General features: G+C 45.0%; 4 protein-coding genes across 6 annotated transcripts; 2 read left to right on the forward strand and 2 right to left on the reverse strand.

Annotated features, from left to right (window-relative positions):
• Positions 1–1,700: 1,700 nt before the first annotated feature.
• Positions 1,701–86,922, reverse strand: AGT (angiotensinogen). 2 transcript variants are annotated; one of them, XM_029594189.1, is made up of 5 exons: positions 86,731–86,922; positions 65,271–66,091; positions 39,446–39,713; positions 17,414–17,558; positions 1,701–2,195 (listed from the first exon to the last, which is right to left on the reverse strand). In XM_029594189.1, exons 2-5 carry the CDS (start codon positions 66,058–66,060, stop codon positions 1,998–2,000), a joined length of 1,401 nt encoding a protein of 466 aa, XP_029450049.1. In that variant the 5' UTR covers positions 66,061–66,091; positions 86,731–86,922; the 3' UTR covers positions 1,701–1,997. The 2 variants fall into 2 exon arrangements, with proteins under 2 accessions (XP_029450049.1, XP_029450048.1); XM_029594188.1 differs by having other exon boundaries at positions 65,271–66,094; positions 86,731–86,921.
• A 29,567-nt stretch (positions 86,923–116,489) lies between these two features.
• CAPN9 (calpain 9) lies at positions 116,490–423,234 on the forward strand. The gene is made up of 20 exons (XM_029594190.1): positions 116,490–116,769; positions 164,696–164,765; positions 165,559–165,677; positions 174,356–174,489; positions 190,667–190,835; positions 204,951–205,034; positions 216,370–216,455; positions 220,941–221,018; positions 239,015–239,175; positions 251,662–251,822; positions 270,057–270,265; positions 297,918–297,954; positions 313,674–313,754; positions 337,474–337,531; positions 352,996–353,060; positions 357,185–357,253; positions 375,769–375,847; positions 397,439–397,555; positions 408,855–408,913; positions 419,848–423,234. The coding sequence occupies exons 1-20, from the start codon at positions 116,557–116,559 to the stop codon at positions 419,872–419,874; spliced, it is 2,076 nt and encodes a 691-aa protein (XP_029450050.1). The 5' UTR covers positions 116,490–116,556; the 3' UTR covers positions 419,875–423,234.
• Positions 423,235–437,242: 14,008 nt separating this feature from the next.
• On the reverse strand, positions 437,243–471,648 carry C3H1orf198 (chromosome 3 C1orf198 homolog). Its single transcript, XM_029594192.1, has 4 exons — positions 471,114–471,648; positions 460,717–460,767; positions 439,456–440,037; positions 437,243–438,061 (listed from the first exon to the last, which is right to left on the reverse strand). Exons 1-4 carry the CDS (start codon positions 471,456–471,458, stop codon positions 438,005–438,007), a joined length of 1,035 nt encoding a protein of 344 aa, XP_029450052.1. The 5' UTR covers positions 471,459–471,648; the 3' UTR covers positions 437,243–438,004.
• A 22,668-nt stretch (positions 471,649–494,316) lies between these two features.
• On the forward strand, positions 494,317–570,916 carry ARV1 (ARV1 homolog, fatty acid homeostasis modulator). 2 transcript variants are annotated; one of them, XM_029594193.1, is made up of 5 exons: positions 494,321–494,544; positions 499,252–499,371; positions 512,939–513,092; positions 540,805–541,029; positions 570,114–570,916. In XM_029594193.1, exons 1-5 carry the CDS (start codon positions 494,440–494,442, stop codon positions 570,218–570,220), a joined length of 711 nt encoding a protein of 236 aa, XP_029450053.1. In that variant the 5' UTR covers positions 494,321–494,439; the 3' UTR covers positions 570,221–570,916. The 2 variants fall into 2 exon arrangements, with proteins under 2 accessions (XP_029450055.1, XP_029450053.1); XM_029594195.1 differs by lacking the exon at positions 499,252–499,371 and having other exon boundaries at positions 494,317–494,544.
• The last annotated feature ends 5,800 nt before the right edge of the window (positions 570,917–576,716 follow it).

Consider the following 576,716-nt stretch of genomic DNA (forward strand, 5'->3'; position numbering starts at 1 on the left):
TATGAGTGGCATCACTTACTATGTTTCTGTATTTTTATATTTTAGTAGGGTTTATTTTTCCTGTTATGTGTTCATTTAATCTCTAATTTTTTTTAATTATTTATTTAATTAAAATATTTTCACCCATCCTTCCATGGTTGAGGCCTAAGTCAGGAGCTATCACTGGCAAAGTATGACTACTATAACAGTCACTCTGCTGTCATTTATAGTATTTAAGCTGCTGACACTCAAGAATTGTCTCCCTATAGTATTTACACTTTATATTCTTTTAATTACAGATCATAACAGACTCCATATTCAGCTGCCGTGTGACTCAGCTAGTTAACCAGATAAACTTATCTGGCTAACTAGTACGAAATACTCAGTGGCACTGCCGCACCACTGAATATATCCAGCCATCTTAAAGTTCTCCAGATAAGTCTATCTGCCTAACTTTAGGACAGCTCTATGGGATGACCAGTTTTAGCCAGATAACTTATCCAGTTAACTCTGAATTTTGGAATTAGCAGGATAACTTATCCAGTGAAATTCTAGCTGGAGAAATAATTATCTGGCTAGAACTTAACTAAATAAGTGGACAAATTTATAACTTCTTAGTTATCCCACTAAACTCATTTGAATATGGTCCTCACCATTTTTATTGAGGAAGCTCTATATATGTTAAAGGACAGTAGCTAATGTTTATGAGAAAACACTCATGCACTTCTTTTCCTTTTTATTTGTGTTGACTGAAGCCATCTGTGAATGTTTGAGACTGCGACAGAATCATAGCCAGGCAATTGGGTAACCATGGCCAAATGAAAAAGAATGCCGCCACCTTGTGCCCAACACATGATACCATGAGCTTAGAGACTCTTGCATTTTTTAAAATTTGAAACATAACACTGTTGTTATTCATAATCTAAAAGATATGAGTGTCATCTTGATTCTAAAAGTATGACCCTTAGTTCTGTGTGGATTTGATTCTTAACCTTTACATAACTGATTAGTAGTGCAGTTTGGTTTGAAAAGGAGTATGTGCTTTTAGGCCAAGATATTTTCCACAGACAGATCCTCAACCAGTACAGAACAAGTGGCCACAAATTGGGGCAGATTTTCAAAGCCCTACGTGCGTAGGGCCTATTTTCAAAAGGCCCGGCGGAGCGCGTATGTCCCGGGGCTTTTCTGAATGGGCGGGCACGGGACAGGGGCATGGCTGGGCAGTCCGGGAGTGTGACTGGACAGTCCGGGAGGCTTGGACAAGGACTCCGGCACAGCATGCTGGCACTCGGCTGGTGCATGCAAGTTACGCCTGCCTCTGGCAGGCGTATCTTCCACAACAAAGGTATGTGGTTTGGGTTTTTTTGGGCTGGGGGAGCGGGACAGGTAGGGGAAGGGAGGGGAAGATGAGGGGGAGGGAACAGGGAAAGCCAGATGGTCTCCCCGAGGGCTTGGCGCGCGCATGTTGCACTAGTGTGCACCCCCTTGCATGCGCCGACCCCTGATTTTATAACATGTGCACAGCTGTTATCTCAGAACATTTTTGGTAAACAAAACAGAACTTTAGAACACATAATTGGATTAAGTAAGGGAAAAAAGTGAACACTTCTATTATTTTTTTAGTTGTTTATTTTTTAATGAGTCCTGGTTTTATATATTGCATTTACTTGCCATTGTCTGTAACCAAATAATTAATGTATGGGGTAAATAATATTCATTTGCTTGATGCCAGAGTTTATGCATTTTTACTTTGTGTCATCATTCAAATTTCCCAAAATGTAAGGTTTTGTTTTTTTCTAGATGGATGGGTTTACTAGAAGGAAAAGAAGATTTTGTAGTCATAAATATTCATGGCATGAAGTATTAGTATATTGTAATATTGTTTTGTTTCTGATGCAGTTAAAAGCTGTGCACATAGCAGATGAGTGTGGTCTTATATAATGCAGCAGAGCAACATAATAACATTAATAAGAGGAGGCTAGAAACTGGAGCACAATTCAATATTCATTTGCCTTTCCTTAAAGAGCATTTAGAGGATAGATTACTCGACCGAAGAAGAGAAGTGCTTTGGAGATTCCTTCAAAAACAGCCATAAGGAATGCTCTGTCCATTTTTATTTCCAGAGGCACCAAGCCAGCATTCTGTTGAGAGTCATCCTGTGGCTGCTCGTTTTCTGTTCTGCTGCCATCAAGCTCAAAATGAATCTTATTTATAACCTAGAAGGAAATACAAAATTGGCATTAATATGGAAGAATTGTATGGTTGTTCATTGTATCCCACTGTGTGTATATTTACCAAGAAACAAAGAAGGGCTTTGAAAATCTGCAAAACATGAACTCCTTGTAAACATTTAAAGGTCAATACTGAGCAAGCTGGAAAGCAGGAAGGTTATCAAGGTAACTTTAGCTTGATATTCAGTGGAACTAAGTATTTCATTGAATATAGACAGCTAAAGTTACCCAGACAACTCTAAGATAGTGTTTTATCCAATTAGCACTGAATAACCTTTAACCATGCCCTAGTCTGCCTCTTTTAATCTAGCAAACTTTTAGCCGAGAATGTGCTACTGAGAGGGGCAAGATATTTAAAACTCAGTGTTCATCTGGGTAGCTCAGATGTTATGCAGACACACCCTGTTAGAAGAAATCATCCAGCTGTTCATAAATAACCTTGCCTGTTGCTACTGTACTATACAAAAATATGAATATGACCAGCATATTGTTGGGCAGCCAGTACTCTGGGCAATCCAGGGGACAAGGCTGTTCATAGGTGAAAGGTGGATCCTCCTCCAGTAATGTGGCCAGCAGAGGTCTGCCCTCAATAACATGGCCACAGCTGCATAAGGATTTAAAGGGCTCCCACTGCTGCTGTTGCAGCAACATGGAGCTCTTGAACACCACCCCAAGACCAGGGATGTCGGTGTCCCCGGATCTCATAACTTAGATGTTTGCCCACCTTTGCAAAAGCCCAGAGTATGATTGAACTAGACTGATGGATTTCTGGCTTGTGAAAGAATCAGACTTTAGAAGGTTTACCTATTTTATTATTTGCTACTTAGCTGGCACTACAACGTAAGTAATGTAAAATGTTTGAAAGATTTCAAAATCACTGGCTATTGTTCTGGATTCCGATTGCTAGAAAGTGTCCAACCAGATTGTTTTCTCACCTCCTTACAATGATTGTTGCTTCTTTTTACAGGATAATTGCTCAGCTTAAACACTTACACTTTTATTTCAATAGTTATAAAACAGTAAAAAAAAAAAAATGTTGTAGTATTAAGCACGTATAAAGCTTTAAAAGTGAATTTTAAAAGCCCTTCATGTGCTAAAGCTGGGAGATATATGCACATGTCTCAGGCCGGTGTGCGCCACACGGATTTTAAGAAGTGCCCGAGTCCATGAGTATGTCCCAGTACACGCACAAATCAAAAAGTGGAAACAAAGGGGTGGGGTATAGGTGTGGTCTGGGAGGAACATGGACGGGATATGGGCACTCCAGGATGGTCACTTAAAATGCGTGCAAACGTATTTACGCACCCAAGCATAAATTTACTTCTGCTATAGATAGTGTGTAAGTTTTAGAATAAAAAACATCAGGGCTAGTCAGCAGGGTTTGAAGGGTTAGGTCTAATAGGGTAAAAGGGAGGAAGGTTAATTAGGGGGAAACTGCTAATTGCATTGGCATGCATATCTAAAAAATCCCCCTACATACACAGTACAGCCAGCATTGGCACACACAAGTGTGCATCCATACAAAATTGTGCGCACATGTACGCATATACAGCTGATTTTATATCATATGCAAATGTGTTATAAAATGGCTGTGTCTATTAATGCGAGCTGCTATACATGTGTACATGTGCATCTACATGGTTGTTTAAAAGTTACTGTTTTCATGTCTGGTGACTTTGCTAACTGGAGGATTTATAAGTGGGTAAAAAACAGTTGAAAAACAGTTTTGCCTTTTATCTCTGAGCCTCCAAATTAACTAAAATTTCTGGTAAATTTCCAGAATTCACACTTTGCCCTGAGCCGGAAAAAAAAATTTTGTTCATTTGAAACAAACAAAAAGGAGCTCATTTGTCACATTTTTCATTTTTGTTTCAAATGAATGCACATTTCTATAGTCTAAGTCTACTAGTCAAACATTGCTAGATATGAGATAAATGCGATGTGCCACACTAGGTTGAACCAAAGGGTCCATTCAGCCCAGAATTTGTCTCCAAAAGAGGCCATTCTGTCATTAGAAAGTATCCAATTCCTTGTTCACTAGCATGGGTATGTGGTGGATTTCTCTACCTGGCTAATGTTTGTTTATGGACATTTTCTCCAGGAACTTGTCCATACTTTTTCTAAGCCTAGGCCATGTCCTTCATCAACATATTCCTCAATTTAATTTTGCATTACATGAAAAAATACTTTTGTCAATTTATTTTAAAGCTGCTAGTTTCATGGAATGTGCCCTAGTACTATTTAAAGGGATTAATAAGCTTTCCCTAGTTACCTGTTCCACCCCACTCATGATTTTATAAACCTCTGTCATATCCCTTCTGTCATTTCTTCTCCAAGATGAACAGCTTAAGAGCCTGTCTTCATAAAGGAGACATTCCATTCCCCTTATCATTTTTGTTGCCCTTCTCTATAACATTTCTAGTTCTTTAAATCTTTCATGAAATGGGTTGACCACTGCCCACAGGAGGCAAGATGTGGTCACACCATAGATCTATACAGACCTATGATATTCTCAGTTTATTCTCTATTCCTGTCCAAATAATTCCTAATGTATTTGATTTTTTGACCACCATCACACACCAGATAGAGGATTTCAGCATATTGTCAATAATCACTCCAAGATCCTTTTTCTGTGTTTTGAATCCTAGGAATGTGCTTTCATTTGAAATTTTGTTTTGAAAAAGAAACAATTTACACACCCATCTCACTCATTTACTCTATCTGCAGATCTAAGGGGCAGGAGTGCTCTCCAGTAGCTCCTACCCTGCTGGGCCTGTGTTTCAAAATAGCACCTGAAACCGGTGACATCTCTACAACAAAATGGTGCCAGTCTGAGGGCCTACCAACATCATTTTGAAACAGACCTAGTGGGAGAAGAGTGACCTGTGGATGGGATAAATTATTGCAGACAGGAGAAGAGTCCAGAGGAGGGTGCTGTGGGGTCTTTGGTGGTAGTACCTAGTCCCTGAGGCACCCCACTATTCACTTTACTCCATTTGGAAAACTGATCATGCTCTGTTTCCTATCCAACTAATTAGGGGGCTGGGCTACACAGAATAATGACATTGGTTAGCAGAGAAACATAAGGAAGCAACTTACAGCAATTTAGGCATTTATGTGAAAACATAATGTAACACCCCCTCTTCAGTTTATGGACCAGGAGGGCAGGAGCACATGTGGGTCCTGTGCCACACAGGCCCAGAGCCCTGGGGCAGAGTTTTTGACCTGATTGTGGAGAGGTCTAAAACCTCCAAAGCCTAAAGTGGCAGATAAGGCTCTCGGTAATGATACCCTGGGGGAGGGGGGAAGGTATCAGTTCATTTTCACCTTTAAGGGATGTGAGTGCCAACAAAATACTCTTGAGGCTCAAGTTGAGTGCCCAAAAGTAAATCTTTTAATGTAAAAGTTCTTAAATGACAAAATGGCACTGTTCACATTACTTCATGGCAAAAGATGTTTTTTCAGGTCTCAAATCTTTTTCTTTATCTGTGCAAGGGTCTATTAATATCCAAGCAAGAGAAATTCTCTCCCTCCAGGGCTTTGAAAAGTAAGGTCCCCAGGTGGCCAGAGATATCCTTTGTCAAGCAGAAAAATTCTCCTCCAAACTTGATGGGAAAAAAAATTAAGTTCAGTCTTTGCACAGTTTCCTCAAAATCTCTCTCCCATGTTGAAGACTCTGTTGGGTGTCCTCAGTTTTCCTCTTCTGTTGAAACAATCAGGTCTTTCTTAGGAAAATTCCAGTAACAGGGAAAATAGCAACACTCTACATATGTCCCCTCTTCAGGAAAGAAGGGGGGTTAAAAAACTTCCTTCTGTGAACTCAGGCAAAAATCTTCACAAAAATGGGAAAACTGGAATCCTCCTGCTGTGGGTCTGGCCCTCTCTGTGAGAGTGAGAGCAGTGTAGTCTTCCATACACCTTGATCTAATCTAGCTGAAATCCTCTAGCCAGGGGTACCAGGTAGGGATGTGAATCATTTTTTGACGATTTAAAATATCGTCCGATATATTTTAAATCGTCAAAAATCGTTAGAGCCGTGATACAATAACAATTCCCCCGATTTATTGTCAAAAAATCGTAAATCGGGGGAAGGGGGAGGGCGAAAAAACCGGCACACTAAAAAAACCCTAAAACTCACCCCGACCCTTTAAAATAAATCCCCCACCCTCCCGAACCCCCCCCAAAATGCCTTAAATTACCTGGGGTCCAGAGGAAGGGTCCCGCTGTGATCTTCCACTCTCGGACCTCCGGTGCTTGTAGAAATGGCGCCGGCGCTACCTTTGGTTTTTCCGTACGGAAAAACGATTCGCGGCAGGAGATCGCTCCCGGACCCCCGCTGGACCCCCAGGGACTTTTGGCCAGCTTGGGGGGGCCTCCTGACCCCCACAAGACTTGCCAAAAGTCCAGCGGGGGTCCGGAACGACCTCCTGCAGTCGAATCGTGTTGTCTACGGCCGGCGCCATTTTGCGCAAAATGGCGGCGCAAAATGGCGCCGGCCGTAGACCACACGATTCGACTGCAGGAGGTCGTTCTGGACCCCCACTGGACTTTTGGCAAGTCTTGTGGGGGTCAGGAGGCCCCCCCCCACGCTGGCCAAAAGTCCCTGGGGGTCCAGCGGGGGTCCAGGAGCGATCTCCTACGCTCCTGACCTCGGGGGACAAAAAACAAAATGGCGCCAGCGCTACCTTTGACCTGTCATATGACAAGGCAAAGGTAGCCTTGTCATGTCATATGACAAGGCAAAGGTAGCGCCGGCGCCATTTCTACAAGCACCGGAGGTCCGAGAGTAAAAGATCACACCGGGACCCTTCCTCTGGACCCCAGGTAATTTAAGGCATTTTGGGGGGGGTTCGGGAGGGTGGGGGATTTATTTTAAAGGGTCGGGGTGGGTTTTAGGGATGTTTTAGTGTGCCGGTTTTCGATTTTCACAATTTTCACGATTTTTAAAAAACCCAAATGGCAACAATCCGATTCCCTCCCCCTCCCAGCCGAAATCGATCGTTAAGACGATCGATCACACGATTCACATCTCTAGTACCAGGGCTCTTAAAGAAGGAAACCTCAAAAAAGTGAAAACATCCAAAAATCTCCAATGGAACATATGAAACTAGCAGCCAGAAAGCACTGGTCCCCTTTCCACTAGTGTATTGGCCCAGGCTGTGAAACCCAGTACCCAGGCAGGGGAACAAACTCAGAAAAAAAAAACCCATTCCTACTCCCTCAAACTCCTAACCAAAATGCCACACAAAGCTATGCTGCAAGCTGCTTTTATAAGCACCAGGGGGGGTCTAGCCATTCCAGCCACCTCAGTGGAGAAGCTGTTCAGAAATGGAGGATTCCCCTCCCTCCCCCTGTTACCTAACCCTAACTCCAATAATGTTACCACTAAGGCCAAATCTTGTAATGAATTTTCAAAAAGGCATTCCAATAACATTTAAATTAAGTCCTGAGGGAGCTTAATTAGTAATACCAAAGTTCATCCTTTAGGTAATTTTTAATTGTCTATTCTTTAGTAGCCAAGACAACAGGATTCTTTATAGAATGTAAGCGTCATAGATACAAAAACACATTTTATAAACTAAAAGGGGGTTTTGGATAATTGTGGATGTAAAGGTGTGCACATTCCAAGATACAGATCCCTTCTGCAAAGGACTTTGACCTTCCCCTGTGCTTACAAAGAACCCCTGTTGGCATCCCCTTATGAACAGGAAAAATGGGGGCATGCACCTAAAAGGGAAGAGGAGGCTGATTTCAAACTGTTTCAGCACCTCATGCCACTAAATACTGAAAATACCAGCTTTGCAAGCATTGTAGTTTCTACCTGCATTGGTGTCTTATGCAAGACACACACAAAGCAAGCACACACAAAGTTAAATGATAAAGCTGGTAAGACACTTCCTGAGTCACTTCTAAGCTCTTACTTCCTTATGTTTCTCTGCCAAGCAATATCATTGTTCTGTGAAGCCCACCCCCCTAATTAGTGCACTAGGAAATAGAGAGCAGGGTTAAATAATAGGGATGTGAATCGAGTGATCGATCGTCTTAACGATCAATTTTGGCTGGGGGGGGGAGGGAAATCTGATCGTCATGTTTTGTTTTTTTTAAAAATCGTAAATCGGGGGAGGGTGGGAAAACCGGCACACCAAAACAACCCTAAACCCACCCCGACCCTTTAAAACAAATCCCCCACCCTCCCGAACTCCCCCAAAATGTTTTAAATTACCTGGGGTCCAGTGGGGGGTCCCGGCGCGATCTCCCGCTCTCGGGCCACGGCTGTGTTAATAGAAATGGCGCCGGTGGCCCTTTGCCATATGACAGGGCAAAGGTAGCGCTGGCCCTATTTTGGTTCCTGTCACCCGAAGTCACGAGTGCAAGAGATCGCTCCCGGACCCCCGCTGGACCCCCAGGGACTTTTGGCCAGCTTGGGGGGGGGCCTCCTGACCCCCACAAGACTTGCCAAAAGTCCAGCGGGGGTCCGGGAGCGACCTCCTGCACTCGCATCGTATTGCCAATATTCAAAATGGCGCCAGCGTATGACATAGTGAGGGCAAAAGTAGCGCCGGCGCCATTTTGAATATTGGCAATACGATGCGAGTGCAGGAGGTCGCTCCCGGACCCCCGCTGGACTTTTGGCAAGTCTTGTGGGGGTCAGGAGGCCCCCCCAAGCTGGCCAAAGGTCCCTGGGGGTCCAGCGGGGGTCCGGGAGCGATCTCCTGCACTCGTGACGTCGGGTGACAGGAACCAAAATGGGGCCAGCGCTACCTTTGCCCTGTCATATGGCAAAGGGCCACCGGCGCCATTTCTATTAACGCAGCCGTGGCCCGAGAGCGAGAGATCGCGGGAGATCGTGCCGGGACCCCCCCCCCACTGGACCCCAGGTAATTTAAAACATTTTGGGGGGGTTCGGGAGGGTGGGGGATTTGTTTTAAAGGGTCGGGGTGGGTTTTAGGGTTGTCTTGGTGTGCCGGTTTTCCCGCCCTCCCCCGATTTATGATTTTTTGACAATAAATCGGGGGAATTGTTATTGTATCGCGGCTCTAACGATTTTTGATGATTTAAAATATATCTGACGATTGTTTTAAATCAAAAAACGATTCACATCCCTATTAAATAATCAGTTTTCCCAATGAAGTTCAGGAGGAGCTTCATTAGTAAAACCAAAGTAAATCCTTCATGTAATTTTTAATGAAGTTTTGCATTCTCTCTGGTCTATGGAAATATTGGAGCTTGAAAAAAAAATTACCCAAGGTAGACAGGTTTTTTTTTTCTTAAAGCAGAGAGGTTATTGAAGGAGCCAGGGCAGCTGCCTGAATTAAGGACAGAGCCTGGGTGTGGTATCTTCTGCAAGACCCAGAAGTTCCTAATCTAGAAAAACAGAGACCGTATTTCAGCTTCAAGGAAAAAAAATACATATGTAGACTGGGAGCTGCTGGAAGCTGTTCCAAGAATTGCGCTGCGGTTTAGATTCGCAGTGAAGGAAAATCTGGTCACATGGGACTAGGATGGATTTAATTTATGAAAGTGGGTGATTATAAAAATTGGATGTACAAAATAGAAAAGAGGATTTTTTTTTAAAATGAGATCTCCAGCATTTATTATTCTATTCATCTTTTGGGGAAACAATTACATGCTGGACAGTTATGCCAAGGGAGAGTTATATATCAAAAACCTGCCTTTGAAAGGGGTTGCATTTCCACTACTCTACTATTGGCTATTTGAACTGTGTTTTCCTGAGCTGGGTATAAACATTTTTTTCTCTCTCATCTATGCTTTATGCAGTGAGGTAAGAGGTGTATGATTCGTTTCTAGGGTATCAAGTTACTGAAACTATGATTCATTGTTATATATGATATGTTAGCACTTGCCATTGATTCTTTGCAAATTGCTTATTTTCTTCTGGTTCCCCTGCCCTTACTTTTCCTTTCTCATTCTCACTTTTAAATAAACTGTTTAAGAAATTGTTGCTACTGTGGGCCAGTGTGATTTGACTGATATGGGGTTGAGGCACCTGGGATCCTGGAAATTCATGAGGTGTGACCTGGACATGGTATTTAGGGGGTTAGGAATACTGTTTTACCCCCATTCAGGCTTGAAAACCCAGACTGTGAATAGAATTGTTTAAATAATGTTGACCTCCCCTCCCTTGGCACTGGGGAGGGGAGGATGTCCCATATATAACTATATATATTAGTGACCTTATACACATAAGTACAACATTAACCCTAAAAGGTCTGTTGGAGATCATAGGTAAATAGATAAAGATCATAGAATATGATAAAATACTAGTCATCAACTGGAGAAATTACTGCTTTGTACCAGGAAGGCAAGTGTGATACATTGCCCCTAGTGTTCGCTTATTTACCTGTGCAGGACGAGGTTAGATGCCTGGTCTACCTTAAATGTCTTAAGGAGAGCATGCTCTATGGGTAGGATCCTGCACGATAGGTGGGGCTCAGAGGGAGTAACCAGAGATTGGGGAATAAGAGCTGGGATCCAGGTTTGGATAACCAGACCAGGCTAGATCTCCAGGAGGAATTTGAACAACATGATCATTTTGGGAGATTTTAATATTCAGGTTAATTGTTATCCTATTCCTTCACAATGTTCCATATTTCTTGATATAATTTCTTCACTTGGATGGGAACAGTTGATTCTCACAGGACAAGCAGGATGGTAGTCCTCACATATGGGTGACATCACAAGATGGAGCCCAATCACGGAACACTTTTGTCAAAGTTTCCAGAACTTTGACTGGCCCCTACTGGGCATGCCCAGCATGGTACTAACCCTGCAGCCAGCAGGGGTCCCCCCCTCAGTCTTCTTTTTTCCGCGCAGCAGTAGCCTTGCGGTAAAGGAGCTCTGCAGAGATTCCTGACAGGAATTTTCCTCACGGAATTGCTAAAAGTTAATTTGCCCCATAGGGGTCTCTCCTTTAACTTTTTTCAGACTGCGGTACTCCGGTAAGTTTTTACCCGTTTTCCGTCGATTACTGTAGAGTTTGGCCCTTGCGGCCTACTGGCCGTCGACCGTACTGTGGCTCGATTTTTTTTCCATGGCCATGTCCTTGGGGTTCCGTCGGTGCCCGGACTGTAATCGCACCATGTCCATCACAGACCTCCATAAAGTCTGTGTTATGTGTCTAGGACACGAGCACGATGTCTTGACCTGCACCAAATGTGCTCTGATGACACCAAAAGGTCGCAAGGCCAGAATGGAGAAGAAGGAACTTCTCTTCCGTGCTCAAACCCTGCCTCCATCCATTGCATCGATGTCGTCGGAACCGGCACCGTCAACTTCGCGCCAGCAATTCCCCTGTCATCCCCTCCCTGGCCATCCACTCAGTATCATGCCAAGTAATCAGACCTAAGTCCCAAAGTGAACAGGGGTACCCAGCCTATAGACCGCTGCTCCGATCCTGGGGGCGATCAAGTTCCCCTTGTTCTGTGGTACTATCCGTCTCAGTGGTGGGTTTTTTTTTTGGATCGGGACAGGCTATCTGCCTCAGACTCCGGATTGGGGGCCACGTCCTATGCGCGCCTTTTCGTCTACGGATACATAGGGCATAGCCGCTCCCACCCCTATATGCTCAGCATCAGGTCCCCCTTTTTTAATCTGAACATGCCTCCACACACCCCCCCAATCCCCCCATTCTTGTTGCCAGGCGGCTGAAAAGACCAATGCTGGCACTCCAGCTGCTAATTCCCTGCCTGCCCAAAGAGGTGGGCTCCTAGCCACGTGCCCTCTGATGCCCATGCAAGCATCGAATTCCCCTCTCTCCGCTCCAATACCCATTTTGCTGCGGCGACCACGCTAATTTGCTTCTCTGTGCACCGGGTTCTACGCTGCCCCGAGCGCCTCCCAGCCCGCCGCGAGGCCTGCGAGATGCCCCCAGGCTTGGAATCCACTCACCTCCCTATTGAACACCTTTTAGGCTGTTTGGGACGGAAGGAGCGCCTTTCATAGCCTGCCTCTCCCACTTGGGGCAAACCATCCCACCGGGTCCCTCCTGACCGCCGGCGCTCCCAGCACCTGTGTACCCAGGCAAGGGAACCTGTGCCCCCCCCCCCCCCCGCTCCTAATATGGATTGGGGGAATCCCAGCACTGTCCCTTTCATCTCTCTCTTCTGCTGTGGATCAGGTAGATCCTAGCGCTGTCCCTCCCCTCCTGCTGCTGATCGGGTTGGCAGACAAAGGCCTGCGATCCATCTATGGCCCTACCGATCCCGCAGCGTCAACTCCCCCTCCCCCCCCCCCCACACTCCTAATATGGATCAGGGAGATCCCGGCGCTGTTCCTCTCCTCCCCCTCACTCCTAATGTGTATCGGGGTGGGGGGGGGGGAGCATCTGTGCTGCCTACCCCAAAAGGTGGGTTCCCTGACTGCGTGCCTTCCGATGCCCACGCAAGCCACAAATTCCCCTTTCTCCCCTCCAATACAATTGTGCTGCAGTGGGTTCACTGTAGTTGCTGCTCTGTGCATCGGGGCCTTCACTGCCACGGGTGCCTCCCAGTGCACCACGTGGCCTGCAGGCTGCCATCTGACTGGGAATTTGCTCCCCTCCCTTCCAAACTCCCTCTCAGGCGGAAGGATACCCTCCAAAAGCCTGCCTTCACCTCTCCTCCTCTTCTGCCTGGGATGAGCCCCCCTCCCCCCCCCTCCGGGTCCATCCCTCTCTAGGCCATCGGCACTCTCTGCAAGTGTGTGCCCGGGCGAGGGAAACTGCAAGCCATCCCGCAGTGCCAGCCAACCCCTCACAGCTTCCCTCCAACATCCTCCACTGTCCCAACGCTCCCGATATGAATTGGGCTCTCCCCAGCAGCTGTCCCTCCCCTCCCGATGCTGATCGGGTTGGATTGCCGCAACCCACGATCCCACTTCACCAGGCTGCCGGCCTGGTTCTTCCCGTTGGCTGCTGGGGTGGATTGTTTTTTTTGCGCGCTCTGGACCCGAGGCAATTTTCCGGTGCGCGCCTGGGAGAAAAGGGGTTCCTGGGCCGATGACGTCTTCGTCCTTTGCCACAGGTCCCCTCCAATTTTATTACCCCAGGGGCAAGTCCATTTTAGGGGGAAAAGCAGATGCTTGTGGCCAGGTGGTGGGGTGACTCCCTTTCTTGTGTGCAGCTGTGCAGTGTAGTGCTGGTGCTGGCTGGGACAAAGACTGCAGGACACAGGTCTGGGTGTTCAAAAATAACATTTACTGATTTCTTTAAAAGTAATCAATGGCCAGGTGAGATAAATGGATGTACAGAGGAGTGTAAAGTGTTCCTGGGGATTCCTAACTCTCTGGAAATGAGGGCTTTATGGTTCCCTACTCTGGATGGCTTCTTTCTAAACCACAGGGAATCTTCTTAAAGGGTTTCACAGTCCTGTCACCGTTACCCAGCCTAGGCCTGTGTCCCAAGAGGGGGAATATCCTGTGTACAGACTTCTCTGCTCCTCTTTTGTTTCTTTAGTTGCTTTGTTGAGCCTCTCTGCAGGAAAAGCCTGCACAGGCACACTGTCCAAGCTTCAGACTGAGAGGGGAGGTGACAAAAAAAACTCCTCTCCACCAAAATAGCAGAATTCACTAAATTCCAAATATATTCTGGAGCCGACTGTCCCTGCAACTTTTCTCTGACTCTCGAAGAGAAATAGCAGGGCTTGGTGACCTGGCCTCTGGATCTAGGGGGTAATCTTTATCCAGAGCACCAAGCTGTCACCCAGCCAAAATAATTCTTAATGCAGTCAAAATCCTAATGAAGCTTTACCTATATTGGCACCCAACCTGGCAGTAGGGTTGCCATCCAGCTTCATATTTTCAGGACAGGTTGATCGTCCTGGTTTTATGCCATTGCATGCTGGGACTTATTCTAATTTACCTATTGTATTCCCTCAGAAAATCAAGACTACAAGTACCTGCATGCAGAGGAGTAATACTACAATTGGATCAACCTGCCCTGAAAATCTGGAGCCAGTTGGCAACCCTGCATGGCAGGGGGTGTACAGGAATCCCAAAAGTATACTGGGTGAGGCTGTAGGTCTCAACAAAAGGAACCCACTCAAACGAGGGCTCCTCACTTCCCAAACCCTGAACTCAAATGCCATTCTGGTGCTAGTCCTAGACCCTAGTTATAAGCAGGGTCCACCCACTCAGCTGCCTTTAGAGGAGGAGCTACAAAAATGGTATTTCCTCTAGCTGGTTGTTATCTGTAGGGACTAGGTAACATCTAGTGGCCAACCCGTAGGGGCGCCACATGTAACTATCTCCCCAAATCCTCCACAATAATGACTGTAGTAAAAAATGTTTTTAGTTTTTCTGCTATGGCCTTATGTTTTTTGAGTGTTCCTTTTATTCCCTGGTCACTGAATGACTCCCTCATAGGTTTTTTATTTTTAATGTACTTGAAAAAGTTTTAATTATTACCTTATGTCTCTGGCATTTTCCCCTCCAATTCTTTCTTGGCCTACTTTATTAATGTTTTGCATATAATTTGGCAGTGCTTATATGCTTTCCCATTTTCCTCAATAGGTCCTGCTTTACATTTTTTATAATGTAAAGCAGGACCTAATGGCTTTAAAATCCTCTCACAGTACCATTTATCCATGGTGGCAGTTACTTTTTCTTTAAACTTTAAAAATTATTTATGGGGTCCGAGGAGAAAGAGAGAGAGTGGGACTCTGGAGTTGCCCCAGCACTGAGAGACTAACCTTGCCCTGCAATTTGGAGGTGAGAGACCCCGGAACATCTCGAATCCAGCTGAGAGGTTCAGCGGGGGGTGGAGTCCCAGTGACGTCATCGGCCAGCGTCTGCCGATAAAATCGGATGGCAGACACTGTGAAACCGGGAGTCCGAGGAGAAAGAGAGAGAGTGGGACTCTGGAGTTGCCCCAACACTGGGAGACTAACCTTGTCCTGCAATTTGGAGGTGAGAGACCCCGGAACATCTCGAATCCAGCTGAGAGGTTCGGCGGGGGTGGAGTCCCAGTGACGTCATCGACCACCGTCTGCCGATAAAATCGGACGGCAGACGGTGCATCGTAAGGGGCGCTCCGTAAGGGGCGCGTGGCTTGGTCCGGCTTAGGCCGGCGGAGGCTGGGAGGCTGGCCCAACTCATTGCCCCTCTATCTCTATATTTCTTTTAGTATATTGTAGATTTATGAGAGTAATGTGAAATCTTTATAGTTGTTGTTTGTACTTTTTTTTGGTTTAGTATGCCTCATACAAAAAGAAAAGGTGAGGTCAGACAGGAAGCCTCGACCCCTGTAAGACCTTCCTTAATGCAAACAACTATGACAGGTTTTTTTTCACCAGCAGAATTAAATTCCCCGGAGAGTCCCGTTAAAGGAGGAGATGTAAAGCAAGTCCCCTCTCTTCTGGGAGAAGTCAGTCTGAGTCCCGGGGCTCCACTTACATCTACTCCACCTTGGTTTACTGCAACCACCACTGATCTAGGCTCAGATCCCCGATGGGATTCGTCAGAGGCTCTGAGCCTGTTTGGGGGAGATCATGGTTTAGGTATGGCAGTAAAGGAAAAGGAAGGATTTTCAATCCTTTCTTCTAGCAAGGTGGGAATTAGTGAAGGGGTTTTCCCTTCTAGAGGAACAGATCTTACCCCCCCCTTTGGGGAATCAAAGCAGTCAGGAATTCTGTTTAGTTCAAACGTTGAGTCCTTTGCCTACTACATTGGAAATCCACAAAGAGTAACAATGGATATGATATGGCAGGCTGTAGTAGCATTACAAACAAATATTTCAAACTTGAACAGTAGTATAAAAGATATGCAAACTGCTTTGCTTAATTTGAATCCTATAGTTACAAGTCATATGGGGTCCTTGGCAAAAGTTGAGGAAGAGATAAAACAAATTAAAAATGTTCAGTCATCTATAGTTCAGGGAGAGATGAATTTGACTAGGAAAGTTGAAAATATAGAGAACTCTATAAGATATACCAATTTAAGAATTGTCAACTTTCCTAAATGCAAATTGATATCCCCTAGAGAACAATTGAGGAATTACTTTCTGAAGGTTTTGTCTTTAACCCCAGAAAGTATTCCATTGATATTAAATGTTTATTTTATTAGTTGGAAAACTGAGGAAAATTTAGATCAGGGAGTAGGTGATACTTCATTAAATGTAACAGAACTTATAGAAACTTCCTTAAGTTCTCAGGTTGAAAAAAGAGGTACTCTTATGGTTAAATTTAACCTTTCATCTGAAAGGGATAACATTTTAAAATTGTTTCTTGTGAAAAGAACCTCTTTATACCTGGGTCAAAAGGTTTGGATATATCCAGACTTAGCCAAAGAAACTCAAATAAGAAGGAAAAAATTCTTGTTGTTGGCAAATCAAGCTAGAACATTTGGTATACATGTTATTGTAAGATTTCATTGCAAATGTATAATGCGCACAGGAGGAGAAAGATTTGTGTATTATGAACCGGAACATCTGGAGAGATTCCTGGAAGCTAGACATAACCAAGGGGAGGAAGCTGGGTCCTAAATACAATTGGATATAAAATTAAGTTTTCTGCTTTACTCTCATCTATTTGGTAAAATTTGCTTTATTTTATTGTTTGGATAGGATTCCCTTATAGTTTTGTAATAGGGAAAGGATATTAAAATGTTGTAAAAAGTAGTTATATAAATGGAATTTATGAATCCTGTTTTCCCGATTTGGTATTAAAGAAAGAAAAAAAAATTATTTATTCGTTTGTATTCCATTGTATGCAGCATGATTGTAATTTGTGTCTACATGCCAGTCCTCTGGTATGAAGGCATATTTGATTGATAGGTTATAGATTACCACTACTATTTCTGCTATTTCGTATTTGAACTCTGGGGTGATCCTGGTGATTTGCTATTATTTAATTTGTCTATCACTTCTTCCATGTTCATATTAAGGGCATGCAGTATTTTTTGTTTTCATTTCATTTCATTTCATTGGTGTATCTCATTTTTTGTGCACCAAATGTGTTTTTTATATTATAACATTTGATAAGCACTAAAACAGAAAAATAAAATTACATTTCATTTATTTAAAAAAAAAAAAAAAATACATTGAAACAAATACCATTTTCAAACCAAAGTGTAGCCCTAGTACACCCAACATGCTACGTTAGTGTCCATGCACTATTTAATGATAGGTGGTTTATGTGTAGATTTTTCCTTTGCTATAAACTTGATGAAAGACCTTGCACTGCATGCTTTCAATGGCTTGACGTCCTTACCTTTCCAATGTTAAGATGTGCATCACTTATTTTACTGTAATCTGCATTTTCCCCCAGCAAGGTGGAGACATTCATGTTCCTGAGGATTTCTTGAAAGTTATAGCAGCTCTCAATCCTGAGCTTTGGTAAAGTTAAATTAAGATATCTGTGGAGGAAAACATGATGTTAAAGAAGTAAATTGTTTTTGCAATGCAAATAAAAACAGGATATTCACAGAAGTAGTTCCAAAGTAGCTCCCTTAGCAACGCTAAAAGTGCAAAACCTGGGTCATGTTAGGCTGCTACCTCAATCTGGGCTAAAGATCTTTCAGTTTTAAGCTACTGTGTTGGGATGGGAGGCATCCCAACCCAGTAGCTTAAAATGCCTTTCCACTGTATCAGTTGGAGTTGAATTTAGAAGAGAGAAAGGAAAGAGTTGTGACTTCTTGTTGACTATAGCATGGTAAAAAAAACCCACGTATACATTAAAAAAGCACCCTAGCTTTTAATTTTGGCAGGACTGGGAAGCAAGCAGGAGGCTAGCATGGCCCTTTAACTTAACTTTTTAAATATGTGTAGCCAGATCCCCCGAGTGGGTAATGAGCCTCAATCAGTGCTACCCGACACTAAACTAGGGGGCCGATGCAATACAGTGTGCTTAACCCAGTGCACTGTATAACCTGCAGTTGGATGCGGATTGTATAGGCGCTGACTAATCCCCTTATGCGATGAGGGGATTAGCACCTCTACAACACATGTCCAACATGGAGTGAAACTAATAGTGCTCTTCACATGCAAATGCATATCAATGAGGCTATTAGCTATTCACTCCCTATGCCAAAAAAAAAAATATATATATATATATGCGTCTAGGATGTACATTTTAGCGTTCAGAAATTAATGCCTGCCCGGAGCAGGCATTAATTGCTGAGCGCTACTAAAACTAGTACAGAAAAGCAGAAAAAACTACTTTTCTGTACTGCCCCCCAACACTTCAATATTGATTTATACATGCCTTCAGGTTGGGAGAATGGACGCTGAATTTATCAGCATCCATTTTCCTACCCCTGCATGTGCGCTGGTTAGGAAAATGGGACACTGATAAATTCAGCATTTGTTTTCTTAACCGGCGGACAGTCACCGACAGCGGACCTCTCTCCGGCTCGCGCTGTCAAGGAGGTGCTAGGGGCGCACAATTGCCCTTAGCGCCTCCTCGACAGCGCGAGCCCTAATTTAAATACTGCATCTCGCCCCCAGGAGAGGTGCCTGGGGGTGCGTTATGAAAGCGGATGCTAAACACACAGCGCTGCTTTCAGCACATTTTTTGCATCGGCTCCTAGGCCTGGCCACTGCCAACTCCATCATTGCGGTGGCTGAAGAAGAGGGCCCCACCGAAGCAAAGCCACCATATACACAAGTAACATACCTACGTTCGTTGCTTTTGCAGGATAAAAAAGAACAGCATATATATATAAAAGTTGGCCCCAGCTCAGAATGCCCCTGGCCTGCCCCTTTTTTATACAAGAAAATGTAGTTGTGCACCATTACTTGCACTTGTATGTTTGAGATTTATAAAATAGCATTTATGCAAATATGTATTATTTACACACACATTTGCTAATTTGCTTGCACACAACCTTTTGAAAATTCACCTTTATCTGGCCAAGCAAGATGAGACAACTGTAAACCTAACCAGCAATATTCAAAAGATATCCAGTTAATTTTAAAGTAACCTGGCTAAAAGGAGTAGGATGATCATCCCACTGAATATGTGGGACAAGTTATCTGGCTACCTGTAGCCAGATAACTTGTCCACTCACTGGCTTACTGAATATTATGTAGTCGGGGTCCTTCATTTTCAATTTAAACTGATTTTCACCCATAAATTCCAGTATTTTTCGAAAGGTGATTAAAAAGGATGATTTAAAAGCTTCTCCAGAGCTGTAGATGCAGTGTTTCAAGGCCTCCAGCCACTGCTGGAAGCTACTGTGGGGCAAATTTCAAGTATTCCCCCCCACCCCACCATCAGTTAAAGCACTTACTCTCTAGTGCCATCCATGCTGTTTCCAGTCCCTCCTCCTCCTCCTCCCCAAAGCAGCCAAAGTTCCTGCTGTCTGGTACTGCAAACGTGTTTGAAGCAGGCCCTGTCCACCTGACGTTCTTCATTGCAGGCTCCCTTGCCTTGCACAATAACAGAACTGCAGTGCAGAAGTATAGTGCATACTAATGAAGGAAGGAGAAGACTGGAGCCTCCACTGGTAAGGATTAATGCTACTGCAATGCAGGGGGGTTGAGGAGAGAGAGACATGCTAGGCAGGGAATGGGTGGTTGGGACGGCCAATCTACTTCATATTGTTTTAGTGTCCTGGCTTCTGTCCACCAAAATAAACTACAGTATTTACCCGAAAAGAAGAGTCATTTTTTTAGCTGATTTTCTCCTGTTTTTGTTCTTGCTCTAATAAACCCTGATAAGTTCTAGGGAAAAATAAAGAACAATAAAAACCGAAAATGAAGGTCCCTATATATAGTTTAAAGCTAGAGTCCTCCAACTATCAGCTTGCTAATTTCTAGGTTCTCTACTTCCTCTTTTCTCTTATTCTCGTCACAAGCCCACAGATAAGTAAAACATTAAACATTTGTAAACAATTAGAAAACAAGGGTAACATCTGGAAGTTATGTATGCTAATGCACAAAGGGGTAGATTTTAAAAGCCCTGAGCGCGTAAATCCTGCCAGATTTACGCACGCAGGGCACTCACGCGCCGGCGCGCCTAAGTCCCGGGGCTTAGTAAAAGGGGCGGGAGGGGGCGTGTCGGCAGGCCCGGTGTTTGTCCGGGGGCGTGGCGATGGTTCGGGGGTGGGCAGGGAGTGCGGTCCCGAGTCCCCCCGCAATGCAGCCTGTGCGGCTACGCGCATATCTTATAAAATCCGGCGTACTTTTGTTTGCGCCGGTTGCGCAAACTTTTTTAAGATCTACCTCAGCGTATAAGAAATAAAGACCTAGATCTAAAGGCAGTCATGGACTTGGACAGAGTAGCTTTCATGTGATAAATTGGAGACATGATACGTAGAAAGCCACAACTGAGATATTGTAATTCTGGGCTACAATCTACTCAGAAAAGACAGAGTAAGAATTAAAGGAGGAGGAGTGGTGCTATATATAAAAAAGTAATATTAAAACAGAAGTGCAGTGCCTATGAGGTAAGGAGAAGGCACAGTGGGTTAATCTGAAAAGAGAGAATGGAATATCCATTGGTGAAATATATAGACTCCTTTTGCAGGCAGAAGAAATAGATAGAGGATATTCACATAATTTCTATGAAAGGAGAGGTGTGGATGCTAGGTGATTTAGCCAAGGTAATGGAAAAACTAGTTAACTCCAGACTTTCAGACTACCTCGAAGAACACAAAATTCTGTTCCCGACCCAATATGGTTTCCGAAAATCTTTAAGTACTGAATCACTACTCATATCCCTGACTGGCTACCTTATCATGGTCCTGGATAAAGGTCATGCTTACTTACTGATCCTCCTGGACCTCTCAGCTGCTTTTGATACGGTTAACCACTCCACTCTACTAAATCAATTAGCGAACATTGGAATAACAGGAACAGCATTGTCTTGGTTCAAATCGTTCCTGGGGAACAGAGGCTACAAGGTCAAATTACACAACAAAGAATCTCAGCATTATCCTTCCTCTTTGGGAGTTCCGCAGGGCTCCTCCCTCTCACCCATGCTCTTTAATATTTACCTGCTCCCCCGCTGCCAACTGCTAACCAAATTAAACCTTAAAAACTTTCTATACGCAGATGATGTCCAGATCGTCATCCCCCTCAAAGAATCCTACACAAAAACTCTAGAATTCTGGGAAACTTGTTTTCAAAAAATCGATGGACTCCTCTCCAGTCTAAACCTAATACTAAATTCTTCAAAAAGCAAACTCCGCGAACTTCGCTTTTTGAAGCGAACTTCAAAAAGCCCCCCCCCCCAGCAGCAAGAGGGGGGCTTCCCAGTCTTTTGCATTTGAGTGTCACATGTATGATTTTTTACCCACCGGTGAGAAGTTGTACATGTGCATGCGATGCAAAGAGCTCCTGGCTCTCAGAGAACGAGTCCAATCTCTGGAGGCTAGAGTGGCAGACCTGGAGGAGCTGAGGCAGACAGAGAGGTATATAGATGAGACCTTCAGGGACATGGTAGTCAAGTCCCAACTTCAGACTGGCAGCCCTGGTGCTGCCTTGGAGGAAGAAGGTCTCATGATGGGAGAGCACCAACCAGGTACAGCAGGAAAGGATCCTGTAGCAAGGACCTGCTCTCCAGGTGATGCATTGTCCTTTCACACTGAGGATATCTCCCCAAGGCCTACTGCCCAGGAGGGAAGGGTTAGGTCGGCCGTCATAGTTGATGATTTGATTATTAGGAATGTAGATAGCTGGGTGGCTGGTGGGCGTGAGGATCGCCTGGTAACATGCCTACCTGGTGCGAAGGTGGCGGACCTCACGTATCACCTAGATAGGATTTCAGACAGTGCTGGGGAGGAGCCGGCTGTCGTGGTACATGTGGGCACCAATGAAATAGGAAAATGTGGGAGGGAGGTTCTGGAAGCCAAATTTAGGCTCTTAGGTAGAAAGCTTAAATCCAGAACCTCCCAGGGTAGCATTCTCTGAAATGCTCCCTGTTCCACGCGCAGGTCACCAGAGGCAGGCAGAGCTCCGGAGTCTCAATGTGTGGATGAGACGATGGTGTAAGGAAGAGGGATTCAGTTTTGTTAGGAACTGGGGAACCTTTTGGGGAAGGGGGAGTCTCTTCCGAAGGGATGGGCTCCACCTTAATCAGAGTGGAACCAGACTGCTGGCGCCAACCTTTAAAAAGGAGATAGAGCAGTTTTTAAACTAGAACAAAGGGGAAAGCCGACAGTCACTCAGCAGTGCATGGTTCGGAGAGAGGTATCTTCAAAGGATACTAATGATGCATTAGAATTAGGGCATCCCAACAGTGAGGTTCCAATAATAAGAAAAGTAGTCCAAGTGCCTGTAAATAAAAACTCACCTGAGCTAAAAAAATTCTAACTTATCCCTATCAATTAAAAAGCAGAATGAAAATACAAACAAATACAAACTTTGAAATGTTTGTATGCTAATGCCAGAAGTCTAAGAAGTAAGATGGGAGAATTAGAATGTATAGCAGTGAATGATGAAATAGACTTAATTGGCATCTCAGAGACAATGGGACAGTGCTATACCGGGGTACAAATTATATCGCAATGACAGAGAGGAGCACTCAGGAGGAGGTGTGGCGCTTTATGTCCGGGATGGTATAGAGTCCAACAGGATAAACATCCTGCATGAGACTAAATACAAAATTGAATCTTTATGGGTAGAAATCCCTTGTGTGTCGGGGAAGATTATAGTGATAGGGGTATACTACCGTCCATCTGGTCAAGATGGTGAGACTGACAGTGAAATGCTAATAGAAATTAGGGAAGCTAACCAAATTGGTAGTGCAGTAATAATGGGAGACTTCAATTACCCCAATATTGACTGGGTAAATGTATCATCGGGTCACGTTAGAGAGATAACGTTCCTGGATGGAATAAATGATAGCTTTATGGAGCAATTGGTTCACGAACCGACGAGAGAGAGGAGCAATTTTAGATCTAATTCTCAGTGGAGCACAGGACTTGGTGAGAGAGGTAACAGTGGTGGGGCCGCTTGGCAATAGTGATCATAATTTGATCAAATTTGATTTAATGACTGGAAGAGGAACAGTGTGCAAATCCAAGGCTCTTGTGCTAAACTTTCAAAAATGAGAAAAATTGTTAGAAAAAAACCGAAAGGAGCAGCTACAAAAGTAAAAAATATCCAAGAGGCGTGGTCATTGTTAAAAAATACCATTCTGGAAGCACAGTCCAGATGTATTCCACCCATTAAGAAAGGTGGAAAGAAGACAAAACGATTACCGGCATGGTTAAAAGGGGAGGTGAAAGAAGCTATTTTAGCCAAAAGATCTTCATTCAAAAATTGGAAGAAGGATCCAACAGAAGAAAATAGGATAAAGCATAAACATTGGCAAGTTAAATGTAAGACATTGATAAGACAGGCTAAGAGAGAATTTGAAAAGAAGTTGGCTGTAGAGGCAAAAACTCACAGTAAAAACTTTTTAAAATATATCCGAAGCAGAAAGCCTGTGAAGGGAGTCAGTTGGACTGTTAGATGATCGAGGGGTTAAAGGGGCACTTAGAGAAGATAAGGCCATTGCGGAAAGATTAAATGATTTCTTTGCTTCGGTGTTTACTGAAGAGGATGTTGGGGAGGTACCTGTAATGGAGAAGGTTTTCATGGGTACTGATTCAGATGGACTGAATCAAATCACGGTAAACCTAGAAGATGTGGTAGGCCTGATTGACAAACTGAAGAGTAGTAAATCACCTGGACCAGATGGTATACACCCCAGAGTTCTGAAGGAACTAAAAAATGAAATTTCAGAACTATTAGTAAACATTTGTAACCTATCATTAAAATCATCCATTGTACCTGAAGACTGGAGGATAGCAAATGTAACCCCAATATTTAAAAAGGGCTCCAGGGGCGATCCGGGAAACTACAGACCGGTTAGCCTGACTTCAGTGCCAGGAAAAATAGTGGAAAGTGTTCTAAACATCAAAATCACAGAACATATAGAAAGACATGGTTTAATGGAACAAAGTAAGCATGGCTTTACCCAGGGCAAGTCTTGCCTCACAAATCTGCTTCACTTTTTTGAAGGAGTTAATAAACATGTGGATAAAGGTGAACCGGTAGATATAGTATACTTGGATTTTCAGAAGGCGTTTGACAGAGTTCCTCATGAGAGGCTTCTAGGAAAAGTAAAAAGTCATGGGATAGGTGGCGATGTCCTTTCGTGGATTGCAAACTGGCTAAAAGACAGGAAACAGAGAGTAGGATTAAATGGACAATTTTCTCAGTGGAAGGGAGTAGACAGTGGAGTGCCTCAGGGATCTGTATTGGGACCCTTACTTTTCAATATATTTATAAATGATCTGGAAAGAAATACGACGAGTGAGATAATCAAATTTGCAGATGACACAAAATTGTTCAGAGTAGTTAAATCACAAGCAGATTGTGATAAATTGCAGGAAGACCTTGTGAGACTGGAAAATTGGGCATCCAAATGGCAGATGAAATTTAATGTGGATAAGTGCAAGGTGATGCATATAGGGAAAAATAACCCATGCTATAATTACACAATGTGGGTTCCATATTAGGTGCTACAACCCAAGAAAGAGAAAATGGCGCCGGCCGTACGGCAACACGATTCGAGTGCAGGAGGTCGTTCCCGGACCCCCGCTGGACTTTTGGCAAGTCTTGTGGGGGTCAGAAGGCCCCCCAAGCTGGCCAAAAGGCCCTGGAGGTCCAGCGGGGGTCCGGGAACGACCTCCTGCACTCGAATCGTGTTGCCGTAATGAAAAATGGCCGGCGCCATGGCCGGCACCATTTTTCATTACGGCAACACGATTCGAGTGCAGGAGGTCGTTCCCGGACCCCCGCTGGACTTTTGGCAAGTCTTGTGGGGGTCAGGAGGCCCCCCCAAGCTGGCCAAAAGTCCCTGGGGGTCCAGCAGGGGTCCGGGAGCGATCTTCTACGCTCGTGACGTCGGGGACAGGAACCAAAATGGCGCCGGCGCTACCTTTGCCCTGTCATATGACAGTATTCAACAATAAATAGTGACATATAAATATATATTTTTCTCAATCTTTATTGATGACAAAAAAATATATAAAACCCTTAAACAATTTTATTCTAAATATACCCCGGATCACCACATTTACCCCGGATCACCACATTTAAAAATATACCAATACCATATTCTTACATACCATCCATTCAACACACTCACACAACAACCTATATAAAAAAATTTTTTTAAACAAACAATTCCTTAGAATTCACATGAGCTGGTTCATATCTTCTATAAGCAGCAAGAGTCCAATTCCACCAAAAATTTTTCTTCTTTGTTCCCAAAAACATCAGATACTTCAATATATCCTTTTATCCTCTCTCTTATCCTCTCGACATGTTTCGCCTCTTGTCAGGCTTCTTCAGGAGAGCTTGTGTAAAGTCTCCTGCTGCTTATATTTTAATCTTCAATCGGTATCCAAAGGAATCAATTTTCTACAAACATTTCACAAATTTAATTAATATTTTATAAAGAATTTCTTTAAATATAACATTTTACAAAATATACTAAAATATTTCATCATTAGCTATATTACCTGAACGTCCTAGCTAATCTCTCCTGGACGTACAGCAGATATCCCCGACTCTTTTTTCACCATTTAAATACATCTTACTTCACCTAGAGACAAGTAATTTAAGAGACTTTAACCTTTCCAAACCCAAAGAGAAAATTCCACACATACTTAGACTATATAAGAGAATCCTACCTTTTCTTAATTTCAGCAAAAACGCCATGACCAAGCCTTCAGAAAACGTCCAAACCGAGTGAGTCAGCGGAAGTGTGACTTACCACATCCTCCAAACTTTTAAAGTCCATCGAACCAATCACAACAGAGAATGTCTCCACACTCCACCCCTCAAATACCCGCGAAAATCAAACCTATCAGTACAATGGTTTGTTTCCACACAACAATTCTCAAAATTCAGAGACACGCCACCCAATCAATTTTATCATTTAATCCCTTTGGCCACATAGTTCCCAAAGAGAAGATCCAACGCTGCTCCGTTTGTAATAATTTCTTATTCAAATTACCTCCACGTCTACTACAGATCTCCTGCAAAACAAAAAACGAAGCTCTTCTACCAAATGCTGTTGTTCCCGCCAATGTTTTACCAAAGGTGCCGTCTCCACTCCATTTCTAATTCTGCTACAGTGTTCGAGTATACGAAGTCTAATTACTCTTGATGTCTTTCCGACATAAAAAAGCCCACAAGGGCACTGTATTATATAAACCACTGACCGTGTCTGACATGTTGTAAAATCTCGTAAAAAATACGGTTTTCCCGAAACCGGGTGAATGAAGGATTGAAGTGATAAAGATAATTTACATACACTACATCTTGAACAGGGAAAATGACCAGCTTCACACCTATCTTCTTTCTTTTCAACACCAATATCCGAGTGTACCAATATATCTTTAAGATTCCTCGATCTTCTAAACGAAAAAAGCGGAGGATCCATCAGTCCTGTAAACCCACTTACAAGATGCCAGTGATCTTTAATCACTTGTATCAAATCACCTACTCTATTTGAATAGGGTAACACGCAAACTAACGAAGGTGTCTTATGTTCTCTTTTAGGGTCCAGTAACAAATCCCTATTCATGTATCGGGCTCTTTTGTATGCCCGATGAATTATACGTTTAGGATACCCCCTTTTATCAAACCTTTCCTGTAAATCTTTCGCATGAGTCTTAAATGTAGTAATATCGGAACAAATCCTCCTAATCCTAAAAAATTGCCCAACTGGGATATTTTCCCTAATATGCCTCGGATGAAAACTACTAAAATGTAATAACCCATTCCTATCTATTTCCTTCCGATACAGCTCAGTTACTAATATCCCATCCTTTTTACCCACTTTCATGTCTAAAAAGGAAACCCATTGTGTCTGAATATCACAGGTAAATTTAAGATTGATATCATATCCGAGATATGATTTTTTTGAAACCCGATTGGCTTTACAAAAATTTTTCAGATTGATGAAATTAAAGATATTTTTCCAGGGACAAGAGAATTTAAATATTGATAGTTCAATTGTTAAAAATCCATCGGTTTGGATACCTCCGGGTCCAGTTCACCCATTGATGGTAGCGTTTGAGGAGGTAGTAGAGCGAGACTTGAAACAAAAAAAGGCGGAACAACGATTTCCTTTTTGGAATTTGCAGAAAGAAGAGTATGAGGCATTGGTTAAATTGAGTCAAGATTCAAATTTGGTGTTTAAACCTGCTGACAAAGGGGGCTCTTTGGTAATTTTAGATAGACAACAGTATATTCAAGAAGTACATCGACAATTGGGGGATAAAAAATTCTATAGACGATTGGACATTGATCCGACTGTAACATTGGCCTCTCAGATCGCTGAGGTGATTACAGAAGCACTCAGTGTGGGATGGGTAACAATAAAAGAAGCAGCGTTTTTGGTTAATCGGAACCCCCAAATTCCTGTCTTTTGTATATTGCCAAAGGTGCACAAATCTTTGCAATCCCCCCCAGGAAGACCTATAGTGGCCGGAATCGGCTCTGTGTTGGAACCTCTATCGATCTATGTAGATCATTTTTTAAGACCTTTTGTCTCTATGGCTAGATCATATATAAGAGATTCTTCTCATTTGATAACGGTATTGAGAAGTCTTTCTGATATATCGGAGTCCACTTTGTTAATATCGATGGATGTTGAATCTTTGTATTCAAATATTCCCCAGAGGGCGACAATTCAGTTAATAGAGAAGGTTTTGGATACAAGGATTGATAAGCGGGTTCCGACGCATTTTCTGGTTGAGTTAGCCACCATTGCACTTACTCAGAATTATTTTTTGTTTCAGGATGATTTTTATCAACAGGTCCATGGAACCGCTATGGGTGCCACAATGGCGCCTGACCTTGCTTGTTTGTATGTGACATCTTTTGAGGAACAGTTTGTTTACTCTTCACAATGGTACAAACAGGTAAGGTTATGGTGTCGATACATCGATGATATCTTTATTGTTTGGTCTGGAACTGAGAGTGAATTTAATAATTTTTTTCAATATTTGAATACTCAAGATATCAATCTTAAATTTACCTGTGATATTCAGACACAATGGGTTTCCTTTTTAGACATGAAAGTGGGTAAAAAGGATGGGATATTAGTAACTGAGCTGTATCGGAAGGAAATAGATAGGAATGGGTTATTACATTTTAGTAGTTTTCATCCGAGGCATATTAGGGAAAATATCCCAGTTGGGCAATTTTTTAGGATTAGGAGGATTTGTTCCGATATTACTACATTTAAGACTCATGCGAAAGATTTACAGGAAAGGTTTGATAAAAGGGGGTATCCTAAACGTATAATTCATCGGGCATACAAAAGAGCCCGATACATGAATAGGGATTTGTTACTGGACCCTAAAAGAGAACATAAGACACCTTCGTTAGTTTGCGTGTTACCCTATTCAAATAGAGTAGGTGATTTGATACAAGTGATTAAAGATCACTGGCATCTTGTAAGTGGGTTTACAGGAATGATGGATCCTCCGCTTTTTTCGTTTAGAAGATCGAGGAATCTTAAAGATATATTGGTACACTCGGATATTGGTGTTGAAAAGAAAGAAGATAGGTGTGAAGCTGGTCATTTTCCCTGTTCAAGATGTAGTGTATGTAAATTATCTTTATCACTTCAATCCTTCATTCACCCGGTTTCGGGAAAACCGTATTTTTTACGAGATTTTACAACATGTCAGACACGGTCAGTGGTTTATATAATACAGTGCCCTTGTGGGCTTTTTTATGTCGGAAAGACATCAAGAGTAATTAGACTTCGTATACTCGAACACTGTAGCAGAATTAGAAATGGAGTGGAGACGGCACCTTTGGTAAAACATTGGCGGGAACAACAGCATTTGGTAGAAGAGCTTCGTTTTTTTGTTTTGCAGGAGATCTGTAGTAGACGTGGAGGTAATTTGAATAAGAAATTATTACAAACGGAGCAGCGTTGGATCTTCTCTTTGGGAACTATGTGGCCAAAGGGATTAAATGATAAAATTGATTGGGTGGCGTGTCTCTGAATTTTGAGAATTGTTGTGTGGAAACAAACCATTGTACTGATAGGTTTGATTTTCGCGGGTATTTGAGGGGTGGAGTGTGGAGACATTCTCTGTTGTGATTGGTTCGATGGACTTTAAAAGTTTGGAGGATGTGGTAAGTCACACTTCCGCTGACTCACTCGGTTTGGACGTTTTCTGAAGGCTTGGTCATGGCGTTTTTGCTGAAATTAAGAAAAGGTAGGATTCTCTTATATAGTCTAAGTATGTGTGGAATTTTCTCTTTGGGGTTTGGAAAGGTTAAAGTCTCTTAAATTACTTGTCTCTAGGTGAAGTAAGATGTATTTAAATGGTGAAAAAAGAGTCGGGGATATCTGCTGTACGTCCAGGAGAGATTAGCTAGGACGTTCAGGTAATATAGCTAATGATGAAATATTTTAGTATATTTTGTAAAATGTTATATTTAAAGAAATTCTTTATAAAATATTAATTAAATTTGTGAAATGTTTGTAGAAAATTGATTCCTTTGGATACCGATTGAAGATTAAAATATAAGCAGCAGGAGACTTTACACAAGCTCTCCTGAAGAAGCCTGACAAGAGGCGAAACATGTCGAGAGGATAAGAGAGAGGATAAAAGGATATATTGAAGTATCTGACGTTTTTGGGAACAAAGAAGAAAAATTTTTGGTGGAATTGGACTCTTTCTGCTTATAGAAGATATGAACCAGCTCATGTGAATTCTAAGGAATTGTTTGTTTAAAAAATTTTTTTTATATAGGTTGTTGTGTGAGTGTGTTGAATGGATGGTATGTAAGAATATGGTATTGGTATATTTTTAAATGTGGTGATCCGGGGTAAATGTGGTGATCCGGGGTATATTTAGAATAAAATTGTTTAAGGGTTTTATATATTTTTTTGTCATCAATAAAGATTGAGAAAAATATATATTTATATGTCACTATTTATTGTTGAATACTATTGTTGTGTGATATATTAGATTAATTGCCAGAAGTATTGTATCCTGTCATATGACAGGGCAAAGGTAGCGCCGGCGCCATTTTCTATCAACGCACTCGTGGCCCGAGAGTGGAAGATCACAACGGGACCCTCCACTGGACCCCAGGTAATTTAAGACATTTTGGGGGGGTTCGGGAGGGTGGGGGATTTATTTTAAAGGGTCAGGGTGGATTTTAGGGATGTTTTAGTGTGCCGGATTTCCCGCCCTCCCCCGATTTACGATTTACATGATATTTTAAAAAACAAAACCGCGACGATCCGATTCCTTCCTCCCCCCAGCCAAAATCGATCGTTAAGACGATCGATCACACGATTCACATCCCTAATAGCAACTTGTCTTGGTGGTTTGTTTTTTTTAGTGTCTACTTTGTATACTATTGTCAATTGCAGCTAATGATATATTTTCACAATGTTGCCTAACTAGGCATAGCTGGCTTCTGTTACTTAATGACCCAGACAGAGGATTGATGACTAAAAGAAAGATGCAGATGTGAAAAGTGAGAAGCACTCTGCTGTGATCTCTTTCATACAATGATAAGGACTAAATGATGACTACCAGGCAAAGTATAACACTTTGCCCAAACTGGTTGTCCAAACTGGTTGCCAGTCCGTGTGGTCTCCCTGGGTTGTGCAGGAGGACATGGCAGATCTTCAGGTAGAGCTGGAACAAAGTCAACTGGGATGACATAATGTAGAGCAATATTATGAAATACACAACAGACAAGCCCTATCTTTGCTACTCTGACTGGGCCATACATTAAAGCTTCCTCCATTTTCTCCAAACAGTGAAATCTACTTTCTAAAACTCCAAAGGTGTGTTCAATGGCACAGTGGGTAGAACATAAAGCCTCTTCTCTGTTGGTGTGTTGGAAATAGTGGCAGGCGTGAGAAGCCAGGTCCTGGAACCATATCCGAAATCTCCTGTGGCAAAGAGATGAATGGCTGCACCACTTACACCACCGTAACTTTGTTAATCACTGATAACCCACAGCATCCTATAACACACTAGAAGCTAAGCTATAGCTTGACATGAGCCTTGAAAGGCTATTTAAAAAACCAAACGTCCATGCTGCCTTTTACAGTAATGCTATATGTCCACTATAGCACTTTGTTATGCTGTGTCAGATCATCATGAATGGAGACCTGCATCTGGGCTTCCTACACAATTTTAACATGTCACTTACATACAACCAAGCAATCTCTACCAATTTCTTTCACTCCTATAACACTGAAGAAGTACATCACAGCTACCTCTCATGTCATTGCAGAAAAACATTAACCTAGTGGTATGACTGTTCATGTCCCTGGCAGTTCTGCAGTATGTCCTCCAGAGAAACATATTTGTGAGACATGTGACAGTGATTAGGATTGGCCCAAAATATACATTCCCAAGCTTCAGTTGAACCCGTGTAACTCCGTGATGGTAAAGGAAAACTGTGGCTCATATCCTGGCTGCCAGAGCACAAGTGCTGCAGACTGAATAGTGATATGGGCATTGTTAGCTGAGAGAGCACTAACAGGGCACACTTGACCCATGAGTCCCTGCACTGTGGACCCTAATAGGTTTTGGTTGACAAGTGACATTTCAACAGCTCCAAGAAAGAGGATTTAAACAGCCACTTGTTTTAAGTAGACAAGTTGAAACACTGTAGTGCTTGGTGATACACTGTCTTTAGTGGAAACTGCATTGTATGGGCATGCTAAAATAGCAGGCCTCTACAGCATTGAGAAGGAAACCTGGGCCCTGCCACTATGGCTTATTTACTAGGGATATGAATCGTTTTTTGATGATTTAAAATATCATCCGATATATTTTAAATCGTCAAAAATCGTTAGGGCCACGATACAATACCAATTCCCCCGATTTATCGTCAAAAAATCGTAAATCGGGGGAAGGGGGAGGGCAGGAAAACCGGCACACTAAAACCCCCTAAAACCCACCCCCGACCCTTTAAATTAAATCCCCCACCCTCACGAACCCCCCCCAAATGCCTTAAATTATCTGGGGGTCCAGCGGCGGTCCGGAACGGCAGCGGTCCGGAATGGCCTCCTGCAATTGAATCGTGTTGTCTTCAGCCGGCGCCATTTTTCAAAATGGCGGCGGCCATAGACCAACACGATTCGACTGCAGGAGGTCGTTCTGGACCCCCGCTGGACTTTTGGCAAGTCTTGTGGGGGTCAGGAGGCCCCCCCAAGCTGGCCAAAAGTCCCTGGGGGTCCAGCGGGGGTCCGGAAAACGATCTCCTGCCGCGAATCGTTTTCCGTACGGAAAATGGCGCCGGCAGGAGATCGACTGCAGGAGGTCGTTCAGTGGGGGTTCCGGACCGCCGCTGAACGACCTCCTGCAGTCGATCTCCTGCCGGCGCCATTTTCCGTACGGAAAACGATTCGCGGCAGGAGATCGTTTTCTGGACCCCCGCTGGACCCCCAGGGACTTTTGGCCAGCTTGGGGGGGCCTCCTGACCCCCACAAGACTTGCCAAAAGTCCAGCGGGGGTCCGGAACGACCTCCTGCAGTCGAATCGTGTTGGTCTATGGCTGCCGCCATTTTGCGCCGCCATTTTGAAAAATGGCGCCAGCTGAAGACAACACGATTCAATTGCAGGAGGCCGTTCCGGACCGCTGCCGTTCCGGACCGCCGCTGGACCCCCAGGTAATTTAAGGCATTTGGGGGGGGGGGGGTTCGGGAGGGTGGGAGATTTAATTTAAAGGGTCGGGGTGGGTTTTAAGGGGTTTTAGTGTGCCGGCTCACGATTTTCACGATTTTCACGATACTTTAAACACCCAAACGGCAACAATACGATTCCCTCCCCCTCCCAGCCGAAATCGATCGTTAAGACGATCGAGGACACGATTCACATCTCTATTATTTACATAAATGTGCAAGATACTTGTCATATAACTGATGCAGTCACATACCTGACAGACCCCCATGTGACTGCCATTTGCTGTAAACATATAGCTTGAGAGAACATAAGAAAATGCCATACTGGGTCAGACCAAGGGTCCATCAAGCCCAGCATCCTGTTTCCAACAGTGGCCAATCCAGGCCATAAGAACCTGGCAAGTACCCAAAAACTAAGTCTATTCCATGTAACCATTGCTAATGGCAGTGGCTATTCTCTAAGTGAACTTAATAGCAGGTAATGGACTTCTCCTCCAAGAACTTATCCAATCCTTTTTTAAACACAGCTATACTAACTGCACGAACCACATTCTCTGGCAACAAATTCCAGAGTTTAATTGTGCGTTGAGTAAAAAAGAACTTTCTCCGATTAGTTTTAAATGTGCCCCATGCTAACTTCATGGAGTGTCCCCTAGTCCTTCTACTATCCGAAAGAGTAAATAACCAATTCACATCTACCCGTTCTAGACCTCTCATGATTTTAAACACCTCTATCATATCCCCCCTCAGTCGTCTCTTCTCCAAGCTGAAAAGTCCTAACCTCTTTAGTCTTTCCTCATAGGGGAGTTGTTCCATTCCCCTTATCATTTTGGTAGCCCTTCTCTGTACCTTCTCCATCGCAATTATATCTTTTTAGAGATGCGGCGACCAGAATTGTACACAGTATTCAAGGTGCGGTCTCACCATGGAGCGATACAGAGGCATTATGACATTTTCCGTTTTATTCATCATTCCTTTTCTAATAATTCCCAACATTCTGTTTGCTTTTTTGACTGCCGCAGCACACTGAACCGACGATTTCAATGTGTTATCCACTATGACACCTAGATCTCTTTCTTGGGTTGTAGCACCTAATATGGAACCCAACATTGTGTAATTATAGCATGGGTTATTTTTCCCTATATGCATCACCTTGCACTTATCCACATTAAATTTCATCTGCCATTTGGATGCCCAATTTTCCAGTCTCACAAGGTCTTCCTGCAATTTATCACAATCTGCTTGTGATTTAACTACTCTGCACAATTTTGTGTCATCTGCAAATTTGATTATCTCACTCGTCGTATTTCTTTCCAGATCATTTATAAATATATTGAACAGTAAGGGTCCCAACACAGAACCCTGAGGTACTCCACTGTCCACTCCCTTCCACTGAGAAAATTGCCCATTTAATCCTACTCTCTGTTTCCTGTCTTTTAGCCAGTTTGCAATCCACGAAAGGACATCGCCACCTATCCCATGACTTTTTACTTTTCCTAGAAGCCTCTCATGAGGAACTTTGTCAAACGCCTTCTGAAAATCCAAGTATACTATATCTACCGGTTCACCTTTATCCACATGTTTATTAACTCCTTCAAAAAGTGAAGCAGATTTGTGAGGCAAGACTTGCCCTGGGTAAAGCCATGCTGACTTTGTTCCATTAAACCATGTCTTTCTATATGTTCTGTGATTTTGATGTTTATAACACTTTCCACTATTTTTCCTGGCACTGAAGTCAGGCTAACCGGTCTGTAGTTTCCCGGATCGCCCCTGGAGCCCTTTTTAAATATTGGGGTTACATTTGCTATCCTCCAGTCTTCAGGTACAATGGATGATTTTAATGATAAGTTACAAATTTTTACTAATAGGTCTGAAATTTCATTTTTTAGTTCCTTCAGAACTCTGGGGTGTATACCATCCGGTCCAGGTGATTTACTACTCTTCAGTTTGTCAATCAGGCCTACCACATCTTCTAGGTTCACCGTGATTTGATTCAGTCCATCTGAATCATTACCCATGAAAACCTTCTCCATTACGGGTACCTCCCCAACATCCTCTTCAGTAAACACCGAAGCAAAGAAATCATTTAATCTTTCCGCGATGGCCTTATCTTCTCTAAGTGCCCCTTTAACCCCTCGATCATCTAACGGTCCAACTGACTCCCTCACAGGCTTTCTGCTTCGGATATATTTAAAAAAGTTTTTACTGTGAGTTTTTGCCTCTACAGCCAACTTCTTTTCAAATGATGATAGAAAGAAGCAATTTTCAAATGATGATAGAAAGAAGCAATTCTCTTACTTATTAGTCGACCATCACCATACAGGCCATCTTCAAACAGTCCAGATTGCCTAAGTAAAAGATTGCCTAAGAAGAAAGGAATCATGTGCAGCTCTCAGGAACCTGGCCACTACATCAAGGATGTGCATTCGAGTGTCACAGATCACTTGCATATTCATGGAGTAGAAGAGCTTTTGGTTGTGGTAGATCTCCTGTCTGTGATGGGGTGGGATGAGGGCTACATGAGTGCAGTCTGTAGCTCCTAGAACATATGTAAAGTTTGCTATGGCATAAAAACCTCTCTTCAAGCCTAGCAAGTCCTGCCTTTCATGAGGGAATCTTATGTAATAATGAATGAGGCTGCGTCAGCTCTTAGGATATGGCACAGACAGTGGTAAAAAGATGTTTGCGACATTCCCATGATGACCCCAACTGTAGTTTGAAATGAGCAGATGCCATAAAATGCAGGGCACACAATAGTTTGGTAAGGCATGGTATAGCATGGGACCTTTCTGTGACTAGATCCAGATCCCCTCTGAGTTCTTGATATAAATCCATGATAGCCTGAGAGTTCAGATGATACCTCTTAACCACATGCTGTTCTGGCATCCCCAGTAATATGGTGTGTGGATAAAAGATGTGTACAGCCTGAATGCCTTCCTGCATGGCAAGCCCAGACAAGGGCCATCCTGCTCCACCAGTGGTGCTTCCAGCTCAGGCTCCAGTGTGGGTACTTCCCTAGGAGGCGATGGAACCTCTCTTACTTATTAGGGTTGTTGTTGTTGAGCTGCCTGAAGCATCGAGTATCCCAATACTAGTACACTGCCACTTAACCTGGCTGTGGAAAGACAGGGCAGGTAACAAAATGTGTTTTTATTGGTTCAGCAGGGCTGCAAAAGAGTATCAGCGAGATGGCCTCATTTTATCGCCTGCGATAACTATTGCTATTGCATGATAAAAACATTTTTCACCTTACCACAAATAAAAAAAAGTGTTATTTCCCACATTAAATCTGTCATTATAATGTAATATTTTATTGTGAAATGTGATAGAAGTCCCTCATTTACATAATTTTCTTGAATTTGCATACTCATTAGCATATTTAAATACTAATGTGTTAAGCAACATGCATTAGTATCATGTTATTGCACACTAGACCAGCTTAGTGTACGATAATGCCCTATTGCAGCTTGATGCATCACCAGTAAACTTGTACCTGAGGCAATGGAGAGAAAAGTGACTTGCCCTAGGTCACAAGAAGTGGCAGTGGGATATGATCTGTGGTTTCCTTGGTTCATAGCCGGTTCCTCTAACCACTAAGCTACTCCTCAACTCTGGTGTTGTATTAGTTCTCTGCTCATACTGAAACCTTTCCCACATTCAGAACATGCAAAAATCTCTTCTGTGCATGTTTTCTGTTGTGCCTGCATTTGTACCTTCCTACTGACGGTTTTGATATAGTGTGTATATTGTCTATCTTCAATATCATTTTTCCCAAGGGAGCCGGTGCTTTGCTAATGAGGCCACAGAATGGTTTAAAATAAGTCAGCCTGTAAGGAACTAGGTGAGCATGAGCCCCTCTTGCTATGGTACAACCTCATGAGCAGGGCCTCAAAGCCAACACCAATGGCGGGTGAGCGTGTCTTAGCATGGGCCAGACTAAGACAGAGTTCAAGAGTCTAAACCAAGGCAAAGCTGAGGCTGAGGATCTGGCTTAGGCAAGGCTGATAGCTTGACCCAAGGCGGCTGGCTTGAGACAAGGCTGACAGCTTGAGACAAAGTTTATGGCTTGCACAGAATGAGGCTGAAGACTGAAGTGAACCTGAAGACTGAACGAGAGCTGAAGACTGAAGCAGGGCTGAAGACTAACAACTGAAGCAAGGCTGACAGCTGAAGTGAAGCTGATGGAGAGCTGAGAGAAGGAATAAGCTGAAGACTGGAACTAACAGACACAAAGCGAGCCCGGAACCAGAAGACCAACTTGCTAAGGCAAAGCTGAGAGTCTGAAGAGCCCTTTTATAGGGTAAGTGGCAAGGACATCATCCAAGGGCATCATGGGCTTTTCCCACCTGCACATGCATATAAGAGGCAGGAGCAGCAGAAGCATCTGCTGCATGAACCAGGAACATCGGGTGAGTAGAGCCACTCATGGGACCTCCCCATGAGCAGTGAACATAACACAAACTCAGAAAAATTGTTAGCCTGGAACATAACCTTGCCCCCAAGGATCCAGATTGATCCTTGGGAGGCTTAAAAGGGATTGCTAGGATAGGGCAAGTATTTAGGCAACTAGATGGCTGAGGGATGCAGGATGTTACAAGACCCCCAAGGTGGTATATCTGGAACATGGAAGGTAGACAGAGTATCAGCAAGACCCCCCAATATAGTGTACTTGGGGTATGGCAGGTAAGCAGAGTCTCAGTAAGACCACTAAGGTGGTACATCTAGGGCATGGCAGCTAGGCAGAGTGGCAGCTATAGTTATCAGTTAAGATCCTGCCTGTACCTGTTGTTTGCTCAGCATTTCCATTCAGTCTTGAATGGAAACATAAATAAATGAGACAAAAATATTTGTTTCATTCGTGGGTATCCTCCATTCATTTTGGGGGTCCATGAATGAAACAAAAATGGACCCATTCATTGCATTTTTACCCATTTGTTTCAAATGAATGTACATCCCTACTTCCAACCACTGAAGTGATATGACCTGATGACCAATAGGAAGAGAATATACAAGCTGTGGATGGCTGCTTTAGATGTATGCGGTGACTCAATTACAGCTCTCCAGTCTTTGAGAAACATGACACTGTTGATGGAGAAAGATATGCCATGGCATAAATTTAATGGTATGGGCTGTCAAGTCCTTTTAATGCTGTCTATATTTGTATCTTTCCATAGATGTTAATATAGCAGTATAAAAGAGAGATTAAAGAGACACAGGAACATGCCACCCCAAGCAGATTTCATTTCAAAACATGGACCCCTGTTGGGGCTCACAGGGGATGACTATTAATGGTTTCAAGCACTGAATTTAAATTGCAAAGAAAGATTTCTCAACAAATTTTGATTCCAATAATTCTATTGTGAAACAATTAACTATAACACATTGGACCAATGATTATAAGCAGAGCTCATTCATAATGGTTCCTTTATGTTTGGCATTACACAACACTGAATATTATAAAACTTGTTGGGAAAATACTTTTACATAGTAAAAGGTATACACCTTTTAGTCCAAAAAATGAGGACATACTGTTTAAAGAAATATATGTGGACAATAAAATGAAATCATAGTAATAAGAAGAAGAGCATAGAATCAAATGTTATTTTAATTTATTTCAAAAACTTGCAATGCCCCCTGGTGCCCCAATGTTGCCTCCTGATCAACCACTGGGGTTTGTATCCTCCTTGGGAACCCAACTTTGCCTCTGGGTGGGTGGGATTTCCTTTGCTTGGGTTTATAGCTCTGGTAGGCTCATGGCTTACTCATTGTTCAGTGATTAAAACTCTCAGTGATTCTAATTTACCCTGAAGGGACTACCTCTTCTCAGCCACAAGGCCAAAACCCTTGGATACTGGGGTTTTCAGAACAGAGAAATGGCCAGGCAGGATGGAAGAATTGCTCTCTTTCCATAATCCTGCCTGGCCATTTCTCTGTTCTGAAAACCCCAGTATCCAAGGGTTCAAACCTTCCTTGTTGTTCATGGTGAGATTTGTTTGATAAGACTGTCTTTCAGTATATTTCTAACACAAATCCCCTTTTTATTCAAAGTTCTACAATTTAGGACTCTGCCATTATTTGTTTGTGAAATATTTCACTGTGAATGAGCAGCAATAGTCAGGAGATTGTCACATGCAAATCCCTAACTTGAAACATAAATTAGACAGCAAAAACATGCATAAGTTATACCACTTTTTAAAACAAACATACATGCATAAATTTGCTTTGCAAATTATCCCACCAAAACCCTACACATAATTATATCTGCTATTATATGCACAGAAATTTTTCATGCATACTTTGAAAATGCAAATAAAGTAGATGCGTATATTTCAACTCCTATCTATCCCTATCCCTGGGAATACCTCTGCTCAGTCTGGGTAAACTTATGTGCATACATGACATACAAGCTTAAGATTTCCTGCATATTAGTCAGGCAATATTATATCAGGTCTTTTTTGTGGGTAAAGTACCAGTTTATCCACAAAAATGCCTTTGAAAATTATCTACCCTATGCATTGAACAATTTATTTCTTATTTGAAAACAATATTGACAGAAAAATTCATACTACTAGCTGGTATATTTCAGGGTGTTTGTGTGAATAGGTTATACTTCACCTGTTTGACATTTTTCCCAACCATATAGGAAAAGAATCTCTGGAAAGAGATGACTCAATTCTGTCCAAGCTGTTCCCATTGGTGGGCTGCACCAACAACAGAAAATCATTCTTGCTGAGGGGAATGTGAATCACTGACAAGTTCTCCTTGTCATCACTTTTGTAGTTGAACATGCCAGTTATGGTGATCATGGGCACGGAAATCTTTTTGTTTGAATCAATCCAAAAATCCTGTGGTTGGTTAACTTGGAAAGCATTCTTCACTGTCACTGAGGAAAGAAGCAATAGAAACAGGAAAAGACTTTTCAGCAGGTGAATGTCAATTATTTCATAGGTTATTTGTGCTGTGATATCCATTTCAAGATATCCAAGTAAGAATGTAGTTATGCTGAATTACTCAGTATTTATTTATTATTTTATTTATTTAATTTTCTATACTGATATTCTGGTACAATCATACCGGTTTACAGCAATATAAAATACATAAAATAACATCACAGTTTAAATTGTAAATAAAAATTGGCAAAACAAAATAGAAAATTAAAAAATTGGAGATAATAAAACAATAAAGGGAAAATATTTATTTATTTTCTCATTTTATATATCGTTGCTCAAAAAATGATGACAACGGTTTGCAAAACCCTCATACATATATTCATGGTCAATGGTCATATACTATGTGTTCAGTATTTACCTTATTGTTTGATTCTGCAGTGTATACATATTCTATTTCATAATCATAGTCTAGTTCATAATCATAAATATTCTAGGAAATTGCACTACATCTGTTACATATTCATGGGTTTTCTAGCTTGACCTATCAGAGATTAAAGGTTCTAGTCCTACTAACAATGCACTTCACATCATTCATTTCATTATTTATTTATTTATTTATTTAAGGCTTTTATATACTGACTTTCTTGATACAGATCAAATCAACTCGGTTTACATCGAACGAAGCAGAAACAATAACCAACCATATAACAAGACAGTTTGAAGGAGCATAAAAGTTACATTCTAACAAGGTTGCCTTAACTGGGAGAAGGAAAAAAAGAGGGGGAGAACGAAGATAAATTACTATATACAATAAACAATAAATTACTATTTACAATGGAGAATGGAAGGGAGGCATGATAATTCTAGGTCAGGCTGTTGAGCTATTAGTAGGGAAGGCTTGGCAGAATAGCCATGTCTTCAATTTCTTTTTAAAAGTTAGTAGACAGGTTTCCTGTCTGAGGTCTGGGGGTATAGTGTTCCAGATGGAGGGTCCTGCGGTAGAAAATGTTCTGTCTCTGATGTTAGCGTGTTGTAGAAATTTGATTGGGGGAACATGTAATGATCCCTTGTAGGCATCTCTTAAGGGTCTGGTCGTCAAGTGTAGTTTGAGAGGGTGTAAAAGGTCTATAGGAGTCTGATGGTGAATGTTTTTGTGGATAATTGTCAGCGATTTATGAAGGATCCTGAAGTTTACAGGGAGCCAGTGGAGGTCCTTTAAGATGGGGGAGATATGCGCTCTCCGATTAGTATTTGTTAAAATTCTCGCTGCTGCATTTCGGAGTAATTGGAGGGGTTTTATAGTGGAATTCGGTAGACCTTGCAAGATGGAATTGCAGTAGTCTATCTTGGAGAAAAGAATAGCTTGCAGGACAGTGCTTTGTTTAACCTGCATGGTGTACTACCGACATTACTCGCACTACTGCACCAGCACTGTACCCTTTCCCTCAGCCAAACTCTCCCTATACCTTAAACCCCGCCCTGTATTGCCCTCCACGCTCTCACTACAGACGCCACCCTGTTTTTTATTCTCTGTTAGTCCCCACCACCCAAGTCCCCTCACTTTTCTAGAACCATGTGCCTACTCCCCATCCCAACACGGCACTGCCCACTACTACGCAAACCCCCAACAACACCCCCCCACCCACCCATACTTCGCAAATCCCTCATACCAATAATGACCCCACCTTTCTCACAACTCCTAGGTTTAACAACAATAGCCATTACTCTCTTCAATGCCCAATCCATACAAAAAAAAGGAACTATACTAAATGATCTGCTTACAGACGACAACCCCGACCTTTGTGCCATTACCGAATCCTGGTTAAAAAATACCGACCAGGTTTTCCTAAACCAGCTCCCCACAAAGTCATACGACCTCCTCTCCATACCAAGGCCGAAAAAGAAAGGAGGTGGTCTACTCTTGGCAGCCAAGAAAAGACTCAACCTCAAACTCCAAACCACTCAACCACCACCCAAAATTGAAATTACACTATTTGCATCCAGATCCCTACAAATCTGCCTAGTCTACGCCCCCCCAGGCCTAATTGAAAAAGATCCCTCACCCATCACTGAATACTTCACCGTCAACCTCAAAACAGACCTTCCTACCATTATTCTAGGGGATTTCAACCTCCATGTAGATACCCGCCCCACCACCCCCGCCTGCGAGACTCTACTGGACACCCTCAAAGCCCTAGATTTCAACCAAATCATTGCCGAACCCACACACAAAGCAGGCCACACACTCAATCTAATATTTGTGAATTCTAAAATAACCATAGCCACTCCACCCGTAGTCACCCCAGTACCATGGTCCGACCATTTCCTCATTAATGCAACCCTTGAAACCAAACCCCTCACACCTTCCACACAAAAACACCATAAAACCATCGCCTTCCGTAAACACTGTAGTACGGAAGAGCTCACCCTAGCTTTCAACAAAATAGCTAACAACATCGATCTCACCAATCCAGACACCGCACTACACTCCTGGAACAATCTCACTACAACCATAGCCAATAAATTATGCCCCATTATTCACAAAGAAATACCCTTTACACAACAGGAGAAAAGGAAACCTTGGTTCTCCGCCAAGTTAAAAACCTTGAAACAAGAGCTAAGAGCCAAAGAACGCGCCTGGCGCAAACAACCATCGGCTTCACTTAAAGCCACATATAACAACACTTTACATGCATACCGTCATGCAATTACCCAAGCCAAGCGTGATTTCCACGCGACAAAGATCCACGACTACCAATTTAATGCAAACGCCTTATTCACATATGTCTCAGAACTCACCAACCCCAATACACCAACACTCAACGATACTGTCTCCAACAAAAAATGCGAAGAACTAGCCCTATACTTCAAGAATAAAATCGACAACATTCTACTCCACTTCCCAGACAACACTACCCCCCTCCCCCCCATCCCCAATGACAAAAAGATCACCCTTAAAACATTTGACCTCACCACCAACATAGAAGTAGAAGCAATACTAAAAAAGATGAAACCATCCACACACTCTTCAGACACCATCCCTTCAAAAACCCTCCTCTCCATCATCCCCGCCATCACCAAACATATTAAGGACTTTATCAACTGCTCTATTACTGCAGGCAGTGTCCCAGACCCACTCAAACTGGCTATAGTCAAGCCCCTTCTAAAGAAACCCACCCTCGACCCCACAGACCCAGCCAATTACCGTCCAATCTCCAATCTCCCTTTCTTATCAAAAGTACTAGAGAGGGCTATTAACAAACAACTAACGGAGTTTTTAGAAGACCACAATGTCCTCCACACTCAACAGTTCGGTTTCCGTAAAGACCGAAGCACCGAAACCTTACTACTAGCCATGACAGACACCATACTTAAAGGTATGGACCACGGAAACTCGTACCTACTCGCCCTACTAGACATCTCAGCTGCCTACGATACTGTCAACCATCAGATACTAATGACCCGCCTAACAGAAATAGGTATCACCGACACAGCCCTCTCATGGCTCTCCTCCTACCTCACACACAGAGAGTATCTAGTAAAATCGACAAGCACGAATCCTCACACATACCTATCACGCAGGGCGTACCCCAGGGATCATCCTTATCCTCCACCCTGTTTAATATTTATCTCATACCCCTATGCCACCTTCTCTCCAAACTGGGCCTGAAATTCTTCCTGTATGCAGATGACGTACAGATTCTCATCCCGTTTCAGGGATCTATAAAAGAACCTCTGCAACGCTGGGAATCCTGCCTCGCCACCATAAGCGCCTCACTATCCGAACTCCATCTAGCTCTAAACTCGTCAAAAACAGAATTACTCGTCATTTCTAAGCAGCCTGAACGTTTCACTCTCCCCATGCGACAGAACACTCCCCAAAATACAACCACAGCCACCCCTCAGACCCAGGTTGTAAGAGATCTGGGCGTCTACATAGACCAACACCTAAGTTTCAAACCCCACATCAAAAACCTATTAAAGGGGGTTTCTATAAACTTAACATCTTAAAAAAACTCAAACCCCTCCTCCACACCCACGATTTCCGCACAGTCGTACAGACCACAATGCTCACAAAACTAGACTATTGCAATTCCCTATTACTAGGACTCCCCGCCACGACCATCAAACCCCTCCAAATTCTGCAAAACTCCATGGCTAGAATCATAACAGGCACACAAAAAAGGGAACACATCACCCCCATACTAAAAGACCTACATTGGTTACCCATCTCCTTCCGCTCACAATACAAAACCCTCACCATCCTTCACAATTCCCTACACAAACATAATCACACCTGGCTCGACGAAATGCCTCGTTACCGGTCATCCGACCGACCCACAAGAACAACCCATGCAGGTACTCTACACACCCCATCCCTAAAGGCAGCACATTCTACTCACACCAGAGAGAGAGCCTTCTCCATCGCTGCCCCCACCCTCTGGAACTCCCTCCCCACCCTCCTACGCCAAGAGACGTCCCTGCAAATTTTCAAGAAAGGAGTCAAAACATGGCTATTCCGACAGGCCTATCCCGACACAAACCAAACTTAATTTCTCCCCACCCCCCTCTGTTCGAATTTCCCCCACCCCATCCTAAGTTTCCCCCCGCCCCTCCCATGGATACCCTAGAAGAAACAACATTCCCCTACGGCTTAATTTAATTTATTTTTTGATCATGATCGGCTAATGTGTACTTTTGTAAGAAATAGTATGTTGTTCCAAGGTTACATTGTTATGGTTTTACTTTATTTTATTCTTCATACATCGTTTTGTTTTAATGTTTTATTGTATCGCCCATCTGAGTTCTTTGTAAACCGGCATGATGTGCTGCACGAATGTCGGTAAATAAAAGTTAATAAATAAATAAATAAATAAATAAATGGTGGAATAGTAGCGGTTTGAGTTTTTTGAGTACTTGTAGAAGCACTCCCTTGTTGTGTGTTTTATGAACTGCTTTAAATTCAAGTGACTATCTATTATAACTCCAAGATCTCGGGCGTGGGATATTTGAATGTTAGAATGCAGTTGGTTATGAAATGGACTGCCTTCTGGGGTTATTAGCAGTAGTTCAGTCTTAGAAGTGTTGAGTACCAGGTTAATACTTGAGAGGTGGTGGTTGATCTTTTGTAAATGAGAGTTCCATAATTTGAGTGTTGAGTCCAGTGACCTGGATATGGGGATTAAAATTTGTACATCATCTCTTTGTACATCATCATCTTTGTACATAATGCTCTCTCTATTCACATTTTTGTCTTTTACTTTACATTGAATGCTTTTCTTTATGTTAAATCGTATGCTTTTCTAAAGAGCCATGTTTTAAGTTCACATTTGAAGTCCTTTCTGTCAGTTATCAGATATATTGACTCTGGAAGTGAGTTCCATAACATGGGGCTCGCCATGGAGAACATTCAGTCTCTTATTTGTGTTAGGTGTGTGGTCCGAGTGGATGGTACCATTAGTAGTCCTTTGTTTTGTGATCTTAGGTCTCTCTATGGTGTGTAGTATTGAGTTGATACTCCTAAGAAACATGGATTAATATTGTTGATGATACTGAATATTAGTGATAGAACTTTATAGTGAATTCTGGCTTGTACAGGAAGCCAGGCAGGGCAATTAGCGAGGGGGTGATGTCAAATTTTCTCGTTCCTAGTAAGAATCTTGCGGAAACATTTTGAAGAAGCTGTAGTGGTTTTAGTAGATTTGAAGATAGGCCTAGTAAAAGAGAGTTGCAGTAGTCTAAGTTTGAAAATATAAGGGTTTGTAAGACAGTGCGGAAGTCCTGTCTTGTTAACAAGAGTTTCAGTGGATGTAATATTCTCAGCTTGGAGTACTCTATTTTGATTAATTTGTTTATTTGCTTTCATCGTGAAGTTCTCATTGATCTGAATTCTGTGATCTTGTACTTGATCTAAGGGAGTAATATTATTGATTCCTAGGTGTACGGTTGGCGGGTTGATTATTGTGATGTCTTTGTTGCAGTTGGACACTGCTGGAGAGATAGTGGACCCTTTGGCCGGCCTACCTAGGGAGGCAGGGTAGGCCGGGAGGTGGAGCCACAGGCCAGAGGAGTTCACCCAGGAACCAGGGACCCCCCGGGAGGAGCCCGTAGGGTCCCGGGTCCTCGGGACTTGGAAGTGAGACAGAAAGTCCAGAGGCTGAGATAGGCGTAGGCCGGGACCAGAGTGAGGAGAAAGGAAAGGAAGTCCAAGGTACCCGGAAGGCAGGGGACCGGCTGCACAGTGCCGAGGGCCGGCTGAAGGCAGGGCAGCGGGCGGCAGCGGAGTCTGTAGCAAACCAGAGTCTGAAGCAGGCTGTAGACTGAAGCGGGGTCTGTAGCAAACCGGAGTCTGAAGCAGGCTGTAGGCTGAAGCGGAGTCTGTAGCAGACCGGAGTCTGAAGCAGGCTGTAGGCTGAAGCGGAGTCGGAAGCAGGCCGGAGTCAGAGGCTGGCTGCAGGCTGAAGCGGAAGTCAGAAGCAAACCGGAGTCGGATGCAGGCAGTAGGCTGAAGCGGAGTCAGAGGCAAACCGGAGTCGGAGGCAGGCAGCAGGCTGAAGCGGGGTCAGAGGCAAACCGGAGTCGGAGGCAGCCAGCAGGCAGAAGCGGAGTCAGAGGCAAACCGGGGTCGGAAGCAGACAACGTAAAGATCACCAGGAACGCAACTAAGAACAACTATGGAGATGTGAACCTCGTTGCAAGGCGATGAGAGAGAGTTTAAGCGCCGGTTATATCGGGACTTGGGCGTGATGTCAGCAGCGCGGGCGGGGCCAGGCTTCCGGGAGCTGAGCGCTCAAGAGGGACGTCCTCGCGCGCGCGTGGCTGACAAGAAGCAGGCACGTAATGGCGGCCGCCATGTGGAGTGAGAGAAGCCCCTGGGGCCCGGAGCGGGCAGAACGCGGTGATCTCTGAAGCGGAGTTAGGCGGGCCTGGGCCCTAACAGAAGGGAAGCGGTGGGGACCGCAACAGTACTCCCCCCTTTACGGCCACTCTTGAGAGGACCGGGTTTCTCCGGGTGGTCACGGTGGAACTGTTGCAACAAGGATTTGTCCAGGATGTTGCGGCTGGGCTCCCAGGTGTTGTCCTCATCGTCGCAACCCTCCCATGCGAGTAGATACTCCCACCTCCGGTTGTAGAAGCGAACATCCAGGACCTCGCGTACCTGGTAAGTGGGATCATCGTCGATGGAAGTGGGTGAAGGATCCGGAGGTTTTCGGTGAAAGCGAGAGAGGACTACCGGCTTTAGCAGGGATACGTGGAAAACATTGTGGACTCGAAGAGAGGACGGCAACCTCAGTCGATAAGAAACAGAGCCCACTCTCTCGGCGATCCGGAAGGGTCCACAGAACCTGGGCGCAACTCTTTGTGAGGGGAGGCGGAGACGGATGTTTTTGGTGCTCAGCCAAACTCGCACTCCTGGCTGATAGGTAAGAGCCGGTCGTCGGTGGCGATCAGCCGCCTGTTTGGTGGAAGAGGCTGAACGGATCAGTTTGTTCTGGGTTTTTTGCCACAAGGTCTGTAGCTGACGAGCCGTTAACTGGGCGGCTGGAGTGGCGCTGGGAGTGGCGATGGGAAGCTGAGGTCTCAGCTGTTTCCCGTAGACTAGCTGGAATGGTGAGAGTCTGGTGGCAGCATGAGCCTGATTGTTATAGGCAAACTCGGCCCAGGGCAGTAGTTCTGACCAGTTGTCCTGTTTTTCATTGGTGAAGGCTCGAAGGTAGGTTTTCAGAGACCGGTTCATTCTTTCGGACTGTCCGTTACTCTGTGGGTGGAAAGCCGTGGAAAAGCTGAGCTTCACCTTGAAGCATTTACAGAGGGCCCTCCAGTAGCGTGCGACAAACTGGGGCCCGCGGTCAGAAACTATGTCTTGCGGGAGGCTGTGTAATCTAAAAATATGCTGGGTAAAGAGGAGAGCTAGTTCGGGTGCAGAGGGTAACTTAGTCAATGGAACAAGGTGCACCATCTTCGAGAAGCGGTTGACGGTAACCCAGATAACCGTTTGGCCGCGAGATGGAGGTAAGTCCACCATAAAGTCCGTAGCAAGATGGGTCCAGGGCTCTGTGGGAACTGGCAGAGGCTGTAGGAGACCGCACGGGGGTCCAGGACTGGGCTTTTGACGAGCGCAGGTAGGGCAGGAGCTAACATAGATGCGAACATCCTGTCGCATGTTGGGCCACCAGTAAAAGCGGTTAAGGAGTTCCAAGGTCATGCGTGCCCTCCAGTGAGGGAGTCATGAGCCCAGCATAGTGTCTTTAAACGGTCTCGTCGGGGAACCACGGTCCTATCTTGGTAGAGGACCGTCAGGGCGGACAGGCGAACTTTACTAGGATCCAGAATGTACTGTGGAGGTTCTTGGTCTTCGGACAAGGAAGTCCGTGAGAGAGCATCAGCTCGGAGATTATTAGCCGCCGGCCGGTACTGTAAGACAAAATCAAAGCGGCTAAAGAACAGAGCCCAGCGGGCTTGGCGAGGGTTCAATCGTTGAGCCTGGGACAAAAACTCTAAGTTCTTGTGATCCTTATATACGGTGGTCGTGTGCCTGGCCCCCTCGAGCCACTGTCTCCATTCTTCAAACGCGAGTTTGATTGCCAACAGCTCTTTGTCAACGATGGAATAATTTGTCTCGGCGGGGGAGAACTTCCTGGAGAAGTAAGAGCATGGCAAAAGTTGTCCGGACTCAGAGTGTTGACTGAGGATCACCCCGACGGCTATGCTGGAGGCGTCGACCTCGACGATGAAAGGTCTGGCTGGATCGGGATGATGGAGACAGGTGTCCGTGAGAAACGCCTCTTTCAGGTCGGTGAAGGCTGCGACTGCAGCGTCTGGCCAGTACTTGGTGTCGGCTCCCTTGCGAGTCAGGGCAGTAAGGGGAGTGACCCGATGCGAGTACTGTGGAATAAAGTGTCTATAAAAGTTAGCGAAGCCCAAGAATCTCTGAAGGGCCTTGAGTCCCTTGGGTTGAGGCCATCTAGTTATGGCAGATACCTTTTCGGGGTCCATCCGGAAGCCTGTGGAGGAGATGATGTACCCCAGGAAGGGCAGGGCCTCAGCTTCGAAAACACATTTTTCTAGCTTGGCGTAGAGGTGATTGTCTCGGAGGCCTGCAGAACTTGAGTGACGTGGAGACGGTGAGTATCCAGATCTCTGGAGAAGATGAGCACGTCATCAAGATAGACAATCACATGAGAGTGGAGCATGTCACGTAGGACCTCGTTCTTGAGATTCTGGAAGATGGCGGGGGCATTGCAGAGTCCAAAGGGCATTACTAGGTACTCGTAATGCCCATCCCTGATATTAAAGGCCATCTTCCACTCATCCCCGGGGCAAATACGGACAAGGTTATAGGCCCCTCGGAGGTCGAGCTTGGTGAAGATGCGTGCTCCCTGAAGGCGATCCAAAAGCTCAGGAATCAGGGGAAGCGGATAGCGGTCTCGCTTAGTGATGGCATTCAAGCCACGATAGTCTATACATGGACAGAGGGAGCCGTCCTTCTTGGCCACAAAGAAGAAGCCGGCTCCGGCAGGTGAACGAGAGGGATGGATGAAACCTTTGGCAAGGTTCTCAGTCACATACTGGGACATGGCAGCAGTCTCTGGCAAGGACAAAGGATACACCCGGCCACGGGGAGGCGTGGTGCCCGGCAGCAGGTCAATCGGGCAATCAAAAGGCCTGTGTTGAGGTAGTATTTCAGCCATTTCTTTGGAGAAGACATCGGCGAAGTCTCGATATGGCTCGGGCAGCAGGAGGGAGGAGCAGAGGCGCAAGGTTTTCAGTGGACGTGGGAGGCGTAAACAATGTTCAAAGCAAAAGGAACTCCATTGGGTTAGCTGAAAGTTATCCCATTGAATAATGGGTGAATGCTGTCGCAGCCACGGTAGTCCAAGAACCAGGGGGTGCACAGCTCGCTCCAAGACTAGCAGGGAGATCTCTTCCGAATGGAACAGTCCTGTCTGGAGTGTCAAAGGGGCTGTGGAGCAGGTGATGGTACCAGGGAGCAGCGTGCCCCAGATAGAGGAAATCCGTAGCGGAGGAACCATCCGTTGCGTGGGGAGAGACAGCTGATTCACCAGATCAGCCACAATGAAATTCCCCTCAGCACCAGAGTCGACGAAAGCCCGGATCTGGAGTTCCCCACCCAGGTATTTAAGTCACCTGCAAGGTACATAGAGGAGCTGATCCTGTAGAGCCTAGGTGTAGCTCCTCGGTATAACCAAGCACGGTCGTTTCCCGGACGTTCCGGGCAATTGGCGAGGAAGTGCCCCTTGCCTCCGCAGTAGAGACAGAGGCCCTGCGAGCGGCGCCTCCTCCTTTCTTCGGGAGTTAGTGGAGATCTTCCCAATTGCATGGGTTCTCCACTGTTGGTAGAGGCTGGAAGGACCTTAGGGGCTGGGGTTCTGGTGGCAGTGGACTACTGCGATGATGTCTTACAATATGAGCGGGTCTCCTTATCCCGCTGCTGAAGACGGCGATCCACCCTGCCAGCGATGTCAATTAAGTCATTTAAGTCCTCCGGGAGGTCCCAGCCTGCTAACTCATCTTTGATGCGGCTGGCAAGCCTCTCCAGGAAGATTCCCCTAAGGCAATCATCCCCCCAGCCAACTTCCATGGCCAGCGTGCGAAAGTCTATGGTGTAATCGGCCACCGAGCGTGTCCCTTGCCTGAGGCGCAAGAGCTCAGAGGCCGCAGTGGTCTGGCGTGCAGGAGCATCAAAAGCAAGGTGAAAGTTGAGGACAAATTCCTGCAGATTCTGTAACAAAGGGTCTTGACGCTCCCACATTGGCGAAGCCCAGTCAAGAGCCTTACCATCCAGTAGCGAGAATATATATGCTACTTTATTTATTTATTTATTTATTTATTTGAAGCTTTTATATACCGAGGTTTAGCGCATTCCTTCACCCCGGTTTACATTGAAACGAAACAATGATACATAGAACAAGTAGTGAAACAAAAGTATATGCATATAACAGGTCATGGAGCAGGTTGTAACAGGAAATAACTAAAATAGTTTAAGCCAAATAACGAAAATGAATATAGAAACAAAAAACGAGGAAGGTATATACAAACTCATGCTCTAAATACAAGAAAGTATGAGTGGGAAATGAAGGAAAGAAGGGGGGGGAATGGGTGGGAGGTAGGGGTCGGGGGGATAGAGGGGGAGGCAGTGGGAGGAGGAAGGGGTAAATATCTGCGGAAAAGAGAAGAGGGGAGAAGGAGGTGGAGGCTTAAGGCATCACAATTGTAATTTGCTTAAGTCATCATTGAAAGTCTGGCTGAAGATCCAGGTTTTCAGTTCTTTTTTGAATGATTTATTATCGATGATATTGGTTAGGTAGTATGGTAGGGCATTCCAGAGTTTTGGCCCAGCTATGGAGAGAGCTCTATTTCTGGTGTTCGTAAGCTTTGCCATGGGATATGTGGGTATTTCGAGAAGTCGTTTGTCAGAAGTTCTGGTGTTCCGTTGAGGTTTGTGGGGGTGGAACATTTTACTGACTGCGGAGTTATCTGTATTGTGTACTGCGTCGTGTTGTGACTGTTGTGACTGCGTCTGAGGGAAACTGCGCAGGCAGAAGGGCGAAACACACGTAGCACTGATTCAAGAAGCCACGGCATGTCTTGATATCCCCGGCATACCGGGTCGGCGTGGGTAGCTGAGTCACTGAAGCTGAACTGGGTGCTGGAGCCGGAGGAGGGGCTGGAGGCGGTTCCAGAGGAGAAGCCTCCAGGCAGGAGACCAGCTGTTCCACGGTAGCAGCAAGCGTGTCGATACAGTGCTGTTGCTGCTGGAGGCGTTGTGCCATCCCCAGGATGGCCTGCAGGCCTGAGGCCTCTGCCGAGTCCATGGCCTTGCAAACTGTTGCAGTTGGACACTGCTGGAGAGATAGTGGACCCTTGGGCCGGCCTACCTAGGGAGGCAGGGTAGGCCGGGAGGCGGAGCCACAGGCCAGAGGAGTTCACCCAGGAACCAGGGACCCCCCCGGGAGGAGCCCGTAGGGTCCCGGGTCCTTGGGACTTGGAAGTGAGACAGAAAGTCCAGAGGCTGAGATAGGCATAGGCCGGGACCAGAGTGAGGAGAAAGGAAAGGAAGTCCAAGGTACCCGGAAGGCAGGGGACCGGCTGCACAGGGCAGAGGGCCGGCTGAAGGCAGGGCAGCGGGCGGCAGCGGAGTCTGTAGCAAACCGGAGTCTGAAGCAGGCTGTAGACTGAAGCGGAGTCTGTAGCAAACCGGAGTCTGAAGCAGGCTGTAGGCTGAAGCGGAGTCTGTAGCAGACCGGAGTCTGAAGCAGGCTGTAGGCTGAAGCGGAGTCGGAAGCAGGCCGGAGTCAGAGGCTGGCTGCAGGCTGAAGCGGAAGTCAGAAGCAAACTGGAGTCGGAGGCAGGCAGCAGGCTGAAGCGGGGTCAGAGGCAAACCGGAGTCGGAGGCAGGCAGCAGGCAGAAGCGGAGTCAGAGGCAAACCGGGGTCGGAAGCAGACAACGTGAAGATCACCAGGAACGCAACTAAGAACAACTATGGAGTTGTGAACCTCGTTGCAAGGCAATGAGAGAGAGTTTGAGCGCCGGTTATATCGGGACTTGGGCGTGACGTCAGCAGCGCGGGCGGGGCCAGGCAACCGGGAGCTGAGCGCTCAAGAGGGACGTCCTCGCGCGCGCGCGGGTTGACGAGAAGCAGGCACGTAATGGCGGCCGCCACGTGGAGTGAGAGAAGCCCCCGGGGCCCGGAGCGGGCAGAACGCGGTGATCCCTGAAGCGGAGGTAGGCGGGCCTGGGCCCTAACAGAAGGGAAGCGGTGGGGACCGCAACAGTCTTTCCTTAACCACACAATTTCAGGGTTTTTGACGTCGACCCCAGTTCAGGTTTCAGAACTCTCCGGGGAGAGAGAGGAGGATGACGGAGAGACTCTGCCGGTGGCGGCTGAAGGAGTTGAGAACAAGGCTGAAGCCGATGGGGCCAGTCAAGGCACGGTGAGGATTAAAAAACCTTCAGTTTGCTTCCAACCTTCAGGAACAATCCCAAAACTACATGCAGTTTCCTCAAAATTGGACTTGGTCACACAAGACCACCAACATATCTTGCAGGAACAAAATATGGGAATTCAAAAACTGAAAGAAGAAGAAGGTGAAATTATTGAAAGATTCATCAGCAGTATTTGCCAGAGAACGGATGGCCTCCGTGAGAAAGATGGAATTTCTAGAAAACGCAATCAGGCATTTGAATCTGCAGATACTAAACTTTCCCAAGGTAAAGGATGACTTGAGTTTGATTACTTTAAAAAAATATATGGGAGAAATTTTGAAAATTCCCACTGATAAATTTCCAGCTTTTAAGAAGATAATCTCTCTTTCTCAAAAGCAAAGCTTAAGAAGTTCTAATCCTGTTGAAAACCTCCTTAACCTGACTCAATATCTGGAAGAATCTGTGATAGAAGTCACCAGTAGAGTAACACTATTAGTGACATTTTATTCAGAATTTGATATTGAATTCGATTATGCGCTCCTATTTCTTGGAGGGCTGGTCAGAATTTATCCTGACCTAGCAAAATCCACACAATTATGCCGAAAGGCATTTCTAGAATTAAAACCCGAAGTTATATCTCTGGGTGCTAGTTTCCTTGTCAAGTATCCTTGTAAATGTGTTGTGAAAATGTTGGGGAATACTTATATTTTCTTTGATACAATGCAGTTAAAGGAATTCCTGAATGCCAGGAGGCAAATATGAGTCATTAATTTAAGCGGTAGTGATCTAAATTGAGATATATGTGGGAACTGTTTAAGGCAACCATTGTTTGCTTTATATATATATATATATAGATAATGGTATAGTAGTCCTGCACTTTCACCGCTCCCCCTAATTTCCTCTATAATGGTGAGAAGTGCAAGATAAGGTATCTCTTTCTATTGTTTATGTTTTTGTAAAACAATTTCTAATCATAGTTAAGATTGTTTGGATATAAGCACTTGTATTTCTTTAAGCAAAGTGAAAAGATTTTGTTTATTTAAATGTAAAATGTAATAAAAAGAAAAAAAAAAGATCCCTGGCCTCTTCTGGCAAGATAGATAATCCCCCCGATTCATACAAAAACACACCCTTATGATCTTTAATTTTAGTGATAAAATTCTGTGCGGCCCTCGCCAGCAGTCTGCTGGCTTTATTACTATGCTCAAAATGCCTATGCTTTAATAAGTCTAGCTGATGCGCTATTTTAGCCATATTAAGTGCCTGCAGTTCCTGCTTTGCTGCCTCCAGCTTGGATCCGGAGATCTTTTGTGACTCGGTTCCAATTTAGTTATTCGTTGCAAAATAAGTAACCTTTTACCAGCCCTTTCTTTTTTAAGATATGTAGCTCAGGAAATCAGTTTACCCTGCACCACCACTTTCAAACAATCCCATATTGTACCTGGGGAGACACCATCTGTCCTGTTATGATCTAAGCATTCCCGTACCATTAAGGGAATCATTAAAAGTTTTATCATCTAATAGACTGTCATTTCAGCGCCAGAAATGCCTGCCAGTACTCCTACTCTTCATTCTCAATGTTAACCAGACTGGAGCACGATCTGACCAAGTTATGTTATCCTCCTCAACCAATGAGATCAACCAAGGATTTATCAATCAAAAAGAAATCCAGCCATGAGTAAGACTGATGCACATGAGAAAAGTAGGTATAATTCCACAGTGTGGGGTTTTGTAATCACCATATATCTACTAGTCGACGCTCAGAGATCAAATTCTTAAATGCCTGTCTATGACTCTTAGCCACCCCTAACCTCGACCCTGTATTATCAAGGTACGAGTATCTTGTGAGACTGAAATCCCCCCAACTTGAATGTGACCCTTAGCCTTCGTCTCCAAAAGATGGGAAATGCGGTTAAAGAAGGGACCCTGATCTACGTTCAGGCCATATAAGTAGAGTAATGTGAACATTTCATTATCCACCAGAGCCTTGACCAAAATAAATCTACCCTCCGAATCTTGCTAAACTGTCTGAACATCCACCACTAATGTGTGAGAAAATAAGATACCCACCCCACAATATTTCTTTTTAAATGGAGCAGATGCTAAATATTTTTGATGATAGGATCTATCCCATAATAAGCGCTCTGTGTGTTTGAGTAAATGGGTTTCTTGACAGAAAATGACATTGGCCCACAAATCCTATGTCTCTTGAAACAGAAGCTTGCACTTGCTTGGGGAGTTCAATCCCTTAGTATTAATAGAAATTACTTTTAGTCCCCTATCTATATGCAAAGATCTTCCTGCCCTCCTTTGATAACATTGTGTTATAGATCACCGCTCCCCACTACTGAAACACTCTTACCCTCCAGACCATGGTAAAGCCTTATCAACCATTCACCGTTTTGATAATGCTTTTTTTTTTTAACAAGTTAAGGGTGTCACAATAGGGTCTTCCATGGCCCCTGATATTGCATACCTTTACGTAGATTACCCCCATAAGACTAATATTGTGTTGTGGAAATGCTATATTGATTATATTATTCTTTTGTGGTCAGGGGAGAGACATGAATTGGAGATTTTTTTCTGAATTGGCTCAATACACAGGATGTTAACTTGCATTTTTCTTATAACATCAGTGCAACACATATTCAGTTCTTGGACATAGCAATTGACTATGATGGCAATGGTTTCCATTTTTAGAAGAGACAGATGAGAACATGCTTCTGCATTATACTAGTTGCCATCCTGAGAGGCTCAGACAGAATTTACCAGCGGGTAAGTTTCTGAGATTGAGGAAGTTATGCTTCACTATGGAGGAATATGAGCGTAGATCTCAAGAAATGTTTTATAGATTCAAACAGCATGGCTATCCATCTAAAATTTGGAAGAGGTCTTACAAGAGGGGAAGATGGGCCAATTGGGAGTTATTGTTACAATCTACCCCTTCTTGTAAAGACTCACGGTTGGCTTGTGCTCTCCCATTCTCTCCAGACACTTGGAGGGTCCAACGCAGTATTAAGCCGCACTGGAACATTTTGAGCTTTCACTCGGTATTCCGAGATGGCCCTACGTTTTGTGTTATCATGGGCCCATAATTTGTGAAACAGATTGGTGCATTCTAATTATGCACAACCTAGTACTGTGGAAACTGATGATCAAAAGGGGCATTTTGCTTGTGGACACTGTAATGTGTGCCCTTTTACTTTTAACAGTTTTTTATCTAACCGTTGTCCATATCATCTGTGTTCTCATACCTGCTGTGAGTCAACAGGGGTTATTTATTTGATGTCCCTGTGATCTAGTTTATGTAGGAAAAACTACTAGGGCAGTGAAATTTAGGATTCAGGAACATTTGAGCTGCATTAAGTAGGGGAGGGTAGAGGCACCCCTCGTTACACATTGGAATGAACAAGGACATAACATTGAGATTTGTAGTTTTAGAGAAGGTTTTGAAATGTGGGAGGGTGGTGATTTTGATAGTTTGCTGATTCAGAAAGAAAAGTCATATATTTTAAATGGAATACGATGGCCCCAAGAGGAATGAATAGGGAAGTCAAATGGAGTGCCTTTTTCTAGTCTGACAGATTTCCATATAGTTCTTTTTCAAGTCTGCAGTTAGATGAGTGTTTCCACATAGAGGTGCTCTATCAGATCCACAGTCAGATGAATGCTTCTACTAAGAGGTTCTCTATCAAGTCTGCAGTTAGATTAGTATTTTCATTTAGACTTCTCCATTAAGTCCACTATTAGATGAGTGCTTCCACTTAGATAGAGGGAGTGTCTCACATGTTCTATTATGTCTGAGAAACAGGCTTTGTGATTGGAGAGTTTACATTTAAATATGTTGATTCTTTGTTATGAGAGGGATATGCATTGCCATTTTGCCATGGTGTTTGACTGAGGAGATGTCTGGTAAGATGTTGTAGGAGCCATAGAGAAGATGCCTTTAGTATGTATTTTTCTAGGGGGGGGGGGTGATAATATTGTTTATATTAAGACTAGGGGGCACTCCATGAAGTTAGCATGTGGCACATTTAAAACTAATCTGAGAAAGTTCTTTTTTACTTAACGCACAATTAAACTCTGGAATTTGTTGCCAGAGGATGTGGTTAGTGCAGTTAGTATAGCTGTGTTTAAAAAAGGATTGGATAAGTTCTTGGAGGAGAAGTCCATTACCTGCTATTAATTGAGTTGACTTAGAAAATAGCCACTGCTATTACTAGCAACAGTAACATGGAATAGACTTAGTTTTTGGGTACTTGCCAGGTTCTTATGGCCTGGATCGGCCACTGTTGGAAACAGGATGCTGGGCTTGATGGACCCTTGGCCTGACCCAGTATGGCATGTTCTTATGTAGAGTACCAGGAGAAATGTGACTATAATAAAACCAGGTTGGGAGCTGCAACACCATTAGTGAAAAGATTCAGCGAAACCGGGAGAGTTGTGATTAGGAGAAAACTGGGCAGTGAACTTAACAGCTACGATTGGATGAATCTAGTAACTTTTGAGATGATTGCTTCTCTGCATTTCGAGGGGAATGAACATTCTTGATACATTTGGATGGAACTCCATAAGTTAAGTACAAGCCCGTGTTCGCTATTTAGTAGTTGTCCTGAAGAATATGAGAAGATTTGATGTCACTTATGCTAACAACATTATATCTGACTGTTTCTTCTATGCAGGTACTAAGAAAATTAATAGAACTGTGTATTATGTTTTGATTTAAGAATATTAGAGAATTTCAATTTAAAGAAGATTATAGATTGGTTGATATGTTGTATTTAATGAATGTGGTGAATGATCTGTGTGATTGTTGGAGAGTGTATATGCCTGTTGGTTTGAGAGAGTTTGTTGAGGAGAGTGTTTTAGATAGGTGAAATATGTTTTATGACATCTTCTCTTTGTACTGTATAATGTATTAAGGTTTTTGTGAATGAAGAATTACTAGACATGTCAATAATTAGAGTTACAATAGTTTTATAAATTAGTACAAATTGATACTGTTCTGGTTGGTATCTTGTTTTGCTTTTTACAGTAAGCCAATAAGATGTGCTGGGTGCAGGCTCTTCGTGCTGGTATTGGGCTTCCTGTACTTCACTGCAGCAGTTGCAGCTTTATCCACAGAAGTGGCAGCAGTATCATTTATTTATTTATTTTAAAGATTTTTATATACTGACAACCGTTTGCACATTGTATCGGTTTACAGAAAACTTAGAACAAACCATATCAAGTAGGTATGGCATTTACAAATAACTGGAAAGCAACAAGAGTGCAATAAGAAACCAAGAATTTATAAATACATTCCAACTGGGGGTAGGATAGATTGTGGGGGGGGGGGGGGGGGAAGCTATGTACAAGGTTCAAAAGTATAATATAATTGTTGCAGATGCTGAGTTTCGGGTGAAACTATAGGGGAAATTCGAAAGGCCTAGAAGGGGTGCTGCTTAGATTTAGAGGAGGAGAAATCAGGAATGGAGGATTTATAAGAGATTGGTTATAGGAAACTAGCTATAAGGAAGAGATTGTAAAGTTTCTGGGGTGCTTTACGTTTTTTCAAGTAAGACAGAGGGGTTAGGATGGGTGGATAAGGTGGGGTAGGCTTGGAGGAAGAGCCATGTTTTAAGTTTTTTTTTTAATTTGGGAGTAGAGGTTTCGGTACGTAGTTCATGGGGCATGGAGTTCCAAAGTGTGGGGCCAGAAAGTGTGAGGGCTCTGTTTTTTGTGGAGATCAGTCTGGTGGATTTTATAGAGGGAGTGCAGAGGGTTCCTTGGAGAGAGGAGCGTGCTGGTCTGGAGGATGTTCGAGGAAGAAATGGGGGATTTATCCAGTGGTAATGGTCATTGGCAATGCTTTTGTGAATGAGTGTAAGAGTTTTGTAGAGGATGCGGGAATGTATCGGTAGCCAGTGAAGATCAATTAGAGTAGGAGTGATGTGATCACTCTTATTGGCATTTGTGAGGAGGCGTGCAGTGGCATTTGGAGGAGTTGTAACGGTTTGATGTAGGTAGCAGGGAGGCCAAGGAGGAGAGAGTTGCAGTAGTCCATTTTAGAAAAAATGATGGACTGGAGAACTGTACGGAAGTCAGAGAAGTATAGAAGAGGTTTGAGTTTTTTAAGTGTTTGTAGTTTGAAATAGCAATTGCTGAGGATAGATTTGATGTATGGTTTGAAGGTGAGTTGGCTGTCAAGGATGACACCCAGGTTTCGTGTGTGAGATGGGAAAGAAGATGAGGAGCAGGCGGGCGGTATAGAAATTGCTGCATGTTTAGAGGAGACGATGAGGAGTTCAGTTTTTTGGGGGTTGAGAGATAGGTTCATGTTGGTGAGGAGCTGATTGATGGCGGCAAGGCAGGTTTCCCAGTTTTGGAGAGTGGTGAGGAGGGAGTTTGTAAAAGGGACAAGGATTTGCACATCATCGGCATAAATGAAGTGCGTGAAGCCAAGATTGGAGAGGAGGGTGGTAAGAGGGAGCATGTAAATGTTAAACAGGATAGAAGAGAGAGAGGAGCCTTGGGGGACACCACACTCAAGGTTTACGGGGTTGGATTCTTTATTGTCAGTGATGACTGTGTAACAACGATTTTGGAGGTATGATTTTATCCAGGATAGGGCAGTTCCAGAGATCCCAATGATGGAGAGAATATTGAAAAGGATGTTGTGGTTGACGGTGTCGAAAGTGGCAGAAATGTCAAGCATAGCGATGAGTTACGAGTTACCAGCGTCCATTCCTTTGACAAGAGTGTCTGTAAGGGATAGGAGGAGGGTTTCCGTGCTGAGGTGTTTCCTAAAACCATATTGTGTAGGTTGGAGGATATTATTTTGTTCTAGTCGGAAAGTCGAGAGTTAACCAGTTTCTCAAGAACTTTGGAAAGGAAAGGGATCATGATGCTTCACTGCAGCAGTAGCAGTAGCAATGGCAGGCTGGTAAGCATGATTGGTGTTACGGAAATCTACATGCGAAACTCGCCCCTAAACCACCACTAACACCTCATCTCGACCTATTAGGTGGCCCTCCTATAGAGATATAAATACTTAACTACTATGAGGGCTTTGTAGATAGTCTCTCTCTCACTCAGTGCAGGATGAGAAAAATAGGGATTATTGCATGGCATACTAAGTTTACTGCACTATGCAAAGTCTTTCCATAAACATGCCCCTTTTTGAGTTTTTTGGATGAATGATGGGGTAAGTTTGTACCTGAGGCAATGGAGGGTAAAACTTGGGTCTTTGTGTGACATCTCTATATCCTATTTGTGATAGCAAACCATACCATCTAATGATCACTGGTGCTCAGCAGGGCATCTGCCCAGACATTAGAGATGACATCTCCCGCAGTAGGTCGAGTATCACACCCTCCCTCATTACATGCACCATGTGCAAAGCCTATTGATAATTCAATGGTATATAGTTTAGCAATTTTCAATAGCTCATTTACATATGCAAAAGTGCATTTATATATGTAAAACCCAGTTTTAAGCATGTAAATGCATTTGAAAATCAGGCCCTTAGAGCAGAGCATCTCAAATTTGTTCTGATAACCCCACAGCTATAGGGGCGGATTTTAAAAGGCGCGCAAATAGCCTACTTTTGTTTGCGCTCCAGGCGCAAACAAAAGTATGCTGGATTTTAGTAGATACGCGCGGAGCCGCGCGTATCTACTAAAAAAACCTGGATCGGCGCGCGCAAGGCTATCATTTTGTATAGCCGGCGCGCGCCGAGCCGCGCAGCCTACCCCCATTCCCTCCGAGGCCGCTCCGAAATCGGAGCGGCCTCGGAGGGAATCCTCTAACACCCTCCCCTCACCTTCCCCTCCCTTCCTCTACCTAACCCACCCGCCCGGCCCTGTCTACACCCCCCCTTACCTTTGTTGGGGGATTTACGCCTCCCGGAGGGAGGCGTAAATCCCCGCGCGCCAGCGGGCCTCCTGCGCGCCGGGCCGCAACCTGGGGACGGGTACGGAGGGCGCGGCCACGCCCCCGGACCGCCCCGGGCCGTAGCCACGCCCCCGTACCCGCCCCCAAAACGCTGCCGACACGCCCCTGAAACGCCGCGACGACTGGGCCCGCCCCCGACACGCCCCCGACACGCCCCCCCTCGGAGAACCCCGGGACTTACGCGAGTCCCGGGGCTCTGCGCGCGTCGGGAGGCCTATGTAAAATAGGCTTCCCGGCGCGCAGGGCCCTGCTCGCGTAAATCCGCCCGGTTTTGGGCGGATTTACGCGAGCAGGGCTCTGAAAATTCGCCCCATAGTGTCAATGTGCCTACAGAAAAGATCCTAGTTCTAAATCTGGTTTTACATACTTCTTGCACAAATAACATTTAAAAGAGTTTCTTGCCTAAGGTTCTTCACCAGTTTATACCTTCACAGCCTACTTAGTATATACAGGATTGTTTCCTATCATAATTTGAAAGGTCAAAGAGAGAAGTTTAAATCTTGCCTGGGAGTAATAGGAATCCAATGCATACTGCAGAGTAAAGGAGCAGTGCTAACCTTTCTAGAGCTCTAAAAATCACTAGCTGCAATATTTTGAATTTCCTGAAGTCTAATGAGAGTTTTGCCTGAAGGCCCACATAAAGTATGTTACATCGGTCGGCCGCAGACGCCGCGACCGACCTTCCTCACCGCCCTGCCGGGGATGGCTCCCGGCTCCGCTGCAGGTCAGGGGAAGCACTTACAGGCTGCTCTCCTCTTTGCAACCCTGTCCGCCAACGAAGAACCTCGAGTCACGGCAAAAACGCTGCTGCCAATCCACGCTCTGACTCTGGGCCTCCCTAGGTGCGTGCACGCGCCAACTGTACTCTATTTAAAGGGCCAATGGCGGGAACTCCTGAGCCGTCCCCGACTGATGACATCATTTCCCTGAGATATTTAAGCACCTCCTCTGGCCTACGCAAACTGACTTGGCAACGAGTTCCCTGACTTCTCTGGTGCTTGTTCCTGTTCTTTGGACTCACAGTTCCTGCCTTGGATCTCCACTCTCTGCTCTGGACTTTGGCTCAGGTACCTGCTCCTCGGGGGCCTGCTAGTGCTTCTCATCTTGAGCTCCTTCTCTGCGCTATCCTGCTCCTCGGAGAAGTACCTGCGCTTTTCCACCAGAGATGCAGTCTGCTTGCTTCCCCGCTCCTTGGGATAGCCGCGGCATTTCCTATCAGAGATCCTGTCTCTACACTTCCCGCTCCTCGGGGCAGCCTCTACTCCACGATACCAGAGACTTCGACTCTACGTTCCCCCTCTCCTCTGGACAGCCGCTGCGTCTCTACACCAGAGACCCTGATTGCCACGCTTCCCCCGCTCCTCGGAGTTGGCTCTACATCACTTCTCCAGAGATTCTGTCTCTACGCTCCCCATTCTTTGGGGCCTGCCCAGTGCACCTCTACACTGAGGGTTTCTCCTCTGGACCACCCTATCTCCAGATCTGCCAAGTACTGCAACTCCTCTGAACTGTGCCTCTCCGTCCTCACTCCTCGGGGCGCCTCGCAGTATATTCAGTACAGGCACCTGCGATCATGAGGCAGTGATGCAGGATGTATCCTTCTCTACTGAACCATAGTTGTGTCCCTGCTGCATCTGTTCCAGCTGGCCTCACCTCCCGATGGTGGGGACCTGTGGGACCCTACCCCTTAGGTAGCATCAACGCCCACCTCGGGCCAAGGTCCCTGAATCCCATGAAACCCATGAAACCCACAAATTTGGAGTGGAGGAGTAGCCTAGTGGTTAGAGCAGTGGGCTACAAACCAGAAGACCAGGGTGTGAGTTCCACTGTCACTCCTTGTGACCTTGGGCAAGTCACTTTACCCTCCATTGCCTCAGGTACATACATAGATTGTAAGCCCCCTGGCAATAGAGAAATACCTATAGTACCTGAATATAATCTACTTTGAAGTGCTGAAAAAAGTGCAAAAAGCAGAATATAAATAAATCCTAACAAAGTAATCTTATTGAGAAATTACTATTTTATGCTTTACAAATTAAGAGGATATGTTGACTACCTGAAAAGGTCAATGGACTGTTATTTCCTGACTATGGAAAAGACCAAACTTTGCTTCAGTGCAAAAATTACTTCAATTTTGTCCTGTCGTTTTTTTCATTGGAAATGCTGGTGTATTTTCACTGATAAATCTAGAGCAATTTTTTTTTTTTTTTTTGCATTAGAAGTGTTGATAAATCTGCTTCTATGAGCAGTACTCATGGATTATATACTTTCCTTCTTTCCTTCTGTCACAGGTACCTAGTGTATACAGTGACTTCACCTGAGAATTATAATTGCATTATATAGACAAAAAGTGACATTAGCAAATGTTTGAAACTCAACAATAATGCCAAGCAAGGATTCAAGCTTGTACTGCTCACAAATTTCAAACTGGTAATAATTCAATTAATTTTTCTGTAATGTGTTACCATGTGCATGTGAAACTGTTTTAATTGTCTAGATAGGTTTTCATGTATTTATTTATATGAATAAACAAGTACTGTATTGAATAATATTTTTAATTCTATATTTTTTCTCTATGAGTGTGCTTTATGTATAATAGGGAAAATTGAAAGAATATACCCTCTGTATTAGTATAAACTGAAATGCAGCAGAATTACCAGATGTCTTATATTTAGTACCCTTCACCCATACCCTATGCCAGGGCTTTCCAAACCTATCCTAATGACCCATCAGCTGGTCAGGTTTTCAGAATATCCACAGTGCATATGCATGAACTGAATCCCAGTATATGGGATTCCTATGTTTTTAAATTTATCTTATGCATATTCATTATGGCTATCCTGAAAATAGGATTTGCTGTGGAGTTATCTGGATAGGTTTTGGAAGCCCTACCCTACAGATCCTTAATGTGTTCCCACATGTCTGTGTCCAATAAAGTACTGCAGCAAGATCTGCAAGTATAGAAACAGAGAACCAAAGCATATGATGACAGATAAGGATCCTAAAGTTCATCTAATATGCCCATTTTCCTTCCTGTTGCAATATCATAGAGCCCAGTTGATCTGATTGTTACCTTCACATTCACAGCTAAGGATTTTCTCGACTTATCCCATGCTTTCTTGAATTTTGTTACTTGTTATGTCATCACTTCCTCCTATGTATTCTACTCTATGTATGTAGCACTCTTTCTGTAAAGCACTATTTCCTAATGTTACTCATGAGTCTATTCCCTTTGCGCCTCTGTTGTGAACTCTGGTTCTAGAACTTCCTTTCCACTAAAACAAAAAATGCTTCCTCCTAGTGCACTATGGGCTGGATTATCAAAAGGTTACGCGCACCAGGCCTATTTTCAAAAGGCCCGGCAACATGCGTAAAGCCCCGGGATGCTTGTAAGTCCTGGGGCTTGCAAAAAGGGGCAGGAAGGGGGTGGGGAAGGGGTGGGGTGGTCCGGGGGCGGGGCAGGGTCAGAGGCTCCTGGCAGAGCGGCCATTTGCTGCTGTGCCGGGGATCGTGCACCGGCAATTGGTTGGCGTGTGCAACTTATTTCAGCCCCAGGGCTGAAGTAAGTTTTACAGCAACAAAAAAGAAAAAGGTAGGGGGGGGAAAGGGCGGGGGAGGTAGGGGAAGGGAAGGTGCGGTTGGGGGGGTAGGGAAGTTCCCTCAGAGGCCGCTCCGATTTCGGAGTGACCTGGGAGGGAACGGGGGAAGGCAGTGTGGCTCGATGCAGGCTCGGCATGCGCAAGGTGCACAATTGTGCACCCCCTTGCGCGCTGACCCCCGACTTTATAACATGCGTGCACGTGCATGTTATAAAATCGGGTGTACATGTGTACGCGCCGGGTAGTGTGCACACATGTACAACCGTGTGCAGGTTTGAAAATATACCCCATGCCTCTGGATTTATGCGCATAGGGCTTTTAAAATCCGCCCTTAATGTGTAAGTCAATCAGAATGCAGTATTCCCACCTTATTTTTGAGGACTTCTGCTATGATTTTATGGTAGATCAACAAGGCATGATAGTACACCCAAGAATATAAACCCTATGAGGCACAAAATCAAAGGCTGAGTGTCTTCAACCACTTCAGAAATGCCCATATTTCACTGCAAAATGCACTCTGGAAAGCCTTTAGTGATAGTCATTTTAAAGTGATTGCATCCAGCTGTACGATTATGTTGTGACAACTGTACTGAGTGGAACCCTCAGCAGCCAGTCAAGTTTCAGAGAATCTTCCTACCATTATTAATATCTTTTATAAACATTTGTGAAATGGTTACAATAGAGATTGTCACATAATGCCTGGGTACTAAAATTGATACAATCATGCCATTATTGTGGTTTGACTGCATGATTACCCATGCTTTGTAGATTTCCAGAAACTGTATTTATTTCTATATCAATGCCCATCCTATTTTATGATATTTTTACATACTTTACATAAACACTTAAAGTCAGAAAATAATAAATATAAAGCTCATGTACTTGTATTAAGGGTACTTGTATTAAGGAATGCTGATAACCTGTATTAAGAAGTCATGATTCAGGCTTTGCCCTGAAGCTCCCTCCAGAGGTAGCCAAGAGCAAAGGTAAATATAAAGATCTCTTCTACACAATTTTTTCACACACCTCCCACTAGAGTGGATTTGGTCAATATTTACTTTCCTTACCTTTGAAATGTATGTAGCTTGCAAAAAGCAGATTGATAGTAGATGGATTGTCAGTGGTAAGTATTGTATTGCTTTTTCTTGCAATTCTGGACTCAAAAAAAGAATTGATCAGTTCCTTAGCACGAGTTGGATTTGTGAAATTGACAGCCTTCACGTATAAGGCATCTGAACTAGGCACTAAGTCTTGAACAAAGGTCTTTGATAAGTGTATACCAGGGGCTGTAAACAAGCAGGTCAGCCTTGAGGCATCAATGTCAGCCTGTTTGGACAGGAGCAAGTCATCAATAGTTTTCAAAACTGAGAGAACTTTGTGGCCATCCACTCTGGAAGTGCATTCAGATGGGGTGGTAAACCCCAAGAATAATTGTAATTCAGTTGATGTCTGCTTTGAAGCCCCCAAATAGAAAGAGACTAAGGTTGCATAAATATTGGTGGGTGACAAGAGAACAGTTTCGGACTTGTGCATATTTGTCAAGACACTAAAATACCGAAATCCTAAATCCTTCATTAATTCCGTTAAATAAGTCACCTTTGGTATGTCCTTAACATCCAGGCTTTGTGTTTCCAAAGAGTTTATGCTTTTCAGGTTTTTCTGTTCAGGAGAGTCATCGGTCTCAACTGAGATAGGAATGAAGACCTTTTCCTCATGGGTGCTTTGATTCTGTTTTTCCATCTCGGTGCAGATGCTCTTATTATAGGCAAAAAAATGGAAAGGATGCACGTATACACGATTGCCTATTGTGAAGATTATGAATGTGGTGAAATAAAGCAACATCACATGTAAGGCCATTTTGAAGCACTGTCTAAGTACCTTCAGATACCTGCTGAAAATTAAAGCAAACATAAAGGTCAGTTATTTGAATCAAGTTAACTATTGAACTCAAAGTTTATTATGTAGTTGTAATTTCACATTTCATTCCCTACAAATATCTCCAACTTAAATTATATTATAAATAAACAAATGGAGTAAGAACATCAGAAGAGCCATTGAGCCCAGCATCCTGTCTATTACAGTGGCCAGTCTGGGTCATAAGTACCAGGTAGATCCCCAATAGTTGATCTATTTCATGTATCTCACTCAGGAATAAGCGCTGACTTTCCCAAATCTACCTAGCTAATAACTACTTATAGACTTTTTCTTCAGGAACTTGTCCATTGTGTCCAATCCTATTTTGAACCCTATTATGGAACTCATTTACTAAGCTGCATTAGGCCATGTACTAAGCAAAAACCAGTGTTTTTGCATGATAAATTAGCATGCTAATGAGCTCATTACTACCCTAAAATATGTAAATCAAATAACACAGTTAGCCAACAATTTCGCAAGCCACATTATTGGACTTGAAATTAATGACAACAGAGTTATCGTTAATTTCCCAAAGATGCCTCAGGATGTTAATGCACATCCTGAGGCATCCACGGCCTAGTCTTAAAGATGCTGCTCAGCTCCATTGATGGCCACACCCTCCTCTACTTAGACCACCATGTCCCACTCCCCCCCAACTGCCATTTGTTTTAAAAGTAAAATAAACTATTTTGTACCATCAGCGAGTGACCCTCCAACCCTTCACCCCAACCCTGCCCCTTTACAATAAAACCCAGCTCCTATAAGCCAACCAAAAACTATCCCTAATGGTCTAGCGACCCACCCCACCTTTCTTCTAGCCCCCTCAGACCCCTTTTACTTCAAAATAATCATTGATGGGGAAGTGAGAGCCAAGAGCATCCCCTAGGCTTTTGGCCAGCTTGGGGGGGCCTCCTGACCCCCCCAAGCTGGCCAAAAGTTCCTTTTGGGCCCAACGAGGGTCCCGGAGGGAACCCGCGGGGAATCACGTGTCGCAGCGTCACTCCGACGTGGCGCCGACGTCACGTGCTCCTCGCAAAGGAGTTCAGGAATGGCGTCCTGACTCCCCGCTGGATCACCAGGGAGTTGTGGTAAGTCTTGGGGGGGGGGGATTAAGGAGGGTGAGGGGTTTAAATTTTTATTTTGGATCAACAATCGCGATTTCCAACGTATTCAACATAGCTATGTTGAATAAGTTGGAAATCCGATCGTTTTCGCCTCATCACTTTTTTAAGTTAAAAAAAAAAAAAGTTGGGTTTTACATTTAAGTTCAAAACGAATGCACACCCCTACTGACCATTTTAGTAACCACCCTCTGGAATGACTCCATCCTGTTTATATCTTTTTGAAGGTGCAGTCTTCAGAATTGTACAAAGTATTCCAAATGAGGTCTTACCAAGGATCTATACATGGCCAGTATCACCTCCCTTTTTTCTGCTGACCATTCCTCTCACTATGCAGCCAAGCATCTTTCCATCACTTTATCCACCTGTTTGGCCATTTTAAGATCGTAAGATATAATCACCCCCAGATCCCGCTCTTCCTTTGTGCTTAGAAGAATTTCACCTCCAACACTGTACCTCTCCCTTGGGTTTTTGCATACTAAATACATTCCTCTGCATTTTTTAGCTTTAAATCTTAACTGCCAGACCCTAGACCATTTCTCAAGCTCCTCATGTTTTCCACTCCTTCCTGGCTGTCCACTTTCTTGCAGATTTTGGTATCATTGGCAAAAAAATAAACATTTCCCGACAATCCTTCCACTAAGTCGTTCATGAAAATGTTGAAAAGAATTATTCTAAGGATCATATCCTTTGGCAACAGATACCATAGCCTGATCATGACCTGAGTGAAGAAATACTTCCTACAATTTGTTTTAAGTCTGCTGGTTGCTCGTTTCATAGCGTGTCCCCTAGTCCTAGTGTTCCAAAATGATAAGAGGAATGGAACAGCTCCCCTATGAGAAAGACTAAAGAGGTTAGGACTTTTCAGCTTGGAGAAGAGACGGCTGAGGGGGAATATGATAGAGGTGTTTAAAATCATGAAAGGTCTAGAACGGGTAGATGTGAATCGGTTATTTACTCTTTCAGATAATAGAAAGACTAGGGGGCACTCCATGGTGTTAGCATATGGCACATTTCAAACTAATCAGAGAAAATTCTTTTTCACTCAACGCACAATTAAACTCTGGAATTTGTTGCCAGAGAATGTGGTTAATGCAGTTAGTATAGCTGCGTTTAAAAAAGAATTGGATAAGTTCTTGGAAGAGAAGTCCATTACCTGCTATTAATTAAGTTGACTTAGAAAATAGCCACTGCTATTACTAGCAACAGTAATATGGAATAGACTTAGTTTTTGGGTACTTGCCAGGTTCTTATGGCCTGGATTGGCCACTGTTGGAAACAGGATGCTGGGCTTGATGGACCCTTGGTCTGACCCAGTATGACATGTTCTAATGTCCTTATGTAAATAACAGTACCCTTCTTATAGTTCAACAGTTTATTAACAGTAAAGAAACCATTACAAAGCCGCCATGCTTAGTGATTCTTATGCACATGGGAGGCTAATGCAAAGATTCAAATTACAATTAGACAGCAGTATTTCCCTCCCACTCATCCCCCTTCCCAAGTAGTGAACAAAGGGTCAGCAAAAGCTTCAGATTATGAAACACAGCAACACAACCATCTCAGACAGCTAGTATTTAGAAATAAACTCAGAGCTTTCTGGGGCAGGGTTTTGATTATATTTCTCCCAAATATTTAGAAAAAGTCTTCTGTGTTTAACAGTGGTATGAGAGGTCAGGCATTCCATTTGCATCATATCATGCAAAAGGTTGTGCCATTGCCTGAACGATGGGAAATTTTCTCCCCTCCAATTTAATAGAATGGTTCATTTACCCAAAACAAATGTTTTTGGGGCAAATAACCTATTCCCCTCTGAATGAAAAAGAAAAGAAGGAAACTGCTCATACAACAGAAATTCAGGGGCTTGTGGAATAGAATATCCACAAACTGTTGACACACAGCTGGAAATGTTTAACATATGAGAAAGCGTACCCTCAATAACACCACAATGCCCACATAACTCCAGAATAGCAATCCCTGCCTTTAAAACAAGTGACTGAGAAATGAAAGCTCTCCTCAGAAATTTATGTTGCAGTTCTCTGATGTTCATGTTTGATGAGAGATTTTTAATGTGCCTAAACCAAGAGTGTACGGTGGCTTCTAAAATTAAAAAAAAAAAAGCCCTCTGCGCAACAAAACAAGGGTCTACAGTCCACTTTAGGCTTCATCTTACTCAATCCTTTACACATTTTGAATAAAGGCAATTTCTTCACCAATTTAGGCTGGAACAATTCCTCCAGGGAATCCAAAAAGGCGAAGTCCAAATCTCTCCTCAGAAAATCAGAAATATAATTTTTCAATAAGACATATTAAAAAAAAACCCTAGAATCAGTCAACGCATATTGTAATTTCAGATCTGAGAATGTTTTCATCTCTCCCTCATCCCCCACAACATGTTGTATCTGCATCACATCTCTCATTCTCCATCTGTGAAAATCCATTGTATTACTATCTGGATAATAAGTTTCCCTGAATAAGTAAAAGCTGGGAACAATAAGGGGACCTCTGGAATATCTTTGTTAAAGAGCTCCAGGCCCATTTCACAGGGGAATCAGTAAAGATTTCAACCATTCTCTTGGAAGTTTACTGTAATGTGCATATAGAATAAATCTTAAATCTAGAGGACCAACCAAGGCTCGTTCCCCCACCAAATTAACATAAATGGATTTGTCATATAGCCAATCCCTTAAGAGGTGGATTAAGCATGCCAAATTGCAGGATTCCAGGTCTGCAATTCCAAGGCCTCCCTCCCTTTTCATACATGATAAGGCAATATGAGCTTTCTTAACCCCCTCCCCCCCCCATGACAGCAAAGGGTTTTCAGATCTCTTGTGAGTATACAAGTGTAAGACTTTGAAGAACATAGAGCCACTTTGGGAAGATCACCATTTTAGAAAGATTTATCCTGCCAACCAAAGAGAGACGTACATTTTTCCAAATTTGGAGCTTTCATTTAGTAAAAGCCAAAAGATGGTAGACGTTAAGCTCATATAACTAGTCCAAATCAGACAAAACCTTTAGCCTCAAATAGCGAATAGGTCCAGCTGCCCACTTCAGTGGAAATACCCCTGACCCATTGTGATTGCACCGAAGCCGGGAAGGCAAAAGCCTATGATTTTTCAGTATTGAACTTTAAGCCCGAAAAGGCACGAAATTGTTCAGATGTCACTTAGGGGCCAATGCAATAAATTAGCGTAGAAAGTGGGCGCTGAACAGTCAGCGCCTGCTTTCTTAATGTGCCTCAGGCACGCCCAAGAGGGGCGCCATGCAATATTTAAATTAGGGGGTCACGTTAGCAAACAGGCGTTAATAGATGACAGTTAAATGTGCGTCTGAGTCACACATTTTTGTTTTCGCATCGGGAGTGAATGCCTAATAGCCTCATTCACATGCATTTGCATGTGATGAGCACTATTAGATTCACTCTACGTTGGATGCGCGTTGAATATGCGCTAATCCCCTTATTGCATTAGGGGATTGATTAGCGCCTATTCAACCCGCGTCCAGCTGCAGGTTAACAGTGCACTCGGCTGAGCGCACTGTATTGCATCGGCACCATAATGAGCTCTTTGGCTTAGTCAGAAACACTAAAATATCGTCCATAAATGCAGCGTATTTAAATTCTTGATGGATGAGTTGGATCCCCTGAACATCTCATGCCTATTGTAGCGACCTTATAAAAGGTTCCAAAAACAATAAAGAGTGCCAGAAGAGCAGACAACCCTGAAGGGTAACCCTTCCAATAGAGAACAGTTCAGATTCTACACCATTAGCCATTACAGAAGCTTTAGGGTCAGCATATACCAGTCTGATGACCTTCTGAAATAAACCTGATAGCCCCATATGGTCCAAAAGAAAAAATAAATACTCCCATTCCACCCTGTCAAAAGCCTTTTCTGCATCAAAACTGACCATCAGAAAAGGCAACTGTCAACTCGTCCCAGTGTCATAGCTGTTAAGAGAAGTCTGGCAATCATGGAAGAATGAAAAAACTCACTTGACCAGTGTCAATAAGTTTGGGTAAAATTACAGCCAACCGATCAGCTAATATCTTAGCAAAGAGCTTCTGATCGAAGTTCAAAAGTGAGATCAGATGGGAGAAGTGGGAGAAGGCCGTTGGAGATGTAGGGTCTTTCCCCTCCTTGGGAATCACTATAATTTGTGCCAAATTCATGCCCCCTGATATAACAAAGCTTGAAAAATCATCTCTAAGGGCATCGTAACATGGTTCAAGAGGGATTTATAAAACTCAGCTGTGAATCCATCAAGACCTGGAGCCTTCAAAGATTTAGCTCCATGAATGCCTCCCTGAACCTCTATCAGATTGCTAGGCCTATTCAACAATGACAGTTGGTCTGTGATGAATTTGGGCACCTCTACCCTCTCCAAAAAAGCTCTACACTTCTCTTGGTCCCAGTTTTCAGAGGTATATAATGTCTCATAGATCTGCCTCAAGATATCAACTATGCCCTTATTAGTATTTACCAGAGACCCATCTGTAGCTTAGAATATTTTATTTATTTATTTAGATTTATATTCTGCTTTTTGCACTTTTTCAGCGCTTCAAAGTAGATTACATTCAGGTACTGTAAGTATTTCCCTATCCCAGAGGGCTTACAATCTAAGGGGGGTCATTTACTAAGCATTTTTTCCATAGACACAAAATGGGAGAAAACCTTTAGTAAATGACCCCCTAAGTTTGTACCTGTATTAATGTAAGGAGAGCCCACATTGGATGTGATAAGATTGGCTAATAATTTGCCCGAGCTATTACTACACTGATATAATTAAAATTTATAGTAAGTTATAGATTTTACTGTTCTTTGATGTATTAGTGAATTCAAAGCCACCTTAATGCTTAGGTTGGCCTCTCTGTTTGGCTAGTGTTGGAGGCAACCAACAATTTTTTAGCCTTAGTCAATTGTTTTTCCAAACAAAAAAGCTGTTTATCTATGTCCCTCCTTTGTTTTTCCAGAAAGGAAATTATGTTACCTTGAAGGACCTTAGCAGTGTACCAAAACAAAATGGGATCGTCCCATATGTTTTCAGTTATGCAGGTCAAAGTTTTTCCATCTCTCTTTCAGATAATCTTGGAACAGACACTCTAACATCAAATAGTATGAAAACCTCCAAGAGAATCTCTTTCCAGTATCAGCACCCCATCCTAGTTTTAATCAACTGGGGCATGATCAGACAGAGTGAGATCTCTATTTCTGGATTCAGTAACCTGAGAAAAATTAACTTGGGAAATTAAAAGATAGTCAAGCCTGGAATATGTGGAATGAACTCTCGAAAGATGAGTAAAATCTTTCTCCATAGGATGTAAAAGCCTCCAGGAATCGACTAGGTTTAGCCCTTCCTCCAAGATATAGAACCCCTTATCCTTTTGGACTCTGTCATGTACAGGTTTTTTAGATTTGTCCTAGGTAAGGTCACGAACATGGTTAAAATACCCCTCTAATACTATTTCCAGTCCCAAGTAAGGAAGCAAAAGCCTATAGATATTATTAAAGAAGAGAGGGTCAAAGTTGTTGGAAGCATAGATGTTACATAGGATTAGAGATTGCAGCACAGCTCAGTGACCAGAATCACATATCATCCCTGTGGAGCTATCATTTCCTTTGTCACTGTCAGAGGCAGAGTCTTATGTATGAAGATAGCTACACCTCTGAGAGGTAGTTGCTGAGGCAAATCTAACATCTCGCACCCACCATTTTTTAAGCTTTTGATGTTCAGTGTCATTGAGGTGGGTCTCTTAGAAGAAGACCACCTCTGCCTTTTTTTTTTTAAGAAGGTAAAGATCTTGGTATGCTTTATTGCTGAGCCTATGCCACAAGCATTCCACAACAGAATATTAACTTCATTGGACATTATAACTTATCCCACAGCTCGCATAGAATACCATATGAAAAAGAAAAAAATAGAAATACAAAAAGTTAAGTGTGTAAGGGCCCTCCCAGCAGAGGCCATTCACAAAATCTGAGCTGTCCTTTCTCTCAAGAAGGCTACCCAAATCCACAGAATTTGTCTGTCCCCTTGTATTATCCAAAGAACAAAAAAAAAAACCAACCCTCTCCCCATCCCCCCAACCCGTTAAAAACTATCCCTGTTACACATGGCACCATCACCTTCTCCCTGAGGATCAAGTTCTATACTTAAGTCTATAGTTCCCCCCATCCACTCATACCCCAAAAACCCCTGTCTGTCCCAAGTTGCAAGTCACATTCTTCAACTTTATTAAAAATTCCAACAAAACATTACCAAACATCATAATAATTTTAACAGTCAGTTTTTATTCCTGTAATACAGTTCAGAAAAACTCAAAAAGCTACACTGTTACGCTCCTGCTCACAGGCCTAGCCGCAAGCAGGCGCTTACCTTCGCAGCTCAGAGCCACCGACATTCCTCCTCTATTCCGCGGCCTGGAGGCTGCGACGCCACTCCCACCTCCACAGCAGGAGGCCGCCGATGCTCCTCAACACGGCTGGAGTCGCTGCTGATGTCAGCTCCGCTCGTGAGCCGGAGGCCACAGTCCCCGGCCTCGCCTCCATGGCAGGAGTCGCCCTCTGCTCACCTCTCGAGCGCAGGACGCCGCTACTCCACATCGGGGCCTGGCCCTGCTCCTACTCCTTCTCAGCGTCTCACAGGACCGCTCTCCATAGTCCTGCACTCCTCTCTGCTTCCTGTTCCTAGGCGCGGGGCCCTGCCTCTCTTCCGGACTTAAAGGGCCAGTGCAGGTGTGGCCTTTCTTGGACTCCTCCCTGGGCATTTCCTGCAGAGCCCTACAAAAGGGCTCAGACTTCATTCACTCTTCGCCTTGGCAAGGAGCTAGTCCTCCTGAGAGCTTCTCCTCTTTGGACTTCTCTGCATCTTGCTCCTGCCCGGCATCTTCGTTCCTGATCATCTCCTCATGTCCGAGTCCTGATGTTCCAGGTCCTGAGCAAGCTGTGTCTCCAGAGGTTCCTTGATTTTAAAGCCCGAGTTCCGGATTCCAAGTTCCATGTTTTAATTCAGAGACTGTTCCTTTTTCGACTCCGGAGGATCCAAGGGGTACACCTCGTTCCTGGCCTGTGTTGTGTCCAGAGCTTGCCCGCTCCTCTCATGGTCCACGACCAGCTGTCCAGCTGTGTAGGGCATGTGGAGGATAGTGTGGTCCGCGACCAGCCTACGGGCTGTGTAGGGCACCTGAGGGACCTTGCTCGCCACCTCTTGCCTTCTCGTCTTCAGTTCCAGTCTTTCCCAGATGAGGATCTGTCACACCGCAAGGGCACACCCCACTCGTTCCGCAATGGGGAGCGCCTCCTAGCGCTCCCTCCTCCGGATCCAGAACATACACAGAAGGAAAATAGTATGCAACTGCGCATAAAAAAAAAAAAGAAAAAGACATAAAACGGAATACCGCAACTATCCCCGCTGAGTTTCTTCACGCTCTAAAGTTCAAATTGAAAGTCAAAGGTTGCACTCCTCTGCAGGTAACATAAATAAAAGTAAAACATATAAGTCTTAGTAATAAATTGCAGAGATTCAAAAAATGAACCAAAATAGCCAGCAGTGATTTCTGCCATAGATAGTAACAGAAAGTTTTATAGTGATTAGAGTTGTACTGCAAACTTCACAAACTGTTGCAACAGAGGAGCAAAAATAGATGTATAACCATCCTCATTGAGTCTAAGAACCATCTCTCTCCAAATCTTCCATAAACCTTTTAGCTTAGGACACAGTATGGCACCATCTCACAGCTCCCGAATGTTGAAAACACAACTTTGCCAGGTAAAGAAGGGCTGACCTCACTCGTGGTGCTGTGTTGAAAGCTTTGCAGAAGACCTGTATTTTTTTTACCCTCGTAGGTCAGCTGCTTACCTGATCTTGATGCCTGCATTATGGCAACTTTGTGGGAGAAGTCAAAGAGCCTCGATATAGCAACCCAAGGCCTATCCACATTTTCCTTATGTGGGCCCAGCTCTGAACCCGCTCATTATGCAGCACCCTATGCTGAAATCCAAGTCCCATCTAACTTCGGAAACCAAATCTCCAGGAACCCTGATAGTTCTCTCTCCTCTAATGATTCAGGCAATCTGATGAATCAGAAGTTGTTACGATGGGACCTGTTTGTAAGGTCCTACAGCCAATCCTTATGCTTCCGAATTGCAGCCGTCAACATGGTTACCTCTGCCTGCGTCAATAACAGGCTATCCTGTACATCAGATATTTGCTGCACCACTTACATGAATCAGTGTTCAAAACCTGTTACCGATGTTGACTTTTCATCCAAATTGTCAATAATTTTCCTTAGCTCTGGTTCAAGTGCCTCCATCACCGCTAGTTTTAAATCAGCAAGCGAGGTAAGTCTTGGGGATTCCTGCTCAGCTTCTAAATTGGCGTCCACCAACTTGGCCTTGGGTACCTTAGGCCTCTCTTTATCTTTGTTTTTTTTCACTGTACGAGTTGACATGACCAACGAGGCATTCCCGGCAGATTTCTTCCCCTGTATATATGAGCCGCCGAGGATACAAATATTAGCAAAATCTGCCCGGAGGGCGCGGATGGGGGAAGATTGGGTCCAAGAGGGAGGAAAATCACATCCTACCCGTCTCACAGTATCACGTGATCTCCAACAATTCCCTAATAGGTGTTCCACCCCACTCATGATTTTAGAAATATCAAGTCATATATCCTCTCTGTCATCTCTTTTCCAGCCTAAAGAACCCTAATCTGTTTAGCCTTTTTCCATAAGGGAGTTTTTCCATCCACCTTTATCATTTTTGTCACCCTTCTTTGTACCTTTTCTATGTCTGCTATGTACCATGGATCTATACAAACGCATTATGATATTCTCAGTTTTGTTTTCTATTCTTTTCCAACTAATTTCCTAAAATTCTACTTGCCTTTTTGACTGTCATCACACACTGAGATAGAAATATCAAAGTATTGTCCACAGGACTCTGAGGTCCTTTTCCTAGGTGGCAAGTCCTAACACATAATCCAGCATTATGTATCTGTAGTTGCGATTATTTTTTTCCCACTTCATTATTTTGCATTTGTCCACATGAAAATGCATCTGCTGTTTATAGTAAATGCTCAGTCTCCTAGTTTCATAAGCGCCTTCTGCAGTTCTTCACAATCTGCTGCTAATTTAATGATGTCATCTGCAAATTTGGACATCTCACGTATTGTTTCTTTTTCCAGATCATTTATGAAGATCATTTATGAATATGCTAAATAGCACAGATCCCAATACAGATCCCTGGAGTACTGCACTAATAACCATATTAAAAATGGACCATTTTGTTCTACCTGCTGTTTTCTTTTATCCAATTACCAATCCACAATAAGACATTGCCTCTGATCTCATGACCTCTCAATTTTCTGGGGAGTCTCTCATGAGGGACTTTGTCAAATGCCTTCTGAAAACCAAATGCACTATATCAACTGGTTCACTTTCATCTGCCTGATTATTTGCACCTTCAAAACAAATCTAGTAAATTAGTAAAGCAAGACTTTTCTTTGCAAAAAGCATGTTGACTCTCCCCCATTAAACTATGCCTATCTATGTGGTTTGTTTTTAATAATTTCTATTATTTTTCCCAGCACTTACATCAGACTCATCAGTCTATAGTTTCCTGGATCATTCCTGGAGCCCTTTTTGGTCACCCTCCAATCTTCTCTACCTTAGCTAATTTAAATGATAGGTTGAAAATCACCAGAAAAAGGTCTGCAATTTTATGTTTGGGTTCTTTTAGAATTCTAGGGTGAATACCATTCAGACTCAGTGATTTGTTATTCTTTAGCCAGTCAATCTGATTTATTATATCCTCCATCTTTCACAGTGATTACATTTAGTCGTGCAGAGACATCAGCGTCAAAAAATGTTTCCAGTGTGGGTATGACTTCGACATCCTCCTCAGTAAGGACAGAGGCAAAGAATTCATTTAGTTTTTCTGCTATTTCCTTGTCCTTCCTGTCCACCCCTTTTCCACCTCTGCCATATAGCAGCCCAACTGACTCCCTCACAGGCTTTTTGCTTCAAATGTACTTTAAAAAGATTTTATTAAGAACATAAGCATAAGATTTGCCATACTGAGTCAGACCAAAGTTCCACCAAGCCCAATGTCCTGTTTCCAGCAGTGGACAATCCAGTTACAAGTACTTGGCAGGATTCAAAAGATCAATAGATTCCATGCTGCTTATCCCAGGAATAAGCAATATCTTTTCCCAAGTCCACCATAATGATGGTTTATGGATATTGTCCAAACCTTTTTGAAACCCAGCTACACTAACAGTTTTCACCACATCCTCAGGCAACAATTTCCAGAGTTTATGCATTTAGTAATAAAATATTTTCTCTTATTTGTCTTAAATGTATTACATACTAAGATGTGTATAGTTTTTATATATTGTATCGGTTCGTACTTCATTTTTCCCATGGTTAACTTCATTTTTTCCACATTTCGGGTTTTTTTTCCCCATATTTCACTAATTTCGTGTTAGTGTGCACTAACTCCCATTAGTGCGCACTACCATTTTCAAATAGTGTGCACTATAGGTGTTAGGACTTGTGGACCCTTGGCCCGAGGTGGGGTTCTTGCTACCTGAAGGGTTGGGCCCCACAGGTCTCCACTGTCGGGAGGTGAAGCTGGCCGGGAACAGAAGCAAGCTAGAACTTCACCTGTGCCGAGCCTCGTTCCCTGCAGGTTTAGCCTTTAGGTGCTGGGGCCAGTAGGACTTAGGAGCGCCCCTGTGTGGCTGGTCCCAGAGAGGGTAGGCAAGTGAGTGCAGAGAGTGTCAGAGACACAGTTCAAGAAAGGAGCACTCTAAGAGGGAGGAGGAGAGTCTCAGGGAATGTAAGGTCACTGGAGCTCTGTAGGGAGTAGAGGTGGACTACGTGGGAGTGGCCTCGAGGAGAGGAAGTGCAGATGTGAACTGTAATACGCTGCATAAAAGCTAGAGCAGGGAACCTGCTGTAGCTGGTGCTTGGAGAGTAGCAGCGCAGGGATTCTGCCTGGGACACGGCAAGCCAGTGACAGGATATTCTGTTGTAGCAGCATAGAGGGCTGCCCCGAGGAGCGGGGCTCTGAGGCCCATTGTGAAGGTGTACTGCTCTGAGCCAACTCCCAAAGAGAGAAGGCACTGTAGCAAAGTCCTCAAGGAGAAGTACCGTGAGGATTCCCAGGAGCAGCGGGCACTGTTGTTGGAACTCACAAGTAGACTGGTGCTGAGCCTGGCCCCGAGGAGTAAGAAGCACTGGGAGAGAGTCTGATAAGGTGGCCTGGCCCAGAGGAGTGGGAAGCGCTGAGATGGAGTCCAGTTAGGTTGTGCTGAGCCAGAGCCTGCGGAGCGGGAAGTGCTGAGAGAGAGTCTGGGTAAGGTGGCATTTAACCTGGCCCCGAGGAGTGGGAAGCGCTGAGATGGAGTCCAGTTAGGTTGCGCTGAGCCAGGGTCCACAGAGCGGGAAGCACTGAGAGAGGAACCCAGAAGGAGAAGCGCAGAGGTCCGACGGCAGGAACAATCGGTCCATGGAGAAAGTATGGCATCAAAAGAACCATGGAACTCGTTGCCAAGTCAGTTAGTGGAGGCTACAGGTAAGGCTTAAATATATCGGGTCAATGAAGTCATCAGGTGGGGACGAACCCGGAGTTCCCACCAAGGTCCCTTTAAAAGCAGACTAGGTAGTGCATGCGTGCGCCTAGAGAGGCTCAGGATCGGAGCGCTGGTCGGCGGCAGAGAACCAGGAGAAACATGGTGGTGGTGACTGGGCACTGTTGCGAGAGCACCGAAGGTGGAGGGCCAGGCAAGATATGAGGTGTGTTGGGCCTGCCACGGATGGCTGTGGCTGGTGGTCATTACTGTATCCCTCTCCTAAGGCCCCCTCCTGGGGGTTTCGGTTTCGAAGGATAAGTACTAAGTAGCATGAAATTGCTTGATGAGCGTTTTGTCAAGAATATTGGTGGCAGGTTCCCAACTATTCTCTTCTGGTCCAAAGCCTTCCCAAGAGAGAAGGTAATCCCATCTTTTCCCACGTTTTCGTACATCAAGGACATCTCGCACTTGGTACACTACATCAGTTTCAGAAGATGGTGGTTGTGGTTCAGGCGGTTTCTTTGAGAAACCATACAGTACCAAAGGCTTCAACAACGATATATGAAAATCATTGTGGATCTTGAGAGAAGGTGGAAGCCGGAGCTTGTAAGTAACCGAGCCCAACCGGTGGAGCACCGGAAAAGTACCAATGTATCTGGGTGCGAAATGTGAAGATGGTAGCTTGAGATGGATAAATTGGGTACTCAGCCACCTACCTTGTCGCCCGGTTTGAACTGAGGCCCTGCACAATGATGGGCATCAAAGAACTTCTTGACCATTTGGGCGGCCCTTTGGAGTAGTTGTTGAGTGCTCTTCCAGAGTTGGTGTAATTCTTGGGTGGAAGCCTGGGCCACAGGAGAAGGGATGGATAATGGTAATGGTAGCGGAGGAAAAGGTTGTCGTCCATAGACTACCTGAAAAGGTGATGAACCCATGGAAAAAGAGGGATAAGAATTCAATGCAAAATCCACCCAGGGAAGGAGGTCTGCCCAATCATTTTGCCGGAGGTTAACATAAGCTCGTAGGAACTGTTTGAGCATTCTATTAGTTCTCTCTGCCTGTCCATTGGCCTGAGAGTGGTAAGCGGATGTGAAATCCAGAAAGACATTGAATTTCTTTCAGAGGGACCTCCAAAAGTGGGATGTAAACTGAACTCCGTTGTCAGACAGGATGTGCTTAGGAAGGCCATGGAACCGGAACACATGGCGGATGAAAAGCTGAGCAAGTTCTGGAGTCGAGGGAAGGCCAGGCAGAGCAACAAAGTGGGCCATTTTTGAAAAGCAGTCCACAATGACCCAGATGGTGCTGTTGCCTCCGGAGAGTGGAAGGTAGACAATAAAATCTGCCGCAATGTGGGTCAAAGGTTCGCTAGGAATTGGTAAAGGTTGTAAGAGACCCTCCAGGCGTCCTCCAAGAGGTTTATGGTGAGCGCAAGTAGGGTAGGACTCCACATAAGCTTGTACATCCTTCTTCATGGTGGGCCACCAATAAAATCACTGAAGGGTGGCCAGGGTTCTGGACTGCCCAGGGTGCCCTGCGGTGAGGGAGTCGTGGCCCCAGCGAAGCAATCTCCAGTGAAGCTGGCGCGGGACCACCTTCTTGCCAGGTGGGACCGGATAAGTAACAGCCAGGATGACCTTAGCAGGGTCTATGATGTGGCGAGGGGGATCTGGCATGTCTTTGGGGATGAAGGACCTGGAGAGGGTATCGGCCTGGCAGTTGTTATTAGCTGGACGGTATCGAAGCAAAATGTTAAATCGGGTGAAAAAGAGGGCCCAGTGAACCTGTCGGTGATTCAGGTGTTGAGCCCGGTGCAAGTACTCGAGGTTCTTGTCATCGGTGTAACTGTGATCTGGTGCTGAGCTCCCTCAAGCCGGGGCGCCACTCCTCGAAGGCTAATTTGATAGCCAGGAGCTACTTATCTCCTATGGCGTAGTTGCGTACTGCAGGAGAAAAATGTCTAGAAAACTAAGAGCATGGGTGTAAGGTTTGATTGGTGGAGCACTGGCTCAAGACCGCCCCAACTCCCTCGTCGGAGGCATCAACCTCAACAATAAAGGGACGTCTGGGATCAGGATGTCGAAGGCATGGCTCAAGGAGGAAGGAGGTTTAAAGGTCTTGAAAAGCTGTAATGGCCTCAAGCGACCAAAGAGAGGGATTGGAGCCCTTGAGGGTCATAGCTGTGAGAGGCACGATCAGTGTGGAGTAGTGGTGAATGAAGGAACGGTAATAATTGGCAAAGCCAAGGAACCTTTGTAGAGAGCGGAGACCCGTGGGCTGGAGCCAATCCCGAATGCTTTTTAGTTCAGAGGGTCCATGCGGAAGCCTTGGCTCAAGACGATGTATCCAAGGAAGGGTATAGTCTCCTGCTCAAAGGAACATTTTTCTAGTTTGGCGTAGAGCTGGTTTTCTTGGAGACGTTGGAGAACTCAGGCGAAGTCCTGATGGTGGCTTTGCAGGTCTTTGGAAAAAATTAGGATATTGTCAAGTTACACTATGACACATTGGTACAGCATGTCTCTGAAGATCTCGTTCATTAAGTTCTGAAAGATGGCTGGGGCATTGCAAAGGCCAAACGGCATCACAAGACCATCATAGTGACTGTCTCTTTTATTAAAAGCTGTCTTCCATTCGTCTCCCTCGCGGATACCAACCAGATTATATGCTCGTCTGAGGTCAAGTTTGGAGAAGATCTTCACCCCTTGGAGTCTGTCGAAGAGCTTGGAAATGAGAGGAAGAGGGTAACTGTCCTTCTGAGTGATCTCATTCAAACCCCAGTAGTCAATGCAAGGATGGAGTGAACCGTATTTTTTCCCAACAAAAAAAAACAACTGTTCTGGCAGGAGACTTGGAGGGTCGGATGAAACCTTTGGCTAGGTTCTCGCGGATGTAATCAGGCATGGCCCACGTCTCAGTGAGGGACAGTGGATAAATCCTGCCCCGAGGGGGCTCTGTGCTGGGAAATAGATTGATGGCACAATCAAAAGCTCTGTGCAGAGGTAGAGTGTCAGCGGCCTTCTTGGAGAAGACATCAGCAAACGCTGCATACTGAGGAGGAAGGCCGGGAGGCAGAAGGGAGGTATTAAGACAAAACCGGGGAGAAACAGGCTCCAAGCAGTTGGAGTGACAGAAGATCCCCAGCAAGAGAGTTCCAGTATGGCCCAGCCAAACTGGGGAGCATGCTTTTGTAGCCACAGCAGAGCCAAGACCACCGGGTGTATGGCTTTGTCCAACACATGAAAGGAGATGGATTCCACATGCAGGGATCCCGTTCGATGGCAGAGCAGGGTTGTAACATGGGTAACCCACCCGGGCAAGGGTTCTCTGTGGATAGAGGAAAGAAGCAGAGGCACCAGGGTGTGGATGGCGGGGATCTGAAGGTGTTCTGTGAGTTGCTTCAAAATAAAGTTGCCTCCGGCTCCAGAATCCACCAAAGCCAAGGTATGGAATTCTTGGTTGTCAACTTTGATGGAGACAGGTAGAGTTAGTGGAGGAGATGGAGAAGTCAGGCCTAGGAACAGTCCTCCTGCCGAACCTAAGTCCGAGAGTTTCCCTGATGCATGGGACAGGCGGGTAAAGCGTGTCCAGAGTTACTGCAGTAAAGGCAAAGACCCGACCGTTGGCGTCGTTCTTCGGGTGAGAGCTTACCCTGACCCATTTGCATGGGCTCCTCTGCTGTCTTATTTTGGGGAAGTGAGTCCACCCTAGGAGATGGAGAGTGTTGAACACGGCGCAAGCTCGCCATAGGCTTCATGGTAGCTTAGACTTCCTGTCAACGCTCCTGGAGACGCCGATCGATACAACTAGCGAGGTCAATTAGGGAATCAAAGGATGAAGGCAGCTCAAGGGCCGCCACACTCATCTTTGATATTGGGGGGGGGGGGGGGGGGGGGTAATCCCTCCAGAAAGATGGCTCAAAGGCAATCAAGATCCCAATGCAGCTCGGAAGCCAGAGTACGGAACCATATGACGTAGTCGGCTAAGGACCGGGCACCTTGCCGGAGATGTAGAAGCATGGATCCGGAGGCGGAGTGTCTGCCAGGGACATTGAAGACAGAGCGGAACAAGGCAAGAAATGTGGGCAGATCTTGGAGGACCGGGTCTGCTCGCTCCCAAAGAGGTGAAGCCCAGGCCAAGTCCTTGCCATCTAGAAGGGAGAGGATATAAGTGGTTTTTGTAATGACGTCTGCGAAGGATGGCTGGTTGCAGGCAAAAATGCATATTACATTGATTTAGGGGTCCCCTGCACAACAGGGGTTCCCAGAGAATTGAGGAGATGCCAGTAAAGGAACCGTCGGCCGTGTAACTGGCATGGAGGCCGAGGTATTGGGTCTGGAGGATGGCGTAGTCCTCACTGCGGTGGCGTCCAATTGGTTATTTAAATTCTCTACTGCAGCCATTAAGGTTTCCAGGATCTTTTGCTGTTCGATGATCTTTTGTGCCAGGCCGGGAATGGCCTCCGCCGGGTCCATGGACTTGGCAATCTGTTAGGAATTGTGGACCCTTGGCCCAAGGTGGGGTTGTTGCTACTAGGGATGTGCATTCGTTTGCAACAAAATAGGAACAGAGATGATATTTCCTATTTTGTCATGTTTCAGGGGAGGGGGGGACGAAACAATAGGAAAACCCACGAAATTTCGTGTGGTTTCTTATTGTTTTTTTGGGGGGGAGAAAGGGCACATTAAAAAAAAACAAAAAAACCCACCCCAACCTTTCAAATGTAATTAATTTCAACCAGGGCCCACGGAGCAGGAAGTGGAGAGAGAGATTCTGGGTAAGGTGGTGCTGAACCTGGTCCAGAGGAGCGGGAAGCGCTGAGATGGAGTCCAGTTAGATTGCACTGAGCCAGGGCCCATGGAGCGGGAAGTGCTGAGAGAGGAACCCGGAAGGTCCGACGGCAGGAACAATCAATCCGTGGAGAAAGTATGGCACCGTGGAGAAAGTATGGCACCAAAAGGAACCATGGAACTCGTTGCCAAGTCGATTAGTGGAGGCTACAGGTGAGGCTTAAATATCCCGGGTCAATGATGTCATCAGGCGGGGACGAACCCGGAGTTCCCGCCATGGTCCCTTTAAAAGCAGAGCAGGTAGTGCACGAGTGTGCCTAGAGAGGCACAGGATCGGAGTGCTGGTGGGTGGCATCCTGGCCGCCACATGGAGTGCAGAAAGCCGGTAGAAACGCAGCGGTGGTGACTGGCCACCAGCGCGAGAGCACTGGAGGTAGAGGGCCAGGCAAAACTTGAGGTGAGTTGGGCCTGCCGCGGACAGCTGCAGCTGGTGGTCATAACAGAGGGACAGTGCACACTTACACGAAATGCAAATTTTTCCCAAATTTCGGTGAATTATTGTTCATTTCAGGGTGCTCCCGAAACAGGACAAATTAAACAATTTAGTTGAAATTATCTAATTTGTCTAAAACGAATGCATATCTCTATTACCTAGTAATTTCTTTGTGTGTCTTCTAGTTTTGGTACATTTTTAAAGAGTAAACAACCTATTCATGTTCCATTCCATTCATTATTTTATAGACCTCTATCATATCTCCCCTCTGCCATCTCTTCTTGAAGGTGAAGAGTCCTAACCTCTTTAGTCTTTCTTCATAGGGGAATGTTCCATCCCCTTTATCATTTTGATCACTCTTCTCTGTACTTTTTCTAATTCCACTATATCTTTTCTGAGATGTAGTGACTATAATCGCATACAATATTTAAAGTGCACCCTCTGTTTTATTCCCAATTCCTTTCCTAATAATTCCTACCATTCTATTTGTTTTTTTGGTGCTGCTATACACTGAGCAGAGGATTTTAACATACTATCCATGATAACGCCTAGATTATCATGGATAGTATGTTGATACCTTGCATTGTGTAGCTATACTTTGAATTGCTCTTCTTTACATGAATCATTTTGCACTTGATCACATTAAATGTCATCTGCCATTTGGATGCCCAATCTTCCAGTCCCACAAGGTCCTCCTGCAATTTCTCACAATCCCCTTGTAATATTAACAACTTTGAATAATTTTGTATCATCAGCAAATCTGATCACCAAATTTGTTGTTCCTATATCTAGGTCACTTATAAATATGTTAAAAAGCAGCGATGCCAGAGCAGATTCCTGGGGCACTCTATTCACATTTCTCCATTAAGAAAATGCATCATTTAGCCCTATTCTCATTTTTCTTTTAACCAGTTCTCAGTCCAAAATAGCACATTGCCTCCTATCCCATGACTTTTTAATTTCCTCAAGAGTCTGTCATGAGATACTTCATCAAACGCTTTCTGAAAATCCAGATATACTATATCAGCTGGCTCACCTTTATTCATGTTCATTCATGTCTTTAAAAAAATATAGGAGACTGGTGAGGCAAGGCTTTCCTTGGCTAAATCTAGGATGGCTTTGTCTTATTAAACTATGAATATCTTTATGTTCAATAATTTTGTTCTTTATAATAGTTTCAACTATTTTTCCTGGCACGGATGTCAGCATCACCGGTGTTTAATTTCTTGCCTTTAGCTTTATAGCAAGGTTCTTTTCAAATTCTCTCTTAGCCAACTTAATTTTTTACTTGTAACTTATCAGTTCTTATTTGGTCTGCTTTCTATTTTTTGAATCATGCCCTTTTGCCTATAATTATTTCTTTCACTACACTATTAAGCCATGCCAGCACTCATTTAGTTTTCCTTTGACCTTTTTTAATGCAAGGAAATATATTTTATCTGGGTCTCAAGGATGGTAATTTTAAACCATGTCCATGCCTCCTGCAAGTTTTTAATCTTGTGGCTTGCTGTTTTCAGTTTTCTTTGTTTTTATAACAAGTTTCCTCATTTTATCATAGTCTTCCTTTTTATAGTTAAATGCTACTGTAATAGTTTTCCATAGCATTTGCCTTCCAGTGATTATGTCAAATTAAATTGCATCATGATCACTTTTGCCAAGCAGATCCATCACCTTTATCTCTTGCAGTAGATCTTACATTCCTCTGAGAATTAGATCTAATATAGTTCCCTCTCTGGTTCCATCATCAATTGCTGCATGAAGCAGTCATTGATGGCATTTAGGAACTTTACCTCCCTGATCCAACATTTACCCAATCAATACTCGGATAATTGTGTACAAAGGGTTTTATTATATCAAAATGTTCTCCCTCTCAGATTGTGGAGAAAAAACCCACCATGATAAATCAGGCCCATGAGAGTAGCTGGAAAGGTACAGATTTTATTTTCATTGGTTATGAATGAAGAGGGGTGAGGGGTTCTCCTATGAGCAGTAACAAGAGTCAGAAGAAGAAATCTTCTTCTGATACATGCCCAGTAAGGATAAATTGCATATCTATTGAACAACTACTATAAATAATATGGTACTTATGATATTTATTGTACTAATGGATCATGTGGATGTCATTTTGTTTAGAAGTTACAGTAGCCAATAATATTAGTTGTTCTGTCATGATGTTCCCAATGTGTTGGGTAGCAGACTGTTAACCCCCCCATATTCAACAGCATGCAATTCAGACAAAAGCCCTAGAAGGGACTGTCGTCAGCCCATAGCTCAAAATTCTGTGTTTGTCTGCATTTGATAATAGTCAAAAGGCTGAGAAGTAATTCATGCAGCTGATATACGCTTTTCGTTTTGACAGTTATTGCTAGTAGGATTTTGTAATGTCAACAATTTCTATCACTGTAATTAATTTTCTGTCTTTCACCACATTTGATTGCAAACCATTCAGTGCAGAAAATATAAAGAATCATGCTACATTGGTGATTTGAGACAAGCCAGACATTAAAGGCAATAATCAATTCTCACAGGCATAAAATCAATCACCCTGTATATTTTTATCTGAAGATTGAATGACTTTACTTTTTTTTTTTTTTTTTTATAGAAATACAGACTCATAGTCACTTTTTTAACTTACCTCTTTTCTTCGCCCTTATTTTTTCCACATTCGTTTTCTCACTTTCCAGTTCCCTAATGCTTACAGATACAGTTAAACATTGCCCAGGGACCAGAGATAGGATGTTGCTTTTGAAATAGAGCTCTGAAATGGTGAGGGTCGATAGCTTTTGCCATTCTAGTAGTGAGAGCCAAGTCAGCAGACCTTTGTAACTCCGCCCTTCTGTTTTGTTTCCTTCTCTCCCCCCCTCCCCCGTCCCCATATTCAAGCCACTCTTATTTTACACTAACAAGTGATGCAGAGATTTGAACTCATTATTATGATGGATGCTGTGCGTGTGTGCGTGTGTGTGTGCTTGTGTGTTGGGAGGGGGTAGGGGAGGGGAAAACAAACATTACACTCACTCTTACTTATCAAATCAAACATGTCCTTCAGGATTTCCACATTTTCCTCTTTTGCTATCATCAGCTGTAGAAATTGTTGATCTTGGCTTAAACCCAGGTGCTGAAAACAAATTTTCTGTCCCAGGAAAGAACACAGAGTTACAGGGAAATTGTCTCCAACTTTCACACTGGGAACTCCACAAGTCTTATTAAATGAAAAATTGCAAAGAGCATTATTGAATAAAAAGCCACAGATTAGTCTATCAGAAAAAGTGTTATACATACAGTTTTATAAAAAGGATGCAGTATAGAATATATATAAAATTCACCCTTGTTCTTCTCTGGATATGAGAAAAATCAAATTTCTTATAACTAACATTGTTTAATACATCTGGCGATCTCCTAGTTACAATGTGTGAGAGAACCGTTTTAAAAACCACTATGCCTATTGTATAAAAAGGAAAATAGTTCCAGATGGATTTGATGTAAAAATACTTAGAAACACAGATAATGGAGCCGATGCTAGCCACTGTGCAATGCTTAACATGCGATTGGATGCGTGTTTTGGACGCACGTCCATAACACCTGATCCAATATGGGGATTAGTGCATCCAAAATACGCGTCCAAATCACCACATAGCTAATAGCGCTCATCACATGTAAATTCATGTAGAGGAACGCTATTAGCTAATACCCATGATACAACCATTTTTATGCGCGGCCAATGCGCCCTTGCAACACGGAAAATGTTATGCCAGCCCACACTCAAGGGCAAATTGAAAAAAAAAGAAAAATCCTGTTGTCTGTGATTCCCCCTAATTAGTATTGTTGCAATACTAATTAGGAGTAACCAATTAAAGCAGTATTTAGTTTAAAAAAAAAAAAAAAGGTTTTGAAAAAAAATTCTGGATGCCCAATACACACACAAGATACACAGTCCAGGCTGTGTATCTTGTGCATGTCTATGCCAGCGTGGGAGAAAACGGACTCTCGTAGGTTGAGTGTCCATTTTCCCAGCCCGCTTGACAGCCACCAATTGGGGGCCAATGCTGAGAAGGCGGTAGGGATGCACATTTTTCCCTAGTGCCTCCTTTTTAGCACGACCCCTCATTTAAATATTGAATCACTTACCCAGGAGAGGTGGCTGGGCGTGTGTTAGGTAAATGTGTGCTCAGCACTGAGCTCATGTTTCCTGCACACAATTAATGCATCAGCCCCATAGTGTAGGAAAAAGGATTGCAGTTGAAACTGGAGTTTCTGTACCAGTTTGGATGGTAAGGGTTGTAAGAAATTTTACAATGCATGGTAATAATCAGATCGATACAGGGAATTTTAAAACTATATGATCAGCAAATTCACCTCTAAAGGTTAATGAAAATTGTTGTCAAATGAATATTAATAATGTACCCCTGCATTATTAGCATTTTATAGGAAGAATATACTAAGCTAATTGAGGCCAAATGGTTGTAGCCAAATTATTCTTATCTGCTACTCCTTGATTAAAATCTCTACATCTAATGAAATCTGTTTAACAGGGGACAATATGATTTTTTCCTCTATCCAGTTATTGGATCATGCTTACATGTCAAAGGCAGGCAAAAAGATATTTAGTTGATTAATTTTAGTAATAGCATTTGTTACTCTAAATAAAGCTGTGCATATACAAAAAGAAGCTTTAACCAGTAAATATACAAAAAATACATTTTCAATTAAGACTAACTTTTCAAATTTGCTTAAGGACTGTTTCCAATGTTTTCCCAACTTAGCCTCAATATTGATTTAAAATAAAGGCAAATAAACCTTTTGTCTTGGCCAATAAACCTCCCAGTCAACCTGATATACACTCTGTCCACATCTATTTGGTTTTCTCTTGTATGAGCCAGTTTTTTACTGCCTCCTTCAAATGATTGATAGAGTTTGTCACATGAATATGCAGTGAGGACATTTGAAGAGGCTGAAAGAGGCAAAGTGCACAGCTATAGTGCGTCAGATGTGGACAGTGATGTTCTGCATAGTACTGATTACCGAATACTGAAATTAGAAGTTCCACACACAACTAATGGAGCCTACATTCTATGTGCAGATAAGAGCACATAGGCATGACTGAAAATATGTAGATCAGAGGTGCACATATTCATGAAATATTGTGAAATATTCATGAAATATTGTGATGGGCACTATATTCCCCGGGCTGTAAAGGAAAACCTAGGAAGAAGATCCAGTATGTAAAAGAAATCAGAATAGGGGGCGGAATCCAACTCTTAGGGGGCACAGGGTTTCTGGAGGGGGAGGAACTTGCCAGGCTTTGCCCTATCGAGAGGACGAGAGAGCATGGGCATGGTGCGAGAAGGGTGAGAGCTTGTGTGAAGGAGGGGTGGGGCAGGAACAGGAAGCAGTCCTACTCTAGCCATTCAGATGCTTTCGGGTAATGACTATCCCGCTTCAGTGGTATGTTGGCTATATTAAGTAATGGGATTTCTGTTGGTAGGGCGTGAGTTACTGTGAGATGTTACCCAAAGTTAAGGGTGGTAGAGAAAAATGTGGCTCTTCTTTCGGCTGGGTCTTCTCAAAGGAAACAAGGGACTGAACCCACCCAGTCAGTCTCCCAGGTATAGAGAGGGAAGACAGTATCTTGAAAGCAATAATCGGATGGATTATAACTTTACTTTAAATTTAACTTTAGGTGTTCAGTTTTATTTTTCTTAACACCCTGAAAATATTGGCAGAATTATCAACACATTTGTAGTAAGAGTTTCAGCATTTAACACTTTCTCTTTGTTGATATAGATATCAATATAAACCTGACTAAAAAGAGAACTGATCTTTCAAATATCATATAACCAATCAGATAAGTATAATTTTACCATAATCTGTGATATTTTACTTAGAACAGGAATATTACCTAATGTTTAAGAAATATGAGTCTTTGTGTTATGTTTTTGCCTTTCAGATGCAGCTGAGCACTGATTTCAGATGGAATTCCAGGTAAGTAATGGCAAGTGTATGCCTTTTTTTTTTCTGTCTCTATATGTTTTCAGTTACTCTTTTCTCTTTCTCACAGGCTCTTTTAAATGCTTTCCAGTCTTTGTGAGTCTTGGGTTCTCCTGCAATGTATGCTCATTCCTTTACTTTGTTACCACTATTACTTATGTCTGTCCATGTTTTTATATGTATCGCTCTTAAGAACATAAGAAATTGCCATGCTGGATCAGACCAAGGGTCCATCAAACCCAACATCCTGTTTCCAACAGAGGCCAAACCAGGCCACAAGAACCTGGCAAGTACCCAAGCACCAAGAAGATCCCATGCTACTGATGCCAGTGTTATGCGCCAAACACACTTAAGGTGCTTCTCCATGAACACATGGATACCATACCAAATTTAGTAGAAACAAATATCAATTTTTTATTGCATATCAATAAGCAATGCAGGTGCCCTTGGGAGGTACAGAGTCACAGCAGTTCTCTCTGTCTAGATGCTCAGGAGAAGCACCACTCTGTTTCTCTTTGTATGTCAGTGAGTGCTGCATTTTATAGGTAAAACATACAATAATCCCTAAGTTGCGTGAACCTATGGGAGTATCACGTACACAGTTTCTTATCTCAAAACAAGATGAATTAAACCTACCGTATTTTTCGCTCCATAAGATGCACTTTTTTCCCCCAAAAGTGGGGGAAAATGTCTGTGCGTCTTATGGAGTGAATATAAAAAAAAAACAAACAAAACCCCCCATCCCAACCCTTTAAAGTTAATTAACTACAACCCCCACCCTCCTGACCCCCCACGATTTGCCAAAAGTCCCTGGTGGTTCAGCGGGGGTGTGGGAGTGATCTCCTGCACTCGGGCCGTTGGCTGCCAGTATTCAAAATGGCGCCAATAGAATTTGCCCTTACTATGTCACAGGGGCTACCGGTGCCATTGGTCGGCCCCTGTCACATGGTGGGATCAATGGACGGCCCACAAGATGGTGCCGACCATCCATTGAGCTAGCAGGGTGTCGGGGGTTGATGGAGTCACTGTCTGATGTGGGGTGGCCACTCCAGACCGGATTGGTCAACAAGTGGCATGGGGTAATATATGGGCTGTGGTGCCCTTGTCCCCGTTTATATATTGGTAAAACCAAACGTAGTTTGAAGACCTGTATGATTGAGCATAGGAGTGCCATTGTGCGTGGCAGAGTTGAAGCACCAGTAGTTCAACATTGTCTACAGTACCAACACAATTTTGACGATTTAAGATTTGCTGTGATAGAAAAACCACTGCCTTGTAATCGTGGGGGAGACTTTGATGGTTATCTACTACAAAGGGAACAGAAGTGGATACATTTTTTCGATACGGTCGACCCTAATGGACTTAACAAAGATATTGATTGGTCTGTTTTTTAGTTTATTGGTCCTGTGCCTTTTAATTAAGGATTGTGGGAGTTATAGTCTCTATATTGTGCGTCTAGCCCGGATTTCCGGTTACGTAACTTGAGAGATACATTTAAATCAGTGGAGGTAATGTTTGAATTTGACATCTAAGATGCTGTGGCACCATGTTTTGAATCCCCTGAGAGACGCTAAATGCACGTCCGGGTGAGTGTCTTAGAGAAATAAGAGCTTGGGATGGTGTAGTATTAAGCATAAAGATCTATAATTAAAAGCTGGGCTGTCTTATTTGCCTGTTTTTAATTTTTAATTTCTAATTTTTGTTTTTTTAAATTTTAGGGTTAATAGAATATTTTGGCCTGTTGAGATTAAAATAATTCCCCTGAAGAAGACTGAGATTCAGTTGAAACATGATTCATGTTGGGAACATTTGAAAACAGTATAGTATGGCTGATTGATTGAACAGATTTGTTGGCTAAGTATTCTTTTCAATTTATTATATTTGGTGATGGTGTATCAGAACATTGGTTCCAATAGTAAAAAACCTTTTAAAAATGAATAAAGTATTTGGGGTGAGATATTAGTAACAAATGACAATAGGTGATTAAAATCAATATGCTCTAAAGGCTGAATACAGCCTGCGGCCCATTGCGTGGTGAGAGGCTGCAGATTAAAGTGTAATAAGAGCTTGAGATCTATGATATTGTCATTTGATTAAAAATTATGAGATTAGGATTTATGGAGTTACAGAGTATATTCTGTCTCCTCTCTCCTTTGATTTTGATGATCAATTGGAGAGGTAGCTGCTTCATTTTGTTGTGATCATATACAAGAATCAATACACATTGCAGCCAGCCTGAATTCCATTTAGAGCATTACTCAGGAGAAGGATCTCCCTCACAGGGCTGGCCATGGTGAATAGGAGTACAAGCAAGCCTCATCATTTTGCTAGGATATCGCGATTCCAGTGCAACAACATTGCCATTTGGGTATCCTTCCTGGCCGACTGCAATGGGTACCTCCGTGGCAGGAGCTGGCACCTTCCAGCAGGGATTTTATTATATATACTTGGACGCCTTCAGAGGATGGAGTCTGCCGGGATGCATGGGTTGCCACAGCTGGGTTGGACACAAGTGGGGGAGGGATCTGCAGCAGTGGAGCCAGGAACGGAACAGAAGTCCTGCTCCACTTACATGGATTGGTTGCTAACTACCAGGGACCTCAGAAGAGGATCGTTAGCCAGCACTAGATGATCAACTGCACTTGGGCCAGACACATGGCTGGGGATAGGAGTAACTCAAATGTTTTTCTTAACCCTGAAGTTATTTCCCATAGCAGGCTCTAGTCCTTTAAAAAACTAAGCTGTAAAATAAGCAATAATATTTTGGTGTGACAATCAAGGGGTTGCCGTCGTGCATAATCATCAATACACTAGAGCGCGAAACGTGTCAGCGGCTAAATAGATTATTTGTAAACCTGTATTGATTACACCATCACAGCTATTTATGCAGGTGCATGAGCTAATAGGGTGACCTTGTCAGCGCAGGTGGGGCCCCCTTGCTTGGAAATCACGGTGGGGGGGGGCCGAGCTAAAGGGGCTGCCTTACTAGGAAACATGACTGGCAGTCCGGGGAGGCACCAGTTTGGTGCCAGGAGTGTATCTGGCTCTCACCAGGGTTGATTAATCACAGCCGAGGGATAGGAACCGCGGGTCCGGACCACCCAGCAGGGGTTGGTTGTCAACTACCAAAAGACCTTATATATCGTTTCTTAACATGTAGCATATTGTTAGCTTACTGCAAGAGACTGGTGGGCCCCCACCCTCTTTTTCTTGCCTGACACAAGGTAGGGGGGCTCAGGTCTCTTTGCTGTCTTGCCTGGTTATTATGGCGGGCAGGGGAGGGGAGCTTAGCTGGTTGGTGGCAAAACGCATTACCAGTTTGAATACCAGATGCCTGACAACCAGATGGTAGGAGACTCGGTGGCTGGGTACCTAGCAGAACTGGCCTTCCTGTTCAGAGCTTGTAGACGGGGAGATCCCACTAAATCCTTCTGGCCGAGGAGGTGGTTTGGCGAGTTGGTCGAGAAAGTTGGGAACTAATACGGATTCCAATAACAGTGACCTGTTGGGGATATTATGGGTTCTCTCGGCATTCATCTGTGCTTTGGATTTCGAAAATAACCTTCTTTTGCCTTCCAGCTGGTCCTTTGGAGTCTTATGCTGGAATGAGTTTGCCACTCCAACAAGAACGATCTGGGTTTCCTCCGTATACTTTTGCGAGATGCGACAAGTACACCCCTCGCCCACAGTATCAAAATAAGTATGCACCAAGACTATGTGTTGACCTTTATTCAGTGATTTCATGGCTGCTCTACACAACATCATAGATATGGGGGCACTGACCTCAGTGAATTATCAAGCAAGCAGCCAATTAGAATCAAGAACAACCTGCCACAGAGAAATTAGCTCAAGTGGAAGAGTGTTTGCTTCGCATGTGAGAAGTAGCTGGATTGATGCCCGCATTTTCCTGAGTCATCAACCCAGTAAATGCATACATATTTGTGGTCAGATATGATGCTTCATCCAAGGTCAAACAATTCAAGACTGTGGAGAGAGGGGGCATAATAAGGCCAACTGTCAGATCGGAGTATGAACCCAAGTTGAGCGATCGCTGGATAAGGCACGAATGGCGTGTGTCAAATGTGTTATGACCACCGTCCGTGGCAGGCCCAACTCACCTCATGTCTTGCCTGGCCCTCCACTTCTGGTGCTCTCACAGTGGTGGCCAGTCAACACCGTCATGTTTCTCCTGGCTCTCTGCACTCCATGTGGCGGCCGGGATGCCGCCGACCAGCGTTCCGATCCTGGGCTTCTCTAGTGTACGCATGTGTTACTTGCTCTGCTTTTAAAAGGACCAAGGCGGGAACTCCGGGTTCATCCCGCCTGATGACATCATTGACCCGGGATATTTAAGCCTCACCTGTTGCCTACACTAACCGACTTGGCAACAAATTCCATAGTTCCTTTTGGTGCCATACTTTCTCCATGGATCAATTGTTCCTGCCGTTGAACCTCTGTGCTTCTCCTTCCGGGTTCCTCTCTCAGCGCTTCCCGCTCCACGGGCCCTGGCTTAGCGCAACCTAACTGGACTCCATCTCAGCGCTTCCCGCTCCTCGGTAATGTGGGATAGACTTAGTTTTTGGGTACTTGCCAGGTACTTGTGGCCTGGATTGGCCACTATTGGAGACAGGATGTTGGACTTGATGGACCCTTGGTCTGACCCAGTATGGCATGTTCTTAAGGGCGGATGAATCCCCGTTCCAAGTTTTTCCAGATATAATCTGACATGGCTTCAGTCTCAGGGAGTGACAAAAGGTAAACCCAGCAGCATTGTAGCCATGGTCATGAGGTGAGGAGGATCCACAGGCTCTAGGCAGGAATCCATAAAGTTTCGTTTACATTGGGCAAGTTGTAGGGTAGCCCAGTCAAAGTGTGGCTGATGCTCTTGGAGCCAGGGCAAACCCAAGATGATGGGGTGGATAACCCTGGGGATCACATGCAGGCTGAGGTTTTCCAAATATAAGATGCTAGTATGCAGAGTTACAGGCATGGTGGTTAGAGTAACCTGGTCAGGAGGAGGGTCTCTGTAAATGGGAGAGGCCCTCCGGACCATGGGAATGTGAGTTTGCTTGACAAGTTCCTTCAGGATAAATTTCCTGTGTGGCAAAGCAAGTGGAACCCAGATTCAGAGTCATGGGAATTAGTAGTTGGGGAACTGGAACAATAAGGCCTAGGATCATTTCTCCGCATTTCCCTAGGCATTGAGGTTTCCCAATCTCACTGAGCATTGGACAAACAGATGACCCCGGCTAGCACAGTATAAGCAAAGGCCTAGCTGTCTGCATCAGAGCCTCCTCTGGGGTCAAATTGCTATGGCCCAATTGTATGTGCTCTTCTGGAGGAGTAGAGGTTGAGGATACATAAGCCAGGGACGAAAGTAGGAGTTGGAACCGGGGTGCCAATGTGATGTTCTTTTGAGGTGGGCAGACCTCTTGTACCATCTGCTGGAGATAACAGTCAGTTTTCCCAGTTAAAGCAATAAGTTCTTCTAGGGAGACAAGGAGATCCTGAGCAGCAAGCTCATCCTTGGTCCTTGAAAAGATGCCTTCGAGAAAAATTGCAACAAGGCTGAACTTATGCCAGTTGAGCTCTATGGCCAGTCTGGAATTCTATGGTGTACTCTGCCAGGGTTCTGGAGCCTTAGCGGAGATGCAGTATCTCAGAAGCCATGGCTACTATACGACCAGGCTCCACTGACCTTCAAGAAAAAACTTAAGACCTGGCTGTTCACACAAGCCTTTCCTCAACATCACACTTGTCGTTAGATTCCTAACCTTATTTAAAGCTAATTGATTCCTTGCCAATGTCAAGGGAAACCCTACTATGCTATGCTATGCAATGTTATGTTATGTTATGTTATTGGGCAGGCAATATAGCAAATGATAATGTATCCTGTTGAAATCTTTCAATGTTTTTTTGTATCATCTTTAACTGATTATTTTTTTTGGTTAACCCTCCTCTGTTTGATGTAAACTACCTTGTTTGATGTAAACCGATGCGATATGACTTGTGCCATGAACGTCTGTACAGAAAAAAAATTAAATAAATAAAGATGGTCCTCAACAGTGAACTGTTGCAAAGTGTGTAAAAGGGGACCCCATGCTCCCATAGGGGAGAGTCCAGGCAAGGGCTGTTTCATCCAATAGGGAAAGAATATATGTCATCTTAGTAAGGACATAGGGGAACAACGGTGCCTGTAGAAAAAAAATGCATATGGCACTGATTCTGTTGTGTTTGGGGACCCTTAGGCCAAAGCCGGAGACCTGGATGAAGCAGAGGCCCAACTTGAGCTTCGCCTTTACCAGCCCATGTTCCCCTCGGGTTGAGCCTTTGGGTCCCAGAGCAGGCAGGTCTTAGATGAGGGCCTCTGCTGATGGCGGAGAGATCCATCAAGGTAGCTGAGTCAGAGTAGATGAGAATCAGGCATATTCAGTGGCAGGCAGAGTTCAGTGGCAGGCAGTGGTCAAACATATTCAGAGGTCAGGCCGAGGTCAATGCCAGGTATCTGTCCGAAGGGAAAAGGGGATGAATAGGCAGGGCAGGAAGGCAAGGAGAAGAGGCAGACAACAAAGGAGATGCTAATAACTGGACACTGGAACTGAAGAACTGAAGACAAGAACACTGGAACTGAAGAACTGAAGACGGGAACACAGAAACAGGAGAGAAGACACTGAAGCCACACGTACTACTAAAGAGTAGGGAGACCTGTTGCTGAGGCAGCTTCGGAGAGAGAGCAAAGGCCTTTTATATGCCTAAGCCTGTGAATTCGTCAGTGGGCGCCATGGTGGATTTCCTGCCGTAGGCCCTTTGAGTATAGTGATGTTGGGCACACATGCACCTGGGGGCAGCCTGGCTGGGAATCGGCGGTGTCCTGCCACACGGGTGAGCGAGGGAGTTCAGCGGCATTGGGCCTGGACTGGGGGGATGAGTGTGGCCATTTGTGGAAAAGCCCGTGGACCGCCAAGCATAACACTAGGCAGTTCCCATTTTCTCTCTTTTTCATACACACACATACAACTCAGGCAGGCTCCCCTTCTCACTCATTCAGACACACACACACACACAAAACCCAGGTAAGCTCCAATTTACACCAACACCCCTCAACCATGCTCTCATTCTCACACACACCCCTATCCCAGGCAGGCTCCCATTCACACTCATACATACACACACACATATGTAGGATCCACGGAATCTTCTGTTCCTCCTCTGCTGCTGTTTCCACCCATGTGCTTCCTTCCTTGGGGAGAGCAGGAGCTGAAGGGCTGTCGCTCTTCCTGCAGCTTCTCCTCCATGCTAGCCTGCAGTATTCAAAATTCATGGTGCTAGCACTTCCTCTATGCTCATCTTGCAGTGCATGAGATGAACATAGAGGAAGTGCTAGCACCACAAGTATTGAATACTGCGGGGCTTGCACAGAGGAGGAGCTGCAGGAAGGGCTTCCTCTGGGTGCATGCGCTGGCACATGCGTCAGGAAGCACCGATTTTATAACGTGCACGCTGGCACGCGCACGTTATAAAATCCGATGGCCGCATGCACATGCACGCAGTTTTTATAATCCACGTGCGCATGTGTGGGTGGCCCGCAATTCGCGCGTGCAGGGGGGAGGATTTTAGTAAAATACGCTCAGTGACGCAATAGGGCCTCCCACAGTTCCTTCCCAGTCCTCTCCAATTAAGGAGCTGACTGGGAGGGAACTTTCCTATCCCTAACCCTACCCTTCCTACCACTTCCTCTCTCTTCCTATTCTAAAATGTGCGGCGTGCACAAGGCCTGGCCAAGCGCATAACCTCCATTTTTTTACGCATGTGGCCCTTTTAAAATCAGCCGTATCTTTCTAATCAATTATCATTTTATACTGTAGAAATAGACATTATTATGGTAGCTCTAAAATTACTTAATGCACATACATCATCACTGCTATAGTTCTGGACAGTAAAAATCAAACAGTAAAGTTTTGTTTTGCAACAAAGCCAGGTTATTTTGCTGATATAAAAGCAGAGCGGAAGATTAGTTCTCAAGGTAGCTGCATAGAATTGTTAAAATAAACAAAGCCTTAATAACTAATGAAAGCTACATCTACTTAAAACAAGAAATTTCCTTCTTCTTTATGATATAACACACACTCAGATACTCAGTAGTCAATCAAAATTTTCATGAGTAGCATTGTCACACACACTGAGGCCGAAGTAATGAGGTGAGCTGAAGCTGCTGCGGGTTTATGTGCGGATGTAACTGTGTTTGTATGTGCATTTTCCCACGCAAAGCCCTATACGAGGATGTAGTAAGGGTTTTGTGCGCGGGAAGAAAGCGCGTACAAATGCGCTTACAGACCTGATTTTTTTCTGCGCTAATGCACGCTAATGGCTTGTAAAGGAGGCAATTAGTTAATCATAGGCAGGAGCTGCGTGTTACGCGTCCCAGCCATGGTAGGCTCAAGCCTGGGTCTACTTACCCCAGGAATCCAGCTGCCAGCTCCAGTTCACCTTCGCTTGTGACGGTGGGCAGTCGCCTCCATCCCTGAGCACCTGCAACCACCTCTGCCACTTCCGACTCCTGCGCGGTTCCTCCTTACGCCCAGCGGGTCTCCTTGCATGGGCCGCAGAGTGATGCTGCCGTCCTGCTTCCTCCGGGCCCCTGGCTTAGGCGCGCATGCGATTTGTGCACTCTTAAAGGGGCCGTGGTGGGAAAGTGGCCCATGGCCTTGGATGATGACATCACTGCGCCTCTGTATAAAAGGCAGGGCCCAGCCACTCGTTCTCTGCCTTGGCAACAGGTCTCCACGATTACTCGTGTGCTTGTTGCTCGTTCCTGGTTCCTGTTCTTGTCATCGTTCCTGTTGTTGTTCATGGTTCCTGTTCCTGCTTGTCTCTTCATTTGCTCCATGCACCCTGGACTGATTCTCTGGTATTGACTCCTGCTTCGTCTGGACTATGCTTGGACTGATTCTCTGGTATTGACCCCCGCTTCATCTGGACTACGCTTGGACTGATTCTCTGGTATTGACCCCCACTTCGTCTGGACTATGCTTGATCTGATCTCCTGGCTCTGACCTCAGTTCTGCTTCCTCTGTGTCTTCCTGCCGCCTGTGCCTTCCTGCCGCCTGCCCAGACTCCAGCTTGCTTTGGAATCTCCTTGTATCCTATGGCTCTGGCCTCTCAGGCTTCGGCTTTTCTTTACCTGGACGCCCCTGCTCTCCTTTGTTCCTGTTAGCATCTGGGTCTTTGGAACCCTACCTCGTCCAGACCATCCTCGGCCCTCCAATACCTCTGCTGGTTCCTGGCCTACCCTTGTCCACATCAACTGGGAGTCGTCACATGGAGGCCCGCCTAAGTCCAGCCGGCCCCAGCACCCAAGGGCTCAACCCAAGGGAAACGTGAGCTGGTATTGGCGAAGCTCCAGTTGGCCTCCATCTCCTAGCCTGCTCTGCCACCTGACAGTGGGGGCTTGCCCTGCGGGTAGCATCAACCCCACCTCAGGCCAAGGGTCCACCATCAGCACAACAGATTGCAAAGGCCATGGATTCGGCAGAGCCTTCCGCCCTCCAGGCCATTCCTGGCCTGGCCTTGAAGATACAAGAACAGCAGGGGTTCCTAGAAGCATTGGCCTCTTCTGTCAAACGTCTCCATGCTCGACTGGATACTCACGCAAGCGCCACAGCTCTGACATCTGTTCTAGTCAGCCCACCACCTGCAACCTCACCTACCAGGGCTTTGCTGGCTTTACCCGCTCCACTCTGTTTTAATGGGGATCCTCGTCTCTGCAGAGAGTTTATTAACCAGTGCTATATGCAGTTTGCTTTGCAGCCTTCCATCTTCCAGGATGAACTGACAAAGGTGACTTTTATTCTTTCTTGTTTGGAAGGCAAGGCTTTGGCATGGGCTTCTCCCTTATGGGAGCGTTCAGACTCTCTCCTGCAATTTCTGTCAGATCTTTGACGATCCTTGCAGGCAGGCTGTGGCCAGTACCCATCTCTTACGCTTACATCAGGGTAAGAGACCTCTCAACGACTACACCATTGAGTTTAAGACTCTAGCCACTAAATTGGCGTAGCAAGAGGTTTGTCTTTGAGCTATTTACTTGGATGGTCTTTCTTCCCAACTGAAAGACGAACTCACAGCTCGAGAACTTCCGTCCTCTCTGGTGGATTTAATTGACTTGACAGGCCGAATTAATCTCCGCCTCCAGGAACATCACCATGAAGTTTGCACACCCTGATGTGTTGCTATGGAGCAATCCCGCTCTCCTCCTACCATGAAGCCCACTAGTAGTGGGATTCAATCTACCATCAAGTTGGAGGAACCTATGCAGCTGGATCGTGGGCACCTTACTCCGGAGGAATGTCTCCGACGGAGGGACTCTGGCTTATGCCTGTACTGCGGAGCTTCCGGCCACTGCCTTCAGACTTGTGCTGTCCGTCCGGGAAACTCCCGGGTCTAAGTTCGGTTGAGGACCTGAACTTGGGCACTACTACTCCGGCCCCTCAGTTATCATTGCCAGTTACACTAACCTGGGATTCCCATTCTTTCCCAACCATGGCTCTAGTTGACTCTGGAGCTGGTGGGAGTTTTATCTTGAAAGACCTGGTACACCTCTTAGGCATACCTACTCATGCCATAGAAGTCCCTTTGCAGATCACCTCCATCCATGGCAAACCGCTACCTGGACGGATTTCTCAGATCACAGCACCTATTCGGCTACTCACTGGCGCTCTCCATGAGGAGAAGATTGAACTTCTCGTGTTGGAGAAATTCATTCATCCTATAGTCTTGGGATTGCCATGGCTCCAGCACCACTCCCCCCAGTTTGACTGGGGAACTCTGCAGCTCACCGAATGGAGCCCTGCTTGTCGCCAACAATGCCTGAAGAAGGTGGAGCCTTCATCTGCAGTTCCCCTTGCAATAGCTGTTTCTGGTCTTCCATCTCCCTATGGGGACTTTGAGGACGTCTTTTCTAAGCAGAAAGCAGATATTCTTCTGCCCCTTCGTAAGTTTGATTGTCTGATTGACCTGCTACCAGGTACTACCCCTCCCAGGGGTAGGAGTTATCCTTTGTCTCTGCCTGTAACCCGAGTCATGACCGAATACATCCAGGAAAATCTAGCCAAGGGATTTATCCGACCGTCTACCTCGCCTGCAGGAGCAGGTTTTTTCTTCGTTAAGAAGAAGGATGGGTCATTAAGGCCTTGTATCGATTACCGCGGCCTAAATGCAGTAACCCATAAGGACAGGTACCTCTTACACTTGATCTCTGAGTTGTTTGACCACCTACAGGGCGTACCATCTTTAACAAGCTGGAACTGCGGGATGCCTACAATTTAGTCCGTATTCGCCCATAGAATGTTTGGCAAACAGCATTTAACATGAGAAACGGGCATTATGAATACCTCATCATGCCTTTTGGACTCTGCAATGCCCCCACAGTATTTCAACGAATGATCAACGAGATCTTTCGCGACCTTTTATACACCAAGGTCATTGCGTATCTGGATGATATCCTTATCTTCTCAAAGGACCTGGATTCCCATCAGGCCGATGTCCGCACCGTGCTCTAACGGTTTAGAAAAAGCACTTGTTTGCCAAATTGGATAAATGTTTATTCGAGAAGTCCAGTTTGCCTTTTTTGGGTTACATCATTTCCCAACGAGGATTAACTATGGACCCTAGTAAACTAAAGGGTATCCGTAACTGGCCTCAATCAGTGGGCCTACAGGCACTCCAAATATTTCTCGGATTCACCAACTACTACCGTCATTTCATAGCAAATTACTCTGTGTTGGCTGCAGCCCTCACGGCCATGACTAGGAAGGGCAGTGATACAAAAAATTGGTCCCCTGAAGCCTTGGCTACCTTCCAAGACCTTAAGAAAGCCTTCTTTTCTATTTATTTATTTAGTTTTTGGCTTTTTATATACCGGAAGTTCCTGTATAATATACATATCACTCCGGTTTACAAGGAACAGAATAACTATCGCCTGAATGGCAGTTTACATGGAACATATAGAACTAGACCTTGTCTGCGCCACCCGGATCCAAGCCACCCCTTCATCGTCGAGGTAGATGCCTCAGCTATTGGCGCTGGGGCAGTTCTAAATCAGCACTCCACTCGAGGGACTCTCCTTCCTTGTTCCTTCTTTTCCCACAAGTTCTCCAGTACAGAACAAAATTACAGCATTGGAGACCGGGAATTGCTGGCCATTAAGCTTGCACTCGAGGAATGGCGCCCCTGGTTGGAGGGCACTCAGCACAAATTTACCATGTAAACCAACCCCAAGAATATTGGGGGCCTGGCAAGCATTGAGATGCTTGCCAGGCTCGCTGGGCTTTATTCTTCTTTTGATTTGATTTCGAGTTCCTATACCGTCCAGCGGAGAAGAATCTCTGAGCGGATGCCCTGTCTCGTTCTTTTGACCCTGATAGTATTCAAGAAGAAGAACCCGGTCATATCATTGATCCTGCTTGCATCTGCCTTTCTGCCACCTTGACCGTCCCAGCCGGAAAAACCATTGTGCCTCATCGGCTCTGAGAAAGGGTCCTACGCTGGGCGAACGACTCCAAACTTGCTGGTCACCCTGGTCATGCCCGGACATTAGGGCTGCTACAACGTTTTATTGGTGGCCCACCATGGCTTCTGACACCCGTGCCTACATGGATTCATGTGTCACCTGTGCCCAGCAGAAGACTCCTGTTGGCAGACCCTGGGGCCTTCTCCAGCCATTGCCTGCACCTGAAGAGCCATGGACTCATCTTTCTACGAATTTTGTCATAGACTTACCGCCATCTAAGGGAAACACTGTAATCTGGGTCATCATAGACCACTTCTCCAAGATGGCCCATTTTGTGCCTCTGCCTGCCTTGCCCTCAGCCCTAGAGCTCGCACGTCTCTTTTTCAAACACGTGTTTCATCTACATGGCTTGCCCACAGATATCGCCTCAGACAGAGGACCTCAATTCGTTGCTCGCTTCTGGCGCTCCCTCTGCAGGAAATTTGGTATAAACATCAACCTAACAACTGCATACCATCCGCAAGCCATCGGCCTGTGGTCTTATACAAATGATCAACAAGACAATTGGGCAAATTTCTCTGAATCTTTACCAGAACAATTCCGTGGGCAGAATTCTCACACAATTCCCATGTGGCAGCAGCAACCAGAGCTTCACCTTTTTCCATAGTCTACGGCAAACAACCGCAGCTCCCTTTACCAGTTCCATTGTCAGTGCCTTCCCCAGCAGCTCAGGCCATTACTGATGCTCTACAAGTCCTCTGGAATCAGACGAATAAACTTCTTTATCAAGCAGCCATTCAAGCCAAAAAAGCCGTCGACTCACATCATTGCCCAGCCCCAGAATTCCAGCCAGGCCAAAAGTTCTGGTTGAGCCCCCGTTACATTCGGCTAAAACTACCTTCTCAAAGATTTGCTCCTAGATAAATTGGTCCTTTCCCTGTGACACGGCGTATTGGAGCAGTCACCTACCAACTTTGGGTATTCATAATTCTTTTCAAGTGTCTCTGCTCAAGCCAGTGATACTTTCTTGGCCATCACGTAGAACCCCTGCGCCATCTCCACTTTCCACCGAGACTGATACTAGCTATCGGGTTCAAGAAATACTTGATGTCCGGAGAAGAGGTCATCTTTGGGAGTACCTTCTCTTGTGGGAAGTCTACGGACCAGAAGAAAACTCTTTGGAACCTGCCGGTAACATCTTGGACAAAGGACTCTTCCTCCAGTTCCACTGTGCCCATCCGGGCAAGCCCAGACCTCCAAGAGGGAGGCGAAAGGGGGGGGGGGGGGGAACTGTTACGTGTCCCGGCTGTGCTAGGCCTATGCTCGGGCCTACTCACCCCAGGGATCCAGCTGCTAGCTCTGGTTCACCTTCGCTCACGGTGGTGGGCAGTCGCCTCTGTCCCCAAGCACCTGCAGCCACCTCTGCCGCTTCTGTCTCCTGCGCGGTTCCTCCTTGCATTTGGTGGGTCTCTCTGCATAGGCCGCAGAGTGACGCTGCTGCCCTGCTTCCCCTGGGCCCTGGCTTAGGCTCGTGCGCAACTCGCACACTCTTAAAGGGGCCGTGGCAGGAAAGTAGCCCGCGGCCTCGGATGATGACATCACTGGGCCTCTGTAAAAAAGGCAGGGCCCAGCCACTCGTTCCCTGCCTTGGCAACAGGTCTCCACAATTGCTCGTGTGCTCATTGCTCGTTCCTGGTTCCTGGTTTCTGTTCCTGTCTTCGTTCCTGTCTCCTGTCCCTGTTGTTGTTCCTGGTTCCTGTTCCTGCTTGTCCCTTCGTTTGCTCCACGCACCCTTGGACTGATTCTCTGGTATTGACCCCTGCTTCGTCTGGACTACGCTTGGACTGATTCTCTAGTATTGACCCCCGCTTCGTCTGGACTACGCTTGGACTGATTCTATGGTATTGACCCCCACTTCGTCTGGACTACGCTTGGATTGATTCTCTGGTATTGACTCCTGCTTCGTCTGGACTACACTTGATCTGATCTCCTGGCTCTGACCCAGTTCTGCTTCCAGTACTGTGCCATCCTGCCGCCTGCCCAGACTCCAGCTTGCCTTGGACTCTCCTTGTATCCTATGGACCTGGCCTCTCAGGCTTCGGCCTCTCTTTACCTGGACACCCCCTGCTCTCCTTTGTTTCTGTGGTGTCTGGGTCTTTGGAACCCTACCTCGTCCAAACCATCTTTGGCCCTCCAATACCTCTGCTGGTTCCTGGCGTACCCTTGTCCACATCAACTGGGAGTCGTCACATGGAGGCCCGCCTAAGTCCAGCCGGCCCCAGCACCCAAGGGCTCAACCTAAGGGGAACGTAGACTGGTATTGGCGAAGCTCCAGTCAGCCTCTGTCTCCTAGCCTGCTCCACCACCCGACGGTGGGGACCCATAGGGCTTGCCCTGCGGGTAGTGTCAACCCCACCTCGGGCCAAGGGTCCACCATCAGCACAAGACCATGCTAATGCTAGTATGGGATTTTTAAGGCAGGTTTTTACCGGATGGAGGCCAGGGCAGCGAAGACCGGAACATGGAGATTCAGACGAGACTCAGGGATGAGATACTTGGATGCACAGACGTAGACTTCAGGAACGAGGTACTAGGATGCACAGACGTAGACTCAGGAATGAGGTACAAGGCTTTCAGAAGATTCAAGAACGAGGTACAAGGCTTGCATCATGAAGCACCCTACTCAGCCAGCCTGTGGGGCTGGTTGCAGACCACGACATGGCTTGCCGCGGGGTACCAAGCGTACAGAAGACTCAGGAACGAGGAACCAGGGATTCAGGAGAGCAAGACAGGATCACGGACTTCAGGATCAGGAGAAGCAACATCAGAGCTGGGTCATGGACATCAGGAACAAACATCTGGACTGGAACACAGATACTGGATCAGGAGACAGACCTTAGGGCTGGAACACGGACATCTGGAACAGCAGATGAACATCTGGACTGGAACGTAAACAATAAGACAAGACGAGGAGCTCCAACGAAGAACAGGAAACACAGGACCTTGAAGAAGTGCTGGAACAAGGACGACTCCTGGAGCGAAGGACAGCAGGATCCCAGGAGTGACCAACTCCTTGCGAAGGCAAAACTGGAATGGACGCTGAGCCCTTTAGTAGGGCTGAAGAGGACAACGCCCAGGGAGGGGTCAGCAGAGGGCCACACCTGGCTGGCCCCTGGAAAACAGACGAGAGGCATGCGCCCGCGCCTAAGGAAAGCTAGATGAAGAGAGCTGGAAGCTAGTGGCGTCCTCAGCCACGTGGAAGGCCCGAAGAAGCCAGGCAGACAGCGGAGCAGCCCTGCTCCGAAGCTGGAGAGATGGCAGGCTGCAGGAGCGGCTCCTAGCCGCGAAGACTGAAGCAGGAAGGCAGGAGAGAAGAAGGGCTGGCTGCAGTCAGAGCAGAGAGCTGAAGGTGGCTGCAGGCACCGGCAGGGATGGCCTCCCTGCTGGTTGAAGACCCTGGCATCGGCTGCAGCACGTCGGAGAGAGGCAGGAGTAGCAACAAAGGACCCAGCCGCATGGAGGAGCTCTCGGCGGCCCGAAACCTGCCGAGCAGGGCTCGAAGCAGCCGGGGAGGAGCCCGGCAACAGTGGCACGCCCGCCGAAGAGGACAGCATCAGCGGCCCGACTGCCCACAAGAGGTAAGGAGCCTGCCCGCGTTCCTCGCGGGCAGGACCGCAACAGACTTAACCAAATACTGTACTTCAACCAGTTTATAACCACAAATCAGATTTTCAGCCCCATGCTGGACTTCAACCAGTATATAACCAAAACCCAGATTTCAACCAGTTACTGGACTTCACCCAATAAAATAGAAGAGTAGTGTGCACCATCTCAAGTCAATTTATGAGCCTAAATAAAATTACAAGATAAACTAAAATATAAACGCCACAAAATCCACACTAAAAAGAGATATTTATTCAGAACTTGCCAAGAGAAAAGACTTCAATCTAAATGGAGCATGTTAAAAAGCATGCATAAGACACAAAACATACAATTAACAAATACATATTTTCCTATGATACCGCCCCCCCCCCCCCTTAACGGTTAGACTTGTACTGCTAAGGGAAAATCAGCTATAGTTCCAAGCAAGCACAATAAGGGCCTGATTTTAAATAGCATTTACTCGAGTAAGTGAGCTTTTGAAAATTGCTACAATATATGCCATTAAATTGTCCATAGGATTTACTCATATAAGTGCATTTTACTAAAGTAAATGGCTTTTGAAAATTGCTATGACAGTATGTTACATTTACATGTATAACTCCTTTGAAAATTACTTTCTTAGGTTTTTACAAAAATATATTCAAAGTACCATAGTTGGTTAAGGTTTCATTACCATAATTGTGCTTTGTTGGATAGGATTTGGCACCATAATTTTGGAGATTTTAAGATTTTCTAATTTATTAAAGGCCCTAGTAATTCTTTCCACAATTTGAAAATAGACAAAGATAAAACTGTTGCATACAAATATACCCAGTTTATTTTTACATGTAACATTTGCATAGTAAAAATATCACATGGAAGAAAACCACACTTCAAACAGGCCTCATTGGGCATTCTTGAAATCCAGTAATTACAATCAATCTTATATAATGTTTCTAAACACAAGGTCAGCATGTTAAAGCAAAATATTAAAATATTTTTACCTTAACTTTACCATTAACAGTTACAGCTCTGCATTTTATTCAAATATTATAGTTTTTAGGTCCTGATTAATCAACAGGTCAGTATGACATAGGTTCTAATTGCAATTACCTACAAGCACAACACAATTTATTACTGATAGGAAATTTCACATATCATTATATCTATTTTCTACCAATTATAATTATCTTTTATTTTGTCCATGGAGCCAAAATGTCTATTGATGTACAACCTTGAAAATAAAAACATAAGTAGTTGCCATACTGGGTCAGACTAAGGGTCCATCAAGCCCAGCATCCTTTTTCCAACAGTGGCCAATCCAGGTTAGAAGTACCTGGCAAGTACCCAAACATTAAGTAGATCCCATGCTTCTAATGCCAGTAATAGCAGTGGCTATTCCTTAACTCAACTTGATTAATAGCAGTTATTAGATTTGTCCAGGATCTTATCCACACCATTATTAAACCCAAATACAATAACTGCCTTAACCACATCCTCTGGCAACAAATTCCAGAGCTTGATTGTGTGTTGCGTGAAAAATAATTTTCTCTGATTGGTTTTAAATGTGGTACTTGCTAACTTCATGGAGTGCCCTCTAGTCCTTCTATTATTTGAAAGAGTAAATAACTGATTCACATATACCTATTCTAGACCTCTTATGATTTTATTCACCTCAGCCATCTCTTTTCCAAGCTGAAAGGCCCTACCCTCTTTAGCCTTTTTTCATAGGGAAGACATTCCATCCTCTTTATCATTTTGGTCGTCCTTCTCTGTACCTTCTCCAGTGCAACTATATCTTTTTTGAGATGCGGCGATCAGAATTGTACACAGTACTCAAGGTGAGGTCTCCATTTTATTCACCAGTCACTTCCTAATAATTCCTAACATCCGGTTTGCTTTTTTGGCTGCTGCAGCACACTGATCCGAAAATTTCAATGTATGATGGTTAGATCTTTTTCCTGGTTGGTAAGCTCCTAATATGGAACCTAACATTGTGTAAGTACAGCATGGGTTATTTTTCCCTAAATTCATCACCTTGCACTTGTCCACGTTAAATTTCATCTACCATTTGGATGCCCAATCTTCCAGTCTCACAAGGTCCTTCTGCAAGTTAGCTCAATCCGCATGCGATTTAACTACTCTGAATAATTTTGTATCATCTGCAGATTTGATTACCTCACTCGATGTACCCTATTCCAGATCATTATAAATGAAAAGCACCGGTCCCTGAGGCACTCCCTGAGATACTTTTTCCACTGAGAAAATTGACCTTTTAATCCTACTCTGTTTCCTGTCTTTTAACCAATTTGTAATCCACAAAAAGACATCACTTCCTATCCCATGACTTTTTAGTTTTCTTAGAAGCCTCTCATGAGGCACTTTGTCAAATGCCTTCTGAAAATCCAAATACACTACATCTACTGGTTCACCTTTATCCACGTTTATTAACCCCTTCAAAAAAATGAAGCAGATTTGTGAGGCAAAACTTCCCTTGGGTAAATCCATGCCAACTGTGTTCCACTAAACCATATCTTTCTATATGCTCTGTAATTTTGATCTTTAGAATAGTTTTCACTATTTTTACTGACACTGAAGTCAGGCTCACCAGTCTACAATTTCCCTGATCACTCCTGGAGCCCTTTTAAAACATTAAGGTTACATTGGCCACCCTCCAGTCTTCAGGTACAATGGATGATTTTAATGATAGGTTACAAATTTTAACTAATAGATCAGAAATTTCATTTTTTAGTTCCTTCAGTACCCTAGGATGCATACCATCCGGTCCAGGTGATTTGCTACTCTTTAGTTTGACAATCTGGCCTACTACATCTTCCAGGTTCACCATGATTTGGTTCAGTTCATCTGACTCATTGCCCTTGAAAATCATCTCTGGAACCAGTATCTCCCCAACATCCTCATTAGTAAACACATTCATTTAGTGTCTGCAATGGCCTTACCTTCCCTAAGAGCCCCTTTAAAACCGTCGGCCATCTTACGGTCCAGCCGACTCCCTTGCAGGTTTCCTGCTGTTACACACGCCGACCGCCCCAGTTCGGCTCCTTACCTCTCCTGATGCCGCCCTGCCAGCTCACTGCTCGCCTGGCCCACTCCGACGCCACTCCACCGTGCTGCCCTCATCTCTCCTGTGCCGGGCCTTCCCGGCGCGCAGGAGGCCGCCGGCGTCCTAGCCTGCCGGGCCCTTGCTCCTACGCTCGCGTGGCTGAGGCTGTGATTTAAAGGGCCTACCTAGACTGAGAATCCTTTTTCTCATTGCAAGAAATTCTTTCCTGCATTGCTGCGTTAACTTTACCACATCAGGGTATATCCAAACCTGGGCACCATAGAAAAAAACTAATCTATTCCTGAGAAACAATTTCAAGACATAATTAAGATCAAATATAAATGCAAAAGTTATTAACATAGCTTTTCTCTCTTTTATTTCTGACTCTACTGATAACTCTAGTAATTCAGAAATGTTCATAGATGGAATATTCTCTCCTTCAACCTCGCGACCTGACTGGGGTAGGTAGTGTGTCCTAGTACATACTGGTAGCGTTGATTCTGGAATTTTTAGTATCTCCTTCATGTATATTTTAAACAATTCAGCAGGTGATATCATTTAATACTCTTAAGTTCATAATTCTTAAGTTGTTTTCAACTCTTTCCATTCTTTTTCCCATTATCATTTCAGACTTTACAAAATTTTGTTGCAGGGTCTCCATTTTTGTTATTCTTTCCTCATGATGCTGAATCTTAAGATTAAAAGTTCTATCGTCGTTTGATTTTTAACTTCAGTTATAGACTGGGCAATTGATTTCAAGGCCATTTCTATAGCTTTTAAGGCATACCACACTTTCCCCAGTGTTATATCTTCAGCTGCTGTTGTGTTTGTGGCATTGTGGACCCTTGGTCGCAATGGAGATGACTCCGCCCATGGGGAGGAGCCCCATGGGGAACCACTGCGATAGGCTGACACAGATAGCACAGTATGGATAGAGTCTTTATTGTACTGCTGTAGGTAGATGGTGAGAGCAGGAAGGTAAGGCACTGATCCACGAAGTGCTAGTATGTTCAACAGGCTCAGAAGTATAGTCTCACCCAGATGGTCACAATAGGCGGGAGCCCACAGTGCGGGTAACGCCGCGGCTGGTGGGTGGAGTTGGAGCGCCGGATCGTAGAGGTACTCACAGAATGAAGGCGTCTTCCTGGTGGTAGAATGGTGGGACCGAAGGTCCATGGTGCAGGATATAAAAGTAGATAGGCCCTTGAGGAGCGAGTACCCAATGGTCCAATATCCTGAAAGTAGAAATAGAGAGAAAGACTCCCATGGAGCGGTTGTCTTAGTGAAGAACCCCGAAGGGAAGTTGGAAGCGAGAGACCCCCGAGGAGCGGGTGTCTAGAGCTTCTTACTGGAGCGAGGCCCTTAACGTGAAAGCGGCGTCTAAGCGTGCAGCTTAGAGCAGTCAGAGTAGCGAAGTGAAGTCTTTGCTAACTCAAAGTGGTAGCGGAGGCAGAGGCTAGATATACCCGGAGGTACTGACGTCATGCGGTGAGGCCACCCCCGAGGTTCTCGCCATAACATGTATTTGAGCGTAGGAGATATGCGCGCTCACGCCCTAGGAGGCCATGGGAGTAAGCATGGCGGATGGGGACGCCCATGCTGGTTTGGAAACGCTGAGGCACTCGGCACAGGAGGCAGCCATCTTGCCCAAAGAGAGTGAAAGGGGAGAAAAAGAGGTAAGGCAGAGCGGTTGTAGTCGTTTGCGACCAATTGTCGCAACAAACACTCATAGCCATGGAGTCCGGCCGGGCTTCTCCCTCTTCCCTTACGATTACCGAATGCAGCATATTACCTGCGGTAGTACTCGCAGCTTGGGTCAGATTTTCTCCTCCTAAAGGACCCGATTCCAGCTCCAGTCAAATATCTCCGCCTCGTGAGGTAACCATCCCATCCTCTCTGTCCCGGAGCTTACCCAGTCGCCCTCCAGTAGCTCCCATTGTAATCCGTTCTGGGTTAACGCACCCGGGGAGGATTCAATATGCGCTGGATCGGCTCGCCAGGGCTCAAGGTGATGTCAAGGGTCAGGGGGACAGCATTCGCTCCGCCAGCATCCCCCCAACGACCAGCCCCTCTGGCATTCCAGTTGCTCCTGCTAGGAAGCCCTCTATGTGTGTCTGGAAAGGGTCAACTAACGGAGAGCTAGACATTGCTCCCTGTATTTTCCCCTTTCGTTTTGTATGCGGCATTTTGCTATAGGAAAGATTAGCAAGAAAAATGCCACGCCACGAGCTCGCTTCCAAAGCGTCCTATCTGGCAGCAATCTTGCCAAACTCTAGAAGGTATTTTTAAACAATGTCCATGCATGTTGTACACTTTTAACCTTTGCAGCTGCAACTTTCAGTTTTTTTTCTAACTATTTTCATCATTTTATCAAAGTTTCCTGTTTGAAAATGAAGTATTAGAGTTGTAGATTTACATATTGTCCTCCTGCCAGTCTTTAGTTTAAATTTGATCATGTTATAATCACTGTTGCCAAGTGACCCCACCACTGTTACCTTTCTCACTAAATCTTGCATTCCACTAAGAATTAGATGTAAAATAGCTCCATCTCATGTTAGTTCTTGAACCAATTGCTCCATGAATCAGTCATTTATTCTGTCCTGGAACTTTACATCTCTAGCATGTCCTGATGTTACATTTACCTAGTCAATATTGGGGTAATTAAAATCTCACAAAGAAATGAACAGTTAATTGTTGTCACAACGAGTACAAAATCTTACAAAAACACGTTATGCAATTGACTTTTTTTTTTAAATGTGCAATGCAATTATAACTTTTTTGCTTCTTGTTAAAGAATAGAGATGTGAATCGTGTCCTCGATCGTCTTAACGATCGATTTCGGCTGGGAGGGGGAGGGAATCGTATTGTTGCCGTTTGGGTGTGTAAAGTATCGTGAAATCGTTAAAATCGTGAGCCGGCACACTAAAACCCCCTAAAACCCACCCCCGACCCTTTAAATTAAATCCCCCACCCTCCCGAACCCCCCCCCCAAATGCCTTAAATTACCTGGGGGTCCAGCGGCACACTAAAACACGGCACACTAAAACCCCCTAAAACCCACCCCGACCCTTTAAATTAAATCCCCCACCCTCCCGAACCCCCCCCCAAATGCCTTAAATTACCTGGGGGTCCGTAGCCTTAAATTACCTCCGTAGCGGCGGTCCGTAGCTAAATCGGGGGAAGGGGGAGAGCAGGAAAAGCGGCACACTAAATCGGGGTCCGGAACCCTCGCTGAACGACCTCCTGCAGTCGATCTCCTGCCGGCGCCATTTTCCGTACGGAAAACGATTCGCGGCAGGAAATCGCTCACAAACCCCCGCTGGACCCCCAGGAACTTTTGGCCAGCTTGGGGGGGCCTCCTGACCCCCACAAGACTTGCCAAAAGTCCAGCGGGGGTCCGGAACGACCTCCTGCGTTGAATCGTTTTGGTCTATGGCCGCCGCCATTTTGCGGCGGCCATTTTGCAAAATGGCGCCGGCTGAAGACTACACGATTTAGTGTGCCGCTTTTCCTGCTCTCCCCCTTCCCCCGATTTAGCTACGGACCGCCGCTACGGAGGTAATTTAAGGCTACGGACCCCCAGGTAATTTAAGGCATTTGGGGGGGGGGGGTGGGTTCGGGAGGGTGGGGGATTTAATTTAAAGGGTCGGGGTGGGTTTTAGGGGGTTTTAGTGTGCCGTGTTTTAGTGTGCCGCTGGACCCCCAGGTAATTTAAGGCATTTGGGGGGGGTTCGGGAGGGTGGGGGATTTAATTTAAAGGGTCGGGGGTGGGTTTTAGGGTGTTTTAGTGTGCCGGTTTTCCTGCCCTCCCCCTTCCCCCGATTTACGATTTTTTGACGATAAATCGGGGGAATTGGTATTGTATCGTGGCCCTAACGATTTTTGACGATTTAAAATATATCGGACGATATTTTAAATCGTCAAAAAATGATTCAGATCCCTACACACGTCATCTCTCTGGCCAATCTCTCTCAATCACACAATGCTCTCGCTCTCTCTGACTTACACAAAGGCTTTCAATCACACACATGCTCTCTCTATTTCACTTACACACAAGCTCTCAATCACACACATGTTCTATCTCACTTACAAACAGGCTCAATCACACACATGCCCTCTCTCACAGCCACAAGCCAGCCAAAAACATGCTCCATCTCTCTTGCGCACACACATTGACACACAGAAGCACCTTGCTTTCAGACTTGCAGCATTTTTCACTTTTACTAAAAGTGAAAGTGATGATCCCAACCATTAAATAAGAAAACCACATTCCTATCAGAAGGCAAAATTACACTCTTCCTTCAGGTTCTGTCCTCCCAAGGGACAGCCACCCACACAGTACAGCTTCTCTTGCTTTACGCTTTCAGGCAATAAAGCAAGTGTCTTTCTTCAAACTATCAGTCGTATGATTATTCATGTAGAAGATATGGAACCGAAAGACATCCTTAGTCAACTTCCCTTTTAAATAGGAAGATTCCAGTCTTAGTCATTTAAAAATATACATTTTCTAAAGGCTTAAAAAAAACAGCAAAACCGTTTCAGATTGGAACTATTCTAGTCTTCATGCTTAAATTATGCTTCAAAAAAACCCCCAAACCCCACCTGGCATCAGTATCTTAAATTTGTGATTTTGCTGAGATGAACATTTTAAATAGTTTAATTTTTTTTGCTTTAGTATTTGTCTCTACCCACTTTCCTAAATTTTATTTTCCAGAAGAGGGATGCTTAACATTCAGTAATTTAATCTTTCATCCAACTTTTCAAAAGTTGCACTACCAGCACAGAAGTTGAAATATATGTATTATCACATTTCATTTTTTTTTAAACTGGCAGATTCCTTTCTCACATACATAACACACACACACACACAAGCACCATTCCTTTCTCACATACATACTGCATACACACACACAGAAGCACCATCCCTTTTCACATTCACACATATACATATACACCCACACACACAGAAGCACCGTTCCTTTCTCACATACACACAGAAGCACCCTTCTGATCCAAGGCCCCCGCTAAACAGCTGGTCTCGGCGGCGGTTAGCAGCACCGGTGTTCACTTCTTCGGCCCCCGCTGGCTGGGGCCGAAGAAATTAAAATCGAGGCTGGCGGGGGCCGAAGAAGTGAACACCGGTGCTGCTAACCACCGGCGGAAATCAGCTGTTCAGCAGGGGCCTCGATTTTAATTTCTTCGGTCCCCGCCGGTCTCGATTTTAATTTCTTTTGCCCTCCGGCTGGTCTCCGGCGGGGGGCCGAAGAAATTAAAATCGAGGCCGGCGGGGGCCGAAGAAATTAAAATCGAGGCCGGCGAAGGCCGAAGAAAAGAAGATAGGCGCTGCCCAGCCAGTCCCCGCTTGAGGCTGGCTGGGAGGCGCCCATCTTCTTTTCTTCAGCTGCCATCGGCCTCGATTTTAATTTAGTCGGCCCCCTGCTGGCTTGGTCTTCCGCGGGGGCTGGCTAATCTTCTTTTCTTCGGCCCACGCTGGCTTGGTCTAATGGCGGGGGCTGGCTGGGAGGTGCTGAGGCTGGGCTGAGGAAGAGCCATGCGGTCGAGACCACGTGACCAGCTAGACCGGCCCACCGGGGGATGCCCGATCCCCCGATAGGTCAATCCGCCCCTGCTCACACTCACACTCACCCCCAAGCCCATTCCCAGTTGCTTCAAACTCACTGCTTTCCGTCTCTGTCAGTCAGAATCCATCCTCCTGGGCCCGATGCTAATCCTCTTTTCTTTGCAGGTCTACTACACCTACCACTGCTGCTGAATCCTCCCACCTCCATGCATGTGCAACTTCTCTTGGGCAGCATGGTATTGCTGACAGGCTTCAGACCCCCTGTTGTCACTGTTGCTGCTAGTAACCCTAACCGAGGCTGCTGCTGCTGCGCTGACAATCTTCCCACGCTACACAGAGTACTCCTTGCTAGCTCATCCCATTGCCACTGCTAAAAAAGTCTTCTAGCATGGGGGGGCTGGCTCCTCAGGCAGAGAAACCATAACCTTTATAATCACCTGCTGGGGAGCTGGGGAGAATCAGGCGCAACAAGTTTCACAGGGGGATTAAACCAGGATGCCTGCTCAAATGCTTTTTTTTTTTGCTTTGGATTACCACTTAACTGGCTATATCAATTGAATATTGCCAGTTAAGGTAAAGTTATGTGGTCCTTGCTCTGAGCCACATCTAGACTTAGCCGAATAACATATTCAGCTAACTCTAAATGTTGGCATTAGCTGAATAAGTTATTCGGCTAACTGAACTCTGCTCCAGAATACTTCTAAAACACCTGCAAGTTATCTAAATAAATTGTATCCAGAAATGACTTAGGCAGATAAAATGTATCCAGATAACTGTCTTAAATATTTAAACCTCAGGGGTTTATCCTGTTGTCTCAAAAGTTATTCAGAATATTGAGCTCAAAGTGTCTGGCAGTGGAGGAAGTTTGCACTGCTGTTACTTAGGTGACACCAGAATTTGACTATATTATTTTGTATCGTGATTTGTAAGGGGAAATATCCTGGCACTGTTGTTGGGAGAATTTATGTGGATGTGGATTGCACATCACAGAACTGTAGGTGGAAGATTTATATTGAGATTCTGTCCCATCCTGTATAGACTCCATGCTCATATCTGTATTGAAAAATTGGTGGAATGATACTATCTAATAATTTTAATGGTAGTTTTACTTGGTGGTTGAAACTGAGGGCATTTTTATTGCACAGGTCTTTGGGACTTTTTCTTGTAGTGTCCATTACAGCCAATTTAAATGCAGGGAGCCATGATATGTGGAAATGTCACTTTGGTTTGTTCCCTCCCACCGCATACTTCTGTCTGGAGATGCTACTGGTTCCTGGGTTAGTAGGTTTTCTCTTTTTGTGCTGACCTGGCCTTGGCTCTTTGTTTTAGTGCTCCTCAGTGTGAAATTCTTGACTGGGGACAATCTATCATACTCTTTTACTTTAATTAAGGAATGTATGTGATACACCACCCCGTTGTGTACTTACCATAGTAAAATAATTTAAAAAAAAGTTATTGTTTTGTTTGCTTTCAGGGTGTTCCTTTCATTCTTTCTGTTAGTCTGATAGGGAGTTCCCTGTCAACTCTACAGGTGCAAAGCAAAGAGGGTGGGGCACAGACACATATTTTAATTTCCTGAAGGGCATGATTCAGACTGCTCTTTCCTTACAGGGAGCAAGCTGACTTCTATCTCCTTTTCAGCCTTTGCTGAGGTGTGGGAAATCTAGCTGAGCCAGAAGGGATGCCTTACACATACGAGGACCCAAAGAAGGCAGCAACCAGCCTGCCAGACACTGCGCGCCCCACTCACTCCTCAGGAAAGAGCTATGAAGAGCTGCGGAAGGAATGCCTTCAGAAGGGGATCCTCTTTGAGGACTGTGACTTTCCTGCCAATGATATGGCCCTCTTCTACAGCGAGAAACCCAACATTCCCTTCGTGTGGAAGCGGCCTAGGGTGAGTGAGCAGGACCAATTAGTGTCACCCATGGCTAAAGTCTCATGGGAGCAGGGGTCCCTTAAACGGAAGAATTTTGTAGTGCCTTAGAATGCAGAGCAGTTCCGTGAAATATGGTAAGATACTCTGTAAGCTTGCAGATCTTATAGCATGTGAGGCTTCATATCATGCCTCTAGCTCTTCATTCATAAGAACATAAGAGACATCACCAGAGTGTGTGAAAGTCCCCAGGACAACTCTGTGGGCCTTTAGAGAGCATGCTTGGAGCATACAATCCATGTCAGTAGAGGTGTCTTGTTCTCTCATGGACATGTAACCTTTAGGAGGCAGATAATCAATTTTATGCCAAAACCTTCCTTCTCGTTTGTGAGAGCTGGATATGGAGTTAGTATATTAGATGAATCTTCTGAGGGAAGGGAATTACAATGAAGTATAGATAAGTCTTTTGAATATACTTTGGTTTGTTCATTTCACAGTTTGGAGGTTTTCAAATAAGCAGTTTCAAAATAGAAACGTTGAATCTCCTTTCTATATGTTATTAAAACCATAAAATTTAAAATTAGCTAAAAAACAAAAAAGAATAAAAGTATTTTTGGAGGTTTTTTTAAGCAATCATTTTGCCGAGATCAGGCATCTGAGGTTTTTTTCCTCCAAATTAATTAAACTGCTTTCAGTACTGTTAAACTTTGGCAAATGAAGGCTTCTACTTATTGTATTTCTACTTATTGTATTATTTGCTGCTTAGTTTCATCTCCTTATCTTTGAATTGTAGTCAGAAAAATAACCAAAGAAGTATCTCATACCCTATTTCATGCTTTGGTAAGTGTCTGCAGTAGAAAGCCTACATTATGATTCAAACAGCAAAAAATGGGTTTTCAGGAGGCCAAATGTGCACTTAAAAATTGTCCTGATAGATTAATGGGTACTATTTTGCAGACTTCTAAGCTAGCAGATGGTAATAGGAATAGAATAAACTAAAACATCCAGGGCAAGAAAGGACACAAGCACAGAACAAAAAGGATACTATAACATTTATGACAGTGCTTCTTAACCCAGTCCTCAGGGCACGCCTAACCATTCAGGTTTTCAGCATGAGATAGATTTGCATGCACTGCTTCCATTGTATGTAAATCTATTTCATGCATATTCATTGTGCATATCCTGGAAATCTGATTGGTTAGGTGTGCCCTGAGGACTTGGTTGAGAAGCACTGATTTATGGTATTCACTACACAAAATGTTTCATTCTTCTCCACATCTACTCCATAGAACTTCACCCCAGAAACCTGATGACACATTATCATGCAGAAGGCTGTTAGCTGGGCTCAGAAAATGTGTCCATTGCATTCTGTTATCAGATATTGGGTGTGTAGTGAATGATAACATGAGTTACATATGTGTGTACATTAACTTATCTGATTGAGAAATGATGATAAATAGTAGAGTTAGTTAGTGCTATGACCGACCAGGGCTAGCAGAAGCATATTTGGCACTCTAGGCAACTCTTTGGTCATTCATCCCCACCCCTCACCTTAACTATTGGTTGCAGCTCCAGCACAGTGCTCACTCCCACCAGCAGCAGCGGATCCAGTCCAGTGCTCCCTTCTTTGGCAGTATTGTCTCTGGGACAGTACCTCTCTGGATCTCATGCTGGCAGGGTATGCTGCCAGTTTGCCTAATGGAAGCACTGGCCCTGGCTATAATTAGTCAAAATATATGAGTGCTGCCTGCTAAAATAATTTTGCAGAATAATAATATTATAGGTTTCTTTTAATAATGCTACCATTATGAAGGTACATAGTAGATGAAAAGTATGTATAAAAGGATGTGCATGCATGTAGAAAGCATAAAACATATAACTGAATGACCTTAGAGAATAAGAGGAAAGCTGGCCATTTTACCAGCCACCCCCTGGACTGACTCCATCTTGTTTATATCCTTTTGAAGGTGCAGTCTCCAGAATTGTACATAATATTCCAAATGAGGTCTCTACCCAGTCCTTCCTGAATAGATTGTAGCCCGGTATAACTATATCCTAGTCATTGTTTTCCATGTAGCAGGTCTTTGTGATGGCTTCTACATCTAAATCAGTTTCTTCTATGACTGGCTGTAGATCCTGGGCTTTATTCCCCATATTATGAGCATTAGTATACATAGCTTTCCAAATATGCCCTTTTCTCCCATATTTCCCATTTCTGTATGAGTATTTGTTTTACTTATCTTGGGTTTTTGTTCACCCATCCTCAATAATAACAGTTTAAAGCCCTCCTCAGTAGGTTTGCTTTTCTGTTTTGAAAGTAACTGTACCCCTTCTTCAACAAGTGGATTCAATCTCTGCTTTATGATCCAGGATGTTAAAATGCTCATGTCGATACCATCTATGCAGTCATTAATTTATTTCCAGAATGCAAGCTTCCCTTCCTAGGCTTTATCCTAACTGGGAGGACTTAGGAGAATGCCATCTGAGCACCTGTCTGCTTTATACTCTCTCCCATTGCCATGAAGTCACTTTTGATATAATCTGTATGGTACCTAGCAGTATCATTTGTGCTAACATGGGCGAGCAGAATTGGATATGGTCAGTAAGCTTGAGGAGTTTTGGCAATCTTTCCATATTGTCTTGGATGTTGGCATCCAGCAGTCAGCACACTTCCCTGGATAATATCTGGTCAGCAGATGGATGTCTCTGTGCCCCTCAGAAGCGAGTCACCACATGCATGTTATAAAATCGATGCCCGCATGCACATGCATGCCCAGTTTTGTATCGGCGCTCACATATACACGCGGGTGCCCAGTTGCGCACCCTGGGGCAGATTTTTAAAAAGTATGCGCAACCGGCGCAAACAAAAGTACGTCAGATTTTAAAAGATACACACGTAGCCGTGTGTATCTTTTAAAATCCGGGGTCGTCGCACACAAGGCTGCGCAAAATCGGCAGCCTGTGCGCGCCGAGCCGTGCAGCCTGCCTCCGTTCCCTCCGAGGCTGCTCCGAAGCCTAATGGAAATCGGAGCAGCCTCGGAGGGAACTTTCTTTCCGGCGCCCCCCACCTTCCCTTTCCTTCCCCTAACTAACCTGCCCCCTGGCCCTAACTAATTCGCCCCCTACATTTATTTCAAAAGTTACGCCTGTCCGAGGCAGATGTAACTTGCGCGCACCAGTGCGCCATGTTCCGGTCCAGGGGTTGGTCCGGAGGCCGCGTCCATGCCCCCGGAACACCCCTGGATCGGAAATACGCCCGCCTGCCCCTGGAACACCCCCCATGACGTGTGGGCCGTGACACGCCCCCGACACGCCCCCCCAGGAAAGCCCCGGGATTTACGCATGTCCCGGGGCTTGTGCGCGCCGCCGAGCCTATGCAACATAGGCTCAGCGTGTGCAGGGGGTGGAAGGGGCAGCTTTTCGGGGGTTACGCGCATATCTTACGCGCGTACCCCTTTGAAAATCTGCCCCATGGGGGGGGGGAATTTTTGAAAAAAAAAACACACGGCAACGCAAGTAGGCCTACCCCAGTTCCCTAACCCCCTACCTAACCTTCCTCCCTTTTCCCCTCTCCTCCCCGACCCCTAAACCCACCCTAACTATGCAAAAAAAAAAAAAATGTTTTTTTTAACTTCCTAGTAGTTGAAGTTTGTTTAACTTCCTAGTAGCTGAAGTAAGTTGCACTTGCCGGCCAGCTGACAGCATGTGCTTCCTCAGGACAGCGTCTAATGGCGCTGTCCCAGCTGGATCCTGCCCCAGGTCCGCCCCTTTTGGATCTGCCGGCACTTCTGCACGTACTGGCAGATACGCACGTGGCTGGGCTGTTTCTAAAATGTGCTTGACACGTGCATGGTCTGGCCATGCACATATCTGCTGGAATTTGCACGCGCCGGTGATTCAAAATGTACCCGTTAGGGAATAGCCACTACTTATCACTGTGTAATAGCAGCATGGGATCTATTTACATTGGCCACTGCTAGAAACAGGATACTGGGCTTGATGGAACCTCTGTCTGACCCAGTATAGCAATTCTTATGTTCTTATCTGAAAAAGTAAAAGAAGAAGGGTTGTTTAAATTAGCTTTTTTGTTTTTGCATGTGTCAAAATTAATTCTATATGAAGTAATGCAAGCTGCCTGACAGTAGCAATGTTTTGGCTTAGAGTTATACAATCCTTAAGTAAGAATAATATATTCAGATCTGATGGTCACAAGAGGTAAATAAAACGTAGATACTTGAGTGAATAACATGTATGGACACAGCAAAGGGTGTTAATGAAGCATCTATGATGGCATTTCTCTTCCAAATATCTGCTTTTATGTTATTCTTGGGGAGAGGGGAGTGTGTTGTCCAAAGACCAAATATGTAAAACATCTACAGGTAAATTTTAAATCGGCCCCGTGTGTAAATCCCGGGGTTAACGCGCGTGGCTGGGCCTTAAACGCGCCGGGCCCATTTTCAAATGGGCCCAGCCACGTGCATAAACCCTGGTACGTGATTAAGTGCCGGGGCCTGTAAAGGGGGTGGGAAGGGGCGGAGCGCGGTGGGGCTGGAGGTGGCTGGTACAGCGGCCATGTGCCGCTGTACCGGGGAAAGGAATCCTGGCACGCACAAGTTGCAACAAAATAAGCAGCAAAATAAGAAAAAAAAAAGGTAAGGAAAAGGGTTTAGGAGGTGGGGAGGAGAGGGGAAGGGAAGGGGAAGGGAGATTAGGTAAGGACCTGGGGAGGGCTGCGATGAGTCGCCGCACAAAACTTGCAAAATTCCTCCTCCCTTAGATTAGAAAATCCGGCGTGCATATGTGCGCGGCCCAACGGTTTTATAACATGCACGCGCCGGTGCACGCATGTTATAAAATTGGTGCGTCCATGTGTGCGCGCCGGGAAGCACACATGCATGTATTAAAATCTACCTTTTTATAGAGTATGAGCCTATTGCTTTAAACATGCAGTTTCAGTCAGTAAAATTTGTGAAGCTTAGTGGCTGAGAAATCTCATAACACAACTTGGTTACTTTAGTTATTATGTGGCAGTGGATCAAAAAAGAAAACTCTACCTTAGTTTGATCTGAGCTAGAATTTAGTCATATATCCCCTGAGTTCCACAATCTAGTAAACTCCACCAGCAAAAACATGTTTTGATTAAAGGTAGATTTAAAATCAGGAACCCAGATTGCACTTTTTTTTGGGGCTAATACTACTAAATTAAAATGTGCCATATATGGTTAGCCTGGTTTATTCTTCACTGCTCTACTACTTAGTAAAATGTCAATATTTGCGAATATGGGTTAGGCTTATCTATTATACTTGGTCCATATCAGGAAATATTTAATATCTCTTTTCTCACTGGGTTGAACTCATATTTGTAACAGAGCCAGTTCATCAATCATGAACATCAATGGTTCCTTATCTGGTCCACCTTGCCCACATCTAGTCTACGCACACTGCAAGTGTAATTTGGAGTGTTCTAGCATCAATAAGTGTAGGAAACATTGCTATCCTGGTGTTTTTAAAAGGCTGTTTTGATTAATTTGAGAACCAGCTGAAACCCAGCATATTTTATGATTCTGTTTCATTCACTGTGAGGTTTTACTTAAACTGGTTTATCCTGCTTTATAACTGCTTTGGCAAAATTCTGTGTGTGTTTCACAAATGTAGTGACTCTAGTGACTCTAAGCAGGAAGCATTGATACCTTCTTGTATCGGAGAAAGAGGCAACAGGTTAAGGAAGACAACTAAATGGGTTGGCCCAATGTCTCTGTGACAATGCAGGAGACCTGAGTTTCAGTCCTGAATCCAGCTTCTGCCCTTTGGGTTGACCAGGGCTGGGGATGCTCCTGAGACAGAACTCACAATGCTTAGACAGAGTAGTAAGGGAGAGTGAATGATTTTGTACAATAGCAGCACCTAATGGTTCCAGAAAGAGCTATAGTCTGTTGTCCCTTGTTAAGGACTGCAACTATAACGACTGGGCTAGATGGAAGTGAGGCAATGAATTCCAAACATTAAGAAAGTTGAAAGGAAGGCCACATGACTAAGGATATTTTAGCCAAAAGAAATTAGTTAAAAAATTGGAAGGATCCATCTGAAGAAAATAGGAAAAAGCTTAAGCATTGGCAAGTTAAATGAAGGCCATCGCAGAAAGATTAAATGAATTCTTTGCTTTGGTGTTTATTAATGAGGATGTTGGGGAGATACCTGTTCCAGAGATGGTTTTCAAGTGTGATGATTCAAAGAACTGAACCAGATCATGGTGAACCTGTAAGATGTAGTTGGCCAGACTGACAAACTGAAGAGTATCAAATTGCTGGGAACAGATGGTAATCACTCCAGGGTTCTGAAAGAACTCAGAATGAAATTTCAGATCTGTTACTAGTAATATGTAACCTATCATTACAATTGTCCATTGTACCTAAGACCAGAAAGTGGCCAATATAACTCTGATATTTAAAAAGGGATCCAAGGGTGATCCAAGAAACTATAAACCAAAGAGCCTGACTTCAGAGATGGGAAAAATTGTGGAAACTATTCTAAAGAATAAAATCACAGAACAGATAGATAGACATGGTTTAATGTATCACAGCCAAGGGAAGTCTTGCCTCACAAATCTATTTTTTTTTGAAGGGGGTTAATAAAAATGTGGATAAAGGTGAACTGATAGATGTAGTGTATTTGGATTATGATAAGGTGTTTGACAGAGTCCCCCATGAGAGTCTTCTAAGAAAATTAAAGTCGTTGGATAGGAGGCAATGTACTTTTTGTGGATTGCAAATTGATTAAAAGACAGGAAACAGAGAGTAGGATTAAATGATCAGTTTTTTCATTGGCAAAAGGTAAAGATTAAAGTGCCTTAGGAATCTGTACTTGGACTGGTGCTTTTAAATATATTTATAAATGATCTGGAAAGGGGAATGATGAGTGAGGTGATCAGATTTACAGATGACACAAAATTATTCAGAATTGTTAAATCACAAGTGAATTGTGATGAATTGTGATGGAATAGACTTAGTTTTTGGGTACTTGCCAGGTTCTTATGTTCTGGATTGGCCACTGTTGGAAACAGGATACTGGGCTTGATGGACCCTTGGTCTGACCCAGTATGGCATGTTCTTATGACTTTGCAAGACTGGAAGATTGGGCATCCATCCAAATAGCAGATGAAATTAAATGTGATAAAGTGCAAGGTAATGCATAAAGGGAAAAATAATCCATATTGTAGTTACACGATGTTGAGTTTTATGTTAGGAGTTACCACACAGGAAGAAGATCTAGGCATCATACTGGACAATACATTGGAACCATAGGCTCAGTGTTCTGTGGCAGTCAAAAAAGCAAACAGAATGTTAGGAATTATTAAGAATGGAATGGTGAATAAAAAGGAGAATGTCATAATGCCTCTATTTTGTTCCATGGTGAGTCCACACCTTGAGTACTGTGTTGAATTCTGGTTGACACATCTCAAACAAGATTTAGTTGCACTGGAGAAGATACAGAGAAGAGAGGCCAATTTGATAAAGGGATGGAATGGCTCCCCTATGAAGAAAGACTAAAGATGTTAGGGCTGTTCAGCTTGGAGTAGAGACGGTTAAGGGGGGATATGATGGAGGTTTATAAAATCATGAGAGAACTAGAACGGGTAAATGTGAATTGATTATTTACTCTTTCACATAATACAAGGACTGGGGTCATGAAGTTAGCAAGTAGCACATTTAAAACAAATCCGTGATTTTTTTTTTCACTCAATTAAGTTCTGGAATTAGATGCTATATGATGTGGTTAAGGGAGTTAGCGTAACTAATTTAAAATAGGTTTGGCAAGTTCTTGGAGGAGAAGTCCATAAACTGCTATTAATCAAGCTGACTTAGGGAATAACCCTTGCTTATTACTGGCATTAGTAGCATGGGATCTATTTAATATTTGGTTACTTACCAGGTACCTGTACCCTGTTAGAAACAGGACGCTGGGCTTGATGAACCCTTGGTCTGACCCAGTATGGCAACTTCTTGTATCCTTATGTTCTTATGAGGGTTAAACATAGCTGAAATCCCTAGGTAGTTGTGAATGATGACTCATGGTACCATAGCCCAATAAAAGCCAGGTCTTATTGAACTGAAAAACTAAATAAGCAGAAGAAAACTGATGGCTCCACCCCTTCCCAAACAAAAGAGAAGAAACCTAGCAAACAACAAAACTAACCCACTTCCTGCCTTAGGTTGAAATAGGCTTTTATATAGGGCAGTTTTGTTTAAAAAGAAATTGTTTTCTGTCTGTTATCCTGGTATTTAACCTTATCCCACATGGAAAAGAAATACAAGTGAATTTCATTCATGACAGACCTAGGTAGATCTAGAGTTTTCAAAAGGAGCGTGCAGAAGTGTGGAGCATCATCATTTCCTTCCCTCCTCACCCGCACAACTCTGATCTTCCCTTCTGCTCTTTCATCTCCTTCTGCTCTTTCCAGACTCCTTTCAATTTACCCCTTCCTATTTCTCTCTCTCTTATTCTTCCTCCAAGTTCTTTTCTATTTGCCCCCTCCCCCAAGTATGTCTCCATCTACCAATCCCCTTACATTTATCTTCATCTACTCCCTTAATTTCCTGCCTACCAGGGTTCCTCTCTAACCACACCAAGATTCTCTTTATTCCATGCCCTGCCCTCCTCCAACCTCCACTCCTGGATTCCTCTCTATCTCTCCCTTCCTTTTTGTTAGGTTTTTCTCCATCTCTCCCCAAGTTCCTCACCCTTAGAATCCTCTCTATCACCCCCTCTCCTATAGGTTCCTCTCAGTTACTTGGGGCATGGAAAATATGGGGCAAATCATGGCAGACAAGCAATAAGCTGAGCTTGTGCTTCCTGTCTCCTCAACTGCTCTTTCTCCATGGGGTGCACTTTCTCTGTAATCAGGAACCACAGGAAAGGGAGGAAAAACAGGCTCAGAGACAAAGAGTACAGCTTACTGTGGCCCTACTGACACTACTACTGATCTGACAGTCAAGGAGAAGTGGAGGTGGAAGAAGGATGACCTTTTAAACATGGTAATGTTTGGTAAGGCTTTAACCAAGAGGATGCACTGTATTCTGGGATCATATCAGTGGTCACCCTAGATTGAAATAGGAGAATCTGATTATACATTCCAATCCATACCAAGAAACAAAGTGATTATGTTTCTGTCATTTGGGATGGAGATACTATGTGAAGGGCTGGGATTTACTGTGCTACATAAAGAAAATCCCATAAACTTCACCATGTTACTAGAAACAAAAATTGGATCTTTCCTTACAAATTCACTGCTGTTTCCTGGCCATTGTATCCTATTCTGTTTTGGAAAAATTTGGTGCACATCTTGAGAAACCTTTTGCAGAAAGAAAAGATGTGCATATCTTAAAGGGGCTGAGACTAGATCACATGAGCAAGGTATTTGTATTCTCTGCATTTTTGTGATGCTGGAAAAACTAGTCAGTTAAGTTAAAGACTCCTTCTGGCAGTAAAAACTAGAATGAACAACATTTGCAAAGCATATTTGCTTTTTGTCAGTTTCACTCATGTTGGCTACAGTCAAAAGAATATTTTCAGTGTGGTGAGTAATTAACAAAAAATGTAATCCAGTAAGCCAAACTGGTTTTGCTTCAGCATGGTTTCTTTCTCCAAGATTAGACCAATATTCTATTGCACTTTTATTTGGTAGTAGCATACTAAACATAAAAATAACCTTTAACACGTAACAGTTTATAACTAGTTTGCTACTCCCTGCAGGGTTGCAGACTCACATGATTACCGAAACTAGCTCACATGTTCTAAGGCATTTCTTCCGTTTTCTTTCTAAAAAAGCTTGGTGCCTTTGGCCCATTGTGCTGTCTCCAAACTACCAATTCCAAACATTTTGTTGCAAATATGAATTTGCCAACAGATCATTTGAGTGAAGTATGTCAAAACATGAGGGTCTGAAGCAAAAGGGGTTCTACGCCAAGTCAAAGATTCTGCTTGAAGTACAGTCAGCATTACCAAACAGTGTCACTGCTAGAAAATTGCTCACGCAAAGACACAGGCTGCACTCTCATCTGCCTAAGCAGCACTGGTTGATTTTCTATGTGAAGATGCTTGATAAAGTCCTGCTCCATCTACCCTAACTCCTTCTTCCGTCCCTCCCCCCCCCCCCAAAGAAAATTCGCCAATAAGAGCCAGATACATTTTCAATTAATAATCAGATAAATTAGTGCTACAGGAACAACACAGATCTTATTTCTTTGTGGTTTGTTATTATTAATTGATGATTTTGGGGGGAAACTGATAGATTAGCAATGTGCACATACCTGTTCAAGTGTAGGAAGTGCACAGTGCCATACAGAGGATCTCCAGTTCAATTCCAGATCTGGTCATCCACGCCCTGAATTGACTGAGCTTGTGGTTGCTGCAGAGGTAGTGTTCTCAGCTCTTGGAGGGAGCGAGTCATAGTCATCATTAAGGGTGGCTGCATTAAGTGTCTGAAAAAGCAGAATCTAAATCAAATAAATAAATAAATAGTAGTAATAATAATAAAACCCATTTTTCAGGAGCCTTGATACATGACTCCCAGACTCAGGACCATTGCTGCAATGACTAGAGTAAGAACAGTGGAAGAGAATATTAAAATAGGGGAAAAAAATTCCCTGGTAGTGTTAAATGGTACCAGAAGCTCAGTACTGTTTCTGATTGAGCTAGAACAGAAAGAATAAAGGAGAAAGTATCAGGCAAAAAAAATGTTGAAAGTCATAATTTGTTTTCTCATTGTTTTGGGATTTTCTTGCAAAAGAATCTCAAAGATGTCAAAGCATTTTTTATCCAGAATATTCTGATTCTATATCCTCATCCACAGGCTTTCCAATTTTTCTGGTCATACTTTATCAGGAGATCTCACAACTCTTCCACAAGTGCCACTGGGCTTTCTTCTAATTGAAAACCTGTTTTGATATAACAGTTTTAACATGGGTGCTTTCACAGCATTTTATGCTGGATAATTCATGTTTCCAGAATTGTACATTTTGGAGCAATTTCAGTAATCCTTATTGTATTATTAGTTGCATCATCCTATTTACCACTTGTTTATTTCAAGTTAATATCTCCAAATGGGTTTGTCTTGCTCATACCATGATAGGAACAAACCTCACTCTAAAACCGGGATATGTTGGGCATGATCTCAACTTCTCAAATTTACTGCTAGTGCTCTTAATACCTGTATTGTGTCAGAGAGCTTCTTTCAGGGCCTTGTAAGGAGCACTATTTGCAGGTAATATACTGGTGCACTTGGAAGTTATTTTTAATAAGCTCAATATCACTTACAACAATTAGGACTATTTATGTAATTTTCTGCCATATTTTCTTGGTCTCCAAATATATCTCTTGGTACTTGATCTTCTGTCAATCCATACATAGTATAGAATAACCACTTAGTAATGTTAGTTTTGATTAGCAATACCTTTCTTGTATTTTTCTCCTTTACCACTAGGAGCCAATGTACTAAATAGTAAGATTCTTCACCGTGAAAAGTTTATCTCATGATACTGACTCATTTAAATATTATAGAATAGAGAATTATGGAGTAACCCTTTGCTGGCAGGGTGTGTGTGTTTGTTGAAATTTCCCATAGGGCTATAAAAGTATTTTTAAGTTGGGGCTACTTTCTCCACCTTACCCCTTCTCTTTGCAGATCCCAGGGAGGGAGTACTTGCTGTTGGGGGAGGGGGTGAGAAGATCCTTCTTGGCCCAGGTGATAGAGTTTTTCCACTTAAGTGCGCATTTTTTTGGTTTTGTATTCTCCTCAGGGACAGACAGGATAGACACAGCCTGGGTGTTCAAATGAAATTTACTGATGGGCAAGATGGCGTCCTGAAGGGAGCCACAACTCAGCACTGCTCTTACCTTCTGGCTGATGAGCTTACCATCTCTCCTATTAAATCAATGGTAGTAACACTTGATACTTTATGAGAGTTAACTGCTGAGCTCGCTCAGGCTAGAAAAAGCTGCAACATAAAAAAAGATCTGCTTACCAATTATTTGCAGAAATTAAAATCTTCTGTCAGAAAATTGGAAGGCGACATGCAAGAATTGCATAGGTTTAGAGAGGCCATTATTAAACACAGGAGTATATTATCCAGAAGGGTTGAACTCTTGGAAAATTGGAATCATCATTTAAATCTTAGGATTGTCAATTTTCCTGTTGCCGCATCTCAAAAAAGATATAGTTGAAATGGAGAAGGTACAGAGAAGGGCAACCAAAATGATAAAGGGAATGGAACAGCTCCCCTATGAAGAAAGACTAAAGAGGTTAGGGGAGAAGAGACGGCTGAGGGGGGATATGATAGAGGTGTTTAAAATCATGAGAGGTCTAGAACGGGTAGATGTGAATCAGTTGTTTACTCTTTTGGATAATAGAAAGACTAGGGGGCACTCCATGAAGTTAGCAAGTAGCACATTTAAAACTAATTGGAGAAAATTCTTTTCTACTCAACGCACAATTAAACTCTGGATTTGTTGCCAGAGGATGTGGTTAGTGCAGTTAGTATAGCTGTGTTTAAAAAAGGATTGGATAAGTTCTTGGAGGAGAAGTCCATTACCTGCTATTAATCAAGTTGACTTAGAAAATAGCCACTGCTATTACTAGCATCATTAGCATGGCATTTACTTAGTTTTTGGGTACTTGCCAGGTACTTGTAGCCTGGATTGGCCACTGTTGGAAACAGGATGCTGGGCTTCATGGACCCTTGGTCTGACCCAGTATGGTAATTTCTTATGTTCTTAGAATTATGGGGGAGCATCCCATGTTTACTTTCAAAAGATATTTGCATGAAGTCCTTCTTATACTTGAAGCTGAGTTTCCTTCTATTAATAAGGTTTATTTTCTGCCTGTTGCTTCGAGTGAAAGGTGCCATCCTATGGATTCTAGTAGAGGTCCCTTGGAAATGCAAAACTTAAACTTTCTTGAACAATCTGGACAGAAGTTATAGATTGGCCTACTTTACTTTGTTTCCTTGATAGCTGAACAAGATAGTAGTAAATTGTCTCACTATTTCCAACATTTAAATTCTTCCTTTCATGGGTTTACTGTAAGAATGTTTCCTGATATTTCAAAGATAACCCAGGAAAGGAGAGAAGGGTTTCTTTCAATGAGACAGGAAACAATTTCCTTAGGTGCGTTTCTTTTAAGATATCCCTTAAAAGATATCCCTTTTAAGATATCCCTTAAAAGATAACAATTATTTTATTTTCTTCATTCCAGAACAACTAAAAGCTTTTATTAGATTCTAGAGCCCAGTTGTAGTGGTTACTATTGACTCAAAGTGTCTAGTAATCAGATAGCAGTTCCATACAGGTTAAGCCTTTTTAATTGACATGTTTCCTTTTTGATTCTCTCCTGAGAGTATATGCCCTTTTTTCAGTTGTATTAACTATGTATTGTGCCAATGTATTGATGTTATCTTTTTTTATTTTTTCCTTTCATTTGGCCCATACAGTATTTCTTGTTTCTGAATGATGTGATACTTGTACGCATGGGAAAATTCAATAAATAATTTTTTTTTTAAATGTACTGATTTAACTAAACATCAATTTATGTCTCACATATTTTACACAAATGAAACTGTACATTTGAACTATTTACAAAGTCTCTCTGCTATGGTTCTCATGTCCATCTCTCTAGCTCCTGGAAGGGAGCTTATCACCTTTTCCTCCATCTGTGTCCAACAGCCCAATCAAAAGGGAAATCATATGGGGAACCCCAAATCACAGAAAGATCCTACCTGAATCAAAAGATCTGTCTCTTGTGCACAGCCTGTGTCCTGGTCCCTTTTGGGTGGAGATCCAGTTGGGAGTCCACAGATCTTGATGTTCTGTCCCACCCTGTCTTTCAATTCTATGTGACTTCTCTGGGGGAAACGTCCGATGTTTCTAGTCTTGAATAAAATTCTCACTCTCCTGACTTCAAGTTGTAAAGCAGGGTGATAAAAATCCTCTACAGTAACCAAAAAGTGAAAAATCCAAATGTCTCTAAGTCCAAAAATCTCACACTGGGTAGAGCTTTCATTGCTTTGCTTCCTCTAGGAAATAGAGGGGTTAGCTCACAGATTTACAGCTACTGCTCTCTGGATTGGTGGGGGTTCCCCTCTCCAAAAGGTGTAGGGTATTCCCCCGAATGAGATACAACTAATCAAAACCTGACCAAAATCTCCAAAAATCTCTCTCTTTCCAAAATGAGTCAGACCCTTTCATCAGGGAATGTGCTGATAAAATCTCCTCTGAATGGAGGAAAAATATTAAGTTGGCTTAGTAGGCCCAAACTCAGCAGGGTGAAAGCAAAATAGCTCCTAAGACTTCAAGAGTCAAACTAAAATGACCACACCCTCTCAACCTTTAGCTCCCCTGAATTCCCTTGAGATAGCCAATTACAGTCAGCTCATCGGGGAGACTGAAAAGGAATGGAAAATCCCACTAAGCTTTTATTGGTCCTGATGGTAAGGGACCTAGGGCCATCTAGTGGTTAACTTGAGGGTTGGCCACATTCTATCCTTCCTCCAAAAGTATTTGAGAGGAAAGTATTGATGTTCTCTGAAAATAGACAAAGCCAACTGCTGTAGAAAAAAGCTTTTATTAGAGGAATTGATGTCACTTCCCATGCTGGTCACCTACAGCGGAGCTCCTCGTCCACCGGGGCTTTTTCGGGGCTAAAAGCATGCTTACCCATGCGAATTGCAGTCAGACATGAAGATTTCGAAAGCGGAATCCTCTCTACTCATGGCGGCAAAAAAAAACTGTAGACCACCAAATTTTCCTATAATTAAAGCAGGGAGGATTTGGACCCAGATGGGCACAAGATGGCGGTGGAAGTTGACGCTGAGGAGTCGAAGGATGGCGGAGGAGACACGAGGAGGCCAGAATCGGAGCCCCCATCCCGAGCCGAGTTGCGCACCTGGTTTACCGAATTATGTCAGGATATTAAAAATTTCAAAACAGAAATCACTGCCACATTACAAGAAATCCGTAAGGAATGCGCGGAACTAGGCCACAGGATTGACAAAGCTGACACCTGACTCGACGACCATGAGGAACGGTGGAAAATTCAGCAACAGGGTTTGAAAGTCATGCAGTCTACTCAAAATGATTTGGCTGATAAAATTGATGACTTAGAGAACAGTTCCAGGCGCTGTAACTTGCACTTTAAAGGCATTCCTGAGAGAGAGGAATATGCAAACTGTTTGCCAGTGATTCAAAAAATATGCAGTATATTAATGGGAGAGGCGGATTCGGCCAGTGACGACCCCCAGCCTAGCTCGCAAATTGAATGAGCACACAGATCTCTCGGGTCCAAGATGGGGAATAAACCTCGTGACATCATTGTTTGTTTTCATTCCTTCGCCTATAAGGAAAAAATAGCAGCCATGGCGAGGAAACAAAGATCCTGGCGCTGGGAAGAGAATGAAATAGCTATCTACGCGGACTTAGCAGCTACCACACTAGGGAAGAGACTAGATTTCAAACCTGTGACTACAGCACTGACTGCTGCGAAGGTCAGATACAGATGGCTTTTTCCCTTCGGCCTGTGGTTTCAGCTGGAAGGGAAAGCGTACAGGACCCGCACGGTGGAAGAAGCAGCACAAGCCCTGAAGGTGGCATGGATGGCAGTGGAGCTACCTGGCCCCGGTTGTAGATTCCGGAGGAATAACGGCGATGAAACAAGGGATAACGCAACCATTTGAACTATTTACTTTGCCAGTGTTAGATCGAACAACACATGTGATCCTTCAGCCTGGTTCATCAGATGGTTACTTTATGGATCCCGTGAGAACATTCATTGGCCACACTTATTGGCAGGGTCCTATCTTTCTGCATTTATTAAAGTATTGTAAGGTAGTTTACCTTTTAGCTGCTCCCGAGGGCAGGAGGCTCCATTTTATCAGCATGGGTTCTGGGAACAATTGGAATGTTCCCAGGTGGTTAGGAGGGCTGGGGGGGGGGGGGGGGGGGGGGGGAAGGGTACTTAGTCTTTACACACATGTGTAAGTTTTTCAATAGAGGGGAGAAGAAGGGGATAGTCAGCACTGAGCACACCCATCTATCTGCTAGACAGGTCAAGAAATTTAAATAATACCAGGGCCTGGACGGCACACAGTCCAGATACACAGCTGGGAGTACATTTGGTTATACACCCTGAGCTTCTGAGGGGGAAGGAACAAAGGTTCCATGACTACTGTTAAATTCGTATCCCTTAATGTCAAGGGATTAAACTCAGGACGTAGAAGAAGGCTTCTATTTCAAGAGTTGGACTGATTAAATGCCGATGTGATATACCTCCAGGAAACTCATCTTAGAAAACGATATGAGGGGTTGATGAGATACGATAAATATCCTCATCAGTACTGGGCAGCGGCGACATCAGCTGCTAAATACACCGGGGTGGACATCTTACTTCACAAGGATCTTCACTTTGAGCTGATATCCGGACCCAAGCGACCGCTACCTTTTACTAAGAGTGAAACTAGGGGGAAAATTACTGACACTTCTAAATGTACATGGCCCTACTTCACAAAAGAGGCCTTCTATACCGCTCTTCATACTATGGTTGCTGATAAGGTAGAGGGGAGTATGATCCTTGGTGGTGATTTCAACACAACGCTTAACCCCCACCTTGAAAACTCCATGGGGCTTAGTGCAGACTCTACCTGGACTAGGCAGACCCTCAAAAATTTAATCACCCTTATATCGGGGATCAACATGTGGAGGTCCTGTTAGTAGACATCAAGGTGCTGCTCCTTCTACTCATACCCGCACGATTGCTACTCCTGTTTAGATATGTTTATGGTAGATAAAACTAGAATAAATGTGGTTCAAGCAGTAGAAATTAAACCAATAGTTTGGTCAGACCATGCGCCAGTTTGGTTTCAACTGCAATTACAAAATTACAGTAGGGGTCAAAGATTTTGAAGACTCAATGACTCATTGTTAGAGGACAAAGAGTTCCAGAATCAGATAGCTAAGCAAATCCAAGAATATCTGTGCTTCAATGATACCAGGGACACTAACCCTGGGAACGTTTGGGAATGTTTAAAAAGTGTACTAAGGGGGACTTTTATAGCTAGGACTTTGTACGCTAAAAAACAATGAGAGGAGGAAAGGCATAGATTGATAACTCAGTTACAACACCTAGCTCATACACATATGAGGGACAATACCCAATATCGGCTAAGGCAGGATATCAGGAGATACGGGATAAGTTAGTTTTAGTTGCGCTTGTTTCAGCTTTAATTGAACACCAACTTGAACAATTGCAACAGAGGTTATTCGAAGGGGGGAATAAAGCCGGGAAACATTTGGCACAAGCAATTAAACGTAAGCAAGTGCAAGCTACTATCCCAAAGATAAAAAGCGCAGATGGTGACCTCTTAACAGATAATACTTCCATTCGACAAAGGTTCCACTAATGTTATGCCCAGCTGTATAGCATAGACCCGACTATTGTGGAAGGGGAAATAGATGATTACTTGGTAGATATACCATTACCAGACCTGACAACCTCCCAACGGCAATTTTTAGATAAAGACATCACTTTGGGGGAAATTCATGAAGCCATCAAGACCTTAAAACCCGGTAAATCGCCAGGCCTAGATGGCAACACACCTCGATTTTACAAACAGTATTCCACAGTGTTGGCACCAGTGCTTCTGAATTTCTTGAACTCATTGAGAATAGGGACTAATCTGTCGACACAGGCTAATACGGCAGGGATCACCATACTGGCAAAACTGGGGAGAGACCCTGCAGTGTGTGGATCATATAGGCCTATCTCTCTCCTGAATATAGATGTTAAATTACTAGCAAAAATTCTTGAAAATAGATTAAATTGTTTTATAGCCCAGTTGGTACACCCCGACCAAGCGGCGTTTATCCCCGAGAGAACTACGGCAGACAATGTCCATAAAATTTTGGACAACATTTGGTATGCAAAAAAAACCCCAATATCCCCATTATAGCACTATCCATAGATGCCAAAAAGGCATTCGATATGGTGCACTGGCCGTATCGTTTCCACACTCTGGAGAGAATGGGGTTTGAGCCCCCTATCTTCAATGGTTTCGTCAGTTATATAATGCTCCCAAGGCCTGTCTTAAGATAAATGAAGGCTATTCACCTACTTTTACGGTAGGGGAACTAGATAGGGCTGCCCATTATCGCCATTACTATTCGCCTTATTTCTAGAACCCTTTGCGATCAATGTTAGACGTAATGCTGCCATTACAGGGCTTACCGTAGGACGGATTTCATCCAAAATCTCCCTATTCGCAGATGACATCTTAATTATGCTTACCAACCCTGAATCCTCACTCACTAACCTGACAAGTGAAATGGGGGCCTTTAGTGGGGTATTAGGATTTCGAGTCAGTTGGGAGAAGTCCGAGATTCTTAACCTTAATTTTCCACTACGGGAGGCTAATCACTTACAAAGGCTTTTTCAATTTAAATGGGCAAAATCCCAAATCAAATATTTAGGGGTACAACTCAGTGCCACCCAAGACTTATTTTCCATAAACTATATCCCCCTTTGGAATAAATTAAAGATATGGAGGTTGGAGCCACTACCATATATCCTGGATGGGTAGAATAGTGGTAGTAAAAATGATATTAATTCCTAACCTCCTGTACCTTTTTCAAACATTACCTTCTAAGATTACTCGCACGCAACTGAACATATTGGAAGAGGAAATGCATGGCTTTTATATGGGCAGGACGGAGACCACGGGTGACTTGGTGGGTACTATACAGAACTAAGGTTCAAGGTGGGCTAAATGTTCCGGAGATCTCTAGGTATTATTGGGCGGCCCAGTTTAAGAAGCTGGTGGACTGGCTTAAAATGCGACAACCCAAACAATGGGTGCCATCTAATCAGGAAATCCAAGGGCAAGTTCAGCTACACAGTTTATTGTGGCAACCTAGGGGGGCGTGGATTGTTGAGCCAGGGTCCAAGCTTTCCCCATCTATTCTCATATCATTAGACTTGTGGCAACAATATGGGGCTCGATTATTGGGACAGAGGGAATACCATGCTAGTACTAGCCTCTATGCAAACAAGGCATTCAGGCCTGGTTATGAGAATTTGGCATTTCAAATGTGGAAGATTAAAGGGATTTGGACCTGGGAACAACTTTGGGGGCCTCGGGGAATGCGCCCATTTATAGACCTACAGAGACAATTTGACTTACCTGACTCGGCATCATTTCCTTATTCGCAATTAGGCCACTTCGCTCATGCTTCTATGTTTGGAACCCACTTACAACTAGGCATGTCCGAATTTGAAAAGTTATGCAGAAAGGCGGATATGTCCAAGAAAGTACTGCTAGGACCACCTGATGAGGTCAAAGCAGCACACCAGAGGGCATGGGAGAGAGATCTCCAATTAGAGTGGTCACCTCAGGAGTGGAAGGGAATTTTTCGGGACTTAGGCAAGGGGCACATTGCCACATATCTCATAGAAAATTCTTATAAGTTGTTATACTGATTTTATTTATTTATCTATTTGTAGGGTTTTATATACCGTTATTCGGTAGAGCCATCATAACGGTTTACAAATCTGCAATTATCATCCAACATATGCAATTATCTATATGTATCCCCAGAAACTACATACATTTGACCCTAGGTCTTCCAATATGTGCTGGCGGAATTGTAAGGCTGAAGGCATATTTTTCCACATGTGGTGGGACTGCCCAATTATGAAAGGGGTATGGTGGGGGATAACTCAATGGATGGGAGAAATGGTTCCAGGCATATCTAGTAATACACCAGACCAGGCCCTTTTAGGCATTAAAATTACAGGGATCTCGATAGAGGACAACAGACTGGCATACTATAGTATAACGGCTACTCGATGTGAAATAGCAAAAATGTGGAAGTTTACTGGTGCTCCAACACAAGCAGTCATGTAACAAAGGGTGGAAACAATTATTTATTGTCTAAAATAACAGTATATAAAAAGAAATGTATACTTAAATTTGAAAAGACATGGCAAGCATACCAAATATGGAAAACTAATCAAAATACATGTATACCACTAGTCGCAGATGTTCAGACTCCCTTTCAGTGATATCATATACTTACAGATGTATTGGGAGACATGGCTGGACCATATCTTTACTCCTTATTCTCCGTATCTTTGGTTTATACTCATGAATATGATGAATGTGTAAGCGGCAGGAAGGGGGGGGGAGGGACAGGGAAGACAGCGCGTAAGTACCGGGGCTTTCCTGGGGGGGGGGCATGTCGGGGGCATGTAGGGCGTGTCGTGGCAAAGTGTCATCCGGGGGCGGGGGCCATGGGCGTGGTTTCGGCCCGGGGGCCTTTTGGGGCGTTGCCGAGGCCGTGGCCGAGGCCTCCGAAACTGCTCCTGGGCCGGGGAATCGCGTGGTTGGTGAGCGCAAGTTATGCGGGGAGGGGGGGGGGGGGGTGGAAGGAAATTTCCCTCCGAGGCCGCTCGGAGGGAATGGAAGCAGGCTGTGTGGCTTGGCGCGCTCAGGCTGCCAATTTTGCACAGCCTTGCGCGCGCCAACCCCAGATTTTACAGGATACGCGCGGCTACGCGTGTATCTATTAAAATCCGGCGTACTCTTGTTTGCACCTGGTGGCGAACAAAAGTACGCGCGGGCGTACTTTTTAAAAATCTACCCCTATGTTTATACTGCTATGACAGTAACCTTGCTGTATATGGTTCGCTGTATATTCTGTTATGTTTAATTAAAAACTTTAACTATAAAAAAAAGCTTTTATTAAATGCTATAAAATAATATAAATCATAGACATTAAAAAATAAGGTACCTCATGGAGAGGCAGAGTAACAAAGCATTATAAAATAAATCTAAAATTCCAGGTCATAGGAAATATTATAATAAAAAGTTATCTGCAATCTTATAATTTAGAATTCTGGTTAATTCCCTTAGAAAAAAGGAGGCATCATTGCAGGCAGAATCAGGGCAAAGTGAAACTGTACAGCAGGTTAACTGTGACAGTTTGTTGATTAGAACAAATCACATTTAATCATATTCAGAGCTTGGGTGTCAGAAATTAGCATGAGTATCCAAAATCACTTCAAACATAAGAATACATAAGAACATGCTATACTGGGTCAGACCAAGGGTCCATCAAGCCCAGCATCCTGTTTCCAACAGTGGCCAATCCAGGCCATAAGAACCTGGCAAGTACCCAAAAACTAAGTCTATTCCATGCTACTGTTACTAGTAATAGCAGTGTCTATTTTCTAAGTCAACTTAATTAATAACAGGTAATGGACTTCTCCTCCAAGAACTTATCCATTCCTTTTTTAAACACAGCTACACTAACTGCACTAACCACATCCTCTGGCAACAAATTCCAGAGTTTAATTATGCGTTGAGTGAAAAAGAACTTTCTCCGATTGGTTTTAAATGTGCCACATGCTAACTTCATGGAGTACCCCCTAGTTTTCTATTATCCGAAAAAGTAAATAACCGATTCACATTAACCCATTCTAGACCTCTCATGATTTTAAACACCTCTATCATATTCCCCCTCAGCCATCTCTTCTCCAAGCAGAAAAGTCCTAACCTTTCCTCAAAGGGGAGCTGTTCCATTCCCTTTATCATTTTGGTCGCCTTTCTCCATCGCAATTATATCTTTTTTTGAGATGCGGCGACCAGAATTGTACACAGTATTCAAGGTGCGGTCTCACCATGGAGCGATACAGAGGCATTATGACATTTTATTTTATTTATTATTTATTTAACAGTTATTAACACTTTTCGTTAATAACATCACATCGGTTTCCATGAAACAAAAATGCAGCATAAAGGTTTTACAATAAAATGGAATAAAGACTTTACAATAAAACAGATTTAGAACTGGGGGGGCGATAAAATGTAAAAGAAACTAGGAAGGGGGGAGGGGAGGGGAGAGGGGGGATATGGGGAGGGAGGGGAGGGAGGGGAGCCAAGAATGGAGGGAAAGGGGGAAGAGGAGGGGATTAAATAAGTACGCTTAACATACATGGGAGGAGTCAAGGGCTATATACAATAAGGGGCGGATTTTCATACTCCGCGAATAGGCCTACTTTTGTTTGCGCTCCAGGTGCAAACAAAAGTACGCTGGATTTTAGTAGATACGCACGGAGCCGCGCGTATCTGCTAAAAACCTGGATCGGCGCGCGCAAGGCTATCGATTTTGTATAGCCGGCGCGCGCCGAGCCGCGCAGCCTACCCCGGTTCCCTCCGAGGCCGCTCCGAAATCGGAGCGGCCTCGGAGGGAACTTCCTTTTGCCCTCCCCTCACCTTCCCCTCCCTTCCCCTACCTAACCCACCCACCCGGCCCTGTCTAAGCCCCCACCTTACCTTTGTCGGGGGATTTACGCCTCCCAGAGGGAGGCGTAAATCCCCGCGCACCAGCGGGCCTTTTGTGCGCCGGGCCGCGACCTGGGGGCGGGTACGGAGGGCGCGGCCACGCCCCCGGACCGCCCCGGGCCGTAGCCACGCCCCCGTACCCGCCCCCAAAACGCTGCCGACACGCCCCGAAAACGCCGCGACGACCGGGACCGCCCCCGACACGCCCCGACACGCCCCCCTCGGAGAACCCCGGGACTTACGCGAGTCCCGGGGCTCTGCGCGCGCCGGTAGGCCTATGTAAAATAGGCGCACCGGCACGCAGGGCCCTGCTCGCGTAAATCCGGGCGGATTTACGCGAGCAGGGCTCTTAAAATCCGCCCCTAATTGTAATAAGGATAAGTACAAATAATAGATGTATGGTACTAATAAAGCGTGGGATATAAATAATCCTGGTAAGAGGCAGGATAAATGTGTTAGAAAAGTAATAATGAATTAACAAGCAAGAGAGTTTACATTTTGTAAATAGATCAGAAAGGTTCAGAGCTTTGCATGGAACAAAGGGGAAATGTATGAGAATGAGGAGGGGATTAAAGGGGGGGGGAGGAGTTATACAAGAGAAATGGGGGGGGGGGAGTAACAGAGGAATCTGGGTATGATGGGAGTGGGAATATAAGGGTTTCCACTTCACACTCCCATCATACCCATCATACCCCTCTCCCTCCGTTCTTAGCTCCTGTTCCTCTCCCCTCCCCTCCCCCTTCCTAGTTTCTTTTACATTTTATCCCCCATTTTATCTCACCATTCCCTTTCTAATGATTCCCAACATTCTGTTTGCTTTTTTGACTGCCGCAGCACACTGAGCCGACAATTTCAATGTGTTATCCACTATGACGCTTAGATCTCTTTCCTGGGCAGTAGCTCCTAATATGGAACCTAACATTGTGTAATTATAGCATGGGTTATTTTTCCCTATATGCATCACCTTGCACTTATTCACATTACATTTCATCTGCCATTTGATGCCCAAATTTCCAGTCTCAGAAGGTCTTCCTGCAATTTATCACAATCTGCTTGTGATTTAACTACCCTGAACAATTTTGTATCATCTGCAAATTTGAATACCTTACTTGTCGTATTTCTTTCCAGATCATTTATAAATATATTGAAAAGTACAGGTCCCAATACAGATCCCTGAGGCACTCCAATGCCCACTCCCTTCCACTGAGAAAATTGTCCATTTAATCCTACTCTCTGTTTCCTATCTTTTAGTCAGTTTGTAATCCACGAAAGGACATCGCCACATATCCCATGACTTTTTACTTTTCCTAGAAGCCTCTCATGAGGAACTTTGTCAAACGCCTTCTGAAAATCCAAATATACTACATCTACCGGTTCACCTTTATCTACATATTTATTAACTCCTTCAAAAAAGTGAAGCAGATTTGTGAGGCAAGACTTGCCTTGGGCAAAGCCATGCTGACTTTGTTCCATTAAACCATGTCTTTCTATATGTTCTGTGATTTTGATCTTTAGAACACTTCCCACTATTTTTCCTAGCACTGAAGTCAGGCTAACTGGTCTGTAGTTTCCCGGATTGCCCCGGAGCCCTTTTAAAATATTGGGGTTACATTAGCTATCCTCCAGTCTTCAGGTACAATGGATGATTTTAATGATAAGTTGCAAATTTTACTAATAGGTCTGAAATTTCATTTTTTAGTTCCTTCAGAACCCTGGGGTGTATACCATCTGGTCCAGGTGACTTACTACTCTTCAGTTTGTCAGTCAGGCCTACCACATCTTCTAGGTTCACCGTGATTTGATTCAGTCCATCTGAATCATTACCCATGAATACCTTCTCTGATACGGGTATCTCCCCCAGCATCCTCTTCAGTAAACACCGAAGCAAAAAAATCATTTAATCTTTCCGCGATGGCCTTATCTTCTCTAATTGCCCCTTTAATCCCTCAGTCATCTAATGGTCCAACAGACTCCCTCACAAGCTTTCTGCTTCGTATATATTTAAAAATTGTTTTTACTGTGAGTTTTTGCCTCTACGGCTAACTTCTTTTCAAATTCTCTCTTAGTCTGTCTTATCAATGTCTTACATTTAACTTGCCAACGTTTATGCATTATCCTATTTTCTTCTGTTGGATCCCTCTTCCAATTTTTGAATGAAGATCTTTTGGCTAAAATAGCTTCTTTCACCTCTCCTTTTAACCATGCCAGTGATCGTTTTGCCTTCTTTCCACCTTTCTTAATGTGTCGAATACATCTGGACTGTGCTTCAAGGATGGTATTTTTTAACAATGACCACACCTCTTGCACACTTTTTTCCTTTGTAGCTGCTTCTTTCAGTTTTTTTCTAACTATTTTTCTCATTTTATCAAAGTTTCCCTTTTGAAAGTTTAGCACGAGAGCCGAGGATTTGCTTATTGTCCCCCTTCCAGTCATTAATTCAAATTTGATCATATTATGATCACTATTGCCAAGCGGCCCCACCACCATTACCTCTCTCACCAAATCTTGTGCTCCACTGAGAATTAGATCTAACATTGCTCCCTCTCTTGTCTGTTCCTAAACCAGTTGCTCCATACAGCTATCATTTATTCCATCCAGGAACTTTATCTCTCTAGCATGTCCTGATGATACATTTACCAGTCAATATTGGGGTAATTGAAATCTCCCATTATTATCGCACTACCAATTTAGTTAGCTTCCTTAATTTCTCTTTGCATTTCACTGTCCATCTCACCATCGCCATCACTCCTATCACTATAGTCTTCCCCAACACACAAGGGATTTCTACCCATAAAAATTCAATTGTGCATTTAGTCTCATGCAGGATGTTTATCCTGTTGGAGTCTATGCCATCCCGGACATAAAGCGCCTCACCGCCACCCGGGTGCTCCTCTCTGTCATTGCGATATAATTTGTACCCCGGTATAGCACTGTTCCATTGGTTATCCTCCTTCTACCATGTCTCTGAGATGCCAATTAAGTCTATGTCATCATTCACTGCTATACATTCTAATTCTCCAATCTTACTTCTTACACTTCTGGCATTAGCATACAAACATTTCAAAGTTTGTATTTGTTTGTATTTTCATTCTGCTTTTTAATTGATAGGGATAATTTAGAATTTTTTAGCTCAGGTGAGTTTTTATTTACAAGCACTTGGACTACTTTTCTTATTATTGGAACCTTACTGTTGGAACGCCCTAATTCTAATGCATCATTAGTATCCTTTGAAGATACCTCCCTCCGAACCATGCGCTGCTGAGCGACTGTTGGCTTTCCCCTTTGTTCTAGTTTAAAAGCTGCTCTATCTCCTTTTCAAAGGTTAGCGCCAGCAGTCTGGTTCCACCCTGGTTAAGGTGGAGCCCATCCCTTCATAAGAGACTCCCCCCTTCCCCAGAAGGTTCCCCTGTTCCTTAAAAACTCAATCTCTCTTCCTTGCACCATCGTCTCATCCACGCATTGAGACTCCGGAGCTCTGCCTACCTCTGGGGACCTGCATGTGGAACAGGGAGCATTTCAGAGAATGCTACCCTGGAGGTTCTGGATTTAAGCTTTCTACCTAAGAACCTAAATTTGGGTTCCAGAACCTCCCTCCCACATTTTCCTATGTCGTTGGTGCCCACATGTGCCACGACAGCCGGCTCTTCCCCAGCACTGTCTAAAATCCTATCTAGGTGACGCGTGAGGTCCGCCACCTTCGCACCAGGTAGGCATGTTACCAGGCGATCCTCACGCCCACTAGCCACTAGAGATGTGATTCGGCCAAACCTTTTAGTTTGGCCTTTGTTATCGGCCTGCTATGGGAAATTTCGTTTTCCCGTGGTTCGGGCCGATTTTAATTCGGCTGCCCCCGAAACGATATCCGAAACCCGCCCTGACCCTTCCAATTTAATTAATTAGAACGGGGTTGTAAAAAAAAAACAAAAAAACCCAAACCCACCCCAACCCTTCAAATTTAATTAATTGCAACCCCCCACCCTCCCAAAACTTGCCGAAATTCCCTGAAAGTCCAGCGGGGGTCCAGGGACCAATCTCCCGCTCTCGGGTCATAGGCTGCCAGTAATCAAAATGGCGCAGATGGCCCTTTGCCCTTACCATGTGACAGGGGCTATCGGTGCCATTGGTCGGCCCCTGTCACATGGTAGGAGCAATGGACGGCCGGCACCATCTTAAAAAAGGCGAGGGTATCAACACTCACTAAGCGGTGCAGTTTTTATGACAGGCTGATAAAGAAGGCACCAAAGAGTGTTCAAGGGAGAAAATAGCATCTAGGGATGTAAACGAAGAGGAGTGCTTTGCCGCAGGCGGTAAGGACCCAATATAGTGCTGAAGTTGCAGATATGGGAACACCTCCCCTGCCGAAAACCCATATAGCGCCTGAAGCTCAGAGAAACCCAGTATCCAACCCCCTTGCGAGAGCACATGGCCCAATTGTGTGACCCCTTTAGTGGCCCAGCAGTGGAAGACCGCAGTTTGAGTCCCTAGAACAAAGTCCGGATTCCCTTGAATGGGAAGGAGGTAAGAACACAGCCTATCAATTTTTAATATACGGGTCAGACTACACCAAGCCAAACGCAAGGGTTTGACAAGTATATTTTGCACTAAAAACGTGGGGAGCTTAGCGGCCTCCGCCTGCAAAACAAACTTAAGATCCAAGGGGGAGACTAAGGCTTTATCCGCCCTCACATCCGCATACACGGAGGACCCCAAAAGCCAATCACGGATCACCTGAACATTACTAGCCAAGTTATATAATGCCAAATTGGGGATCCCTAGGCCTTCCTGTCCCCACCTCTGCCACAATGTGGATGATACAAGATTATTCAGAATAGTTAAATCACAAGCGGATTGTGATACATTACAGGAGGACCTTGCAAGACTGGAAGATTGGGCATCCAAATGGCAGATGAAATTTAATGTGGACAAGTGCAAGGTGTTGCATATAGGGAAAAATAACCTAACATGATGTTAGGTTCCATATTAGGAACTACCACCCAGGAAAAAGATCTAGGCATCATAGTGGATAATACTTTAAAATCGTCAGCTCAGTGTGCTGCAGCAGTCAAAAAGCAAACAGAATGTTAGGAATTATTAGGAAGGGAATGGTTAATAAAACAGAAAATGTCATAATGCCTCTATATCGCTCCATGGTGAGACCGCACCTTGAATACTGTGTACAATTCTGGTCGTCGCATCTCAAAAAAGATATAGTTGCGATGGATAAGGTACAGAGAAGGGCAACCAAAATGATAAAGGGGATGGAACAGCTCCCCTATAAGGAAAGGCTGAAGAGGTTAGGGCTGTTCAGCTTGGAGAAGAGACAGCTGAGGAGGGATATGATAGAGGTCTTTAAGATCAAGAGATATCTTGAATGAGTAGATGTGAATCAGTTATTTACACTTTCGAATAATAGAAGGACTAGGGGGCATTCCATGAAATTAGCAAGTAGCACATTTAAGACTAATCGGAGAAAATTCTTTTTCACTCAATGCACAATAAAGCTCTGGAATTTGTTGCCAGAGGATGTGGTTAGTGCAGTTAGTGTAGCTGGGTTCAAAAAAGGTTTGGATAAGTTCTTGGAGGAGAAGTCCATTAACGGCTATTAATCAAGTTTACTTACAGGCCGATACAGTACAGTGCGCTCCAACGGAGCGCACTGTTAACCTGCCATTGGATGCGCATTTTCCCTTACCCCTTATTCAGTAAGGGGCGGAAAACACGCGTCCAACCCGCCGAACCTAATAGCACCCTCAACATGCAAATGCATGTTGATGGCCCTATTAGGTATTCGCATGTGATTCAGAAAGTAAAATGTGCAGCCAAGCGTCGGCTGTCAAACCCGCTGACAGCCGCCGCTCCTGTCAAAAAGGAGGCGCTAGGGATGCACTAGTGTCCCTAGCGCCTCCTTTTGCCTGTTTCTAGTGCCGGGCCTTATTTAAATACTGTATCATGTGCACAGGCGAGTGGCCTGTGCGCGCGCCGGGAGAGCGGGCGTTCGCCCGCTCTCCCGCTCTCCCGCGGACTTTACTGAATCGGCCTGTTAGGGAATAGCCACTGCTACTAATTGCATCAGTAGCATGGGATCTTCTTAATGTTTGGTAATTGCCATGTTCTTGTGGCCTGGTTTGGCCTCTGTTGGAAACAGGACGCTGGGCTTGATGGACCCTTGGTCTGACCCAGCATGGCAATTTCTTATGTTCTTATGTTCTAATGCGCCTAAAGGAATTCTGGCTTTCTGTCCCTGCCAAAAAAAAACCCCCGTTGTGCCTTGTCTAATTGAACTAACTCCATCCGCCGCAAACAGATGGGCACCATTTGAAATAAATAGAGCCACTTAGGCAATATAAGCATTTTAAAGAGGTTAACTCGACCACCCAACGACAGGGGGAGCTTCTGCCAAACGAGTAATTTATCCGTAGTAAATTTAAGCAATGGCTGGACATTAGCGTTATACAGCCGTGCCAATGTACGCGGTATAGTAATGCCTAGGTAGGAAAAGGAGTCCCCCAGCCCAGTGCAGTGGGAAATCGTCCCCCCAAGAGGTTTGCAGACCCTCTGGATAGGCCAACGTGGTGGACTTATTCATATTTAATTTTAACCCCCAAAAACTGCCAGAAGCCCAAATTAAATGAAGAAGAGGGGACAGGGACTTATGGGGGGGTTAGTAAGAAAAACTAACATGTCATCCGCAAATGCAGTGTATTTAAAGGTAACTGAATGGAACCTCATACCCTTAATATCTCTCGCACCTTGAATAGAGCATAGAAAAGGTTCGAGCTGTAAAATAAAAAGTAAGAGGGATAAAGGACACCCCTGTCTAGTGCCCCGAGTCAGAGGGAATGGTTGAGATTCAAATCCATTAGCAAGGATAGTTGCTTCTGGTGCACAGCAGAGCAGACGGACCGCATTATAGAATTGCCCATCAAAGCCCATCATGCACAAAATATGGAAAAGATACTCCCACTCCACCCAGTCAAATGCCTTTTCAACATCAAAACTAATGGCCAGGATGGGAGCCCTCAATTGTTGACACATGGACATGGCGGCGAGCACCTTACGAACATTGGTGAGGGCATACTGCTTTTTAACAAAACCAACCTGATTCTCCCCAACCAGGGAAGGGAGGATATCCACAATCTGGTCAGCCATAATTTTAGCTAGAATCTTGTGATCAAAATTCAACAATGATATTGGGCGATACGACTTGGGTAGGAGCGTATCCTTCCCAGGCTTTGGGATAAGGGCAATATGGGCCATGTTCACATGTGGAGGAAAAGAACCTTGCTCTAAGAGTTCAGAATACACCCACACCAAGGGGACACCCACTAAATCAGCCAAGGACTTATAAAACTCAGCATTATACCTGTCAGGGCCTAGAGCCTTACAAAGCTTGGCGAGCCGAATGACATACAAAACCTCCTCCAAGATAATTGGTTGATTGAGGCCAGTCTTTTGGGCCCTGGTGAGTGCAGGTAGACTTAAGGAAGAACAGAAATGCTCACACGCGTCCTGGTCCCATCCCCCCGAGGAGTACAAGGTCTGATAAAACTCCCAGAATCGCTGCAAAATCATCCCGGGCTCTGTAAGAAGTGGGTCCGTTGCCGAGCAAAGGTGAGGCCCTCGCGCAGCGTGCACCACATTAGCCAACCATTTCCCGGCCTTATTACTGTGTTGGTACAGCTGGTACTGATAGTACATAAAACTCTGATGTATCAGAGTATTAAGTTCACCCTGGACAGTTAAGAACTGCGCCCTAGTCGAAACCTTATGAGTCCTGTTCAAGTCTGCTCGTGCTCGGTTTAACTGAGCAGTCAGGGACAAAAGTCGACGGTCCATGGCCGATATCATTTCCTACATTCGCCTATGGGCCATGTAGGAAATGATATCCCCCCTTAAGACAGCCTTAGCCATATACCAGAACAATACAGGGGAGGTAATATGTTGAACATTCGATTCTACATATTTTGCCCATTTATCCCTCAAGTAATCTTGAAATTTAGGATCCTTAGTCAGATAGTGGGGATAATGCCATGAACACATGGTCTGGCCAGTGGTCCCAAAGTCCAACTCCAACCACACCGGGGCATGATCTGAAATGAGGATCTCATTGATGCGTGCGGTTGCTACCTTTGAAAAAGTCCGGGCACTGATTAAGAAATAATCCAACCTGGAAAGTGAACCATGAGCCCGAGAGAGATGAGTAAAATCTTTCACTCCCGGGTGCAGCATGCACCAAATCTTGAGGAGGTGTAAGGAGTGCTCCAAGAAGGAGGGGCCCTGACCATAACCCACATCATGGCGGAGGGGAGGTGATTTATCTAGTTGGGGATCACTTATGGTATTGAAGTCACCACCAATGATGATATTGTCACCCAAATGGGTTAGTAAGTATTGATAGAGTTCCCTAAAAAACCCGGGATTAGGAGTATTTGGAGCATACAAGTTACAAAGGATGACCTTGACCCGAGGGAGTTCCGCTACTAGAATAATATACCTTCCCATGGGATCTTTAATTTCAGCATGGACTTTGAGCGGGCAGGTCTTGACAACTAATATAGCAACACCTGTTGAGTGAGTAGTGGCCGAGGCATAGTAAATCTCCTCTCCCCAATAGTGGCGCAGTGTTTCGTGTTCACCATCATTAAGATGAGTTTCTTGGAGAAAGGCTAAACTAGCTCTTTTTCATTTCAAAAATGACACAATCTTTGAAAGCTTAATGGGCGAATTAATCCCACATACATTCCAAGTGACTAACTCCTTACCCGTTTTAGCCATAAAACACAAATCAGACAGGAATGACAGACATACCAAATGGAAACTGTTACGAGCACGCGCGGGCGCGGTCGTCTCGAGCTGGTGGTGAGCCCTTGGGCCACGGCGAAAGCTAGGGAGGAGCCCCAGCCACACTGTGGGAGGTGAGCTGGGCAGGCATGGTGAGCCAGGCGGGTACAGAAGCAGGCACAGAGTCTGACCCTCAGCCGGACCTGCACGCCCATGGTAGCCAACACTGGGAAGTTGACTGATGAACGGTCCTCCGACTGTTCCCGGCCCTTTCGGACCTGCCGCAGGGAACGGCAATGGGCAGCAGGCCGGACAGAGGTGAGGGCAGACAGAGTCCTTTACACTGAAGACGTCAGACGGGGGCTGAAGCAGACATCCAAGACAGGCTGAAGCAAGACGTTGGAGACATCAGGGCAAAGGCTGAAGCAGACATCATAGACAAGGCAGGTGCAGACATCGTAGACAAGGCTGGAAGGAAACATGGCACTGTCCATCAGGGCGCCCTACTCAGCCCACCCGTGGGACTGAGTCGCGGACCACCCCATCCCAGACGCGCCCTACACAGCCCAGGAAGGCTGGTCGCGGACCACGCTGAGGAAAGGATGGTGCAGGGGAGACAAAGCGGAAGATCCAGGCGAACAGGAACTCTGATGCTGGGATACTGACATCCGAAGCCCCTTCGGCTGGCAGGCAGGGAAGCTCCAGAGCCCGGGGGACGAATCCCTCCTGTTGGCCACTCCAGGGCCCAACAGGACAGAAGGCTCAGGAACCAGACGAGGACATAGGGCAGAACAACCGGAACTGGAACAGGATCAGGCAGCTTCAGGAACAGACATCAAAGCAAGGTCAGGAACAGACATCAAAGCAAGGTCAGGAACAGACATCAAGGCAGAGACACTGGACAGGGACCCATCAATACATGGAGGACCTGGATCAGCAAGGTTACAGGCACTGTAATGCACAATCCGAAGGCAAGTTGCAAGTGACAAGAAAGTCCTTAAATACTGGAGGTTGTAGGCAACTCCCTAGGAGGAGCTTGCCAGGACCGCCCACCGCTGGTCCTATAAATAAGGTGGAGAGCTGCGGGCCGGCCCCTAGGAGAAGGGCGTCGCCAAACAGGAAGTCCAAACGCTGGCATGCAAGCCACAGGCACAGCTAGGCCTCTCAAGCCCTGGAGCAAGTCCCGGGTGGAACACAGGCGAGGCCCTGGCTTCGGAGCGGCCTCCGGTGGAAGGTGAGAGACCACCTGTAGCGCAGCAACAGGGGGGATCGTAACAGAAACAGCAGTGAGAGCCTTCCCAGCTGAGGCTCCCACCCACTTCACTGCAGGCCCCATGAAATGGGCACACCCAAACAGTAGAGCATAAAATGGAACACAGAACTATCACATACCTTGTCTGTCCCTCGCCCAACCCCCCAGCCCTCCCCCTCTCCCCCCTCCACCCCTCTATTCCCATCCCTTCTCATACCAAGTAATGAGATCACTACCATGCTGGTCGCCCCTCCCCCTCCCCTCCCATCAAGACCCCATCTGCACCACAATAATTCGTGGCGAATAACAAACATGTTAGCATCCACATGCAGCATCCAGCCCATACCAGGTTACATTAGGAACAGTGAATCAAACTGGACAGGATGCTTAGCAACTAGGGCTATATGAACAATAATAAAGCCCTAGGCCATAGGACCATCAGCTATAGCCAACCAGACTATATAAAAAAAGCGTGAGTGGCTAAACTTTAGGACCCTCAGCTTCAGCCAGCCATATACAATGTAAATCTGGAAACAGATCTTACCGCATATTTCGAAGCCCCTACTGAAGAGCAGTTAGAACAATGGGGAACCTTATTAGTTTCTTTTATTTACCCGGTGGATAGGGATTTAGTTTTAAGGATATTTTTGAAAAATCGTAGTAAATTGTATTATGGTCAAAAACTCTGGATTTATCCAGACACAGTGAAGGATACTCAGATTCGTAGGAAAGCCTTAGTGGGGTTAGCTCAGGAAGCTAGAGTTCTAGGAGCCCAGGTAAATATCAGGTACCCCTGTAAATGTTTAATGCAACATAAAGGGAATAGTTATATCTTTTATGACTCTTTACAAATGAAAAATTATTTGGATAAATGTAAAGAGGAACCAGCCATGCCTAAACCATGTCAGGTGAAACAGAGATAAAGGTTGATGATATTCTCCTAGTATGTTTATTGATTATTTTTATAGTTGTTCCATGTTCTTTATCCAGAGATCCTTTTGTTTCTTTATAACTAAATAAGTGGGAAAATAAGTTTACTGTTTTAATTTAGAATTGTCTATGTTGTGGAGGAATGATGTGATGTAAACTTTCCACTTTGTAAAACTGAAAAATGATAAATAAAGAATTGAAAAATACAAAAACCATGACTGGCTACACCAGACAGCCAGCAGCAATAAGCGGCCATAAAACCAAAACCAGGACAACCAAAATTTAACAAGCCAATGACTGCCTAGAGAAAAACAGACAGTAGGCTCATAGTAAGAGAAACAGAGAAAAGAAAAAGAAAAAAAACACGGGCTAATACAACCAAGCCCCCCGAAAAAACCTGAACCACAACAAAGATCAGACTAAAAAGAAAAAGGTTGCAACCATCCGTCAGCCATAAAATATACACCCATAGCTGCCCGAACTGTGGGGCGCTCAGCCAATGCGTCCATAAAAAAACCCAGAACAACTTAAACCAAAGGGCTGAGGAGCACCCGGTAATGAGCAAGCGCTGTGTGCAGGAAAAAAACCCCACATGCAGTCTCAGCATGCCAAATGAGACGCCATATCAGCTATAGCCAGCCATACAAAAAAACGTGACTGGCAAAACTGTAGGACCCGCAGCTGCAGCCAGCCATTTACAAAACCCATGACTGGTTACACCGTAAGGCCAGCAGCAATAAGCGGCCTTAGAACAAAAAGCAGGACTATCAAAAATTAACCCGCCAGTTACTGGCGAGGAAAAAAAACAGACAGTAAGCTGAGAAAAAGAGAAAAAAAACCCCCGAGCCAACACCACCGAGCCACCCGAAAAACCCGAGCCACAACAAAGTTCAGGTTAGAGAGAAAAAACAAAGAGGCTGCAACCATCCATCAGCAATGCAGCCAGCACAGATAGGCAGCTTGAGCATAAGTTACCAGCTGCAGAGAACTCCAACCTGCTGAGGCCGGGGAACCCGGAAGCAGCACCAGCCAAAAAAATTAAAGCCATTGCTGCCAAAACTGTGAGATCCTCAGCCAATGCATCCATAAAAAAAACAGGACAACTTAAACCTAATGGCTGAGAAGCATCAGGTAAGGAACAAGCACTGAGTGCAGAGAAAAAAACCCCGACCCCACACCCGGTCGTAACGAGCCCTATAAAGCGTCTTAATCTATGCTGCACTGTGCAGGCCTAGGGCTCAGGGAGTGGATCCAGAGAATTGAAAAAAAAGAAGAAAAAAAACCTGTTCCTGCACCCATCTAGCCTCTGTGAGATAGCCGATCGCTGCAGTACTTGCTCATTCCTTGGGCATTTCCATCCCTGCGGGCTGCAAAAGGCACTTGGCTTCTTCAGCTGTGTTATATCAGCTAACACCGGTTGCTGTAGCCACGCGAGGATGAGCCGGATAAATCAGTATGGCCCGGATTCCTTGCGCTATTAGTTGGGTGCAAATAGGGGTCATAGCCTTGTGTTGCACCGCAACAGTCAGGGAGAAATCCTGGAACACCAGCACCTTGACATTGTCATAGGAAAGCCCTTTTTTAGCTCGGATCACCTGCAGAATTTCCTGCTTGTGAGCATAATTAAGAAGTTTTGCCACAACCGCATGGGGCCGGGCCACACTTGGCAGCCTAGGCCCCAACCTATGCACATGCTTGATATGCAGGCGGCCATGTGCCTGAGAGAGGCCTAGTCCTTTCTCTAGCCAGATCTCCAGGACAGCAGAGAGTTGATGCTCATCCACAGTTTCAGGTAAGCCAATAAAACGAAGATTCAAGCGGCGAGACCTGTTTTCCAGGTCTTCAAGTTTTGCAGTCTGTTTGTCAGCCGTGGCTTGCAGAGCTGCATTAGCGGCTTGTGCGGTCTGGAGGCCATACTGGTTATCGGAGACCTGGGTCTCCAACTCAGTAAAGCGAGCCTCAAATCTGCCCAGATTAGCCGAAATCTCAGTTACCTTACTGGAAATAAGTTTAATATCTGGACCCAGAGCCTCTAGAATCACTGATTTGATGTCCGCATAGTCCATCCCTGAAGGGGAGTCCAGCGGACTGCTGGCAGCCATAGCAGTGATGTCACAGGGTTTCTGTCATTCCTTTCCCTTTTCCTTCTCTTTGCGGACAACACGAGATGACATTCTAGGCCAAACAGTTACCCCCAAAGAAGAGCAAGAAATCACTGGGTTGACAGCATCCCTAAGCTTTCATTAAGGATGCAGATGGGGGTCGAATGCAGAAGGCTTAGCACAGAGAGAAAGAGAATCACATCCTCTTCCTTCACTGCATCACGTGATCTCCATTCAACCTTTTTACTTAGGTATACACTGCTCCTAGCTTATTTCTAGCTTCTGGCTACTTTTTTTTTTTTTTTTAAATATACAAACACTCTAACTTCTGCTTATTAGCTGCCTTACTATTAAAAATAAACACACTAACTACTGCTTATTAGCTGCCTTACTGACTATTTAAAAATACAGTCTAACTTCAGTTTATTCCCTGCCTTACTGACTATTAAAAGCATAAACACACACAAACATGTGGGGCAGATTTTATAAATCTGCGCACGCGCGAACAAGAGTACACGGGATTTCAATAGATACGCACATAGCCATTAAAATCTGGGGTCGGCGCGTGCAAGGCTGCCCAAAATGGGCAGCCTTGCACGCGCCCTCCCCCCACCTTCCCCTCCCTTCCCCTACCTAACCCACCCCCCCGGCCCTATCTAAACCTCCCCCCTACCTCTATCACGAAAGTTACGCCTGCTCGAAGCAGGCGTAACTTTGCGCGCGCTGGGCCGGCTACTGCGCTCCATGTTCCGGTCCGGGGGTTGGTCCAGGGGCCGCTGTCATGCCACCGGAATGCCCCCGGGCCGGAACCACGCCCCCAGACATGTCCCCGAAATGCCGCATCACTCCCGGCACGCCCCCGACATACCCATCCATGCAAGCCCCGGGACTTACGCGCATCCCGGGGCTTGGGCGCGCCGCTGAGCCTATGCAAAATAGGCTCGGTGCGCGCAGGGGGGGGGGTTGGGGCAGGTTTTCGGGGGGGGGGGGGGTACACGCGTATCCTTTTGAAAATCTACCCCACTAAATAATATTCCCAAATAGTTAACTTCATCCCAATACTTTTAAAAAAGAAAATTTCCCAAACAAAAACTTACTGATTCCTTTCAGCCACCAACAAGGTGATCCTTTCCTCTCAGTGCTCCCACACAGATCCGGATTAATGTTTAATGTCTTAATATTCGAGCCAATACAGAAAACCTTGCTGGAGAGCCGGCGAGCGCCCTCTCTCCTGACGCTCACCCAGGCCACTCTCCTGGGCACGAGATTCAGGAAGCCAAGGTATGCAAATTAGGGCCCGCGGTAAAAAGGAGGCGCTAGGGATAGTAGCGCGTCCCTAGCACCTCCTTTATGACAGAAGCGGCGGCTGTCAGCGGGTTTGACAGCCGACACTTAATTTTACTGGCATCGGTTGTCGAACCCGCTGTCAGCCAAGGGTTCGGAAAACGGACACCGGCAAAATTGAGCGTCTGTTTTCCAACCCGCGGGAAGCGAGCCGATTTTTTTTTTTTAGAATTTCTATTTTTTTTTTAATCTTTGGGGCCTCCAACTTAATATCGCTATGATATTAAATCAGAAGGTGTACAGAGAAACAGTTTTTTCTGCTTTTCTGGGCAGTCGTTAATTTCTGAAAGTAAAATGTGCGGCTTCGCTGCACATTTTACTTTCTGTATTGCGCGGGAATAACTAATAGGCCCATGAACATGGATTTGCATGTTGTGGGTCCTATTAGTTTCGGGGGGTTGGCCGCACATTTTCCACACGCTATTATCCCCCCGATATCGCGTCGAAAACGTGCAGCCAAATGGGGGCTAAAGGTGCACTAGGCCGAGCGCACCATACTGAATCGGCCCGATTATTAGCAAAGCAATCTTGTTTCTTTATCTTTTAATCAGTCTAAGCCAATTTTGTTTATCCTTCAGTTAGTCAATAAAGTTCTTATTTTAATATTGCAGTGAGATATTTTAATGTAGGGTGGTGCTCATAAGCAACCTTTAAATTGTTAACTTTCAGAGCAAATACAGAAAGTATATATTGGGTTACTATTTAATACAGTCTGATTCTGCCTGACATGATGCCTTGCCTCCAGAAGGAGTCCTCAATGAGCCTTGCCTTTAGACTTGCCAAGCATCTCTAAAGGCTAGAGGATGGAAATGAGAAAAGCATGCATGCGGGTAACTTGCTGGTGTGACGGTTACTACACTTAGCAGAAGGCATGGAGATTACTACCCTTAACCAATATGCCTTGATGCTTTCAATAACTTTGCTCCCCACTTAGATGGCAGGGGGCATTTATTTATTTATTTAAAAGGGTTTATATGCTGCTTTTACAATAAATGTCGGTCAAAATGGTTTATATCTATTAATATACATAATTAAAAAGTAATGTAAAAGACATACCATAAAAACATTGTAAATAAAATAAAGAAACAAAAAGGGACATAAACATGATTTGAACCTGGCAAAGGTAAAAAAGAAAGTAGGTGTGAAGCAGAGTCGTGAAAAGCCTACCAAGTGATGGAAAGTGAACTAAAAGCCACCAAGAACAAATATGTCTTTAGGTTTCTTTTTAAATCTTTATGCGATGTTATTTGCCTTAAGTGATCTGGGATAGAGCTGAGTTCCAGAACAAGGGGCCAGCAACTGAGAAGGTGCACTATGTAGAGAACGTAACTGTCTGCTGGGTTGGTAGATGCGGAGAAGTGAACCGAGCCTTGTAGAGGAATCATGATGAATTAGGTTGTAGGGATGTGAATCGTTTTTTGACGATTTAAAATATCGGGGTCGGGGTGGGTTTTAGGGATGTTTTAGTGTGCCGGTTTTCGATTTACACGATTTACACGATATTTAAAAAACCCAAATTGCGACGATCCGATTCCCTCCCCCTCCCAGCCGAAATCGATCGTTAAGACGATTGATCACACGATTCACATCTCTATTAGGTTGTGTATGATAGATAAGACTGATGGGGGAGATGAATTAGATTTAGATGACGACCGAGGCCCCGATTTCCATGGTCTGGGATACTGATACGTAAACATAAGGGAAAAAGCACAGGACTGTTTCTATGGCCAGATCCTAAAGGCAATGAAGAAAAGCATGCATGGGACTAACTTGCTGTTGCTATCCTTATCAGAAGGCATGGAGTTTACTATTTATTTATTTATTTTATTCATTTGTTTTTATATACCGACATTAAACATGGGTATCACATCGGTTTACATGATAACTTTTGTGATAATGTGACGGCGGTCATATTATCTTTACATTGCAACGTTATAAATAACACAACTATGTATTGATTTAACAGTTGTAACATTATAAGCATTGATTAACAAACATTAATACATTTCTTAACATTGTCTTTAACTTAGCTGAATGTTAGTGTTTATGTATGTTGTTTGTTTGAGATGTTATGAGATCTCTTGGTGGGTTGTGAGATCTCTTGGAGGGAGTAGGGATGGATCTAAGTAGTGTGGGTTAACCAATAAGCCTTGATGCTTTTAATATCTACAATACCTGAATGTAATCTACTTTGAAGTGTTGAAAAAGTGTGAAAAGCGGAATATAAAAATCTAAATAAAAAATAAAATAAATAAATAAATGCAACTGCAACAAACAAGCTATTGCTAAGTATTTTACTTAGATTAAGAGAAAATAAGATCCCTACCATGTCTACACTATTCAAAATATGAACTGATTTACTAAACGCTGGTACCCACACTGACCATGGTGACAGTTCTAAAGCCCGGAAATAAAGCAGAGACAGTTTATTTGAACTTAATATTAACGATAGCTAGTAACATATCTTTTCATTTTTGAAAGAAGCAAAGCACTATGGCTTGAACCAGGAACAGTTTTTCATTTGCCTTTGTATAAACAAATTATCTTCACTAATGCCTCTATATTATTCTATTTTGCATAACTTTTCTTTGAAAGGAGAAGGAAAACATTTTACAACCTGGCTACTGGAATCCATATAATGGATTTAAAAATTAACAATGGGGGAAACAAACATTAAGGACCATCTTGCAATTCTAGACACTAAAAGTCATTTGTAAGAAAGTCAGGTTATTTTGCCAAGTTAGAAGTGGGTGGAGGGTTAGTTTTGGTAATCTATAGTGACACAAGGTTATCTTGTATTTAGAAGACAATGTTATTTTGCACAGAACTATTAGTATAAGCAAGAAAATGACAGTTTGCTTAAAATTACATCTGTTTCACTATTTTTCTTTAGAGCATTATATAACTTGATAAGACACTTTTCAGGAACAGATAAGAATGCAGTTGTATCTTAGTTTCATTTCAAAACCTTTGTAGGAAATAACGGATAGATTTTCAAAGGCTTACGTGCGTAAATCCCAGGGTTTATGTGTGTGGCCGAGCCTACCGCGCACCGGGCAAATTTTCAAAGAGGCTCGGCCACGCACGTAAACCCCGGTATGCGCACAACTATTGGGCCTCTTCAAAGGGGCAGGCCGGAACAGCGCCATTGAATGCTGTCCCAAAGACTTGCGCGCCGATAGCCGGCCGGCGCACGCAACTAACTTCAGGTCCCCAGGCTGAAATAAGTTCTAAAATATAGGTAGTATTTAGGGGTGGGAAGGAGAGGAGAAAGAGGGAAGAAGTTTAGGTAGGGGGTAGAGAAGTTCCCTCCCAGTCCGCTCCTTAATTGGAGCGGACTGGGAGGGAACTGGGAAAGGCCCGAATGCGGCGCCACACGCTTTTGCATTAATTCTCCCCCCCTTACGTGCTGCCCGCACATCATGCAGATTATAAAATCCGGCGTGAATGTGCATGTGGCCATTGGATTTTATAACATGTGTGCACCAGGGTGCGCATGTTATAAAATAGGTGCGTCCATGTGTGCGCTCGTTTTAAAATCTATCCCTAAACTCAGTGTTTTCAAAGAAACTTTAAAATGTTGCTATTAACTTTTGCTCTTATCTCTAAAACCATGCAACACATCACTAATAACTTTTCTAAATCTAAATAGCAAACAATAAAGCAAACAATGAAACTTGTAACTGTGCTGATATGCTTCCTACATTGAGAAGGAGGGAGGGTCAGAGTTAACAAATCTAAATTATGTTTCATTATTATGTCAGCATGTCAGGACATCATTAACTTCATAGATTTAGGAAATCTTCATTATTCATATGCTAACTAAATTCTATGACAGTACAATCCATATACTGGTGTATAAAAATGCAATTTCCATTTGTAGGGTATGTTGTGAGTATTATTTTTCTTTTTCTTTCATTTTTTTTTTTTTTACAAGTTTCTTAGTTAATGAGCTTTGTAATTCATAAATTCCCTTAAATGCCTTCAGCATGCAGGAACATAAATAAGCTGCTTGTAAAAAAAAAAAAAAGAGGTAGAATCCTAACATAATTAATGACCCGCAATGACAGTTCAGACCAAATTATAAATTTATAACACTATATACTTGATAATACAGGGAATGGGCTGTAATTTTTCCTTTGGCATTTCAGGACCTTCTGAAATAAGATATTTCTTCAGCAGCTATTTTGCACCATGTTAATCAAATGGAGACAGAGAGTAAACCTTTTTAGACATAATGACTTTAAGAATTATAAATATTAATGATGGCTTTTGGCTTTAATGACTGAAAATAGAAAATAAAAATATATTTGAACAGTTCTAAAGCCCGAAATAAAGCAAAGACAGTTTATCTAAACTTAATATTAACGATAGCTAGTAACATATCTTTTCATTTTTGAAAGAAGCAAAGCACTATGGCTTGAACCAGGAACAGATCTAGAGAAAGGTAGACACAGAAGTAAAATCTGAATACCTAAAAAAAAAAAAAAAAAAAATCTCTCAATATCTTAAACAATTTAAACAGTTTGACTGATAAATGTAGAGCAGAAAACAATATTCATTATTAGCCTCTCTTACTGGAGATTCTGAGACCTGAGAAGGAGATTAGGAAGAGACAGTACCCCTCCATACTATTACAGGAGGAAAGAATATTCTGTGTCTGCTTTAAATCCCTATCAGAAACAGAGGTACGACTTCTTTACCCTCATGTCCTCATCAAACCACCTCAAAAATCTGCTTGAGTTACATCTCAAGTTTCCTGTCTAGTAGATTTTTCAAGGCTGCCGCACTGGCCACCGGGATAGTAGTCCTCTTCGTGACTGCGGACACTGAGGCATCAATCTTAGGCACTTTGAGCACTTCCAGCACATATTCAGGCAGTGGATACAATTTGTCCATGGCCCTACTGTTCTTCAAGCAAGTCTCCAGAGTATCCTACTCCCTGACAACCAACTACTTCACCATGCTATGGAATGGAAAAGTAGTGGCTGGGCCTCTCAAACCAGCCATAACCAGATCCACTGAGTCCTGGTCCAGCTCCACTTGTGGCACCACAATTCCCAGCTCAGCCAAGACATGCGGTATGAGAGGGACAAGTCCCCCACCTCTGAAATAGATGCAATACTCTGGGATTGTCCCCCTCCAGGGGAAGCATTGTTCCAGGCTCCTCCTCATCAGGACCCTGCTCTGCCGTGAGCGGAGGGCCCTCTGGAGGGTCAGCAGATGGCAACCCCGGATCCGAATCCACTGCCACATGACCACACCCTGCAGGAGCTCTGACAATACGGATCCTGTTAGCTCCTGCAGAATCTGATGCTGTGGACTTTTTCTGGGAGGCTCTCCAGAGGGGCAATGCCCAGGAGGGCAAGACCACTTGCCCCCCCCCCGGCCCAAAAAGACCTGATGCATTAACAAAATAAACTCTGGGGGAAAAGGGGGAAAATCCTGATCATTCCCCCCCCTCAAATGATCGAGGTCCCCCTCTCTCAGCCCTTCCATGCCCCCCCAGGCTCATCGGGGCTGGAATTAGCCAGTGACAGTGTCAGAGGGAGTTCCCCTCCCCCAGCTGCTCTCTCCTCCATGAGCACAATGGAATCCAAAATGGTTGCCGCTCCTGCGCTCAATGGGCATGGGTCGGCCGCGCCGGAGCAAGCAGCTCTCACATGCCTCGACTCCCGCCATTGAGAGAGTGCCCCTGCAGTCCCCTGTGAACTGTCCTCTTCACCAGGGAGGCAGCGGAAACAAGAGCCGGCCCGTGAAAGCCACGTGCAAACCTACCCACAAGCAATGCAGTGGCTAGGAGGCAGCATGGCTGAGTACCTGAGAAAATCGTGGGGATCACGCCAAAAACCGGAGTAAAGAAAACTCCTCGACCTGCCTCCATCACAATCTGCAGCCCGGGAGAGCTGAGAGCATGATCGGTCTGTTTCTTTCCTGTTTTCTTTTCTTTTCTTTTTGTTTAACAACTTAAAACCTCAGGAAAACAAACAAGACATACTTCCCTGAAGCAGAATGGCAGAGGCTCTGAAAAGATTGTGCTGGGAGTGGAGGGAGTCAGACCACTGGCTGTCACCCCTGGTGTGCCAGCCCGAGCAATTTTGGGGTCCCCAAACCCTGATGGCTCCAGCCTTCTACCAGGAGGGGTGGCCCCACCAGGACCTGTCAACCTCTCTCCTAAACTGGAATCCCAAAAGAAAGCTCCTTGGTTTTGGGGGGTTTTTTTGGTTCAGAACTGCAGGTTTTGCACCACCTCCATCTGCTGGAGACAAATAAATAGTGAGGAGCTGCAGGTGGCACACCGGGTTAAGAGGCAGTGCTTGCAAAACTTTCTCTGTCTCCATCTGTTGGAAGGGAGGCAAAACCCCAGGAGTCTGGACTGATCTGGGTACGTACAGGGAAACTATAAATCTTAAATCTTATCCTAATAAGGTTTTCTCCAGCTGTGGCTCTGCAAGTCAAAAACTCAAATCAATGGTTTTCCTTTCTGGAGTAGAGGAGAGAGAAAGCCAGCTGGCAGTGGAGAGAAGACGAAGATAAGGAAAAGACCATGGTGCCCTTCTCCCTTAAACAGAACTGCCAAGCAGACAATCTCACCCATGCCTCCTCCAGGTCCCGATGGGTCACCATCTGTTGGGGTTCTCTGAAAATAGGTGCTTAAAGCCAACAGCTGTAGAGAAAAGATTTTATTAAATGCTATAAAATAATATAAATCTTAGACATTAAATAATAAGGTACCTTATGGAGAGGCACAGTGCTACGCAAGGCATCGGCATAAATTCCCTCTGAAATGATTTTACTAATAACAAAGCATTATATAGAATTTATAGTTTAATATTTCCAACCCCTAAAATAGATTACATAATTCTCAAAATTTCTATAATTGGCATTCTATTATAAACAAATAATCTGAATGGCTGTATGGTAATTTGCTCTCATTCTCCAATTTAATTAATCCTTGTCTCATATGTAAATGTTTTCTTGGAATTTTGTGGCAATAGCAGCCTTGTGTCTGTTCTAAGAATGTTTTCTATATTCTTAGATGGAATATCAGCTGGCCTTGTCCTTGTACTAGATATGTTTCTATGACCTAATGGTCCAGTTTTTTCCGCATTTTCATCTAGCTTATAGCGTCAGACTGTCTAGTTAAAAATACAAAATTGGAACACAAATGTCATGTTACAATGTCATACTTGTTAAAGGCTGCCTATAATAAAAAATCAAAAACTTAGCAGAATAGGAATAATGACTTCTTATGTGACATGTCAAAAAGTGTTTCACTGAGACTAAAGGCCTATGAGCACCCACATCAGGACACTCACTCAAATCCTCTGTACATTAAAAACCATAATACACACATATAACATGGTAGATGTTACAATACCTGGCCTCATCACTTGGGGACCCTTCCAAGTAGAACCTATGTCCAGCATAGGCTGAAAACTCAGGACCTTACGTTAACACACATAGTACACATAACCTCCTTTACCCACTTCATCTCCATTCTCCTGAAGGGAGAATCCTCAGCTCCAGTGCCTTCTACATTCTCCTGAGGGAAGAACCATTTACCAGATGTTTTTCCTATATGTTCTCAGAGAGGGGAGCCATACCCAGTGGGTTGTCACTGGGTATGGTTCCCCTTAGACACTCCCTGGAGTGTCTAAGGGGAACCTGGAGGACACCGGGGGGTGGGAGTACCCCAGAATGGCAGTAGGCTAGCTGGCCTCGACCTATTTCAAACTCCATACCAGTGCATGGCAAAAACATAGCCAACCAGGATGCGCTTTTATCCTGGCTAACATGCCCCCCATATTCACTTTACTTTACCTGCACTTGACCTTGCTGTATACCCTGAAGGTATATTTATCCACTTTATACCATCCAAAACACTTTTTATCTCCATTCCTTGATATCCAGGGGGAAGATCTCTCCAACTTCTCCTCTCTCCAATCCTTATGCATAGGCTGTGATAGGAAAACCGTTAAATACAAAGGGAACCAGGACACTGGACCACTTCCAAAGATGCTTTCAGTTGCAAAGAAAATATGTTAGAAGGTATAATACAAAAGCCTAGTGGGAAAGTTATTACAATTAATTCTAGCAGTAAATAAATCAAGAACATCACATTTAAAAAAATTTTTCTGAACATTTTATAGATTTTTATGAAAAGTATTTTCAAGATTTTTCTAAACAATAACATTTTTCAATATGAAATTTATTACACACTGATTAAATATAACATCTCTCGCTTAACTGAGAAATTAAATAGGTTATACACTTCTCTTCAGGACATACAGAATGTTCATAAATAATGGGAGGCTCTTCAGATCTTCTTGGCCTCTTGTCCAGGCCAGGTTATCGTATTGATGGAAGAGGTCCTCGGCCAGGAAACCAATGTCAAACCTCTCAAAGAGGGAAAGCTTACAGTTCTTTGTCTCTTGTTAAACTTGAGCCTCAACAGGCTAACTGGAACTGGTCTGCAATAAAACAAAGACAACAGAAAGAGAAAACTGAGGCCCTTCTGAGATGTCAGGAACAATTGGTTGTTCACACCACCTTTTAGGACTATCTGATCTTCCAGTTCTTCTTCCTTGGTCTTGACCTGCTTGGCTGGATCATAGTGGTCAGGGCTTGGTTTTTTAATAGTGACCCCATTGGGCAACAGGCAATTTATAGAGTGTGACTCTGTTCTCCAGATCTCAGGTAATGAACTATGGCATGTTTATAGATGTTTCTTACTAGCTGCATTTCTGCCACCTTTCAGTTGAGGGCTTGCCTGTATTCAGGATGCTCCCTCACTTCTTGCGGATTTGTTGAATCTTTAATGGTAATCCAATCAGCATGTTCTGCTAACCATGAATTTCTATTTTCTTCAACAAAATTCATAACATGTATGGGTATATAGGGATACTGTAACCCAAAGATCCCCTATACCTTTCTCTCTTCAATTCACTGTCAACTGTAGAGGGAGTTGACTTCTCCCTATACAGAGAAGTCAACTGGGGAGAAGGTGGCGTATCTCGTAGTCAGGCAGGCAAGGGTCTTGGCAGGTGGCATAGACCTGGTCAGGTGAAGCAAGGGTCCAGGAAACAGAGCAGATGAAGGACAGGAACCAGGAACAAGGCAACTGGAATACTACACAGGAACCGGAGCCAGGAGTAGTCAAGGCAAGGTCTGTGGAGCAGGCCTTGCCTTAAATACTTGCAGGGCTGGAAGGAGGAGTCCTGACCCCTCCCATGCTGTCCCCTGAAAAGGGATCAGGTGACGCGCGTGCGCCTGGGAAGCTGGGGGTCAGGAAGCAGGCGCTGGCGGTGTGCCGTCCTGCGTGGTGCATCGGGGAGAGCGCCGAAGAAAAAGGCCACGGCGGAGCTCGGCCTTTTTCTTCGGCGCCCACCGAAGCAAGACCGGCGCCGACCGAAGCAAGACTCCCACACCCGAGGTGGAGTCGATCGTGCCACTAGGTGGGGGAGTCTGGCTGTGGTTCTTCGCGGCCTACTCTCACAACAATAACCTTATATTGGTAATAACTCAAATGACAGTATTTACCAGTTTTAATTTAATTGAAAAAGTGCAATATGTAAATGCTTTAAAAACATGTTTTAATTATATTTAATTAATTTTTAGCTTTTTAGTATATAAAAACGCCCTTAAATGTTGATCCAATATTACTATATCAATACTCTCCTTCTTTAACGGTCAACCCAACTCACTTGCGTATGCGTTAGCCATAGTCTCTTCACTTATTAAGCTGAAATGCAGTATAAAAATGTCTCTTATTACATGATGAATTCAAGCAAGAGCTGGGGCCGACTGCCCAACACAATTACAGGTATAATTACAGTGCTCATATAACTGCATAAAGGGCCTGATTTTGAAAAGCATTTACACACTTAAAACTGGGTTTTACATGTGTACATGCATTTTACCCATGTATTTATTTATACAGTTTTTCTATACCGTTACACAGAAAACAAGTTTCTATCTCCACAGTTTACAAAGTAAAAAGATTCAAAAAATAAAACATTGAATAGGAATAAAAATATACAATAAGTATCCAATATAAAATAATAAAAAAATTAAAAAGAAATGTTTTCATTATCACAACTAAAAAGATAATAGTAAAGCATAAGATTTATGTGGATCATAACTAGTGTCATGGATCTCAGCTAGTATCTTGAGTATCAGTCCCAAATGCCTGTTGGGAAAACCATGTTTTTAGGTCTTTTTTAAATCTCTTCAGGTTGTGCTGAAGTCTTAAATCTTGTGGCAGATTGTTCCAAAGTTTTGGCCCCGCAATTGAGATGGCACGATCTCTAACTTTGCTCAAGTGGGCGGACCTTACGGTGGGTATTGAAAGAAGGCCTTTGTTATTGTTAGCGGATCTTAGATCACGCTGTGGTATATGAAGTCTAATAATAGAATTTAACCAGTCCGTCATTTCACCGTACAAAATCTTGTGAATAATACATATCATTTTATGCTTAATTCTATATTCAACCAGTAACCAATGGAGGTCTTTCAGAACCGGAGTAATGTGATCGTTCTTTCTGGTATTTGTTAAAATCTGAGCTGTGACGTTCTGGAGCACCTGTTAAGGACGGATGGTTGTTTTTGGGAGGCCTAACATCATAGAATTGCAATAGTCAAGTCCCATAAATAACATGATCTGGAGCACATACCTAAATTTTTCACGAGAAAGTAATGGCTTCAGACGTTTTAACATCATTAATTTACCAAAGCCTTCTTTTGCTTTTCTTGAAATGTGGGCTTTAAAATTTAACTCATAATCCATAAAGAGACCTAAATTCCTGGCTGCAAGTGGGCTTTTAAAAATTGCTACAATACGTGCCATTGAATTGTCAATAGGTTTAAACCATGTTAAGTGAACATAATGCAGAAAAATGGCCTTCAAAAATTGCTACAATAGTATATTACATTTAGATGCGGAAATGCTTTGAAAATTCACCAGTTAGTCAATACATTGTAAAGTGGTTGAGCTTCTAAACATGCGCTGCCTGCAGGTTTACTATTTCTGCAGGAACTGATGGCATCATATTTAAATGTGTTTTCAAGAGAAATATATTTGCCATTTAATGAACTTAGAACTAGCCAAAATATAGCAATCATACTTTAGTCAACTTTTCTTGTCTCTCTTCTAGGAAATTGTGAACAATCCAGAGTTCTTTGTGGGAGGAGCTTCGAGAACAGACATTTGTCAAGGGGACCTTGGTACGTGTACTCCCCTATTAAGAGAATTTTTTACAGTTAAAATGTTTTCTTTGCTGTATTGCTTGGTAAAGTTCATTTTAGTGTTGATAAAATAATAATGAAATAACTATTATTGTTGGTTACACAAAATATTGGAACCCAGATTTCCTTTTCATGTCATAATATATACTGTATATATAGTCTACATTCCTTAAAATGTGCCAGTCATTTAAAAATGGGTTGCCACTTATATAATTTCAAGTTTCCAATCATTATTGCTATAATACTTAGGTTTTTTTTGACGCAATGAGTCCTAAATACTCCTTCAGCTTAAACTTTTGCTAGTTTCTAGGTATATAAAAGCGGCTGCACTAATGATTTCTCAAAATGAAACTTGCCTCTTTATTGGTTGCATTTCTTACTCTTTGGATCTTATTTCTAGGTTTGGGTGGCTGGTGGGCATGAGGATCGTTTGGTAATATATCTGCCTGGTAAAAAGGTAGCGGACCTTATGCATCAGCAGGATAGTCAAATAAGATTTTTGATGTGTCCCATGTGCAAGTATGAGAAGTATTTAATTCCTGCAACAGTTGATTTGTAGTGAGGCTTACACATCTCCCTATGTCATTATTTCACTCTTAATCTTGACTTGAACACTCTTCAGATTCTATAGGTACATTTTGGCACACTCATATTTGAAAAGGAAAAATCTTCAATAGTTTGTGTAACTTAATCAATGATAAGACAAACCGGTGCTGTACGTCTGGCAGGTTTAGCCTTTGGATGGTAAAGATGTATAATTTGAATTTTGCAGGTGACTGCTGGCTGTTGGCAGCAATAGCTTGCCTGACTCTTAATGATAAAACCCTTTATAGAGTGGTCCCACCAGATCAAACATTTGGTGCTGGTTATTCTGGAATATTTCAATTTCAGGTAAGATGAATAAACTATAGATATTTTTTAGGCCTGGGGAGACTGATGCACAAGAGCCAACTTTTCAAAATATTTTCATCTTTTCAACTCAATACAAAATACCCCACTCCGGACAAAAATAAAAATGAAGCATGGTGGGTCATGGGTGCAATTGGCCAGGCTGTATTTAAATGTACAGAGTGGAGCAAGTGGTGCAGAAATGGGAGGACACATGGCCAAAAGAAGAGCTAGAGAACTCAGCTCATCCTCACCAGACACCTCCCCTTGTTTTTCCATCCCCCCATCTCACAGCCTGTCCATACCATACGCTCCCCTTTCCAGCCCAGCCTGGCCTATCCACACCACCCTTACTCTCCTCCTCCTAAACAGTTCTCAACAATTTCTCTTCCCTCCCCAGCACACATTCTCTCCTTATATTCTGTCCCCACCTCTTTCTTAATTCCAGAAAGTGCTGGCTATGATTGCAATAGAAGCATAGAATGAACCCAGCAGAAGAAAATTTAAAAGGTACCAGGAGGGAGAGAGGGTTAGGATTTTGGTGGTGGGATGGATGGAGAGCAGCAGAGGAGTGATCATTGTTTTAAAATTATGCTGGGCTGGGGAGTGAGCAGGAGGATGGGGGATGCTCACAGAGGGATTTGGTGGGATAGAAGTTCTGCCCAGCAGGGCCCATATTTGACATACTGGATTGAGATCTGTTATTTGGGCTGCCAGGCCTGTACAGAACTTTTATTTTGAACAGTAAGGCCATATAACCAGCTATATTCTTTTGAATAGCCATTTAAGTCTAAATTTATCTGGCCATACGAGGCTGGATAACTTTAGACCTGCTCCAGGGCATGGTTAGAGTTAGCTGAAAAACTTATTTGGCTAACTCCTAATATCGGTTAAGTTATCAGTTAACTCATTCAGAAGAGGCTCAGAGAAGAGTGTCCAAAATGATAAACAAAATAAATCAGTTCCCATATTGTTATGTTTTAACTTGGTTTGTGGGCCCTTAGGTCTTGGAGAGAGCTGACTCCACCCACAGGGTAGAGCCCTGTGGGCACTCTTCATGACAGGCGGGGTCTTAGTAGTGATGGACACAGGAGTCAGTGAATCTTTATTATACAGCAATGAGAAACCCGAGGAGCAGGTTGTAAACTCAGTCCTGGAATTAGAAGAGCTGGGATGGATTCTCCGGTAGTGGTTCACAGAGCGGGGTAAGCCGGGGAATCATTGCTTCTTTATAATCTTGTACGTGGTAGTTCTGGTAGTAATCCGTCGTACGGGGTAGGCTGGAGACAGATGTGAGTAAATGATACAAGACAGTGAAAATCCAGTAGTGGTCCGCAAGGCTGGGTAACCCGGAAAGTACTTGCTTCAGATATAGCTTGTGTGTTGTATCTCTGGTAGTGGTCCGCAGCATGGGGTAGGCCTGAGGTAGGTGTTGGCAATTGGCACAAGACAGCGTGGATCCGGTAGTGGTCCACAGAGTGGGGTAACCCAAGGATCCCACACAGCAGGGTAGATGAAATAATGAAGAGTAGGTCTTGTACTCACAATGCAGTGGAGAATAGATGCCAGCAACAGTGGAGATCCGATGAAGGCGAACCCACTAGCTGAAGATGGTGAGACAGGCAGGAAAGGCTCTCTAAGGAGTGGATAACCCTGAGTGCAGCAAGGGCCTCCGGGGAGCGGGTACATGAGTCACTCAGCCAGGAACACCGGTCTAGCGATGCGAAGCTTCTGGGAGAAAGGAATAGCAAGATGAAATCCTTGTTAACTTCTAGGTAGGAAAGTCCGGTTAGCTTAAATACACGTAGGCAGTGACGTCATGTGGAGGGGACGCCCCCGAGGTTCACGCCATGACGTGCTCAAGAAGGAGGCAGGTGCTCGCGTGCGTGATCTAGGTCACTCCAGGTTCAAGATGGTGACCGGGATCGCCCTCGCCATTCCGGGTATGCCAAGGAGGTCAGCGTGCAGATGCAGAGACGGCCATCTTAGCCAGAATCGAGGCTACTGGGCAAAATGAGGTGAGCAGCAAAGGTCGCAGCGGTCTGCGACCGACGGGCGCAACACATATGAGGAAAAATTAGAGGTTAAAGCTCTTCAACTTGGAGAAAAGACAGCTGAGGGGAGATATGACAGATGTCTATAAAATCATGAGTGGAGTGGAATGGCCTCAGTTACTTCTAGCAGGAACCCTCGTCGGCTCCTCCAGCACTCCCTGGATTCACACACTTACAGTCCTACTCCTTGTAAACTTCAGCTGCAACCCTTTCAACTACATCAATTATAAATCTCAACTCTCAGCACTCTGGAATCCCTCCTCCTTTCTCTCTTTCTCTCTCTCTCCTGCTTTTCTCTGGGTCTCATGGGAAGCACTTTTATAACTTTGGGGAAGGAAACTCTTATCTATCACTCCTTTAGCTCACAACTCCTGAAACCTCCCACCTCTGTAAAGTTTGTGAGATTTTGAGATGTAGTGGGTGAATACTTTGTAGGTATACTGCACAGTTTTTGGGGTTCTATGTTTTGAATAAAATGTCTTTGCTGTATACCTCAATAAAGATATAATGGAAATAAATTCTGAATAACAATAAATACACCAATAAACCTTTCAAGCTTTCCTTCTAGTAGCCAGTAGGGGTCTATATTACTAAGCAGTACTTTTAAAACAAATCAGAGAAAATATTTTTTCACTCAATACACAATTAAACTCTGGAATTCATTGCTGGAGGATGTGGTAATAGCAGTGAGTGTAGTTCAATTTAATAAAGGTTTGAACAAGTTCCTGGAAGAAAAGTCCATAACTGTTATTAACCAGATAGACTTGATGAAAACCACTGATAATTCCTGGCCATAAGCAACATGGAATCTATCTATTTGGGTACTTGCCAGGAACTTGTTTGGCCACTGTTGGTAACAGGATCCTGGGCTTGAAGAACCATTAGTTAGACCCAGTATGGCAGTTCTTATGTTCCCACCTTATTTATTTATTTAGAAACTTTTATATACCGGTATTAGTGGGGACATCATACCAGTTCACATTCTAACAAAAGGCTTGAAGATACATATCAACATGGGAGGGGGGTTAACCAAGGGCAGCATGGAAAATAGATTAAAAACAAGAACAAGTAACAATTAACAATATAGTTAGCTCCTTAATATAAGGAAAGTGAGGTCACCAAGGAGTGGTGTAAGAGATGGTGTGAGGGGAGGATCTATTCTGAGTAAACTTGGTTGAACAGTAGTGTTTTTAGTTTCTTTTTAAATTTGATCACACATGATTCAAGGCGCATGTGAACGGGCAGGGAGTTCCAGAGAGCAGGGCCAGCTAATTTTTAGCCGGATAATGACTTATCCATGAATACTTTAGCTGGATAAGTACTAGGGATAATTAAAAGTTGACATTTAGCTGGTTAACTTGTTAATTAGGATAAATAACTGTGAATATTGATCTCCAAGTGACCAACCTGACTGGCTAACCAAGGCATGTCCAAATGCTTGATAGGGTCCCAAGAAGAAGGAAGATAGGCGATCTAAAAAAGCCAAATGCTTGATAGGCCAATCTGTTCCTGCTCGCAGGCTTGAACCACCTTCCTGTTCTGCCTTCCCACAGCCCAGGAATAACTCTGCTCCCTGAGACCATTCCTGTTTCCTCATCCCCTGCAGCACTTCTCTTTGTACTCGTGGATTCCAGGCCAGTGGCAGTCCTATGCCTGCAGAATCCAAGTGAGGTGCTTTGCCAGCCACATTCCCTGAATTCTAGCAGTTCAGTAGTCAGCAGCTCCCCATCCTCAGGGCTTCAGTTGCACCTGGTGCTTCCTGCTCTCAATATGGAAATCCAAGACATTATGTGGAGTAGTATCTCCAAATGGGTAAATTTTGAACATAGCATCACAGGAGTGAACCCAGGGGTGGAATGGCCTATTCGGGCATGCCCCAATGAGCCGGTCAGGCCAGGCACGTAGTTGTGGGGCTAACATGTGCCGGCTTCCTGCAGTCAGGACACGTTCTCTGAGTCTCAGCAAGAGCTTCAGCCTATCTATTTTTAAGTCCTAATTTAGCCCCAACAATTCCTCTGAGGACATTTTTTTGCTCCGCTGGGTCCCTCCTCCCTGTGGACTGAAGAGAAGGCCACTATGTCTGCCGGGCCTGTGCAACAGCTGAATTGCCTGGGTCTTTGCAGCTGAAAAGAGAAGGCTGCTGTCAGCCGGACCACGCAGTGGAAGAGAGGAAGCCCCTGTTAGCCAGGCCACGCGACTGAAGAGAGGAGGCCGCCATCAGCTGGGCTGTGTGGCTGAAGTGAAGAGGCCGCCATCAGCCAAGCCATGAGGTGGAAAAGAGAAGGCTGCATGGCACGGCTGATGGCGGCCTCTTCATGTCAGCCATGCAGTCCAGCTAACAGATGCCTCTTCACGTCAGTCATGCATTTGAAACAAAGAGGCCCCTGTCAGCTGGGCAGCAAGTTCAGAAAATAGAAGACTGTTGTCTGTGGGGGCCACAAGGCCAAAGAGAAGAGGCCTTGTCAGCTGGGCTGCACAATGGAAAAGAGGCTGTTGCTGGGAGCTGTGCCACTTAAGAGACTCTTGCACCTATAGCGCTGCATGGCCAAAAGATGCTTTTGTGCTCATGAGCTGTGCAGTAAAGAGGCTGTTGAGTTAGTGGGGACCCCTGGCTGAAGAAAGAAGTCTGATGCTACCTGAACCCTGTATGTTCCTTGGAGAGAGAGAATGTGTGTGAGTAAATAGAATGTAAGACAGCATGTGAATGTGTGTGTGTGTGAGACGTGGCACCGGAGCAAGCTTCTGTTATTGGTATGTTCCAGGGAGAGAGAGAGAGAAAGTGTTTGTATAAGTGAGAGAGCATATATATGTGAGATGGAGCATGTATGTATGTTTGAGAGAGCAATTGTTCTGGGTCGGGTCGGGTTTCAGTTCGGGCGCTTCGTGGGAAAACTCGTTTTCCCACAGATCGTTTTCCGGCAAAAACTAAGCTGAAACCCAAACCCGGAAAAACGAATCAACAAAAAAAAGATCCGAATCGGGAAAAAACCCCCCACCCCAACCCTTCAAATTTACTGTATTGCAATCCCTCCACCATCCCATCCACATGGTAGGAGCACAAGATGGCGCTGGCCATCCATTGCTCCTACCATGTTACAGGGGCCAACCAATGGCACCGGTAGCCCCTGTGACATCATAAGTGCAAAGGTCCATCGGCGCCATTTTGATTTGTAGCAGGCCCGACAGCCCAACGGCCCGGAGGGAGAGATCGCTCGTGGGACCCCGCTGGACCACCAGGGCTTTTAATAAGTCTTGGGGAGGAATCGGGATGGTGGGGGGTTTGTAATACAGTAAATTTGAAGGGATGGGGTGGCACAAACCCGAAAAACGAATTTTCCCTGAAGTTCAGGGAAAATCCGTTTCGTGGTTCTGGTCCCCTGAACCAACACGAATTAGGCAATTTAGTTGAAATTGCCTAATTTGTGATAAATGAATGCACATCTCTAGAGAGCATATGTGTGAGCAAATAGCATGTGAGTGAACATGTGTAGGAGCATGTGTACATGGGAGCAAATAGCATGTAAGACTACATGGATGTATGAGAAAGAAGCTGAGCCGGCCAAACATCCTCTGTTTGTATGTTCTGGGGAGAGAGTGTGTGTGCATGGGAGACAATATGGGGCAGACCACACCAGGCGCGAACAAGAGTACGTGGGATTTCAATAGATACGCGTATAGCCGCACGTATCCATTAAAATCCGGGGTCGGCGCGCGCAAGGCTGCCCAAAATTGGCAGCCTGCGCGCGCCGAGCCGCGCAGCCTGCCTCCGTTCCCTCCGAGGCCGCTCCGAAATCGGAGCGGCCACGGAGGGAACTTTCCTTCACCCTCCCCCCACCTTCCCCTCCCTTCCCCTACCTAACCCAACCCCCTGGCCCTATCTAAACCTCCCCCCTACCTCTATCACAAAAGTTACGCCTGCTTGAAGCAGGCGTAACTTTGCGCACGCCAGGCTCCATGTTCCGGTCCGGGGGCTGGGCCAGGGGCCGCTGTCACGCCCCGGGCCGGAACCACGCCCCCGGACACGCCCCTGAAACGCCGCGTCACTCCCGACATGCCCCCGAAACGCCGCATCACTCCCGGCACGCCCCGACACACCCCTCCATGCAAGCCCCAGGAGTTACGCGCGTCCCGGGGCTTGCGCGCGCCACTGAGCCTATGCAAAATAGGCTCGGCGCGCACAGGGGGGGTTTGGGGTAGGTTTTCGGGGGGGTATGCGCGGTCATAACAATGGAAAGCGATGGGAAGTCAGTGTAGTGATTGGAGAACTGAAGTAATGTGTTCATGAATCGGTATATGTAATAGAAGATGAGCAGCAAAATTTTGAATTATCTGAAGAGGTCCAATAATGTAGGTGGGGAGTCCAATAAAGAGAGAATTACAATAATCCAAACCAGAGAACAAGAATGATTGCAAAACTGTAAGAAAATCAAAAGGTTCAAGGAGTGGTTTGAGATGTTAAGAAGACACAGTTTAAATAGCAGGGAGCATGTAAGGGAGTCAAGGTGCGGCTGCATGGAGAGTGAAGAATCACTTGTAACACCTAGGTTACGTACTGTATTAGATATTGGTAATTGGCAGTCATTAACAGTAATATAGGAAGGAATGGAGGCAACTGGAAACCTGGAGAGGATGAGGATTTCAATATTGCTGAGATTCAGTAAACGTTTATTAGAATGCAGCCATTGTTGGAGTGAGGAGATACAAAAAGATGCAAATTTTACTGACCGGTCCCATGAGGATTTAGGGGAAAGAAAATTGGATATTGTCAGTGTATAGCCTATCATGCACCCCGAGGCTAGCCAGGAGGCGACAGAGAGGAATAAGGTAGATGTTAAACAGGGCAGCTGATAGGGAAGAGCATTAGGATGCACCAGACGGAAGGGCATCCCAGGAAGACTGGTGAGAATTAATTGAAATCTGTTGAAAGTGGGAGAGATAATATTCAAGCCAGCTATAAACAACACCAGAAAAACCAAGGGATGAGAGGATAACATGATCAATTGTATCAAATGCTGCAGAGATGTCGAGGAGGAACAGCATATGCTGGGCATCAGTATCAAAGCCCCAGTGGATGGAGTCAAAACTGGACAAAAGAAACATTTTGGTATTATAGAATTTTCGTAAACCAAATTTATACTGATCTAGTACTTGATTTTCATCCAGAAAAAACAGAAAGTTGTTTCAACGCAACATTCTCAATGACTTTCGCAAGGAAGGGAAGAGGCAAAATTGGATGATAATTTGAAATTATACCAGGATCTAAAGAAGGTTTCTTTAACATGGGGTAGATGGAAACTTCTTTTTAGAGAATCTGGAAGGTAGCTGGCAGAAAGTGAGGTAGTAACTAGATCTGAAATGAATTGAGCTATGTCATGATGGAGAATCTTTAAAAGGGCAGTAGAACAGGGATTCAGTGGACAAGTGGTATTTTTGAGTTTGGAAATAATTTGTACAATCTCAGTGCATGAGACAGCAGGAAAGGAGTCCCAGGTGGGTCCATCGGAGAGTAAAGTATTATAAATAGGAGAAGAGTCATCAGAGAAGTTGTCCCAGATCATCTGGATCTTCTGAATGAAAAAGTTGCAAAGGGTTAATTAATAGAATAATGAAAGAGGTAATCAGCATAACAGGAGGAGAGGGAGAGAGGGGAATATGTATGAGCTGACAATATACAAGGAGGTTTCTTTCAAGGTAGCAAGCAGTCTGATCCATAGCGGTCTTGGCCAATGATGGTTGAAAGGGAATGACGAATGGTCTCAGCCATAGTTATGTCTAAAAATCAAAAAGGCAGAAATGAATGATGTATCACGCTCACACAAAGGGGTGCACAAAGGGGCAGGCTCCTTTGTCGTACTCCTTTGTGCACATGATGCCGGCAAGTGCCCCTCTGGCATCCGCTTTTCAGATAAGGGACCAGGTACCCTAGATGACATCAATTAATGAGCAGGGCAATCAATGGGGAAGGCAGGAACAGCTCTGTCCAAGTCCCTAGTGATATACACTGCGATAGTTAGGCAGGGTGCCAAGCACAACACAAGCAGTGCCTATATCAAGGGCAGGATGTGCGCATGGGGGACAAATCCACAGGGATGAACAGGAGTCCCTTTCACCAATCATATGGAAAGATACTGTATGTGTGGATAGGGGAAGGGGTGGGGGCAGGGAGATGGAGAGAATAGACTTGCAAGTTTATCTGTCAAAACATGACACTCACTTCTCCCTGCTATAGCCATCATACATACATACCTGTGATCATAACCCACTATTATTTTAACACATTGACAAAGTTATATAAGTAATCGAACTAACCCCATTCAAAGGGATTTTGCATGGTGTGGGGGTCTTTTTCTTCTTAGCCATTTAACCCTTTCAGTATGAGTGCAAAGATATCTCCAGCACATCACTTTTCAGAAAGAATGTCACATAACACTGACTTGCTATGTAAAGAACTCATTTGTGAAACTGATTCCAGAGTTATAGTTTCTTAAAATTACATTTAATTTTTTTCACATAATCTCCCCTCCCCCATGGTTTTATAAGTTGAAATGGAATGCAGATTTTCTAGTGGTATTGAGTCAGTAAGGAGAGATTCTTCTAATTACTTAAGTTTTCTCTTTTGCTTAACAGTTTTGGCAACACAATGAATGGATAAATGTTGTCATTGATGATCGACTACCCACCTTTAGAAATCGTTTGGTTTTCCTGCACTCAGCTGAGCTCAATGAGTTTTGGAGTGCACTGCTGGAGAAAGCCTATGCTAAGTAAGTATGGCTTCCTCAATTAGTGCCTGATGGCATGAATTCATCCACTAACCCTAACATTGTGCAAGGATTGTGTTGTGTTAGCAACTGCTTTGACAAAAATGATAAACCTTAGGGGTGAGATTGGAATACTAGGATAAATATCCTGCATGGTGACTGGCCACCTGTTTCAGGAAACATAACCAAAAAATGTCTGTTGACCCTAACAATACAAAATGTGACACAAAAAGAGCTAAAACATCAATGGTTTAAACTTTTTTTTTAGCTGAATGAATGTTTATAAATAGTATGATTGACCTCTGAATCAGGAATTATCTGCTCACTAATGCTTATTTGATTCTTGTGGCAGGGTAATAAATGCCTGCAAATACCCCATCTTTATTGTTGTTATTTTACTAAAACTGTATATGGCATGATACATATGCTTGCTAAATTATTTTGCACTTTATTTTAGGAATGTATAGACAAAAAAATATATTTTATTCACCTGACAAAAAAAAAAAGCAATACATTTTTGCTCATCCCGTGCTGTAATAGTAAAGTATCTAAAAATTATAACTAAATAAGAAAAATGTAGATTACTATCACCTCAGTTGCTTATATTCTGCTTTATTATTATTTATTTTTTATTTTATTTATTTAGAGATTTTTATATACCGCGGCACGTTACAAACATCACCTCGGTTTACAATGAACCATAATTCAGCAACAAGCTTTACAATCAGTCCCGAGTCCTCCGGCACAGCGGCCATGCTGGGGGATTGCGCGTTGGTAGCCGGACGGCGTGCGCAAGTTATGCCTGCCAGAGGCAGAGGCAGGCATAACTCCTGAAATAAAGGTAGGGGGGGATTTAGGTAGGGCTGGGGGGTGGGTTAATTATGGGAAGGGAGGGGAAGGTGGGGGGAGCGGAGGGAACGGGGAAAGCCATCAGGGCTCCCCTAGGGTTCGGCGTGCACAAGTGTGCACCCCCTTGCGCGCGCCGACCCCAGATTTTATAACATGTGCGTGGCTGTGTGCACATGTTATAAAATCATGCATACATTTGTGCATGCCGGGTAGCGCGCACAAATGTAGGCCACGCTCACAGGTTATAAAATCTGCCCCATAGTCTTTACTAATGATATATTTTTTAGTAACTCGTCTGTATCTTGTTCCCCAATTCCATGGTCCGATCACTATCTACCACACTGTCAGACAGTATGTGACACTAAAAATAAGTCAAAAGGTACTAATATTACCAGCTTCAAAAAGAGGCCACCTTTCCCATTAGATTTGTTACAACAGGAACTCAAAAAACAATTAATGAACATTGACCTTTCAAATATTAGCAATGCCTCTCAATCTTGGCTTCAAATTACGGCTGACGTTGCTAACGCTATTAACCCAGAAAAAACTAAACGTGTTGATAACACAAGAAAGAATTCCAATCCATGGTACAATAAACAACTGAGAGATACTAAACTAATCTTAAGAAGAAAAGAAAAAGCTTGTCGCAAAAAGAAATGCCCCTTAATTTTAGCAAACTACCGCACCTATGTAGCATACTATATGTTGCGTCCATCGGTCTTTGACGGCTTCCACCCGCTTGTTGCACCACTATCTCGGCTCCTCCCACTTACCTGGGCAAGATGCCTACCGCAGCATCATCAGGCCGACCTCTCTGGCGTCCCTGGAATGGCTTTGGTGCAGCAGTACGCCATTGCTCCTCCTAGGTACCTGCTAGGGTGCGTGTGCGCACCCCACGTCTAAGTATGCCCAGTGGCACGAACCTCAAGGGCGTTCCCTCATCTGATGTCACGCCAATCCAGGTATATCTACTTCTCAAGATTGCTAGCTCATTGAGTTGGCAAAGGCTCGAATAGACACGTACTGTTCCTGTCTGCGCTACTCTGCTGCTTCCCTGCTGCCTGCAGGAAGCTCTCCTTCTGCCCTTCGTGGTTTTACTACTAACTTAGGTACCCACTCCTCGGGGGCCCTCTGTTCTATTTTAAGGTGCCATTCAGGGAACAGGTACTCGCTCCTCGAGGGCCTGTTCTCCCTGCCTCAGTGCCTGTACCTTCGACAACTATCTGGTGGAATCGCATCCATAACAGCTAACACCGAGTGAGTACTCTAATCTCTCATCTGTCTCATCCACAGTAACTCCTTGCTGCAGAACCTCCTGACGTCACCTAGAAGAGAAGGGCTTCCTCTGCCGAGGTCCCTGAGACTACAACTCACCACTGCCACCTGGTGGCTTTCTTCAAGCTGTATAATAAGAGAGTTCAATTCCGGTGTTTTGTGTATAGAGTCTAGCCCAGTGCTGTGGCTCCCCAAGGGGCTCCTCCCCATAGGCGTGGTCATTAGGGATGTGAATCGTTTTAGGACGATTAAAATTATCGTCCGATAATTTTAATATCATCTTAAACCGTTATGGAACACAATACAATAGAGATTCTAACGATTTATCGTTATAAATCGTTAGAATCGTGAGCCGGCACACTAAAACCCCCTAAAACCCACCCCCGACCCTTTAAATTAAATCCCCCACCCTCCCGAACCCCCCCCCCAATGACTTAAATAACCTGCGGGTCCAGCGGCGGTCCGGAACGGCAGCGGTCCGGAACGGGCTCCTGCTCCTGAATCTTGTTGTCTTCAGCCGGCGCCATTTTCCAAAATGGCGCCGAAAAATGGCGGCGGCCATAGACGAACACGATTGGACGGCAGGAGGTCCTTCCGGACCCCCGCTGGACTTTTGGCAAGTCTCGTGGGGGTCAGGAGGCCCCCCACAAGCTGGCCAAAAGTTCCTGGAGGTCCAGCGGGGGTCAGGGAGCGATTTCCCGCCGCGAATCGTTTTCGTACGGAAAATGGCGCCGGCAGGAGATCGACTGCAGGAGGTTGTTCAGCGAGGTGCCGGAACCCTCGCTGAACGACCTCCTGCAGTCGATCTCCTGCCGGCGCCATTTTCCGTACGAAAACGATTTGCGGCGGGAAATCGCTCCCTGACCCCCGCTGGACCTCCAGGAACTTTTGGCCAGCTTGTGGGGGGCCTCCTGACCCCCACGAGACTTGCCAAAAGTCCAGCGGGGGTCCGGAAGGACCTCCTGCCGTCCAATCGTGTTCGTCTATGGCTGCCGCCATTTTTCGGCGCCATTTTGGAAAATGGCGCCGGCTGAAGACAACAAGATTCAGGAGCAGGAGCCCGTTCCGGACTGCTGCCGTTCCGGACCGCCGCTGGACCCGCAGGTTATTTAAGTCATTTGGGGGGGGTTCGGGAGGGTGGGGGATTTAATTTAAAGGGTCGGGGGTGGGTTTTAGGGGGTTTTAATGTGCCGGTTTTGCGATTTTTCGATTTTTCGATTTTTCACGATTTTTCACGATTTTTCACGATATTTTACCCCCCCAAACGGCAACAATACGATTCCCTCCCCCTCCCAGCCGAAATCGATCGTTAAGACAATCGAGGACACGATTCACATCCCTAGTGGTCATCTCCACAGCACTCAAGGATCCACTAAAACACACGTAATAACAACAGATTGCCAACTCCATGGATCCGGCTCAGCTCATGGCATTGCAGGCCATTCCAGGCCTGGCCCAGTGGATCACCGAACAGCAGACTGCGCTGGAAGGACTGACCGCTGCATTTAATTTGTTACACAAACAGATGAACTCCCCTTCCACCTCAGGTGAAGAGGCTAAACCATCGGAGATGACGGTCAAGACAACTGTACCTCTAGCAGTTCCTACCCGCTTCTCGGGAGAAGTATGGAGATGCAGAGACTTCATTAACCAGTGCTGCATGCACTTTGCATTACAACCTGGACAATTCCCCACAGCTTATGTGAAGACTACGTATCTCCTATCATACCTAGATGGACGAGCCCTGTCCTAGGCATCTTCGCTGTGGGAACTCGAGGACTCGATCCTTCACAACATTGAAGGATTCCTTGAACTGTTTAAATCAGTTTTTGATGACCCTGCTTGATATTCTGTTGCAGGATCTTCCTTGGTTCACCTAAAGCAAGGGAACAAGACCCTAGCTGATTTCGCTATTGAATTCAAGACCCTGGCATCTGAATTATCCTGGGACCCAAGATGCCTGAAGACGCTGTTCTTCAAAGGACTGAACACTCGCCTGAAGGATGAACTCTCAGCCAGAGAGATGCCTGAAACATTGGCTGAACTGGTGAAACTGGCAACTAGAATCAATCGCCGGCTTCGAGATAAAGTTCAAGAAACCAAGACTTCCAGAGACCCTTTCTGAGTGAAGTCCGAGTCAAGACTACATCCAGGGCTGCCCCTACGGTCCCAGCAGCCGGCGAAGAGGAACCGATGCAATTAGGCCGCAGCCACCTGATGTCAAAGGAGAGAAGAACGCGTAAGAGATTAGGGCTGTGTATGTACTGTGGACAAGCTGGCCATGCTGTCCAAAACTGCCCTATATGTCAGGAAAATGGACAGACCTAAGTCCTGCGGGAGGACTCTTCTTAGGTCTCACCACTCTTTCTCCTCCACTCTCTCTTCCTGTATCTCTCATCTGTGGTCCTCTACAGTACCAGACTCTTGCCCTAGTGGACTCAGGGGCAGGAGGCAACTTTATTCTTCAACAACTAGTGGAACATCTACGGATCCCCACTTCCACTTTGTTGCCTCTTCTACTTCTTTCATCCATCCATGGAGAACCCTTGCCGGGAGAAGTAACACTACGTACTGAACCAGTGTGTCTGCGTACTGGTGCTCTCCATACGGAGACCATCTCCTTCTTTATTTTAGAGAAGGCTATGCACCCCATAGTAGTAGGATTACCATGGCTACAACAGCATATGCCCCAATTCGATTGGGTTAGTCTGGAACTGTCAAGTTGGGGTCCAGACTGCCATAGGCAATGCCTGACTGAGGTTAAGCCATTACCTTGTATGCCTACCACCCCAGTAATGCCGGGCTTGCCGCCTCAATACGCATCTTTTCAAGATATCTTTTCAAAAGAAGCTGCAGATATAATTCCGCCTCACAGACCCTATGACTGTGCCATTCATCTGAAGCCGAATACAGAGCCACTCAAGGGCAGAGTGTACCCCTTGTCTGTGGCAGAGAACAAAGCCATGTCTGAATACATTCAGGAGAATCTCAACAAGAGCTCCATTAGACCATCCAAGTCTCCTGCAGGCGCAGGCTTCTTCTTTGTGGGCAAAAAGGACGGCACATTGCGTCCTTGCATAGATTACAGAGGCCTTAACGAAATTGTACCCAAGAACCTCAGGAAAAAGCTATTGGCTTGGGCACACGACTCCAAATTCTCAGGACATCCTGGGCAATGAAGGACGTTGTCTAAACTGCAAACCTTTTATTGGTGGCCCACCATGAAAGAGGACACGTTCGCCTACGTTGCTTCCTGTGCAAACTGCACTAAACAGAAGACGCCACCAGGATGTCCATGGGGTCTCCTCCAACCCTTGCCAGCCCCTGAAGAACCATGGACACATATTGCCACTGACTTTGTGATAGATTTACCATCATCAGGAGGGAACAACAACATTTGGGTAACCGTTGACAGGTTCTCAAAGATGGCACATTTTGTGGCTCTCCCAGGCTTACCCACCGCCATGGAGCTCACCCGATTGTTCATCACGCACATCTTCCACCTGCATGGCTTGCCTAAGCACATAGTCTCCGATCGCGGAGTTCAGTTCACAGCTAACTTCTGGAAGGCATTATGCAAGAAGTTCGATATTCACATCGGCATATCATCCTCAGTCCAACGGCCAAACAGAAAGGATGAACAGGACACTCAAACAGTTCATTCGTGCCTATGTGAACACCCGACAGAATGATTGGAGCAAATTGTTGCCATGGGCAGAATTTGCCATGAACTCTCATTCAGCAACATCTACTGGATCAACACCATTTGACGTGGGCTTCGGACGACTATCACTACCACCACTGCCACTTCCATTATCAGTGTCGTTCCCAGTAGCTCAAACAACTGCTACAGATATCCATCAACTCTGGACTCAGACTAAAGAGATGCTTATGAAAGCAGGAATACGAGCCAAGAAAGGATATGATGCTCATCACCACAAGGCTCCAGACTTCAAGCGTGGTGACAAGGTCTGGCTGTAAACAAAACATTTAAGACTCAAGCTTCCTTCAGCCCGATTTGCTCCTCGCTTCATTGGACCATTTCCCATTCTCCGACGACTGGGCAACCTCACCTACAGTTTGAAGCTACCAGCTACTCTAAAGATCCACAATGCATTCCATGTCTCACTATTGAAACCAGTGATACTCGGTGAATTTTCCAACAAGATACCCAACTCTACTTCAGTAGATGCAGAAGAAGACATCGAATACAAAGTTGACGCAGTTCTCGATGTAAGAAAACGAGGTAGAGAATGGGAATACCTCCTGTCATGGGATAGTTAGGGCCCAGAAGACAACTCTTGGACTCCAATGTCCAATATCTTGGATAAGAAGATGCTACAGGATTTCCATCATTTACATCCGCAAAAGCCTAGACCTGGTAGGTCATTGCGTGGATGCCTTTTGAAGGGGGGATCTGTTGCGTCCGTCGGTCTTCAATGGCTTCACTCCGCTTGTTGCACCCCTATCTCAGCTCCTCCCGATTACCTGGGCAAGATGGCTACCGTAGCATCGTCAAGCCGACCTCTCTGGCATCCTCAGAATGGCTATGGTGCAGCTGTATGCCATTGCTCCTCCCAGGTAACTGCTAGGGTGTGAGCGAGCACGTGCGCCCCACGTCTAAGTACGCCCAGTGGCGCGAACCTTGAGGGCGTTCCCTCATCTGACGTCACGCCAATCCGGGTATATCTACTTCTCAAGATTGCTAGCTCATTGAGTTGGCAAAGGCTCGAATAGACATGTACTGTTCCTGTCTGCACTACTCTGTCACTTCCCTGCTGCCTGCAGGAAGCTCTCCTTCTGCCCTTTGGGGTTTTACGACTAACTTGGGTACCCGCTCCTTGGGGGCCCTCTGTTCTATTTTCAGGTGCCATTCAGGGAACAGGTACTCGCTCCTCAAGGGCCTGCTCTCCCTGCCTCAGTGCCTGTATCTTTGACAACTATCTGGTGGAATCGCATCCATAACAGCTAACACTGAGTGAGTACTCTAATATCTCATCTGTCTCATCCACAGTAACTCCTTGCTGCGGAACCTCCTGACATCACCTAGGAGAGAAAGGCTCCCTCTGCCGAGGTCCCTGAGACTACAACTTACCACTGCCACCTGGTGGCTTTCTTCAAGCTGTATAATAAGAGTTAAATTCCGGTGTTTTGTATATAGAGTCTAGCCCAGTGCTGTGGCTCCTCACGGGGCTCTTCCCCGTGGGCGTGGTCATCTCCACAGCACCCAAGTATCCACTAAAACACATGGAATAACAACACTATAAAAACATGATAAACAAAACCAAACGAGAAGACCTGGCTAAATTTTTCAAAAATAAAATCAATAAAATAACCGAGACCATAAACAAAATCCCTCTCCAAAATGTAAAAATAATTAGTAAAGACGTAACACCATGGTCCACCTTTGAACCTGTCTCGACCATTGAAATTGAAGGCTTAATTAAGTCCTTAAACTCTGCTAACCATGATAAAATCCCAATACACACTTTAAAAGAAATATCACAAACCATTACTCCAGTTATCACAAATATCATAAATAAATCGTTAGATGAAGGAGCAATACCAGACAGTTTAAAAATGGCTATAATCAAACCCATTATGAAAAAAAAGAATCTAGATCCTGCAGAGCTTAATAATTACCGACTCATCTCAAATTTATCCTTTCTTGCTAAATTAACCGAAAAGGTAATCCTTAAACAACTGAATGTGTATCTAGAACAGAATGATATTCTATACCCAACGCTATATGGATTCCGGAAACACTTCAGCACAGAAACTTTGCTTCTCGCCTATCTGACACAATTATGAGAGGTTTTGATAATGGTCAACGTTATCTTCTTATCTTGCTGGATTTATTCGTGGCCTTTGACGTGGTCGACCATAATAGTCTGATATGCAGATTATCTTAAATAGGTCTAGCTGGTACAACATTAAATTGGTTCACCTCATTTCTCCACAATAGATCATTTCAGGTAAATATTAATAATTCCAAATCAGTCAATATCGCTGGAAACCGAAGTCTCACACGGCTCGGCCTTATCAGCCACACTGTTTAATTTCTATCGCCTCCCATTATGTCATCTGCTCTCCGGTCTCGGCATTACCTACTTTATGTATGCTGATGACATCCAACTAATCATACCGGTTACAGACACATTAGAGAAAGCATGTAAACTTTCAGCCATATATCTCAATGACATAAATAAACTCCTAAATCATATGAGACTCTGCCTCAACATGGATAAGACAGAATGCATACTGCTTGAAAGAAAAATCTCAAACAATCCAAATAACACTATGCAAATCGACAAGACTGTTATTAAACTAGGTGATAAAGTGAAGATTCTTGGTATATGGATTGATCCAGAATTGAATTTCAAAAAACACATATCCATGAAGATCAAAGATGGTTTCAACAAACTATTAATACTTAAACGCTTAAAACCACTCCTAAATCAACCTAACTTTAGAACCATACTCCAATCCCTGATTTTTACAAGCTTCAATTATTGTAATTTGCTGCTATTAGGCCTACCCAAATCAACTATACGACCGCTTCAAATACTACAGAATGCGGCCGCTAGAATTCTAACTGGTCATTAAAATATGGAACACATCACCCCTGTCCTAAAAGCACTTCACTGGTTACCCATTGAGAAACGGATCCGTGAATCATGTCTCCGTAACAGCAACAATGTCCAAGTCCGCCTCCACCATTAGAGCCTGCAAGTCTGGATTTTATTGCCCAAACTACGAGCATTTGTAGTCACAGCTTTCCAATTTTTCTCTTTTGATTTGTTGTAAATCCTAGGCATGTTTTCTTCTTTTTTGAGCTGATTGATTTTGTTAATTTCTCTTCCCATGTCCTGTATTGCTTGGGGGTGACATATCAATTTCACTAGCCATCTCCTGCCACCCCCCTTCTTTAGTTTAAATGTCTGATAATATATGATCTGAATTTCTCACTTACCATCCTCCTTCTGTTACGGTCCCGGTCCGTGGAGGTCCGTGCCCAGTCCCCCTTCCTACCTCGAGGCTGCTCCACCCGACCGCGGCGTCCTCTGTGCTCGTCTCCATGAGGGAGTGCCGCCAACTCTTGGCCTCTGGCCCCGCCTCTTAGACGCGTGCGCATAGGGGCCGGCAATTTAAAGGAACCAGCACGGGAAACTCAGCTCCATCCCAAGGAATGATGTCAGATGCCTTCGGGTAATGTGCCTGCGGTTTTCCAAAACCTAATGAACAAAGTACTAAGAGATATGCTGCATACCTCTGTCTTTGTATACTTGGATGATGTATTGATATTATTCTAAAGACCTGGTTACACATCGCCAACACGTCCGAAGAGTCTTACAGAAACTTTGAGACAATCATCTCTTTGCCAAATTGAAGAAATGCCAGTTTGAGCAGGAGTCCCTGCCGTTTGTTGGATATGTTGTGTCTTCCATAGATTTCCACATGGTCCCTGACAAAGTGGCGGCAATTAAGGATTGGCCTCAACCAGTTGGCGTAAAGGCTCTCCAACGCTTCCTTGGGTTTGCCAACTTTTACCTGCAGTTCATACCGCACTACTCTCAAAAAGTGGCTCCACTCATGGCTCTCACCAAGAAGGAAGCGGACACCAAGGCTTGGCCTCTGACAGCACAACATGCTTTCCAAAATCTTAAAGAGGCCTTTCTTCTGGACACTTGCTTACACCACCCAGACCCACAGCACCAGTTCATTGTGGAGGTTGACGCATCAGATCTGGCTGTGGGGACTGTTCTCAGTCAAATATCCAATAAAGGCAAATTATTACCATGCTCATATTTTCTCGAAATTTCTTGCCGGCTGAGAAGAACTATGGCAAAGGAGATAAGGAATTACTGGCCATTAAACTAGCATTTCAAGAATGGCACCAGTTCCGGTGCCGTGCTTGCTTCTGTGGTCCTGCTTCCTGAGTTCCTGTACCTATGCCCCGTGTTCCGCTTCCTGCCATCCTCGTACCTGCTCCTGCCTCCCTACCTGGTTCCAGCTCTTCCTCCTTCTCCCTGGGACAGATCTTCTGGCTTCCGACCCTGGACTGGCTTCTGACTACTCATATGGCTTCTGACCTTGGACTGGCTATTGGCAAACCTCAGGCTTTTGCCCTCAGACTGAACATAGACTTTTCTGCTTTCTTCAATGGGGCCCACCTAAGACCAGCCGGCCCCACGCACCCAAAGGCTCAACCCATGAGGAACGGGGCTGGTATTGGTGAAGCTACAGCTGACACCTGTATCACTCAGCCTCGTCTCCCGACGGAGGGAACCTGCGGGGGTTCGCTCTCTCAGGTAGTGCCAGCTCCCTCCTTGGGCAAGGGGTCCACACTTTCACGCATTAGCGTAACAGATTGCCAAGTCCATGGACCCAGCAGAGGCCTCCACTTTGCAGGTGATTCCCGGTCTGGCCCAGAAAATTCTGGAGCAGCAGCAAAGAGCACTGGAGGCTCTGGCATCTGCAGTGGAAGCTCAATTCTCATCTGGATTCAGGAGCCCAGATGGTTCCATTGGCTTCTTCTGCTCCCAGGTTTGAGGCGGCCATGCCCACGAACCGGCCGGTGCTTCCTCTTCTGGTTCCCCCACGCTTCTCAGGGAATCTGGCGTCAAGTTGAGGTTTCTTGAACCAGTGCAGTATGCACTTTACGCTTCAGTCAGCTCTCTTCCCCAACGACCTCACTAAGACTACCTACATCCTTTCTTTACTGGATGGTAAAGCCCTGGCCTGGGCTTCTCCCCTGTGGGAGTGATCGGACCCAATACTCCGGGACCTATCTGGCTTCCTGGGGCAATTTCTCAACATTTTTGAGGACCCCGGACGGCAGGCCACGTCTAGCTCTTCGCTCCTACACCTGTGCCAGGGTTCCCAACCTCTGGTCAATTACGTTATTGAGTTCTAGACCTTGGCTACGGAGCTTCATTGGGGCGAGGACTGCCTGTGCTCCATTTTCTTGGAGGGACTTACAGCCCGCATTAAGGACAAATTAGTGGCTTGAGAGATCCCGACTTCTCTCGATGCCCTCATCGAACTGACCAGCCACATTGACCACCAGCTTCAGGAATGGGCCAAGGAACAGCAGTCCTCGAGAAGGTCCTCCTCAACTCTTCCATGCCCTCGGCGTTCCCCATCTCCTGGAAAGGCTACACCACCCAACTCTCTGCTGGACGAACCTATGCAGCTAGGCCACGGCAAGTTAACTCCGGAGGAACGCAGGCGGCGCCTACTGGGCTATGCCTCTATTGTGGGTAGGCCGGCCACATCTTGTCCTCGTGCCTGCGGCGACTGGGAAACTCCAAGGCCTAGGCGACAGAGTGGGACGCCGCCAGGCCTGATGCAGCCAGCTCACTCTCTTACACTCCCTGTGACCATCCAGGTGTCCAACCAGGACTTCCAGACGCTGGCCCTAGTGGACTCCGGAGCCAGGGGCAATTTTATTATGCACACCTCCACATTCCCATTTGCTCCACCCCAGTTCCACTCGTCCTCTCATCTATCCAAGCGGAGCCCTTGCCGGGCCGGATCTCCCATATCACCGGTCCAGTCAGAGTCTATACGGGAGCTTTACACAAAGAGCTCCTGACTTTTTATGTCATCCAGAAGGTGATCCACCCTATCGTGCTGGGCCTTCCCTGGCTTCAAAAGCACTTTCCCCAGTTCACCTGGACGACCCTCCAGCTCTCCCGATGGGGGGGACTCCTGTCACAAAGCTTGTCTAAAATAGAACCTCCATCAGCCTTGTCTGACGACCAACCTCCTTCCTCCAGGGCTCCTGCCTCGACCTGAAGGGCTTTTTGTAAAAGGAGCAGTGTTTCATGTTATGCATTCTCCCCTGCTCCCTATTGAAAGGTAACCCTAATATTTTGCTGTTTGCTTTTCATGCCCAAATGAAGGATTGGTATAATATGGATCTAAGATTCTTGGGTCAATAATGGGATGACAAGGGCTGGAGATCATTTGGGTCATTGAAAGTTGAATTTGGTCTACAGAGGTCCTATTTACCTGGGTCCAGAATGCATTCACTAGATCTAATGGTGTGAAGTGGAAGAGGGCTCCCTCTAGAGGTTTTGATGCTTTCTGACAAAGGTGGTACAATTATCTCTTCCCTTTATAAATATATTATTCTGACACAGGAGGACAGAATCCCCCTGATTTCCTTAATCAAGCAATGGAACATAGACCTGGGGTTGAACTTATCAGAGGGGATTGGCATAAGATTTGGAAGACTGCTCTTTCTGAATCTTTGTGTAGTTGTCAGTGGAGTTATTGTACAAGTTACTAAGAAGGATCTATAGATAGCCTCTTTTTCATTTTTAGTTCTCCCCCTCATCTTCCAGATTCTGTTGGGAGAGCGTGTGGAGAGGACTGGAGGGGGGTCATATATTCACATATGGTGGTATTGTCCTATGATTCATTTTGGTCCCAGGAGGAAGTTAAAATGATTCTGTTCCTGGAGTATCTGTAATTCTTACGCCTGCTTTATGTTTACTGGGTTGGGGAGAACTTTGCTGCTTGGATAAGTATTTGCACAAACTCTGTAGGCAGCTGCTATTAGCAGCAAGATTTACAATAGCTACCTCCTGGAAAGAGAACCCAGTTCTTGCACATTGGAGGGAACAGATTCACGAGGTGGCTTTAATCGAAAAGTTGACATATGAGCTGAGGAACAACAGTACTATATGTGATAAGATTTGGAGAAAGTACTGGGAATTTGTTGCTAAGTAATGGTTTTGTGCTTTGCATAGCTTCTTGTAATTTTCATTTATTTCATTGTCAGAATATTCTGATATGCACTTTCACCTGTATATTGTCACTGAACACGTGTTACTGTACTTTTGTGTTTCATGTTTTTTCTGCTGGTTTAAATAAAAAGTTTCAAAAAAAAAGAAGGGAAAGAGATAGTAGCAGTCAGTAAGTTTACTTATAGTCAGTAAAAAAGAGTTAAAAGAAATGTTCATAAAGACCATAAAAATAATTTATGTAAAAAATGTCATGTGTCTCTGGCGAGTAGTGGCCAGCTCAGGCCTGTGTCTCTGGTGTTTGGCCTCAGGCTCTTCAAAGCTGCAGTGATTGGAGTCCAGGGCTATGTCTCAGCTGCTGCATGCCTGATTCCAGTGCTCTGCATCCACTTATCTGCATTTTTCAGGCCTTCTGTGTAGGCTGCATTCCCACAGGAAGCAACAGTGGTTCCTGCAACTGCATTCACCAACTGAAACATAGTGTTCAAATACTTTTGGAAACTATCCATGCCTTTGTGGCTGAATTTGCAATTGCTGGTTGGGTTGGTCCCAGCTTGGCTGGAGAGCAGAGTTACATTGGTAAGGAAGAGAAGGCACATCCAAATGTGACAGAACCTCTTGCACAGCTGGAAGAAACCTGTTGTGGCAGCTCTTTGAAACTTAGGGCCTCATTTTCCACGCCGCTCGCATGCGATAAGGGACCTTTCGCACGCGAAAAGTCCCTTATCGTGTGCGATACCAGGATGGGGGCGGAGTCGGGGCGGATTCGGCCCCGGAAGAGGAGGAGTCGGGGCGTCACCGGGGCCGACTCTGTGCCGACGCCGCGGACAGCGAAAAGGTAAGTGCCTTTTCGCGTCAGCTTTCGCTCCCAATAGCTACACCTCCTATGGTGGCACTATTGGGTGCGAAACCGGCAGCGATCGCACCGCGACAGTGCGATCGCTGCTGGCTAGCGCAGGCCCTTCCCCCGCCCCTCATCTTCTAAAGTATCGCAGGCCTGTGATACTTTAGAAAATGAGGCCCTTAGTCCCGAAGACTACCAATGCAAGCAGAGGGAACTCCACAATACACACAAGGTAAATCCAGCCTGTGCCCAAAATTACAACAGTAATATGTGTCCACAAAAAAATTAAATTGTCAGTAAATTTCTGGTAGACTGTCAGTTAAAATTATTTTTATGAATTGGTGACCCTGATAACTTAGGAGACAGGCTATAGTGAGTAGAGGAAGAAAAGGAAAGAAAAGTAAAAGAAAATAAAAAAAGAGAAATGTCAAACTGAGAAAGTAAAGAAATAATGAAAATAGAACAAATAAAATTATCTAGGCATACACAGTCTACTTTAGTTTTTAAATAAATGCAAGATTTTCAATATCAATTGGCTTTTTGTTGTGTCTGTGGACCCTTGGGCTGAGGTAGGATTGACTCTACATGCAGGGGTGTCCCTCAGACTGCCAAACACAACATGTTCTGTGTATATAAAACAATCTAAAACTTAGACTGATTTAATCAAAGGTGTCACAAAATTGTCACCGAATCTCAAAATAGTGCAACAAGATTTTTTTTTTACCTTTGCCGCAAAATTTATAACATAGCTATACCTGTTATACTACAATCATATGACACTTGATCTGCAGCTCTATTATTTAATAATTATACTGATAAAACCTACATGATAAAAATATTTTATCAAATGTTGTGAATAAACCCAATTTGCAGTAGATAATTTTAAATTATTTTTTTCTTTTGTTTGGTAACATTTTTATATAAACTAATCTCTTTTTAAAGAAAAGGTTTACTGCAAATTGCATGTTTCTTTCTGTATATGTGTTTTCTAAATTTGGTAACATTTTATGACTGCTATTTTAGATGTCAGCCTGGAACAGCAGATATCTGGCCCAAACAGATCAAGGCCAACATTTTAGCTCTTTTCATCTTCATTTGTATTCAGTCCATCCATTTCTGTTCACTCTTAGTTACACTTCCAATTTGGGCGCTCAAGCAGCAAAGGCGCATGAGCGAACGCTGTGACCTCGGAAGTCCATCCAGGCGCTCAGGTCACGATGTGCGCTCATGCGCCTTCGCTGCTTGAACGCCCAAATTGGACATGCGTTCATGCACCTTCGCCGGCGTTTGGGCGCTCAAGGGTCAGGAGTGACATCACAAGCTGCAAGATGGCGCTGGGGAGGCAGTGAGTGGCGAAACGGAGGCAGGCAGGCAGGCAGGCGAGCTGGAGCTGCCCCGCATGCAGGAAAGGTAGGGGAGCCACCGCCCCGCCCCCTTCCGCGCACACCTCCCCCCCCACCCCCGGCCCTGGCTCCGCCGCTCTGGCAATCTTCCAGTTGCCTGCCAGTGCAATTTTTTTGGCATGATGAGCTCGCACCGCCTGTACGTCCCATTTGGGTGCTCAAGCCAGCGAAGGTGCCTTGAGCGCCCAAATTGGACATGCAGCGGGGCTGCTGGAAGCCGCTTTCGCCACCGGCTGCCCCCGGGAGGCAGGGGAGACGCGGTGGGCACCTTGGGAGGAGGGGAGAGAGGACTGGGGCTGCTGGAAGCATGCAGTAAGTTTACTTTAGTTACAATTTCTATTTTCTTAATAACATGTCGAGTCGATTTTCGCCCTGTGCCTTGCTTCGGGAGGGGGGGAGAGAGGACTGGCAATCCCCGATGCCCGAGCGTAGGAGAACCATCCACTTCCTGGTACCTGTCATTTCAAATGACATTTGAAATGACAGGTACCAGCGCACCCATTTTACTGTATAGGCGCTGTATAGCGCTCTATACAGTATAATGGATTGCGCTTCATGGATGCTTCTTGGACGCGCTTTGGACGCGACTTGCATTTGCATGCCATTTAAATACTGTATCGAGCGGTATGTGATCCGAACTGTGCGCGCGGCAAATGAGGGTGCGCCCGGCACTTCCGCACTCTTTCTACTGCATCCTTACTGTATCGGCCTGACAGATGGTAGGTTAAAAGAAGACCAGAGATCCATCATGTTAATTCTATAATTTAATTAAGCTGATCAAAGGGAACATACAGAACTAACCATCCAGGAAGCTGAGAAGCATGGAAAAGAGTGCATCAGAGGGGCACAAGCCCATCACTGAGGTCTTGATGGGCTCTAATTTCAAATCCCGAAAAATAATAATAAAAAAAAGAAAAATGCATATGTAGGAACAAAAATCTTTCCCTCTCTTTCATCAGAGATCTAGTTTGGTTTATATAAATGTTCTTTTTGTTGTTTAATACTATTGTATGACCTTTGAATTGCAATCGCTACATTAACTGCATTTTTTGCAGATTGAACGGGACCTATGAAGCCCTGAAGGGTGGTAGTACGATAGAGGCTATGGAAGACTTCACAGGAGGGGTTGCAGAGACCTATGAGATGAAAAAAACTCCTGAAAATTTCTATGAAATCATAAGAAAAGCCCTTCAGAGGGGTTCAATGTTGGGATGTTCTATTGATGTAAGTAGATGGCTAACAAATTTAATGGCATCAATGAAAGGTAGTTAAGCAGCTATAATCACAAGGGTGATTGTTAGCAGGGTAAATTTTCAGTGGCCAGTCAATCAGCAAAGTTAACCAGATAAACTCATTTGGTTAATTTACCTGGGATATTCAGAAGTGGGGGCATGCTGTTGAATATACCCGGCTATATAAAAGTTAGCCAGATAAGTTTATCCATCTAATTTTAGGAATGCTCTTCGGCAGTTCTAAAGTTAGCCAGATAACACCAGATAAGTGTACTTCACGCTGGAATGCTCCTAACTTTTTAGCCAAATAAGAAGTGAGTCAGCTAAGTCTGTGGTAGTCAGACAATTGGGACAAATTGCTTTCAGTATTGACTCTGATGTGTTTTCAGCTTTTGATAGGGTTGAACTATTTGTCTGCTTAGCATGAAAAGCATAATAACTTATCACAATAAAAATCCTAGACTGTAGGACACATGACTGGTTGACCAGTACATCTGACCAATATATATATTGAGTGTTTTAGATGTAGTGCAGCTTAGCCAGGAGAAACCAGCACCAGTATTGGTGCTCTTTGAGAGGATACATCATTTAGCATGGAGTCAATAAGAAGTTGTAAGCAGCCCTCAGGAGACTTGCAGCAGGCTGAGCTAAAGAAAATGAACAAGAACATCAACATCAATAGATCCCGCTGCATGTTCAATAGATCCCTAGAAACAGGAGTGGTGCCGAGTGATTGGAGAAGAGCGGTGGTGGTCCTGCTTCACAAGAGTGGGAGCAGAGAGGAGACTGGAAACTACAGGCCGGTTAGCCTCACCTCGGTGGTAGGAAAAGTAATGGAGTTGATGCTGAAAGAAAGAATAGTGAACTATCTACAGTCAGAAGAATTGCTGGACCAGAGGCAGCATGGATTCACCAGGGGAAGGTCCTGTCAGACAAATCTGATTGACTTTTTTTATTGGGTGACTAGGGAATTAGATCAAGGAAGAGCGTTCAATGTCATCTACTTGGATTTCAGCAAAGCTTTTGATATGGTCCCACACAGTGTTGTGTTCTGCGCTCGTGGAAGGCCACGAGCGCGGCCCCCTACCTTGCCCACGACGGCGACCCGCCGCGGGAACTCCGGGGAAGACCCCTGACCCGATGCCCGTCGCTTCGGCATGGGTCTCCGCTCTGGCCGCTGGGTGGGGAGCCGTCCCTGCTCCTCCCTCGCGGCGTCCTGCAGCATTTCCTCCGCGGAGGAAATCCAAGATGGCCACCATCTTTAGGCACGAGGCCACGCCTCCTCATTAGATTTAAAGGGTCCTGATCCCTTTAACCAGGTTCAGCTGTTCCCTATGAGCCAGAGCAGAGGAAGTATAAAAGGAGGCTTCCTCTGCTCATTCCTCGACTTGGCAACTTTTGGGTTAGTCAGGTCTGCTTGCTTCGGTGAGTTCTTCTACTTCGGATCCTTGTTCCTGTCTTGTCTTAGTGTTCCTGGTTCCTGACTTCGGATCGGCTAGCGGTGATTCCTGGTGTGTGACTCTGGATCGGCTAGCAGTGATTCCTGGTGTTTGACTTCAGACTGGCAAGCGGTGATTCTCTGGTGTGTGACTTCGGACTGGCAAGTGGTGATCCCTTGGTGTGTGACCTCGGACTGGTAAGTGACGACCCTCTGGCACTTGACCTTGGACTTCCTCTTCACCATCATCTCCAAGGGCCCACCTAAGTCCCAGCGACCCAGGTCCCTACGGGCTCCCAGACGTGAAGCTCCAGTCAGCCCTTGCACCGAACACTTGACTTCTTGACCTCTCAAAGGTCCACCTAAGTCCCAGCGGTCCGGGTCCCTACGGGTTCCTCCTGGGGGGACCGCGGGCTTCCAGTGGTGAAGACACAGTTCCTTTCCTCGATGTCACGACTTTTCGTCTGCCTCCACAGTCGCCTCTGTCTCCAGTGGCGAGGGTCAGCTGGTCACGTCTTCTGTTCCTGCCTCGCCACCCGACGGGAGAACCTACGGATCTTCCTCCTAAGGTATTCCATCCTCCCGTCGGCCCAAGGGTTCATAAGCCTGAGCATAACACACAGGAGGCTTGTGAATAAAATGAGAAGCTTAGGAGTGAGTGCCAAGGTGGTGGCCTGGGTTACAAACTGGTTGACAGACAGAAGACAATGTGTGATGGTAAATGGAACTTACTCTGAAGAGAGAGCGGTGTTAAGTGGAGTGCTGCAAGGATCGGTGTTGGGACCGGTCCAATTCAATATCTTTGTGAGCGACATTTCAGATGGGATAGAAGGTAAGGTTTGTCTATTTGTGGATGATACTAAGATCTGCAACAGAGTGGACATGCCGGAAGGAATGGAGAAAATGAGATGGGATTTAAGGAAGCTGAAAGAGTGGTCGAAGATATAGCAGCTGAGATTCAATGCCAAGAAGTGCAGAGTCATGCATATGGGGTGTGGAAATCCGAAAGAACTGTATTTGATGGGGATGAAGGGCTGATGTGCACGGAGCAAGAGAGAGACCTTGGAGTGATAGTGTCTAGTGATCTAAAGTCGGCGAAACAATGTGACAAGGTGATAGCTAAAGACAGAAGAATGCTAGGCTGCATAGAGAGAGGAATATCTAGTAAGAGAAAGGAAGTGATGATCCCCTTGTACAGGGCCTTGGTGAGGCCTCACCTGGAGTACTGTGTTCAGTTCTGGAGACTGTATCTCCAAAGGGACAGGGACAGGATGGAGGCGGTCCAGAGAAGGGCGACCAAAAAGGTGGATTGTTACGAGCGCGCGCGGGCGCGGTCGTCTCGGGCAGGTGGTGAGCCCTTGGGCCACGGCAGGACCCCAGGAGGAGCCCAAGGCCACACCGTGGGAGGTGAGCTGAGCAGGCATGGTGAGCCAGGCAGGCAGGAACAGAAGCAGGGAGTCCGACCCTCAGCCGGACCTGCATGCCCATGGTAGCCAACACGGGGAAGTTGACTAGTGAACGGTCCTCCGACTGTTCCCGGCCCTTTCGGACCCGCCGCAGGGAACGGCAATGGGCAGCAGGCCGGACAGAGGCGAGGGCAGACAGAGTCCTTAAACAGAAGACATCAGACGGGGCAGAAGCAGGCTGAAGCAAGACGGAGACATCAGGACAAGGGCTGAAGCGAGACACAGGAAAGGTCCAGGCGAGCAGGAACTCCGATGCTGGGATACTCACATCCGAAGCCCCCTCGGCTGGCAGAAGCACAAGAGCCCGTGGGACGAATCCCTCCTGTTGGCCACTCCAGGGCCCAACAGGACAGAAGGCTCAGGAACCAGGTCAAGGCAGAGACAGGAAGACATCCGGACAAGGGCTGAAGCAGACACTGAAGACAAGGCTGGACGGGAAACATTGCACTGTCCATCAGGGCGCCCTACTCAGCCCGCCCGTGGGACTGAGTCGCGGACCACCCTGTCCCAGACGCGCCCTACACAGCCCAGGAAGGCTGGTCGCGGACCACGCTGAGAAGGAGGGTGCGGGGAAGACCCAGGCGCACAGGAACTCCGATGCTGGGATACTCACATCCGAAGTCCATACGGCTGGCAGAAACAGGAGCGGACATCAGGCAAAGACACTGGACAAGGAACCATGGAAGACCTGGATCAGCACGGTTACAGCCAACTGTAAGGCCTGATCGAAGGCCGAAGACAAGCAGGAGTCAGAGTCACAGACCGGAGTCAAGGCAGGCTGAAGACAAGCAGGAGTCGGAGTCACGGACCGGAGTCAAGGCAGGCTGAAGACAAGCAGGAGTCGGAGTCACGGACCGGAGTCAAGGCAGGCTGAAGACAAGCAGGAGTCGGAGTCACAGACCAGAGTCAAGGCAGGCTGAAGACAAGCAGGAGTCGGAGTCACGGACCGGAGTCAAGGCAGGCTGACGACAAGCAGGAGTCGTAGTCACGGAGGACCTGGATCGGGAGAGGCCACAGGCAACTGTGTAACCCAATCCGAAGGCAAAGACACAGTGAACAGAAAGTCCTTAAATACTGGAATTAGAAGGCAACTCCCTGGGAGGAGCTTGCCAGGACCGCCCATCGCTGGTCCTATAACTAGGGTAGAGAGCTGCGGGCCAGCCCCTAGGGAAGGGCGTCGCCCAACAGGAAGTCCAAACACTGAGGCTGCAAGCCACAGGCACAGCTAGGCCTCTCAGGCCCTGGAGCAAGTCCTGGATGATGCGCAGGCGAGGCCCTGGCTTCAGAGCGGCCTCTGGGAGGTAGGTAAGAGACCTCCTGCAGCGCAGCAGCAGGGGGGATCGCAACATGGATGGCCTTCAAAAATGACTTATGAGGAGAGATTGAAGAACCTAAATATGAATACCCTGGAGGAGAGGAGGAGCAGGTGTGATATGATAGACTTTCAGATACTTGAAAGGTTTTAATGATCCATGGTCAACAACAAACCTTTTATATTGGAAAAAAATCAGTAGAACCAGGGGTCACGATTTGAAGCTCCAGGGAGGAAGACTCAGAACCAATGTCAGGAAGTATTTCTTCACGGAGAGGGTGGTGGATGCCTGAAATGCCCTTCCGGAGGAAGTGAATTTGACGAAAACTGTGAAGGATTTCAAAGGGGCATGGGATAAACACTGTGGATCCATAAAGGCTAGAGGATGGGAATGAAGAGAAGAGCCACGGGGATGGATTACTAGAGTGGAGGCTACTACCTGGTGATTACTACCCTTACTCAATAAGCCTTCACAAGGTTAATGCAACTCCAACATTGCTCTCTGCTTCAACGGCAAGGGGAAATGTGGAAAAGAGGATTTGCATTCAGATAACAACCAATAAGGAATGAACTTTACAATCTGGGTAAACAAATAAGCGTGGGGGTAGCTTGCTTATTATGGCAGTTACTACCATAAACCAATTAAGCCTGATACATCACTTTGAATGCAAAAACAGCGCTGCTCTCTGCTTCAAAGGCAAGGGGAAATGTGGAAAACAGGATTTGCATTCAGACATCCAACAAGGCAATGATCTGTGAAGTCTGGGTAAACAAGCATTGGGGTAACTTGCTTGATGCGGCGATTACTACCCTTAACCATTAAGCCTTATGCTCACCTTTGATGCAACTCCAACATTACTCTCTGCATCAATGGCAGGGGATGGCAAGAAACTTGAATCGAGCAGTTGCCAACGGGGGCCCTGGAGTTGGTGGTTGGTGGAACAGATACGTGTGGGGGGTGGGGGAGCTAGCTGGGCAGACTGGATGGGCCGATTGGTCTTTTTCTACCGTCATTTCTATGTTTCTAGGTAACTAAATACTAGAATGTGATGCACTAACAGTTAACTCTATTGAAATGATTTTTTATAGGTATACCATATTAACGTGTAATGCTATATAATACCCCTTTGAGGAGCAGCTAACTTTTAAATGAAAAGTTAGGTTCTCTATAATCAAAAAGGCAATTTTGCAAGTCATTTATGTGCATAAAACCCAGTTTATTGCACATAAATGGCTGTACTTGTTGTGGTTTGCAAAAAAAAACAACATTAAAATACCAGCAGTTTAAAGAAAGATCTTTATTTAAATAAAGTATGGAATTTTCCAGGAGAGTGCAATATTACTTGCAAGGCAATTCAAAAGCAGTCTCAGAGAGCATTGTTTGCACAGTAGATTAAATAGATTACCACCTCCAATTTAATGAATTAGTGAAAAATGTATACACAAACATTTCTGCTATATGGGCTATTTGAAAATTACTCCTTTAAGGTCAGTTCCATATGCTCCCTAAATCTTTGCTGGGGCCTATTTTTGGAGAGCAAGGCTCCATGGTAGACTTGGTATGGGATTAAAGAGCAACCAGATCAAGAACAATGAGATATTGGCGTGCTAACAACCAAATTCCCAGCCCTGGACTGCCTTCTCAAAACAGCTCGAGAAACGTACTCCTTTTGGCCCTCTCCGTTTGCTGTTACTGACATCACTGTCTCTCCCTTCCTTTCCCCGCACTGAGTGCTAGTTGCCATTCTCCTTTGAGCCATTCACTCTCACACATCTTGTAAGAAGCAAAAGTTACAGTATGTACAATATTCCCATCCTCAAAAATTGCGAAAATCGAAACAGGATTTGCTGCATATTGCAGGACATTCAGTTAAAAAAGGTAAAACCTGGCTCTGTTTCAGCTATCAGTTATTACACCTAGAATTTTAAAAATGTTATGAGAACTTTTATAAGTTGATAATATATATACTTAGCTTTCCTGGGGAGGGGGGTGTTTCTATACTGTTCTATTCTCTCTCATCTGTTTCCTTTTTTACTTCTTTTGTTTTTCTTTAAAATTTCAATTTCCTTCTAACTCTTAAGAACATATGAAGTTGCCTTACTGGGTCAGACCAAGGGTCCATCAAGCCCAGCATCCTGTTTCCAACAGTGGCCAATCCAGGCTACAAGTACCTGGCAAGTACCCAAAAACTAAATATATCTCATGCTACTGATGCTAGTAATAGCAGTGGCTATTTTCTAAGTCAACTTAGTTAATAGCAGTTAATGGACTTCTCCAAGAACTTATCCAAACTGTTTTTAAACCCAGCTATACTAACTGCACTAACCATATCCCCTGGCAACAAATTCCAGTAATTATGCGTTGAGTGAAAAATAATTTTCTCTGATTAGTTTAAATGTGCTACATGATAACTTCATGGAGTGCTCCCTAGTCCTTATCCAAAAGAGTAAATAACAGATTCACATTTACCTGTTCTAGATCTCTCATGATTTTAAAGACTTCTATGATATCCCCCCTTCAGCCATCTCTTCTCCAAGCTGAACAGCCCTAACCTCTTTAGTCTTTCCTCATAAAGGAGTTGTTCCATCCCCTTTATCATTTTGGGCGCCCTTCTCTGTACCTTCCCCATCGAAACTATATCTTTTTTGCGATACAGAGGCATTATGACATTTTTTTAGTTTTATTCACCATTACCTTCCTAATAATTCCTAACATTATGTTGCTTTTTTGACTGCTGCAGCACACTGAACCGATGATTTCAATGTATTATCCACTATGACATGTAAACCGGTCTGATATGAATCTTGTCATGAAGTTCGGTATAGAAAAATGTTAAATAAATAAATAAATAAATGACGCCTAGATCTCTTTCCTGGGTGGTAGCTCCTAATATGGAACCTAACATTGTGTAACTACAGCATGGGTTATTTTTCCCTATATGCATCACCTTGCACTTATCCACATTAAATTGCATCTGCCATTCTGATGCCCAATTTTCCAGTCTCTCAAGGTCCTCCTGCAATTTATCACAATCTGCTTGTGATTTAACTACTCTGAATAATTTAATATCATCTGCAAATTTGATTACCTCACTTGTCGTATTCCTTTCCAAATCATTTATAAATATGTTGAAAAGCAAGGGTCCCAGTACAGATCCTTGAGGCACTCCACTGCCCACTCCCCTCCATTGAGAAAATTTTCCATTTAATCCTACTCTCTGTTTCCTGTCTTTTAACCAGTTTGTAATCCACAAAAGGACATCGCCACCTAATCCCATGACATTTTACTTTGTCAAATGCCTTCTGAAAATCCAAATACTCCTCATCTATTGGTTCACCTTTATCTACATGTTTATTAACTCCTTCAAAAAAGTGAAGCAGATTTGTGAGGCAAGTCTTGCCTTGGGTAAAGCCATGCTGACTTTGTTCCATTAAACCATGTCTTTCTATATGTTCTGTGATTTTGATCTTTAGAATACTTTCCACTATTTTTCCTGGCACTGAAGTCAGGCTAACTGGTCTGTAGTTTCCCGGATCACCCATGGAGCCCTTTGTAAATATTGGGGTTACATTAGCCACCCTCCAGTCTTCAGGTACAATGGATGATAATATTACTCTTTCACATCATGTCTATTATATGTTTTTGCTTCTTTTCCTTCATTACCATATTTTCATATCTTTGTATGACACTGATTTTTACCTTTCAATCATCTAACTCCCCTCTTGATCCTCTACCTCTCCACTGTCTCAGTCCATTGACAGTTTTAGCTATCAGTCTTCCTCTTTCCTCCAATTAGCTTTTCATCCAGGAGAGTCACCCCTCCCATCTCTCTGCCTCTCTACTGTGTTTCTCACCCCATCTCAACCTTCTGTCTCTGCTATTTTGCCTTATCCCAGTGCTTTATACACCATCTCTTTTACATCCTCCAACTCTTTAGTCTCCCCTCGAGGACCCCTTGCCCCTTCCTAGCTCTCTATACTCTCCCCAGGCTTTTAACCCATGCTAGTCCCCTTCTCAAGGCCTTTTGCCCCTTCATAGCCCTTTGTATTCTCCTTCAGGACTTCTCATTCCACTCCAGCTTTCTGATACCCCCAGGCTATCTTGCCTACTCCCATTCTCTGCGCTCCCTCACAGTTTCATCTCTTTCCAGCCCTCTGTGTTCCATCTCCTCCCAGGAGGTTCCCTTGCCTCCTCCCATCCTCTCTATTTCCTCCTAGAGCATCTTGTCCTGTCCTAGACTTCTCCCTTTCCTTCCAGGATCTCTCATCCCTTCACAGCCTTTGCATTCTCCTTATCTCTTTCCTCTATCTCAACTATCTGTACTTTCTTTTCACTCTCCCCGGCTGTGTTCAAGAACAGTGACTGAGAGCAGCCTCCTTTCCCTAGCCAGTAGCAGCAGAAAGGGATGCAGTAAACACAGCAGCATTCCTGTTTCCTCTTTCATTTCCTTCAGAGACTGTAGGGGGTCATGACTGAGGAATAAGATTAGGCTGGCACTAGCAGCTACCAAAACAGAGGAGAGGGAAGAGTGACCAATAAAGGAGTCAGAGCTGCAGCACTCAAAAAGGCCAAAGAAATAAGGTGCACTAAACTGAGTGCACAGTTTATTCACCTTTGTGCCCATGGATTTGTGCATGTAACTTTATTCATAATTTAATAAGGATTTTAGTGCACAAAAAATGTGTACACAAATTAGCGCTCCTCCGTGTAAATTCTATGTTAATGAAGGCATTAGCTATTACTCCCCAGTGCAGAGAAGAGCATAGGCCTAACTAAGGCCTGGATTTATCAAAATGCGGTAAGTACCGCATGCGATAGCAAAAGGGGTGTGTTTTATGCTAATATAGCATTTATTGCAATTTGTGCTAATTACCTGTGTGAAGAGCTAAGTTAGCACAAATTGCAATACCATTTTCAGATTCTGTGATAAGTGCCAGACCTGTTGTATTTCCTGCATTCAACCACTGGGGGACCATTTTTAATGGTCCCAGACACATGAGAGAGAGAGCGAGAGAGCGCCTGGCCATAATGTCATGGTCCATAGGTAGGTATTTGTATCCCTATGGGAGGCCCACCTAGTAACTCGAGGTGGGGTTTAGGTATCAGTGTAGGGGGTTAGGGGCCACTTTGACATTCTACGTGACACCTACGAACATAACAGTGCTCTCTTGTGAAGATTTGATGGCCTTCGGAGTGAGGAAACTCACCCAAAGATGAGATTTGGGCAAGGTTCTCTCAAGCTAGCTTGATGTTACCCAGGTAGAGGGAGTATGGGTAGTGGGTAAGGAACTGGGGAATGCCTGGATGCATCGCCGCACGTAAATTAAAAAAATCCCCCCTCCCCCCGCATGCGCCGTCTGCACATACGCACACGGATTATAAAATACAGCGTGCACGTGCGTGCGGCCCAAGGATTTTACACCATGCGTGCACCAGTGTGCGCATGGTAGAAAATTGGCGCATCCATGTGGAAAATCTACCCCATAGTTTTAGGAATTTTCATTGGAAATCCCTAAAACTTTGCGCATATAGGGCCTGATTTTAAAAAGCATTTACTCAAGTAATTTTCAGGTGAATTTTCAAAGGAGTTACATGCATAAATGTAACATACTATCATAGCAATTTTCAAAAGCCATTTATTCAAGTAGCGTGCACTTATGCGAGTAACTCCTATGGACAATTCGACGGCACGTATTGTAGCAATTTTCAAGAGCCCACTTATTCTAGTAAAGTGCATTTACTTAAGTAAAACCCAGTTTTACACATGAAAATGCTTTTTATTTATTTATTTATTTATTTATTTATTTATTTAGCGTTTTTCTATACCGGCATTCGTGATTAGAAACCACATCATGCCGGTTTACATGCAACAAGGGGTGAGAACAAAAAACGGAACATAAACAAGTGCAAAGAGATCAAAAGTTACATTACAACAAGGGTCTTAAAACTGGGAAGAGAATTAGAATAAGAGAGCCGAGCAGTTAGGCTTGGCTCTCTTATTCTAATTCTCTTATTCTAGAGTACAACCCAGTGGGCCTGATTTTAAAATCAGGCCCACTGGGTTTTACTCAATTAAATACACTTTACTCAAGAAAGTGGGCTTTTGAAAATTGCTACCATATATGCCATTGAATTGTTCATAGGATTTATTCAGTAAGTGACTTTATTCGAGTAAATGGCTTTTGAAAATTGCTACGATAGCATGTTACATTTCCACACATAACTCCTTTGAAAATTACTTCCCCAGGATTTAAATAATTCTGAAGGCAGTAGATCTACTTAAACATCATCCCCAGAGAGAATAAGGAATTAAAATGTAAAAACATGAAAAATAATTGAATTAACATCCAGAATTTTAACTTTATAATTTTCAAATCAAATATATATAAAATATTCTATAAGGAAATGTTGGCATAATGAAAACAAAAGTACATAGTAAACAATCCTGAGGAAACTTTTAAATGCCACATTAGACCACAATATATGGGGGGGAAAACATATAGGAAAAAAGCCATGGGGAATGGCCTTGCCAAAAATGCAATGTGATCAGTAGCAGGAAGGTAGCTGCATAGTAGAGAAAAAAACAAAACAATGTATATAATATCCACACTAGCCATGGAAGAAGGAATCTGTACTCCCTGACGAGCTTCCAAAAAAAATTGTAACTGGATAGGATCAAAGAAAACAAATTTGGTAGAATCAAGAATTATCACACATTTGCAGGGATAACAAATAATACAGGTTGCTCCCAAAGAAAGAACAGAGTCCTTCATAGCTAAGAACTTCTTTCTTCGTTCTTGTATTATCTTTGTTATGTCTGGAAAAATCCAAATCTTTTAGCCTCTAAATAAACAGTCTTTATTGCGAAATTATAAACGTAGAATATTATTGCGATCTTGCATAAAGACAAATGACACCAATAATGTAGCTCGGTCAGTCACAATTCCTTCGCCGGAATTTTGAAGGAAATCAGTTAAATTGGTAGGAACATCCATAACATTGTTATCCAATGTTCTTCTATTAACTGGAAGAAAAAAGATCTTCTCTACAGGAGGAAGTGCTTTGGAATTTTTAGAACTTCTTTTTAATAAGCAGAAAAAAGATTAGAGGGTGCACTAAGAGAAATTCGAGGAAAATTAAGTATCCTCAAATTTAAAGATCTAAGAGAATTTTCAATATTCTCAATTCTACAAGAAGTAGAAGACAAGTCTTTGATGACATTAACTTGTACATCTTGAATCTTTACTGTAGTAGTTTTTCACCTCTGTCACCTTCTGTTTCAAAGAGACCAGCCGCATTTCAAAAGTTTGATATTTATTATATAGGTCAGTAGTTAAGGAGACCAAAGAGATATTGGTTAACAGACATTAGGACAGTCCAGACATTGTCCATCGTAATAACATTCGGCTTAGCAAATGAAGAAAGATTGGGAAAAACAATAGGGGGAGACCCAGTAGATGTAACAGTATCTGCCAAACCTGCTTTCGTCGATTCCTTCATCAGGGGAGGTAATGAAATCAAACTTTCCTCGGCAAGCCGTGCCCCTCGAGACTCTTCTTCCAAGTCCCGACACTGAGACTGCACCAGCAAGATGGAGGAAACCGGGCCAGGTGAGAAAATGGAGCCATCCAACAACCCGAATGCTCCCAATGAAGCCTCAACCGAGGCAACATGTCCAGCAGGAGGGCACGGAGTGGAACGGTGATCGGGGCTACGAGAGACATCTGCTGCTGAAGGGCTGGCGTCCCCAAATCTGGCCAAGCCAGCTTCGATCACTGAACTTTGTGTAAATCGCGCTTCAGTCAGTGACTTTGGTGAAGGGGAACTGGCAAGCCTGCTGTCTTACCCTGCCAAACAGCTCCTTTCCGTTTCCCCATTACGAGGAAAAACATATAAGTGGAAATAAAGAAAATATACAGGGAGCTCCCAGGAGCTGTGCTGATATGCGTCTTCTATTCGGTGGCCATCTTGGTTTTCCCCTAACTTACAGAATTTTAAACCTGATTTAAAAGCCAAGTTCCAATTGACATTTAAAAAGACTATAGTCTCTGTTTTAAAATACTGGTCCAAATTTGCAAAACTGTTAAAAATGCTGGGCCTTCATATTTATCTGCTCTTTTGTCAAATTATCAACCATCTCATACTCTATGTTCATCAAATAATTTATTGCTAACAGTTCCTTCACAAAAACAAAGTCAGTTGGTTACAACTCGAGCTCGGGCTTTCTCTATAACAGGGCCAATAATGTAGAACCCCTTACTAAAAGAATTACGTTTAATTGAATTTATTTTCCGCTTTTTTCAGCACTTCAAAGTGGATTACATTCAGGTACTATAGGTATTTCCCTATCCCCAGAGGGCTTACAATCTAAGGCCTGGATTTATCAAAATGTGGTAAATATCACATGCGATGGGAAAAGGGGTGTATTTTATGGTAATAGGGAGTTTATTGCAATTTGTGCTAATACCTATGTGAAGAGCTAAGTTACCACAAATTGCAATCACTTTTGTACACTTTGAGATAAGTGCCAGAATGTGGCATTTCCTACATATAACCATTGGGGGGACCATGTTTGCTAGAGAGAGATGTTACCCAGGTAGAGAGTTCATCAAGCTAGGTTGAAAGAACATTGCACAAATCTCATCTTTGGGTGAGTTTCCTCACTCCATCGCACAGCTTAATACTCCTGAAAACATTGTAGCTATATGGTGCTATCACATGGATTAACAGTGCTTTTTGCATGCGATAAGCCCTTAACACATGCAAAAATGCCTTAGCACATTTTGATGAATGAGGGGGTAACTTTGTACCGGAGGCAATGGAGGGTAAAGTGACTTGCCCAAGGTCACAAGGAGCAACAGCAGAACTCAAACCCTGGTCTCCTGGTTCATAGCCCACTGCGCTAACCACTAGGCTAATCCTCCACTCCATTTATGAAGACATAAAAATGTTCCATAAACAATTTAAAAAACCCACACATTTCAAAAAAGCTTATAGGAATTTTAATCCAATGTAGGCATGAGATTTTTCGGTGATAATTTATATTTTATAATAAAGATACTCTTCTGAATGTTATGTAATTTTATTGTATGCTATTTATTGTTTGTTTATAAGTTTATCTGAAATATTGTATGTGTATTTGTAAACTGTCTAGTACAACATATTTGGCATAGGAGGTCTATAAAACATTTAATAAATAAATAAAACAGTGAAATAAACTTTCTTTAGCAATGAATTCCAAAGGGAAAAAAACAAGATTCATCTATTTTTAAGGGAAGGAACTGAGAGACAAATATCCTGAAAGGATCTTAATAAGTGGGATGGAGAATGGTTTTTAAAGTTATAGGGGCCAGAACAAGATCTTAAATGAAAAAAAAAGTGTGGGTATGATGTTGTAATTTGATTCTAGGGAAAAGTACTAATCCAGGGTCTTAAGTTAATCATAATTCAATAAGAATTTTTTTTCATGTTACTATAGAATTGGCTACATAAGCACAGTGTTTTAATGTTTTAATTTTATGCTTACTGTTTTAAGTCTGCAATATTTTTTCTACTTGACTATTATGTATCTTTTACTTTGTAAACTGCCTGGGTGACTTGCTTGACAAGCAGTTTATAAAGTTCAATGAATGAATGAATAAATGTTTTCCCCCACCTTCCTCTGTATTGCCACACAAAGATTGGACTTCATGGACCTCTCATCTTCCTTTAATCTAATCAACTATGTGACTTTGGGCCTGATACTCTAATGGGATTTTCTCATTGTAATGGGAAAAAAAGATGAGTCCATCATTCCCTATATGTATGTCCTGTAACTATGCTTTTTGAACTTGTCTATGTTGTTATGAACAGAACAGTTCAAGCTTTTAATAAGGTATTCCATCCTTTAGATTTCCAGTTCTGCTGAGACTGAAGCTAAAACACCTCAAGGCCTTGTTAAGGGTCATGCGTACTCAATTACTGGACTGGATGAGGTATGTGCTAAAGTTTTTATGTCCATGGGTTTATCTATTTCCTATATCTGAGTACTGTGGGATAGATTTTAAAAATATATGCGTGGGCCTCCATGTGCGTGCGCTATCCGGCAACTGCACATGGATGCGTGATTTTATAACATGTGCGTGCTGGCTCACGCATGTTATAAAATCTGGGCCAGAATGCACAGGGGAGTAGATTTGGCCTATTTACGTGCGGCGAAGAGATCGGGCCTCCCCTAGTTCCCTACCAGTCCGCTCTAATTAAGGAGCGGACTGGGAGGGATCTTTCCTACCTCCCTACCTCCCCTCTCTCCCTTTTCCCATCTCCTCCCTGACCCCTTAAGACTTCATACCTTTTTTCTTCTTCTTTGATTCCGAACTTAAGATTTGTACAATGTACTCTCTACCTAGCTGCTAGGTAGAGAGTACATTGTACAAATCTTCTTTTTTTTACCATTATTCATTCCAAATGACAGAAAATCATCATTGATGTCTACTGTGCTGTTCGTACCTCTGACTGTGCATGTTAAACTGCCCCCTAAAACCTACCCCACCACCAAAACCTCACCTTGAGTTCATATATAGGCATGTGCTTTGTTGTATGCTATCAGTTCAGGCTTCGATTCGGGTCCCGCGCAGGAAATGTTGGTTTCCCGCAGTTCTTTTTTTTTCAGTTTTTCCCCCGAATTGTATTAGTGCGCACTAAAGTCATGTTAGTGCGCACTACCTAGGTGCGACTTAGTGTGCACTAATGGCACTGTAATGTGCACTTATGAGGCGGTAGTGCACATTAAGTTCTATTAGTGCGCACTAACCAGTTTTCATCATTACGGTCTTTCCTACATTGCTTGCCCCCACCCTTGCTTCTTCCTGAATGCATTTTCTCTTGCAATCTCACTCTGCAGCCCTTTCCTGGTTCTCTCACTCCTAGCCTCCCCACATGAACCCTTCTGCAGTATCTTCTGTCCTATCCTCCTTCCACCCACACCTGAGTGCCTGCCCTTCTACCATCTGCCCCCTGAAGCACTTTTCCCAGTCCTTTTCCTCTAGCTCTACCTCCCCCCAACCTTGACTACTTCCCTTCTGCTTTCTGCCTTTCCTCCTCCCTCATGTCCTTTTTCCTGAAATTCTCCCTCCTGTTCCCTTTCTGAGTGCTTTCTCGCCTGCTCTCCTTCCGCTCATGGCTCCTTCCTGAGTACTCTACCTCCTGCACTTATCCAGACTGCTGCCTTCCCTCCTTCCCTACTTTCATAGCATCTTCCCGAATACTTTCCCTCCTGCTTCTCCCCATGGTCCTTTCCTGAGTGATGAACCCCCCCATGGCCTCTTTCTAAGTGTGCTTCCTCTTGCCCTCTACTCCCTGTGACTCCTTCATGCCTGGAAACTCTCCTCAGGGTTATTACCGTGCATGCTGCATACGGTTGTGGGGAGCAGCAGCTAATTGGGATGCTAGAGGCAGGATACTTCCCCTCCTCTTTGTGTGACTTCAGGCTCCTTGTGGAGGTGATCAGCTGCACTCTTTTTTGCCTCTTTTCTGCTGGTTCAGGATCCTCAAGGTGGCAATCAGCCCCAAGATTCCCCACCTTCTCTCTGTCTGGGTTTGGACTCTGAGATAGTGATCTTCCTCTCCTCTTGGCATGACCAGCAAGGCATCAGGCAATGGGATCAGCCACCAGCAACAGCCTTAGAGCAGAGCTCCTCAGAAGTGAGATTAGCCTTCTCTTTTCTAATCAGCTGCAGTTTGATTGCCTCTCTTCTGGCGGACCCCCTATGATGGTCTCATGGACGCAGCTTGGGAACTGTTACAATGCTGCTCGGGGGCCCCAGCAGTGAGCAGCCTCTCACCTTCACCGGCCCTGCAGTCCCGACGCTGTTGCCTTGCGCAGTCCGAGCACCTCCGCCATCCTCTCTTCACGGTGGGCGGAGCCACCACCGACCTTGTTCCTTGCTGCCCAGAGGCTGCTTCCTCCTTCCCTCCACGGCGGGCGGAGCCGTTGCTGCCATTGCTGCCATTGCTGCTGCCCTTCTTGAGGCAGGAGCACCGTTGCTGGTCCCCCCTTGTGGTCTGGAGGCCGCCGATGATGCCTCTTCTGGCACGGCAGGGACGCTGCAGCTGCCTTCTCCTTTGAGGAAGAAGCGCCATCAATCACTCTCCTCTTCACGGCCTAGAGGCCGATGACATTGCTGCCTCTCTCGCGGCCTGTGTGCCACCAAGGCAAACTCAAGGAGGCCTGTGTCCTACCAGTACTTGTTCTACCTTTAGTAACATTTCATCATCATGGGATTACCTCTAACAACACTGATTTTACCAGCTTCTATGCCAGAATATAGTTCAAATACCAGCAAGAGGACTCCCATGTTAGTCTGTTGCCAGAAAGTAAAATCCACTTTGCAACTACCTGGAAATAGCCTTCTTACTCAGTCTATGACTATTGGAATACTGCAAGCAAAGGAGTTTCACGCTTGTCACCTTGCCATTGAAATCTCTGTCCTGCTCTTGAACCACTATCCAGTGCCAAATGCTACATATGTCTCCTCATGCTCAACCACGGCTTGGATAACCATTGGAACGTTTTCAGTTTTCAAGAAATAGCAAGTTCACCGGCATACCCCAGTTTGCTGCTCGGACTCCTCATCTACAGCCTCGGCTGCAGTAGAATAGGAAAATTAGTTTCTTACCTGATAATTTTCGTTCCTGTAGTACCAAGGATCAGTCCAGGACACCTGGGTTGTGACTCCGCACCAGTAGATGGAGACAGACTAAAACTTGTGGGCGGAGCCATATATGCCCCTGTGCCAGTCACAGCCCCTCAGTCTTACGGAATGTCAAAGTAAAACACAACCAGAGAAGTAAACAAAACTAGATACCGCTAACTAACGGGGAAAGAACACCCCTTCTGGAAACGGACTCTCCAACCGAGAGAGCGAACAAGCGGAACAGAGCAAGCAAATCAAAACACAGAGCGGACTCTCCATTACTTCAGCGCAGCACCGCGGGCGGGATCCTGGACTGATCCTTGGTACTACAGGAACGAAAATTATCAGGTAAGAAACTAATTTTCCTTTCCCTGTACGTACCAGGATCAGTCCAGGACACCTGGGATGTACCAGAGCAACCTACTGAGGGTGGGAAGCAGAGAGTCCCGCTCGGAGTACCCTCTCTCCAAAACCCCCGGAATCGGTAGCCTGGACATCCAGCCGGTAATGCCGGACAAAAGTATGCAACGACTTCCAGGTGGCCACCCTACAAATCTCTTGAGGCGACACCTGAGAAGCTTCCGCCCAAGACGCTGCTTGGGATCGAGTCGAGTGAGCCCGCAGCCCCACGGGAAGGGGTTTTCCCCGCACCAAGTACGCCGAACCAATGGCCTCCTTGAGCCAACGGGCGATAGTTGTGCGGGACGCTGCAGCTCCTTTCTTTGGTCCAGAGAACAGGACAAACAGATGATCTGTGACCCGAAACGGATTAGTGACCTCCAGATATCTGAGAAGGGATCTCCGCACGTCAAGCTTCCGTAACTCCCTCTCTTCGGTAGCAGAGGAGTCTCCGCATGCAAAAGCGGGCAACTCCACCGATTGATTCACGTGAAACGACGAGACCACTTTCGGAAGAAAGGAAGGAACCGTCCGTAAGGAAACCCCCGAATCGGAGATACGCAAGAAAGGTTCCCTACAGGACAGGGCCTGCAACTCGGAAACACGCCGTGCCGAGGCAATCGCCACCAAGAATGCCGTTTTTAAAGTGAGATCCTTAAGAGTTGCGCGTTTCAAGGGCTCAAACGGCGCCGTGCATAGAGCGGAGAGAACCCAATTGAGGTTCCAAGCCGGACAAGGAAGACGTAACGGGGGGCGAAGGTGCTTAGCCCCCCGAAGAAAACGAGCAATATCCGGGTGAAGCGCCAGAGACTTACCTCGCAAACACCCCAGCGCCGCCACTTGGACCCGTAGGGAACTGCACGCCAGACCTTTGGCCAGACCCGCCTGGAGGAACGCTAGAACATCAGAGACGGAAGCCGAGATGGGGTCCACCCCTCGCTGCACGCACCAGTCCTCAAAGACCACCCAGACACGGACGTAAGCCAAAGACGTCGATTGCTTCCTGGAACGCAGTAGCGTGGCCACCACCGCATCTGAATAACCTTTTCTCTTCAGTCGATTCCTCTCAAAAGCCAAGCCGCGAGACAGAAGTGATCCGCATCCTCCAAACAGACGGGGCCCTGATGGAGTAGGGCCGCCATTCCTTGGAACCGAAGGGGGGCCGCTACTGCCAGTTGTACGAGGTCTGCGAACCACGGCCGGCGAGGCCACTCCGGTGCCACCAAGATCACGTCGTTCGGATGCAACTCTATGCGCCGTAGAATCTTGCCGATCATCGGCCACGGGGGAAACACGTAGAGCAGCACATCCGTCGGCCAGGGAAGCACCAATGCATCGACGCCTTCTGCCCCCCGCTCTCGACTTCGACTGTAAAATCGCGGGGCCTTCGCGTTGTGCCACGTGGCCATCAGATCCATGTGGGGCACCCCCCACGTTTCGCAAATGAGAAGAAACGCTTCGTCCCCCAGCTCCCACTCTCCGGGATCCAGACGATGACGGCTGAGATAGTCCGCCTGCACGTTGTCGACTCCCGCAATGTGAGACGCTGCGAGGTTGCTGAGATGTAGCTCCGACCAGGCCATCAAGCGCTGAGCTTCTTCTGCCACCTGGGGGCTCCGGGTCCCCCCCTGCCGGTTGATGTATGCCACGGTGGTCGCATTGTCCGACAACACTCGGACTGCCTTTCCCCGCAGCAATGGTAGAAAAGCCTGCAGGGCCAGACGGACCGCTCTGGTCTCTAGGCGATTGATAGACCACTGGGCTTGCGACACTGACCATAGGCCTTGAACTGAGCTCCCTAGGCAGACCGCTCCCCAACCGGAGAGACTGGCATCCGTGGTCACCACTGTCCAACTGGGCACCAGGAGAGAGATTCCGGCGGAAAGATGACTGGGGTCCAGCCACCAACGCAGGCTGGACCTCGCGTGTCCCGCTAGAGGAAGCGGTAAGTGGAAATCCTCCGAGACCGGCTTCCAGCGGGAAAGCAAGGATGACTGTAAGGGTCGCAGATGAGCGAACGCCCATGGCACCAGCGCCAGCGTGGAAGCCATAGACCCGAGGACCGTAAGGTAGTCGCAAACCCGCGGCTGGCGGAGAGACAGCAAGCGTTGTACCTGAGTTTGCAATTTGACCATCCGTTCGAGCGACAGAAACACCTTGCCCTGCTTCGTGTCGAAAAGAGCTCCCAGATATTCCAAGGTCTGCGTGGGTGTCAGATGACTCTTGCTGAAGTTGACCACCCATCCCAGGGACTGCAACAGATGGAGGACCCTGGCCACCGCCATCCGACACTGATCTTCGGACTTCGCCCGAATCAACCAATCGTCCAGATACGGATGGACCTGGAGACCTTCTCGGCGCAGTTGCGCCGCCACCACGACCATCACCTTCGTGAAAGTACGAGGGGCCGTTGCGAGCCCAAAAGGGAGCGCCCGAAACTGGTAATGCCGACCCAGAATGCAGAATCTGAGGAAGCGTTGGAACGACGGCTGGATGCCTATGTGAAGATACGCCTCCGTGAGGTCCAGGGAGGCCAGGAACTCGCCTGGCCGGACCGCGGCGATGACTGACCGGATCGTCTCCATTTTGAAGCGAGGAACGCGAAGGCATCGGTTCACCCCTTTGAGATCCAGAATTGGTCGGGACGTGCCGTCCTTCTTTGGTACGATGAAGTAAATGGAGTAACGGCCTTTGCCTTGTTGGCTGACCGGAACGGGGGAGATAGCTCCCAAGTCCTCTAAGCGGCGGATGGTGTCTAGCACCGCCGTTTTCTTCTCGGGAGCCTTGCAGGGTGACACAAGGAACTTGTCCACTGGAATGCGAGCAAAATCTAACGCGTAGCCGTGTCTTATCACGGTGAGGACCCACTGGTCCGACGTTATTCCGGCCCATCTCTCGTAAAACGACAGCAACCGCGCCCCGACGTTGGGAACGGCGTGCTGAGGCTGCGGCGGGAGAAGGGCCGACCCCCTTTCATTGTGAAGATTTGGGCGCCGTGATGGCCAGGGCACCCTCTGGTCTACCAAAGCGCCTCCCACGAAAGGACTGCTGCTGCTGCCACTGTGGGGTACGGGAGGAGGAAGACCTGTACGAGTGCCCCGACGACCTTTGAGGTCGCGCCTTCCTGGGCCCACGAAAGCGGGACCTGGCTGTAAAGGAAGTCCGTGACCTGGCTCTATCTTCGGGCAACCTGAAAGCCCTATTTTCCCCCAGGGAAGCCATCAAGTCATCTAATTCCTTGCCAAACAGCAATTTACCCTTGAATGGCAGCGCCCCGAGGTGAGCCTTAGAAGAGCCATCCGCCGCCCAGTTGCGTAGCCACAGGAGGCGGCGCTCCGAGACAGCCGCCACCATGGATCTAGACGAAGTGCGCAGCAGATCGTGGAGTGCATCTGCGCCATATGCTAGTACCGCTTCCAACTTATCCGCTTGCGCTGCCTCGTCAGCCGAAAGATCCGCATTGGCTTGAAGGACCTGAGCCCAGCGTAAGCCAGCTCTCAAAGCGAAATTCGTACACATGGCGGCCCGAATTCCTAGCGCTGAAACCTCAAAAATCTTCTTGAGCTGTACTTCCAGCTTCCTGTCCTGAAGGTCCCGAAGGGCTGTCGCACCCGTAACCGGGATAGTAGATCTCTTCGTTACCGCCGAAACCGCCGAATCCACCTTGGGAAACTTGAGAAGGTCCAGCGCATCCTCCGGGAGCGGGTAAAGCTTGTCCATGGCCTTGCTGACCTTCAACCCTAACTCCGGAGTGTCCCATTCCCGGAACATGATGTCCGTTGAAGAAAAATGGAACGGAAAGGCAACTGCCGGACCCGTGAGGCCTAACAGGACCGGATCCATGTTCGCTTCCTGACAAACCACCGCCGGAGGGGGGTTTATTCCCAGTTCCTGGATAATGGCTGGAATTAGAGGTGGCAATTCATCCCTACGGAAGAGCCTGACCACTTTGGGATCGTCCCCCTCCACTGCCTGTGAGCCTTTTGCTACGCCGGCCGTAGCGGAGCCGTCCGCTCCCACATCGTCGGGTCCCTTCTGGGTTTCCTCAGAGGAATCAGCGTCCGCCTCGGGGGAGGAATCGGTGTCCGCCTCCTGTGGGACGCCACGTGGAGGCCGCTTCCCCCGCAAGGCGCCCTGGGGCCCCTCCGCGACCCCCGAGGGCTTCCTGGACCTCTTCTGCGGTGGAGCTCTGCGAGCCTCACTCCGGCCGCGCTTGCTTTTTTTGTATTTCAAGACCTTGCGCAACAAAAGCGCAAGATCCTCCGAAAGCGAGCTGGAATCAGAGGAAAAATCAGCTGGACTCCCCGGGGACCCTGTGTCCCCCGAGGGACCCCCTCCGACCGCGATCCGCTGCGGGGAAAGCGCGGGAGGCAAGGCCGAAGGCCCTGCCGTTTCCCGCGCCATTTCGCGGCCCGTGGCCAAAATGGCCGCCACTCCCGCGCTAAGCGGGAAAAGCTCTTGGGGCTTTTCTCCGGCGCCCCCCCGCGCGGAGGCGATCGCGCGGGCCGCGAACGAGCCCCCCGAGGCGCCCCAGACGACCCCTCTCCGCCCGGGATGCAGGCCGCGCACAGACTCTCGCGGGAAAGACGCGCGCGCGCGCCGAGCCACAGGCCCGGCAGACCGAGCCGCGAGGCATGCCGGCGAAGAGGCGCGAAAACGGAGTAAGAGGAGCGACAAAAAAAAATAAAAATTCGAACGAACGGCCTCCCCCCGTCGGCGGCGCCCCCACTACGAGCGGCGACGCGAAGCAAGAGAGAGCCGGCACCTGAAATAAACACAAACCTTTTTTTTTTTTTTTTTTTTTTTTTTTTTAAGAAAAGCGCCTGTCGCTGTCCACGGTCCTGGAGCCCTAATCCAGCAGGGGTGAGTGAACCGGGCTCCCCGGTGTCACCCCTGACGCTGCTACTAGGCCAGCTGGGTCCTCGACCCTAGCAGCGGCCTCAACCGGGGGGGTGGTCCCCTCAGAACCTCACAACCCCCCTGGGAGGCAGGGCGAAAGGGACCTAAGGGACAATTTAGAAAAATATTCCCAAATAGAAATCCGTAGCCTAAAACTGGCCTAAACAAATCAAAAAAGGAACCGACCCTGACGGAATACCAGAACCAGGGCAGGCAGGGCTGTGACCGGACCTGCACCATCTACTGGAGACAGAGTAAGACTGAGGGGCTGTGACTGGCACAGGGGCATATATGGCTCCGCCCACAAGTTTTAGTCTGTCTCCATCTACTGGTGCGGAGTCACAACCCAGGTGTCCTGGACTGATCCTGGTACGTACAGGGAACTTCAGAGTTCAGCCCTTTCTAGGATCCTTCAATTCAACTTTAACTCTGTGGTTCTGTTCTTCATCACCAGCTTCAGCCTTGGAAAAACTCAAGTACAGAATTCAGTCAACTAATCTCCCTACCATTTCCTAGACGGTATATGGACGATACTCTTCCTATGACCTTGATTGTATTTATCCAAGTAGAACCCAAGATGCAGTCAGTTGCAATCCATTATGATGTCTAATCCGTGCCTTCAGTGATGTTTCATGTATGTCCTCGCCTGAAACTTTGACTACCTCTGTTCCATGTCTTCAGCTTTGTATACTTCATTGCTTCAGTCCCTCACCAAGGACTTCCAGCTCCAGTTCTTGGAACCTTCCCTTGGATCTTGGATCTCCCCTTGATGGCATGAATGTTATACCTTCAACCCTTCCTGTTGTGATGGAGGTGGACCCTTGGGCCGAGGTGGGGTTGACACAACCCGTAGGCAAGGACCTACGGGTCCTCACCGTCTGCAGGTGGAGTGGGCTGATAGACAGAGGCCGCTGGAGCTTCACCTATACCAGCCCTTGTTCCCCGCGGGTTGAGCCTTTGGGTGCCAGGGCCGGCAGGATTTAGGTGGGCCTCTGTATGTAGTTGCAGGAGACATTGGTTCAGCCCAGAGACAGCAGGTGAGAGATGGTACAGTATTACTCTGGACTGGATAATGTCCTGGGAACTCGGGCGCCTATGGAACGAAGGCAGGGGTTGCTTGAGTAAAAGTAGGCCGAAGACTGAAGAAACCACGTTCAGGGAGTAAGTTGGAGAGGTGTCCAAAGGCAGGCTTGAGTCAGGGCTGGCGGCAATCCAATTGGGATGCTAGAGGCAGGATACTTCCCCTCCTCTTTGTGTGACTTCAGGCTCCTTGTGGTGGTGATCAGCTGCACTCTTTTTTGCCTCTTTTCTGCTGGTTCAGGATCCTCAAGGTGGCAATCAGCCCCAAGCTTCCCCACCTTCTCTCTTTCTGGGTTTGGACTCTTTGATATAGTGATCTTCCTCTCCTCTTGGCATGATCAGCAAGGCATCAGGCATTGGGATCAGCCACCAGCAACAGCCTTAGAGCAGAGCTTCTCAGAAGTGAGATTAGCCTTCTCGTTTCTAATCAGCTGCAGTTTGATTGCCTCTCTTCTGGTGGACCCCCTATGATGGTCTCATGGACGCAGCTTGGGAACTGTTACAATGCTGCTCGGGGGCCCCAGCAGTGAGCAGCCTCTCACCTTCACCGGCCCTGCAGTCCCGACGCTGTTGCCTTGCGCAGTCCGAGCACCTCCGCCATCCTCTCTTTACGGTGGGCGGAGCCACCGCCGACCTTGTTCCTTGCTGCCCAGAGGCTGCTTCCCCCTTCCCTCCACGGCGGGCGGAGCCGTTGCTGCCATTGCTGCTGCCCTTCTTGAGGCGGGAGCGCCGTTGCTGGTCCCCCCTTGTGGTCTGGAGGCCGCCGTTGATGCCTCTTCTGGCATGGCAGGGACGCTGCAGCTGCCTTCTCCTTTGCGGAAGAAGCGCCGTCAATCACTCTCCTCTTCGCGGCCTAAAGGCCGATGACATTGCTGCCTCTCTCGCGGCCTGTGTGCCACCAAGGCAAACTCAAGGAGGCCTGTGTCCTACCAGTACTTGTTCTACCTTTAGGTAACATTTCATCATCATGGGATTACCTCTAACAACACTGATTTTACCAGCTTCTATGCCAGAATATAGTTCAAATACCAGCAAGAGGACTCCCATGTTAGTCTGTTGCCAGAAAGTAAAATCCACTCTGCAACTACCTGGAAATAGCCTTCTTACTCAGTCTATGACTATTTAGTCTTTCAGATAATAGAAAGACTAGGTGGCACTCCATGAAGTTAGCATGTGGCACATTTAAAACTAATCGGAGAAAGTTCTTTTTCACTCAATGCACAATTAAACTCTGGAATTTATTGCCAGAGGACGTGGTTAGTTCAGTTAGTATAGCTGTGTTTAAAAAAGGATTGGATAAGTTCTTGGAGGAGAAGTCCATTACCTGCTATTAATTAAGTTGCCTTAGAAAATAGCCTCTGCTATTACTAGCAACAGTAACATGGATTAGACTTAGTTTTTGGTTACTTGCCAGATTCTTATGGCCTGGATTGGCCACTGTTGGAAACAGGATGCTGGGCTTGATGGACCCTTGGTCTGACCCAGTATGGCATGTTCTTATGTTCTTATTGGTGAAGACTCAGCTAGAATACTGTGTTCAGTAGAGGAAGATATATCTCAGAAAGGATAGAAATTGGCAAGAGGTGGTCCAGAGAATGCCAACCAAAATGGTGCATGTTCTGCTTATGATATGAGACTTAAAATACTTAAATATATATTTCCTACAGGAAAAAAGAGATGGGGGACTGGGAAGGGATAAATGATGGAGAGTATTAATAATGCACAAGATGCAAAACGTTTTTAGCAGAAATAAAGCTGTAGAACTAGGAGTCGTGATATAAAACTCAAGTAGGTAGATTTGAGTACAATGTCTTTTTCACAAAAAGGTTAGTGGTGCATGCTGAATCTTTTTTAGTGCATGTTTTACTATATAGGCCCCTTAATCCTGTCTCCTAGTCATTGAAGGGGAAATTTTCAGAACTGTGCAGGAGGTGAAAAGTCCACTTAAACTTTTACTCACTGATTTTGTACCAGTTTTCAAAAAAGAACATATGTGTATACATTCCTTTTGAAAATTGCTGAGAAAAAGTATCCTCAAAGATTTGCACCTCTTTTTTATGGAAGTACTTTTTCCAACCAAAATGTGATTTTTGCCCCTAAAAAGTATGAGCCTTATGGCAAAATATGTGTACTTAGATGTTTTTTAAAATTGCCCTCCCTCTGATTGCCAGGTGCTTTTTCTCAGAGACAAAATGACGTAACCAATGACTGTTATTATGTTTTTTGTAGTAAAGCCCATATTCTTTTATATTTATAGGTGAATTACAGAGGTCACAAAGTACAGCTCATTAGAGTAAGAAATCCATGGGGTCAGGTGGAGTGGAATGGTTCTTGGAGTGACAAGTTAGTATATTTTATTTATTATCCTTTGTTATTTTTGTGTCATATTTTCTGGTTTATTTTCACCTTCTTTTATCCATATGTGGTGAGTTCAATAAGCAGAGCAATGTGTGGGAAAGACAAATTACCCAGATACCTTTATCCAGATATTCAGTAGAACATACTTAAGTTTTCCCCTGAATATGCCTTGGTAAAGTTACCTGGGTAACTTTCGGTCAGCAATTTTTCTGATAAGACTTATTTGACTAATTTTAGCTGGGTAGCACTGAATATCAGCACTCACCAGCTGAAGTTAAGTCCCACTCCTAGAAAGCCTCCAACACCACTTTTTATTAGGGATGTGAATCGTTTTTCAACGATTAAAATTATCGTCCGATAATGTTTATATCGTCTTAAATCGTTATAGAACACGATACAATAGAAATTCTAACGATTTATCGTTAAAAATCGTTAAATCGTGTTAGTGCGCACTAACTCGAGTTAGTGCGCACTAACTCCCCGTTAGTGCGCACTAACTCGATTTAGTGCGCACTAACTGAAAATGATACAAATAAACACTTTCCAGGTCACTGAAGGTCAGTTAGGAATGAATATGTGTTCCTATTGGCTGGCTGCCCTCTTATCTATTGATGTTACCAAGGTTACCACTGAGGTGATGGTTGGGGGGATGGGAAATGGAACTGGAAACTAACGAACACCAACAGAAAATGAAACAAAGTGTTCACACTTCCCAGGTCAGTAAAGGTCACTTAGGAATGAATATGTATGTATGTATTCCTATTGGCTGGCTGTGCTCTTATCTATTGATGTTACCAGTATGGTTGGGGGGATGTGAAACGGAAACAGTTGGAAGCTTGACAAAAAAAGTAATGTAATGATCAGCACTCACGTGACTAGAACTTGTTTGTTTATTATTTTTGTTAGCAGGCACCTGAAATGCTAGTGCATGTTGAATTTGCCAATCACTGTGCATTTTAGAAAGGTGGTCCTGGCTGGAACTGTACACAGTTCAAATATATGTAATTGATTGTTGGTAAGTGTATTTTTTAAGTAGCCACACTGGCACCAGTATGTTTACTTTTCCTCCTACTTAACTCACTAGCTCAGCTTTGTAAGAAGGGCTTCTCTGCTTGTGTGTTGTTTTTGTTTGGTGTGAGGAGAGCAGAAACATCAGATCTTTATTCAATCTACTACAGTCATCTCTTACAGTGCCCTATCCCTATTAATACCAGGAGTGTTGTGATCTTCCTGCACACAGTGCCCTAACCCTGATACCAGTCTGAGACAGCTCCCTCCCTGCATTACTAGTGAGAGGCTGGCTTCACAGACAGGGGGGAGCTGCCTGACCCTCACTCCTGACTTCCCCCATGTCCCAGCTAGTGAATGGTGTGTGGGTGAGGGGGGGGGGGGAGGAGGGTGAAGTCTGAGACAGCTCCCTCCCTGCATTACTAGTGAGAGGCTGGCTTCACAGACAGGGGGGAGCTGCCTGACCCTCACTCCTGACTTCCCCCATGTCCCAGCTAGTGAATGGTGTGTGGGTGAGGGGGGGGGGGAGGATGGTGAAGTCTGAGACAGCTCCCTCCCTGCATTACTAGTGAGAGGCTGGCTTCACAGACAGGGGGGAGCTGCCTGACCCTCACTCCTGACTTCCCCCATGTCCCAGCTAGTGAATGGTGTGTGGGTGAGGGGGGGGGGGGGAGGATGGTGAAGTCTGAGACAGCTCCCTCCCTGCATTACTAGTGAGAGGCTGGCTTCACAGACAGGGGGGAGCTGCCTGACCCTCACTCCTGACTTCCCCCATGTCCCAGCTAGTGAATGGTGTGTGGGTGAGGGGGGGGGGGGTGGATGGTGAAGTCTGAGACAGCTCCCTCCCTGCATTACTAGTGAGAGGCTGGCTTCACAGACAGGGGGGAGCTGCCTGACCCTCACTCCTGCCTTCCCCCATGTCCCAGCTAGTGAATGGTGTGTGGGTGAGGGGGGGGGGGGAGGATGGTGAAGTCTGAGACAGCTCCCTCCCTGCATTACTAGTGAGAGGCTGGCTTCACAGACAGGGGGGAGCTGCCTGACCCTCACTCCTGACTTCCCCCATGTCCCAGCTAGTGAATGGTGTGTGGGTGAGGGGGGGGGGGAGGATGGTGAAGTCTGAGACAGCTCCCTCCCTGCATTACTAGTGAGAGGCTGGCTTCACAGACAGGGGGGAGCTGCCTGACCCTCACTCCTGACTTCCCCCATGTCCCAGCTAGTGAATGGTGTGTGGGTGGGGGGGGGGGGGGAGGATGGTGAAGTCTGAGACAGCTCCCTCCCTGCATTACTAGTGAGAGGCTGGCTTCACAGACAGGGGGGAGCTGCCTGACCCTCACTCCTGACTTCCCCCATGTCCCAGCTAGTGAATGGTGTGTGGGTGAGGGGGGGGGGAGGATGGTGAAGTCTGAGACAGCTCCCTCCCTGCATTACTAGTGAGAGGCTGGCTTCACAGACAGGGGGGAGCTGCCTGTCCCTCACTCCTGACTTCCCCCATGTCCCAGCTAGTGAATGGTGTGTGGGTGAGGGGGGGGGGAGGATGGTGAAGTCTGAGACAGCTCCCTCCCTGCATTACTAGTGAGAGGCTGGCTTCACAGACAGGGGGGAGCTGCCTGACCCTCACTCCTGACTTCCCCCATGTCCCAGCTAGTGAATGGTGTGTGGGTGAGGGGGGGGGTGGATGGTGAAGTCTGAGACAGCTCCCTCCCTGCATTACTAGTGAGAGGCTGGCTTCACAGACAGGGGGGAGCTGCCTGACCCTCACTCCTGACTTCCCCCATGTCCCAGCTAGTGAATGGTGTGTGGGTGAGGGGGGGGGGAGGATGGTGAAGTCTGAGACAGCTCCCTCCCTGCATTACTAGTGAGAGGCTGGCTTCACAGACAGGGGGGAGCTGCCTGACCCTCACTCCTGACTTCCCCCATGTCCCAGCTAGTGAATGGTGTGTGGGTGAGGGGGGGGGGTGGATGGTGAAGTCTGAGACAGCTCCCTCCCTGCATTACTAGTGAGAGGCTGGCTTCACAGACAGGGGGGAGCTGCCTGACCCTCACTCCTGACTTCCCCCATGTCCCAGCTAGTGAATGGTGTGTGGGTGAGGGGGGGGGGGTGGATGGTGAAGTCTGAGACAGCTCCCTCCCTGCATTACTAGTGAGAGGCTGGCTTCACAGACAGGGGGGAGCTGCCTGACCCTCACTCCTGACTTCCCCCATGTCCCAGCTAGTGAATGGTTTGTGGGTAAGGGGGGGGGGGGGAGGATGGTGAAGTCTGAGACAGCTCCCTCCCTGCATTACTAGTGAGAGGCTGGCTTCACAGACAGGGGGGAGCTGCCTGACCCTCACTCCTCCGGGGTATTGTGATCTTCCTGCACACAGTGCCCTATCCCTGATACCAGGGGTGTTGTGATCTTCCTGCATGCAGTGCCCTATCCCTATTAATACCAGGAGTGTTGTGATCTTCCTGCATGCAGTGCCCTATCCCTATTAATACCAGGAGTGTTGTGATCTTCCTGCATGCAGTGCCCTATCCCTGATATCGGGATGTGTGCAAGAAGATCACAACACCCCCGGTATCAGGAATAGGGCACTGTGTGCAGGAAGATCACAACACCCCCAGTATCAGGAATAGGGCACTGTGTGCAGGAAGATCACAACACCCCTGGTATTAGGGATAGGGCACTGTGTGCAGGAAGATCACAACACTCCTGGTATTAATAGGGATAGGGCACTGTGTGCAGGAAGATCACAATACCCCTGGTATCAGGGTTAGGGCACAAGTTCTAGTCACATTGACTGATCACATTACTTGTTTTGTCAAGCTACCAACTGTTTCCATTTCCCATCCCCCATATACTGTCAGTAGGAAACTTGGTAACATGAATAAATAAGAGGGCAGCCAATAGGAATACATATTCATTCCTAAACTGACCTTAACTGACCTGAAAAGTGTCAAATTGTATCATTTTCAGTTAGTGCGCACTAACTCCCAGTTAGTGCGCACTAACTCCCAGTTAGTGCGCACTAACTCCCGTTAGTGCGCACTAACTCGAGTTAGTGCGCACTAATCGGAAAAAAACGATTTTTAACGATTTTTTAACTAAAAAATCGTGCCTAAGACGATTTTCTTGCCCTGCCACACGATTTCTATCGTTAAGACGATATGGAAAACGATTCACATCCCTACTTTTTATTATCCACATAAGTTTTGTGTGGGTAACAACTTAGCCAAAAAACTTAGCTGTTGAGAGCGTATCCTTTAATTATGGGCTTCTGTAGTGATTTCCTGTCACTGAAAGAGGCATGCAGTTTAGCATGACCAACCAATACATGGCATTTTTAGAGCAATACTTGATCACACAAATAGGTTGCACACTAGGACGTTCTGCCAACTAATTTGTTCTCCATTTTTAGTTAAAGATAAAATCTGGATTACATTTGGCTGTATAAAATCCTAGTTTTTTTCTCTAATTGCAGTGCCCCTCAATGGCGTGAAGTTGATCCATCTGAGCAGAAACGCCTCTCCCAGACAGCACTAGATGATGGAGAATTCTGGTAAAGCATGATTTTCTGACACACATATTACTGAATTCTTAAGGAATAATTTACAAAGTGTTTAGATGCCTGACTTAGGGATTTAGACACCTACATTGGCCCGTTTTTAATATTGACTAGGGTTGTGTGCCTAAATTTATAAACCTATTTTCAATAGACACCTACATTTAGGTCTCTAAAAAATGGGTAGCTATAGGGGTAGCTATAGGGCTGGCGTTAAGGTGGGAAAAAAAGTTAGGGGGCCTTATGTTCAGTGGATAGGTTTGTACTTAGCTGGCTAGTGGTGGCATTTGACTATTCAGCTGCATTCAGCAGATGCTGTTTAGCCAGATACCTATTTATCTGGCTAAATAATTACCCGTCTAAGTAGTGGATGGGTTGGGGGCGTTCCATACTATGGCTACTTACCCAGCTAACTTAACCAGATAAGTGGTGATATTCAGATTTATCCAGCTAAATTAGCTGGATAAATTAAATCTGCTATAGAGCAGGTCTAGAGTTAACCAGATAAACTTATCTGGCTAACTCTGACTTATCATAGTATATTCAATGGTGCGGCTGTACTGCTTAATAGCCTGGTTAAGTTAGCCAGATATGTTTATCCAGCTAACTTTCTTAGTCAGATAATTTCTGAATATGGACCTCTAGGAGGTCCATATTCAGTAGGCAGTTTAGTAGACAAGTTATTCGACTAAAGTTAGCTGGATAACGTGTCCCATATATTGAGCGAGATGAATGTTTCGCTGAATATACTTGTTTAAAGTTATCTGGCTATATGTATAACAAAAAAAATCTAACCAGCTATATTTGAATATAGCGGGGTAGGTTTCTAGTTATGTGGCCAGATAACATGCTACTTAACCAGATATCTTTAAAATATATCCGGCTAAGTAGCATTGTCATAACCAATAAAAAAAAATAATAATAGGGAACGGGGCCATTCCCTTCACCCCCCCCCCCCCCCCCAAAACGTTATACAAAGGCCCTGTTCTGCCATGCTAATGTCACCTCCAAACCGATAGTAATCCTTTAAAAATCCCCTGTATTTTACCAGTGCCCCCAGTCCCATTTTTGATAAATTGCAGCATCAGCTGAACCCCTTCCCTCCCCCCCCACCCATAAAGATGACAAGTTGCACCAGCCCCGATTCCCCCAACCCTTCCTATCCCCCCAGATACCTTATTTTTGCTAGCCAGAAGCAAAGGACTTAATGCCCTACTCCCGGCACATGCAGCACTGTTCTGACAGGCAGCGCTGGAAGTGAAAGGTTATGTTAAGTTTATGCTTCCAGCCTGCCTCTAGCTCCCCATTTCCTATGGCTAGAGGGGATCCTAGACTTTATTCCCCATACTATGAGCAATAATGTACATAGCTTTTCCAAATATTGCCCTTTTTTCCCTGTATTTCCCATTTCTATATGAGTATTTAATGTTTTGCTTACCTTACGGTTTGCTCACCCATCCCTGATGATTCGAATTTAAAGCCCTTCTCAGTAGATTTGCCATTCTTTGTTGAAAGACGCTGCACCCCTTCTTCGACAGCTGGATCCCATCTTTGTTCAGCAATCTGTGAAACATCATCCCATGATTCAGGAAGCCAAATCACTCATGTCAACAGCATCTACGCAGCCATTCATTTATCTCCAGAATGTGAACTTCCTTGCTTGGGCCTTTGTCTTTAACTGGGAGGATTGAGGAGTGGTTCCATCACCTTGCTGCACTGCACACTGCACTTTAGGAGTCTTACCTACATTTCCCAATATGCCGCTGGTTCAATCAAGCCCACATCGATTTGAGTGATGTCATTGGGGGACCTGGATAAAGGGGCAGGCTCTTTAGCAGGGCCACTGCCTGGCAAACTGCCGCTAAAGGGCCTGCCCCTTTGTGTGCCTCTTTAATGATCCATTGGCTGCTGGTCTTTGGGTCAGGGACTTTGAGCAAAAATTTGGAGTAAGTTCTATTTATTTAATTTCTGTTACAGACAAACTGGTCTGTACTTCCCAGCCTCCTCCATGGTTTAATGGAACACAATCAGCATGGATTTACCTAAGGCAAGTCTTACCTCACAAGTCTGCTTCATTTTTTTAAGGGGTTAATAAACATGTGGATAAAGGTGAGCCAGTAGATGTAGTGTATTTGGATGTTCAGAAGGCGTTTGACAAAGTCCCTCATGAGAGGCTTCTAGGGAAACGAAAAAGTCATGGGATAGGTAGCAATGTCCTTTTGTGGATTACAAACTGGTTAACAGACAGGAAACAGAGAGTAGAAATGAATGGTTAATTTTCTCAGTGGAAAAGGGTAAACAGTGGAATGCCTCAGGGATCTGTAATTGGACTGGTGCTTTTCAATATATTTATAAATGATGTGGAAAGGAATACGACAAGTGAGGTAATCAAATTTGCAGATGATACAAAATTATTCAGATTAGTTAAATCATAAGCGGATTGTGATAAATATCAGGAGGACCTTGTGAGATTGGAAGATTACGCTTCCAAATGGCAGATGAAATTTAACGTGGACAAGTGCCAAGTGATGTATATAGAGAAAAATAATCCATGGTGTAGTTACACAATGTTAGGTTACATATTAGGAGCTACCACCCAGGAAAACGATCTAAGCATCATAGTGGATAATACATTGAAATTGTCAGCTCAGTGACTGTCAAAAAAGCATACAGAATGCTAGGAATTATTAGGGAGGAAATGGTGAATAAAACGGAAAATGTCATAATGCCTCTGTATCGCTCCATGGTGAAACCGCACCTTGAATACTGTGTACAATTCTGGTTGCTGCATCTCAAATAAGATATAATTGCACTGGAGAAGATACAGAGAAGGGCAACCAAAATGATAAAGGGGATGGAATATCTATCCTATGAGGAAAGGCTAAAGAGGTTAAGGGCCAGATTTTCGAACCTATGCCCGATTTTATAACATGCCGCGCGCATGTTATAAAATCCGGGGTCGGCGCGCGCAAAGGGGTGCACACTTGTGCACCTTGCGTGCGCCCAGCCTTTCGCTCCCCCCACCTTCCCCTCCCTTCCCCTATCTAACCCGCCTCCCAGCCCTACCTAAATCCTCCCTACCTTTATTATTTAAGTTGTGCCTGCCTCCAGACAGGCGGTTGCGCGCGCCGGCCGAGTGCCAGCGCGTGATCCCCTGACCTAGTGGGCCTTTGGAGACCTCTGGCCACGCCCATGCCCTGCCTCGGACCGCCCAGGCCCCGCCCCATTTTTCAAGCCCCGGGACATACGCGTGTCCTGGGGCTTGTGCGCATTGCCGAGCCTATGCAAAATGGGCTCAGCGCCCGCAGGAGGGGTTTAAAAGAGTTACGCGCATATATTATGTGCGTAACCCTTTTAAAATCCGCCCCTAAGGTTGTTCAGCTTGGAGAAGAGATGGCTGAGGGGGATATGATAGAGGTCATTAAAATCATGAGAGGTCTAGAATGGGTAAACGTGAATCGGTTATTTATTCTTTTGGATAATAGGACTAGGGGGAACTCCACGAAGTTAGCAAGTAGCACTTTTAAAACTAATCGGAGAAAATTATTTTTCACTCAATGCACAATTAAGCTCTGGAGTTTGTTGCCAGAAGATGTGGTTAGTGCAGTTAGTGTAGCTGGATTTAAAAAAAGTTTTTGATAAGTTCTTGGAGAAGTTCATTAACTGCTAATAATCAAGTTGACTGAGGGATTAGTCACTGCTATTACTGCTATCAGTAGCATGGGATCTACTTAGTGTTTGGGTACTTGTCAGGTACTTGTAGCCTGGATTGGCCACTGTTGGAAACAGGATGCTGGGCTTGATGGACCCTTGGTCTTACCAGTATGGCAATTTCTTATGTTCATAGGAAATTGAAAAGTCAAGAATAGTTAACATGCATGTAACCCCTGGAAGGAATGGATCCTTAAGACAGAACCCAGGGACACATAGAAAGAAATTAAGACCCAATATCCAACCAGTTCTCCTCGGATAGCATCACATATCTGAGTTCCAGGGTTCCTTTAGGAGCATAGCTTCAAGGCCCTTTTGCATTAAACTAAGTACAAGCTCTTTTTCTCCAGTCTCTGTAAACAGCACTGATAATCTTGTCTTTGGTAGCAAAAATCACAGTGGGAATCAATGTGGTTTCCAACTTCTTTACTGATAATTGATAAATTGAATGAAGATTATTTACAGCGCTAACAGGATAATTTTAAAATGAGTGCATAGGCACCTTGTACACACACATAAAGGCATGTAAGTGAAGATACTCAGGAATTTTATATTATTTTATTTATTTAAAAATGTTTATATACCGCCTTTACAATTCAAAAGAATTAATCAAAACGGTTTACAACCAAACATACATAATGAACAAACTTTAAAATAAAACAAATTAAAACTAACATTAAAATAATAGCACAATAAACATTCATGTCCTACGACTTTAAACAGTAAAATTGGATTGAATGTATAATATTATTACTTATGGGTATTGTCTGTTTGAAAGTAGGTAGTGACATTGTGAGAGATAAGTGAATGTAAATTTTATGGGTTAGAGAATAAACTATAGGCTTTCTGAAATAAGTAGGTTTTTAGTGATTTTTTAAACAATGTGCACCTAAAATGTAAAATATGGCCAGCGAGCGTATGTATGCTCCTAATTTTAAGAGGTTACTCAAGCAAGCTTTAATGCATGTATGTAAGTGATTTTAAAATATGCTCATGTGAGGGACATTCCTGGTTCTTCCAATTAGTCCATCAGTTTGCCCAGTAAATTTCGAGGCAATCCAGACCTCTTGGGTTCTTCAGCCTGCACGCCCCCCAAATTGACCCAGACCTGTAAGCCCAAAAATGTGAGATCTGCAGACTTGCTCCTCAACAGGCGCAGCAGTAAAGTTATGCGGATGTCAAGTCAGCGCACGCAGTGGCTTTGGGTTTTAAAATACGGAGTTACATTTGTAACACCGCATTACTTGGAACACCCATGACCTGCCGCCCAACACCGTCCCTTTTGATTTTCTCATGCACAAACATATGCACACATAATTTCCAGTTTTAAAATATGCTGAGCTCACATGCGGCCCAGATACTTGCATATATGGGCCTTTTTGCATGAGCAACGCTTCTAAAATTTGGTCCTTAGATTATAAATAAAGTTGAGGAACAATAATGAAGAAGAATTAATAAAGTTGTGACCTCACTCTTCTAGCAAAATTTCTGAATTATCTTTAGAAGTCAAATCCTTAACACTTGATCTCCTTCTCCTTTTAATTACTTAAATTGCAGAAAGTGCAATTCCTTCTTCCAACTCCCAAATTTATCACAGCCTTCTCCCCATTGTAGAATGGTTAGAATTTAGTCATAATTACTTATCAGATCAGAGTAAGTCCTGTGAAGGTGAATATCTGGATATCTGAAAAGCTTGAACCTTGGACAGAGTTAACTTTTTACCCTTGCCCCTATTCTCATTGTACTGCCTGCCTCTGCAGATACTATTTTGAGATGTAGGAGCAAAAGAACCTTGTGGTTAGCCAGGAAAATAGAAGTGACAAGCAATACTCATTATTCCCTTTGGGTGGCAAAAGGCAGGAACTTAGATATGCGGATGACCCCAGTGCAGACCCCGACTGATAATTTATTTTTGACAAGACAGAAGTGATAATTCCAAAGGGGGAGGCAGATGCTGATGTAAGGGATTGGGAAAATAAAATATATGCACACCAACACATGATGGCATTTATAGTTCACTGTGAACTTGTATCACTGCACAAAGGAAAAAAGGGGAAATTGGAAAATATATGATAAAAATATAATCAAGAGGGATGGAAGGATGGAAGAAAATGAGTATTGAGACATAGGAAAAATATGTGGGTCCTTGGCCCTTGGTCCGAGATGTGAGTTGCTACTACCTGTGGGGAGGACCCCCTCAGGTCCGCACTGTCTGGAGGCGAGGTCAGAGACAGTGGGGAGCTCTGGGTGAGGCAATGTAGAGGTCCCGAGGAGCCAGGAGAGTACCCCCATGGAGAGTCAGGCTGGAGGCAATACCTGGGCAGGGACCCCAAAGGGCGAAGTGCCAGACAGAACGCAGAGTGGGAGGCACAAGGCTGGCCAATCAGGAGGTACTCCAGAGGGCAACCCTGAGGGGAGGAGCTGCACAACATAGAGGAAGATGATGTAATGCCGTAGGCCAACCCACAGGACAGGGAAACCCGAGCTGAGCCTCTAGTGATGAAGTAACATAGCCCCAAGGAGCAGGGAAGTGTTGACAGTCTCGATATAGTATGAAGACGCGATCCCGAGGAGCGGGGAAGCATAGAAAGTCACAAGAAGCCGGAAAATGCTACCAAGAGGAGCGGGGAAGCTCTGGCAGTCATTTAAGTACACGTAAGCATGGTCCCGAGGAGCGGGAGGCGTGAACAATCTTGTTCAGGCTGTGGGCACAACCTAGAGGAGCAGGGAAGCCCTACTGTAGAACTCACGGATAGCAGAGGTGTCCCAGAGGTAGTCCCGAGGAATGGGAGGCCTTGCAGGTTAGAACCCAGGAGACGCAGAGCTAGCCCGAGGAGTGGGGTAGGCGAGGAGAGCGAGTCCCCAATGCGTACACTGGCCCCCAAGGAGCGGGTACAAGACAGGGTTCAAGTCCACAGGCACGAAAGCGTAGTCACAGGAACACTTAGGCAGTAGTCGAAGATGTAGGGAACTTGTTGCCAAGTCGGCTAGCTGAGGGCGAAGGTTGAGTTTAAATACACCAGTCTGATGACATCAACTGGGGATGCCCTCAAGGTTTCCACCGAGTAGGCTTCAAAGGAGGGCCCGGTGGTGAGTGTGCGAGCCTAGGAAGGCCCAAAGTCGAGGAGGGTGGCGACGGCGTCCAGGCCACCATGAGGAATCCCAGGGAACACAGCGGTGAAAGCTGGCCTGAGCCGCGAGCAGCCCCGGAGAGGGCAGGAGAACAATGCAGGAAGTAAGTTCACACAGTCGCAGCCATCTGCGACCGACGGGCATAACAGTACCCCCCTCTTAAGGCCCCTCCCCGGGGGGTTGGGTTTGTGAGGATGCTTGGCATGGAACTGACGAATGAGATCCTTGCCCAAAGTCTGCCATGTTTCCTGATGTCCAAGACGTCTCGGACTTGGTAGGTGACATCAGCCTCAGAGGATAATAATACGGGATTCGGTGGTTTCTTCGAAAATCCAGAGAGAATCAGAGGCTTTAGCAGGGAAACATGAAAAGCATTGTGAATTTTGAGTGAGGAGGACAACTGAAGTCATCAGGTAACAGGACCCAGGCAGCGTAGTACTGGAAAGGGGCCAATATACCTAGGAGCAAAGTGTGTTGAAGGCAGCTTAAGGTGAAATAACTTAGTACTAAGACACACCTTATCTCCAGGCTGAAACTGGGGTGCTGTGCGATGATGAGCATCAAAGGCCTTTTTTGAATTCTGGGCAGCTTGTTTTAGCAGCTGTTGGGTACTTCACCACAGTTGGTGTAATTCTTGAGCAATTGCCTGCGCTGCGGAGATGCCATGGACAGCGGGAGAGGAAGTGGTGGCAAAGGTTGGCACCCATAGACCAGCTGGAAAGGAGACGAACTGGTGCGAGTGGGCAAATGAGAATTTTAATGCAAACTCTGCCCAAGGCAGGAGGTTGGCCCAGACGTCTTGCTGCAGATTTATGTAGGCTCGCAGGAATTGTTTTAGAGTTCTATTGGTCCTCTCAGTTTGGCCGTTGACTTGAGGGTGGTAGGTGAAGTCTAAGGAAATATCCAACTTCTTGCAAAGAGATTTCCAGAAATATGCAGTGAATTGCACACCACGCTCAGAGAAAATATGATTGGGGAGGCCGTGGAGACGGAGCACATGCCGAAAAAACAGTTTGGCCAGCTGGGGCGCTGTTGGGAGGCCAGGTAGAGCCACAAAGTGCGCCATCTTAGAGAAGCAATTGACAGTGACCCATATGGTGTTCTTCCCACTGGAGATGGGCTGATCCACTATAAAATCAGTGGCGATATGGGTCCAGGGTTCACTCAGAATGGGGAGTGGCTTCAAGAGTCCCCAGGGCTTCCCAGCTGGAGGCTTATGACGAGCGCATGTAGGACAGGATTCGACGTATGCTTGGGTATCCTTTCGAATTGTAGGCCACCAATAGCATAGAAGGGTGGAAAGCTTCCTGGACTGACCGGGTGTCCGGAGGTCAGCGAGTCATGGGCCCACCACAGAACTTTCTGTCATAGCGGGCAAGGGACCAGTCTTCCCTGGTGGCACTGGATAGATGGCGGACAGAATGACCCTAGCAGGATCTATGATGTGCCATGGTGAGTCCGGTACATCCTCGGTGACAAATGACCGAGAGAGGGCGTCAGAATGACCATTTTTATTGCCTGGACAGTATTGCAATATGAAATTGAACTGTGTAAAGAAGAGGGACCAGCGAACCTGGCGGTGGTTTAAATTCTGGGCCTGATGTAAATACTCCAAATTTTTATGATCTGTATATACGGTAATCTGGTATTGTGCCCCTTCAAGCCAGGGTTGCCATTCCTCAAAAGCCAACTTGATGGCCAGCAGTTCTTTATCCTCTATGACATAATTTCATTCCACTAGCAAAAATCATCGAGAAAAGAAAAAACAGGGGTGCAGCGCTTGAGTAGTAGAGTACTGACTTAATACGGCTCTTATGCCGACGTCGGAGGCATCGACCTCAACCACAAACGGGCGCATATGGTCCAGATGACGGAGACAGGGTTCCTTAAGAAAGGCGGCCTTGAGATCCTGAAAAGCCATCATAGCTTCAGGTGTCCATTGAGAGGGATTGGCCCCCTTATGAGTCATGGCTGTGAGTGGTGCAGTCAGAGTGGAATAATGGTGGATAAAAGAGCGATTGTAATTGGCAGAGCCAAGGAATCTCTGGAGGGCCTTGAGGCCTGTAGGTTGAGGCTAATCCCGGATGCTCTTCAGTTTCTGAAAATCCATACAAAACCCCTGGCTAGATACCACATAGCCCAGGAAAGGGATGGTCTCCTTTTTGAATGAGCACATCTCAAGCTTGATGAATAGTTGATTCTCCCGCAACCGCTGTAGCACTCGAGAAACCTCCCAGTGATGACTTTCGAGGTCTTCTAAGAAAACTAGTATATCATCTAGATATACGACTACACACTGGTATAGCATATCTCTGAAAACCTTGTTCATCAAGTTTTGAAATACCACGGGTGCATTGCACAACCCAAACGGCATAATGAGGTACTTGAAATGTCCGTCACGTGTGTTAAAGGCGGTTTTCCACTCATCGCCCTAGCAGATCCAGACCAGGTTATAGGCCCCGTGGAGGTCTAATTTTGAAAAGTTCTTTGCTCCTTGAAGCCTGTCAAAAAGCTCATAGATAAGCAGCAGTGGGTAGCGATCCTTGAGGAATATTTCATTTAGGCCACAGTGTTTGATGCAAGGGCACAGTGAGCCATCTTTTTCCCTATGAAGAAGAACCCTGCACCTGCAGGGGACTTGGAAGGCCAAATGAATCCCTTGGCCAGGTTTTTACGAATGTATTCTGACATGGCTTGGGTCTCCGTCTGTGAGAGAGGATAGATTCTGCCCCATGGGGGCTCCGTATTAGGTAGTAAGTTGATTGCACAGTCATATGAGCGATGAAGAGGTAATATATCCATGGCCTTCTTAGAGAACACATCGGAAAAGGATGCATATTGCGGCGGAAGGCCGGAAAAAGCGGTTGTGGTTGCCATACAAGGCAGTGGTGAAACGGGTTCCAGACAATTCTTATGACAAGCAGGACCCCAACGAGAGAGCTGTAAGGTGGCCCAGTCGAAGTGTAGGGTGTGTTGCTGAAGCCAGGGTAGCCTCAATACTATGGGATGGATGGCCTTGTCTAAGATATGGAATGAGATGGTCTCCACATGCTGTTCTGGTGCACAGTTGGATGGGAGCTGTAGTGTGGGTAACGTCACCAGGAAGAGGCTCCCCATGAATCAAGGAAAGTAGTAGGGGTACCGGAGACTGGATGGTAGGAATCTGTAAATGTTCCGTGAGCTGCTTTAGAATGAAGTTCCCACTGGCCCTGGAGTCCACCAGTGCCAAGGTGTAGAACTCCTGATTCTCCATCTTTATTGATAAGGGAACGGTCAGTGGAGGAGATGGTGATGTTAGGCCTAGGAGAAGTCCTCCATCAGATCCTAGGCCCAGACGTTTCCCAGACAGACTGGGCATGAGGCAATGGCATGGCCCGGCTGGCCGCAGTACAGGCAGAGGCCTGATTGTTGTCGACAACGACGTTTAGGTGAAAGCCTACTCCTACCCATCTGCATGGGTTCCTCGTCCGCTGTATTCTGCGGTGGTTTCGGTCTAGGAGAGGATGAACATCTGGCTCGAGGTGGTCCTGGTGCAGCCTTCCGAGATGCTCTGGACTCCAGAGAGTGTTCTTGTAGCCAATGGTCGATACATCCAGTAAGGTCAATCAGAGGGTCCAAGGAGAAGGGAAATTCAGGAGCCACCAGCTCATCCTTAATCTGAGGATTCATCCCTTCAAGAAATATGGAATGTAAGCAGTGGGAGTCCCAATGTAATTCCGATGCAAGGGTGCGGAATTCAATGACATAGTCCGTTAAAGAGAGAGAGCCTTGCTGAAGATGAAGCAGACACGACTCATTGACCAGGGTCTTCAAAGACGGACCAAAACAGGGCCAGGAACCCTGGAAGGTCCCGGAGGACAGGGTCTGCTCACTCCCAGAGAAGTGATGCCCAGGCCAAGGCCTTATCATTCAGAAAGGCCAGGATGTACGTGGTCTTGGTGGTCACATCTGGGAAGTAAGCAGGTTGCAGGCAGAAGTGCATATTGCATTGGTTCAGGAACCCCCGGCACAGGAGAGGATTCCCAGAAAAGCTCGATGGTGCCGGCAAGGGCACAGTCAGCCGAGGAGCCGGTGTAGAGGTAGAGTTATTGAGCTTGATAAACATGCTAGTGGCAGTCACAGTAGCGTTTAGGCAAGAGCTCAGGTTGTCTATGGCAGCAGCCAGAGAATCCAAGAATTTTTGCTGTTCGCTGATCCTTTGCGCCAGGCCAGGGATGGCCTTGGAGGGCTGAGACCTCTATGGGTCCATGGACTTGGAAATCTGTTTTGATTTGTGGGTATGTGGGCCCTTGGCCCCAGGTGCGAGTTGTAACTACCTGTGGGAAGGCGAGGTCAGAGACAGCGGGGAGCTCTGGGTGAGGCAATGGAGAGGTCCTGAGGAGCCAGGAGAGTATCCCCGTAGAGAGTCAGGCTGGGGGCAATAACTGGGCAGGGACCCCGAAGGGCGAAGTGCCAGACAGACCGCAGAGTGGGAGGCGCAAGGCTGGCCAATCAGGAGGTACTCTGGAGGGCAACCCCAAGGAGGAGCTGCACAGTGTAGAGGAAGACGATTAAACGCTGTAGGCCAACCCAGAGGACAGGGAAGCCCGAGCTGAGCCTCTAGTGTTGAAGTAACACAGCCCCGAGGAGCGGGGAAGTGTTGGCAGTCTCAATATAGTATGAAGACGCGACCCCGAGGAGTGGGGAAGCGAAGAAAGTAACAAGAAGCTGGAGAACGGAGAACGCTACCCTGAGGAGCGGGGAAGCTCTGGCAGTCACTTAAGTATAAGTAAGCACGGTCCCGAGGAGCGGGAGGCACGAACAGTCTTGTTCAGGCTGCAGGCACAACCCCAAGGAGCAGGAAAGCCCCACTGTAGAACTCACGGATAGCAGAGGTGTCCCAGCGATTGTCCTGATGAATGGGAGACTTTGCAGGTTAAAACCCAGGAGACGCAGAGCCAGCCCGAGGAGTGGGATAGGCGAGGAGAGTGAGACCCCGATGCATACACTGGCCCCCGAGGAGTGGGTACCAGACAGGGTCCAAGTCCACAGGCACGAAAGCGTAGTCACAGGAACACGTAGGCAGTTGTCAAAGACGTACAGAACTTGTTGCCAAGTCGGCTAGCTGAGGGCAAAGGTGGAGTTTAAATATACCAGTCTGACATCATCAACTGGGGATGCCCCCGAGGTTCCCTCCAAGGAGGTTTCAAAGGAGGGCCGGTGGCGCGTGCGCGACTAGGAAGGCCCAAAGTCAAGGAGGGTGGCGGTGGCAGCATCCAGGCTGCCATGAGGAGTCCCAGGGAATGCGGCAGTGAAAGATGGCCCGAGCCGCGAGCAGCCCTGGGGAGGGCAGGAGAGCAGTGCAGGAAGTAAGTACACGTGGTCGCAGCCGTCTGTGACCGACGGGCATAACAATATGTATTCTGGTGTCATGGAGCAAGGATTTATTACACACAATGATATTGTAAGAATCAGGTATATAAGGAGGTACAGAAAGCCTGAGAATTTTGGAGAATGCAAGTCTATTTATTGAGGCATGTGACTACATTATTACATCATTATTATACAAATTATACTTAAAAAAGAAATGATTATAACTTACTTGTAATAATTTTTATATTGTTACAAATAAATGAATTATAATAAATAATTCTGAATACAAGTCTTTCTCTTCCAAGAAAAAAATATATATATAAAGGTAAGAGAGAAAAGGAGACATTTGGGGGAGGAAGGTTTTGCCTGACTCTAAAATTGGCTCTTCTCTCCTATAAAGGAGAGCTGAAACAATCCTAAATTCCAGAATTTTAATTAGCACAAGTAGGGTAAAGTTTAGTCTGGCTAAACAGTCCCAGTTCTTATACCTTTCCTTTTGTCTTCTTAAATAGTTTAGATCTCCCTCTGAAAGTGCCAAACGGGCACTCTCCTCTCAAGTGCAACACACTGAGTCTTCAAAGCCTTCCTTCTGGTAATGGACAGGAGTCCAATCCTCTCTAATGACTCCTCCAACCTTCTGGTTCTTCCAGAGTGAAAGACACCTTTCCCAAATGGATTGGTAACTGATTCCCTGGTACCAAGGGCATTCAGGTCCAAAAAGGGAAGAAGGGGGGGGGGGGGGGGAGAGGGACTCAAAACAAGAGACAGGAAGGGTGGTAAACTTCCTTGCCTCCAAACTGAGGAGATAATCACCAAAAACAGACAACTCAGATTTGAAACTTCTCTGCATCAGGTCACTGACAGGTTTATCCCCTGGAAGAGTAATTGAACACTGTAGAATCTTCCCTACCCCTTGATCTATCCTTATACAGGGATACCCCAACCTTCTGTGAAGGGATACCTCCACAAGGAATGTCGCCAAAAATCAGCTTAAAAGAGTAAAAGGTAATCAGAAGCCAGTCAGACTAGCAGGCTGACCCCCGAAGGGCAAAATAGCAAACTCTTCTGAAATAATTTAGAAAAAATAACTAACAGGAGACAGAGAGCTCCTGTTGTCTTGAAAGGTTTATAGTTTATAGTTTATTACTTTTTATATAGCGACATATCAGAAAATCCATCACATCTGTTTACAATGAGTAAACATAAAACTGTGAATATAAGGCACTCAATAAATATTATTAAACAGTTAAGAAAACAATGTATAATTCTAAAACGGTACTAAAATTAACAAAGCAATATAAAATAAGTGCTAATATCAATAAAATACATACATTTAAGCTAAGAACAATAAAATAATAGACATAATCTGTTATCTTATAATTATAGAGTGCTAAAATAAAACATAGCAGAACTAAAAACTCACAGTCTATGATGTTGCCTGGGGATGATAAGCTGTTAGATCACACTGGGGTAGATTTTACAAATTTGCACACATGCGTACTTTTGTTCACACACCAGGCGCAAACAAGAGTATGTGGGATTTTAATAGATACGGGTGTAGCCGCGCGTATCTGTTAAAATCCGGGATTGACGCGCACAAGGCTGTGTAAAATCGGCAGCCTGTGCGCGCTGAGCCGCGCAGCCTGCCTCCGTAGGTAGGGCCAAAAAAGTAATGTAGGATTCAGGACAGGAGCCAGGCACTCTAAAGATGATGGCCTCCCCATTAAACTCAATGCATGGTTAAATTAGAGAGGCAGGACTTAAAGGGCATAATCTGCTGCTTATTTATTTTATTTCAACATTTGTATACCACCAATCAACATTTCTTAGCGGCTTCCAAAAAAACATTTATAAAACTCCTAACAATAAAAACGTAACATTGAATAACATTAAATACTCATTAAAAAACATCATAATAAAATGAACATTAATAACATTAACAAAACTAAAGGGAAACAAGACAGATAAAACAGACAATACACAAAACATGAAGGGCACAGCATTAGATGTCCAATACTAATCAAGCCTTCATATATAATACTCATCATTCCAATATAGAAATTATCATTATTAACACTTGTTAAGTTTCCATATATGATACTCATCATTACAGCATAAAATAAAGGCATAAAAATAAGATAAATTAACTAAAATAAAAAAATCAAGTAAAGTAAAACAAATACAACCTTCCTTGTGCCTAGTAACTCCAAATGAACTCTTAATAAATGAAAATCTTAATTAAGGACGCAGTGAAAAACCTGCTAAAAAAAAAAAGAAGCCCTTAACTTCCTAAATTTAAGAAAAGATATCTCCTCCTTCAGGGAGAATGAGAGGAAGTTCCAGAGTTCAGGGCTCTAAACGTAGAAAAGATGTTCATGGGATTCATCTAAGCAAACAACTTTGTGTGAGGGATCATCAAGTAGATTGACAAACTAAAGAGTAGCTATATATCCCAGGGTTCTGAAGGAACTCAAACATGAAATTTCAGATCTATTAGTTAAAATTTGTAAAATTTGTACCTGAAGACTGGAGGGTGGCCAATGTAACCCCAATATTTAAAAAAGGCTCCAGGGGCGATCCAGGTAACTATAGACCAGTGAGCCTGACTTCAGTGCCGGGAAAAATAGTGGAAACTATTCTCAAGAACAAAATTGAAAAGCATATAGAAATACATGATTTAATGGAACATAGTCAACATGGATTTACCCAAGGGAAGTCTTGCCTAACAAATCTGCTTCATTTTTTTGAAGGGGTTAATAAACATGTGGATAAAGGTGAACCGGTAGATGTAGTGTATTTGGATTTTCAGAAGGCGTTTGACAAAGTCCCTCATGAGAGGCTTCTACGTAAACTAAAAAGTCATGGGATAGGAGGCGATCTCCTTTCGTGGATTACAAGATGGTTAAAAGACAGGAAACAGAGAGTAGGATTAAATGGTCAATTTTCTCAGTGGAAAAGGGTAAACAGTGGAGTGCCTCAGGGATCTGTACTTGGACCGGTGCTTTTCAATATATATATAAATGATCTGGAAAGGAATACGACGAGTGAGGTTATCAAATTTGCAGATGATACAAAATTATTTAGAGTAGTTAAATCACAAGCAGACTGTGATACATTGCAGGAGGACCTTGCAAGACTTGAAGATTGGGCATCCAAATGGCAGATGAAATTTAATGTGGACAAGTGCAAGGTGTTGCATATAGGGAAAAATAACTGTTGCTGTAGTTACACGATGTTAGGTTCCATATTAGGAGCTACCACCCAGGAAAAAGATTTAGGCATCATAGTGGATAACACATTGAAATCATCGGCTCAGTGTGCTGCAGCAGTCAAAAAAGCAAATAGAATGTTAGGAATTATTAGGAAGGGAATGGTTAATAGAACGGAAAATGTCATAATGCCTCTATATCGCTCCATGGTGAGACCACACCCCGAATACTGTGTACAATTCTGGTCGCCGCATCTCAAAAAAGATATAGTTGTGATGGAGAAGGTACAGAGAAGGGCAACCAAAATGATAAAGGGGATGGAACAGCTTCCCTATGAGGATAGGCTGAAGAGATTAGGGCTGTTCATCTTGGAGAAGAGACGGCTGAGGGGGGAGATATGATAGAGGTCTTTAAGATCATGAGAGGTCTTGAACGAGTAGATGTGACTCGGTTATTTTCACTTTCGAATAATAGAAGGACTAGGGTGCATTCCATGAAGTTAGCAAGTAGCACATTTAAGACTAATCGGAGAAAATTCTTTTTCACTCAACGCACAATAAAGCTCTGGAATTTGTTGCCAGAGGATGTGGTTAGTGCAGTTAGTGTAGCTGGGTTCAAAAAAGGTTTGGATAAGTTCTTGGAGGAGAAGTCCATTAATGGCTATTAATCAATTTTACTTAGGGAATAGCCACTGCTATTAATTGCATCAGTAGCATGGGATCTTCTTAGTGTTTGGGTACTTGCCAGGTTCTTGTGGCCTGGTTTTGGCCTCTGTTGGAAACAGGATGCTGGGCTTGATGGACCCTTGGTCTGACCCAGCATGGCAATTTCTTATGTTCTTATGTTCTTATGTTCTTGGAGGAGAAGTCCATTACCTACTATTAATTAAGATGAATTAGAAAATAGCCACTGCTATTACTCGCAACAGTAGCATGGAATAGACTTATGCCAGGTTCTTATGGCCTGGATTGGCCACTGTTGGAAACAGGATGCTGGGCTTGATGGACCCTTGGTCTGACCCAGTATGGCATGTTCTTATGTTCTTATAATGTTTCCCAACTTCTCTGCAAGGTTTCATTTTCTCCGGGTTCCCATGTTACAGAGCAGGCAAACTGAATCACAAAAATGCCAAAAGAGAGGAGGGAAGGTGCTAATTAAATAGGGTAAAGCTGGGTCACCAATGAACCTCTAGCTTAGAGCAAGCGCCACCATTCATGCTGAAGAGCAGCCCCCAGGCTCATAGTTTTTTATTTTAAAGAGATATGCATGTAAGTGGTCATGCATAAGTCACATCCTCCAAAGAGTAGGCATAACGTTATGTTAGCGAATCTCAGGGCATACCTGGCCACTTACCCAAAAATTATCAACTTGAACTTATGTTTGTTTTGAAATTCCTCAGAGTAGTCTGCGTATACAATGTACACGCAGACTTCATCACTATGCACTTTGCAGGGAGTTATAAAATTACCCTTTTTCAGTGAAGATAACAGAAAGCATGACCCAGACCTTGTGGCACATGTAAAGTGTAATAGTGCTGTACTTACCTGAATACCTGATTCAACATTGAGTGTTGAGACTGCCAGTGTAGATATCAAAGTTATTGATATGAAATAAAAATCCTAGCAGAAACACACGTGCTCAGATAGCCTGATCCAAGAATCCAAGAGAATAACTAGAAATGCTAGGTTTTTACTGTAGATCAGACTGTAATGATAGACTCTATTATCTAACTAGCAATTTGCTCTGTCTGGCAGGCTGTAAGTTCTGTAAAAACTAGTAGTAGAAATACAGGAACTCATGTAGCCGGGTCTGTCTGAAACCTATTGGATATTTAAGCTACAACCACACTAGTATTGTTTGCTGTTTAGAGTACTAAAGAGCATTGTGTTTAGGCTTGGGAAATATGGGTTCTGGAGGAAAGCCGAGGGGGTGTCTTGTTTGTTCTTCTACCCAAGGTGTGGAATTCAAAAGAGAAAAATATAAAAAAATCTGCCCTACAAAGGGAGAATCTTGTAGGTAGTCACATTCTGTGCTGGCTGGCAGTCAAGATGTATCCTTAGGATGCACAGCATAGTTTTTTTGATTTTGTGAATGCTATTACTATGATCATATTTGCATGGAAAAAATTAAACGTGGACAGGGTAAAACATTGCATACCACAAGTAAGTGGTGTTTTATCACTTACATTAAATTTGTATTGCATCACAAGGTATTTTTTTATGCAAGTTTATTGCACAGTCCCCTAATATTTGGTAATCCTGGAACTTGAAGGCTAAAATACCTTAAGACAGCAAATTATGCCCATTAGAAGCTGGATGAGGGAAGAACCTCATTCCACAATTAAAAATGCTGCAGAAAGAGCAAAATTGGTTTTTGCAGTGGCAAACATCACAGTCTTCCAGAAGATAAGATGTTAAACTATAGAAGGAAGCAGTATGGCTGAGAGCTTGACATCACCAATTGAACTGAATTTACATATTTACATATTTGGCACTATAGTTTTCATCTAAACGACTATAGCCTTTTTTAAAATTATAACTGGTGTCCTGTCACTAATGTAAAGTTGTTTTACTGTTTTATTTTATATAGGATGACATTTGAGGATTTCAAAAAGTATTTTGATAAAGTTGAAATCTGTAACCTGACTCCTGATGCCCTCGATGACGATGCCACCCATAAGTGGGAAGTGATGATCCATGAAGGGAGCTGGGTCAGAGGTTCCACTGCTGGGGGCTGCAGAAATTTTCTGGGTAAATAAATACTTTTGTTATGGTTCTCAATTTCTTTCCAATAAATGCGAGATCTCATATCCACTTCTGACCATAACTGTGAAGATCTTCTGAACCTATAAGAATCTACAGCCCTTTTTGGTTGTAGACACTACGAATGATAAAAGAGTCAGACTGGATCTAATTAGAGGGAATGCAAAAATTTAGTTTTTTATAAAGTCATACAGTTTGGTCAAAGCATCAAATGCAAAACAAATGTGTTTTGTCTTTTTGTGAAGTTCATTTTCAAGGAAGTTGTAAAAATGTATATTATCCATTTTAACAGTTAATAAGAAATTTCTATTTCTTTCTTCATATAATTGGTTATTAAACAGCTGGTACTAATAAAGTGATCATCAAAAATATATAGAGGCATGACATACAAACAAGTAACAAACAAGTTAAATAATCTAAAAAAAAGTTTCTATGGGTAAATAAGCTCATAATCAGCTATAAAAAGACTAATTTAACAACACTCTCAGTTCTCTGGAAGGATGGACTTGGTCAACTGCCACCCCTAGGCACTGATTCTATGCCAGTGCCATGCAAACCCTCTCCCCACCAGCAGACCTACAAGATATCCGCAGTGTCCCTGGACCTCATCTTCAGCAGCTTGGATTTAGGCACAGGCTCTTAAAATCAAACAAAAGTGAAAAAGATAAATATTGTTTCTTTTCATTAACTAATTAATCAGAAAGCATATTAAAACTTAGAGAACGTCTCCAAAAACTACGACAGTTTTGTTGTCTGGGAGCAACAGTATATTTGATGTCTCCCATTGGCTAACTCTAATGAGAGCTACATACAACTATCCATGAGAGAAATAGTTACTTTGTGCAGTAGAATAAAAAGTAGTAGGGAAAATTTTTTTACTTATTTATTTATTTAGAGTTTTTCTATACCGGCATTCATGATACAATCACATCATGCTGGTTTATAAATAACAGGGGGTGTAGTAACATAGAACATTGAACAAGTGCAAAGAAGCAATAAAGTTACAATAAAACAGGACTGATCGAACTAGGGGAAGAAGAAAAGCTATAGTAACTAATAGTAATAGGAGTAATTATTTACATTATTCTAAAACGTCTCATTATAGTTGTTGCTGTAATTCAATTAGGATCTGGAAAGGCTTGTTTAAACAGCCACGTCTTAAGCCTTTTTCTGAATGTTAGTAGGCATGGTTCCTGTCTCAGACCAGGGGGATAGAATTCCATATCGAAGGTCCAGCTGTGGAGAAGGCCCGGTCTCTGAATGTTAAATGATGTGTGGATTTGGTTTGGGGGACGTTTAATGATCCTCTGTAAGCTTCTCTGATGGGTCTTGTAGAGGTATGTTGTGTGAGCGGGATTTGTAGATTGAGCGGGGCATGGTGATGGATGGCTTTATAGATGATGGTGATGGACTTGTGAATAACTCTGAAGTGTATTGGCAGCCAGTGCAAGTTTTTGAGACTGGGAGAGATGTGATCTCTTCTCCTAGTGTTTGTCAGTATTCTCGCTGCCGCATTTTGGAGCATCTGAAGAGGTTTGATGGAAGAGGAAGGGAGACCTAGTAAGATAGAATTACAATAGTCTATCTTAGAAAAAATTATTGCTTGAAGGACTGTTCTGAAGTCTCACACGTGAAGGAGAGGTTTGATTCTTTTCAGTACCTGTAGTTTATAAAAGCAGTCTTTTGTTGTTTGATTGATGAAAGATTTTAAATTTAGATGGTTATCGATTATTACTCCTAAGTCCCTTGCTTGGGTGACAAGTAGGTTGGTTGGTGGACTCAAGGTGAAGTTACTATTTTCTGGGGAGATGAGAAGGAGTTCAGTCTTAGCTGAATTTAGTAGGGGTGTGCATTCGGATTGACCGCATTAGTAAAACGCAACTCATATTTTTTTTTTACTTAAAAAATTGATTCGACATAAACGATCGGATTTCCCACATATCGAACATAGATATGTTCGATATGTGGGAAATCGCGATTGTTGAGCCAAAATAAAAATATAAACCCCCTCACCCTCCTTAATCCCCCCCCCCCGACTTACCACAACTCCCTGGTGATGGAGCGAGGAGTGAGGACGCCATTTCTGCAATCCTTGGCGAGAAGCATGTGACGTCAGCGGCACGTCGAGTGACGCCGGCGTCACGTGATTCCCGGCTCGTTCGCGCCGGACGGCTCGTTCGGCCCAAAAAGAACTTTTGGCCAGCTTGGGGGGGGAGGCCCCCCCAAGCTGGCCAAACGAGCCGTCCGGCGCAAACTCGCCGGGAATCACGTGGCGCCGCGTCACTCAGACGCGACGTCACGTGATTCCCGGCAAGTTCGCGCCGGACGGCTCGTTCGGCCCAAAAAGAACTTTTGGCCAGCTTGAGGGGGTCAGGAGGCCCCCCCAAGCTGGCCAAAAGTTCTTTTTGGGCCGAACGAGCCGTCCGGCGCGAACTTGCCGGGAATCACGTGACGTCGGCGTCACGTGATTCCCGGCTCGTTCGCGCCGGACGGCTCGTTCGGCCCAAAAAGAACTTTTGGCCAGCTTGGGGGGGTCAGGAGGCCCCCCCAAGCTGGCCAAAAGTTCTTTTTGGGCCGAACGAGCCGTCCGGCGCGAACGAGCCGGGAATCACGTGACGCCGCGTCACTCGACGTGCCACCGACGTCACATGCTTCTCGCCAAGGATTGCAGAAATGACGTCCTCACTCCTCGCTCGATCACCAGGGAGTTGTGGTAAGTCTGGGGGGGGGATTAAGGAGGGTGAGGGGGTTTAAATTTTTTTTTTGCACATATGTACATATACCCAACTCATTGGATTTTTTTTATGTCCATATTGGCCGCAAGTGGGACCCCCTTTCGGACATAAAAAATATGAACATAAAATTTTGCTCTGCACATCCCTAGAATTTAGTATCAGGTTTAAACTGGCGAGGAGGAGGTTGATCTCTCGGAGGCAGTTTTCCCAATATTCAAGTGCTTTAGTGATGGATTCTTTAATGGGAATCAAGATTTGCACATCGTCGGCATATAGGAAGTGTGTTAGTTTCAGGTTGGTCAGCAGCTGGCATAGTTGGAGGAGGTATATGTTGAAGAGCGTGGGGGATAGGGAGGAACCCTCCTAAAGAGGAGTTATAGCAGAGGGATTCTTTATTGTGGATTCTGACCTTGTAGCCTCTGTTGCTGAGGAATGTTTTGAACCAGGTAAATGCAGTTCCCGTTATTCCTATGTCTGACAACTGGTTGAGGAGGATGAAATGGTTAACGGTGTCAAATGCCGCCGAAAGGTCTAGGAGAATCAGTAAGAAGGATTGGCCTTTATCAAGACCCATGATGAGGTGGTCTGTCAGGGATATGAGTAGGGTTTTGGTGCTTAATGCTTTACGGAACCCATATTGGGAGGGGTACAGTATTTTGTGATCTTCGATATAATCGGAGAGTTGCACATTGACTAGTTTTTCCATGATCTTGGCTATAAAAGGAAGATTGGAAATCAGGCAGAAGTTGTTGCGATCTTTTGGATCTAAATTAGGTTTCTTTAGGAGCGGTTTGAGAGAGGCTAGTTTAAGGTCATCTGGAAAGAGTCCCTGAGATAATGAACAGTTTATGATGTCAGCCAGTATTTTGGAGATGGTGTCCGGTATTAGCAGGAGAAGTTTAGTTGGGATTTGGTCGAAGGGATGGGAGAAAGGTTTCATTTTCTTTAGTAATGATTGGATCTCTGAAGCAGTGATGGGTTCAAACGATTCAAGGGAGATTCCTTTGTTTAGTAGATGAAATGCCTTAGTAGGAGAGGTGGTGCTGGGGGGCAAATGCGTTAGGAGGTTAGAGATTTTGCTTTGGAAGAAAAGAGCCAATTAGCTTTGGATTGTGCTTGGTCGCTGGGGATATCTGGAGCGTTGGTTTGTGTCAATTTAGATACGTAAGCAAATAGAGCTTTCGCATTGAAGACAAGGTCGTGGATCTTGTGAGTGTAAAAATCCCTTTTTGATCTTAAGGTGGAGTTCCTGTAGTGATGGAGAGCTAGTTTATAGGTGGATAGAGTGCTAGGGCAAGGGGCTTTGCGCCATTTACTCTCTTTCTGTCTTAAGCTCTGTTTGAGTTTTCGAAGTTCGTTGGTGAACCAAGGTTGTCTTTTTGAAGAGTTGGGGTTGAGTTTTTTTGTTGAAAGAGGACATAGTTTATTTGCTACTGTCTCAGTGATGTTGTTCCAGGAAAGGATGGCTGAATTAGGATCAGAGAGGTCTATGAGTGGGAGCTCTAAAGCCAGCTGGTTGCTAAGGTCATCAGAAGAGCAGGATCTTCTGTAGAGAAATGAGGATTGCGATGGGAGTGTTTTCCTGATTTCTGTCAGAGTGAAAGTGGCGGAGATTAATGCGTGATCTGACCACGGGACCTGATTGCATGCAGGGGGGATGCGTACTTGATCCCAGAGTTTACGAAGATGAGGTCCAGAGTGTGGCCAGCTTTATGGGTGGGCTTGTTGACGATCTGTTTGAAGCCCATGGCTGAAACGGCGGTGAGAAAAGCCTCACAGTTGGTAGTGAGAGTAGGGTTGTCGACATGCAAGTTGAAATCTCCTAAGATTATAGCCGGGGATTCCAGATTCAAGTGTGTTGCTATTATTTCTACGATGGGGGAGGCATCTGATTCAAGAAGGCCCAGTGGGGCGTAAACGAGGAGGATTTGGAGTTGGACTGTTTTGAAAAGGCCTATTTCTAGTTTAGAATCGGACTTTACTGGGAGTTGGAAAAATCTCAGATCTTTTTTGGCTGCCAGAAGAATGCCCTGCCCCTTTTTTAATGTTGGGGGAGGGAGAAGAAGTCGTAGAACTGAGTGGGGAGTTGAGTTATTAGTGCTATATCCGTCGGTTTGAGCCAGGTTTCTGTTATGGCGCAAATGTCCGGTTTTGAGTCTAGGAGATAGTCATTGAGGATCAGTGATTTCTTGGTGAGGGATTGTGCATTAAATAGTGTCAGGGAGAAAAGTGTTAGGCCTAGTAGTTGGGTAAGAGGTGAGATCATAATTGGGATGAGGGTCTTGTAGATACGAGGTCGAGATAGCATAGTTGCTTTTCCTGTGGTGAAGAGACTGTGTTGAAGAATAGGGATTGGGAAGCTTGGAGGCATTCTGGACTTTCTGTGCCAGAGAGGATGTGGTTGAATGTTTGAGTGAGCTGGATGGGTGCTGGGATAGGCTCGATGAAAACTGAAGGCTGGATGACTGCTGGAAGGATGAGTGCTAGAACAGGCTAGATGAATGCAGGAATGGCTGACTGCTGGAACAAGCTGGAACAAGCTGGAAGAGTGCTGGAACAGGCTGGGTCAATGCTGGAAGGATGAGTGCTAGAACAGGCTAGATGAATGCAGGAATGGCTGACTGCTGGAGCCCGCTGGATGAATGCTGGAACAAGCTGGATGGAGATGGAGTTGGCGACTGGAAGATTGCTGTTAGTCTGATTGTCTGAAGAGATCTGGTGTGAGAGTGTTAGGGAGAGGATGAATGCAGCCGCGTGAAGTATTACTGAAAGGGTTGAGTAGTGCTGCTTGATTTGTTTAAATTATATATCTTGAATATGATTCAAGGGGGACGCGCTCCTTAGGCGCTTGATGCAGGCGCGCGGCGCCAGAGGCATGTTCGCTAGTTATTTATCTTGGTCCCTCGGCGCCGCCTCGAGATCGTCGGTGGGCGGGATCATCTGCGTTTGGGCCTACCGAGGGCTGGCCAAGGGCTGGGTCGAAGGTGCGGTCTGGCTTGCAGGTAGGGCGGACCAGGCCTGCCGTGGAGGTGGGTCTGGTCGGCGGGGTTGGCTCTCGTTCACGGCGTGGAGCGCAGGTCGATACGGCCTACCATGGAGGTGGCCGGTTCAGGGTGACCAGAGGCGTGTTCGCTAGTTATTTATCTTGGTGGCTTGGCGCCACCTTGGGATCGTCGGTGGGTGGGATCGTCTGCGTTTGGGCCTACCTCCGGCTGGCCAAGGGCTGGGTCGAAGGTGTGGCTTGGCTTGCAGGTAAGGCGGATCGGACCTGCTGTGGAGGTGGGTCCGGTCGGCGGGGTCGGCTCTCGTTCGCGGCGTGGAGTGCAGGTCGATACGGCCTACCATGGAGGTGGCCGGTCGGAGTGACCAGAGGCACGTTCGCTAGTTATTTATCTTGGTCCCTCGGCACCACCTCGGGATCGTCGGTGGGCGGGATCATCTGCGTTTGGCCGAGGGCTGGGTCGAAGGTGCGGCCTGGCTTGCAGGTAGGGCAGACCGGGCCTGCTGTGGAGGTGGGTCTGGTCGGCGGTGTCAGCTCTCGTTCGCGGCATGGAGCGCAGGTTGATACGGCCTACCATGGAGGTATTCCTTCTTCCTTAAAGCAAAACCAGCACTGTCCCCCATCTAAATATATCTCTTTCTTCCCTACTGCTGCATCTGCTGCCCCTTCTTCCTGCTACCTGCCTCTGACCCACAGCTTTTCTTCCCATTTCAGCGGGCATCTTCTTTGTTGCCCCTTAGTCCTGTGGCTTTGCTACTACCCTAAAACAAACCAAAAACAAAACAAAACAATTTCCTCGGCAGATTAGATGGACCCTTTTGGTCTTTATCTGCCATCATTCACTATATTACTAAGTTACAATGTTCTATTGTCTTTGTGCAGTGCACCTTCCAGAGTGTACCCCTGGTGACCAGCATCAGGAAAGCACAGACAGACATGACTGACTGCCACAAGCCTTTTATATGTATATATGTATGTGTGTGTGTATATTTATTTATTTATTTATTTATTTATTTAAGAACTTTTCTATACCAGTATTCGTGGGTACATCATATCAGTTTACAGATAACTTAACGTATTACAGAGAACAAGGGTAGGGGGAACAATAGAGGAACCAAAGAACAAGGGGGGTGAGGAGGGGTAAAATGGAATAATAGGAGAAACTAATATGAACGAGGAAGCTAGAGGAAGGTAACACAGGAAAAAGGATAGTAAAATACACAGGGGAACAGGATATATATATGGATAGATAGATATAGATATGAAGATAAGGACTAGTGATCTATCTGTGTCCCTAGTAGTTATCAGCTTCACAACTAATCAAGATGCAAAACCCTCACTTCTTTTTCTTAAAAATGTGACTTGCTCAATATTTTTCATTATTTCAAATATCTTATTTTTTTTTTCAAAATGGGAAAACATATTTAATGAACATGCAGCACACAGTACAAGGACAATAAGGAAAAGTTCTGCACATTTAAAAAGCTATAAAACAATTGCTGGATATTGGATTGAGAAGGAGATGGGGACTGATTTTGAAATAATTTGCCAGCATTTTCCTGAGAGAAACTAATTTTGTGTTTTAGATTTGTGCTTGCTTTCTTTGAATCCATGGGAATTATGATAATTTATTTAATGGACCATTTTTCTGGAAATCAAAATGATGTTCCTATTTTGAAAAGTGACAATTAGAAGACCTAGAAAGATTTTTTATTTGTTAAAAAATGGAAATAAATTTAGGTTTTGTCTACAGACTAATAGATCTCCCTACCTTGTCTACTCAAATGTTAGGCTGGAGGACCCCAAACTGCATCCTGCAGGCAATATTCAGCCTATAGAGCTACTTTTATAGTCTGCAAACTTTCTCTGCCAGTGGCTGAATTGCATGGAGGACCCCTTTCCTCCTCAGTCCTCTCAATGATTTGAAATATTGCATGTGGCCCTTTGCTTAAAATGTTTGGGGACCCCAATCTTAGACTGTAATTTTGAGTAACCTGTCTTAGTTCAAGATATTTGTGTACTTTAGTGAATTCATTGTAATGAATCTGCTTTTGCATTTGCTCTTTCTGCAGGCTGAGAAATGAGGGTAAAAGAGTGCATGTACATTTGAAAATGTGAATGTCCATGTGTGTCTTCTCTCTCATTCTAAATATTTCCCTGAGAATGCCTCTTTGTATTCTGGCTAAAAATATACATTTATTTATTTATTTATTTATTTATTTATTTAAATTTTTTCTATACCGGCATTCGTGATAATATCACATCAAGCCGGTTTACAATAAACAATGGGTGATAACCGGAACAGAGAACGAAATAATATGAACTATAAATAATATAGATGCAGTTACAATAAACAAGGAGACGTACAACTAGGAGCAAGAAGAAGACAAGATAGAAACTTTAACAAAGTGTATAAACCTGTAGAATGGAGGAATTTCCAAAAATGGATGTTTGAGATTTACAATGAATTGTTCCGTACAAGTATGTAGTTTAACAATAAAGATGAAATCATAAGTAATGAAGATTCTGGATGATTATAATGCTTAGGGGTAGGATACCAGGATGGTTATAATAATAAAAGATGTTGATTGGAGGTTGAATATCGGATAGAATAGTTTTTAATCTGCGTCTGGGAAGGCTTGTTTCACATACTGTGAAAGCCTGCATGCACTTTTTGTCATTATTAGATGGACAATCTTATACCAGGGGATGAGTAACTCTGTAGGTACTTGGATGAATCCCTTTGAAAATTGTCCTCATAAAGGTGCAGTTAATGATTTAACTTTAGGTGCCCTGGATAAGTGTTGCTAGTACAATGTACTAATCTCCCAAAGAACCACATTCATATATGCTTTTCAAAAACACCAGATGATACATAACACCCAAGACTCATTCTAAGCATCATACCTTTTATTTTATGAAGTAGTTTGTCTGTTGTGTTCATCCATTTGAATGCACAGAAATAAAAGACTAAAAAATTATATATATATATATATATATATAGAATGAGACTTTTTCATTTGAATTCTGACCTGAAGACAGTATTAGCTTTGAAAAGCTATTCAAGAAAATTATTGTGAGTCCAATAAAAAGCTATCATATATATGTATATACATATGCAAAAAAGACCCAATACCCTCCTTTTACAAATATTCTATAAATTAAAAAACATAATTTAAAAATGTTTATATCCAGAAAACTTTAATCAAACATTATGTATGCATGTTAAAATACTATTGAGATCTCAACCACCTAAAAATCACATGCATATTTACCCACACATTTGCCCACCCCCCCCCCCCCCCCCACACATATCCAAATCAATTTAAAAGCTGGTATATGCAATACTGAAACAAAGTGTTGCGCTCCCGGGTCGGCCGGGACCGCCACCTCCTACCTGCACCCAGCTCCGGTTCCCTCCAGCCCCGACCAGGCCGTGCAGGCCTCGGAGCGCGCTGCTGCCGCGCCGACGGAGCTGTCGGCGTCCTCCTGCGGCTGGCCCTGCCCCCTAGCCGCGCGCGAGCGGCTGAGCCCTAGATTTAAAGGGGCCAGCGCGGGAAAGCTCTGCTCCTCCTCTGCTGACGTCAGACGCTGCAGGGCTATTTAAGCCCTGCAGTTACAAGCCTTCCCTGCCTTGCAACGAGGTTCCCAGGTTCTTCCTGCTTCCAGTTGCTGTGTTCCTGCTTCGTCTCTTGATTCTCTGGTTCCTGACTCGGATTGGTTTCGGTGATTCTCTGGTTCCTGACTCAGTTCGGCTAGCGGTGATTCTCTGGACACGACTTGGCCTGGTGAGCGACGACGTCCCTCTGACTCTCGACCTTGGACTTCTTCAGGACTCCGCCTCCGAGAATCCACCTAAGTCCCAGCGACCGGGTCCCTACGGGCTCCTCCTAGGGGGACACCGGCTTCCAGGGTGAATCTCCTAAGTCCCAGCGGTCGGACTCTTACGAGCTCCTCTCGGGGGAGTACCGACTTCCAGGGTGAAGACCTTCTACCACCAGGCCAGTCTCACCTTCTCTTCTATTCCCTGCTAAGCCCTTGGTCGCATAGGGCCTTCCGTGGTTCCTTCCGCCAGCCATCCTCGAGTCCGCCTCTGCCGCCTTCTGATCGGGACCAGTGCTGAGAACCCTCTCAGTCTTCCATCCACCGGTTCCGATCGGCCCAAGGGTCCACGAAGTTAACACAAAGTATCCAAACTTCTATAGTAATGAAACAAAATATACTACTCTTAGTCCATTTATTAAAGAAAAAAACTTTCTTCAAAGCCTTATATCAAGCCTTATATCCTCTAAGGGTTATGTATATACAAAATGTCCACAGAAAAGTAGAGCTCTTAAGACAAGTGCTGGTTCAAAAATTTGTATCCAGCGATGCCCTTCTCTTAAGGAATATATATGCGGTAAATGTCCATGCTGAAAAAAACCAAACAAACCCTACAAAGGCCTTTGTTTCACTCGTAATCGGGCTTCTTCAATGGGAATTTACAGCAATATTTTTCAACTCACAGCGGCAATGTTTTAAACAGCTCAAGAAGGCTTTGAACAGCAAAACTCACATTGGCAGCATTTTTTGACAGCTCTCACAAGTTGAGTGGCAAAGGAACAAGAGTAGTTCATAAAAATGCCGCTCCCTCGTTACAGCACAAAAGCGGCAGGAAATGTTCCAAACTGCTGCTATATAGCTCCCAGCAGCAAAGATGGTTATGATCTCTACAGATGTACATAGTGATACATAAGATGTACATAGTTCTTTTTGCTTTCACTACTATCTGGTACGCACCCTTTGTACCCAGTTCATTATTTGATTTCTACCTCCTTCCTTCGCCCCCTCCTTATCCCTTCCCCTCCCCGTTTTCTCCCTCTCCAGCCTGCCAACCCTCATGCCGCGTTTTATTGTATTTTCCTCCTTTCAGTTAATTGTAAACCGGTATGATGTACCTTACGAATGTCGGTAAAGAAAAGCTTATAAATAAATAAATAATACATGAATAAGTATAGAAGATAATGTTCTGCGCTATTATTTCTCAATTGAAGCTGCTTCTCTGCACATGTAATAAATCTTGTTCAGCGACGAACATATCTTAACCTTTTATGTTTCTTATTTTATGAAGAGAAAGTGACATTATCTGCCCCAATGTACTTTCTAAAAGAGAATCCTAGTTCCATGGTGCACAGAGAATCATTGTACTACTATAGGGACCCCCCCTCCCCCCCCCCCAAATTTGATGGATGGAAGAGACCTTGTTTTTGTCATGTTTGACATGTTTTGGAAAATATTTAATGATTGTGATTGTAGTACTGACAAATGACCACTAGATGGCACTTTTAGAGATATGAGCATTGTAGTTTACTATGAAAACGTGATTTTGGAGAAAAATAGTGTGTGTGCCTTTAAGTATGTGGGTTTTGCTGATTAGGTGACCAAGGTGTAGTGGGAGCTATAAAAATGGGAAAGCTTTGGTGAGTTTTGCCCTTTTCTGTTTCTGCTCTTTCCCAAGTGGGATAGGAGAAAGAAGACCACGAGGGATGTAGTCAGTGAGCCATCAGACTGGGGCTAGGGGACACTTCTGGGTTGGGACTAGGGCCCTGCAGAGGCTCTTCCCCTCAAAGGAAGAGGCCTCAGGCCTGAAGGTGGAGAGGATTTCTTCTTCCTCATGAGGATTTGATCAGGTTGGAGCATCAGCTGTTCTTCCCTTTGGGAAATAGAACTGAGGAGAGCAGGAGTCAGGGTAATTTCAAGAAACGAGTGTTGCAAGAGATCTATGGTGTGAGTATGCTGGGGAAGAAACCTCCACTTTTTGGAAGCTGGTGTGGGAGGTCGGAGTCCCATAAGTTGAGAGTGGAAAATTGCATTGAGGTCACATTTTGGATGTGAATTTTGATATTTTTATTGGAAAGAAGTACACCACATTCCTTCTTAACAGTGCTGGGGATAGAAGTAAAGGTGAAAATAAAATCAGAGGTATCAAAACATCCTGACTTTTATGGTCGGGTAAACTGATAGGCATGGGGATAACCTGCACAGTTCAGCAGACACTGGCATAAGCCTGGTGGACAGAATGGGTGGATTATTTGGTCCTTTTCTGCCATCATTTCTATGTTTCGATGATTCTATGTAACTTTAGATGTATTGGAAGGAGGGTTTAATTATGGAGCATTGAACCCTTGTGATGTGCTGAAAGAATATGAGAGATTTGGTGAAATCTGCATAATGTCTGAAGTGTTCCCATATGCCTCTGTTTAATTTATATGGTGGGGAGAAGTAAAATGACAAACTGTGGATTCCCATGAATTCTGATATATTCAGTATTTATAATTTTTCCTTCTTCATATCCATGAAAATAGTTGCTGGCTGGTTCATCCAAGAAATAAAGTTAATGATTTGAATTTGGAACATGGTGTCTGTTACACTTTATTTAGCCAGCACTAACTGGAAGCAGGAGCCAGAGTTCATGGAGGGGAGAGTGGTGAATCCTCCCTGACCAGCCAGATCAAAGAAAGTAGTTAACTGATACCCCAGCTCTCTCTGCACAGGGCCACTTCACCATCTGTATGACATAAGCTAAGAACCCACTAAAATAAATCAATTTGGAAGGGAAGATCCTCAACGAATAGGGAAACCCCTTCCACTATTTTATGTTCTCAAGCAGGGGTCACACTACAATTAATTTAAACTCTTGTTATTGATTGCAAGAAAGAGAGAGAGAGAGAAAAGCTTTTGTAAAATTTCTCTTGGCAGACACCTTTTGGACAAATCCACAGATCAAACTGAATCTGAAAGAAAAAGATGAGGAACACAAGAATGAATGTACATTCATAGCAGCTCTGATGCAAAAGAATCGACGAAGGCTCAAGAAAGTGGGAGCTGACTTGCTAACAATAGGATATTCTATTTATCAGGTTTGGTGTTAATTTGGATTTGTTTTAGAAGCTTCTTTGAAAAGAAATAGAAAGTGCAGTAACTGTATACATTTACATAGGTCTGTTACAGGAAGTTTGGATGATGGAAAGTGTTGTGAGCTGGATAAGTCCTGCTTATCCAGCTATCTGATTTTTGAATATTTATCTCTGTGTGATCAGTGTATAACTCATGTGCCCAGTGGTAAAATCCATTTGGAAAGCATGATAACAGGCCGTGTATATCTACCACCCTATAGTATACACTCACTATGGTACTTTGCACATTTGGGCACAAATCCAAAGACTCAAGAATAATATATATAAATTACTTTATTGTTGATTTATATATTTATAGCTATCTATCTATCTATCTATCTATCTATATATTATATAAGAAAAAATATCTACAACTAGCATCAACCATATTCATTACAATTCGGAACTTATAAGAAGTAATGATAGAATCCCTCCTTTATGAGAAATTAATACTATTACTGTGACTTCCCTTTTTTTCCTTTTTTCCTTTTTTTCCTTTTTTCCTTTTCCTCCCTTTTCCTCCCTTTTTCATCTTCCCCTTCCTTCCATTCCCCCCCCCATTGTTACTTTTTTGTAGCTATGTATAATTTATCTGTTTTTGTTTGACTTTGTAAACCGTTATGATGGCTGAACTGAATGACGGTATATAAAAATGAATAAATAAATAAATATCAGTGTTTAATTCCCCATACAATATTATATGAAAACTAGTGCCCATCTAAATACCCATAATTTTCTCCCTCTTACCAGTGATTCACAACTCCTCTGGATAACTCTCTGAAGGCTGTGGTTCACTTCTGCATGATCTGGTACCCTCCTTTTGGTCTCATCTGCATTGGGGCTAGTTGTCTGGTCATATGCCAGAGTTCTAATCTCAGACTGCTTTTTTTTTAATAGAAATGTAGCATGTGTTTCAGTTCATTGGTTGGATCTGGTTATGATGATTTGTCTATCCTTGGATTCAGGACAGGATGTTCAGGTCAAAATATTCAGATCAAAGTGGTCCCCACAACACATGCTGTTTCCCCACATCATGTGGTAAAGAGGCATTTGGAACATGAGGTTTTTCTGATTGGTGTTCTAACATATAGGATGCTTCTTGGCCTCTGTTAAACATACAACATAAGAACATAAGATATGCCATACTGGGTCAGACCAAGGTTCCATCAAGCCCAGTATACTGTTTCCAACAGTGACCAATCCAAGTCATATGTACCTGGCAAGTATCCAAACATTAAACAGATCCCATATTACTAATGCTGGCAACAAGCAATGGCTATTCCCTATTGATTAATAGCTGTTTATGGACTTCTCCTCCAGGAACTTATCCAAACCTTTTTTAAACCCAGCGACACTAACTGCCTTAACCACATCCTCTGGCAATGAATTCCAGAGCTTAATTTTGTATTGAGTGAAACAAAAAAATTCTCTTATTTGTTTTAAATGTGCCCCTCAGTCCTTGTATTATTTGAAAGAGTAAATAAATGATTCACATTTACCTGTTCAAGCCTTTCATGATTTTGTAGACCTCTATCATATCCCCCCTCAGCCATCACTTCTCCTAGCTGAACAGTCCTAACCTCTTTAGCTTTTCCTCATAGGGGAGCCTATGCCATGCCTTCTATCATTTTGGTTTCCCTTCTCTGTACTTTCTCTGGTGACCAGAATTGCACACAGTATTCAAGGTGCGGTCTCACCATGGAGTGAAACAGAGGCATTATGACATCCTGTTTTATTTTACAGTCTCTGCCTAATAATTCCTAACATTCTGTTTGCATTTTTTACCACCACAGCATGCTGAGCCAATGATTTCAATGTAATATCAACTATGGTTCCCAAATCTTTTTCTTGGATGGTAAATCCTAATATGGAACCTAATATTGTGTAACTACGGTAGTTTTTTTCCCCCTATATGCTTGTTCACCTTGTGCTTGTTCACCTTATATTTCATGTCCCGTAGTTTGATATTTGCAGGTTTCCACTTCAGTATATTATGCAGTGCTGAAGCTGTAGGCTCATTTTCAATTACAGTGGACCCTTGACTTATGAACTCAATTCGTTCCAGAGGGCTGGTTGTAACTCAAGTTGGTTGTAAGTCAAGACTAGTTTTTCCATAAGAAATAATGGAAGTACCCATAATGTGTTCCGAACCTCCCAAAGCACCCCTTACCTAACATTTTCATAATAAAAAAGGGTTGTATAATGTGCGTAATTACGAGAAACACCTATAATCTCCCTAGTGTACTCACCAAAAAGTTATAAAATGTGCCTAGCCTACCAGAAACAACAATTTCATACTGTACTCACCATTCAAGTTGACATCTTTGACTTGCAGGAAGGGAGGAGGGGAAGGATTCCCTCCTCCCCACCCCCTCAGAGCACATCTCTGGCCCCCAAACACTCATTTCCTCCTCCCAGCATAATCATTCCTCCCTCCTGATACCTTGCTGTAGCCAGCTGAGTGCTACACTCCTTCTGCTGCTGCACAGATGTTTCCTTGGTCACCAGTGATGCTGTTGCTTGCTGCAATGCCGTGCCGGGTCTGCCTATGTGCTCCTGTGAACATTTGTAGCTCTGGGTGCGCCTGAGATGGACAGGCCTCATTGGTAGCAGCAGCAGCCAATCACTGAAACAGCAGAGCAGAAGTCCCACCCACAAAGCCCCAAAAAACACGATTGACAGGAAAAAATGCCCAATTAGAAGCAACCGCATGCACGAGCGGATACACATGGCCTTGGCCGGCATTCAGGTTGTAACTCAAGACTTTGGTTGTAACTCAAAACTAAAATTTTGGTTGTAATCCAAGTTGTTCGTATGTCAAGTCGGTTGTAATGCGAGGGTCCAGTGTATATTCATTTCAGCCTGTGTTAGAAACTGCCAATTGTCCACCAAGTATGTTTACCTTTTATTGGAAAGTCTCTACTCTGCAGCTTAATATCACAGCTTTGAATTTTAAATGTCTGTTTAATCCATCAGAGATGCTCTCATTTTTAGATTATTGGCCATTATTCATTCTGTCCATCTGAAAGATTTTTATAGTATTTATCTATTTGAGAAGATTTTGTATGGATAGGCTAGACTAGGACACTCACTCCAGGAGTTTTCCTAACCTTTCCATTAAAACTAATTATATTTCTCCATTCCAACCATTATCATAACTCTGTCTCCAGGGACGGAGTGCAGGAAAATATCAGCCTGGGGGATATTTTTCAAAACTGGACTATGGAATCTCTGTGACTCATTCATGCATTTTTCTGTGCAGCACACGTTTCAACAGTTCCCAAAAGCACACAAGTCAACCCTTGAGAGGTACATCATATGGCCTGGAGCGTGGCAGAACTGAGACAAAAAATCTCCATCAAATTTCATATTCCCTAGCATGTAGCCAGATGGACTCAGGACCAATGGGTTATGTGCTCCCCTGCTAGCAGATGGAGACGGAATCAGGTTTCAAAGCTGATGCCACCCTAGATATACTCCTGCAGTGACCTCAGCCATTCAGTATCTCTCCATCTCCTAGCAGATGTTGATGCTGTGGATGCTATACCCCACACCAGCAGCGGAGTATGGCGGGATTGCAGCACTAGTTCAAAGGAGAAATTTACCTTCAAATTGAAAGGAAGATCAAGCCCCGCTCTCCTGCGGTGATACCTAAGGGTCCCGCCCCCAGTTGAGAATTCCTGAGGTGATTTTCGAGATGCCTCAGAAGTGTGCTTGGTCCGGTAGCCAGCTCCCGACGCGGATTTTGGTGCTGAAGCAGCTGAAAGGCAGCGGGTGCAGGAAGCTGAGCGTGGCAGTGATAGCCTAAGTCCTCTCCCCCCCATAGCCAGAGACCATCTCTGTACTCAGCTGGTAAGCGCTGAGACCAGGTAAGTAAAGAAGAACTCCTCTGATCCAGAGACGTGGAAGCAGGGGCGGATTGGCCTATCGGGGGATCGGGCATCCCCGGTGGGCTGGTTGCTCTGGTCAAGTGGTATGCCAAGTGTGGTCGCGACAGAGCACATTGATAAGGCTCCTCAGTCTGAAGGCTATAACTCCAGTACCTATACCCCAAGTAAATATGGGGCGTTATTCCATCTATTTCATCATGCCCAAGAAAGAGGGTTCATTCCGACCCATCCTGGATCTCGAGTGTCATCCGTCACCTGCGGATAATTCACTTCCACATGGAAACTCTTCACTCTGTCATAATGGCAGTGCAACCAGGAGAGTTCTTAACCTCCCTGGACCTCTTGGAGGCCTACTTTCATATTCCAATCCATCAAGACCACCAATGTTTCCTACGTTATGCGGTACTGGGCCGCCATTACCAGTTCCAGGCATTGTCCTTCGGCCTAGCAGCCACCTCCACAACATTCTCCAAAATTATGGTGGTCGTGGAGGAAAGAAGGTGTTATAATCCTGCCCGCGGCAGTCCTACAGGCAGTCTCCTACCTTCTTCTGAGCAAGGCCAAGCAGCCGATACCGTTTCCAAGCATGGCCCAGAGGCTGCCGCGTTGTCGGGGCCTTTGCGGTCCTAGTGCCACCGCCCAGCCTGATGTCTCTTCGCGGCTCCAAGCTGCTGCCAGGATTTCCCTTCGCGGCATGGAGTGCCACTGCCGTTGCTGCCTGAGTGGCAGGGAAGCCGCTGGCTATCTTCTTTGCGGCAAGAACGCCGCCAGCGTGGCCTCTCGTCTGTCTTCTCCTTCCTTCTTCTTCTTAGGTGTGGACGCATGCTTCTCCTCGACTTTTAAAGGGCCAGCGGCGGGAAAATCCCCTCAGCCCTCTGGAGTTACATCATCAATCTGTTCTTGCTTCAGCCCTATAAAAGGGCCCTGCTTCTTTCCCTCAGGGCCTTTGGATCCAGTCTTCACAGCATTTGTGGTCTTCTTCGGATCTAGGCCCTCCTTGGTCTTCCTGTGCCTTGATAGATCTTCGTTTCATGTTCTTCATGTTCCTGAACTTCGTCTCCTTGATGTTCCTGGTCTTGTCCCTCATCGGAGCTCCCTCGTTGCCTATCTCCCGTTCCTGATGTTCCAGATGTCCAGTTCTCCTGATGTCCAGATGTTCCGTGTCCAGACGTCCTGATGTCCCGTGTCCTGAGGTGCCATGTTCCATGTTCCTGATGTCTGATGTTCCTGTCTTGACTTCGTCCGTCTCATCTTCAGCTCTTCGTCCTGTTCCCAGGTCCCTTGTCTGTCCACCTTTCCTGGCGTGCCATCATCGTGGTCCGTGACCAGCCCATGGGGGCTGTGTAGGGAGCCTTGTGGTACAAAGCCTTCTTCTCGCCTGCAGTGCAAGCCTCCGGAAAACTTCTGTTTCTAATACCTTACTTCCGAGGATCCCGTCCCGGTCTTTGGAGTCTCTTGTGCCTGCATCCATCCATGCCGAAGATTCTGCCAGAACCTGCTCCGCTTCAGCGTGGTCTGCGACCAGCCACAAGCGGCTGTGTAGAGCGTGCCCCGATGCAGGCCTCTACTGAATCTTTGTCATGTTCCAGTCTCAAGTTCCGCTTCTTTGCCTGAAGTCTGCTTCGCGTTCAGCATGGTCCGCAACCAGCCATGGGTGGCTGTGTAGGGCACACTGCGATGCAGTTCTCACTCAGTACTTTCGTCTGACTACTGAATCCTTGCCTGAAACTTTCGAGCAACCTGAATCCTTGTCTGAGTCTTCTGAGTAACCTGAATCCTTGTCCGAGTCTTCTGAGTATCCAAGTTTTTGTCTGAATCCTCCGAGCATCCTGAGTTTTCATCTGAGTCTTTGTGTTCCTGCTCTCAGCCTCTGTCTGGATCTCATTGGTGTGTGTAGGTCCAGTGGAGAGCTGAGCCTGCCCTGTTCCTGGTCCAGATACTCCTCGCCTTGTCTTCGGTCCTGCCTTGCTCCTGCTCCACTCGTGCTAGTGCCTGCTCACCTCTCGTTGTGTGTCTTGGGGCTCTTCCCTGAGCCGCGCCGTGATTCAAGGGCTCACATCCTCCCTTGAGATGGGACCGTGCCTCCACGCTTCTAACAGGGCCTGAGGACGCACTCCATAACAGGATCCAAAGGCCATGAGATCGGTGAGCTGTGCCTGTGACGGGCTCCGGTTTTTGGACATTTTGTTAGCCTTGATTTTGCCCAGAATTTTTTTTCAACTTGTTCCTTGCCCAGAGAATTTTTTGGCCTTAGTTCCTGGACACCTTGATAACCTGTTCCTAGTCCAGAATCTTTGCTCCCAGTTTCCTGGACATTTAACTCCTTGTTCCTAGCCAATTGATTTTTGTTGCTTGCCTCTCCTCTTCAACAATCTGGATCCCAACACCTGCAGGAGGCGTCTGCATCCAGATCTCCAAGCCCAGTCTGGTCCTGGAACCTTCTTGACCTGCAGGAGGCATCTGCCATTGTTCCAGAGACCATCTCAGTTCTTACCACTGTGATGTTGGCTCATCTCCCTGGGTTCCATATGACCTGCAGGAGGCGCCTGCACCCAGATTCCATATCCAGCATCAAGTCAATGCCAAGAATCTCCAAGCATCAGGGAGTATGTCTCATTAAAGTATACACATTAACACTCCGGGTCTTTGGGTTTGTATGTCCTGCAGGAGGCATCTGCACCCTAGACCTGGCTTCATCTTGTCGCTTCCAACTCAGCCCCTGTTTGCTCTGTCCTGGTGCTTGCCCTGGGGCCATCTTTAGCCTGAACCTTCTCTCTGCTTGTGCAAGTGGTGACTCCAGCCATGGATTCCACGTCAGTTCTTCGCAGACGTCACCTTGCGGTGCCTCACCTTCATGACGTCAATACGGCAAGTTGTCTCAAATCCACAGCTTCAATCCAGCCCTTGCTCTGTGCAAGTGGGATTCTTCCCTGTATCATCATTGCGAGCCATCCTACATCCAGAGAACTTGCCGCCATTTATCCACCAGCTTCCTTCACGCAGCGTTTTGAGCCACTAGAATCAGCATTTGGGAGATCCTGATTCTCTGTCTTCTGCTCTGCTGTACTGTCTCGCTGCTAGGCTAAGGACTGTTCATTACTGGAGTGCTGCCAGTACAGGACTGCAACTACCATCCTCCAGCTTGTCCAGTATGCCTGCACTGCTGTGCTGTTAATCCTCCTGGAGGGACACTGTCTTCCTTGGGAACTGCATGGCGATTCTACTTCACTGTTATTGGATCCATGAGAACGCCTATGGTCATCTTATCCAGAGGTTTCCATCTTTTGAATTTCTGAAAGCTATCTTCAGTCCATCACCCCAGATAGCCTTCCTTTAGATAACTAAAGTATTTGCCAGCTTCTCTGTGTCTTCCACCTGTAAGTTGCTTCTGCAGAGATGTCCACCACCAGCTGCATCCCAACCATCCATCAATGGGGATTCGCTTACTTACCCATTGGAATCCTCTGCTGTCTTCAAGCCCTGTCTCTTGAAGCTTTATCTATCCTGAGTAGCTCCTTGACGCTATCCTGAAAGATACTTCATCTTCACTGTCATCTGGGTAATCCCCTTCAAAAATCAGTAACTTGCATAAAGTACCACAGCGACATCTACAGAATGCCAAGCTCCTCTTGAGAACAATGTCACCTCCATGTGAGAGCCCATAGCAACATATGGATTTTCCCAAGCTGCAATTCCCTCCTTTACCAAGTTGTAGAGACTTCTCTCATCTGGCCTTGCAAAGCTTGGAAGCAGCAATCCTGAGCTTCTTTGTACTTGCCGCCTTCAACTATGAACCAACCATCTTCTAAAGGTAAAATTGCCTACAGGACTAACTTTCCACCAACTGAGCAAAGTTCGTTGAACTTCCTAGTTCCATCCAAGTCCTCCTGGTACCAATGCCTATCCAAGAGCAAGTGGCACTTGTAAGTTCATCTACTTACTCTCCTAAGTATCCAGCTTGAAGCCTGATCTGTCTTCACCAATGCTACCACCATGAAGATGTTGCTTGTCTACTTGCCACTCTTGTTCTGACTAACTTGAACCAAAATTAGTCCTTCATCTGTGCCTCCCATTCATACTGGACTCCTTGTCTTCAATTTCCACCACCTTGACTACTAGAACGTGAGATGCAAGCCTTGCCATCCTGCAAATCCTGTATCCTGCCTGTTTTATGTCTTCAGGGGTAGATTTTTTTAAAAAGCGCATTCACGTACTTTTGTTTGCGCACCAGGCGCAAACAAAAGTACGCTGGATTTTATAAGATTCGCCCGTAGCCACGTGTATCTTCTAAAATCCTGGATCGGTGCCGATTTTGGGCAGCCGGCGCGCGCCGAGCCGCGCAGCCTGTCACCGTTCCCTCCGAGGCTGCTCCAAAATCGGAGCGGCCTCGGAGGGAACTCTCTTTCGCCCTCCCCTCACCTTCCCCTCCCTTCCTCTACCTAACCCACCCCCCCTTACCTTTGTCCGTAGATTTACGCCTGCGAGAAGCAGCCGTAAATCTATGCGCGCCAGCAGACTGCTGGCGCGCCGTGCTCCGACCCGGGGGCTGGTCTGAAGGCCTGGACCACGCCCCCGGGCCAGTGCCACGCCCCCGGTCCCACCCCCGAAATGCCACGCCCCGCCCCCAAAACACCGTGTCATCGGGTCCCGCCCCCGACACGCCCCCTTCCAAAAACCCCGGGACCTACGTGCGTCCCGGGGCTCTGCGCACGCCGGCGGCCTATGGAAAATAGGCGCGCAAGGCCCTGCTCGCGTAAATATGGGCGGATTTACGCGAGCAGGGCTTTTAAAATCCGCCCGTCAATGTTTTGTCTACATCTTGCCTGGATCTTCGACCTTCTACGTCATGTCTTCAGCTGCAGTATCTCCATCGCTGCAGTTCCTAGCCAAGAAATTCCAACATCTGTCCTTGGACCCTTGATCTTCCCCAGATGGTATGGAGTGATTCCTCCACCCTTCCAAGCTGTTGATAGGAGGCTTGGGGAGGGGGTCTTTGAGGGGATGGGGGTACTGTTATGATCCTGCCCGCGGCAGTCCTGCAGGCAGTCTCCTACCTTCAGCTCTTCGTCTAGTTCCCAGGTCCCTCATCTGTCCACCTCTCCTGGCGTGCCACTGTCGTGGTCCATGACCAGCCCTTGGGGGCTGTGTAGGGTGCCTCGTGGTACAAGACCTTCTTTTTTCCTGCAGCGCAAGCCTCCAGAAGACTTCTGTTTCTAATACCTTACTTCCGAGGATCCCATCCGGTCTTCGTAGTCCCTTGTCCCTGTATCTGTCCATGCCTAAGACTCTGCCAAAACCTGCTTCGCTTCAACATGGTCCGCGACCAGCCACAAGTGGCTGTGTAGGGTGCGCCCTGGTGCAGGCCTCTACTGAATCTTTATCATGTTCCAGTCTCAAGTTCCGCTTCTTTGCATGGAGTCTGCTTTGCATTCAGCATGATCCGCAACCAGCCATGGGCAGCTGTGTAGGGCGTGCTGCGATGCAGTTCTCACTCAGCACTTTCGCCTGATTCCTGAATCCTTGCCTGAAACTTTCGAGTTTTCTGAGTAACCTGAATCCTTGTCCGAGTCTTCTCAGTATCCAAGTCTTCATCGGAGTCTCCTGAGTATCCAAGTCTACGTCTGAATCCTCCGTGTATCCTAAGTCTTCATCTGAGTGTTCGTGTTACTGCCCTCAGCCTCCATCTGGCCTCACGCACTCGTCATTCTCAAGCGGTGGGTCCAGAAGGCTTTTCGAGTGGCCGGAGGGCTACTCTCAAGACCAGCATTGCATTGCTGGGTCTCATTGGTGCATGTAGGTCCAGTGGAGGGCTGAGCCTGCCTTGTTCCTGGCCAGATAATCCTCGCCTTATCTTCAGTTCTGCTTTGCTCCTGCTCCACCCATGCTAGTACCTGCTCACCTCTTGCGGTGTGTCTTGGGGCTCTTCCCTGAGCATTGCCATGATTCAAGGGCTCATATCCTCCCTTGAGATGGGACCATGCCTCTGCACTCCTAACAGGGCCTGAGGGTGCACTCCGTAACAGAAGGGATCCAGGTGAACCCTTACTTGGACAACTGGCTGATCTGGGTAAAGTCATTGGAAGAGACCCTCCAGGTGACCAGCAGGATCAGCTCTGTCCTACAGGAACTCAGTCAGGTCATGAACATAGACAAGAGCAGCCTCAAGCCCTCCCAGTCCTTAGAGTACCTGGGGGTCCGATTCGACACCAAGCAGGGCAAGTTCTTTCTCCCTCCCTCGAGGAGAAGGAAGCTGATGGACCAAGTGCATCAGTTGACAAACACAATGCGCCCTAGGGTGTGGAACTATCTCCTGGTCCTCGGTCTCATGGCATCAACCCTGGAAGTAGTACCATGGACGAGGGCACACAAGTGACCTCTCCAACACTCCCTGCTGTCACACTGGAACCCACTGTCAAGACTACTTGATTCTCCTCCACCTACTGATGGACATATGCTCACGGCCCTAGTGGTGGCTACAGGAAGTTCACTTAAGCAAGGGTGTAAGCCTGGATCATAAGAACATAAGAAAATGCCATACTGGGTCAGACCAAGGGTCCATCAAGCCCAGCATCCTGTTTCCAACAGTGGCCAATCCAGGCCATAAGAGCCTGGCAAGTACCCAAAAACTAAGTTTATTCCATGTTGCCATTGCTAATGGTAGTGGCTATTCTCTAAGTGAATTTAATAGCAGGTAATGGACTTCTCCTCCAAGAACTTATCCAATTCTTTTTTAAACACAGCTATACTAAATGCACTAACCAAATCCTCTGGCAACAAATTCCAGAGTTTAATTGTGCGTTAAGTAAAAAAGAACTTTCTCCAATTAGTTTTAATTGTGCCTCATGCTAACTTCATGGAGTGCCCCCTAGTTTTTCTACTATCCGAAAGAGTAAATAAGTGATTCACATCTACCCGTTCTAGACCTCTCATGATTTTAAACATCTCTATCATATCCCCCCTCAGTCGTCTCTTCTCCAAGCTGAAAAGTCCTAACCTCTTTAGTCTTTCCTCATAAGGGAGCTGTTCCATTCCCCTTATAATTTTGGTAGCCCTTCTCTGTACCTTCTCCATCGCAATTATATCTTTTTTGAGATGTGGCGACCAGAATTGTACACAGTATTCAAGGTGCGGTCTCACCATGGAGCGATACAGAGGCATTTTGACATTTTCCGTTTTATTCACCATTCCCTTTCTAATAATTCCCAACATTCTGTTTGCTTTTTTGACTGCCGCAGCACACTGAACTGGCGATTTCAATGTGTTATCCACTATGTCACCTAGATCTCTTTCTTGGGTTGTAGCACCTAATATGGACCTAACATTGTGTAATTATAGCATGGGTTATTTTTCCCTATATGCATCACCTTGCACTTATCCACATTAAAATTCATCTGCCATTTGGATGCCCAATTTTCCAGTCTCACAAGGTCTTCCTGCAATTTATCACAATCTGCTTGTGATTTAACTACTCTGAACAATTTTGTGTCATCTGCAAATTTGATTATCTCACTTGTCGTATTTCTTTCCAAATCATTTATAAATATATTGAAAAGTAGGGGGTCCTAATACATATCCCTGAGGCACTCCACTGTCCACTCCCTTCCACTGAGAAAATTGTCCATTTAATCCTACTCTCTGTTTCCTGTCTTTTAGCCAGTTTGCAATCCACAAAAGGACGCGAGCCTCCGAGGGTGGGGAGCTCACTGTCAGGAACTGACAACCCAGAGGTGATGGATGAGGAAGAGGCAAACTGGAACATACATCACCTGGAAGTGCAAGTAGTCAGATTAGCATGCCTGAAGTTTAGCCACCGCCACCAGGGGCAAGCAATCTGCGTGATGTTGGACAACGCAACAACGGTTGTGTACATCAACCGCCAGGGAGGAACCAAAAGCCACCTGTTACGGCTCTGATAGTGGAACCAAAAGAAGAGGACCACCTTACCTTATTCTGTAAAATGATCAGGGTTGATACTGGACACAGGAGGATGAGCACCCAGGCAGGTCCAGATGATCCAATCCAAGAGGCCGATAAGCAAGTTCAGATCACAATCCGGATTGGGGCAGGCAGCAAGCAACAAGTCCGAGAGACAGTCCGGGTCGGGGCAGGCAGCAGACAAAGGTTCCAGGACAAACTAATCGGAGAGGCAGGCAGCAAGGCAAACAGGTCTGAGAAGCAGTCTGGGTTGGGGCAGGCAGCAGACAAATGTTCCAGGGCAAACTAATCCGAGATGCAGGCAGCAAGGCAAACAGGTCCGAGAAGCAATCCTGTTCAGGTCAAGCAGCACACAAGATTCCAGGCAGGAAAATCCACCGAAGCTTCAGCACAAGCAAGCCTGTAGCTGAGGCAATGCTCTGCTGGAGAGATCTCTTTAAATGCTAGTTTTTCCTGCGCTACCACAGGAACATCTGGTTGGGCTGCTGACGACAAAAAGGGGGCGGAGTTGTGCCGTGCCGCACCGAGCGATGCAGTCGAGCTGCACTCCACTGGAGCTTTGCTGAACGGGAACAGCCACCAAGTGTCTCTGGAAATAGACCTCCTTATGGAATGGGTGGAGTTAAACCTACAAGGGATCTCAGCCTCCCACATCGTGGGAAAAGACAACGTCAGAGCAGACTTTCTCAGCAGGGAAAGCCTGGATCCGGGGGAATGGACATTGTCGATCAGAGCCTTCCAGCTCCTAGTAGATCGCTGAGGCCTCCCATCCTTCGACCTACTGGCTACATCTCACCCAACCTTTATTTTATAAGTTGCGCCTGCCTCTGGGCAGGCGTAGGTTGCGCGCACCGGCCGATGGCCGGCCCGCAATCCTGGGCACAGCACCAAATGGCCGCTGTGCCTGGAGACTCTGGCCCCTCCCCCGCCCCCGGACTGCCCACACCCCACGATTCCCTGCCCCTTTTTTCAAGCCCCGGGACTTACACACGTCCCGGGGCTTTACGCGCGCCGCCAGACCTTTTGAAAATAGGCTGGCGTGCGTAGGGCTTTGAAAATCTGCCCCTAGGTGATAATATCAATATTTTCCATAGTCTTTATCAAATTTTTTTGTGTGAAAATATTCAAAGGAGAACACATTAAGAAAAATAATCAGGCCAATTTTAAAAAGGCCGCGCATGTAAAAAGTTTAACTTTAAAAAGTACAAGCAGTAGAGATATAATCTTATTACAAAATTATATGCAGCAAGTCTTATTAGCAAGGGCAGAAGTTTAGTCAAAGTTCAAATGCGCTGTAACATAGTAATGACGGCAGAAAAAGACCAAATAGTCCATCCAGTCCGCCCAGCAAGTTTCTTATGGTAGTAACTGTCGCTCCATGCAGGTTATTCCCAAGCCTTATGTTAAAGGTAGTAATATTAATAATCAAAATCATACACTGTCAAACCCATAACAAAATTACTGCTGGCAACATTTTTACAGGGTGAGCAGCCTTCTTGATAATTCAGACAATGCTGCTTGAACTCAATCAAATTCATTCACTACATACAGAAAGAAGTGCACTTAGGAAAAGGAAAAAAAAATCTAATAAATACAGTATATATCTACACATTTTTATGTATAAAGGCCTTAAAAATAACCCAGATAAGAAACTAAGGAAAGGGTAATTTGTGGACTGCAGTTTACTCAAAATTCCATAATAAAAAAATAACCTAAATTACACCATTTTTGAAACCTGTTCAATCCTTTTCTGTCCTCTTTTTTTTTCTTCAGCACTAAAAGATCTAAAAAATAAATATCAAAGAACATACCTCATATATTATATTAACTTATACATATATTATTTTAAACTATGTAAATTCTTTTAAATTATATGCACATACAGACTCATACGGATGTCCCATATCATTGCTTATACTATTGCACATATTTGATAGAGACATTCTATACAAGTAATGGGCTAAAGAGAAAACAAACATAAGAGGAATAACTTGCATGACTGACCAGATAAGGCTGTGATAAAGTAGTGCCACTGTATAAGAGGCTTTGTTTTATTTAACTGCACCATACAAGAATCAGCATCAGCAATATGAGAACACTTGGTTTTTGCCAAAGCTGCAGTTCTGATTACAGTTCATATGACTACCTAAGTACCTATTCCACTCATATTGCTATACATTACAGTTGCACATTTATTTCATTTCATTTTCATTTTATTAAAATTTGTTAATCGCCTATCACAAAAAAGGTCTAGGCGATTTACAATAGTAAAACATACATAATATAATGTAAATCACATACATTACAAAAAATAGACATGCCATAAATGTTTATCAGAATAACAAAAAATAAATAAATAAATTATATCTCTTACCAGTCACTTCATCTAACCTATTTTCAGACAGAAAATAGAGAAATAGCAAAGGGAACAAACTATTTCTTAGAGGGTCCCAATCAGCCAGCTATAATTCAAAAATATACGATATGTAAGGTTCAATTGCATTTCTAATCATAGGAGGTAAAAGCTTTATAGGGGAAGTGGACTATGCGCAGATGGAGAATGGACTGTTCCCTCATGTTCCTTTCTCTACCTGAACGACTGTCCTGTCATGCAGAAGAAGAAGCCTCACTCAGTGTGTCTGACTCCAAAATAGTATCTGTTTAAAATTTTCAATGCCCTCAACAGTGCATTTCTATTCTCCCTCTTTTCCTTCATTTGAGTACTACTACCACTAGATGGGACTGACTTTCCTTCATATAGTGGAGACTGTTCATGTATAGAACTTGCAGAACTAGACAAGCCCAACTGACTATTGTGAGAATCTGAACAATAAAGGAGCTTACCCAATCTGATCTGTCTGGACTAGGCTGCTATCGCTTGTTGGGCATCCCAAGTGTCAGGATTACAAGGCTGAATCATAGGAAATAATAGTGCTGAGCTATATGCAAGTGATAGTTTGTCAGCACCAAAGCTGCAGATATTGGGATTCTGCTTAGGACTTGCCTTTCATTCCCGCTCCTCCAAATTATCCAGAGAGACTCCACAGTAACATTCAAAGCTGTGATATTAAGAAAATGTCAGCTGCAGAGCAGACTTTCCAATAAAGGTAAACATACTGGGCTGGATTTTCAAAAGGTTACGGGCGTAAATGGCCTTATGTGCGCAGGGCCTATTTTCAAAAGGCCCGGCAATGTGCGTAAAGCCCCGGGACGCATGTAAGCCCCGGGGCTTTACAAAAGGGGCGGTCCGAGGGCGTGGCCAGAGGACTCCGCATGGTTGCTGGGCTGGGCCACCCTGTGGCTGAAGTAAGTTCCAAAACTTACTTCAGCCACAGGGCTGAAGTAAGTTTTGGAACAAAGAAAACAAAAAGGAAAAGGTAGGAGGGAAAGGGCAGGGTATGTAGGGGAAAGGAAGGGAAGGTGGGATGGGGGGGTAGGGAACGGGGGAAGGCTGCGCAGCTCGGCACGGGCTCGGCGTGCACAATTGTGCACCCCCTTGCGTGCGCCGAGTAGCGCCCACACATGTAGGTCGCACGCGCATGTTATAAAATCTACCCCATTTTGTGGACAATTAGCAGTTGCTAGCACAGGCTGATAAGAATATAATTAAAAATGAGTCTATAGCTTCAGCATTGCATAATATATTGAAGCTGAAACCTGCAAATATCAGACTATGTTTCACAGAGGCAAAGAAGCAACTTATATGTGGGAACACCAATCAGAAAATCCTCATGTTCCAAAAGCCCCTTTACCATAATTTACACGCATTTACCCTGCCTCCCCCCCCCCCCAATAAGTCGGGTTTTACAGGTGTAAGGCGTAAAGATTTTCTAACATCCATGCTGCATTACAATTAGTTTACCAGTTTGCCCACTCCATTTGCAGATCATTGACACCCTCCTAGCTCTTCAGCCTTTACTGCCTCCATTTCACCCAGAACTCTTAACTAGTCAAGTATTTCACGTTTAAGACTTTTACAATCACTTACTTCATATAAAGAGCAGGTGTAAATACCTACATAAACTGCCAAATCTTCATGCATAAATCCCTTATAAAATAGCAATTTACATGTGTAAATGTTGGTGGCACCCAGGAACGCCCTTGGACTGCCTCTTTTTTAAACATGTTGATTTACTTGCACACTCTTACTTAAGTGTGCATGTTGTAGATTTCTAAAATAGCATATATTCAGGTAAATACAATTTACATGAGTATATGCTGATTTTTACATGCACAGCTTTTGAAAATTCATTTTTAATGGGCCAAATGGTCGTTATCTGGCAATGTACTATATTACTTTTTTGTTCTGTAATGCATCAATGCAGTGATGAATTTAGGATTTTGGCTCTCTCTAGGCACTATTTTTGTTGTTATCTCTCCCCTTCCCCCTGTAAGGTCGGACAATAAGGAGCAGAAGATCGAAGGCACAGACCTACAGTTGCCTGTGGCAACTCGGGTGCAAATTCTTTGGATAAAATTGAACATTCTAATAAATATTTCCATCTTTTATTTTACATTATAAAAATAATATAGTTTTCCAACCTTGTTGTGTCTATATAATTTATTTTCTTCTTTACTGGATGAGTTAAAGGAATCTCAAGTATCAGTATGGATGGGGGATCTCAGGGATGAAGAGAGAGTGAGGAGAAGTTGAGGTGACTGAGGATGGGGGAGGAGAAGAAGAGAGGATTAGGGAGGATGAGGAAGATTGAGGAAGGTGGGAAAGATCAGGAATCTGGGATGGGGAAGAGGAAGAGGAGGGAGGAGAGGTTGGGGTGGATTCTAGTAGAGATGTGAATCGTGTCCTCGATCGTCTTAACGATCGATTTCGGCTGGGAGGGGGAGGGAATCGTATTGTTGCCGTTTGGGTGTTTAAAGTATTGTGAAAATCGTGAAAATCGTGAGCCGGCACACTAAAACCCCCTAAAACCCACCCCCGACCCTTTAAATTAAATCCCCCACCCTCCTGAACCCCCCCCAAATGCCTTAAATTACCTGGGGGTCCAGCGGCGGTCCGGAACGGCAGCGGTCCGGAACGGCCTCCTGCAGTCGATCTCCTGCCGGCGCCATTTTCCGTACGGAAAACGATTCGCGGCAGGAGATCGTTTTCCGGATCCCCGCTGGACCCCCAGGGACTTTTGGCCAGCTTGGGGGGGCCTCCTGACCCCCACAAGACTTGCCAAAAGTCCAGCGGGGGTCCGGAACGACCTCCTGCAGTCGAATCGTGTTGGTCTATGGCCGCCGCCATTTTGTGCCGCCATTTTGAAAAATGGCGCCGGCTGAAGACAACACGATTCAATTGCAGGAGGCCGTTCCGGACCGCTGCCGTTCCGGACTGCCGCTGGACCCCCAGGTAATTTAAGGCATTTGGGGGGGGGGTTCGGGAGGGTGGGGGATTTAATTTAAAGGGTAGGGGGTGGGTTTTAGGGGGTTTTAGTGTGCCGGTTTTCCTGCCCTCCCCCTTCCCCCGATTTACGATTTTTTTGACGATAAATCGGGGGAATTGGTATTTTATCGTGGCCCTAACGATTTTTGACGATTTAAAATATATCGGACGATATTTTAAATCGTCAAAAAACGATTCACATCCCTAGATTCTAGTATCTAGGGAGAAGGGAGAGGTAAGAAGAAAGGAGAATTCAAAATCTGGGGGACAGAAACCTAGATCAAGGGAAAGAGGACCTGAATTGTGGTGACTGGGAAAGAATAGAGGGAAAGAGGAGGCAGATATCACCACTGTGATCCAATCAGGTCCCCCTTGCATCTCCTCTCTAACCTCTCACCCAATCTAGCATAGACACACACACACACACCTCTGTTTTGTCTGCTCTAGGTTCCCACTGCCCACCACCTCCGAATGACAGGAGGGGAGGAGCTAGATTAGGGAGCAGAATAGGAGTGGAGGAGTAGTCAAGAGTTAGAGCAGTGGGCTTTGAGCCAGGTGATCAGTGTTCAAGTCTCACTGTTGCTTTTTGTGCCCTTAAGCAAGTCACTTTATCTTCCATTTTCTCAGGTAGATTGTAAGCCCTCTGGGGATAGGTAAATACTTACTGTACCTGAATGCATTCTGCTTAAAAGTGCAAAAAAGCAGAATATAAATAAGTAGCTTTTCTTTGCTCTGCTATGTCTGCTTCAGGCTTACTCCCTCTCTTTCTATTCCCTGCATGCTGCCTGGGAGGGGAGGGGGCTGTTCTCTGCTGGGTGAGATTCAGCATAGTTGAAAAGTAAAAAAAAATCTTCAGCTAGCCTGTTGTCCCCAGAATTTTGCCAACCTAGGCACAGGCTTAAAATGCTGTTGACTAATCCAGAGAAAACTGTGTTGAATTATTCTTTCTTCTTACTAATGTGAACATGTATTGAATACAATTTGCAGTGCCCTGGAAAAGAAGATCAATTAAACAAAGAATTTTTCAGATATAACCCTTCTAAAGCAAGGAGCAATACCTACATCAACCTAAGAGAAATCTCTCAAAGATTTAAACTGCCTCCTGGGGAATACATGCTCATTCCTACAACCTTTGAGCCTCATCAAGAAGCAGATTTCTGCTTGAGAATTTTTTCAGAGAAGAAAGCTGAAATTAAGTGAGTATCTTTTATGCTAATTCCTTATGAGTTCAGTTTAATGTCTTTACAATGATAGCCAATGGGAGAAGTTGTAGAAAGGAGAGGGTCTCTATAGAGTGGATATTAATTATCTTCTCTCATCTTAATCTGCGAATGGGTGCAGTGAGTAGTCCTCTCTGCAGCCCACCTAAACAAAACTGAAAGGAAATTTGCACATACAGAAATTTAAATGAAATTTGCTTTCCAATTCATTGTGAATTTAATTTTTCTATTATTATTGTTTAGTGTAATTACATGTATAATTAGAAACTAGAAAATAAATATTTGTGTGAGGCATTCTAGTTTATCATGCTATACAATAAATAGAGGGGCAAATATTCAAACATAGCCATTTAATAGGGTCATTCATCAAAATACGTTATGGCATTAATGCATGCGATAACGCGTTAACGCATGCTATAATCGTACAATCGCATGGTGCGAATACAAATGTTTTGAAGAGGTGGAATTAGGGAGGGGTTTGGGCAGGATTAATGAAAATGAGGGGGTAATATCACACGGTTTTAACGCTGGAAAACTACACCTTTTTTTTTTGGCATTAAGCTGTGCGATATGCACAAAATGGCCATAAAGCAATTTGCGATAAATTTTGCAAATTTCATTTTGGCCATGTCTGGGCTTGGGAGGGAGAGTTAAGTGGTGGAGAGAGAAAGAGATAGAGAGCCTCTGGGAGGCCTTCACAGTATTCAACTATTTATACGCCTATAGGAGGACCAGCTAATAGCTCGAGGTGAGGTGTTGGTGGTGGTTTAGGGTTTAGGGGCCAGTTTTACATGCAGAGTGAGACATATGAACTGCACAGTATTCCTCGGTGAAGATTTGAAGTCATTTAGAGTGAGGAGAGTCTCACAAAGTTGAGATTTCTACTATGTTATCTTGGCCTAGCTTGATGGTTGTTGCGTTCGTGCCTGCTCTTGCCCTCGCTCCACCCTTTCTACCTCTGAGGCGACCCCCTTTGGGTCTGATGGACAGTTGCTGCCGTGGCTTCTCCTCGCCATTTCTTCCTGGAGTCCCCGGGCTGGCCTGACGCTGCGGATCCGCCATGTTCCTGATGACGTAGGGAACGGGCGCGCGCGTGTGCTCCGAAGTTTGTACCAGCAAGGGCGCGAACCATGGGGGTGTCCGCCCGTAGTGACGTCATCTGCTTCCAACATAAAAGGTCTTTGCTTTTGCTTCGAATCGAGTTAGCAAGGGATTGATTGCGGGGATCATCTCGACCCGCTTCATTCTCCGCTGCTCTGCCTCCTCGAACTTACCAGGGGTACCCGCTCCTCAGGGGCCCCTGCTCTTTCCTCTTGTTTTCAGATTGCTAAGATGGGATCCGGTACTCGCTTCTCGAGGGCCTACGTCCCTGAACGCTCAGAAGACTCCCTATTGCCTGGAAGTGATCGCAGACGTGAACATTGTGAGTTTCTATTTCAGTTCGCATATAGGAACTGGTACTCGCTTCTCGAGGGCCCATGTTCCTAGAACACTGAAGATTCTCTTCTGTCTAAGTCGCTATCGCAGGTAACGAGATCGTGAGTTATTACAGATTGCAGATAGGAACCGGTACTCGCTCCTCGAGGGCCAATGTTCCTAAAACCCTCCGAAGACTCTCTTCTATTTCAGAAGTTATTTCATATACAGATATTGTGAATTCTTATTTCAGTTTGCCTAGAAACCATTACAGAGATAAATACTGTGAGTCACCATCGCTCTCTCAGAGCTGTCCCTGGAAGCAGGTACTTGCTCCTCAAGGGCTTAACTCTCTCCAGCTACTGAGCCTTCTTATTAATCTATGTGAGTGTATCATCTACTTCTGGTTATGTATCCAGCATACCCTGTCTACTCACTATCTATGAGTCTCTCTCTACAGCTCAGCAAAACCCGGAGATAGCAATTCCAGGATCTGAGGGACTTCAGCCCTGCCAGGCACATCAGCTCACTGCTGCCACCTCTGGTGGTTCTACTACCTGTCTAATAAAGAACTATCTGTGTCTGTCTCCATACTCCAGCCTAGTCGGTGGTCCCTCTCATGATATCCTCCTGAGGGCACTGTCATCTGCCATCGGCCCAAGGATTCACCATTCTACATTACAGTGCTCATCTCTCACTCTTCAAGAGCTGAGTACATACTGCTACCTTGCAGTCTACCCTCAACTGTTGCTAACATCTCCTTCCTCAGGAACTGTATCATAACCAATTGCTATTTCTTAGCAGGAACCATACAGATGACCAACAACTCCCTTCAGGGGAACTCTCGTGTATCAGGTTGCCACTCTGTGCGGAGATAGCAAATGTTGCTTACCTGTAACAGGTGTTCTCACAGGAGAGCAGGATGTTAGTCCTCACATATGGGTAACATCACAGGATGGAGTCCAATCATGGAACACTTTTGTCAAAGTTTCTAGAACTTTGACTGGCCCCTACTGGGCATGCCCAGCATGGCACTAACCCTGCAGCCAGCAGAGGTCCCTCTTCAGTCTTATTTAAAAGCTACAGGCAGTGCCGAAAAATAAAATAATAAAATGAACCCAACACCGCGGGGTGGCGGGTGGGTTTCGTGAGGACTAACATCCTGCTGTCCTGTGAGAACACCTGTTACAGGTAAGCAACATTTGCTTTCTCACAGGACAAGCAGGATGGTAGTCCTCACATATTGGTGAGTCCCGAGCTGAGGATGTCCGAACATGCACCAAATGTAGCCAAAGGCGTGCAACAGGCACAATAACTGGGGCGGAATTTGGTAGAGGGCATCCTGAACCCCACTGGGCAGGCGGAAGGCTGTTGGTACATCACGTTGTAAAGAGGTTACACAAGACAGACTGGCTGAAGATGGAATCTTGTCTTCTGGCTTTGTCTAAGCAATAGTGGGCTGTAAAAGTATGGCGAGAACTCCAAGTGGCAGCCCTGCAAATGTCAGGAAGCAGCACCGATCATAGGTGTGCTACTGAAGTCGCCATGGCCCTCACAGGGGTGCTTTAACACGGTCTTGGAGTGGAATGCCTGCTTGCTGATACAAAAGCATATGCAGTCCATTAGCCAGGAGGAAAGGGTCTGCTTGCCCATAGGCTGCCCCAATTTGTTAGGATGGAAAGACACAAATAATTGAGTGCTCTTCCTGTGGGCAGCTGTACGGTCTAGGTAGAACGCTAGAGCCCGTTTGCAGTCAAGGGTATGCAGAGCCTGCTCTCCTGGATTGGAACGGAGCCTGGGAAAGAAAGTAGGTAGTATAATGGATTGATTGAGATGAAACTCTGATACTACCTTAGGTAAGAATTTAGGGTGGGTGCGAAGTACCGCCAGGTCTTGCAGAAGTTTAGTGTAAGGCAGATAGGTAACTAGGGCCTGTAACTCACTAACTCTGCGAGCCGAAGTGATTGCCAAAAGGAAAATCACTTTCCATGTGAGAAAGCGAAGTTCACAGGATTGGAGAGGCTCAAATGGTGGTTTCATGAGCCAACCCAAAACCAGGTTGAGGTCCCAAGAAGGGGCCGGAGGATGCAGTGGAGGCTTGAGGTGAAGCAAGCCTTTTAAAAATTGTGTAACAAGGGGTTGTACTGAGAAAGGGACACCCCTGATACCTTTATGGAAGGCGGCTACCGCACTGACATGCATTCTAATGGAGGAAGTTTTAAGACCTTACTCTGACAAGTGCCAGAGGTAGTCTAGAAACTTCGGGATTGGACAGGTAAAGGGATCAAGGGCCTGAGAAGAGCACCATGATGTGAACCTGTTCCATTTGTAGGAATACGATTTTCTCGTGGAAGGCTTCCGTGAAGCAATCAAGACACGGGAGACTGGATCAGAAAGGTTAAGTGGTTGAAGGATTAACCTTTCAACATCCATGCTGTCAGGGACAGGGCCTGAAGATTGGGGTGGCGAAGGCACCCATCGTTTTGAGTGATTAGAAGCGGGTCTGTTCCCAGAGGAATGTGCCTGCGAATGGAAAGATCCTGAAGAATTGGAAACCACACTTGGCGGGGCCAATGGGGTGCCATCAGGATCATGGTTCCCTTGTCCTGACGTAACTTCATGAGAGTCTTCGAGAGAAGTGGAAGTGGAGGGAATGCGTATAGGAGAGCGGTTGACCATGATAGGGAGAACGCGTCTCTTGGTGGATAATGTTGGCTGCGAGTAAGAGAGTAGAAATTGCCTACTTTGCGATTCTGGGGTGACGCAAAGAGGTCTATTTGAGGATAACCCCATTTTTGGAAGATGGAGTTCGCTACTGAGGGGTTTAGAGACCACTCGTGGTTGGAAGTTGCGACTCAACTTGTCTGCCAACACGTTGGCCACTTCCGGCAAGTAGGTGGCCCTGAGGTACAATGAGTGGGAGAGGGCCTCCGCCCATATCTGTGCAGCTTCCTGACACAGTAGGTAGAATCCTGTCCCTCCCTGTTTGTTGATGTACCACATGGCCACCTGGTTGTCCGTCTGGATCAGGATGACTTGATTGGACAGGTGATCCTGAAATACTCTGAGAGCGTATCTTATTGCTCGAAGCTCCAGGAAATTTATTTGGTGTTTGGCTTCCTCTGGAAACCAGGAACCTTGTGTCTGGAGATCGGCCACATGGGCTCCCCACCCGAAGTTGGAAGCATCGGTGGTGAGAATTATTTGAGGTTTTGGCGCTTGAAAGGGCAAGCCCTGTAGAAGATTGATGTGATTCGTCCACCAGGCGAGAGACAGACGGAGTGAGTCGGTGACGTGGACAATGGTCAACAGGGGCTGAAGGGACTGTGTCCATTGCGACCTTAGAGTCCACTGCATGACTCTCATGGCTAGGCGGGCCATAGGTGTGAACTGAACTGAGGACGCCATGTGTCCTAGAAGAATGAGAAAACGATGAGCAGCCGTCGAGTGTTGAGACTGCAGCTGTTGTGCCAGAGACATGAGAGTAAGGGCTCATTGTTGAGGCAGGAAAGCCTTTGCCTGTAAGGTGTCCAAGTCTGCCCTAATGAACGATAAGGTTTGAGATGGGACTAAGGAGGATTTGTCATAATTGATGAGAAATCCGAGTGAAATTATTTATTTATTTATTTATTTATTTATTTATTTATTTAGACTCTTTTATATACCAAAGTATAGCAGTCTGCCTTCACTCCAGTTTACAGTTCAACAACTTAATACATATAACACATTCGTATAACATATATTAACATATATTAAACAACTAGTTACATTTAGGCATAGAGCAATAGTGTATAAACAGGTATAATGGAGTACGACCTAAATCGGCCTTATAATGTGTGAGCATATAAAGCTAAGCATATAGACATAATATAAATGTAACATCGCGCAGGTGGTGTGTTAATGAGACTATTTCAAAAGTGAGGTGTGGTAGAGGGAATGAAGGCTTCTCGTGAATCAGGGGGGGGGGGACAAAATAAATTACAGGACACAGTTTAAAGAAAGAGGGTTAATAAATGACAATGGGGGGGGGGGGGGGGGAGATGTTAGTTTATGCAGGGTTGGGAGGGATAGTATGTCTGATCTGATGGGATTGGATTACCCAACTTCGTCTGTGAAAGTTTGTCTAAATAACCATGTTTTGAGATCTTTTTTGAACGATTTGGAGTAACTGACTGAGCTTAGGTAGTTTGGTAAAGAGTTCTATGCTATTGGTCCTGCAATAGAGAAGGCTCTATTCCTGGTGTTGGATAGTTTAGCAGCGGGGAGGGAGGGTATGACTGGTTGTAGTTTGCTGGTGGTTCTTGTCGTGCGATGTGTTTTGTGCAGTTGAATCATGTGATTGAGGGTGGTGTTATCTGCTTTGTAGACTTCATTGTGTAGTATAGTTAAAGTCTTGTATTTGATCCTTTGTTCGACCGGTAGCCAGTGAAGACTCCTCAGAACAGGGGTGATGTGGTCAGATTTCTTCTTGCCTGTAAGTACTCTGGCTGCAGCATTTTGAGTGTGTAAGGTGAGATGCAGGGATGACAAATTAGATGACAGGGATGACAAATTAAATGCAGGGATGACAAATTAGAGTGTGTAAGGTGAGATGCAGGGATGACAAAGTGGATTGCTGAGTCGGAGCCCTGATTAACCAGTCGTCCAGATAGGGGTAGACATGGACACCTTGAGTCCTGAGGAAGGCGGCAACTACGATGAGGCATTTTGTAAATACTCGTGGTGCAGATGCTAGGCCGAATGGAAGCACACGGTATTGATAGTGCTTGGGGCCTATGAGAAACCTCAGGAATTTGCGATGAGATGGAGTTATCGCAATATGAGTGTATGCGTCCTGAAGGTCGAGAGAGCAGAGCCAGTCTCCTCTTTGAAGAAGAGGAAGCAGGGAGCCCAAGGTTACCATCTTGAACTTTTCTCTCTGGAGGTACTTGTTGAGGGCTCGTAGATCCAAAATTGGACGAACGCCTCCCAATCTTTTGGGGATTAGAAAATACCGGGAATAGAATCTGAGGCCTTGCTGAGGTGATGGTACTGGTTCTATTGGTCTGGACTGGAGTAGGAGGGAGGCCTCTTGTTCCAGGAGCAATGAATGGTCGGATGTTCTCCACGTCATTAGAGGTGGGGAATCCAGCAGGATGGAGAGAATTTGAGATGATAGCCTTGAGCAATTATTGTTAGGACCCAGTGGTCCGAGGTGATTGATTGCCATATGTTGTTGAAATGGCACAAGCGGCCCCACTGGGATATTTGGTAATGGAATCTGGCTGCTGCTCTCTATGCGAGAGTCAAAAACCAGAAGCAGGGCCCGGTTGGGGGGTTGTCTGTGGCTTTTGCTTTTGAGTTTGACGAGATTGTGATTTGATGAATGGTCTCGCAGAGCGGCATCTAGATGCTGGCGGGTAGGACTTCTTTGGTCTATAAAAATACTTTTTAGAGTCCTTCTGGAAAGGCTGTTTAGAAGGATAATGCGAAGGAAACAGAGAGAGCTGTCTGAGAGTCTCATGATGGTCCTTTAGCTCAGCCACTGTCTTTTGAATCTGCTCGCCAAAGAGATTGTCTCCTATGCAGGGGAGGTCGGACAACCGCTCTTGCACTTCTGGACGAAGGTCTGAAGACTTAAGCCAAACCCATCGTCTTGCTGAAATAGCGGCTCAGACACTCTGGTTGCAGTGTCAAAGATATCGTAACATGATCTATTCTCATGTTTGCCTGCCTCCAAATCCTTATTAAGTAGGGTGTAGAACTTTTCTGGAAGTGATTGAGGCATGGAGGTTGTCAAGTCTTGTAGTTGCTTAAAATGACTCTATTATATTGGGTCATATATAGTTGGTAAGCAGCAATTCGGAGGATCAGCATTGATCCTTGAAAGACTCGGCGACCAATGGTATCCAAAAACTTCTGTTCATTGCCAGGGGGAAAGGAAGTATGAGTTTTGGACCTTTTTGCTTTCTTTTGCGCAGATTCAACCACCACAGATTGGTGATCCAGTTGAGGCTTTTGAAAACCTGGCACTGACTGCACCAAGTAGGTAGAGTCAGTTTTCCTGTGGACTGGTGCAATGGAGCCAGGGTGCTCCCAGATTTTTTTGAGAAGGTCAAGAAGAACTTGATGGATGGGGATGGAGGTGATTTCCTTGGGCGCGTCCAGGAATTGAAGCAACTCCATCATCTGATGTCTGTCATCCTGTTCCGTCAGTAACTGGAAGGGGACCAATTCAGACATGTCCTTCACAAAGTTTATGAAAGAAAGGTCCTCTGGAGGAGAACGTTTTCTACTTTCGGTGGGTGAAGGTGGTGAAAGCAAGTCATCGGTGTCTGGTGAAGAATCATCAGTCCAGGTATCATAAGGATCAGCACCTGTCTCTCTAGGAACTGTAGAGGGACGGGGTAGTTGGATACCTGAAGGTCCCGGTTTAGGCTCCGAAGGCATCGGAGGATTAACCGGAGGCACCGATGAAAGTAATGAAGGCCCCGGCACAGGTATCGATGGCATCAGTGGATGGCTCGATGGCGCCGATGGGGGTATCGGTATCGATCTCGATGGCTGAGGCAGAATTCCCGAAGGAGGGATGCGGAATGGTGTTTCTCCTCCCGATGATAAAGTCAATGGGGAGGGTACCGGAGTCATCAGTGACCCAGGATCCACCGGAGGAAAAGCAGCAATAAGCGCTTCCATCCTCAATAGCAGCGGTGCCAATGCTGCTAGAATCGGGTCGGTGCTCGGTTCCACTATCGGTACCGATATCGGTGCCGGGGGAACCTGTAGTCGATGCATTGCCTTGTCGATGGTCTCCTGAACCATCCGGTCCAGTTCTTCTCGGAGACCTGGAGCAAGCAGCCCTGGCTCTAGAACAGAAGAAGGAGGCAGAGGCATAGCCGGAGAGACCACCATTAGAGGTGGAGTCGCGGCTCCCGACACCCCTGTCGGGTGAGGATTGCCCTCGGTGACCCGGTCGCCGAAAAGGTCGGTGCCTTTTCTGGACGGAGTTTCTTCTTCGGTGGCGGCTCGGATGATGGTGAGGTCAATGGTTTTCGATACCCTCGATGGTCCGAGACTTTCGGTGCCGATGGCGATGTTTCTCCTTATGATCTCCTCGGTCCTGAGGGGGAGAAAGAGGGTGTCGAAGGCCAGGAAGTGATCGACGCCGGACGGTCACTGGTCGGTGGGCGATGCTGGTGCGACATTGACGGTGCCGGTTTCCGATGATGTCGATGCAATGGACGAAGTCGGGATTTGAGCACGGAAGAGAAGTCCCATCTTCTCCATTCTGGCCTTGCGACCTTTTGGTGTCATTAGGGCACATTTGGTGCAGGTCAAGACATCGTGCTCTCATCCAAGACACATTACACAGACTTTATGCGGGTCTGTAATGAACATGGTACGAGTACAGTCCGGACACCGACGGAACCCCGACGCCATGGCCATAGAAAAAATCGAGCCACGGTACGGTCGATGGCCAGTAGGCCGCGAGGGCCAAACTCGACGGTAATCGACGGAAAACGGCTAAAAACTTACATGAGTATCGCGGACTGAAAAATGTTAACGGAGGGACCCCTGTGGGGCAATTTAACTTTAAATAATTCCGTGAGGAAAATTCCTGTCAGGAATCCTTGCAGAGCTCCTTAACCGCGTGGCTACTGCTGAGAAGAAAAAAGAAGACTGAAGAGGGACCCTGCTGGCTGCAGGGTTAGTACCATGCTGGGCATGCCCTGTAGGGGCCAGTCAAAGTTCTAGAAACTTTGACAAAAGTGTTCCGTGATTGGGCTCCATCCTGTGATGTCACCCATATGTAAGGACTACCATCCTGCTTGTCCTGTGAGAACCATAATAGATACTAACTCGTTCTCTCTGGAAGAACAGACCTTAGATGGTTGCTGACCTCACCCCTCTGGGGAGCAACTCCATAACAGCTCCTACAACAGATTGCTACTCTGCAGTCCTAACCTATTACAGATTGCTAACCCTAGCAGAGTCGCTAACATATTGCTAGCTCCTCTCCTCTAGGGGAGCAAAGCTCAACAGGATTGCTGGCTCCTTCCCTTGGGAGGAGCATACCCTAACAGACTGCCAACTCCTAGCAGAAACTCTAATAGATTGCTAACTCCGCCTACGGAGTCTAACAGATTGCTAGTTCCGCCTTCCTGGCGGGGTGATCGACAACAGATTGCTAACTCCTCCCTTCTTGAGGAGTAAAGCGTAAACAGATTGCTAGCTCTGCCCTCCTGGTGGGGTGATCACTAACAATGGTGTCCTGTTATAGAGTCTTTCTCTTTCTCTCTCTCTAAACATCATGAGCTGCGAAAAGTTTACTGCACCACGCGATACTACCTATGTGAAGCATTATGTTACCGCATGGTGCGGTAATTTTAAAAATTACCCTAACCATGCCCCTTTCTCTTACCGTGGGCGTTATCCATACGATATTATAGCATTTTGATGAATCTAGGGGTAAGTGACTTAGCCGGATAAGACTTACCCAGCTAACTCACACAGGTTATTCAGCAACACAGTTATGCTGCTGAATATACCCAAATAAATCACAAGTTAGCTGGATAAGTCTTATCTGGCTAACTTTAGACTTGCTATTGAGCACATTTAACTTATCTAGCTAACATAATCGAATATCGCTACGTATCCGGCTATATTAGCCGGATAAGTAGCTCCTCCCCGGAATGCCCATATTCCACCAATCACTTATCCAGCTAAGAGGTAGCCGCTGAATGGTATGGATGCTCAGCTGCTGCCACTTAGCCAGATAAGTCCTTACTTATTCGGCTAAGTAGTGCTGAATATCAGCTTCAGATAATTCAGTCAGCACTAGGTGGTGTAGTAAAATATCTGGTACTGACTTGTATGTGTTGTAGCTCTATACATTACGCAAGTATTGCAGAACTGAACTGCCAATTTCTTCTTAACTGTAAAATGAGACGTTTTCTTTAAGGTCCATATTCAGTAAGCTGGCGAGCAGGCATGTTGCCAGTTAAAGTTACAAAAATACAACAAAAAAAAAAATGGTGTTTATAATATTAATAATTTTATTACAATGTCCATCACATGACATAAAATACCACACCATTATACATCAGTCAACCCTAAAAAATCCACCCCAACTAGGACCTAGTTTCGACGACACCACTCGTCTTCTTCAGGGGACATCCAATTAAAACCACACTTACACATGTACATATAACATACAAACTTTTACATAATATCTGAAAAATAATCACAAAAAACACAAAGGGCCGGATTTTAAAAAGGTTACGCGCGTAAATGGTCCTACGTGCGCCGGGCCTATTTTCAAAAGGCCCGGCGGCATACATAAAGCCTCAGGACGCGTGTAAGTCCCAGGGCTTTACAAAAGGGGCAGTCCGGGGGCGGGGCGGGGCCAGAGGCCTCCACACGGCCGCTGGGCCGGTGATTTCTCACCGGCAGTTGGCCGGCGCGCACAACTTACTTCAGCCCCAGAGCTGAAGTAAGTTTTAAAACAACAAAAATAAAAATGAAAAGGTAGGGGGGAAAGGGCGAGGAAGGTAGGGGAGGGGAAGGGAAGGGAAGATGGGGTGGGGAAGGCAGTGCAGCTCGGATAGGGCTCGGTGCGCGCAAGGTGCACAATTGTGCACCCCCTTGCACGTGCTGACCCTGGATTTTATAACATGCACACATATGTAGGCCATACCAAGGTAGACCAAGAAAGATTTCAGAAACAACTGCCAGGAAAATTCATTGGGATGCAAAGAACAAGCAATGTTTACTGAAATACAGGCTTCTCTGAAACCTGGGTGTTTTAGCATGGACAATAGGGAGATACTTGAACAAAAATGGGCTGCATGTTGCGTCGGCCGGCCGCAGAGCTCGTGTCCGGCCTTCCTCACCTGGCCACCACCCTGCCGAGGGCGGGTTCTAGCCTCCCCGCAATGTAGAGGGAGTGCCTCCAACGCTGCCCCTCCTCTTCTGGTCCTGCTTGCCGCCGACAGGCCTGAAACGCAGCTAAGACGTCATCACCGTCTGCTCCTCACCTTCGGGCCCCCCAGGCGCATGCGGCGCCTCTCTAGTTTATTTATAGGGCTCACGGCACCCTATGGCTGCCGGTCCTATCCTGTGACATCATCTGCCTGGGCCTATATTAGGCGAGCCCAGACAGGCAGGGCTTGCCTTTGCTATAGGTCTCCACGTTCCTCATTGCTTGTTCCTGATCCTGTCCTTGCTCCTGGCTCCTGTTCCTGTTTGGACTCTCCGACATCTGGTTTTCCCATTCCTGTCTTCTGCCTGCTCCCTGTCAAGACCTCTGCTTGTTCCTGACCTCTGAGAATACACTGCCTGCCAAGACCTCTGCTTGTACCTGACCTCTGAGATTCGCTGCCTGCCAAGACCTCAGTTTACACCCGACCTCCAGCCGTGTCATCTGCCTTGCCTTGCCAGCTCCTGCCTTCTATTTATCCATGCCTGCTAAGAGCTACACCTGTACCCGGTCTCCTGAGGCCCCTCATAAGTCCAGCCGGCCCCGGTACCCAAGGGCTCAACCTGAGGGGAACGTAGGCTGGTAGTGGTGAAGCGTCAATGGGGTCTCAGGCTTCCCATTAGCCTCGCCTGGCAATGATGGAGACCTGTGGGGCTCCTCCCCACAGGTAGTACCAACTTCCCCTTGGCCCGAGGATCTACGCTCCATAACACTGCATGGTAAAGTTGCCAGAAAAAAACATTGCTGCATCAATACCACAAAACAGCTCACTTACAATATACAAAACAGCACCTGGCTAAGCCTCAGAACTTCTGGAACAAAATAATTTGGAGTGATGAGACAAAAATTGAACATTATGGTCACAACCATAAATGCTATGAAAAGAAGCACACCATCCCTACCATGAAACATGGAGGTGGTTTTCTGCTGTTTCGAAGGTGTGTGAGCTCAGCAGCACAGGGAATGTAGTCAAAATTGATGGCAGAATGAATGCAGCATCTTATCAGAAAATATTGGAGGCAAATTTGCATTCATCAGTCAGGAAGCTACGCATGGGGCACACTTGGACTTTGCAATTTGACAATGATCCAAAACATAAGGTCAAGTCAACCCTTCAATGGCTGTAGCAGAAAAAAGTGAAGGTTCTGGAGTGGTCATTACAGTCTCCTGACCTCAACACCATTGAGCCAGTTTGGAAAGAACTCAAATATACTGTTCATGGTAAACAACCAAAGAATTGACAGGATGTGGAGGTTTTTTACCAAGAGGAATGGGCAGCTTTATCACATGAGAAAATAAAGGGCTTCCTGCACAACTAACACAAAAGACTGCAAGCCATCACTGGTGCAAAAAGGGGCAATGCACAATATTAAGAACTAAGGGTTTGCAAACTTTTGAACAGGACCATTTTATTATTTCTCTTATTGCTATGGTTTATTTAATGATTGTGCTATTCTGTGATATATATAATAGTTTAACTTGAAGCATATTAAAAATAACAGACATCTGATCACTCATGTTGTCTTAAAATGCTACACATCTTACAAATTCTTCCAGGCTTATGTAAACTTATGAGCACAACTGTATCTTCTAAATGTGGAGAAATTAAGAATAAGGTACATTATCTCTAAGCATCCGCATCTGTAAGTTTGGAGTATAATGTCATAGTCAAATGATGATCCTGATCAAACTGTACCAGAACATCTATAAAAGAAATCTAGATGAAACTGTACTGTAAAGAAAATTGTATGTTATCTTCACATGTGTTAAGCCAGCGATGGAAACTCAATAATTCTGGTATCAATCCTTTCCAAAGAATAGAAATATCATCAATGTATCTTCGCCAGATGATTATCTTCTCAAAGAAAGGAGATGTATCTCCTTTCTTTGAGAAGACATATACAGATTGGCCAGTGATGGTGCCACCATTGCACCCATTGCTGTGCCTATAATTTGCAAGTACAGTTTGTCCTGGAATAAAAAGAAATTCTCTCTTGAAGTGATACTCAACAAACGCACTGTAAAAGAAGTCAGAACTGTATGAGGATGAGTGCGTATGGACAAAAATTTGATGTGACAGTTAATGCATCATCTTGTAGTAAACTGGTATATAGGGCATTGACATCCAAAGTTACCAATAAAATGCCAGTGGGCAATTCTTTAATGGAATTCAAAATGTTCAAAAAATGAGCAGTATATGTGAAGGCATATCCAAAACAAAAGGTTTCATAATCTTTTACACATAAAAGGACAATGGTTCTAATATGATCTCATTTGCTGAAAAGGTCTGCTCAGTGGATGTTTTAAAGTTTTATGTACTTTGGGCAATATGTAATGAGTAGGAATACAAGGATGTTTTGTACTTAAAAAAAGTAAATGAAATTCCTTTTATGACAGAAAACCAGCCTGTCTGCAGTGAGCATAGTTCTTCTAATAATGGCCTACGATCATTTTGTGAGATCCAATGATAGTCTATAATTCGCTTTATTTTATTATTTATTTTATTATTTATTTATTTTGCATTTTTATATACCGACATCCGTTTACACATCGTATTGGTTTACATAAAATATAAACAGTGTCACCATAACGACAGGCGAAGCTTTTACAGAGAACAAAAACTGTAGTGAGAGGATAAATATAGGTAAACTCGGTACAGTTAAATATAGGTTACAGTTAAATATAGGTTATAGGTACAGTTAAATATGGGTTAACTCGGTACAGTTAAATAAGTAAAATAAGGAAGAAACTGTATGTACAGGTCAGGACTGTATATATCGGTCAATATTTACAATATTTACAATGTTATGCTCAGATAATGGTGGAAAGAAGGTTAAAATGGTGAAATACAACATTTTGGGGCGGATTTTCAAACAGTACGCGCGCGGGTACTTTTGTTCGCGCGCAAGGGGGTGCACATTTGTGCAACCTGCGCGCGCCGAGCCCAGCGCAGCCTGCCTGTTCCCTCCGAGGCCGCTCCGATTCCGGCCCTATCTAAACCCCCACCTTACCTTTGTCGGCAAAGTTACGCCTGCTGAAAGCAGGCGTAACTGCGCGCGTTGCCGGCAGCCCCGCTCCGTCCTCCGGTCCCGGGGGCGTGGTCCGGAGGCCTCGACCACGCCCCCGGGCCGGTGCCACGCCCCCAGGCCCGCCCCCGAAACGCCTTGTCGTTTCGGGAATGCCCCGGACACGCCCCCTCCCTCCCCGTTTCGAAAGCCCCGGGACTTACGCGCGTCCCGGGCTTTACGCGCGCTGGCGGCCTATGCAAATGGGCACGCCGGCGCGCGCAGGGGTTTTAAAATCCACCCCTTTGCGTTTATTTATTCATTCACATTGCACGGTGGATCAAAATATTATGAATTAATTGAGGGGAAGGTCTGTAGAAACAGCCAAGTTTTAAGGTTTTTTTTGAATTTGGGAGTGGAGGTTTCAGTGCGTAAGTCTGGAGGCATGGAGTTCCATAGGGTGGGGCCAGCTAGTGAAAAAGCTCTTTTGTTGTGGAGGTGAGTTTGGTGGATTTGATCGAAGGGGGTGGAACGAGTGGGTCTAGTGGAGGTGCGTGGTGTGAGTGGAGGGTTGATCCATTGGGTGTTCTCATTTATAATGCATTTATGGATGAGGGATAAGGTTTTGTATAGGATTCTCGATTTAATTGGTAGCTTTATCAGGTAGTTGCCACACTACTTCAGCTATGTAATCACAACGATTCATGATGACTATCCTGCCACCTTTATCAGCAGGCTTTATTATTATGGAGTGATCTTCTCAAAGCCCTTGTAAAGCTAACTTCTTTTCCTTGGTGAGATTATGATTCTGGGTTAGAATTTAAAGTGCAATGAAAGAATATCTTTATTGATGTCATACATCGTGGTTCTGTTGTGAAGAAAACCTGTAGAAAAATGTTGTATTATCCCATGGAGCATTTGTTACAAAGTGCTAAAAAAGACAAGCAATCATCTGAAGACACTTCAAGAAGAGTTATGCATTACACTGCATCTCTTCTTTTGGTGCTGGATCCACCCGCTAGCTCTCGCACAAGTCTCTTTCTACCAGGGCTGGAAACTTTTATTGGTGGGGAGAAGGAATTCCTCCTTCAGGGCTCAGAATGACAGGGGTGCCTTTACAACTCTTTTCCCTGGAAACTCGCACATTGGTGCACCAATTGTATAGCATGCACGTGTAAGGGGGGAAATTTTACAAGATGCATGTGGCAACACGATAGGCCCTTTCCCCAGTTCCCTCCCAGTCTGCTCCAATAAAGTAGCGGACTGACAGGGAACTTCCTAAACCCCCATAGCTAACCTGCCTCCTTTTTCCACTATCCGTCCCGACCCCTAAAACCCGCTAACTACCCTTCTTTTTTTGTTTTATTACTTACCTGCTTTCTGGAGCAGCAGTAATTTGCACGGGCAGGTGGGCTCCTAGCATGCGCTTCATCGGGACAGTGCCTAATGGTGCTGTCCCAGGCTGCCTACACCCCACCTTTGCCCTGTCCAGACCATGCCCCTGGCCCGCCCCATTTTCTAATCCGGTTCTTTGGCGCATACTGGGAGATACGCGCGTCAGCACAGACCTTTGAAAATCCCTGTGGCACATATGTGGCCCAGCCACATGCATATCTCCCAGTTTTCACACCTTAGTGCTTTCTGTTGAGGCATCTTTATTTGTTAAATTTCATTCTAAATGTATTGACAAGTTCACTGGAAACACGCATATTTTTTGTACATCTAGGTTAATTAAATCTATTTCTGCAAAGAAAACCCCCATTGGGTGGTGTTGGGAATTCATAAGTGAACATTGGTACTGGTGGAGCTAATGGGAATGGTGGTGTTTGAGGAGGCACTAAGACAGGGCTTTCCATACTTTTAGCCAATGTGACCCTATTTTAGCACTTGAAAATTCCCATGACCCCCAAAGGATGACCAAAACAATATAGAAAAGGTGCAGACCCCCCCTCCCCCCAAAATCACTCTCTTACTCTTCCTGCACTCCAACTAATCCCCTCCTCTCTTAATCTCCTCCTCTCCCGTGGAAACTCTCTCTCAACCTCTGCCCCTCCAGCTGATCCCCTCTTAAATCCCTCAGCTCTTCTCATCTCCTTAGCGTACCCCTCTCTCTCATCCCCTGTAATCATTTTTGCACACCCACAGTTGATTCTCTCTTACCCCCAAACCTTTATAACACCCAATTAATCCTATCATTTCCTCCTCACCCCAACCCCCATTCCTTCATCTACCTCACCTCCCAGCCTCACCTCATCCCATCCAGCCCTTCTCTCGCAATCTGCATCAGCAACTTTCTTACATCACCCAGTCTATCTTCTTTCATTTCCTCTCTTATCCGCCCCAGGAAATTCCTCTCCAGCTGACCCAGTCCTTAGATACCTCCTGCATTTCATCCCTCCTTTCAAAGAGCTCCTACTCCAATTATCCTCCTAGCCAGAGTCAGTGGCCAGGTCCGGTGCTAACATTTTTGCTGCCCTGTGCAAAACATTGCTGTGCTGCCCCCCCCCTTTTTTTTTTTTTAACACAAAAGTTTTCTTGTTTTCCCCAGTAACCAACACATTCTGTCAGTTTCACACTCTGTCCTAGGCTCCCTTTTGTCAACAAAAAAAAAAAGCCCTGCTCCTTCAGCGCGAGATGAGCCTAGAGCAGTGGTTCTCAACCTTTCTAATGCCGTGACCCCGCAATACAGTTCCTCATCTTGCGGTGACCCCTCGCCCCGCGAGGGCGGGGTGAGGGCGGGGCTTTGGTCATATGGGGGCGGGGTTATGGATGGGGTTGGATTTTAGTGCATACTTATTTATTATGACATTTATAAACAGAACCAGCATTCCTCATAAAACAATAAAATTAAGAAACATAAAGCATCAGTTATAATAGTAAAACCATACTAATAAAAGAATATTTTAAAATTACTGATAAATAGAATTTATATTAATTAAAATCATATACATTTTTATAATTTCCCAAACACCAATAAAATATTTCAAAACAGCACATATATCAAATAACACAATAATTAAAACTAATAAGGATTTTAAAAAGCCCCTGCTGTCCATACATGGGAGCTCTTGATTTCCAGTCACCCTGATATTGTCGAGGATTAGGAGGTTATCCTCTCTCTCTCACACATACTCACATGTCCATTCTCTCTCACACATACACTGTCACATACATACACATTGATGCTCTTATACCCACCATAACCTCTCACTCTCACAGACACTGATACACTCTCAGGGTGTAAGACACTCTCTCCCTCCCCCCCCCCCACTCACACACACTCTTACTCCCCTGGATTTTCTCATACACACTCATGCTCTCACTCTTACTGGCTCCCTCACAACCTCAGAGCCTCTCAGATAAAACTCTTTGCAGCAGAAATAATGCTGAATGTTGAGAATTGTGTTATGCAGACTAATCTGGAAAATGCACTGATTTCTACATGAGTCATAATGAATCAGTCCTCAGCTGCAGGCTTCAATTGATTATCCTGGCTCCCTTTAATGTTTGCCAAATACAGTTCATGTGTAACAGCAATCCTAATTCTCCACCAGATCAAGCTGATTTCACATCCCACTTCATACTTTGTCACCTCCAGCTGAGTCAAACAAGTAATCTAATTACTGCCACTGCTGCCACGTGGCTATTGGGGAGGCGCTGATTGCTGCTATTGGCACTGAAGCCCATTCTGCTTCCTCCTCTGTGCAGGCCCCGTGGGTTTCCACTTCCTCCATGTTGATCTCGTACATTGTGAGATCCGCCATAGAGAAAGTGCTACTCTTGCACATTCCCAAAGATTACATGTACCAATCAGTAAAAAGTCATTTTTTTTTTTACATCTGCTTCCCTTTCTTATTTTTTTGCCATTTCCTTTTATATTGCCTTTTTTTCTATTTCTTTTCTCTCCACCTGTCTTCTTCCCTCAAACACACAGTCAGGTTCTCATTCTCACATGCATTTCTCTCTCACACACACATACACACACAGGCTTTCACTGTCACATGCTCTCTCTCTCATGCAATCATTCATACACACAGTCTCTCACTGGCACAGGCTGTCTGAGTCTCACACACAGGCTCTCTCACACCCCCACATGCTGCCTTGCTCAAGCACAGGCTCTCACTCTTACTTGCTGTCTCTTTCACACACACAGAGGCTCTCACATGCTGTCTCTGCAAACACACACAGTCTCTCAACTCACTCTCACACACAATCTCTCAACTCATCTCATACTCGCACACACCTCTCTCTCACCTCTGGGCCTCTTCTTTACGGGTTGCCACAGGATGGGCTCTGCAGCGGCCCTAGTCTTCCCGGCCCCGCTGCTCCTCTTCTGCACGCGGCTGACGCGCCTCTTCTACCCACGCGGCTGACGCGCCTCCTCCTTCCTGCCCGTGCGGCTCCGGCAACATTTGTCTTCCGGGGCAGGGCGGGCAGGAAGGAAGTAGGAGGAGCACCTGCAGTGGCTGATACACCTCCTTCCTGCCTGCGCGGCTCCAGCCACATACTTTACTGCGACGCGCTAGCTTTTTGGGCTATGTCTCTTCCCTTTTGGGGTTGGAGGAGGCAGGTCGCCAGCTTTGCCCCGCCTCCCCGCAGCAGCCGCGGCGCCACGGACCGGCAAAAAACCCCAACGGCCCGGTACTGGTCTGCGGACTGGTGGTTGGGGACCCCTGCTTTAGGCGACCCCTGTGTTTTGGTCGTTCGACCCCCGCCGGGGTCGCGACCCACAGGTTGAGAACCGCTGGCCTAGAGGAAGTGCTAGCACCGTGAGTGTTGAGTATCTCAGAGCCAGCCAGTACACAAGGAGGAGTCAGAGAATGGCTCCCTCTTCTTCACGTGGAGTGTGGATTGGGTCTTTCCATTTTTCTACCACTGGTGGGATGGGGTTTAATGGTGGCCACATGGGCCTCTCTCTCTTCTGCTATAGGTGGGATGGCGTCCACCAGCGGCCACATAGGCCTCTCACTGATGCTTTTGGCGTCACATCTACCGCAGTCGCTGCCCTCCTGGGTGTGCCGCCCCATGCAATTGCACAGTTTGCACACCCAGTAGTGCTAGGCCTGACAGTGGCAACATTTTCCTTTGCACATTGGTCCAAATGTGGATGACAGGAAGAGAAGGTAGGCTGATGACACGGGCAACATTTTTCTTTTGGGTAGGTTCAGTAATGGGTGAGAAGAATGGAGCAGTGGCAATCTCCACTGACCTGTGAACACTCAGCACTCCCCTCCCCTCATGGCTGGCCCCAAGCCTGTCAATGATTCTCAAGTGGCAGAAGCATTAATAATGAAAATCAGAGCTGGGCCTCTGAGTCAGTGCTAGCTCACAGGCCCTGCAGTGGCCCTAATCCTTCCTCATGCAGGGCTTTCTGTTACCACAGAAATTCATGCAAGGGTGGGACCACTCCATGGTTTGGGACAACAGTATTAGTAGTGGAAGGCAGGCCCTGTCTTCCACTAATTATTATTATTAGTAGTAGTAGTAGTATTAGTATTTATTATAATTATTATTAGTATTATTAGTATATATTAGTAGTCTTCCACTACTAATACTGCTGCTGCTGATGATGATGATGATGATACCTGAAGAGTGCTGACCTTTGAGGCACTTGTGACCTCACCTGAATGTTTTGTGACCCCATTTGGGGTCCTGACCCACAGGTTGGAAAATCCTGAATTAAGATATGTTGCAGTGCTTGATAATTGTCTATTCTGATTTCTTTTTTTCCTTATTTTTTCCTTTCTCCCTCCAGTTCTGGGCTTGGGTAGACTTCTCTCTATTTTGAATTGTTTACTATGATTGGGTAAATTTGTTTGCACAAAATTTGTCTTGGAATGCTTTTTCTTTTTTTGTGAATCAAAATGAATAATTTTCCTGAAATTTATCTACGAATGAATAAAAAGAAAATAAATAAATAAAACATGAGGCTATCTCTCTCTCTCCCTATGATTGCCCCTCCTGCCTGCTTAAATTTAGAAGAATGGCAGCGGGGTTGACAACCCTCCTTGATCACTGTTCCCACTAAACATTAAAAGATTAATGGATGGCTCCCAGGCCCCTCATGATTCCCCCTCCTTGTTTCCATCTTCAAAATATAAAACTCCACATTGATACCCTCCCCAGACCCCTAGCCATACTCCTCAGATCATTCCCCCAAAGATTAGTGACCAATACTGGTGTTGTCAGAGCAACACCGAACATGCCAAGCTGACTAGAGGGAAAACAGAATTTTCCTGATGGCTCAGCCAGTGGCTCTAGGGTGAGTTTTTATGGAATCTGAGGGAAGTTGGGGGTAATCAGAGGGTTGCTGGTAGGGATTATATTTTGAAAACAGAGCAGGGAGGGGAGAGCCCAAAGGGGGCTCGTAGCACCCTATCATACTTTAAAAGTGGAATGAGGGAGTGGGGAGTTTACAGGGGTGGAAGGAACAGTCAGCCCATGCCCACCCCTCTTCCAGTACCTGCATTTATTCTGCCTTGATAGAGAGGGTGATATGGCTGGCCAAATTTAGGCTTGTTATACAGCACCTAGATTTGGCAGGCCATGTCAGGTACCTAGTACTGAAAATCTGTGTTAGGTTAGGAGAGAAAGTTAAATAGCTAACACCAATTCCTGGATGCCCAGAATTTGAAAGGCCTATTGAAATTTGGGCATTTAACTTTTGCCACTCAGCATAGTAAATTTTCAAAGGCCTTGATCTAGTTAGTCAAGTCCTTACTTAGACTGATTAGATTCTGGTGAAAATTGACCTCAAAACTTAGTAACCTACAGTAAATCTAGGCTAGAGGAAAATATTCAAAATAAGAGTCAATTATCCCTGATCTTAGTGACTGACTAATTTTAGTACATTTGCTGATCAGTCACAAACTAATGTTAGTTACCTAGTAATAACATTTAAAAACCTTAGATTTAAAAAACACCTAATAAATACTTTTAGAAAACCCTAGTCAAATTTAAAACCCTTAAATTTAGAGAGAAGGATATGCTTTTGTTTGAAATGAATGGGTAAAATGCAACGAATAAGACCATTTTTGTTTCATTCATTTGTTTTTTATTCAAGTATATGGCACATTGAAAAGTGCTGAAAAGAGAAAGCTGCAGAGACTAACTGGGAACTAGCAGCCAGGCTGAAGCTAGGCAAAAAAACTAGGGTGGTAGACAGGACAAAGGATCAATCAAGGTGAAGCATTTTTAGCTAGCTTATAGCTGCTATCTGGATCAAGTCATGTTGACATCCTCCCTCTGAAAGGTCTGTGCATGTGCAAAGAAACCATTTTCTCTTTTGTATTCCTGAAAGAAGGCTTGTGTTTTCAGAAAATCTCTTAGAGTGACAGAAAAGCTTTAAAATAGGAGACAGAAAAATTTAGGTGTTGGGAAAGGACTTTTTCTGTCTGAGTTTTATTGCTGCAGTCACAGTGCTCTCATTGGGGCCGATGCAATAAAGGGATTAGCACCTCTACAACGCATGTCCAATGCGGAGTGAAACTAATAGTGCTCATCACATGCAAATGCATGTGAATGAGGCTATTAGCTATTCACTCCCAATGCAAAAAAAAAAAAAAATGTGCATTTAGGGCGCACATTTTAGCGATCAGAAATTAACGACTGCCCGGAGCAGGCATTAATTGCTGAGTGCTATTAAAACTAGTACAGAAAAGCAGAAAATACTGCTTTTCTGTACTGCCTCCTACTTAATATCGCTGGGATATTAAGTAGGAGGAACAACTCTTTAAAAAAAATAATGAAAACATTTTTTTAAAAAGGGTGCTGGCTGTCAGGTGCAGGAAGCGGATGCTCAGGTGACAAGTGTCCCTTTCTTGAACCCCTGGCACATGCACAGGTTAAGAAAATGGATGCTGATAAATTCAGCGTCCATTTTCTTAAGCAGCGGACAGCCACCGACAGTGGACCTCTCTCCGGCGCACACTGTCAAGGAGGTGCTAGGGGCGCGCAATGGACCCTAGTGCCACCTTGACAGTGCGAGCCCTAATTTAAATATTACATCACGCCCCCAGGAGAGGTGCCTGGGGGCGTGTTAGGAAAGTGGGCGCTGAACACCCAGCGCCTGCTTTCAGCCCAACTTTTTTGCATCAGCCCCATTGTGACACAGAGACAATGACACTACTTTCTGTCTATTTACTGGGACAGGGTAGGATGACGATACAGAAGCAGTGCCAGCGAATGCTGATTTATTTTGTGTCTGTCTGATGCAGCACAGTGCACTGCATTGGTTATCTGCAGACAGATTGAAATAAAAAGAAGCATGGCAATGCCAGCCTTCTTTGTTTATCCTCTTTCTATCGTCTTTTGTATGTGTGCAAAAGGAGTCAGCAGTACACACATACACATAAATACTGAGTTTGTGCCACTAGTAAGCTGCTATCTCTGCTTGGCAAGTTGGCACTGTGCTTGCTAAGCAATGAAGTAAACTCAGTCTGTAAACTTGATTATGTGTGATAGACACATTCATTTAGTAATATGGTAGTCTGGTGAGTGCTAGTACAATATAAATAAAATTTATTGTGATATCAAAACCCACAGTAACCACTTCCAATTCCATCCTGCCACTGTGAAAAAAGGGGAAAGGCAGGGAAAAAGGATTGAGTGCTGCTGCAGAGCCAGACTAAGTTGTCAGAAATATAAGTTGTACTAGTAGCAGCGAGAAAGAAAGAGAATCCTATAACATAAGAAAATGCCATACTGGGTCAGAGCAAGGGTCCATCAAGCCCAGCATCCTGTTTCCAACAGTGGCCAATCCAGGCCATAAGTACCTGGCAAGTACCCAAAAACTAAAGTCTATTCCATGTTACCATTGCTAATGGCAGTGACTATTCTCTAAGTGAACTTAATAGCAGGTAATGGACTTCTCCAAGAACTTATTCAATCCTGTACTAACCACATCCTCTGGCAACAAATTCCAGTCCCTAAGAGTCTTTTTTTCAGCTACAGAAAGCCAGGAGTCGAAACTGGCTCAAGACATAAGAAATTGAAATTGGGAGAGCATATGCCACTGCTGCCTGTTCCTCTCCATCTTCTTTTGGAGCAGGTGAAAAAGGCAGGAATCATCTAAGGCTGGCATTAGCAGGGCAGGGCCATGAACAAGGGCAGCAGAAGTGCAACAACATAACCAGCAGTGTGCGCTCCTCCATGATTACTGTTTCTGAGGCTAATGGAGGCAATGTTTTCAAAAACTGATTCTGTAGAAGAATTGTGTCTAGAATTCCCTGAATTAGAAAACATATATGGCTAAGCGGCAGCCACTGAACATAGGCATATATTCAGTGGCTGCTATTTAGCTGCATAAGTTCCTCTTATCTGACTAAATACATAGCACTGAATGCACTTTGAATATCGGACCCTACAGAGCTAGTAGTTAAAGAGAATTTGGGAGCTCGTCAGTAGTGTCTTAGCCTCCAGTGAGGACATGGGGGAGGTAGATGATACTGATGTTGTTGAAAGCAACCTCTATGAAGAGGAAGCAGTGTAGGCAGAGAGTATGAGTTATACCTCTGGACTTTTGCCTCACAATCAACCCTCATAATCAACCCTCAATATCAACCTCAACTCCTGTGCCAGCAGCAATAACAGCCCCTATGGATGCAGAGAGGAGACTGCGCAAACATTCCTAGTTTGGAGTCACTAAAATGAAGGAGGACCCGTATTTCGCTCAGAGTATTCACTGCAGTAAGATCATCAGTTGAGGGAAGGTATAGCAGAATTTAAAAAAGTTCAGAGAAGGGCAACCAAAATGATAAAGGGAATGGAGCAATTCCCCTATGAGGAAAGGCTAAAGAGGTTAGGGTACCTCAGCTTGGAGAAGAGAAGGCTAAGGGGAGATATGAAAGAGATCTATAAAATAATGAGTGGAGTGGAATGAGTAACCGCAAATCAGTTGTTTGCTCTTTCAAAAAGTACGAAGACTATGTGACACACAATGAACTTACGAAGCTGCACATTTAAAACCAATAAGAGAAAATGCTTTTTTACTCAATGCATAATTAAGCTCTGGAATTAATTGCCAGAGAATGTGGTGAAAGCTGTTAGTGTAACTGCTTTTAAAAAAAGGTTTGGACAAGTTCTTGGAGAAAAAGTCCATAAACTATTATTAAGGTGGATTTGCAGAAATCCACTGCTTATCCCTGGGATAAACAGCATGGAATCTATCTACCCCTTGGGATCCTGCCAGGTACCTGTGACCTGGATTGGGCACTGTTGGAAACAGGATACTGGGCTTGATAGATCTTTGGTCTGATGACCAATCTTTGTTGAGTGCCACATAATATTCCTAAATTGGAAAAACAGGTGTTTTTGAAGTCTTTGCAAGAAAAACCCTTATAGGGGTGCTTAATTCCAAAAACCATCGGCACTCATGATTAATTGGTACATCCGACGCTGCAGTGTTTCAGCAGCCACTGCCACCTGCATCAGAGAATTGTCATTATGATTCTAAAATCAAAGCAAAAACATAATCAATCATAAGACAACAAAAGGACAAACCTGACAGCACTTGGACGATGAACCCACTGCGTTTAACTCCCAATCCCTGCTCAATAGTAAGTATTCATGTGAGCATGAGCATGCTCATGTTTAAATCCCTCTAAAATCCCCTCCCCCGAAAGGTTTGACAGACACACAACTGTTTTAATAGTCACAATGAAAGCGAATCGCTTTCAAATAAAGCCCATACTAACCCCCTCTGATATCCCAATACTTCTAGTCTCAAACGACAGATAACCATTCTCAAGTGTATTGATAAAAACCTATTTCATATAGACCTCTCCATTGCAATTACTGAGGGCTCCACAGACTAAAACAAATGTCTCTATGGTTACCCTTCAAAGAGGTAAAGTGCCGATATATATATATATATATATATATATATATATACAATTCTTATATCATTATCTTTTATGTATATAACCTCTTATGGAAGATTCTCACCCCTTTACCCCAGTCACAGGAAAACATCCCATTCCACCTCAAAATTCAGGCCACAAGGGGCCACAGTGCCCTACTGAAAAATAAATCGTCGTTCTTTTTGTTCAAAAATCTATTGAAATCACCCCCCCCCCCCCCTAACACAAGGGAAGGTTTTATCCAACATTACATACCTAAGATCATCAACCACATGACCTATCTCCTCCCAATGGGTCACTAAAGGAGCCTTATATCTATTATACCTAATACAGCTCACATGCTCCTGTATACAACTTTTAACTTTGTGAGTTGTTTTACCAATGTAACACAGGAAACAGGGACACCAAATTAAATAAATCATTCCAGGAGAAGTCCATTACCTGCTATTAATTAAGTTGACAGCCACTGCTATTACTAACAACAGTAACATGGAATAGATTTCGTTTTTGGGTACTTGCCAGGTTCTTATGGCCTGGATTGGCCACTGTTGGAAACAGGATGCTGGGCTTGATGGACCCTTGGTATGACCCAGTATGGCATGTTCTTATGTTCTTATGGACTCACAAGAAGATAAACTACATAGCTTAAAAGGGCGTCTATTAGGAAGAATTAGACTATCCCCATTGAATGATAGATGGCAAACATTACAATTCCTAACACATAGGGTTACGCGTGTAACCCTTTTAAACCCCTCCTGTGCGCGCCGAGCCTATTTTGCATAGGCTCGGTGAAGCACGCAAGCCCTTGGATGCGCGTATGTCCCGGGGCTTGAAAAAAGGGGCGGGGCTGTCTGGGGCAGGGTGGCCAGAGGCCTCCGAAGGCCCGCTGTCTGGGGCAGGGTAGCCAGAGGCCTCCGAAGGCCCGCTAGGCCAGGGGATCATGTGCCGGCACTCGGCCATGGCAGGCGCAAATTAAATAATAAAGGTAGGGGGGGATTTAGGTAGGGCTGGGGGGTGGGTTAGATAGGGGAAGGGAAGGAAAGGTGGGGAAGGTGAAAGGAAAGTTCCCTCCAAGGCCGCTCCAATTTTGGAGCGGCCTTGGAGGGAACGGGGAAACAGGAAAGCCATCGGGGCTCCCCTAGGGCTCGGCGCGCACAAGGTGCACAAGTGTGCACCCCCTTGCGAGCGCATGTTATAAAATCGGGCGTAGATTTGTGCACGCCGGGTTGCACGCACAAATCTACGCCCGCGCCTAGGTTCGAAAATCTGGCCCATAGTCTCCTCCCTGAAAATTCTGTGTCACTGAAATTGGTAAAGTAGAATGTACCAAGCTATCTCTTAGATTGCGGGTTCGGGAGAAGGCAAACAAAGGAGCCTCCTGGAACTCTGAATAGAGTCTTAAAATATTCCAATTAGTTAGAATACTCCTCCAAACCTGCCACATATCCAGTGTAAATGGTAAAACACTGTCCAAGCTAGATTGATCCCGTGGGGGCTGTGGATCTTTGATCTGATCTAGTATGGCAAGTGTTGTGTTCATATGCATTTATCTGGCTAAATAGTTAGCTGGCTAAATGGAGTGTGGGGTGAGGGCGTAACTGGGAGGAGCTGAGTTAGCCGGATAAGTTATTTGTCTAAGACTGGTCGCCCTGTAGACCTGTCCTAAAGTTAGCTGGATAGATGTATCCAGCTAATTTTAGCATAGCTGGGTATATTCCGCAGCATACCTGCACCACTGAATATACAGGCTAAGTTAATCAGATAGGTTTATTCAGCTAGCAAACCAAGCCTCATTGTGGCTGAATATGGACCTCAATGTTTCTAAAGTAAAAAAATCAAGTTAATTACATTTCTATATGTAAATATATGCAAACATTTGCAAAGTGGCCACAGTTGCTGCAGAGTTTTGAAAAATCTGTCACAGAATTGGTTATAGAAACTTGAAAAAAATAGCTGCAGGAAATTGGGGGCACCCTTATCCAAGTCAGTTTTTGTTTGCTTCCTTATTGGTCCTCTATCATCCTGGATAGCTGAGCAACATACAAGATCCCTTACCTAGTTCAATATCTAGCACCTCCCCTATATCTGACCACCAAGCCATGCCACAATCCAAACTGCTATCAAAACTAGTAAGGCTGAATGCAAGTATCCAACATTCTGGCTGTGCTACACAGTTCCCAGTCAGCACCAACCTGGTTTCTAGGGAGTTGTAGCCTACTGGTACCAACCCAACTACCCCATGGCCTACAGTATCATTAGGTTTTCTGCACTTCGTTTTATCCTTTTATTATCCCTCCCCTTGTATCTATCCTTGAAGGAGTGAAGGTTGGGTTATTTGCAAGGTCTAAGCTGGAACCATTTTTTATTAAATCATATTTTCTTTTCTACAGGGAAATGGATGGAGAGATAGGTGTTGATCTCCCAGAGGTATGTTTATGCAACAGTATCGTACTAATTTGAATCTGACTTATTGTGAGCATATCATTTAGTCTATAATCATGGCCAGATATGTTGGATGTTTTTAACCATAGTGAATACCATTTTTTGGATTTTTCCTCACACCTTAAGAATGTACCGTAAATGGCACCGTCACCTGTAATTAGATGTTTCCTCGTGCACTTTAAAGCTCTTATCTAAGCACCATACACAATAACAAAGGTATTTGAATGCTCATGTTTGCCTTTATTACTTTTTTAAATATAAAAATACAATTCTTTATAAATCTTTAACACAAGGCAACAGGCAAGACAGACAGTATATTTCGCTTGAATAAAGCCTTTTTATTCTTTATTCTTATGCGCACCTTAAGGAAGTCAGCTTAGGAAGTCTAAAAGACTGGAATTGAGTCACAGAATAAAGAAATGCAGGCGCAGAATGTGGGAAATCTTACAGACTTTTTGGAACAGTCTACTGAAGACCAAATTGAATTTCATGGGACATTGTGTATTAGATTTGTTTTTTCCGCAGACAGAGACACTATTATGCCAATGTTTCTAAGAAACAGAGAGAAGTCTTTCCTAGGCCAAAAAGTTTGGATTTATCCAGACATTACACGAGAAACACAAAAACGTAGAAGGAGATTTCTTCAGATGTTTCAAGAAGCAAAAAATTTACGGGCCCATGTGGTGATCTGTTATCCTAGCAAATGCGTGCTCAAATTTAATAGTCAAAGATATGTGTATTTTGATCCTCAAGATTTGCGTTTATTTCTTGATTCTCATTCTTCTAATAATAATGCAACTTGAACCTGCCACGGGGATAGAAAAATATGAATACCTTCTTTTCCTTAATTACCATTTCCTTAGTGCTCCGTATTAGAATCTTGGATCTCATATTTCTTTATAATGGATGTATAATCTGAATGACTTTTTAATGTAATTTTTCTTATAAGATTATGTAGAATAAGAAAAATATTTCTTCTTAATTTGTTTTTCTTTTGAAAGGAATATTTGTGACTTCTAACTAGAAGCTATGAATATGTAGTACAATTATTATATTGTATTGGGTGGTGGGATTATATGACCTATTCATCGGCAAGAATAGTTTTGCTGACTATGTATTGTTAAAAAATGAATAAATAAATAAAAAAAAGAGCTCCTGCTATCAGCCAATGCCAATTTGAAAAATGGCATCAACAAGACAGGCGTGAATGGGGATAGCTTTTGCCCCCACTAGATCACCAGGATTTTGACGGCAAGCCTGGGAAGAGTCCAAGAATGGGTTTTCAGAAGAGTAGGGGGAGGACTTTTTTGCTATTTTGAATGTGGGGTTTCAAAACAAGGTAAAGGGCTTAAAATGTCCTTATTTTATTTCATGGCCCAGGTGAGGATGCCCATGAACCACTAAGGATTTTTGGATATGTGAGGAAGACTTGTACAGGGCCTTTTGGCCCATTTAAAATAGGGATGTGTAGTAGGAAAAATTGTGTTTCCATTCGTTTTTTCATCTCGTTGGGACCTCAATTCGTTTTATTAGTTTCATAGCAAAAAAAAAAACAAATTTATTAGTTTCATTTGTTTTTCGTTTGCCATGAAAGTCAATGGGGGAAGTATTTGCAACCTATTTTTGGCTGCAAAATTGGGATTTTCTTATCAATTCGGATGAAACTTCTGGGGAGCAATCATCAGAACGAGAAAAGAGCTCCAAGGTACATAGACTGGGGCAAAGTGGCACCAAAGTGGCATGAATAGCCTAAAGCACCGTAAAGGGGCAAAGGGGTACCAGGAGCGGCAAGAGTGCTTTAACAGAAGTGCAAATCAGTAGCAAGAGTGGCAAAAACACACCACAGCTTCAAAAGAGAGCACCAAAAGCAGTTGCATGAACCCTCGAAGGCAGCACGAGAGGCAAAGTGGCAACACAAGTGGAATCAACATCCTCAGCACAATGAAGGGGGAACATAGCAAGCAGAAAGGGTGTCAGAAAAAAACACAAGGCACCGATAAAGGGACAAAGCAGCAGAAAGACTAGCATCAACACACTGAGGAACCATGATAGTGGCAAGAACACCACAAGGAGTAGAGTCGTCTGGTGTATGGCAGCAAGGCAGAGTGGCAGAAAGTTAATAGGGGCAAGACAGGCTGGCATAGTGGAGGTAGTCCAGTCCGTGTGGTTTTGATAGGGGCAAGACAGGCTGGCAGAGTGGAGGTAGTCCAGTCCCTGTGGTTTTGATAGGGGCAAGACAGGCTGGCAGAGAGGAGGTAGTCTCGTCCCTGTGTTTTTGATAGGGGCAAGACAGGCTGGCAGAGTGGAGGGAGTCAGGTAACTGTGGTGTTGATAGGGGCAAGACAGGCTGGCAAAGCGGAGGTAGTCTACTCCCTGTGATTTTGATAGGAGCAAGACAGGCTGGCAGTCTAGTCCCTGTGGTTTTGATAGGGGCAAGACAGGCTGGCAGAGCAGAGGTAATCAGGTCACTGTGGTGTTGATAGGTGCAAGACAGGCTGGCAGAGCAGAGGTAGTCTAGTCCCTGTGGTTTTGATAGGGGCAAGACAGGCTGGCAGAGTGGAGGTAGTCCAGTCCCTGTGGTATTGATAGGGGCAAGACAGGCTGGCAGAGCGGAGGTAGTCAGGTCGCTGTGGTGTTGATAGGTAGGGATGTGCAGGCCAAAAGTTTTCGTCGCATTCAGGATACGTATTTGTGGATGGCCGATTCCGTTTCATGCGGAAGTAAGGAAAATTCCATAAGTTGCCGATCCATCAATACGTTTCCCGGTTCCCTAAATAAAAATGTAACCCCCCTCCAAAGACTTACCAAAACTCCCTGGCGTCCGGCGTCACGTGCTCCTCCGCTCCGGCGTCACATGGTCCTCTGCGCCTCCACTTCCGGACCCCCGTTGGACTTTTGGCAAGTCTTGTGGGGGTCAGGAGGCCCCCCCAAGCTGGCCAAAAGTTCCGGTTGGGTCCAACGAGGGTCCCGGAGCGACCTCCTGCCACGTGACCTACCTGTCACGTGGTAGGAGCACAAGATGGCGCCGGTGACCATGTGACAGGGGCTGACCAATGGCACCGGCAGTCCCTGTGACACAGGCTATCGGCGCCGTGAGGAAACCACAAACGAGTGCAGGGATGGCTTCCTGACTCCCCGCTGGACCACCAGGGAGCTTTGGTAAGTCTTGGGGGGGTCAGGAGGGTGGGGGGTTTAAATGTTTATTTAGGAGGCCGAATAAAATGGATATCTGTTTTATACGTGGGGGCTCGTGATGCGTTTCGCCTCCCCACTTATTTAACAGATAGCAAAAAATAAGTTGCGGATTTCAAATCTGTGGAAAACGGATGCACATCCCTATTGATAGGGGCAAGACAGGTTGGCAGAGTGGAAGTAGTCCAGTCCCTGTGGTTTTGATAGGGGCAAGACAGGCTGGCAGAGCGGAGGTAGTCTAGTCCCTGTGGTATTGATAGGGGCAAGACAGGCTGGCAGAGTGGAGGTAGTCTAGTTCTGTGGTTTTGATAGGGGCAAGACAGGCTGGCAGAGCGGAGGTAGTTATGTCACTGTGGTGTTGATAGGGGCAAGACAGGCTGGCAAAGCGGAGGTAGTCAAGTCACTGTGGTGTTGATAGGGGCAAAACAGACTGGCAGAGCAGAGGTAGTCAGGTCGCTGTGGTGTTGATAGGGGCAAGACAGGCTGGCAGAGCGGAGGTAGTCTAGTTCTGTGGTTTTGATAGGGGCAAGACAGGCTGGCAAAGCGGAGGTAGTCAAGTCGCTGTGGTTTGATAGGGGCAAGACAGGCTGGCAGAGCAGAGGTAGTCAGGTTGCTGTGGTATTGATTGGGGCAAGACAGGCTGGCAGAGCGGAGGTAGTCTAGTCGCTGTGGTGTTGATAGGGGCAAGACAGGCTGGCAGAGCGGAGGTAGTCAGGTTGCTGTGGTTTGCTGGGAAAAGTCCCAGATGCAAGAGTTGTTCAACTTAGCTAGCGAGCAGTCTTATAGACTGAATTGGAGAAGAATTTTGAAACAAACAAGAGAGACCCCCTGATGCAGATGTCGAAACATGGATGGGGTATTGATGTTGATGTGCAGATAAGTTTCTTACCGGCGATTCTCTATAAAACTTTGTGGTGTGGGTAAAGACTGTTCTAATAGGAAGGTCCTTCGATACACATCCTGTCAAAATTATTAATGTGCACTGGTGGCAATTCAAAGCAGCTGAGAGCTCCTTAGTGTTGGGTGATGCTCTCTATTTTTTTTAAGAAAAATAAATATAGAAAAAAGAGCATGAATAGATATGAAATAAAACTGGACTCATGAGTTAAGGCAGGATGTGATCGATACATTCTGAAGACTTGAAGGTCCTACAAAATCAAGACATAAAAAAACATGAAATAAATAAAAATAGAAAAGCCAAGAAATATGTTATAAAAGTACAAGAAGAGTTGATAGGTGCAAGACAGGCTGGCAGAACGGAGGTAGTCTAGTCCCTTTGGTGTTGATAGGGGAAGACAAGGAGGCAAGACAAGACGAGGCTCAGCCTTCGGACATTGTTAGGCCGGTAGTGGCCTTCGGCGTGCCGGGACCAGGTCTTCTCGGAATTGGGTTGTTTGTGAATGCAGCCGAAAGTGGGTGGTAAACTCTATCTAAGGCTAAATACCGGCAAGAGACCGATAGTCAACAAGTACCGTAAGGGAAAGTTGAAAAGAACTTTGAAGACAAAATTCAAGAGGGCATGAAGCCGCTAAGAGTTTGGTCTGACCAGGGCGGCGGATCCCCCTTGGGCAGAGAACACCTCCCACATAGCCCCAGCCCCCACATTTCCTCCATGGCAGTGCGCCGCAACCGGCTCTGGCTCAGCTGGGAAGGCCTCCAGTGGGGGCAGGGGGCTCGCTGCTCCAGCGGAGCATGTTATAGCCCCCCCAAGGCAGCAGCTTTGCCATTTCCCCCAGGGCCGAAGGAGATGACCGCCACTGCGCCCTCCTCCGGAACCCCCTCCCCCTCGTGAGGGGAGTGGGGTGAAGGGGAAAGGGCCCCCTGCATGTGGCGCAACCGTCAACCAGGATGTACTGTCCACCCGACCTGTCTTGAAACACGGACCAAGGAGTCTAACACACGTGGTAGGACCTGAAAGATGATGAACTATGCCTGGGTGGAGCCGCCGTGGGTGCAGATCTTGGTTGTAGTAGTAAATATTCAAACAAGCCCTGGGGAGAGTTCTCTTTTCTTTGTGAAAGACAGGGCGCCCTGGAATGGGTTGGCCACGAGAGTGGGGCTTGAGCCTTGGAAAGTGTGGTGGTTCCATTGGCGTCTAGTGAGCTCTCGCTGGTCTTTGAAAATCTGGGGGGATGTAGCAGATATACAAACGAGAACTTTGAAAGCTGAGGCGGAGAAGGGATCCATGTGAACAGCAGTTCAACATGGGACAGCAGGTACTAAGAGATAGGCGAAACCCAGGGAGACTTCTCTTTCCTTTGTGGAGGAAAGGGCTCCATGGAATGGCTTCGCCCTGAGAGTGGGGCCTAAGCCTTGGAAAGTGTGGTGAAGTGGAGAAGGTTTTCATGTGAACAGCAGTTCAACATGGGTCAGCGGGTACTATGAGATAGGCGAGACCCGGGGAGAGTTCCCTTTCCTTTGTGCAGGAAAGGGCTCCCTGGAATGGGTTCGCTCCGAAAGTGTGGTGGTTCCAATGGCATCTAGTGAGCTCTCGCTGGTCTTTGAAAATCTGGGGGATGTGGCAGATATACAAAGGAGAACTTTGGAGGCCGAAGCGGAGAAGGGTTCCATGTGAACAGCGGTTCAACATGGGTCAGCGGGTACTAAGCGATAGGCAAGCCCCGGACAGAATGCGGAAAGAAAGCCGGCACCACCTCCTTTTCCTCTCCCACTACGACCTCAGATCAGACGTGATGACCCGCTGAATTTTAGCATATTACTAAGCGGAGGAAAAGAAACTAACCAGGGTTCCCTCAGTAACGGCAAGAAGGGAAGAGCCCAGCACCGAATCCCCGCCCGTCCGGCGGGTGCAGGAAATATGGCGTACAGAAGAACGCCTCCCCTGTGCCACTCAGGGGCCCAAGTCCTTCTGATTGAGGTCAGGGCTGGACGGGCAGTCACAGCGGTTGAGGTAAGGCCCTTGTAGTAACTTAAGGGCTGGACGGACAAGTACTGTGGTTGAGGTCAGGCCTTTGTAGTGACTTAAGGGCTGGATGGACAGGCACAACGTTTGGGGTCAGGCCCTTGTAGTGACATAAGGGCTGGATGGACAGGCACAACGTTTGGGGTCAGGCCCTTGTAGTGACATAAGGGCTGGACAGACAGGCACAGCATTTAGGGTCAGACCCTTGTAATGATGTAAGGGCTGGATGGGCAGGCACAGTGTTTGGGGTCAGGCCCTTGTAGTGATGTAAGGGCTGGATGGACAGGCACAGTGGTTGAGGTCAGGTACATGTGCTGATATTATCCGGAGCATATGAGGCAGTTGGAGTTGCTGCAAGGCTTTAAATTGCTTTTATTCATCTTGTCATTCACAGGGAAAATCTGGAAACCCAAGCAAAGGCATGTTTATTTTCAAAAGCACTAGCATTTCCATCAACTCTGGTGCCAGCCTTGAGCGATGAGGGCTCATGATATCCCCTGTCATAGAAAATACACGTTCACTGGGCACACTGGTTGGTGAACATAATAGATATCGCTGAGCCACTTTGGCTAGGTGTGGCCCAACAGTGGATTTGTGTGCCCAATGTGCCAGCGGATCTGTCGCCTATACAGTATCCTGGGTGCGCTGGTATCTGTCATTTCAAATGACATTTGAAAAGACAGGTACCAGGAAGTGGATGGTTCTCCTACAGACCCCGCTGCCTTGAGCGCCTGGCGCCAGCAAGCCCCAGCAACCGGCGATCAGAGGCAGGGAGCGCAACAAAGCACCCTCCTTCAGATGGACAAGAGAGACGAAATTTCACAGTCCCAAACCAAACCAACCCAATCCAATCCAAGCCAAGCCAAGCCAAGCCCCAGCAGAGAGAGATGAAATTTAGCCGCCCAGTCCCAAACCAACCCAATCCACAGAAAAAAGATGCTTCTCGCACTTGGCCGCCCAGTCCCAAACCAAACCAACCCAATCCAAGCCCCAGCAGAGAGAGACAAAATTTCACAGTCCCAAACCAACCCAATCCAAGCCCCAGCAGAGAGAGACGAAATTTCACAGTCCCAAACTTTCCCCCAGCCCCCGCTCACCTGCCCTGGCTGTGGCCACGCAAGCCCCCAGCAGCAGCAGTAGAAGGGCGGCGAGAGAGAGCGGCTTCAGCAGCCCCGCCGGCTAAAGTGAATACGTGCACGCCTGTACGTCCAATATGGGCGCTCAAGGCAGCGAAGGCGCATGCACACACGCCGTAACCGGCTGGACGTTGGAGGTCACGGCGTGTGCGCATGCGCCTTCGCTGCCTTGAGCGCCCATATTGGACCTAAAGGCGTGCACGTATTCACCTTCGCCGGTGGGGCTGCTGAAGCCGCTATCTCTCGCCGCCCTTCTACTTCTACTGCTGCTGCTGGGGGCTTGCATGGCCGCGGCCAGGGCAGGTGAGCGAGGGCTGGGGGAAAGTTTGGGACTGTGAAATTTCATCTCTCTCTGCTTGGGCTTGGATTGGGTTGGTTTGGTTTGGGACTGGGCGGCTAAGTGCGAGAAGCATTTTTTTTTCTGTGGATTGGGTTGGTTTGGGACTGGGCGGCTAAGTGCGAGAAGCATTTATTTTCTGTGGATTGGGTTGGTTTGGGACTGGGCGGCTAAGTGCGAGAAGCATTTTTTTTTTCTGTAGATTGGGTTGGTTTGGGACTGGGCGGCTAAGTCAGAGAAGCATTGTTTTTTCTGTGGATTGGGTTGGTTTGGGACTGGGCGGCTAAGTTAACCACACTAACGCAAGGGTCAGGCTAGGCAGTAAATTAGTAGGTTAAAGACGCGGCAAGATAGCAGGCTAAAAAGGCGATAGTTGGGGCGCACTTTACTGTATGGGAGGGAATAGCTAATCGGATCGTTTACATACATATACATGCCACGGGTGGAAAGGGATACGCGTCGAGTTAAAGAAGCGGTAAGGATCGGTAAAAACAGATGGTGAATCGCGGGTTAGACTTACGCGGTGAAATTGTGAGTACACAGCGGGTTAGAAACGGGGTAACTGTATCGGCCTGCCAGTAATTACACTGAGCAAAATGCAGGTCCTCCCTAACTTTAAAGTGGCTCCAGATCACAGATCATAGCCTTCAGGGTGGATGCTGTCACTGGAGTTGAAGTAGTGGGTGCACCCTGAGAAGCAATGCTAGGGGCATCAGTCACACTCTGTGCCTGTGCTGACTGCTCTTCCTCCTACTCATCATCAGTTTCATCTCTCTCCTCCAGCACTGAAGTGGAGGCTAAGATGGAACTAACAAATCCTCCTAAACCTTCTTCAGCTATTAAGTCTTCCATTTCTGATGAAAAGCCTGTTGCTAATTTATTGTTTCACTGTAAACCTAGGTGATGTATGTCTATACGTACCGCGGTATAAAAGAATCTATAAATAAATAAATAAATAAATAAGGGAATCCCATATAAGATGATTCTTCATCAGAATCAGATTCAAACACTGAGTGCACTACATCGTCAGCGCTAACTAGAGTCTGCTGTCGCGGTTCTGCTTTTGGGTCTCACTCTTTTGTCTTGGATGGTTCAGCCTCCCCTTCCCTCACCTCCAAAACAACAGGATCAGAAATAGGTGGTGAAGGTGCATCATCTTTAAATTTAAGTTTTTTCTGGATGAGACTGCCTGCCCCTCCAGAGATTTTAGATTGGAACAGCTCCCTTTTTAACTTTAATGTTGGACTGCCTTTTGAAGTGCCTCCTCTGCCAGTGCCAATCATTTGACCACGCCTACCTTTCCGTGACATCATGGATTTAATGTCACTGCCTACTAGGGATTTCAATTAAAAGGATTATTTCTTTATTGGTGATTGAACACCTCTGTACCAATATATGTGAGTGTGGAAAACTACATACATAGTGCAGTGTCTTGCTGTACACTACAACTGAGACTGCTCTATGTGCACAAAAAAAAAAAAATTAAAACTCCAGATGCTTACTGGGGATTTGGATTAAAAGAACACCACTGTACCAAAATATGTGAGTGTGGAAAACTACACAGACACACAGGAGTAGATTTTCAGACCGCGCGAATAGGCGTACTTTTGCTGGCGCATCAGGCGCAAGCAAAAGTACGAGGGATTTTAGTAGATACGCGCGTAGCCGCTAAAATCCTGGATCGGCGCGCGCAAGGCTATCGATTCTGTATAGCCGGCGTGCGCCGAGCTGCGCAGCCTACCCCCGTTCCCTCCGAGGCCGCTCCGAAATCGGAATCCTCTAACGCCATCCCCTCACCTTCCCCTCCCTTCCTCTACCTAACCCACCCGCCCGGCCCTGTCTAAACCCCCTCCTTACCTTTGTCGGGGGATTTACGCCTCCCAGAGGGAGACGTAAATCCCCGCGCGCCAGCGGGCCGCTAGCGCACCGGGACGCGACCTGGGGGCGGGTCCGGAGGGCGCAGCCACGCCCCGGACCGCCCCGGGCCGTAACCACGCCCCTGGGCCCGCCCCCCAAATGCTGCCGACACGCCCCCAAAACGCCGCGCGGCTCGGGCCCCGCCCCCGACACGCCCCCCTCGGAAAACCCCGGGACTTACGCGAGTCCCGGGGTCTGCGCGCGCTGGTAGGCCTATTGAACATAGGCGCACCGGCGCGCAGGGCCCTGCTCGCCTAAATCCGCCCGGATTTAGGCAGATTTAGGCGAGCAGGGCTCTGAAAATCCGCCCCACAGTGCAGTGTCTTGCTGTACACTACAACTGAGACTGCTCTATGTGCAAAAAAACTGAAACTCCAGATAAAACACTGGAAGCCTCAACCTGAATACTCATGCTGTGAGTCTGCAAGCCCGATTCCTACAGTACTTACTGTGATGCTGCTTGTTGTTTGAAAATACCAACTGTCAGACAACCACTGCAACTCTCACACTATCTCCCACCTATACCACCCACACCCTGCCTGCAACCTACCCCAGGGGGGTAAGATCAGCAGCAAAATGCCACTGCTGTCAGCTTGTCTCAGTGGGAGAGACAGAGAGACGGTCTGATTTCAATAAAAAAATAGTGCGGTAAAAAAAAGCCTGGCTGCCTGGCAGGCAGAGCAGCAAAAAAGAACAAATATCTTTTTCAGCAATAGAAAATTAATTGTAGCAAGCTAGCAATAGCAATTGAATAAAGATTTGAGACACTCTGAGAGAGCTCAAACAGCAAACAACCTTCTCAGATAGAACCTAAGAAGGAAGTGCACTGTGGTATGCTTGCTTGAGGTAGAAATACAGCAGGACAGCATCACAGAGCACTGAGAACAGCGATTGGCTGAATTAGAAAAATGCTTTGCTCTGATACGTTGGCATTCCGGTCTCCTTGCCAACCTGTCTGACCCACTCTATGACAGGACTATGAGGTCACTTATGACTGACAGGAAAGGGCTGGTTGCTATGGATTTTCCTACATGACCTTCTCCTATTTCAAAAGGCTGCTAAGAAAGCACTGTGAACCAAAGGAATGAATCAAATATGATCTGTTTCATTTGTGGGGGCTTGTCATTCGTTTTGCGGACCCACAAATCAAACAAATAGGGACCTATTCGTTGCGGATGCCACATTCATTGAAAATGAATGCATAGTCCTAATTTAAAAAGGTAATGGCCCCAGGTTGGGGGTCCACCATGGCGCATTACTGCAGCCAGAGTGCATAAAGATCCCAACAGTGGCAACACATGTAAAATCTTTCTAGAATTTATTAAATAGAAGTATTCAGGTACCACAATTTAGTATATCCTGTAAAGTTTTTCCCCAATACTGTTTTCCTGCATCTTATTAAAATGGGTCAATATTGCCCTCCAGAAAATAATTCTAATCAGCCAATGGCTGGTGAGGGCAATTTTGAAAGCATTTTACCTGCAAAAATGGATTTTTTGAAAATTGCCCACTATCTATTTGGTCAAAATTTTGTTATTAATGTTATTAAACATGTTTAATTATATCTTCATTTTTTGGAGGTATGTCAGTTGTAAGAGATAGGTTGGGGGAGGCAAGAATATGTGTGATATTAGCCAGAAAATGTATCTGCAGATAAAGTAAATGTAAGTTTTTGTGGATACTTTTTACTTGGGGCAATAATCAAAGCAAAACTTCTTGCACAGTTTTACTTTGATATTGGTGCTGTTATGAACTCTGCCCGCGGGTCCCCCCGCGAGCAGGCTCACTTACCCATGCTGCTTTTTCTTCGCTGATGCGGCAGGACGCCGCCATCGGCTTGCCCATGCTGCCCGGAGGCTGTCCTGCATCGTCCTGTCTTCCGCGGCCGGAGCCGCGGCCTTCTTCAGGGCTGGGACCGCCCCCGATGCTGACTTCTTCTTCGCAGCTGGAGGCCGCAAAAGCCCCGGGCTGGAGTAGCAGCTGGAGCCGCCCCCGGGGCCTCCTACAGCGGCTGGAGCTGCTGCCGACGTTGGGCTTGCGTCCCAGGCCAGCCCTGCCTCTTCTGATGTCGTGCATCGGTGCAGGCCGCTGTCCGCGGTCCTGCACAGCTTCCTGCTCTGTCCTAGGCTCGTGGCCGCATCTCTTTGCAACATTTAAAGGGCCAGGCACAGGAAGTGTGCTGGCCCCACCTTGGTGACTGTTTCCTGTACCAGCCCTATAAAGGGCTGCTCCGTCAGTTGTTCCTGGCCTTGCATCGTCGTGGAGTCTTCGCTCTGGAGGCTCCTGCCTGCCAGAGCCTGTGTAAAGTCTTCCAGTCTTATGGAGCTCCTCATCTTGTGATGTCTTCTTGTCATGCCAAGTCATGTCTTCATGCCTGAGGTCCTCGTCCAGGTGTCCTGGTGTCTTGATCTTCTACGTCCTGGTGTTCCTGCCTTCCTTGATGTTCAATCCTACGTCTCATCCACGTTCTCGAGCCTTCTGGTCCGGTAGGCCGGGGGTCCCTCAGATGAAGTACTCCTGAGTGGACTAGCCTGCTGGTGGACGGTTGTCCTGTGCTCCTGAGAAGTCATGTCCTGGTTGTTTGTTCCTGCGCTGTCCTGTTCTCCTCGTGGTCCGTGACCAGTCTGCAAGGGCTGTGTAGGGCATGCAGTGGGACAGGGTGGTCCGCGACTCAGTCCCGCGGGTGGCCTGAGTAGGGCGCCCTAAGAGACAGTGCCAATGTCCGCCTTCCTTGCTTCTCGTCTCGTCTGGATTCCAAGTTCCTCGTTGTGTTTGCCCTTCAGCATCATGTCCCTGATGCCGTTGCATCAACCCTGGTCCGGGATGCCGTCGCATCAACCACTGGTCCGTGGTGTCTTCGCATCAGCCTTGGTGTCAAGTCTCGTCTGCAATGCCGTTGCATCGATCCTGGTGTCACGTCTTCATAGTCTTGGTGTCATGTCTTCAACCCTAGTCTTTGTGCCATGTGATGTTGTCGCATCAAACCAAGTCCTCGTGCCATGTGATGCCGTCGCATCAATCTTCATGTCTTCGTGTCAAAGTCCGTCTGCCCTCAACCTCAGGCCAGGCCTGCTGCTCCATGCTGCTCGCAGCAGGTCCGAAAGGGCTCGGAATGGTCGGAGGACCATTCACCTTCCAACATCCTCGGATGTTGGCCATGGGAGCTTGCCAGCCTGGCGGAGGGTAGACCGTCAGCCATGCGGAGCCACCGTCAATCCTTGGCTCGGCCTAGAAGGTCTGGTCCAGGCTGACGCCCATGGGCACACTAAACCACTGATCTCAACAGAATGTAAGGTCTTTCGAGGACGTTCTCAACAGAATGCAAGGCCATGTGCCCGACGGTGGTGCCCCGCCGATGGATCCGCCTTGTTCCAGAGTCTTGTCTTTGTGTTCTGGACTGTTATGGGACCGGAAAAATGTTTTCAGGATTTTATGTGTATGACCATCTGGAGGCACCAGTTTGCCATAGTCACAACCAGTCACAACCAGCTGTCTGGATTTTTTTTTTAACGACCTGCAGGAGGCGCCTGCTCCAGACCTTTTGTCATCTTGTTGCCAGATTGGGGTTTTACGACCTGTAGGAGGCGCCTGCACCCCTACTGGTTTTGCTGGTTTTTTCCTTGCCTGCCCTGGGTTCCCTCCCCCAAGTCTTCTTAGTGTTTCTGGGTGCTTCTTGTTGGTTCTTCTTTGTTGCTCGTTTGTCTGTTTTGTATTGTCCGTGTTGTGTGCTGCTTGCTTGTTTGTTTGTTTTTCCTTTGTTTTCTTTCCTGCTTGTTGGGTTCCGCTTGTGTGTTCCCCATCCTCGTTCCCGCGTTCCCATTCCCTCGTTTCCCTTCCTCGCTCTTTGCTCTTTCGCCCTTCGCTCTTTCGCTTTCCGCTCTCTCGCTCTTGGCTCTTTCACTCCTTGAGCTCCTTCGCTCTCCGCTCCCTTGCTCTCTGCTCCTTCGCTCTCCGCTCCCTTGCTCTCTGCTCCTTCGCTCTCCGTTCCCTTGCTCTCTGCTCCTTCGCTATCTGTTCCCTTGCTCCCTCTTTTGTGTTTTTGTGTTGTCGGTCGAGTGGTCACCATTCGCTCGGTCGCTGCTCGCGCGACACCGCTCGCCAGTCGCTCCTCCCTCGGTCCCATGTTCGCTTCGTCCCGTGTTCCCTTGGTCTCGTCTGTTCTCGGTCTCGTGCTCTTGGTCTCTCGTCATATCTCTTGTGTTTGTGTGGTGTGTTCTGTTTTGTCTTGTTCTTGTCTGGTTTCCTGTGGTTTGTCTTTGGTGTTTCTGCTGCTTTGCCTTGTTCTGTTCATGCTGTCCCCGGAGTTACCAGCTTTCATTTTTTGGGACCCTCGAATACCTCCATCCGGTATGGACTGATACCCTTATCCTTGAGCTGTTGACAGGAGGCTTGAGGAAGGGGGGCTTTGAGGAGGGGCTACTGTTATGAACTCTGCCCGCGGGTTCCCCCGCGAGCAGGCTCACTTACCCCCGCTGCTTTTTCTTCGCTGACGCAGCAGGATGCCGCCGTCGGCTTGTTCACATGGCCCGGAGGCCGCCCTGCATCGTCCTGTCTTCCGCGGCCTTCTTCGAGGCTGGGACCGCCCCCGACGCTGACTTCTTCTTCGCGGCTGGAAGCCGCAAATGCCCCGGGCTGGAGTAGCATCTGGAGCCGCTCCCGGGGCCTCCTGCAGCGGCTGTAGCCGCTGCCGACGTCGGGCCTGCGTCCCAGGCCAGCCCTGCCTCTTCTGTCGTCGTGCGTCGGTGCAGGCCGCTGTCCGCGGTCCTGCACAGCTTCCTGCTCTGTCCTAGGCACGCGGCCGCATCTCTTTGCAACATTTAAAGGGCCAGGCACAGGAAGTGTGCTGGCCCCACCTTGGTGACTGTTTCCTGTACCAGCCCTATAAAGGGCTGCTCCGTCAGTTGTTCCTGGCCTTGCATCGTCGTGGAGTCTTCGCTCTGGAGGCTCCTGCCTGCCAGAGCCTGTGTAAGGTCTTCCAGTCTTGTGGAGCTCCTCATCTTGTGATGTCTTCTTGTCATGCCAAGTCATGTCTTCATGCCTGAGGTCCTCGTCCAGGTGTCCTGGTGTTCCTGCCTTCCTTGATGTTCATTCCTACGTCTCATCCTCGCTCTTGAGCCTTCTGGTCGGGTAGGCCGGGGGTCCCTCAGATGAAGTACTCCTGAGTGGACTAGCCTGCTGGTGGACGGTTGTCCTGTGCTCCTGAGCCGTCATGTCCTGGTTGTTCCTGCGCTGTCCCGTTCTCCTCGTGGTCCGTGACCAGTCTGCAAGGGCTGTGTAGGGCGTGCAGTGGGACAGGGTAGTCCGCGACTCAGTCCCGCAGGTGGCCTGAGTAGGGCGCCCTGAGAGACAGTGCCAATGTCCGCCTTCCTTGCTTCTCATCTCGTCTGGATTCCAAGTTCCTCGTTGTGTTTGCCCTTCAGCGTCATGGCCCTGATGCCGTTGCATCGACCATGGTCCGGGATGCCGTCGCATCGACCACTGGTCCGTGGTGTCTTCACATCAGCCTTGGTGTCAAGTCTCGTCTGCGATGCCGTTGCATCGATCCTGGTGTCACGTCTTCATAGTCCTGGTGTCATGTCTTCAACCCTAGTCTTCCTGCCATGTGATGCCATCGCATCAAACCAAGTCCTCGTGCCATGTGATGCCGTCGCATCAACCCAAGTCTTCGTGCCATGTGATACCGTTGCATCAATCTTCATGTCTTCGTGTCAAAGTCCGTCTGCCCTCAACCTCAGGCCAGGCCTGCTGCTCCAAGCTGCTCGCAGTAGGTCCGAAAGGGCTTGGAATGGTCGGAGGACCATTCACCTTCCAACATCCTCGGATGTTGGCCATGGGAGCTTGCCGGCCTGGCGGAGGGTAGACCGTCAGCCATGCGAAGCCACCGTCAACCCTTGGCTCAGCCTAGAAGGTCTGATCCAGGCTGAGGCCCATGGGCACACTAAACCACCGATCTCAACAGAATGCAAGGCCTTTCGAGGCCGTTCTCAACAGGTGCAAACTCTGCAGGTAAAACTACTTGCAGAGTTTGCACTAATATGGGCAGTTAGATTATTGCTTCCTAAATGACTGAAACAATCAATTAAAATATTTGAATTTGGCAGGAATCTTTATTTATGAAAGATATTAAATTCTATTTAATAAAGAAAATCTAATATGCCTTATTTATGATTCTTACAATATCTTTTCTTTTGTTTGCCAGCCACCTAAACCAAACCCACCACACCAAGAAACTGAAGAAGAAAAACAGTTTCGTCAACTGTTTCAACAGATTGCAGGAGAGGTAAGGCCACAGAGATATAAATATTCCATATTCAAGTGTAGAAATAATAAGTAATGGGCAGCCAGGTCCATGCCCATGGCTACTAGTCAGTCTTCCTTAATCCAGAAGGAGTGCTGCCAGCAGAACCTTCATCTGCTGGTAGTAAGTTTAGATTTGCTGGGAAAAGCAATTAAACCTTGAGACAAAAAAATAATAATAATTCTTGAAAGGTTAAGCTGTTACTGGCTGTTTATATTGTATACTAGTTTTAAAGCTAGTATTTATTTGACAGTGTTAGAATTGTTTGTGTAGTACGAAAATAGACTGATCCTCTGAGTTAGCAAAGGATAATGTTTGTTTGCCAGGGTTAGAATTGTTTGTTTTAAGATTAGTATTTATTTGTCAGTGTTGGAATTGTTTGTGTAGTGAGAATGTAGACTGATTCTCTGAGCTAGTAAAACATAGTATTTGTTTGCCAGTGTTAGAAATCTTTGTGTTATGGGAAAATAAATGTTGATTCTCTCAGCTAGTAAAGATAGTATTTCTTTGTCAGTGTTTGAATTGTGAATTTGCAAAGATTATGTACTTGATCTGAGGAGTTGAGAGCATTGCTTCCTGGGCAACTATTTACTAGTTTGACTCCCACTCTCCCACCTACCCCATTTCCTACCTATCTGGGTCTCATTTTTTGATATATAATTACACCCATTAGGAGGAACATCTTTAAAATGTCAATCAGTTAACACCACCCATTTCTTGCTATGACCATTTGAGAGAGAGAGGTCCATGACAAATTCACTGGACAGGTGGGTCAGGGTTCCTAGGGGCTGGCCATGGCTGTAATAACCCCCAAGGACAAGCATGAGAGCTCTTTTGCTTGGCACGTGGGGCAGGATTTCACATAGCTTTTCACATCTGTCTTTACCTGGGGCCACCAATTATAGCGAAGAATGAATTTGAGAGTTTTGGTGACCCCAGGGTATCAAGCCAAACATGAGTCATGGGCCCATTTGAATACCTTCTCTAGTAGTCTTTTGGGAACTACAGTTTTCCTGGGTGGTCAGGGTCACTCAGTCTATAATGTGGAAAGGGGGCTCCAGAACATTTTCACCCTGAAAGAAGCCAGAAAGGGCATCGGCCCATTGGTTCTTCTCCATGGGTCGGTAGAGTAATTTGCTCGGGACTGCTATCGAGTGGAGAATGAATTGATGGACGTCATTTTGGTGGCCCCTCACTCCTGCTCATTTGTGGACATTCCCCGCTCGGGGTTTTCAACCTTCATGGTTCCGGTGGAGCTAGATGGTGACCCCACCCAAGCCTTAGTAGACTCGGGAAGTGCAAAAACTCTCATTTGGAGGGAACTGGTCAAAAGAACACAGATTGATTATGAACAGACAATGACCCTCGCTTGCATACATGGAGACCAGAGACAATACCTGACCAGTCAGGTCCTGTTGAAGACTCCAGTGGGACAAGCTACAGTAGAAGTGGGAGTGCTCCTCTGGATACCATATCCGGTGATACTGAGACGAGATTATCCAGCAGTATTGTCAGCAAGTGTTGCGGCTTGCCCATAGTCATCTTTTGGGGGGCCACCTAGGGGAAGAGAAAACATGAGAAAAGATTTTAGCCCAGTTCTATTGGCCTGGCTATTATCGACATGTTCAGGACTACTGTCAGTCCTGCCCTACCTGTCAGCTGAGCAGACCGGCAGCAACACACGTAGCTCCCTTAGTGCCCATGCCAATTATAGAGACACCTTTTGAGAGGGTCACTATGGACTTGGTAGGCCTCTTAGAGAGTTTCAGCCGTGGAAACAAATATATCCTGGTCATTCTCGACTATGCAATCAGGTATCCTGAAGCTATTCCCCTACGAGATATGAAGACTCAAACATTAGCCACAGCCTTGGTGGAGGTGATTTCCCGGGTGGGGTTACCCAAAGAGATATTAACCGACCAAGGGACCCCGTTTGTCTCTAAAGTGATGAAGCAAGTTTGCACATTATTGCAGGTAAAAGCCCTGCGGACATCAGTTTACCATTCACAAACTGATGGGCTCATAGAGTGTTTTAACAAAACTCTCAAGCAGATATTGAGGAAGTTCATCGCGGAAGATGGCAAGAATTGGGACTTACTCTTGCTATATATATTGTTCACCATTCGAGAAGCCCCTCAAAGTTCAACCGGGTTTTCCCCGTTCGAATGATTGTATGGAAGAAGACCACGTGGAATCCTGGATGTAGTACGAGAAACCTAGGACCCAACAGTTGGGTTCCTCCTCCTAGGTTTCTCGTACTACATCCAGGATTTCACGTGGTCTTCTTCCATACAATCATTCGAACGGAGAAAACCCGGTTGAACTTTGAGGTGGGGTCAAGACCAGGGAGTGGTGGCATAATTGGGGGGGAGGGGGGGAGGGACACGGCGTGACCCGGGGGGGGGGGGGGCAGGCACAAGGCAGAAGGTTTGCCTAGGGTGCTTAATCCCCTTGCACCAATCCTGTCCCTGAGCCAGGTTGCAGGCTTTTTGTGTTGTCCAGCAGAGCTCCTCATGGCATGCTGTTCATCTGGACATGTCTCATTGCTTCCTATGTGGCCTTGGCCAACAGACAAACAACAGGATTTGTGTTGTTTATGGAGATGCAGTGACCCTAAGTGTGAGAGTGCAACAATGGCAGACTCAGGAAGCATCTAGCTTCCTGCCAAAGCAGCGCAAGCCAGAGCAACTCCCCAGCACTGGGAGAATCTCCATCTGTTCATGCAGATGTTCAAAAGGTTTATTGCAGTTGTTACATCTGATTTGGTATGGACTCTTGCTGGACTGTAGTGCAGTTGGTGCCAGAAATCATACCTGGGCTTTTACAGGGTATATATTCAATGCATTCTGGGTTCCTTCTCTGGCAACGTCATGATAGTGCCACCAGCATTTATATGTTCAGGAGGGGAAGCGGTACTTAAGAAAAGCTAACTTCTGGAATATGTTTGGAAACTTGAACAATTAATCATAGAATGATCCATCTGCAAAATCTTAGCCACCTATAAATCAATATTAATCTGAAATCAAGGGCATCAGATGTGAAACAGGAACTGTGCAGGGAACAAAAAAGTGCATGGATATTGACTATAGCCCATCCTACTCCATGACAAAGAGCATCAGGGGTTAAAGATGCATCGCTCTGTCCTGCAGGCCACCTGCCAGTGATCAGGGGCTTCTGGAATGAGAGCTGGGAGAGGGCAGAGCCTTGTTCACTAAAGAAGACCCTGGAGAAGGACCATCACTGGTTATTAAGTCTGTGGAAGGGGGTGGAGTAGATGAAACTTTGTTTACAGAAGAGAATGTATAGGAAGAACTAGGAAAGCTGAAAGTGGACAAAGCTATGGGGCCTGGTGAGGTTCATCCCAGTATACTGAGGGAGCTTAGAGATATGCTGGTGGGTCTGCTGTGTGACCTGTTCAATAGATCCTTGGAAACGGGAGTGGTGTTGAGTGATTGGAGAAGACCGATGGTGGTCCCACTTCACAAGAGTGGGAGCAGAGAGAAGGCTGGAAACTACAGGCTGGTCAGCCTCATCTCAGTGGTGGGAAAATTAATGGAGACTCTGCTGAAGGAAAGGATAGTGAACTATCTACAATCCAGTGGGTTGCTCGATCCAAGACAGCATGGATTAACCAGGGGAAGGTCCTGTCAGATGAATCTGATTGAACTTTTTATTGGATGACTTGAGAATTGGATCTTGGAAGAGTGCTCAATGTGATTTACTTCGATTTTAGTAAAGCTTTTGATACGGTCCCACATAGAAGACTTGTGAATAAAAGAAGCTTGGGAGTGAGTGCCAAGGTAGTGGCATGGGTTACAAACTGGTTGACGGATAGAAGACAGCATGTGATGGTAAATGGAACCTGCTCTGAAGAGAAAATGGTGATAAGTGGAGTACCACAGGAATCGGTGTTAGAACCAATTTTGTTCAATATCTTTGTGCGCGACATTGCAGAAGGGATAGAAAGTAAAGTTTGTCTATTTGTGCATGATACTAAGATCTGCAACAGAGTGGACATGCTGGAAGGAGTAGAGAGAATGAGACATGATTTAAGGAAGCTTGAACGGTGGGTAAAGATATGGCAGCTGGGATTCAATGCCAAGAAGTACAGAGTCATGCATCTGGGGTGTGTTAATCCAAAAGAGCTTTATGTGAAGGGAGGGTGAAGGGCTTTGTGCATGGAACAAGAGAGAAACCTTGGGGTGATAGTGTCTAGCAATCTGAAGATGGCGAAGCATTGTGACAAGGTGATAGCAAACGCCAGTAGAATGCTGGGCTGCATTGAGAAAAGGAATAACCGGTAAGAAAAAGGAGGTGATAATCCTCTTTTACAGGTCCTTGATGAGGCCTCACCTGGAGTACTGTATTCAGTTCTGGAGACCGTATCTCAAAAAGGACAGAGACAAGATGGAGGCGGTCCAGAGAAAAGTGACCAAAATGGTGGTGGGTCTCCATCAAATGACTTATGAGGAGAGGTTGATGGTCCTTAAATATGTATATCCTGGAGGAGAGGAGGTGCAGGGAAGTTGTGATACAAACCATCAGACACCTGAAAGGTTTGAATGATGCACAATCATCGACAAACCTTTTCTGTTGGAAAGAAATCAGTAGAATTAGGAGACCCGAAATGAAACTTCAGGGAGAATAACTCAGAACCAATGTCAGGATATATTTCTTCACAGAAAGGGTGGTGGATGCTTAGAATGCCCTTCCAGAGGAGGTGGTGAAGACAAAAACAGTAAAAGATTTCAAAGGGGCATGGCATAAATACTGTGGATCCCTTAAGGCTAGAAGATAGGAAAGAAGAAAAGAGTGCATGGGGGTATCTTGCAGGCGTGGCAGTTACTACCATTAACCAATAAGCTTTTATGCTGTTGATGCAACTCCATCATTGCTCTCTGCTTCAATGACAGGAGGAAAAGAGGAAAAGGGGAATTAGATTCAGACAGCAACAAACAATGACATTGAATTGCACAGTCTGGGAAAACAAATAAGCATGGGAGTAACTTGCTGATACTTTGGTTACTACCCATAACCAATAAGCCTTAATGCTGTTCATGGATCTCCAACATTGATCTCTGCTTCAATGACAAGAGGTACCAGGGAATTGGACTCAAACAGAAACCAACAAGGGCCCTGACTTTGACAGTCTGGGAAACTAAGTATAAAGATGCTTGTATGGCCTGCAGTTACTACCATAAGCTTGCTGGGCAGAGTGGATGGACCATTTGGTCCTTTTCTGCCATCATTCCTATATTTCTATGTTTATAAGTCTTCTGTGCAGAACTGTATCAAAGGCCTTGCTGAAACTGAAGTACACTACGTCTAGCATTCTCTTTTGTTCCTGCTGTCTGGTCACCCAGTCAAAGAAATTGATCAGATTCATCTGTCAAGATCTGCGCCCCTTGAAGCCAACCTGGGAGGGGAAGCCCAGAGATCGAGGAGATCATGAGTGATTCCGCAATATTGTTGGTAATTTCAAGTGATCTACCAAGCTCTTCATGATAAAATTCCCTCCTGCGCCTGAATCTATGAGGACTAAGGTAGAGAATTCTTGCACTGGGAGCATGAGTTGTAGAGCAGGATCAGTAAAGCCTAGGACCACCTCCCTGGCTGGTCCTAGGTCCAAGAGTTTCCCGGATTCTCAAGGCATTGGGCCAGGAAGTGTCCCTTCCCTGTGCAGTACAGGCACAGGCCCATCACTCTGTGATGCTGTCTCTCCTCAGGCTTCACCCAAGCTGCATGGGCTCTTCTTGCCATGCTGCATTAGGTACAGGTGTACTGGTAGTAAGTGGTTGGGAAAAGGACAGAGCTAGTGTAAGGAGCCCTTGCATGGTGTTTGCAGTTCTCGGGCTCGTTGCTAGAGGTGGCAGTCCACTCTCCTGGCCAGGTCTATCAAAGCATCCAAAGACTCTGGGAGTTCACTGGTTGCCAGTTCATCCTTTATGTGTGGGGATAGACCTTCCAAAAAGATGCTTCTCAGACTGTCCTCCCTCCAGTTTAATTCTGTGGTCATAGTGCGGAATTCAATGGCATATTCTACCAATGGACGTGCTCCCTGGCGGAGATGCAAGATGTTTGAACCTATAGCAGCTAAGCAGCCAGGCTCATAGAAATGTGTTTAAACACTTAGATGAACCGTTGCAGGTCATGGAGAAGTGGGTCCCCTTGTTCCCATAGAGGGGAGGCCCATGCCAACGCCCTTCCGTCGAGGATGGAGAGAATAAAGGTAGTCTTAATGACTGTGCGGGCTGTAGAATGAAGTGCATGAAACACTGGTTGAGAAATCCCAGGTACTGCTTTGGGTCTCTGGCATACAGGGGAAGAGCCGGTAATCATAAGGTGGATGTCAAGGGGGCCGTCTGAGCTGGAGACGTGTCAGTGGGAGCCACGGAGGCATCAATGTGGGCGCTCAGGCGTTCCATAGATGTAGCCAACATCTCCAGAAACTGCTGCTGCTGCTGAATCTTCTGGGCTAGGCCTGGTATAGCCTGGAGGCTTGAGAGGTCTGCAGGGTCCATGGCCTCAGCAAGCTGTTAGGAGGTGGACCCTTGGGACGAGACAAGGTTGATGCTACCTGCAGAAGGAGCCCTTCCTGCAGGTCCTCGTTGTTGGCAGGCAGAACTGAGTGGTGTGGAGATCCAACTGGACCTTCACCAATACCAGCCCTCATTCCCTGCAAGTTGAGCCCTCGGGTACCAAGGCCAACTGGACTTATGTCTCCGGGCGACGAATCCAATGAAGACGACAGGCAAGGTGGAGTCTAGGAGGCAGGCAGAAGGTCGGGGTAGGCAGCAAGCAGACGAGTCCAGGAGGAGGGCAGAAGTCAGGGCAGGCAGCAAAGAAAATGGAGTCCAAGAGACAGGCAGACGGTTGGGGCAGGCAGCAGACAAGCAGAAGTCAGGAGAACGTATCGAGGTCAAGCCAGAGAGTCAGTCCAAGGGAACAGGGGCACAGGGTCAGGAACAGGAATACAGAGTCAGGAGCAGGAACACGGAGTAGCAACTCGTAACTCAGGAGAGCTTGACCTGTTGCTGAGGCAAGGGTTTGGCAGCAAGGACTGCCTTTAATTAGCCCCAGGGGCTGACATCATCATTTGGGGCCGAGGGAAGTTTTCCTGCCGTGGCCCCTTTAAATTCAGGGGAAGCCATGCGCACGTGCCTAGAGGCAGCGGTGGCAGGCTACTCGTCGGCGTTGACTCCCTGCCACGGTGGGAGGATGCGGCGGTAGCGGCTCCCCAGTGCAGTGAACAAAGCAGGGACGCGGCTGGGTCGGCGGGGGGTGAGTGAGGCTGGCTACTTGCCTCCACGTCCAGCCGTCACAACAGATACAAAATAGAGAATAGGATTTAATGATCTGTTTTCACAGTGAAAAAAGGTAAACAGTGAAGTGCTTCAGGGATCTCTTCTTGGACTGTTTTTTGACATATTTATAAATGAACTGGAAAGTGGTACGACAAGTGAGGTGATCAAATTTGCAGATGACACAAAATTATTCAAAGAAGTTAAATCACATGCGGATTGTGATAAAATGCAGGAGGACCTTGTCAGACTGGAAGATTGGGAGTCCATATGGCAGATGAAATATAATGTGGACAAGTGCAAGGTGATGCATATAGGGAAAAATTACCCATGCTGTAGTTGCATGTTGCTAGGTTCCATATTAGATGTTACCAGCCAGGAAAAAGGTCTGGGCATCATAATTATATTACATTGAAATTATTGGCTCAGTGTGCTGAGATGGTCAAAAAAGCAAACAGGATGTTAAGAACTATTAGGAAGTGAATGGTAAATAAAATGCAGGATGTCATAATGCCTCTGTATCACTCCACAGTGAAATCACACCTTGTGTGCATTTCTGGTTGCCACATCTCAAAAAAGATATAGTTGTACTGGAGAAAATATAGAGAAGAGCGACCAAAACGATAAAGAGCCATGGAATTTATTTATTTACAAATTCTTATAGCCTGCTACCTTCTATACATTGTTTGGTGAAGATAAAGCAAGTTTGCTTATTGTAAACGGTGTTTCCATAGATAGCAGGATGAATTAGCCATGCTGTCATGGGAAACTGTCAATCAGGGCCCGGGAGGCAGAGCTTCCTAAGAAGGAAACAGAGCTTTGCTCTGTGCGGCTGCACGTGAGTTCCCGCGCAGAAAACAGCAATCTCCTCAGTCTGTGATTAAGCAGTATAGGTACGCCAGTAGAAGATGTCGACTATCCAGGGAGGTGGGTGGGTCAGCATGGCTAATTCATCCTGCTATCTACGGAAACACCGGTTACGGTATGCAAACTTGCTTTTTCCTGTCGCTAGCGAGACTGAATTAGCCATGCAGTCATGGGAGTCCAAAGCCTCTGATCACGCCCTGTATGTATCTGGACAGTTCTTTGTGTGATCCCAGTAGCGTGGAGAGTCGTCTAAGATCACTCTGATAAGGATTGCAGAATTACCCTGCCCATCTTGGCATCATTAGATGATTGTTGATCTAGGCAGTAATGCGATGTGAACTTATGAAGAGATGACCAGGTGGCTGCTTTGCAAATATCACTTGGCAGTATGTTTTTTAGATGAGCTATTGACGTCGCTACTGCTCATGCCTATCCAGGGCTGCTGGCGCGAAAGGAAGAGATAAATCATATTTACTGTAACAGAATTGAATATACTGTGTTATCCAGCTTGAGATGGTTCTTTTTGCTACCGGAGTACCTGTCTTCTCGGAATGGAAGGAGACAAATAATTGCGATGCGCGTGATGAAGAATGCATTCTCTGCTTATGGTATGCTAGAGCACGCTTGCAATGCAAGGTATGTAACGAACGTTCAATATTGTTGTTGTGAGGTTTAGGGAAAAACATTGGTATTTCAATTGATTGATTTAAGTGAAATTGAGATACCACTTTTGGGAGGAATGATGGGTGAGTCCTCATTACTACTTTATGGTGATAAAATTGAAGATATGGGCTATAGTGGACCAAGGCCTGAAGATCACTGACTTGACATGCGGAGGTCACCGCTACAAGAAACACCACTTTCCATGTGAGGTATTTTATATGAGCCGAGTCAAGCGGTTCAAAGGGGGAAAGCATCAGCTGTTTCAGGATAAGGTTTAGATTCCATGGTATTGGAGGCTTAGCAACCGGTGGTCGTAGGCGAAGTAAGCCTCTTAGGAATCAGGAGATCAATGGGTGGAGCGAAATTGGATGTCCGTGGTGTGGCCTATGATAGGCAGCAATAGCACTGAGATGAACCCTTACTGATGCAGTCGCTAACCCTGTCTGGTATAAACTGTGAAGGTAGTCCAGAAGGGCTTCTGGCGAACAGTTCAAGGGTTCTATTCCTTTTGATGTGCACCAAGAGGAATATCTTTTCCACTTGAATCCATAAGCTCGTATAGTGGAAGGCTTTATTGAGTTCAACATAACCTCTTGCGCTTGTAAAGAAATGCCCTGTTCAGTCAGGAGGATCCGCCCAGCCTCCATGCTGTCAATTGAAGGGATGACTGCATCAGGTGTTGAAGAGTCCCAGCTTCTTGCATTAAGAGATCTGGCCGATCCGGTAATTGAATGGGTTTCGCTATGGAGAGGTCTAGTAGATAAGTGTACCACGGTTGTTGGGGCCAAGCCAGGGCTATTGATATCAGCTGTGTTGCATCCTGGATACACTTCTGAATGGTTCTGAAGAGGAATCGGAGGAAACGCGTACATCAATTCCTCCGTGCAAAGGAGTAGGAATGCATCTTGCGCTACTCGGTGCTGAGTGGGCCACACCGAGCAGAACCGAGGAACCTTCACGTTGTTCTCTGTGGTGAAGAGATCTATTGATGGGACTCCCCATTGAGCAAAGATATCGAGAGTCACTTGGTGATGAGTGTCCATTCATGAGGGTAGAATACCTTGCTGAGTCTGTTTGCTCGGGTATTAACTACTCCCAGTAAGTAAGACACTTGTAGATGGATGGAGTGACGATGTGCATGGTCGAAGATGATCAGCGTCTCTCTGCAAAGGGTCCATGAACCTGAGCCTCCTTACTTGTTTATGTAGAACATTGCTACTGGTTGTCAGTGTATACCATTACCCAACATCCCTGCAGCTATGGAAGAAAGGCTTGTATAGCATTGCGAATCACTCTGAGTTCCAACAGATTGATTTGTAGATTCTGTTCGTGGTGGGACCATAGTCCCTGTGTCTCCAGGTGATCTAAGTGCACTCCCCATCCTTTTCGAGAGGCATCCATGGTGAGTACGATATTGTGTGGGGGAGAGTGATGAATAAGGCACCCTTGGTCCGCATAGTCTTGCTGAGCCACCAAGTTATGTTGGTTGCCATTACTGTGGTGAGAGACACCTTCTGAGTTAAGAGTTGTGAGTGCTGCTTCCACTGACGCTTCAACCCCCATTGCATATGTGGCATGTGTAGTCGTGTGTTGGGAACTGTGAAGATGGCCACTGAGATGTGTCCCAGAACCGCCAGTATCTGGCGTGCGGAGGGTCGCTACTTTAAAATTAGAGCATGCAGTAGTCATTGCATTTTCAATCGTCTGTCCTCTGGCAGAAAAGCCTGGTTCCGAGTGGTATCCAGTCGTGCTCCTATGAACTGCAGGATTTGAGTTGGGGTCAAGACCGACTTGTCATAGTTGATGACCAGCCCCAGCTCATCTAAGCATTGAATTAATTGTTGTTGTTGTTACAGAAGGATGGACGGGCTTGATGCCACTAGAAGCTAGTCATCGAGGTATGGAAACAACTTCATACCTTTCTGCCAGAGGAAAGCCATCACCACTGCCATGCATTTTGTGAACACTCTGGGGGCTGCCGATAGGCCGAACGGAAGAACCACATAATGGTAATGACTGCCCTTGAATTGAAAGGACAGGCAACGCCATGAAGATGGGTGTATCGGGATGTGGGTATATGCATCTTTCAGGTCTATGGAGCACATCCAATCGTTGTGTTGTAGTAGAGGCAATATTGTCTTTAAGGATACCATCTTGAACTTCTCCTTTACCAAGTATTTGTTCAAATCTCGGAGGTCTAGGATTGGGCGAAGACCCCCTGATTTCATGGGAATGATGAAGTATGGTGAATAAAAACCCTTATTGTAGGCCAAGAGAGGAATGGATTGGATGGCTCCCTGTTGTTGTAGCGATCGTTTTTCCTTCACTAATTGAGACTGATGGCTCCTGCAGGTCGTTGTTAGCAGATGCGGGAGCGGGGGTAGTTGTGAAAATGGTAGTTGGTAACCGTGTTCTTCTATGTCTAGCACCCAACTGTTGGATGTTATGGCAGTCCATGCCTTTATTCTTGATGTGATTCTGCCTGGCGGTATTACAGATTGTGGTGGTGGCCACTGAATCTTTAAAAAGATTGTGATGGTTTGGCTGGGACAGATAGTTGCTGTCCTGTTCTGTGTTGAGATCTAGCGCGACCTCTTCCTCTTTGCGATTGCGGTTGCTGCTGTCTAGGCTGCTGTTGTAGGAGGTAGGCCGGTAGGATGTGTAGGATCTGTAGGGACGTCTAGAGAAAGACTGCTGACGTCCCGCTGTAAAATATCGCCTCGGTGCCTGATATGATAACGGAGTCGCCAGAGACTGGACCGCAACCGCTTGCTCTTTGAGATTCGCTACAGCCTCTTGGAACTTGTCCCCAAAGAGGTTTCCCCCTTTACATGGGAGGTTCACCAGTTTGCTGTGGACGTCCTCCCTAATTGTGCTGGCATGGAGCCATGCTATTCGGCGAGCTGCAATCGCTGTTGCGGATGATCTGGAGGAGGTCTCAAATGCCTCGTATACCATCCGAAGTAAATGACGAATGCCCTCTTCGATGTCCAGAAGGGGCTGTTGCGTTGATTGTGTGGAGATCTCTGAGGTGAAAAGCAAGCCCTTAACTGCCTGAACGTACTCATACAGATATTGCAGGATATAAAATGATGCTATTGATGCTGACTGATTCGTGCAGACAGCATGGAAGACTGAAAAGTTTTGCGTGCAAATTCATCCAGACAGCGATTCTCTCTACCTGGTGGGGCCGATGCATGCAACTTCGATTTTTTTAGCCCATTGGATGTCTGACTCTACCACGATGGAATTGTGGGGAAGCTGTGGTTGTGTATAATAAGGCGATTGTTGCATGCAGAACTTTAAATCTGCCTTACGTGATACTGGCGCCGTGGTGAGTGGTGTCTCCCACGACTTTTCTAAGACCGTGTCAAGAACCGTGTGTTTTGGTAGAGACGTCGGTTCTGCCGGCAGATCAAAGATCTTGAGTAGTCCTAGCATCTCTGGTCTTGGATCATGTACCTTTTGTAAATTTAACTGGAGGATGGAGCCCACTTTTTCCAAAAATTTCGGGTAGGATAAGTCCTTCGGAGGTGAGTACGGCTCAGGAAGGTCATCTGGTGGGTCCAAGGGATATCCCGTGGACGTCTCTGGGGACATCTGGGGGAGTGGAACTGTTCTGGAGACGGTGGGAGCGGTACTGGTGGAGACAGACTTGGCGGAGGGGGTTTTGTTATGGGGTCTGGTGTTGGCCCCCTCGATGTCATCACCGATCATGGTAAACTTGACACCGGAGATGGAGGGAGAGTAAAGGCGGACTGTAGGGAGTCAAAGAACCCTAAAGTGCTTCAGGTAAATGTGAAAAGGCCTGTTGCACCTGAGGCGGCAGGTGAAGCTTCGATTGCTGTCGTTGGTGACTTGGAGATATAGCTGCTGCTAAAATATCTTCCTTTTCCTTTCCCACCTTCTGAGGTTGTGGAAGTAGGTCCTTACTCAATTTCCTTTTTTATGAGAGGTTCCTGTAAGCTTTGGTCTCATTCACAGTATGATCGCCTTGAAGAAAGGTCGGAGTAAACCCGTGAGCCCCAGCACGACCACCGCCTATAAACTCGCTCTTCACCATTACAGGAACTCCACCTTAAGAGCAAAAAGGGATTTCTACGCTCACTAGATCCATGACCTCATCTTCGATGCTAAAGCCCTTTTTGCCAACGTATCCAAATTAACAGAAATCAACATACCTGATATCCCTAGCATCCAAGCACAAGCCAAAGCTGACGAGTTGGCTCTTTTCTTTCAAAACAAAATTGCTAAGCTCCTCACACAGCTGCCTTCCAGCACCTCCTCTCCTTCCAGTGCATATCATCCACCTAACAAAGGCATCTCTTTTGATTCATTTGAACCCATCACCGCCTCAGAGATCCAATTAGTACTAAAGAAAATGAAATCTTCCTCCCATCCTTTTGACAAAATCCCTACTAAACTTCTCCTGCTAATTCCCAATACCATCTCCAATACACTGACTGACATCATAAACTGTTCACTATCTCAGGGAATCTTTCCGGACAACCTTAAATTGGCCTCCCTCAAACCTCTAAAGAAACCAAATCTGGATCCTAAAGATCCTAACAACTTCCGTCCAATTTCCAATCTTCCTTTCATAGCCAAGATCATGGAGAAATTATTTAATGCACAACTTTCTGATTACATCAAAGATCATAAAATTCTGTTCCCTACCCAATACGGGTTCCGTAAAGCATTAAGCACAGAATCCCTACTCATATCCCTAACAGACCACCTCATCATGGGCCTGGATAAAGGTAAATCTTTCCTACTGATTCTCCTTGACCTCTCGGCAGCATTTGACACAGTTAACCATTCCATCCTACTAAACCAGCTGTCGGTCATTGGAATAACAGGAACGTCATTTGCATGGTTCAAAACATTCCTTAGTAACAGAGGCTACAAGGTTAGAATTCACAATAAAGAATCTCTCCGCTATAACTCCTCCCTAGGAGTTCCCCAGGGCTCTTTCCTATCCCCCACACTCTAACATTTACCTTCTTCCTCTGTACCAGCTGTTAACCAAACTGAATCTAAAACACTTCCTATACGCCGACGATGTCCAGATCTTGATCCCCATTAAAGAAACCATCACTAAGACCCTTGAATATTGGGAAAATTGCCTTCGAGAAATCAACAGCCTCCTCGCTAGCTTAAAGCTGATACTAAACTCAGCTAAGAATGAACTCCTTTTTATCTCCCTGGAAAATAGTAACATCACTTCGAGTCCTCCAAATAACCTACTCATCACCCAAGCAAGAGACTTAGGAGTATTAATCGACAATCATCTGAATTTAAAATCATTCATCAACCAAACAACTAAGGACTGCTTTCACAAACTACAGGTACTGAAAAGAATAAAACCTCTCCTTCACTTTCAAGATTTTAGAACGGTTCTACAAGCAATAATCTTCTCGAAGATAGATTATTGCAACTCTATCTTACTAGGTCTCCCTTCATCCTCCACCAAACTGCTTCAGATGGTCCAAAACACAGCTGCCAGAATACTGACAAACATGAGGAGAAGAGACCACATCACTCCCATCCTCAAAATCTTATACTGGCTGCCAATACACTTCAGAATTATTCATAAGTCCATCACCATGATCTATAAAGCCATCCATCACCATGCTCCTCTTAACCTACAAATCCCGCTCAGATGACATTCTTCTGCCAGACCCATTAGAGAAGCTTACAGAGGATCTCTTCATGTACCACATACCAAAACCACACAGCATCTAACATTCAGAGACTGGGCCTTCTCCACAGGAGGACCATCGATATGGAACTCCATTCCACTGGATCTTCGACAGGAGCCCTGCCTCCCAACATTCAGAAAACAGCTTAAGCCTTTCCAGACCCTAACTGAATCACAATCCAACATCATCTTCATTCAGTCACTGCCGATTATTGTAAATAATTACGCCTCATTCTGTTAAATTTCTCTAACTTCTTCTTCCTCTCCCAGTCTTGAACAGCCTTGTTTTATTGTAACTTCATGGTTTCTTTTCACTCGTTCCATGTTCATGTTCATCCACACCCCTTGTTAATTGTAAACCAGCTTGATGTGATTTTTTATCATGAATGCCGGTATAGAAAAACTCTAAATAAATAAATAAATAAATAAATGAGGAGGATCGGAATGGTACTTCCATGCATTCCTCCTCTGATGTTGATACGTCCTGTGTCAACTGCCCCCTTTGCAACGGCGACTGCTGTGACAATTGAGGACTTGAAGTGATTGAATGGGGTCATGTGGGTGCCTTTGAGTGGTTCCCATGACGGTTTTGAGATCTGGGCTTACTATGGTTGCTTGGGAGATTGGTCCTAATCTCCAGTAATTTTTTCGGCATCTCCCGCTCCAAGCTGGGAGTGGAATGCGTCGAATTTCTCTTTGTATGAGGCGACTTCGACCCTTGTTGTGTCGATGGCCTTGTTTTGAATGGAATTTCCGTGTCTTGGGTCGAGTCCTGCGGCATTGGAACTACCTGCGTAGGCCAATGCGTCGAGTCCTTTGCCGAACGCCTTTCATGCATCGACTTCTGCATCGCAGTCTCTGCTTGCGTCGACTTCGGCGCCAGAGTGGAGCCTTGTGCCGGTTGTGCGCCGTGAGTCGATTGCTTTGGGGTTTCGACGCAGTGCATCGACGGATACACCGACCTCGACACAGATTTTGTTGAATTCGGCGCTGACGGCGCATGCTTTGGCACATCAGTTACTCGGGTCGACTCCGACGTTGTCGGCCGGCTATGCGTCTCCACCTGCATCGTCAGTATCGGACGCACTTCTCTATGCTTCGACCCTGATCGGTCCCTAATGGGGTCTGTGATGAGATCTATGGGCTTCTCTGCCTCTGGTGGTCTCTTTGGGCCTGTCCTGCCCTCCAGTCCTGGAGGGGGGTGGCTCCATAGACACAGCTCGTCTTACCTTTGGGCCTTTGGATTTTACTGGCCCCGGGGAAGAATGTGCCTCCGAAGGTGGGGCATAGGAGGCCCGAGCCCGGGCCTTAAGGTCCTCCATCTTCCGAGCCCGTTATCTTTGGGCTCTCTGTGATATTCTCCCGCAATGCTCACGAGTTTGCTGGATGTGGTTAGGTCCTAGGCACCTATAACATTGATCATGTCCATCCGTGATGGACCTGATCTTGCCGCATGAGCAAGGCTTAAAGCCTGAAGACCTCGGTGTCTTTTTTGACATTCTATTTTTTACTTCAAAAAACACTTTCTGAGGAGTGCAAAGCTCTGTGTGCATTCCCGCTTGCGGAAAGAAAAAGACTGAGGAGCTTGCTGTTTCCTGCATAGGAACTCATGCGCAGCTGCACAGAGCAAAGCTCTGTTTCCTTCTTAGGAAGCTCCGCCTTCCGGGCCCTGATTGACAGTTTCCCATGACAGCATGGCTAATTCAGACCTGCTATCAACGGGAAACAAAATTTACATAATAAATATACCACTTGCATTATAAATATACATTAAAATTCAGTCAAATCTAAGTAAACATCTTTTGGAACAAAAATGTTTTCACTCCTTTCCTAAATTTTAATAATTTTTTTTCTAAACAAAAGATCTTAGGGAATATGTTCCATAATACTGGTGCCACATAAGTCATAGCCCGCTTCTGGATAAAATTAGTTTTCAACTCTGATAAAGGGGGGACTCAACCAGTTGTCCAGCCCCCTCAGAACTCAATAACCATCCAAGCTCATACCACCTAAATCTATCCCTCATACAGGATGACCTTGTTGAATAGATTAGTTTATGATTTAAATCCCATAACACTGGCTCCCCTATGAGGAAAGGCTAAAGAGGTTATGGCTGTTTAGGTTGAAGAAGAGACAGCTGAAGGGGGATATGATGGATGTCTAGAAAATCATGAAGACTCGAATAGGTAAATGTGAATCGATTATTTACTCTTTTGGATAATACAAGGACTAGGGGGCACGCCATGAATTTGGCAAGTAGCATATTTAAAATAAATCAGAGAGAATTATTTTTCTCTCAATGCAAAATTAAGCTTTGGAATTCATTGCTAGAGGATGTGGTTAAGGCTGTTAGCATAGCTGGGTTTAAAAAAGGTTCGGACAAGTTCCTGGAGAAGTCCATAAACTGCTATTAATCAATAGGGAATAGCCACTGCTTGTTGCTGGCATTAGTAGCATGGGATCTATTTAATGTTTGAGTAATTGCCAGGTACTTGTAACTTTGATTGGCCACTACTGGAAACAGGATGCTGGGCTTTGTGGACCTTTGGTCTGATCCAGTATAGCATATCTTATGTTCTTATGTTCTTATTTTCTTATACAAGTATGAGAAGGCGTAATATCCAACTATCAAAGGATAAGCAACTTTTCTGCCTGTTTCAGCTTAGCAGTGTACGCCCAGTTTGAATGATTTGAATGCTTGCTTTTAGAGGTAGATTTTAAAAGCCTGCGCAAAAATGGCTACATATGCGCGTAAGTGGGCCGCATAGGAACTATGCAAATTTTAAATAGCAGGGAAGAGCGCGTATTCATTCATGTATGCGTGACCAGAAAAAGTAGGCGGAAAAGGGGCAGGGCATGGGTGTTCCAGAGGCAGGGCCAGCACATAGCCCCTAATTTTCTTCAGCCAACACACATATGTTACACACGTAACTTTCCTACAGCTCCTTAGTAGGCGTCTGGATAACATCGAAAATTCTAACAGGAGTTGATTTGTATACTGCAGTCTCTGCTAGCCGCATTGTACAAATCATTGTACAAACCTTTTCATCATTTATAAGGTCTAAAATTCTTTAATGATACAAATTTTACAATGAATACCTCTGAATGCCTGTAACAATAGCCCCCAAACCCAATCCACCTCCCAAAAACTCACCCCAAATCAAAGTGTCCCCTTACAATGGTCCATATATAGACTGAGCTTTATAAGGAGTCAGTCTCTCGCTCTCTCTCTCTCTCTCTCTCACTCAACCTATGTGTGGTGAGATCAGGGTGCATGTGCATTATTGGTGTAGATTGAGCAAGCTTTCAATCTACACCAATAATCTCCCACTATTCACTTCCTTCCTTAGTTACAAAGACTCCTTTCAGACTATACCGATATAATCACTCCAGCTAGCATTCCTACTTGCAGCTTACCAACTCTCAGTTTGTCTAGTCTAATCCTTATTTAGCTTTTGTTTAGATGATTACATGTCTTACTATTGTTTAGCCTGTTACACAAAAAATATCACTCTATTTATTGTTTGGTTTATTATAATACCGGTTCTCCCAGTTTTAGTTGTTCCAAGTCAAATATTCCTTGTTCTATGTAATAGCATTCTTACATGCATGTTAATGTTAAAATGTAAACCGAATTGATTTGTAGATCTGCTACATGAATTTCGGTATATAAAAATGCTAAATAAATAAATAATAAATGTGTGGCCCTTTTAAAATCTACCCATTATAGCAGCCTTGGGGTACTTTTATACTGATGACATTCAGATTCTTGCTAGTATTAAACTCCCATCCACTGACAATTTCTCAAATTTTAATAATTGTCTTTCAAAAGCTGCTGATTGGTTACATTCCTCCAAGTTGAAGATATATCCTTCAAAATCTGAAGCTAGTTTGTTCACTCATACTTCTTTTTCTTCTGTTCTTCCAGTTGCTATGATGGCAGGTTGTGCTATTCCAATTAAAAATACTGTCACTACATTAGGTATTACTTTTGACAACCAGCTTAATTTCTCTCATCATATAGCCAAGGTTCTTAAGACTGTTTACTTTTTCCTCAGATTTACATGTTGTCTTCAGCCATTTTTGGATAACTCAGATCTAAAAACACTTAGGCCTGGATTTTCTAAGGTCGCAGACCTTAGAAAATCCGGCGATAACGGGGGGTGTGGTGGTGAAGCGGGGGGCGGGCCTGCGAAAGCTGGCAGTGATTGCACCTCCGCGGTGCTATCGCTGCCAGCTTTCACACCCAATAGCACCATCATAAAAGGTGGTGCTATTGGGTGCGAAACTGGCGGCAAAAAGGGCCCTTACCTTTTTGCCGTCAGCGACGTCTTCACAGAGTCAACCCCAGTGCCGCCCCGACTCCTTCTCTTCCGGGGCCGACTCCGCCCTCATTTAGTGATCGCACGCGAAAAGTCACTTTTGAAAATGACCCCCTTAGGCATGACTTTGTTCTTTCCAGGCTTGACCATTACAATGCTTTATTACACGGTCTTTCTACAACTCCACTTAAACTGCAACTAGCACAATACCCTGCTGCTAAAGTCACTTTTCAAAAATCCAAATTTGATCATGTAACTCTTTTGTTGTATCATTTATATTGGCTTCCAGTATCTCTAGGTATACTTCTTAAATTCATAAGCATTACTTTCAAGGCCCTGCATTGTGGCACCCCACCTTATCTTACCTCTGTGATTTCCTCTTACTTTCCTACTCGCCAGTTATGGTCCTTGCAACAAAACCTTCTAGCGCTGCCTTCAAATCTGAAATATTCATCCAGAAAGATCAAGAGCAATCTGCTTCTCTTATTTATCTCCAGATCTTTGGAATTCTCTACCTCTTAATATTCATCTCGAGAAAGAGTTCTTAAAAAGTAGAATAGCACATAAATCTCATCATTTGTACAAGCTTTTCCACATTAAATTAATAATTAAATTAAATTAGCTTCACATTCATGGCGATATTAAGTCGGAGGTCCCAAAAGTTAAAAAAAGTAAAAAAAAATAATAATTTGAAATAGGCCCGCGGCTTGCGGGTTGAAAACCGGACGCTCAATTTTGCCGGCGTCCGGTTTCCGAACCCATGGCTGTCAGCGAGCTCGAGAACCGATGCCGGCAAAATTGAGTGTCGGCTGTCAAACCTGCTGACAGCCGCCGCTCCTGTCCGAAAAGAGGCGCTAGGGACGCGCTAGTGTCCCTAGCGCCGCTTTTTACCACCGGCCCTAATTTAAATAAATTAATTTACTGAATCGCGCGCACAGGAGAATGTCCTCTGCACGCCAGGAGAGCGGGCACTTGCCCGCTCTCCTGCGATTTTTTACTGTATCGGCCCACTACAGGCTACATTCAGCTGCTGGGTTCTGCAGCACTTTGTTGTCCTGGTGATAGTGGGAGAGCTGTTATGTGATGGTCCCAGCCAGTCCCTCTCTCCTTCACAGCTTTTTTTTTTTTAAACTTTATTGGATTCACTGAGACCAAACAATTCAGTTGCTGGTCCCAGGGCAGTGCTGTTTTCAGTCACAGTGCTACCTGCTAGTGCCTGCACAACCCCACTTTTCCTTCATCCATCTCTGAGACTATAGGTAGGCAGTTTCAACCAGATGGAAACAGAACTCTGTTACTGCAGGACTGGGACCGGCAATAGTCTGCTTTTTTTTCTCCCTAGGAAGAGACCTGGAGCTGATAGCACATCCAGTTAGTAAAAAAAAAAAAAAAAAAAAAAGGTGGGAGAGATAAGAAGACAGGCTGAGGCCAGGACACTGCAGCTCTGACTGGAGCATCAAAGAGAGGCAGGCCAAAGGCAGGCAATACTCTGATTGAAAAACAGAGCAGCGTTTAATTTTTTTTCAAATATATGCATCAGGCAAGGGTCATCAAGGTGCTGGCTTACCTGCAACAAGTACCAGCTTGCCTTTGCTCCCTCCAAAATTGAAGCCCAGCAAGTCTGCACACAAAGACAAGGAGGTAACTGCTAGTGCAGTTGAGCCACATGGAAAGCAGAGGATTCTGAGAGGAAATGACACATGACCAACCTGACCGGCCTATTAGGGCATACCTGATCCGCCGATAGGCCAATCTACCCCTGCCTTCTTGTTATGTTTGGCAATCCATTGGGCTGTTCCCATGAACTGCTGCACTCATCTCCCCAGCCAGGCCACCCCTCTCAGCTCCCAACATGACCCGGTGCCTCCAGCTCTCCACGTGGTCGGACGCCATGCTCTGACACGACAGGACACCGCCAGCTCCTCTCACCACAGGACGCTGCTGGGCCCATCCAGCTGCACTTCTCCTTCTGTGCATGCACACCAGACTTCACCCTATTTAAAGGTCCCATGGCAGGAAATTCCTGGCAGCGCTTAAAGATGATGTCACCTACTCAGGCCTATAAAAGACCTTTGCTGCCGCTCCTTCCCTGCCTCAGCAACATGTGGAGAGCTGGAGGCACCGGGTCATGTTGCTTCCCAGAGTCTTGTCTTCATTCCAATCTTATCCAGCATGTCTTCAGTTCTTGTTCAGCTTGTCTTCAGTTTTGGTCCAGTTTGTCTTCACATTGTCTGCTTTTTCTTCTCCTTGCCTGCCTTCCCTGCCTATCTGTTCCCCTCTCTTCCCTCAGATAGATACCTGGTTTGACCTCAGCTTGACCACTGCCTACAACTGACCATTGCCTTTGACCATCACCTGGACCACAGATATGCTTGACCACTGCCTGCCCCTAGCTATTGCCTGGATCTCATACACATCTGATTGCCACCTGCCTATGACCCTAGCAATCCATGGACCTCCCTTCTGCTACCAGCAGAGACCTCACCTAAGTCCTGCCAGCTCCAATACCCAAAGACTCAACCCGAGGGGAGCAAGGGCTGGTATAGGTGAAGCTCCTGTCGAGTCTCTGCTTGCCTGGGTCTGCCTGCTGATGGTGGGAACCTGCAAGGCTCCTCCTTGAAAGTGGCATCAATTCTGCCTTGGCCCAAGTGTCCATAGATACAACATAGACTTAGCTTTTGGGTACTTGCCAGGTTCTTATGGCCTGGATTGGCCACTGTTGGAAACAGGATGCTGAGCTTGATGGACCCTTGGTCTGACCCAATATGGCATTTTCTTATGTTCTTATGTTCTTAACACTCCTGTTCCCCCTTTGTCTCACATCTTTCTCAGCCTTTTATTTCCCCCTGTCTTTAACCCATTCCCAGTTCCCCAATTCTACCCATTCCCAGTTCCCCAATTCTACCCTTCTGCCCCAGTCCTCATCTACATTCCTCTGTCTCTCATCTCCTCTTTATTCCCAGCTCCTTTCCTGTTAGTAATCCTCTCCTCTGCCTTTAGCCCTTTTCTTCTGTCTCTTATCCCTTACTCAGTCTCTCATTACCCCTGTTTCACCACCTCCTCCTCAGCCCTACTTTTCTCTTATCTCCTTCACAGACAATTATCTTCGGCCCCTGCTCCTTTCCACTGCCTCTCACCCATCCTTCCATGTCATTCACAGCTCATTTTATCCCTCCCCACCCTTAAAACACCCTTCTCTTAGTTTCTTCTTACATATATAACTCCCACTCATACCCTTCCAGCCCAACACATCCCAACTCATTCCCCTATTCAATCACCAAGCCCTCACCGTCTTCCCCGTACCTATTCAGTCTCCGAGTCACTGCTTCTCCCCAATCCCAAAGTCCCTACTCCCCTCTCACTCTCCCCTTCAATCCCTATCCACTTTTCCAGTTCCCATTCTCCGTCCAACTGACAACTAATCCAGGTCTCCATTTTCCCACCAATCCTCACTCAATTTCCAAGTAAACATCGAGTCCCCACTCTCCATCAGTATCCTCATTTCTCTCCCGAATCCCTGAGCATCCACTTCTCCAAATCCCTGAGACCCCAATCTCCCCAGGATTTTCCACTCCTCTGCTCCCAGATCTCTAAAACCCCCAATTATCTCGCCATCCACAATATCTGAAGCACCATATATCTCTGGAGTTTCCACATCCTCCTACCTTCCAGTGTTTAAGCCTGGTATTCCCCCCTAAACTCCCCCTTCCGTGATCCTGTGCCAGAATTTAGAGCATGTAATGCTACAAGTCCTCTAGCATCCAATGCTGCTCCTTCCCTTCCAGCACAGTTTGATTTTTGCTTGAACTGAGTTACGCTTTGTATCTATGGATCTCGGCATGGTTCAAACAAATCATTGAACCACACGTGAGTAGGAGGAGCAGCACCAGCTACTAGAGGACTTAGAGTTTTGTGACACGTCATCCTCTGGCTCCTCCTCAGCAAGCCCCTGTGCTTCCTGCAAATGCCAAAGTCATCTCTTCCCACGGTCTGTGACATTGAGCGCTTCTCGCTCTTTAGGACCCTGCTTCTCTGGCTCCATCACTTAGGGTGGTTTTGACTTGGCTGGTACATGTAGTGTGGCAGCTTACTCCACAGTGGCTCAGCTGCACTGTGGTGGCATCTTCCATTTTTTCATGATGCCACCACACCGGCCGACCATAAATGCTGCTTACCCTTTGGTTGGCTGCCCCATGCAGTTCCACAGTGTGCACACCCAGTTATGTCAGGCTAGGGGACGAAGGAAATCAGTCCTTGAATTGGCAGCTATAACTTTTCTATGCTCTCTCTTTCTAGGGGAAACTTAACCTTACTCCCTAACTTCTGGGAAGTTAGAGCAGTGAAGAACTCCTGAGTAAATTTTCCAGCTCCAGGGATCTGGCAGAAGAGTAAATAAAGCCAGCCAAATGACTTCAAAAAAATTCCTTAAACCTGAAACACAAAAATAATGATGAGAAGCAGTATTTGGTACAGCTGTTTATTTCTACACATGGTAGATTTGAAACAGTTTTGAAGTGCTGAAAGTTCTTTTGAGTTTATGCGGCTGTCCAGATCTGACCTGCTCACACTTTTTTTTTCAGGTTGGTGGTGCAGGTGCACTGATATGCACTAATGACTACAGAGCTAAGTCAACTATCCAAGCTGAAGAGCCCTAACCTGTTTAGCCTTTCTTCATAAGGGAGCTAATTCAACCTCCTAATCATTTTTATTGTCCTTTTCTGAACGTTTTACAGTTCTGCAGTTGGAGTGGTACAGCATTCACGTTTGGCAGAATATCAATTTTGTTGTATGCTTTTGCCTTTATATGAGAAGAACAGGATTTAATCAAAGTACCTGTTCATTTGCAGGACATGGAGATTAATGCAGAAGAGCTACAATATGTCCTCAATGCTGTTTTACAACGAAGTAAGTATAAAAATTATTTTGACACAGATCAGTGTTTGACATGTGAGGAAGGCAATTGGATCCCAGGTGTGGCAGGTAATGTCTAGCATACTACAATAAAGCAGTCAGTTGAAAGGCTGAATTAAATACAGTGTCCATTAAATTTATTATCCTTTTCCTAGCTGTTTGGATGTCATGTTATGATCTAGAGCAGTGTTTCCTGACCCATTCCTCGAGGCACATCTAACCATTCTGGTTTTATTTTTTTTAATAGCCATGATGAATATGCACGAGATAGATTTGGGTATATTGGGCCGGATTTTAAAAGGGGTACGCACGTAACCCTTTTAAAACGCCCCTGTGCGCCGAGCCTAGTTTGCATAGGCTCGGTGGCGCATGCAAGCCTCGGGACGCGTGTAAGTCCCGGGGCTTGCAAAAAGGGGTGATCGGGGGCGTGGCCAGGGGGCGTGATGTTGGCTTGGGGGCATGTTCGGGGCGTGGCCGAGTTCCCCGACACAGTGGCCTGTGTCGGGGCCTGCCGCGCCAGCAGACAGCTGGCGCGCGTAAGTTACTACTGCCCGGAGGCAGGTGTAACTTTTCGAATAAAGGTGGGGGGGGTTTAGATACAGCCGGGGGGGGGGGGGGGGGGGGGGGGTTAGGTAGGGGAAGGGAACGGGCAATGCGCACAGGGCTCAGCACGTGCAAGGTGCACAAATGTGCACCCCCTTGCGCGCGCCGACCCCGGATTTTATAAGATACGCGCGGCTACGCACTTGGTGTGTGAACAAAAGTACGCGTGCGCGTAGATTTATAAAATCTACCCCACTGTGTATACAAATATATATTCATGCATATGGATATCCTGAAGATTAGAAAATCAGTGTGCCTTCATGATGGGGTTGGGAACCACTGTTCTAGAACAGCGGTTTTCAAACTTGAATCGCAATCCTGTACTGGGTTGTGGCATGCCAGTGACTAGGCCTCAGCCCCATTCCCAGTAATCCAGCACTATACAGCAAAAAAGGGACTTAACTGCGTGGTGCCTGTATTCTCTGGCTTCTTGGCCCTCATCATGAAAATAATCCTGAGAATATGGGTTTTGTGTGGCTAAGACTTCTTTAGAGCATACACACTAACTATATTCTTAGCATTGTTCTCAAGATGAGAGCCAAGAAGACCGAGAGTACAGGTGACATGCAGATCAAAGTGACTGTCATGCAGAGCAGGAGCATTGGTGACAGTGAGTGATGGGGACTGAGTGAAGAGGGTGGCTGAGGATGAGTAGTGTGGGCTAGGGGTGAGGAGAAGCGAGAATGAGCAATGGGGTCTGGGGAGGAAGGGTGTGAGTAAAGTGAGAAGGGGATGGGTTGAAATTAAGTAGTGGATGCTTTGGAGATAAAATTAAGCAGTGGCTGCTGGTGGGGGAAGGTGGAAAATGAGCAGTGGGGTTGGTGAATGCATGCGGCATTCACATGTTGGGTAGGGGGATTCCTCTGGGTCCCAAAAAAAGAAAATGTTTTCTTCTACTGGGAGCTCTGGAGAAAAGTTTACAAACTGATGTTCTAGAAGACAGAAAATCCCCTGGTAGTCAATCTTATGGTCATGAAAAAGAAAGTCATTTTCATATTTTCTAGTTGAACAATGTCAGCATTAGCACCCAATCAGCTGGTCATTATTAGATTTACCAAATAACCTTAAATCCTTTTCACCACCAAGAAAGAATGCCCAATGAAATGACTGCTGATGTAGTTACAAATAGAATCTCCTCCTTCTCAGGATTACAGTCACATTAAAGTCAGAAAAAATATATCTTTTTATTTTTCTGCTAGCATAAATTTCATGTTCATTTAGGGGCGGATTTTAAAAGCCCTGCTCGCGTAAATCCGCCCGGATTTACGCGAGCAGGGCCTTGCGCGCCGGCGCGCCTATTTTCCATAGGCCTGCCGGCGCACGCAGAGCCCCGGGACTCGCGTAAGTCCCGGGGTTTTTTGTCGGGGGCATCTCGGGAGCGGGGCCGATCGACGCGGCGTTTTGGGGACGGGACGCAGCGTTTCAGGGGCGGGCCTGGGGGCGTGGTTTCGGCCCGGGCGGTCCGGGGCGTGGCCGCGCCCTCCGGAACCGCCCCCAGGTTGCGTCTCGGCACGCTAGCGGCCCACTGACGTGCGGGGATTTACTTCTCCCTCCGAGAGGCGGAAATCCCCGGACAAAGGTAGGGGGGGTTTAGATAGGGCCGGGGGGGGGGTGGGTTAGATAGAGGAAGGGAGGGGAAGGGGAGGGGAGGGCGAAAGCGAGTTCCCTCCGAGGCCGCTCCGATTTCGGAACAGCCTTGGAGGGAATGGAGGCAGGCTGCGCGGCTACGCGCGTATCTACTAAAATCCAGCGTACTTTTGTTTGCGACTGGTGCGCCAACAAAAGTACGCGAACGCGCATTTTTTGTAAATCTACCCCTTAGTATGGCAAAGAATTCTTTCAGCTTATGCTTAAAATATGTAGTAAAGTAACATACTGAAGTTTTTGAGCATTTCTAAAGCACATTCATATAGGAGGTCATTTTCAAATAATTACATGCATAAATGTCAGCATATGTGCATGTGAGAAAGTTGTGCTCGGACAATCACTATTTTATGAATGTCGAAAGTGCATGTATATTTTATGTTTTGTGAGCCCATATATGTGCATACAAATGGGGCAGTCTGGGGCATTCCAGGGCGGGGCCAAAATTTTGTGTGTAACTTGCTATTTTAAAAGACATGCACATGCATTTGGTAACCTGTGTAATTAAATACCTACTAATTATCTTGCTTAATTGATAACAGATTTGTTTATTATGTATTATTGGCTAGATGGGAGGTCTGGGTGAACTGGGGGGACTTCAGGTGAAGAAGCAAGAAGGTCTTGGACAAACTAGTATAGTAATTGGTAAACTGGTTACTTTCAGTTATGCATGCATGTTTTAAAATATGTTGTCTTATGCACAAAAATCAAGTTTTATGCTAGTAAGTCCTACTTTATTTTCACATGTGAAATATATGCACATGTATTTTTAAAATAGATAGGAAAGGTATGCATGTTCAGTGCATTGAAATACTCACTTTCAATGTATTACATGTATTCATGTTTAAGCATAAGGATATGCATAGGACCTGATTTTCAAAAGCATTTCAGAAAGAGCCAAAAAAACCTTTTTATTTTGGCTGGCTTTCCTTTGATAGGGGCTATGCTTTCTGAGTCTCTGAAAAATCTTCAGAGAGCTAGCCATGTTAGTCTGGTGTAGCAAAAATGACAGGAATTGAGTGGCGCCATATAGACTAATCAATTAATTTTTTTATTTTATTTATTTTTTGTATACCGACATTCGATCGAGATATCACATCGGTTCACATATAAACTGAACAGTAAATAAGGCATGGGCTGCTTATTTTTACAGTATAACTTAGAACGGTTAACATTTTACAATATGCTTTGGAACATTTAACTATTTACAGTGTAATTTAGAACATACATTATTAAAGCTTGAGCTTTTCAGGAGAGAGTTGCATCTGACGAAGCATTATTGGTTAGTCTATAAGGATCCACTCGATTCCTGTCATTTTTGAACCTCTGAACTTATTATACTGTACCTTCACCTGACTCTTAATATACTATATTCTTGATGCTAGTGTTTTATCTATCATCTCTTTTGTTGTTTTGCTATTTATAGGAATGTTTTTATTGTTCACAGCTCTAAGCTTCTGCCCAAAGCGGTATATAAATATTTAAAATAAACAAATAAATAAAACTGGGTTTTACATGTGTAAATGCACTTTACCCATGCAACGGGCCAATACAGAAAACTTTGTGGGAGAGCGGGCGAGCACCCGCTCTCCTGGGCACGCGATCCAGTAAATAAATTTATGTAAATGAGGGCCCTCGGTAAAAGGAGGCGCTAGGGACACTAGTGGGTCCCTAGCGCCTCCTTTTTGACAGAAGTGGTGGCTGTCAGCAGGTTTGACAGCCATCAGCGGGTTCTCGAACCCGCTGACAGCCACGGGTTCGGAAAAGGGACGCCAGCTAAATTGAGCGTCCATCTTCCAACCTGGGGCCTCCGACTTAATATCGCTATGATACTAAGTCGGAGGGTGTACAGAAAAGCAGTTTTTTCTGCTTTTCTGTAGACTTTCCCCGGTGCCGGCCGAAATTAATGCCAGCCTTTGCCAGGCATTAATTTCTGAAAGTAAAATGTGCGGCTTGGCTGAGAAAGGTGCAGCTGCAAAGGTTAAAAGTGTACAACAGGCATGGGCATTGTTTAAAAATACAATCTTAGAAGCGCAGTCTAGATGTTTTCCACTCAGTAAGAAAGGTGGAAAGAAGGCAAAACGATCACCGGCATGGTTAAAAGGTGAGGTAAAAGAGGCTATTTTAGCCAAAAAAAGATCCTTCAAAAATTGGAAGAAGGATCCATTTGAAGAAAATAGGAAAAAGCATAAGCATTGTCAAGTTAAGTGTAAAGTATTGATAAGGCAGGCTAAGAGAGAATTTGAAATGAAGTTGGCCATAGAGGCAAAACTCATAATAAAAACTTTTAAAAATATATCCAAAGCAAGAAACCTGTGTGTGAGTGGATTGGACTGTTAGATGACCGAGGGGTTAAAGGGGCTCTTAGGGAAGATAAGGCCATTGCAGAAAGATAAATGAATTCTTTGCTTCTCTGTTTACTAATCAAGATGTTAGGTTCTAGAGAGGGTTTTCAAGGGTGATGAGGCAGATGAACTGAACCAAATCACTGTGAAATTGGAAGATGTAGTAGGCCAGATTGACAAACTAAAGAGTAGCAAATCACCTGGACCAGATGGTATACACCCCAGGGTTATGAAGGAACTAAAAATGAAATTTCAGATCTATTAGTTAAAATTTGTAACCTAACATTAAAATCATTCATTGTATCTGAAGACTAGAAGATGGCCAATGTAACCCCAATATTTAAAAAAGGCTCCAGGGACAATCTGGAAAACTATAGACCAGTGAGCTTGATTTCAGTGCTGGGAAAAATAATCGAAACTTTTCTAAAGATCAAAATCACAGAGCATATAGAAAGACATGGTTTAATGGAACACAGTCAGCATCAATTTACCCTAGGGAAGTCTTGTCTCACAAATCTGCTTCATTTTTTTGAAGCGGTTAATAAACATGCAGATATAGGTGAACCTGTAGATGTAGTGTATTTGTCAAATGCCTTCTGAAAATCCAAAATCCCTCAAGAGAGGGTTCTAAGGTAACCAAAAGGTCATGGGATAGGAGGCGATGTCCTTTCATGGATTACAAACTGGTTAAAAGACAGGAAACAGAGAGTAGGATTAAATGGTCAATTTTCTCAGTGGAAAAAGGTAAACAGTGTAGTGCCTCAGGGATTTGTACTTGGACCAGTGCTTTTCAATATATTTATTATTTATAAATGATCTGGTTAGGAATATAATGAGTGAGATATTCAAATTTGCAGATGATAAAAAATGATTGAGTAGTTACATCACAAGTGGATTGTGATAAATTGCAAGAGGACCTTGTGAGACTGGAAGACTGGGCATCCAAATGGCAGGTGAAATTTAATGTGGATAAATGCAAGGTGATGATATATGCAAAAATAACCCATGCTATAGTTACACGATGTTAGGTTCCATATTAGGAGCTACCACCCAGGTAAAAGATCTAGGCATCATAGTGGATAATACATTGAAATCATCCGCTTAGTGTGCTATGGCAGTCAAAAAAGCAAACAGAAATTATTAGGAAGGGGATGGTGAATAAAATGGAAAATGTCATAATGCCTCTGTATCGCTCCATGGTAAGACCGCACCTTGAGTACTATGTACAATTCTGGTTGCCACATCTCAGAAAATATATGGTTGCACTGGAGAAGGTACAGAGAAGGGCAACTAAAATGATAAAGGGGATGGAACAGCTCCCCTATGAGGAAAGGCTAAAGAGGTTAGGGCTGTTCAGCTTGGAGAAGAGATGGCTTAGGAAGATATGATAGAGGTCTTTAAAATCATGAGAAGTCTAGAATGTATAAATGTGAATTGATTATTTACTCTTTCGAATAATAGAAGGACTAGGGGGCATTCCATGAAGTTAGCAAGTAGCACATTTAAGACTAATTGGAGAAAATTCAGTTTCACTCAATGCACAGTTAAGATCTAGAATTTGTTGCCAGAAGATGTCATTAGTGCAGTTAGTGTAGCTGCGTTTTAAAAAGGTTTGGATAAGTTCTTGGAAGGAGAAGTCCATTAACTGCTATTAATCAAGTTGACTTAGGGAATAGCCACTGCTGTTACTAGCATCAGTAGCATGGGATCTACTTAGTGTTTGGGTACTTGCCAGGTATTTGTAGCCTGAATTGGCCACTGTTGGAAACAGGATGCTGGGCTTGATGGACCCTTGGTCTGACCCAGTATGGCAATTTCTTATGTTATTATGTTCTTATGATTAGAGATCCCTCAGGTTGTTTTTTTTTTTTAATTTTGGAGGCAAAGCTATATAATCAACTTATTGTTGCCATGAGGGCTGAGGTCTGGAAAGAGGCTTTTAAGAGCAGGGCAGGACTGCAAAGCAGGAGCTGGTTTTATCTTTTGCCTAGCCAGCCCCTACCCCACAGGTAAGGTCTTTGGTTCTGGGGGAGCAGCAAGACTTGGCTATGACAGCTGGACATCACAGTTGGAAGCCAAGGTAGTCTTCTGCCTAGCCAGCCCCTTCCCTCGCAGGTTGAACCTTTGGGTTCTGGGGGCCAGTATGGCTTAACTGGACAGTCTGGACAAACTGAAGAAGCTGGAGAAGCTGGACAAGGTAGGCAGGTTAGACAAGCTGGTCAAGGCAGGGCAGACACAGGCTGGACAAAAGCAGAGGTCTGGGTATTGGTACAGGGATGAAGCTTGGAAATGGATACTGGAACAGACTAAGGACTGGATACTAGAACAGGGAAAGAGCTGAGGACTGGATACTGGGACAGGAGGGTGGCAGGATACTGGACAAAGGCTGGAACTGGATACAGACACAGGCTTGGATACTGAGCAGTGACTGAGCTGGATACTGACCTAGGCTTAGGCAAAGCAAAGCAGGAAATGGATGCTGGGGACTGGACGGGGCAGGACCTGACAAGGACAGGACTAAACAAGATAGACTATGGCAGGACAGACAAAGCAGACAAGGGTAGGAGTAGACAAGAACCACACAGAATACTGCAGCTCGAAGGCAGCAACACAGAAGGCCCAAAGGCCACTGAGAATACGTCCCAGAGGCTACTAAGCAAGGAGAGCCCTGAGTAAGCCAAAGAGAAAGGCCTAAAGTAAGAACAAGCCCAGAGGTTACAAGGTAAGGCAAGGCCTGAGTAGGCCACAGGGCAAGGTGCAAGAAGGCCCGGAGGCCACAAGGCAAGATAAGACATAGATAGGCCACAAGGCAAGGAGCAAGATACAATAAGGCTCGGAGGCCACAAGACATAGAGCAAGGTAAGAGAGGTGAGGTCAGAGAGCCAAGACTGACTCCATGAAATGGCATCTATGTTCTGGTAAGGCAGGGTTAAATGGGGCTGGAGCTTGGGTGTGGCTCGAGCAGCAAGCAGAGCTTGGCAAGGCTGTAGGTGAAGCTTTCTGAGGACCTCTGGTGGACAGGAGACTGCACCACAGGTGGCCAGTGAGGAGATGGCTTCAGTAGCCTAGAATAGAGCTCACCGAAGGCCTCTGCTGGTGGGGAGGTATCATAGCGGAGTGGATCAGGGCATGCTGAGGCTGCATGGCAAGCAAAACTGTGACAATTGTTTTGTGCAATGTTTATGCTCCCAATGCATATAATCACTCATTTTTTGCTGATACTGTTAGCAGTTTGCTCCAAAATGATCCCAACTTGATTTTCCTTGAATGGGATTTTAATTGTGTGCATAATCCTGAGTTGGACAAATCATCTAGTCCACCCAATGAGAGAATCTTTTGCAAGAAGAGTGATCCCTTTTATATTAGATTCCCTTCAGTTGATGGATGCTTGGAGGCTTCTATACCCATTTGAAAGGGATTTTTCTCATTTATCCAGGGCCCATTTCTCTCTCTCTCAAATTGATTACATACTGTTACCATCAAGGTGTTTTTCTAAAATTTTAGAAACTGGTGTAGACCAGATAGTAATATCTGATCATGCACCCATTTGGATATGTGTGACCTAGGGGTCTAGGCCCCAGACAGCATAGGCATTGGCACTTTCCTCCCTATTTAATAAGAGATAACAATTTCCAGAGTTTCTTAGGACTAACCTCTGGACTAACCAAGGGCATCTAGAGGATCCAATACTTTTTGGGGAAACAATCAAGATAGCATAAGGAGTGAGATTTTAGCGTATTTCATTAAAAAAAGAAAGACCTGGACACCACCATCTGAAATTAAAAAAGCAACTTGATAAGGACAAATGCCATTTGGTGCTATTTATTCTTTGATCCATCAGAAGGCTTTCAAAAAATGCATGGTATTATAGATATAAATTATATCTATTTGGTATATCAATTTGGAGAAAAACAGGGGAAATTGATGTCCTACCTTATTAGAAACAGAAGTGGTCCCAAGCATATTTCATCATTAAAAAACTGGAGGGGGATGAGGGGCAGCAACTGTGCAATTCTAGCCAAGAAATCATCCACATACTGGAAGAATTTTATAAGGAACTATATGCAGTCCAAAGAAGTGATTTGGAGTATTGTGATACCTTTATGAAGCAGGTGAATTTTCCAAAATTCTCCCAAGAGCATCAAGCAAAGTTGAAATTACCCCTAACATGTGAAGAGATAACAATGGGTATATTAAAGGCTAAGTCCAGTAAAACCCCAGGACCAGATGGATTCAACGCAGAATTTTACCAGTTTTTAGCAGATAAGATAGTCATGCTCTTGTCTTCATATTTTGATGCTTTGATACAGAGTGATTCTCTTCTAATTCAAATGAAGCTGTGATTCCTAAACCAGGGAGGGAACCCGCATTGGTGGGATCTTACTGGCCAATATCATTAATCAATTTTGAAGTGAAACTCTTTGTGAAGCTGTGGACTGATAGATTGGTAAACATTCTTCCAAACTACATATCAGAAGGTCATGTGGTGTTTGTGTGGGACATGTTCTCAACTACCAATATCTGGAATATATTGGCAGCTATGGAGATGAATAGAAGGCATGGAATTCCTTCATTGATGATCAGTTTTGATCCTGGAAAGGCCTTTAACCAGATGGAATGGAAATATTTATTTCATGTGGTAGAGTTGATGGAAGGTAACGTTATTCAAATGTTACACTATTTCTATTTATATCCCTCTGCTATGGTAGTAGCCATTGTTCAAAGGTCTAATGTGTTCCCATGGTCTAGAAGTATTAGGCAAGGCTGTTCATTATCCCCTTTGCTGTTTATAATATTCATTAGAACCCCTACTGTGCTTTATTGAAGATGATGCACAAATTAAAGACATTCAACTTGGTTTGGAGAATTGGAAGATAGCAGCATTTGCAAATGATCTCTTGGTCTATCTTACAGATCCTAAAACTTCTTTGGATCACTTACTGGACATTTTCAATTAATTTGGGCAATTTTCAAGTTACAAATTAAATACAAATAAGTCCAGGGTGGAACCAGGTTACTAGTTCTATCCTTTAAAAAGGAGATACAGCAGCTTTTAAACTAGAACATAAAGAAAGCCAACAGGTGCTCAGAAGCACATGGTTTAGAGGGAGGTATCTTCAAAGGATATTACTGAAACAAGAGAATTAGGGCATCCCAACAGAGAGATTCTTATAAAAGCAAAGGTAGTCCATGTAAGGAAATAATTACCTGAGCTAAAGGATTCTAAATTATCCCTATCAACTAAAAAGCAGATTGTTAATGTAAACAAAAAACACACCTTGAAATGTCTGTATGCCAATGCCAGAAGTCTAAGAAGTAAGATGGGAAAGTTAGAGTGTATAGCAGTGAATGATGAGATAGACATAACTGATATCTCACAGACCTGGTGGAAGGAGGATAACCAATGGGCTATACCAGGGTACAAATTATATTACAATGATAGAGAGGTCTAGAAAGAGGCTTTTAGGAGCAAGACAGTGTAGGGGATGGCTTAGAGTCCAACAGGATAAAGATCATACAAGAGACTAAGGGGCAGATTTTCAAAGGGTTACGTGCGTAATATACGCACATAACCCCCGAAAAGCTGCCCCAAGCTGCCCCTGTGCGCGCCAAGCCTATCTTGCATAGGCTCGGCGGCGCGCACAAGCCCCGGGATGCGCATATGTCCCTGGGCTTCAAAAAAAGGGCGGGTCTGGGGGCGTGGTGGGGGTCCGGGGTGGTCCAGGGCGGGACCGAGGCCTCCTTCGATGCGGCCGTACCGAGGAATGGCGCACCGGCAGCTGGCCAGCTTGCGCAAGTTACACCTGCCTGGAGGCAGGCGTAACTTCTGCAACAAAGGTCAGGATGGGGGTTTAGGTAGGTAGGGCTGGGGGCGGGTTAGGTAGGGGAAGGGAGGGGAAGGTGCGGGGTGGCGGAGGGAACTGGGAAAGCCATCGGGGCTCCCTTAGGTCTCGGCGCACGCAAGGTGCACAAGTGTGCACCCCCTTGCGCGCGCCGACCCCGGATTTTATAACATGCATGCACGTTATAAAATTGGGCTTAGATTTGTTCACGCCAGGTTGCGCAAACAAATCTATGCCCGTGCGTATCTTTTAAGATCTGGCCCTAAATGCACAGTAGATTCTTTTTGGGTAGAAATTCCATATGTGTTGAGTAAGAGTATAGCGATAGGAGTTTACTAACGTCCACCTGGCCAAAATGATGAGACAGCTGATGAAATGCTAAGAGAAATCAGGGAAGCTAACCCACCTTATACTAGTACTAAGCTAACCCACCTTATACTAGTGCGAGACAGGTCCATTTCGATTGCTGGTCCCTGTATCTGGAACACAATGTCGGTCGCATTGCGTCTAGAATCAGAGTTTAAAGCTTTTAAGAACGCATTGAAGACATGGCTCTTTGGGCAGGCCTATGCAGAGCATCTAGAGAAAAGGAATAGCTAGTATGGGGAAATGCAATTTTATTTTCTTTTACTTTGTTTTATTAATTAATTTTATTTTATATTAGAAACATTAAAGTATTTTAACTATCATTTTATTTTGACTATTGTTTTATGATCTTTGTATGATGTAAACGGTCGTGATGTGTTCCACGAATGATGGTATACAAAACCCTTAAATAAATAAAATAAATAAATTTAGCAGTGTAGTAATAATGGGAGATTTCAATTACCCTGATATTGACTGGGTAAATGTAACAGCAGGACATGCTAGAGAGGTAAAGTTCCTGGATGGAAAAAATGAATGCTTCATGGAGCAATTGGTTCAGGAACTAATGAGAGAGAGCTATTTTAGATCTAATTCTTAGTGGAACGCAGGATTTGGTGAGAGAGGTAATGGTGCTGGGGCTGCTTGGCAATAGTGATCATAACATGATCAAATTTGAACTAATTACTAGAGATGTGCATCGTTTTTCGCCCGAATTAGGAAATTGCACGAAATTTCCTAATTCGTTGCGGTTTCGGAGGTCCCGAAACCCGAAATGAAATTTCCCCGAATTTCGGGGAAATTTCGTTTTTCGGTTTTGCCTGCGGAGAGGGGCACAATTTTTTTTTTTAAATTAAAAAAACCACCCCAAACCACCCCAAACATTTAAATTAACTATTATACACCACCCCCCCCCCCATCCCGATCCCTCCCCAAGACTTACGAAGATCCCTGGTGGTCCAGCGGGGGAGTCCAGCGGGGGGGTCCAGCGGGGGAGTCAGGAGGGGGCTCCTGACTCCCCCAAGGCTTGCCAATAATCCCTGGGGGTCCAGCAGGGGTCCGGGAGCGATTTCGTTGTCGGCTGCCAGTAACCAAAATGGCGCCGATAGCCTTTGCCCATACTATGTCACAGAGGCTTTCGGCGCCATTGGTCAGCTCCTGTCACATGATAGGAGCACAAGATGGCGCCGATGGCCATGTGACAGGGGCTGACCAATAGCGCCGAAAGCCCCTGTGACATGGTAGTTCAGGCTATTCGGCACCATTTTGAGGCGCACGGCTTGCAGTACCGGGCACGGAGGGCAAATGGAACCCGGGACCCCGCTGGACCACCAGGGATCTTCGTAAGTCTTGGGGAGGGATCGGGATGGGGGGGGGGGGTTGTATATATATACGAAAATGCTTCTAAATGTTTTTAAATGCTTGGGGTGGGTTTTTTTTAAGCTTCGTTTACCGATTCGTTTTTCGGCCCGGTTTCGGGTTTCCTCGTTTCGTTTTTCGAAAAAACGAAACGAGAAAACCCGAATTGTACCACGAAGTATCCGAACCGAAAAACGACCCGGTAGAAAAAAACAAAGCACATCTCTACTAATTACTGGAAGAGAGACTATGAGGACTGGCCGAGCAAAATCTTCTGCGTTAGAGAAGTTAAGCACTATGACTCCAGCCTTTTCTCTTGCAGGACAGTGTACATACCATACCTTCATACAGCTTTTCAGAGAGGGTCAGGAGCTCCTTGCTCCTCGAGATGGGGGCCTCTCTATCCCAACTGAGCTTCCACTATTATTTCCTAGCTAGTCATGCCCTCTGAGCTCCTCCTGCCCTGCAAGGTCCCGCCCATAGAGCACTCTCCTTTTTCAGGATATAAGGTGGACCAGGCATCTAGCCTGGTCCTGCACAGGGTTGTAGGATAAAACTAGGGGCACTCTCTTACAGAGGCAATATGTAAATCTAAAGCTCCAACATTAAACTTTCAAAAAGAAAACTTTGATAAAATGAGAAAAATAGTATTTTTAAACAATGTCCATGCCTGTTGTACACTCTTAACCTTTGCAGCTGCACCTTTCAGTTTTTTTCTATCTTAGAAGCGCAGTCCAGATGTATTGCACACATTAAGAAATATGCTCTGAAGTTTTCATCCTTTTTGTTAATTAGTATTTCTTATTTTCCTGTCATCATTATTACTTTACTGTGCATAATGCCTCCTTTTCTTTTGAAATATTGTATATATTGATTTTGTTTTAAATGCATAAATAAAAAGTTTAAAAACAGAAAGGTAGAAGGAAGGCCAAACAATTACCAGCAAGGTTAAAAAGCAAAGGGAAAGAGGCTATTTTAGCCAAAAAAAAAACTTCCTTCAAAAGTTGGAAGAAGGATCCATCTGAAGAAAATAGGAAAAAGCATAAGCATTGTCAAGTTAAGTGTAAAACATTGATAAGACAGGCTAAGAGATCATTTGAATTGAAGTCCATAAACTGCTATTAATCAAGCTGACTTAAAAGTGAATTTTAAAAGTGCTAAGCACGCCAAAGCCCTAAGCATGCACCGCTAGAATTTTAAGAAGTGCCCGAGTACATGCATATCTCTTGGTGTGCATACAAATGGGAAAGCCAAAAAAAGGGCAGGGTGTGTGCGGGGCATGGGCAGGACATGGGTGGTCTGGGTCTGTAGCATGTTATGTGTACAAGCACATGCCAAGGGTCCCCTACTGCACGCGTAAAGCCCGGGGACGCGCATGTTATAAAATCGGGTGTACATGTGCGCGCCGGGTAGCGTGCGTACATGTAGGCCGCGCGCGTATGTTTTAAAATCCAGCCTTTAGGGTGTTGCTGCTTTGGTGGATTGATTAAGCTGGGGAAGTTTTGCTTGGTCACAGCTATGGTAGGGTTTAAGCATTCCAGCCTCCCAGGTTTTGGTCTAAAAGCGTCTCCCTTAGATCTGGTTCCAGGATTACTCAGAATTCTTTGAATGATAACTCCATGGAGTAATGGATCTTTTGGGAATCCAGAAATAATTTATGCATTATTATTATGATTTCTTTTCCGTTTTTCACACTTTTTTCAGTGCTTCAAAGTGGATTACATTCAAATACTGGAGGTATTTCCCTATCCCCAGAGGGCTAACAATCTAAGGGGGGTCATTTATCAAAGTGCTATATGGTGTTTTCGCATGCAAAAAACACCTTTAATGCATGCAAAAATGCCATTAATGTGTGTGAAAGACCATAATGCTTGGTGTGATGCAAATGAGAGGATATTTTGGCCAAGTAATGCTGTTTTAAGTTCCTGCCAGCCTAGCTATTAGGGCCCTCCTACAAGAAAGAGAGAGAGAGAGAGAGAGAGAGGCTAGCCATAATGGCCTCACACTAGATAGATATTTATATCTCTATGGGAGGCCCACCTAGTAATGTGAGATGAGGTTTAGGTATTAGTGTAGGGGTTAGGGGGCACTTTGACATTCAAAGTGAGACGTACGAACAGAACAGTGCTCTCTAGTGAAGATTTGATGACCTTCGGAGTGAGGAAACTCACCCAGAGATGAGATTTGTGCAATGTTTTCTCAACCTAGCTTGTTGTTACCCAAGTAGAGAGTCCATTCATTTCAACAAAACCCAGACCTTGGGCACTTTCTTATAACTAATTCTTATGTTACCCAGGTAGAGAGTCCATCAAGCTAGGTTGAGAGAACATTGCACAAATCTCATCTTTGGGTGAGTTTCCTCACTCTGAAGCTCAACAAATCTTCACAAGAGAGCACTGTTCTGTTTGTAAGTCTCACTTTGAATGTCAAAGTGGCCCCTAACCCCTACACTAATACCTAACCCTCACCTCGAGTTGCTAGGTGGGCCTCCCATAGAGATATAAATACCTATCTAGTGTGAGGGCATTATGGCTAGGGTCGCGCTCTCTCAAGTTATCGCAATTTGTGTTAAGATAGCACTTTGCATAGGTATTAGCACAAATTGCAATAAACTGCCTATTACCATAAAACACACCCCTTTTCCTATCACATACAATATTTAGTGCATTTTGATAAATCCAGGCCTAAGTTTGTATCTGAGGCAATGGAGGGTAAAGTGACTTGCTCAAGGTCACAAGGAGCGAGAGCAGGACTTAAATGCTGTTCTCCTGGTTCGTAGCCCACTGCTCTAACCACTAGGCTACTCCTCCACTCAGCCTAGTAACTTCACAAATTACAGGATATTACAAAATGTGAGCAACAAGGTACAGTTCAATCCAGTTCAGCAGCTGAAGTTTATTGGGCTAGTAGCCCCAGAAGGGACATTATTGTTAGCTAGTAGCCATATATTGATATAAGTAAATACGAATTTTTGTCCGATCTGAGGGGTTAGAAGGGAAAGTATTGTCTGATTTATGTTGTTTGTAATCTAGACAATTTAATTTTCCATTTGGTTATGATTGTTATTTTATTTTAAAAAGCTGAGGCCCTAATGTTCTATAAATATTTGTATGGTTATTGTTGAGTTGGGAGGATGTGAGTGCCCATGTTATGAGAATTTTTATTCACATTTTGCAGCAGGTCTCTGCTTTACAGCTTATTTTTCTCGTAGGTAAATATAGTACTCTTATCTGTTGCACTAGCAACAAACTTTCAAGAAATTCTAGTTTTTGTAACCATATTTTTCTTTGTTCTGTTTCAGCAAAGAATATTAAGTTCAAGGAAATAAGCATTTTTTCATGTAAAAACATCATTTCTCTAATGGATGTATCCTTTTGCAAGTCCACAATTCTGTACTGTTCTTATATTTTTTAATCTATACCATGTATAGTAATATGATTCTTCCCTGCACTCACAGGGAAATGTATGATATCTCATTGTAAATCACACTGTCTTTTGGTATGTCTGCTGGCAGAGGAAGTAGATTTGTTTGAAGTGCGGACTTTCTCTATCTATACTCCTCACTGTTTTTCTTTTGTAGGCTCAGTGATATCCCTGCTTTCCCTCTAAGATATTTTCTGGTACTGTCTCAGAGTGCTAGTCCTTTCCTTCCTCACAAGCCTGCAATATCTGAATGAAATTCTTTCCTAAGAATTCTAGTTTTGCCCCAACTATTCCACAATGTTTAGCATCTGTGTGTTCTCTGACCTCTTATAATATGACTTGAATCAGTATAGGATTGCCCATTCATTTCAACAAAACCCAGACCTTGGGCGCTTTCTTATAAGTAATTCTTATGACATCTCCGTCAGGCTTTGTGATTATAAAAAGTCTTCGACAATATCCCTATTTTACATATGAGTAGCAACTTAATTTCTCCCGCAATAATCAGACACATCAATGCTAATAATAACTTTTAGAAATTTTAATATTTAATTTACTAAGGTTGTAATCTAATTTAAAATTATAGACAGAGACAAATTAATACCCATTATTTAGGAATAATGAACCACTCAGGCCCAGTCTAAGCCCTTCATGTCATACAATAAAAATTGGTGTCAAAATTTTGATAGTGTTCAGATTGTTTAGCCAGTTTTCCTGTCCAGATAAACCTCATTCTTGGGAGGGAGGGAGGGAGGAAGAATGAAGTTCTGCTCAGATTTTTATTTTGTATTGTAAAGAATTTGGGTGTACTAACTGATGTATTTTTATGAATGTTCAGATATAATTAGCCTCAAACTATATTGTGATGAATGTGAACAATAAGTTTTAACATATTCAAATTCAAATCATGAGCAATTTATAATCTCCACAGCTGGATCTTCAAAATTGTAAAATTAAGAAACAAACTATTAGCTAGATTCAATAAGCCACAATATGGCGATATTGTCGTGTGTAAAACAGTATGTAACACTCGTTAACTGCTGATTATTGTTCAGTATCACCATATCATGGCATGATTTCACAATATAGCAAAAAATGTCCTCCCTTTATGGAAAATAAGCCTCTTTGCATGCATTTGCATGCATAAAATTGCCTAAAGTATGCAAAGGAGCTTTTATATAGGCAAACCTATGTAAATAAAATTATGCAGCTGACCGAAAAAAGTCAGCCGCATTATTTTATCGTATTTGAGGGAGCTTTGGGATGCTCATGCAAGTTTCCTTTTCTCCTGTGGGAAAATTAAAGGGCTATCAGCCCAAAAAATGGCCATCTCCAAATAAGAAAAATCATTCCTAGGGTCAATGGTAACCCCCGCCCTCCCACTCTGCCACCTAAAGAGGTGGCACTGCCCCCAACATAAAAAAAAAAAACAATGCCACATGCACAGAGTTGGCATGCTCCCTTCCCCACCTCTCTCCTTCAAGCCAAAATAATGGCCCCTTTGGCATTAGATGAACACCCCAGCCCATCCTTACCCCCAACCCATCCCACAACCACCTAAAAATGTATCCCTGTTGGTCGGGGGAGGGTCATGTGGAACTGCAACCCTAACTTCTAACCCCACAGTACCTCAAAAGTAGTTTTTTAATGTTTAGGAGAGAGCCTGGGGTGCTCCGGTCCCAGTCAACACCATTTTTCAAAATGGTGTCAACCAGGTCTTGCCACTTTCACTGGATGGGGCAAGGTCTGGGGAAATGGACAAGGGCCATGTGATATGGACAAGGTCTGGGCATCATACCAAGGCCAAGGATCCTTGGTCCGATCCTTGGACCTTTCTCCTATAATGTGATAGAGGCAAGGCCTGGTTGGCACTATTTCTATTGCTCTGGTTCTAATGCAGAAAGCAGGCATGCTACCCTGACAATATGCAGAGAGCTAGTCATAAACACTAGTTCCCTGGGTGCTTGAGCACCCCCCGTATCAGATCTAAATCTGTCACCTCTTCAATCTCCTGGACTTGTGGCAGCTGAAAGAAGAGGAGATATTGAAGAAATAACAGAGGCAGATCTGATATTGTGGTTACTCAAGCACTCAGAGAGCTGGTGGCCATGGAGCCACCATTATTATACAATGTTATCTTGTATGGTTCACTTTATACAATAGTATCACAAAATGCTTTTCAATGTCATGTAATACAGACCAGAAAAATAATAAAACACAATACAGAAATCTAATAGGTTAGGATAAAAATTAGCACAGTGAATCTATGGTGAGATTTAAGAACGTTGATGAGTTAAAGAGACATTTGTAGATTCTTCCAAACAGACAGGCCGATGTAATATCATGCATGGAAAAATGTGTGTCCAAACTGGACACATGTTTTTTTTCAACGCATGCACATCCACCTCTCCTGGACATGTGATACAATATATTAATGAGCTGCCATGCTAAAAGGAACACGCTAGGTAAAACTTGTGCGTCCCTAGCTCTCAAGCATCAGATGCCCAGAAGATATGGCTGTGCGCTCACAACAGCATCGGGCATTCAGCAGCTGATCTGGCCAGAGCTCCCTCCCCATCCCCGGCAGGGCTGTTCCTGATTGGTCCTTTTCACTGATGCTGATGTCATTCAGGTACTGAGTGGAAACTAAGGAGTTTAGACGAGAAAACTACATGGAGAGGTAGGAGATAATTGACTGTACTTGAAGAAACATCTAACTTGAAGTGCATCTTTAATATTTCACTAACATTGGGAGGGAAGCACTAAACTTGCCATATGCCAATGGAATGGGAAAAAAATATCAGATTAGGGACTGAATTAATTGGCTTTAGCATCTAAACTTAATAAAACTTTGAGAAGTTAAAAATGTATTTAAAGCACTTGTAACATCGATATTTGAACCAAACAGCTGTAAAGACTTTTCATCATTTTACAACATATCAGAAAAGTATTGTTGAAGACCACCAAAGCTTCCAGTGTTGTTCTTATGGTATAGAGACTGATTAACTCAGTGCTGTTGTAATCATTGCTGTATACATTGACTTAGAACTGGGACTTGAATAATTACAATGCAAGGGCCTTGAAAGTTGTCTTTCCCCCCTTCTCCTGAAATGTAAGAAATTTAAATTGTATGGGAAGTTCACCATCTGAACTGTGATTCGAGATATGGCCTCTGATACCACTATCCGGGTACAACTATCCCAGAGGTTACACATATGTTAATTATGCATGCCCTTATTGTATATCGCTTTGGACAGCTTTTAAAGTGGGAAAGCGATCAATATGACGTTTTCAATAAATAAGATTAGAGAGATAGGCAGGAACAAGTCCAGGAACAATTTTGAAATCAAGCAGGCCATATATCATGTGAGTTGCCCCTTTTATACAACTAACTGAATGCACATCATATCATCATTTAAATCCATATATTCATCTTAAAATACTCAAACTTTGGACAATTGTGTTCAAATTATATAACTTCATTCCTGGAACAGCTCTCTAGGCAAGTAGTTGTATAATTTCAGGTATTTCTTTTTGAGAATTTTTACTGTCCTTTCAAGCCCTTATTGTAAATCTGAACTTTAGGCATTATTACTTATATCAAGCTCTATATTCTATCATCATATCTTTACTGGAGATTTTGTGGTATGCTTAAATAGGTAAAAGTCATAGCCTTTTTGTCAATGCATTCAGAGATACACATGAATCTGTTAACAAGACCCTTCCTTCATTAGATATTTTAGAAACGTCACTTTCATCTTTTTACCTTTTCAACTTTCAACTTTCATAGTTTATATAGTTTTGGAGGGGAACTTGTCACAACCTGCCAAAAGCCAGGTAAGATAGGTAAGACAGAGAAAAGGGAAAGGAAATAAACAAGTTCCTTCTCACAATTAACTCTCCAGTACATACATTGCTAACAAAGAGTTAACCAGGCTATTGCTCTCTAGACAAACTCCACTGAAGAGGTCTGAAAACAGAGTACCAGCTGTTTAGTGGTGACAAAAATAATCAGGGTTCAACTAAAAGTCTAAACAGAAATACATTTCTCCTTAACCTTCAAGTAGTCATCTGGCAATGGAAAATTGGAATTTGAGGAGTTCAAGCTTTTCTGGGACAAGCTAAAGAAGTGGATAGTAAGTAATTATAAAGTTGCTGGGCATAGTTACTAAAACGTTCGGCAGTAGATATTGCATTTTTCTGTGTTCAGTGGGTTTCATTGGCACAATTGGGCAGTAAATATACATCAAAGAATTCTCTTTCATCTCCTGTGATTTTCTAGTCCAATACTGAGTCTATCCGAGAACCCTGAAATCCATAATTTAAAACATCCCATCTGGAGATCAAGAGTCAATCACATGAATTATGGAAAACATGACTTTAAATTTAAAATATTTAAAGTTCCTCATTCAGCTGCTGACTGGCTGGCAAAGTTTTATTTATTTTATTTTATTTTATTTATTTATTTATTTTATTTTATATACCGGCAACCGTTTGCACATCATGCCGGTTTACAAGTAACTTACAACAAAAGATATATAGGCATAGCCTTTACAGAGAACGGTATATAACATAAACGCAGTAACAGAGCAACTAACTAACGGCTCGATACAGTAAGGCCGCGGTAAAAACAGTGCGGCAGTGTCAGGCGCACCCTTCCTCCCCGCACGCACAGTTCTCCTGACCTAACGCCTGATTCTCTCTTCTAATCGCATGCAAATGCATGCCGCGGCTGTGAAGCGTTAGGGAAGGGTTATGCCCGCGCAACCCATTTTACTGTATAGGCGCTGTAACAGCGCCTATACAGTAACCTGGGTGCGCTGGTACCTGTCATTTCAAATGACATTTGAAATGACAGGCACCAGGAAGTGTAAAAAAGTGTAAAAAGTGTAAAAAACAAAAAACCTGTGTGTTATATAAAAAAATAAAAAAATTTTAAATACCTGTCGGAGGGCCGTGGGTCCAGGTGGCCGGCGGGCAGCCATCAGCGGCATCCGGTAGTCCCTTCTCCCAAAATCGCACGGGCGGGTCGGCAGCGGGGGGGGGGCGGCGGCAGCGGGGGGGCGGCAGCAGGATCCGGGAGCGGGGGGTAGGCAGCAGCGGGGTCCGGGGGGGCAGCGGCAGCAGGATCCAGGGGCGGCAGCGAGATCCGGGGAGCGAGTAGCGGCAGCGTGTTCGATCGGGCAGGCAGGTAGGTGGCAAAAAAAAGATGGCCGCCTGCACAGGAAAAGCGTGCAATTGGCCGCTGAAGACGTGACATCACGACGTTTGGTGTCACGGGGTGTGACGTCACGTCTTCAGCGGCCAATTGCAGCTTTCCCCCGTGCAGGCGGCCATCTTTTTTTCCCACCTACCTGCCCGATCAAACACGCTGCTGCTACTCGCCCCCCGGATCTCGCTGCCACTGCCGCCCCTGGATCCTGCTGCCGCTGCCCCCCGGACCCCGCTGCTGCCTACCCACCGCTCCCGGATCCTGCTGCCGCCCCCCCGCTGCCGACCCGCCCGTGCGATTTTGGCGCTCATCCAGGCAGGGGGAGCCGGAGGTCGTTCGCCGTCGGCTCCCTCTGCCTGGATGAATGCCCGTGCGAAATCGGGAGGAAGGGAGAAGGGACTACCGGATGCCGCTGATGGCTGCCCGCCGCCCACCGGCCGCCTGGACCCACGGCCCTCCAACAGGTATTTAAAATTGTTTTATTTTTTTATATAACACACAGGTTTTTTGTTTTTTACACTTTTTACACTTTTTACACTTACCGTAGCAGGCCCGAGCCTTGCTACTTTTTCGTTTGTTTTTTTTTTGCTTCGGGAGGAGGGGACCGGACGGGGCTGCAGGAGACCGGACGGGACCAGGGCGGGTAAGCAATGTTTTTACACTACACTACACTACACTAACTCCTACTAGGGGGAGGCGGTAAACTAGCAGGTTAAGGCCGCGGCAGAACGGGTTACGGAGGAGATAATATCAGCGCCCGTTACAGTATCGCAGGGGAATAGCTAATTCCTTCATTATACAGCTTTTTCGTTCATTTACATGCTGGGTGCGGAAAGGGTTTAGGAAAGGGTTTAGGAAGCGCTAAGGACGCGTGAAACTGGAGACTGTATCGTTGGATTGCCTTACTCGTCTGTATTGTGCGCTCCCAGCACGTTACAGACGGGGAATCTTTAACTCAACGTTACTGTATCGACCTGACAATAACTAGGGGAGGGATGGAGGGGGGTAGTTGAGACAAAAGAGGGGGCGGGGGGAGGGTGCAAACAGATACATAAGGATAAGATATGAACAAGTTAACCAGATAAACATATTTGGTTTATTTAACTGGGATATTCAGCAGTGTGGGTGTTCTGCTGAATATATCCAGCTATCTTAAAGTTATTCAGATAATAGGGATGTGTATTTATGGGTAAAATGCAACAAATTAGACCATTTTTGTTTCATTTGTGGACTCCTGAAACAAATGGCAGATGCTAACAGATTAAAAAAAATATCATCTCATTCATTTATGTTTACCATTGAAGTCTATGGCCCATTCAAATTGCTGTAGTGAGAAAACCAGTAATTATAGCAATCAGCCATTGCCTACATAAGATAGCAGTCTGGCCATAGTTGAGGTAGGAGACCTAGGCAAATAAACAGGATCGGTGACTAAACAAGGGGAATCATTTTTTGAACTAGCCTATAGCTGCCATTTGGATCAAGGGATGCTCGTGTCTTCCCCCTGAAAGATCTCAGCATGTGCAAAGAAACTTCATTTTCTCTCTTGGATTTTGCAGAGAAAGCATTTTGTGTTCAGAAGCTCTCTTAGAGTAAAAGAAAAGCTTTTAAAAAGAAGGCATTGGCATTGGCAAAGGGCTTTTTCTAATTTTCATTGCTTCAGTCACAGTGCTCTCACTCACTGTGACAATGAGAGAGAGAGAGAGGCACTGCTTTGTGCTTTCTATCTGTTCACTGCGTCAGGGTAGGACTAGAGAAGCAGTGCCAGTGAAGACTGTTTTTTTTTAGTTTGTCTGATGCAGCACAATGCATTGCACTCGGGTTATCTGCAGACAGATTGAAGTGAAGAGAAGCACACCTTGCCAGCCTTCTTGAACATAAGAATATGATTCTCTATCTAACAGGTTGTTTTTGCATGTGCAAAAGGAGTCAGCAGTGCATACACCATACACCATGTGTGTGTGTGGGGGGTGTGTGTGTATGCATGTATGACAGAGACATTTTTGGACACTCTGGAAGGGATAACCCTAGAAAGAAAGAGACTGAATTTGTGCCACTAGCAAGCTGCTAACTCTCAGGGTCATTTTTCAAATTACATTAGGCTGTTATCAAGCACAATACAGTGTAATCATGCGCGATAATGCCATAATGCACACAATAAATAGCATACACTGCACCTTGTATATGCAAATAGTGGGAGGAGTTTGGGTGGGAAATTGGGGTCTGCTAGCACTGCGTGTGATACAGTATCACACATTGTCATGGGATATATTGCTGGAAATAACCACTCCTTTTTGGGGGGGCGGTACAGTGGAAAAAGTAATTATCACGCACGATATCGCGGATCGCACAATTATTGCAGCAAATATTGCACATGATAAAAAAAATCTATGATCACAGATATAACTACCAGTCCTTTCTTGCCCAATAAAAATACCTGATTTTACCTGCTCTACCTTTCTAAAGCCATATTGTTTCTTGCAACTGTAATTGTGATGGCATACTTCATGCCTCGACAGGCTCGCCACAGACAACAACATGTGAACATAAGAACATAAGAAATTGCCATGCTGGGTTAGACCAAGGGTCCATCGAGCCCAGCATCCGGTTTCCAACAGAGGCCAAACCAGGCCACAAGAACCTAGCAATTACCCAAACACTAAGAAGATCCCATGCTACTGATGCAATTAATAGCAGTGGCTATTCCCTAAGTAAACTTGATGGCACAGCAACTCTGTTGAGAGGCCTGGCCCAGCTGTCTTCTTACACTTGGGGGGGCTTGACTTTGGGGGGGGGCCTATCCCTTGGGCGTGTGCCCTGATGGGGACTTCTGTGGGGTGTTGACTCCACAGAGGCAGCGGAAGACTTCAACAGCTGCTCTGGAATCCTTTGGAGGATTTGTGTGAGCACATTTGTCATGTTGCTGATGGCAGCAACCAGTGTATTCATATTTTGTGTGTTTGCTGCTGTATCCTGTTGAAAGATCTAGTTCTGCCGGTTTGCAGACCTCCTCAAGGCCCATAGCTCTACATGTATGTGCCTCATATCAGCAACATGCATAGGTGCTGCAGGTTCTGGTGTCAGTGCTGCGGGTACTGGTGTTGTTGTTGCTGGTTCTGGTGTCGATAACTGTCACTGCAAGAAGGGCATTAGCGGGCTTGTAGGCTCCTCCTGCTGAGGGCATGGTGGTGGTGCCTGGCACAGCTGGCTCGTGAATATGTGTCTGTAGGCTCTTGGGATCAGCAGCTTGGAGGGCAAGAGCTGTGGAAACAAAAGAGAAGACATTAGTACATATGCCAGCAAGTATCCTTTTTGGATTTGGTATCAGAGGTGCACTTTGCTTTTTTTTTTCAGAGTGAGCATCTTATGCCAAATGATGTGTATATCCATTGCTGCCTGCCCATTTATAGGTGAGGCAAACATATCGACCGCAGCTCATGTGTCTAGCTGCTCAGCCATGCCCTCAAAAAAATCCAGTCCCAGCCTTTCGATGAGTCGTTGCTTCTTCTCTGTGAGAACAATTGGACTGGGGGCCCCTCCTCTGGTCAACCGTTGATACTTTGCTCAGGACGCCACTTTGCCTTGAGCTGGGCTTTGATGTTGTGGTATTGAAGTGTAACTTGCTCCCCACTTCTTGACACTCTGCTGCGCCGGCTAGTTGCACCATATTTGGCCTTGGAGGCCTTTGCTGCTCGATAGCCAAACAACATCTGATCATTTTGCAGGACCCCTGCAATGACCAGCTCATTCTCCTGCATGCTAAACTTAATGGCCCTGAGACGCTGTCAAGATGCTGCCTGGCTGCCTGAAGGAGGTGCCACTTCCTCTTCCGGAGAGGTGTCCTCCCTTTCCTCACTCTGTCCACTCCTCACCACCTCCACACAAAAAAACAGACAGACAAACTGGACTATCAAACAAATACTTTCACTCCAACAAAGATGACAAAAGACAAAGGGAAAGGGAAACAGATGAGAAACAAGCCACAGGACACCTCACTCATAACTCGCTAAATACCTCCAACCAACTAACAACTACCACCAACTCACCTACTCTCCTCTCCTCTCTCCAAATGCCTGACACATCCTCAAAGAGACACGTGCAGGAAGCCTGCAATGATGCAACAGGCTACACAAATCCCCAATGCAGCGTGCAAAGCTGCAATGCAGCATACGTTAAAATACCTATGCAATGTGGCAAAATATCGCACGTTGTGCTATCTCAAAAATTACACTAACCACACCCCTTTTTTATCGCAGTCACTTCCTGTGAAATGTATAGCAAAATGATAAATCTAAGTCTCTGCTTGTTAAGTTGGCAGTATGCTTGCTAAGCACTGAAGTGAGCTCAGTTATAAAACCAACCTTTTTCAAATGAAAATACTTAAACAGTTGAAACCCCTTCTTTAGGACCATGCTTCAGGCCTTTCTGAATACCATTGCAATACACTCTACTTAGGAATTCCATTAACTATACTTAGACTTTTACAGATTGCTCAAAACACATCTGCTCGCTTATTGACAGGTACAAGCAAAAGAGAACCCATCACCCCAGTATTAAGCAACCTTCACTGGCTTCCAAAAGTATCACGCATTCACTTTAAAGTAGTCAGTATAATTAGCAAGCTTCTTGGCAGTCCTCAACAACCTTGGAACAGTTCAAACTGGATCACTTTGCTCATCACAAGCTAGACTTCTGACTATACCTTCCTTAAAATTGGCTCAGCTCTCTGAGGCGAGAGAACATGCTTTTTTAGTTGCTGGCCCCACTGCATGGAACTCCCTGCCTCCTACATTTAGGAATATTATCAGTCATAAAATATTCAAGAAGGCATTAGAAATGTATTTTTTTTAAAACTAGCATTTAATCTTGAAGATAACGAAGGTCAGAACTAATTTTGTCTTCCACCTCTAAAGTAATGAAGGTCAGAGCTGAATCTGTCTTTCCACCTTTAAAGTACTGAAGGTCCTGTTGATATATCCCACTTCTCAGGGTCCTTAAGAATTTGTTTATTGTTTTAATGCTTTTAATTTATTATATTTTATATGGTTTTTGTTATAAATCCTCCTGTAGCTATGCTACGGGAGGCTTTTCACCTCTTTCCTGGAGGCCGCTCCGAAGCCAGGGTCTCGCCTACAAACTATCCAGGATTTGCTCCAGGGCCTGGGAGGCTTTCAATGTCCTTGAGGCCTGCCTGAGGCTTGCTTGGGTCTGCATGGACTTCCTGGTTTGGGCCACACCCTTCTCCCTAGGGGCCGGCCCGCAGCACTTCTCCTCATAGGGCCAGCTAGGTGTGGCCCATCCAAACTCCTCCCAGGGAGTTTCCTGTCTTCAGCCCTATAAATGGACTTCAACTTCCAGTCAGCTTTGGCTTCGCAATGAGTCAGTCGTCTGAGGAGCTTTTCCTTCCTCTTGGACTCCACGTTTCTGCTCTTGCTTGGTGTTCCAGTATTCCAAGGGATCCCTCTTAGTTTCGTAGCTGCTGTTCCTGATCCCGGTCTCTGATGTTCTAATGTTCCTGACATCCTCCGTCTCTGCCCTCCTAATGTTCCTGAAGGCCTGAAGTCCTCGATGGCTAGAGGTCTTTATCTACCTGATCTTCCTGATGTCTGTTCCTGCAATGTTCCAGCTCCCCGAGACCTCCAGATGGCCACCCTGAGGGTAAATCCGTTCCGTTGGTTCCTGTTTCTGGTCACTGGAGCCTCTGCCAGTTGGATTCCTTTCCTGAGCCTGACGTCCTCCGTCTCTGCCCTCCTGATGTTCTGGAAGGCCTAATATCCTCGATGGCTAGAGGTCCTTATGTTCCTGATCTTCCTGATGTCTGTTCCTGTGATGTTCCAGCTCGAGTCCTCCAGATGTCCATCCCGAGGGTAAATCCGTTTCATCCGGTTCCTGTTCTCAGACATTGGAGCCTCGGTCAGTTGGATTCCTTTCCTGAGCCTGCCCCACTCCCACGTGGTCCGTGACCAGCCTTTTTAGGCTGTGTAGGGCGCGTAGAGGACAGGGTGGTCTGTGACCAGCCCATTGGGTCCGCCCTTTCTAGTGGGCTGTGTAGGGCGCCCTGAGGAACAGTGCCCATCTGTCTTCGTCTAAGTCTTCCAAGTCCTTTTCATCTCGTCTGGATTTCCCAAGGTCAGTAAGAGTTGTCCTTGACTCGGACGTTCCTGATGCTCTGAGCCTCCATCTACTCTAGATCCAGATGCCTTCCATGAGAGAGCTTCCACCCGCTTGCCCTTCCGGAGGTCTTTCATTCCTGTTGTTGATGCCTTGTGTTCTTCTCCTGAGTCCTGAAGCCTTCGTCTCAGCCTTCAAGCTTCAGCCCTTGTCCGCCCTCTTCTCTTGTCCGGCCTGCCACCTGTGCTGTTCCCTGCAGCAGGTCCGAAAGGGCTGGGAGTAGTCGGAAGACCACTCAGAGACCAACCTTGAGTGGTTGGCCTCATTCAGGCATGCAGGTCGGCAGGGACCTGGTCACCTCCAAACCTAGACGACGTCTGCCTTACCGCAAGGGGCACATATCTCACCCCTAGCGCTCCCAGCCAGCGGAGCGCAACAGTTTTATGTTTTTATTATTTTATTATTTATTTATTTTGTTGTCATTGTGATTGATTTGATTGTTTCACTGTAAACCGCCATGAACCTATTGGCTAAGTGGTATAGAAACCTTTTAAACAAATAAATAAAAACAAACAAATAAATATCTTACTGTGTGCATTTGATTGAATGTGTGTGACAGACACACTTATTCATTCAATATTAGAGTGGTACTGGTGAGTGCTCGTACAGTATGAATAAAGTATACTTCCAATTCTATCATGTCACATTATGTTATTGTTTGGAAGGATTTGGGTGGACCCCTGGACTCTGTGGCTGCTGACCACTCCCACGGGGGAAGTCCCGTGAGGGGCCACAGGTCAGGCTCAGCTTTAGGACACACCCACAGTTAGATCTTGTATTAAACAGTATTGAGGAGCCACCAGAGGTGGCGGTAGTGAGCAGGAATGTAACCCGGCTGGGCTTGTAGTCCCTCAGGCTCTGGAACAGCGATCCCACAATGGCTGTGCTGTAGTGGAAAGAAACTGAGATCATAAGTACAAGCAATATATGCAGGGTTCAGGAATAGAGCCTCGTTGGTACAGTACTCACACAGCGGTCTCTCGGTATGGAGCACAGGAGCTGAAGTAGGCAGGCCCTCGAGGAGCAAGTACCTGGTTTCAGGGAACAGCTCTGAGAGAAGTAGATGGTAACTCACTGATGGTATAGGCAGTGGTGTCTTCCAGGCAGAAGAGAAGTCCAGGTAGCGAGTCCAGGAACATGGATTCTCGAGGAGTGAGTACCGCTTCCAGACAGCGACCTGAAAGAGAAGCGAGAGAGGCTCCCGAGGAGCGGGTACCCCAAATAGAGTAGTCCAATAGTGGAGGCAGAGTAGCTAGCTATGGAGAGCGAATCCCATCCGTTAGGAAACCTTTGCTAACTCGACAGCTAGCAATCGTGTAGGCTATTTGTATCCGGGATGCGTGACATCATCACAGGGGGATGCCCCTGAGGTTCGCGCCAAAGAAGGTAGTTGAAGCAGGGCCGCGCGGCGCGCGTTCCCTAAGGCAACTGGACAGCATGGCGGGAGGCAGCGCCCAAGCCGGACCAGGGATGCCGGAGAGGATGGCAGGCAGATGCCGCGACAGCCAGATGTCCGTCAACCGCAGGAGGAGTCACCAGAGAGATAAGGAGACGTCGGGAAAGTTGAGAGGAGAAGATTGGGTGTTGCTGCAGAGCCAACCCAGCCTGTCAGAACTACAAGTAGTAATAGTAGCAGCGAGAAAAAAGGGAGTCCTGCCCTTAAACTTAGACGAGATTTTTTTTAGCCACAGAATGCCAGAAGCCAACTCAAGCCATAAGAAATTAAAATTGGGAGTGCATGTGCCACCAGCAACTGTTCCTTTCTCTCTTATTTGGAGCAGAGGCAAAATGCAAGAAAGCCATCCAAGGCTGGTGTTAGCAGAGCAGGGGCCTGGACAGCAGAAGTGTAACTCCCAAACTCAGCAGTACACGTCTCGATTTCTGCTTCTGGGGTAATGGAGGTAGTATTTCCCAAGAACTGATTCTGAGATAGAATCATGACTGGAATTCCCTGAATGAGAAGATATTGAAGACCTAGAAGCCAAAAAAATTTGGGATCTTTGTCAGTAGTATCATAGCCTTCAGTTGAATTGGGGGAGGCAGATAATACTAACGGTGATCAGAGCAATAGCCAGGAAGGGCAGGCAGTACAGATAGAGGGTGTGAGTGATGCCCTTGGCCTTTAATCTCATGATCAACCCTCAACCTTAACTGCAATGCCAGCAACAGCCCCCAAGAATGCAGAGAAATCTCACAAGACATTCCTGGTCTAGGGGCATTTCAAAGTGCAGAAGGACCTGTATTTTATTCAGTGTATTCACTGCAGTAGGGCCATCAGTTGAGAGAAGGTACTGGAGCATCTGTCAAACATTGGCATTAGCATCACCTACAGAAGTGCCACCTACTAGCATTGGCATCAGGGGGAGGGTAGCAGTACTAGCCTGGGGACCTCCTTTGCTACTCAAAGCAGAAGCTGTACCAAAAGGGTTGAAAAGGGAAGATTTCTGTACATGCTACCCAATGGCCCCTTCAACCAATCAGGTGGCAGGCCAGCAATCCTTAGCCATGTGTCTGCAGCAGAAACCATCATAGAGGAAATGGGGTGGGGTTCTGTATCACCGTCCTGAAGCAAGAGGCAGACAGCATCCAAAGTAGTGAAGAGGTGCATTGGGAAAATGATTGCCATGGATGACCAGTTCCTTAAGTCAGTGGAGAACCTGGGCTTTAAGCATCTGCCTCAGTTCTTAGTGCCCAATTATAAAGTGCCTTTCTGGATTACATTTGGTAGGCAGATTATCCTCATCCTGTACAATCAGTTCCATAGTCGCATACATTTGAGGCATATCACCAGTGTCATCTGGATAAGCATGAATGCTATGCATGCCTACTTCTCACTAATGGCACACTGGTGGGTGCTGGCCAAGGTAGGAGTATCAGGGGCCAAGGATCAGGACTGTGCTGCACACCCAGGTGATGGATGGCCCCCATACCATGAGCAATATTCTAACAGCCATAAGAAAGATGATGGAGAGCTGGCAGCTAGACTGAAGATGTAGGTGTCATTATGCAAGTGTTTTGTGACAGACTGTGGGGAAAATATAAGAGCAGTGGAAGATGGGGGCTAGCTGAGAATCCATTGCTGCACCTGACAGTGAAGAATATTCTGGGGCTAGAGCCCAAGGATTTTGGGATTCTAGTTCTGAAGGTCCTGAGAGCTAAAGGAAAATAGTGGGATATTTTCATTGGAGCTTTTCTGTGGGAAAAATTTGGGATTCCTCATGAGCAACTGATTCAAGGTGTTGGCACCTGGTGTAATTCCATATATCTGATGCCACAGACATTAGTGGAGCAGCAGGCATCCCTTCATGATCTATTTCTGAAAACAGAGATAAGTATGGATAGCCCTCTGGGGCATCATGATTGGGAAGTGACAAGGCAACAGATATAAATCCTGAAGTCCTTCAAGGATTCCATGAAGGATTTGAGTTTCAGAGATACCTGGAGGAAAAGATAGAGGGTTTCTGTGAGCAAGAAGGAATGGAAGTAGAGGTGTTGCAGTTTGTGGACTCCTTGCAGCCTTAGGTCAAGAGACTTAAACTTTTCACAGAAAACCTACTTGCCACAGTTTGTGATCCTTGAGTGAAAGGGAACCTGGCCTTTTGGTCCCAGTGTTTCATTTACATGAAGGAAATACTGGCAGCTAGGATGTGTTGACAGGAGTGCTAGAGAGAGAGAGAGAGGCACAGTGACGATGTAGTGTAGAACGGGATTTCCAATTTGGCAGTTGGGACCCCAAATGGCATCACAAAACACTCAGCTGGGGTCACAAGTACCTTAAATGGTAGGACTCTTCGGGTGCCAGAAGCAGCAGCATTCATAGTGGAAAGAAGCATAGGCACTGTAAGCCAGCATGTACTTGCAGGCCCTGCAGTAGCCCCACCCTTGCATGAGTTTCTGTGGTAACAGGAAACCCTGCATAAGGAGGGATTGGGATTGCTGCAGGGCCTATGAGCTTGCACTGGTTCATAGGCCCTGTGCTGACCTTTATTACTAATGCTGCTGCCACTTGTAGATCATCATCAAGCTTGGGACCAGCCATGAAGGGAATGTTAAATATGTGTGGGCTAGTGGAGATTGTCACTCCTTTTCTTCCATTGACTCTACCCAAGAGAAAAATGTTGCCCTTGTCATCAGCCTGCCCTATCTTCTCACCAGTTATCATCCACCTTTGGCCTGGGACCTAAAGGAAAATATTGCTGCTTAACCTGGCCAGAAGTATTGAAGAAGGGACAATTTGAAAGGAGGGATCAGATGCATGAGGGGTTTGAAAGTTGGATCATCTAAAGAGGGATTGACTAAGGGAAATAAAGCAGATAAACTGGGGAATGTGGGAGAGGAGATCAGTTGGGGAAGTTGTTAGAAAATGATTAGGAGAGAAGATGAGGCTGAGACATGAGAGGGGGATGGAGTGAAAGGGAGGGGATAACAGAGAATCAGTTTGGGGGTTATAAAAAGTTTAGAGAAGATTAGGTGGGAAGATGCAAAAAGGGCTGAGAATGGGGTTAATTTGGGGAGATGAGAGGAGCTGGAGATATAAGAGGGGATCAGCTGGAGAGGCAGAGGTTGAGAGAGAAGATTGACTAGAGAGGGTGGAAGTTGAGAGAGGATATCTTCTGAACTGTGTGTGTGTAGGTGGGTGTTGAAATGGGACTACACCCTTGATAATTTGTTTTGGTTATCCTCTGGGGTCATGTGAATTTTCTAGTGCTAAAATGGGGTCCCACTAACTAAAGGTTTGGGAAGCCCTGGCATTGAAACTGGCCACCTCAGAGTGTGTGTGTGAGCTACCACTTTCTCTCCTATTTGAATACTCTGTGTTGCCCCCTTAGAACCATTTCTCCTGACATAGGCCATAACTAAAGTAGCTGGAAACAGAAACCCTTACCTGACCCCAGCAAAGGAGACCCCAGCAGAAATTTCTGTGACACACTATCTGTTGTGATCCTGCCCGCGAGGAGCGCGGGCAGGCTCTTACCTTCTCGCAGCCAGTCGGGCTGCTGACGCTGCTGCTTCTCTTTCCCTGAATCAGCTGGGGCCGTCCCCGCAGCTGTTGCCATGCGGCCGGATCCTCTGTTGCTGTTTCTGCCTTTCCCCGACGTGCTGCTGCGATCCCGGGACCTTCAGCCAGCAGGGAGGCCGTCCCTGCCGGTGCCTGCTTCAGCCCGGGTCCTTGCCTGGCAGGGAAGCCGTCCCTGCCAGTGCCTGCAGCCTGCTACAGCTCTCTACTCTGCCTGGAGCCTTACTTCTCTTCCTGGGGCTGTCTTCACGGCATGGAGCCGTTCCTGCAGCCAGCCCTTCGTCTCTTCCTGCCTTCCTGCTTCAGTCCTTGCGGCTGGGAGCTGCTCCAGCGACCTGCCTTCACCCAGCTCCAGCCCAGGGCTGCTCCACTGCTTCCTTGGGCCCTCCACGTGGCTGAGGACGCCACCAGCTTCCAGCTCTTCTCTCCAGCTCCCTAAGGCACGGGCGCGCGCCTCTCTGCTCCTCTTCAAGGGCCAGCCAGGTGTGGCCCCCTGCTGACCCCTCCCTGGGCGTTGTCCACCTCAGCTCTACTAAAGGGCTCAGCGTTCAGTCTGTCTTGGCCTTCGCAAGGAGTTGGTCACTCCTGAGATCCTTCGCTCCAGGAAGTCGTCCGTGTTCCAGCACTTCTGCAAGGTCCTGTGTTTCTTGTTCCCTGTCGGAGCTCCTTGTCCAGTCCTGATGTCTGCCTTCTGTTCCAGTCTTGACGTCCGCCTGCTGTTCCAGTCCCAAGGTCTGTCACCTGATCTAGTATCCTTGTTCCAGTCCTGCTGTTCCCTGCTGTTCCAGATGTCCGCGTTCCAGCCCTGAGGTCTGTCTTAGACCTTGTTCCTGACCCTGATGCTTTAACCTGCCTTAGGCTGCCAGTGTGCAGCAAACCTCGTCTTCGGCTGCCAGGAGTGCAGCAATCCTTGTCTTCGGCTGCCAGGAGTGCAGCAACTTGCCTCGATTGCCAGGAGTGCAGTAAACCACCGCTTCCTCTTTCCTGTGCTCTCCCGCTCTCAGCGTGGTCCGCGACCAGCCTTCCAGGGCTGTGTAGGGCGCGCATGAGACAGGGTGGTCTGCGACTCAGTCCCGCGGGTGGTCTGAGTAGGATGCCCTGAGGGACAGTGCCCATGTCTTCCTTCAGCCCTCGTTCCTGAGTCCACCTCTGTGCATCCAGTACCTCGTCCTGAGTCCACATCTGTGCCTAAGTCCACGTCTATCCTGCACCTCGTTCCTGAGTCCACATCTATGCCTGAGTCTACATCGTTCCTGAGTCTCGTCTGAATCCATGTTCCAGTCTTCTCTGCCCTGGCCTCCATCCGGCCTGCCGCTTTGTGCCGTACCCTGCGGCAGGTCCGAAAGGGCTGGGACGAAGGACTTTTCACGAGACCAACATTGCGTTGTTGGGTCTTCCGAAGCGTGCAGGTCCGGAGGAGGGCCTGTCTTCCAGTCATCACTCCAGCCTTGCTTCCATCCAGCCCATGCTCGGGCATGCCACGCCTCCCGCGGCACCTCTTCAGAGTTCCTCTGGGGTCGAGCCGTGGCTCAAGGACACACATCTCTCAGGAAGTGGGATCGCTCTCCTAGCGCTCCACAACACTATCTAACAGAGCCCATTGAAGACATGGACACAAATCCACTGGCATATTGGGCACCCAAGTCCACAGTCTAGCCAGACCTGCCTAAAGTGGCTCAGCATTATCTTTCTTGCTAGCCACCTAGCATGCCCAATGAATATGTCTTCCCAATGGTAGGGGACATTCAAGGCTGGTGACAGAATTAAAGGAAAAGTTGTTTTGTTTTTTATTAATCTGCCTTTGCTGGATTTTCTAGAATTTCTATGCAAATGGCAAGCTGACTGAAAGCACTTCAAAGGTCTTGCTGCCACTCTGCTTGTCATGTCTCTCAAACTACACCTTGGGGGTCATGCTGCCATCCATGCCCCTGATACTACATCCTGGGGGTCTTGCTGCCATTCTGCCTAGCTTCCAAACCCCTGGCACTAGACTTTGGGGGGTCTTGATGCCACTCTGCCTTGTTGTAATCCATGCTCCTAATTCTATACCTTGAAGGTCTTTCTACCTAGCTGCCATTCTTCTGAACCTACACTTTGGGGGCTTTGATATCTAATTGGTGTTTGCCACTTGATTCCCAGCCTAGTTCTTTCACTTTTCTTCTTTCATGGTTATACTGGGGTGTTTTGTCTCAAAAATAAAATGTAATAAATGAGAAAAAAATCTAAGTTTCTCCTCCTAGTAAATCTCTTTTCTGGTTTTCTACCTTATTGTTTTGTTGTATACCTTTAGGATCCCAGCCTAGTTCTCCCACCTTGTTTCTTTCTTGGTTATATTGAGGTGTTTTGTCCCCAAAATAAAATGGAAAAAAAAAAGTTACTCCTCCCAACCCATTTCTTTACTGGTTCTCCACCTTATTGTTTTGTTGAATACTCTAGGATCCTGGCCTAGCTCTCCAAACCTGCACCCCCCCCCCCCCCCCCAAAAAAAAAAAAAAAGTTAAAAAAATAACAAGTTTCTCCACCCACCTCACCCTTTTCTTGTTCTACACCGAGCTGTCTACCACTGTTACTGCTCGGCCTGCTTCTGGTTCTTTCCTTGTGCCATGGAAAACACCTGCTACTAAGGTATTATTTTGCTACTTTGCAGGCCTCGGGGAATATATGCCACTGTTGTTGCTGCCTTTACTGCTCCTTTGATGCATTCACTGCTGTAGGCTGTTAATAAAGCTATTGTTTGTTCTCTGTGCCCTACTCTTGATGCCTTGGGGATTTTGATGCCTCTGTGCCGTTTGTAATATGCTGCCCATACTCTATGCTTTGAGTGTTGTAATGCCTCTATGCTGTTTACGATATCCCTCCAACATTTTTTGCCTTGGGGGTTTTGATGCCTCTGTGCTGTTTGAAAATTGCTGCCCACACTTTATGCCTTCAGAGTTTTGATGCATTCTATGCTGTTTACAATAACCCTCCTGTACTCTATACCTTGGGGGTTTTCTTGCCCGTGTATTATATGCAATTTTCTGCACCGTATGACTTGGGGGATTATGATGCCAGTCTGTACATTGCTATATACTAAACTTCAGAGGCAGATTGCAGTCAAAACAGCCTGAGCATTGTCTACATTTTCTCAGACTTTGTGTGTGAGTACAAGGAGTGAGCACACATACACAGTGTGTATGAGAGACATTTTCTAACACACTGTGAGAGCTTCTGGATGTAATATTTTACTGTACAACTGCAGTAGGCTAGCCAGCCAGTAGACAGTATATTCTAACTACCTGCTAAACAGTGCTACCTTTCTTGCTGTGTTCTGTACATACTGTTTATGCTTTTAATAGACAGTGCCTCTGCTGCTGCTGAAAGCCATTCTTGGTACATTTGGGTGGCTCATCCTCTGCTCCTGCTATCATTGAGGTTCTTTTCAAATTATCTTCCCTTACGGTACTTTCTAACTCTTAGTCTTGCCCTGGCAATCTGATGCTTTGCACACTTACTCCAGCACTCATGGACACCATGGCCCTTTATGATACTCCGGATACTGCTTTCCCCCATTTGGAGCCTTTGATTCCATTGTTCTTCTTTCCTCAGCCCTCACTGTATACTTTGGGACCTTGCTGCCACTCTTCTTGCTACATTGCTCTTCACCTGTCATTTGTGATTTTAATCTCCAAAGCTACTGCTGCTCCAATCTATTTGTGGTGACTTTGAGTGGTTTCTCCTCTGCTACAGATGTCTTCAAGGTTCTTTCAAAATTCCCTTCCCTTATGGTACTTTCCAATTCTTGGTCTTACCCTCGCAATTTGATGCTTTACACTAATCTTACCCAGTTGGTCCTCTTGGACTTTTTCTTCAAACTTACTTGCTTTACAGTTCTTATGACTATTGATCTTATCCAGTATTTAGTCTTCAATGGATTATATCACAGCAAGATCAGGGGCAGCAGAAGTGTAGCACTCAAAACCAGGACTGTGCTCCTCCATTATTAATGCTTCTCTGATAATGGAGGCAGTATTTGCAAAAAAATGATTCAGAAGAATATTCATGTCCCAGAATGCCTGAATCACAGGAGTTTGAACAGTTAGTACATGAAGAGAATTAAGCACCCTTAGTTAAAAGCATCTTAGCCTGCAGAGAGGAGGTGGAGGAAGTAGATGATACACAGCAAAGGAGAAGACCAACTTCAATCCTGAACAGTCAGTCCCTTCCCCAATGATATCATACAGAAATGACTGAGCCTCCTCCAGGAATTTCCTCTGGCTTTTCCCTAACTAGGGCTTTGAACAATTTGCTAGGTGTCCCTGGATCCTCATTTGGAACTGTGAGGAGTTCTTGCCACTGCAGGTGATTGCTTTGCACTTCTTTTGATGCTTTGGGGTCTTCATGCCACTCTTTTTGCTTTTTTGTCCCTTGAGTATTTTCCTGCCTCTTTTGGTGCCTAAAGCTCATCATGCCCCTCTCGTGCAACCTTGGAGGGAGCCGTATTCTGGCCACTCTTGTTGCTACTTTGTTCCTCTGACGGTGCCTTGGAGAACTCCTGCCACTGCTGGTAGTGTTTTGACCCTTTGCAGGTACATGGGCTATTCATGCCACTTTTGGTGCCATGTTGACATAGTCTTGATGCAGTGGAATGACTTCACCCAACTTATGATATTTACCATCATTAGAGATTTACCATCATTAGAAATTATTATAAAACACCAATTTGGAAGCCCAAAATATGCTGCATTGCTTTACCTACTGACTTGAATGGAAAACAAATGAATGAATAAAACAAATTTTAAAAAAATCGATGAATGATTGTGACCTACAAAATGAATAAACAAACCAAAAATAAATGTTTGTTTCTTTACATCCATAGATATGTTTATCCAGCTAACCTTTGGCTGTCAAAATTATCTAGCTACATAAGAAGGGTAATGCTGAAAATCAACATTATCCAGCTAACTTAGCCAGATAACACCACTCTGTCCCAGATGGCCCCCGGACCATCCCTGACATAGCTGGATAATTTTTGACCCAATTAATAACTTATCCAGCTATGTCAGGAGTGGTCATACAGGTGGGATTTTTGAATCCTGGTGTTTAGCAAAGTGCCAGACTTAGCTAGACAAATATGCTAAATATGGACCTCTTAGAATTTAGTGCTAAACAGCACTTTGAAAGCATTTAAACATACATGAATTTGAAGTGGATTATGTTGAAGTGCAGTTATAATCATAGCATTATATTCATGACATGATTATTAGTCCTGGAAATAACTTTTGAATGTAGTATAAACCAGGGGTTTCCAAACCTATTTGTAGCTTGTGTATTTGGGCAGGGCAGGTAACAGTTAGGATGGGTTTCCAGATGTTTGGAAATACATTTGTAGCATGCATTGCCTCCATTGTATGCAAATACAGTTCATGCATATTCATGATGAAAATCCTGAAAAACAGATTGGTTTGTGGCCCTCAAAGACCATCTGCTTCTTAAGATACCTTCTCTGTGTATTAAGGACAAAACATCTAGCCAGTTATGTACTATAAAATAAATGCATAACCAAGTATAATATGAGGTAATAAGTGGTGTGTTTTTTTTTACTTTGATGGTATTAAATATGCCAATCAAGCTCATATCCAGTATAAAATCACCAGGTTGGTAAAACAACCTTCCCATACAAAATTCTTTATTGTTCTGTTGAATTCATAAATGGATTATCAGTGATTGAATTTTAGTAGCATAGCTGAAAGAGAGAAGAAAGAGAAAAAAGTGCATAGAGGAGGCTAAGGAAATGAGAAAACCGTAGAGGGAAAGAAGATGAACTGAAAGAAATTGAGATCAATAGCAAGACAGACAAGGCTGGGGGGAGAGGGTAAGGAGGAGACTGGGCAGGCTAAACTCATGATGAGGCAGAAATATGGAGAAACAAGCTATGGACAGAAAGAAAAAGATCGAAAACAGCTAAAGACATTACAGGAAGACAGAAAATTGAAGAAAGTCTGAAAAGACTTGAAAGAAATGAGAAATAGAACTTAGCAAAGAATAAACAGAGATGGAGGATAGATTCAACCACAAACATAGAAAGTTTGTAAAATATTTATTTTAATTTTAGTGAGGTTTGTCTATAGACATTTTTCTGTGCTACTTAATCCAACTCATCTTATATTTGGCTCAACTCACCTATCAAATTTTCTGGTTTGACAAAATTTAATAATCAATTTGACAGGAAAAAAGTTTATAGTTTTATTTTTATTTTTTTACTCTTTCAGGGTATCTTCCTTCAGTTTGACACTGACAAATCTGGTTCCATGTCCTCATATGAACTTCGCTCTGCTTTAAAAGTTGCAGGTAAAAGAGATTTCCTTCTATTTTTAAAAAAACTTTGTATTTATAGAATTCCATAAACAAATCACAAGGAGGAAATGTCCTTTTTTTTTTTTAAAGGCAGTAATAAGAGTATGAAGATAGAAGGAGCATAATGTTTGGGAAAGAGATATGCTGAATATAGCAGTTTGCTTTGTCTTGATGGTTTCTGCAAGAATGCAAAATTTATTTTTTAGTTTATCAGAGCCCGTTTCTGCTTCAGCAAAGAAGATGAAACTCAACTGTTGATAGTGTGCTAGTGCAGTGAAAGTGCATGTAAAGTGGCAGTATTCAGAAGACACGAAAAGAGATTCCAGTGGGCCATGATTACTAGAAAATGGAGACTGTCTGATTATCCTAGCCACTTGTTCATGTTCACTTTACTAAATTGGCTTTGATTTGCCATTCCACAACAGCATTTTACTTTAACTGTCTTTAATATCAACATTTCTAGAGGGAAGATTGCTTTGTTTTGCAAGCAGAGATTTCTTTCATTTCCAAGACTGGAAAATAAAATAATTTGGCTCACTCATAATAAACAGAAAGGAATATAGTTTTATTCAAATCTTTGCACCAAGCTTTGTTTTTTTGTGACAAATTATCCTTCAAACCAAAATTGTGATTCAGTAGTCATTTGGTACACTACAAGGCCAAGGAAGGGGGGTAGAAAAGTAAAAAATGAAGGAAATTAACAAATAAACCCCTAGTTGCATCAAGCCGCGTTAGGGTATTATGGCCCGTTAAATGGGGTCAATCATGTGATAAAGCAGTACTAATGCATGGTGCTTATTGCAATATGCATTAGTATTTAAATATGATAATGAGTAAAATCAAGAAAATTATACAAATGAGGGACTCCTATCACATTTCGCAATAAAATATTGCCTATTTACACTGGATTTAATGTGGGAAATAACATCTTTTTTATTTGAGGTAGGGTGATAAAAAATTTTTTATCACACCATAGCGGCAGTTATCGCAGGATAGCGGCAGTTATCGCATGTGATAAAATAAGGCCTTCTGTCTGATACACCAATACAGTGCTGGTGAGTCAATAAAAACACGTTTTCTTCCCTACCCTGTCTTCCTAAAGCCAGAATATTAGGTGGAAGTGTACTAGTATTTGGACACTGGATGCTTCAGGCTTCTCAACAAGACCCCCACAAGACTTGCAAAAAGTCCAGCGGGGGTCCGGGAGCGACCTGCCGTCCGATTCCAGGACTCAAAATGGCGCCGATTGCCTTTGCCCTCACTATGACGGTGATCGGCGCCATTTTGAGACTCAAAATCGCCGTCCGATGCCAATACTCAAAATGGCGCCGATCGCATTCATAGTGAGGGCAAAGGCGATCGGCGCCATTTTGAGTATTGGCATCTGACGGCGATTTTGAGTCTCAAAATGGTGCCGATCGCCGTCATAGTGAGGGCAAAGGCGATCGGCGCCATTTTGAGTCCTGGAATCAGACGGCAGGTCGCTCCCGGACCCCCGCTGGACTTTTGGCAAGTCTTGTGGGGGTCAGGAGGCCCCCCCAAGCTGGCCAAAAGTCCCTGTGGGTCCAACGGGGGTCCCGGAGCGACCTGCCGTCCGATTCCAGGACTCAAAATGGCGCCGATAGCCTTTGCCCATACTATGTCACAGGGGCTACCGGTGCCATTGGTCAGCCCCTGTCACATGGTAGGAGCACAAGATGGTGCCGATGACCATGTGACAGGGGCTGACCAATGGCACCGGTAACCCCTGTGACAAAGGCTATCGGCGCCATGATGAAACTAGCACCGAGGGTGTGAGTGAGTTCCCGGAACCCACCGCTGGACCACCAGGGAGTTTTGGTAAGTCTTGGGGGGGTCAGGAGGGTGGGGGGTTTAAATTTTTATTTAGGCCGAATAAAACAGAAATCTGTTTAATACGTGGGGAGTCGCGATGCGTTTCACCTCCCCACGTATTTAACAGATAGCAAAAAATAAGTTGCGGATTATAAATCCGTGGAAATCGGATGCACATCCCTATCACCAACCTCTTTTTCCTGCTGTCTGGGCCAGGTCATAAGAGCTGTATGCAGCCGCATTCAACCTTACATAAAATTCTCTCATGAAAGACAGGACTAACTGGACTTGAAGAGAAGTTTTTATGCCCAAGTGAACTTTCCACATGTTCTGTGAGCTATAGACTGCGCTCACGTAGCCCGTCATCCCACCCCATCACAGGGAGGAGATCTATCGCAACCAAGAGCTCTTTCACTCCATCAATGTGCAAATGGTCTGAAATGCATGAATGCACATCCTTGATGTAGTGACCATGTTCCTGGGATCTGCACATGATTCTTTTATACTTAGCCAATCTGAACAGTTGGAATAATTTGAAGACAGCCTCTATGGTGATGGTTGGCTAATAGGTAAGAGCTGTGCTTCTTTCTCTCATCTCCCCTCTCAAGTTATGTATTAACAAAAAGTGACAGTCACATGGGGGCCTGTCAGTTATCTGAATGCATCATTTATATCAGAACTGTCTTGCTCATGAATTTAAAGAAGCAAGAGTGGCAGGGCCCAGGTTTTTCTCTCCATGCTGAACAGGCCTGCTAATGTATCATGTGCATAGAACACAGATTCCAGTAAGGACACTGTCTCCCAAGCTCTATAGTGTAGGGATGTGAATCGTTTTTTGACGATTTAAAATATCGTCCGATATATTTAAATCGTCAAAAATCGTTAGAAGCGCGATACAATAGAAATTCCCCCGATTTATCGTCAAAAATCGTAAATCGGGGGAAGGGGGGAGGACGGAAAAACCGGCACACTAAAACAACCCTAAAACCCACCCCGACCCTTTAAAATAAATCCCCCACCCTCCCGAACCCCCCCAAAATGCCTTAAATTACCTGGGGTCCAGAGCGGGGGTCCCGGTGTGATCTTTTACTCTTGGGCCTGCGGTGCGTTGTAGAAATGGCGCCGGCGCTACCTTTGCCCTGTCATATGACAGGTCAAAGGTAGCGCCGGCGCCATTTTGTTTTTTGTCCCCCAACGTCAGGAGCGTTGGAGATCGCTCCCGGACACCCGCTGGACCCCCAGGGACTTTTGGCCAGCTTGGGGGGGCCTCCTGACCCCCACAAGACTTGCCAAAAGTCCAGCGGGGGTCCGGGAGCGACCTCCTGCACTCGAATCATTTTGTACGGCAAAATGACGTCAGGAGCGTAGGAGATCGCTCCCGGACCTCCGCTGGACCCCCAGGGACTTTTGGCCAGCTTGGGGAGGCCTCCTGACCCCCACAAGACTTGCCAAAAGTCCAGCGGGGTCCGGGACTTTTTGCGCAAAATGGCGCCGGCCGTACGGCAAAACGATTCGAGTGCAGGAGGTCGCTCCCGGACCCCCGCTGGACTTTTGGCAAGTCTTGTGGGGGCCAGGAGGTCCCCCCAAGCTGGCCAAAAGTCCCTGGGGGTCCAGCGGGGGTCCGGGAGTGATCTCCTATGCTCCTGACGTCGGGGGACAAAAAAGAAAATGGCGCCGGCGCTACCTTTGACTTGTCATATGACAGGGCAAAGGTAGTGCCGGCGCCATTTCTACAACGCACCGCAGGCCCGAGAGTAAAAGATCACACCGGGACGCCCGCTCTGGACCCCAGGTAATTTAAGGCATTTTGGGGGGGTTCGGGAGGGTGGGGGATTTATTTTAAAGGGTCGGGGTGGGTTTTAGGGATGTTTTAGTGTGCCGGTTTTCCCGCCCTCCCCCGATTTACGATTTACACGATATTTACAAAAACAAAACCGCGACGATCCGATTCCCTCCCCCCCCAGCCGAAATCGATCGTTAAGATGATCGATCACACGATTCACATCTCTACTATAGTGTTTCTATCTGTCTGAAGGACTATAAAAATAAGTGACTGTTAAAATCTTCTGTTATTATTGAAAAAAAATATTCTTGCTCTCTCTTCTAGCTGTTGAAATGTGCCGTATCCCTGCTCAGTGCAGGAAGATCACAACACCCCCGGTATCAGGGTTAGGGCACTGTGTGCAGGAAGATCACAACACTCCCAGTATCAGGGATAGGGCACTGTGTGCAGGAAGATCACAACACTCCCAGTACCAGGGATAGGGCACTGTGTGCAGGAAGATCACAACACTCCCGCTATCAGGGATAGGGCACTGTGTGCAGGAAGATCACAACACTCCTGGTATTAGGGATAGGGCACTGCATGCAGGAAGATCACAACACTCCCAGTATCAGGGATAGGGCACTGTGTGCAGGAAGATCACAACACTCCCAGTATCAAGGATAGGGCACAAGTTCTAGTCACATTGACTGATCACATTACTTTTTTTGTCAAGCTACCAACCGTTTCCATTTCCCATCCCCCCAACCATCACCTCAGTGGGAACCTTGGTAACATCAATAAATAAGAGGGCAGCCAGCCAATAGGAATACATATTCATTCCTAAACTGACCTTAACTGACCTGAAAAGTGTCAATTTGTATCATTTTCTGTTAGTGCGCACTAACAATGGTTAGTGCGCACTAACCTGATTTAACGATTTTTAACGATAAATTGTTAGAATTCCTATTGTATCGTGTTCTTTAACGATTTAAGACAATATTAAAATTATCGGACGATAATTTTAATCGTTGAAAAACGATTCACATCCCTACAGCTTAGCTTCTACTGCTTTATAGGATGCAGTGAGTTGGCAGTCAAAGACAAAGTTACAGTGTTGTGATTGATACAGCCATTATTTCTTTGCGACAGGAAATTCGGGATATGGCTGCAGGACCTTGCTTCTAATACCTGTTGCTATTCCCAACACACCAGCAGAGAGGAGGTATAATGAAGTCTTATGTTCTACCCATTATGTCATAGAACAGACCTTTGGAGTTTTAAAAAGTCAATTTTGCTGTATGGACAAAAGAGGGGGAGCTCTAATGTATGGCCCAGATAGAATAGCAGAGATAGTGCTTATCTGCTGTCAGAAAGTCATAATCTTGCTCAATGCTATGGCACCCCAAATGACCTTGTTCCAGATCTACCTGATGATCCGGGATGCCCCCTGCACATCCCGGGAAGAGCACATGGGCTGGCAGCCAGCTTTGGCAAAGTGTTATACAACACTACTTTGCCTGTTAGCTATCATATGTTTCTTACCTTTGCATGGAAAACAGCACAGAAAAGTGTTTCTTGCTTCTTATATGTGCATATTTCTTTTTGTGAACATTCTGCTGTCAGGGTGTGTAACAAATCACCTAAGCTTAGTTAGGCATCATCAAGAAAGTATGTTATTAGCTGCTGTATAGGCCATAGTTTATTTTTTTTGGACAATAATGGCACCCTGTCATAACTTAAAATGTATTTTTCATTGTCTCCACTTACATTTTCATTAGCAAGTTAGTTACATCCACCTGACAGGAGTGTGTGACAAGAAGAAAGAGTCAGCCCCACAACATTATTGAGCAATAATCTATTATTTATGTAATACAAAATAATAATTCAAGCATGCACCATATTTGTCTTAGCTCTTTTCGCTTTTCGGCAGTGACACTCATACTGAGGCTTGGGAGCCATATAAGACTATTAATGGTAATGGTAATTTTTATTTAATATACCAATTTTCAGTAAAATTTCAAGCCAGCTTACAATAAAAATTAATGAAATTTAATTATATAAAAAATTACAATAAAATTAAAAAATTAAAAATAAAATAAAATAAAAACAATTTAAAACATAATTATTTTAAAAAACACAATTAAACAAACACAACATTCAGTATAATCAAAGGACCAAAAGTCAGGAATACAATCAGGGCCATAAATCCAGAATACTTCCAGAAATCACTTCGAGAAGGATTATAAATTATTAGGGGAAAACCTAATTAATTTCCTAAAATTAATTTCCGGTAAAAAAACTTTATTGGATCTTGCCTGACTCTGGCCAAGTTTCGCTCTTCTAGGAGCTGCCTCAGGGGCTTATCAGCCACATCTATTGGCTCTTCCACAATCACACTATTTTTTATGATTCACAAGGTATTGAGTGTTGAGAATACATTTATTGCTTGAAACACCAGAGTTTCACATCAACATTAATGTTTGGTTTTCAGCAGCAGGACTGCGGTGTGTCGTGGAGTCTGTATTCTCAACTACTCAATACCTTGTGAATCATAAAAAATAGTGTGATTGTGGAAGAGCCAATAGATGCGACTGATAAGGTTTTTTTACCGATTGTTCTCTTCGTGTTTATCGCTGCTAGCCATCTTGGATCGGCTTCCGCTTTGTTTCTTGGGACTAAAATTAATTTCCTAAATTTTAAAATGTTACTTGCTAAAGTCCAAGGATAGAGAATTCCAAATATGAGGTGCTTGATATTGGAACGTTTGTCTCTGGTGTCCTCAAATCTGAGTTCTTGGGATGAAGGAATTTGCAAAGGTTCTTTTTGAGAAGTTCTAAGGCACCTTGAGGGCCTATATCAGGGATCAGCAATCTATGGTTCATGAGGCCATTTTCAGTGGCAAAGCAGCAGTGGCACTGCTGGAAAAAAAGCTTAGTAGACACTCCGGCTGCTGCTCCAATTCAAAAAGGAAGCCCTGAACTGGCAATATATACCTTCCCTCGTGCTGTCGACATGAGGAAGGGGATGTCTCCCCTGCTGTCTTCCCACAGAGCCTACTGTCTTCCCAGAACCTGATCCTGCACTGGCAAGACTGAGGCTCAGGAACATTCCCCAGAGTTACACTGAGAGCTTTCAGCCTTCCCTGAAACTAGGATCAGGGAGTCAGCACCCCTCCCCCCATCATCTTCCCACCCCTCCATCCCGACTCTGGAGCACATTTCTTCACCTCCCATCCCAGGTGTGGCTCAGGATCTACTTCCTGAGCATGAGCTCCAGCTGTCAACATTACTCCCTCATTTGCTGGGCTTGGCTCATTCTACCTGGGGCTGCTCCTGCACTTCGGTAGATAGGCCAGCTTCTTACCTAAGAACATAAGATATGCAATACTGGGTCAGACCTAGGATCAATCAAGCCCAGTTTCCTGTTTTCAACAGTGGCCAGTCCAAGTCATAAGTACCTGGCAAACTAAACGTAGGTTTTTCTCCCTGAACTGTACTTCCACCTTGGCCTCCCTCCCATCTGCCTGCCCCTCCCTACCCATGTGCTCCCTCCCACCATTAGACCCGCCATAGCCTCCCGTTCTTTCTCAGCCTTTATCAGGTATACGCACTTTGTGAACAGCCCTGACATTAAAACTCCATAGATAAAGATCATGATTATAGGTTGTACATAGTTCCTCTTTGTTTGTTTTCACCCCTATTCTGGTATATAGTGTTTCATATGATGTATATAGTTCCTCTGTGTATTCATTTCTATCTGGTACTTCGTTTTATTGTATTTTCCTCCTTTCAGTTTAATATAAGCCGGCATGATGTGCCGTACGAATGTCGGTAAAGGAAAGCCTATAAATAAATAAATAAGTTCCCAAACATAAGATAAATGACAAGCTACTATTGCTTATTAATTACCGTATTAGCAGTTTATAGATTTTTCCTCCACTAACTACTGTAAGAACATAACGAATTGCCATGCTGGGTCAGACTAAGGGTCCATCAAGCCCAGCATCCTGTTTCCAACAGAGGCCAAACCAGGCCACAAGAACCTGGCCTGGTTTGGCCAAACACTAAGAAGATCCCATGCTACTGATGCAATTAATAGCAGTGACTATTTCCTAAGTAAACGATTAATAGCAGTTAATGGACTTCTCCTCCAAGAACTTATCCAAACCTTTTTTGAACCCAGCTACACTAACTGCACTAATCACATCCTCTGGCAACTGTTGTGTTCCGAGGCCGTGGTAGGCCACGACTGCGGTCCCCCTACCTTGCCTGTGACGGCGAACCGCCGCAGGAATCCCGGGGGAAGGTCCTGACTTGAGGCCCGTCGCTCCGGCACGGGTCCCCGTGCTGCTCGCCGCAGGGGGAGCCGTCTCTGCTCCCCCCTCGCAACGTCCATCAGCGTTTTCCTCCGTGGAGGAAATCCAAGATGGCCACTGCCATCTTTAGGCATGAGGCCGCACCTCCTTGGCTGATTTAAAGGGACCTGATCCCTTTAACCAGCTGCAGCTGTTCCCTATCAGCCAGAGTAGGGGGAAGTATAAAAGCCAGCTTCCTCTGCTCATTCCTTGACTTGGCAACATCCTTCGTTCGTGAGGTTTGCTTGTTTCGGTGAGTCTTCCTGTGCTTTGGATCCATTCCTGTCTTGTCTTGGTGTTCCTGGTTCCTGACCGGATCAGCTAGCGGTGATTCCTGGTATTGACTTTGGATTGGCTAGCGGTAATTCTCTGGTGTGTGACTTCGGACTGGCAAGTGGTGATCCCTCGGTGTGTGACCTCGGACTGGTAAGTGACTTCCCTCTGGCACTTGACCTTGGACTCCTTCTTGACTGCCATCTTCAAGGGTCCGCCTAAGTCCCAGCAGCCTGGGTCCCTATGGGCTCCTCCCGGGGGGACCGCGGGCCTCCAGGGGTGAAAGCTCCAGTAAGCCCTTGCACAGAGTTCCTTGACCTCTCAAAGGTCCACCTAAGTCCCAGCGGTCTGGGTCCCTATGGGTTCCTCCTGGGGGGACCACAGACTTCCAGTTGCGAAGACACAGATCCTCTCTTCTCGTCTCTGCATCCGCCTCCACAGTCGCCTCAGTCTCCAGTGCCGAGGGTCAGCTGGTCATGTCTCCTGCTCTGCCTCGCCACCCGACGGGAGAACCTACGGATCTTCTCCTAAGGTTGGACCATCCTCCCGTTGGTCCAAGGGTTCACAAGCCGAGCATAACAGCAACAAATTCCAGAGCTTTATAGTGCGTTGAGTGAAAAAGAATTTTCTCCGATTACTCTTAAATGAGCTACTTGCTAACTGCATGAAATGCCCCCTAGTCCTTCTATTATTTGAAAGTGTAAATAACCGAGTCACATCTACTTGTTCAAGACCTTTCATGATCTTAAAGACCTCTATCATATCCCCCTTCAGCCGTCTCTTCTCCAAGCTGAACAGCCCTAACCTCTTCAGCCTTTCCACATAGGGGAGCTGTTCCATCCCCTTTATCATTTTGGTTGCCCTTCTCTGTATCTTCTCCATCGCAACTATATCTTTTTTAAGATGCGGCGACCAGAATTGTACACAGTATTCAAGGTGCGGTCTCACCATGGAGCAATATAGAGGTATTATTACATTTTTCGTTTTATTAACCATTTCCTTCCTAATAATTCCTAACATTCTGTTTGCTTTTTTGACTGCTGCAGCACACTGAGACGACGATTTTAAAGTATTATCCACTATGATGCCTAGATGTTTTTCCTGGGTGGTAATTCCTAATATGGAACCTAACATCGTGTAACTTCAGCAAGGGTTATTTTTCCCTATATGCAATACCTCACACTTGTCCACATTAAATTTCATTTGCCATTTGGATGCCCAATCTTCCAGTCTTGCAAGGTCCTCCTGTAATGTATCACAGTCCGCTTGTGATTTAACTACTCTGAATAATTTTGTATCATCCACAAATTTAATAACCTCACTCGTCGTATTCCTTTCCAAATCATTTATATATATATTGAAAAGCACCAGTCCAAGTACAGATCCCTGAGGCACTCCACTATTTACCCTTTTCCACTGAGAAAATTGACCATTTAATCCTACTCTCTGTTTCCTGTCTTTTAACCAGTTTGTAATCCACGAAAGGACATCGCCTCCTATCCCATGACTTTTTAGTTTTCCTAGAAGCCTCTCATGAGGGACTTTGTCAAACGCCTTCTGAAAATCCAAATACACTACATCTACTGGTTCACCTTTATCCACATGTTTATTAACCCCTTCAAAAAAATGAAGCAGATTTTTTAGGCAAGACTTCCCTTGGGTAAATCCATGTTGACTGTGTTCCATTAAACCATGTCTTTCTATATGCTCTACAATTTTGATCTTGAGAATAGTTTCCACTATTTTTCCCAGCACTGAAGTCAGGCTCACTGGTCTATAGTTACCTGGATCGCCCCTAGAGCCTTTTTTAAATATTGGGGTTACATTGGCCACCCTCCAGTCTTCAGGTACAATGGATGATTTTAATGATAGGTTACAAATTGTAACTAATAGATCAGAAATGTCATTTTTGAGTTCCTTCAGTACCCTAGGATGCATACCATCCGGTCCAGGTGATTTGTTACTCTTTAGTTTGTCAATCTGGCTTACTACATCTTCCAGGTTCACAGTGATTTCGTTCAGTTCGTCTGACTCATCACCCCTGAAAACCATCTCCGGAACTGGTATCTCCCCAACATCCTCATTAGAATTTAGCTGGATAAAAAGGGGAGTTTTAGGGGCATTCCGGGAAGGGGTTGAATTATCCAGCTAACCTAGCCAAATATCGGCTTCCAGTGTTACATAGGTAATAATGGTGAGATTACTTACCTGATAATCTCGTTTTCCTTAGTGTAGACAGATGGACTCAGAACAAGTGGGTATAGTGTGCTCGTGCTAGCAGTTGGAGACGGATCTGACGTCAGCACGGGTACATATACCCCCACAGGAAGTGAAGCTCTTCAGTAATCTTCCTTGCAAAAGCTGTTATGGATATATGTGTACTGACGATCAATGAAATAGTGAAAACAGTATTCCCCTGACCGATTGATAGTAGCTGGAGACCGCCAGCATTCCCAACCGGAAGGCGTCGACACCTGGTAGAGTGGACGCACTCATGTAAGAAGTGATAAGGCTTACCTTGATCAGTGAAACCAATGTATACAGGCAGCTGGGCAGGATGCTGAGACCATCTGTCTACACTAAGGAAAACGAGATTATCAGGTAAGTAATCTCACCATTTCCTGTCGTGTAGCCAGATGGACTCAGAACAAGTGGGATGTACAAAAGCTTTACTCCCGGAATGGGTGGGAGGCTGCCTGAGGACCGTGTAAGACTGCCCTCGCAAATGCTGTATCCTCCCTGGCCTGGACATCCAGACGGTAAAACCTGGAGAAGGTATGGAGGGAGGACCACGTCACCGCTTTACAAATTTCTGCAGGTGACAGCATCCTAGATTCTGCCCAAGATGCTGCTTGGGCTCTGGTAGAATGAGCCTTAACTTGTAGAGGCGGTGACTTCCCGGCCTCTACGTAGGCCGCTCTGATGACTTCTTTAATCCAGCGGGCGATGGTGGGCCGAGAGGCCGCTTCTCCTTGTTTCTTCCCGCTGTGCAGGACGAACAGATGGTCCGTCTTTCGTACTGTTTCTGTCATTTCCAGATATCTGGGCAGCAATCTGCTGATGTCGAGATGGCGTAGCAAACGCCCCTCTTCAGATTTCTTCAAACCTGCCGTAGTTGGCAAGGATATGGTCTGGTTGAGGTGAAATTGTGAGACTACCTTAGGCAAGAAGGATGGAACCGTGCGAAGATGGATAGCCTCAGGAGTGATTCTGAGAAAAGGATCACGGCAAGACAGTGCTTGTAGCTCTGAGATGCGGCGTGCTGCACCTATAGCCAGCAAGAACACCATCTTCAAAGTGAGAGAACGGAGAGACAGGCCCTGAAGGGGTCTGAAGGTGGATCCCGCGAGGAAATCCAAAACTATGTTGAGGTACCACAAAGGCACTGGCCACTTCAGTGGCGGACGAATGTGCTTGACTCCTTTCAGGAAGCGAGAAACATCTGGATGCGTGGCAATGGTCTTGCCATCCCTCCTGGGACCATAGCAAGACAGCGCAGCCACCTGAACCTTGATGGAGCTGAGGGAGAGACCCTTCTGAAGTCCATCCTGCAGGAAATCCAAAACAATAGGGATAGTAGTCGCATGTGGATTGGTGCCATGAGTGTCGCACCAGGCTTCAAACACTCTCCAAATCCTGACGTAGGTGAGGGATGTGGAAAACTTGTGAGCTCGGAGGAGTGTATCTATCACCTGCTCCGAGTAACCTCTTTTCTTCAGTCTAGCCCTCTCAATGGCCAGACTGCAAGAGAGAATTGAGCTGGATCCTCGTGAAGGATGGGACCTTGACGTAGCAGGTCCCTGAGCGGAGGCAGGGGAAGGGGCTCCCCCTGCCAGTAGTCTTCTCATGTCCGCGTACCAGGGTCTTCTCGGCCAGTCTGGTGCCACTAGAAGAACTAGGCCCGGTACTTCTGAATCTTGTGGATAAGGGTGCCCAGCAGGGGCCACGGAGGAAAGGCGTATAGCAGGGCCCCTGGAGGCCATGGCTGAACCAGGGCGTCGATCCTGTGAGAGAACGGATCTCGCTTGCGGCTGAAGTATCTGGGTACTTGAGCATTGGACCTGTCCGCTAGCAAGTCCATGTCCGGAATCCCCCAGTGATCCACAATCATCTGGAAGGCTGTGGGCGACAGCTGCCATTCCCCTGGATTTAGGCTTCCTCTGCTGAGGAAGTCTGCCGTGGTGTTGTCCCTTCCGGCAATGTGGACGGCGGAGATGTCCTGAAGATTCGCCTCTGCCCAAGCCATCAGCGGGGCTATCTCTAGGGACACCTGTCGGCTTCTGGTTCCGCCCTGACGGTTGATGTATGCCACCGTGGTGGCGTTGTCGGACATCACTCTGACTGCCCGGTTCCGCAGTCTGTGAGCAAATTGCAGGCAGGCTAACCGGACTGCCCGTGCCTCGAGGCGATTGATGTTCCACCCCGCTTCTTCTCTGTTCCACCCCGTTTCTTCTCTGTTCCACCGCCCTTGGGCGGTGAGTTCTTTGCAATGTGCTCCCCATCCGCTCAGGCTGGCATCTCTGGTGAGCAGAATCCACGTGGGGGAGGACATCTTCGACCCCCTGCTCGTGTGGTTGGGCTGCAACCACCACCGTAACTGGGTCCGCACTCTGGCTGATAGAGGTAGATGCACGGAGTAGTTCCGGAAGCGGGGACTCCAGCGAGAGAGCAGGGAGCTTTGTAGAGGTCTCATATGGGCCCTTGCCCAGGGTACCACTTCCAGGGTGGATGCCATGAGGCCGAGAACCTGCAGATAATCCCAAGCTATGGGCCGGCTGGCCACCATCAAGGACCGGAGACGCGTCTGAAGTTTTAACCTTCTCTTGGTGGTGAGACTGACTTTGTCTGCCTGAGTGTCGAACTGGACTCTCAGGTATTCAAAGTAGAAAGAAAATAGAAAGTAGATTGGAAACACGCTCAGCGAGCGTGCAGGCTCTCCAAACTGCTTTGGAGACGGAAATTACTGAAGAGCTTCACTTCCTGTGGGGGTATATGTACCCGTGCTGACGTCAGATCCGTCTCCAACTGCTAGCACGAGCACACTATACCCACTTGTTCTGAGTCCATCTGGCTACACGACAGGAAATGTATTGTTAGTATGCTTCCAGTGTTATTACCTACCTAACACTGGAAGTGTTACTGAGGTAATACCCTACTTTATGCTAGAAGTGGCTGGGATCACTAAGAAAAGCAATCCTGGCACAAAGAGTGGGCCCTTTTGGGAGGTAACGGCTGGGTGGAAGGGTATCAGCCAGGGGTGGGGGGGGGGGGATCAGTAGGGCAGGCAGAGATGGGGCAGTTAGAGTATTTTTAGTGTGTGTGTGTGGGGGGGAGGCCCAGCTGACAATGATCATCAGATGATAGCTTTAAACTTTACAATCTTTAAAGGTTTGGGCCAACTTGTGGGAACAGCTGAGAGGGAAGGGGGATACATACATGGCCTGTCACTTGAAGCTTTTTTTTTCCTAAGTCTTGCTTCTTACCCACATATCTTTTGGGTTAGAGATATTGTGGACATATTAGTCTCATCTACAGAGCCATCAACTAGAAAAAATTATGCCTCCGAATGGAACAGATGGCAAGAGAACACTTTGGACCCATTTTCTTGCAAGCCCAAGTATTTGCTGAACTACTTGTTCTGCCATTCTGATTCAGATCTCATTAGACTGTGAGCCCTCTGGGGACAGAGAAATAACTACAGTACCTGAATGTAATCTGCTTTGAAGTAAGACCTGTTGCTAAGGCAACCAGTGAGTGGAATGGCCTTCTACACATACAGGGAGTAGTGCTGACATTATCAGTCAGCGTCATGGGAAGTTCAGGAAATCAGATTTGAGGAAATCTTTGAAAAGATCTTGATACCAAATAACCTGAAATGGAAATGTAGTCCATACAGGTAAATTTTTAAAGGGGTTATAATATAACATACTTTTGTAGCAAAAACCATTTACCCACATTAAGTGCACTTACGCATGTAAAACTATTGACAATTCAATGGTATATATTGTAGCAATTTTCAAAAGCCCACTTACACGTACAAAACTCAGTTTTAAGCCTGTAAATGCTTTTGAAAATCAGGCCCCATAGGTTTTTACAGGCATGAGCCCAGCTGAGGAGGCTGGCATCACTCAGAAATTTTTCATTAAGTCTCACAAAGCACGTAGTCCTCAGGGTTTCAATCAAGAGGAAATATTAAGCCTAACTTTATAGCAAACAATGCAGCACAGAAAGAAAGATACTGTCAATAATGGTCATGATCAGGCTTTTGAAACACTTCTCCAGAACCTGTAACAAAAAAACAGAAAAAGACTTCATCAATGAAATAACTTTGAAATACAAAAGCTGATTTATAGCCAAGGAGGTGTGGTATTTTTGAAATACAAAAGCTGATTTATAGCCAAGGAGGTGTGGTATTAGTTGGACTATTATTGATTTGTGTGAATTGTCAATGTATTTTGTCTGTATAGAAAGAGTGTGATAGCTGCATCTCCCATTATGGCAATGAGAATTTATGAGATCAATACAGAAATGCCAGTAAATGAAAGCATAGAAATGGTGATGGTCAGGGAAGATGGGGATGGAGAAGATCAATGCTCAAATTGTGACATTCCAGTATCTGGATTGATTGAGCCCTGTGGGGGTGTAGCTTGCTGCCTATACAAAGAGATCTTAGAAAAGGAAGGAAATGTGGAATTAGATCAGAAAAAGACCCTTCTTTAGGGGTCTTAGATCTTTTTATATAGGTCAGCTTCTCTAAGAGTGTTAAAGTGTGGAACAATTATAGCTTAGCTTTTCTATTGTTTACTACATGTTTCTAAAGTCGTAAGATCTGATGGGGAAATAGACTTTCTACAAATAAAGGGAAGCCTAGATTCACACCTGGAATCTAGACACAGTGAAACTGCAGTGCCTGCTGTTTAGGGAAATGGTGAAATGTCACATGTTTAAGGATGGAGAAAAAACATCATGAGGCGCCTGTTTTTAATAGTGACATGCATTTGTTTTTCCCGAATTAGACAATTTCAACAAAATTGCCTAATTTGATATGATTTGGGTGAACCAAAAAACAAAAGAAATTTTTCCAAAGTTTCAGAAAAATTCATTTTTCGTGTTAGTGCGCACTATCGTGAGTTAGCGCGCACTAACTTCCGATACTGCGCACTAAAATGAAAATTGGTGCCCCCGAAAAAAAAAAGCCCTGAACCAGGGGAAATACAAAATTTCCCGCAGGGGGCCCCCGAAATGAAGCCCGAGACGATAGGGCTTAACGAAGCACATCTCTAGTATTTAAAATCGAGACTGAAAGACTATTTGGCCTTAAACCTAAAATGGTGGACGAAAAAGGAGTATGCTTTAGCATTACCATTCCTGGGAACTTTTGATTTCCAGTCACATTGAGATTACTGTGAATGTGGGGGGGGGGGGGGGGCAGAAGCGAGGGACCGGATTTGCACAAACTTACTCTCATGACACACACACATTAACACTCATATGTTCATGATCTCTTTCCACACACACACACGCTCATTCTTACATGCTCTTATTCCTCATTCTCACATGCTCACTTACAGCTTTACTCCTCTCATTTTCTCACATATACACCCTTCTCACTCTCACACACATGCTCGCTCACTCACTTCTCTCCCTCTTCCACACACACATGCTCGCTCACTCACTTCTCCCCCTCTTCCACACACACATGCTCGCCCACTCGCCCACTCACCCTCACACCCATGCTCATTCACACTTTCACTTCTCTTCCTCGTACACAAACACACATTCTCATGGACATGCTCTTCCCCTCCTTTCACACACACACACACACACACACAGCCAGACATGCTCTTTCACCTCCCCTTGATATACTCCCTCACCCATGCACACACTCATTCAAATATATTCACACACACACACATACTCTGCCAGACATGCTCTTTCCCCTCCCCTTGCTATACTCCCTCCCCCATGCATACACACCTCACATCTATATACAAACACATGCACAAATACCCCCCTCACTGGCTACCTCTCCACACTTTAAACTCACCAGTAAGGGCAACCTCCTCCTGGGGCTAATAGGAAGACTCCTTCCAGCCAATAGCAGCAGCAGCACAGCAGCAGCATCTTCTTCTGCTGCTTGTGCTATTGGCCTCCTCCCTTCTTCCTGTTCCCCTAGGCCAATCAGAGGCCTCCTCCCTTCCCACCTACCAGTATTGGTCTGCAGGCTCAGAAAGAAGAAAGGAGGCCTCTGATTGGTCTCAGGGCAAGGAAAAGGAAGGAGGCAGTTGGCCTGTGTAAGCCAATCAAATGTTTTCTAAGCTGGCAGCAGGACACCCGGAGATTAGGGCTGTTGGCCCAGAGACCCGGCAATTCCATTAGAATTCCGGAGTCTCCAGGTCAAATCCGGAGAGTTCCCAGGTATGTGCATTATACTATTGCATGATGGAGATCAGACCCATGATTGGAGCATTGGAATTGCAATAGATATAGGATATGATGAGAGGAAATGTGTAATCAAAGAATAACTTGTTGATTGGTCCTGTATGGTTCTAACAACAAGTTAAGTCTATATTAATGATGGGTGAAACATGTAACAGTAACAGCTCTTGAGATTTTAACTTGCTTTGGCTTTCTCAATAAAAACCACAAATGAGGATGCTGTGTCTTGCTATGAAATATTTTTTTTTAATGCCACTCTGTATATTTTAATAGCTGTTCCTAAAGGTAGTTGATACTAGCAGGGCTGCCCAGCCCTGTGGTTTTTACACAGGGGGCTCTTTCATTATGGGAAAATACCTCAGACACTGAGTATGAATGTGAATACTCACTTAAAGCATACTAGCTTGTGCAGTTATTGGTCAAAAAACCTCCACTTCCAATGGTTTTTATTTATTGAAAATCCATTCCTTTATTAATAATACTCTCAATGTTGAATTTCCTGAAGGGTTTTTTTAATCAAAAAATTTAAATGATTGATATATATTTTTTAGAGGAACAAATTATGTGCTTGTCTAAAATAATCCAAGATATATCCACACTTCCAAAAGCTAAGCTGCCAGTTAGAGTAAACCTGGAATTTTTTGGAAATTTTTTTTTTCAAAATATTTAAATGACCATTGAATTTCAAGAGATATATCCTTATATTTCTAGAGAGGCATATGAATGCAAATCATGCACTTATTATCTGTGTAATCCAAGAAGACTTTGTTTCCAAAAGACAAGCTTAACCTGAACAGCACTGCCCAAATTAAAAGACAGTAAGCCAGTTAAAATAAGCCAACATTGGCCTGCATTTTGCTTTTATGCTTCATTATGGCATTCTAGCTAGTTTTGATGGAGCCATCGCTCTTATTGTAGCTTCAATGAGAGTGATGGCTCTGTCAAAACAGGCTTATTCTTATGCTTCTTCTCTTTGTTGTCTTCTCTGTAACCCTTTGTTACCCTTTGTTCTGGAGTGTCACTGTTTCCAAGGGCACACAAAAGAATTTTTAATTGGGGCTGGCTTCACACTTTTAATTCCCCTCTCCTTTGTCCCCAAGGTGTGGGTTCTTTCTGTGTAGGTGAAGGCAAACCTTGGCCCAGGCAGTAATGATATCCCCTGTATATGTGTTACTATAGCTCTTCTAGACAGGTACACTTACAAACCAGGCAGGACTCACTGGATGAGTGTTCAACTTAAAGTTCACTCTGTAAATCCTCTTAAAAGAATCAATAGATACAAAATATAATGTGTGCATTTATATCCAGTTTCCCCAGATTTTCATGAACCAGGATCTGAATGCTGTAACTCTGTGAATGCATTCCTCCAGGCAAAGGGTTTGTAACAGACTTATCCTCCATGGTGTGGAATTATTATTGTCCCTAGGTGGCTGGGTTATTATCCTGACACTAACTGGGCCCCCTACCATAGTACCTGAAGTCCATGTGTCTAATCCTGTATTTCACCTGGCAGTCTCCTGTGTGTCAAGGTGGAAACTCCATTTGGTGTTTCCAGATGGGTTTTTTTTTCCCTTGATGGTTCTTCTTCCAAGAAGAAAGGCTTATATTGGAAACAGTTACTGAAGTCTCCAGTTCTGAGAAAAGAAAGGAGCAAAAAAATTCTTCTTTTCCCAAAAGGTAGAAAAATACAAAATTTGCAAAACTTGAATCAAGATCTCTTCTCATAGCTGGGTGCTGCAACCTCCTCTTATACTGGTCGACAGGGTGTATGATCCTTCCTGACCAACCTGAGCAAGAGATATAGCCTACTAAAGTAAAAAATGTAGAAACCAGAAAAAACTGTATAAACCTCTTCCTACTAGCCTTATTTCTTCCAGCCCTATTAAAAGAAATGGCAAGGCATGTCAGATTGAGGGCATAACTCAGAAAGCACATATGATTCACATCCTTCCCTTTAAAAGCAAACTATATCTGCCCTAACCTCACCTAGACTAGCCCCATATTATACCTAAGGGATTTCTGATTCCAGGCAACCTCTGTGGAAGATGCTGTAATGAATGGTATTGTTCCCCTCTACAGCTGTCTACCCAAGAACTGGAAACTAGGAACATCTAGTGGAGACTTCATAGTCTCTACATAGCAATTGATGAGTTAAAACAGATTTTTCAGGCACGTCTTCAAATATTAAATTGATGTCCACCTCAACATTGTTGGACTTCAAAATCATGTATGAATACAGCCATTTTCAGACATCAACTTGGTAACTCCCATGAGCCACTGTTAGTGAGTGTCCTCTTAAATAACCCTCAAACTCATGTACAACAAGAATGGCCAGGGACAATGGTGAAAAAGCCTAGTATCCAGATATATCTGGAAGACTCTTTCTCCTTACTAAATTCAGGTGGTTTCCAATGATTGGGTTCAGCCACATACTTAACTCAGGGTTGACCTCTGTGCTGGCCCTCTCCTTATAGAACCAGCAACCCTGAAGAATTACTGTGGGTACTCAGTGACAGTTGCTACCACTCTTCCTTTTCTTTTCCTCTCAGGTACATCCTATAGAGATAATGTCTCAGGTTTCACATCTCAGCCACTTTAGATGGCACAATTCAGGGATCTAGCACCACCAGTCCTCCAATGGAAACTCATTCATTTTAAGGCCTACCATGTTAACTTTATCTAGTAATGACTCCCATATCATGGTTCATTCCATGAGAGAAAAAGAAACAAAATAGTCCAGCAAGGCCATGTTGTTGCAGAGAATAATGGCATAAACCCCTTCAATGAACTGGAACAAGGAAAGAACCCCTGCAGTTTCCCCTCTGTGAACTCTATTTCTTTCTATCACCAATTAAATCCACATCAAAGCATAAGTCAAAATACTTAACATTTAATTACTGGGATTACAAGCAAAGCAACTGTTAAGATGGAAAGAAAATAGTAAAGGTTTTTTCAGTCAGTTACCAGATTTTAATTCAACAAAGATCAACAAAATACACAAATGTCCCAATACATCTTTCCACTATTACCTTTTCGGGAATACAAGGGGTAGCCCCCGACCTGGTCAGCTATTGGACACGGAGATACGTGTGGAAGGCACAGATCACACAAAGCCCCATGACTATCCTGGGGTTCCTAAACAGGGGGGGGGGGGGGGGGGAGAACAAGTTTTCAAGGCCCTTAGGGTTTGTCTTTCTCTAGGGTCTCTTCTGTATACCAGTCCAGTAGGAAAAAAATCACTCCTCACACTCCAAACTGTTGTTCCAAATAAAATCTTTGCAGACATAATGGTGGATAAACATAAAGTTCAAAACGTATACTTAGAGTAGTACACCAATACTGCAACAAAATACGGAGCAAGAAAAAATAAATTACAGTTTCTCTTCTCCTCTTCACCCCAAAACAGGTCAGCTTGTCCTGTGCCAAGAATGGCAAGTTGTGACATACCAGAAAACATATGTGCAGATCTCAAAACCTTGACCCACCCTCTTGTCCTCTCTAGATTATATTATTGTACTGCTCTATTACATGGCCTTTCCTCTATATAAATCAAACATATTCAAATGGAACAGAACACAGGCACAAAGGTTATCTTTGGTTAGTCCATGACCATGTTGCTTCTCTCCTTGATGAGTCATCCAATTTAAAACTGGTTGCTTAACCTTCAAGGCCTTACTCTGGGATCCCCGTTATAACTCTCTTCTGTAATCTCTCCTTATTATTCTCTTTGTTCATGTTTATATTCTGCCTTTCAGCCACTTCAATGTGGATTGCATTCAGGTACTGTTGGTATTTGTTTGTCCCCAGAAGGCTTACAGTCTAAGTTTTCTACCTCAGAGTGAAATGACCTCCCCAAGGAACAGCAGCAGGATTTGAACTCTGGTTTCTCTGGGTTGTAGCCTGCTGCTCTATCTAGACTACTCCTCCATTCCCTGCAGGAGCTCTTATTGATACCCTTGATTAAAGAAATATATGTTAAGAGATCCAGGGAAATGTGCTTTTCATTTTTATCTCCTTATTTATAGAATTCTCTGCCACTTAGCATCCACCTAGAAAAGGATTATTTTAAATTTAAGAAGACTCTGAAGGCTCATCTTCTTCTGCAAGCTTAACCTCCCATTAATTCCACTTAGCATCTGTGTTATTTATTTTATCATTACTTTATGTTAGTATCTTACAATTTTATGGCCTATTTTAGCATTTTACTTTTATTTTGTTTTTACTGTTGTACTGTTTTATTATGATTGCTTTTGCAATTTACGGTTTGTTATTTCACCTGCTGATTTTTTTGATATTGACATTAATTTGTTTTAACTAGGTTTACTTTGTTAGCTATATATTATATTTTGATTTGTACATCACTTTGTTTTACTAATGTAACAAAATGTGATTCATCAAGAAATAATAAACAAACAAATTACATGATCTCCCCCACACAGAACATCCTGTGCTCATAGAAACCAAAACAAGGGTGCCTCCACAATAGCACATTTAAAACAAATCGAAGATAGTGTATTTTCACTCAGCATACAATTAAATTGTGGAATTTGTTGCCAGAGGATATTGTGAAAGAAGTTAGTGTAACTGTTTTTAAAAGGGTTTGGACACATTCTAGGAAGAAAATGCCATAACTCATTATCAGCTGTGTAGACTTGGGAAAGTCACTGCTTATCACTGGTTATGAAAAACATGGATTAGTCTATTTTTTGCAATTCTACTGGGTATTTGTGACCTGGAATGACAAGGGTTGAAAACAGGATATTGTACTCGATGGACTTTTGGTCTGGCCCAATATGACATTTCTTATGTTCTTTATATAGCCTATAGTGAATAGTTTATATGCAATGACTTCAGAATTCATTTGATTCTTTTTATTAGCTCTGCTGGATTGTTTACAAGTGGAATGATTTATTTTTGTTAGGATTTCAGCTCAACAATCAAGTGCTTCAGTTGGTTGCCCTCAGATATGCTGATAATAGGTACCAGATTGAGTTTGATGACTTCCTAAACTGCTTGATTCGCCTGGAGAACGCATGCCGTAAGTATCTATTATGGCTGAGAATGATAACTTTTTAAACTATCTACTTGGTAGGCTTGGTGGCAAGTGTAGTGCACTGTAATGCAGAGGGCTTGGGTTTGAGTACTGAGATGGGCTTCATTTTCCCAGACTGACCAGATCAGAGGATATTTCAGAAGCAGTGTTCAAAACCTATTGGGGGAAGGATGTCCCAGGTAGTATGCAATGGCAACACCTAATGATCAGACTTAAAGCACATAGTTCCAGGGTTCCAGAAGGAACATTAGTGTCTGGCACTCAGCTGAGGACTGTTGCTGATATGATTGGGCTGAGTGAATTGGAAAGGGGATATCAATAGGAGTAAAAACCCCTGGTAGTTGCAGATGAATGGCATAGACCGACAGAGGCCAGTTATAATTGAGCTGGAAGCTCAGGAGGAAACCTGTGACAAAATAACCAAAAAAAAAAAAAAATACCCTAACCTGTCCCCATGCACATAGGGAGGGTAATTTTATCACTGTGCACATTGGGTAAAGTCTGCGTGTACATTTTACATTGAGATTTTACCCCACATTTTCAAAGTGAACTTCTAAGTTTGTTTTGAAAATGCTTGGATAATTGGCCTGGTGCTTACAGAATAACTTGCACAAAGTTATACTCAATCTTTAGAGGGCACATTAATCCACATACTTTTTAAAATTAAAAATTATACATCTAAGTCCCAATTCCACACCCCACAATATCTCTCCCCAGTGTGCATAAAAGTTTGTGCAAAATTGAGTTCTGTGCATCCTTTTACATACATTGAGCCTAGGGCTATTTTATAACAGCCATTTGCATACATAATCCGAGTTCTATGTGCCTAAATGGCTTTGAAAATAAGACCCGAAATGGAGCACCTTGAGTTCAATAGTCCAGTGTATATCGGTTAAGTTCCACATCTTTCCCTTAGGAGACTTATATTGTAAGTTTAGAGTTTCCCCTTTTTTTTTTTTGTCATTTAGCCACATTTTTTCCCCTGGAACATCTCTGCTACCATGCCTGCCCAGGTAGCACACGACACACTTGCTAGCCCAAGGACTGGAGAGGCACCTTTTCTGAGATGCACCCTCGGCACTGTTACTGACCAGCAGAGTTTGCTGCACTAGCAGCAGCTGCTTTCCCTCCTTTCCCAAGCTTGAGCATAGCACTTCTGTGGCGCACTCAAGCCTGAACAGCCCCAGTGGAAATGAAAATTCAAATTTGCAGCACAAAGTGCTACATCCTGAGCTATGGGGCCAGCACCCAGGGTATCCCTTTGATAGTCATTAGGTCTGTTCATGTAGCAAGTAGTGCTGACTTGGCTGAAGTACTGCAGTGCTTCCTGTGGGATGGTGAGTAGCTGCTGGGAAAATATTTAGAGAGGTTAGATTAGTGGATTTTACTATACTTTGTTAAAATGTTCTGGCGTGAAACAGGAAAGATAATATGAAAATGACAGCAGAGAAACAGAAAGGAGAGATGAAGAACTGAGATAAAAGTAAAGGACAGAGCGGGCTGCTTTTGTTTAAGTTTGTGAACATGGGTGAGATGCTCTCACATCTTTTCTTCATACATTAAAGTACTAGCTCATCACCCTAAAACCTCCATCTCTATCAATTTTGGCTTATGAAATGTTAGTATATTAGCTGTTAAAAAGGCACAGTGACTGAGGTCCCTGTAATGCTGTAGTACACTGCTTTCCAGCTGTATCACCTCACAGTTAATTGTTTTAATTCAATTTCTACTTCTATATTATCCTATTTAAGGTTAGAATGTCATAATACAAGGCAAAAGACATTTTTAAATATTGTCTACCCATGAATATACACTTTTTGTTCAGTAGATTGTACTTCTAAACAAAGACATTAAAAAAATTAAGATTTATAGAAGACAATTTTCAAAACAATTTAGCTGGATAATGCCGAGTTTTAAATATCCCCAGTTCTTATCTGGCTAATTTGTAGCTGGAGAAGTCATTATAGGGCTAAAAGTTAGCTGGATAAATAATGGGTATTTTGGGGGTGTTATGGGACAGGAATGAGTTATTAGGAGACAGCTGAATAAGATTTTTCAGCAGGTCTAAAATTATCCAGCCTCATGTGGCTAGATAACTATAGACTTAGGGCTCGATATTCAAAAACAGCTGGATAAGTAATTAGCTGGAAAAGACTTATTTGGCTAATTTACAAGAGATGTTCAGTAGCACAGCTATGCTGCTGAATATTCTTGAAAAAATTGCTACTATTGAACAGGTCTATTTTATTTTATTTATTTATTTAAAAGCTTTTATATACCGGAATTTAGCTAGCTGCCTTCACTCCGGTTTACAGATACAACAACTTAATACATTTGGGAGCAACTAACATCAAACAAGAAAAACAACTGACATCAAACAAGTTAAAAATCAACAGCAAAAAATACAACTTGTATAACATATATCAACTATTTTAAGTGATGTGGGGTAAGGCATGGAGTATAGTCCGGATTATGATATAGCGGAAGGCGGCGAGTATTGAAGCTAGATGAATCTATGAAAAAAAAAACTGATTTATATGAGCTTGAGAGTAGGTGTATAGTATTGTCCTGACGGTAAATTAAGGGTCTAACTTATCCAGTTAACTTACTTATCCAGCTAAGTTAACCAGATAAGTAACTCCTCCCCGAAGCGCTCACTTCCCACCCACCACTTAGCCAGATAAGTACTTATTCGGTTAAGTACTTATCCAGCTGTGGACTGCTGAATGGAGTCAGATATTCGGCTGCCACCACTTAGACTGATAAATCACCATTTATCAGGCTAAGTAGCATTGAATATGAGCCTCTTAAATGGCCTGAATCATTGTTCCACCAAGGGCCTTGCCTGTGAGCCTATCTACCCTCTTAAACCCCTATAAGATTCTTTAACACAAAAGCTGCTCAGGGTCCGGGAAAAGCCCCCCCCCCCCCACTCCCCTGTCCTGCATAATTTGGCACAAATTATTTTATTTATTTATTTGCATTTCTTATATACCGGCATTCGCGATGGGAGTCGCATCATGCCGGTTTACAATTAACAGGGTGTGACAAAAGAAGAAATACTTAGAACATTAACATGTGATAGAAGAGGAAATAGCAGTTACAATAAAACAGGGACATAATGCAACTTGGAATGTAAAGAAAGCGATAGAGAAAATTAACAATGAGGTAAAAGAAACAACAATGTAATAAACCTGCCAATTTAAAAGAGAAAGAGTATTATGGAGTTGTCGAATTTGTTGATTACACTTAGGGGAGGTCTTAGTTGCTTGGATTGAAAGAAAGTTCAATTGGTATCTGGAAAGGCTTTCATAAATAACCAAGTTTTTAGTCTTTTTCTAAATGTAGGAAGGCAGGGTTCCTGTCTCAGTTCTGGTGGGATGGAGTTCCACAAAGTAGGTCCTGCTGTAGAGAAAGCCCTGTCTCTAAGCGTCATATGGTGAAAGGTTTTGGCAGGAGGAACCTGTAGTGAATCTCTGTAGGACTCTCTAATAGGTCTGGTGGAGGTGTGTTTTTTAAATGGTATTTGGAGGTTAAGCGGAGAGAGTTGATGGAGTGCTTTGTAAATGGCTCCTTTCTGCCTTCCCCATGAATGTCATACCTGGCCCCTTTGAGTGGAAAAAGGGAGGTGACCCAGGGAGCTTCAGGTAGGCCCAGAGGTGAGCATACAGAGGTTGGATGGAAAGCTAGTCCCTGGAGCGCAGGCTACAGACTCTATTCCTCTGTATTTGATAATGAAAGGGTACCTACTTTACCAAATCACAAAGGAAAGTATGTGTTGTGAGCACGGATGGGTGCTCAAGAGCATGAGCACCTGTGTTGCGATGCGACCGACACAACCCCAGGGTTGGCCATGGTTCATGCTGCTTGTGGGCGAGTGCATCTAGGCACGAGCTGGTTGAAACAGGAAACTCTCTTGACTTTGCACAGGAAGACTCTTGGCTTGGAACAGGAACACTTGGACGTCCAACATGCTCCAGGAATTGAGAACCAGTAACCCATGCTGGTCTTTGGTTAACCCTCCATCCACTCTGAAAGCCCTTTCGAACTGCTACTTGAAAGTGGTTTGAGTGTGAGGACAGATGGAGGCAGAGAACTCAAAGGTGACTCTGGAGACATGGACAAGACGCTAGAGACTTGGACATAATGCTGAAGACTTAGACATGATGGAGGCTGAAGCAGAGCTTGGAAAAGGAATATGGCTGGACAGAAAAAGATGAGGACTCAGGACTTGGAATAGGCAGGTAGCTGGAACAAGAACTCCAGAGACCATGAAAAGACTCAGGAATGTGGACTTCGAACTCAGAACTCAGACTCAGGAACTTGGACTAGGAACTTGGAAGAGACTCCAAAGACTTGAACCAGCGGCAAAGACTCAAACAGGACTTTGAAGACTTGGACTGAAGACTGTTGTGTTTGTCGGTGCCTGATGCCCTCTCTCCGCCCTCTTCACCTCGTTGGCGCCTCCCTCTTCGTCCAAGGGAAGATTGGCTGCCGCGACGTCCTCTTGCCGAGGTCCTCCGGCGTCCCCGGATCAGCTCCACGCTGCAAACCGCCATGTTCCTGAGAGGCCTAGGGGCACGTGCTCGGAGCGGCGTGGCCCCGACAGAAGTACCAGCAATGGCGCGAACCTCGGGGGCGTCCCCCGAAGATGACGTCACCTGCAACGGATATTTAAGGTCTCAGAATTTGCTAACACATTGAGTTAGCAAGGACAAGGACAAGGATACGGATTCGTTCTGAGCTACTCTGCCTCCTCGGACTTACCAGGGGACCCCGCTCCTCGGGGGCCTCGCTCTCTTCTTGTTTTTCAGGTCAGTCTGGAACCAGTACTCGCTCCTCGAGGGCCTATGTTTCCGGACGTGTTGCTGAATTCCCTTCTGCCTGGAAGTCTTCACTGCCTAACTACAGTATCTGAGGGCCTGCAGCCCAATCGGGCATTCCAGCTCATTACTGCCACCTCTGGTGGTTCAATATATTGTTTAATAAAAGAACTAGTGTGTGTCTGTCTCCAAACTCTGAACCTGACCGGTGGTTCCTCTCGGGATCTTCCCCCGGGGGCGTGGTCAACTGCCATCGGCCCAAGGATCCACCCACAACTACCAAAAACAATAACAGATTGCTAACTCCTGCAATCCATAGACAACAGATTGCTAACTCCATGGATCTGGCACAACTGAGTGCGTTACAGGCCATACCTGGCCTGTCCCAGCGCATTGTGGAGCAACAAGACGCCTTGGAGAAACTTGCTGCAGCATTTTATCAGCTACACACACCGAAGGTTCAAGGCAAAGCCTCCAACCAAGAAGGTCAGTCACCGGAGGTAACTTTGAAGACTGTTGTACCACTGGCAGCTCCAATCCGCTTTTCTGGAGAAATCCAGAAGACCCGGGGCTTTTTGAACCAGTGCTGCATGCGCTTTGCTTTACAGCCGTCTCTACTTCCTATAGCTCTTTCCAAGACTACCTACATCCTTTCTTATTTGGATGGCAGGGCCCTGTCTTGGGCGTCCACCTTGTGGGAACACAAGGACTCTATTTTGCAGGACATAGAAGGATTTATGGACTTGTTTAAATCCGTTTTTGATGACCCTGCTCGTATGTCTGTAGCCGGTTCTGCTTTAGTGGACTTGAAGCAAGGCAACAGATCATTGGATGAATTTGCTATTGAGTTTAAAACTCTTGCGGCAGAACTTTGCTGGGACCCCAGATGTCTCAAGACTCTCTTCTGCAGAGGCCTGGATAACCGTTTGAAGGACGAGCTGGCCACTCGCCAAACACCTGACTCACTGGACGAATTAATAGCCTTAGCTACTCGGATTGATCAACGACTCCGGGACAAGGTGAAGGAACTCCGGCCTAGGGTGTTACCCAGGTTGAAACAGGCCAGTACTGTCTCTACACCTCAGGTAGTTCCAGTAATCCCTGCTGCTGATACAGATGAACCTATGCAACTTAGTCATGGAGCTTGACTTCAAAGGAGAGAAGAATTCGGAAGAAGTGCGGACTTTGCATGTACTTGGTCAACCCGGCCATGATATTTCTACATGCTCCATTCATCCGGGAAACGGACGGGCCTACGTCCTGCAGGAGGACTGTTCTTAGGCCATACCGCGACATCTCCTCCACTCTCTCTCCCAGTCTCTTTGACCCATGTACCAATGACAGTTCAGACTCCTGCCCTAGTGGACTTAGGACAGGAGGCAACTTCATTCTCAGAAGTTTAGTGGAAGACCCGAGGAGTCCCTCCATCAAATTAGAAGATCCACTATTGTGTTTCAACTTGAAGTGGGCTTTGGACATTCCCCAACTTCGCCATTTCCACTGAAGATCTCAGAGACGTCCCCAGCAGCTCATCCATCGCTGCTGATATCCACAACTACATCTCAGTGTATTCTTCCAAGACTCAAGATCCACCTGTCATCAATGCAGAAGATGACTTGAATACAAGATCACTGATCCTGGATGTTCATAAAAGAGGCAAGATGTTTGAATACCTTCTAAAATGGGAAGGTTTCGGCCCAGAAGAAAACTCTTGGGAGCCTCAGACCAATATCCTGGACAAGGAGATGCTTCGTCAATTCCATCTCGTGCATCCTTCAAAACCTAAGCCTGGTACCCGAAGAGGAAGTCGCCCTTTGAAGGGGGGGGGGGGAAAACTGTTGTGTCCATCGGTGCCCGACGCCCTCTCTCTGCCCTCCTCACCTCGTTGGCGCCTTCCTCTTCGTCTGCGGGAAGATTGGCTGCCGCGGAGTCCTCTTGCCGAGGTCCTCCGGCATCCCCGGATCAGCTCCACGCTGCAAACCGCCATGTTCCTGAGAGGCCTAGGGGCACGCGCGCAGTGCAGCATGGCCCCAACAGAAGTACTGGCAATGGCGCGAACCTTGGGGGCGTCCACCGAAGATGACGTCACCCGCGACGGATATTTAAGGTCTCAGTATTTGCTAACACATCGAGTTAGCAAGGACAAGGACAAGGATACGGATTCGTTCTGAGCTACTCTGCCTCCTCGGACTTAACAGGGGTACCCGCTCTTCGGGGGCCTTGTTTTTCAGGTCAGTCTGGAACCGGTACTCACTCCTCAAGGGCCTATGTTCCCGGATGTGTTGCTGAATTCCCTTCTGCCTGGAAGTCTTCACTGCCTAACTACTTTAGTGAGTTACCATCGTTCTCTCAGAGCTTTCCCTGGAATAGGTACTCGCTCCTCGAGGGCCTACACCTTCCAGCTCCTGGGCTTCTGTGAGACAGTGTGTGAGTGTTACCATCTGGTTCGGTATATGAACTTTGCATACCCTGCCTTCTCACTATATTTCAGTTTCTCTCCAGCTCAGTCTCCAGGGATCGCTGTTCCAGTATCTGAGGGACTGCAGCCCAGCTGGGCATTCCAGCTCACTACTGCCACCTCTGATAGTTCAATATACTGTTTAATAAAAGAACTAGTGTGTGTCTGTCTCCAAACTCTGAGCCTGACTGGTGGTCCCTCTCGGGATCTTCCCCTGGGGGTGTGGTCATCTACCACCGGCCCAAGGATCCACCCACAACTACCTCAAACAATAACAGATTGCTAACTCCTGCAATTCGTAGACAACAAAGACTTGGATACATGAACGAAGACTTGGATACAGGAACCAGAAGACCAGGAACAAAAGACAACATAAAACAGGAGACCTTGAAGGACTGAAAACCATAGGACATCCGAAGACCTTACGAAGGCCTGGAACAATGGAGGAAGTGGCCTTTTAAAGGCCCAAAGCAATGACATCAGGAGGGGCCGCAGGGTTTTTCCCGCAGCGGTCCCTTTAAATTCCAGACAGAGGTGCACATGCGCACCTAGGGAAGCATTGCCCCACCTAGGAGAATGTTGGCGGCGTTTCAGACCACACAAGAAGAAAGAGCAGCATCGGATGGGTGAGAGGCCACACAGGAAGTAGGCAGCATCAGCAGCAACTCTCCTATTGCGGGGCGTGGCAGCAAGGCTGAGGCAGCATTGGGTGAGTGAGGACACTCGCAGGACCCTCCCACGAACTATATTGCAACAGTATGTAGGGGAAATTGATAGAACATTGACTAGTTCACAAACCATATCACTAGGGAGGTCATGCAACTAGCACTCAGCCACCTTCTAGGAGAGTCACCTGGGGGAGGAAAAAACCCAAGAGAAAATATTGGCACATTTCTATTGGCCAGGCCTACATAAACAGGTTCAGTTGTATTGCCGCTCCTCCCGTACCTGCCAAATCACAAAGTCTGGTGGCATATAGGTTGCACTTCTCATACCAATGCCCATAATGTCCAATGGCGGGGGTGGAAGGGAATTGGAACCAAAAGGTTGCTAAGGGCCAAAGAGTAACAGTTAAGTATGAGAAAAACAAGTGTGAAAGCTTGCTGGGCAGACTGGATGGGCCGCTTGGTTTTCTTCTGCCGTCATTTCTATGTTTCTATATAATCAAGACCCCTTTTGAAAGGGTGGGCATGGACCTTGTGGGAACACTAAAGAGATCTACTTGAGGAAATAAGTACATCCACATCATTTTGTACTATGCCACAAGATATCCGGAGGCAGTACCACTACAGAATATGAAGACCCCCATGGTGGTGACTACCCTAATGGATGTTTTTTCATGATTTGGGCTGCCCAAGGACATCTTGAAGGATCAGGGACATCTATTCATATCCAAGGTAATGAAAACAATCTGCACCTTGCTCAATGTAAAAACTGCATATCTCCATTTATCATCAGCAGACTGATGGCCTTGTTGAACGCTTCAATCAGACGCTCAAACAAATGCAGATGGCAAGATCTGGGAGGCAATGCTACCCTATGTGCTGTTCACAATTCACAAAGTACCACAGAGCTCAATGGGGGTTTTCCCTTTTTGAGTTACTGTTTGAGAGGAGGCCGAGAGGAACCTTGGACATAGCCTGTGAGACTTGGGAAAATGAAGGGAACCATGGGCAGAACCTCATTGACTATGGTCTCTAAGTGCAGGATCACCTAAAAAAGGCTGGAGAGATGGCTCGACTATGCCTGGAGAAGGCTCAGGCTACCCAAGCCTGAGATTACAATCACCCCATGGTCCAAACAGTATGATCCGGGGGACTATGTCCTTGTCCTCCCCTCATCTTTGGAAAGCAAGTTGTTAGCCCTTTGTCAAGAATCCTAGGAATGCTGGAGAAAACATGGCCCATGGATTATAAAATAGCCCAGCCAGATAAAAGAAAACTCAGATCTTCTGAAGAAATGGGTTCCACAGGTGTGTGGAGTGGTACAAGAGGAAGAGTTTGGTCCAGGGTTCAGACCTGAAGTGGACCAAACACAGATTCCTTTTGGAGAGCAGCTGTCCACCGCACAGACAACTGACTTAAAACAGTTGAAGAAATAAAACAAGGAGATCTTCTTGAACCTACTAGATCGTACAAATCTGGTGTAGCATGACATCATTATGCCTCCTGGAGTTGTGTGGCAATGACCTTATCGGATTTCTGAGGCCAGGTGCTGCATCATTGAGACCAAAGTGAAGGAAATGCTCTGGCTTGGAGTGATAGAGGAGTCGAACAGTAATTGCTTCTCAACCATAGTGTTGGTGTCGAAACCAGATGGTAGCATAAGGTTTTGTATTAGGGATGTGAATCGTTTTTTGACGATTTAAAACAATCGTCAGATATATTTTAAATCGTCAAAAATCATTAGAGCCGCGATACAATAGCAATTCCCCCGATTTATCGTCAAAAAAATCGTAAATCGGGGGAGGGGGGAGGGCGGGAAAACCGGCACACCAAAACAACCCTAAAACCCACCCGACCCTTTAAAACAAATCCCCCACCCTCCCAAACCCCCCAAAAATGTTTTAAATTACCTGGGGTCCAGTGGGGGGGTCCCGGCGCGATCTCCCGCTCTCGGGCCACGGCTGCGTTAATAGAAATGGTGCTGGTGGCCCTTTGCCCTTACCATATGACAGGGCAAAGGTAGCGCCGGCGCCATTTTGGTTCCTGGCACCCGACGTCACGAGTGCAGGAGATCGCTCCCGGACCCCCGCTGGACCCCCAGGGACTTTTGGCCAGCTTGGGGGGGCCTCCTGACCCCCACAAGACTTGCCAAAAGTCCAGCGGGGGTCCGGGAGCGACCTCCTGCACGCGGGCCGTATTGCCAATATTCAAAATGGCGCCGGCGCTACCTTTGCCCTCACTATGTCATACGGGCGACGTATGAGTGGAGTGGAATGAGAAAACCTTTTTCTGTATTAATTTAAAATGTAATTACTTAAATACTGTCATGTAAATTGTGTTATTTTGACCAAGATAAAGTTTGCAGAATTTTAAGTTTTTGTGCGCAGAATTTTACATTTTTTTGCACAGAATTCTCCCAGGAGTAAGTAGTGCTGTCAAATTAAAAAACGGTTTATCTCCCTTCTACCACCAATTTTAATATATGGCACTGTCAGGCCATGCACCTCCCACCCTCCATACCCCTCAGAAATTTGTCAAAAGTGTTGCAGTCAGCCCCCCCATCCCCACCCTTTCCCCATTTCTTATTACATATTTAAATTCAGCTTCCTCCTCTGAACCTTCCCATCCATCCACAGTCCCAATGGCCCATGCCACACCTTTCACAACCCTGAACCCTGCCATCCCTCCTCCTCCAATACAAAACAAAACTTGCCTGCTCCCTATCTAAACGTAGCCACTCCCAGCGCTTCAGCACTACTTCTGTCAATAGCAGTGCTGGAAGCAGAAATTTCCATGCAGTTTATGCTTCAAGTACTGAAATTGTAAACTGGTGAGTATCTTACACTTCCAGTGCTGCTTCAGTGCTGGAGTGCCAGGAGCAGGTGTACTTATACATTGTTCCCAGTAGGTTTTTGTTTTGGTATGGGGGAGGGGGAGAGATGGAAGCATCCAAAGGGGTGGGGTGGTAGGGTATGGGCCATTGAGACAGCAGGTGGATGGAGGTCTGGGGGGATGCTGGATTTAAATATGTAAAAGAAATAGGAAAGGGGCAGGGAGGATGGGCCAACTAGTGTTATACTGTTGGTATTCAGTAAACCCTTCCTACCTGGAGAAATACAGAAGACTTCTGAATACCAGATATTGTAAGTATTCTACCATGATTATTTATTTATTTAAAATATTTCTAAACCAACTCTCTGGTTCTTTCAGGCCATTCAAAGCAGTGCACATTTACAAAACAAGAAAGATACTAAAACTAAAGCTGTATCTCCAATGTCTGGCTTGCATATATGAGGAAAAAGAAGTGCACATAACTGTAATTGTTTTGTGTTTTTCAGGAGTGTTCAAAACTCTAGACAAAAACAACACCGACTCCATTAATCTGAATATAATCGAGGTACTAATTTTATATATCTTTATATATTTGGCTAGTGTGATCATTATTTAGTAGGGATGTGCAGCAGGGACGGATTTGTCCCATTTGGTATTCGTATTCGTCGGGACCCAAATCCGTTGCATCCGTTCTCGGGGGACCCCGATCCGTTCATTAGTTACATATGTATTTGTTTCCCAAAAAAACCCCATCCCAACCCTTTAAATTTAATTAATTATAACCTCCCACCCTCCTGACCCCCCCCCCCCCAAGACTTGCCAAAAGTCCCTGGTGGTCCAGCAGGGGTCCTGGAGCGATCTCCTGCACTCGGGCTGTCAGCTGCCGGTATTCAAAATGGTGCCGATAGCCTTTGCCCTAACTATGTCACAGGGGCTACCGGTACCATTGGTCGGCCCCTGTCACATGGTAGGAGCAATGGATGGCCGGTGCCATCTTGTGCTCCTACCATGTCTATGGCTGAGAACTTCCATGACAAGATTCACAAAATTAGTCTTGAGTTCTCAACTATTTCACCTTTACCAGCCTCTCCCCCACTTCTTTCCTCTACCCATCACCTAGCCTCTCTCACTTGCTCCTCTTTTCCTGAAGTCACAGTGGAGGAAATTGCTTGTCTTCTCTTTTCCTCCAAACTCACTACTTATTCCTCTGACCTGTCCCCACCCAGTTCCTCAGCTCCATCTCCACTGCCATCATCCCTTCTATCTGTCACATCCTCAATCTATCACTCTCCACTGCTATTGTTCCTGCTGCCTTCAAATGTGCTGAATCATACCACTTCTCTCTTAACTTCCAAACTATTTAAATGTGCTGTTCACCACTGCTGTCTTGACTTTCTTACATCTCAAGCCATTGTTGATCCATTCCAGTCTGGTTTTTGCCCTCTACATTCAATTGAAACAACCCTTGCCAAAGTTTCTAATTATCTGTTTATGGTTAAAGCAAAAAGTCTTTTCTCAGTCCTTATCCTCCTTGACCTGTCTGCTGCTTTTGACACTGTTGATCACCACCTTGGATTTCAGGACTCTCTCCTGTCTTGGTTCTCTTCTTATCTCTCCAATCGCACTTTTAGCATTTCCTCTGGTGGTTCCTTCTCTACTGCCATTCCACTATCCATTGGTGTGCCTCAGGGCTCTGTCCTGGGTCCTCTTCTCTTCTCACTATATACTAATTCCCTTGGTGCTCTGATTTCCTCTCATGACTTTCAATACCATTTTTATGCTGATGACTCCCAAATCTACCTTTGTACACCAGAAATCCAGTCCTGGATCTCAGTCTGCTTGTCTGACACTGCTGCCAGGATATTCTGCCACCACCTTAAACTCAACATGACCAAGACAAAGCTCTGTATTTTTCCCCCAAGCCCACCTTCCCTCTTCCTCCTTTCTCTGTTTCTGTGGATAACACAGTTGCCATCCCGGTCCCATCAGCCCATAACCTTGGAGTCCTCTTTAATTCCTCTTTTCTTCTCTATGTATATTTAAAACATTCCTATTGCTAAAATGTGTCATTTCCTTCTTTATAACATTGCCAAAATCTGTCCTTTCATTTCTGACATACTACCAGAACCCTTATCTACTCTTTCATTTCCTTCCATTTAGACTATTGCAACCTGCTCCTCACAGATCTCCCGGTGAGCCATCTCTCTCCACTGCAATCTGCCCTAAATTCAGCTGCATTACTTATCTTTCATCAAAGTCACTATGCTCACATAACTACTCTTCTGAAGTCACTGCATTGATTCCCTATCCACTCCTGCATACAGTTCGAGCTCACTTTCTCACCTATAAATGCCTTTAGTCTGCAGCACCTCAGTACCTCTCCTCTCTTAACTTGCTCTACACCCCTCCTCGTGCATTCTGCTCAGGTTTGCTGCGACTGGGTGTGCATACCGTGCATTTGCTCAGGGCAGCACACCTTGGGGAGGTGGCAATCCAGTGACAGCAGGAAAGGCCATGGGGCCACTAGAAGCTGAAGAAGGAGAGACGTGCAAGCCGCTTGCGGCCAGCAGAGAGGCCCATTTCCATTTGCGTGTGCACTCGCACCCAGCTTCTACTCTGAACCCCAATCAGGAAGGCCCACGAGAGAAAATCAGCAGGGGGGAGGGAGCAGGAGAAGGATGCGTGGCACGATGGCTCGCTTATGGTGGCTGAACCCCTCATACCAGCCCGAGGGGGGTGGGGCACCACGGAAAATGTTTGCACAAAGCAGAACAATTGCTAGCACTGGCCCTGCTCATCAGATAAGTCACTCCTATCTGTGCCCTTCTCCTCTACTGCCAATTTCAAACCCCATGGGAGCACTGAGAGGAGAGGATCACCTTGCTGGTGGCTGAAAGGAATCAATAAGTTTTGCTTGGGAATTTTTAAAAGTATTGGGGAGAAGTAAACAATTGGGGTATATTATTAAGTGTGTTTGTGCTTTTAATAGTCAGTAAGGCAGCTAATAAACAGAAGTTAGTGTGTATTTTTAAATAGTCAGTCAGTAAGGCAACTAATAAGCAGAAGTTAGTGTGGTGCAGCAGAAAATGATCTTGTAGCAAGGACCTGCTCTCAGGGTGGTGCATTGTCCTTTCGCACTGAGAATGTGTCTCCCAGGGCTACTGCCCAGGAGGGAAGGGTTAGGTCAGCCGTCATAGTTGGTGATTCGATTATTAGGAATGTAGACATGGCTGGTGGGTGTGAGGATCGCCTGGTAACATGCCTACCTGGTGCGAAGGTGGCGGACCTCACGCGTCACCTAGATAGTATTTTAGACAATACTGGAGAGGAGCTGGCTATCATGGTACATGTGGGCACCAACAACATAGGAAAATTGTGGGAGGGAAGTTCTAGAAGCCAAAATTTAGGCTCTTAGGTAGAAAGCTGAAATAGAGAACCTCCAGGGTAGCATTCTCTGAAATGCTCCCTGTTTCACGCACAGGTTCCCAAAGGCAGGCAGAGCTCCAGAATCTCAGTGCGTGGATGACACGATGATGCAAGGAAGAGGGATTCAGTTTTGTAAGGCACTGGGGAACATTTTGGGGAAGGGGGAGTCTTTTCGGAAGGGATGGGTTCCACCTTAACCAGGGTGGAACGAGACTGCTGGCACTAACCTTTAAAAGGGAAATAGAGCAGCTTTTAAATTAGAACAAAGGGGAAAGCCAACAGTCGCTCAGCAGCGCATGGTTCAGAGGGAGGTATCTTCAAAGGATACTAATGATGCATTAGAAATAGGGCATCCAAACAGTGAGGTTCCAATAAGAAAAGTAGTCCAAGTGCCTGTAATTAAAAACTCACCTGAGCTAAAAGATTCCAATTTATCCCTATCAATTAAAAAGCAGAATGAAAATACAAACAAAATACACATCTTGAAATGTTTGTATGCTAATGCCAGATGTCTAACAAGTAAGATGGGAGAATTAGAATGTACAGCAGTGAATGACGACATAGACTGAATTGGCATCTCAGAGACATGGTGGAAGGAGGATAACCAATGGGACAGTGCTATACTGGGGTACAAATTATATCGCAGTGACAAAGAGGAGCATCCGGGAGGCGGTGTGGTGCTTTATGTCCGGGATGGCATAGAGTGCAACAGGATAAACATCCTGCATGAGTCTAAATGCACAATCAAATCTTTTTGGGTAGAAATCCCTTGTGTGTTGGGGAAGAGTATAGTGAAAGGAATATACTACCATCCACCTGGCCAAGATGGTGAGACGGACAGTGAAATGCTAAGAAATTAGGGAAGCTATCCAAATTGATGGTGCAGTAGTAATGGGAGATTTGAATTATCCCAATATTGACTGGGTAAGTGAAACATCAGGGCATGCTAGAGAGATAAACTTCCTGGATGGAATAAAATACAGTTTTATGGAGCAATTGTTGAGAATGGTGGTTTTAGTGTGCCCATGGGCCTCAGCCTGACCCAGGCTGTCCCGGGCCGAACCAAGGGTTGACGGTGGCTCCGCATGGCTGGACACTCTACCCTCTGCCAGGCCGGAAAGCTCCCAAGGCCAAACATCCGAGGATGTTGGAAGGTGAATGGTCCTCCGACCATTCCGGGTCCTTTCGGACCTGCTGCGAGCAGCATGGAGCAGCAGGCCTGGCCTGAGGTTGAGGGCAGACGGGCCTTGACACGAAGACACTGTGGTTGATGCAACGGCATCACATGGAACGAAGACACTTGGCTGAAGACATGACACCAGGGCTATGAAGACGTAACTGTGGATTGATGCGATGGCATCCAGGAACAAGACACATGGCTGATGCAACGGCATCCAGGAACAAGACATCCAAGGGAGGGCAAGACAAGGCATGGACATTGGCACTGTCTCTCAGGGCGCCCTACTCAGGCCACCCGCGGGACTGAGTCGCGGACCACCCTGTCCATTACGCGCCCTACACAGCCCCAAGGCTGGTCACGGACCACGACGGGAGCGGGACAGCACAGGAAGACACATCAGGACCAGACGGCTCAGGAGCACAGGACAACCGTCCACCGGCAGGCAGCCCACCCAGGAACACTGCATCTGAGGGACTCCCGCCCTACCGGTACCAGAAGGCTCAAGAGCAGAGACGAGGCATGGAGTAGGAAGGAAATATCCAGGAAGGCAGGAACACCAAGACGAAGGCTGAAGAAACCTGGACGTGGACCTCAGGCGAAGACGTGGACATGGAACAAGACATCAAGGTGCAGAGCTCCGAGAAGAAGACCTTACAAGGGCCCTGGCAGGCAGGAGCCTCCAGGGTGAAGACCAACGACGATGCAAGGCAAGGCAGAATGAACGAAGCAGCCCTATATAGGGCTCGAGCCAGGAAACAGTCATTAGGTGGGGCCCAGACACTTCCTGTGTCTGGCCCTTTAAATAGTGAAGAGAGACGCGGCCGTGCGCCTAAGCAGGAGCAGGGCTGTGCAGGACCGCAGACAGCGGCCTGCACAGCGTCTTCGCGTAAGACGCTGAAGAGGCAGGAGGGATCCTGGGAGGCGGACCCTGACGTTGGCAGCGGCTCCAGCCGCTGTGGGAGGCCCCGGGGGCAGCTCCTGCCGCTAATCGAGCTCGGGGCTGCAGCCTAAACGCCGCGAAGATGGCGATCGCGTCGGGGGCATCCTTGCCCCGTGGGAGGCTGCGGCTCCGACCGCGGAGCGAAGAAGCAAGCAGGGCGTCCTGCCGTATCGGCGAAGAAATCAACGTGGTGAGTCCGGGCCTGCTCGCGGGGGGGCCCGCAGGCAGAGCCAATTCATAACAGTAATTGGTTCAGGAGCCAACGAGAGAGGGAGCAATTTTAGATCTAATTTTCAGTGGAGCACAGGATTTGGTGAGAGAGGTAACGGTGATAGGGCCGCTTGGCAATAGTAATCATAATATTTATTTATAGCTTTTTTTTTTTTTTTTTTGTAATACCGGTATTAGTAGTTATATCATACCGGTTTACATCAGAACTGCAGGTAGCAAATACATCAAACAGGTACTGGGGATGGGACTGCAGGGAAAAAGGGAGAGAAATAGCGAAACTGGCAAACAAGAGCAGCAAACTGTATAAGATAACAAGTGAACAATGTAAAATAACTTCGTAGATAGGTTTAGGTCAGGTACTGATGCAGCAAAGGGTCAAAGGTGCAGGGGATCTAACCTGGGTAAGCCTGCTTGAAGAGCCAAGTCTTTAATTTATTTTTGAATTTGCTGGTGCAAGTCGGAGGTATGTGGGTAGTGAGTTCTGGCGGGTAGGACCAGCAATGGAGAAGGCTCGATCCCTTGTGGAGGTGAGGTGTGCCTTCTTGAGTGATGGCACATGGAGGGTTCCTTTACAGGTTGCTCCGGTGGGGCGGTTAGGAAGTATGAGGCGGAACAGTTCATCAAGCCAGTTGGAGTTGTGTCTGTAGATGGATTTATGAATGATGGTAAGGGTTTTATAGAAGATGCATGAGGGGATCGGGAGCCAATGGAGGTCTTTAAGGATGGGGGTGATATGGTCAGATTTACGGGCATTTGTGATGATCCTCGCTACCGCATTCTGGAGCATTTGCAGCGGTTTTATGGTGGAGTAGGGGAGACCTAGAAGAAGAGAGTTGCAGTAGTCCATTTTAGAAGAGAGGGTGGCCTGAATGATGGTACGGAAATCGTGGGTATGAAGTAGTGGTTTTAGTTTTTTCAGAACATTGAGCTTAAAGAAACCTTCCTTGAGGATTGTGTTGATGTATTTCTTTAGGTTCAATTGCTGGTCAATCTACGACACCGAGGTCTCGTACAAAGGGCTGAGTGGAGATGGAACTATATGCTGGGTCGTTTGCAAGGGAGGGTTTGGGGATTTGGTGTTGGGATATGAAGAGTAGTTCAGTTTGAATTAATGACTGGAAGGGGGACAATAAGCAAATCTATGGCTCTAGTGCTAAACTTTCAAAAGGGAAACTTTGATAAAATGAGAAAAATAGTTAGAAAAAAACTGAAAGGAGCAGCTACAAAGGTAAAAAGTGTGCAAAAGGTGTGGACATTGTTAAAAAATATCCCATCGTAGAATCACAGTCCAGATGTATTCCACACATTAAGAAAGATGAACGGAAGTCAAAATGATTACCGGCATGGTTAAAAGGTAAGGTGAAAGAAGCTATTTTAGCCAAAAGATCTTCATTCAAAAATTGGAAGAAGGATCCAACAGAAGAAAATAGGATAATGCATAAGTGCTGGCAAGTTAAATGTAAGACATTGATAAGACAGGCTAAGAGAGAATTTGAAAAGAAGTTGGCCATAGAGGCAAAAGCTCACAGAAAAACTTTAAAAAATATATCCGAAGCAGAAAGCCTGTGAAGGATTCAGTTGGACCATTAGATGATCGAGGGGTTAAAGGGGCACTTAGAGAAGATAAGGCCATCACGGAAAGATTAAGCAATTTCTTTGCTTCGGTGTTTACTGAAGAGGATGTTGGGGAGATACCCATTCTGGAAAAGGTTTTCTTGGGTAATGATTCAGATGGAATGAACCAAATCACAGTAAACTTAGAAGATGTGATAGGCCTGATTGACAAACTGAAGAGTAGTAAATCACTTGGACCGGATGGTATACACCACAGGGTTCTGAAGGAACTCAAAAATGAAATTTCAGATCTATTTGCAAAAATTTGTAACCTCTCATTAAATCATCCATTATACCTGGCTAATGTAAACTCAATATTTAAAATGGGCTCCAGGGGCAATCCGGGAAACTACAGGCCAGTTAGCCTTACTTCAGTGCCAGGAAAAATAGTGGAAAGTATTCTAAATATCAAAATCACAGAACATATAGAAAGACATGGTTTAATGGAACAAAGTCAGCATGGCTTTACCCAAGGCAAGTCTTGCCTCACAAATCTGCTTCATATAGAAACATAGAAGTGCGGCAGAAGAAGACCAACGGCCCATCCAGTCTGCCCAGCAAGCTACGCAGTTTATCCATTTTTTTCCCCCTTTTTTCTCCCTCCCACCCGTCTCTATTGGCTTCCAGCACCCTCTGGCCCCAATTCCCTTCCACCCCTCCACCAATGCAGAGAGCAGCGCCATCCTAGTGAACATCCAGCTCAATCAGGGGTAGCAACCGCCGCAACCAGCAGGCCACACCCCTGCCTCTTACCCACCCCTGTTTTGTTTGCTTGTTTGTTTGTTTTTTTATTTTTTTGAGATGGCAGACCTCCATCCTTCCGCTCCGTGAAGGTGGAACACCAACCACTGGCCACTGGCATCCCGCTCTGTGAATGCCTCTGTGGCTACTGCCGCTCCATGCAGTGTTTTGTTGCATGAAAGTGGAACACCAACTACTGGCCACTGGCATCCCGCTCCGTGAATGCCTCAGTGGCTACTGCCGCTCCGTACAGTGTTTGCTGCCTCCTCTCTATTTATGCCCACTAGACTTGATGGATCCACAGTGTTTATCCCACGCCCCTTTGAAGTCCTTCACAGTTTTAGACTTCACCACTTCCTCCGGAAGGGCATTCCAGGCATCCACCACCCTTTCTGTGAAGAAATACTTCCTGACATTAGTTCTTAGTCTTCCTCCCCGGAGCCTCAGCTTGTGACCTCTGGTTCTGCTGATTTTTTACCTACGGAAAAGGTTTGTCACTTTTTTCACTTTTTTTTTTTTCACTTTTTTGAAGGAGTTAATAAACATGTAGAAAATGTGAACCGGTAGATGTAGTGTATTTTGGATTTTCAGAAGGCGTTTGACAAAGTTCTCATGAGAGGCTTCTAGGAAAAGTAAAAAGTCATGGGATAGTTGGCAATGTCCTTTCATGGATTACAAACTGGCTAAAAGACAGGAAACAGAGAATAGGGTTAAATAGATAATTTCCTTAGTGGAAGGGAATGGGCAGAGGAGTGCCTCTGGGATCTGTATTGGGGCCCGTACTGGAAAGTCCCTGGTGGTCCAGCGGGGGTCCGGGAGCAATGGCACAGGGGCCGACCAATGGCACCGGTAGCCCCTGTGACATAGTAAGGTCAAAGGCTATCCATGCCATTTTGAATACTGGCAGCCAACGGTATGAGTGCAGGAGATGGCTCCCTGGACCACCAGAGAGTTTTGGTAAGTCTTGGGGGGGGGGGGGGGGGGTCAGGAGGGTGGGGGGTTGTAGTTAATTCAATTTTAGCCAGGAAATGAATAAGAATGCACGCATGAACGTATCGGGGGCCCACCTTGCCGAATGCAACGTATCTGCCCCCCGACGAATATGAATTACGAATGCAACGTATGCCGTCCCTCTGCACATCCCTACACCCTACCCAAAGAACTAAGATGCCTCCAAAACATAATTTTCTTTTTAAAAAAAACCCTCAAAACCTCTCTTTTCAAAAAAGCTGTCTCAAGCTTAAATGATGAGTCTATTCCCAACATGTCCCTCCTTAGGAAAGGCCACCTTTGACCAGAAGCAAGGGCAGAACTCAGTTTTCTCGAATGTATGAACTTCCCCCCAGGCGCTTTAGTTCTATCCTCCCCCGCCCCCTGATAATCATGTATTATTGTATTGACTGATGCTGTTCTTGGAGGATATATGTAATGTCTGTTTCCCCTTTTATTCCTGTTTATGTATGCTCTTATTGTTACCCGCTCTGAACATAGGAAGGGCAGGTAATAAATGCAATTAAATACATTAAGTATTTATTTATATATAAAAGTTTATATACCGTACATTCAGTGTCAGAGATTGAAAATATTTCTTGGACTTCTAAATTAAAATTTCAAGTTTCTCCCTAGATTGTTCAGTGTATTTCCTGTTGCAGAAGCAGGTTCCATAGAAATAGGGACTAGCACAAAAGTCAGTTTTTATTGCCTCTAAAGTACTGCTGCAGTCATTGCGGGAACTAGCACACTTAGACGCTGGGCTGTTGATGGTATTGTCATGCAATGCCTCAAATTATGGGGTAGGAGCTGTTCTTTTACATACCTTCCCAGATGTCTCAGAAAGGCCTGTTAGGTTTGCATCCCACACAATGTCACTTGCTCAGAAACTAGAAAAGGAATCTCTGGCAATTGTTTGCAGTTAAGATATTTCACCAATATTATATGGGCACAGGTTCATTGTTCTTGCAGATCACAAACCCCCGAAGGAAGCTAATCATGTGCCCTTATTGGCTTTTAGTAGAATGCATCAGTGGGCACAGACTCTACCTGCCTACTCATACATCATCAGGCACCAGCAAGGGGGTCCTTCATAATAATGCCGATGCCTCTTTGGTGGAATGTCCAGAACAGATTGCTAGCGGGGGGCCCTGTTACAGCTAGACACCTTAGAAGGATCCCAAATTAGCTTCTGTACTAGAACAAATGCAATCTGGATGTCCAAGGAGGTGTCTGAGGAGCCTCTAAAACATTAATTTCATTGCTGTTGGGAACTGGTGGTCCAGGCAGGTTATTTCATGTGGGGTAGTAAGGTGGTTGTTTCAAGGAAATTGAGGCCTATGGTGTTAGAGCAGTTACATGACACACTTGTCATGTAGCACATGAAGGGAGTTGCCCAAGGGTGGGGGGTGGTCTAGTGGACAAGAATATTAAGGAATTAGTGCAGAATGTACTACTTGCCTGATTTTATGCCATGCACCAGCCTCTGTGCCAGTGCATCCATGAAATGGCCAGACATAAGTGAGATTGCATTAAAATTTTGTTGGGTCATTCTATGGTAATATGCCGTTGGTCCTTGTGGAGGCCAACTGGTTTGAAGAATGGGTGATGATATTTATTACCTTAAAGGCCACTATAACTCAGCTTCAACAATTTGTTTCTCATACAGTGGCCCTTCTGTTCACTCTGGGTAATTTCTGGTCTTTATGTCCAGGAATGACATCTGCCACATACGTACTGTGCTGTACCAACCAGCCTCAAATGGGTTGGCAGAATGTACTGTTCAGAATATAAAAAATGGATTTCACTGCATGGGGGAAGGATCCCTTGATAGACATGTGGTCACATTCTTGCTGCACTGCCCATTACAAATGATATCTTGTCAGTTGAGCAACTTTTCAGCAGAACCCTGTACACTCATTTTTATTTCCTGCACCCTCAGATAGGGGTCCAACTGTGCCAGAATTGGGTGGCCATGTTAGAGGGAACATCAGCAGAGGTCCATCTTGAGTGGAGATGGACCAGTTGGTGTGGTTGGCAAATTTTGGGACTGGATCACACTGGGTACCTGGTGATGTTCATTCAAACAGGTCCCATGTTCTCTGAGAAGTAACTAGACTCAGGAAAGGTGGAGATGTAGTATTAGGACACATTGATAAAGCTATGGACAATTTCGCCTCTGAAATTAGAAGCAGTGGGGATAACAAAATACATTTGTATAGCAACAATGATTTTCTTTTAACAGTAAAAAAAAAAAAAAAAATTCTCTCAGAAAAGTCAGCATCTTGGTCAACCATTGTATTTGTTAATTTCTAGTTAATTTATGTCACTGCTGCCCATTATAACATTCTTCCTTTTTTATGTTTGCTTTTCCTAGTTTATCCTGCTGACAATGAACATCTGAAGACAAGAAATATGGATCTAAACTCTGACTACGTAGACTTCCAGCTTCAGAGCTTTGTACTTTTTTTCACTGTGCATGTAAATGCTGAAAAAAGCTCTCTTCCTAACCATGAGCAAGAATTTGAATGGATTAAAATGTGTCCTCTGTTTATAAGTAATTTAATGGAGACTTTCAAATGATATATAGGGGTCAAATTTTAGAATTATAGGAGGGTTTTCAGGTCTGTGAATACTTTGTATTCACAGGTCTTCAAGCAAGTTCTTAAAGGGAATCTCCTTAGCAGAAGGTGCATAGTCCATACCATAAATCACACATGAGAATTTCAAAACAAAATCAGTATACTTTGTCTGCCAGCTTTGCCCTCCTCCCTTTCAGCCCTGCCCCTTTGCAAGGCAAGTAAAACAGCATGGGTGCCAGCATGTACCCACAGAGGAGGGAGGAATATTTTAACCTAAGGATTTTACCCAGGTAACTGGGTAAAAGACTTGATAAATTTGTGCACTTGTGTTGGTTATCTGTGCACTTAAGATGGAAATTTTAAAACAAACATGCGCGTGCATACATTCACATGTATGTGGGCACGAGCACACATAAGCTGGAAATTTTAAATCTGTGCAAGTGCGCGCATATAATATAAAATATGTCTAGCACGTGTATGTGTGCTCCTAATTTTAAGTGGTTATGTGAGGAAATGTAAATTTTGTATCTCTCCTTAGGACTTGTTAGCTTTTTACATGTGCAACTGTGCACATTTTAAAACATGCACATGTGAAGGAAATAACCAGTTGGCCACTTAGTCTATCAGTTTTCCCAGTCTATCTCTAGGTCATCAAGACCCCTCTGGTTCTTCAGCTTGCACTCCCCCCAATCAGTTTTTGGTTATAACTAGTTTTATTCTGACTTATACCTGAAAAAGAACAGAAGTAAATATGTGCAGGTAACAGCCTGATGCATGCTGCATTCAGTTTTAAAATCAAGATTTATGCACATAAATGTTGGCTCTGCCCTGGAACGCCCATGATCCGCCTCAAATCCATCCATTATTTTTGGTGGTTCTGTTATGCATGCACAGGCTTATACACGTGTAAGTTGCCGGTTTTAAAATAAGAGTTGCTCATTCTTGGCCCATCTACTCGTACACATAGACCTTTTAACTCAAACAACTCTTAAAATTTACATCTTATGTGTTACCAAATTAGAATTTTTAATTTGTGTGCATTTGGATTTGAAAATTGTGCACTTATCAAGACAGACAAGGGCAAAAATGGTCACAATGAATGCCTGACCCTACCAGTTTAGTGCTAGTTGTTTTGCAGATGCATGAATGAGTTTTTCTCATTTTGTGTATACGGAAAATAGGCTCAGCACATAGCACAGCTCCATGCTATTAATATTATGTCATCACAATATAAAGATGAATTTTATAATATATAACATAGCACAAAACTCCATAAAATAGAAACAGACATTTAAAACTGGCAAGTTCCCCAAGATATGTGGAGCAAATCAGCTTTTTGATTTGGGATTTTGAGGGCAATTTTCAAAGTGATTTACTGGGTAAAATCCATTTCTGTTTTTTCCTGTGTTAATTAACTATCTAAAAATTCCCCACTCTCAATGTCGCTAAAAGTTCATGTGTTGTTTCACAAAACAGAAACATTTAGCTTCATTGAGAGGAGGCATTTTCAGGGGCTTGTTTAGGTTGGAGAAGAAAAATATAACTATAGATTGCATCTTCATATCTTTGCATGTAACTTTTCCAGCAAAATTCTCCCTGCAGGAAAAAAGTGACTGTGCATATGTACTTTATACCCACTGCAAGTTTCAAAGCAAAAGAACATGTGGAATTTCTCTTTGAAAACTGGGGCAAAACCCAGGGTAAAAAAGTCTACATGGTTTTTATTTCAATAGAAACAGTTTGAAAATTGCCCCCTTTGGGCTTGATTTTCAAAACTGTTTACACATATACAGCAGGGTTTTATGATCATAAATGCCTGTTCTAAAATAGCCTGGATTATGTGAATGTAAAAGTACCCACGCAACCCAATATTATGTGTCCTCTTGCACAAACTGTGTAAAGGCATTCTGGGGGACAGAATTGGGACTGCCATACATATTTTTTGATGTTAGACTGTATACATGTGAGTTAACCTGCACGCTTAAGCTAACCTGTACAAGTTATGCCCTCACTGGAGCAGGTATAACTTTGTGCGAGTTATTCTGTAAACATACCATGCCACTCACCTGCAAATTGTGAAAGTGAATTTATATGCATAAGTTCATGTGGAAAATTTGGGATAAAAAAGGTATGTGAAGATTTTACCCAAATGTGCATATTTATAAGATTACTCTCCCTATAGCTAATATTGTATTTTGGTTGAGAAGTTTCCTCCTGCTCTTTTGGGAAGTTAAATCAGAACTGGCCGCTGTTGGGCTGTAGCATCATGAGCTGTCAATCATTTACACCTAGCCAAGGGTTTTCCGCTATTTATTTATATCTCTTCCTCTCGCCCCCACATCTCTCCCCATTCGGCTTAACCACTGCAGATTCAAGCTCAGGGCTCAGATCCTCCACATGGCAACACACAGCATGTATTGCTGAACTACCAGTTCTGCCAACTTGCATTTGATATTAATAAATCCTTTCTGCTGAGTTTGCATTCCCAATTGTGTATGAAAGCCAAAGAAACTGATTCGGCCCTCCTTTGTGCCAGTGCTAAGGTAGAAATGAGCCAAATTATTTTCAAGCTCATAAGGGGAAATAGAGCCAAACAACAAAAAGTAATATAAAAAATATTGATAAGATATTCAGCATGTGAAGAACTATTTAACATGGCTGAAATAAGGTAACTGGAATGTGCATGAGGAAGACCTACCATAAATGCTTCATTATTGCTCTCCACTCTGATTACAGACATGTCCACAAACAGTTTTACAAAGACAGAAACATAAGTGATACTGTCAAATGCAGTCTGCTATTTATGTCTACCACTGTATGTGCTTTTTACTCCTCTCCAACATGCAGTTATATCAGCAGCTCACAGTAGGTCTGATAGGTCTTGATGAAGAGATAATGAGGATCATACATATTATAAGGAAGCCAGTAATCTATTTTATAATTCTAAGTGGGTGACAGTCTAAAAAGTCATGTAAAAGTGAATATGCAAGGTGTTTGATTTGCATATTTTAAATATGGAATGTAATTATTTGTTGTAGCTAAATATGCTACGTACTTTTAGCTATAAAGTTTTCTTGCTTATGAATTTGGGTGAATCAAGTCCATTCAGAATATATATTCTAGGAAGAAATTCAATTTTGAAAACTAAAATCAAAGTAATAAACATTTTTTCTCCTAATGTGGTTTGAGTTTTGCTTATCTGAGTTAAGAAAATCATCAGTCAGTGGGGAAAGAAGAAAGGTGAGGAAAGTAGTTTAACCAGTGGTCGCTGGTTGCCTGGAGATTTGTCTGAAGTATTAAAATGTCATCAGACTTTGCTTTGAAAGCATATTTACAGAGAAACCAAACGCAAATTAAATAGCAAGGGCTTGACTAGAAAGGTGTCAACAAGCCAGATGGCGTGTTCAAGAACTTGAACCGCCCGGTCTTTTCAATCATCCACCTTGTGATTAACAGGAATAGTGTTGTAATCAACAAATTAAAATTAAACTTGAAATAAATTCCTCAAGTCAATATGTTCAACAAGTTAAGGGCATAAATCCTAATGATGAAATTCCAGAAGAAGCTCGACACAGCTGATGTTTCACTTGAAAAAGCTTCATCAGGGGTCAAAATGATAATCCACTTTCAAAAATGAGAAACTATAAGAAATGAAAAATAAATAAAGTCACCATTTAAATGAAATCCACTAAATACTTATCTGTGCAGCCCAATAGTGAGTACCGTCAAATCGGACCAAACAGGTCTCAGCATTTTTCAAGACAGGATAAAACCGGAAGGAAGTTGACACTGTTTAAATATATTCATGATGAAATGATGTAAGATGTATGAAGACCTGAAAGAGAACTTATATAAATGTTGCATAGTATCAAATCAAAGATGTAAAAGAGAACTTAAAATAAACTGATTAATTAAGAAAAAAATGCTTAGATTGTGATCAGCATTTAAACCAAAAGGCACAATTGAATGCAATGTATGAATCCACTGCTGTTCTGACTGTAAAGGTTGTGAATTCAGATCACCACCCTGCCACCCGATCTGAGGCTCATCGATTTCACAAAACATGTCATCAAAGGTATGTGAAAATTCATTGCAATGGGCAACCAACGGAGCATTTTCTTTGTGATGAAGAAGCACTGATCGATATTGAATCATCCGAGTCTTAAGCATCAGGGAAGTTTTGCCAATGTAAATCTTCTTACATTTGATCAAATAAATTACTGATATAGAAACACAAGTGGTAATGTATTTAAGTATGAATATGGAATCTGTTGCCTGAATCTTGATTGAAGAGGTATTCATGGAAATGTGGCAAACTGAACAGTTGCCACATGAACTGTGAAAACCTGAAGATGGATTTTGAACAGAGATTCATGAAAAATCTGAATGCACCAATACATTATGCAGATTTGAACCTCTGGTATAAGCAATTCTCCTTACATATTTTTCAACAAAGGGGCATTGCTTTTTGCCAGTGAAGATCCTTCTTCCTTTCCTTCCAAACAAAAGAAAAAGGCATCTTACAATATGTAAAGATGGTAATCCCTGTGCAGAAGTGTCATCAGTAAGAAATAGGAGAGAATATTTCCCAGCTGTGCATCATCATTAACTGGGAAAGCAGGTTAAGTCAAATGCCTCTTTCAACTGGATCCTGGTAGGAAGATAAAAAATTTGCCCAGGACACATAGACAGAGGAGAAAGCAGAGTTGCTTACTTGTAACAAGTGTTCTCCTAGGACAGCATGGATAGTGGCATATGTGTGAGAACTATGGGTGACATCATCAGATGGAGCCTGGCACAGAAAATATATGCCACTATCCATGCATCCACATGGGGTCCCTCTCCAGTCTTGTAACATAGAATTACGAAAAATAAAATAAACATAATGAACCCCAACTCTGCAAGGTGACAGGTGGGTTTTGTGAGGACTAACATCCTGCTGTCCTAGGAGAACACCTGTTACAGGTAAGCAACTCTGCTTTCTCCTCTGTCTATGTGTCCTGGGCAAATTTTTTACAGGTAAGTAACTCTGCTTTCTCCTAGGATAAGCAGGATGGTAGTCCTCACACATGGGTGAATCCTTAGCTACAAGCTGTCCCTCTGTTGTTGTGCTGTTGGGAAAAGAGGGAGAGAGCCTGAACCCGAAGAAGGGCCCATAGGTAGGAAGAGTTGGGTTCTACAGCTGAAAGAGATTCTGGAGGATAGAATGGCTATCATGTCAGCCATCCCGGTCCAAACAGTAGTGGACAGCGAAAGTGTGGAGAGATCTCCACATTGCAGCCTTGTAGATCTCAGCCATAGGGACTGCTCTCAAGTGGGCCACTGAAGTCGCCATGGCTCTGACAGAGTGAGCCTTGACATGGCCTCCAAGCTGTAGTCCCACTTACGCATAGCAGAAGGAAATGCAATCCACCAGCCAGTTAGACAGGGTCTGCTTGGCGACCGCAACTCCTAATCTATTCTTCTCAAAAGATATTAAGAGTTGCGTAGACTGCCTGTGGCCTGCTGTCCTCTCCAGGTAGAAGGCCAAGGCTCTCTTGTAATCCAAACTGTGCAGAGCCCATTTGCCCTGGTGTGAATGAGGCCTGGGTAGAATGATGGATTGGTTAAGATGGAAGTCTATCACCACCTTAGGCAGGAATTTAGGGTGCATACGCAGAACTATCCTGTCATGAAAGAACTTTGTGTATGGTGGATATGTCACCAAAGCCTGAAGCTCACTTACTCTGCGCGCTGAAGTGACCGCAACCAAAAACATGACCTTCCAGGTCAGGTACTTCAGGTCACAGGGGCTCTAAAGGATCTATTATGAGCCAAGCCAACACCACACTGAGGTCCCAAGACACAGCAGGAGGCCATAGGGGAGGCTTCAACTGAAGCAGACCTCACATAAAATGCCCCACTATGGGTTGCACAGAGATGGGCGAATCATCCACACCCTGGTGGTAGGCACCGATGGCACTCAGGTGTACTCAGATGAAGTTAGTCTTCAAACCAGAATCCGAGAGGTGTACTAGGCAATCAAGCAGTTTCAGTGTGGAGTCACCGAACCATGAGACGCTTCTTCACAAAGGATGAGTTCCCGGACCTGGTCACCCAATGTCTGACGGAGCTCGCTATCTCGGGCCCAGGTACTTCGGGGGAAACTAATCCGAACCCCCTGCTAGAGGGACTTCACCAGACTTCTCGCCATTTCCCTCTGTTACAGGCGGCATAACAGCTGATTGACCTGGAATGGAATGCTCCGGAGTCCAGTTATCAAAGGGAAATTATGAGCATGCCCCCAGAGCTTTGCCCTCATTTTCTCTGCAGGTAATTTTTCTGTGAAAAATAACATGCATAGTTTTGAAAATACAAAATTATGCTGGTTACTGCCTCCCCTGCGAACACCTTCACACAATGTGGGTAAAATTATGCCTGCCATGGATTAGAAGGAAAGAATCCCCCTTCTCAATATAAAGATGAATTTTTAAAAAGTTATGCACTCACTTTTATGTGCGTAAGTGCACAAATAGTACATATTCATTCAATTGCTACTTTATAAACCTCAAACATACATGTGAAAGTAATGGTGTGTGAATAAATTTGCTTGAATTAAAAAGGGGTGGGCTGGAGCAGGCCAGGCACATTCCAGGGCAGGGCAAACATTAACACATATAAGGTATTTTAAAACCTGTGAACACAATCCGTGTATGGCTGTTACTTATGCATATATACACCTGTTAATAGCCAAATACTGACTGGATGAGGAGTCTGGATAAACTGTGTGTGCGTGTGTGTGGGAGGGGGGGGGGGTGTACAGGCTGAAGAACCAGGGAGGTCTTGATGATCTAGAGATAGACTGGGCAAATTGATGGCCTAATTGGTTAAACTAATAGTTTTTCATGTGCGCATGTTATAAAATTTGATCATTTACGTGCATAAAAGCAGACAAGTGCTAAGGAAAATATGTGAGTTAAATTTCCTCATGTAAATAATTAAAATTAGGAGCAGAAATAAGTACGGATAGCAGATGTCTGCCACTGTTCTTGATAATTTTTTTACTTATCTGGCTGTCTTCAAACGCTAGTTATGTCTTGCTTACTTATTCACTTAAGTAGAGCTTTTGTTTTACTTATGTTATTCTATTTAGCTGGATAATTCTTAAACCGTGCTACTTAGCCGGATAATTTGCCACAGTGCTCTACCTAGCCGGATATGTCAAAACTTATGTGACTGCGTTTAAAATATATGCCACATTTTTTGATATGCGAACATGTTGCTGCGTAGATTTATTCATATTTTATATTGCATGCGACATTTGCACGCAACATGTAAAATACATGTGCATTCAAGCACATCCATAAAGCTATGTATGCATGCTTGAAACACGAAAAATGAAATCTTTAACCCCTAAAATAAATTTATATGTGAAATACTGCTTTATAAACTCTCCTTTTTTTTAAATATATAAAGATGGACAGGTGGTAGTTTCATATATTTACTAATCAAGACATCAACCTGGTTGCCAATAGTCAATGTGTTGTAATCATAAGTGGAGATTGTTTGGTTAGTTGGTGTGTTATTTGCATGCTTGTGCATATTTTAACATTATCCTTATAATTCATTGACAATTCAAGTGCATTATCTCCATAATAGTTCCAAATTTTGCTAAACTCAAATCAGTCAGGAGACTCATACTCAACTGTTCCACTTTGAGAAGTACCAATGCAAGCGCGTAGTGGAATTTACACGCTTATCCGGGTGGCTTTTAAAATCCGCTTGCTGCGAGCCTGACAAACTCGCACATCCCTTAATTTTAAAAATCACCTTTTAAGAGTTTCCTTTTATCCTGCATCTATAAAATATAAAACCCCAATTTCTGGGTTTCATTTCTGAGAAATTCCTAACTTGTGCAAATGGTCAAATATCTAAACATACTGGGAATGTATTTTTTCACATGCTGTAAAAATATAAAAAAAGATTTTTTACATAACTATTAGCATTTGCAATTCTGCCTGTAACTAAATGTCTTAAGTTATTAATTGTTCTTAACTGAATGAAATAAAACTGCAAGCTTCCCATATGGTGCATTATATCAAACTACAGTGTTCCAGATTAAAAAAAAATATTATTTGCACTGCAGAGAGAAATTATTTCTACAGTGAAAGTAACATTTCTACAGCTGATAAATTGAACTCTACATTATGGCAGAGAGTAAAAGACTGGCAAAAAAAAAACCCCACATACACATTCCTTCAAATTAAAACTGGTTTTATTAAACATTACTTTCAAAATAAAAATGTTGACAAGTACAACATAGTAGTAAAAAGTCAAGACATTTATCAACGGAGAGAAGCATCTTAAGCACCAGTAAGGCACCTCACATGTTTAGAGTAACAGCTAGCAAAGGTGGGATAAACCTACAGGAATTGGATTAACTTTGCAGCAGGTTCTACCTCATATTCACAATGTGCATAGGGAGGTACTTTACTCTCTTCAGCTGATACCAAAAATAATATTAAATTGTGCTAACAACTGCATGATAGAATGTGGTAAGTAGCAAAAATGTATTTGTAGCAAAATATGTGCTCACTGCTCAGCTTAGAATATTTTAATAGAAATAATTCTTTACATGCATGCAAAATTAAATGGAAAACCTCTGATCATGTATCATATAGCAGTATTTAACTTCCAAATGTAATCTCTACTAGCCAGAATGCTAGTTTATTCAGCCATTTTAATTCTTAAAAGTCAAAATCTGAACCAGGCAACAGCTGACTCCCAAATACAAACACAAAATTTCAACTAGAATTCCACAAGCAATTGGCATTATGAAAAGGTAGACTCCCAATTGGTTAAAGTTCTAGTATACTTTGAGTCAACTGGAAAGGAGAAATTACATACTTGATCATTTCATTTTCCTTGGTGAAGTCAGATGGACTCAGGACCAGTGGTTTATGCTCCCCTGCCAGCAGATGGAGGTGAAGCAAGCTGACGTCACAGTATATATAGTCCTGCAGTGACCCCAGCCTGCTAGTATTCTCTTCAAAAGCAACTGTGGACAGACTAGCAAAAAACTTGATTAAAACATGGCTGAAGATTGCTCTTGGTCAGGTTCACAACCCAACCGGCTCAAACCAGCCAGTCGTCCAAATACAGGTGCACCAGAATCCCTTCTCTTCGCAAGTCCACTACTATGACCACCATAACCTTGGAAAATGTTCTGAGAGCGGTGGCTAGGCCAAAGGACAGCGCCAAAAACTGATAATGGCGCCCCAACACCACAAAGCGTAGAAAGTATTGGTGCTCCAATCAGATGGGAATATGAAGGTAAGCCTCTGACAGATCCACGGAGGTCAGAAATTCCCGACTGCACCGGCATTATCACAGAGTGTAAGGTTTCCATGCAAAAATGAGTCACCTTCAAATGATGGTTGACCCTCTTGAGATCCAGGATGTGACGAAAGTACGAGTCCTTCTTGGGCACAACAAAATAAATGGAATAGTGCCCCATACTTTCTTGAGACATAGGCACCGTAACCACAGCCCTCAGCCTGAAGAGCCTTTGAAGCATGAACTTCACTGCCTGCTTCTTCTATGGGGAGTAGAAAGGGGACACCATGAACACATGCCAAGGAATACTGCGAAATTCCAGCACATATCCTCTTCGTATCACCTCCAGGACCCACCAGTCCAATGTGATCTTGACCCCCCTCTGATGAGAAAGAGAGAGATGTCCCCTATCTCATGTTCCCAAAGGTGGGTCGGCAAACCTTCATTAGGAGGTACAGGAGGATCCACAACCCGAGCTTGCGTCTCATCTGTCGCAAATGTCTGGATCCTGCAGCACTACTTCTCATGATAAGGAGACACTGCTCCTGTCTCTTACCCTCTGGCAAATGAAGAACTGGAGATTCACTCCACTATCTAGCCAGGTTCTCCAACTCATTGTCAAACAAGAGCAAGCTGTTAAAATGCAATTTGGTGAAATTAGCCTTGGAGGTCGCATCGGCCAACCAATTTCTCAACCATAACTGGCACCTGGCCATCACAATCAAAGTCACCCCTCTGGACAAGGTGCGGACCAAGGCACAGCCCGCATCTTCCAAAATGACAACAGCTGGTACCATTAACAGAGCTAGGATTTATGCCAGAGTCAGCAACCTCCTGGGAAGGTAGCAAACAAGAGAGCCACCAAGGAACAACATGTAGTGAACCAAGGTCACTGCCACAGCTTCAAACGCCTGCTCAAGGATAGTCTCAATCTTGCTACCCTTGAGCATCCTTCAAGGCCTTTTCCCCTTTCACAGGAATAGTGATCTGCTTGGAGACTGCACACACAAGTACATCTATCTTTGGAAAACGGAAGCACTCTCTCACCACTGAATCCAGAGTATAAAGGCCTTCCAAAATCCGACCCCTTTCGAATAGCCTCTGGGGAACCACACTCATGCTCAACAAATTCTAGAATGGCTTCCATCAGGGGTAAAAAACAAGAGGCTTCATGCAAGGAAATCAAACTAGGATTTCTCATTGACTCAGAAACAGAATCTGCCCCAGGAACTCCAAGCATCTTCAAGGTCTGGGAAAAACAGATCTGGCATCTCAATGAAAGAACCGTCACATAGTTCTATACGGCTCCAATCCGGGTGGGGGTGGGTACCCATCCTTAAGAGAGGCAGCACCTGTGCTATCCTCCGAGCTAGCCTGAGCTCCATCCAGAGGACCTGCTGCTGCTTGAGGGGCACTGCGGCGCTGAAAAAAGGTAGAAGCATCCATATCAAGAGGCATCTGAGGACTACTTACTGAGCCACCTTCCCCTGCTGAGGAACAGAGGGGAGGGCCAAGGTCAGGTGCCCCACCTGAGACATCTTCCATCAGACCACATCCAGCTGGGAAGTACCAGGCGTAGCCAAAAATAAAGGAAGACAAGGCACTCTCTGAGCCTCCAAGAAACACTGGTGCAAAGCAGCAGGCACTCCAGGAGGAGATGCCTGAAAAGTATAGGCAGTGCAAAGATAAGATGCTTAGGCTTCTGAGTCACAGGTACTATTGTGGCCAATGTACTGAGCGGTGGCTGGAGGCATGTGTCTAGCTGCTTTTTGCCTTTTTTTTTTTTAATATATATGTGCTCAACTAGGCGCCCAAAAATTATACGTCCAAGACTTATGCGCGCATACCTAGGCGCTCACCCAGGCAACCAAAATGAGAGCTCACAAAAAAACTCAAGCGCAGTGCCATTTGAGCACTGTCGGAAGTGCAAGGGCACTAGGTGGCGCTTAAAGTGGGTGCTCAAAATTAAAGGTTTGGGGGTAATTTTCAAAAGGAGTTACGCATGTAAATGTAACTACTATTGTAGCAATTTCCAAAAGCCATTTACTGGAGTAAAGTGCACTTACACAAGTAAATCCTATGGACAATTCAATGGCATATATTATAGCAATTTTCAAAAGCCCACTTACTCAAGTAAAGTGCTTTTACTCGAGTAAAACCCTTTTATTCGAGTAAATGCTTTTTAAAATCAGGCCCTTACTGTGCACTCAAAAACTGGGCACACAAATGGATGCACAGTGAGATGCATACACCGGACTGACAAGCCAGTAGATGGCAGCCTCCAAAAGCGCATTGAAAGCCATTGCAGCCTACCAGACTGCACACAGAGAAAAGCCTCAGAGCAGGGCCTAGCGTATAGAGGCTGCTCAACCGCCAGGCTGCCCTCATTCCTCGACCTCCCATGGAGTGGCACGAACGTCGGAACAGCGCGCCGAGCTCGGAGACCGGGCGGGAGAAGGAAGCCCTGTACAGTAAAACCTCCAACTATGTCTCTGTATATATCTTCTTCCTTTTTTTTTTTTTTTTTAAACTTACCGGAGCTCAGCCTTACCTGGCTGATCACAAAGACTGTTTCCGGTTGTGGCTGTGGGGAAGAGAGGGCACCTGCCGTCACCGCCATGCTCGGCTTCCTGCACCCGCTGCCTTTCATTTGCTCAAGCAGATAAGTCCACACCGGCAAAACCAGCTACCAGAGCACACCTCTGAGGGACCAGGGAAATCACCTCAGGAATCCCCAACTGGGGGAGGGACCTTTACGTATCATCGCAGGAGAGCAGGGCTTTCTTTTCCTTAATTTAGATTTCTGCTTCCAAAAAGCTCGAAGCAATCCCCATACGGAGATGCACGTCAACCATCTGCTGGATTCGGAGATTACTAGAAGGCTGGGGTCACTGCAGGATTATATATACTGTGACGTCAGCTTGCTCCATCTCCATCTGCTGGCAGAGGAGCATAAACCATTGGTCCTGAGTCCATCTGTCTACACACTAGGAAATAGAGCTTTTAATAACTGCCAATGCACAGCAAAAATATGTCTCAAAAGTAAGATAGTTTCAAAATGATAACTGGGGTATCATAGCCTTGTTTATGATTCCATTCATTATGTATAATAATGTCCCTAGAAAGGCAAGTTGTATTAGTACAGTTTCCACATTTTGGTTACCAAACTTCTTAACTTGGCCTCAACATTTCTAATTAAAAGTGCAGTCTCCGCACAAAAAAACCCTCTTTAAAATATCACAAGCAGTTATAACACATAGATTAAGGAGGTAATTTTCAAAAGGAGTCGTATGTGTAAATTTAATGACTATTGTAGCAATTTTCAAAAGCAATTTACTCATGTAAAGTACACTTAGGTGAGTAAATTCTACGGGCAATTCAATGGCATATATTGTAGCAATATTCAAAAGACTACTTACTCGAGTAAATGATTTTTAAAATCAGGCCCTAAGTATTCAATTTTTCAGTCTGTTTTTATCACACTGCTGAGGACATAATTAGAAAATTTTTGCTGGCTTCCTTTTATTTTGAATCTAAGATAATCAAGGCACTGCTGTGCTGACCTTTTCCCTGAACTTCACGTGGGCTTAGGCAAGAATGAGTGAAAACGTATTTGAGAAACTAAAATAATATAAATGGGATATGACCACAGTAAGTGATGCACACCTGTTTTAGCTCTAAAATGTAAGGAATTAAAATTTCAAATAAAAAATGACAAAATATAGAACATTCCATATAATAGAAGGAAGAGAAAGTGATGGGGAAAAATGACAAGGAAGATTGTGTAGTCAGTTAAATCTATATAACAACCACTCACTGAAGGACAGAAAAATACTTTAATATAAACAAACAAAATGTCAAAAAACATTTGTGCAAATTATACCACACCATACATTAAAAAACAAAAAATATGTGAATGTTTACAAAAATATATTAAAAATGAAGTCCTAGTATATGGCCATCTTCATGTTTCAGCAACTAATGTAAATTATCAGGGAAAATGTATTAGAAGAAATAAAATGAAACTTTCTCTTTTGAAGAACAAATATATTCTGTATTTTTGTGAGCTGGAAATTCTAGAAGTGTGAACTCCAACAGAGTATGTTAGGGATCTTCGTTTTCCTTTTTTTTTTTTTTTTTAATTTTCCCAGGAATTTCAATGCTTTGACATCAGTGGAAAATGTACTTTTCCACTGATTTTTCTCCTGTATGCGCTATAAAAGTGATTTTTTTCCCCACTGATTTTGTTTTGTTACAGCATGGAAATTCCCAAGAAATGTTATAACATGAAAATTCCAAAGAAAAATAAAATAAAAAGTGAAAATGAAGGTCCCTAGAAATAGTATGTTATTGATTATTGTTTACACTGAGATGCTTTGACATTTTGGGGTAGATTTTCAAAAAGCGCGCCCTTTCGCCCTCCCCTCACCTTCCCCTCCCTTCCTCTATCTAACCCACCCCCCCGGCCCTATCTAGACCCCCCCCCACCTTTGTCGGGGGATTTACACCTCCCGGAGGGAGAAGTAAATCCCCACGCGCCAGCGGGCCGCTAGCGCGCCGAGACGCGACCTGGGGTCGGTTCCGGAGGGCATGGCCACGCCCCCGGACCGAAACCACACCCCCCGGCCCGCCCCCGAAATGCCGCGTCCTGCCCCAAAACGCTGCGCCGATCGGCCCCGCCCCCGACACGTCCCCCTCGAAAAACCCCGGGACTTACGCGAGTCCCGGGGCTCTGCGCGCGCCGGTAGGCCTATGGAACATAGGCGCACCGGCGCGCAAGGCCCTGCTCGCGTAAATCCGGGCGGATTTACGCGAGCAGGGCTCTTAAAATCCGCCCCTTTATGTTTTATTATATTAAAGATTTTTGGATGCTTCAATTGTTTTTAATCATACATAGTTATAGATGTAACTGACTATACAATTTAAGCCAAGTCAGTTTTACCTTTTATCTAAGATTGTTTCCTAGAAATAAAATCTGAACATAAAAAAATAAAACAAAACCTAGGAATATGGACAATAGAGCAAGCAATTGAGCCAAGAAATATTTGAGGCTGATATTCAAATTTCTTGGTGCCTAGATCTGCTTATGTGAAACCCGTTTTGCTGAGCACTTAAATTTAAAAGTATTAAAAGTGGACAGGGCTAAAGGTAGGGCCAGATCTGGGAATGAAGTTAGGAACTTAGTGCTGGTTTTCAAAGCTGCACACCTAACTTAGGTGAAGCAATAGCTGGGCTAAATTTAAGAACCTCAGTTTTATTTAATTCCATTTATTCAGCTTAGAAGTTCAGCTGAAAACTTAGAATCCTTAGATCAGCTGAAAATAGGAGGTGTCTAAATTGATAGTGCTCAGTGATCTATGAATATCAGCTTCTAAAATCAATATTCTACACAATCTAACTAGCAGCACTACGCCTCAGTTTTGCATAACTGAAGAGACAGACCATTACCTTGCCATAAACTGCGTACATGTCATAAAGCATTAAACTCCATAGTACTTTGATGTGATATTGTACTAGTGCTGCATCCAGATAGAATAGGATCAATAAAACAACAAACTTGTGATCCTACTGTATACCCTTGTACAGTTTATTTGACCATGGCCACTAGAGGCAGAATGCAATGGATGAAAGATATCACTACACTGGGAATACTCATTAGTTAGCCAATGTGTATTATTATATAACATATATTATTTGGCCAGGCAATATTCACATAATCTCCAGTCAAAATAAATGTTCTGGGTAACACATATGTTAAGATGAGGACAGGAAACCTTTAGTATCTGCACTGAAAAATTCACAGATGGGTCAGGTTTGTGGGGAGTTAAGGCTTTTACGTGAGTGAATAAACAGTGGGAAGTCCACGTGTAAAACATGCTGCATTTGAGTCTGGTTCAGTTTCCAGTTGTTTTTGGTTCTTAATACAACAGTTGTGAAACACACAATTTAAAACTATTTATATTGAAGCCATAGTTGGAATGGAGGCGTGGCCTAGTGGTTAGAGCAGCAGACTACAAACCATGAAAGCCAGGGTTCAAACCCCACTGCCATTCCTTATGACCTTGGGCAAGTCATTTCACCCTCCATCACCTCAGGTACAAACTTACAGCTAGATTTTAAAAGGGCCCCACATGTGCCCATAAACGTATATATCTCGCCATGTGCAAAGATATATGCGTACATTATAAAATACTCTTCATGCGCGTATTTCTCTGCTAGCTACATTGTACAAACCAACTCCTTTTCATCACTTATAAGGACTAAAATTCTTTACTGATGTCAATTTTACAATGAATACCTCTGAATGTGTCTGCTATAACCCCCCCCCCCCTCAACCCAAACCCATCTCCCAAAAACTCACCCCGAATCAAAGTGCTCCCTTACAATGGTCCATATATTGAGTGTCAGGCTGAGCCTTATAAAGAGGCTTAGTCTCTTTCTCTCTCTCTCCCCCCCGGACTCTTATGCCTACCAAGGAGCTGTAGCATATTTATGCGCTGGCTGAGGAAAATTATGGCCCTGCCCATAGCCCTGCCCATTTTCCGCCTACTTTTTCTGGGTGTGCATACATGAACTATTTAAAATTTACTTAGCTCCTGCACAGCCCACTTACGCATGTATGTGGCCTTTTTTGCGCACGCAAAACTTTTAAAAATCACCTCTTAGATCGTAAGCCCTCTGGAGACAGGAAAATACAATACCTGAATGTAATCCTCTTTGAAGTGGCTGAAAGGCAGAATATAAATCAAATAAAAACCAAACATTTCAATCTCATATTCAATTCTGGAGGATACAGACAAAATAAAGGTAGTCCAGAGAAAGGCCACTTAAATAGTGTAGAGTTGGTACCAAAAGCCCTATGAAAGGAAACTAAAGGACCTAAGTGTATACCCTAGAAGGCAGCGAAAGAGCTGGGATATAACAGACACATTCAAATATCTCAAATGTATAAATAATGCACAAGATACAAACGTTTTTCAGTGGAATGAAGTTCTACATAGTAATGACAGCAGAAAAAGAACAAGTGGTCCATCCAATCTGCCCAGCAAGTTTCTTATGGTAGTAACTGCCGCTCCGTGCAAGTTACCCCCAAGCCTTATGTTAAGGATAGTAATACTGTCAATCAAAATGAAGCATCTATCAACTAGAACAAGAGTTTATGATATGAAGCTCAAACAGGGTAGACTCAGGAGGAACAGAAGGAAATATTTCTTCACAGAAAGGGTGGTAGATGCATGAATGTCTCTCTGTTCTGGCCTCTTCTACCTCAACAATCACAAAATTAAAGAAAGCCTGGAATAAGCACAGAAGATTCTGACACACGGATTTAGCCTGAGGTTGGATAGGTTCTACAGTATTGCATCAGGAATGAGTAGAATAGATGGGTGTGACTGTCCAAATCTGCAATCATTTTCTGTTTCTATATATTTTAAGACCTTCAACAGTGGTCTCAAGTATGATAAACTGTTAATAATTATGGATTATATATTTCTTTCATTGAAAAATGGTGTGCTCTATTTCACTCCTATAACAATCTTGTAACCACTATATTTTACCTGAGCCTGCATATACATATTAAGTTCTTATTAGCTCATACATTTTCAGGAATGTGATTTAATATTTTTCTCAACACAACAGGCTCATACCCCTGCATGCTTCTCTATTAATCAGAAGCTCCAGATCCTGGGAAATAATTACACTTAACCAAGACCAAAATACAGTTTGAGCAAGAATATCTCCCATCGAGGAAGAATATTCTTCCTGGATACCTCGCCAAAAACTGAACCAGTGTGCTTTTAGTAACACAAGTTATTACAAAGACAACACAAAGAAGACTAACTTCATATGCATGATCACAACTAGATTGCAATTACATTACCGTTAAACATGGGAGGGTTTTTTTTGTTTTTTTTTAACAAATGGAGCCATCTCCCCCACAGCTTTCAATGCTTTTCATTTGCTACTGATGCCTCACAGCATCCATGTGATATTGTAAGTTCTGGTATCGTACTTCAGATTCCCATGCCATAATTTTTTCATCCTTGTCATGGTTGCAGCAAAGGGACCCTTTATATTCAAAGGTCAATTTTCTTTCTTTTGTCATCCTTCTAGCAATGGACAGATCCCTCTCCAGAACACCTTTTGCACCAAACATAATACTGTAAATCGCAATAATACCAAAAGTTTCACAAGATACTCTCTAAAAGGCTGTTCCAGAACAATGATACTTTATAGTGAGGTACGAGTATAATTCCACTCACCAATGTGTAATGGGAATGCCAGTGAAAAAAAGAAAGACGTAGAGTAGAGCAGGCTTGTATTAGAAAACTCTACATAACATGCCCATAGAATGAGATATTTGCAAAAAAACCCCAAAAAACAACCCAGTACTTTTGTTAAATAATATATCTAGCTGATTTCAAACTAAACATTAAAAAAGTCAAAATGATAAACATGTACATCACTGGATTATACAAAATAAGTGTCTGCTCTTGCAGAAAAACAAATTGTTTTAGGAAGGCAGTGAGAAGAGTGTCAATTATAGTAATAAAAAAGTACACACAAACTAGTGACTTAGAATACAAGATGAAAGTTGACTTTTCCCAGACAGCTTCAAAATTATACTTTATGACCTCTTTACCAGTTGTCCAAAAAATCAAACCCAGTCTTCAAAACAACATTGTTGGTATTGACCTGTGAAAAGAAAAAACACTGTTAAATATATGGAATGTCACCATTTTTGTTAAACATGAAGCTATTCTAAAAAGCTCCACAACCTTACATCAGGAGTCAGAAAATAACAGACATATGTAAGGCCACTAAGCCTTTACCATAGTGAATAATGTGGCAGTTTCCATAAAAGGTGTAACAGTGGGAGTGTGCTTTTGATTAAGAACCATTGCTACAAGGAAGGCCCTTCTATTAAATGCATACATGCTCTGGGAGCAGGACATTGATGGAGAAGAACAAAGGAGAAACAGCATCTAGCAATGGATCTCGTTTTTCCTGGGAAGTGCAAATTGCAGTTTCACCTCTAATGGAAAATATTGGTTAGTTTTGTTTTTGAAAAATATTTGTGGCTTTGGAGACTATGGAACTCATTTGGTTATGGATTTTGATGCATCAGCTTTAAGGTGTTTTAAAAAGTCTATAAACAAGAAAAATAAGAGGCTCACATGGGTGCTTCTAAGGGAATATTGTATTACAAGCTGCCTCAGATGTTACATCTCCTGCTACCTACAGATCTCCCCCCTGTTAGAGTACCAATCCAAAAGACATACCCTTCTGGGAATTTTTACTCCTTTTGTCAAAAGGAGGTTTTCTAGCAACAGCACATACATTTTCAAACATTCCCTTTCATCAAGGGTTATTCTTGTGGCACTAGGGCCAATATGGACATGTGTGGTCAGTCTTGGATTTAAATTTCCAATCCATCATATACAGCACTGGCTAAACCACAAGTTTGGCAATCTCTGGTGTCCTGTGATTTTAAGGTAGCAACATGTGATCAGTCCCACTGAAATCAATGGTGCTGCAGCATTCAAAAATACTGATACCACAGAGGCCTGCCAGCCATTCTTAATGGCTGGCACCGTATATGGACTATTTTTATTAGGGGGAAACGGAAACTACAGAGTTGATGCTATTTTACCAGTGTATGTCAACTGCTCCAAATAAGATCTGTAATAAGCATCTGATCTTATATGATTAGAACCAACTAGCCAGATGCCAGATTTTATTAGAAACCATCAAGGGGAGAGAATGAGGTAGAAAATTAAGTGTTTCCTGGATGGTTCAAAATTGTTACCTTACAGCCCTCTAACAAAAATAGGTTATTATTCTGTTAATTATTTGGCCCTCATAAAACTCTTGTTCATATTCTTTATCAGCAATGACAGATCAGGAAGACTGCTGTATCCCAGCTGTAGAGTCGCCTGAAGGAAGAAGGATATAGGAGGGCAAGAGAGCTCAAATCACATCATTTCTTTACTTTTATAGAGTGGTGAGGCCCTGTTTCCTGGCACTGTCACTGATCAAGTTAAATGATTTTTCCAAGTCTACAGCAAAGAATAGCTGCCATCTGTTACCTGTGCAAACATCTGCTGCTCCAAAGGGAAAGCCTTGTCCTTGACAGCATCATCACCACCAAGCGTCTCAGCTGCTGCTGGTTTCTGGGGAGCTGTTTCTGGAAGAAATACCTCATCCAATGTGCGGATGGAGGACAGACTGGACCGAGATTTCTTCCACTCTGCTGCCTCGGAGGCTGTGCTGAGACTAACATTTTTTTCCTGCTTATGCATGTTGGACTTTTCAGGCTTTGGAGTCTCTCTCTCTTTTGGGCCGGACTCTTGCCTGCAATAGGACAGAAGGGCTTTTTCTCCTTTCTCCAGAGATTTGATCTGACTAGGTGTCAGCGACTGGAATTCGGCCTGCTCTCCTTCAACCCTGGAACGCTCTGCGCTGATCTTCCAGAAAGGCGATTCCTCTTCCTTCCTGGCAGGTCCTAATCCATCTGTGCTGGGTGTCTTGCTGACCTGAGTGGGTTTGGAGGGCTGGACATGTGATCCCTTGGGTGCTTGGCTTTTTGCTGGCTGCTTCTGTTCAATCTGCCATGGAATGCTACCTTGCTCTTGAGCAGGAACTGATGCAATGCTGAAGTCCATCTGACTCTGATATAGATTTAAAAAAATATAGAGATTCACATATACATTTTCAAATTATCTTCTCTAAAATTTAAACATGTTCATCACCAGAGGTTTTTCTCCTTATTGCAGAGACAATTCTAACCTTTATAATTTACTAGGGGAAAAGTGCAGATTCACAGAAACAGAAATCCTTAAAACTAGCACATCAACCCAATGGACCTGGAAGACAGCTATGTTGAATTGCTTTCCTATAGATATAGAATTCTATTATAATCTATCAACCAGCAAGACCAGGGAGTTAAAATAGGCTCATATTGTACTCCTATTGCATTGTATTCCTGTTTTATGCACAAAGGTTCGAGTGCGAATAAATCTCTGTCCTTTGCTAGAATAATCCTGTGTCACAAAGTTGAGATGAAAAAAACAAAACCAAATTAGAAACTGTGTACTGAACAAACCTGATGCTTTCATCACTATCTAAACTGTGATCTAAAACCATGTTCCTCCCCTGCCTCCTTCCAAAAATGTTTGATAGGTACCTAATAGAAATTCATTAGATATTAAATACTTATAGTTGCCTTCTTTATAACTCCCAGCAAAATTTAAAAAAAAACCCAACAGATTTAAATGTTCAGGAATTAGTACACCCTCCAGCTCCAGCTAATAGCAGAGAATCCAGGCTCATAGCCAGGAAGACCAGGCATGAAAGTATAGTTAATATGTAATTATTTTTTAATGACATCATATAAAATTCAGTCATACATTTGAAGGATTAAAACAATATAGAAGATGCAAGAAACCCAAAGAGGGATCATGAAAACCAATTAAATAAGGATTTCATCCTCAATTGCCAGACCAAATAAGTATACAATAGATATGATTGTAAACAAATAAGAAAAAAAATGCAGAACATTTTTACAAAGTATTAGTAGAATAATTACTGTGAATCATCCAGTCTATCATAATTAATGATAGCAGTCACAACTTCACAAGAAGTTGCCTAAACTAACATTCTTGAGGTAAAGACATTTTCCAATGTATCTCCATTAATCTAGACAAATATGGACCCTATATGTTAAGATTTTTTCTATCATTAATGATAAATATTTCTTTATCAAATTCATTATATACCCCCCTCACAAGAAATATTTTAATCTTACTGATAGCTGATTAAATGTGCATTTTGAGGGGTTAATCATAGGAATATGATATGCCTTATCTATATGTAACAAACTGACAACCTTAAATTTTGTGAAGGTGAATATCTAGATATACCTGGAGAGCCTGAACCCTGGACAGAGTAAACTTTTTACCCTTGTTCTGCTCTCACACTGGTGCTTGTTTCTGCAGATACTATTTTGAGATGTTTGAGCAACGGAAACTTGTGGGTAGAAAGGAAAAACAGAAGTGACCAGCAATACTCATTGTTCCCTTTAGGTGGCAAATGGCAGGAACTTAGCTATGCGGAGGACCCCATGCAGATCCCCGACTGATGATTTATTTTTGACAAATCAGAAGTGAGAATTCCAAAGGGGGAGGCAGATGCTGACATAGTTGATGTAAGGGACTGGGGAAATAAAATATATACATGCCAACACATGATGGCATTTATAGTTCACTGTGAACTTTTATATCACTGCACAAAGGGAAAACGGGGAAATTGAAAAATATGATAAAAATACAGGGTGGCCCATGGAAAAGTAGCCTAGTCCTTTTATTGCTCCATAAAAATTTGCAGACAGCCTTGTTAGTTCTATCCAGTGCTTCGCCTTAATCCAAACTGGTAGCATTTGTAGTACATAAAGTCATCTCGGCAGCTTCATCATTTTAAATAAATGAATCCCATCACCGATGGAAAGGGGTAATGACTGCCATTCTGACAATTTCTGCTTGGTCTTTAGCAACAAGGGAAGTACATTACTATTGTAAAGATTTATTGTATTGACTGGGATTTTAATCCCCAGATATTTCATTTCAGCTTCAACCCAGTGTAAAGGAAACGACCCTGGCTAGCAGGCTTTCAGAGTTCCAAGACATCCAGTGCCTCTGACTTATGAAGATTAATTTTGAGGCCAGAGATGTCAAATTGGGTCTGAAGTGCCATAACTTTCTGCAGGGAATGCACAGGATCTGTCAAAAAGACTAGGACGTCATCAGCAAAAGCCACTATCTTAAACGATTCCCTTTCTATTTCAAAGCCTTGAATAACCGGGGAATCTGCTATTTTCCACAAAAGGGGATCAAGGGAGAGAATATATATGAAAGTGGGAATAGGGGACAACCCTTGTCTGGTGCCTCTTTGGAGTTCAAATTCTCGGGACATACACCCATTTGCCAGAATAACAGAACAAGGTTCCTGGTACAATAGGGAGATATTGAAGATAAAGTCACCCTCAAATCCATATCGATGCAATACCGAAAACAAATATCGCCATGTCACCCGAGTGCTTGAGTGTTAGAGAAATTACATTGAGTCATCGCTGTCAACAATCTCTTACTCTCTATCCTTCCCTTCACAAAACAGACTTGGTTCTGAGAAATTTAAGTTGGGAGCACCAAATTCAACCGGGTGGCAAGGATTTTGGCACAAAGTTTCAAAACAAAGTTCAAAAGAGATGTAGGCCTATATGAGGCCGGATGCAATGGGTCCTTTCCCCCCTTTCAGGAGAACCATAATGTACGCCCTTTTGGCATCCTAGGGAAATGCACCTTGTTGTAAAGCTGAATAATATTCTTTGAGGGTTACTCCTAGCTCCCCAATTAGGACCTTGTAAAATTCTGCATTAAGTCCATCAGGGCCTGGGGCCTTCTGTAATGGACTAAACGTAATTCCTTCAGAACTTCTGAAATGGTAAATGATCTGTTTAACCAGGACATTTGTTGCTCCATCACCTTCGGTAAAGGTGGTGGGGGATCAGTGAGGATTTTATGGAAGGGTGTTTTAATGGGAAGAATTGTCCTTTCTTTTTGATTAGATATAGTTGACAATTTGAAGGTACTTTCCTAGAATATAGCGGGCTTAGGATCCCCTGTGAAATGTGTTAAAATGTTAACCTCCCTTAGTAGACACAGCTCAGATTGCGTGTCTGCAGGAGACACATTTGAATGACCAAGAACACAATAAATTACTTAGAGACTGGGTAGGTCAGATATATTATTCCTCGGCAGTTAACAGGAAGGGAGGAGTTGCCATCCTAGTGGGAAAAGGGTAGCTTTTGAGCATGACCCAACTTAGAGATAATGCAGGTCGATATGTATTTATCACAGGGAAATTATTTGGCCAGGCAGTTATGTGTGCAGTGTTTATGTTCCCAATGTCTACTCGCACGAGTTCTTTAAAGAAATAATGCAAGCCTTGACAATTCATACCTTGGGAACTGTTATTAGCGGGAGATTTTAACTGCATAATAGATTCCTCTATAGATCGAAGATATCGGGTGTCTCTCCCGAAATTGAGGCATAACAAGGGTATTCCGTTTTTGAGTAAACATTTAAATTTACTGGATGTTTGGAGGGTTACTCATCCACAGGAAAAGGATTTCACACACATTTCGCAAGCTCATGAGTCTATGTCTCGGATTGACTGTATTTTGGTTTCTACAACAGGCTTTTCTCAAGTTCATAAGGCAGAAATAGGACCCACAGAGTTTTCACATCATTCCATACTTTGAGTGGATTTCAAGTGAGAGGACTCAGGGGTAGGTCAGCGTAGCTGGAAATGTCCCACTCATCTTCCAGGTGATGGTGACTTTCAGGCATATCTTAAGACCAAATGGAAGGAATATGGTGATCACAAATCTCATCATAAGTCGAACCCTCTACTATTCTGGGAAGTGGGGAAGGTTGTGATGTGGGGGGAAATTATGGCCTATGTGATTAAGAAAATAGGTTACTTAACCAACGGATAGTTTAATTAGAGCAAGAATTTAAAAAATCAAAGCTTGTTTTATTGAATTTCCATCTGCAGCTAATAAGCGGCTTTATAGAGAGAGTCCCTATATAATTTAAATTATCTCCATCAAAAGACAATGAAGAGTCTATTATACACCACACATAAGCTCTATTGCTTTGGAAACAAAGCTGGCAAGATATTGGCTAATCTGTACTTTGAACACTTTGAACTTTAAAATTCCTTAATGATCTCAGATTAATTCAAAGAAGCTTAAAATATTTTTTAGTACCACAAGAATAAGAGTTGCACAATATTCAAGACATACAAATTTCAATAAAGATATATACAATTGTATGTTAAACAAATTATGTACTTTGTTTTTAGATCTTTACTATTATGGAACTGGTTTCTTTACAGAATTCTCATCAGATAAGTAATTCTCTCAAAATTTTACTTCCTTTTACTAATTCTGTTCTTAGGGTAATGGTTCTTTATTTTTGATAAATGATTTCAGAAATCACATCAAAACAGTGTATGTCTTTCATTAAAACTAAGAACAGATTGTGTTCTTTCTTATTTTTCAGAAACTATGGAAAATCATAAATGAGAAGACAATTCTTACTTATCAAGGAATTTAAACTTTTTAAGTGTGTTCCTTTGTGTAAATTCTCTCTCTAGATATATATATCTAATTTCTCATTTTATATTCTCTTTTTTTCTCACTACCTGTGTCTTTTTATTGTTTGTATGCAAAGTTTGGTGTGGATTAGCTGTTTTACTTTTAAGCTATTTCTTACTCTTACCTTTCCAGGATTTCTTTTTATACATTACTTTATTCATTCATACTCTCATTCATTCCCCACTGTCCTAGGTGTTTTGTTTTTTTTACACTTTTAAAAGTTCTCAGAAAGGAGTCAGGGTATGACACTCCTCCTCTGAATAATATCCAACACTGCTCTCTCAAGATTCTGTTACTAAGATTTTTTGGTTTTAAAATTTCCTTGCCACTCTATCACAAGGTGAAGTAGTACCTATGATAACTGAATTCTTATATAAAGAACGTAAAATCAGCTCTCTACCACTTACTACTGGTGTAAATGGCAGCAGAGGATTTTAGAAGCTTTAAAGGATTTTTAAAATGTATTTTCTAAACTCAAAAAGAAATGTGCTTTAACCTAAAACAGTACAATTATGCCAGCCTCTTTACCACAAATATTCTGTTGCCAAAGTGATGGCTTCAGAATGTTATTTTCATTTGTGCTCAGCTAAACGGACCTTGTTTTCTAAGGTTTTGAGAGGAAATGAAAATTTTGACTGGAATGGAGTTAAGTTTGCAATTTTAAACCCCAAAACACTCATACTGAGGTAAATTTTCAAAGGGGCACGCGGGCGCCCAGGTGTGTGTGGTTCTCGGCAAGCACATGGATGTGCCCGATTTTATAAATGTGCGTAAGGGGGGCGGGGGATTTTAATTAGAAGCCAGCGGCAATGCTTTCGGGCCTTCCCCGGTTCCCTCCCAATCTGCTCCAATAAGGCAAGTGGATTGGGAGGGAACTTCCCCTAACCTATCCTTCTTCCTTTTCCCTTCTCTGCCCTGACCCCTAACCCACCTACATTTTTTTTTATTTTACAACTTACGTGCTCTCACGAGCAGAGGTTCCGCGCACCAGCTGGCTGCTGGCAGGCGCTGTCCCGGCCGACCCCTGCCTCTGGCCCTCCCCCAACCCGCCCCTTTTTACAAATCTGGCATTTCCGCGTGTACCGGGAGATACTGCTTGGAAAATGCGTGCAGACCGCGCACATATCTCCTGGTATTGGCACACGCTGGGCTTTAAAAATTGACCCAAATATATTCCCACAGAGATACAAGACTCCCCAATGAAATCCAATGACACCCTAAGAAAAAACAAATGCCCACTCAACCCTAAAAACTACCTGTTGGCACAGATGTCCAAATGTTATATTCCACAATATTCATACCCTCTGATGCCCACATACCTTATTTGCTTTGTTTTTTGGCCCTAAAAATGCTATTGAAGACCCAGGGCTATTTTTACCTTTAAAATTAACTTTTAGTCTATCATAGGGGTATCTCCATTGCCTCTAAGCACTACTCACCTGGACTCTGTATTTGCTTTATTTAATTTCTACTTTTTTGGCTTTTTATTTTTTTTTTAATCCTTTATTTTTCATTTTCTAGAAAAATTACAACTCACAAGATTGGAAATGGAGAAATTACTTACCTGATAATTTCGATTTCCTTAATGTAGACAGATGGACTCAAGACCAATGGGTATTAGGGATGTGAATTGTTTTTTGACGATTTAAAATATCGTCCGATATATTTTAAATCGTCAAAAATCATTAGGGCCACGATACAATACCAATTCCCCCGATTTATCGTCAAAAAATCGTAAATCGGGGGAAGGGGGAGGGCAGGAAAACCGGCACACTAAAACACCCTAAAACCCACCCCGACCCTTTAAATTAAATCCCCCACCCTCCCGAACCCCCCCAAATGCCTTAAATTACCTGGGGGTCCAGCGGCACACTAAAACCCCCTAAAACCCACCCCAACCCTTTAAATTAAATCCCCCACCCTCCCGAACCCCCCCAAATGCCTTAAATTACCTGGGGGTCCGTAGCCTTAAATTACCTCCGTAGCGGCGGTCCGTAGCTAAATCAGGGGAAGGGGGAGAGCAGGAAAACCGGCACACTAAATCGTGTAGTCTTCAGCCGGCGCCATTTTGCAAAATGGCCGCCGCAAAATGGCGGCAGCCATAGACCAAAACGATTCGACGCAGGAGGTCGTTCCGGACCCCCGCTGGACTTTTGGCAAGTCTTGTGGGGGTCAGGAGGCCCCCCCAAGCTGGCCAAAAGTTCCTGGGGGTCCAGCGGGGGTCCGGGAGCGATTTCCTGCCGCGAATCGTTTTCCGTACGGAAAATGGCGCCGGCAGGAGATAGACTGCAGGAGGTCGTTCAGCGGGGGTCCGGAACCCTCGCTGAACGACCTCCTGCAGTCGATCTCCTGCCGGCGCCATTTTCCGTACGGAAAACGATTCGCGGCAGGAAATCGCTCCCGGACCCCCGCTGGACCCCCAGGAACTTTTGGCCAGCTTGGGGGGGCCTCCTGACCCCCACAAGACTTGCCAAAAGTCCAGCGGGGGTCCGGAACGACCTCCTGCGTCGAATCGTTTTGGTCTATTGCCGCCGCCATTTTGCGGCGGCCATTGTGCAAAATGGCGCCGGCTGAAGACTACACGATTTAGTGTGCCGCTTTTCCTGCTCTCCCCCTTCCCCCGATTTAGCTACGGACCACCGCTACGGAGGTAATTTAAGGCTACGGACCCCCAGGTAATTTAAGGCATTGGGGGGGGTTCGGGAGGGTGGGGGATTTAATTTAAAGGGTCGGGGTGGGTTTTAGTGTGCCGTGTTTTAGTGTGCCGCTGGACCCCCAGGTAATTTAAGGCATTTGGGGGGGGGGGGGGGTTCGGGAGGGTGGGGGATGGGTTTTAGGGGGTTTTAGTGTGCCGGCTCACGATTTTAACGATTTTCACGATACTTTACACACCCAAATGGCAACAATACGATTCCCTCCCACTCCCAGCCGAAATCGATCGTTAAGACGATCGAGGACACGATTCACATCTCTAATGGGTATAGTGTGCTCCTGATAGCAGTTGGAGACGGAGTCAGATTTCAATCTGACTTCAGCACTACATATACCGCTGCAGGAAGCTCTGCTCTTCAGTATTCTCCTCGAAAAGCAATTGTGGATATATGTGTGTTTGAATAACTTGATTAACTTGAACTGGTTGACGTGAATTTTAGCTGGAGACCGCCAGTGCACTCAACCGAGAAATGCAGACACCCGGTAACTATGGGTGTCCTAACTAGAGGTAAAGCGTGGCTTACCCGTGCATGTCTTGCTCTCGGGGATTGTCACCTGAGATTTCCGTATTATGAGGCAGCTGTGAGGGGGATACTGAGTCCATCTGTCTGCACTAAGGAAAACGAAATTATCAGGTAAGTAATTTCTCCATTTCCTAGAGTGTAGCAGATGGACTCAGGACCAATGTGTTGTACAAAAGCTACTCCCGAACCGGATGGGAGGCTGCCCGTGGCCCACTTAGTACTGCCCTAGCAAATGCTGTGTCCTCCCTGGCCTGAACATCCAGGCGGTAGAACCACAAGAAGGTGTGAATGGAGGACCATGTCGCCGCCCGACAGATCTCGGTAGGTGACAGCATCTTGGTTTCTGCCCAGAACACTGCTAGGGCCCTTGTGGAATGGGCCTTGACTTGTAGAGGTAGAGGCTTGCCTGCCTCTACGTAGGCCACCTTGATTACTTCTTTGATCTAGAGAGCTATGGTTGCCTGCGAGGCTGCTTCCCCTTGTTTCTTCCCACTGTGAAGGATGAATAGATGGTCCGTCTTTCGTATGGATTCCGATCTTTCCAGGTAGTGGACTAGGAGTCTGCCGACGTTAAGATGGCATAGGCGGCATGAGTCTTCAGAGTCCTTATGCTCGTCTGGAGATGGCAGCGAGATGGTTTGGTTTAGATGGAAATGAGAAACCACCTTTGGAAGGAAGGAGGGGACAGTGCGTAGCTGTATGGATCCCTGTGTGAATCTGAGGAACGGTTCCTGGCATGGCAGCGCTTGAAGTTCGGAGATGCGACGGGCTGAACATATTGCCACTAGGAATGCAGTCTTCAAGGTCAGGAGCCGGAGGGACAGACCACGTATAGGTTTGAAGGAAGCTTTCGCTAGGAAGTCGAGTAATAGATTGAGATTCCATAGGGGTACCGGCCACTTTAGTGGTGGTCTGATTTGCTTGACCCCTCTCAGGAAGCGGGAGACATCTGGATGGGAAGATAGACTGATGCCGTCCACTTTGGCTCTGAAGCAGGCCAGCGAGGCCAGTTGAACCTTGGAGTTGAGACAACCCCTTCTTCAGGCCGTCCTGCAGGAATTCCAGGATCAGGTGAATTTTGACTGTCCGCGGAAGGATGTCGCGGTTTTCACACCCGGCTTAGAATATTCTCCATATTCGTATATAAAAGTTAAGGATGTGGAAAACTTGCGTGCTCGGAGCAAGGTGTCAATTACTGCCCTCGAGTATTCACTCTTCTTCAGGCGAGTCCTCTCAATGGCCAGACTGTAAGAGAGAATCAAGTTGGGTCTTTGTGGCGGATTGGTCCTTGCTGGAGCAGGTCCCTGTGTGGAGGTAGACACAGGGGTTCCCCGCAAGAAGTCTTCGCATGTCTGCATACCAAGGCCTTCTTGGCCAGTCCGAGGCCACTAGAAGTACTAGTGGTGCCCCTGTGGTGTTCTATCTTGCGGATGATCCTGTCCAGTAGTGGCCATGGAGAAAAGGCGTACAGCAGGTCTTCCCTATGGCCAGGTTTGGATGAGGACGTCGATCCCCTGGGATTGAGGGTCTCGTCTGCAGAACTTGGGCGTTGGACCGGGTTGCCAGAAGATCCATGGCTGGGGTTCCCCAGCGGTTTATTATCAACTGGAAGGCTGTGGATTGACAGCCTCCATTCCCCTGGGTCTAGATTTTCTCTGCTGAGGTAATCCGCAGTGAAGTTGTCTTTTCCTGCGATGTGGGCGGCCGAGATCCCTTGCAGGTTTGCTTCCGCCCACATCATTAGAGGGTCTATCTCCATGGACATCTGTTGGCTTCTGGTTCCTCCCTGGCGGTTGATGTAGGCCACTGTTGTGGCGTTGTCCGACATGACTGACAGCTTCTCCTCGGAATCTGTGATTGAATCGTAGGCAAGCTAGTCTGACTGCCCGGGCTTCCAGTCGGTTGATGTTCCACCCCAGCTCTTCCTTGTCCAATTGCCCCTGGCCGTCAGTTCCTGACAGTGGGCTCCCCACCCTTGCATCTGTGATGTTTCTACAAACATGGTGTAGGCTGTATCACATGGGAAATTTGTTACATGTTCAGGGAAACTCCTTACCGGATCATATCCAATTACATTCTCTTATTATGTCATGTAGACAGGTCTGGAAGATGCTTTGTAGTAAACTGCAGGTATCTTGGGATGTTTCCCCTTTCCCATCTATTGTGGGCTCTACGAGGTTTTTGCCGGGAGTGGGGAATACAGTATTTTCAAGCTGGGCTAAAAAGGGGCTGGCCTCCCTGCTTCAGTTTATCCAAGCAAACTTGCTTTAGTGACCTTCAGTCGGAGTATACCCTTTCCCACCGGGAGTTTTATGCCTATCTACAAGTTAGACATGTCATTGAATCTGACCTATTTAAAAGATATTAATACTTGTCAGTCGGATGGGTTTTTCCTCAGTGCCACTGCACGCAACCTTTTAAAATCTATCCCTAAGATTTTGCCTCCCTCATGTAGCAGCGACTATTTTTTCTGTATGCCTAGAGGATAGCCAGCTTATGGGTAAAGTTAAAAAATCTTGCGATCACAACTCACGGCCTAGTGGATCCCAAAGCGCGGGCTCCCAGACAATGAGCACGTTCAACATGGCATCACCCCTGAAGATTTTCCAGGCCCAGTTCCCTATCTGAGATTCCCTATCTGAGATTCAGGTAAACCCAAAAACCAAAGGTTATTCCTCCAGGACCTGTTTTTCAGGTCATCATACTTTAGATTCTAATACTGCAAACTGTTTTTCCAAGCAACCCCTGCTATTGCTGTAGGGCTTCTGTCTCCTATTCTACCTCTGCTACTCTATCTTTGGTGTCTTCCACCTGCCTAAATTTCATTTAGCTTTTCATTTCCTGATGCTATCTGCTGGGATATATTTTGGAAGCGCCCGTCAAGGGCCTGCACTACGGCCTTCCTCCACAGCTCGCTATTATTTGAGGCCTGGTGAGGGCTCGGGGGGGCTGCTGACCTTCTTGCTCTTCTGCAGCTTACCCAGTGTGGTTTGCTGGCCATCTCCTTGCCGCTCTGGAGCAGAAACTCTGCGATGCACTTCTGGGAAGCCACCAGAGTGCGTGCCAATGATCCGGGCTGATCAAAAAGGTAAAAAAAGGTCGTTTTCGGAGGTGACACCGGAAGCAAGTCAGCCACAAGTCTCAGCCGCTCATTGGATCACTTGGCCTCCTCGGCTGTTTTTTTTTTTTTAATCTTTTTTTTTTTAGCTTTCCCTGATCAGAACCGCAGCTGCCTGCTGATCTCAGCAGGAGTGTGGTCGTCAACTAGGAATCACGCCAGGAGCTATCCCAAGGCCCCCCGGATGCTTCAGCATTCTGGCAGCAGCAAAACCAGAGTGGTGCAAATTATTTTACTCATCACTGCAGCCTAGACTTGAACCAGAGTGGTGGCCTGATGCCGGTCTGGTTGCTCTACTCCGTCCAGCTGGTTTGCCCTGCCAGTGCCATGGGGGTCATGCTCCTGTGGCTTTTTCACTACTGCGGCCTGGCACCATAGGCAGCATACTGCTGCCTCTTCTCTTGGACCCACAGCAAGTCCCCCCCTGCAAGCCTCTCCCTGCAGCTCCTCTGGGCTCCATCACTGGCCTCTCAATTTCAGCCCATGCTTCTTGGGCTACACTAGGTCCTCTCTCTTCTTGCAGCCCGACAATGAAACTTTGGGCCTATTTAGCCCCAAATCTGGCAGCCATTTCACACCGACACCATTGCAGCTGGATGCTACCTTCCCCTGCAGCCCTCATGCTGCTACCAGATACCCCAGAGACCCCCAACCAGAGATCCTAGCACCAACTATCAAGGTAATTTAATTTTATCTTTTTGTTATTCCTACTCGCACTTGCATTTTTCCAAAGCGTGTTTCCTTCTGGAGCTCATGGGATGTAATACATACAAGTGACATAATGCTCTGCTCTCTCATAGTTATGTTTTTGTATTTATGCATTTTTATTATGATCTATTTGTTGTATTGTCTATTTTATGTATTGTTTTGATGTAGAAATTTGTACAGTGCTTAACAGGATGGATGTTACATGCTTATTGTACTTCATGCTCCTGACCGAAGCTGCCTACATATTTATATTTACCTTACAGTTTATAGGGATAATGATGGAGGCCATCAAATTGACAGCTTGTCCTGTGCTACAAAATTCCTTATTGTGGACCTGGCAACATGTACAGTAATGGCACGGAAAATGCACCGCAGTGCAGGGAATCATTCCGTGGTGATATGTATGACATGTGGAAATGTTACTTTGGCTTGCCCCTCTCCATACCTAATTTGCACCCTCCCATTGCTTCTGCAAATACTTCTACCTAGAGAGACCATTGTATCATCATTTAACAGTGTTTCGTATATCCAGTAAAGCTATAAATATAAGCATTATATTAACAGTAATATGTTCACATAAAAGATACTGTTCCCCTATTGAAACATTATTCTGATCAGGTGTTCATTAAGCAGACATTTCTCATGTTGCTCCACACATCAGTTAAGTAACAAATTTTGCCTGAAAGTACTGCCTGTGCTAGGGAGTGGAATGTAACAGAGATGCAGGCAGATAAGGTCGCATTGGTCAATGCAGCCACATCTGGTTAATTCTTAATTAGTACTGACCTTTTGTATTTTTTTCCCAGGATTTGACCTACCAGCCTTTGTGCTCCCAGGTAGCAATCTAAGTACCAGGTTAAGGGGCTAGGATGAAAGTTTAAGAGAGGTGGCCAACTGGATAGTATCCAGGGTTGCAGTCTTGACCACTGCATTACTGGTCACAAGTTTCACATACTTTTGTGTGTTACTATGTGCTAAATTTACGCTGTGTGTTTTTATGTACAGTTTGCTGCTAGGAAAGAATATGTCTTTAAACATTTTATTTAAATAAATGAGTTCCAATAGTATTTTTAATAGATAGACAATTGTTGCACTGCTTCCTTTCTGATAACTTCAGACAGGAAGTATTACAATAGCAGCTGGCCTGTATAATGAAAAGCATTTGGTATTGCGTTATGAATGGTATGATACAAAGCAACTCTGAATATAATAAACTCCTCAAATTAAATGGCTTCAACTGCCCAGACTTTAAAAATAGAGAACGAAACAACCTTCACTCCCTGTTTTATTGTTAATCCAATGCAAGCTTTAAATATGTCTCAACCAGTATTGTAGAGATTGAGAATAGGAACATAATTTAAGGTTTCTGCCAATCTTAGAACAGTTACGCAATCTCAGGAAGTTACCACATTTCCTTATTCCAGTATTGGAAGCATTACATATAAATACATAATACACGAAAGAGAATAACCGGTTATCCTTGTGAATTCTTCGCATGTCATTGCCTATGCAGCATTTAATTAAAGGCTTCTCTGGCTGCTCAGTCACTTGATTTATAGCTCTGCTCTGTAGCATCTGCTCCTGCAGTGCAGTGGTCCTCTGTCCCTGGGCTAGAACCCAGAAATGGTCACATGATGAATCCCAGTTAGGCAAATTGCGAATATCAACACATGAAAATCACAATTTTTGCTTATATTTATTTTAAACTTGATGCAAACTACAAGCTTTGAGTGGGGGATTGCCAGAAAATCTGTATTTCTAGTTCAAACTCTGGGTCATTAGTAGTACCCAACATATCCCAAAGAGTAGATCAGATTCCTTTTCCTCATTCCCAGGTATATGCGATGGGTTTCCCACAAGTCCACTTAGCTAATAATTGTTTGTGGACTTTTCCTCCAGAAACTTGTAAAAAACCGCTTGTAAATCCTATATTAGATGCTTTGATTTCATCCTCAAGCAACAATGTGACTTATCCAGCTAAGTGGTGACCGCTGAATGTAGCTTGGATAAGTCATTCTTATCTGGCTAAATAGTGCTGAATATCATCCTCATTAAGATGCAGACGTCCAACAGAGAGATGGGGGCTATCCAATTTTTTGCAAAAGATGCCATAGGTATTATTATCTACTTGTTGGTGAGAGATTGTATGTGTGCACACCTAGCTCTCAGAAAACATGTCTAATCTTTGGAGGCCACAGGGGCAGACCTGGAGGAACTAAGAGAGTTATATAGAGGAGACCTTTTGGAACATAGTACGGAATTCTCAACTTGTTTGGCATCCCTTGTGCTGCTTTGGAGAAGCAGGGTCACCTATGTGGAAGGAAGTGATTCTGCAGCTACAACCTACCCTCTAGGTGATGAGGTATACTTTCACACAGAGACTGGCATGTGCCTGAGAGGAAAAAGAGCTAGGGTTGCTGTTGCACTTGGTGATTCAATCATTGGAAATGTAGTTAGCTGGTGAGCATGAAGATAGCAGATGTCATACTCCAGCTAGACATTAGTATTAAAGTGTGCGGAGAAGGAGCTGGCTGTCATGGAAAATGTGGATACCAATGACATAGGAAGGTGCAGGAGGGAAGTGCCGGAGGCTAAATTTAGGTTTTTAGATAGGAAAATGAAATCTAGAAACTGCAAGGTTGCATTCTTAGAAATGTACTCCCAGAGATAGACTGAACACCAGAATGTCAATGCATGTATGAGATGATAGTGCAGAGAAGAGGGCTTTTGTTTTGTTAGGAACTGGAGAACATTCTGGGAAAGGGGGAGCCTGACTGATGGGATGGGCTCCACGTTAACCAGGGTAGAACTTTGCTACTGGAGATAATACAGCTTTTAAACTAGATCATGGGGGGAAGCAGATAGTCACTTAGGAGCACATGGTACAGAAGGAGGTATCTTCAAAGGATACTGGCAAAACAGGGAAGTTACAACATTCCAACAGAGAGGCTGTGGTAATGGTTAAGTAGCCCAGATGGATTTAAATAAAAAACACGCATATGATTCCAAACTGCCTGTATCATCTGCTAATAAGTGGGTTATGAATACAAATAAAGGCATACAAATAAACTTCTTTAAAATGTCTGTATGAGAATGCCAGACGTCTGAAAACTTTAAGTGGTACTTAATAAATATATAGACCAGTAGTGGCCAAATCTCATACACAAACCACACCCTCATACACATAGAGGCACCCTCCCTCACACATACACAAACACCCTGATTGTTGGTTTGAATCAGGATGGCTTTGTTTGACAGGCAATCCTGAAAGGCCTTGAGGGCGCATCTGATTGGCTGTAGCTCCAGGAAATTTATTTGGGTTTGGCTTCCTCTGGAGACCAGGTTCCCTGAGTCTGCAGGGCGCCTACATGTGCTCCCCACCCAAGGTTGGATGCATCTGTTAAGGTGATTTGAGGAGCTGGAGCCTGAAATGGAAGGCCTTGAATGAGATTGGAGTGCTGCATCCACCACACTAGTGACAGACGGAGCTGTTTGGTAACCTGGACACTGGCTGACAAGCTTGAATTTACTGGCATTTTAGGGTCCACTGCATCACTCATGGCTAGGCGAGCCATTGGAGTGACATGCACCAAGTGATCCAACAGTATGAGGAAGTGACGAGCAGTTGAAGATACTCGAGACTGTAGTTGATGTGCCAGAGATGTAATGGTGAAAGCACGATCCTGGGGAAGGAAGGCTTTCACCTGTATAGTGTCTAGGTCGGCCCCTATAAAGGACAGGGTTTGGGATAGTTGATTAGAAACCCTAAGGAGATCAGGGTGTTGATAGTGAGATGCAGGGAGGTTAGCGCACCCTGCTGAGTCGGAGCCCTTATCAACCAATCGTTGAGATAAGGGTAGACATGGACACCCTGATTCCTGAGGAAGGCCGCGACCACCAGACACATGGTGAATACTCGTGGAGCAGACGCCAGGCCGAATGGTAGTACACGGTACTGAAAATGATGAGGGCTGACCAGGAATCGTAGGAATTTGCGATGAGATGGTGTGATTGACATGTGTGTGTATGCGTCCTGAAGATCTAGAGAGCATAGCCAATCTCCTCTTTGCAGAAAAGAAAGTAGAGAGCCCAAGTTTACCATCTTGAATTTTTCTCTGTGCAGAAATTTGTTTAGTGCACGGAGGTCCAGTATCGGGCGTACGCCACTTGACATTTTTGGTATTAGAAAATACCGGGAATAAAATCCCTGCCCCTGCTGGGAAAGGGGTACCGGTTCTATTGCTCGGGATAGGAGGAGGGATAAGACTCCCTTACTCGAGCAGGAGGAGTGGACGGACTTCCCCCACATCGGCCGAGGTGGAGAGTCCATTGGAACAGTCAGGAAATTTAGGTGGTAACCTTGGGTGACTACTGCAAGTACCCACTGGTCTGTGGTGACTGTGTGCCAAGCGCTGTTAAAGTGGCAGAGTCGACTTCCGACTGTATGGATGGAAGAGGAGGAGGTTGGCTTACACTCTCTAGGAAGGAGTAAAAACCCTGATGCTGGTCCAGGCTGAGAAGCTGGCTGAGACTTTTGAGGTCGAGTCTGCCTGGACCAACCTTTTTGGTAAGGTCTGGAAGGGCGTCCTCTAGAAGCCGGAGGATAAAATTTCCTTGGCTTGTAGGTTGGCCACGTAAAGTCTCGTCTGAAAGTTCTCTTAGGCGCGGAAGGGAACTTAGACGGCACAGAAGAAAGCTGGCGCAGCGTTTCATGGTGGTCCTTCAACTGCGCCACCGTCTCTCGGATCTTTTCCCCGAAGAGATTATCTCCTACACAGGGTAGATCTGCTAACCTGTCTTGGACTTCTGGTCTTAAGTCCGAGGATTTGAGCCAGGCCCATCTTCGTGCACTTATCCCCGCTGCAGACACTCTAGAAGCAGTGTCGAAGATCTCATAAGCAGCGCGGACCTCGTGTTTTCCAGCATCCAGACCTTTCTGAGCTAGAGTATGGTTGAGTCTGAAGTTGCTCTGGTAGTGAATCAGAGAAGTCCTGGATCCTTTTAAAGAGGTCTCTGTTATACTGGGTCATGTATAACTGATAAGAGGCTATACGAGATATAAGCATAGAGCCATGGAAGACACGCCTACCAAAAGCATCCAGGGATTTTTGTTCTTTCCCTAGAGGTATAGAAGAATGAGGTTTTGAACATTGTGCCTTCTTCTGGGCTGACTCAACAACCACAGAATGATTCAACTGAGACTTCTGGAAACCAGGAGCTGACTGTACCAGATAGGTGGCATCTGTCTTGTGGTTCACAGGTGGAACTGAACATGGGTGTAGCTGGAGGGTCCACTGGTGAAGGTGGAATACCGGATCCCATCACCACTGAAGGTGGGGGAACACCTCGGTGACCCGCTCACAGAAGAGGATGGGGCCTTTTCTGGACGGGGATTCTTTGTCGGTGGCTCTATCGATGTCGAGGACTTGCCTGGATCGACGGACTGAGCCTTCCGATGCCGGTGTCGACACTTTTCACAATGTTCTCCTCTGTCCTTTTCCTATGGAGGCAAGGAGGCTATTGACACTTTTGGAATTGTCGACGCCAGTCGAACAGCAGCGGTGTCCCGGTGCTGGCAAGAGGTCGATGGCACCGGCTCGGACAACGTCGAAGCTGTCGATGGAGTTGGAGTTTTTAACTGAAAAAGAAAGTCCATTTTCTCTAATCGAGCCTTACGACCTTTCGGTGTCATTTGGGCACATTTGGTGCAAGTTAGGACATTGTGGTCGGACCCCAAGCACATAACACAGACCCCATGTGGGTCAGTGATGGACACTGTCAGAGTACAGTCTGGCCACCGACGAAAACCCGACGCCATGGCTCTGACAACAATTTAGCAGCGGTGCGGTCGATGGCCGGTAGGCCCCGAAGGGAAAACTCGACGGGAATCGACCGCAACAAGGATAAAAGTTTACCTTTCACCGCGGAGTATAGATATTGATAGGGGGACCCCTATGAGGTAGAAGTTTTTGAAAAATTTTGAAATGTTCTGTGAGGAAAATTCCTGTCAGAAATCTCAGAGAGCTCCTTAACCCGCGTGGCAACTGCTGCACGGAAAAAAGAAGACTGAAGGGGGACCCCTGCTGAATGCAGGGTCAGTGCATTGCTGGGCATGCCCAGTAGGTGCCAGTCAAAGTTCTAGAAACTTTGACAAAAGTGTTCTGTGATTGGGCTCCATCCTGATGATGTCACCCATATGTGAGGATTACCATCCTTCTTGTCCTGCGAGAAACTTACTGATCCACCTTTCCCTGCTGAGGAACAGTTAGGGAGGGCGAAGATCAAGCGCCCTACCTGAGATGTCTTCAACCAGACCGCATCCGGCTGGGAGAACCAGGCTTAGCCAAAAACGTTAGATGATCGAGGGGTTAAAGGGGCACTTAGAGAAGATAAGGCCATCGCGGAAAGATTAAATGATTTCTTTGCTTCGGTGTTTACTGAAGAGGATGTTGGGGAGGTACCCGTAATGGAGAAGGTTTTCATGGGTAATGATTCAGATGGACTGAATCAAATCATGGTGAACCTAGAAGATGTGGTAGGCCTGATTGACAAACTGAAGAGTAGTAAATCACCTGGACCGGATGGTATACACCCCAGAGTTCTGAAGGAACTAAAAAATGAAATTTCAGACCTATTAGTAAAAATTTGTAACTTATCATTAAAATCATCCATTGTACCTGAAGACTGGAGGATAGCAAATGTAACCCCAATATTTAAAAAGGGCTCCAGGGGCGATCCGGGAAACTACAGACCGGTTAGCCTGACTTCAGTGCCAGGAAAAATAGTGGAAAGTGTTCTAAACATCAAAATCACAGAACATATAGAAAGACATGGTTTAATGGAACAAAGTCAGCATGGCTTTACCCAGGGCAAGTCTTGCCTCACAAATCTGCTTCACTTTTTTGAAGGAGTTAATAAACATGTGGATAAAGGTAAACTGGTAGATGTAGTATACTTGGATTTTCAGAAGGCGTTTGACAAAGTTCCTCATGAGAGGCTTCTAGGAAAAGTAAAAAGTCATGGGATAGGTGGCGATGTCCTTTCGTGGATTGAAAACTGGCTAAAAGACAGGAAACAGAGAGTAGGATTAAATGGGCAATTTTCTCAGTGGAAGGGAGTGGACAGTGGAGTGCCTCAGGGATCTGTATTGGGACCCTTACTTTTCAATATATTTATAAATGATCTGGAAAGAAATACGACGAGTGAGATAATCAAATTTGCAGATGACACAAAATTGTTCAGAGTAGTTAAATCACAAGCAGATTATGATAAATTGCAGGAAGACCTTGTACTGGAAAATTGGGCATCCAAATGGCAGATGAAATTTAATGTGGATAAGTGCAAGGTGATGCATATAGGGAAAAATAACCCATGCTATAATTACACGATGTTGGGTTCCATATTAGGTGCTACAACCCAAGAAAGAGATCTAGGTGTCATAGTGGATAACACATTGAAATTGTCGGTTCAGTGTGCTGCGGCAGTCAAAAAAGCAAACAGAATGTTGGGAATTATTAGAAAAGGAATGATGAATAAAACGGAAAATGTCATAATGCCTCTGTATCGCTCCATGGTGAGACTGCACCTTGAATACTGTGTACAGTTCTGGTCGCCGCATCTCAAAAAAGATATAATTGCGATGGAGAAGGTACAGAGAAGGGCTACCAAAATGATAAGGGGAATGGAACAAGTCCCCTATGAGGAAAGACTGAAGAGGTTAGGACTTTTCAGCTTGGAGAAGAGACGACTGAGGGGGGATATGATAGAGGTGTTTAAAATCATGAGAGGTCTAGAACGGGTAGATGTGAATCGGTTATTTACTCTTTCGGATAGTAGAAAGACTAGGGGACACTCCATGAAGTTAGCATGGGGCACATTTAAAACTAATCGGAGAAAGTTCTTTTTTACTCAACGCACAATTAAACTCTGGAATTTGTTGCCAGAGAATGTGGTTCGTGCAGTTAGTATAGCTGTGTTTAAAAAAGGATTGGATAAGTTCTTGGAGGAGAAGTCCATTACCTGCTATTAAGTTCACTTAGAGAATAGCCACTGCCATTAGCAATGGTTACATGGAATAGACTTAGTTTTTGGGTACTTGCCAGGTTCTTATGGCCTGGATTGGCCACTGTTGGAAACAGGATGCTGGGCTTGATGAATCCTTGGTCTGACCCAGTATGGCATTTTCTTATGTTCTTATGGAAGTGCGCGGCCACAGAGGCGCTTAACATGAGCTCTCAAAATTCTACTGTGCATCCAAAAACTGGGCGCACAACCCAACACAGCAGTAGTAGAGGGCAACCTCCAAAAGAGCACAAAATGCCGTTGTGACCTACCACACTGAACACTGCGAAAAGCCTCAGAGCGGGGTCTAGCCTACAGAGGCTGCACAACCAGCCAGGCTGCCCTCATCCCTTGACCTCCCACAGAACGGGATGTACTTTGGAATGGCATGCTGAGCTCGGATACCAGGCAGGAGAAAGAAGCCCTGTACAGTAAAACCTCCCACTAATAAATATATATATATATATATATATCTTCTTCCTTTTTTTTTTTAACTTACTGGAGCCTTACCTGGCTGAGCACAAAGACGGTCTCTGGCTTGGGGGGGGTAGCAATTACCATCACCGCCTGCTGCCTTTCAGCCGCTCAAGCAGCTAAGTCCACACTGGCAAAACCAGCTACTGGATCAAGGCACACCTCTGAGGGACCACGGAAATCACCTCAGGATTTCTCAACTGAGGGAGGGACCTTTAGTTATCACCATAGGAAAGCGTGGCTTTAGTTTCCTTCATTTAGATTTCAAATTTCTCCTTCCAAAAAACTTGAAGCAATCCCATAGGGAGATGCACATCTATCTGCTGGAGACGGAGAATACTGGCAGGCTGGGATCACTACAGGACTATATCTACTGTGATGTCAGCTTGCTCCGTCTCCATCTGCTGGCAGGGGAGCATAAACCTGAGTCTGTCTGTCTACATATTACATAACAAAAATGGAAGGGACTCCTTTATATTTTCAGGCAGATAGCTTTTTATGCTAAACACATACATAGAAAATTATATAGACTTACCCTAGTTTCCCAGGAGAAAGGGGACGAGTGTTCATCTTGCCAAATTATGTCCTGAAATACAAATCAAGAATAACTCTGAAATCAGAAAAATGGACAAGTTTAATTAAAACGTCTAAGATTCCACATCTCTTAGAACTTAAATTTGTAAGTTGCTGGTAAATTGTAACATTAAATACTACAAAAGTCACAATTTACAAAAGAACTTTGATTACAAGCTAAAAATATAACATTTAAGAGGAGACAGCTAGAAGACATCTCATGACCTGTACAAGAGGCACCAAACCAAATCATTTCTACATTTAATGTGGAAGTTACCATTCCTAAAGCTTCAAGCTTTAGGAATGGTAAATTCCTTAACCTTCAAGCTGCAACTACATACTTCGGATAAGCCGACTAGAAGTGCATACCAAAACAAACTGATTACGCAGCCCGCAAAATCCTCCCTGAGAAAACGCGCTCTATCCACTGCGGGTCCGTCTCTCTGGAATTCTCTACCACCAGACCTCCGCCTTGAGCCGTGCCATACTACTTTTAAGGCGAAACTCAAGACTTGGCTCTTCCTGCAAGCATTTCCAGAGAGCTAAGAATTGTATTGTTCTCTACCTTATTTATTTATTATTATTATTTGCCTTATTTATATGTTTAAAGTTGAGCTCAGTTTGTTTTCTTCTTTATTATAGACCAATTGTTTGATTTGTTCCAAGATTTGTTCCATGTAAACTGCCAGCCGGCGGTAGTTATTACTGTTACCTGTGAACCGGAGTGACATGTATTGTATACAGGAACTCCCGGTATATAAAAACCATAAATAAATAAATAAATAAATAAATAAATAAATAAATAAAGCACCAGTCAGCAAGGTCAATTGGCTAAAATCATAGATAAGCTGAGGACCGCTTCTTGATGTTTTGCTGAACTATGGAACATTTATAATATGGAAGGTCTTGTCACCCAACCCCAATGAAGACAATGAATGTTTAGGCTCTAGCAAAACAGATGATTAAAAGCCTCCTGTTAAAAAGTTGCCAGTTTTTTTGTGTGTTGCATTCTATAATTCAGAGAAAATTATCACAAATATTCTACTTTTTCTTTCTGTAATTTCATTCTTGGGTTGAATTAACAGAGTCTGATTTCTGAATCTCAAAAAATTTTAATTGAAAGGGGGGCTGTGATGAACTCCCCTTGTCTGAATCCTAGCTGGAACCACTCCCATGCATCCTATTAACCAACTCAAAATGGCATAAGACCAACCTCAAGAGTGAATATTTTAAACCTATAAGGTTTGATTGTGATAAAAGGTGCACCCCTTTATTTAAAAAATAATAAATAATGAAAAATGTTAAGAATATTCCCAGGAAAAAAAGGGGCATCCAGCAAGAAGGTCCAGAGAAATAAAAGGCAAGGAACAAGCCAGCTTAAACTTTATACAATCAGTACTGTTATTTCAAAGCAACAATTATACTAATCTCTCGAAACATATTTACTATACCTTGATGGGTAGGACACTAAACTGGAATTCAAGAAAAAAGCAATCCTTTCAAAGTTGTAATCCATATAGAATATACCTTATGAAATTATTTTATTCTATTTTTAGTGGTGTTTCATAAACTGTGCTCTTTCTGCTTTCGAGAACTTAAAACCTCAAGCAACGTCACCTTGTAGATAATAGCAATTTAGTCTAGAAAGTGCAACTAGAAACCACAGTCCTGGAATCTCTCCCTCAAATAATAATAAAAAAGTACAGATAGGAGTTACACAATTCATTGGTCTTATACTGGAAACACCACACTGGAATTTTGCTGCAAATGTATACAAGAGCATCTCAGGGTCAGTGGAAGCACTAGGCAGCTACCTAGTGCTTCCACCAGCCCTACTCAGATGTGGTCTTCAGGCAGCAGAACAAACCGCAGGACAGCGGGAATTGCATTTCCTATTTCCCACCCTGTTTGGGCCTGAAGAAGAGGCGATATCTTATGGACCTGTGCCAGTGGAAAGAAGCAGGCCCAATCACCACGACTGGCAGGGGCATGATTCATCTACATTGTTGGAAAGGAGAAGCAGCTTCTCCGGGCACCTGGCACTCACCATCTGAAGAAGCAGGAGCAGTTTTGTTTGGGACTGCGTGGCTGAAAAGAAGAGCAGTGTCTGCCCCACAAATTGGAGAGGGGACAAAGAAGAGGCAGAGGCCCAAGGAGGAAGCTGCTGCTGCTGTCCAGCGTGTGAGAGCAAGTGAAAACGTGTATGTGAGAGAGCAAGCACGTGTGTGTGTGTATAGGTGGGAGAGAGAGAGTGTGGGTGTGGGGGGGGGGGGGAGGGGGAGAGACAGAGCATGTATGTGTTTGTGTAAGCTAGCGAGTATAGGTGAAAGAGTTTGTGCATCCCCTCCCCCAACCCACTAATACAAGACTGTAAATCACAAACTCCTAAATATGGAGAGTGGGGAATTTGTTTTTATTCTTATTAGTTTTAATTATTGGGTGTTATTTGATGTGTTTGCTGAAAATATTTATTGTTTGGGAAAGTTTTAAAAATTTGTAATCAGATTTTTAAATTCTTGGATGTTATCCTCTATCAGCTTTAAAAAATTATTTTTATTAGTATGATTTTACTAATTGTTTTATATTTCTTGATTTTATTTTTTGTTTTCTGAAGAATGGTGGTTATTCTGTTTTTCCACTGTTGCACTGCATACAGAGTCTGTCTTGTTGCTAGTTCCAGTTCAGTTTTTGCCTGCATGTTTCTATTAATACTTTTTGGACACTGTTATTCTGTATTTGATGAGGACCTGTCTATCTTCTGCATGTGTGACCGAGGTTAGGTATTTTGCTAGGGTGCAATTTCTGTATAGGGAACTATGGCAGTTTGGCTTGTGAAGTTTCCATAACAGGAGATGTACTAATGTAATATTTACATATTTTGCATATAAAAACCTTTCCTTATACCTGGTAAAGGTGGATCTGCATACTCTTAGCAACTCTTGGATGCTGAAGAGTGTATACGCCATCTTATTCTATTTATGAAGTGTTCAACACTATGGCATGCTCCTCATAAGCCTCCATTGGAGCATGCCGCATAGCTTGGCTAAGAACCAATAGCTTGCACAATGGTATCTATGACAAATTGGAAAATATTTTCTGTTTGGTATTCCACTCCATTTCATGCCTCTTCAGTCTTTCACATCATCTGGCAACAAATTCCACAGTTTAATTGGGCACAAAGTGAAAGTGTCAGGTTAAAAATAAACTAGCATCTCTAATCCAAAAGCTGAGTCACTACTCGTCATCTTGGGTCAGCATGATGTTGTGTATTTATAAGCTACGATTTGCTAAACACGGCCTACTGGAGGTATCCTCTCCTTGATCTGGTCATTTGGCAGACACACACGACAAAGCTTTTTCAGTTGCTGGTCCCTTTTTGGAATACACTGCCAGAATATTTGCGTACCATAACCAGCTTCAAAACCTTTTAAAAAAAAGCTTTAAAAATGTTTGAACAGGCATTTGAGTTAACTAAGCCAAACAAGTAGTCATGCTGATAATCCCTATTGAATACCACCAGATTTGTTTTTAATGAGGCAGATGTAGCACTTTTTGCACAGTTCATCTTTGCTTTGAGGCTGCAGCAGATATGAGAATGTTTTGTCTTGGAGGATGCTCTGAAGCTGTTTCAGGGTCAGTCAGGAATTCTGCAGGGATGTTTTTTATGTAGTGTTTTTGAACCAGTTAGTTTTATTGACGTTATTATGCATGTATTTGTACCCCACTGAGAACCTTGGATCTGTGCAGGTTAAAAATAGTTTTAAATAAATAAATAGTACAAATGATGACAACCATTGCAGATGTTTGAGTACAGAAAGATAGCCTCGACTCCGGACAAACTAATTGAGCATCTTCGACAAGCAATCGATTGTTTGGACGGGTTGGGGGCTTGTGATCAATCATCAATCGACCTTACGCCCCACTCAAATTCTACAGTTCATTGGAGCTCGATTGGATACCACATGCAACAGAGCGTTCCTGCCGGAAGACAGGAGATGAGTTGACTCCTACGTTCTCTAAAAAAGACACGCAAGCCTGCAGCACGACAAATCTTGACAGTCTTGGGTCACATTGCGGAAGCCATTTTCACAATGCCCAACACCAGACTACATATTTTAAACAAGCATTCCCGGACACCAGCTAATTCTCATACCATCAACTATACATCATACAGCCAGTTCTACCCCTTCCTCATGTAAATATCTATAGCTAATGTAAATATCTTTATCGTTATCTAATGTTAGCCTATCCTTTTTTTCTCTTCTCCCAGTTTTATTTCCCCTGTTATTTGTAACTGCCTACTTCCACACTAATAATGTTACTCAATTGTTCATTGTACACCCCTTGTTTCATGTAAACCGGCATGAAGTGATTGTATCACGAATGCCGGTATATAAAAATCTTAAATAATAATAATAATAATATGCGTCATCTAAAGTGGGGCTTGAAGCGTCAATGGAAACAACCCTCGCAACCATTGACAAAACGCCTGCTGCTCACTTCTGAAATGACTAAGGATATAAACTGGTGGCTCATAGACTCCACACTATCCAAAGGAGCTGTTGCGTCCATCAGGCTCAGACGACTTCGCCCGACAGGCCTCACCTTTCTCTCAGCTTTCTCCACCAGCTTCTGGAGTATGGCGTCCGTGGCGTCTCTCTGCTGCACCCTCTGGCTTCCCCGGAGCGGCTCTGGCGCGGCGTTCGACTATCTTGACCAGAGGCCTCGTAGGGCGCCCGCGCATCCCTACCTTTGTAGCAGTGTTGGCATGAACCTTGGGGGCGTCCCTCTCAAACGATGTCACTGCTTCCGCATATTCAAGGTTGCCCATTTGCTGACTCTCGCCGAGTTAGCAAGGATCGGTATGCCCCGGTCTGAAGCTACTTTGCCGCTTTTATCCACTAGAAGCTATCTTCACCCTTCGGGGTTCTCTAACCTGGCTACCCGCTCCTCGGGGGCCCTCTGCTTATTTACAGGTGCCTATCCTCTTACAGGTACTCGCTCGAGGGCCTGTGGGTCTATCCTGGTGTCTGCTCCATTCTTCAACCTGCTGGAAATCCATCTATCAGTTACAGAGAGTGAGCACAACTTCTACCAGTCTGTCTCTCATCAGCTCCTCGCTACATCTGCATCGGGGCCTTACACCACCATTGTGGGACGGGTCTCCCTCGCCAAGGATTACAGACTGCTACCAGCTAACCTGCTCTCTACTGCCACCTCTGGTGGTCATCCTAGCTGTACAATGAAAGAAACTTTCTGTTTGAGCTATTGAGTCTAGCCCGGTGCATCAGTCTCCCTACGGGGCTCCTCCCCGTAGGAGATAACATCACCGTTGCCCCTGAGAATCCACTTAACACCTCGATATCATAACAGGAGCGTTGTTCAATCTTCTCCCACACAATGCAGTGCTTACAACTGATGCTTCTTGCAAGGGTTGGGGAGCACATCTGGACCTTTTCGAAACACAGGGACTATGGTCGACACCGGAACAAAGCTTAAAGATAAACTTACTGGAACTCAGGGCAATTCAGAACGCCTTGCAAGCATTTCAACATCACCTGCGGAGCCGAAGAGTAATGATCTACACAGATAACCAAGTAGCAATGTTTTACATAAACAAGCAAGGAGGGTCCGGTTCATGGTCCCTCTGCAGAGAAGCTCTGCCAATCTTCGAGCAAGCACATAGAAATTCGATACATTTGCAGGCAACTTACCTTCTGGGAGTTGCCAACACCAGAGCGGACAGACTGAGCAGAATATTCCATCCTCACAAATGGTCACTCAAGGAATATTCGCAGTGGGGGGTTCTGACGATGGACCTCTTTGCTACAGAGATGAACGCACAAGTTCCTCGTTTCTGCTCAGTATGGGCCAGTCAGAGCACGGTTGCACAGGATGCTTTTCTCATTCCTTGGACAGAAAGCCTAATGTACGCCTTTCCACCCATACTGCTCATTACAAGATGCATAGCGGATGCGGCTCAACTAATACTAATAGCCCCCACTTGGCCCAAGCAACCGTGGTACAGCTACCACTACCTGTGAAACCCTACCTGTGAAAAAGCAAGGGTAAATATTACACTGGGTCCTAGAATACCAATACACCACCTACTGAGGAAACAAAACAAGCCCGATTGCTATAGATCCCTATACAGACACTACATGCTAGCAGAATCTCTCATCACGGTCACACACAGAGCAGAGACAGACTCTCACCAAATACAGAATACAAAATGAAGGAGCACAAATTAGACAAAAACTGAAATGGAAACCCCAAGAAGCCAGACTCTGTGTATTAACAATAGAAAAATAGAACCACCATTCCTCATAAAACAAATAAAATCAAGAAACATAAAGTATCAGTTACTATTATAACACCATAATAAAGGAATATTTTAAAACTACTGATAAATAGAATTTCTATTAATTAAAATCATATACATTTTTTACAATTTCCCAAACACCAATAAAATATTTCAAAACAGCACATATATCAAATAACACCCAATAATTAAAACTAATAAGGATTTTAAAAAGCCCCTGCTGTCCATTTCTTTGGGAGCTCTTGATTTTCAGTCACCCTGATATTATCGTGAATTAGGAGGTTATCCTCTCTCTCTCACACAGACTCACATGTCCATTCTCTCTCACACATTTACTGTCACATACATACACATTCATGCTCTTATATCCACCATAACCTCTCGCTCTCACTGACAGGCTCTAAGACACTCTCTCCCCCTCCAACCCCCCCCCCCCCCCCCCCCCCACACACACACACAATCTCTTACTCCCTTGGATTTTCTCATACACACATGCTCTCACACTCACTGGCTCCCTCACATACACACAAACACACACACACAGGCAAGCTCCCAGTCATTCTCACACTGACCCCCAGGCAGGCTCCCATTCATTTTCACACCACTCCCTCCCCATCCCCCAGGCATGCACCCATGCATTCACACACATACACCCCAAGGCAGAGTCCCATTCATACACATGCACACACTAAAGGCAGACCCCCCTCTCTTTCTTTTGCCAGCAACCTCAGAACCTCTCTCATTCCTCTGCTGCCACTGTCACTGCTGCCACATGGCTATTGGGGAGGCGCCGATTGCTGCTACTGACACTGAAGCCCATTCTGCTGCCTCCTCTGTGCAGGCCCCGTGGGCTTCCACTTTCTCCATGCTGATCTCGTAGATTGTGAGATCCGCATAGAGAAAGTGCTATTCTTGCACATTCCCAAAGATTACATGTGCCAATCACTAAAACGTTTTTTGTTTTTTTTTACCTTTGCTGTCTGATCTTAGTTTTCTAATTGGTTGGTCACAGGCTTTTTTTTTCCACTTTCCCTTTCTTATTTTTTTGCCAATTCCTTTTATATTGTCTTTTTTTCTATTTCTTTTTTGTCCATCTTCTTCCCTCAAACACACAGTCAGGTTCTCATTCTCACATGCATTTCTCTCTCACACACACACACACACACACACACAGGCTCTCACTGTCACATGCTCTCTCTCATACAATCATTCATGCACACAGTCTCTCACTGGCACTTGCTGTCTGAGTCTCACACACACATAGGCTCTCTCTCACTCCCACATGCTGTCTTGCTCAAGCACAGGCTCTCACTGTCACATGCTCTCTCTCATACAATCATTCATACACACAGGCTCTCACTGTCACATGCTGTCTCTCGCACACACACACAGAGGCTCTCACATGCTGTCTCTGCAAACATTCAAGTCCTCACTCCCACACACAATCTCTCAACTCATCTTATACACACACACACACACTCTACAGACCCTCAGCCTCTCTCTCACCTCTGGGCCTCCTCTTCGCGGATCGCCGCAGGATAGGCTCTGCAGCGGCCCTGATCTTCTCGGGCCGCAGCGGCCCTGCTACCGGGCCTCTTCCTCTTCTCGGGCCACTGCGACTTGGGATTTGCGGCGGCCCGTAAGTGCTGCTCCTCTTCTGCACCCGCTGATGCTCCTCCTCCTTCCTGCCCGCGCGGCTCCAGCAATGTTTACTGCCGGGGCCGCGCAGGCAGGAAAGAGGAGGAGAATCAGCGCGTTTAAACGCGATCTTTTTCTTCGGGCCGTGGTGACGTGAGCTCCACCACGGCCCTGCCGATCTGTTGCTATACACATGTCACTGCTCAGTCGACAGTGGGATGAGGTCCACTGGCGGCCGCATGAGCCTCCCTGCGCCCAGGGGCATTGGTTCCCCTTGGGATACCACTACTCGCGGCGCCCCCTAATACTCGGTGCCCTAGGCCTAGGCCTAGTGCTTCCACCGGCCCTGAAAATACCTCACCTCTGTCACATATGCAGAACACAATACAGAATAAAGAGATCAGAAAGGATAAACAGAAACGTGCTGAGAAGAATGAACTGGAACCCACAACAAGCCAGCCTCTATATGCAGAGCAACAATGGAAAAATAGAAACATTACCATTCTTCATTAAACAATAAAATCAAGGAATATAAAACATCATAATAGTAAAGCCATATTCATAAAAAAATATTTCAAACCAGTTAATAAACAGAATATCGAAAATTTCCTAAACATCAAAAAATTTTTCAAAAATCTGATGAATAAAAAATGTTCTATTCCCACCCCTCCTCCCCCCAAAACAAATGTTCAAAAGAACAGAATCATCAAATTACACCCAGTAATTAAAACTAATAAGGATTTAAAAATCTGCTCTCCATACCTGGGATCTGATAACCAGTCACCGAGATTATCATGGATTGGGGGAGGTAGGGCCGCACAAATTTTATCTTCTCTCTCACACACATGCACAATAACACATTCATTCTCTCACACACTCCCTCTCTGTAACATACACAGGCTGCCTCTCCCTCACAGGTACATTACGTATGTGTGTGTGTGTGCGCGCGCCTGTGAGAGCCTATAGGTGACACACAGGCTCTCACAGGCACACAAACATATGCCAAACACACAAGCTCTCACACAGACACATGGGTTTTCACGCATACATGCACACACAAACAGTCTCTACTCATTCACACATACATACAAGCTCACACACACACACACGTCTCCTGTTATCATCGGGCCATGTGGGATGAGCTTCACTATGGCACCGAAGGCCTCCTGCTGTCTTCAGGTTGTGGTGGGATGAGCTCCACCAAGGCACTGCAGGCTTCCTGCTATCTTCAGGCCGTATGATGCACTTATCTTCCTGCTTGGGAGGGGAGGGAGCAGAAGCTGCGAATAGACACACACGCATGCCCATACCCGGAAGTCGGGCCTCTCTTTCCGTCACAGCGCTCTCTCCTTCAGTCGCTGGCTGGTTAGGCTCCGCGGGGGGGGCGCCATGGCCTTTCCTGTTGCCACTGGCTCGCCGCCTCCGCGGGTATACCGCTCCGTGAAAACGCATGGTATGCACACCTGGTCACACCGGACCTGCCCGCACACCACCTACTCCCTCCCATATCTGCAGGCCAATGCAATAAAGTACGCCCAGCCTAGCATACAGCTTAATGAGCGGTTGGACAGGGGTCCGTAATCTCCAATGCAATAAGGGGATCAGCGCGTCCAAACAATGGGGCAGCTAATAGTGCTCATCACATGTAAATGCCACGTAGATGAGGTTATTTGCTATTACCCCACAATGCAAAAAATCCCAGTGCACCCGAAGCGCATTTTGTAACCCATAAAATTTTACACCTGACCTGAAGCAGGCATAAAGTCTTCCCACCCGTCAAGGGCTCAGCTTTAAAAAAAAAACCAAAAACCTTTTTTGCTGTGGTTCCTCTTACTTAGTATAGTCGTGATACTAAGTAGGAAGAACCACAGAAAGGCGCACCATGCAAAACACACAAAAAAATGATGTAAAAAGCAAAAAATTTCAGGGCACACAACATACACCCACAATGTACAGGCTCCTGGCCGTGTATATTGTGCATGCGTATTGAGCCGGTAAAATAGCTGCGCTAGAAAAAAAACAGACGCCACATCTCCTGGGTGGCCGATGCCATGGACGCACAATTTATCCTTGCAGATCGTTTGCTTATTACAAGGGTTTATGCCTTTGTTCACTAGATGCTACCCGTTTACTCCGTCACCCGCGCCCCACCTACTCACGCCCTCCCTCATCTGGAGAGCTGATAGGAATCGTTCTGTAGCAGTTAATCATCTTCGCAGTATTTTCATTCTATAACTGTGGCGCAAAAAAAAAAAAAAAAAAAAAAAGGGCCACGAGAAAAAATAAAGCTGAGACAGAACTTTATAGATCATATTGAGATAAATATACAAGTAACGTATCCACAAAATTATCCATGCGTGGATAAGCCGGGGATCGGGGTGCTCCTGGATAGCTCTCACCTCCTCTCCGAAGTGCACCACTTTCTGGCCAGGGGGGGCGCGCGGGGCGGGCTGCTCCCCGGGGTTGTGCACGTCACCCCCGCCCCGGTGCAGGGCGTAGCGGGCCTGGAGCTGCGGGTCTATCAGGCACTTGTCGACGGCCTCGTCCTGCTCGCGGGGCGCCATCCACTCCCATTCGGGCCCGTAGCGCTCCCGGATCCTCTCCTTGTCCTGCATGATCTTCCTGGCCATGGGGCTCAGCGACGAGAAGTATGTGAACCGTTTGCGCTCCCGCTCGTCCAGCGGCCGGTTCCCTGTTAGCGCCGCCGTGCGAGCCGCCGCGATCGCCGCCGCCATGGAGGCCATGTCCCCGCTCCGCCCTGACTTTACTGCCGAGCAGGCTACGCGGCTGAGCTGGCGGAGGAGAGTCTCAGCTCAGGGAAGTAACCAATCCATCTCCCACCCCCTTGCGTCTCATCTTCCCGGCCCCAGGTCCGCCCTCAGCCGGAAACACCACCTCTGGCCGCCTTCATCCCTGCCCACTGCCTCCAGTACTGCTCACAGGCCGATGAAGAACCTAAGCATTAAAACGGTGCGCAGCAATTCAGCGCGGGTTTTCTAACGCACAGACTAATGTCTTTTTTTTAAATTCCCTTTGCAGTAAACTCATGCATCAAATTAAAACGTGCATTCACCCAGTTAAAAAGCTAGAGAGTTCTGACATCCTCCACCATTTAGCCATCTAAATTGGACTTACCTGGCTAAGTAGAGGGTAACAGTACAAGAGAGCCGGTTCCCTGTAGGTACCAGGATCAGTCCAGAGAAGTGGGTTGTGTATCCCTACTAGCAGATGGAGTCAGAGAGCAAAACTTTGGGCACTGCCATATATACTATAGTTCCACCTGCAGTCCCTCAGTATTTCTCTGACTCCAGCAGTTTATTTATTTATTTTATTTATTTGTAAGCTTTTATATACCGAAGTTTAGCGAAAGGCCCTCACTCCCGTTTACAGGTATAACAACATATTACAGGCATAACACAACTGGTATAACATTAGATACAAATAGGTTATAGATAACAGCTTATATAGCAACAGATTAGGTATAGCATCAGTTACAAAAAGATTAATTATTACGTTCATAACTGTGGGGGGTGACGTGGGCGTTCCATACATAACTGTGGGAGGTGATGTTGATAGTGTGAATGATTAGCCAATCCTGTCTTTGTAGGCTTGTCTGAAGAGCCAGGTTTTGAGTAATTTTTTAAATATTTTAGTGTTGTTTTGTAATCTTAGGTGTTCCGGTAGGGAGTTCCAGCGGTGAGGTCCTGCTATTGATATGGCTCTGTTTCTTACGGTGGTGAGTTTGGCGGTTGTGACGGTATGTCAAGTTGTACTTTGTTGATCTCGTATTGCATTCGGAGTTGTGTCTTTGTATAATGGTGTTTAGGCATGTGCTTTCACTGTTGTGAATTGCATTGTGGATAATGGTTAGAGTTTTGTATTCGATTCTCTTTTTTACAGGTAGCCAGAGTAAACCTTTTAGCACAGGGGTGATGTGGTCAGTTCTTTTGCGACCGGTGAGGATTCTGGCTGAGGCGTTCTGTAGTAATTGGAGTAGTCGTATGGTAGATTTGGGTAGTCCTATCAGGAGTGAGTTGCAATAGTCAAAGCTAGGGAATATTAGTGATTGGATAATGGTTCTGAATTCAGGATGATACAGTAGTGGTTTTAGGTGTTTGAGGATTAGTAATTTGTGGAAGCCCTCTTTGATTTTCATTACAATGTGTTTTTTGTAGTTCAACTCTGGTCTATCCATATTCCTAGATCTTTCACATTTTCTTTTAGTTTGATGATTGTGTTGTCAATTTGTATGGCATGGTTCTGGTGGACTCCAGAGTTTTTTCTTTCAAGCAGTATACATTCAGTTTTGTCCATGTTAAGGCGTAGTTTCATGTGGGTTAGCATGTTTTTTATAGTATTGAGGTAAGTGGCCAAGAGTTTCATTGCGTTTTCGAGGGTGTTTGTTATGGGTATGATTAGTTGGATATCGCCGGCGTACATGTAGTATGTGACGCCAAGACTCGTGAGTAGCTGGCATAGAGGCAGGAGGTATATATTAAACAGACTGGCTGAAAGTGCGGATCCTTGGGGTACTCCGGTTTCTAGAGGTATGGCATCAGATGAGTGGTTGTTGATGTTTACCTTGAAATATCTGTTTTTAAAGAAAGATGTAAACCAGTCAAGAGTTTTGCCAGATAGACCAATGTCAGCTAGTCTGGAGATTAGGCTTTTATGTTCGACCGTGTCGAATGCGGTGGAGAGATCGAGTAGGATGAGGATGTATCTTTGTCCATTGTAAAAACCTCTTATTATTGTGTTTGATAAGTTGAGTAGTAAGGTTTCTGTGCTATGATTTTTTCTGAATCCATGTTGGGTGGGGTGCAAGATGTTGTTTGTTTCGAGATGCTCATTGAGTTGTTTAAGTGCTGCTTTCTCTGTCAGTTTGGCGAGGAGAGGTAAGTTTGAGATGGTCAAGAAGTCCAAGAAGTAAGATGGGATAATTAGAATGTATAGCAGTGAATGATGACATAGACTTAATTGGCATCTCAGAGACATGGTGGAAGGAGGACAACCAATGGGACAGTGCTATACCGGGGTACAAATTATATCGCAATGACAGAGAGGAGCACCCGGGAGGCGGTGTAGTGCTTTAAGTGTGGGATGGCAGAGTCCAACAGGATAAACAGCCTGCATAAGACTAAATGCACAATCAAATCTTTATGGGTAGAAATCCCTTGTGTGTTGGGGAAGACTATAGCGATGGTGAGACTGACAGTGAAATGCTAAGACTATAGGGATGGTGAGACGGACAGTGAAATGCTAAGAAAAATTAGGGAAGATAACCAATTTGGTAGTGCGATAATAATGGGAGACTTGAATTACCCCACTATTGGCTGGATAAAGTTCCTGCATGGAATAAATGACAGTTTTATGGAGCAATTGGTTCAGGAACCGACAAGAGAGGGAGCAATTTTAGATCTAATTCTCAGTGGAGTACAGGATTTGGTGAGAGAGGTAATGGTGGTGGGGCCGCTTGGCATTAGTGATCATAATATGATCAAATTTGAATTAATGACTGGAAGGGGGACAGTAAGCAAATCCATGGCTCTCATGCTAAACTTTCAAAAGGGAAACTTTGAGAAAATGAGAAAAATAGAAAAAAACTGAAAGGAGCAGCTACAAAGTTAAAAAGTGTGCAAGAGGCGAGGTCATTGTTAAAAAATACCATCCAAGAAGCACAGTCCAGATGTATTCCACACATTAAGAAAGATGGAAAGAAGGCAAAACAATTAGTGGCATGGTTAAAAGGGGAGGTGAAAGAAGCTATTTTAGCCAAAAGATCTTCATTCAAAAATTGAAAGAAGGATCCAACAGAAGAAAATAGGATAATGCATAAGCATTGGCAAGTTAAATGTAAGACATTGATAAGATAGGCTAAGAGAGAATTTGAAAAGAAGTTGGCCATAGAGACAAAACTCACAGTAAAAACTTTTTAAAATATATCCAAAGCAGAAAGCCTGTGAGGGAGTCAGTTGGACCGTTAGATGATCGAGGAGGTAAAGGTGCACTTAGAGGCCATCGTGGAAAAATTAAATGATTTCTTTGCTTCAGTGTTTACTGAAGAGGATGTTGGGGAGGTACCCATACCGGAGAAGGTTTTCATGGGTAATGATTCAGATGGACTGAACCAAATTACAGTGAATCTAGAAGAGTAGTAAATCACCTGAACCGGATGGTATACATCCCAGAGTTCTGAAGGAACTAAAAAATGAAATTTCAGACCTATTAGTAAAAATTTGTAACCTATCATTAAAATCATCCATTGTACCTGAAGACTGGAGGATAGCAAATGTAACCCCAATATTTAAAGAGGGCTCCAGGGGCGATCCAGGAAACTACAGACCGGTTAGCCTGACTTCAGTGCCAGGAAAAATAGTGGAAAGTGTTCTAAACATCAAAATCACAGAACATATAGAAAGACATGGTTTAATGGAACAAAGTCAGCATGGCTTTACCCAGGGCAAGTCTTGCCTCACAAATCTGCTTAACTTTTTGTGAAGGAGTTAATAAACATGTGGATAAAGGTGAACCGGTAGATGTAGTATACTTGGATTTTCAGAAGGCGTTTGACAAAGTTCCTCATGAGAGGCTTCTAGGAAAAGTAAAAAGTCATGGGATAAGTGGCGATGTCCTTTCGTGGATTGCAAACTGGCTAAAAGACAGGAAACAGAGTGTAGGATTAAATCGACAATTTTCTCAGTGGAAGAGAGTGGACAGTGGAGTGCCTCAGGGATCTGAATTGGGACCTTTACTTTTCAATATATTTATAAATGATCTGGAAAGAAATACGAGTGAGATAATCAAATTTGCAGATGACACAAAATTGTTCAGAGTAGTTAAATCACAAGCAGATTGTGATAAATTGCATGAAGACCTTGTGAGACTGGAAAATTGGGCATCCAAATGGCAGATGAAATTTAATGTGGATAAGTGCAAGGTGATGCATATAGGGAAAAATAACCCATGCTATAATTACACAATGTTGGGTTCCATATTAGGTGCTACAACCCAAGAAAGAGATCTAGGCGTCATAGTGGATAACACATTGAAATCGTCAGTTCAGTGTGCTGCGGCAGTGAAAAAAGCAAACAGAATGTTGGGAATTATTAGAAAGGGAATGGTGAATAAAACGGAAAATGTCATAATGCCTCTGTATCGCTCCATGGTGAGACTGCACCTTGAATACTGTGTACAGTTCTGGTCGCCGCATCTCAAAAAAGATATAATTGCGATGGAGAAGATGCAGAGAAGGGCTACCAAAATGATAAGGGGAATGGAACAGCTACCCTATTAGGAAAGACTAAAGAGGTTAGGACTTTTCAGCTTGGAGAAAAGACAGCTGAGGGGGGATATGATAGAGATGTTTAAAATGATGAGAGGTCTAGAACGGGTAGATGTGAATCGGTTATTTACTCTTTTGGATAATAGAAAGACTAGGGGGCACTCCATGAAGTTAGCATGTGGCACATTTAAAACTAATCGGAGAAAGTTCTTTTTTACTCAACGCACAATTAAACTCTGGAATTTGTTGCCAGAGGATGTGGTTAGTGCAGTTAGTATAGCTGTGTTTAAAAAAGGATTGGATAAGTTCTTGGAGGAGAAGTCCATTACCTGCTATTAAGTTCACTTAGAGAATAGCCACTGCCTTTAACAATGGTAACATGGAATAGACTTAGTTTTTGGGTTCTTGCCAGGTTCTTATGGCCTGGATTGGCCACTGTTGGAAACAGGATGCTGGGCTTGATGGTCCCTTGGTCTGAGCCAGTATGGCATTTTCTTATGTTCTTAACCTCAGGAGCCTGTCTATGGCCATGTTGATCAGATCTGGGAAGCATGGTTCATGTGGCCACTTTGGAGCTACCAGGATCACATTGCCCGGATGTTTCTCTATCCGTCTTAATCCCTTGTCCACCAAAGGCCATGGGAGGGAAGACAAATAAGAATCCCTCGAATCTATGGCAATACCAGAGCTCAGATTCCTTTGTATTGTGTTCTGTTCAGTGGCTGTAAAACCATGATGCTTTGGTGTTCTCTTTGGTCGGGATATCCCCATTTTCTGTGAACGAGACACATCGCTGCCTCCCTCTGACAGCTCCCATTCCCTGGGGTCTAACTTTATCAGTCTGATAAAATCCACCTGAATGTTGTTCAATCTGGCGAAGTGAGATGTGGCTGCTCTGCCTAGAGTATCAACACCTGGTCTTATCGAGCCACTGCCCGATTCTTGATTCCGCCTTGACAGTTGATGTAGTCCACAGTCGTTGCATTGTCCGATAGGATCCGTACTGGTTGGCTGCGTAACCTTGGTAGGCAGATAGACAAGCAATGCAAAATGCACTGCTCGTCTCAAGCCAATTGATAGGCCATGAGGCTTCCTGTTTTGACCACTGGTCCTGTGCCATCTGATCTTGCCACGCTGCCCTTCATCCACAGAAGTTTGCATGGGTGGTGACTATTATCCAATTTAGAATCTCGAATTCCACACCACGCTCGAGATTGGTGTAAGCAACCACAAAAGTGTGTCCCTGGCTTCCCTCTCTAATGGAAGAGGAAGATGAAATTCTTCCAATAACGGATTCCAGCAAGAGGGAAGAGTCCCATGCAGAGGCCGCCTATGTGCAATTGCCCACTGCATTAATTCCAGTGTCGATGCCATAGAATCCAGGACCTTTAAATAGTCCCTGACTCTGGGCACTGAAAGCTCTAGCAGAAGCCTAATCTGACTCTGCAATTTCAGCACTCTCTCTTGGTGAGAAACACTGCTCTGCCAGTGTATCAAACTGAGCTCCCAGATACTCCAGAGTCTGTAAGAGGACTAAATGGCTTGTTGCAAGGTTCACCACCCATCCTAGAGACTTCAAGCGCATTGATACCTTCTGTGCTGGTTGTCAGAGATCATCTGATTTTGCTAGAATAAGCCAGTCATCTAAATACGGATACACCAACACATCCTCCGTTTGCAATGCGGCCACCCCCACCTCCATCACTTTGGCGAATGTAAGTGCAGCCGTCGTCAGCCAAAGGGAAGAGCTTGAAATCAAAAATGTTCCCTTAGGACGATGGACCTCTAATCTCTGGTGCTTCGACCTCATGGCTATGTGCAGATATGCCTCTATCAAGGTGAGAGATGCCAAGAAGTCTCCCTTGCATACTGTCGCTATGACAGACCTCCGAGTTTACTGTCTTTATTTATTTATTTTATTTATTAACTTTTATTTACCGACATTCGTGCAGCACATCATGCCGGTTTACAAAGAACTCAGGTGGGTGATACAATAAAACAATAAAACAAAAACAATGTACAAAGAATAAAACAAAAGTAAAACCATAACGATGTAACCTTGGAACAAAATACTATTCCTTACAATAAGGACACATTAACCGATCATGATCAAAAAATAAATTAAGCCGTAGGGGAATGTTGTTTCTTCTAGGGTATCCATGGGTGGTGCGGGGGGAAGCGGGGGAAACATAGGAAGGGGTGGGGGAAATTCGGACAGAGGGGGCTGGGGAGAGATTAGATTTGGTTTGTGTCGGGATAGGCCTGTCGGAAAAGCCATGTTTTGACTCCTTTCTTGAAAGTTTGCAGGGATGTCTCTTGGCGTAGGAGGGTGGGGAGGGAGTTCCAGAGGGTGGGGGCAGCGACTGAGAAGGCTCTCTCTCTGGTGTGAGTAGAATGTGCTGCCTTTAGGGACGGGGTGTGTAGGGTACCTGCATGGGTTGTTCTTGTGGGTCGGTCGGATGAATGGTAACGAGGCATTTCGTCGAGCCAGGTATGATTATGTTTGTGTAGAGAATTGTGAAGGATGGTGAGGGTTTTGTATTGTGAGCGGAAGGAAATGGGTAACCAATGTAGGTCTTTTAGTACGGGGGTGATGTGTTCCCTTTTTTGTGTGCCTGTTATGATTCTGGCCATGGAGTTTTGTAGAATTTGGAGGGGTTTGATGGTGGTGGCGGGGAGTCCTAGTAATAGGGAGTTGCAATAGTCTAGTTTTGTGAGCATTGTGGTCTGTACGACTGTGCGGAAATCGTGGGTGTGGAGGAGGGGTTTGAGTTTTTTTATGATGTTGAGTTTATAGAAACCCCCCTTTAGTAGATTTTTGATGTGGGGTTTGAAACTTAGGTGTTGGTCTATGTAGACGCCCAGATCTCTTACAAACTGGGTCTGGGGGGTGGCTGTGGTTGTATTTTGAGGAGTGTTCTGTCGCAGGGGGAGAGTAAAACGTTCAGGCTGCTTAGAGATGACGAGTAATTCTGTTTTTGACGAGTTAAATCCAATCTCTTGAATTGGATACAGGGGGGGAAATAAACAGGACATTTAATTTAAAATTGACCTCCGGCCACTCTAAGCATGTATAGACTTGGGCCATGCCGAGCGTATTCAGGGTCTGAGCCAACAAACTCAGCAAGACATCTCTGTGAAAAAAGAAAAAAATCTGAGCAGAGTCTGAAGCAGCTCTCAGTCATATGCAATTTCTCCCTCTTATAGTGGTGAGAAAGCCAACTCCCCATTCTCCAATGTCTCATGATCTACACCCCCTTGAATATTACCAGGGACAGCCTCCCTGTGGCATTTGCCTGCCCTAACTAACTGATAAATGGGAGGCCGAGCATGCAATCCCTACATAGTAGGTTGCTTCGCCTTCACTGGGCGCCCCGCAGAAAGGTCTGCAGGCTCTGGAAACATTCCACCCAAGAGGAGGATGGATCTATACCAGATCCCATAGGCTCAAACTTGCTCTCTCCAACCTCTCTCCCTCAGGGAAGCTTCTGCCCTCAGGAACATGGGAGAAGGAGAACGGACCACTGCCTCACCTCCCACTCCCCTCCAGAGAAACCATAGGCTGAAGGGATGTCCCAACATGGGCAAAAAAGCTATAGTAGTCAAATTGCTTTGAGCTTCTAAACGGCACTGATACAAAGAGAAAGAGTGAGGACTGAATTGCTATCAGACTGCAAGCCTCACAGATAGCAAGGCGCTTGGACCTATTTGCCCCTGGCGCCTAGCTCTGCTGAACTTCGGCTCTAGGCGGTCTCCTGTGCACACACACCCCACCCCCTCCAGGACATGCACAAATACACGCTCAAGACTAGGTCGCAGTCGTACGCACACATGTACCTGAGCAAATACGCGCTCAAGTTTAGGTCACAGATGTACGCGCTTAAATCTCTGCCGCGGCCTTATATACACAGGGCCCTGTGCATGCAATCGCCATGCAGCGAGAATTCGTGCACACACCTACACAAGAAGGAAAAGAACCGCTGCTGTAGACGACCACACGGCTAAGCAAAGTCTGCCTGCACCTGCTTAGGCCCAGATCAGTTTTAACATCCGGCACCGAAAATCATCGGCCTGAAGAGCTTCTCAACAGCTTAGGCCTCTTGACTGGCTGAGAATCCATAGAGACTGGGACCAAGAGCCAGCATCTCACTAAACATGCTTTGCACATAAGCAAATTAAAACCAGCAGAAGACCTCTACCAGAACCAGAGACAACTCCTCAATACAAGTGAATCTCTGCACATCTGTGGGACAGGGAACCGCTGGTGGTAGTTGAGGAGGGGGATTCCCCTGCTTCTCCCACCGACGCTGCTAGGGAATTGAAAATGCCTGCCGTTTCTGTGCTGACAGGGAATGCCTCAGCGCTAGACCCAGTCACCTGCTTGTTCTACCAGTGCAGTCATGCTCGACGCAGACCCTGAAATGCCATGCTGCTTTTGCTGCATGCACACTGCTGTTCCTCCCCGCACCCGTGGCACCACCAGCACCTCAACGGAAAGCAGGGGAACAGTCCCTCAATACCACAGAGCCAACACTCAGTCTCCTCCACAGGCAGAAATGCTGCTGAAAAACAGCATCAATGAGCTTCCCGAGCTGCTAAGGTAGTTTCCCTTTCTGGAACCCCGCTGCTGCACAGATTCCACTAAAGAATTCCTTGTTCTCTTCTTTTTTTTTTTTTTACTCTGTGAGAACAAATAAAGATAATAGAAACCAATACTTTCCTTTGGTGCAGAGATTCAAGTTTCAGGAGTGCAGGCCACATGACAGATCAGAAAAGCAGTCTTGTTTCGCCAAACTTTAAATGACCCAGCCCAGGACAAACTGTATAAAAGGAAAACCCCTCCCTGCTCCACTGGGCTTGCAGTGCAGAATTGCCAACATATTCCACTGCTCTCTAATGGGGGATCTAAACCACCAGATGTCTACCCCACAGACCTCTAGACGAGTTATCAGAAGGGTCACCAACCCTCTGCTCATCCACTTCAAACCAGGGGGGATGGCCTCACCAGGACCTCACAACCCCCTGGGAGAATCCAGAAATTTTGTCTTTTAATCTTTTTTTCCTCTCTCTCCAGACTGCAGGTTTTACACCATCTACCATTTGCTGGAGACAGAGAAATACTGAGGGACTGCAGGTGGCACACTGTGTTATGTACAGTGCCAGTGAAACTTTGTTTCCATCTGCTGGCAGGGAGGCATAACCCAGGAGTCTGGATTGATCTGGGTACATACAGAGAAAGACCAAATAAATAGTCAATCCAGTCTGCCCAGCAAATTTCTTATGATAGTAACTACCTATACTTGGACTATATTTTTGCTTATGTCTCACTCTAAAGAACTAGCCAAAAGCTCTATTCCATCTCTTTGGGCTAACTAGGTGGTCAAAATGAAGAAATGGGCTCAAAGAACAGAGCCATGCAGGCCAGAGCATGCGGATAGCTCGGCTTCAGAAGACGAAATGGGACTGGAAGCCTCAGACGTTTGTGAGCAAGCAGTTTTTTGTTTTTTTTTAATGGAGCAATTTGCAGGCATGATATCTAAGAAACTTGACTCATGGCTTACAACTATAGACGATAAAGTGGCACAACTTGTACACTTAGTACAAGAAAACGCAACCCGTTTAGAGGAGCAGAAGGTGAAGATTCAAGAACTCAAAATGGCCATTACCAGCACCTCTTCTGAAACTGACAAATTGGAGCGATCACATACTTGGTTATTGGAAAAATTTGATAATCTTGAAAACTGCTCGCAACACTAATATTTGTAACTTGGGACTTCCAGAGAGGTTAGAAGGTGCCAAATCGGCACTGTTCTCCACGTGGCTGCCTGAGTTACTCAAAATGGAGTGTGCCAAGGGAGCTATAAAAAATGGATTGTGCTCATTGGGCTCTGGCACCCGCCCGAGTTCAGGGAACCATCTTCGTGCAGTGATTGTAAAGCTTCATAACTTTAACACCACGCGGGCTATAATGAATGCAGCCAGAGCCATTCTAAACCCCACTTACCAGGGTTTTAAGATTATGATTTTTCATGACTTTTCATCAGAGATCCAATGGAAGAGGCAGGCCTATGTTGAAGTGAAAAAGAAGCTTCAAAACATCATCATATATGCTGTTGTACCCTGCTAGGCTTCAGGTGGTCATGGGTGGCAAGCCCTTAATTTTGATACTGTACAAGAGGCAGAAAGCTGATTGCAGACCAAAGAACTGCGCCATAAGATCATAAGAAGTTCCCATATTGGATCAGACCAAGGGTCAATCAAGCCCAGCATCCTGTTTCCAACAGTGGCCAATCTAATTTACAAATACCTAGCAAGTATCTAAAACATTAAGTAGATCCCATGCTAATAGCCGATTGGCTCATTGCGGAAAGTGAGGCGCCATGCCTGATTCCTGTCTTTTTTTCCCCCTCAGTGGAAGCATCGACCAGCAGGACCAATACATCTGTATTCAAGCAGAGTCCGATAATAGTTCTGCTTTCAATACTTTAATGCTTTGGTGTTGTGCCTTTTTTCTTTCAGTTTTTTTTATTTTTTTGGAAGTGTTAACTTTAAGAGTGCCTTACGCTATGTGTTTATTTTTTGCAGGCACCTCCCTCTTCTCAAAAAATGATTTAACTTTTTAATATTTTTTATTTTTCTAAATTTCACACCAGGGGATGATACTTTGGGACAAGGCTGGCAGTATGATGAATGGGATTAGAGATAGGGAACAGGGTACTATTGGATTTATGAGGTACAAGGAGTGTTCTGTGTGAGGAAGGAGGGATATAGAGAAGATTTGTAAAAATGGGTATGGATAAAGGGGTCTTGATAAATGTTAGGGGCTTATTACTTGTTGGGGAGGACCTACCCCTTGGGTCTCAAAGGTTTTCTCACTTAAGAGGTACAGGGTTATTGGGGGTAAGCTGGTTACCTAATTTAGTGTGGGTGGTGAGGGCGGAATTGGGATGGTTCATTTTGTTAGTTAAAATGTTGAATTTGCAGAATGGAGGTAAAAGGCATACTGATATATTGGTCACTTGGGCATATGGGAATAGTTATAAGAACATAAGAAAATGCCATACTGGGTCAGACCAAGGGTCCATCAAGCCCAGCATCCTGTTTCCAACAGTGGCCAATCCAGGCCAAAAGAACCTGGCAAGTACCCAAAAACTAAGTCTATTCCATGTTACCATTGCTAATGGTAGTGGCTGTTCTCTAAGTGAACTTAATAGCAGGTAATGGACTTCTCCTCCAAGAACTTATCCAATCCTTTTTTAAACACAGCTATACTAACTGCACTAACCACATCCTCTGGCAACAAATTCCAGAGTTTAATTGTGCGTTGAGTAAAAAAGAACTTTCTCCGATTAGTTTTAAATGTGCCCCATGCTAACTTCATGGAGTGCCCCCTAGTCTTTCTACTATCCGAAAGAGTAAATAACCGATTCACATCTACCCGTTCTAGACCACTCATGATTTTAAACACCTCTATCATATCCCACCTCAGCTGTCTCTTCTCCACGCTGAAAAGTCCTAACCTCTTTAGTCTTTCCTCATAGGGGAGTTGTTCCATTACCCTTATCATTTTAGTAGCCCTTCTCTGTACCATCTCCATCGCAATTATATCTTTTTTGAGATGCGGCGACCAGAATTGTACACAGTATTCAAGGTGCGGTCTCACCATGGAGCGATACAGAGGCATTATGACATTTTCCGTTTTATTCACCATTCCCTTTCTAATAATTCCCAACATTCTGTTTGCTTTTTTGACTGCCGCAGCACACTGAACCGACGATTTCAATGTGTTATCCACTATGACACCTAGATCTCTTTCTTGGGTTGTAGCACCTAATATGGAACCCAACATTGTGTAATTATAGCATGGGTTATTTTTCCCTATATGTATCACCTTGCACTTATCCACATTAAATTTCATCTGCCATTTGGATGCCCAATTTTCCAGTCTCACAAGGTCTTCCTGCAATTTATCACAATCTGCTTGTGATTTAACTACTCTGAACAATTTTGTGTCATCTGCAAATTTGATTATCTCACTCATCGTATTTCTTTCCAGATCATTTATAAATATATTGAAAAGTAAGGGTCCCAATACAGATCCCTGAGGCACTCCACTGTCCACTCCCTTCCACTGAGAAAATAGTCCATTTAATCCTACTCTGTTTCCTGTCTTTTAGCCAGTTTGCAATCCACGAAAGGACATCGCCACCTATCCCATGACTTTTTACTTTTCCTAGAAGCCTCTCATGAGGCATATGATACACAGCATTGTTAGAGTACATGTGATCAGGCAGCTTACATTTCACTACTATTTCATTGATGATTGGCTATTTGTGTTAATATGCGGATTTGGATATTATATGTTAATTCAGTAATGGAAGATAAATGGGTGAGTGAATTGCATATCCTTAAATGATCATGGAATATCTTCCCCGATAAAGAGAGAGCGCATTCTCCAGCATGCAAGTAGCAATGATGCACAGATCCTTCTCTTACAGGAAACTCACCTTGTTGATTCAGAGCATGAGAAGCTCAAAGTTTGCTGGATGGGATCTATTATTCATCCTCTAACTCGTGTATTTGGAGGGTACGCATTTTTATAGACAAAAACCTGTCTTTGCAGGTAAATAGATCTTTTAAAGATAAAGATGGAAGAAATTTTGTTTTTCTTGAGTGTACTTTGCATTCAGTGAACTTTACCTTGGTTAATCTTTATGGCACTATTGTAGGTCAAGCAGAAATTTTTTAGTGCTGTGTGGCAAACCGAGCAGTTTCCCTGGCTGATGCACAAATCTGTACTGACTCCAGCCTTTCTTAAAACACTATCTTTATTTGCACTTTACCACATACACATTAGTGGACTGCCTTTACTTTCAGAACAGTGTACTCCAATTACTCACAGTACTGCTTCCCTCAGTACTCATACAGCTTCTCTACAGCTGTATTTGTATATCTTTAAATGCTCCCCTTATCTGTTTTATTACTACTCCCCTGTATATACGTTTACCCCCCTCATTTTCTCCCCCCCCCGCTTTGCCCCCCTCAAAGTTAATTCCCCCCTCCAAGTTCCAAATACCCTGTTCTATGTAATTTCACTGTTGAGTTCTGTGTAAACAGATATGATGTTTTTACATATAACTGTCTATAAAAGCATTTAAATAAATAAATACAGCTAAGTGTTTGGAAAGCAATATTCTATAGGAGCTGCCTTCCCCGTATGTCAATGATATTTAATTTACCTAATTGCTTCATGCAAGTCAGGTCCTGTGCTACTAGACTTTTTTCAAACTTTTGGAGGGCTTTTGGGAGTATAAAATAAATTTTGATACATCAGAGATAAACATTCCGGCAGAGGCACTTTATCTATTTTTCGCAGAGTGGACTTAAGAACATAAGAAATTACCATACTGGGTGGGTCAGGCCAAGGGTCCATCAAGCCCGGCATCCTGTTTCCAACAGTGGCCAAACCAGGCTACAAGAACATAGCAAGTACACAAACACTAAGAACCCATGCTACTGATGCTAGTAGTAGCAGCAGAGACCATTCCCTAAATCAACTTGATTAATAACAGTTAATGGACTTCTCCTCCAAAAACTTTTCCAAACCTTTTTTAAACCCAGCTACACTAACTGCACTAACCACATCCTCTGGCAACAAATTCCAGAGCTTTATTGTGTGTTGAGTGAAAAAGAATTTTCTCCGATTACTTTTAAATGTGCTAATTGCTAACTTCATGGAGTGCCCCCTAGTCTATTATCTGAAAATGTAAATAACAGATTCACATCTACCCATTCTAGACCTCTCGTGATTTTAAAGACCTCTATCATATCCCCGCCCCCCCCCCCCCTTGTCTCCAAGCTCAATAGCCCTAACCTCTTTAGTCTTTCCTCATAGGGGAGCTGTTCCATCCCCTTTATCATTTCGGTCGCCCTGCTCTGTACCTTCTCCATCGCAACTCTATCTTTCAGAAGCAGCGACCAGAAATGTACACAGTACTCAAGGTGCGGTCTCACCATGGAGCGATACAGAGGCATTATGACATTTTCCATTTTATTCACCATTCCCTTCCTAATAAATTCCTAACATTCTGTTTGCTTTTTTGACTGCTGCAGGACACTGAGCTGACGATTTTAATGTATTGTCCACGATGATGCTTAGATCTTTTTCCTGGGTGGTAGCTCCAAATATGGAGCTACCACCCAGGAAAATATGGAGCTACACCCTAACATCGTGTATCTTCTGCATAGGTTATTTTAACTTATATGCAGCCCCTTGCACTTGCCATTTGGATGCCCAATCTTCCAGCCTCGCAAGGTCCTCTTGCAATTTATCACAGTCTGCTTGTGATTTAACTACTCTGAATAATTTTGTATCATCTGCAAATTAATAATCTCACTCATCGTATTCCTTTCCAGATCATTTATATATTGAAAAGCACCGGTCCATGAAAAGAGATCCCTGTGGCACTCTACTGTTTACCCTTTTCCACTGAGAAAATTGACCATTTAATCCTACTCTCCATTTCCTTTTAACCAGTTTGTAATCCATGAAAGGCCATCACCTCCTATCCCATTGCTTTTTAATTTTCTTAGAAGCCTCTCACGAGGGACTTTGTCAAATGCCCTCTGAAAATCCAAATACATTACATCTACCAGTTCACCTTTATCCACGTTTATTAATCCCTTCAAAAAAATGAAGCAGATTTGTGAGGCAAGGGTAAATCCATGTTGACTGTGTTCCATTAAACCATGTCTTTCTACATGATCCACTATTTTTCCTGGCACTGAATTCAGGCTCACTGGTCAATAGTTTCCCAGATCACCCCTGGAGCCCTTTTTAAATATTGGGGTTACATTGGCCACCCTCCAGTCTTCAGTTACAATGGATGATTTTTAACGATAGCTTACAAATTTTAAACTAATACATCTGAAGTTTCATTTTTTAGTTCTTTCAGAACCCTGGGATGCAAATCATCTAGTCCAGGTGATTTGCTACTCTTTAGTTTGTCAATCTGGCCCACTACATTTTCCAGGTTTACAGTGATTTGGTTCAGTTTATCTGGCTTATCACCCTTGAAAACCATCTGGTATCTCCCCAACATCCTCATTAGTAAACACAGAAGCAAAGAATTAATTTAGTCTTTCTGCAATGGCCTTATCTTCCCTAAGAGCCCCTTGCTCATCTAACAGTCCAATTGAATTCCTCACAAGTTTCTTGCTTCTGATATATTTTCAAAAGTTTTTATTATGAGTTTTTGCCTCTACGGCCAACTTGATTTCAAATTTTCTCTTAGCCTGTCCTAACAATGTTTTACACTTAACTTGACAATGCTTATGCTGTTTCCTATTTTCTTCAGATGAATCCTTCTTCCAATTTTTGAAGGATTTTTTTTTTGGCTAAAATAGCCTCTTTCACCTCACCTTTTAACCATGCCGCTCTTCCTTCTGTCTTCCTTCCACCTTTACTGCGTGGAATATATCTGGACTGCACATCTAGGATTGTATTTTTAAACAATGTCCTTGCCTTGTGAACACTTAACCTTTGTAGCTGCATCTTGCAGTTTTTTTTCTAACTTTTATTTCAGCAAAGTTTCCTTTTTGAAAATTTAGTGTTAGAGCTGTAGATTTAAATCTTTGGGCATAAGTATTACCAGGAACTTTAAGGAATTATTTTCTAAAAATTATGGGCCAATACTTGGGAAAATAAAGTAGGATTTGCTTGCCTGGAAAAGTGTACCTGTTTCAAGAGCTGGTAGGATTAGTTTGCTTAAAATGAATGTGTTGTCTAAGCTGCTGTATTTATTTCAGCATCTTCCATGCTCTGTCCCTGTACACGTTTGTAAAGAGAGGGGCTAAAGAAGAGACCCAGGCCCTGGCCCTATGAGTGTATGTTTGAGCCCTTGGGTTTGTTGTGAGCCAGTGGGTAGGTGTCTACCTGGGAGTCTGTATGTGGGGGGGGGGGGGGGGGGGAGTGTGTGTGTGTGTGAGAGAGTGTGAGTTGTATGTGGGGAGACAGAACATGTGTGTGACAGATGGGGCATGTGAGAGAAAGCATATGTTTGATATCATGTAAGAGAGACAGTGAGCATGGATACTCAGGTGGAGATTAGCAACAACTGCAGCAGTCTCTGCCAGCAGCAGCAATTGGCTCTTCTGCCAGCAGTGTCAAGTTGCCAGGGACTGGTTTGCACTGAAATGCAGAAGAATTTGCAAAAAAAAAAAAGTGTTCTTTTGAAAAGTCAATGTGCAGAATTTTAAAAATGTGTGTGCAGAATCCCCCCCAGGAGTAGTCTCTTACTATTTTTACTCTAGGGTATACATGTTTGCATCTTTAAGTCTGTACCTAAATGCTTTAGAACAACCATTTTAGTAGTCACCCTCTGCGAAGACCCCAATCGATTTATATCCTTTTGAAAGTGTGGTCTCTAAAACTATACAGTATTCCAAATGAGGTTTCACCAAAAAGACTTATACAGGGTAATATTACTTAGTTTTTTTCTGCTGATTGACCATTCTTCTCCCACTACAGCCAAGCATCCTTCTGTTTTTGCCATTGCCATATCCTTGTTTGGCCACAATAAAATCAAATATGATCACCCCCCAAATCCTCAGAAGAGTTTATACTATTACTGCATCCCCCTGGGTTTTTGCAACCCAAATGCATGACTTCATTTTTTTTTAGCATTAAATCTTAGTTGCCAGACTTTAGACCTTTCCTCAAGCTTCACTAGACCCTTCCTCATGTTTTCTACACCTTCCTGGTTGTCTACCCTGTTTCAGATTTTGGTATTAATTTGCAACAAACTGCTCTATTCCCCACATTGTCCCCAAAGTTCATAAATCACTGGAGAAGCCACCTGTGCATCCTATAATATCTTCCAAAGGGTCCCTTTTAGAGCTCTTATTATATTTTATTTTTTTTACATTTTTACATTTTGCTTTTCGGCACTTCAAAGTGGATTACATTCAGGTACTGCAGGTATTTCCCTATCCCCAGAGGGCTTACAATCTTAGACCTAGATTCATCAAAATGCTATAAATAGAGCAGAAATAACACCTGTGATAAAAAGGGGGCATTGATAGGCTAATTTCCTCCCACATCGCATAAACAATTCCCGCTCTCTACCTAGATTGATTGCAGCTAAGTAGGGAGTGCATCAAGCTAGGTAGAGAGTACATTGTACAAATCAACTGCGCATGACAGAAAATCTTCACTGATGTCAACTTTGCTGTTCCTACCTCTGTGTATGTAAAACTGTCCCCCAAAACCTACCTCACCCCAAGTTATAAGTGCCCCCTCTTACAGTGGTATAAATAGTAAACTTACATATTGGTCTCTCTTGAACCGGCATTTGCAATAAAAGTCATTTTGATTGTTAACGTATAGCTAATGCAGGCACAACGCACAGAAAAAAGGTGCAGTTATTTCCGGCTTTAAGACCTGTGTTGCTGTGCGTTACTATATCGCATTTTGTTAGGAGCCACTCATTACCATTAACTTAACACAAACTCCTCCCACCTGCATAGCAAATGTCACATTTGCATACTAACGAGCTTTGCACTATTTACCACATGCATTAAGGCCCTAATGTGAAATGACCCAGTAAGTTTGTACCCGAGGCAATCGAGGGTAAAAGTGACTTGCCCAAGGTGACAAGGAAGGCCACTGGGACTTGAACCTTGGACTCCCTGGTTCGTAGCCCACTCTTATTTCAGTTTGTGGATACATTTTTGAGAATATATACACCACAGCTTCTATACCCAAGATTCAACACATCTCAATTTTAAAAAGAATATATGGGACCAACAGATGGTCTCAGTCTGATTACAATAGATATAGCAACTCTATACAAATCCCTCAGAAGAAGGCTTTCAAAATTCTGGAGGCGAGGGGCAGGAGGCAAGATGGCCACAGTGGTATAGGGCTGCTGGAGATCACCAGAGAGGCTCTTTCCGTATTAAATATTTTTTCTTCTTGGTTAAATAATGCCTCATACACAGAGAAAGGGGATACTAAGAGGTGAGAATATCAGCTCACACACAGTCGACCCCCGACAGCTTCAAATCTCCGCGTTCTTTGCAGAAGCTTTAACCTCAACGCCGGAGCTTGGTCTCTGGGGGAACGGCTGAGAAGTGTGTGCCATCCCCCTTGACCCCTGACACGACTCTTAGCCCCGGAGCGCTGTCCAAACCCATTTTACCTTGCCCTGCCTCGGTGGAGGCAGGAGCGGCCATGGTGATGGCTTGGGACAGAAGCATCGGAGCCAAGCGAGTTGGAGTCCTGGGAGAACCCAGCAAGTTACAGTGGCTGGAAGGATTGAGCCCAGGAGGATTGGAAAGACCAGCATGGCCTCCACACCGCTAGTGCAAGAAGTGGCTGAACTTTTATCGGTACAAGGTACAGGGAAACTGTTGAGGAGGGAGTAAACCAGCTAAGAGCTCTCCCATTGAGTTCCACAATATCTAGACCTGATATTCTGGATGGGATATGGATTATGCTTAATTCAACTGAAAGCTGTATTAAAACATTATCACAGGTTACAGTGGATACCAAAAATCAAACAGTGATAATAGTAAAATTTAAGAAGAAGGCGGAAGAGCTGGATAAGAGGATATCACCGGTGGAAACTAAGCAACTAAAACTGATTTGAGTCAGAAAGAACTGCATCTAAGAGATTGGAAATAATGGAAAATGCCCTAAGGGCACATAACAGAATCTTGAACTTCCCAGTAAAAAAAATCAATTTCGCCTCTTGAGTTACTTAAGACTTATATGAGGCAAATATTAAAAATTCCTGAATCAGCTTTACCGTTTGTTGTGAAAGCTTTCTATCATCATGTCATGATCCGCTATGCTGGTGGGAGGAGCAATCATCTGTTATAGACTGCTGGAGATAGTAGTAAGTGGCTCCTTGGGCCGGTGGCAGATGACCACACCACCGGGGGAAGATCCCGAGAGGGACCACCAGCTAGGCTTAGAGTATGGATTGGAGACAGACACATACTAGTTCTTTTATTAAACAGGTCTTGCAACCAGAGGTGGCAGTAGTGAGCTGAAGTGCCCGGTAGGGCTGAAGTCCCTCAGATACTGTAACAGTGATCCCTGGATGGCTGAGCTGTTGAGAAACTGTAGACAGTGAGTAGGCAGGATATGCAGAGTCCATGAACAGAACTAGATGACAACACTCACAAATTGGTCTCAGGGAGCTGGAAAGGATAGGCCCTCGAGGAGCGAGTACCTGGTTCCAGGGAAAGCTCTGAGAGAGCAATGGTAACTCACAATGATGTAGATAATGACTTCCAGGCAGAAGAGAATCAGCAGAGTCAGGAACGAAGGCCCTCGAGGAGCGAGTACCGGTTCCCATCTATAACCTGAAAGGCAAAGAGAGAGAGCGAGGCCCCCGAGGAGCGGGTACCTCTGGTAAGTTCAAGGAGGCAGAGTAGTTTAGGCAGGGAACCCAATCTGAACCTTAGCCCTTGCTAACTCAACTAGTAGCGATATCAGAGACCTTTAAATATCAGAAACGGATGACGTCAACTCAGGGGGACGCCCCTGAGGTTTGCACCCTTGCGAACCTCAGGGGCGCGCCCTAGGCTTCAGGCAACATGGCAGATCTGCAGCATTGAGCCGGCCCAGGGACGCCGGAGAGAGATGGCAGGAAGATGCCGCAGCAGCCAGCTGTCCTTCAGACCTGGAGGGAGTCGCCACAGAGGTAAAGAGGGCGGAGTGAAGACGTCGAGCAGCGATGGTCGCAACACTTCAGAGTAACCAGGTCGAACAACAAAGCCTTTCCTTGGACTTGACATATTTTGGAAATGTCCTTAGAAACAGGGATTAACCATAGAAAAACTTGTCTCATTTGCTTTTCTTTCAGAACGCAATCACATAATGCGACTTTTCTTTAGAAACAGACAAGTTCCTTTTTATGGTAGTCCTATCTGGATATTTCCTGATGTTATTAAAGTTACCCAGACACGCCAAAAGGAACTCATGTTGATGCATTCTGATGTACTTAAACAGGGAGTCTGTTTATATTAAAATATCCCTGTAAGGCCTGCATTAGATATTTGAATGTTAATTATATTTTTCAAGAACCTGAACACCTAAGAGCGTTCTTAGTGGCATGCTCCTCTGTAGTAACCTCTACAGGCCCGACGTAAAATAAAAGGGACTAGGTTGTAGCATACCCGGCGAGTCTTCTATTATTGTATTTTTTTTTTTATAATTCTTTAATGTAACTTGCTCTTTTTCCGCCTCCCAGTTTTCTTATAATTTAAATGTCTGAAATATACATATGAAATGGAATATGTATGTATTCTATTTGAAACTATAATGCCTTTGTTTGCCTCGTTTAGGATATTGAATTTTCTGTACAAGACTTGTTTCTTGGGATAATTGCAAAAATTGAAAAAGAATTAAATAAATAAATACAAATTGTGGGAGGTGACATTGCAAGAAAGAGGTATGCAAAATAGGATCCCTAATGATTTCCTAGTACAATTAGCATCTGTAGCACAACAGCAAAATTATTTTCGTTTTGATGGAGTTTATCAGCAGCAGATAAAAGGCATAGTGATGGGGGCCTCTATAGCCCAGATCTGGCAAACTTATATGCAGGAGATTTTGAGAATAAATGGCTGCCTGTGTCCCTACAAAACAAATATCTATGGAAACAGTTTATCAATGATATACTGTTATGACAGGGAGCAACAGAAGATCTGGAAAGGTTTTTTTTATGGTTAAACTCTTGTGATATCAATCTTCAGATTATACCAGTCCATAGTAAGGAGAAGGTGGCTTTTTTGGTCATTCTGATCTCTCTCACAAATGGGTTTGAATTCTCAATTCACTGATCGAAATACGTTATACAAGTTTCACCCAAGATACCTCACAGATAATCTCCCTGCAGAACAATTCCTTACTCCAACAACTCTCTTCCACAGATGAAGAGTTCAAACAACAAGCCATTATAATGAGAATGTTTTCTTCAGAGGAAACCCAGTCAATATAATAGGGAAAGCTTTAAAGAGCATGATGGGCTAATCGACAACTGTTGTTTAAGACTACCATGAAGTGTATGGATCAAAAGCTGGTTTGTATGTTGCCTTTCACTCTGTATACGAATGTGCTTAAAGCTAGTATTAAAAAAAAACACTGGCAAGTGTTGAGCATGCCTCTAGTATTTCCGAGTTTACCAATCTTTGTGATGAATAGGGCAAAAAAGCTCAGAGACCTGGTAGTGCATGCAGCCTATAGTTCACAGCACAGAATAAATCATAATAGTTTGCCATCATCGCCCGAATTTTCAATGGCTCGTGTGTGCAAATACCAGAGGTTATGCATGTGGTTGGCTGTGCATGCGCCAAGCGCATTTTAGAAAGGACTTGGCGCATAACCCCCGATACACGCAGAAGTACCAGGCCATCAAAAAGAGATGGAGAGGGAGGGGGCTGGCCAGGACAGTGGCAATTAGGCCCTGTCCCGGTAAAGCACATGTCAGCAGCCAGCTGGCTTGCAAAACCAAATAAAAAAAATAAAAGGGAGGCAGAGAAGCGGGGAGGGGGGGGGAATAGGAAAGTCCCTCCCAGTCCGCTCCTTAATTGGAGTGGACTGGAAGAAACTGGTCTAGGCCCAATTGCATCGCTGTGCAATTTTTAAAATTCCCCACCAGTCAACTTCTGAAGACCATTGTTGGGGTGCTCCACTCTCATTACTGCACCAGGGGGCCAATACAGGGTGCCAGTCTAGTCTCTGGACTACATCAGGCATTAATTGGGCCCCCACACACTCATTCCCCTCCCCACCCCTCCGAGCTCCTCCCTGGCCCCCCACACGTTCATCCCTGGCCTCCCCACACGCTCATGCCCCCCTCATCCCTGGCCCCCCCACACACTCATGCCCCCCCTCCCAGCTCATCCCTGGCCCCCCCACACGCTCCTGCCCCCCTCCCAGCTCGTCCCTGGCCCCCCCACACGCTCCTGCCCCCCTCCCAGCTCGTCCCTGGCCCCCACTCTCATTCCTCCCCTCCTGATACTTGGCTTTAGCCAGGTGAATGCTATACTCCCTTCAGCATTCAGGTCTGCAGCTGTATAGAAGATGCCGTCTCCGTTGCTTGCTGCAATGCCGTACTGGCCAGCCTATATGCTCGAGTTAAGGTTTGCAGCTCTGATTAATTTACTGCTGCAATTATTTACGGACAAGCCTCAGAGGCAGCAGCCAATCACTTCAACATCAGATCACCCGGCCCGCCCACCAAGCCAAAAACAAAAAACGCGATTGGCAGTAAAAATCGCCAAATTAAAAGCAACCCGCGAATCGAAAACAAAAATGGAATGACTAGGAAAAAAAATAGCCCAATCTCGCGGGAAAATAAGCGAGCTTGGTAACACTGCATCGATCGTATCGCATGCGCATAGACTAGCTAGGTGATGTTAACGCAGAGATGGAGGAACATTTAGAGAGTAGGTACAAATGTGTTGAATGCAGCAAGGAGGCAGCAGAGCTGTACCGGGACTATAGCCGCGGGATACTGAAGCTTACAATCTGCGTAAGTTATTTTTCTCAATGGATTATGCGTGGGTGTTCAGCGCGATAATGGCCTTTTGTTAGCATTTGGTCTTCAAAGTTATGCCCAAGTGAATTGTGGTATTTGGAGTCCTCCCTCTTATCTTTAATGGCGTGTTCGGTATTTTAGAACTGAGCAATCTTTTTTTTTTTTGGATGGGCAGACCGAATGTATTTTTTTTTTGTGTGTTATGTTTCTAAATTTAGTTTTGTACAAAGGCAAGGGTTATAAAAAAAAATTAGTACTTATTTAAAGTTTGTCGCCATCACCCGAACCGCTTGAAGGACTTGCTAGAGTTGAAACTGGCCAACCGCTTATTGGGCCTTTAAATTCTCAACATAGCTGCTTAGCCCTAGCCGTTCCTGCCTCGCTGTATTTCCAATCGCTTCCTCTACCCTCCCTTCAGCTGGAGGCCACAGTGTTGCCAGATATATAATTATCGATTTGTACAACAGTTTTGCGCCTTGTACGAAATACAATCAATAATGACAAAAGCGGGCAAAGTGTACAGTATTTGCCATGTAGGTCACCTGTAGCCAGGGCCAAATTTAGGAACAGGCACATGGCTAGAGCACCAAATTCTGAAGATGCCCAAATCCTGGGACTTTTTCCAGGAGAAAATCCTCCTACCCTGCCACCAATTGGAAATGGGACAGCAAGCTCGCTACCCCTGCCTTACTGCTTGTCTTTTTATCTGTCTTAAGGAGAGGGAAAGGAATGGTTTTAAATCGGTTGCTTTGGAGAGGGTATGGTGAGCCCTGTCTGTCAAACACACAAACAAAACTGGCCTTCTCTCCACTCAGGTAGGCCAATCCATACAAGTGGGTTATGCACCTCTACCAGCAGATTCAGATGGAGACTGAGTAAAGCTTATGTCACGGACATATAGCCCTGCCCCCGACATCAGCCAGCCAGTATTCTCTGTCTCCAGCAGATGGTGGACATGCATCTCCCTACTGGCAATTGTTATAGTTAAAAAGAAGAAAAATAAGAGGAGAAGTTTGCAAGCACTCCTATGGTGACATCGGAAGGTGAACGTCTTGAGTCTAGCAGCCTAGTCAGGTGTGCACTTTAAAAAAAACAAAAAAAACAAAAATGGTTTAGAGGACAAGGGAGGTTCTGCAGTGAAGGCTGGAGATCTGTTTGTGCTCTCAACCAGGGAGGGCTGAGTGCAGGTAAAAAAAAAAATAAAAAATCTGCGAGTCTGTGTTAGTGCTGCGTGGATGCTCAAGGTGATTTTCCTCCTGATTTTGCCAATACTGCTCCATCCCCACAGTCTCTTTCTTCTGTTTACCTGATGAAGGAGACACCTTAAGGGGATGTTCTGTTAGCGTCCGATTTGAGCTTATGGGGGCTTAGGTACCTATCTTCCTTTTTCTGGATGGAATTTTTCCAGGGACTACAGACCTTTCCACAGGGTCACCCATCTGAGTCGGGGATACCTTCTAAATTGGGTTCACATACTCTAGGATCCCACTTGTCCACCACTGCATGCAAGCACCGTGGTGACGCAGTCCCTGATGATGTTCCAGAGGATGTGGATAAGGGTACGCTGGTGACCCTGATGGGGATTTGGGTTTCTCTTCTCTGGAAGGGGGGAAATTCCCCCAGATTTAGAGCCACATAAGACTCTGCTCCGTTTCTTTCATGGAGATGAGTTGCCAAGTCTGTTATCTCAGACTCTGAAGATGCTTAGTGTGGCTGGGGGGTGACTCAATGAGTGCACAAAAGGACTCAATATTAGTCATGCTACGCAAAACGTCTTGTTTCTTTCCCCTCCTGGATTCAATTCAAGGGTTGTTTGACGTTGAATTGCATGCTCTAGAGGCAAACTTTAAGGGGGGGGGGGGGGGGGCGGAAGCTCACTTTAGCAGGTCTGTACCCCTTGGATCCAGAGTTGAGGGAACAGTTGCGTTTCCTGAAGGTGGATGTGCTGGTGTGTTCTCTTTCCAAATGGACCCTCATTCTGGTGGAAGAAGGGGCAGCTCTAAAAGATGCTCAGGATAGGAGAATTGAAGCTATCCTTAAGCAGTCCTTTCAGGCCATGGCAATGAATTTGCAAATTGCTTCTTGTTGGCCCTTGGTGGCTTGGGCTGGTCTATGTCTCTCTCAGGAGACTGAGGGAGCAAGGTCGGTATAGCAGAGCAGTAATGGAACCAGGAGCCCCCATCTTAGCTGATGCAGGCTGTGATCTTGTTCACACTGCCACCAAAGGGGTGTGGTTTCCATGATAGTGGATAGGAGTCAGCTATGGCTGCAAAATTGGCAGACAATTTCCAAGTCTACTCTGACAAGGATATCCTTTAAGTGATCTCTTTTATTTGGCAGTGGGTTGGAGGAAATGGCAAATAGATGGGGGAAATCCCAGGTTCCTTGTTTGCTGGAGGATAAGAAGCCAGCAGCGCGTCCTTTTGGAGCAAGAGGCTGCACTAGAGATTACAAGTGTTTTTGTCCTTACAGGGGAGTGACTAGTCAAAGGCCTCATCCCTTCTGTAGATCTCGGTCCTTTTGGCCCGGAAAGCTTTGGGAGGATGCGGGCGATCGCTGCCGGTTTCGCACCCAATAGCGCCACCATAGAAGATGTAGCTATTGAGTGTGAAGTAGGACGCGAAAAGGCCCTTACCTTTTCGTCGTTCGCGGAGTTGACCCCGGTGACGCCCCGACTCCGGATCGTGACCTCTTGCTTTGACCTGACCATGATTGCCTGCCGCCTGGACCTGACCACTCTTGATAGCTGCCTGATCCGACCTTGGTCTACTTGGCACACCGGGGTCAGGGCTGCCTGCCCTGACCCCGGTGTGCCTCTGGACTATAATCTTCGCCCTAGGGACCTGGTTTAGTCCTGCTGACCACCAGAACCCAAGGGCTCAACCTGCGGGGGAGGTGGTTGGTAAAGGTAAGCTCCAGATTATCCCACTACAGGGAACATTCAACAGCTGCTGGCATAGGCCTCCTGGATACACCCTTGAGGCTGTGTCAATTATGCCACAGCACAAAGGGCTCTCCCACTTGCTACCTTTCACAGCTGTGTTGAGAGAGATTCTACTCCATGGATAGGCAATGCTAATCTTCAAGTGGCACAAGTCAGTTGTATTTTCAAGACATCTATACTGAATATTCATGAGATACATTGGCATGCACTACCTCCACTACATACAAATAGATCTCATGTGTATTATGGATATCCTGAAAACCTGACTGGCTTGCGACACTCAAGGAACAAAGTTGCCTACTCTGTTCTCCTCAAGCTGTAGTCTTCTTTTTTCTTTGTCCTTGCCTTGTTGCCCTTCTCTGAAAGTGCTGTTGTCTTTCTCTCTCCTCTCTCCATTACTACTGCCTCTAATGCCATCTCCCTCTCACTTTCCTCACCTACCATCGGGCTGCTGCATCATAGTCCTGCACAATTCAAACTGAGTCTGGTCCCAGGTCACAGAGGAGAAGGATGACATGACATAAAATGCAACTGTCCTGCCAGCCAGTGGAGGGGACATGAGGATCAGAAGCTGCAGACACAGATGGGGAGTGGGAGGTAGAGTGGGAGAAGAAGAGATAGGTGCAAGGAGGAGAGAATCTGGGGGAGAAAGTTGAAAGTTCATCCCCTCACATACCTGACAGATCTGTCTCACTCCTGTGACTGCCTGAGATTTTTTTCCAATTACCCACAATTCCACAGGGAAGGGCAGATCTGTGGTGAGGGCCATGTCTCCACAGGGACTGTAAGTCATAAAAATCAGTTGTTGTATCTCTATAATATAAATGCTAATTTTTAATGCATTATGACAAACATTGACACAGATGCTAGTGTTGGCCCACATATATGAAAATGTCTAGGGATAGAAACATGTTTTGGCTATTTGGTCACCAGCCACAACTTTTAGGAGCCATGGGAAAACACATTATAAATAGAGCTTAATACAACATGAACGTGTCTAATGGTCTATTGTTGGATTTTGTCATAGTTCTTTGGTGAGAGTGGGAGCATTTTAGAGGTGGGGGGGGGGGGGGAGCTGGGGGTCTGTGTGTGCTTTTTCTTTCCTCTTTGTTTGTCTATCCCTGCAAAGTGTTGTGGGGACAATTTTCAAAAAAAACCTAAAACTATCTTATGTGGCTAAAATTAGCCAAATAAATTATCATAGGTATTCAGTAGTATTAAACTGAATATTCTCAAATAAATTTATCTGGCTACCTTTAGCTGTTTATCTTTAAACCCAGCTAACTACCTGAATAACAACCCAATTAACTTTAGACCTAACCGATTTATATTCAAAAGAATAAAGCCAGTTAAGTGGCACAAAGTTGTAAAAAAAAATAAATGCAGGGTAGGCCTGAGGGCCTGAATCTCTAACTTCTTGTAAACAAACATTTGCACATCTTGTGGCTGGTCGCAGCCTCTTCCTTCCCCCCCCCCCCCCCCCCAGTTCTAACCTTATTACCCACCAAGTACCTCAAACTCCATCCAGCACCTACTGTACACTATAGCCGCTCCTGGTGGCATCAAGTGCTGCTGTCAGAGGAGACAGAAATCTGTATTTTAATACTTTAGCAGGATAATATTTAAGTTTAGTCCTTGAAAAGCTTTTCTGTTTTCAGCCTTCAGCCTTAATATGTCATTCTGATTCTGGATGTTAGTTCTTGTTCATGGAATGTGTGATGTTGCTTTTCTTCAGCCCTTTTATTTGATAATTTCAGAATTCCTGCCAGAAACCTGTAGACAAGTACATCGAGTATGATCCTGTTATCATCTTAATTAATGCTATATTATGCAAAGCGCAGGCCTACAGGCATATTCTTTTCAATACAAAGATAAATGTAAGTATTTTAATGTTTTGCTAGTAGCATACCTTGTAGGTTGAACAAGGACATCTGCCTGTCTTGTCCATCTTCTAGTGTTCTAATAATCCATTGGTAATTCTGATGCTTCATCTAAAGCATTTCTCCCAATTTGTTTTTATAGGGAAAAAAACTTAGTAAATGGGGGCCCTTAGTTTCTTTAAAGTCGGTATTGAAGTTGACTGAATTTAAATGTGGTGCTGGGCTATTTTAGACCCTTATTGAAATATTTTCCTGTGTGGTACTATAACTTTTCATTTCTAAACTATTTTGGCCTATTTTTAACACTTTTGCTTTAATCAGATCAAGAATGTACACAGGAATGAATCGCAAGTAAAAACACCTTATACGTCTATATGTGCATCTAAAAATAGTGGGCCTGATTTTCAAAGCATGTACGCCCTTAAAAATGAATTTTACATGTGTAAATGCACTTTATCCATTTAAGTGGGTTTTGAAAATTGCTAAAATATATGCCATTGAATTTTCCATAGGATTTACTCGTGAAAGTGCACATTACATGCGTAAATGGCTTTTGTAATATACTATTGTAGCAATTTTCATTTATGCAAGTAAATCCTTTGAAAATTCACCTGTATATGCATACGATATGGGTGTATTTGTGGCATGTCAGGGTGTGGTTTAGAGCAGTGGTTCTCAACTGTTGTTCCATTGTGACACACTTGACGGACAATGCTCATTACAATCCATGACAACATTTTTTTTTAAAAAGCCCAAGTATTACTTTTATTGTTAAGAATGACATAAGGGAAAGAGTGAACAAAAATTACATAAGTAGTAAATCTTCCATATTAGAACAGCACTAACTGCCCGTACTCAAATAGTAACAACCCTACATAATAAAATATGCCTTAGGAGGTTTATTGATGTTTTATTAGGAAAAAAGAACAAACCAGGCTGTTATAGATCTCTACCCAGAAACTACATGCTAGAAAAATACCTCTCTTCAGTCACATGTTGAGACCCTCACCTAACAAAGAATAAAGAGACCATAAAGCAGACAAAAACTGGAAACTGCAACAAGCCATAGACTCTGTATGCAGTGCAACAGTTGAAAAACAGAAACATCACCAATTGTCGTAAAACAAATCAAGAAATTTAACCTCAATATTGCCTCAGGTACAAACAGATTGTGAGCTCTCTGGGAACAGGAAAATACCTACAGTACCTGACTGTAGCTTGCCTTAAGCTACCAACAAAAAAGGCGTGAGCTAAATAAAATAAAGTAGTAAAACCATACTAATAAAAAGAACAAATTATTTCAAAACTTCCAATAATTTAAAAACTCATCTAAAAAATTGCCAGACATAAATAAAATATTTCAGTACAGCAAAACACAAAGACCCAATAACTAATAGTGATTTAAAAAAAAAATCCTCTGTTCTCCATACCTGGGAACATTTGATTTCCAGGTGCCCTGCGATTATCGTAAATTAGCAGGAGGAGAGGAGGGTTTTGCTCAACTTTCTTCTCTCTCTCAATCGCACTCTCACATACACACAAGCTTTCTCTCTCTCTCATTTACACACAGGCTCTCAATCACACACTTAACGCTCACGATGTTTGTCTCTCACACTTACACGGGCTCTCAATCTCATACTTGAACGCGTGTTCTCTCTCTTTTTTACTTTGCACACTTGCTCACTTTCTCACTGGCGGAGGAAGAGTTTGTGTCTCTCTGGAGCAGAGGAGAGAGCGGGAAGTGCAGCCAAGCTAGTGGGAGGCCAGGAATTGTGGCAACACATCTGTTGAGAACCACTGGTATAGAGGGTCGTATTTCAGTATTTTTTTTATCTCTCTGTTGCAATTTCAGAATTTTCTCCATAACACTTTGTTTTATAAAAGCATCAACCAACCAAAGAAAAAGAACATAAGATGCACCTTCTTATGAGCACATCACAAATTTACTTAAAAAATAAAGAAAGGAAAATAGAGCAAGAAATCCACATGAAAAATAAGTATCTACACAGTAAGCACATTATATTAAAATAACATGGAGTCTAACAATGCCTCATTGAATCTTGTTTCTTATATCTACAGGTAAGATAACAAAGAAAAGATAAACACTGTGAAAGCACTATTTGTTTGGCCTTAAGAAAAAGCAGGACAACAGACTTATGTTCAAGATGCAGTAGATCCAGCATAGCAGCTTTCCACTGAAATTTGTGCCATTTATTCATATTCTTGCAATGAGGCATCCTTTTGCTAATTTATTACCTTTACCAATATATGTGGAGCATGATTTATTTAATATATTTTAATATACTGTTAAGAACCTCTTTAGTAATTGATACCATCAAAAAATGTGGTATACTGTGCCAAAAAACCTGTACAAGCAATGTAATAATGTAGCTCACAGATGGGATCATTTCATACAATTATCAGTAGATACAATTTTGGCTTTGAAGACCTTCACTGGCCAAAAAATAATTCTGTGCATTATTCTACAATGCAGGTCTCTCAATATTGCACACTCTGTTTTCACAATCAAGTTATTACACTAACAAATATCTTCTACAAGCAAGTTCACCTGAATATCCCTTGTCCATATTTTAGCAAATACTTTCAACGTGTAATAATGTAAAAATTTGTACATTAAAGATAAAGAAGTGTTCCCCTTTATAGATATGTAGTAATCTCTTAAAGGAACAAGGTGAATAATTCTCCTCTTTATCTTTTCATAATGTAGAGTGATTTATTTATTTGTCGTGTTTTGTATACAGTCATTCGGTTTCGCCATCAGAACAGTTTATAGAAATTGGCATGTGTTAAAGAAAATTACAGCGTCTAGTCATCAGGTCGGGTGGGCGTGCATTCATCCAAGGCCGCTTTCGCCGCCGGCTCCCTCTACCTGGATGAATGCCCGGCCCCCGCCGGCAGTGAATGAATGCCCGTGCGATTTCGGCGCTCAAGGCAGTCACATGCCGTGACCTCAAGCGTCGTGACGTCACGCCTTGAGCGCCGAAATCGCATGGGCATTCATTCACTGCCGGCGGGGGCTGTGCATTCATCCAGGCAGAGGGAGCCGGCGGTGAAAGCCTGGATGAATGAACGCCCACCCGCCCACTCCGGCCGCGGCCTGGATCCAACGCGCGCCCATCCGCCCGCCGGCTCCCGCCGCCGCCGCCTCTGACCGCACGCCTGGGGGATTCGGAAAGTGACAGGTATTTATACATATATAAACAACTTACGCTGCAATGTTAATATGGAGGTCGTCCATGGTTTTTTACACTTTACTCCCTTTGGTTTTACCCCCATTTTTTACACTTTATTCCCGTTTTAATTTTCGAACACCACACTAACACCAAGTAGAGGGTAGGCGGTAAACTAACAGGTTAAGGACGCGGCAAAATAGCGGGTTACAAAGGAGATAATCTGAGCGCGCGTCACAGTATCGGAGGGGAATAGCTAATTCCTTCATTATACAGCTAATTCGTTCATTTACATATCATATACATGCTGGGTGCGGAAAGGGTTATGCATCTGTTTTAAGAAGCGCTAAGGACGCGTGAAACTGGAGACTGTATCGCTGGATCGCCTTACGCGTCCGAATTGTGCGCTCACAGCACGTTACAGACGGGAAATCTTCAACCGCACGTTACAGTATCGATCTGAGGGTTAGGTAACATTCTATACAAGACTGACGGCTGTGGGTGACTAACCTTAGTCCCATAATGATTATCCATGGCCGTGGTCTGATTTGAATTTGATGTGTTTAGATGATTTAAAGTGAACAATACTTTGTTCAGCCAGTCCTGCATAGGGGGAAGTCCAGGGGCAATCCCTGCTTTTTATTTGTGTTTGTCAAGGGCATTCTTTAGGGTGTGATTGGCTCACTCCACAATGGCCTGCCCTGTGGAGTTGTAGGGAATGCCAAATACGTGTTTAATGTTCCATTACTGACAAAAATTCAGCAAGGGACTGGCTGCTGTAAGCAGAGCCATTATCAGTTTTCAGAACAGAGGGTAATCCCATTATAGAAAAAGTTTTTATACAGTGATTAATAACATGTTTAGTAGCTTCTCCTTTTTGGGGTGTGACCCATAGAAAATGTGAGAAAGTATCAATGGTTACATGCAAAAACTTCCAGGGGGAAAAAGGGGGGGGGGGGGGGGGGGGGGTATTGGGTAACATCCATCTGCCAGATTTCGTTGGCACGTAAGCCTCATGGGTTCACGCCCATGGAAGGGGCAGAGGTGACTTGTGAATACTGGGGGAATTGCTGTACAATGGTTCAGGCTTGTTCTCTCGTCTAAGGAAAGGGTTACATATGCTCCAGGAAGAGAAGAAGCAACATTACAATCATACTGGCTATCAGAAATAATGTTTAAATCAGCATTCATGAAACATTGCAAAGCGAGAATGACTGCAGCTATACGTATGTAAAGGTATCATTCACTTTTAGCTGTGGGATTTGAGGGCTGGAGTAAGTTCCATAAATGTCGTAGTCAATCCTTCAGCAAGGTGTATCAATTTTTCATTCATCAAGGCCTAATTGTGATATGTGCTTCTTATGGCTTCCAGTACCTAATATAGGAAAAGAACTGAAATTCAAATTAATTATGAGGAGATTTCACCATGGCTATAACTTTTCTATTACTAATCTTATATAATGTTTTCCCACTTTATTATTAAAACAATGAAGAAACAACTTAAGTGTCATATCAAGATGTATCAGAAATAAATTTAGATCAAAAATCAAAAAGGTGTGTGAAATGTTTGAAAAATGTTAAAATAAGCTGCAAAGTGTTCATCTTCACATCTCTCATGGCAGGAAGGCTGTCAATCTGGAAAATATTAAAAACTGGCACACAGCAAAAAATTATTAAGGTAATGATTAAAGTGAAATTTTTACTTTTTTAACCTTGGAGAATCAATTCTATTATTCAATTTAATAAAATCAATTTGGATTTGCAAGAAAAGGCTTGGGAGGGATTGCTTTAGATATAGCAACCTCTGTCAGTAAAAATGTTAAGGTTCAGAATTCTGTATAAAATTTAGAAAAAGAAAATAAAACTGAAGTTTCTTTAAGAAAGGAGGACTGTAGACCTGAAAAATAAAAACTAGTATACAACAGAATTATTAAAATAATAATATAGTACAACTGGTAGAATAGCATAGCGCCTCCTAGTGGAGGCACCATCATTACTTTATAGATTGCAACCTGGAACAATAAATTCAATCAATAATACTCTGAGCTTAAATTCAATGTGGAATATCAGAATACAATATCAATTAATTATTAGAATAGGAACTTAAACACGCTGTTCGCTCAGCTCTGTCTGCTACACGCTAAAGCAACTGTTACTACTATTAAATGTCCTTGTCAGTAACCTTAGTTCAGTATTAAAGAAATTTGAAAGTATTGAAAAGGTTCAGTATTGAAGGTTGAGGGAGAAGGTTTGGATCAGCAGGAGATCTGATCTATCTCATGCCCTCCTTTGAAAGCTGCAACGCACAGTTGGGGCAGATAATTCAGGAAGGAGAGGTATAGAGTACGTGTTGTGATGAAGAAATGTATCAGAGATATAACAGATACAGAAATTAGGGAGAGAAACTGCAGTACTAAGTCCAGTTTTTTCTTTTCAAAAGTTCTTCTCCCCCCCCCCCCCCCCCCCCCCCAAGAGTGGCAACCAAGAGTTAACAACAGAAAGACAGAGTGAGGGGGAGGACTAGTGTAGGAATGCAGAACAGCGTCTCTCAAGAGAAAACAAACAGAGGGGAGAACTCTATTCAATGAATCAAGTCTAGAGGTACTGAAAGGCAGCACAGTATAACATTAACTTAGTTAAACTATAATCCTTATATAAGAAATGTGCCAGCAACTGATAACATAACTAGATAACATCAACCAGAGACAATGACTGGCAAGGATTTGCTAATCTCTTGTAAACAGATTCTATCTTAACTAACTTTGTCCTAAAACAAATGCTGCAGTAAAAATACAAATTCTGTGCACTGGCAATGTAAGCAATTGCTATAAAAATTAAGGCTGAGAGAAACGGAGTCATCCTAAATCTGGTCCTATTTAACTTTGTCAAAGGGGAACATTTCACATTAAGTTTACACAGTGTCCTGTCCAAGTTTCACTACAGTTACAACATAAGGCTCTGCATACACTTTCTGTGGGGAAATGCTCTCTAAGTATGCAGACTTTCTGTAACGGAATATCAAAGCCCAAGATAAACATTCCTTCCAGGTTTGCTTTGTTTGCTCAATCACTTGGTTTAATCTGGTTTGCAACAGAGCATTGTATTGTCTCATTAGATCATTTCTTTCATGTTGATACTGGTTTTTTCTGTAATGCTGCTGCAATATCAGGAGTGGGGCTGCCTGGCCCAAGGTCATATATGCTAATTTCTTTGAAGATCTGGAGGCATTGTTACTGCTTATGGCACTCTGGGCGGTATTCAATTCTATTGCTGTCAGAGATCCCTCTAGCAACCCTCGGGTGTAAGAGGAGTGAAATCCTGTCTCCTTGATACTTGTGCTGAGTTCTCTAAGAACACTCCATAGGGAAGGGTGGACCAACTATATTCTGTCCCACCTAGTTCTTTGGTCCTTTCTGTAATGGGAGAGGCTTGAATTCCTTCCAATAATTCCTCCCTTGTGAGATTTCCATTCACTTGTTCTAGGTGAAACCCCATGCTGACCGCAGCACATAAATCGTTACTGGGAGCGGTGGTTTGAGATGGTAATTTACCTGGACAAATCGGTGATGCAGAATCAATGACTGTCGCAGGCAATAGCAGCTGGGGGTACAGGGAGCTGGTGGTTGGTGGGGGAAGGGCTTGCGGGTAAGGTGGAGGGAGGCTAGCTTCTCTGATTTCAGTGTCTAGTTTTCTGGGGTTTTTCCTCTGAAGTGGATGCAGAGGAAGCCATGGGAGCCTTGGTAGGGGACGGTGATGTCCCCAGATATTCTATCGCTTCTGTGCATTTTTGCCAGAGCAACAATTGCCTTATAGGAGTTCGTGGGGGCGTATGCAGGCTGTTGCCTATCTTAATCCAATCTTGGACATCCAGAGTTACAGCCTCTGGGTACCATGGGCAACGGCAAGCTATTTCACCTATCAATTTTTCTAAGTCCCCTAGACCAGGGGTCCCCAACCAACGGTCCGCGGACCGGGACCGGGCCGTGGGAGTTTTTTGCCGGACCGCGGCCCCGCTGCTCTTCCTTCCCTGCTGCCGTTGCCGCTGGGCTATCAGCACGTTCAAGCCCAGCGGGAACGGCAGCGGTGCAAAAAAAAAAAAAAAGCTGTGGCATCCGCGGCTGGCCTTTTCTTCTTCCCGCGCCTGCCCCCCCCCCCCCCCTCCGTGACCCGGAACAGGAAGTGATACGCGGTGCGCGGGAAGAAGAAAGGCCGTGCCGCGTGATAAACTAGCAGCGGCCGCTGCAGCATCGGCCCCCAAGCTATTACAGCAGACGGTAATCGGGAAAGGAGAGAGCAGCATGAGCCTCCCGCGATCGATGGAATTCTTCCTTCTTGGCCTGCGGGGGCTGGAGGAGGAGGAGGAGCAGCTACAGTTTGTGCTCGGGGGGGAGGGGAGAGGAAGTGAGTGAGAGAAAGAGAGAGAAGCAGGCAGCCAGCATGTGTGTGATTGACTGGTCAGAGAGCTGATGTGTGTGTGTATGTGAGAGACAATGAAAGTGATTGCTCAGGGAGATGACTGATGTGTATTTGAGAGTGTGAGACATTAGTCAGGGAGGTGACTGATGTGTGTGTGTGAGAGAGAAAAAGCATGGGAGTGAGAAGTCTGGGTATGTGGGAAAGCATGGGCGTAAGAAGCCTGGTGTTGTGGGGGTGAAAGAAAGCATGGGAGTGAGAAACCTGGGTGAGTGTGCATGCATGAGAGAGAGAGACTGCTTGGTAAGGTGACAGTGTGTGTGAGAGAAAAAGACTGGTGTGTGTGAATGTGATTCAGGGAATGAGAAGCCTGTGCACGTGGAGAGTGAGCATGGAAATGAGAGAGACTGGTGTGTGTGTAACAGAGAGAAAGTGATTATGGGAATGAGAAGCCTGTGTGTGTATGCATGAGCGAGATCAGGTGACTGGTGTGTGTGAGAGAGAGAGAAATAAAGTGATTATGGGAATGAGAAGCCTGTGCATGTGAAGAGAAGTGAGCATGGGAGTGAGAAACCTGGGTGTGTGTGAGACACATCATGGGAGGGAGAAGCCTATATATCTGAAAGAGAACATGGGAGTGAGAGACTGGTGAGTGTGTGTGTGAGAGAGAGAGACAGAGAAAGTGATTATGAGAGTGAGAAGCCCATATATGTAAGTAGAACACGGGAGTGGGAAGCCTCTGTGTGTGTGTATGGCATGAGAGAAACTGTTCAGGAAGGTGACTGGTGTGTGTGTGCCAAAGACTGTTTGGGAGATGATTGGTGTGTGAGAGACAGAAACTGGTCATGGGGGCATGACTGGTATGGTGTGTGTGTGAGTCATGGGCACTAAGGAAGAGGACCATAAGTATAGAACTTAGCTTCTACTGCTGCTTCTGGTGTGTGCCACGGCCTGCAGGGAAGGGGAGTAGGACAGCTGCTCGAGGGGGTAAGTAAAAGTGGCTTTTTAAGTTTATTTTTCTTGACTGCCATTTTAATTGTGTGATGTCTGCTTTTTTGAAATATTTTATTGGTGTTTGGAGAATGTTTAATAGTTTTTATGAGTTTTTAATTGTTGGATGTTATTCTGTTCATAGCTGTTTTGAAACATTTATTCTGCTTATTAGTATAGTTTTACAATTATTTCTGTGGGGGATCTATAGCTGCTTGCTAGTTCTGTTTTCCAAACAGAGGTGTATTGGTTTTTAGGACCTGATTTAATATTTGTAGTGTTGCCTTTTCATAGATAGGGTTGCTCCTGTTTGAGTGTATTCCATAATACAGGTGTAACTGTGTGCAGATTAGTTTATGTGCATTACTACAGATCCTGGGAGTATGTTAGGTCAGTTCTGTGTCTGTTACCGAGATGAAATATTTTGCTAGCATGTAAGCGTTTGTATCGGTCTTATTTGTTGTGTTTTCTCAAGAGGACATGCATTGGTGGTAAACTGCTGTCTTTTCATAAGTAGGGCTATTGAGCCTGGAAGTAGAAGGAGTTTGAGTTACTGTTACTGAGATGTCACCAGAACCAGAATATCTTTTTTGTAGGGCGAGTTGTATGGGGAATGTCATAATTCTGCTTTACATCCATTATTGTGGGTCAGGGGGGTTCCCGTGGATACAAACTGTACTTTCACATCTAGCCCCATGACAATCATGGGTCAGTGTGCCATGCATATGAGAACCTATGGTGAGTTGAGTCACATTCACATTATAAATGTCATAATTAAATAAGTGTGCACTAAAATCCAACCCCCTCCATCACCCCGCCCTCATATGACCAAAGCCCCGCCCCTGCCCCGCCCTGCCGGGCCATGGAAAAATGGTCTTGCTTGAAGCCGGTCCCTGGTGCAAAAAAGGTTGGGGACCACTGCCCTAGACTGACTTGTGCTATTTCTCCCCTGGTGATGAAATAATGATTCTTTATTATTTTCTGCAGCTTTCTTGCGTGACACGTCTGCTTAGCTGACAGTTTCCCCCCCCCCCCATACTCACGATTGTTGGGAGTAGACTTGCTGAAAAATTACTTACGATTACGGGAGCAAGTCTGCTGTTGCGGTGGCCACCTAGGCTGTTCCAGCCGAGTGAGTAGGGGCTATCACGGCGCGGGTCACCAGATATTGCGGCAATGAAGACACATCAGGCAGAATTCATGGCGAGAAGGGCTGACCACTCCCGTGGGTCCCTTTTTATTGTACATACATCCATAGCATACAAATGTGCCATCACATCATTGGCTCCCCTAGCCATAGCATACAGACGTGTCATTAGACCATTGGCTCAGGGGGTGTGTACAGATCATTTCATTGGCTGCTGAAGCTTATACCATATATGTGTCTGTCTTTTGCCTGCAGCTGAATACGTGGCAGCTAGGTATCCTCTCCTAGACAGTGAGGGTTAATTATAAGCTAGAGATTTAAGATGAGCTAGTTTTGCTGCATTCAGTGCAAAGGTCAGAGAGAAGGGAAGTTAGAGTTAACCCCTGACATGGCCTGCTGGCAAAGCTCATAATTCCCCACACAAAAACATCAGCCACGTACAGAGGACCCTAATATTTTGCTGGCTGCAATTCTAGCCAGTCAACCCTCTCCATTACCTCCACAGCTTCAGGTCCCAGAGGACACACAGAGGGTGATAACCTAGTTATCATTGGCTCTCTCAGACTTCTTATCCTCCATCCAAACAGGATTTGGAATCCCTATGCAGAATCCCACTACTTCGGCTTCCGGTGGTATCTTGGGACCTCAGCGTTGTCCTGGCAAGACTCATGTGGCCTCCTTTCGAGCCACTATAGTCCTGTGACCTGACTTTCCTCACCTGGAAAGTCATATTCCTGGTGGCGATCACTTCAGCTCGCAGGGTCAGTGAGCTTCAGGCTCTGGTTACGTACGCACTGTACATGAAGCTCTTCCAGGATCATGTGGTCTTGCATACGCATCCTAAATTTCTGCCCAAGGTCGTGACTGATTTCCACCTAAATCAGTCCATCGTTTTGCCCACCTTTTTTCCAAGTCCTCATTCCCACCCAGGAGACTGGGCACTTCACATCCTGGACTGTAAAAGGGCTTTAGCATTCTACCTGGATCGCATATCCACCCAGCTCTTCATGTCCTTTGACTCCAACTGGCTGGCAGATTGCCTTGCCTTCAGCTACCTGGCAGAGTAATGGCTCACTTGGTGCGGGCTATGGCAATGTCGGTGGCTCATTTGCTTGCAGTCCCCATCACTGAAATTTGCTGGGCCGCAACCTGGAGTTTTCTTCACACGTTTGCAGCTCATTACTGCCTGGACAGAGATGGCCGTCAGGACAGTGCCTTCAGTCAGTCCATCCTACGTAATCTGTTCCAGACCTAATATCTCTCCACTCATGCTTCTTGTGGGGACCAGACTGGCCCTTGTTACCTGCAGCGCTGCAGTTATGTTATGCCTATTGGCATCTTGTTCGGTTATTGCTGGTCTCTCTAGTTGGATGGGGCAGTCTGGAACTTTGTACTCACCCAGATGTGAGGACTACCATCCTGCATGTCCTAGGTGAAAGCGCAGTTGCTTACCTGTAACAGGTGTTCTCCTAGGACAGCAGGATGTTAGTCCTCCAGAATCCTGCCCACCTCCTCACGATGTTGGGTTCACCTTCGGTTTGTTGATTTTATTTTTTCGCTCGTCTTTTTGCTATGTTACGAGACTGAAGGGGGACTTAACGTGGACACACGGATAGTAGCAGGCCGGGCGTGCTCAGTCTGCTGGTCAAAGCTTCTAGAAACTTTGACAAAACTTTTCCGAGTTGGGCTCCATCAGATGTCACCCACATGTGAGGACTAACATCCTGCTGTCCTAGAACACCTGTTACAGGTAAGCAACTGTGCTTTCTTAGCATCCTGCTACATCAGTCCAGGACCCTCCTGGTAAGTCAGGGCCTGTATTGTCAACCTTAGCAGCAGACTTTGGGTTTGGCAGAACATTTCGATTTCATCTTCAGGATGTGCCCTAGGCTGCTTCTCCTGTGCCATTTATCTTTCCTGTGGCACTGCTTGGCATGCAACATGCCATATAGAGATATGTGGAATATGATCCCTGCTGAGCAGAGTTTGCTGTCTAAGTAGGATGGACAGATGAGTTTCCTCTGTTTCTCCTGTTTAAGAAGTATCTATTTATTTCTCCTAAAGTTTTTATTGTATTTTAGGAGCAATTGGTGTTTTCTATTGTGTTGAAATAAGAATACTGACTAATGTCTGTGCAGCACCAGCCTATATATACCATGTGATATCACTGAAAAAGGGTATGTCTTCTGTCTTCATCTGCTAGTAGACAGAGATAACCCACAAGTCTGGACTGGTATAGTAGGATTGAAGGATAGGAAATTAACAAACAAAACTAAATTTCATTTTCTATTTTCTGTTACTTGATGAAATGCTAGTTTACTTATTTTGAAAACATAAAAATAATATTGTAATTGATGTGGTTTATATTTTTCAGCATAACTTGCAAATTACTGGATCACTTTGAGTAGCATAATCTGTATAACAGCAAACTGTTTATAGTGCATTTGTGATCATGTACCAAAGGAAAAGAATGTCTTAAGCTTGGCATGTCAAAAATTCAGAAAATGCCTAACTTGACTCTGCTGGTCCCCCCCCTCCCCCCCCGAACAAAACAGACACAATTCTTTACAAAATCATTTAAAAACAGTTTCATTGAGCACATTAATCAAACAAGATGAAAACAGCAATTATCCTGAAGTACAAAGTCTGAAAAATTAGTGACACAATAGAGAGGTCCTATAATTTTGTTGGGTGTTGGTGGATGCTGGTGTGTCACCTAAAATGTCATGGTGTGTCATCTTTGACACGTATGTCATAGGTTTGCCATCACTGGTCTAAAGTCATTAAAAAAAAAAAGGTGTTATAAATCTTTAACTATAGCATATCTACGCCTTGAGGCTCTCTATTACTAGAACAAAAAAACTGATGGAGAACCTGACTGATGTAGGGAGTGGATGTGGAAATAAAATACTAAGCCATGCATGGTGACTTTCTTAATAAGAGCCAGATAAGAAAGAGGTAAAAGAAAGATATTACACTGGAAAATATGGTATACATTTTATTGTATGTCGCACTGGTGTTTGTCTCACCTCTCCATAAACATCAATTTTGCAGAAAAAGTTGGAAGATAGATTGCTCCGGTAGAAATATCGAGCCTGTTGGTCCTCTGCTGGGCTCGCAGGATTAGTATAGTCGAGAAGTGAGTCTGCTGAGTGTTGCGCAAGTGCTGGAAGTGAGTCTGCCGAGTGAGAGAGAAATTTCAGTCAGCGGGGCATAGCCGCACTGGTGAGAGAGAAAAAACAAAAGCAGTATATAAGTCGCGCCGATTACATTTTTGTGAAAAAAAGCAACTTTACGCTGGAAAAGAAGGTAGACAGAATAATGTAAGGAAGCACTTCAAAGGAAAAGTGGTGAATGCAAGGAACAGCCTCTTAATGTAAGTGGTAGGGACAAAAATGGTAGCAAAACATTAAGAAAATAGAATATGATGGAAATAAAGATTACAGGGCCTATGCCCCTTTGAACATTACGCTGGAAAATACGGTACTAGGAAATGTTCATAGGGGCATAGGCCCTGTAATCTTTATCTGCCATCATATTCTATTTTCTTAATGTTTTGGTACAATTTTTGTCCCTACCACTTACATTAAGAGGCTGTTCCTTGCATTCACCACTTTTCCTTTGAAGTGCTTTCTTACATTATTCTTGTCTACCTTCTATACCCTACCCTAACCTCCCCACCCCCTACAGTATCCATGATTTAAACAAATTGTAGATTAAATTTTAGATTTACATTGGATATACCAGCTGAGGATATTTAGCAAAAGCTTTTAAGCCATTTGTCTTTTAATTCTGATGGTGATAAGTCCCTTTGATTTCCTAGATTCATGGAAAGCTGTGCGTATTTTGTTTGCTTTGTGAAGCCTATATCAGGTGGTTGCAGCTGCAAGGCTCAATGCAAAATACTGATCCTGAAGACATAATCAGATATGCCAAGGAATGGGATTTTTACAGAATGTTTGCTGTAGCTTCTTTAGGTAAGAATGTACAATGATTTTGTATTATTTAAATAAAAATGTAACTAAAAAAAGTACAATGATTTAATTTGATGTGGTAGTTTATCACTGAGCATTTAGCAATATGATTAAACATTAGTTTCTTGGATTAATATCGCTGCATTTTTTTATTTTTCTTTTGCCTGCCCTCCACTTGTGCACTTCTAATTTATATTGCTTTCTGCTACACCAATCCAGAACGACTGGGTTTTGTCCCTCATCTAGTTGATAGAGACAAAGAACATTTTTTTCCTTCCTTTTTTTTTTAATTAAATTAAATGAATTTATATTACGCTTTTCAGTACTTCAAATCAGATTACGTTCAGGTATTGTAGGTAATTCCCTTTCCCCAGAGGCTTTACAATCTAAGGGCCTGATTCATTAAGGTGTTTCTTTTGTGTCTATGGAAGAATGCTTAGTGAATCAGGCACTCACAGGTCTATACTGTAAGGTGCGGTTGGAGATTCTTCGTCTGCAACTCGCTGTGGGCGCACAATTGGGACGCGTAAAGCGATCCTGCGATACAGTCTCCAGTTTCACGCGTCCTTAGCGCTTCTTGAAACCAACGCATAACCCTTTCCGCACCCAGCATGTATATCATATGTAAATGAAGGAATTAGCTATTCCCTCCCTATACTGTGACGCGCGCTCAGATTATCTCCTTTGTAACCCGCTATTTTGCTGCGTCCTTAGCCTTAGTTTACCGCCTACCCTCTACCTGGTGTTAGTCCTGCACCATGGACGACCTCCATATATACTAACCCGCTTTCAAACTGCATTCAGCCCTTCTTTTTGCATGAACGATGCTGCACGGAACTCAGATTGCATTAGTTATTTGCTTAAAAAAATTATTTCATCCCGCATGTTCCGTATGGGAGCTGACAGCGGCTTACCAAAAAAATTACAGCGGGCGTGCGGTCATCGAGGCGGCGGCGGGAGCCCGTTCATCCAGGCGGCGGCGGGAGCCGGCGGGCGGGTGGGCGCCCGTTCATCCAGGTGGCGGCGGGAGCCGGCGGGCGCGCGTTCGATCCAGGCGGCGGCGGGAGAGTGGGCGCGCGTTTATCCGGGAGCCAGCAGGCGGGTGGGCGTGCATTCATCCAGGCGGAGGGAGCTGGCGGCGAAAGCGGCCTCCGGCAGCCCCCGCCGGCAGTGAATGAATGCGCGCCTGTGCGACCCGTGCGATTTCGGCGCTCAAGGCGACGTCAAGCATCGTGACGTCACACCTTGAGCGCCGAAACCATTCACTGCTGGCGGGGGCTGCCGGAGGCCGCTTTCGCCGCCGGCTCCCTCCGCCTGGATGAATGCACGCACGCCCACCCTCCCGCCGCCGCCTGGATCGAACGTGCTCCCGCCGCCGCCGCCTGGATGAATGGGCGCCCGCCCGCCGGTTCCCGCCGCCGCCTGATCGGACACGCGGCCGCCGGCTCCCGCCAGTAAGTTTACTTTTTTTTTACACTTTATTCCCTTTTGTTTTAATTTTCACCCTGCGCCTTGCTTTGGGAGGGGGGGAACCATCCACTTCCTGGTACCTGTCATTTCAAATGTCATTTGAAATGACAGGTACCAGCGCACCCTGGATACTGTATAGGCGCTGTATTAAGCACCTATACAGTAAAATGGGTTGCACGGGCCTAATGCTTCCCTAACGCTTCGCAGACGCGGCTTGCATTTGCAAGCAATTTGAATAGAGTATCGAACGGTATGTGAAGAGAACTGTGCGTGCGGGGAACGAGGGTGCGCCCGGCACTGCCGCACACTTTCTAACGCGGCCTTACAGTATCGACCTGTCAGTTTGTATGAGGCAACGGAGGGTAAAGTGTCTTGCCCAAGGTCACAAGGAAAGGCAGTGGGATTTGAATTGTTTCCCTGGTTCATAGCCCGCTACTCCTCCCAGTTAATCCTGTGACATCACTACTACATATGTATGGTGCAGTGACAAAGCTAGTATTCTCTGTCTCCAGATGATAGCAGCAGTAGTATTATATATCTTATGGTCTGGCCTATGATTTTGAATTGGAAGGAAACAGAAAAAGGGCTATTTTATCTGAGACATTCAATTTGATTGAACCATACACTTGTACTTTTTACAGAGTAGTGAGCTAGAATTTAATTATGCTACCATTCCCATCAGAATGGTTCATTGTTAAGCAACTTAGGAGCGTATATTTAAGGCATGAATTTTGTTTTTGCCATGCACCTGGAATCTTTACAGAATAGTGAGCCAGAATTTGGATATGCTCCTATTCCCATCAAAGGGATACATGACAGCAGAAAAAGACCTTATGGCCCATCTAGTCTATTCATCCGCCCAATTAATTTAGCTTTATGATTCCTATCACTCCCTTAGAAATCCCCTGTATTTATCCTGTGCTTTCTTGAATTGAGATACTGTTTTTGTGTCCACCATCTCCACTGGGAGGTCATTCTATGCATCCAGTACCCTCTCTGTGAAGAAGTATTTCCTAAAATTACTCCTGATTCTACACCCTTTCACCCTCATCCCATGACCCCCCTCATTCTAGAACCTCCTTTCTGTTAAAAGAGGCTCGTCTTCTGTGCATGGAAATCTTAAAGATATTTAAATTTATATCTATCTCCCCTATCTCACCTTTCCTCAGTGATGCATGTTTAGATATTTAAGTCTATCCCCATATTCTTTAGAACAAAGACCACTGACCCTATTAGTAGGCGTTGTCTGTACCGATTTCAACCGGTTTATATCCTTTTGAATGTGCACTCTCACAGGACAAGCAGGATGGTAGTCCTCACATATGGATGACATCACAGGATGGAGCCCAATCACGGAACACTTTTTTGTAAACGTTTCTAGAACTTTGTCTGGCACCTACTGGGCATGCCCATCATGGCACTAAACCTGCAGTCTTCTTTTTTCCGCGCAGCAGTAGCCATGCGGGTTAAGGAGCTCCACAGAGATTCCTGACAGGAATTTTCCTCACGGAATTACTAAAAACTCTCATACCCCACAGGGATTCCTCCTTCGAATTTTTGACTCTGCGGTACTCCGGTAAGTTTTTACCCGTTTTCGGTCGATTCCCGTCGAGTTTGGCCCTCGCGGCCTACTGGCCGTCGACCATACCACGGCTAAATTTTTCAAAGGCCATGGCGTCAGGGTTCCGTCAGTGCCTGGACTGTACTTGCACCATGTCAAGAACAGACCCACATAAAGTCTGTGTAATATGTCTCGGGTGTGAGCATGATGTCCTGACTTGCACCAAATGTGCCTTAATGACACCAAAAGGTCACAAGGCCAGAATGGAGAAAATGGAACTTCTCAAACTCAGTCGTCTATTGCATTGACGTAGTCTGAACCGGCACCGTCCACTTCGCGCCAGTATCAGCCACTGGCCGGTGACCATCCGGCGTTGACAACTTCTCGGCCTTCGACTACCTCTACTCCCCCTCAGGACCGAGGGGATCATAGAGAAAAACATCGGCATCTACACCGGAAGTCTCGGACCATCGATGAAGGAAAATCATCGACCTCGCCATCGTCCAAGCCGCTATCGAAGAAACCCCGTCCAGAAAAGGCACCGACCCTTTCTGTGACCAGGTCACCGAGGCAACCCTCACCTGGACGGGTATCGGGAGCCGCGATTCCGCCTTTAACGGTGGTCCCTCCAGCTTTGCCTCTGCCTCCTTCTTCCCTTCCGGAGCCGGGGCTGCTTGCTCCAGGTCTTCATGAAGAACTGGATCGGATGGTTCAGGAGGCCATTGATAAGGCGATGCACAGACTCCAAGGTCCCCCGGTGCTGAAATCTGTGCCGGTCGCATTGGCATCGCTGCTCTCGAAGATGGAAGCGCTCATAGCAGCTTTTCCACCGATGGATCCTGGGTCACCGATTGGCTCCGGTGCCTACCCCGCTTACCCTGTCATCGGGAGGGGAAACACCGTTCGCATTCCTCCATCGGGAGTCCTTCCGATGCCTCAACCATTGATGCCATTGCACCCATCGGCGCCACTGATCCATCCATCGATGCCCTCGATGCCTTCATCGGTGCCTCCAGTACTTCCTTTAGTGCCTTCAGATCCTAGACCAGAACCTTCAGGAATACCATTGTCCCATCTTTCTCAGGTTCCTGCAGGGACAGGGGCTGATCCCTATGACACCTGGACTGACGATTCATCTCAAGACACCGAGGATTTACCATCCTCACCTTCTCCTACTGAAAGTAGGAAGCGTTCTCCTCCAGAGGATTTGTCCTTCATAAATTTTGTGAAGGAAATGTCTGAATTGGTTCCCTTCCAATTACAGACTGAGCAAGATGATAGGCACCAAATGATGGAGCTGTTACAATTCCTGGATGCTCCCAAGGAAATAACCTTCATCCCTATTCACCAGGTTCTTTTGGATCTCCTCAAAAAGAACTGGGAACACCCTGGTTCTGTTGCTCCAGTCAACAGAAAAGCTGATACTACTTATTTGGTCCAGTCAGCCCCAGGATTCCAGAAACCTCAGCTGGATCACCAATCTGTGGTTGTAGAATCTGCCCAAAAGAGGGCAAAAAGATCAAAACCCCACTCATCCTTTCCCCCAGGTAAGGAACAGAAATTCCTGGATGCCATTGGCTGGCGTGTCTTCCAGGGAATCAATGCTTATCTCTCAGATCGCCTCCTACCAGCTGTATATGACCCAGTACAACAGGGTCTTATTCAAGCAGATACAGGACTTTGCAGAGTCCCTGCCTCTGCAATTCCAGGAACAGCTTCAAACCCAGGTACAGAAGTGTTTCGAGGCAGGAAAGCATGAAATAAGATCCTCTTATGATATCTCCGACACCGCTTCCAGGGTATCTTTAACTGCTATTTCGGCAAGAAAATGGGCCTGGCTTAAGTCTTCGGGCTTGCACCCTGAAGTACAAGACAGATTATCTGATCTGCCCTGCATTTGGCGGATGGTGGCGGAACTCAAGGACCATCATGAGACCCTTCGCCAGCTCTCTCTGATGCCCTCTGAGTATTCCTCCAAACAGTCAGGAAGGATACTAAAAAGTCATTCTTCCGTCCAAAGAAGTCCTATTCACCACAAGTCTAGAACTCGTTCCACGAGACCTTTCCAAAAGGCCCAGTCTCGTCAATCGCGGAAACAAAAGCCACAGGCAACTCCTCAACCGGGCCCTGCTTCCGTCTTTTGACTCCTGCATAGAGAACAGCAGCCAGTTTCCACTGCCTCAGATACCAGTGGGAGGTCGACTGTGCCATTTCAACAACAGGTGGCACACAATCACCTCAGACCAGTGGGTCCTTGCCATAATCTCGCAAGGATATCACCTGAAATTTCTCTCCATCCCACCAGACTCCCCACCTCTACCGCCATGGAGAACATCCGACCACTCACTTCTCTTGGAGCAGGAGGTCTCCCTCCTCCTCCAGAGCAATAGAGCCAGTGCCCCACTCCCAACAAGGTCTAGGATTCTATTCCCGGTACTTTCTAATCCCCAAAAAATCAGGTGGCGTTCATCCAATTCTGGACCTACGCACCCTCAACAAGTACCTCCACCGAGAAAAGTTCAAGATGGTGACCTTGGGTTCCCTCCTTCCTCTTCTGCAAAAAGGAGACTGGCTCTGCTCTCTCGATCTCCAAGACGCATTCACGCACATTTTGATAACTCCATCTCATCGCAGGTTCCTGTGATTTCTGGTAGGCCCCAAGCACTATCAGTACAGAGTACTACCATTCGGCCTGGCATCTGCACCACGAGTATTCACCAAGTGCCTCGTAGTAGTAGCAGCCTTTCTCAGGACTCAAGGTGTTAACATCTAAACACCTTGAGTCCTGACCTTGAGTAAACACCAAGTCATATTGTACATTTTGTGTATAGGCTACATGCCATATCTCTATACCCACATTTAATTATATTCAACTGTTACAATATTTCATATATTAATTGTTTAATTGTTATCTTGTTACAATGTAAAATAGGGCAGTTCTCGCCCTATTCAACCTGTTATCTGGAAACCGATGTGATATCTCGATCGAATGTCGGTATACAAAAGAAATAAATAAAATAATAAATAAATCTACCCCTATCTAGACGATTGTTTGATCAGGGCTCCCACTCAGCAAGCTGCTGTGTCGTCCCTACGCCTTAGTTTACACACTGATTTCGCTAGGATTTCTCGTCAACTACGCAAAATCCTGCTTAGTCCCATCTCAAACTTTATCAGTCATAGGGACAGACTTGGACACCTTGCAGGCAAAGGAATTTCTGCCTTGACAGCGAGCTGCACATCACTTCCTCATCCTGCTGGGACACATGGCATCCTCAGTACAGCTTACCCCAATGGCCCGCTTGGCCATGAGAATCATGCAGTGGACTCTAAGGTCACAATTGACTCAGTCCGTCCAATCTCTATCGACCACTGTCCACATCACAGACTCACTTCGACAGTCTCTAGCCTGGTGGCAAAATCAGATCAATCTCCTCCAAGGCCTGCCCTTCCAGGCTCCAGACCCTCAAATAATTCTCACCACCGATGCTTCCAACCTCTGCTGGGGAGCCCATGTCACAGATTTGCAGACACAAGGAACTTGGTCTCCAGAGGAAGCCAAACACCTAATCAATTTTCTGGAGCTGTGAGCAATCAGATATGCGCTCAGGGTATTTCAGGATCACCTTTCCAACCAGCTCATCCTCATTCAGACGGACAACCAGGTGGCCATGTGGTACATCAACAAACAGGGAGGGACGGGCTCCTACCTACTGTGTCAGGAGGCTGCACAGATATGGGCGGAGGACCTCTCCCATTCGATGTACCTCAGGGCCACCTACTTGCCGGGAGTGGACAATGTGTTGGTGGACAAGTTGAGTCGCGCCTTTCAACCACACGAGTGGTCCCTCAACCCCACTGTAGCAGACTCCATATTCCAACGTTGGGGTTCCCCCCACATAGACCTCTTTGCGTCACCTCAGAACCGCAAAGTAGAGAACCTTTGCTCTCTCACTTGCATCCAACACTCTCAGCCAAGAGATGCATTCTCCCTTTCATGGGCAACAGGTCTCCTATATGCATTCCCTCCACTTCCACTTCTCTTGAAGACTCTCGTGAAGTTACGTCAGGACAAGGGACACATGATCCTGATAGCACCTCACTGGCCTCGCCAAGTGTGGTTTCCAATACTTCAGGACTTCTCCATTCGCAGATCACTCAGAACAACGGGTGCCTATGCCACCCCAATCTTCAGGCCTTGTCTCTGACAGCCTGGATGTTGAAAGGTTAATTCTTCAGCCACTTAACCTTTCGGAGCCAGTTTCCTGTGTCCTGATTGCGTCACCGAAGCCTTCCACGAGAAAATCTTATCTTTACAAATGGAACCGGTTTAAATCATGGTGTTCTTCTCAATCCCTTGATCCCTTTACCTGTTCCACCATGAAGTTTCTAGATTATCTCTGGCACTTGTCAGAATCAGGTCTAAAAACCTCCTCCATCAGAATGCATGTCAGTGCGGTAACCATCTTCCATAGAGGTGTCGGGGATGTTCCTATTTCAGTACAACCCCTCGTAACACGTTTTCTGAAGGGCTTGCTTCACCTCAAGCCTCCTCTGCGCCCTCCGGCCCCTTCTTGGGACCTCAATCTGGTTTTGGGTCGGCTCATGAAACCATCATTCGAGCCTCTCCAATCCTGTGACCTTCGCTGTCTCACATGGAAAGTGATCTTTCTTTTGGCAATAACATCTGCTCGCAGAGTTAGTGAGTTACAGGCCCTAGTTGCCTATCTGCCTTACACTAAACTTCTGCAGGACCGGGCAGTACACCGCTCTCACCCTAAGTTCTTACCTAAGGTAATATCGGACTTTCACATTAATCAATCCATTATACTACCTACCTTCTTTCCCAGGCCCTACTCCAATCCAGGAGAACAAGCTCTGCATACCCTTGACTGTAAACGGGCTCTAGCGTTTTATCTAGACCGTACAGCTGCCCACAGGAAAAGCACTCAATTGTTTGTCTCTTTCCATTTCATCAATTGGGGCAGCCTGTGGGTAAGCAGACTCTCTCCTCCTGGTTAGCGGACTGCATATCTTTTTGCTATCAGCAAGCAGGCATTCCACTTCAAGCCTGTGTTAAAGCACACTCTGTGAGGGCCATGGCGACTTCAGTAGCACACCTACGCTCGGTGCCGCTTCCTGATATTTGCAAGGCTGCTACCTGGAGTTCTCTCCATACCTTTACAGCCCATTATTGCTTAGACAAAGCCGGAAGACAAGATTCCATCTTCGGCCAATCTGTCTTGCGCAAACGTTTCGCAATTTGACATACCAACATCCTTACACCTGCCCATTAGGGTTCAAGATGCCCTCTACCAAATTTCACCCCAGTCCTAGTGCCTATTGCACATCTGGGTACATTTGGTGCATTTTTCGGACATCCTCAGCTCGGTACTCACCCATATGTGAGGACTACCATCCTGCTTGTCCTGTGAGAAAGCAAATGTTGCTTACCTGTAACAGGTATTCTCGCAGGACAGCAGGATGTTAGTACTCACGAAACCCACCCGCCGCCCCATGGTGTTGGGTTCGTAACGTTTTCTTATTTTATTTTTCTGCACTTCCTGTAGCTTTAAACAAGTCTGAAGGGGGACCCCTGCTGGCTGCAGGTTTAGTGCCATGCTGGGCATGCCCAGTAGGTGCCAGTCAAAGTTCTAGAAACTTTGACAAAAGTGTTCCGTGATTGGGCTCCATCCTGTGATGTCATCCATATGTGAGGACTAACATCCTGCTGTCCTGTGAGAACACCTGTTACAGGTAAGCAACATTTGCTTTCTCCAGAATTGCACACGGTATTCCAAAAGAAGTCTCACGAGGGACCTATACAGGGGTAGTATCACCTCCCTTTTTCTGCTGACCATTCCTCTCCCTATACAGCCAAGCATCATTCTGGTTTTTACTGTCATTTTATCCATCTGGCCACCTTAAGATCACTGGATACTGTTACCTCTAGATCCTGCTCTTCTTTCGAGCTTAGAATAATTTCACCTCCAATACTGTACTTCTCCCTTGGGTTTTTGCTGCCTAAATGCATTACTCTGCCTTTCTTAGCTGTCAGACCTTAGACCATTCCTTGAGGTTCACTAGATCCCTTCTCATGTTTTCCACACCTTCCTGGCTGTGCACCCTGTTACAGATTTTGGAATCATTGGCAAAAAGCAAACCTTTCCCTATAATCCTTCTGCTGTGTTGCTCACAAAAATGTTGAAAAGAATCCGTCCAAGGACCATTCCCTGAGAGACACCGCTAGTAACTCCAACCTCCTCAGAGAAAACTCCATTTACCACTACCCTTTGTTGCTTCCCACGCAGCCGGTTTCTAACCTAGTCATTCATTCTAGGTCCCATACCATAGGCACTCAATTTATTTAGGTCTCCTATGCGGAACAATGTCAGAGGCCTTACTGAAATTTACATCTAGCGTTCTCCCTTGATCATCCTTTCTAGTAACCCAAAGAAATGATCAGATTTGTCTGGCAAGTTTTACCTTTGGTAAAACCATGCTGTCTCGGATCTTGCAATCCATTGGATTCCAAAAATTGCACTATCCTCTGTTTTAGCAGCAATTCCATTAATTTGCTCTCTCCAGAGCCTGTAGTTAACAGCCTAAGAACATGCCATACTGAGTAAGATCAAGGATCCATCAAGCCCACCATCCCGTTTCCAACAGTGGCCAATCCAGGCCACAAGAACCTGGCAAGTATCCAAAAACAAGTTAATCCCATACTACTGATGCTAGTAATAGAAGTAGCTATTTTCTAAGTCAATTTAACCACTAGCAGGCAATGGACTTCTCCTCCAAGAACTTATCCAAACCTTTTTTTAAACCCAGCTACACTAACTACACTAACCACATCCCCTGGCAACAAATTCCAGAATTTAGATGTGCATTGAGTGAAAAAGAACTTTCTCCGATTAATTTTAAATGTGCTACATGCTAACTTCATGGAGAGCCCCCCTGGTCCTTCTATTATCCGAAAGGAGTAAATAACCAATTCACATTTACCCATTCTAGACCTCTCATGATTTTAAACACCTCTATCTTATCCCCCCTCAGATGTCTCTTCTCCAAGCTGAACCGTCCTAACCTCTTTAGTCTTTCTTCATAGGGGAGCTGTTCCATCCCCTTTATCATTTCAGTCGCCCTGCTCTGTACCTTCTCCATCGCAACTATATCTTTTTTTAGATGTGGTGACCAGAATTGTACACAATATTCAAGGTGTGGTCTCACCATGGAGCAATACAGAGGCATTATGACATTTTCCGTTTTATTCACCATTCCCTTTTTAATAATTCCCAACATTGTTTGCTTTTTTGACTGCCGCAGCACACTGTACCAACGATTTCAATGTATTATCCACAATGATGCCTAGATCTTTCCTGGGTGGTAGCTCCTAAAATAGAACCTAACATTGTGTAACTATAGCATGGGTTATTTTTCCCTATATGCATCACTTTGCACTTATCCACATTAAATTTCATCTGCCATTTGGATGCCCAATTTTCCAGTCTCACAAGGTCTTCCTGCAATTTATCACAATCCGCTTGTGATTTAACTATTCTGAATATTTTTGTATCATCTGCAAATTTGATTACCTCACTTGTCATATTCCTTTCCATTTCATTTATAAGTATATTGAAAGCACCGGTCCCAGTACAGATCCTGAGCCACTCCCCTCCACTGAGAAAATTGTCCATTTAATCCTACTCTCTGTTTCCTGTCTTTTAATCATTTTGTAATCCATGAAAGGACTTCACCACCTATCCCCTGACTTTTTACTTCTCCTAGAAGCTTCTCATAAGGAACTTTGTCAAATGCCTTCTGAAAATCCAAATACACTACATCTACTGGTTCACCTTTATCTACATGTTTATTAACCCCTTCAAACAAGTGAAGCAGATTTGTGAGGCAAGACTTGCCTTGGGTAAAGCCGTGCTGACTTTGTTCCATTAAACCATGTCTTTCTATACTTCTACTTTTATGAATAGGAACCACATCCACCCTTTTCCAGTCCTCCAGAACTACTCCAAACTCTAAAGAAGCTTTGAAAACATCAGCCAGTGGAGCTTCCAAATCATCTCTAAATTCACTTAGTACCCTCGGATGTATCCCATCTGGCCCCATCGCCATGTCTACTTTAAGATTTGTTAACTCCTTACAAACATACTGTTCTAAAAATCGATTGAGGTTTACCTCACTTCCAATCTTATTTCTGTTTGTTTTATTTGGTTCTGCCCCAGACCCTTCCACAATGAACACAGAGAAGAAATATTTAAGCAATTTTGCTTTTTCCTCAGCCTCCCCTTCACATTTGAGTCTCACAATGGCACTTTTGTACTTCCTTCTATCACTAACGTATCTTTAAAAAGTCTTGCCCCCCATTTTACTGTATTTGCTGTTTTTTCTTCTATTCTCCTATGCTCACACACGCACACATACGTCCCTCTCTCTCTCTCTCTCACACATTCTCCCTCTCACACACCCATAATCCCTGTCTTATACACACATGCTGTCTGATTTACATATTCCCTCTCTCTCATGCACACATACGCTCCCTCTCTCTCACACAAATGCACTCCCTCTTATACACATGCTCTCACATACATATGCTCCCTCTTTCTCAAACACACATGCTTTCTGGCACACACGCTTCTTCTCTCTTATACACACATGCTCTCTCATTCTCTCACACACACACACACCCTTACAAGCTCCTTTTCTCTCAAACACATGCATACACACAAGTGCCATATCTTGTACACACGTGTATGCTTTCTCTGTCATATTTGTACACACAAACAAGCTCCCTCCCTCATTCACACATGCTCACACACCCTCTCTCACCGGGACCCTCTCTTTTTCTTGGAGTCTGTGGGGGGAGAGAGGGTTCTGTAGCAGCGGCCTCACTCAGGCTGCCAGTGACTCTGCAACCATCAGCAAGATGTAGTGTGCTGGCGACTCGGCGACCTTCATCACTCTAAAGCTGCTGACAAGATTGGGTGCACCAGCAGCCCTGTGGTCTCCTTCACTCTTTGACCACTTGAGAGATGGGGTGCACTTGTAGCCCCACAGCCTTCTTTACTCTAAGGCCACCACCGACCCCCTGGCCTCCTTCACTGTTTGGCTGCTGGTGAGATGGGGTTTACGAGTGTCTGCCGGGCCTTCTCTTTCATGGATGCCACAGAATGGGGTCCAGCAGTAGTCTGTCGGACCTCTTCTTTGTGTGGGCTTTCTTTTCTCTTCTCACAGCTCGCAGACTCCCTGTTATGGTCTGGAATATCCTTAGGGGTCCGTGGACCATAGTTTGGGAACCACTGGCTTAGAGGATTTGCTGGATACTCTTTGGGCCTTTTATTTTAAAGAAAGAGGATGAGAGAGAAATTTCATAAAGTATCTCTTCTAATTTACTTAATGAATTAAAATTCACCCCCATTCTCCGAAACCTGCACTGGCTACCAATAAAATACAGAATCTTGCAGAAGGCACTCACCACTATCCACAAAACCATCCACAATCGGCTACCACTAGACCTTCAGATCCCTTTCAAACTTTACTCATCCTCAAGACCCATCAGAGAAGCATATAAAAGGAACCCTACAAGTCCCACCAACTAAATCCACCCGTCTGTCATCCATCAAAGAACGTGCATTCTCCACAGCGGGCCCTACCATCTGGAACAACTTACCGCCTGACCTCAGAACCCTGCCTTCTAACCTTTCCAAAAAAAACTCAAGACTTGGCTTTTCCTCCAAGCCTTCCCTTAATTTCTAAAATTTCAACATACCGCTCAATGGACTAGACGCTCTACCTAGTCTCAGTATATATATATTTTTCCTCTAGTTATGCAGTCTCTTTTCCATAGATAAGCAGCTGAATTAGTCATGCTGTCTAGGTACGTCCTCCGTGCCACTAGGTAGTGGAGCTCTCCAAGATCACCAAAGTCTTTTAGTGAGATGTTTCTTCTTGTATGTTCCCTTGCCTCCTCGAGGCTCCTCAGTCCGTTTTTTTCCGCGCGACTGACTGCACGTGGAGCTCTTCTCTCCTGTGAGGAAAAAATATATTGTGAAGAAAAAAGTGACGAAAACTTGACAGACCACCACAGGGATCGTTCCTAACTTAAAATGCCTTGTCCACCGGGCTTTACGTTTTGCGACTGTGGGAAAATTGTCTGTCACTGGCGGACATTAATTTTGCTACATCTGCCTGGGCAACATCTGCCAAGGCAACATCTGCCTAGGCAACATGACTAGGCAAACTGCAGGGACTGCGGATGCATGTCCCCACGGGCGCAGTGAAAAAGAGCTGCATGCATTGCCCAACTCAGAGAAGGTACATTGGGCTTTTATGCCCCCTCTGAGGCTTCAGCCAGGTCGTCCCCGGTACCAAAACGGATACCAAAAGCCCAGTCCCATCGAAGGGCCACCTCTGCAGACCCTCTAGGTCCAAAACATCCGGAAAAACCACGACTCCCAACGACGCAGGGGGCGGGAGATGAGCCGCAGACGTCATGACCACAGTCTACATCGAAGTGTCAACGCATCTGTGAAGCACAGACGCACAGAAGATGCTGCATTGCAATTGAAGATAACTGGCGCATTAGTGACTTCCTTGAGGCCGTCGACGCCAATGCAGCCTTTACCAAAACAGCCCAAGAAACATCCAACTGGGCATAAGAGACAACGAAGTCCTTCACCCCTGTTTGTCGTGGACTTGGAGGATAGTCCGTCCCTGCCATGACTATCGGGATCCTCTTCAAACTCGACTGAGGTTTTTCTGGCTTATCTGCGGCCTCTCATCACCACAGTGGTTCCGGGTTGCAGGATCCACTTTATTCAAAGTGCCCACCGAAGGACATCGGCCACCCAAGAGGACCGGATAGCGACATACTCCATGCGGCTTTACCACTGCAACCGAAGCTGCCTATTACTTCTGCCTCCGAAACCATTTCTCAGATTACGAATATCTTACCCCAATTCTTAATGTCAGTAGAGCAACACCAGCCACTACATGACAAACCATCGGAGACACCCTTATCACCTGAACCGGGTCCAGCACCAAAAGACCAGCCTAGGAGACCCTCACCTCCACCACGAGATTCCACTAGCTCATCTTCTTCCCCAGGGTCATCAACAGGTTGCCCATCTGATCCACAAGAAATACCACCAGAGCCAGTGTCCCTCTCCAGAGAACTTTACATATTCTCAATTTTTAGAGAAAGTGGGCCAACGATTAGATGTGGAAACTATAAAGATACCAGATCCTAGGCAAGAAATGTTTGGAATCCTCAAAATATTTGATACTCCTGCTGAACCCACAACACTTCCCTCTCATTTAGTATTAGAATCAGTGATGGAAAAAGCCTGGGACACTCCGTTCTCCATGGCACCAACCTCGAGGAAAACCCATCTTAAGTACAGAATGTGAGACTCACCTTTCTATACGAATGTCCAGCTTCCGCGTGCATTGGTTGTTGTCGAGTCAGCCATGCAGAAAGCGAAGAAATAAAAATTGCAATGAAATACCCCATCGGGAAGAGACAACAAATGTCAGGACGACTTTGCAAAAAAGGCTTTCCAGTCAGGAATCTTAAACGCAAAGATTCAAAACCAATTTTATGTAGCTCAATACTTATTTGAGTGTCTACAATCTTTAAAACCCATTTTACAACAGGGTTCTGCAAACAATACCCCTCCCCAAGAATTTTATGACTTGGAGGAGGGCCTTCGGCGTCTCGTACGGTCTATATACGAGGGGTTCGAAACGTCCGCGAAGACCATGGCTAATGCCATAGTGGCGAGACGACTGGCATGGTTGAGGGCAAGCGCCATAAGGGACGATGTGCATGATAAACTTGCTAACCTTCCCTGTCGCCCAGACAACCTTTTTGGGGACAGGCTTACTGAAACCATAGCAAAGCTGAAGGAACAAAAAGTGGCAATGTTATCTTTGACCACACCACATGACAACTCATCCTCTCGACAACATTTCGCCTCTTATAAGAAATATTACCCTAGGTGCACATATTGGCCTTATACTACTTACCTGCCTCAACAATACCAAACCAACCGCCAGCAGCCTTACCAGCAACATGCTCCACGCAAATGCCCTCGCGCTCCCCACCAACCCGCAGACCCTCACCCACCCAAAAACCAACAAAAATTTTAGAGCTACTCCTGCCACCACTACCGATCAAAAAAGTAGGAGAATGCCTGTCCCACTTTCTCCCAGAATGAAGCAACATAACACCAGATTTAAGGGTCCTGACTATAATAAGAGAAGGTTACTCTCTCAACTTTGCATCCCTCCTAGCTCTCCCGCATCCAGTTTCCAAGAAACATCAAAATGCACAGCGAAAATTTCTTCAAGAAATCGAACTACTACTTCAACAACAGTGCATACGGGAGTTAACTCCACCCTAATATCAGATGGGATTCTATTCACAATACATCCTCATTCCCAAAAAATCTGGAGGGCTTCGACCAATTCTGGACCTACGCTCCCTCAATAAGCATTCACGAAAGAGAAATTCAAAATGACTTCTCTCAAATCCATTCTTCCTTTCTTCAACCCAAGGTCTGGATGTGCTCCCTAGATTTAAAGGATGCATATGCCCATATACCAATGCATCCCAAATCCTGGCATTACCTCTGTTTTCAAGCAAAAGAGAGACATTTTCAGTACATAATACTCCCGTTTGGGCTCTCCTCCGCCCCCAGAGTTTTCACAAAATGTCTAGCGGTAGTGGTGGCACACCTCCGTTGACAGGGGGTTCAGATATTTCTTTACCTCGACGATTGGCTGCTAGTAGCCCCCAATCCTTCTCTTCTGTGAGACAATTTAGTTCGCACAATCTCAATTGCCTGGACAATCTGGGCCTTCTAATGAACTAGGAAAAATTGAGCTTGCAACCTACTCAAACATTGCAATTCATCGGAGCATACATAGACACTGTTCAAGACAGAACTTTCCTGCCACAACCTCTAGCATTAGCTCTGACTACACTCGCCCATTGCCTATTAAACCTTACAACAGCCTCAGCCCGTCAAATCTTAACCATACTGGGTCATTTGGCAGCATCCACCTATGTTGTTCCACACACGCGACTACATATCCATTGCCTACAATGGGGTCTAAAGAATCAATGGACTCAGTTCCTAAGCCCACTATCTACTCCAGTGACGCTAACAACCAGCATGAAAATAGACCTCCGCTGGTGAATAACCTCACCAGCACTAACAGAGGGCTCACCACTACGACCCCCTCGCTATCAACTAGTACTTACCACAAATGCCTCTCCCACAGGGTGGGGAGCCCATCCCACCAACTTACAGACCTCAGGGTTTGTGTTCCAAACAGGAACAAAGTCACCACATAAACCTCCTGGAACTCCGGGCTATCAAAAATGCCCTTCGAACTTTCGAACACAACCTTCAACACCATGTCATGATCCACACAGGCAACCAAGTGGCAATGTTTTACATAAACAAAGAAGGAGGGTCCAGTTCGTGGAACCTTTGCAAAGAGGCGATCGAGATTCTGGACTGGGCCCACAGCAAGGGAATCTCCCTACAAGCCACATACCTACCGGGAATCAACAACTCCAAAGCAGAGAAGCTGAGCAGAATATTTCATCCTCACGAATGGGAGCTACATCAGGATGTAGCCAATCGAATTTTCTCATCTTGGGGTCTTCCCCAGATCTATCTCTTCGCAACAGAACACAACAAGAAAGCCAACCTGTTTTGCTCAGTATACCCCAGCGCCCACCAGTTGGCACAGGATGCATTCCTCATTGACTGGTCCCAAGGTCTGCTTTATGCGTTCCCTCCTACTCCTCTCATCTCTTGCACAGTCCAGAGGTGCGTCTAAGACAAAGCGGATCTGATCCTGATCGCACCGGCATGGGCACAACAACCGTGGTACAGCTACCTGATTAGACTGTCAATTTGCAAACCAATCCCTCTAGGGAACGACCCCACCCTCCTCACCCAAGAAGGGAGCTCAATGCTCCATCCGCTTCGCACGTCACTGAATCTCGTTGCATGGAGATTGAAAGGGTCATGTTCCAAAACCTAAACCTTTCTCCTCAATTGCAAGATATTCTGATCTCATCCAGAAAGTTATCAACGCGACTAAGCTACCAACGCAAATGGGTGCGTTATGCATCCTGGTGTTAATCAATGGACACAGATCCACTCACCTGTCCACCAGAACGTCTTCTGGCTTAACTCCACCTGCTTTACACGGAAAGCCTTGCCACCGCCTCTCTGCTGTTCACCTCAGTGCAATAGCAGCTTACCACATTCCTCTCAACAGAGAACCTATATCCTGTTATACCCTTGTTTCCAGATTCATGAAAGGTGTCCTACATTTACGGCCCCCAATAAAGAAACCATCAGTACTGTGGGATGTCAACCTAGTTTTGGAGCAGTTTATGCTACCACCTTTCGAATCGCTAGACACTTGTCATCCTAGATACCTTTCCTGGAAAGTACTATTTTTAGTCACCCTCACATCTGAGAAGTGAATCATCGAATTTCAAGCCTTGGTGCACTAACCACCTTACCTTCAGTTCTATCATGACAAGGTTACGCTGCGTACGCATCCTAACTTCCTTCCTAAAGTGGACTGAGCCTTTCACTTAAACCAGACTATTAACCTCCCTACTTTCCACACAAACCCTCACGCGAACGACAGTAAACGACATCCCCATTCATTGGACTGTAAACAAGCGCTCACTTATTATAAAAAATGCACTCGTTCTAATAGAGCCTCACAGCTCTTCCTCTCCTTCAATCCAAACGCACCAGGACTTCCTGTTTCCAAGAGAACATTATCATCCTGAATTTCTAACTGCATACGTTTCTGCTTCCAAAAACATTCAGAATCCTTATCATCCACACTCAAGGCACACCAAGTACATGCGATGGCTGCTTCCATTGCTCACCTCCACGATGTGCCTCTCCTAGACATCTGCAAGGCAGCTACATGGTCCTCGCTGCCCACCTTCACATTCCACTACTGTTTGGATAAACAAACTAGGGATGATGCCAAAATGGGGCAGATAATTCTAAAACAAAGCACTTTATCATCTAATCCAACCGGCTCATAAGAACTGTCTGCCTCTTATGATCTGGAAAGGAATACGACGACTGAGGTTATCAAATTTGTGGAAGATACAAAATTATTCAGAGTAGTTATATCACAAGCAGATTGTGATACATTACAGGAGGACCTTGCAAGACTGGAAGATTGGGCATCCAAATGGCAGATGAAATTTAATGTGGACAAGTGCAAGGTGTTTCATATAGGGAAAAATAACCTTGCTGTAGTTACACGATGTTAGGTTCCATATTAGGAGCTACCACCCAGGAAAAAGATCTAGGCATCATAGTGAATAATAAGTTAAAATTGTCGGCTCAGTGTGCTGCAGCAGTCAAAAAAGCAAACAATGTTAGGAATTATTATGAAGGGAATGGTTAATAAAACAGAAAATGTCATAATGCCTCTATATCTCTTCATGGTGAGACCGCACCTTGAATACTGTGTACAATTCTGGTCGCAGCATCTCAAAGAAGATATAGTTGCGATGGAGAAGGTACAGAGAAGGGCAACCAAAATGATAAAGGGGATGGAACAGCTCCCCTATGAGGAAAGGCTGAAGAGGTTAGGGCTGTTCAGCTTGGAGAAGAGATGGCTGAGGGAGATATGATAGAGGTCTTTAAGATCATGAGAGGTCTTGAAAGAGTAGATGTGAATCAGTTACTTACTAAATAATAGGACTAGGGGGCATTCCATGACGTTAACAAGTAACACATTTAAGACTAATCTGAGAAAAGTCTTTTTCACTCAAGGCACAATAAAGCTCTGGAATTTGTTGCCAGAGGATGTGGTTAGTGCAGTTAGTGTAGCTGGGTTCAAAAAAGGTTTGGATAAGTTCTTGGAGGAGAAGTCCATTAATGGCTATTAATCAATTTTACTTAGGGAATAGCCACTGCTATTAATTGCATCAGTAGCATGGGATCTTCTTAGTGTTTGGGTAATTGCCAGGTTCTTGGACCTGGTTTGGCCTCTGTTGGAAACAGGATGCTGGGCTTGATGGACCCTTGGTCTGACCCACCATGGCAAGTTCTTATGTACTGTATTGAGTGCTAAAAGACCTATAGCATACTCTCATTAAATAACATGCTCAATACTTCAGCTGGGGACTCCCAGACAGCATGGCTAATTCAGCTGCTTATCTATGGAAAAAAGCAAGTTTGCTCACCGTAAACTGTGTTTTCCATAGATAGCAGACGAATTAGCCATGCTGACCCGCCCGCCTCCCCAGACAGTTCCAGCCTTGCATATAGTCTTGCTTTGAGACAGACCGAGGAGCCTCGAAGAGGCAAGGTAACACACAAGAAGGAACACCTCACTAAAAGACCTTGGTGATCTTGGAGAGCTCCGCCACCCAGTGTGTACCCAGACAGCATGGCTAATTCGTCTATCTACGGAAAACACTGTTTACGGCAAGCAAACTTGCTTTTCTTTTCTGTGAAATTTTGCCTCGCAGTTGCGGAGCTCATGCTCTGTTTGGCAGTTTTTTTTGCTTTTTGGAAGTGCTTTTTCCTTCCATGTGTCGTATAGGGCTCCTTGCTCCTACTTTGGGTCCTTTTCAGCAATCTGGTAAATCCCTTGTGCTTTTGTGGTCGATTGCCAACAGTCTCCTTCCCCGATGCCCACCAACCGCACTCCGCTTATTTTTTTCCATGGCATCGACCAGTTTCCGTCTGTGCCCCTGAACTATGTCCTCACAGACTCCCATGAGGTCTGTGTTCTCTGCCTGGGGGCATCTCATGATGTCCACAGTTGTGACCTCTGTGCCCAGATGACCCCTAAGGGTCATCAGGCCTGTCTCAACAAAATGGAAAAATTATTTGGGTCCAAGCAGTCTGATCCATCCTTGACCTCGGGAACCTCCACCCTGCTCGGAAAGGAGATCCCGGTCTCAACACCATAGGATCCCCCCCCCCTCCTATATTCCCCGGCTCTGATCTCAGTGTAGGGGACCAGCCCCCTTCCCAGTCGGGTTCCTCGCTGTTGCCATCGGTTCCGGGCAAGGACCGTGGTGACCATAAAGAAAGGTTGAAGAATCACCGTCCTCTATCATCTTCATATTCTAAGCCAGACCATGGACAGGCATCGTCATCTGTGCCTCCCACCAAGCAGCCCATCAGGGCCTTCCAATCACACTGATACCATGTTTCTGGATTAAATATGGGTGAACGCATTCGATTTATCTCTTGGAATGTTGCAGGTATTGGGTCACCGGTAAAACACGCTAAATTGCTCGCATCCCTCATAGGCACAAAGCACAGGTAGCTTGCATCCAGGAGACACATCTAACCTCTCTTGAGCACAGAAAGCTAAAAAACAATTGGGTGGGCGAAGCATATTCGGCGGCAGCAGTCCACAGAAAAGGAGGGGTGGTGATCTTGATAGGCAAGCAGGTTGCCTGGGAATGGCTTACCACCGTCGCTGATGACCAGGGCTGTTATCTTATAGTGGTAGGGAAAATTAATGGCAGGATTACCACCATATGCAGCGTTTATGCCCCCAATGTCTACTTGCATATTTTTTTCATGGCTCTAATGCAGGATCTTCTAAAAGTGGCACAAGGCCCCTTGATGGTGGCGGGCGATTTTAACTGCATGGTTGACCCTGCCTTGGACAGGTCCTCTCCGTTAGTTGTGCCAGCGTTGGGGAAAAATAAGGGGATCTCGTATTTATGCAATCACTTACAACTCTTGGATGTGTGGCAGTCCCTGTATCCAGAGGAGGCGGATTTCACACATGTGTCCCGGGCCCATATGACTATGTCTAGGATAGACTACATCCTCTATTCTAGGGGACACTTTGCACAGGTGTGGCGGGTGGAGATCGTTCTGCCTGAATTCTCAGATCACTCCATCTGGATGGAGGTGACCTGGGGGACGGGGACGGGCAAGCCACGTAGGTGGCGGTTCCTCTCATTTAGCTACAGATCCAGACTTCCAGGTCTACGTCCGAGAAAAATGCTTCCAACAACGTAAAGCATAAAGATACCCCACTCCTATTCTGGGCTGCGGGGAAGGCAGTGATGAGGGGGGAGATCACGGTGTATCTGATCCGGAAAGCCAAAATGTTAAACCAGCATATTTTGGAACTGGAGAAAGAAGTACAGAGGGCAAAGGCTTGCCTGATCCATTCTCCTTCAGCCCAAAACAAAACATTGTATAGGGAGCTATTAGTCTCACTGAACAGTTACATCCACCAAAAAACAGAACGAACCATGTTATTATCCTCCCGCCACCTCTATCCTTTTGGGAACAAAGCGAGAAAATTCAACTCGCTATTTAAACTTAAGAATAATCAACTTTCCAAAATGTAAGCTTATGTCATCTAGAGAACAGCTAAAAAATTACTTCCTGGAAATATTGGGGATAACAGAAAACCTACCTTTAATAGCTAATACATATTTTATAGGGAAAAGTGATCAGATGGAGAATAAAGATCAACATTATCAGGAAACATCTTTGAATGTGACAGAATTATTGGAGGCTTCTTTAAGTACCCAAGTAGAGAGTAGGGGAACTTTATTGGTTAAATTTGCTCAGTCTACAGACAGAGACAAAATTCTTAGATTATTTATGTTAAAAAGAACCACTCACTACCTGGGTCAAAGAGTCTGGATATATCCTGACATAGCGAAAGAGACCCAAGCTAGAAGAAAGAGATTTATAACTCTGGCAAACCTTGCTAAAACCTTTGGTTTTAAAACAATAATAAGGTTCCCGTGTAAATGTCTATTGTGGGCAGGGGATAAAAAATATATTTTCTATGATCCACAAAGTTTTGAAAAATTCTTGGAAGAGCAAAGGGTCCCCAAAGAAGGAGACTAGAATTCTGAAAATAAAAAAAAAAACAACTCTGTATTAGTTCTGGAATATTAATTATTTAGGATCTGTTTTTTTTCCCTCATGGTTGTAAGCACTTGTTCTTTTTCCGGCTCCTTTTAAAGAGTAACTGTGAATAAGGTGGTTAAAAAATTTGTTTATTATGTGGTTCATTTAAAGATTTAGAATAATTATGTTAACCTTACTCACAAAAAATAATGTTCATTGTATGAAGATTATATATAATTTGTTTCTTGATTCAGATGTAATCAAAAAGCTATAAATAAAGTTGAAAAAAAAAAAAAAACTATTAGCTACCCTAGTCTGGGCACAACGGGGACAAACATTCATAAATGCATTGTTGGACCCTAATGGAGCTAGACAAAGTTCTGCAGCGGCTGTCTGTGCCATTCTTCGGGGGTTTTATAGGGGTTTGTATACAGCGGATGATGTAACTGATTCAGCAGTGCGGGAAGAGGAGTTTTTTCAAGGTATAACCTTGCCCAGACTGTCCCCTCAGCAGCTGGAATGGCTCAACAGGCCCATTAGTATCCAGGAGATAGAATTTGGGATCAAGTCCAGCCCAACTCATAAGGCCCCAGGTTCGGATGGGCTTAATGCAGAATACTATAAGATACTTTATAAGGCCATGGGAGCCGAAATACAGGCATACTTTAGGGCAGCGTATGAGCAAGGGGCCTTCCCGAAGGAGGCCACTTTAGCATTCATCACGGTCCTCCCCAAAGAGGGGAAAGACCCCCTGCAACCTGCATCCTACCATCCCATCTCTCTCCTGAACTTTGATACTAGGCTCTTTGCAAACATTATCACCACTAGGTTACACGTGGTTCTCCCTCACCTAATCACTGAGGAGCAAGCTGAGTTTGTGAAGGGTAGGACGTCTAGGAAGCAAATCATATGCCTATGGATGGCAATGGAACATTGTAGAGCTCGATAGTTGCTGGCAATGGCAGTGGGGTTTGATGCTGAAAAAGCATTTGACAGGGTAGCTTGGCCATATCTCTTCTCTGTCCTGAAGCGGTTTGGGATTGAAGGGAATATAGCGCGTAATATCTCACTACTCTTATTAGGCGCCGTCTTCTTGTATTTTAGCTAATGGGGACATGTCAAGCAGTTTTGACATCCAGCGAGGGACTCGGCAGGGCTGCCCTCTTTCACCGCTGCTCTATATACTGTCACTAGACCCTCTACTGAGGAAAATCACCATGGACACACTAATTGAGGGCCTCAAGTTGCGGGGAGCAACCTTTAAAATCGCAGCGTTTGCTGACAATATCAAAGAAGGCTTCCACAAACTGAGCTTAAGGAATGTTCCCGCAGACTCTCTCCCGTGTCCACTTTTGGGTCTCTCCTATCATCAGGAAGTGCTTATGACAGAGCTCTCCACCCTACTAATGGCAGGGGCGATGAGAACTGTCCCTCTCCGCCAGCTGTGCCGGAGGTTCTACTCTCGGAACTTCCTGATACCAAAGAAAACAGGGGGCGTGCACCCTATTCTCAATCTGAGGGCCTTGAAAAAGTTTCTTCAAAGAGAAATGTTCAAGATGCTGTTTTTGGCACACTCATCCCTCTCCTACAAAAAAGAGACTGGCTCTGCTCCCTAGACCTAAAGGATGCCTATGCCCACATCAAGATCTTCCCCAGCCACAGGAAATATCTCCGCTTTCTAGTGAGTGAGGAACATTTCTGACACCGGGTGTTGCCCTTCGACCTCTCTTCGGTGCCCCCCCCCCCCCCGGGTCTTCACCAAATGTCTGGCGGTTGTGGGGGCACACCTGCACTGGCAGGGAGTGCATGTGTTCCCCTATCTGGATGATTGGTTTATCAGAAGCAACACCCAGCAGGGGGGCTTTCCACTCCCTAATGCTAACTGCCCTTGTGCTGCAGTCTCTGGGGTTTGTCATCAACTACCCCAAGTCCCATCTCAGCCCATCCTCACATCTGGGTTTTATTGGGGACAGACTGGACACAGTTCAGGCCAAGGCGTTTCTGCCCCACGACCGAGCATTTGTGCTGGTATCACTGGCAGGTTTGGTGCACCGCAGTCATCAGGTTTCTGCTCACCTGTTGCTCTGTCTTCGGGTCACATGGCTGCATCTGTTCATGTTAGCTCATTTGCATGCTTGTGTATGTGCAGTGCTCAATGGACCCTGTGCTCTGTGGCTGCAGGCCATCCAGGACCTTGATGCACATGTGCATCGCACAGCCCCTTCAGGTTTACCTGGCTTGGTGGTAAAATCTCTCCAATCTGGAGCGAGGACTTTCATTTCAAGCTCCCCTGCACCAGATTGTGTTCACTATCAGTGCATCCACCCTGGGTTGGGGGGCACATGTGGACAGCCTCCGTACACAGGATCGATGGATGGCACAGGAAGCTCGCTGCCAGATCAACTTTTTGGAGCTCCGAGCGATCCACTACACTCTCTGGGCACTTTGTGATCGTTTGTCCCACAAAGCTGTCCTGATCCAAATGGACAATCAGGTTGCGATGTGGCACATCAACAAACAGGGAGGCATGGGCTCCTTCCTCCTTTGTCAGGCGGCGATGCAGGTATGGTCCTGGGCCCTATCCCAAGGCATGTTCTTGCAAGCAATTTAGTTGGCGGGGACGCAAAATGTGGTGGCAGACTACTTGAGTTGGGCGTTCCGGCCACACGAGTAGTTGCTAGATCCCTCTGTAGTGGACTGGATCTTCCGCCTGTGGGGAATCCCGGATGTGGATCTCTTTGCCTCCCCTTGCAACAACAAAGTCAGCCACTTCTGCTCCCTGTAGGAGCAACAGGAAGCCAGCCTCTGTCACCTTTGCGCTCCGCTGGGCAAGGGTATTCTGTAGGCATATCCTCCGCTTCCGCTGATAATGAAGACTCTCATGAAGCTCCAACAGGACAAGGGGACCATGATCCTGGTGGCCCCTTATTGGCCGAGGCAAGTCTGGTTTCCAATCCTGCAGGACCTCCCCCGATCTGATCATGCAGGATTGGGGCAGACTGCACCATCCAAATCTCAGGTCCTTAGCTCTGAGGGCCTGGATGTTGAGAGACTAGTCCTGCAGTCCCTCGACCGCTCTGTGTCTCAGGTACTGGCAGCTTCTAGGAAGCCTTCCACCAGGAAGTCTTACAGGCTTAAGTGGAGGAAGTTCTTCGTCTGGTGTGGAGATCATGGCTTGGATCCATTCACCTTCCCCTCATCGTAGTTGCTAGACTACCTGTGGCTCCTCTCCGAGGCCGGCCTAAAGACCAACTCAGTCAGGGTCCACCAGAGTGCCATCAGCGCTTACCATCAAGGTATTGATGGTATGCCCATTTCTGTACAGCCCATATGAGGGCAATTTATGTGGGGGTTGCTTCAGATGAAGCGCCCCATGTGTCGTCCTGTTGTATCTTTTGGACCTCAACGTGGTGCTAACAAGGCTCGTGTGGGACCCATTGGAGCCTGTGTGCTCCTGCAATGTGAGGTACCTAACATGGTAGGTCCTCTTCCTCGTGGCGGTCAGTGACTCGTAGAGTATTAGAGCTTCAGGCGCAGGTGACCTATCCGCCCTGCACGAAGTTCTCTCATGATAGGATAGTCCTGCGTACCTACCCTAAGTTTCTGCCTAAGATGGTGACTGATTTTCATCTTAATCAGTCTATAATTCTGCCCACCTTTTTCCCGAGGCCTCATTCTCACCAAGGCGAACAGGCTCTACACAGTCTGGACTGCAAGAGGGCTTTGGCCTTCTATCTCGAATGCACCGCAGGCCACAGGCAGTCCTCGCAACTCTTCATATCCTTTGACAAGAACAGAATGGGCATTGCGGAGGGCAAACAAACTCTGTCCTTTTGGTATGCGCAGATGGACCTTCAGCTGGGAGGTCGCATTAAGGCTCACTCTGTGAGGTTCATGGCGGCATTGGTGGCCCACTTATGAGCGGTCCCCATTGCCAAAATCTGCAGAGCTGGAACGTGGTGTTCCCTACACACATTTGCTGCTCACGACTGTTTGGACAAGGATGGTCGACATGACAGTAACTTTGACCAATCTGTCCTTCATAACCTCTTCCAGGCTTAAAAACCCAACTCTCCCTGCCTAAAACTCTTTGTTGTGTTCATGCTGTCTCCCTGTGTTACCAACAGCACAAGTTATTTTATGTGTTCATTGGTAGCTGATTTGGTGCCTGTTGGTCATAAGCCTTACCGGGAGCAGCCTGTAGCTTGGTATTCACCCATCTGTGAGGACTACCATCCTGCTTGTCCTAGAAGAAAGCAGAGTTGGTCACCTGTAACAGGTGTTCCCCTAGGACAGCAAGATGTTAGTCCTCAGGAAACCCACCCACCACCCGACAGAGTTGGGTTCATCCTGCATTTTATTTTATTTTTTCGCTTGTCAATTCTATGTTACGAGACTGAAGAGGCTCCCCCGCGTGTATGCTGGGCATACTCTGTGTGCCAGTCAAAGTTCTAGAAACTGACAAAAGTTTTCCGTGCCAGGCTCCATCTGATGATGACTCATGAAGCTCTACCTCTTTTTCTGCTCTCCAGTGCTTCTTCACTTCTCCCCATCTTGCCTTTCTTCTTACCATTCTCTTCCACCTCCCCTCTCAATCCTCAACCTCCTACCTCACTTTCTCACTCTCAATCTTTCGCTTGCCTTTCCCATCTCTCCTCCTCCATCTTGGCTCTCAGGTACATCTAAGCCATTTACCTTCTGTTTCCGTCTCTCAGTGAACTACAGTCCTCTATCTTCCATCTTAATTTCCTTCCCATTTCAGTCTCCCTTTCCCGTCAGCCTCACTTATTCTCCCTTAAATCTCCCTTCAAGCCTTACTCATTCTCCCCAAATGTTGGCTTCCTCATCATTTCTCCTTATCCTCATCCTTCCACAGTGCCCCCCTCCCAGCAGGATGCATCTGGCAGTGTGCGCCACAGAGAGGTTGAAGAAGCACATGCGTGCTCACAGTCTACATGGCTATTTGCCACTCTCTCCTGTACTCACTTTGTCTGTGCTGGTTTTTAGAAGCTAGTGCTGTAAATAAGGGTCTTGGAATGGCTCCTGCAACAGGACGAAAAGCTGTTTGGGAAGGGGGAGAGAGAGAAAGAGGAGACCTGAGGAGGCAGTTTGCATGTACCCCTTTTTCAAATACCGCTGGGAGAAGACTACCGAGAACAACTTTGTGATTTTCTTACATAAGCTACTAAGGTTTGTTTGTAATACAGTACAGTAAGTGCTAGGAAGCTTTATTTCCTAACCTTGTAGTATTGGTTTAGGTTGGCAAATGTCTGTTTCTGTGTAGCAGGCAGGAATGAATACTAAAGACTGGGAGCCCAAGCTAAACTGATTTTACTATATCAATGAAATCTGAAAGGTGGGAGCAGGCCATTTTAAAACTCAAAGGTAATGCATGTGGTGGAAATGAATAGCTTTGTATCAAAACAATTGCATTAAATTGAATATTAGTAGCCTACAGCAGGAGTGCTGAAACCAGTCCTTGGGGGGGTCCCCTAGCCAGTCAGGTTTTCAGGATATCCCTAATGAATATACATGAGAAATATTTATATACATAGGAGGTAATGCATTCAAATAAATCTCATGCATTAGAGAGATTCTGAAAACCTGATTGGCTGGGGCTGGGCCCTAAAGGACCAGTTTGAGCACCCCTGGCTGATAGCCGGATTGCTTTTTATGGCTTGTTGTCTCTTGTTTCATAATTAATAGTAGCTGGGGAACTAGTTTTGTGGTAAAATAGTTCATTGTTTTCTTTTCACAGAGCAAACACTATTCTTCGTTGGTATTTTTGCTTCCTTGAGGCTAATGAGACTTGAAACCCTGAAAACGAAGTCTGATTTCATTTTACTCCTGAAAGCACTTCTGTTGTCAAGTTACGGAAAACTTCTCTTGATTCCAGCTGTTATTTGGGAACATGACTATACATATTTCTGCCTCAGACTCATAAAGCTGTTTGTGTTAATATCGAACTCCCAAGCAATCAGAGGTACAATAATAAACTGAGTTTTGTTCTTATTTTACTTTTGAAAAGGTATAGTTATAATAAAGCAATTCAATGTTGTTCATTGTGGTGAGTGAGACATATAGAGGTCTTCCTCCCCTCTGACAAATAAAACAGCTAATTCATTCATGCCTGTGTTTTTCAGAAATACTCCATCAAACTAAACATGCCAAAGGAACGCTCCTTTTCAATGTAAACTAAGTGCATACTTCACTCCGAGGAGGGCAATTTTCAGACAGGCCAATTTATGCAAAAAAGACTTAAGAATACTAATGGTACCTTGACCTCGTTTGTATTTCGGGATTTGGTTCTGCCTTGTTTCTCTTCTTACCTTTCCAATTAAACTTTTATTGTATTCTCTGGTAGATTCTCCTCCATTGTTATCCCACTATCAACTGGTGTGCCTCAGGCCTCTGTCTTGGAATCTCTTCTCTCTCTATTCTTGTTCCTGCAGTGCTATATTCTCCTGCCATGTACCCTCATTTATTTATTAATTAAAATATTTATAGGCAGGAAGCATCATGACATTCATAGTCAACATAAAACAATATACAGATAAAGAGGCTTGCTGAGGGTAATAAGATTATTTATTTAACATTTCTTTTATACCGATATCCGTTCGCACATCGTATCGGTTCACAGTGAACAAAAAACCATTGGGCAGTGCCCGTACATATAACATATAACAGATAACATAATATAATATGATGAACTAGGCAACATATAAATAAATTTTTGGGAGGAGCCCTTACATATAACAGGCATCAATGGGTAGATGCTATGGAATATAACTATAACTATATACATATACCATGCTCCTCCATTTCTGGTGCAGAAAAAAGATGGAACCCAGCCAGTCAGAAAGACAATATCATAGGAAAACATACTCCTAGTGCACGTAATGATACAATATCAAAGAGAGAATTCAGCTTACAATTCACAAAATACAAATTCCAGCAGACTGCTAAAACTATACACAAATGTCCGTTATCAAACTGCAACCTTCGTGTACTGATGGGCTTATTTTCACTAATAATGGCATGTAATACTTTGGGTCTTATGTTAAGGGTCAAGATTCAAATAATATATGTGATTAAAAGTTGATTTTAACTATACAAATTTAATCATTTGAAAATCCGTGCCCCTCCCCCGACCGTGACCAGCTAAAATGTCTCTACAGAAAACCACTGTGCACAGATATAGCTCAGAAGAAAGGGGCTGGATTGGAAAGTGCTGTTGGGTTCAGCACTAACCAGCTAAATTTATCCACCTAAAAATGCAGTTGCACAGATAGCTAACATAAATCTGAATGCTAATGACTCTAAGATCTACCTCTGTACAGTATAAATTTCACCAGGAAACCATATCTTAGCCTGCTTGTGTGATATTGACATCTGGATGTCCTACCACCACCTTAAACTTAACATGTCCAATATTAAAACATTTTTCTTCAAAATCACCTCCTTTCTCCTAGGACAAGCAGGATGGTAGTACTCATGTGGGTGACAACATGGATGGAGCCCTGCACGGAAAACTTTTGTCAAAGTTTCTAGAAGCCCAGCCTGCTATTATTCATGCGTCCACGCGAGGTTCCCCTTCAGTTGCTTCTTTTCCGTGGTGCAGTTGCCTCGCGGTCCATGGAGCTCTTCCTTTTCTACTTTAGCCTCGATAATCTCGAGGTTTTTTTTTGTCCATTCCTCGTCCAATCCCTCTTCGCGGTCGGTGCCGACTCGGTTCAGTAGGTCTTTTTCCACCATTTTTTTCCATCTTTATGGTCTATTCCTGACCGCTCACCTCACAGTTGTCCAGTCAGCGACTGCACACTGGGTGTTTTTCTTGGCCCCGGTGCCTGTGGATCATATCCCTCACAGATCCGCAAGAGGATTGCATCCTCTGCCTGGGGGCCCTCGCACGACATCCGGGGGTGCCGTCTGTGTGATCAGATGACCATCCAAAGGGCATCGGGGGTGTCTCGATAAAATGGAGAAACGTTTTGGGACTCTGAAATCCTCCATGCCTGGGTCGGTCCCTTTGACGCCTAGAGATTACAGGGAGCCGTTCGACCCACTTCCCCTTCCGGTCCCTCTAGCTAGTAACTCCAAGGATTGGGGAGAGGAGGGTCGATCCTCAATGATCTCCCTGCTCTCCCTGACCTTGGGGTCTTCAGCTTCCTCGGCGCTGGGGAAGACCGGACTGAGCACCAGAAATGATCCCACAAGCATAGACACCGGTCACTGTCTGCATATGGTTCCAGTTCCAGAGCAGCATTGGGGGCTGCTGAGCTGCCATCGAAGCGGCACTAGCCATCAGAAGCCCCATTCTCCAGTGCTCCTGGTAGGGCGGAGGTGTTCCCCACCGACACCGGTGCAGGGCACCGCACCACCTCAGAGACCAGAGGAAGAGCCGCTGATGCCTCATCCCCCTCCATCAGTCTTGGCCATCCCAGAATTCCATGAGGAGTTGGACCTCAGGGTGCAGATGGTGATGCTTAAAGCACTGCAAAGAGTTGAGCTGCTGGTGCCACCAGCCCCCATACCGGTGCCTGAGCCTCCACCATCGATGTTGGCACCACTGCTGGAGCGTCTGGACGTCCTTCTAGACCTCCTACCGATGCAGTCGGTGCCCAAGGGGCCCTCGCTGCCCCATCAGCCACCAATGTCCTCCACCAGAGCGATCCCGATCCTCAAATCCAAGGAGGAGGAAGATACGGCCGGTACCATGTTCCCTCACCCACAGTTCCCCGAGCCCTTGCTGGATCCCTCTGGCTTGCCACAGCATCTTATCCTCTCCATGCCAGGGGAACCATCTATGCTATCTGTGCCCTCACGGCCTCTGATGCCCCTCGCGGACCTCACACACGGTGTCCTGATCCCAGTGAGGAAGAGGGGCCTTATGACCCCTGGGATGACGACTCCACAGACTCATCTTCAGATTACTCAGACGACCCCCTTTTGGAGCCCTCTCCTCTGGAGGAGCAGTACCAGTTACCACATGAGGATTTGCCTTTTGTGGGGTTCGTCAGGACTATGGCCGAGGCCATTCCCAATCAGCTCCTTACTAAGGAGGATGCTCATCATAAGATGCTGGAAGTGCTCCAGTTCATTTTCGCTCCTAAGGAAATTGTGGCAGTTCTGATCCATGATATTTTCAAAACTCCTCCTCCACACATGGGAACACCCCATTTCTGTCTCCCTCATTAACAGGAAGGCCGATGCCACCTACCTGGTGCAACAGGCCATGGGATTTGATAGGAGACGGCTCCCCCACCAGTCAGTGGTCATGGAGTCCACCTTAAAAATGGCCCGGTGCTCCCGTACTCGTATCTCCGCTCCTCCAGGTCATGAGTATAGGAAGCTGGATGCTCTGGGAAGGAAGATCTTCCAGAGCGCCATGCTGGTTGCCCACATCGCTGCCTTAACATGATATGATATGAAGTCTGCGAAACAATGCGACAAGGCGATAGCAAAAGCCAGAAGAATGCTGGGGTGCATAGAGAGAGGAATATAGAGTAAGAAAAGGGAAGTGATTATCCCCTTGTACAGGTCCTTGGTGAGGCCTCACCTGGAGTACTGTGTTCAGTTCTGGAGACCGTATCTACAAAGAGACAAGGACAAGATGGAAGTGGTACAGAGAAGGGCGACCAGGAAGGTGGAGGGTCTTCATAGGATGACATACGAGGAGAGATTGAAGAATCTAAATATGTACTCCCTGGAGGAAAGGAGGAGCAGGGGTGATATGATTCAGACCTTCAGATACTTGAAAAACTTTAATGATCCAAAGACAACGGCAAACCTTTTCTGTCAGAAAAAAATCAGCAGAACCAGAGGTCACGAGCTGAGGCTCCAGGGAGGAAGACTAAGAACCAATGTCAGGAAGTATTTCTTCACGTAAAGGGTGGTGGATGCCTGGAATGCCCTTCCGGAGGAAGTGGTGAAGTCTAAAACTGTGAACGACTTCAAAGGGGTGTGGGATAAACACTGTGGGATCCATCAAGTCTAGAGGGCGTGAATAAAGTGGAGGCAGCAAAACACTGCACGGAGCGGCAGTAGCCACAGAGGCATTCACGGAGCGGGATGCCAGTGGCCAGTAGTTAGTTCCACCTTCACGGAGCGGAAGGATGGAGGGCTGCTATCTCAAAAAAAAAATAAAATAAAAAAAACAAAAAAATAAAAACAGGGGTGGGTAAGGGTATGGGGCAAGGGGGTGGCCTGCTTGTTACAGCGGTTGCTACCCCTAATTGAGCTGGATGTCACTTGGATGCAGATACGGAGCTGCTCTCTAAATTGGTGGTGGAGTGGAGGGGAATTAGGGCTGGAGGGTACTGGAAGCCAATAGTAACAGGTGGGAGAGGGAAAAAGGGAAAAAAAATGGATAAAGTGCGTAGCTTGCTGGGCAGACTTGATGGGCTGTTTGGTCGTCTTCTGCCGACATTTCTAAGTTTCTGTGTTTCTAACAACTCTATATGACCTAGTATAACCGCAATCTCTGGAAATGAGTTCACGAAGGGTCATTCCCAGCAACAGCAGGAAGCCCTTTACGGCATCGCATCATTGGGTTTGGAGGCAGGAAAACACGAGGTGCGTTCCACCTTTGATGTTTTCAAGACGGCAGCCCGCTTAGCTGCTGTGGGCATCAGAGCTAGGAGAATGGCTTGGCTCCAGGCCTTCGGCTGGACAGGTTTGCTGACCTCCCCTGCACAGGCGGGAATCTGTTTGGGGATAAAGTCCGGGATGCAGTAGCGCAACTGAAGGACCATCATGATACCCTTCAGCAGCTGTCCTCTAGTGCCTCGGAAGGACCAACCTCAGCCAGGAAATCCTCCAGGCTGGGTTCTTGAAAACCCTTTTATCGGCTGAGGAAATATTATTCTCCAGCCGCTCGGACTCGTCCGCCTCGCACCAGTTCCAGGGGTTGTCCCCGCCAACAGCAGGTGCCTAGACACCAACGGCTCCCCAGCAAGCCCTGACCACAGGCTTTTGACTGGCGGTAAGGTTGCGCAAGTCAGCGGACCGTACTCCTGACATCCGATCCACCAGTCGGCGGCAGGCTCTTTATCTTCGCCTGTCACTAGGAAGAGATAACATCGGATCGCTGGGTCCTCTCCATCATTCTCCAGGGATACCGTCTGCACTTCAGCTGACCCCCAGAGATCTCTCCCCCATGTCCATTATGGGGCTCATCCGCCCATCTGGTCATCCTTCAAACGGAACTCTCCATCCTCCTTGCAGCGGGTGCGGTGGAACCATCCCTCCCCATCAGCAGGGCCAATGGTTCTACTCGAGGTTTTTCCTCATTCAGAAAAAGATTGGCGGCTTGCACCTCATTCTCGACCTCAGGGCATTGAACAAATTTCTCGTAAGAGAAAAATTCAAGATGGTCTCTCTGGGCACACTGATCCCGCTCCTCCGAAGAGGAGACTGGCTTTGCTCCCTCGATCTCAAAGAAGTGTAGGCACACATTGCGATTTATCCCCCAACCAGCGGAAGTACCTCCACTTCATGGTGAAGTGCACATTACCAGTACAAAGTGCTGCCCTTTGGGCTGGCATCGGCTCCCCACTTCTTTACCAAATGCTTAGCAGTGGTGGCTGCCTACCTAGGCATCATTCATTCCATGTGTTTCCATACCTGGACAACTGGCTGGTCAGGAGCGACTCTGGCTCTGGTGCCCTGCAAGCTCTGGCCTTGATAGTGCAGATCCTGCAGACAGTGGAGTTTGTTATAAACTTCTCCAAGTCTCACCACTGTCCATCCCCTCAGCTGGACTTCATAGGCACCAGGTTGGACATGGCACAAGTGAAAGCTTTTCTGCCCAGAGACCGGGCAATCAACCTTGCCTCGCTGGCTACCCTTGTCTGCAATAGCCAGAGGGTGCCAGCCCGCCTTCTGGGCCATATGGCAGCCTCTGTCCATGTGACTCCCTTGGCCTGCCTCCACATGAGGATCCCCCAGAGGGCCTTGAGATCCCAGTGGCGGCAGGCATCTCAGGATCTGGAGGCTCCAGTCATTGTCATGGACTTTGAGGATATCTCTGGCCTGGTGGGAAGATCTTTCCAACCTGGAATGAGGACTTCCCTTCCAGGCCGTTCCGCCCCCATGTGACTCTCACCACCAATGCTTCCCCCCCCCCAGGGATGGGGAGCCCACACAAACAGCCTCTGCATGCAAGGCCTCTGGACTGCCGCTGAAGCCTGCTGTCAGATAAACTTTCTGGAGCTTCGGGCAATACGGTACGCCTTGTGGGCATTCAGAGATCAGTTGTCATCCAAGGAATTTCTGATCCGGACGTACAACCAGGTCGTGATGTGGTACATCAACAAACAGGGCGGCATGGGCTTGTTCCTCCTCTGCCAAGAGGTGGTGCAGGTCTGGAACTGGGCCCTCTCTCAAGGGATGTCTCTGCAGGTGACTACTTGCCATGTCACTTCAGTGTGCTGGTGGACCACCTCAGATGGTCCTTCCAACCACACAAGTGTTCTTTCAATCCAGTGGTGGCGGCTGAACTGTTCCACCGATGGTGGTACGCCAGATGTGGACCTGTTCGCCTCCCCTCAAAATCACAAGCTGAGCACGTTCTGCTCCCTAGTAGTGGGGAACGAACATCCAGCCTGCGATGCCTTTTTTTCTTCACTGAGAGCAAGGCCTCCTGTATTTGTACCCCCCTCCCCCCCCCCCCACCGCTCCTCTCGAAGACTCTTCGAAACTTCAGCATGACAGGGGGACCATGATACTCATACCACCTTCTTGGCCTTGGCAGGTTTGGTTCCCACTTCTACAGGACCTGTCGGTGCAAGTGCCCATCCAGCTGGGGATGACGCCTGACTTTATATCGCAGAATCAGGGCACCCTGCGCCATCTGAATCTCCGGGCACTGGCCCTCACTCACGGCTTGGATGTTAAGAGCTTCCACGATCGTGTGGTCTTGCATATGCATCCTAAGTTTCTGCCTGAGGTTGTGACTGATTTCCACCTCAATTAGTCCATCGTTTTGCCCACCTTTTTTCTGAGACCTCATTCCCACCCAGGGGAACAGGCACTTCACACCCTGGACTGTAAAAGGGCTTTAGCGTTCTACCTGGATTGCACAGTGAGCCCAAAGTCAGTCCACCCAGCTTGTCGTGTCCTTTGACTCCAACAGGCTGGGTGTGGCGGTGGGTACGCAGACCTTGTCCAACTGGCTGGTAGATTGCATTGCCTTGTTTCGTGCAGGCAAGCCTTCAGCTATCCAGCAGTGTAAAGGCTCACTCTGTGAGGACTATAGCAACGTCGGTGGCTCATTTGCATGCAGTCCCATCGCTGAAATTTGCCGGGCCACAACCTGGAGTTCTCTTCACACGTTTGTGGCTCATTTCTGCCTAGACAGAGATGGCTGTCAGGACAATGTCTTAGGTCAGCTGTCCTGCGTAATCTGTTCCAGGCCTGAACCAACTCTCTCTGCTCGTGCTTCATGTGGGGGCCCCCCGCCGCCGTTTTGTTATGCCCATTCGCATCTTGTTCGGTCACTGCTGGTCTCTCTAGTTGGAAGAGGCATTCTGGAGCTTTGTACTCACCCACATGTGAGGACTACCATCCTGCCTGTCCTAGGAGGAAGTGCAGTTGCTTACCTGTAACAGATGTTCTCCTAGAACAGCAGGATATAAGTCCTCAGGAATCCCGCCCGCCTTCCCATGATATTGGGTTCACCTTCGGTTTGTTGTGTTTATTTTTTTGCTCATCTTTTTGTTATGTTACGAAACTGAAGGGAGACCTTGCATGGACGCGCAGATAGTAGCAGGCTGGGCATGCTCAGTCTGCTGGTCAAAGCTTCTAGAAACTTTGACAAACATTTTCCATGCTGGGCTCCATCGGATGATGTCACCCACAGATGAGGACTAACATCCTGCTTGTCCCTGCACTTTCCCTTTCCCCTTTCTGTGGCTAACAGTGTCGTCCCAGTCCCCTTAGTCTATAATCTTTAGGATGTAATCAGTCCTCTCTTTCCTTATATAAATGATCTGAAAATAGTAATTAAAAAAAATTCTCAACAATGGTAGCAGCGGGTTAGGAATTATCCATGGGAGCCAGTTGGGTGGGTGGGGGGGGGGGGCTGAAATTATTTTATTAGAAAGGAAGTCCGCTAATGTATGTCACACACTATTAGTACTCCATGACAACTCAACTATTAAGCTTGCAGAGAATGCACAAGATCTTGGTATGATAACTGATCCTGAACTAAGCTTTTTAAAAAAATTATATCGAATAAAGTGAGAGAAATATATCTCAAATTAATAATCTTAAAATGATTAAAACCATTACTATCACAAAACGATTTTAGAACAGTCTTACAATCTTTTGATTTTCTCAAGCACTGACTATTGCAGTTCTTTATTACTTGGCCTGCCTTCCTCTACAATCTGTCCATTGCAGGCCTTACAGAACACTGCAGGGAGTTTTATTGGGTATTAGGAAAAGGGACAATATAACACCAATCTTAATTGGCCTACATTGGCTCCCGATTGAATACCGCATTCAATTCAAAGTGCTGTGTATTTTACACAACATAATCTAAGGAGACCAAAGAGACTGGTTAAAGCGGCTATACGGTTATACACCCCACAGAGAAACCTCAGATCAGCAAATAAAGGCCTTTTGACTATTCCATCTGTAAACTCTGCCATGTTAAGCCAAGTTAGAGAGAGAGCCATTTCGCTAGCCGGTCTGAAATTATGAAATGAGTTACCTACTGATATGAGATTGCAAACCAATTTATTAAAAGAAACTTAAAAACATGGCTATGTAGCATAGCTTACAAGGGAGGTAAATGAGGCCAACCTAAAAAAACACATCCTCTTTCCCTCTACTGACATTTTCACAATTATTATTTATTTTACCTTTTATGTATTTTATTCTAGATTTTGATATTTAACTTTTAGATTGTTATATTTATATTTAAGTACTTTAAGCCTGAGAATTGTGCATTTTATTTTTCTTAGTTTTAATATTAACTTGACACTTTAGTTTGTAACCCTGTATTTTATTCTTTCAAAAATGTAAACTGTTGTGATGGCATGTCTGAATGACAGTATAGAAAATTTGATAAATAAATAAATAGTGCCTTTTGTGCACTGGTAGTGCCTGCTGGGTTTGGTTGACTGAGGGGTTGTTGTTACAGTGCATAGATATAGCCAGGCAGTAGTCATGGCCATAAGAAGGGAGTAATCCCTTTTGATTTTTATAGAATGGAAAAAGAAAAGATGCTGCTGCAGGTTTGATAGGTGTCGCAGGCGGTCGTGGCAGTGTTGGGCTTTAGGTTACCTCCCACGGTGCTTCTGAGTTTCTCTCGCAGAAAAAGTTAGAGAGGAGAAAAGAAGAGGAAAGAGAGTGGGATGGAGACAAAACCCAGAAAAGCCCTAATATCTCCAAAAAACCCTCAGGGGTAGCGTCTGAGACAAAGGCCGCCAAACAGGGCAAGGACCAAGGCAAAGCGCATGACTCACTGAGTCTATCGATGCACCCGGCGCAGGAAGAGTCTGATCACCCAACGCATGAAGCGCCAGCCGGTCAAAGCATGCAGCGTCTAGACATCCAATGCATGAAGCGTTGATGTGTTCAGGGCACAGGGAACCGACTCGCCCGATGCAAGAACCGCTGACTCGATCGACTCATGAAGCACTGAATCGATCCACACATGATGCACAGAAACATTCGACACAAGAACTGCATCGATGCTCAAAGAAAGATGTAATGCGATCGATGCATAATGCACCATTGACGCAAGTCCCTCCACTTCATGTATCCGGGAAGGGAACTTCATTGACGCAGTTGAAGCATCACAGACCCAGGGACCAACCCAGAGGTGGTAATTAAACACAATGACAACCAGACCCGCAAATAGTGTTTACTCAGGAAGAATTGGAAGCGGGTTCTGATGTAGATATAGTTCGCCTTACTGACAATTCTTCCACTTCATCGTCAAGAGACACTGTATACTCAGGATTATCACAGGTATCAAAGCGCAAAAGGGAACAACCTCAGTTACAAGAACCTTTGATAAAGAAACAAATCCCACCGGGAGCCCCAGGGCCGATTAGGACTGCAAAGAGAACCAGACTCCACCATCCTTACGGCAGCTCTACCAAAGAATGCCAGATAGGCAGATAGTTGCAGGCGATGACACACATATTGGATATTCTAAAGAATTTCTCTGCATCACTGCCAGACTCCCAGACTTGAAGACAACATATCCATAAGGTCGCTACCATCTTCCCCTTTGGAAGATGAACGGGTGGAAGAAACCATGTTTCATTATCTCAACCCAGCATATTTGTAACAGGAGATAAATGTCCCAACCTCTCCACCATCTCCATGATCATAAACAGGGATTCCTTCAGATCCACCTGAACAGTCTTCACCTCCTGAGGACTTGACATATTCCAAATTCATAGAGAAGGTTGGCTCCTTCCTCAAAGTCAAAATAAAAAAAGATACCAGATCCAAGATTGGATGTTCACAGAATACTGAAGATATTCAACATACCATCAGAGCCCACGGAACTGCTAGAGGACTTACAAGATAAGTCCTGGAATTCTCCATTTTTGTATTCTACGATCTCTAGGAAAACAGATCTAAAATTTAGACTACGCAAATCTGCCCACTAAGGAGCAGTGCAGTTACTACATGCTTCTGTTGCTGTTGAGTCGGCAATGAAAAGAGCAAAGAAAACAAGACTGTACTCAAACACAGCCCCAGGTAAGGACAGCAAATACTTACACAACTCTGGGAAGAAAATGTTTCAGGGTGCTATGCTGAATTCAAGGATACAATATGACCAATTTTACATTACTCAGTATTTGTCTGAGTGTTTACAAGGATGGAAACAGGGAAGTCCCTCTAGTGCAGATGCACAAGCACAGGCTGAAATTAAATCAAATATGAAAGAAGGTTTACGCCATCTGATTAGAACAGTATATGACGCCTTTGATACTTCTGCACAAATGTCAGCAACTACCATAGCAGCATGAAAAATTGCCTGGCTCAGAGTGAGTGCTATAAGGGACGATGTCCATGAAAAACATGCTGATCTCCCTTGCAAAGGGGATAATCTGTTTGGGGACAGGTTGCTTGAAACCGTGTCAAACCTGAAAGAACAGAGTGTAACAGTATTATTGCTCACATTCCCAATGGAACAATACCCCTCTAAGCGCTATTATCCTTACAAGCGACCATTCTACCAACACCGACAATGCAAACCATTTACTCCATATCGTGCATCAACTTACCAATCACAGAGACAGCAAACTCAGCAACTACAGGCAAGAAATCGCCAAAGAACCCCACACCAGCAGAAACAGGCACAAGGCCCGATCCAGAAGCCTCAAACTTTTTGAGCGAAGCAAGGCCATAGGCAGTTCTAGTAGTGGGGGAAAAATATCTTCATCCTACCAGGAATTGTCTTCCATAGCATCGGATCGTCGAGTTCTCAGTATTGTAAAGAACGGTTATCGACTGAATTTCCATATAACCCTGACCTACCCCTTGGATCTTCTTCACAAGGAAGTGCAGGCGCTTCTGAACCAGAATGCCATACAACTGCTGCCTCGGAGCCAACACAATCAGGGATTTTACTCCCAATACTTCCTCTTTCCCAAAAAAGGAGGGGGCCTCAGACCTATTTTAGATCTTCAAGCTTTGAACAGGTTTATTCAGAAAGAAATTCAAGATGACATCTCTCAAAACCATTCTACCATTTCTGCAATCCAACGATTGGATGTGCTCTTTGGATCAGTACAAGGTACTCCCATTTGGCCTATCATCAGCTCCCAGAGTGTTAACAAAATGCCTAGCGGTGGCTGTGGCCCATCTTCGCACAAAGGGCATCAAGATTTTTCCCTGCCTGGACGACTGGCTCCTAACCTTCTCAAAGCCAAAAATACTTCTTTCGCACCTTCAGAAGACCATAATCTGCTTGGATAAGTTGGGTTTCATAATCAACTATGAAAAGTTGCACCAGGTTCCCATTAAAGTCCTCCAGTTCATTGGGGTGTTAATAAACACCAAGCTCTGCAGAACCTTCCTTCCAATAGAACAAATCCAGACCTTTCGCAAACTGGCCTCAGCATTAAAGAGTTGCTGGTGTGCCTCAGTTTGCCAAATTCTCACAATGTTGGGTCATATGGCAGCAGCCCTATTTGTGGAACCACACACACATCTTCATATGTGTCAACTACATTGAAGACTAAAAGCTCAATTGTCTCAACACAACCAAGCAATGTCTCGTTGAGTTCTTATGACTTGCTCTATGACCTCTGATATAGATTGTTGGCTCTCTCCCCAGGTTCTACAGATAAGCATATAACAAGCTTATCTGTAGAACCTGGGAAAGCACCATTTTAATCACTGGAATATCAAATCACTATGACAACAGATGCATCCACTCACTGCTGGGGTGCACATGTACTACACCTGAAAAGGAATTTGGTCGCTGCAGGAAAAGCGCCTGTAAATAAACCTGCGAGAGCTAAGAGCTATAAGGAATGCCATCCACATCATATGTATCCTCGCTGGAAAGAGAGTAATGATTTACATGGACAACGAAGTGATCATGTTTTACATTAAAAAAAAAAAAAAGGGTGATCTGGTTCGCGGACACTTTGCAAAGAGGCTGCTCATAGTGGAATGGACATTGAACCACTCCATCCAGCTACAAGCATCATATCTCCCGGGAATAAGGAACTCAGTGGCTGACATATCAGCAGGATTTTCCATCCCCATGAGTGGGCATTAAATCAAGAAGTAGTAAACAGTCTATTCAGGGAATGGGGAACACCCTACATAGACCTCTTTGTAATAGAAGCCAACACATAACTACCATGGTTTTGCTACATCTGCCCCAGCACTTGCAGAATAGCTCAAGATGCATTTCTACTTCCCTGGACGAAGAACCTGTTATATGCTTATCCACCAATACCCATGTTGGGAAGAGTAATCCAGAAGTGCATTACAGATGAATTAGATCTCATCCTCATTGCACCAGCTTGGCCCAGACAACCATGGTATGCCTACCTCGTGCATTTGACAATTCAAACGCCGATACAATTGGGAAACCGAGAGGACCTTATATCACAGGAAAGAGATACTCTACTTCACCCCCTACACTCTTCCCTTCATCTGATAGCTTGAAGATTGAAAGGAAGGTCTTAGCACATAAGAATTATGCTGGAAAATGGAGCAGGTACTCCAGTTGGTGTACTTATGCAGCAATAGATCCACTCCATATCTCTCCACAGCAACTTCTTCAATATTTCCATCTGTTGTATTCTTCTGTACTAGCATTATCGTCTAAGTACACCTGAGTGCTACTGCAGCATACCACCTTTCCTTGGATGGAAAATCTATTTCTACGCATCCATTGGTATCTCGTTTCATGTGCAGAGCTATAAGATTTCAGCTCCATTCACATAACCAGCAGTTCCTTGGGACATTAACATAGTTTTGGAAAAAATCATGCACCCATTTGAACCTTTACACTCCACCTCAATGAAATTCCTTATGTGGAAAGTATTATTTCTAATAGCTATCACATCAGCAGGAAGAGTCTGAGTTACAAGCCTTAGTTCACTACTCTCCATACCTGCAATTCTACATGACAAAATTACCTTACGAATCAACCCAGCTTTTCTCTCAAATAATCTCAGCGTTTCATCTGAACCAAACAATCACTTTACCAACCTTTTTCCCAAAACCACGTGCTACAGAAAGAGAAAAAACACTTCATACCTTGGACTGTGAAAGAGCTTTGGCTTATTATATTCAAAGAACACAATGCCCAAACCATAGTTCACAATTGTTTCTCTCCTTCAACTCGAATGCACCAGGTTTGCAGGTATCTAAATGTACATTAGCAACTTGGTTATTCCACTGTATTAACTTCTGTTATTCATCACATAAGGACAAACTCTCAGATGGAGTAAGAGCACATCAAATCCGAGCCATGGCAACCTCCATTGCTCACTTAAAAGATGTACCAATATTAGAGAACTGCATGACAGCCACGTGGTGCTCCCTGCACACCTTCACAAAATACTACTGTCTTAAACAGCAGATGCAATCAGATGCAGCAGTAGGAGAAGCAGTATCACACTTCGCAACCAAAACTTAAGCTGTCCACAAACTTTATTAATTCTTTCGCACACAGTCTTCCAATTTATACAATAAGAATCGCAATGAATATTATGCTCTAGAATTTACACAGCATGGCTAATTCAGCTTGCTTATCTATGGGGGAAAAAAGCATGTTTGCTTACTGTAAACAGTGTTTTCTGTAGATAGCAGGATGAATTAGCCATGCGTCCCCACCCTCCTCCCTAAACAGGTTATACCTAGACTCTATCTCTGTCCTATTCTTTCTCCATTCGCTGCACGTTTATGCTTTAACTGAACAGGGGAGGGGAATCGCGCAGGAACGGCCATGCAGGCGCACAGAGCACAACTCTGTATACTTTGAGAAGATTCCACGTCAGGCCACCCAGGAGGACGTCCCAGAGAGTATGGCTAATTCAGCCTGCTTACCTATGGGAAAAAAAGAATTTTCTCCGATTTGTTTTAAATGTGCTACTTGCTAACTTCATGGTGTGCCCCCCCTAGTCCTGATAATAGAATCGCTAATGAGGGAACAACAGTATTACTAGGCTAGTATGGGGGAAGAATACCAAAGGAGTGAGGTGTCAGCCTCTCTATGATGTTGGAAGCTATTTAAATTTAATTTAATTAGTGGAATGTAATTTGTAGATACAACCGCCATAGGAAAAGTTAATGGGCGACTTCACAGTGGGCTTTAAAAAGAGGTTCTATGGCTTCAGAGGGACTATTTTTATACAGTGATGTCACTGAGAGCAGTGGTCTTATTGTAAAGGGGCTAGGAATACTTTGCAGATGATTGGTGGGGGAAAAGAAGCAGGAGCATAGTAGATTTGCTGTACCCTTTGGCTCAAGAAAAAGTGTATAATTTTTCTTGAGCCAAATTTTTCAGCATAATTTAAAAAATGTGAACAGATATTACACATAAGTGTGTATGAATGTGAAATATGATTATGTAAGACTTTGAAGAAAAATACTCAAAACGTCAAGTAAACATAAGGAAAGAAAATTTAAATTTATACAATTACAGACTGGGATTTAAATAAGCCTTACCCAGATTCATTCATTAATGTCTGGGTGATTAATTGAATTCAAAGTAGCTTTTGAATGGATTTGCTAATTATCCAAATTGTTGATTTGAAGATATCTGGATCTTGTATATATCTGTTTTTTTGAAAAAAAAACAAAAACGGGTTGAAGTAATCATCCAATACTTGAAATTGAGAATTATAGTGCAGTGGAAATTCCCTAATAGCATTTCAGAGAAAAGAATTCTCCAAAGTGTGACTTCCTGTTAAGATAGACACTGCAGATAGTTAAAAGTGAGCATAATACCCTAGGGCTCAGACCAGCCATACAAAAGTTTTAAATAACTAAATATAGAATACAACAAATTGAGAAAAGAAAAAAAGTCCTTTATTAGTGAAAACCTGAAAAATTGGAAATTCCAGAGGAAAATGTGTTTAATATGGTTTGTTCACAAGCTAAAGAAAATGCAGAGAAAATTAACCTCTTAAAAGTATAGCGAATGACTCACTTTGATAGCTTAACACACCTGAGCGTTCATCCTGGAATTTGCCCTAGAACATTTTAATCCTGTCCAGCTTATTAAAATAGTGTGACATATAAGGAAAATAGAAAAGGTGGAAGTGTAAAAATGCTGTTGTGAAAAATCTGTTTTTATCCAAACAAGGATTATTACTCTAGAAAACTCAGTACACTCTGAGGATAACTTTCAACATGCACACACGCGCCTATATACGTCTATATGGATGCGCGCGCACATGCGCATGTATTTTATATCGTGCGCACAAAATAGGCATAAATCTACTCAACATGCTCACGTATCTAAAGATACGTGACTTATTTTCAATATAGCTGAATAAGTAGCATTTTAACACTTATTTGGCTATATTACTTAGCCAGATAAGTAGTGCATTGTGAGACTTATCCAGCTAAGTGGCAGCAAAACTACCATTTAGGCAGAGAAGTCAAAATTTATCCAGATAAGTGGAGCAAATCTCCTATACACGAGTATTTATGCCCCTAATTTCAGTCATGTATACATGGAGATTTAACTTGTCAGCTTTTACATATGTAAGCATCAAATTTTGTAACATGCGCATGTAAAGGAAATTACCAGTTTTTTCAATTAGTCCTCCAGTTTGCCCTGTCTATCTCTAGTTGAACTGCCAAGACAATTCAAAATACATCAGGATTTAAATGTGTTTGAAATACATTTCGTTGCATTGAAGGGAACTCATGTATAATGTGAGCTTTGGGAATTTATACCCAAGACAGCACAGACCACCTTTAAGATGTTTCATTTTTATGGTCCTTGAGCAAGAGTTGATAATTTGGTATTTTGTTTAAAATAACTGCTGGGACCAAAAACTTTTAACAAATATTAGGAAACACAGTTATCACAATAATGGACACATTTTTGTTGTGGATACTTCATGAAAAAAGGAGACTATGATTAAAATACAGGTGAGAATAGATTTTAAAAGTTCTAGTAATTTGCGTCTGCATTTATGAAAGCTTCATACTAAAGTTTATTATACCTAATTTTGGTTTAGGGGGTGTATGTATTTAGCAGCTTCTCATTACCTCATCTTTTCTTACACCCTGCTCATCAGGCACATCATTCCTGACTATGCCCTTCTCTTCCATGCTTTCCACCTTGTTATGCCATACACCTGGAGCATCCTCTCTAACCTTATTCAAATCTAGTTTAAAACCCTTCCTTCTTTGAAGTTGCTTTTAAACCTTAACCTTTGGTTCTCCTGATCACAACCTTGTTGGTTATAACCATTTTTCATAATACATGAAACTCCCTAATCCACTTATTTGTCCTGTATGTCTTGAATGGATTGTATGCTATACAGGACAGGAACTAATTCTTATGTATATCTGTGCAGTGCTGCATATGTCTAGTAGCGCTTTAGAAATGAGTAGTAAAACCTTTTGGGGATCCAGTTTGAATATGATCGAGTGCATATCTCTGAACCTTCTGCTTTGTGGGGTAATTTTCAAAGCCATTTCTGTATATAAATATTGATTTACTGTGGAAAATTGACTTATCTGAAAATTGACCTCAGAAAAGCTAAACCATATGCACTAGGTCTACAATGGATGTGGGCAAGTTTAGGTTGGAGGAGTTAAACATCATGTGTACTCAGCAATTTTAAGTGTGTATTATTTAATTCCCTTCCCCCATTCACCTGCACAAATAGCAGATACAAAGTGTGCAGGGGGGTTGGTTTAATGCTTTTTTCAATTAGCTACATGTTACATGTGGTAAAATTACCTGTGTATTTTGCAACTGCATGGAATACTCAACATTGTCTCCAAAATGATACAAAAATATTAATCAGTAGGAAGAAATGCGTAAAACTACTTGGGAGAGAGGCAAAACATTTTGAAATTGAAGTGCCATTCACGTAAAGCAGAAAATAAATTTGCAGTGAGGAGTTGGCAATTATGGGTAATACAAAATGCAGTAAGTTTTACTTTAAAAAAAGAAAAGTATAACAGATGTGCAAATTTCATACTGGAACTTTCATTTATTGAATTAAATAGGAAAGCTCTGTCTGCACACATTTTACCTTTTGTACTCCTTTAGTAGAAGGTGCAAACAATTGAAGGAGAAATTCTGTGGGGCACTTTTTAAAAAGTTAATTTCTAAATTTCAAAATTGGCATGTTTGCAGCCATCTTGCCTTCTATTCTCTGTGACTTCAGAATACTGTTTCCTCTACAATCTGTTAGCTACAGTGTTTTAGTGCTGTCCCTAAAACATACCTCCTACTGCCACACCTTGGCTTTCTCCAACACCCAGAAATTTGTGTTTTTTGGCACCCATCCCAACCTTGATCCATTCCTTCTTGAGGGTATCTCCCTGACCTCCAGTTGCTGCTGTTGCTTCTTATAAAAGTGCCTCTAGTTGCTGTTCCTACCAATGCTTGGAGAAGAGACGGCTGAGGGGGGATATCATAGAGGTCTTTAAGATCATGAGAGGTCTTGAACGAGTAGATGTGACTCGGTTATTTACACTTTCGAATAATAGAAGGACTAGGGGGCATTCCATGAAGTTAGCAAGTAGCACATTTAAGACTAATCGGAGAAAATTCTTTTTCACTCAACGCACAATAAATCTCTGGAATTTGTTGCCAGAGGATGTGGTTAGTGCAGTTAGTGTAGCTGGGTTCAAAAAAGGTTTGGATAAGTTCTTGGAAGAGAAGTCCATTAACTGCTATTAATCAAGTTTACTTAGGGAATAGTCACTGCTATTAATTGCATCAGTAGCATGGGATCTTCTAGGTGTTTGGGTAATTGCCAGGTTCTTGTGGCCTGGTTTGGCCTCTGTTGGAAACAGGATGCTGGGCTTGATGGACCCTTGGTCTGACCCAGCATGGCAATTTCTTATGTTCTTATGTTCTTATGTTCTCCAACTGGCAAATAGTTTTAGGGGTCTATTTATTAAGCTACAATATTTTCCCTGGAAGGGAAAGAATGGTGCGATTTGTAAAGCTGTGATACCAACTGCTTCAGCTTTCTCAATCCTACGGTATTTTCCCCAGGGATAAAATATCACAAGGAAGAATACCATGGCTTAAGTGACCCCCATACCATACCACACCACATGAGGGCAGCCTTTACAGCACAGGGTTGCTATAATTTAAAAGGCCTAAGCAGACTGAAGAATCCCTTTGTAAATATTCCAAACACCCGAGTGTCTGGCCCCCCCCCCCTTGGTGGCCACAAAATGTCGTCTTTTTTTCGATGGCGACCAGCTTCCATCATGGACTTGCACAACATTTGCGTCCTCTGCCTGGGGCCTTTTCCCAATGTTTGTCAGTGCCCCAGTTGTGCTCAGATGACACCCAAAGGCCAGCGTGCCAGCCTGGATAAGATGGAGCACTTGTTCAGTTCCCGACAGTCGGCTCCATCAACTCCAGCCCTGGGAACGTCAAGCCAGGGTGATCATTCGGACCCAGGGCCATCGCCCTAGGTGTCCCGCAGTGATGAAAAAGGTGCGGGGGATTGCCCCTCGCCCGTATCGGGCTAATCCAAGACCTTGATATAGTCTTCCTCGGTGCCGGAGAAAGACCGGCTGAACACAGAGGAAAGTACCAACACTGGCACCGATACCGGAGGGGCACCGGTGTTCGCTGAACCCCCTCCGAAGCGGCTCGGAGATAAGGAGGCCCCGTCCTCCTCCAGGCCCGGGAGCCCAGGGCATTCCCCACAGATTCCGGTGTCGGGTACTGAGCCTCTGCGGATCCCGTAGATGCCCCAGTTACACCCCATCCGCCTTCTCCTGCCTCATCAGTGCTCACTACGCTTAAATTTCGGGAGCAGTTGGACCACATGGTCCAGCAGGCAGTGCTCCATGCCCTTCATGGCCTTGAGCAACCACCGGCGCCACCATGGCCTTGAGCAACCACCGGCGCCACCATGGGGCGACGATTCCTCCGAGTTTTCCTCTGAGGCCTCAGATGATCTCCCACATGAATTGGTACAACTGTAACCTCTGAAAGCAAGTCCAGGAGCTTGCTGAAGGTCTCCCACAGCAGTTTCAAAAAGACTTGGAATCCATAGTGCAGAAGGGGTTTGAGGCTGGCAAGCACGAAGTGCAAGCGGTCTATGAAGTTTTTGAGATGTGGCAAGGGAATCGGCCAGTATTAGTGCCCGGTGCTGGGCCTGGCGTAAGGCCTCCAACCTCCGCTCTGAAGTCCAGGAGAAGCTGGTCGACCTCCCATGGCACAGGTGAAAACTTGTTCAGAGACAAGGTCCGGGACGTGGTGGCCCAACTAAAGGACCACCACGAAACTCTGCAACAACTGTCCACCAGCATCTCAGACCCCTCCTTGGTGACCCAAGGGTGCTGCATCAAGAACCTAGGAAAACCACCTACAGGCAGCGGAGATACTATCCTCCAGCCTCTCGAGCTCGCATGGCTTGGTCTACCCATAAGGCCATCCATGCCAACAGCGGGTGCCTCGGGCCCAGCCCGCACCTCAGCCTGTCCCCAAGGTGTGTTTGCCTGGCATAGCAGCAACCTGACCCCGGTGCCCACCAGAATTCCACCAGACTCCCCTCCCTCACCAGGGTGGGGCCTAGTGGAGCATGCGATGACCCTTGAGTTAGAACTCTTGGCCCTGTTGAGGGCAAAAGCCGTCGAGGAAGCAGCACAAATTTGGGCCTGAGCCCTGTCCCAGGCCATGCTCCTGCGAGCAGTATACCAGGCAGGGATGGAAAATGTGGTAGCGGACTGCCTCAATCGGATATTCCACCCCCACGCATGATCCTTCAACCCCTCCATGGCGGACAAGATCTTTCACAGGTGGGGTTGGCCAGAAGTGGATCTCTTTGCATCCTCTCAGAACCACAAAGTGAGTCTATTCTGCTCCCTGTACAGGGAGGACAGGAAATCAGCCATGGATGCCTTCGCCCAATCCTGGAGCACGGGTCTCCTGTACACATATCCTCAGATTCCGCTCATAAGCAAGACCCTCATGAAGCTCCATGATCCTGATAGCCCCGCATTGGCCGCAACAGGTCTGGTTTCCAATTCTGCGTGATCTGTCTGTCCAAGACCCCATACACCTGGGCCCCTCTCCTGACCTCATCACACATGATCAGGGCAGACTGCTCCACCCAAACCTCTAGTCATTGGCCCTCACAGCCTGGATGTTGAAAGGCTACTGTTACAGTCCCTCAACCTTTCAGACATCACAAGTCCTGGTAGCTTCTTGTAAGCCTTCCACATGGAAATCCTACCAGTTGAAGTGGAGGAGGTTCTCTGTCTGGTGACGGAGTAGGGTCTCGACCCTTTCACCTGTCCCACACCTCGGCTCCAGGACTATCTATGGCATCTCTCAGCATCGGGGTTGCAGACTATTTTGATACGAGTCCACCTGAGTGCCATCAGCGCCTACCACTGAGGGGTGGTTGACACTGATTTCAGTGCAACCGCTAGTGGGGCATTTCATGAGAGGTTTGTTTCAATTAAAGCCACCACTGCGTCGTCCTGTTGTGGCCTGGGACCTCAGAGTAGTGCTAGCATGGCTCATGCCGTCTTCATTTGAGCCTATGTGCTCCTGCAAGTTTAAACACCTCACCTGGAAGGTTGCCTTCCTGATGACAATTACCTCCACTAGCAGGGTCAGTGAGCTGCAGGCCCTGGTGACCTATCCGCCTAATACGAGGTTCTTCCATGACAGGGTGGTGTTACGCACTCACCCTAAGTTCCTGCCTAAGGTGGTGACTGACTTCCATCTGATTCAGTCTATCGTACCTCCCACCTTCTTTCCGAGGCTACACTCTCACCAAGGTAAGCAGGCTCTGCACACCTTGGACTGCAAACATGCTCTCGCATTTTACCTGGAGTGCACTGCAGCCCACAGGCAGTCCACCCAACTCTTTTTCTCCTTTGACAAAAATAGACTTGGGGTTGTGGTGGGCAAGCAGACCCTATCCAATTGGTTGGCAGACTGTACCACTTTCTGCTATGAGCAGATGGGCCTTCCGCTCGGAGGCAGAGTAACAGCGAACCATGTGAGGGCCATGGCAGCATCGGTGGCCCTCTTCCATGCGGTCCCTATTGCTGAAATCTGCAAGGCAGCAATGTGGAGTTTCCTCCACACGTTTGCAGCCCACTGCTGTCTGGACAAGGATGGTCAACAGGAAGGCGTCTGGCCAGTCTCTACTCCGTAACCTGTTCCAAGTGTGAGAACCCAATCTCCCTGCCTAGGGCACAATATGTGGTTCAGACTGCATCCTGTTGTTGCCAACAGCACTCCTGTTTTCCGTTGATAGCAGGCTGACTTAGCCATGCTTTCTGGGAGCGTTGACATGACCGGAAGTTGGCGGTCGTCTTCCCGCTCAATTCCATTTTTTCTCCTCAGCCTCTTTTTTTTCCGCGATCTGATAGCACGTGAGGTGTTTTTCTCTCTATCTCCTAGTCTCATTTTTTGCAAAAGTTTTAGAATTTTTTTCGGATTTTTTCGATCTAATTTTTCTGGCAGTGATGGCTTCCAAGCGTCGCTGGAGCCAGGGGACCATCAGGCTGCAACGGCCCGGTTTGAAAAACCGAAAGCGCCGATAAAAGGGGTCGAGGGATTACATAAACCCCCTCATGAGCTTATTGGGATACAGGGAACTGCTCCCGTTCACCCCTATGCGTCTAAGACAAAATCGATACAACAGGAGCCGAAGTGTCAAAAGAGGTCCGAGCATGACGCATCAGTGCCTGCCTCTTCGAAGCACCATAAACGATCGCGCCACAGCGCATTGGCGCAACATGGCGCTTTACCTCACAGAAAAATGCCAGAGGAAACAGCTATAATGCCGACACATTCAACTCCTTCCTCGAAGCATACACTGCTTCCAAGGCTGGAACAACCTCATAAGAAAATCCAAAAGACCAAACACATACTTTATTTATTTATTTAAACATTTTTATATACCGGCATTAGTTGTGGATATCATGCCGGTTTACAGTAAAACTGGTTAAGCTTAGAAATTACATTTTAACAGGGGAGTCAAAACTGGGAGAGGGGGTAAGAGGTAGCTAAGAAAGGATAGAATAACAAAACGTGTTTCCTCAAGGTGAGGGGAGAGAGTATAACAAAACATAGATCCTTAATGTGAGGAAAAGATGAGTAGACGCAAAGTGGTCTACTTTGGAAATGGAGTGAGGGCCTTTATTCTGGATAAGCTTGCTTGAACAACCATGTTTTCAATTTCTTTTTGAAGTTGTTCATACATGGTTCAAGGCGTAGGTCAAGCAGTAGTGTGTTCCAATGGGTTGGGCCTGCGATCGAGAGAGCACAGTCGCGTGTGGAGGAGAGGTGGGCTATTTTAAGGGAGGGCACCAATAGGGTGCCTGTTTTGGCCGTTCTGGAAGGTCGGTTGGATTTGGGAGTTGTGAAAGGAAAGTCTAATCAGTTGGAGTTGTGGGTGTGAATTGCTTTGTGAATTATGGTGAGGGTTTTGTAGATAATGCGTGAGGCTATAGGGAGCCAGTGTAGGTCTCTGAGGATAGGAATAATGTGATCATATTTACGGGAGTTTGCAATGAGTCTCGCTGTCGCATGTTGTAACATTTGTAGGGGTTTAATGGTAGAGAAGGGGAGGCCTATGAGTAAAGCATTGCAGTAGTCTAGTTTGGATGTGATGGCGGCCTGGATAACTGTGTGGAAATCTTGGGTGTGTAGGAGTTGTCTGAGTTTTTTAAGCACATTGAGTTTGAAAAAGCAGGCTTTGAGTATGGAGTTTACGTAGTTCTTCATACTTAGTTGATGGTCGAGGAGAACTCCTATGTCTCTCACAAAGGGTTGTGCTGAGGGAAGGTTGAGTTTGGTAGTATTAGACGGAAGAGGCATCATTCAGGCACCATTCTTTTCTATCACCTCAGGCCAGCCAGATGGAGACTCTGAAGTAGAAGTTGAACTCTTTACCGGATCTGAATCATCCAGAGCTCCTTCACTCAGTGGTGATTCCATCTCACACTGGTCATCAGAGTCTCGTAGTAGACCACAGTCCCTCCAAATAGAGCCGCCTAAGCTTAACCATAAGAAGTCGTCAGCAATATCTCAAGACCTTCTTTTGGCAGTACTCCCTCAAACGCCACTTCCATTACAGCCGCAGCCACATCTAACATCAAAAGCTATGCTTCAAATTTCTCAAGCACTCAATATGTTTTTTCAGGATTTACAATCCACAAACCCCGACCCGCAACTCCATCTTTACCGCCGGAGGCACCGGGTCCTTCACAACCAGCTCAACCGTGTGCGTCATCTCCACTTCCGGAATGTCCAGATAGTCCAAATTCTCAATGGACAATATCTTCACCCAGTTCATCCACGGGCATGCCTTCTGACCCTCCTGAAGGTCTTCCAGAGCCCTATTCCCCACCGGAGGACCTAACTTATGCAAAGTTTATAGAAAAGGTGGGAGGCCTCTTAAATATAGAGACTGGAAAAATTCCAGATCCCAGATCAGAGGTTTTAGGTATTCTAAAAATGTTTGAAATGCCACCAGAACTCACAGCTTTGCCCCCTCATACGGTTTTGAATTCGGTACTTCACAAGATCTGGGAAAACCCTTTTTCTACTGGACCCACATCTAGAAAAACGGATTTAAAATATAGGATGTGTAACTCCACTCTTTACGACTCCACGCAATTACCTCATAGCTCTATCGTAGTAGAGTCTGCCCTGTCAAAAGCAAAACGATCAAACTCCATGCAAAATCGCCACCTGGTAAAGTCCATAAATCTTTGGATGACTTGGACGAAAGGTGTATCACACTTCGATGTTGACCACCAAAATTGAGCACCATCAGCTTTACATAATCCAATACTTCTTTGAGACTCTTCAGAGATTGCGTCCACTCTGTCTAGCCTCTGACAACTCCTTGCTGCAACCATTTACAGACATGGAGGAAGGACTTCGACATTTACTCAGAACTGTTTGAGTCCTTTGAGTCTACCTCACGATGTTCTGCCACAGCTATTGCAGCACGTAGAATAGCATGGTTGAGGGCTAGCTCGATAAGAGAGAACGTTCATGAAAAGTTGGCTGATATTCCATGTATGGGAGACAACCTATTTGGCGATAAATATGCGGAGACTGTAGTACTAAAAGAACAAAATTCTGCAGTGCTTTCACTTACCAGCACCAGCAGATCCTAACACTTCCTACAAGAAATTTTACCCTACCTTTAGAAAGAAGTAATACCCGAGAACATCTTTCAGGCCTTTCCATCTTTATCGTCCTCAACAGTATAATCAGCAACGGTTCCAGTCTCAACCTCACCAATCTCGTGGATGTTCTCATCAACAACGTCCACAAAAACAAGGATCTACAGCTCCTCAAAAACAAGCACCGTCTTTTTGAACTGTCCCAAGTCACCCCCTCCTCTATTCATAGGTGGTCACCTACAGTATTTATATACCAACTGGATAGCAATCACTACAGATCGTTGGGTATTAGATATCAGAGAAGGTTATAGTCTAAATTTTATAGCTCCTCCAGGAATTCCCTATCTGCCTATCTCCAAGAAGAAATAAAGAATCTACGTATCCAAAAATACATTCAAAAACTTCCTCTATCAAAAAGAAATCAGAGATTCTACTCCCATTATTTTCCCATTCCAAAAAAGTCCGGAGGCCTTCGTCTGATCTTAGATTTATGGAACCTCAACAAACACATCCAAAAGAAACTCTCTCTAGAACATATTACCTCTCCTGCAACTCAACGACTGGCTATGTTCCATAGACCTGAAGGATGCTTACTCCCATATACCTATGCACCCTTCTTTGTGGTGATACCCTTGTTTCCAGTGCTGAACGAGCACTACCAATACAAGGTCCAGCCCTTTGGCCTTTCTTCAGCCCCAAGAGTTTTCATGAAATGTCTAGCGGTGGTGGTTGCTCACCTCAGAAAATTATTGATCCAAATCTTTCCCTATCTGGATGATTAGCTGTTAGTGGCTTCGGATCCAACCACTCTTCATGTACACACGATCCAAACGATCAATTGTCTACAGACACTGAGTTTCCTGATAAATTACGAAAAATCCAGTCTACTGCCAACCCAAACACTTCAATTCATTGGAGCGCTCATAAACACAATAGAAGAGAGAGCCTACCTTCCAAAAGACAGAATTCAGACTCTCTCCGCCCTAGCTCAGAGATTACTCAATCAGTCCCATGCTTTGGCACATCAAGTCCTCCTAAGTCACATGGCAGCGGCAATCCATGTAGTCCCCTATACGAGACTACACATGCGACGTCTACAATGGAGCCTAAAGAATCAATGGTCACAGTTCCTGCAACCCCTCTCTACCAAAATCCAAATCACCAAACAAATGTGCATACATATTCAATGGTGGACATCTCCCACCAAACTATTCTCGGGAGTTCCCTTTCGGTTGCCTCCACATCAACTGACACCCTCGACGGATGCCTCCAGAAAGAGTTGGGGAGCCCATCTGTTGGACCTAAAAGCTCATGGTCGCTGGTCACCTCAAGAGTGTACATACCAGATCAACCTCCTGGAACTTCGCGCAATCTGGAGAGCACTACAAACCTTCTCTCAAGTCCTGCACAAAACCCTCATGGTATACACAGACAACCAAGTCGCGATGTTCTTCATAAACAAAGAAGGAGGGTCCGTTTCATAGACACTATGTCGGGAAGCCCTTTGCATAATTTTTTGGGTGAACGGAGTAACACTTCACGCCACTTACCTACCGGGACTGGACAACGTCACAGCGAATCGCCTCAGCAGAATTTTTCATCCACATGAATGGACCTTGAATTGGAAAGTAGCTCAGAACATTTTTCAACACTGGGGCTTCCCAACAATCAATCTCTTTGCCACTCAAAGCAATTGACAGACACAAACCTTTTGCTCCATTTACCCAAGCAAACTTTGTTACGCTTGGGTAAATTCCATGGACGGGGGGGGGGGGGGGGCTTGCTGTACGCCTATCCCCCCATTCTGCTAATCTCCAAGACAATTCAGAAATGCATTCAAGACATAGCAGACTTGATCCTCATAGCTCCGGCATGGCCAAGACAACCATGGTATGCGTATCTCATGCGACTCTCCATACACCCACTGATTTCCCTGGAGAACCATCCACAACTATTAACTCAGAAAGGAGGCTCCCTCCTCCATCCAATGCACCAATCCCTCCAACTGACAGCATGGAGGTTGAGAGGCAAGTATTAAACCACTTGAGCCTCTCTTCAAATCTAGAGGACATACTGCTCGCGTTGAGAAAACCCTCGACTAGACGTAGCTATGTGGGAAAATGGCATCGTTACGCAGAATGATGCAAGCCACGACAGTTAGATCCTTTTTCATCTACATCGACCCAGCTACTTGAATACCTCCATATGCTCTACCTATCCGGTCTAGCGTACACTTCAGTTAGAATGGATATTAGCGCCATTGCAGCATCTCACCACTATCATAATGGTCTTCCAATTTCTAATCACCTGTTAATCTCCAGATTCATGTGGGGCATGCTACAGTTGAGGCCGCCAGTAACGAAACCTCCTGTACCATAGGACCTGAATGTTGTACTAGAGCAGCTTATGGCTTCTCCTTTTGAACCTTTAGATTCATGCCACATGAAGTACCTGACATGGAAGACTGTATTCCTTGTGGCAATTACATCAGCACAGAGAGTAAGTGAACTACAAGCCTTGGTTCACTATTCTCCTTACTTAGAATTTTACCACAACAAGGTCACTCTCAGCACTCATCCCACTTTCCTTCCAAAAGTGGGTACGACATTCCATCTTAATCAAACAATTACACTACCAGTCTTCAAACCAAAGCCTCATCATAATGACCGAGATAACTCCTACACTCATTAGACTGTAAAAGAACTTTGGCCTATTACAAGTGGAGAACACATTCTCCATCCAGACCATCTCAGTTATTCCTTTCCTTCAATCCAAACAACCCAGGTCAGCCTGTTTCTAAAAGAACCAGAGCGAACTGGTTGAGTCAATGTATAGAATTCTGTTATAACAAACGCTCTCCCACACTTAGCAGCAAGCCAAAGGCTCACCAAATACGCGCCCTTGCAACATCAGTTGCCCTTTTACGAAGAGTTCCACTACTGGACATTTGCAAAGCAGCAACTTGGTCTTCTTTTCAGAGCTTCACGTCACACTACTGCATTGACAAACAAGCTTCTTCAGACGCTACACTTGGTACAGCAGTCTTGTCAAGCCTTACTAAAACTTAGGACTGTCTACTCAAATTATGGGTTGTCATCGTGAACTTAAAATACACCCTATACAGACACAACCCGGGAGCTTGGGACTCCCAGACAGCATGGCTAATTTAGCCTGCTATCGATGGGGAAAAAGCAAGTTTGCTTACCGTAAACTGTGTTTCCGTAGATAGCAGGATGAATTGGCCATGCAATCCCATCCACCTCCCTAGACAGTCCACTACTACTCAACACCTTTTTTTGCCATACACCTCACTGAGGGTTCTCTTTCGTTGCCTTCTTCCCCTTTTGCAGCCATTAATAGAGAATTTTCTTATGTCTGCCTGCTTTTTGAGCTGTATAATCCAGCTGAAGTTGAGCTACATTTTATCTGGCACCTCTCTGATCTTACAACCATAGGTGTCCCTACAGGAATACAAATTTCCAGAGAGTATCAGTCTTGGGGTTCATGGTATGCGCAAGCTTCTCCCCCACTTCAAGGTAGCAGCCCAGGAGAAAGGTTCAGGGCATTAACAGAGGAGACTTTGGCAGTAACATTTTTAATGTATATTATTACTTGGTATATATACGTTTTGAACTATTAAGGTATACAGAGAGGTGGGGAGAAGGAATCAAAGACTTCATATGGGGATTGGTGGGTTTAGACTGGGGCAGGAGGACACTTTCAGAGGGGTGGGTGGTGGTGAATTCAGGAGACAAGGTCAGGACACCGCCTTACCCCACTTATTAACTGCAAGCAGACTGCTTTGTTCTGCACTTTATTTATTTAGATATTTTATATACTATCGTTCCATGTAAAGATCACAGCGGTTTACAAAAATAACATTCATAGCTATACATCAGCATTTAATTTAGGGTTAGTACTCATCAACAGGCATTCTATTAGTTAACTTCTGCAAATGTAGTTAGATTTATTTCTGCAATGGGGCTAAGGTTGGTTTTAATGCACCTTTGTCATATTTACATATTTAAATAGACAGCTGTGTTAAACATGGTCACATTTTCTTTTTTAGTGCAGTGTCTTTCAAGGATACTAATACTGTATACTTAGTAACTGCATGTTATGCAACACATATGTTAAGCATCTTTTAATGCACTTTTCTACATAGCACATTAAATCTGTGAATATAACTTCTGTATTATAAAACTGAGCTTTTCATTGTGTTTTGTTTTGTTTTTTTTACTACAGTTACCCTGAACATAAGCCATAAGTTATGCCTATTGATAATCTTCAGTGGATCAGTTTTGGAAAGTGGTGTTGTCTACTATTTCCAGCGAATGGGATGGAGCATGTGATCACAGCAGCCTTTATTAACTAAAAGACTGCTTTTCAACCATTAATAAGCTGGTGGCACAGGAGCATTTCATAGCAGGAGCTCATCTGGAAAGCCCTAGGCTAAGGAGGTGGCCATGGAGGAAGATGAACACAAAAGGAAGCTCCAGGAACTTGTTTTACTTGCCTCTGGAAATATTTTTAAAAATCTTTTTTGTAATCCTTTTGCTATTTTTGGTGAGGTTGTTCACAATCCACTAGTGGTGGGACTTTGGTGGTGAGAATCTTGGCTGTGTATATGAATCTTTGTTTTCCATTTTTATTTTATTTTTGCAGGGAATTTGTCAGTATTTATTAGAGATGTGAATCGGAACCAGAATCGGATCCGATATCGGTTCCGATTCACATCTCTAGTATTTATTATAAAGAACAGATATAGGAGAAAACACTGGCAAAAAGATGACTGATTTTCTCCCATTTTGTTTGTTAATAAAATGAGAAATTCCCAGATAAAATAAAAAATGGAAAACGAACGCCCCGAGCAGTGTTATATTATGTTACTAGACTATATGACCCCTAGGAGTCTTGCCCTGCAATGCAATGATGCTGACCCTTAGGCATTTTAGACTCCCACCAACAAAATGGAAACAAATGTAATTAAATTCCAAAGTTTGTTTGTTTGTTTGTTTTTTCATAAATTAAATTTGTATTTTTTGAGAGAGGAAAAAATGGCATGTAGGGCTTTCTTCTCCCTTCCATTACTAGGAAATAGAGGCTTCTTTGTGGTGCTGGGTATCCTTTAAATATTTCATATCTTGGAGACAAGGAGAAACATCATGACTCCTGGACAATTATTTACTTTCATTTCTTGGAGGAGATACCAGAACACAATTCCACTTTTATACCATTTTGATTTCTCTAGTAAATATTATAATCACCATATTGCTGAAATAATCTAAATACTTAAATTAAGCAACATATAAACAAGACAGGACATGGTCAAAAAAACAGTGAATAAAACATCATAAAACCATCATAAAATTCCAAATCTGTAATTCAAAAAATAGAAGATTTTGGAAGGTCAGTGAGGGAATCTGAGCTTTACATTAACACCTAGTGGCTGGACTTTTGTTCCACATTAGCTTGGTTCGTGAGGAAACTGCAGATTGTGACCTTTGACCTTTTTCATTGTGATGAGTGGACTGAGTTGGGAGGGGATAAAAATACAGGAAAAATCCTGCCTAATTGTGAATGAAAACTCAAGGCTCATATAAGCCAGTTCCAGCTGAACTAGAAGCCCAGTCAGGCTCAGAGTTTGGAGACAGACACACACTAGATCTTTTATTAGACTGTATAGTGAACCACCAGAGGTGGCAGTAGTGAGCTGGAAGAGCCCGGCTGGGCTATAGTCCCTCAGGCACTGGAACAGCGATCCCAGGATGGCTGAGCTGTAGAGAAACTAAATATAGTGAGTAGGCAGGGTATGCAGAGTTCAGGAACAGAACCTTGATGGTAACACTCACACAGTAGTCTCTTGAAGCAGCCCAGAGGCTAGAATGAAGTAGGCCCTCGAGGAGTGAGTACCTGGTTCCAGGGAAAGCTCTGAGAGAGAGATGGTGTTGTAGGAGTGGTGACTTCCTGGCAGAAGTAGAATTCGGTAGCAGGTCCGGGAACGTGGGCCCTCGAGGAGCGAGTACTAGTTCCAGACTGCGACCTGAAAAGCAAAAGAGGGAGCGAGGCCCCCGAGGAGCGGGTACCCCTGGTAAAGTCCGAGGAAGCAGAGTAGCTAGGTATGTGGAGAGCGAATCCCATCCGCAGCGATACCTGGAGGAAACTCCCTTGCTAACTCGAATAGCTAGCAAAACCGAAGACCTTAAATATCTGGGCTTGATGACGTCATCTCAGGGGGACACCCCTGAGGTTCGCGCCACTGCTGGTACTTGAGTCGGGGCCGCGCTGAGCGTGCGCACTTAGGCCTCAGGAGAACATGGCGGAAGGCAGCGTCTAGCCAGTCCAGGGACGCCGGAGGAGAACAGCAAGATGACGCTGCGGCAGCCAAACTTCCTTCAATCAAAGAGGGAGTCGCCAAAGAGGTAAGGTGGGCGGAGTGGAGATGTCGGGCAGCAACTGTCGCAACAAAGGAGTAGAATCATCTGGTGTATGGTAGCAAGGCAGAGTGGCAGAAAGTTGATAGGTACAAGACAGGATGGCAGAGCAGAGGTAGTCAGGTCGCTATGGTGTTGATAGGGGAAAGACAAGTAGGGAAGAAAAGACGAGTCTCAGAATGCGGCTTGACTATCAACCGGGGCGTACTGTCCACGTCTTGAAACACGGACCAAAGAGTCTAACAAGCGTGCTAGGACCTGAAACATGATGAACTATGCTTGGGTGGGGTGAAGCGTTGTTGCTGTGCACAGGGCCGGTGCAAGGGTATTAGGCAACCTAGGCAAACCTTACAGCCTGGTGCCCTACCCCCACCTCCCCATACACAATTTTAAATTATGCATTTAACACGTTTTACATGAAAAGTGACATTCTGAGGTAAAATTAATATATACGTTATTGTGATAATTTATTGCACTGTTGTGATGCCAACAAGAAAACTTTGCATCTTGTAATTCATATGGCATCATACCTATTATGATATATTTTGGCACGGTCCTCCAGTATCAATACAGTACTATCTGCCAACACTCAAAGAATAACAACCCTACCTATGAAAAAGAATACTACAAATATTACACCAGAATCTAAAATATCAATACACCTCCTATCAGGAAAACAGAACAGGCCAAGCTAAAGCTACTACAGATCCCTACAGAGAAACCACATATTAAAAGAATGCTTCATCTCAGTCTTTGCATGCAGATCACAAATCCTCACCAAATACAGAATAAAGCCAAATAAAGTATAAATAGAAATGTGCAGACAACAACTGAACTGTAAAACGCATCACGCCAGACTCTATACAGTGCAACAATGGAAAAACAAAAATTTCCTAGCGTGTAGCAGATGGACTCAGAACAAGTGGGTATAGTGTGCTCGTGCTAGCAGTTGGAGACGGATCTGACGGCAGCACGGGTACATATACCCCCACAGGAAGTGAAGCAACTCAGTAATTTCCGTCTCCAAAGCAGTTTGGAGCGCCTGCACGCTCGCTGAGCGTGTTTTCCAATACTACTTTCTACTTTCTAAATGTCTCAGAAGATACCAGAAGACGAGCCCTGCACTCCTGCGGTGATACCCTCGGGTCCCTCCCCCAGTTGAGTTTCCCGAGGTGATTTCCGCGATCCCTCGGAGGTCTACGCCTCGGTCCGGTGGCCGAACCGCAGCAGGGATCTAGCCCTCGAGCAAGAAGGGCTCGGGCGTGGCTGAGAGGTGCCTCGGACTTAGCCCCGAGCGAAACGAGTTTGGCGGCTTAGAGGCAGAGGGTGTACTTCCTCGAGCGCGGCGGTGAAGGTATTTCCCCTCTCTCCCCGCAGCCGGAGACCGCCCGGGTTACAGCCGGGAAGCGCCGAAGATCAGGTACGGCGTACATCTCTTACTTTTTGGTCTCCGAGGTACGAGGATCGGTGGCGTTGCCTGCATGCGGCATGCCGTGGAGGTCGCCATTTTGTCTGCCTTGTTTAGGTATTGAGCGCACACGGATAGGCACCTGTTGATAGGCGCACAACGCAGCATATAGATTGCTAGGCGCATATTGTATATTATTGAGCGCATATTGCTGAAAGCATATTGTGGAGCGCATATTATTGAGCACATATTGCTGAACGCATATTATTGAGCACATATTATTGGCAGCATATCGCATAAGCGCCGGCGCCCTGCATTCGCAAGCCGCGATGGACCACTTAAATGCTCCGGCGTCTCCAGAGGCAGCACCTCCTGATCCCGGCGTGAAAGCTCTTGGCCTGTGCTCAGCGTACCAGCTTAGAGCCACGCAGAGCGAGGAGCCAGACTCCCTTTGTGCCCAATGTGAGGAGGCCGTGGGAGCCTCGGGCCAGGACCAGTCTCAACCGAGGTTTACCGACAGTTCCCCAGGGGCCACCCTGGATCTAGCAGGCCGTCTCGAACAACCAGGAATCCCGGGGGACCTGGTACCCCGACGGCTAGAGACCGCTTCCATTTCCTGGGTGGACTTATTTAAGGGGATCCACGCCTTTGTACAGATGCAGTCTGCTTCCCGTCCAGGCCCTGCTGCCCCGGCTGATCCTGCCCCCGGACCCTCTCGTCCTTACCGTGGGCACCCGCCTCCGGCCAGTCCGGCTCATGCGGATCCTGATGTCTCGGAGGACGAGTCTGGACCCCCCGAGGAGGGGGAACTTCCCTCGGGGATAGAGCCATATCGAACAATGAGAATCAGCCGATCCATCCGGGGGACGAAGCCATAGGGGGCAGGTTAACCCTCTTCTATCCCAGATGGGTCGAGATTACGTCGGACCAGTGGGTCCTCGCCATCATCCGAAAGGGCTATTATCTGGACTTCCATCACATCCCTCCGGACAGGTTTGTGGAATCTCAGTGTCCAATCCACAAGAAGGCGGCATTGGAAGCTACCCTGGCGAGGCTCATGTCCTTGAAAGCCATAATCCCAGTACCTGCATGGGAAATGGATTCTGGGCACTATTCCATTTATTTCATGGTACCCAAGAAAGAGGGCACTTTCCGACCCGTCTTGGACCTCAAGTCAGTCAACTGATACTTAAAGGTCCCGAGGTTTCGCATGAAAACTCTGCGCTCAGTCAAGACCACAGTACAGCCAGGAGAATTCTTCACGGCATTAGACTTGTCAGAAGCCTACCTGCATATCCCGATCCATCGGGATCATCAGCACTACCTACGCTTAAAGGTTCTGGGACGACACTTCCAATTCCGGGCTTTGCCCTTCGGGTTAGCCACGGCGCCGCGGACCTTCACCAAGGTGATCGTAGTGGTAGCAGCGGCGCTCAGACGGGAAGGAATCCTTGTCCATCCCTACCTAGACAATTGGCTGATCAGGGCGAAATCACGAGAGGAGAGCCATCGGGCAACCAACAGAGTGATCTCCCTTCTGGAAAGCCTGGGATGGGTAGTCAACCTAAACAAAAGTTGCCTACAGCCTTCCCAATCCCTGGAATACCTGGGAGTCTGGTTCGACACCCAGGCAGACAGTCAGCCTAACCACCAAGAGAAGGTTAAAGCTCCAGACTCGTCTACGGTCCTTGATGGGAGCCCAGCCGGCCCATAGCTTGGGATTACCTGCAGGTTCTCGGTCTCATGGCATCCACCCTGGAAGGGGTACCATGGGCAAGGGCCCATATGAGACCACTGCAATGCTCCCTCCTCTCTCGATGGAGCCCACGCTTCCGGAATTACTCCGTGCATCTACCTCTACCCGCCAGAGTGTAGACCCAGCTACGGTGGTGGTTGCAGTCCGACCACACGAGCAGGGGGGTCGAAGATATCCTCCCCCACGTGGACCCTGCTCACCACAGATGCCAGCCTGAGCGGATGGGGAGCACACTGCGAAGAGCTCACCGCCCAAGGGCGGTGGAACAGAGAAGAGTCGGGGTGGAACATCAACCGTCTAGAGGCACGGGCAGTCCGGTTAGCCTGCCTGCGATTTGCTCACAGACTGCGGAACAGAGCAGTCAGAGTGATGTCAGACAATGCCACCATGGTGGCATACATCAACCGACAGGGCGGAACCAGAAGCCAACAGGTGTCCCTAGAGATAGCCCCGCTGATGGCTTGGGCAGAGGCGAATCTCCAGGACATCTCCGCCGTCCACATTGCCGGAAGGGACAACACCGCGGCAGACTTCCTCAGCAGGGAAAGCCTAAATCCGGGAGAATGGCAGCTGTCCCCCACTGCCTTCCAGATGATTGTGGATCAGTGGGGGACTCCGGACATGGACCTACTAGCGGACAGGTCCAATGCTCAAGTACCCAGATACTTCAGCCGCAAGCGAGATCCGTTCTCGCACGGGATCGACGCCCTGGTTCAACCATGGCCTCCAGGGACCCTGCTATACGCCTTTCCGCCATGGCCCCTGATGGGCGCCCTTATACACAAGATTCAGAGGCACAGGGGCCTAGTTCTTCTAGTGGCACCAGACTGGCCAAGAAGACCCTGGTATGCGGACATGAGAAGACTACTGGCAGGGGAGCCCCTTCCCCTGCTTCCTCTCAGGGACCTGCAACGTCAAGGCCCCATCCTCCACGAGGATCCGGCTCAATTCTCTCTTACGATCTGGCCATTGAGAGGGCTAGACTGAAGAAAAGAGGTTACTCGCAGCCGGTTATAGATACACTTGTCCGAGCACGCAAGTTCTCCACATCCCTCACCTACATAAGGATCTGGAGAGTATTTGAAGCCTGGTGTGACACTCATGGCACCAATCCACATGTGACCACAATCCCTATTGTTCTGGATTTCCTGCAGGATGGGCTTCAGAAGGGTCTCTCCCTAAGCTCCATCAAGGTTCAGGTGGCTGCGCTGTCTTGCTACAGCCCCAGGAGGGATGGCAAGACCATTGCC

This window comes from Rhinatrema bivittatum, chromosome 3, assembly GCF_901001135.1.
Source record: "Rhinatrema bivittatum chromosome 3, aRhiBiv1.1, whole genome shotgun sequence".
Lineage (NCBI taxonomy): Eukaryota > Metazoa > Chordata > Amphibia > Gymnophiona > Rhinatrematidae > Rhinatrema > Rhinatrema bivittatum.

Coding starts and splice junctions, on each gene's coding strand:
- AGT (XM_029594189.1), bottom strand. CDS start 66,060: ATGGCCTTACATGTGATGTTGCTTTATTTCACCACATTCATAATCTTC. Junction 17,559..39,445: donor TTGGGAAAAATGTCAAACAG/GTGAAGTATAAC, acceptor TTTCCTCCACAG/ATATCTTAATTTAACTTTAC. Junction 2,196..17,413: donor CACATCTTAACATTGGAAAG/GTAAGGACGTCA, acceptor ATTTCCTTCTAG/GTTATAAATAAGATTCATTT.
- ARV1 (XM_029594193.1), top strand. CDS start 494,440: ATGGAGGAACATTTAGAGAGTAGGTACAAATGTGTTGAATGCAGCAAG. Junction 513,093..540,804: donor GTTTGCTGTAGCTTCTTTAG/GTAAGAATGTAC, acceptor TTCTTTTCACAG/AGCAAACACTATTCTTCGTT. Junction 541,030..570,113: donor GAACTCCCAAGCAATCAGAG/GTACAATAATAA, acceptor TTTTTACTACAG/TTACCCTGAACATAAGCCAT.
- C3H1orf198 (XM_029594192.1), bottom strand. CDS start 471,458: ATGGCCTCCATGGCGGCGGCGATCGCGGCGGCTCGCACGGCGGCGCTA. Junction 460,768..471,113: donor TGGTGCACTTCGGAGAGGAG/GTGAGAGCTATC, acceptor TTTGTATTTCAG/GACATAATTTGGCAAGATGA. Junction 440,038..460,716: donor CTTTCTCCTGGGAAACTAGG/GTAAGTCTATAT, acceptor AATCTATATCAG/AGTCAGATGGACTTCAGCAT.
- CAPN9 (XM_029594190.1), top strand. CDS start 116,557: ATGCCTTACACATACGAGGACCCAAAGAAGGCAGCAACCAGCCTGCCA. Junction 190,836..204,950: donor TGTTGGGATGTTCTATTGAT/GTAAGTAGATGG, acceptor TCCATCCTTTAG/ATTTCCAGTTCTGCTGAGAC. Junction 408,914..419,847: donor TTAATCTGAATATAATCGAG/GTACTAATTTTA, acceptor TGCTTTTCCTAG/TTTATCCTGCTGACAATGAA.